The sequence below is a fragment of the Tympanuchus pallidicinctus genome, unplaced genomic scaffold, assembly GCF_026119805.1.
Source record: "Tympanuchus pallidicinctus isolate F22 unplaced genomic scaffold, pur_lepc_1.0 scaffold4, whole genome shotgun sequence".
Taxonomy (NCBI): Eukaryota; Metazoa; Chordata; class Aves; order Galliformes; family Phasianidae; genus Tympanuchus; species Tympanuchus pallidicinctus.
The window spans coordinates 11771959-12348674 of record NW_026294758.1 but is presented as its reverse complement, the minus strand read 5'-3'; the positions used below and the strand labels follow the sequence as shown (position 1 = coordinate 12348674).

General features: G+C 39.2%; 8 protein-coding genes across 23 annotated transcripts in view; 3 read left to right on the top strand and 5 right to left on the bottom strand.

Annotated features, from left to right (window-relative positions):
- LOC128089286 (V-type proton ATPase subunit S1-like protein) overlaps positions 1 to 19810 on the bottom strand; it is a 20381-nt gene extending 571 nt beyond the window's left edge. Inside the window, exons 1-9 of one of the 3 annotated variants that reach the window (XM_052700543.1) lie at positions 17612 to 19810; positions 15575 to 15963; positions 14806 to 15162; positions 9218 to 9258; positions 8120 to 8181; positions 6262 to 6503; positions 2852 to 2902; positions 1361 to 1604; positions 1 to 97 (exon numbers count right to left, since the gene is read on the bottom strand). The exon at positions 1 to 97 is cut by the window's left edge and continues 571 nt beyond it. In XM_052700543.1, the coding sequence (XP_052556503.1) occupies positions 1 to 97; positions 1361 to 1604; positions 2852 to 2902; positions 6262 to 6503; positions 8120 to 8181; positions 9218 to 9258; positions 14806 to 14933 (865 nt within the window). In that variant the 5' untranslated portion in view covers positions 14934 to 15162; positions 15575 to 15963; positions 17612 to 19810. Of the gene's footprint in view, positions 98 to 1360; positions 1605 to 2851; positions 2903 to 6261; positions 6504 to 8119; positions 8182 to 9217; positions 9259 to 14805; positions 15163 to 15574 lie in introns of those variants that run through there. The other 2 variants (XM_052700542.1, XM_052700544.1) reach the window with 2 other exon arrangements.
- A 91-nt stretch (positions 19811 to 19901) lies between these two features.
- On the top strand, positions 19902 to 21621 carry RPS23 (ribosomal protein S23). Its single transcript, XM_052700553.1, has 4 exons — positions 19902 to 19994; positions 20234 to 20393; positions 20907 to 21027; positions 21427 to 21621. The coding sequence occupies exons 1-4, from the start codon at positions 19991 to 19993 to the stop codon at positions 21571 to 21573; spliced, it is 432 nt and encodes a 143-aa protein (XP_052556513.1). The 5' UTR covers positions 19902 to 19990; the 3' UTR covers positions 21574 to 21621.
- Positions 21622 to 31606: 9985 nt separating this feature from the next.
- Positions 31607 to 113366, bottom strand: ATG10 (autophagy related 10). 3 transcript variants are annotated; one of them, XM_052700550.1, is made up of 8 exons: positions 113007 to 113366; positions 111733 to 111858; positions 106747 to 106863; positions 59631 to 59757; positions 52255 to 52352; positions 33495 to 33592; positions 33096 to 33227; positions 31607 to 32690 (listed from the first exon to the last, which is right to left on the bottom strand). In XM_052700550.1, the coding sequence occupies exons 2-7, from the start codon at positions 111856 to 111858 to the stop codon at positions 33110 to 33112; spliced, it is 684 nt and encodes a 227-aa protein (XP_052556510.1). In that variant the 5' UTR covers positions 113007 to 113366; the 3' UTR covers positions 31607 to 32690; positions 33096 to 33109. The 3 variants fall into 3 exon arrangements, with proteins under 3 accessions (XP_052556510.1, XP_052556512.1, XP_052556511.1); XM_052700552.1 differs by having other exon boundaries at positions 31607 to 32537; XM_052700551.1 differs by lacking the exon at positions 113007 to 113366 and adding an exon at positions 112687 to 112808.
- Positions 113367 to 180336: 66970 nt separating this feature from the next.
- SSBP2 (single stranded DNA binding protein 2) lies at positions 180337 to 351509 on the top strand. 6 transcript variants are annotated; one of them, XM_052700533.1, is made up of 17 exons: positions 180340 to 180539; positions 217572 to 217644; positions 224419 to 224480; positions 226404 to 226488; positions 285730 to 285819; positions 304016 to 304075; positions 307250 to 307316; positions 307601 to 307671; positions 311403 to 311494; positions 317617 to 317665; positions 319294 to 319329; positions 323257 to 323311; positions 326314 to 326384; positions 327111 to 327189; positions 330126 to 330154; positions 336071 to 336169; positions 338326 to 351509. In XM_052700533.1, exons 1-17 carry the CDS (start codon positions 180481 to 180483, stop codon positions 338353 to 338355), a joined length of 1107 nt encoding a protein of 368 aa, XP_052556493.1. In that variant the 5' UTR covers positions 180340 to 180480; the 3' UTR covers positions 338356 to 351509. The 6 variants fall into 6 exon arrangements, with proteins under 6 accessions (XP_052556497.1, XP_052556495.1, XP_052556493.1 ...); XM_052700534.1 differs by having other exon boundaries at positions 180343 to 180539; positions 311427 to 311494; XM_052700537.1 differs by lacking the exon at positions 285730 to 285819 and having other exon boundaries at positions 180337 to 180539.
- A 2238-nt stretch (positions 351510 to 353747) lies between these two features.
- ACOT12 (acyl-CoA thioesterase 12) lies at positions 353748 to 383335 on the top strand. Of its 4 annotated transcripts, none has more exons than XM_052700515.1 (15): positions 353748 to 353950; positions 356216 to 356285; positions 360812 to 360872; positions 361854 to 361955; positions 363828 to 363972; positions 365772 to 365922; positions 370075 to 370194; positions 370886 to 371036; positions 372709 to 372764; positions 373168 to 373228; positions 374659 to 374742; positions 378262 to 378395; positions 379799 to 379933; positions 381024 to 381150; positions 382739 to 383335. In XM_052700515.1, exons 1-15 carry the CDS (start codon positions 353818 to 353820, stop codon positions 382871 to 382873), a joined length of 1665 nt encoding a protein of 554 aa, XP_052556475.1. In that variant the 5' UTR covers positions 353748 to 353817; the 3' UTR covers positions 382874 to 383335. The 4 variants fall into 4 exon arrangements, with proteins under 4 accessions (XP_052556475.1, XP_052556476.1, XP_052556477.1 ...); XM_052700516.1 differs by having other exon boundaries at positions 353749 to 353950; positions 363828 to 363960; XM_052700518.1 differs by lacking the exon at positions 353748 to 353950 and adding an exon at positions 354109 to 356030.
- A 711-nt stretch (positions 383336 to 384046) lies between these two features.
- On the bottom strand, positions 384047 to 390157 carry ZCCHC9 (zinc finger CCHC-type containing 9). Its single transcript, XM_052700549.1, has 5 exons — positions 389837 to 390157; positions 388597 to 388747; positions 388260 to 388352; positions 387199 to 387267; positions 384047 to 385076 (listed from the first exon to the last, which is right to left on the bottom strand). The coding sequence occupies exons 1-5, from the start codon at positions 390119 to 390121 to the stop codon at positions 384961 to 384963; spliced, it is 714 nt and encodes a 237-aa protein (XP_052556509.1). The 5' UTR covers positions 390122 to 390157; the 3' UTR covers positions 384047 to 384960.
- An 11000-nt stretch (positions 390158 to 401157) lies between these two features.
- CKMT2 (creatine kinase, mitochondrial 2) lies at positions 401158 to 423381 on the bottom strand. The gene is made up of 11 exons (XM_052700526.1): positions 423244 to 423381; positions 418978 to 419050; positions 416326 to 416498; positions 414071 to 414269; positions 412835 to 412930; positions 412370 to 412591; positions 410073 to 410158; positions 407156 to 407279; positions 405948 to 406082; positions 404079 to 404204; positions 401158 to 401376 (listed from the first exon to the last, which is right to left on the bottom strand). Exons 3-11 carry the CDS (start codon positions 416475 to 416477, stop codon positions 401257 to 401259), a joined length of 1260 nt encoding a protein of 419 aa, XP_052556486.1. The 5' UTR covers positions 416478 to 416498; positions 418978 to 419050; positions 423244 to 423381; the 3' UTR covers positions 401158 to 401256.
- Positions 423382 to 428605: 5224 nt separating this feature from the next.
- RASGRF2 (Ras protein specific guanine nucleotide releasing factor 2) lies at positions 428606 to 552626 on the bottom strand. 4 transcript variants are annotated; one of them, XM_052700508.1, is made up of 27 exons: positions 552248 to 552626; positions 519243 to 519349; positions 509715 to 509862; positions 509070 to 509159; positions 507101 to 507354; positions 505888 to 505967; positions 505193 to 505386; positions 503617 to 503726; positions 500716 to 500834; positions 493961 to 494121; positions 492915 to 492981; positions 491935 to 492071; positions 488874 to 488956; positions 487766 to 488014; positions 487104 to 487492; positions 483854 to 483982; positions 481195 to 481284; positions 462176 to 462282; positions 449054 to 449166; positions 440522 to 440582; positions 439773 to 439876; positions 439065 to 439149; positions 437938 to 438135; positions 436412 to 436491; positions 434726 to 434843; positions 433871 to 433939; positions 428606 to 433272 (listed from the first exon to the last, which is right to left on the bottom strand). In XM_052700508.1, exons 1-27 carry the CDS (start codon positions 552530 to 552532, stop codon positions 433180 to 433182), a joined length of 3720 nt encoding a protein of 1239 aa, XP_052556468.1. In that variant the 5' UTR covers positions 552533 to 552626; the 3' UTR covers positions 428606 to 433179. The 4 variants fall into 4 exon arrangements, with proteins under 4 accessions (XP_052556468.1, XP_052556470.1, XP_052556471.1 ...); XM_052700510.1 differs by having other exon boundaries at positions 483854 to 483979; XM_052700511.1 differs by having other exon boundaries at positions 487104 to 487375.
- Positions 552627 to 576716: the final 24090 nt, after the last annotated feature.

Here is a 576716-nt window from a genome sequence, read left to right as displayed (position 1 = left end):
GCGACATAACCAACCCCATAAGAATTGCTGGAGAGAAAAAGGATGCACAATCTTTGGCATAGGCAAAATGTCCTTCTTGAATGTTAAAACCTTGAATCTACAAAGAGAACAAAAGGGCTCATATTAAGTAAAATCTTTGCAAACAATTTTGTGAAGTTGCTCTGGTGCCACTGAAAGTTTTTGATTTAGTATCATCATCTTAAAAAATTAAATCTTGCAGTGGTATCTGGAGTTCATAGTGAGCTTATCCAGGTCAGTCTTCTGGAAACCAAAAGTTATTCTGATCTGCATCACTCTGTTGCCCAAAGGATTTGCAGTTCATATTTGAAACAAAATCTTCCACGATCACTCTCAATACTTTGGTCACATTTAATTGTAAGCGTGGTACCTTTCTGGTACAGTGCATTTCCAGTAACATTTGCTAAGAATTTCTAGACTCTGTTTCAAACTGCACAAATTTCAATGCACAAAACATGCATAACTGCCTACCCTAGTATTAGATTTTCATGGCCAGATTCAAGCAGCAATACCTGGTAACGAATCAGCCCAACTACAAGAAGGTGCATTCACCTATGGCCAGGACAAGTTTTACTTGTGGCTTCAGTTCCAGTGTGAAGTTCACCACACTGGCATTCACAGAGTTGACTGCTTCACTAAGATGGGTCCTTGGACATTTACCAAATGGGGACTAAAAGAAGTCCCGTGTCACTGCATTTACTTCTTATATTGTTCAGCTTTACCCTCGCAAAAAAAAAAGTACTGATGATGAGGCGGAGTAGAAGTACTCAGTGCAATCAGGGCTATTCGGCAATTTGGCTGGGATTCATCCCCTAAAACTTAGGTATCTAAAAGCAAAATATCCAAGCCGAGACATTTTAGAATCAACTATTGCCAAATTCAGAAATAATAGGCACTCTCAGCTGATGATTAATCTCATCCTATAATAAGGACTCAGGATGAGTCAGAAGAGTTATCCACTGGCTTTAGAGGCAGACTGGGGTGACTGTAACCAGAGCACAACGTTAACATTTCTTGTCTTCAAAAATTGAGTTAGATGAATCCCAACCTTGATGATTGGTTTTAAGAGTCCAACTCAGAGACATCTAATATCGACAGTTAATTTTACTTATTAAGAGGAAACACAAGCAAGACACTACAGAAAAGCTACATAGCTCTACATTTCCTTGACAGGAGAATGACTACAGTAATTTAAATGTCCATTTGCATTTAATTTGTTTAAAGTTCTGTGGAGGTTAGACAAATTGTACACAGGAGATTATAATACTTTCTTGGAACTCAAGTACAGAATTTCCCATCAGTCTACCTTTGGAATCCATTTGGCCTAATTCAACAGCATTACCTGGAAATCAATGAAAGTAACTTCCCAGAGCTTTGAAACATCATTTGCAGAGCTCGGTATCAGGAGGGCATCATATCTCTGCAAGCTGCTCACGTGTTCACAGTGGAAGGAGTAACTTGCTGGTGCATATATTCTTGTTGCATTAAACGTTGCTTGTACGGAGTGGTTGTAAATAAGCTGCAGTCTCTGTAAGCTGAACCAGTTCTGAACAGACAGCTGGTAATAGCTGGTTGTTAGTAACAATCTGAAAATATTTTATGGGAAAAAAGAAGAATACAATAGCAAGTCTTAGAGTTGAAACTATTAGGTCCACATCTGATAATCTTAGAAGACCAACCAATATTATCAATTTCCTCCATTTATATTACTGCAAGCTCTCATAAGTCTGGAAAATAATTTGTGGTTCTTCAGTACTGTAGCTAAATGATTTTGTTGCTCTTCCCCACAGTGAGGAGAGCAGCAAGAGATTTTCAAAAAAAAAAAAAAAAAAAGAAATCTGTATCCAACGTTGGTATTCACTTCCAGCAACAACAGAGGAAGTCTGTCAAACCTTGGTCTGCTGATACATATGCTCATATGCCTGTAAGGCACTTCCTGAAGACTCCAGTGATCACTTTGAGATGTGATGCAATTCACAAGAAAACAGTATAGATTTTATAGACATCAATGATAACACTTCATATGTGAAATGTGTTTCTCATTCCAAATGTACTAAATTGTTGTAATGGAAAAGGTAAACTTTTCTTTTGTTAGTGCTGTGTACTGTTGTTTCTTACAGTTCCTCAGGCTTCACAGAGAACACTACAGGTTTGTTACATACTCTGAGATGCTTACCTATTTTAACTTTAGTCATGACACAGTAAATTAATAAGAGTGCATAGATGTGGAAGAAAAAAGGCTAAATCAATATGATCCAGTATACACTCAATTTATGCATGGAGTCTTGGTAAAATACCACCACATACAAAAATTATTTACCAGGAAATGCTGTTTTCTTTGGTCACCAAGAAGCAAACATGAAGTAGGTCACAGTCTGATGCCTATGCAGCCTACACTATCAGTTTTTTTCAACAAAATTTGCAAACAAAAAGTTAGCTAATCAGCAGAGTCTAAGAAATATCTGAGACTACTCAAATGAGATGACATGAACTTTTCTCATGCATAGAGAATTCAACATAGAAGAAAAAAATGCTGTAAGAAAATACAATAGGCAAATAATACAGCTGAAAATGACAGCTCTGTTAAATGCAAATGTCTTCATTATATCACAGTATCATAAAATGTTTGGGTTGGAAAGAAGATAATTGAAGATAATCTAGTTCTGAGCCCTCTGCCAAGGACAGGGACACCTGCCACTAGCTCACCATATCAGCAGTTCTATTACATCATTTTTTCCATCTCTCCCCCCAAAAAATCACACAAATAATTGCATACCAAAGATACTATTTGTATCTTTGATTGTGTAATATTACTCTTTATCATAATACTTACCTAATAACAAGACCCTTTAGATTTCCAATATCACCAAACTTCAGAGAAAGCCTAAGTCAAAAAGTAAGTAATGTCAGGCTAGACAAAAACTTCAAAAGTCTTAAGAGAAAAAACAGCATAGAAAATTAAGCACAGTTACAGACAGTCTTTTACTCAGTATACCTTTAAAATCTGTAGAAAAAAGCCTGCAATTATTAGATCTCCCTCCACTGAAATCCTGTAGCTTATATGTTAATTTGAATGAGGCCTAGACTTTCCACAAAGAACACAAGATATTTAAATCCCGCTGTTTCATCCTCAGTTGATAATTAGGTGCATTTGATCTATGCTCACCTTTTCAAGTCAAAAGGCTGATTTGTAATACATGTATTGGTCAAGTGTAACCTATACATGTCATTAAAAAGAGCTACATGTAGATAGGCATGTAATCCTCATCTTTTTAGGTTCTAGAGTATAATAAAAGCAGATAGTATGGAAATTCGAATTTTACACATATGCCTCTGTACAGCAACATAAATACACTGGCTGTGAGGTAGCTCTACAAAGCTTCTGTGCAGTCATCACAGGCAACTAAAGTGAAAGGCCCTAGCACATACAAAACTAATCAGAAACATACTGCAAACTATTTTATACTTTTTGTGAGCTTCTTCAGATGCTGAAAATTGCAGAACTTGTCAGCACCGAATGAGTATTCTGGACACTTCTTCCACAGCGAATATGTATTAAATTATTGTACAAGATGATACAAGCCAGTTGAATCATTGAGTAAACTTACATAACAACTCAATAACAAAAAGTGCATTTCTTCACAGGGACATACATATGTAGGTAGGTCAACACATTACCTGCAATCACTGCATTGTATTCACCCAGGTGCGCAATTGAAACACAGCTTGCAATTTGATTAAATATGTGTGGTGGGCACAAGAGGCGGAGCCAGCTGCACTGAACCCACCCTTCTGCAGCACTTTGTTGTTACCCACACAGTCCATGCTTGAACTATACACAACTCATAAAAATTACCACTACAAATCATGTAACAACATTAAAAGGTTCTGATCACGTGGAGCCACATTACTAGCCATCGAGGGCCACAAGTGGGTTGCCTTCTCCTCCATAACTACACCTTTCCTTGTTTTATTACAAAGGCATATCATAGTCCAAGGATAGACACATCACAAAAGAAGATTAGACACTGGCAAATAAGACATGAATTTAGTTGCTTGATCCAGGAATTGGTACATAAAAACCAAACCAACAAACCACCCTCTAGTTTATTATATTAAATTTACACAGTAAATGCATATGCGTTTGTAGCCAGGTCCTGGCTCCAGCTACTTTGCATTGATCAGGCAGTATAAAGCTATTATGAAGCTAATCCAAAACCACAGCACAGGATTGTCTTAGCAAAGAAGGCGTCAGACAAGAGAAGTTTAAGGGGCTTCTCTGGGTGAGAAAAACAGGACAATTCATCATGTGAGCACTCAGACAGATAATCCACTAAGTTGGTAAGCCACTATCCATCATATCTGATAAGCCATGGTAGTCGGGTGAAATTCCCAGTGACTGGAAAAGGGGAAACGTAGCCCTAATTTTTAAAAAGAGAAAAAAGGAAGACCCAGGAAGTAGAGGCCAATCACTCTCCCCTCTGGGGAGACCATGCCTGGGGAGACCGTGCCTGGCAAGACCATGGAGCAGATCCTCCAAGAAACTACATTAAGGTACGTGGAAAACAAAGAAATGTTGGTTGCCACCAACCATGGGTTCACTAAGGGCAAACTGCGACCTCATATGAGTGTTTACAGCATTGCTGGATAAGGGAAGAACAACTGACATCTTCTACCTACAAAGCATTTGACATTGTACCACATGACATCTTTGTCTCTAAATGAAAGCAACATAGAGTTGACAAATGAGCCACTCAGTGGAATTGGCTAGCTGGTCGCACTCAAGGAGTTGAAGTCAGTGGCTCCATGTCCAGGTAGTGATAAAGGGTGCTCCTCAGAGGTCCATATTGAGTTTGGTATTATTAAACATCTTTGCTGGTGACATAGACAATGAGACTGAGTGCACTCCCAGCAAGTGTGCAGATGACACCAATCACAGCATCATAGGATACCCCAAGTTGAAAGGGTTCCATAAAGATCAACAAGTCCAACTCCTGGCACCACAGAAAGATCAGACTGCATGACTGAGAGCATTGTCCAGACGCTTCTTAAACTCCAGCAGCTCGGTGCCATGACCACTGCTCTGGGAGTTCATTCCAATGCAGTCAGCTCACTGCATCACATCAGAGGGACAGGATGCCATCAAGAGGGACTTGGACAGGCTTGAGGGACCTGGATGCCTATGTGAACCTCCTGGAATTCAACAAGGGTAAGTGCAGAGTTCTGCAGCTGGGTCAGAACAATCTCAATTATGAATACAGGTCAGAAGATGAGTGGCTTAGGAGCCACTTGAGAGTACTCCCTGCAGTACTTAGGAGTACTGGTGAATGAAAAAGTGAACAGGAACGAGTAATGTGCACTTGCAGCAAAAAACATCAACTGTGTCCTGAGCTGCACTAAAAACAAAAGGTGTCGCTGGCAGGTTGAGGGAGCTGATTGTCCCTGTCTACACCACTTTCAAGAGATCCTACCTTGAGCACCCTGTTCAGCCCTGGGGCTCCTAGCACAAAGAATACATGGATCTGTTGAAATGGGTCCTGAAGAGGCCACAAGGATGCTCAGAGGGTGGAACACCTCTCCAATAAAAAAAGCTGTGGAAACATCTCTAGGATATTAAAAAAATGCATACCTTCCTAGTATGGCTATGGAATGGGAGGATTTGGGATCCAGTTAGGTTAACTGGTAGGAGCAAGGGAATGAACTGTTCATCCTAGTAATTCATGCCAGAATAGTATGCAAACCTGTAGTTATTCCACCTTTAAGAATCAGCAATTCGTAAATCACATTCTGCAACAAGGGGCTACTTAAGTCTCCCTAAATACATAAGTGCATCTTTATGCTGTAAACAATAATGGCACATATCCTATGTGGAAGTAAGTAGTCCACCACCCAAAGTCGCATACAGCCAGCCTCTAAATCCTGACATTTAGCATAGGGCCCATTATTCATTTTCCCAAAAAACTACTGAAAATAGCTCGATACTGAAGAGATCAATAGCTCCAATCTCACAGATACTAATGGGAAACTGGCTGGCCACAAGGACTGACATTAGTGAAGATGAAGATAGACATGTATGTCTATATGCTGTATGAAGCATTTATCTGAAAGCATCTAATGCACACTGCTTTGCTGGCTGCAATGCGCCTTGATGTACTGGGGCTCTATACTACATATTCCGAGGTTTGTTTCTTCAATATTTACTTACTAGACTTGTTATCTGGTACTATTTCACTGACATCTTACATTGCATTGTCTTCACTGCAGTTTGAATCTCCAACATCCACTGTTGCATGGACACCAAATGTCTTCTCTGTCAAATCCAGCTGTGTGTGGTTTTCAAACTTAATCATGATCCTCTTGGCCCAGAAGAGAATGCAAGGGATGCCATTAACTGTGACATTGAGAGGGCTGTAGTGGCTGGGGGTGAATGGCCTCCAGGATGGTCTTTCCAGCTGCTCCTTTCTGCTCAAGTTGTAGCTGACAACCTGAAGGATCATAACATAAATATCAAAAGGAGGGTACTGCAAGAGACATTCTCCATCCTACAATAAGGTAACCACTTGGAAAGCATTGCTAGAGCCAGGTCTTAGCTGCAGCAGTACTGAGGTAGGAATGCACAGACTTACCTGTCTCACCCCTCCCAACACTGGGCAATGTACCATACAGACCTTTAGCTCCAACACAACTGGCAAGATAGCTAATATAAGCTAAAGTTGTTTTTCTAGTCACTCTACAGAAGTATTATTAGAGTAACTGACATTTTTTTATCCCACCTCAGCCCAATACAAGAAGATGAAGCAATCACAAGCTGCTCACCCCTGCAAAAGGCTCTCTAGGACTCAGCTGCGGCAAAGCATACAGCCTACCATACCAAAAACAATTTAGGCAGCTCTAAAGGTGGGAAAAAAAAAATCAACTTTAAATTGACCTTAGACAGTTGGGCCTGTATCATGGCTCAGTGTGGATTTCTGCTTTTACAGAATCAGCAGTTCATAACATTAAACGCTGGGAACTGCAGCTTCCACCATGTTCTCAAAAGAAGTCAGAGAAAAAATCCTATCCCCTCTGCACCAAAGAAAGACAATTTGACTGTGAGATTATATGAAGTGAGACAGTAAGTTAGGGTTCAGAAAGGATTTCAAAATTTGTCATTTTCGTATTTTAAGATTTACAGATTTTAGCTCTTTTTCAACTATGCATGCATCCCATCTAAACATAATAATGCATGTAACGTCTTCATGGCTGTTTCACATTCAGCAAATTCAAAGCATGAACAAAAACAAAGCAGGTATTCTTTCTAAGTCTCAGTCACAAACAGCACCTTATCAGGCTCCAGAAGGGACACGGTTAAGCCCCAAAGCTTTGTCTTGGCTTAAAGAGATGGGTTTTTTTTTTGCTGTTAAGATTAGCAAATCACATCTCCCAGCTCAGACCCTGAAAGACCCTTTTGATACTTGACCTCACATATAGCACAAGGCTGCTTTAGGAATTAAAATTAGTAAGTACTCACAGCAACAAGCAGAAAGCAAGGTAAGATCAGCAAGAAACACTGACTATGAATGTTATTTGGATAAGTAATAAGGCTGTATTCTCAGAATTACCAATAAAATAAATTTTATAAACAACGTATTTACATTAGAATGCATCACCTGCATGGTTTTTGATAGTGGAGCCTTTTCCTCTTCATTTCTGACAAGACCCACAGAGTGGACTCAGAAAATACTGATGGAATTTAAACAATCAGTTTTGCTTCAGATATTTTTTTTGTACCAAGCAAAATACTGGGCTCTGCAGTCAAATGCAATTGTACAGAAGAGGAGGAGTACAATTTGGTTCTTCTAGAACAACCCTGTGCCTGAGCCCAGTGACAGCACCAGCAATGAAGCCTTACCTCACTACTTAGAAAAGCAGAGACACTGAAATGCATGTTGGAAATCAGTAGCACACCATAATGACTCAGAATTTTGTTGGCTATTTCCTGTAAATAATAGACTATTTTATTCAATAATTTAAGTTAAAAGATCTCAGCATGTTTCTGAAGGAAAAAAAAAAAAAAAAAAAGAAGACAAAGCTTTTCCAATACAGTTCCTGCAAGCATTACCTGTGCAATTGCCACTTGATTTACATTCAATTTTGGCTTCACACCACCATCATAGCGTCGACCTGCAGATAAAAGTGTGTTATGAACCCACACAGAATGCATCCACTCATTGTACAACCATAATCTTGCACATTCTGGCACAAGTAGCCTTGAACAAAATCTCTTATTTTGTTTTGGCAAATATGTGTCTCGATGCAAATATCACCTTCAACATCCATCTTATGTTTTAGTTTACCTTGCTCATAAAATAAAGTCTCCTATTCAGTGAATATTTTGCCATCCTAGCTGGGAAGAACTCCAGTGGCCAAAAATGACAGGATTTAGCCTATCCATGTATACATGTGTATACATCTCACACTTAATAAACCCTTACTTTTTCTTTATGCAACAAGCTATTTTCAAAGTGTGTGTGTTGAATTACAAGGCAAGAGCCTGTGTATCCATGTATACATGTGTATACATCTCACACTTAATAAACCCTTACTTTTTCTTTATGCAACAAGCTATTTTCAAAGTGTGTGTGTTGAATTACAAGGCAAGAGCCTGTGTATCCATGTATACATGTGTATACATCTCACACTTAATAAACCCTTACTTTTTCTTTATGCAACAAGCTATTTTCAAAGTGTGTGTGTTGAATTACAAGGCAAGAGCCTGTGTAGGAGTTTCTTTCCCTGCAGGGGACAGAGATGGGAACCTGTGACAAACAGATGGCCTGTCTATCTTCACTGTCAGGACAGTAAAGATTTGTAGGAGTGAACTCGCTTCACAGACTTTCTCATATCTTCACCCTTCAAACACTTAGCTCTGTTTTCATCTGGTTTAAAAAAAAAAAAGACAACAAAGAAAGAAAGAAAGAAAAAAAAAAAGAAGACTTCTTTGTTCTATATTCTCACTATATTTCAAAGTCAATTAATACATGATTGTTTTAACCAGGCAAATCCCTTAAAGGATATCTGTTAAGGGTAGATACGTTTTAATGGAACATTTGACAAAACAGTCAGCAATACCAGAAGGAGCAACTCCTGGGAATGAAGATTTTTTACAGCTGCTCTGTCAAAGCCAGCATCCAGGCATTTAGCCCACTGAAAGCCTTACCAGTTCTTTGCAGAGAATCTTGATCTGAAACTACATGTGAACTAGAAGAGAAGAGAAAAATATTTACTTTACAGCATCTGAAGTCTCCAACAGGTTCATTAGGAAGAGTTCCTGCTGCTATGTTTCATTCAGTATAACATTCACAATAAAAAAATACTTGAAAAGACGCATGCAAAGACCAGAACAGTGTAAGGACAATGAGCAAGAGCGATACCAACTTAAATGTCTTCATCTTAGCGGCAGAATGGTGTGAGACACAGCATCATAAACTCATGTAGAAGGAACAGAGCAGCCTTGAAATCCATTTCTATCATGTCTAAGCAGTTCTGGCAGCAAGGGAATTTGATCCTTCTGCACCTGGCTCACTCAAAACTGTACCCATGTAACTCCATGAGCCAGCAGAATGCCCAGAGGGCCAAGACCAATAGCATCCTGGCTTGTATCAGAACTAGTGCAGCCAGCAGGAGCAGGGAGGTGATCATCCCCCTGAACTCTGCTCTGCTGAGGCCGCATCTCAAGTACTGTGTTCAGTTTTGGGCCCCTCAGTACAAGAAAGTCATCAAGGCTCTGGAGTACGTCCAGAGAAGGGCAGTGAAGCTAGTGAGGGGTCCGGAGTACATGATCTGGGGGAGCACTGAGGGAACTGGGTTTATTCAATCTGGAGAAAAGGATGCTTGGGGAAGCCCTTATTGCCCTCTACAACTCCTTGAGAGAAGGGTGTAGCAAGGTGGCGAGTGGCCCCTTCTCCCATGTAACAGTGATAGGACAAGAAGGAAAGGCCTCAAGTTGCACCAGGGTAGGTCCAAGCTGGACATTAGGAAAAAATTTCTTCTCAGAAAGAGTGATGAGGTATTGGAACAGGCTGCCCAGGGAAACGGTGGAGTCACTGTCCCTGGAAGTGTTCAAAAGAAGAGGGCAGATGTGGCACTGAGGGACATGGGTGATGAGCATGTTGGAGGCGGGTTGATGGTTGGACTGGATAATCTTAGAAGTTTTTTCCAGCCTTAACAATTCTATTATTCTATCATCTCACACATAACATCTTGTTTACACTCATGGTTTGGAAGGGCAAGAGGCTCCTTCTTGTGATCAGCGCCTCCCTAGCAAAAGCATTTTTTCATAGACATACTCTGTGCTGTCAAGGATAGACCTGTTGTGCACCCCTGCAAACTCCTCAAACCCAGAAGGCAAAACAGAGAAAAGTGAGGGGAGTTCATACCCCAGCTTGTCACTTTGTCACCAAACACCAGGCCTGATGAGCAGCTCTGCTCCTGACCATACAGGTCGCTCAGTCCCTTTAGCAACCAAGGCAATAAAACAGAAAACAGTCCCCAGAGAAAATATGACACAGTACAAAAAGACAGCTACGATCTGCAGCACAATGCAGTGATTCTAATCTGAGCTGAATGAGCCAAAAAGATCTTATAAGAAGTTCAATATAGATAACATTGTTCAAAATCAGTTTGGCAGTTTTAATTAAACAAAGTGAGCCCAGCTCTTCCTCCAGTCAAGAGCTGTTAAATCCCACAGACTTCAAAAAGATGGTGCACTTTCAGCCATTCTCACCACGTTTCTGAGCCAGGTGTTAGTGCTAGGATAGTTCTTTTAAACCACTGCTTCACAAGAAAGGAGCAGAAGCAAAGTAGTTTTGCTGTATCTACTGAACCTAAACAATCCAGAGCATAATTCCAAAGCAAATTTGTTTACTGTAACTTCAATAGGATCCCACTGAGATGCATGTACTGGACGTATACATCAACCGCCCTTAACCCAAGACTCACTCTGGCCCAACCTGCACCAGAAAGACATGGTTAGATCACACAGCAGACTTCAGCATCTCCAAGAGTCCAGTGCAAGGAACAAAAACTGGCAGTCTCAAGATATGACCATAATAGATTTAATTTTGTTGTCTTGACCAGACAAAGCTCTCTCTAAGCTTCTTTACTGACTAGGAGCACAGGCTGTGTCATTTGGGCCCAACGGTAATTTCCTCTCTCTGTTTTTCAGGATGGATTGTGCCTTTGGGACAGAGAAGGCAGTAGATCATCTGGGCATTTTTTCTTAGTAAGAGCTATAAAAATGAGGCACACCAAAAAGAAATTGATGTGAATTATTTAGATACTAACTCTAGTTATATTTGGTTGTGTCTATATATATTTGTTAGTTATACACTTAGCTTCTTTGCATATGCTTAGTTAAAAGCTCAAGGCCCATTATTCCATTTGGAAACTGCCATGCTGAAGCAAGTAGACTAAAACTAGGATGTGAGGAGACAAGTGAAATTGCATAATTCAGTTAATTTCATCACTGAGAGGTTTTTATGTTGGTCCGAAAGAGAAATGGTTGGTTATGGTATTACGAATGTTGATAAGAAAGTCATTACTTATCTCCCATCTGGGATAATGCTAATACCACGGCCATGCCAAGTGGTTCACCTAAAGGAATACTAATTGATAAGCAATATCAAGCCCTCAGGAGAACAAAGAACGAATGAACATATGAGGCAGCATACTCGTGACAAAAAACTCCGCAGGTTATACCTTGAACACAGATACAAATGCCCTCCACATAGACTGTGAGGCTCAGGCTGAAGTCTGTGACAATGCAGTCTGACGCCTTCACTTCACATGCAATAAACCACAGCAATGCATAGCCATGCTACTCCTGAAGGCCAAATTGCTTTTTCCAGCACAAAGATATTCAAATATAGATGAATGTGCACAGCTGATGAAATATTCATGCTTGCATGAGGAACGCAGTATAGAGCGCGACCCAGGAATCACCGCTAAGTACCACAGTATGACAAATGCTCTCAGCCACATGGCAGTCTTCTCACACACTTGCAGGCAGAGGCAAAGGAGCAGAACGCCTCCACCTCAGTACAACTTTTTCTTACCCTGCTCACCAGCAATGCCAGCTGCCTACCATGTGAAACCCGACTAAAGGGTTTGCTTTGTCTCACTACAGCCCAACTTCTGTGGCACAGACAGTGGTATATGGTAAGGATCGCCTCCGTTTCTCTGAACAGAAAAAATCTGACAGTTTTATCAGGTCCATCAACTGCATTTGACATTTATAACCCTGAGGTTTCATGGAAGCATGTCATCTGTGACAGAAACAGGTGGCCTTCAATTTGACACATCCCAGTGTCAAATCAGAGGCCCTTTCAGCCAAGACCAATTGAGAGGTGATTTCTGGCAGCCAGTTGCTTTTGCCCTCATAAGATGAAAGCATTGTAAGAAATAATGGGAAAAGTTAATGGTGAAATAAGAGCACATATTTGCTTGTATACACAAAACATTAACTACAGTAAGGGGAGAAAGGAAACTACCTCTAGCTAGCCCTGGAGCTTTCTTCTCCACTGCCTGCAAAACTGTCAATAGAGGGGCTGCGAATCAGTAAGAGCAAATCTTTTTAGCAAACAAAAACATACACATGACTTATAAAAACGTAATTCTTTTTCAGCCATTCTGCCCTACAGTAATTTCAAATTCAGGAGCACATACAGTGTATGATGTGAGGACTAACGTATTTCTTTACCAATTCAGAAATAACTAGCCCAGACATACGCAGGCAATATGCTGTATGTTGAACTTATCATTCTTAGTGTGTCAGGAGCCCACATGAAATTGGCTTAGCCCTAATACAAAGCACTGGGATGACTAATCACTATGTAAAACCCAATTAAATAAGATTATAAGAATAAAGAAGTGTAAATTCCCTCTTATCAGACAACCTTATCCATCTACATAAGATAATAAAGTCTAACTTTGTATCTAAAATGTTCATGTATATTCCACCCCTTGAAGACTCTCATGCGAGCGGCCTTTTGGCCGCTGAAGTGATCAAAATAAATAACCTGGAATGCAAAAATAATCAAGTGTGGAGGCCATACTTTTCATGCTATCAGCTTACAATGTTTCAGGTGAAGCAATACAAAGGCTGTCGTTTACTTTTCATATCACTGCTCTCACAAACTGCATCAGGTGCCAAAATATACTCCGCTGCAGTATTTACTCCAATCATCACTCGCTCGCGTTGTGCAGATGCAGACTACCTCACTGACTGCAAAACTGGTCTCAATCACTTATGAAGTATTTATCTGAAAAATAATGTGAACCTTCCCACTCATTAAATATGAAATTATAATGACCAAAGGAGAGGAATGCTTACTGAGCAGCTGGCAGCAACAGCCAGATTGTAGTCCCAGGGATGCTGTTCATATGTAGTATCTCCACAGTTATTAAATCATAATTGTGAGTCACATTCAAAGTAAAATCCAGTTCCTCCTAAGAAATGTACCTAACAAAAACTGTAATTAAATTTAGAATATATCTGCTGAAATTATATCATTAAAAAAATCTACAAAGCCTGCATCTCTTTACAGATTTTAAATATTTAGTGTCACATTTGGGTAGCTCTATTTGTGATGGAACATAGGGAGACAGATTTACATAATTATTTTATTTTGCACTGAGTATTGTTTGATCTGTACTTTTATAGAGTTAGGACCTACAAAAAATTATAGTTTTGAATACCAATAACAAAACTGAACTCGCAGAAAGTCTGGTGAATTATAGGTATGATCTCACCTCCACTGAATGCAAAAGTTGAATTCCCATTCAATTCAACAGCAATAGAAGCACAACTACAGTTCCTAACTTTTATTAGAATAAAGTTCATGCAATGTTTCACTCTCTTGTCTCAAATTTTGATCTGATAGCAAGGAAGTGCAATCATTTTAAGAAGGCACCAACAAATCTGAAAACTGGCAGAGTAGAACAAGAAGTAAGCTATTTAAATGAAAACATGCTGTAGCACTTACTGGTAACTGACTACCAGCTCTCGTAATACAAGCTTAAGCAAATCACCACATGTCCTTCTTGCCAGCAGTGATCTTCATCAGCATATTTGATATTTGCTACTAGTGACTTGGGGACATGATTCAACATACAGTTTAGGCTCTTTATACTTTTATAATGCTTGGCATTAGAAAGTCCTCTTTCTTTTAATTTGGGCTTCCTATTAATACTTCACTAAGTTAAAAAATGACACAATAAACAGCAATGAATCCAAATTCCTTCCAATTTCTTAACCGTAAGACTTTTTAGCAATGCTGAATTCACGTTTCTGCACAAGTAGAATATTTTAGCATGCATGTTTCATGGAGTAGTTTTCACACCCTTCCTGCTATTCTATTTCTTAAATAAAAATAAAAATAAATAAATAAACAAATAAAATAAAAGAATAAAAGAATGAAGTAGAAAAAGGCCAGGGAAAGTCAAAGCAAGAGAGTTATGAGCAAGAGAATCATTAAATGTAAGACAGATGCTCAGAAAACATTCATTTTAAAACCATTTTTAGTGTTACACATAGAATTGTTTTAAAGTTGTTTTCTTACACGGCGTAGGCTTCAAAATTTCTACTAATTTCTACATTCACCCCAGCTGTTCTCTGAGAGGAGAACTGAAATCATGCCCTGACATTCCAAACCACAGCAAGATCTTCCACACGACACACACCACTGAAGGTCCCCCTTCAACACACGCACCCAACTTCACCAAGTCAGCAAGCGCTCCATCACTCACCTGCCATCCACTGTGGCTAGCGTTTGTTCCACAGCTGCTGCGAAGCCCAGACACGAGAACAGAACGAACAACTTAAGTGCGGCGTTTCTTTCCATGGAGAAGGGCCGATGCCTCCACACCGAGCACATTCGCTCCTCTGGGCTGGGGAGGGCTGCGCGGCCCCGCACGCCCGGCGGTGTGATGGACAGCAGATGCAGCCAACGAGAGCCGTCTCTGCTCTGGTACCCGGCGGGAGAAAGTCTCTGTGTTCCTGTGTTCACACGTACACTGACTGCATGCACCGACAGCAGGCACGGCCCATGTCCCTGCGAAAGATCATTGGTTTGGGGGGAAAATGTACTGGGATGTGCGAGATGTCTTTCAGGAAGAAAAAAAAAAGAAAGAGGGAAAAAAAAAAAAAAAAAAAAGAGAGAAAGAAGAAGGAGAAAAAAAGAAAGAAAAAAAAAAGGTTGGTTCTACAAGCTCTGACTACACTAAAGCTGCACTGAGCAGCTTGTTATCTAAGCCTTACAGAAGGGTAAAATTATGTTTCCAAACAGCTCATAAATTTTCCTATCTGTATAATTTAATAAGGATTATTTGTATTCTAAAGAAGATTTACAATACCTTTACAGTACTAGTGCTAGCTCCATTTTACTGATGGGGAATTAGACTTAGCTCAGAAGTCAAACATTCAGAGTTGGTTAACTTCAGTTTCACTCAATTTGTGTGCACCCGCCTCTCTGGTTAGATGTTTACATACCCACAGACAACGCAAAGCAGAACTAACATTGCCAGATGTCCACAGAATGACAGCACCTCCGTTTGGGAACTGTCAGACTGAGGCACCAGGGTCCACACGTAGCACAGGCTGGATCAGGTTGTTCTGACGAGGACACCTGCTTCTACAAGACCTCTGTCCTCATGTGACTCAACAGAACGGACTTCCAAGTTGGACATTAGGAAAAATGCCCTCACTGGAAGAGCGGTTGGGCGTTGGAACAGGCTGCCCAGGGTGGTGGTTGGAGTCACTGTTCCTGGAAGTCTTCAGGAAACATGGAGACATGGCGTGGATGGACACAGTTCGTGGGCACGGCGCGGATGGGCTGAAGTGTTGGACTCAATGATCTCAGTAGTCTTTTCCAACCTCAATAATTCTATGGTTCTATGACTGCAGTTCTATCTGTGCGGGGTAAGAGGAGGGTAGGGCACAATGATTTCTCAAACCTACCGTCCATGCGCTTTCTTTACATAAACTCACTAACAGCAACTTGTAATCAAAGCATCTACACAGGGAAAGCTGAAGTAAGGGTGCTTTCTTCTGGATCCACTGTCAAAACCGTGCTCTTCCACCTGCTCACATTCGGTCTGGCCTCAGTCATGAGCACAGCTACGACTGGTGATCAAATTGAGAAAAAACCTCTGACAGAAATGCCTTTTTAGTGTAGCTTTCGGCATCGGCAGCCCACTCTTGAAAGATCAGTCTTGAGAGGCAGTTCAGACCAGCGCTCAGCTCACATTTGCAGCCACGTCCACTTAAATAACCAGGCAGGAGATAGCCACAACCAGTTGCAGCCAACAGCTGCCTTTATGCATCTGTGTATTAATGTTCATACACCATACCCAACCAATACCCAATCTACACCCAACCTTAAGGCACGTTAATGCCTTGTGTGGCAGCTAATGTAAGCTACCCACTGATGTGATCACAGAATAAGACCTACTTCACTGATTAAGAGCTCCTGTCTATTGCATTCCAGATACAAGATTAAGATAGGGGCTTTAGCACTGCAACTATTCAAAAGGATTTCCCATCTTAATTTCTCTTTCAGGGATACAGAGACTACTCACTAATCTTAAAAATCTCTCAACAGCTTGTCCAGAGCCATGCTGCTTCTATCCAATTTAAGGTGGAATCTAAATACTTACGAGAATCCTCACATGAAAAATGAGGTGAGAGCAGTGAAAAATAATGAACAAGGGACAATAAGCTCAACATTTTCCATGAAAAACCAGAAATTTCTGATGCCAAATGCAGAATAAATACACCAGTAAAGAGAAGTGGCTGCGAACTTTATGAAATCATGAAAGGAGGCAGAAGTGTCACACACATTTCTAAAAATTAGTAAGCCACAAAAAATAAAGGATGTTAAATTCTCTAGTATCCCTGAACATAGTTCCTTTTAAACAAGTTTTTGAGTTTTTTAGCTTTTTTTTTTTTTTTTTTTTTTTTTTTTTTTGCTTGTTTGTTTTGTTTTTAAATAAAAATGCAGTCTTCCTATTTGTACCTTGGATTTCACACATGTGGGTATTTTGTACATGTTCATTTTTCACTGGTACAGGAGCAAATGCTAAGAAAGAAAAATGCTGAAATACAAATTCTTGCTGCACAGACTAACAAACTGTGTGTCCTCTGAGGTGAGAAAGGGAGATAAAATGGTATCAACAAGACTTGGCAGACCACAGCTAAACTAAATCTCTATAGGCTGAATTCAATGAAAAGTCCATTCTCTGTCAACAGAATGTATATTTAATTGTTCTTCTGCCAGCATATTTCTGTGGGGCTTCCAATCTTACAGAGAAAATGCTTTTTCAGTCCATGTTTCACAGAGAGAGGAGAAAAGTACATATGAGTGTGCTCAGACATAAGGTTCTTTTCAGACAACTAATAGAACACATAATGCCAAACCGCTAACATAGTTAAACCAATATGAAAATATTCTGACTTTCTCACTACATACTACTAGCAGATGCTTATAGGAACTCACTAACTAGCAGTCATCACTTGACAAACTGAGAGAAGGAATGAAGAGAAGTCTTTCCTTACCTCTTGGCATTTGCTGATAATATAAAGCATTCTATGCTATTCTTAAAAAGGTTCCTTTTGGTTGAACTTCAAGAAAAAAAAGACTAAACTGAAAGCAAAGAAGCCATCCTATGCATACACTTTGTTCCGGTGAAGAATTATGACAAACATCCAACTCTGCAACAAAATTTCTATGAAGCCTGTAAAGGAAACTTTTTGAATGGAGCCTCTATGCAGGAGTCTTGATTAGATGAGCTCTTGTGATTTGGTTGACAAGCTACTGTGTATATTTGCATGTTTTATGTTGAAATCACACAGACAAGCAAAGCTTAATCAAATGTACCTTAATCTGCAAATATATACATACTCAGTGGACAAAGGGTGAACAAGGGATCATGTGCAAAACCCAAATTCTGTTTTATGGAACACACAAGGTTGCATTCAGTTCCATAAATGCATCCAACAAACTTCCTAGGGGAATAACAATAACGGTTTTGTCTGCATCTCGCAAGAAGGACTATGGTGGGCTGACTGGCTACTATTTCAAATAAGAAAAATAAAATACTGTTTTATTGTCATGATTTCTCCATCTGACAATAAGATACTGCTTAGGATTACTCTTCAAGCAAAACTTCTCCTTGGGATGATTAAGCTGCTATCACTCATTTATTTCTTAGCAACGTGGTATTTCAAACACCTCTGCTGCAAAATGAATAGCAGTCAGAGGGAAGACACAGATCTCATTGTGCCTCTTTTTGGATCTGCTCTTACTGCTCTTATTGTTTGGGATTTATCTTGCAGAAAAGGTAGTTAAGAAAGCAGTTGGCAATGCAGAGAAGGATTCAGAGTTTCATGTGGGTTGTGAAGCAAAAAAATCAAAGACCGATAGGTAAGCCAATCAGCATTCCTGGCCTTCCACACACCCCCAAGTGTGTCACCACAGTTCAGCAAGCCTTCTGTCAAAGAAGATGATTACATAAATGTTGATGGAGGCCTAGAGATGACAGCTGTTCTGCCTCATGCTGCAGTGATTATGTACGCAGTGAGTTTGCATGCAACGAACGAGAGTGCACACATAATTTTAAACATGGGTAATTTATCTCGTCGGAGGGCATCTCCTCAGGCAGACAATGGCACAATTTATTTTCAACACAGTTTACCTTCAGATGACGTATCAGGTCACTGTGATCAGAACAGCTTTTTAAAGTAACACGCCTAACAAAATAATGAAGTATGACATATAAGCAACTGTACAAACACTGCAGAAACCATTAGTATTTTTGTAGACTAAGATAAGGTGTTCCTCTGATTCACAAACAGCTACAATGGATTGATTCCTGAAATACAACAAAAGTATGGGCAAAAAAATTACCTTTATCTAGAGTTTATCCCAGTTTCAGCAAAATCTCCTCTTGGCAACTAATTTGCCTATGTGCTTTTCAACAATCTACACCACACAGCGATTACAGATTAGGTTAGATCTTATGAGAAAACTCCACAGTGAGAGTGCTGAGGCCCTGGCACAGCTGCCATGGGGCTATGGCACCCCACCCCTAAAGGCCTCAGGTTGGATGGGGTCCTGGGCAGCCTCATCTGGGGGGAGGGCAACGTGCCCACAACGAAGAGTTGGAACTGAGTGGGCTCTAACACGTCTTCCAATCCAAGTCACTCTACGATCCTATGAGTATACGGGGGTGAAAAAAAAAAAAAGAAAAAAAAAAAATAGAGCAGTCTGTGCCACAGCACTGATCTACCACGGCGAAGGGAAGTCCCCACACCCTAGCGCATGGAGCAAGCGGAACGGACCCTCAGCTCCCCGCGAGCACGCCGCGGAGCACAAAGGCGCCAGGCACACGGGGGCCTCCCCCCGCCTATTCACAGCGGCAAAATGGCGGCGCCCGCCCGCGAGCCGGCGAGCTCACAGCGCCCCCTTGGGGCCGGGCGGTCGCCAGCTCCTCGGGAAGAGGCGGCGCAGCTCTGCGTCCCCGTCGCAGATGACACCTAAGCCTTGGCGCGTTACCGAGCAATTCCCTTAATAACGCATCGAAGGCCATCGTTTGCTTCAGTACGCTCCGTCACAATTTCCTTCCTAACGGCTTTTATACACTTAATTAGTCCTGATCCTCTGTAAGACTTTAAAACATCCTTACGAATTTAATCTCTTTAAACTATCGGACCGGGGCTCCCTAACGACCACCGCCGGCTCTGCACAAACCCAAAGCGATCACGCTCCGCCTCAGGCGGCTCAGGGCCGCCCCGCCCGGCGAGGTCGCCCCGCGCCTGCCGGCTGTTTTCAGTCAGGCGCGGCGCGGGCAGCCCGCGGGGGTCCTCGCGAGCGCGACTAGGCGGCGCACAGCGGGCGGGGCGCTTCCTTTTGCTCTCGGCAGTCACGGTGGCAGGATGGGTGAGCGCTGTTGGGCAGGGCTGGGGGCCCGGGGCCTGGGCTGAAGGGGTCGGGGCGGCGCGGCGGCGGCGGCGAGGTTGGGGGGCTGGTTCCTTCATTTATCTCTGAGCCTGATGGCCCTGGCCGCGCCGCTTCCACGGAACCACGGCGGCGTGGCCATTTCACTCCGCGTGGCCGGGCAGCAGCGGGGCGGCTGGGCCTCGGAGCGCCTCCTCACCTTTCCGTCCCGCCTCCCGCAGGGAAGTGTCGTGGTCTCCGCACCGCTCGCAAGCTGCGCAGCCACCGCCGCGACCAGAAGTGGCACGACAAGCAGTACAAGAAGGCTCACCTGGGCACGGCGCTGAAGGCCAACCCGTTTGGCGGCGCGTCCCACGCCAAGGGGATCGTCCTGGAGAAAGTGTGCGTCAGCCTGCGCTGCTGCGGGGCCGGGGGGCGGCGGGCACGGGGAGGCACCAGGCCTCGGGAAGGGGCCGCGGGGAAGCAGCCAGCATAAGCTCTTCTAATTCGTGAATTTTGTTATACAGCACGTAGTGTTAGCGAGCTCTAGGACGTCTGTTATTGCTGCTTTATTTTGCTAGGTTAATAAACGTCGTTTAAGAAATGAAGCAGTATGTTCTTACTGACCTAATGTAGGGGTGGATGGTGGGATTTTTTGTTTCTTACAGCTAAAACCTAAGGGCTTCTTATTTTTCAGCTTTATTTCCTGAATTAGGATATGTAGGAGAAGAGGTAGTTATGTAATTAAGCTTTAGTACTGAGTAGTTCTACATGCATCAGTGATACCTTTCTGTTTTGAAATACATGTCCAGCCCGAACGTAAAAAAATTTAGTAATATGCTGTGGTGCAGTGAGAGTCTGCTAGCTCATGAAATAATTTTTTTGTTGATGTGTTTTCATGTGTTTTCATTTTAGTGGAGTAGAAGCTAAACAGCCCAACTCTGCTATCAGGAAGTGCGTGAGAGTCCAACTCATTAAGAATGGCAAAAAAATAACAGCCTTTGTTCCCAACGATGGCTGCCTGAACTTCATTGAGGTGAGTGATACCCAGGAACTGACTGATACGTGTGTTAAGGTAAAGAAACACAGAACAGATGGACTTAGCTGATGGTTAGACAAGGTTTCATGTCATTCTGAACAGTGTGTATCTTAATGTGGTAGCTGAAGAGGGAGGCAGAAGACGTCAGAGGCAATTTCATACTTTCCATTTTGTTGGCAAAGACAGTTTTCAGTGTTCCTGCTGCAAGCTAAGTAATATTACTCTCTCCAAAACACTGAAGGGGATATTAATCTGTGTGCCCATTGAAAGCCTTCAGTATTTCTTGTCCTTTCCCTAGCAAGTTTGTACTAGGGCTCAGATTTATTGCAGATTCTTTCAGATATCTGGGCAGGCTTGTTGTTGATAGCTTTGTAACTGCATGTTTTTTCATTGCAGGAAAATGATGAAGTGCTGGTTGCTGGTTTTGGTCGGAAGGGTCACGCTGTTGGTGACATTCCTGGAGTTCGCTTCAAGGTTGTCAAAGTAGCCAATGTTTCTCTGTTGGCCTTGTACAAGGGCAAGAAAGAGAGACCAAGATCATAAATTTCTATTAACTTGCCAAGAATATCAATAAAATTTTTGATTGGAAAAGTTTCTATCTCTTTATTTAAGATTCAGAGTATTTTGCAAGCAATGGGTCTCTCACAGGCAGGGTACACTGCCCTTTGTTGCAATAGGTTTTCCCTTAATGTAGCACATGCTTTGCTGTTGAATGAAAGAAGACAGCCAGAGCATTCTTAAAACCAGCATGTTAGCTCAAAAGTTTCCAAGTTTACTCCACAGCAGCTGTTTGCCTGGAAATTCAGAGATTTACTTCATAGTTTGAAATTATGTTTTGGGTCTCCTTCCAGTTGTCAGAGCCTTCATGAAGGCTTATGCTGCCAGGATGGAACAATAGATGCTTCCAAGGTCTCTATCCCTTTGTAAGCCCTTTCTGAAAGCTGTTGCAAAGATGGTTTCATCAAAGAAAGTTACTGAATAGTCATACTGCCACATGAACTTCAGGTCTGAGTATGATGCTAACTCTATGTGGGGACCTGATGTAAAGAAGCAGGATGTGTTACAGAAGGAAAAACTCGAAATTTTTGCTCTGTAGCCTGTGTTTTCAAGGGATGGAGTGCTGTAAGAGCATAGAAAAGGGGACTAATGTATGATGCCAGCACATGGATGGTCCAGTGGAGAGCTGACAAGCCCTGTACCCAGTGAACATGTTATCTGCAGCAGTTACGATTTCTGATGGTGGTGGAGCTGAGTTTTCAAGCTCCATGCCTGAGTCTGCTGAGGCTTCTTGTGGTGGGCTGTTTTTTTGGTGTCAAACCTACAATGATTGTAATAGGGCTGTACCATAAAGCCATTGTTAATCGTTAGGTGTGGAAAGGGTCAGAGAGTGAGATGTTCACTGCTTTATGCAGCAAAGTTGTGTCCTTGTTCTCTGTCCTCTACAAAGAAAGATGCATTTCTCTGGAGTATTTTGAAAAATACAATAGAAGTAATGCCTCTCTTACAATGTTGGTCCATGGTGTCAGAGGCAGACGTTTGTGGTACGGCAGGAGAGACTGAACCTTAGAACCTTAGCTATTTTGTTGCCGTCCAACAGATGGCAGTAGAGGGGCGGTCTGACAAAATGGTGTCTGACATAGAAGTGCAGATGAAGGGAAGGTGCGTCACTGCATTCCTCTCTGCAGAAAAAATTGCACCCGCTGGCAGTCATTGATGCTTGCTGACTGCTTATGGAGATCAGCCAGTGGATGTGAGCACAGTGAGGCATTTCAGCACTGGTAACAGTGGGTCACCTACACCAATGCTTGTGCAACAGCATGCAGGCTCTTTTTCATCACTGGTGAAATTGTGTAGCTGATGGTGGTGACTGCGTTGAAAAAGGGTGTTTTGTAGCTGGAAGTTTGCTCTATCAAATGGTGATATTGTGTTCTTTGTAATGGTTGTAGTTTCCATGGAAATAAACCAGGAGGCAGTACTTGCCAAGAGCTTCATATTCACTCTTAGTATTCAAATAAAAGCCATTCCAGTTTCTAGTGTGAAGGCAGGCAGTGGCACCTGACACAATTTATCACTTAGGTCCTGAAGGGATTATTAAGGCATTTACCTAATTTCATCTCTGTACTCCTCAGCCTCCAGACTTCACCCAGTTATTTTCATGTTACATGTTATATGTTAAATAGTTTGATTGAACAAGTCTTGCTGATTTGAAGATACTGATTTCTTTTAGTGCAGTTCAGTTGTTATCTGTTATCATTTATCTACTGTCATACTGACTAAAATATATCTTTGAATAATATTTCTTGCTTTCCTCTGCCACGCTAAAATAAATTTCTAAATAGTTGGGATTTTTTTTTTTGTTTTGTGATTTTGGGTTGGTTGGTTTGGCTTTCCAGAGGGCTCTACACCACTATCGAACTACTGAAAAACTGAAGCTTTTATCACTTAGTATTTTCTGTCATTCTTCTCTGTATTGTCCAATTTTTCAATATCACATTAAAAAATAGATGTTAACATAACATAGAATTATAGACAATAATGAAGAGGTCAAAATGTTTCTCCATGTTAGCCTTTAAACTACTGCTATATCTTCTATGCTGTCAATATCTGCACTTTTTACCTCAAGTTTGGCCCTTTGAAATTACATTTTCCATAGAGCTTATGGTGGAGCATGGGTTCTTAGTTTTGTGCTTGGGCTATCTTACACAACAAAAACTAAAAATATCTACCTGACTGAAGTTTTGATTATAAACAATTCTCTCGTTAACATCATGGTTCATCTGTGTGTTCATTCACAAGGCTCTGCTTCAATTAGCATTCACTAATTTATATGGAAGAGGAATAAAATTTAAGACCAGGCTGAGAATCTCTGCCGCTGATTGTTTTGCAGCTTAGTCATCTAGTTGTGAGATTTGGATTCAAATCTTTGCTCAGATCAGGCACAGAAGCAGCACTGAATTTTGTTTTTCTGTTGTCTTGCTAATACTGTAGCTGCTATCCTAGTGAAAACTCGTTTATTGGCATCCCCTTCCCAACTTTGGGAAAGTTGCTGTCTGCGATTCCAGAATTACGACTCCCTTGTTTGCAACCTGACTCAGATTTTCAGACCTTGACTTCAGAGGCACAATGGTCTTTGGTGCAGAGAAAAATGAAGCTGAGAAGACCAAGGCCATGATGAATGGGGAAGACGCAACAGAACAAGACAGAAAAGAGGGAGGAGTTTTTCAGGAGCTCCACCAGACATACTGTAGAAGCAGTGTAGATGCACAGTACCAGTAACATACTCCAGCCAACCAGCACACCAGAACCTGGTGAAGACCCATGAAAACCTAATGAGGTTCAGTAAGACCAAGTGCAGGGTGCTGTGTTTGGGTCAGCGCAATCCCAGGTGTTTATACAGACTGGGGGAGGACCTCCTTCAGAGCAGCCTTGCGGAGAAGGACTTGCGGGTCCTAGAGGATGAGAAGCTGGACACGAGCCAGCAATGTGCGCTTGCAGCCTGGAAGGCCAACTGTGTTTGGGCTGCATTAAAAGCAGTGGTCGGCAGGGAGAGGGAGGTGATTGTCCCCCTCTACTCAGCTCTTGTGAGGCCCCATCTGCAGTACTGCATCCAGGCCTGGGACTCCCAGCACAGGAAGGATGTGGAGCTCTAGGAGTGGGTCCAGAGGAGGGCCACGAAGATGATCAGAGGGCTGGAGCACTTCTCCTATGAGGAAAGGCTAAGGGAACTGGTCTTGTTTAGCTTGGAGAAGAGAAGGTTCTGGGGAGATCTCATTGTGCCTTCCAGTACTTGAAGGGAGCATATAAACAGGAGGGGGAATGGCTGTTTATGAGGGTGGATAGTGATAGGACAAAGGGGAATGGTTTCAAACTGAGACACGGAAGGTTTAGATTAGATATTAGGAGGAAATTTTTAACGCAGAGGATGGTGAAGCACTGGAACAGGTTGCCCAAGAAGGTTGTGGATGCGCAGTCCCTGGAGGCATTCAGGGCCAGGCTGGATGTGGCTCTGGGCAGCCTGGTCTGGTCGTTGGTGACCTGCATATAGCAGGGGGGGTTGAAACTAGATGATCATTGCGGTCCTTTTCAACCCAGGCCATTCTATGATTCTATGACTCTGTGAAGACTATGGATGGATCCCATGCCATCAGCTAATCCCAGTTTCGGTACCCACTGCCACCACTTTTTTACTGAGATACATAGCTTGGTAGCCTTCATCCCATCTTGGATAGGAGAGGGTTCACTGCTGACATTTTTGTTCTTTCCTGCAATATGTGTTTTCTGGATGTGTTTTCTGGATTTTCTTTTCACCCAAAATTCTAATGTGGACAGATTTTGAGGATATTCTACATCTGCCCAATATTTCTTACAGCTTCACTGAATCACATGTACTGTTTATGCACAGTACTTCTACTATGCTACTGTAAGTCCAGAAATCCCAGATATGTCACTACAACATGTCTGTTGTGGCTCTGTGTATTGCTTCTGTGAGACACAGATGTAGTAACCAGAGGTTGCACACGGTAGAAATGCAAACATATCCTACTGCGAAATCTCTGAAATCTAGCCTTAATCTAGGAGCATGGTGACGTCTTGACCTGAACCGAATATGGTGACATCCTGACCTGAAATAATTGGTTGCCAGTAGCACAGCCGTATTTATCCATGATATGCATCAAACCAAGCACAGGTAAACAGGTGAGAGAAATCATAAACAATTACATGCGAACCAGACAAGCTAAAACGTTTTTTTCAGGTGATCTTTGATTAAAGTACGATTAGAAACTGCTGGATTAGCAGACCAGCCTCTGCACTGAAGGCTGTGATTCAGAGCTTGCAGACCTGACAGCAGTTCTAGAGGAAGAAGCAGGTCCCTGTCCCAGTTTAATCAATAAACCAGTCTCATACACACAAATAATGTTATCATGCACCACCACTGGTGTTACATTATTTCACCCAAGTTTATCACCAGCAAACGGAGTCTTATTGTTCCTATTATGATTTGCTTTTCTTGCTTAGCAGAAAATATCAGAAAGGCTTTCAGTAGAAAAAGGGATTATACTGCAGCCATCAAAGAGTTCTGTTAAAGAAGTTGTGGTTCATATTCTTTTCAAGTTCTGAAAACAACCTGACAATAGAGGAAACGAGGGTTTAGCAGTGGTAAGTGGAGCTATTTCTGAAAGTAGGGCACTGTCGTGAGGTAATCTCACCCCTAGATGTTGCTGTAAGCACGATGAGGGAGAAGCTAGAGCACTAAAGTTGTAAACCAACAGTTGTTCATGCACACTTTGACAGAGGAAGTCTTCAAAATGGAAAAGTTAGCTTTTAACTGATTTGTTGAGTTTCCATTAGAAATGGGGCACTTACTGCCTTATCGTCTTTGTGTACCCAGTTGGAGGATAGATGCCATACTGAAACACCAGAGCCTACAGTGTGAATTCATTGCACATCTTGTTAGATCAAAAAAATGGAATAAAAGAATACAGATTACTCCTCCATTGGGCATGTGGATGTTTCACAGGCCTAGTTAAATTAGATCTCTTTTTTGTTTGTATTAAACTTCTTGTAAAGATAATATTATGTAATACTAGTTGCAAGAAGTGAGCAAACATGCAGAATGGGAGCAGAAGCAAAGCACTAAGTTATTAAAGCAAGTTGCACATTCTGAGTTGCATTTTGCCACTGATTTTATGAATATGTTTAGCATATCTGGTCAGAATTTGGGCACCAGGATGCTTTTAGGATGTCTGTCTACGGAACCTGTCAGTGCTCAAGAATAACTTCTTTTACTTGGAAGCTGCACAAAATAATTCAGAGGAAGATAAGCCAGGCCAGACTTTATCACAGTCACTAGTAAAGTGGTTCTAAGCCTAATTAAGAATGCCAGAACTATGTATTATGCAACCAAATCCTCCAAAAGAGAAATCAGAGGTGAACTTGTGCAATTAATACAGCAGACATGTAAATCTTGAAGCAGTTAGCTAATCATATGAAGCCAGTCATACCTGACTGCTGAATGCAGGAGAATGAACCTTATCGACCCTGGAGAATCACTGTTTGACCTAGTAAGGCCTGGATGGAATTTACCAAAATTGATGACTTTAATATGGATTGGGTGCAAAGAAAAGAAAGACTAGTTAGTTCCTACAGGCTGCCACATCTTTTACCACCTCTGCTCAGCCTGGAGCTGTGGACTCTACCTTCCCCTGAAGTGGGGTGGCACTAACTACAACACTTTTTGCAGAGGCAAGAATCATCAAGTTGTGCCACTGCATTGCAAGGTGATGGATTCCACGACAAGGATTCCAAGCCCAACACTGAGATTCCTCTGGTGATGCAGATGACTGCTTACTGGGATCCTTCTCTGTATATAGCCTAATCCCAGGAATCACCAAAGGTTGGGAAATGAGACACCTGAATACTATCTATCTTCCTCTATCTGGCCTTTGCTGCTGGCTTGTCACGCATGGCTCTGGAGCCTGACACAGCCATGGAGAACGACACGGCCTAACCTCAAACAGCACAACTTCCTCTAGTGTGCTGCACTAAAAATGATATTGAAAAATAATACTGCAGGAACACATGCTGTTTTCTAGCAGGCTGGAGGAAAAAGATGTTCAAGGTGAGACTCCATAAAATCACTCTTTCCAAACATAGCAGTTAACTCTTCTCTCATTTGAAGCTGAAATTCATCTTCAGTAGGTGATGGTTACAACAAGCTCTCCAGCAGTAAGTTAAAGTTTGCTGGTTTCTTTAGGCACTTCAAGACATGAAGGTAACGGCTACAACATTGTCCTAACTCTTCCTGAGCACTCAGTCCAAAGCTACACTCTTCAGGGCTACTCTCCTAGTACGCCTCTCCTCTGTAATTAGCCTGTCTTTCTAGAATTATGAATTAACACTTCAGCTACCAACAGGGCAACTTTGCAGCTATGAACTTTATGCATACACTTTTTATTCTGGGTGGTACAAATTCATTGCTAAGAAATCTTTTACACTCTGTGAAACACTTTTAAAAGCCTACATGTGATTAAAAAAATATATACTGATATCACACGCTATATTCTCTAGAAGAGAGTATTTCAGAGGAAACAATTGTATTTCACAGCTGAGGAGAAAGAGCAATTGTTTTCCTTTGTGCTAGAGCTGGAATTCTATGTAATATAAATACAGATGTCCAAACAAACTCATTAAATTGTACAATTGTAGTCATAGCAAATGGCAAAAAAAAAAAAGAAAGAAAAAAAGACACTGAAGAAGTTCTGCTGAAATTCATGGAGTTGCAACAAGAATTGATATTGATTACTTCACCATGTTCTGCTCTGACTAGCACAACATTGACTGTTGTGAAAACAAGCATGTGATTTGACCCAATAAGCATTTCTTTTAGTAACCAAAACCAAACAACAAACCTTCTGGCTGACCAGATGGAGGATAAATTCTAACCTGATCATTCTGACATAAATGAGAAATTATGTAGGTTGGAACTGCATTCCAAAGCAGAGCATGTTTTTGGCTTAGTTAACACACAGAATTCATTTTTCTTGCTGATTCGTGTAACTAAGGACAGGTATGAATTTGTTCCCTTAAAAGAAGTCCCAGAAGCCATGGTCCTCAACATGTCTTCCCAGATTAGCAAGGATGAACAACTGAGCAAATCAAAACCCAAGTTCAGATCTAAAAGCCTTCAATAGATTGGCTGTACTAAATACTGTAGAAGTTAACTTCATTTTGAAATAAAACAGAATTTCTATACATATGCAATCCCTGTAGAACATCCTGTAAGTTATTAAGGCACAGATGCAAATGGGGTCTTAGATGCCTACCTCTACTCAAGCCATTACAAAGTAGACTGTTAAACACAATGATAGCTCACCTTAATCCCAAATATTTAGGTTAGTCTGCATTTGTCTCTCAATCTAAGCTTAGAGCATTTGTACTAACTTAACTGAATTTTTGTTTGGTGATATTTTGGGCAAATTTCAAGGAAACTCGAAGGACTGATGATAATACTGCTCTGTTCCTTAGTTGTTTATGGTTTTAAAAGGTTAAGAACTATAGTAGAGCAAGGAACTATCAGTTTGCTCATCCACTTCATGCTCTCTATTATCATCATCATGTCCAACTAACTGGGAAAAGGGTCAAGGCACTGTAGAGGAATTTGGAGAGGTTTTATCAGAAGAAAGGAAGAGAGAGACTGCTTCAAAAACAGCGAAGAACTATGACTTTGCAGCTAAGTGAATGGTTTTAAGATACGGAGGAAGTAGAGTGATTACCAGCAGAGGATGTCTAGAAGCTGGAGTGTGATTGTCAGGCCATTGACAGAGAACTACCCTGATGGGTGAAGCCATCCATTAACAAGTGCCTGGAGTTTCTCTGACAAGGGAAATCTTCAGTGTAGTACAATTGCAATGCTCTGCCCAAATAATCCTCAGTTTTGTTTACAAGTGATAAATTAATGCAGAAAGTAAAGGCTGATGGGAATTCCTTCATGTCTAAGAAAATACATCATATCTTGGAATGGTTTGAGTTGGAAGGGACATTAAAGCCCACTCAGTTCCAGCCTCCTACCATGAGCAGGTTGCCTCTCACAAGGTAACACTGCCCAGGGCCCCCTCCAACCTGGCTTTAAGAGCCTCCAGGGATGGGGCACCCACAGCTTCTCTGGGCAGACCATGCCAGGGTCTCACCGTCTCTGCATAAAGAATTTCTTCCTAACATCTAACCTAAATGCCCTCTCTTTTAGTTTAAAGCCATTTGGTCTCATCCTATCACTATCAAACAGTATAAAAAGTCCATCTCCCTCATGATCATAAGCTCCCTTCAAATACTGGAAGGTGATACTGAGGTCTCGCCAGAGCCTTCTCTTCTCCAGGTTGAACAAGCTTCAGCTCCCTTAGACTTCTGGGAGAGTGCTCCAGTCCTCTGGTCATCTTCATGGCCCTCATCTGGACTTGCTCCAGAAGCTCTGCATCTTTCTTGTGCTGAGTGCCCCACATCTGGATGTAGTTCTGCAGATGGGGCCTCATGACGGCAGAATAGAGAGGGACAATCCCCTCCCTTCTGGCTACCCTCCTGCTGATGCAGCCCAGGATACAGTTGGCCTTCTGGGCAGCAAGCACACATTGCTGGTTCATGTCTTGCTTTTTGTCCACCTGAACCCTCAAGTCCTTCTCTGAGAACTGCTTTCAAGTTCTTCTCCCATACTGAACACATATTTGAGGTCACCGTGACTGAAGTGCAACAACTTTTTGAGCCTCATTACATTTTCCATGGGTTCACTTTTTCAAGCCTGTTCAAGCCCCCTTGGACAGCATCCCTTCTTTCTATCTATCAACTCCACCATTCAGCTTGGTGTGATCTGCAAACTTACACTCAATCCCACTCTCTATGTCATTGATAAAGCTGTCAAAGAGTGGGAAAGGTGATTGGGGTATATTTTCCTAGAGATTTCTTATTTATTTCTCCTTGTCTGTAATTACACTCTGCTTAGTTACATTGTCCAACGAACAGCATCCCACAGATAATACTTACCACACTTCTAATAATCAGTCTTGGCAACGATGATGAGGGAACCCAATTCCTCAAAGCCTGTTTCAAATAGTAGTACTGTACCACAGTTTCTGCTTTTGAGGCAGAAAAAGCAAGAGCTGATCTCAAAAAAACATCTATGAAAACTATGCTTATAAACTGCAAAGCAGCAACTTGGCAGTTGAATCTTCTTAAGGTCTAACAGTTACTACTGAAAACAATAGTCAGGGGTGTTCAAGGCTGTTCTCATACCTCTCTATCATACCTGATAAAGGAATCAGCTAACAGCTCTTGTCTGGTATTTGGAAACATTAATACTAAAATGACATCTGTAAGTTGTTTCAATACCACTCTATATTCAGGATTACATCTTTTCTTCATAGTCCTTAAAAGTGGAATTTCTTCCCAGTAATTTATCATCAGCAGAGTACAAGGTAACATATGTGGATGATACAGGAAAATGAGCACATGTGACTCTCAAGTACACTGACGCAGCATTCAGTGTTTATGGTTGATATGAAAAATTCCATCAGTCCTTTCCACTTCGCTGATCCTAAGGACAGCAGGAGCTAATTCAGGCCTTCGTGGAAATAACAGTACCTGAGGCAAATTCTCAGTTATCCTGGGAACAAAGGTCCAAAGGGCTTACGTGCACTGTGCTGGACAGAGGCAGCGAAGCTAGTCAGCAATGTGGAGCAGCTGAGAGCAGCTGACTGCTTTCATTCTTTTGTTCTACTGCACTGCAGATGAAGATGACAGAGTAGGGATGAACATTTAACAGCTTTTACAACTGCTGTTATCTGCTTTTTGTTTTTCCTCCTGCACAAATCTTAAGTTTCAAAATGGGCTATGGATGTAACCATCAAGCACATGTTACCGAAAGTGTTAAGAAAGATAATGTAGCTGTTGCCATAGTTCATGAATGGAAGTCCATATTTTACAAATCTTACATGGAAAAATGCCTTTTCTGATTGATATGACCCAGAATAGGATAAATTAGGTGGTTTTATTATTAATTTCAATGGGTTTGAAAACAATGCTGCACCAATGAAATTTCAAGGGCTTTATTTCAATCCACAAAAAACATATGATGCAAATTTAAAATATGCAACCAATCATAACATCAAGAAAAAGAAAAAGAAAAAAAAAGAAAAAACAATTTGAAAACCGTTGTATCTTACATTTCCGGCTATGATGTAGCATACATTAGATAATGCTGAACATAAAAAGTAAAATTTTCAATTCCATCATACTAGTGGTCTGTTTTATATTACATATAAATGTGACTGGGAAGAAATCCAGGATGGCTTGTACAGAAGTTACGTCTGTTTCTCACTGATTGCACTACTGTGTGATTCCTACTTGCTCAAACTTCAACATCTGTCAGGGGATGCTTGTGCAAAGATTGCAGGACAGGGACAAAAAGTGAAAACTACTAGTACAATGATAAATACTAATTTGACTACAACAGTTACTCCCTTAGGGTATGGCAAAGCTTCCTTCAGAGGCACCGAGGCAGGTAAAAGCCTGATGTTCTCACAGGATAGCATTAGGCACCTTGAATCCTAGAACCATACCTGCTCAGTAACAATATAATCCTGGGATTTGGACATTTTATGTGTGTAATGTGGAATATGAGGGTCAACGTATGCTAGAGAAGGTGGTCCCTAGGCAATGTCCCATATACAGATTGCTACAATCTTAAGCCACGTTCTGCAAGTCCTTTCTGTACATATTCTCACACACTATGCAGTAGAAAGGTGAAAGTAGGCTCAAACACAGCATTTCAACTCTGTATCCACATATGTGTATTTGCGTGAAGCCCTATTAAGGCCATAATCACGGTAAAGCAGAGGAAGAAAATGAGCAACTTCAGAAGGTCAGTGCTGTCACAAGGGAGAACAAGTATTGGTGGTGTTTGGGAGTTGCCATCAGAACTGCAGCCAACTCTTAAGGATTCACCTGTAATTAGGCAAGTGCTTGCCAAAGAAAGAGCCATGAATAGTTATCTTTCAGTGTTACCCTGCTTACCAATCACACAGAATTCCTTCAGTCTGTGTTTGTTTCTTCTCTAGAAAAGTCTGCAGTGGCTTTACTACATGGGTGTATTACCTGTCTTCAAGCTCAGGGGTCTGAAGTGGAGACATCAAACAGGAAAAAGAGAAAGGATGAAATTCAAATTAATGCAGCAGACTTTTGACAGATGGCACCATCAACCACGAACTGGAAGGTCTGCCACAATATGCTCTTATACCTGCTCCCTCCTGAGAGGGAGATATCTCCCTCCCAGGAACTTTCTGACAGGAAAGGTCACAGCACTGTGCCAAACATATCTCTCAGTGCAAATTTCCATTGCAAAACATGAAAGGTAACAAGGCAGTTGTATAAGCAAAATACCAAAATCTGAGTCCTAAATGAACTGAACAAAGAGCTCCAGAGGCAAATATAATGTTTTTATCAATTATCTATTTTTTTTATAATTTTGGAGGATGATGTGAGAAAGAAGAGGTGATGGAGGTGATGCAACTTTTTCTTACCTTTCAATAAAATTTCAATCAATTTCAGCGTTTGTTTTCTTTTCAAGTCCCAGCTTTGCGTAACTCAAGGGTAAACTCAGACCCACAACTGGGCCTACTGTACTTAGCCACAATACAATGTAATTTCTGTATCTGGAAAAAAAAAAAAAAGACACTAAAGAATCCATAAAGCTCTTACTCAGCTTTTCCTGGATTACAGATATAGTTGACAGTAATAAGGTATTTTAAAATGGAGCTACTCCTTCACTTGAGCCATAACAAGTGCATTATAATTTTCAGCAGTGAAGTGACCATACAGAATCCCCTACCATTTGGACCAAGGAAGTTGTTCTGCCCAATTCCACTTCCCAGCTAACTCTACAGCACATAAACCCTGCAAAGCACAGTAGTGTTTCTTACCTGTTGTCTTTTTGTGAACCGGCCATTATAGAGCACATGAACTCATTAGTCCGGCAGGGGTGTAGAACAAAAAATGGCTGTCCAAGTAAGGGATGCTCCTAAGAAATAATGTCAGTTGTTTTATTACACATAAAGAAAATAGAAAATATATCACCTTATTTGAAAAAGATGTAGAAGGGTTCATTTGATGCAATTCTTCTCTTTTCAGAACTTTTTTTTTTTTCAGAACCCACATTTTTTTCTACTAAGTCGTTAACAAATCAATTAACTTAACAGCACATTATCTTACCTAAAAAGAGAAATAAAACCACCAAGTACATTATGTCACAGTTTTAGTTCAAATGTAAAGGTTTCCAAATGCAGCTCAAGTTACTGTATCAGTATTTCTCCAACGCAAGTGTAGGCAAAACTACTGCATTTGATCACATGTAATATGTAAAACAAAGCTGCTCCATGGAAAATTTCTTTAACATAAAGCCCTGTCAAACTTCTGCTGGGAATTAAACAGAGTTCAATGAGGAGCTTGTAAGGTGAAGCAAGAAAAAAGAAGAGCCAATGAGGTGGCTTTAGTTTTCACTAGATGGCATATCCTGATTTCAGCTATTCTACAGAAAAATGTCCTGAACTTTCTCTGCCAGGAAGCCTAATCAAAATTGTCCTGAGGAAAAAAACAATTTTGTGTTTAAGTTTGCATGCAGACACATTCCCCACAACAAAACTTTCTGCATTCCTTTCCAACGTCACACAGCACAGGGAGCTGCTGAAAACTCAATCCAATGTTCCATAAAGCTTTTGCTTTCTTCTCCAACAGCCACTCACACTGAGTATATGTTCTGACTTAATCAAGCTTGCACTCAATCCCTGGCTGTAACAGGAATCTCACACTTGCTTTTACATCCATGATACCAGGACATCAGCCAATCTGACTGTCTCCATGCACCATACCTTGGGAAACTGATTTTTTAATGCTGCTGAGGTCACTGTTATTGCTTTCCACCAAAACAAACAAATTCTACCTCACCTTCACACTCAGCAAGTGTATAAGGACTTAATATGGGATACCAAGGAACAGCTAGGGGGTGATCCCAGGCAAGGAGGATGTCAGACATAAAGGGCTAAGGCAACTTATGTACAACTGAGCATAGTGTGCATGGCCATCTGCTGAAGCTTCAAAGCACCATGCACAGGAGGGACAAGGAGGGAACTGGGCACAAGCCACCCGGAGTAAACAACAGGGTCATCACCTCCACGCTATGTCCTTTGTGACATGAGCCTGGTTGGCAGCACAGGGCTGCTCACTGTGACCTCAGCAGATACCAACAACAAGGACTGATGTAACGGGCAACTGATCCTGGGCAAAGACCCTGTTCAGTTTGCTTCTAGTGGTGGTTCCATTTCTGGTTTGGTTGAGAAAAAAACACACAAATTTAATGCTCTGAGACATACGTATTTCCTTTGTCCAGGCTGTTGCAGCCAAAGTTCCCTGGTTCCGTGACTGCATATTGTGATTGCACTGCCTACACTGAAGAAAGAAGGCTCATCAAGATTTCTTGCTACACAGTAAAAACTCCTTCTCCAACTCTTTGCTTACGAACAGAAAACAAATCCTGGCCTGTCATCTTCAGCAAAGAGGGCGTATCCCATATTGTCTCTTTCAGTTAAAGGACAGTTGGTTCTGATGCTGAAAACACACCCCTGAGGAGCCATCACTTTTTGTCTAAGAGAGCTTTAAAAAACTTCCAAAAGCTTCAGAACACATAAAAATAATGTTCAGAAGGCTGTGTTTTTACACTGCAGTGCAAGTAGATAACTTGTGCATTAATCCTACCATCTGTTGGTGACAGTGAACTGATGCTTTTTTCCATTGAGAAATATTGACAGTTTTAATAAAAAAATACATTCAAATTATCTGCTAACTTAAGTCAGTTTATATCTCTAAGAGATTCTAGAAAACACACAGCTTGTGCCAGTGTTAGTCCTCAAAGATAGTAAAAACTGTTAGCTAGCAAAATAATTAAACAAAGATAAAAGCAGCAATTTAAGTCAATTTCCTTAAGTGAAGAATATAAAGAGTTAATATGCACACCCAAAAAGAATGGAGAAGATCATCTGGACTTTAAATATCTTAGCACTCTGAAAAAAAAACTAATTTTTCAAAGCTGAATATTGAGCCTGAAGTCAATCCCAACCATCTTGTGGCATGTATTTCATTCTATCCCCTCCTACTTTTTGGTTGAGCCAACTACCAATGAATGAGAAATGGAGGCCAGAGGTCATTTCTTAAAATAACTAGTTAACCTTACGTTCTGCATTTCTCTTTTAGCTTTTCCTCTTCTTACAAGACAACATAGTGAGACTGAAGAATTCCCCAGCTCTAACAATTAGATGTCCACATGAAAAAGCAGAGTGCCTTGCAACCCAGTTTTCCAAGAGGGTAAAATCCTTGGTCCTATCTTTAGTGTCAACATATGACACACGAGCATGTGACAAAGGGTCTCAGAACAGTTGGTTTGGTTTACTCAAACTCTCCTCCTCCCAAGTCTACCATGTTTGTCAACTTATTAAGAGTTTCTTCATGCAGTTTCTGAAACAACGGAAGTGCCAGTGTCCAAATCTTGCTACAATGGACATAATTTTTAATGTCAACAATGAAGAGTCCATGAAGTCAAAAAAGTTTTATTACTACACAGATCCTTCAGCAAGAAATTGGCATAACAGGCATAATGTCAAGCAAACAGCTATGTCTGAAGTGTGAATTTTTCAACAAGCTTATTGCATCAGTTTATTTTTTCCACCCTAAATAAAAGAAATGAAACTGCAAGAATGGCACACTGTTCAGAACTGTTAGAAGCCTGAAAGACAGGGATACATCACACACTGCATGTCTGACAGGAAGAACACAAAAGGAGAATGGAATAAAAGAAATACCAAGCCAAGGCCCATTATCAGGAGTCTCTAAAAAGGGAAATGGCTGAGGCAAGGAGGAGAGCTGCTGAGCAGTCAAGGAAAACACTCTGAGAGCACCAGATCTGATTCAGTCCAATTCTGCATTCCAAATCCTGTACATAATGGACTCCCTATGAGGCTTAATGTATATTCAAGGTTAAATGACTGACACAGCAGACCTGAGGAGGAACAATCAGACAGTTGCCAAAAAAAATATAAAAAAATCAAGAGTTATCAAAGTTCTGAATGATTTCAGAATGGATATCGAGCAACAGAGCCTCTTCATTGTCAGGTCACCAGTTCAGAGTCAGCCTGGGCTGCCAGTGGCTAGAACTCTTTTTATATGATGGCTGTATATGCAACTGTCTGGCTTCACACAGGCAAATCAGCATTAATTAGAGCCTTGGTGGTGGTGGCTGCATATGCGTCCAGAACTAAGAGCTGTGGCTTATTTTGTCAACCCAGGGGTAGTCCAGGTAGGAGCAAAGTGCTCTGTCAGGAAATGTAGGCAATGTGCATGTGAAATAGTTTTCTAAGTAAAATGCTAGGACAGCAACAGTAGCTTTCAGTTAAACTCTTTCTGTACGCCTGTTAGGTGGAAAGCATAAAGTCCTACCGAAGTTTTACACACACAGAATAAGATCACTTTAAACAACAAAGAGTGTTCTCATTTTTGATCACTCATATTGCAGCGCCTTTTACTGCATGTGAGACTTTCAAGTCAATTGTCACAATCAGTCACTGGCATTGTATGGAAAGAATCCATTTAGAGGTTGCTCTCAACTCTTCTGGACAGCAATACCTGGGCAGTTTGTCTGAAATTTGCAACTTTATCTTCTTGCAGCTATCCCTACACTGACCTGTGACGCTGCTCAGCACTGCAATCCACCACACATCTATGTATCTCTGAGTCTGAACCAACTTTAATGGGAAAACAGATTTTTACAGGGAGCAACTAGCTCCAGTGAATGTGAAAGCTCAAACCATTGCCAAATTTGCTCCCTGCAGGAAACTGTCTTTACTAAGTAACTTCATGAATGACCCAAAAGGATGATCTGCACCCATTTCCGTAGCTGTTTGCTCAGCTCTCTCATATAAAACCAAATAAGCGAGGTGGAAAAGAGATGTAAAATATTTTATTGGGAGTTTGTTGATATATGTACCGTTGTTTAAGGACGCTGACTGAATGTGACTGAGCAGAGCTTCCTACTTGTTAGCCGAGCAGCCAGAACGATCCCTGCAGCTGGGGTGGGCTTACTGGGATGGGATTATGAGGTCAAACTGGCAAGCTTAAACTTCTTCCATTAATGTTTATGTTAGATAGTGTGCTTGAGCTCTTGGCAACAATGAAAAGCGAACACTATTGGCTACCAGAGACTGAAAAACACCTCTGTTTTAGAAGCAACTTCTTCTGTGTGCTGTGGAAAGGTCTGCTCTCAAAGTCTGACACAAAGGCTCTGTTTCCATCCTTCACCCATTCCGTAATCATTTACTAACACAACCGGATTTCCCTCACAAGGTTATGAGGAATGAAGGTGTAAGCTTCATCCCCTCTCTGTGCACTGCCTGTAAAACAGTGACACAAATCTGAACAGTGGCAAAAATTGGGTAGCTCCTAAATGCAAGGAGAATAAAATACAAAACTTCCACTAAATTGGATTATGTCACTTTATCTAGCAGTGCATGTAGGAAATACTATCCATGTCAGATTTAAATTAAAAATAAACATTACTTCAGGTAATGGGTAATTGCCTGTAGGTAGCTGAACTATGCTCTGCTGTTCTCCCCTGCCAGCAGGTATTTTGTTGTCAGTACATCTGTTGTAACAGCACCATTTATCTTCTGTGTCATAAGTGGAGATTGTCCAGTAGTAATGGCTTCTATTTTCTCCAGTGCTACATTAACCTGCCTCTGAGTATACATCATAACTTTTATGGCCATTTACGACAGTGCAAGAGATTTGTGCCTGAACTACCTCTGCCCAGGTCTAGTTTGCATGATGTCACTTTACAAAAATAACTCACTGAAGGGTGTGAGAACTTCCATGTGGGATACCTTACCAAATAAGCCAGAACCAATTATTTTCAGGTATCATCCCAGTTGTTATCCCAGTGTTATCAGTTATCCCAGTTATCAGGTCAGACAAAGATCATAGAATTAATAAAACACTACCTCAAAATCTCTTCCACTGGTGGGCACAGGAATAGTGACACGATGAATAAAGAAGCTGCATGCCCTTCTCTTTTCACCAACTCTTAACCACAGTTAAATGTCTGTTTTTAAGTAAAAATCCTTGACTCAGGATTATGATGCTAGAAGTATTTTACAACCTCAAATTAACAAACTCCTTTTCATTTCTTGTTTCTGTATATGCCAACATAACTTTCTTTTCAATAAAATCAAATTCCTCTAATTCAGAGAAACAGTAATAAATTTTGCTTTTCAGATTGAACACATGTCCCACAAACAGAATGATAACTGTACACATGTGAAACCTAACATGTGTTGAACTTGAGGTCAAAAGATGACTTCATATTTCACTTACACATCTGCACAGTTCAGGCTCAAAAAAGCAAGTAAGAAGTAACAAACTCCTATGAATGAGGGCTACGGGAACTTTGAGCCGTATGCACATTGTGATTACAAGAACCAGCTATGGTGCAAAGGCAACAGTACAGCAACAGCTGTCAGATGAAAAATGTTCCAAATGTTTCTCTCCTACTGCTTCCTTTTTCTTACACAAGTTTTTCCTCTAATAATGCAAATACTACAAAAGAAACTCCATTACTATTGCTGTGTTGCAGAAGCAGCATTATGGAAATGCAATTACACCAGGAACTTTTATCACTCAGTAAGAAGGTGCAGATCATAGCAATAAAGCTGTTAGAATACTAACTGTATAGCACTTTTCCATTCTACTGACATGGGTCACAACATTACTGTTAATGCAGCCACTTCATAAAACTAATGTTTAAGTAACAGGACTGGTATTGGTTACAGAGAAATGATAATAAAAAAAAAAAAGCCTTCAGACTGGCAAAAAAGCTGGTGAAAGAAATGTGCTTGCTGTAATAACAGTGAGATCAAAAGAAAAAAAATTAAAAAGCTCCTTTTATCTTAGGGAGCCTGGGATACAGTTTATTACCGTGAATGGGTAACGTATTTAGTCATCTTGATTCCAATTTACAAACAGAAGCCAAGTCATCCTCCTGATATAACTGAGGAAAGTTTCTGTAACTTTGCAGTAACACCCAGAGAAGCACTCCTACTGCTAAGCCTGCTGAAGATGAAACAACCTACTTCTGTTTGTAAAAACTGCTAAAAAATGACTATAAAAGTGCAGCTATCATTGTTCTCCTGCATTTTCTGAGATAAACAAAATAAATCTGCACTGATAGTGAGCTAGGAAAACTACAGACTGGCTAAGGACTCCAGTGAAACAAAAAAGTGAAAACCAGATAAAAAAAAGCAAGTTTATGCAATTACTGAATCCCTTTTTGGGGAAGCCCCCAGAGGGATTCTGATTTATGCTCAAGTTCTTTGCAGAAGAGCAGTTGAAGTTGTCTTTATGATTTAATAGATGTGTTCCCTGTGCATCTGTAAAAACATACCAACTAACTTCAGTGGGAAGTTTATATTAATCCTTCTATTACTACAAACCCCACACAGCCAACTAAGCTTTCTTTTTGCATCAAGTTTGAAGTCCAAGTTGAAAAAGCAATTAATCAAACTGCTGTGATTTTTCTTGAGGAAAATGGAGTTGTTTTGGCAGATTCCACAGCACAAATACATGATGTTACTCAATACACCCAGAAATTCTGTGGGATGAAGCACACCTATCACTTCGTACCCGCTGCTGCTTTGAATCCACCATGGCCAAGAAGGTGTAAATTATGGTTCTGAAGAAACATTTCATAGTACAAATTGACAGTGATTTTCCCATAAATGACATCCAAAACCCTGCTAATGACATTAAGCCTGAATGCAGTCTTTTGTCTACACTTTACAGTAAAATTGTTTTCTTGCTTTGGGCAGAGATCTGACCACCACATTCCACACACGTTACCTCCATATTGCTAACTTATTGCTATTTGTATTGACAGCTGCAGCTTCTGCTGAATGTGACACTTGAACATGTCTGCAGTCAAATGCCATAAACACATCAATCTTGCTTTCCTGATAGCTTTAAACTATAAGAGTGTATCCAAAACTAGAACAGTACTTCTATCCACAATCTTCGAAGACAGCTTTTTGCTTCTCTTGTCTAATACACAACTTAAAAAGTCACAGAAAAAGCCTGTTATCCAGAAATAGTGTTTTCAAGGGCAGCAGATGGAAATGAGTTTAAATAGGAACTTTTACTTCAATTTACTTAATATCTTAGGTCTTTTCTACTTCAGGTGTATTCAAAAGATAAACGTCATCTCTATGTAGTGACTTCTCTAACTAACAACAGTGGTAACAACAGAAATTCTGAAAGATCTGATGTTTATGTGTACCTTTGTGCAGAGTTAACAAATTATTGTAATATATGAAGAGCAGAGAATTTAAAAAGTGTAATAAACAACTAGATAACCAAGATCTAGTATGTCTCATTCCTGAAATCAATTCATCTGACCAATTCCAGAGCAATGAGGCGAAGATCCTTTTTTACTGTTAACATATAAATTTAGTATTTTATTTAACATCTAACATAATATCCTTGAAAAGCATACCTAAGACAAGCATAACATACATTAAAAATAGATAACACTGCTAACACTTACATCTGTAAAATGAGGCTCTGATTATTAAATTTAAGAACAATTGGAATCAAAGCACCAGATGACACTCAGACAAAATTATGTTTTCAAAGCCCAAACTTCTCAGAAGCACGTAACTTGCATTTAGGATTCTTTAAGAAAACTCTACGGCTAAAAATTGGCAGGTCCATAATTGTATTGTCAAGAAATGACATCTCAGCCATTTTTCCAAGAAAATAAACAGATGATTCTTCTTCCATGCTTGCCAAAATGAGATTAATTCAGTTGTCACAATTTTAGTTATGTAGCATATAGACTTAATTAATTACTATTTAAAATCTGTTCTTAAGTTAAGAGATTCAACTAAGGCACAAAGCTGAAAGATCCAGCAAGCTGTGGAAATATGGAAATGATACTGGGGACAGATTTCCCACCCTTATTAAAAAAAAATGGTCCATTGGAAAAATCATAATCTGTAATAGCATTTGACAAATGCACCCCTAAAGGGCTCACTTTATAGTTCCAGGAGTTCCTAGACAAAAAGATGTTGGAAAGAGAGGTTTCATTGGAATTTTGAGCTTGAAATACTGCAACTAGCAAATGTGATGGCAAATATTTCCACCTCCTCTTTATCGTTTGTCAGTAAGGTAGTCTGACTGATAGCTATAGCACAGTCAAACAGTTAGAGACAGTTACCACATGGTAATGAACGAAAAGCAAAATTCTGCTGCAGCTAAGCAGTAGGATGCTAATTTAACTATAAATAAATAGTTAACATTTATTTAAATAAATATAGGCAATAAAGGGTCCATAAAAGTGCGAGTGAACTCTCATTCTGAGAGTTCACTGAGAGCCAACGGAAGATTTTCTTTGTTCCTCATCTCTTCCTATAATGCCAGATGACCACTTTCTTCTCCTTCACTTAAAGGACCTTGTATTGCCTGCTACTTGAAATACCATTTGTTGGACTACTGAAACTGTACATGTTATATTCTTGCACAGACACTGTAACACTGTCAATGATCACAACAATTTTACTCATGACAGATTCCACAGTAGGCTACAGTGTATGACCTACAAGCCTGATCTGTCACAGTTTGCTGAAGGTAGTCAAGGATCTTCATACTCAATCTAGCAGAGGCAGAAGTTTAAACTGGGATTGATATCCAAGAGAAAAGGAAATGCTGGCACAACAAAAGTGGACAGCAGGAAATGCACAAAGGAAATGAAATTGTCTCCAGCAATGGTGAAGAAGCTTCTCAGTACTTTAGTTGCTGAGTTGCTGAGTACTTACTCAGCAACTAAATGCTTTGTTGACTGATCAAATGGATTGATCTGATCCAGCATCCAGAATCTATTTAAAACAGACTTTAAACACATCAGTGTCTGTAACAGCACGAGTGAATCACTCTCTCCTGAGTCCAAAATCTTATGCAAGTGTGAGCTCACCTAGTTTTTAGGAGCGAAAGCTCCCATTCTGCAAGGACATTTTAAGTAGTATATCCGCTTATTCTTGAATTATGCTGCAATGCAGCCAGAATGCAATACACAAAAAGGGGAGCCATAGTAGGGCTCCAGTCAATTTTCAACTTTAAGAGACATCACATGGCTTTGTGAGCTTTGGAGTCTCCATGCAGTTTCATTAACTATCTGACTCTGTAGAGGACATCCATCTTCTCTGATGATTTCATTATGTTTCTTGAAGCTCAGACTGCCATAAGAATGCAAGAAGCACTTTACTGGATTGTACTAAATCCATCCAGCAACATATCTTGTGTCTTCCAGCTGCAATTGGAAAGGCCATTTTAGAAAAACACAAGTTTGCCCCTTTTCTGAGGTTCATCCCCTTTGTGCAGCTCCAGCATATTTGTTCTATTAGTGTGTTTGAGTAACTTTACAGCCATTTGTGGACAAGTGGTTCCATTAATTTCTCTAAATGCTTTTGAAGTGCTGATAGCAGCTGCTTCCAAAACTTGAGAGCACAGGTGCTTAGGCATAAATGTGTAAATTCCATTTGAAATGGCAATTTAGGAGCTTTATTAATACTAATTTTAAAAAAATAAAAATCTGCAGAGGGGCTTGACCAAAAGCCCATGCTATAGAAACAAAACTGGATATTCTTGCAAAGTTTACAACAGTTTTATGATCGTGTCAGCTGTCTTTCACACGGAGTTTAATTGAATATGACATATATGATAACCACTTCTCTCATATTGTGCAATTAGTGTTACCGTGTGTTTTAGAATTTTTCATAAAAACATTCAATAAGAGGGGAACATTCATTACCCAGCTTCGCTCCAGTAATGAACTGCTGGATTTATACAGGTCTGCTGCAAGGGAAAGACAACCTCAGCTCACAGTGAATAATGTCAGACCAGGTAGAAAATATGTCATTTCATCTCTTTCAAAAAATCTCTACCAGAAGATATCTGTGGAATTCCTCTTACCAGAGAAACTGCAAATGGGACATGTAGCACTGACTCATTTTTTCTACAGAAGAAGAACAATGAGGATCAATACTATTACACTGTAATTCATTCAATTAATTATGAATCAGTGCTGAAATATTATTAAACCTCTACTTCAGAATAACTGATCAATTCAAGCACTAGGCCTGAATTCTAGGGCTTGAAAGGCTATCCTGAACAGTATATACTGGCAATTGGCAAGGATCCTCCTACCACTTTTTATTTCTATACGAACATTATCAGCTAAGTCTCTTTGTTTATGTTACACCATTTAGTACTAATCTACCATTTGGTCTTTTCCTCCTATGAAATTAGTCAGACTAGGTTTATGCCCATAAAGTCTTACTGGAAGAAACTTGACTCATTGTGACTATACATTATTAATTAACGCTTAATTTTTAAACAAAACCTACTTGCTAGATCGTACAATACTGTTCCTTGTTTCCAGCCACAGAAGTTCAATGCATCACAGAAACTCTTAGTTTTAAACAAGTATTCACCCCACTTCTCCATTCTTAGATTTTTTCCCTTTGAAACAACCTTCCAATCCATGCTGGTAATATTCCCTTTCCTCAGGATGTTGTACTAATAATTTTCCAAAAATATTAGCAGGGGATCCATAGCAACTGTTGATATGACTCGAAATGATTTAAGAGCAATCTTAGCAACCTTCTGTTAAGATATACTTTATACAGCCTCCCCCACTTAGCAAAATCCCACAATATGGCAAGAAAGATTTGTATGTCTAAGAATAGCTACCTACACACATTTTTCAAGATGACTGAGCCATAATGATTTAAATCCTCCCTACCACAGTTTCAGCAAGATGTGCCTCTACCACACTATATCAATGTGCTCTGCTCAGAGTTTTGAATCTTTTTCCTTTTCTAAATCACACCATTAACATCCCTGACATTTTAGAAATAATGTTTATTGATTTTTCTGTTAACACTGCTATAAATTAAGTGATGTAATGGACAGGATTATTGAAGTACTATAAAGAATATGTCTTTCAGATACTTAACTACATATTGAAAAAGCACAGACACTGGAAAAATACTGCAGTTCTCTGCTGTTCTTGGAAGTTTATGTTAGGAAAGCTACTTTTTATATGACAGAATGGACATGAAAGAGAGATGATATTACAACTACCTGCTAAGTACCAAATGACAAAAGAAAAACAGATGAGTCAGATGAAATTGACAAATAAATATGGGAAAAAAAGTCAGAAGTAAGAAAATTCCTTTTTACTTATGATTCTGAAACTTAATACCAGTAAATTTGTGGGACAGAGCTGCTAAAATCCCTTTTTGTTGTAGAGGTGTTATTAGTAAATACCAACACCTTTGATCATTGTAAGTGAAGAATCAAAAAAGAGCTGAATAGTCTGAAACTGAAGATGCACAAACAACAGAAGGAAAACAGTAGAATCACCACCGGCCTTTCTCAACTGGTGCTGGTTTCTACTTATGGGTTATACAAGGTGAGCTTTTAAGCTAAGACTTTAAACATTGTATAAGATCTTTTAACAGGCTACCGCATAGACAACAATGATCTTTCTTTCTCAGGAATTTATTGGTTACAGAACAGCAGGAACATACCAAAGGAGAAATAACCTTTTAAGGAAGATGTATGCATGAAATAGAGCCTTGAAGCTGCGAGGGGTCTGGAGTACAAGTCTCACGAGGAGAGGCTGAGGGAACTGGGATTGTTAAGTCTAGAGAAGAGGAAGCTCAGGAGAGACCATGTCACCCTCTACAACTGCCTGAAGGGAAGTTGTGGCAAGGTGGGGATTGGCCTCTTCTTCAGGCTAACAGTGACAGGAATGGCCTCAGCTTTCACAAGGGGAGGATCAGGCTGGATATTAGGAAAAAGTTATCCTCAGAAAGAGAGGTGACACACTGTGACAAGCTGCCCACGGAGTTGATGGAAGCACTGTCCCTAGAGGTGTTTAAGAAAAGAGTAGAAGTGGCATTTATGGACCTTGTTTAGTAGCCATTGTGGTGACAGCTGGATGGTTGGACTGGAAGATCTTACGGTCTTTTTGAACCTTAATGATTCTACGATAAGTTAGACCATTACATTAATCTTTTCTAACACTGGAAACTTCTTAAGAATCTAAGTTTTTGAACCCAATTGGTATCAGAAGTTCAGGCTGACAGGAAATGTGAGTTGCTATAGTCCTGAAATTCAGGCCTGCATCTGATCTCACCAGATCTCACTGACTGTAAATCTCTGCATTTACAGTCAGTACCCAAATGCTGTCAATGTCTTTCTTTCTGGGGCATCTCTAAGGCACTAACACAAGCAAAACACCAAATCATGACACCATACATGAAAATTGTCTGCTCGCATGCTTAGGGGTATGCACACAGATTTTGAATTCACATTTTGATAATTGATACACTGGGTCTGAACTGCTTTTAGTAAAAACTGGTACGGAGAAGGAGGGAGGAAGCACACGGTCTGTAACTTCCATAATCCTTCAGAGCCCTGAGTCACAGTTTAGTTTTTTAGACTGTTTCTACAAGACCTTCAACCACCAAGCTTTCATTCTTGTTTTATTGGGCAGTTTTTCAACTGCTGAACCTCCTACTATAATGCAATTCGATTTCTATCCTTGGATGTTTTATTTTACATTCTACCAGCCCTATGCATTGATTAAGCCTTAGCTCATACATTTGGTTGTGATTACGCGTTTCTCAGAGGAAGGTCGTGGTTTATGACAACATAACACTCACAGTTTTGTTGCTTGTTCCTGACTGCAATCAGATTAATTCACTAGCTTTTAAAATTATCTTGTTTGCTTCAAAACAAAAACAAACGAAAAAATAACAAAGACTGGCACAAGTGAGAAAAACAAAAAAATGGACTTGGGCAAACATTTTCAGGGGTATATATCCAACATCCTCTGAAATTCTCACTCAGCTTCTTTCTAAGCTTAGGAATATCTGTTTTTCAGACTACCAAGTCTGTCCCCCCTGAAAAAAAAGAAAAGAAGAAAAAAAAACAGTTTTCTGCTTCTCACTATGTGCATAAACAACTATAACTTGTGAATAAGATCAACACCTTTGACTCCTAGCATGTCTGCAATGAGAGTATCCCACAGCCTTCATATAGCAAGCCTACCAAACCTGGTCTCCCATAGAACATATCAAATAGGAAGAAGAGATGGTTGTTTTACCCCACTTGACTCTGTAAGCAACTAGAGAACTCATTTGAGATGCAAGAGACCTAGATTCAGCTTTCTTTTCTGCTTGCTTTTCCTAGGAGAGCCATTCACTACCAACCTACATGGTACTTTGAGGTGACAACATTTCACTTTCCACTGCTAAAATTCTCTATTCTGGACACAGTTTTATAAACACCTGTCAGGACAAAGACAAGATGGAAACAAATCCTGCCTTTGTCTACTGCCCAATCCAATAAATATTCCAATACTTCATAACAACTTCTATAAGGTGACTGGAAAATAAATAGGTCTTTATAGTTCACTTTTAATAGGTAATTGTATGTATCACCAGGCTGTAAGTTAGAAAAGCAGGTGTGTAAAAATAGAAGACAAAATTTGACATTCACCAGTACTTATGGGGTGGCTGTAACTATGCAGTCACTTTTAATTGCTGCATGTCACTCACATGAGGGGAGACTTCCAAAATGACAAAAGATAAAATGCAGCCTTTTTAAATGAACTTAAGTTTAGTTATCCGTGTACTATGAATTCCAGGTTGATAAACTATACCATACTCATGGCAAAACCTGTTCACTTAAACAGTAAGGTTTCTCCCACCTTGCTTCTTTTCTGTTCTTTGCTCTTCACTGATTGGTCTTGATACTTTCTCCTATACTTATTGGATTGTCTCATCATTTAGCATTGCATCATGTCACTTTTGGGCTTCTGCCAACAGGACGCCTCTGGTACATCATACCTGGATTTTCATACGGCGGATCTGACATTGGCTTACATAAAGGAGGACAATTAGGTTGGAGCTTTTATATGCAATGCCACTATGTATCTACCTAAAATGATACTGGATTTCTCTGCTAAATATCAGAGCATATGTGAGAGAAACGCATCTTGATGGCATCCATTACCATGGTGACTCGTTTCTTCATTCCTTTGTATAGACTACTATTACCATTTACCTTAAATTTCTTTTAGCTGGATCCAGTTGCGCAAAGCTTTGCAGAATGTTTCTTGTTTTGTTCTACTATGAATTGAAATCTCTTCAGGACCTTCAGAGTTATATTCATCCTGTTTTCAACTTCTCTTGTGATATTTCTGCTTCTCTCCAATCCTCTCTCCTGAACATTTACATCTCTTATTCATTCTAAAGGCCAATATATAGCCAGCTTAATAATTACTTTTGAAATGCCATGCAACCAAAGGAAAAAAAACAGGGCTAGAAGCCTCAGGAATCCAGAAGTTCCCCCAGGATATTGACAAGGGCAATGCAGGGCTGGGATTTCATCCTAATTCCCATACAACAGAATAAATCAACTCCAGGACAGTTGAGGAAAGCTGTTCTGTTTGCATTTCAGGAAAAGTTACACAAGACACTCAGAAAGCAGCTTCTTCAGAAAAACCCATTTCTAGCATCCATTAATTCAAAAAGGCACAGAGCCATTCTTTTGAAATACGTAGGGAGTAATAACTAATACAGTATATCCTCAAAAGCACTCACCAAGTTACAAGAAAACTATTCAGGACACAGACATGCAATGTCTGCAATTCCATTTCTGATTTTTCATAAAAAGAAGCTAAAATCACAGTTGGCAAGGGTTCTAAAATGCAACAGTAATCCATAAATACTCCTTAATTTTCCTGTTATTGCAGAATTAAGCTACTTCCAGCTCACACAGATCTTACCAGGTGTGCTAAATTGATGTCATTATAAACCATCAGGAAATACCCACAGAGACCTGTAGCAACATTTAGAAGTTTTGTTAAACAGCTGTGTGTTATAATTGATTTGTATTATTTAAAACAGCTAAAGCAAGTTATCTCCGGATGTAGAAAAGGGATGACTGAAGACTCCAGGGAGATTTAACTCACAAGAAAGCCAATTGTAGGAACTTCATTTGAGCATTTTAAGATTATTACTAGAGGAAGTGCAATTAAATCATCACCATTTATCAATTATCACTATAAAATACTATGCAACCTTATCATACTAATTTATTTATGACAAGGTAACTAGATGATTTCTGCTTTCTGCAATAAAAATCATCTAGTCAGTAAAAACATCTGAAGGCACGTTCTCTAAAAATGAATGTGACTTTCTAATGATAATCAAAGGTAACAAAAAAGAGTTCAAATTTTACCTAAAATCTGTTTTTAACTACATTGGCAATGTATTTCCTACACACCTAAGCTCTTTAGCACTTAGGTACTGTTCCACTTCTGGTCTCAGATATAAAGGGAAGAGTCTCAGATATAAAGGGATGAGTATGAAAATTTCATAAAAGACACAGAATATAAGTTACAAATGCTCAGTTGACACCTGTGGATCTGTGACTTATATGTGGCAGTGTGACTCCCTCATCCCCAGCCTACCAAGCATTTAAGTCAAGGGTTAAAAGTTAAATAATTATCCAATGACATTTTTGTTCATTTTTTTCCCAATGGTGAATTGCTTGTAGAACTTAAAGTTTTTTGTCTGTTCTGGAGCAAAATCCTAAGTGTTCCTTCTCTGCTGTTCATGTGTACTGAGAGTTCAAGCTTGTTTTGGTGAGTTTGCCCAGTGACTTGCATTACATGATCTGTGTCCCTGCAGGCAAAGCCTAACCCACATAACAAAATGGGTCAGCAGAAATGCAGAAGAGAAGAGAAACTGTATCTTTCAGTTCAGAACCCTGACCCACTTGAGGGCAAAAAGCACGCTTTTTCTTGCAGACCTAACTTGTTTTGATCTGAGCCTTGCTGGCTATTACTTACAGTATGCTTGTATTATGTTTTATAATTTCTGTGAGAATTCTCTTATTTTCACTGTTGTCTTATACATGATCTGGCATACGTATCTCTCAATTTACAAGGGGAAGTGTTATACCAGCAGTTGCTGGCTCTTGTAATACAATAGTGTTGGCACAGCTAATTGTGCCAGTGCTTTCCCTCCCTTCCAAATTTGTCAGAGACGTACCAAAAAACATGCATTCCCTTTATATTCTGGTCACTGGAATGAATGACCACAAGTGAACGTACCCTCACTGCCTGGTGCCTTCCTGCTTACATCTAAAATTAAAACTACAGACCTCTTAAAGCCACTTTCCCAGGGGCTCTCTCACAGACATGTACAAAAGCACATTTTCAATGCAGGAATGCAGTTGGTGCCTACGGACCCTGTTCAATACTGATGTGAAGCAGGCTCACAGGACAGTGAAATTCAATGGTCTTAAGCCACAGGTACATAGGCTTCATGGAGAAGAAGTGTGCAGAAGACGTAGGGGAAAAAAAGTAATTCTAAATTGCGTGTTTATTAGAACAGCTGAAGGACCTTACCATCTCCAGCTTCTACCTGCCAGAAGTTTCAATATCATGCTTGAGGCTCAGTCTGTATTATTCTAGAAGAAACAGCTTAACTTGGTCAGCAATGTCCTTATTTAATGGACATTGCTTAATGGACATTATTTAATGGAGTAACACCTCGATGCGTTATGTTCCAAAGTATTTTGCTATATAACTAATAATTTCTTGGAAATGTTCTTTCTCATATCATAATTTCTGTTTGTCACTGGATTCATATAGGCTGAACTGCCCCTGGGAAAATACCACCAAGTCAAGAGGCTCAGCATGCCATACATTTTACCATCCTTAAAACAAGTGCATGTGTAAGCCTCATACACATCTCCAGCTATAAGATGTAGGACAGTTTTACTTTACTGTTCATTAAGAGTAATTTTGGGGTGGAAGTTCTCTGGTTTTCCTTTGGCTTCCATTACTTTGATTTTATATATTTCAAACATATTCTTTATACTTTATTCTCAGTAGCACTGCATTATGATTTATTATCTATACAGGGTTGTAGGTTCTCGCAGTGCTTTGCATCAAATAGAAAGAAAGAAACAGTGCTATCTATTGAATGTGAATGTGGCTTTAGGCCATAGAGGAATCTGGAAGGTTGTATTAGAAGGCAAAAACACCTCCAACATGCACACAGTAAACACATCTATACATTTTTACATGTATAAACTATCCACAAGCCAGAACAGCTCAGCTGGGAAATACTAAAGATTTTAACACCAAAAGATTTCTATCATCTGACTATAGGTCTCTATCTACCAGGAATGCAAGAATATACATTCAATGAAGGCAAAGTTAATTGAATCCTCTGCCTCTCTATGCAGAAACAGTGATCACTTAGCTACAAATCTTTAACTTCAGCTATGAATCACAAAACTTTACAATCTGAACTATAAAACTTTCTTGTACAGATAGACAGCTACCTGCTAGCATAAAATCTAATTTTCTCATCTTCATTCTGCAGTAGACAAGCTGGGTAATTAACACTTTATTTAAAAGCATCTATTATGAGAGAATCTGCAAACTCACAATTAGAATTCAGAAATGCACAGTGAACATTGGATTAACCAATGTCTGTGAAATTCCCAGGGAGCTATTATAATACAAATAATAGTCTGTGGCTGAAAAAACATGAATGTTGCCTGTGTTCCCATGATTGAGTACTATTTACAAACAGTAATTAAGTTGTATTAGTTGAATTATGGGAACACCTCTAGACCTCAGTTGAGGCTACATTCCTGTTGTGCCAGCTGCTGTATTAAGAAACCTGTGTACCCGGAAACAGCTAAGATCAAGAAGCCAGTGACTGAAGCAGTAGAAGAATAGAGGCATCGGTGTGTTCATCTGATGATAAAGACTTCACACTTGGAGAGTCTCCACTCTTTGTCCAAATTTGAACTGCAGGCCTGGAGCAATCAGCTCAGCTCTGAGCCAATTCACTTTTCCTATGCACAAGTGAGACTATTTTCAAGACCATCATGCAACCCCAGAAACATGGCATAAATTGCTGAAATAGTCTAGTGACTTCAAGACCACTTCAAATAAAAGTGATTTGAATAGCTCTAAAACAAGGCAGTGATAGCAGAATTCACTAATCTGTTTCCTCTTGTAAAACAGTATTCATTAATCACTGATTCTTAAGCACAGTTGTCAGCAATAACATATTATTTGACTGAGAGATAAATTTTCTCTCCTTCAATCCTAGCAATTGGAAATTTATTTAAAATAAAAAATTATACAGTCTTTTTAGTAATTTGATTAGCAGACAATCTGGGAAATGTTGCATTACTAGACAAAACTTAGGTAAATAAGACTACTTTCTTATGTACCCAAATCCATGATTACTCAAATCACCAAGAGGTTTCAAGACTGGCTTTGGAAAATTATTTTAAGTGAGAGATAATGTCACATTCAGTTTTAAGTGGTAAATTCTTCAAAATCCAGGTCTGAAACTGTAGTTGGCTAAGTGGCTCAAACAGCACCTCAGTAAGACTTTTATTTGCATACAGAAGAGAAATAAGACCAGTGAGGATTTGGGCATATATTGCATTCATCAATTGTGTAAAGGACTAGTGGCTTCTCACCTGCTGTGTAATAGTGTCCCATGGCCCTTCCTGCAGGCGAGCCTGGTAGCACACATGAACACTTTTCCAAATTTCATCCAGCGTTAAAGGTCTTCCATCTGTGGTAGTGGGAAGGGGAAAAAGCACCCACAGTTAACACGCTTAAGTAGGCAGTATCTTTAGTAGAGAGCAGCAAAAGTAAATACAAAAATACTGATTCTCTGGAGGGAGAGGGAAACAATCACATCAAAATGTGATTGACACAATTCTGGCCTCATAACTCCAGTACAGCACAGTTCAAATCCTAACTGGATATCTGTATAAAACTATCCTGAATTCTCAAAACTGACATAAACACTCTGATCATCTTTAGTCTCTGTCACCTGAGAGCAACAACTTACTTTCCAGGTTGCAAGTTGTAAAGTTAAACTAATTATGTAAAAAAACACTTGGGTAAAAGAGATTGAAAAACACTGCCCTTCAGTAACCTAGATGACTGCATTGTTGCTGCAGGCTTTTAGTTAGGATTATGCCAAGATATTAGTGTCAACCATTTTGAAAATAAGCATGTCAGTTTTTTTCCTGAATATTTGTTTTTGACAAACAGCAGCAGGATATTTGGATATATTTTCAATAAGTAGCTACATCTTAGCATTTATTAAGTGTCAGAGACTGTTATTGTGTGATAACTAGTTTTATTCTACTGACACTTTCACATCTATAAAATGAACAAGATTTATGCACCAAATTAACATCTGAATACCACGTTTAGGTGTAAGTTAACAACAGCTGCATACTGCCACTGTTTCAGTCTCTGCACACATTTTACAATGCAGCTCCAAGTTTTGCCCTTACATAAGCACGACAGAGCAGGAGCATTAAGATATGTAGCAAATGAAGCATCTGTGAAGGCAACAGAATATTCGGTAGATACACTAAGCTATCCTCAGGAAGGTGAGACCAGCTAGATCTTCATGTCCTGGAGCCTATGATGGCAGATATCAAAGTTGCTCTGGAGGCAATCTAACACCTACTAAGAAATTTGGTATTAGCATGTAAGTCAAGTTTAGAAGGAAATATTTACACTCAGATCATCAGTGTATAGGTAATACAAAATGCCATGGATTTTGTATTGAAAATGCCATTTTCAGTTTTCTGATTGCCTGCTAAGGCAGTCCAGAACAAGTCCCAGTGCAAAATGTAAAATAACACACATTTCAATAAAAATTTTCATCTGCTCCTCTCGATTTTGCTCTGTACACCTTTGTATTTGTGAACTGTTGGAACATCCCTTGAGCAAATTCAGATTATACACATGGAATGTATTATTCTAACTTTAACTATCTCTAACTTAAACTGCTCAACTAAATTTTACATCGATAGAAATGATAGAGTACATAACAAGTATTAAGCATGTTATGGTTAGAAATCACCAGTTTTGCTTTTACTTCATGTATGAAAAGCAGTACATGTTCCATTTCAGTACAGTATTATTTTCATTTCAGACAAAAATATGAATAAATTTAAACTAAAACCTTTACATTACCTAAGTGAGATCACAATAAAAAATGTCATTGGTTATTACAAAGGGATTGCAGCATTTCACATAGGAACAAAAAAACTGATCTGGGCATTCTGATCATGGGATTTACATAGTGAAATATGTTTGGATTTAAGCCCCTTGCAAATTTTGAATTTTCTTCACAAATTTAATATGTTTCACTAAACTTTAAATGAGTTTGAAATCGGTCATTTTTTTTTATTTTAATTGAGCAAGGTTTCATACATACTTCCAAGTAAATTCCTATTCTTCCTAAATTCTTAACTGAGCTTGACCAGTTTGGTTTCCTAGAAGGACAGATGATTAATGAGCAGTTTCCACATTGCCCCTTGCAGGATGAAGACCTGAAACGCTAGCATTTTCTCTCTGCATTTAAGAAATAAAATACAATAACCAAACTAGAACAAAATAGAATAGAATAAAAAATACATTATGATCCCAAATTTGTGACAGAAGGATGAGAAATAGAAGAGTTTGAAGTTTTGGTAGCCTGCTTTCTTTTGTTGCTGTTTCCATGTTGGAATACAAATATTTCCGATAAAACTAATTTCAGTTAACCTGAGTGGATGTGGTGTTACATTTTAAAATCCTTGGCTTATGTGAGTACAACACAACTGAAGCCATTTTTCTCCCAAGCTCCCACCCTTGCATAAGTAGACGCATCTGTATTCTCTGGGTACTTTTACTCCACCTCTGCAGGGCTGCCAGCACTCGCAGGTTCAGCAGTCCATTTTGCATCTCTGCAATCCCCGCACATCCAGCTGCCTAGCCAGGCAGGTCAAAAATTGTTGCTGTTGTTATCAAGGGGCCTGTGGCACCTGCGGGGCCTAGCAGTCATTGCGCCTTGCCATTGCTGCGTCTCCATACTCAGCTCTCCATAGTGGAGCTCAACTCAGAAAGCACTGCTGGAAAAGGAAGGCAGCAGCAAGCAAAGAGACATGGCGGCAGAGGAAGGTGTGGGCTGCAAATTCACTCAGCAATGTGTTTATTTATTCGTCAACCACCCAGAAGCTGAGGTGTCTGCTGCTCGTCCCAAGCCCTGCACTAGGTCTAGCTGGAAGCTGGTGTGTCGACAGAGGAGAAAATCTGTGGTTTTGTGTAATTCAGCTTATTAAATAATCACACAGTTTGCCACAAAGAGTGAAAGGAAATGTATACCACACAGCAGGAGCTGTGTGTGGGCCAGCCTAGGCTTACTGTACCTTTTTGAAACACTGTGCTCAGAAAGCCACAAATCTGCACACAAGCCATCATTAGTACCAACAGGTGAAACACAGGCTTTGATGCAACAAATATGACACCTATCCTGCAACAGAGGCCAAAAGTACCTGAGAAACAACCACCAAAGGTTTTTTTAAGAGAAAGGTGCTAAAGGACAGGAATCAAAAACTCCTAAATATTGGTTCTGCTTCTCCCTTTCACTAGCTGTGAGCTTGAATCAATTGTTTCACCTGCACCAGCCACTATAGCCTTCCTATCAGAAGCTCAGATTGCTATGATTTAGATTGTCTTGGCTCAGAAAAATAATAAATTTTTCTGAGAAAGCCTTGTTGAAGTCAGCTGGGGTTAACTAACTCGTGTCACCATAAGCTAGTTAAGAATAGTTTAAAAGCAGATGGGCTTTTTTATTTGTTTGGGGTTTTTTGTTTGTTTTTATACCCCAAACCATGACACAACTCATTCTTACAGGACAAGATCTTAAGAAGAACTATTTGTCTGAGAAAGAACAGAGTGGCTGCATGCTTCTGACTTCAGAGAGTAAGCCTGATTTCTGGAAAGCACATCCATCAGGCTCAGCACTGTTATGAATACAGAAAGTCATGCCTTCGGGGTTGGAGGAAGTTACATTATCTCACAAGCTGTCTCTCTATAACCACTGATTAGCATGGCTTTTATTGGCAGGGACCTATCTGTGTCAGAGAGCTAGACATATTTTGAACTGGTCAATTTGAAAATCCCCTCTCTTCACTCTTTTCTAGGTGAGTGAGGCTGTAGTCTTTACTGATTCCCCTTAGTCCTGCTCTTTTTGGTGCTTTGCCAGTATTAAAGATTCTTCCTGCCTTTATAGGAAAAAGAAGCAGCAAACTGTGAGACAAATCATTCTTTTCTTGCAGGGTGTTTCCTGACTGATGCCTGTGTGCATCTGTGATTTTGTTACTGCTACCTCACTGTCAGTGCAAGAGTGTAAGGCTTTAGATGAAGATGGTTCAGGAAAAGAACAAAGTTCCTTGACATCTTAAAGATGAAGAAAAGGGGAATATACTCTGCTGATTAAAGAAAGCTTACTGGACCTAGCCCAGCCCATCTGGCTGATGCCAGCACTGAAGGGAAAGGCTAATTGCCTAGACCATCTGTCTCTAAGAGGGCTAATTGCTGACATCAGATCTCAGCAAGGGTTGGTGCATTTCTTCAGCTACCTCTCTGGTAATCTCAGAAGCCAGAGAAAGAAGGGCCTCTGCTTTTGAAAGGTATGGCACAGATAAAACTGATTTTGGAGAATAAACACCGAGTTCTCTGACACTCTGAGGTACCGAGGACCACTGCTCTGAGCTCCTGACACAGACTAGGACTTCATGAGGTCTGAATTTAAGAAAACATGCCACAAGGGAAGTATCATGAAGTAGTGAAAAACGTTTCTTAGATTTATGTATATGTATCCTAAAATCATCTTCCTATCTCCCAAAATGTTTTCAATCACCCTTCCAGGCAGTCATCTCGTTTCATCATTTTCAGCCGAAGTATATCCTTGCACAGAACAAGATTATCCCTGCAAACCTATTCCCAGAGACTACCAAAAAGTTTAGATTCTCTTCAAAACATTTTAGTTCTGTTGCAGTTGTACCTGTATCTTGTACAACCTTACATAATTAAGTTCTCTGACACACACACAGAAAAAAAGGGTCTAAAGATGAATACCAGAAAATGAGTTATCACATGCGATTTAAAAAGCAGCAAAAAAGCAGCAAGGGTAAAGACACAATGCAGCTTTGCAACTTTTGCCTTACTCCAGAAAGGACTGACCTGCAATTTTTTTTTATCACAACTGCTAGCAGAAAGGAGTAAAAACCAGACGTCTTCACTTACACAAGCTCCTGAAGATACAAACCCTGCCAAGGAGGATAAGAAAAAAACTCCACAGGAGTATTTTCTGAAGTCTTTTTCCTAAAAGTTTCTCCTGGAGTCAGTAAAAATTCACATACGATGGTAGAAATGAAGGATTTAATTGTTCTAGCAAAGTTCTTAGAGTCTATTTGAAATATTGCACATTTGGACAGGCCAGCACCAGCTGCTATCATAGCATACAAAGTAAGGAAGTGAATATTGCAAAACAAGCAGAACTATTTAGTCAGGTTGAACAAAAAAAATTATCATTTCCTAGGCAAGCCTCGAGTTGTAATGGCCACTTAACATACTGCCAGAGAGGAAGCTGTGTTAAATCCAACCTCCTTGCTCTTCTGCTGGGGAAGACAAGACAGGGCAGAGCTGTGGAAACACTGAAAGGATTATAATTCACCTTCACCTCTTGCAACATGCTCTAATTAGCATGAGGATCAGTATGGACAGGATTCAAGAGAAACCATGAGTAGCTCACAAGAGACTTGTGAAGAACCATTCTACTAGTTAATCTGCAAACAATAGCAGGAATTTAGAGTGGGAAATCGATGCAGGTCTCAGAAGATTTTTCCCTGTCTATTTCAGATTAAGAATGCAGTGAGCATTTCTAGCTGTCTAAGAAACAAGGTGAGGAAAGGAATCACTGAAAGACTGTCACCCTTGTAAGGAAAAAAATATTAGGGCTTTGCCTAGTTTTCTACATAAGATACTCAAAGCAAGACAAAAGATACCCTTCTGAGATAGTTTAGGGAGCTGTGACTGCACGTTTCTGGAAACCCCATGCTGAGGCCTTCAGATAGCACTGGCACAGGCAGGTAAATTATTTGCAGTTATGACAGAATGTTTTGTTTTCAAAACTAAACTATCCGGAACTACAACCAGAGAATATTAGATGAAAACATTCTTGGAGAAGTACTTACTACCAGTATTTAGTAACTTTCTTTCTTCAAGAGTTAGAGAATGTTAGATGTTAGAAGAAAATGTTAAATACGAAAGACAAGCTAGATGGCTTAAGGAATTATCTGAAAAGATCATTGTTCTCCATCGTGAAAGGTTCCCAAGAAGCATTTTAAACCACAATCTTAGTTGCAAGAACAGTAACAGATTTGTACTGCAAGGGGAGCTGTTGGCACGTAATACTGCAACTGTGCATTAGATCATCCACTAGCTTCTGTAATATCTACTTCCAGATATAAGGAGTCATGTTTCAACACCTCCGATTCCCTGATGCTGACAAGCTAAACAACTTGTTTTGTCTCTGGGAGCTCTTCTCTGGTGATTAACTGCTTATGGTGAATACTAATTATATGAAAGTACAGTATAGTCGAAATAGTGTCCTATTTCTTCTACCTGCAGCATCTCCATCCTCTTCTGTAGAGACTGTGTGCTATTAATTCAGCTAAAACCGAGATGATGACATTTTTCAGGACCACAAATAGGTTAAGCTGTCTCTTTCAAGCAAAACTTCCCTCATCCTTCTGTCTGCACAATAAGTTTAAAAGCAAAACACTGCACATTTATAAATGCTTGCAATAGAACAGAAATTTGCAGCAGGATGTGTGCAAATGAGTTCTGGTGGTGGAAGGCAGAGCAATGTCCCCTATTCCCCATGTCTCAGTTTGAAAATTTGCCCCAAATTATCCACTCCTGAAACTGCACCTCTGACTAAAATCTTTTCACCAGGGAATCTATGAGAATTTGTTCTTCAATTTTAAATCTAAAGTGCCTTTTAAAACGCTAACATTGCAAAATTAGAAACCATTAAACAATATAAGGCAGAGAGTGATTAAATCTACCAAACACATTCAAAGCAGCTTAAGCTACTTTTTAATTAAAAAGAAAAAGATATCTCTGGCAACATTCAGACATCTTTATCTAGATAAAGTTAGGAGATTATTCAAAACACAAAAGATGCTGATGCTACCACGCAGGAGACTGAACAGAATGACTTGAAGATTTCAAACCTTCAGTCCTTGGTACACAGTTGCTGGGTACAGAGGAAGAAAGCACAGCCAGTGCTGCAATATGATCACTCTATGCTTGCTGATTAAATAAGTGACACTAACACTGGCCTTGGAGGGAGGCTCTGTGTTCCTCCTTCCTTCCTGACAGGATGGTGACTGAAATCACAGCGGCTGTAGCAATTCAGTAATGCATAACAAGATGTACATTTTAGGAGGAAACAAAATCTGTTAGTTTCAAAAAATAGTTTTCATAAAGAGAAAAAGGCAATACTTTATCACTATTATTTTTTTTTTTAAATGAGCAAAGTTAAATAGAAAACAACATACATATTTAAAGGTATACTTAGCCCCAGCCTTGGAGCTCAAATTCAGGCTTCAGAGACACACAGCTCTGCTGAAGCACTGTAATTATGTCCACTTATTTCATAGCCAAATTCAGACCTGCAGCTTTAAGGATTTTGTATTCATTTAAAGAAACGAACAAGAAAAATGACCAGTAGTTTTAGTCAACCACAGGCAAGACGCCAGGAGCCAAAGTTCAGCCTCCTTCAGGCTGAGATGATATCATCTATTCCAAGGTCCTGAAGCTCTCTGTCTGGAGTATTACAAAATTTACTGGTGAACAGCCTCATCTCTTACTTTCTTATTACACATGATCATTACTCTGTTTCTCTGTTTAATATAAAATTTTAGTTTACAACATCTATAGCACCTGATATATTTTTCTACACTGCTGTTTAACAGAAAATGGGTCTTACCTAAAAAGCAAGCCCTAAAATAAAGCACAGGTACTTGGTAGCTGCTGGAATACAAGACATGATACTCATAGCGAATTACTTCTTCTGTTGCACAGACTCCAGCTACTTGAGAATCATCCAAAGATTCCTAAAACAATAAAACAAACACAAAATTACATAAAGTTTTGTATTTCTATCAAGAGGAAATTGATTACAACTGTTATAACTAATAAACATACAGAACAGAAAAAAATAGCAATCACCCCTTTCACAGCACTAGAATTTTAATACAAGGAAGAAAATCACAGAGGTCCAAACCCTGCAAAGATGTGTTACACTTAACTTTTAAAAACTGTGAACTCTGTGTCAGCACTTGCAGAATCGAGGCCTTTCTAAACGCTGGCTGCTTATGCGGGCAAAAGAAAAAGGCAAAGCTTTCTTTATGGCAGAGTACTTGTACATAGGGTAACCAAATCTGCACCTCTTCTGATTGCCATTATTATAAACCATTTTAAAAGTGTACTCTTGGTTTTGCCTGCCAAAGGATGAATCAACAGTATTCACCAAAAAATCTTTGTTCTTTTTTCTTTAAGGGTTTTTTGCAAAAGTCTGGTTTTAATAATAACACTTCCAAAAGTGGAGACCGTTTTTTTCTCTGGTTACTGTATATTTTGGGTGCAAAGTAATTAATATATATATTGCAGGCCTGAAATAAAGCTGAAGAGATGGAACTTGTTGCATTAAAATATTTTCCAGCTGGAACAAAAATCTCTTAGCATGTGTATTAATTTTCTTAATTTCAAAATGATATTTAAATTGTGCTAAGCACCCAGCTATTTTGACTTTTCTACAAACTGCCAATTCTTCACAACTCTGAAATTGGAGACGTTAAATTACTAATGCCATTAAGATTAAATGTTAGAACAAACTTTCCAAAAAGACACTATGGGTGTGTACTTGTTCGGTTTTCAAACCCCCAAATTTTCATGCATGAACTAAGCAATGATAATGCCCCACAGGTTGGGCGTTTACTCCACAAGATTATTATTGCCAACCATGAATATTGGTTTGCTGTTTCTGTCCACGCACAATGAAAAAGACTGAATGAAAAAGAGGAATCAGCAGATCCCACAATAGCTCAACACACAAGAAATTCAAAGAATTTTGCATTTTTATCTCACATTGGCAGCTAAGCCATGAATCAATCTATGAGGTGGTACAGTAACAGATAAACTATAGCACTAATAACATGCCAAACACTTTTTTTTTTTGTAGTCAACATAAAAGATATTTCCCCCACATTTAGTATACTAGATTACCAGCTGCAGCTGAATGAAGACCATGAATGAAGAACCCAGACTGTGGGAAGCTGCAGACCAAGGTACTGTAAATACAGTTTTGGACATGAAATGACAAAATCACAGATGGCCAGAGAATAGAAGGTTTCTGGGAAGTTCTGTGCAGCTGCACCCCAAGAAACAGGTATATGAAGCACTGAAAGGGAACATTAAAGCAAATACTCTCCATGTTAACCTACTTATAAAAAAATGTATGAAGGGATACTAAAGACAACATTCCAGAAGGGACAATAATAATTGCTGTATCTGACTTCGTAGGACAGGTGAAGGTAATTATGCCATACCTGGTTCCTATAAAACCTTTAACAGACTAAGAAAGACAACTTTTCCTCTTCCTGCATGTCAGAACATGTGATCAGATGTCAAATACAGCAGAATACCATTAAAATACATACATCCTGAGGAAAAGACAGACTCTCTACAGTAAACAATGTTATTCAAATCTGTCTTTTTTCAGTGCTTTAGTGTGAATAATAAAACAAAGAAAACCAGTAGCACGTGGTAATGGAAATGAAAAAACAACTTGGCTTTTGAGTTCATACAGGTAGGAAAGCAAAAGAATCCACATTCAGAATGGAACCTAGATTGAAATCTGCAAAACCCTTTTGGATCAGCCTTTTGGAATCAAAACAATGCTGCTTTATAGACATCAATTCTGCATCATCTTATGCTTACCTTGTCCTAAAAACTGTTGGAAAAGGCAGGACTACCTGGACATGTATTAAATACTGTTGTTCAACCAAAAAAGCTTCATGTACACACACACTCCTCTGTGCTGCTTTGTGTATGTAAGGTTAAATAATTCTAAACCCTCACATAAACATTGATTCGTGTTAATTTTAGACCAATTGATAAAGGAGTCATACTCTTTACTTCCTGCAAATACCTAAGAAAATAAATAACTTAAACTCAAAAATTAAATACTCAAAAGCTGCATACCCTTAGGGAAAACATGTTTTGTAAATAACCTACTTACCATCTCAATAAGTAATAAATTAAGCTAAGAATAACTTTGTCATCAAGAATTGAGACTGCTAGGTTAGCAAGGATTTCAACTGGTAAGCAACTTCTGTTTTCATTTTTGGTATGAGGAAAAGGAAAGTAAAGGAGTCAGTCAGTACCTCCAATTTTATCGTTCCTTAAGAAGGCCAGAGAGAAAACTCTCTTGAGAATTCCTGCCATTACCAGGATATTAGACAGTGGGCCACTTACCAAAACATCCTATTACTTCCAGAGAAAGCTGATTTTCTGCAGAAGTGGCCTTCCCAGAAGATGTACGTAGTCTGATGACAGGAGAGGCAGCAGACAAGGGAAGAAGGCTGTATAAACAGCTTTGCTCTAAACAAATTACTGCACTGGAGAGCAGAATGTTTGTGCACACATTCATTTTGCATTATCCCAGACTTCTCTGACTGATGGTTTAAGCAGTGTCTGAAATCAAGTACTCTGCTTTATGCAGAGCTGGAAGAAGCCTTGAAACTGACATTCTTCTGCTCTGTTACAAGATGGACTTGGGTCTACTACAACATTTCTAAGCTTATTCAGAACAGTTTCTGATAATCAGATCTCTTTTCGTGCCATTTCTAGTGACAAGCGGGTGCATTGTATTTGAGATCTGCATAGAAAGACAGATAGCTGAATCCTTCTTAGGGCTATTTCTAATCTCCTTTCCTTTTGGTAAACGGTAGTGGCAAGACTTCTTACATAAAAAATGCAGCACTGATGTGTAATCCTGTACTTTACAGCCTCTGTACGTATGATGCATAGGTTTTATCCAAGGAAAGTACATCTTGGAGCCTAAACGTTCTGATGGTATCTCTCTCACTGATGAGATGAACTTTGCTGATGAGAGGAATAAAATCAGTACAGTCACTTTAGGCGATCTCTGGAACATCTAAAAATTATGCATGGCTGAATAAGGCCACGGAAGCTCAGAGAGTGTTACATCAGCCCAAAGGAAGAAATATAATTTTTTTCCTCTTTAACCAGCTACTGGTAAAGCCATAAACATAAAATGTAGCTGTAACTCATTAAAAAAAAAAAAAATCACAGAATTTTCTTTTCACTTGATAGCCTATTCAATTTTTCTTCAAGTAATTGTTCTACGTTCCTTTTCAACATATACAGATGTTCTATCTCTTTCAGCTAATACAAAATTTTAGTTATTCTAATAGCACTGAAATAAATTTTAACACTGGGAGATTGCATAACTTTTACAAAACATTCATACATGTACATGAATAAGAAAACAAATTCATAATTTTGCTTTGATCTTGTCAAGACAAACACATCTGCGTAAAGAAAAAAGTTTATTATTGTGTTTACAGAAAATGTTTTTTGACTAACTTGCAATCGCTAAAGATGAGATGAAATAACTGCAATAATTTTATTTCCCTTTTTTTTTCTTTTTTCTTTTTTTGTTTCTTTTTTTTGTTTGTTTTGTTGTTGTTGTTGTTGTTGCTTTGTTCTTTCTTTTTTTTTTTTGTTTCTGCATTGCAATTTGCTTGCATGGTTGCCATGCTTCACATTAAAACTGTGAATCCAGGACTCACCAACTGTTTCCTAAACAAATTGGGAATTTGTCATCAGGAAGCATCTGCTACTCTGTTGCTCTCATGTAAAATCATTCTTGTGCTACTATAATGGACTGCTGAGCAGATGTTTAAAAGCAATGTATCTATTACAAAAAAGATAAGCAGCAACCAACTAATTAATTATATTAGTTCCATCATAAATGAATTATCACTAATTTTAATTGATATAAAATTGTTCTCAACCTTTAAGTATCCCCTAAGCAAATTAAGTTGATTTGTCCCTTTTAAAATGCTAAATTATTTAAATCAACAGATCAGAAATGACGCTGCACATCACTCTGAAGGCAAAGTAATGTGTTTGCACTATTTCCATTCCTCCTGATGAAGACGACGAGTCAACAACCGCCGGTGACATCTGGGAGCAGGACAGAGCCTCTGGTGTGCTCTGATGCTGCTGCATGCAATCGCAGCAGGCACGGGACAGGGCAGCTTGCTCCTGGAGGGAGGGCTGCAACAGAAAGGGAAGGGACAGGAATGGGCAAAGTGAAATGGAAGGAGGCAGATGCACCTGATGGAGAAGGGATTTTCCTCTGCTGACGCCTCATATTTCCCTCTCTTCACCTCACACACAGAGACTGGCTGAGCCAGCATTCCTTTCTCAGCCCAAATTCTCTTTGAAATGCTAACACAAGCCCTAAAGTCTTTTGGGGGGGGAACAGGGAAGAAGAAGTGGTTTGAACGACAGCAGGCACACTCCTCCTGGATATCACATCTACCTTTCTCCCAGTTCCCATGTTCTTTATCTCTGTTTTTGGCATCCTGACCTGCATTTCCTCCTGCTTCCTGGGAGCCTCATGGGATTCTCCTCACACACAAGTGGGGCAGGATGGGGCTGTGGGCAGAGGGGGGAGGAAGAGAAGACCAAGGACCAGACGCTGGGGCCAGCAGCCTCGTTACTGCGGGAAAACGAGATGCAGTCCAGATTAGTAAGAAATTTGTTTTCATTCCTTAGAATGTATTTACACTTAATTACATTTTGACCTCCAAACTTGAAAACAAAAGTATCACACATGTACCTCTTTAACTATTCTTCCAAAAATGACTGTGAGCTCCCGTGTGAAACACAAGAAATCCACAGAACAGCTCCCCTCTCAGTCCAACACTTTCCCTGTGGCAAAACATGAAAACTGAATGGCAGGACAACGTTCATCAGACAGAATTAAAGCAGAGCTTAATGTGGAGGGTGCGGCAGCACGGTGAGATTGTATCTGTATTCTTTATTCTTCCCCCTGGGTGTTCTCCACCTCTATTAGGATCGCGTCTCCCTTCTTTGCCTGCAGCCCCACCATTCCAGTCTCTGCAGGTCACCTTGCTCATGATTTCGTACCTCTAGCACAGACTCTCGCATCATCTCAGGGCAGTGAGGCCCTGGTTCAGCTACCCAGTGAGCTGTGGGTGTCCCATCCCTGGAGGTGCTCCAAGCCGGGTTGCGTGGGGCCATGGGCAGCCTCACCTGGTGAGAGGCAACCAGTTCACAGCAGGGGTTGGAGCTGCGTGGGCTTTAAGGTTCCTTCCAGCCGAAGTCATTATGTGATACTATGGTCCCCACCATCATATAGACCCTGGCTGCAATGGCTGAGCGAAGGCTGAATGAGCCATTGGCCTGGACTCTGCTCCCAGGACATCAGAACAATCCCTGATGTGGACACTGCAACACAACCTACAAAATGCAAAAAATTCCCCTGTATAAACAAGGGAAATTTTTTCCCTTGTATAAGCAAGGGAAAATAAAAAAAACTTTTAAGAACCTCAAAACCACTGCAACACATGTTCTTTATTTTAATACAGTAAGAGAACTTCTGTTTGCATTTTGTGATTGTATTTTCCTTTCAACTATCAAATCCCCACATTACACTAAGATTCACAGGCTCTAACACACTTACCTCACTGTATCTATTCCATAAAAATATATAAAAATGTGGGCATTTTCCTGAATATGTTAAGTATGAATGGTGTAAAAAATGTATTTGCCAACAGTTTCACATCTTCATAATCATTAATAAATTGCATTTTTATCTTAAGCACATACTAGGAATCCAGCAGTCTCTGTGTGCTTTCCAGGGCAGTCATTGTTAATGACAGACAAATGACAGACAGATAAAAGTACAACAAAAGAGACCCGTGGAATGACAAAGTTACCTTATGGATTTATTTCCTGTAAGTAGCTATAGAATGCTCCCTACTGTCTTGTGTTTCTTCAAATTCAATTAGCCAGGTGAAGAACCTAGCTAAATACTGCCCTTTGGTAACAGAAGAAAAAAGTAACCCTGACTACAGTCAGAATTCTGTTCTACAACACACAGCCTCCTGGAGAAGCTACTAAGTCACCTATGGAAAACAGACACGGATTAAGGTAAACAAGGAATGGATTCCTACAGGCACATGGATCTAGTAAATAATTCATTTCCCAAAGGAACTTCTACTGCAAATCAGCACCCTGACTTGATGCTGCTAAAGAATCCAGGGATTATTAGAATGGTTGTTTTTCCCCAAAATACACAGGTTGCTAACAAAAAACACAGCCTTTCGTCATGCAAGGCATACCAAAAGAACAAATCCAACAGTTCCACCCCAAAAAGATGCAGCACATAAAATTTTAGTAGTCCCTCATGCATTAACAATTGTTTCTAATGGCTGGAAATTAGATTTGTCTTTTGATTGCTTTAAAACTGTTATCACAAGTGAAAGCAAAATCTATTCAAGTGAAAGAAGCAATGGACCATGAAAACAGAACTGTTTTGAATTTTTTTTTTCACTACATATAAAGGTAGGTAATTCTTTCAAAATCAACCCTTCATTCTTTTCCTGTTGTCACATTCCAAATGCAGAATTTGGTGGCTCCTCTCCTTCCCCTGAAGAGGTATTTTCTTTTTCTTTTAAAATATAAAATATGGCTTACGTAGAAAATCCCTCCTGGTAGAAATCACAGCACGCACAGCTAAGTGCTGGGTGAGAGGCTAGCTAAGCTGGCAATGCAGGAGGCATGTCCTATGCCATGGACATGTATATATGGTCTGATGTGTGAGCTGAAGGCATGCATTTATGTAAATTCCCTCCAATGAACAATACTCATTATCAAAATTCTTTCTCCAAGCAAGCAAACTCTTCTTTTGCAGGATGTATGGCGAGACAAGAAGGCCTTTAACATGGTCCCTCATAGCATCCTTCTCTCCAGGTTGGAAATACATGAATGTGATGAGTGGACTGTTTGACAGATACTGGTCAGACACAGGAACTGGTTACAGGATCAAACCCAGAGAGTGGTGATCAATGCTTCAATGTTCAGAGGGTGAACAGTGACAAGTGGTGTCCCAGAGGGATCAGTACTGGGATAGGTGCTCTTTAATATCTCCATCAGTGGCATTAACAGTGGGATTGAGTACACTCTCAGCTTCTTTATGGATGGCACCAAGCTGTGGGTGCAGTCAACATACTGAGCTATTGGATGCCATCTAGAGGGGTCTAGACAGACTGAAACTGTGGGCCCAGGAGAATCTCATGAGGTTCAATAAATGCAAGTACAAGGTCTTGGATCACAGAAATCTCCACTATCAGTACAAAGTGGGAGATGAAAGGAATGAGCACAGCTCTGCCAAGAAGGTCCTGGAGATACTGGTGGATGACAAGCTGCACACAAGCCAGGAATGTGCCCTTGTAGCCTAGAAAGCCAACTGTATCTTGGGCTGCATGGCCAACAGGACAAGAGAGGTGATCCCAGCCCCTCTGCTGTGCACTGGTGAGACCTCACCTGGAGCACTATGTCCAGATGTGGAGTCCTCATACAGTGGAGATGTGAATCTGTGTGTGCAGAGAAGGGCTGCAAAAATGATTAATGGGATGGAACACCTTCCCTACAAGGACAGGCTGAGAGAGCTGGGGCAGCTAAGCCTGGAAAAGAGAAGGTCCAGGTATGCGTGGGAGGACTCTTTCAGTATCTATGGAGGGGGGTATTAGAAAAAGAAGACAAACAAACAGCAGAGTCTCTTGAGACAGTAAAAGAGGAAATGGTTTCAAACTAAAATAAGGGAGATTTAGAAGGGATATAAGGAAGAAGTTTTTTAAACTAAGGGTGGTGAGGCACTGGCACAGGTGGCCCAGAGAGGTGGTGGAAGCTCTATCCTTGGAGACACTCAAGGTTAGGCTGGAGGGAGGGGGCTCTAAGTAACCTGATTTGAGCTGTAGGTGTCCCTGTTCATTACAGGGAAGTTGGAATATACGGATTTTAACAGTCCCTTCCCACTTAAATGATTCTGTGATTCTATGAAGAAGCAGCTGGAGATGGTGGTGTTCCTATCTCTGCCTTCTCGCCACCAGCCTTACTGTAAGAATTACCATGCAGCACAGATGAGGTGCGGGGATCACTCTACATATGTCCAGCTGCAGGAACAAAAGCCTCAATCTTACTCTGGGTAAGCAGTGCAAACAACAGGACAAAGTCCTTCTCTTGAATTTTGTACAGAAAGATATAAACAAAATTGCAGCATATTCTCATTATTTTTATTATCTTGAATTTGTACAGATTATAAGAAGTTACTACAAGACTTAGCATTATTATGTAAGCTTATTGCTTTTTTGGACCTAACTGCTTCCCGAATTGAGCTCTATGCTTCATAATTGTATGCTTCATGATAGGCAAAAGAAAAAAAATACTGATACATCAGAAGAGAAAGGTAACAGTTCAGCTGTATTTTAGGTCAGTTTTATCTTTTTAGAACAAGATTATTATTTCTGCATTGAGAAGCTCAGCAGCAACCCAGTTTTGGACACAGTTAATTCAACAGGGAGACTGACAGAAATTCCTGCAGCTCTTTACTTTACAGAAGACAAATTCAAATCCTCATTAATTTCTCAGATGGGAAACTGTATGAAAATGGTGCCAAGACTGACAGTGTTTAGCAGTAATTGAAGTGAAAAAGTTACAGACAGAAATGCTCAAATTGTCACAAAATCTGGCACGACAAAAACAAGAAATTTAAAGTTACAGGTTCTGATTACGAGCAGCTGGAAGGGAAACGATGATGGCGAGGTCCAGAAGCCGTGTGCCATGCAGAGCCCCTAATTAAGTGCATGTCTGTCAAAATGGTACTGCTTGGCCATAAGCTGTACTGTACAATCACAACAATTAGAAACCATGCTCATAAACCAGGTAGCTTAATAACAACCGACTCATTTCAATATGAGCTCCTATTAATTTAAATATACATTAAGCCTGAAGCACGTACATTACTATCTTAAGACAATAGGAAGAAAAAATTAAAACAGAATGGTCTATTTCAAAATCAAAATTATTATAATTTAAAAAATATAACTATCACACAAAATAATTATGAACTCACTTGTGAATTCTTGAAAACACTCTGATTTGTTCCCATACTTATATAAAAACCAGTATCACACTAGGATCCAGTGATCTTTTCTTTTTTGGAAAGGTGTGAGAATAAATATTTTTTTAAGGAACAGGGCAAGAGTTTACCAAGTCAAATCAGTTCTGCTTTTATCTGCTCTGAAAAGCTATTTATTAATATGTGATGTAATACAGATGGACTTACTGTCTACTCCGCAGTCACTGCTACATAGGAAATGCAAAGCTCTGTATTCAGAGCTGGCAGGTCAAAAGCCTTTCAATTCATTTTCAAACAAAATACTCTGTATATTCTAAGTATTAATAACTATAATGTTATCAAATGCCGTTTATCACAACTATCCCAAATGTATATTGGTGACATTCATACTGGATGGAAAGAAAATACTGAATGCTTCTTTTATTAAGGTGATAACAAATGAAAATGGCCATGCTATATTACAGGATACTATTGATTTTCAGGAAAAATTTTCAGTATATAATAGAACTCAATGCAAATTTAATCACTAGCAGGCTTTACAAAGGAGTAATTGTAATTTGACAAAATGTAGCTAAAATCCACAAAATTCAAATGAGAAGACACGAAGCAATACACTTTTATAATTAAAAATAGACTGTTACAGCACTATCTAACAATAAAGACAGTTATACTATATTCCTACTATTGAATAGCATTGCTGGGAGACTTCTGTGGGCAAATATAGAAATACACAAGTAGAAACATACCTTGGCTATAACCAACAGTTCCGGTACAACACAAATAGTTTTGGACAACTCAGTATTACTGCACCTAGAAGCCAGTTCTGCTCCAAAATCAAGAATATGAAGAGGAAAATTTGAATGAACCTTTTTACAGTGTATCCTCTAACAGTTTCCACCTTCGGACAATGTTTATTTTAATTGACCAGAAAGCTCAACACCACATTAGGAACACTTAAATAGATTTACAACAAAACATGCTGAAGACACTTGGGATGGTCAACAACACTGCAGTGACCGACAAACACCACTGCAGCAGCAGGTTTACAAAAGCCAGGATTGGCACACATGGCCAAGCTCCTACCTAGTGCTGCCATAGATAATTTAAAGAGATGCAAAACCCAGACAATCTGTGAATGATTAAATACTTGAATGTCTCTCATCTTAGGGGGCTCAGTGAGTGAGGGACACCATGCTCCACGGGTCTGCACTGATTACTTTTGTGTGCAGAGGCACAAACCATGAGATGCTTGACAATCCCAACTTCCTTGGCCCCACCTAAAAGTGATGCACTTGACAACCCATAGGATCAGAAACACAGGAAACAATAAGGCAAGAGAAGAGCTACTAAGTATGCATATTTGCACAGGACACAGAATATAGCTTTGGCTGTTGCTGCACTTTACCCTCTAATTTCCCTCAAAAGCTACTCCATAGCTCCTGGAGTTAATTTGTTTCTTCAATTCGATTAAGGTATCTCAGGGACTATTTCAGATATTCACCCCTATTTAAAACAAACTGAAATCACAGCTAAGACGATGAAGTATTTAATTGGTTAAATTGCTCTTGCTTTTCAAAGCTGAGATATTCCAAGTGTCCCTAAGGCATTTAATTCCAAAACAGGAAGCCAAAGAGGAGAGCACTCAGCAATTCTAATCTTGCGCAGATCTCTTGGAAAGTATTTTCCTAAACATTTGCTGAAAGAACCTTTTATTGTACAGCATGCTGCAGCATGTACCCCAAATAGGGTCCCTCAGAAGCTGCAACATATTTAATACTTAAATTATTTCTGGTTATATAAAGGAATCAATCTTGAATCAACTATGGACATGCTTTCCTAAATACCAAACTTCAGGAATTTGCAAAACAAAGCATGTAGAGGAAGAAACAGCTAAATATATATTGCATGTATTTTTAACATCCTATACTATCACTCTATTCATAAGACCAAATCTATGAATGATAGTGCTGCACCAAAATAAAGCACATACTTCTATCGACTTTTTTCTTAACTTCTGTTTATAGGCTTCTGCAACTCAAATGCAATTCCTGAAAATATAATTTTAGAAGAAATGCCTGGTGTCCATATGATATTTTAAGCACCTCCACAGAGGTCCCCACTCCACAACAGTTCAGATATAAGAGAACCTCTGCATTTTTTACCTTGCCAAGATGGAAATACTTCATGAGACAAGCAAGAATTTATGATCGCAGGAATCAGTTCCGAAGTACCAAGACCGTTCATACACTGAATTCCACAAAATCATATGAATTTAATAGAAAAATGGCAAATGTAGACTTTTGATATCAATGCATATGTTTTAACAAACGTTTGCACACAAGTGAACAGAATGAGTAGACATACAAGCTTTTTTATTTCTATATTTTTAAGCTGAAGCACTCAAATAGGAACTGAAGTTACCTAACTAATTGGGTTCCTGTGTACATTCGATCCACTCAGGTGATTTTTTAATCTCTTCTCAGGGGGCTTTTTACCCCTTGCAGTACACAAGGGACAGGCAGCAGCACATCACTTCTTTATTCTTGTTATTCAATACGCAGCATCCAAGTCAGAAGTGTGAGAAGCTCTACTGAGGGTCTCTCATATCAAAATAAATGATAAAACCCAGTTTCTACAGAAATGACTCACAGATGACTACAGAGGATGGCAGAGGAAAATGCTTAGAGAAATGAAGGTTTAATTGAACTTTGGGTGGCAATTTTGTGACTCACTGGGAGTCACCTTTTCAAGAGAAAGCAGGTGGAGGCATGATATCAGTGCTGATTAAGAGATGACTTCGTTGGGAATGCTTAGTCACTGGTAAGCATCCACACAAAACTGATTTCTCTCAACAAAATGATATCACTACATTTGGATCACTAACATTTTCAGTCAGGTCTAGTACAGCTAGTAAGTATTTTAAAATAGGAAATGTGATGGAAAATTTGAAAGATTTCTCTGTTTACCAAACAGAGAATAAATCATAAATCAAGAAAGAGTAAAACATTATCCATGTACATGAAAAAATATAAAATAAACAAAACATTATCATCAGATTTGGAAAGTTGTGGCTGTCAGGCAAAGCCCACATGACTGGAAAAAGGGAAACATCACTCCCATTTATAAGAAAGGGAGGGAGGAGGATGCAGGCAACAACAGGCCAGTGAGCCTCACCTCTGTGCTAGAAAAGATCATGGAACAGATCCTCCCAGAAGTAATGTTAAGGCACATGATGTACAAGCAGGTGATCTGAGACATCCAGCATGGCCTCACCACAAGAAGGTCATGCTCACCAATCTAGTGGCCTTCTGTGATGAAATGACAGCATCTGTAGACAAAAGGGAGGCAAACGGTGTCATCTATCAAGATTTGCACAAGTCCTTTTACACAATCTCCAAGCAATCCTTATTTCAAAATTGGAGAGATACGGATTTGAAGAGCGGACTACCCAATGGATATGGAATTGGTCAGAAGGGTCAACAGTGCTAAGTCCAGGTGGAGGATGGTGACGAGCAGTGTCTGCCAGGGGTACGTCTTGAGTTGAATACTCTTTAACATCATTACCAATGACATAGATGATGGGACTGAATGCACTCTCAGCAACTTTGCTGACAACACCAAGCTGAGTGGAGCAGCTGATACAGCACAAGGAAGGGATGTCATCCAGAGGGACCTAAATAAACTCAAAAGGAGGGCTCCTGTGAACCTAATGGGGTTCAGCAAAGTAAAGCACAATGTTAGGTTGGGATAATTCCAGATATGTATAGAGACTGGGAGAAGAACTCATTGAGAACAGTCTTGCTGAGAAGGACTTTAGTGTCCTGGCTGATGAAAAACTTAACATCAGCCAGCAGTGTGCACTTGCAGCCCAGAAGGCTACCCGGCCCAGAAGATACTCTGGGTTCCATCTGGATGAGGGAGGTGATTGTCCCCCACTACTGTGCCTCTGTGAGGCCCCAGATGAAGTACTGCATCCAGGCCTGGGGCCCCCACACAAGCCCCCACACATGGGTCCAGAAGAGGGCCACAAAGATGATCAGACTGCTGAAGAGCCTCTTCTATGAAGACAGACAGAAGAAGCTGGGCTTGTTCAGTCTGGAGAAGAGAAGGCTGCAGGGAGACATCATAACAGCCTTCCAATATTTAAAGAGAGATTATAAACAGGAGGGAAAACAACTTTTTACACAGGTAGACAGTGATAGGACAGGAGGGAATGGTTTTAAACTAAAGGAGGGAAGATTTAGATTAGATGAAGTTTTTCACTGTGAGGGTGGTGAGGTCCTGGTACAGCTGCCCAGGGAAGCTGTGGATGCCCCATCCCTGAAGGTGCTCAACTCCAGGTTTGACGGGGCACACCGCAGCCTGGTCTGGTGCTTGAGCTACTAATCCTGCCCATGGCAGGGGAGCTGGGGCTGGATGAACCCTGAGGTCCCTTCCAACCCAAGATATTTAATGATTTTATGTAAATAAAATCTAGAAAAAGACCTGATAATGTTGTTATCAGAGAGCAAGTACAGTCCTTGAAACTATGGACCACAGTTAGTGAAAGGACTGCATCTGCATTACACAGAACCCTGGCAGAGGTCAAGGAGAGCATTTCCCAGTGTCACACTGATTCAATAACATGAGCAATACAAGAAGAAGCAGAGGTTTCTCATGGGTTTCTGGTGCACGCCCTGAAGCAAAATATTACAGAATTCTCTCTTAGAAAGTGCTTTCAAGTGCCTTTATTCCAGCTGTGAATCATGCAGAGAAATACAAGTGGCACAGACAAAGTTAACCCAGTTTGGGTCAAAATCATCTGAGGGAAGAATTATAAAAACAGAGTTTGCAGTAATACAAACAGGATCTACAGGATTTTATGTGGATAGGGATCTCTCAAATACTGTTAGAGAGATTAGTACTGCCAGGAACCGCAGGAAACAAACTCAGTAGCAAAAGATTACAGAATATATGTTTCTAGTATTGACAAGGCCCACTTTTTCTTGGATGTGATTCTTGAATTATTTCTTCATCAAAATTCAGTGGATAAAAAAAAAATAAAAATTTTATGTATTTTAACAGAGTTTCAACATTATTACAGGATTGTCACTTATATAAAAAGAGTCTGACTCAAAGGTTTCAATTATGCATAAGTACAAACAAATACAAAAGGACAGATGTATACATGATACTGAGTGTATTTAATTGCTATACCTTGGTCAAACATTCAAAACCAATTAATTACAACATCTCCAATCTGCTTGGCTTCCTCAGATCAGGGAGGAGTTCTGCACATTAAAGATGAGGCTTTTGGTACTTTACAACTGATCTTCACCTTTTATAATGAACTCAGAAACCCAAGTTAGATATTAGGAGCAAGTTTTTCACACAGAGGGTGGTGACGCACAGGAACAGGTTGCCCAAGGAGGTTGTGGATGCCCCATCCCTGGAGGCATTCAAGGCCAGGCTGGATGTGGCTCTGGGCAGCCTGGCCTAATGGCAACCCTGCACACAGCGGGGGGTTGAAACTAGATGATCATTGTGGGCCTTTTCAACCCAGGCCATTCTATGATTCTTTGATATGATTCTATGATTTTGGCCTGAAATATGCATACAATGATGGAACAGTTATACTACAGATCTTCCAGTACTGAGAATCTTTTGAGAGAAACTGTCCCTAGAAATCCTTTCTAAATTTCTGTAAATATTTCTTAAATACTTGAAAAATTAAGAGAGATTATGAATTGAAGAATTTCAAAGCATACCAAATTAGGTGAAGGAATAGAATTTGGAAAAGGTTTAAATCTATTTAAGTCAGAGACATAAAAACTTCCTAAAATCTACATTCTGAATTATTAAAAAACACCATAGAAAAAAGCTTCAGACTTAACTGAGTGAATAATCACCTCAGAATCACCTCAGAACAGATGATTAAAAAAAAAAGAAAAACAAAGAAAAAAAAAACCTCCAGAGAATGAAAGAGAGCAATGGCAAGTGAAAAGAACTACATCATGAAGTCTGAGTTAGAAGGAGAAAGCAAGAACTGCCAATATTCAACGTAAATTGACACTGATGAATGGTTGAAGACTCACCAGACATGAGTAAAAGAACATCAAGATAAAAAAGTGGTGTAAAAAATGTAATAAGACTGAGGTTCAAATAAAAAACTTAACGCAGGAACAGCCACAAACCCAATTTCAGACTTTGTCACAGTGCACTACAGTAGAAGATGAGAACACCCCGTAATTGTTAACAAGGATGAGGGTACATTCATCCTTTGATACACAAACATGACACATCTTGGTCACTTGAGGGACAGCCAAGCAGGGAACCAGAATGGCCTCCAGTTCGAGACTCTGAGGGAGAGACACATGTAAACAAAGATCCAGCAGCAGGGATTTTTACCACTGTCTGTGTTGAGTGAGAATACCTGAATGAAAAATAACAGAGTATTTGCATTTAAAAAAAGGGAAAAAAAACAAATAACCTATCTGGCTAACTGTATTCTGACCTCAGCATATGCAGAGGTTAGAACAATTTTTGAATGTAGGAATTATAAAACATAAGGCAGTATGGAGACAGGGACAAAACGTAACATTAGTTTACAAAAGGGAGAGCAGTCCTGACAAACCTGCTATCTTTATCTGACAAGATAACTGAATTAGTGGACAAGGAAATGCAGGAGATTTAATCTGTCTGAATTCAGGTAAACATCATATAGGGTGCCAAATGAGAAAATATTATTTAAACTGGAGAAGTTTGGGTTTACATTAAAAAGTGATGTATAACAATCTGGCAAAATGAAGGTAATAAGGGGATATGCTCAGCAGCAAATTATTGACCAGGAGACCACTAACCAGCTGAGTACCTCTAAAACTGGTTCACAACGTAATCTTGGTTAAATTTTTCCTTAATAACCTGAACACAAAAGCAGGAGATCGTAGGCACATTTTGCTGATGATACAAGCTTGGGAAGTGCTGTCAATAGAGCAAAGGTAGTGTTACAGGAAATGGTGTTCATAACACAAGTGCTGCCACATCAGGATCATCCACAAGCTGACCTCAGCGCTTCTGCCTCTCTCTGTCAGAAAAGTATTGACAGTATCAACAAAAGAAAAGACAAATGCCCCTCATTCTCATATTGCAGCCTATGGGTTCTCCCATCTTTTGCAGATCTCTTTTTACAAGAGAAGAGAATTTGGACTGCCAGCAATCCAAGCAAATTCTGCTATTTCCATCTTATGAGGGACTTCAGATTTTTAATATCTGTCTTTCTTTAACCAACATCAAAGTTACACATGAATATTTATCACACAACAAAAATGTTTAGGTTACAAATTGTGAAATATTAAACAAAGAAAACATCTGCATTTCCAAATAAGAGCATGCCATGTAAATCTGCTAACTGATTGACCTAATCCAGCTGGACATTCAGTGTGATAATTCTAGAAGCATGCATAACTGAACACAACCCCAGTTCTCACTCATTTATTAGGGGCTTCTAGCCTGCATTCATAGGCACTTCACCACCGCAATGGCTACAGAGAAAAGAAATACTATATTCTACCATTAAAACCTTAATGCAGCTTTCCCAGAAGAGTGTTGGTAGGGAAAGATGTAATAAACACAGCTATGCTGTGTAATGCAGCATATTGTTGAACTCCTGCTAGAAGAGAAAAGTTTAATACATCAACACACTTTCAGTAGGATTAAGCTGATCCTACATAAGCTTCTTCATTTTCATCTGAGCAATTAGAAAAACATTTCTTGAAGAAAAAGTTGACTTTGCAGAAAACAATTTTTCCATTTAAAAACTTCTCTAACACCTCCATTTCTGCCACAGTATTCATATAGTTCTAAGCAAAATGAGAATTACAGGCATATAAACCCAACTGCAAATATAACTAAGAAGAAAAAAAAAAGAAAAAAAAAAAAAAAAAGGTAGCAAACTAAGACCACTTACTAGTCAAAGAAAATTTATTTATTTAATGTTAATACCAGGGACATTTCAGAACCTCTCATAAGGCTTTTACTGTGTGACCGTACTGAGCACATTGACAAAGTGTTTCATGAGCCAAAGCATGTATTTACATGATAGACTGTAAAACCAAAATCAATTTACTGCAGCTCACGAAGTACCAGCCTCTTACATAAGTTCTGTCCACTGTCTCTGCAAACAGACAACACAAATAAAACCAAGCTCTGGAGTTAGAGCATCTCTAGAGCACCCCTCCAGGCCTGCCTTGTGCATCATGCACAATGTCTAGGCTGCTTGGCAACGTGCAGAGGTGAGATAGCAGCAGCATTCTGACAAAGCAGAGTGCAGTCCCGTGGAGTGATTTTTGGTTTATCAGCCAGATTCACTCCTCGAGGGGCAGGACGTGGTCCTACCACCAGAAGAAAAGAGCCAGCTACGGCTTGTGCCCTGCTGGCAGAGCATGCTTAATGCAGACTTGCCTTATTACTGAGATATTTTCAAGTTTATATTCTTCTGGAAGAGCCTTTTAAAATGTTTGCATTTCAGCAGAATTAGAAACAACGCTCCTATTTTTCCCTAAAGTATAAATATGCATACAATATCCATACTTCCCAGAAATTACAAGAGATAACAAGAAGAAAATTGTATATTTCTCCCACTGTCATCAGAGACTCAGACCTGCAACAGGAAGTCACATTTCATTTCACACTGAATTCTAGGGTAGAGTGGGTTAAGCTAGTCCTCTAGTTTTGCTCTCATGCCATTTCTTTTTCTTCCTTTTCAAATTGTCCTCCAGTCGCTCAGAGATATGGGTCACTAGAGAAAAGTGTAACTACTTACAACACAATATGTTAGTACTCAAACAGAAAACATGGTTGCTGCTCAAGCTGAATAAACAACCTGCAGCAAGGGAATCTATAATGATATACATGCTCTCATTACTGCAGAACATGCAGGAAGAATTCCTCACATCATTCCCTGTGTTTTATTTGGACAATATAATGTTTCCCCTCTCCTCTGTTCAGGGAAAACTGCAAAATTAAAATTGGATGATATTAAAACAATACAAGTCATGTCAAATTTATCCCCTTCTTAATTCTACACACTTTCACGTGTCACATGGAAGGAGTCCTAGTTATATACAGCTTTACTGTAAAATGCAGTTTGTTCTAACTTTAAAGCTTAGTTGATGATCTGTAATAAATATCAAACAGCTCACTTCTGAGATTTTTACCCTCAGAGACTCTATACACACGATTTAAGTCACACCATTTTTAGTTATTACACAATTCCGGCTTGAAAAAAAGATGAAACTCAGTAATGAGTCTGAAAGGATCAACATGTAATACTAGAAGACAAGATCCTATGTGTTCATCTTGTCATTACTTAAAACAGGAGTGGTCAAAAGGAAAGCAATCACAATGTGAAGAGGAATTCACTCAACATAAACGTCTTGCCTAAACAGTTTTATTGGGTACTACGAGTAGGTTTTTTTTCCACAAGAAGTGGCATTACAAAATTTACTGCTTATTCTGCATCACCATTGCTAGTTATAAAGTTATTTTATGTTGTTAACTTCTACCCCCAGCAAGTACAAGCTATTCTGTGAAGATGGAGATAGAAAGGTGAAGTGCTTTCATCAATCTTATATGATAAATTCACACAAGAACTCAGAGTATAAATTACTGAGTCCTTGTGCCAAAACGCTTGTATTTCCAAATGCTCAAACCAATAATTAGCTACCTTGCAACTCCATATTTTAGCAAAACAGCTTTAAATCCTTTCTGTAATTGTTTATTAACATGAGCACTCTTTAGAACAAGTATGTAACAGTAAAACATATCATATTAAATGCACATTTTTGTTTCCACTACAAGCATTCCAAAATGAAGAGAAAGTACTACACAGTGCTTAGAAAGTTCTTTTCATAATTGTATGAATTTAAAGTGAAATCATTAACTGTGCTTAACTATTTAATAAATGTCTGTACTATCTATGATCACAGGACAGTACTCTCATAGCCCTGTCTCAAAAGACCTTAAAATTTATCTTGGAACCTTCACAGCTTTGGCCACTGCTGAAATTAGTTCCATCTGTGCCTTGACTTCTCTGATCCCATCTCTGCATGTCCGGATGGCATCTCTATATTTTTACCAGGCCACTCAACCCTGCTTCCACTGCCTGTACCTTTCCTTACCCCTCAGTTTAACCAGCAGGTCCTTGCTCAGCCATGCCAGTTTCCTGCCACCTCTGCTTGATTTCTTATACTGGGGGACAGAGAGTTCTCACGTTCTCAGAAAAGTGCCCTTAAAGAGCTGCCAACCCTGTTCTGTTCCTATGTCCCTAAGGACAGTTTCCAAGGGGATTTCATCCAGTAATTCTTTAAAGAGCTGAAAATTCTCTTTCCTGAAATTTAGGGTCCTCTGATAAATGAGAAGGGAGAAATGGCTTTAAGAAATTGAGGGAAAGCTTAGGTACTCAATGAGTGCTGACTGATGTGGTTGCAAGCCACTCTCCATCATATTTGTAATGTCATGGCTGTCAGGCAAATTCCCTGGTGACTGAAAAAAAGAAAACATCATTCCCATTTTTAAATGAGAAAGGAAGACATGTTGAACAACAGGCCAGCGAGCCTCATCTCTGTGCTTGGGAAGTTCAAGGAGCAGATCATAATCATGGAATATATGCTAAATTACATGAGAGAAGAGGAGGTGATCAGTGACAGTCAGCATCGTGTCTCCCTGGTCTGGTGGTCTTCTCTTACGGAGTATCAATGCACAAAGAAAGCCACCTACCAGGACCTGGGAAGCCTCTGACATGGTAACACATAACATCCTTCTCCCTGAATTGCAGAGATATAATTTGAAGTATGGAATATTAGGTGGATAATAAATTGGATAGCTGGTAGCACCCAGACTGCTGTGGTTACCAGTTCAACACCCAAGGGGAAGGCCAGTCATGATTACCAGAAGCCCATCTTGGGACAGGTGCTCTTTAATATCTTTATCAATGACTCAAAAAGTGGGATTGAGCATACTCTCAGCAATTTTGCTGCTGACACCAGGTTGAGTGGTGCAATTGACAGAAATTTAAGAATAAATGCCATTCAGAGAGACCTGGATAAGCTTGAAAAGTGGGCTCACAATAACCTAATGAGATTCAAAAAGATCAAATACAAGGTGTTGCACTTGAGTCAGGGCAATCTCAAGTATGAATATAAACAAAGAAGAACTCATGGAGAGCAGCCCTGTGGAAAAGGACTTGGTGGTCCTGGTGGACAAGAGCCAGCATTGTGTGCTCGCAGCCTAGAAGACCAACTGTATCCTGGGCTGAATCAACAGAGGGGTGGCCAGAAGGGCGACTGAACCCTCTGCTCAGTTCCCATGAGGCTCCCTCTGGACTACTGCATCCAGGCCTGTGGGTCCAACACAAGAAAGATGCAGAGCTTTTGGAACAGGTCCAGAACAAGGCCAACCAGATGATCAGAGGGCTGGAGCACCTCTCCCAGTAAGAAAGGTGGAGGGAGGTGGGATTGTCTAGCCTGTAGAAGACAAGACTCTGGGGAGACCTCACTGCAGCCTTCCAGTACTTAAGGGAAGCTTATAAACAAGAGAGAGACTGACTTTTTACATGGTCTAATGTGATAAGACAAGAGGGAATGGCTTCAAACTAAAAGAGAGAAAATTTAGGCAGATGTTAGGAAAAAATTCTTTACTCACAAACTGGGGGGGGATGCCCCACCTCTGGAGGTGCTCTACACCAGGTTGGATGGGGCCCTGGGCAGCCTCCTCTAATGGGTAACAACTTGCCCACACTGGGGCTGGATGGGCTTTAAGGTCCCTTCTAACCTAAGCCATTCTATGATTCTATAAGCTGTGATCCTCTGCATTAAAAAACTAGATTTAAGAACAAAAAAAACTACCGAACAGTTCCATAAATGATTAGATAACATTATGCCCTTTCAAAACAGACGTCCCTATATCAGCAAGAGTAAAACTAAGTGTTCAGTAACTTGAAGAACTAAATGGAAAAACACTCAAACCAGTAACACCAAGGCTGTGAATTTCCTCAACTGGCACAAGACTACTACAGACATGAATATGAAGAAAATCATATGACTGTGCCTTTAAAACAAATGTTATCTTTTCAGTAGTTGCTAGATGCTACAGAAGCATCAGCAAGTGCAAAGTATGTTTAGCTTATACCTTAAAGTCTATCTTTAACTTAGAAGTATAATTTAAACACTGAAACAGTTAGCTCTTTAACAAATTTATCTTCTACTTAGATAAGGATTGATCATGTAAGTGCATACTACAAGTGTACTTAAATATAGTTGCATACACTCTGATTTAAAATGTTCATCTTTTCTTCTGTTAGCATTCATAATAGGTCTTCAACCAAAGTTTTCCTCATAGTAAAGAATCTTAATTTTTTGACATAAGATTGTAGCAGAAAATCTCAGTTACTGATAAAATCTTTGGAGAAAAAAAATGAAAATAGAAAGAAAAAGAACATGAATTTTACACCAACTAAATAAACACATTTTAACATACAACTGAACTATGAAGTAGAAGTATGGTATGAGCCTTTGAAAACTGACTCGGTGCAGTGCATGGTGTAACTACAGTCTACTGTTGATTTGCCTTGTTTCATCTGCCACGGCTGTTGTGCAAAAGCAAACTTCTTGATATAGTTTTACACAATTCCATTTGATTTAGAACAAAAAAGAAAAAAATATACAAGTAAATGCAGAATCCCAGAATCATGTTAGCCTAACAGGTTGCACATTGGACTTTCCTGAGGTCCAGGTTTTCCAAAATGAGGAGGCATTAGATAAAAGTCATGACTACAAATTAACCAATATATGCTGTGAGAGTTGGATGATTATGAATGCAGAATAACATGCAGCAACAAGGTACTTCTCTTATATAGCAATCTTGCACCTTAAATTCCCTGTTAGCTCTATCCTGAAACCATAATCTCCCTGTCTCACACCTCTTCTTGCAGTCTTGAAGTGTTGTGAGAAACAACCTAATTTCCCACCACATTTCTGTATCTTTCACCCCTTTTGTATCAGATGTTTTCAAAACACATAACTTTCCCAAGGTTCTCTCTTAATCACAATGATATTGAAGGAACTGTTGATGTTACAGATATTAAATAACATACATACTACTGAGCCAAGTGATATATGCCATTTGGAACAAAAGAAAAAAATAAATCAGATGCTAGGCAGAAACATGCAACTTCGCTAGATGAAAATTTAAGAAGTAAGAGTTATAATTAATCCTTTGTTATGGAATTAAGCCTCAAGAAAACAATATATATATATATATATATTGTCCTGATGAAAACCTAAAACATTACTCAGAGATTTCATCTTGTTTTTGAAGTTTAACATAAGAATTTGTTGAGAAATAGCAGTTACATAAATTATATTGCTTGTGTAAACTCTTATTCTTGTTTCTCTCCCTAAAAGACCATGCACATAACACTATTCTAGTTTCATGTTAAAAAGCCTCTGAGATGTCACCTAGAAGCTGTACTCAGTTAAAAATCTTCAACAGATATTTAGCTACTCATGCATATGTTCAGAATGACTTTTTTAATGTCCATTCTGTTTAATATTTACACTTCCCTATTTTTACACAAGTCTTTGTCTCTGAGGCTTTATACATCCATTTCTTCAGCCCCCAAGAACTCATTCTTCAGAAAAAAAGCAGAGCAATCATGTCTCTATCTGTGCAGAAAAGCAAACAATTATACTGTCTGCTCTGAGGCTTGTCATTTTGATGAAGAAACATGACTTAGTGCTCATATTATTGCTATTGATTGCCAATCACAATTGGGAACTGTCTGAGTCACTCAGACAAAATTAACCTAAAATGAGCATATTAATATTAGATTTTCTGGTATAAGAACATAATTCTATTATCAAGGTTAATTTCTTTTTTCAGTATAAACCTCTAATAAGACAATGAGTGTACAGATGGTATGCCCTCTTCCCTACTTGTGTGTGCATGGATACACTAACAGGCACAGCTGGTTAGAGAAAGGACAGTCCTCCACAAGCCTGTGTGGAGGATGTACAAATCTCATACGTCCTGGGGATCCTCCTGTGGCATTGAGCAGGGGGACGACACTAACACAGGTCAGAAGAACATTGCAAACTCAAAATTACTGGCCTTACTCTTATCATGTAGATAAGGACTGCTGAAAGTTCGGTATTAAAAATGAAATACAAGTGAAGATATTATTTCTGAAAAAATAAAGAATGCTCATCTGGTTTAGAAAAAGGAAATGAAAATTCAACACTTTTGCAGATGACATCGTTTATTCAGTCTTCGTTTTATCACCATGAAAGAAGTATTCATCACAAATTCTTTACTATGCACTGGCTCATTTTTTCCTCAAGTGAAAGTAAAATAATAATTCAAACAAAAAGCATAAAGATGCATAGGATTGAGAACAAGGGCAAGGAAAGTTAAGAATAGTGTTAATATTCAAAACTCATCTATTTCAGTAGGGCAAGCTTTCAGTGCCGATATGTAAAATGGCACTTTCAAAAACATTTGTTCTTATTCCAAAAGACTGCATCTTCAGCCACTAACAAGTAAGTAATAAGGACCACTTAATAGCACATTTGCTTCAACTCATAGCACAGTTCCTGAATATCAGTCATTTGTAACAATTGGTTAGAAGACATGCTCCAAAGCTAGAAGCATACAGAAGTATGCAATGACCTGGGGGATTGCCTACGGCTTTATTTTACTCCATCTGTACCTTGACTGCCAGGACATTTCCTATCAGTCAGCAGCTGATGCCAAGGGCACTTGGACCATGCCAGTTGGTGGGAGTCATGCCCAGCTGCAGAAAGTCTCCACCCTCTCAGGTTGTAGATCCCTGGTACTTGACAGCTTTACATGCTGCTTCTCTTGGCCACATCTTCTCTGGAGAAATATGTTTGTCAGTTCTGTTCATTCTTAACACGAGATAACTTAGAAATGAAAACAAATTTCATCTAGCAAAGCAAAAGATTATGTTCTTGGGTACAAAGTTGGCAACAAGATTTCCAAGAAAAAAGCATATAGCTAGAGCTGTGTATAAACTAAAATTGTATTTCATTATACACAGCATTGTTAACTATCAGTGTTTCCCTGTTTAAAGGCAAATCTCAGGGACTTTGCAGCATCCCTTCCTCCTCAGTCCACCATAGGTCAGCTCTGAAGCTACATCACAAGGGAAGGGATCAGTTTTCCCCTCCATGAGGCAGCTCAGAGCAGCGCTCTTTTCACTACTTTCTTCTGCTTTGTGTTCAGGATAGTGCCTCTCATTCCTCTGTTCCCTGCCTTAATAATCACTTCCTGGTTCTTTTTATCAGCTAAGAATGCAGCTTTTAGATCAACAAGCAAAAACTCTCTAACATATTTACAGTACCAAGAAAAACAAAAAGATCAACCAAGAGGACCTGATCATTCATTGATCTGATCCTACCACAAGTACTGAATGTCTAAATGTTCACCCCAGAAGTGGATGCAAGCTACCCGCAGCCCACAGTACTGCTTAGCATTACTAACAGTAACACTCTGGAGCGTGCTATCAGTCCCACAACATGGAAGCACAAAAACTCCTGGTGCAGTATATGGGGAGTAACAAAACTGTGCATCACCATTAAGCAAGTTTTAGCAGGTAGCATTATTTAATCTGTAGTGACCTTCTCCCTATCCCTTCTATCTATTCTGTCTCGTGTTTCCCTGTATGTCCCATTCTTGGCCTTGTACAGGGTCCTACTTGTAGAAAATGCTCCTATACCCTTTCTAACATATCCAGAAGCATGACCATGCAATCTCACCCTCAGCCCACTGTCTCTCACTAATCTCATCGTCTTTTGAAAGCTTCCATGATGCAGACATGCCCCTAAGGAAAAATAAACCAGCTCAAAGCACAACAAACAGTGACAGGAGCAACTCCATCTGAGCCCAAGCAGAGGCCAGATCCAAAGAACTACTTGCTGATTTCAGGTTCAAGGAATTACGAATGAGAAATGAGGAAGAAACATCTCATTCTGTTTCCAAGAACAAATTTCTATTGTCTCACACCTCCATTAGAAAGTCGGTGACTGCTCAGTGATCTAAAATGTTAAGCAGATCTCTTAATTCTTCTCTCAGCAGAAGTTTAGCCAGGTAAAGAACCTTGGGCTGTGAGAAGCATTCCATGTACAATGCAATCATGTAATAACTTTGGTGCCTAAAACTCAGTGAACAGAATACAGGTAAGAAAACTAGATATAAATGGGAAAATTCTTGGGCTGACTGTTACGTTAATTCTTGATAAATTTCCCATATTTTCTTCCCCATGATTCTCCTCCTGAGAAAATCTTTCTTACTTGTTTGGAGGAAGGATATAGAAGAAGGAGGAATCTGAAAATACAATGTTGGAGCCCAATTTTCAAAGAAAAAAAAAGAGGGGGGGAGGGAATTAAGAGGATAGCAGTTTCTCAAAATCAGATCTCAGGCTTTTAGGACTTCTCACCTAGAGCAAAAGTGACAATATCTCTTACTTGACTTTTGTAAAGATGAGGAACCTATTCACATTTCCTCACCCTCTAAGCAGCCTTGCAACATCTGATAAGTAACAACAAAGGCACTAACTTTAAATACTTGTCTTTCACCACATCATGGATAACAACAAATGAAAAATAGGAATGTCTGAAATACAAGGGGAAGAGACCTTCTGGGTCATAAAGTTTAGACTCTATCCATTCTTCTCTTCACAGGATCAAACATCATATAATGCTTTATACTAAATTTATGTAGCTTAACCTGAAAATTAAATGGCTTCAGGACACTGCTGTTTCTTTTGGAAAGATACTGCAGCATCTCACTTCACTGGTTCTAGTGCATGTTTATCCGTGGTCAGTTTACAACTTTTAGTTCCAAAGCCAACATTTTAGTTGGATTTAAATACTCTTTCATTCCCAGAGATTTCCAACATCTTTTCTCTAATGTATTAACACAGATAAATCACATTCCTTTTGAGGCTTTGTTTTTTACTAGACTAAACAGGACAAATTCTTCTAAATGTTTCTCCTAACACAAGCTTCTCCCAACTGCAGTTGGATTAGATGATCTCTGAAGGTCCCTTCTCACAGAACTATCCCAATCAGCCAAAAAAAAATCCACCTTGTTGCACAGCGCTCATTTCAACTAAGAGCACCACTCAGAACCTAAAACTGTCTTTATTTCCTTTATGCCCATTAGCAACTCACAGTAATCCTATGGTCAAGCGAAACATTCATTTTTTTCTCTTTCTCAGTCATTTCCATCTAATGAGCCACAAGCTTCTGACACAGAATTATCTTATCCTTACTCCCTGAGTACATGACCTTATGCTTTGCACCAATTTCATCCTGTTTCTGCTGTATCAATCCTCAAGGTCCTCTGCAGGAATTTCTTCTTTTCTTCCTATATAGATGATGCCTCCAGATTTATTTTTTTTTCCCATCAGCAAATTTCATTAACCCACTCCTACTTCCTGTACTATAATTACTAGTTAAGATGTTAGATCTGTCCACAGACTAACATTTGTGGTATTATCATTCACTTTCATCTTCCTCTATGCTTTTAATAAAAAATGTTTTACTGAACTATAAACAGATTAGAAAGTATATTTTCTTTTCTCCAACTCATGAGCTATTTTGCCAAATAATGTTACTTTTCAATATGTCTGTCTTCCATAAATCCACCTTGCATTCCATTCTACACTCTTTTTCAGTGGCCATATATTTATTCTTTAAGACCTTACTAGAAAATACTGAATACTACTGATTTCAGGCTTAGAAGCCTATAGCTTTTCACATTTTTAAATTAAAAATAAAAATTCTTTCCTTTTTCTTTCATTTCAAAAATTTCTCTCAAACAAGACAAACATCTAACAAAAATTCTGGTGTGGAGAAGCTATTTGTTGCCTTATTCCCCCTTAAAGGTTGCTTTTTCTCCATCAAAGCAATTTCTACATACAATTGCATTCTTACCAGCAATTCTGCCTCCTCCAAAACAGTCTATACTGAAAATGGGAATTTGTTCTCATTTACTCTCATAGAGAGTAAAATATAGTTATCTGCAGTCTTTTCATTGGGCTTCTTCCTTTCTTTCTATCCAGTAGGCATAAAGAGCCATTTGACATTCATTGTAGCAAAATTTCAGACATGTTTTCAAGGTGTAATACAGGTTCACTTCATGGAAATTCTTATTTTGCATCTAAAACTTAAACACTGTATCTTTACTCCATTCCTTGAAGTTGCTTTGCTCTCCTTCTAATCCTATTTCAACAGCTGAGTTTCAGACTATTCAGCACTTTCAATTCAAGGGTAGTAAAAGTGTGTTTCAGCTAAAATGATTAAATATCTTCAATAAGCTACAGCTTGACCTTTTGTAGTTAATAAACTCAAGGTAGGCAAATAACTTAAGTGCATTTTAAACAGAATAAAATCATGATACAACCAATCAAGCTTGTCTTCTAAGGCCAGCTATTAAGTAATTCCTACTAAACACTAAAACCAAATCTGAAAGTGTTTTAGCTTTTCTTCATTTAAAACCCAACTGCTACAAAAAATCCACCAGTTGTTACATCCAGAAGACTCCTACCATTTTTATAAATAACAACTGAATAATAATTAAGTTTAATAATGCCATAATTATGAACAAACCATATTGCAGGGGAATGTAATTCCACAAGCTTGCTTTCAAATTTTGTTACTGTCATGGTGAAAACTTCTTTTTCAATTAATAGCTGAAACAAGTTGTAAAACCTCCAGAATTGATTTCTAATTTCACAATATCTTTCCTTACCTATTTTTGAAGAGAGAGTTTGCAGAGTCTTTCTGGTTTCTTCCAAAATACTACAGATGCAATTGCTACTTATCTACCATTATGAAAAACAGTGAAGACAAACATTATCTATTAAATTGCACTAACAGGAAAGATGAAAAATAAGGAGACAAAAAGGATTACATGTTTTGTGAATCTTACTCTGAAATGAACAGGAGTACAACACTGAACAGAATCCAAATACCAAAGGTATGAACAGATGGAAACTATTCAGTGCATGCAGCCCTTTTATTATATAGTTTGGTTTCCCAGAATTATCAGTATAAATCACCTGTTCTATCAAAAATCATCTTCAGAACGTCTCCAGAGACATAGCTCAGGTACCAGAAACAACATAGGCACATATTACTATGATACTCTGCTTGGAATAACATAATATCCTATCTCTCTACGATGTTAAATATGCCTAACAAAGCAATACATAATGGCTAATCTGCTTCCAGAAGAAAGCACTTACAACTACTTCAACAACAGAAGAAACTGAAAGTCCCTTAAAAACCACCTTACAACCCAAGTTATTTCCTGGTTAAAGCCACATGTCCGAAATATTAGAACAAGTCTTTTTTATCTTTTTATCACTTCTCTGTTATTTGAAAGATATCACAAATAATTATAAACTTTGTAGGTATAGTGGGAGTACACATTTCCAGTCTAACTACCTATTTCAATGATTTCTGTAACAGCTAATCAATGTTTTGAATTCCTAGCATCTTACCAAAATATTATTAAAAAGTATGTACATTTCAGAGCCAGATGAACACAACTGTATTTACCCAATAGCCACAGATATTTTTAAATACCTGTTCTTTGGTATTATCAAGTGTCAAATTAAGAGACAGACTAACAGAAGATAAAAGGGGGGGAAAAACACAATTTTGCTCTCTTTTCCACTCTCCAGATGCAGAAAATTACACTGTTCTTAACCTCACTTCTAGCATTCTAAAACTGCTATAAAATTAGTCTCCAATGCCTAGAATAAACCCATGCCCTTCCCTATCAAAGTACTGCACCAGCTCAATTCTCTCCTGCTCATAACTCTTGTCCATATTCATCCACTCATTCCTTTTATCTCCGCATTTTTAGTAAGTTCAGTTCAAGGTGTAAGTGATCATTTCTTAATAATTATGATCTTAAAGTTTGCGAGGCACTTGATTTTTATTTGCTTTAATAAACTGTTGCATTACCCATGTAAGATTATCAAATGTTCTTCAGTTACTTCAGAAAACTGGTTATGCTTTTTAATTGCATATTATTTACAAGTGTAAAGAGCCTGTAAGAGGGATTTAACACATATAAAGGACCATCTCGCTTCAGGCAGATTTCTACTCAATACTGAGAAATGATACACCATTCACTGCAACACCTATGACATAACTAGCTGCCAACACATTAGATACTTGGAAAACTGGTGCTCACACGTAGATAGGAGACTGCTGATAAAGGATTGCCACTGGAAAACAACAGGTAGAAGCCAATTCTCAAATATGCAGCTTACAACAGCACCAGGAGGCAAAACATGAAATTACCAGCTAGATAAAACACTGAGGACACCTTCCAGAAGAAAATAAGTGTATCAGATTACAACAGGGATTTCAACTGAAGCTAATAAAGTGCATTAACTAAAAGACATCAATAACAACCCCTCTCGTGTTATTTTTCTGTTTCTTCCTTTTTACCAATATTTCCATCACAGTAGCATCAGAGCAGTTTTCAGAAAGATTTTTCATAGAAAAAGCATTAAAGTAACTGTTCTAAGAGGTATTTCTACAGGTAGATTTGAAATAAAGTTCTATAGCAAGGTGCTACTGTAGCAGCAAAATATCCTTCTCATGCAGAGCAAAGAAAATAGGTAACAACAGTAGAGGGGGCAAAAAACCTGGAGAAATGCACAGGACAGTAAACAAATTCTAATTCCCTTGCCAGGGAAGGTTATGGAGCAGATTGTCTTGAGGGAGATCATGCGGCATGTGCAGGGTGACCGGGGGATCAGGCCTAGCCAGCATGGGTTCGTGAAGGGCAGGTCCTGTTTGACCAACCTGATCTCCTTCTATGATCTAGTGACCCATCTGGTGGATGAGGGAAAGGCTGTTGATGTGGTCTACCTAGACTTCAGCAAAGCCTTTGACACTGTCTCCCACAGCATCTCCTGCAGAAGCTGGCAGCCAGAGGCTTGGATGGGTGCACTCTTGGCTGGGTAAGGAGCTGGCTGGAGGGCCGGGCACAGAGAGTGGTGGTGAATGGAGTCAAATCCAGCTGGCGACCGGTCGTGAGTGGTGTTCCCCAGGGCTCGGTGCTGGGGCCTGTCCTCTTCAATATCTTTATTGATGACCTTGATGAGGGCATCGAGTGCACCCTCAGTAACTTCGCAGGTGACACCAAATTGGCTGGAAGTGTGGATCTGCCTGGGGGTAGTGAGGCCCTACAGAGGGATCTGGACAGGCTGGAGAGCTGGGCTGAAGCCAATGGGATGAGTTTCAACAAGGCCAAATGCCGGGTCCTGCACTTTGGCCACAACAACCCCAGGTGACGCTACAGGCTTGGGGCGGTGTGGCTGGAGGACTGCGTAGAGGAAATGGACCTGGGGGTATTGATTGATGCTCGGCTGAACATGAGCCGACAGTGTGCCCAGGTGGCCAAGAAGGCCAATGGCATCCTGGCTGGCATCAGAAACAGTGTTGCAAGCAGGAGCAGAGAGGTGATTGTTCCCCTGTATTCAGCACTGGTGAGGCCGCACCTCGAGTACTGTGTCCAGTTTTGGGCCCCTCACTGCAAGAAAGATATTGAGGCCCTGGAACGTGTTCAAAGGAGGGCAACAAAGCTGGTGAGGGGTCTGGAACACAGGGCTTATGAGGAGAGGCTGAAGGAGCTGGGAATGTTCAGCCTGGAGAAGAGGAGGCTCAGGGGAGACCTCATTGCTCTCTATAACTTCCTGAAGGGAGGCTGTAGTGAGCTGGGGGTCGGCCTCTTCTCTCGTGTCATGAGTGATAGGACCAGGGGGAATGGCTTCAAGCTACGGCAGGGGAGATTCAGGCTGGACATGAGGAAGTATTACTTTTCAGAAAGGGTGGTCAGGCACTGGAATGGATGCCCAGGGAGTGGTGGAGTCACCGAGCCTGGGGGTGTTCAAGGAAAGTCTGGATGTTGTGTTGAGGGACATGGTTTAGTGGGAGCTGTTGGTAATGGGTGAACGGTTGGACTGGATGATCTTTTAGGTCTTTTCCAACCTTGGTGATTCTATGATTCTATGATTCTAATACTAAAATCTGACCACAGAGGTAAAAACCACTTTGTCTAGTTTAATGACAGGTTGCTCTAGATGCCTAGGGAACAAAGGTGCATAAGAATTTAGCCTAGCTAAAGTGTTCGAAAACATGGTTTAGAAATATATTTACTTCATTGATAAGTGTGCAATTCAGTTTGATTCATACTTGATTGGGTATTATCAAGCTTGGCATGTCTGACCACTAAGTCTGTTCTTACATGTAAAGCAGATTCAGATACAGTTCACAGTAGGGTGAGTCTTTACATGAGCTTCAGCAAAACCTGTAGAGGATTTCAACACACTTTCACTCTGCTACAGCTACCACTGTCCATGCAGTAGCATCATAAAAAAAATTATGAAATCAACCAGACAAAATAATACCAAACATTTAGAAAGATTGAGAAAGCAAGTATTTCCCCTACTGAATTAAAAAAAAATTCCAGTTTCAAATATGACCACTTATCCTAACTGTGAGAGAGATCCAGCACTACAGTGTCTGTGCCATAAGTCCAATGTTTTCCTGGAAGCATGAAGACCTGTTGCATATACAAAAAAATTTCTATTAAGGCCCAGCACAACCACTGTGAATTCAACACAGGTACTGGATTTACTACGTGTGCAAATTCAGCAGTGGGTACCATGTTTGTCCAGAAATTCAGGTCAAGTTAACCAATGCCCCAGGTATCCATACAACACAGGATCTAATATGCTACAATAAAGGTTTTGCACAGTTTTGCTATTCACAGACATTCAAATTTGTTATTCATGAAGACGAGAGTGGCACCAGCGAAAGCATGGCAGGCTTCCCTGAAAAATGCAATGGCTTAATATTCATATGCTCTGCACATTGCCACAGGGCTACAGGACTGCCCACGAGGAATATCACTTTATCCACAGTTAGTCAATGTACTCTCTGATTTCCCAAAGCATACCTGCTTGAGGAATGAGGAAAACATTTGAAATAGCAAATAAAACAAAAAACAAACAAACAAAAAGCAAAACAACAACTATTTGTCAGTCTAGTTCTTCAATCAACTTACGTTTGTTTCCCCATATTGCATCAAATCCACATGACAAAACATTTTGAAGTTGATCATCAAGCTGCTTATTAAATGTTGTATGATCATAATTACCTTGAATTATTTTTCAGTATTTTCTCTGATTGATTTTTCTTTCCTTCAGATTTGAAACTTGTGGTCAACCGATTTTTGGATGTAAGGAACAACAAGGCTGGGACATTCACATGGTCTACCTCATCTGGATTTCCTGGCACACCGCAATTATCAGTGCACATTGCAAGTTATGTTCTCTGTCTTCCACTCAGCCACTGATTTTCACAGAATTTACAGGATCTTAGTTATATTTCAGAAGCTCACCTTGCTCAAATGTGATTAACATCACTCCACTGATGAAAAAAAAAAAAAAATTGCATAGAGACATAAATAAGCATTGAAGAAAATCAAAACAGAATTGAAAGAAGAGTGTTATACCTTGCTAACTCTAGGTCTGTCAGACCTCCTGGATTCTCATTTTCACAATGTTTAATATTATTCCTAGAATTCTGTGTAGTTACAGTTTTCTCAGAAACTTGAATAATTATGGTTTACATAGACATCATATCTTCAACTTTAAGTGACAAATATGTTCTTGTTCTTTCAAAGTACAGAAGAAAAAAACAAGTTACGTGAATAGCAGGCAACCAAAACAGATTGCAAATAAAATGTTTTAAAAAATTTAGTCACACGAGTTTCTACCATTAACACTATTTAAACAGCTATGGTTTTTAATATTTATTTTAGAAAAATAAGAAGAATTCCACCTGTCACACTACAGCATCAAAGTTTTGATTGCCTTGTCTCTATTGTTCTTTAACTGCATTTCTACATCTTCTGTTTGGTGAATAACCATGCTTCTTTGACTTCCTACTGCAAAAGGAAAGCAGTTTCTTAGCTTTTTTTTTTTTCCACCAGTCATTACTAGACTGTTAAAACTCCTTTGGCATATATTAAAACAGATGCTGTGAAACTACTGAAGCACAAGACCCCTGGAAAACAATATTTAAATAACATTCTATGCATCCTGCATGGGAAGTAGGAATTCATATAGCTTTTCTTCTTTTCTTGTTCAGAAGCTTTTTCTTGTTCGTGTTCATTTCTGCAAATGTCCTGAGTGGTTATACAACTAATCATATCTTACTTTACCTCCTAAATCTTGGGTAAGACTCTTCCAATCAGAAATTTTCACTCAAATAAGCAGGTTTCTATTTAAGCACCTAGGTGGGCTTACTTTTCAAAGATCTACATACTAGAAAGATTCCACTAAAAATGGCTGAAGGACTCACCTCTGCTAAGTATCAGAGCAGTTGAGAAACCAACACTTAGCTTCTAGGGATTACTCAAGATCTTATGTTTCAGATGCAAAAAATTGGATGATGATTAGTCATTTTTAAATAATTCCTTTTCACACTCTTCACTTCCAACGTGATCAGTATTATCTGCAAACATTCCAGAAGTGAGGATTTGACCAGATAGTGCATAAAGGATGAAAAATAAAGATGTTGTGAGCAGAAGATGGAATTCCACTTGCTTAGGTTAGACAATTAATTCCAGTTTGCTCTACATTTTGTTGAACAGTCCTCATAAAGGGCTTGTGTTTTAACTTATTTGGTGAAGAAATAATTGAAGAGAGATACAGTCTGTTTTTCGAAACCAAACTACTACCTGAACTCCAGCAGACAAGATCTCGATTTGGAGACTCTTAAGGGCGCATACTACTCCTAACTAGGTGTGAACTAAGGTTATTTCTTTAGAGGGCTACTTTAATAGGCACAAATAGTACACAACAGGTGCTTCAAGGCTGTGCTTGTACCAGCAAGTGACCCAGGTGGGAAAAGAATCCAACACAGACAGTACATGCAGCTCCAAAACTTACATCACAGGTTCACTGTGGTGGAGAGAAAAATATACAGTATGACCCCTTAAGACAATTACTGTAGGAAATCAACCAAAAAACAGTTATATACAGCCTGGCTTTACCATCCTATTATCCATTGGAGCTATGCTTTCATCCAAAATGTCTCAATACCAAGCCGTTAGGAGAATATCAGAGCATAAACCACACTTTATACAAAGTTTCACATTTGTTTCAATTATTTTAAAATCTTGTAACACAGTAGCTGATGTTTGAAATGGAAATCCGCAACTTATCAGCATACTATGCATAATAATGAATTGTAAAGAGTGGCTAGGACATGAATATTTTAAAGCTCTGGGAAGAACAAACTGTCCAACTTTAAAGAAGCCTTCAGAAGCACATTTACCGCTGTGATGCCACATATCTGCATCCAGTTTATACCTTACCGAAGTTCTGCAGTACCATCAGCATACAGCTTAGGTCTTTAAACCTCTCATTAGCTATGAGACAGAATGCATTTTACTTCACTGACCCCTTCACTTTCCATGAAATAGTGATTTTTTTTTCTCCCACAAGTAACCTATAAACAGGAGATGAACATCAATGACATTCCAGGACCTGTAAACTGGTCCTTTTCCACATTTTCCAGTCACATAACTGACCAGAAGGGGAAAAGCCAGGAAAGGTTGGTATTTCATCAGCACCACCATATGTGAAGGACACAACCCAGTGACAAGCTCATGAACACCTGTGGTTAAATCACTGCAAAGCTGTATCACTATCAAATCTTTCTAAATTTCCACACATGCGAAAGTGAAAGTTTCCCATGTAGTCTCACTCAGGCCAGCCCCTTGTTCATGTCTTCTGAAAGCAAGACAAGAAGATTTACATATACATGTTATTATACAGCATTTAATTGTAATGGACAGAATGGAAAGAATTCCTACCAGAACTTTCAGGAGAACAGTCAGCAAGTTCACTTACCTGCTCACTGCAGGAAATTGGCAACTCTGATATTGCTCCGTTAAGAACCAATAAAAGGAAATAAGGAGAAACATTTCAAAACAAAGTCGTGTACTTTTTTGTAACTGGGATTGAAAAAAGTCGGTTCCAGTGCTTCCCAGCTTTTAGTTCAGGAAAATGCATTTCCGTCACAGAACACCTTCCAGTAGCCATTTCACATCCTGAACATCAACCAGCCCAGATGCAACAAGGAAAACAACTAAAGAGAGAGACTAAGAAAGAAGGCTAGGATGTTAGCTGACACAAGCCAGGAAATTTAAAACAAAAACCTGAAATTTCAGTTTAAGACAGACATCTTGGCACAGATAATGCATGATTTTCCTTTGAGTATTGTCAGTCAAGATCCTCACTCCTGGGAGTGCACCTTCACAGTACATTCCAAATACATACAACATGCGGAGACGCTTTAAAATTTGATGATATTTGCATTTGGACTGACAACTTCTCATAATACATTTGACACCAAGCACTTCAGGAACAAAGAACTGAGCCGATTTCAACTCAAGTCTTTTCCAAAGAATAACGGGCAGCTACACATGAATGAATAAGTGAACAGTTTGCTACAGTAATGAATGCCTCTGAAAACAGCAAGTTTGCAGGCACCAGATGGAAGAAGAACATTACTGCAATTTCTGCATTCCATTGTGCAACAGCCAACAGAGCCGTTAACGCTTTCTGGTGATTTCTAAGCTTTTTAATGTGTTTTCTTTTGAAGGTGTTTTTTTGTTCCCTGTCAGCCTGCAAGCTAGGTTCAGCTGTCTTGGAAAGAAATTTTATTGGCAAGCCATCAAATAAGGAGAAGTCGAAAATATGGATGAAAATAAATACTATTAATCATATTACAAAGCTTGTTAGATTGACACAAAGCTAAAGTTACAAAATACAACCTATTACCTACATCATGAGTTTTCTACCTCCTACAGGACACAGCTTTCGCTCTCCCATGCTAGAAGGGTCTTTATGCACTTTAATTTATCACAGAAACGCCTATATCATGGTTGTGAGTAGTCTTCACACTTTCTTTTTTTTTTTTTTTTTTTAGAAAGCAAACATATATTTTATTAAGTGTATGACTCTGTCTCTCCAGAATTATTTTGATGGACAACAACACACATCATCAAGAGAAAGTTTTTCACCAAGTAAAATGAAATATGTCCAGTTACAGACATCAGTTTACATTCCGCAGTGCATTTTCCCATCCTCAAACATATATGATCACTTAAACAATGTTCCCTTTACCTGGAATGTACAAATGAGAGTGTCTCACTTAAATTGTCAGTAAACATGTCTAAGCACTGTCTGAACTGGTCTCTGGCAAACCAGGGCAAAAAAATTATGCAATATGAACAAGCTGAATTCAAGTAAAAAAAAAAAAAAAAAAATACCTGCTGTTATTAAAGATCTACTGCCTTATTCATTCAGGAAAACATCTGTGTCTCATACAAACTCACAGAATGAAATTCATTCCTGCTCTAACGTGAATTAATAATTTTGAAATTGGGCCATTCATAATACCATCAGTACCACATTTTAACATTCTGCCACACCAGCCCTGTACAGAACCTTAATTCCACAGCTACGTTCTTACAGGACACTTCTTCACTATCCAACCTCTTGTGCCACAGCTTGAAATTAAGGTCTCCAAAATGCTACTCACAATACAGGCAGCTGTCTTACCTCTCTGTATCCTATACAAGCCATTCAATACACACTCCTGTATCCATTACTTTCAGAAGTATTCTGAAGCCACTTTATCCTCACTTTCATAAAGCCAAATTATTCTGATTCGTCATTGTTTTTTTTAGGAATACAGAGATTTTAATCTTTTTATTGTATTTAACATCACTGCCACAGTCGATATACGTTTTTGGAGCACATTTTTTTGTATTATGCGTATCCCAATGATTGATCAATTCTGAAGAACTACTGCCAGATTTTTATCATTAACTCAACTGTAAGGTGCATAGTTTTCATTTTTAAATTCACACAATTAAAAAATGCAGCAAGGTGTTGGAGTGAAATTAAGAGTAATGAATTTGTGACTTCTACGCACTCTACTGAACTTTTAATCACAAATCTGTTCCTATTAATGAGCTGTACTGAGTAAAAACAGTGTGTTGTCTAGTCTCTTGCAACTACTGAACAGTTCTGAAGGCTTAGATGGGTGTCTGGTATCTACCTGCTCATACAAAATAAAATATCATAGAAAGTCAATGATACATTCCTCCAATATTTCCATTTCTATCATCCCCAAGAATAGAAACATTCAGAAAACGAATGCCACAGAAGTGTTATCAATGGAATTTCTCCTACTGAGCCAAAGCTGCATTTCTTAAGTTTAAAGACCTTGGTCTAGAGCTTTCTTTTCTAGATTTGAAAAAATCAACCACATAAACTTCTCAGAACCACTTTTTAGAAGTCATCAAGCGATGCACCAAAGTCAGCAAAATGACAATACTTCTTTTTAATACCTATCACACACTATCACTGCGCCCAACGAAGGAGCTTATAAAAAATGTCATCAGTTGCATTACTAGACTGCCAAAGTCTAGGCTCTGGGAAAACCATAATCAGTAACTAGTCTCAATGCATGCTTCATTTACTTACTGCAAAAGCAAGAGATTCTGCAGGGATTATAGCATGTCTTCAACTACTGTAACTCTAAGAAAGCTGTCACATTCACTTACCAAAGCTGAATTAGAGATTTTTTTTCAGTGTTTGGTCCAAAATTTATTCCCTAATATTGTCAACTCCAAATACTAAGATAGTACATAAAATGTTGAAACCACTTTAGCCTGTAAACGAAAAAGAAATTACTGTTGGAGGTCACACAATGTGCTTCTTCAGCTCTCCCAAAAGTTTCATAATTAGTTTGTATTTGTATCACTTTTAAGGTTTGTACAAACTTGCACATATTCTATCGGATAAACCAGAACTGCAATCAAAGAACATTTCAGTTAAAAATTACTGTCTCATCATGCACAATGATAGCCAAGTCAACAGCATGACATCAACATTCTTGAAAACTAAGACTAATTACTCTTAAAAAGATCTACCTGAATATCAAAGTGACATGCTGAAAGTGATCTGCAAAGGCATGGGGGCTGAGGGGAAAGAAGAATTCCCACAACCACTAGAACTCAGTAAAAGAAGAACATAGATGATTTCCATGAAGACTGAGACATCCCACCAATAAGGGAATCCTCAGGCGGGATACGTCTTGGGGCAAATGACTTCTGTCACCACAGCCTTCCTTCTTTATTGAGGTTTCTCCAGTTCAAGGAAGGGGAGTAATCTTGATATTGAAGTTTCTTCCAGACTTGATATTTCTAAACATTGTTATTCTTTTGCCAAGCTTTTTAATCTAAAACACAGTTAATAAAATCCACACTCCACTTTTTTTCTTCTGGTTTAATAAAAAACAATTCCATTTTCACATTAATATATTGTTAAACACAATCATAAGGATCTCTGCTGCATTTTGCAGTTCACTATAGATCTACGTAAAATAAATGGTTTCTTGATTTATTTATTAGTAGGTTTCCATGAACAGTTTGGGTTTTCTGTTTGTGACCTAGCATTTTTGAAGGTTTGTTGTACACATGCTAGACAATGAAGCATTAAGGGAATTTGGGTGACAGAACCAATCACTGGACTAGCTAATACAAAATTATGGGTCACAGTCATGTACTGTGGAAAAATTAAGGCTGCCTACCAGCACTCAGGGCAACAACACCAAAGGAAGAGCTGGTTCCATAGAGACCTAATGGAATATAAATAGGAACCCTGCATACTGAAAGCAGTCTGAGTAAGCCTGGGTTGAACCAAAACTAGAATTTTTCCTTCCTACCAAGGTTATCAAACCTTCTTCCATTAGGTTTTCAAAAAAACATACTTTGGGTTGAGTATATACACCATGATTTGCTCCCTCCCCAGAGCAAGAGGGAAATTGTGGAAAAGACTATCGGTAAACTCACCTGTTTCTGAGGCAGCTGCACTGTTCTTAAGCTGTGGTCATTCATTATAAACTGATATTTTATGTGAGTATATAATACTTGATTTTCTTCCTCTGCTGCAGACATTATTTTCTTCAGTGAGTGCTGGATTTCATTAAATGTATTTACATTTTTCTCCTTAAGTACTTTTCCTGGGTTTTCACTTTACATTTTTTAACCATCCAACAAATACTGTGGTTATGCCAATGTTTACACTGAGTTCATCTTATTTACTTTTGCACACAAAAGGAGTTGTTCTTAATTCTAAAAATACTGGATATGTTTGGAGAAAAAAAAATGATTAATAATTGCTAAGACTTATAATTTTCTAGTTGTAATAAACTGAACACCACAGCTGAACAGCAAATCACACACAATCACGAAGTACAAGAAAGATGTCAGACTCATTACCACATCCTCTATCAGGCAAATCTTCACTTACACTATTGAACATCTGCCAGCAAAGGTAAAGTTGATGTAAAAATAAATATATAACTTAATCAACACGTTTGTGATGCTCAGTTCTCATTTTCCAAAGGCAACATCAGGTATTAAGAGACCTTCAACATTCCCAACCTGCCTACTCCTACATAAAGTAGCAATGGCTGTAACTTCAGAAACAGTTCCAGGCTGACTCACTATTTCTGCAATACCCAGAAGAACAGACAAACCACACACAGAGAATTATGACTCCAAGTTATTGCTTCCCTTAAGCTATTTGAATAATAAACAAAAAGAATGCATAAAGTGAATCCAGATTTTCCTATTTCACTCTTTCAGAATATAAGCTCTTTGAGGCATGTGGACTATCCTGATTCTGAGTTTTTGTACCAGACTGTTCACATTGTCAACAATTCATGTAATAATATATGGTAGTAATTGTTTTGTCCTTGCTTGAGAGGTGTCTATGTGTGGCTTAACAAAAGCTGGAGCTGAATGAAGTTGATGGCAAATACCAATGCCCACAGTCATAGCCAATGTTTCAGTGAAATTCAGACTTACCCAGGCTCATAATAACATAAGTGACATACAACTCCATAGCTTTTAACTAGTTTCAACCTACTGAGGGGAAAAGAAAGAAAAAAAAAAAAGGGTAAGAGTCCAAATTCAAAACAGAAGGTACGGCCTCAGTCAAGATACCAATGTCACAGTATCTCTCAAAAATCAAGCCCAGGTTAAGTTTATCATAATTATTTCTTTTCCTGCACAGCTGGTTATCATTGCACCTCATCTCAGTGAAGAGCTTGAGATGCACAAGTTACATGATTCTCAGCTATAAACTTGGTCACTATTAGACTGTCAACACAGAAATATTTAAAACGTACATTTCTCTATTTAAATTAAATTATACAAAATACTACATGATTCCACGTTCATTGATACAGATCCTGACAGACCTCCTGGCAGGGCAAATTTGGACATTGATCTGGATCAAGACAGAACATAAACTGAATACTGTTGTTGAATTAGCCTGATACAGTACAGTGATTACACAAGATTTATGCTGTCTACAGAAAAGCATAGACAACCCTTACCTGGCAGAAAGTGAGGAGAGAACAAAAACAGAATAAAAACCAAACCAGATCAAAATTGCACCTTGCAACTTTCAGATGGCATGATCTGTTTGTACTGCTTCCACGTTTCATATTTCACATAATTTTCAGCCCAGATTTATGATCTCTTCAGCTCATATCCCAGGGACAGAATCCCATCCCAGTAGTTAGTTGTGACCATCCTTCACAAGGTTGGTCAAAAATCTGTATATGTTTAGTCACAATGTCATTAGTAGTTCCTGTTTACCAATCTAAATAAGTATGCCACCACATGCAAACACTGTGTAGGATGTAATTCTTCAAGAAAAGGAACTAAAGTCCTTTTTCTTATTAAACATTCTGATTAAACTAAATCCACAGAAATCAGAGAATAGTTTTTCATGGAACACTCCTATCCTCGTATAGTAAGGCAGCAAATGGAAAGAGATGGCGTCTGCATGAAACATGGCACTCAGGCACTTGGTTAGCTAAATAGCTGGACAACTCAGTTACCAACAAGCACACAGAAACTTTCTGAAATTGCTCTAAGTATAGCATTTGAACTTACCTGTCTGCAAACAACCTGCCTTTAAAATGTCAGTGCATCTACGCAGACATAAATTCTTCCATTTACCTTAAACTAAGCTTATGCTAAATGTCATTTAAATATAATGAACAGAACGCAACTCATGACTCTTACAATGCACCTAATTAAAAGCAGGGCAGCTAACATCATATGCAGTCCTCATATGAGTTCATGAGCTAACTCCTCTATTGCCTAGGACAGCTAAGGAATTAGCAAGAGCATGTCTGAGTCCTTCAGATGCCAAAGGCTCACTGACATGTGCTAGGAGACAGTTTGAACTCCACAGGCTTGCTGGTGAGTTGAAGTTATCATCAATTAAGTATTATGTGCATGACAGAACCTTCAAGTTTAAGAAAATGGAAAACCTGCTTTCTATTAGATAACAATGCCACATTGCTGCAGTTCAGCACAAAGATACCCAAACCTCTCCTCAGCTCCTGCTATATTCTGTTCTGAAATTTGTATAAGCTTTACTGTCAAAGCAAAATCTCAGCCTCAGTGAAGTCAATAGCAAAAATGGCTACAGCCTGTAATGAGTGTACATCCAGGCTTCATTGTACAAGATACATGCTACGAAATGCAGGTTAACACATTGGAGTTAACCATCTAGCTTCCCTGAACATCAATGAAGAAAAATAGGTGCATCCTCTCTCAAAACAGTTTGATTTATAAACAATAATCACTTTTCACTGCCTCAGGCTGAAACAGAGATTCAAGTTACAAGCTCTATATTGCAGATACAGAAAAACAGAAAAAAAGCCAAGACTTATTTTTCTTGGTTTTCAGATGCTTTTCAATCTCTATCAAAACACAAGTTATGTTAAGTGGAACCAAGCACACCAGGTAATACAGACAGCTGTGAAGAAAAGATTAGAATACGTATTAACTCCTTACTCCCTCTCTAGAAGACCCCAAATATTTAGATGGCAAAGAATAAGATGGGAAGTTTGAAAAGCCAATTGTCCATAACCAGTAAGTGGAAATAGCTTTCTCTAATAACGTGATCTGTTTCCCTGGGGATCCTATGAGATCGACACATTTTTGATAATCTGTTATCTGATAACTGATTTCCTATTTTAATAAGGTTGCTTTGTTCTATACATTTTTTGCACTCTATCATTCTATTTTACTGTTTCTCGACAGATTTAAAAACAAATAAAACAGGAACAACTTTGTTTCTCTGCAGTTTCAACACAACATCAAAATTCTTTGCTATAATAGGGTATACCCACTGAATTACTCTTCACCCCATTCTATGACAAGACTTAGCGAGTGTAGGTACGGCTGTTGATATGGTCTACCTGGACTTCAGTAAAGCCTTTGACACTGTCCCCCACAACATTCTCGTGGAGAAGCTGGCTGCCCACAGTTTGATGGGCATACACTCCACTGGGTGAGACACTGGCTGGATGGCCAGGCCCAAAGAGTTGTGATCAATGCTGTTAAATCCAGTTGGTCGCCAGTCACAAGTGGTGCCCCCCAGGGCTTGGTACTGGGGTGACTTCTATTTAACATCATTATAAACTGTCTTGATAAGGGGACTGAGTTTACCCTCAGTAAGTCTGCAGATGAAACCAAGTTGGGAGGGTGTGCTGATCTGCCTGAGGGAAGAAAGGCAATACAGAGGGACCTGGATGGACTGGATTGATGGGCCAAGGTTAACTGTATGAGTCTCAGTAGGGTCAAGTGTCAGGTCCTGCATTTTGGTCAGGCAGCCCTACAGGCGTGGGGAGGAGTGGCTGGAAAGCTGCCTGATGGAAAGGAAAGGAACCTTGGTGGACTGATTGACAGCCAGCTGAATATGAGCCAGCAGAGTGCCCAGGTGGCCAAGAAGGCCAGCGGCATCCTGGTTTGTATCAGGAATGGTGTGGTGAGCACGAGTAGGGAAGTAATCCTGCCCCTGTATTCAGCATTGGTGAGGCCTCACCTTGAGTATGTGTTCAGTTTTGGGCACCTCAGTACAGAAAGGACACTGAGGTGCTGGAGCAGGTCCAAAGAAGGGCAACAAGGCTGGTGAAGAGCTTGGAAAATATGCCCTATGAGGAGCAACTGAAGGAACTGGGGCTGTTTACACTGGGGAAGAGGAGGAGAGGGGGAGATTTAATTGCTCTTTTCTAATATCTGAAAGGTGCTTACAGCAAGAGCGGGGCTGGTCTCTTCTCACTGGTGACAAGGGAGAACTGACCTTAAGTTGTGCCAGGGGATGTTTAGGTTGGATATCAGGAAAGACTTGCAGAGTCTACATTTGTGGGAAAGCATGTCCTTCATATATGCACCAGTTTGACAGAATCATAGAATGGTTTGGGTTCAAAGGGACCTTGAAGATCATGTTGTTCCAACTCCCCTGCTATAGGCAGGGACACCTCCTTCTGGACCAGGCTGCTCACAGCCCCATGCAGCATGGCCTTGAATGCTTCCAGGCAGGGGGAATCCATAACCTCACCAGGCAACAACCTAACCTGTTCCAGTGTCTCACCAGCCTCACAATAAAGAATTTCTTCCTAATATCCAGTCTCATCTATCCTCTTCCCATTTAAAACCACAGCCCCAAACCCTGTCACTACCTGCCTAGATAAAAGGTCCCTCTCCAGCTTTTCTGTAGGCCCCTTTCTATAAGGTCTCCTCAGAGCCTTCTCTCAGCCTGTCTTCATAGGGGAGGTAGCCCAGCCTTCTGATCATCTTCATGGCCCTCCTCTGGATCCACTTCAACTTTTTCACTTGCCTGAGCCACATTTAGTAAAGATGAATTGTCTAGGGCAGCATATACATAAGCTACTCCAGAAGTAATGCCTCCTACTTAATTGCATGGAAACAATAAACCATACAAAGAGCACAATAGCACTATTTCATAGAGCAAATTCTCAGCTACTAAAATAATATCTTTCGATCATAGGTCACTACCACTAGCTATGAATTTTCACCAGCAACAAACAAGACCCTCCATGCTGTGCTCATAACAATCTGCACCAGCTTAGGTGGCCCACTGTTACAGTCACCACTGCAGAAAAACGCCACCTCACTGCGCTTACATTCACTGTTTAGTCTCCATAAACATTCAAGCAAGCATCAATGAATACCAAGCATTGCCGTTTTTTTTTCCACATGGAGGAATTCAACAACACACCTTTGTTTCACATATACTTCCATGTGAGATACCATTCTGTCACACTGCCCCTCTGCTGCCATTTGTTGTCACTCTGCATCAAAATGTAACAGAGTATCATTGGGAAGGTTCAATCTCTACTGCCATACCAACAATATCCACCTCCAGTGTCATAGGCCAACATCCTAAAACAGGAGGCACTACTTTCAGCCCCTATAAAATACACAGTATCATTAACTTGTAAGTAAACAGAATTTAATTGTTAGTATTTTTCTTAAAACATGTTTTAAAAAAAGGAACAAAGACTGGTCAGTTATTGACCTTGTTTTTGTGAAACAAATGCATCACCTTGGTTTGATGGCAGCGGTTGAAATTCTTAGTGAGGTCTCAAGGTGTTCATCAGGTTTTTGATGACATTTTATTCTTCTTGTACATCAACCTTGACAATTTTTCACACGTGTATACTGCCAAAGCAGCGACATGAATAAGATGTGACTGTGAAGGATCTCTCTCTCTCTGGTAAGAGAGGGCTAATAAAAGTCTGGTAAAGAGACAGGGTCAGACTTTTAAGTTAAATATCTGATTGCAACTCTACATATTCCATTTGAATATTTGCAGGTCATGTACTTATATCAACAGAAAATGGTGTCACAAACATAAATTGAAGATCTTCACAGCCACTTGAAACCCATTTTCTAATCCCTTCATCACAACAGAAAGCATGGCTGCATATTCTTTGCTGCTCAGAGCCCTACATTTAGCCAATGTATCAGCATGCAGGCAGTTATGTGCCATTGCTTGAGTCAGCACTGCCCCCCCTGTGCCCTGCAGTCAGTCGATGCAGCAATAATAGTGCACTGATGTTTGGCTTTTGTGAGCAATGGTTGTGCTGGGAGCAGCCCGAGGGGAAGAGCTGTTGCCTTACAGCATGGAGCAGGGGCAGCCACAGTGACCGACAGGCTGGGCTGCAGGCAGGTACGTGGGCTGCACGGCTGGTAGCCGTGGGTTGGAGAGCCTATTCCAGAGGGAGGCCTAAACAGCTTTAAAACACATCATTTTGCCATATAGTTTAAAGAAAACTTGATTCATTGTTAAAACAGCCACAATAATAAAGAGTAATTCTGAATATAAACAACTAATCTCTTCTTACAAGCCAGGCCTAAAGTATATAAACACTGTTATGAAGACAGTTAAATAACAACCTCTGAAGCACTGATATTTGGCTTCATTTTAAGAAACACTAACATTTCAAGGAAAATCTTGAAATGCTTCAGCTGCACTTGAGATGACATATATAATCTGCTCATCGATTTATACCTATTTAACAAAGATACGGCAATGACTCTAAAGATGATGATAATTCCAATTGGTATCAAATCTGGTGTACCTGCAATGGGGCTGTAAAGCTTTCCAACCTTTTTCAGCACATCCAAAGAGTTATCAACAGTAGAACACAAGCGAATGAGTCCTGCTCTTCAAGGTACTCTGACAGACCAAGGTGCTCCTTTATCTTGTTACATGCACTGACTAGCCAAACAGAGCACAAGGATCAGAGCTCTACCTGACAGCAAAAGTCATCTTTCACCTGGCCAGACATCAGCTTTCAAATTTCTTAAAAAAACAAACTCTTTGAAAGATCTACCCTTCTTTAAAATGCAGTTGAAATCCACAAGTGAACTCAAAAAATCACAAGAAACAACCACCTAACAGATGGTATGATTGCTTAAGTGGCATTTCCTTCAGAAATCAGGCCAAAAGAATACTTATTTCAGACCCTCAACCACAGTTGCTGTGGGGAAAAAAGTAAAAAAAAAAAGTTGTGCTGGTGAAAAAGAAAAGGAATTGCTACAGGAAAAGGTAACTGGAAAATACACTATGTCAATCTATTCAACAGCTTGTAGCACAAGAAATCCATTATTTTCAGTCAATTATAATTCAAAATTTCTTTTCTTGTGTATGCTAACAACAAAACAAGTGAGTTTCCACTGTTTATATCTTGATTAGTGAATAATCTGTAAGTCCAATGTCAAACAATCAAATAATTATTTAAAACAATTTGCTCTCTGTTTAATGAGCAGAATTCATTTTCTAGAAGAAAGAAGTTTATTTCCCTTCAAGAATACATAATCTATTTTCTTTCTCATCATTAGTTTAAAAAAAATTGCTCAATATTTTTAAGAATTAGTAACAAGTAACAGCAGAAAATAAACATATAGTGAGCATAAAATTCCTACACAATACTTATTTCTTTAAAGAAAAATCTTCAAAGAAAAATATTCTTCAATTGAGTATCCAGTTAAAAAAAAAAACAAAACCTTAAGGTTTTTAATGTTAGTGCAAATCAATGTGCAAAAAAACATTACCCTTCCATCACAAAAATACATAGATAGATGATGCTGGAGCTTTTCCATTTTCTCCCAGATTTCACCTCCAAATTAACAACACAAATTAACAAGAAGCACTGCATGAAAAACAACTAAAAGCCTTCGACAACTAAAGATCTGGAAGGACTTAAAGCTACGTTCTTTTTTAAAATCATGTTTTCTTTTATAAACACAGAAGTTTAAAATCGGTACTTACTTCAACATGTGTAAGCAGCATTTGTTCAATGTTATCGTTTTTCTTCTTGAGATCTGGTGAGATGCTTTTATTTGGCACCTGGAAATGTGTTTTACTGAGATAACCATCACCAAAGTCCTGCATTCAGAACACAAAAAAAATCTGTAACCAAAATGCTAAGTGCTATCACTTTTACAGATAATAAAGCACAATATATAAGCAGAAGCTCCAAGAGTTTTGCCTTTTGTTTGTTTGTTTGTTTTGGGGGTTTTTTTTGTGTTTTTTTTTTGTTTTGTTTTGTTTTGTTTTTTCAGAAACCAATGATTGTGCTGCTTCTCAGAATCTTCTCACTGGCAGTTTAATCTGTTCTCAGTGCTAAAAGAAATCAAAGACCCTAAACGTGAAAATAAAACTTCGTCCACGATGACTGCTAAAGAATCAGAAGACCGAGCGCCAAGGTTTTGAAGAGATAAATAGCCAATAAAAACTTGCAGTGCATTCATACCAGTACAAACTTCCAAACTCTTCGTAGTTTGTTTTATTTTAGATCTGTTTACATTCCAACTTTCATAAAGTAAAAAAAACAAAACAAAACAACCTAACAACCTTAAGAATTTGCATGTGTAGAGTCACATCTTGTTCCCTTCTCTTGATCACTTCTGAGGGGCAAATGTGAGAGAAAACAGCAATGCTTTACTTTCTCCCAGTTCCTTTGTTATCATTCTGCTTCCCAGACCACATGGCCCACTGTTGTAGAAGGCCCTTTCGCCATTTCAGAGTTGCAGAAGAAACTCTAACAGCCTTCCCTCTTTATTAACTATCTGCACACATATATAAAAACTATTTTTTCAATTCAAAGAATAGAAAAAAAAAACTGATCACAAGCATACCCTCTGAGAGAAAGAAAGAGTGTATGTAACACCAAGAACAGTAGTTGCATGTTAAGAACGTATTTTTCAAAGGAAACAAATAAATTGAGGTTTTATTAGCTGTTTCATTACATTTTATTTCAGACAAATACAGAAAGCACATGTGCAACATCTGATGAAAAAGAATTCTATTCAAAGCAGTCTCTCTATCAAATTCATTAATGTAGCATTAGATTGCTAGACAAGGCTGCAAATTTAACCATAACAGGACTCTCCGGTTAATCTATTATTTCTGACACAGTTTGTTTCATGTATTTTGACCTTTAAATCAATGTACATTTTATTCTGATAAATCAGTTCTCTCCTCCCAGTGACACTGAGAGAATATATATAGAATATATACAGAAATATATACATATATTTATACGTAATATATAATATATACACCTCCAACACATTATATCTATATGCATACTTTGTTCCTAAGTTTCACACCTTGAATAAAATACTAATGCCTTTACACGTATTTTTGCCTGTGAATTTTTAAGCACAAATGCTATGAGCAATTATCTCACTTCATCAACAGGACAAATCTGCCAAACTTTGCTGGATGTTCTGGTTGTACAACCAATTACCTCCTAAGCTTGGAAGAACAAAGCATATGGAGGACAACAGAGATGGAAAAACTGAAGCACCTCCTGATGACATAAAAACCACTCCATTCATTCTCAGCACTTTCTCAAGTCTCTCCTTGTGGAGTTTTGTGCGAGTGTCAGTAAGAACAAAGCTGCCTACATTCGTATTTATTGCCCTAAGAGCAACAAAGAAAGTACTATCACCACCCACAGAGGCGGAATGCCCCAAGGCACAATGATCTTTGCCAGAGAAGATCTGGATACAACTTTAATCTCTTTGAACCAGTTTTTCCAGTGAGGGGAAAGAAGGAGCCAAAGCTATACAGCCTTTGCGATCCATGGTATTTGAATGCCATAAAAAATGTCTACAGATGGCAGGAAACATGGAACTAGAAACCTCTGTGCTTGACAGCTGTACATCAGAAGTCAGTGAAGTGGTGGCTGGAAAGAGGAGCATCCTTCCTGCTGCACCCTGCAGATATTCTGCCCCTGCAAATAAATCAATACTGCAGCAAGGATCCTTATGAATGTGGGAAAAGGAGTACTTTCTACTACAGCTGTCTTGTAAGCATCATAAACAAACATGAACTGATATAGACTTTGATATGGTTACCCAGATTAACCTAACTGATATGAAATAAACTTAAAACGGAAATGAAATGATGGGACAGCTGTCACAGACAAGTCCTAATTATCCATCTCTGGTAACAACTGCTGTTTCTATCCACATTTTAACTCCATCAGGTCCTACAACTGAGGTGCTCTTAGCTTTCTATTTATTTATAGCTTTCTTTTGAAAGAAAGAAAAAAAAAAAGGATTATAAAAACAACATAGTTTAGAACATTCCACTTTCTGCTGTAAATACAGCTTCTGCTGGGGTCACATGAGCTCATGCCACAGGAGTCAGCCTGTCAAAAACAATGAGTATTTCATCATCTAAGTTTAATCTCTATCAAAAACACAGGAGACTAAGAGCACAGTCCTACAAGTCTGTGTGGTCTTATTGCCATCAGCGGGTCTATTCATGCAAGTATGGAACGAGGAATGGGGTCTGAGCACATTACATTGACAAAACTGAGTGCTTCAAACTTCCTGTATCACAAACACTGTTAAAAAAAAGGCAAAAAGGCAATGAGAAATCTTTATAATGAAAAGCTTCCCTCAGAGATTATATAGTATACATGGAGCATCTCAACAGCAAGCTTTTTGCTATGTTCTGAAACCACAAAGCATTAACTTGGCCAATTAAAAAAAAACACTTTTTTTTTTATATACATGAGAACACAAACCCCTCATTTTGCTATTTCCAGCAAAGATTCATATTTCACAAAAGTTCAAAGATTGACCTGCGTATTGAATTCCCAATAGAGGCTCATGGCATCTTTCTTTGTTGAATAAATCCCTCATAAATACAGCCTTCGACTGAAATCTGAAGTTTCAAATGGCTACCTGCAAGAAAGGGTGCATTGTAAAACTTGCCTAATATTTGCACTGTTTTAAAAACTTCTTTAAGTGAATGCATTTAAGGCCAAGAATCAAAATTGTTCAATCCACGATGAAAGGATTACAAATGGTAACCCTTCCACTTGAATACAATAATTTAAATAGAAATTATACCACATGTGTTCTTGTACTTTCTGCATTTCAAAACAGTTCAAGCAAAATTTCTCTCCCCAGAATTACTGAAAGAATGGAAAACCAGACATTAAAGCAAAAGACCACCAGTCCACACAGACACACACAAAAAAAAAAAAAAAAAAGAAATTCTGCACAGCAAAGAGAAGAAATACAGAGATAACAACAAGCATCTCAAACCTTCCACTACTGAAAACTGGTCAGAACAGCAAGAGAATGCAAGAAAATCTACGCTGTCCTACAAGCAAAATAAAAAAAAAAGTAAGTGAAAGAGAAACCCTAATGCAGTATGAATCTAATACTAGACGGAAAATATTAGAAGCACTCAAAGCATAAAAATCATGTGTTCAAAACATTTCTATTGTTATCAGGCATCAAATACAACTGATGCAGCCACGGGCCGCAAGCAGCAGTGAGACGAGACATTAGCATGAATGACTCAGAATTTTCTAACCAGCACACAAGAACTGCCAACGTTCTGTTATCTTTAAACACTGCGAAAGTTCCAGAGAGCTTGGGAAAAGGCCAGAATGCAGCCAGGTATCCCTAAAAGTATATACCAGACAACATGCATAGCTATACACTTGTTACCTTGTGACTAACCCAAGCAAAGACTTCAAATGGGATTCAATAAATACAGGAAACTATTTCCTTTTTTATTTCCTTTGTTTAAGAAAAATAGTCAAAGTAAAGTATATGCCGTATTTCCCTATGTAAACCACTGATTTCAAAAGCAGAAATTGAAAGAAATAATATAATCCCAAACTAATCTGACAGACACTGAAGGATGAAAAAAACCAATCATCACAAACACAACTTAAAAAAATGGGAAATCATCATAAAAAAAGATTCTAATGGGGTCCTGTGGGATCAGTCTTAGCCCCGTGCTATTTAGAATTTTGATTAATGACCTAGAAACAATATGTAATTATTTTTTATGAAGCTTGAAGATAACAGGGAAGCAAAAAATAATGAGGACTGACCACATACTGACCAGTAATAGATTGTTTTAGATGCTGTATGCAAATAATTAATTGTTTTTAAATATAAAATACAGTCACACATCTAGAACAAAGACAGCAAGTTGAAGGATTAGATCCTAAGGCACAAAATCTGCATAGATTTATGAATAATTAGCTGAACAGGGAAAATCCTACGTGCCATTTCAGTTTAAAGGGCTAAAGTCACCTAGGAAGGTTTGAACTTCACAGTGATGCAACATCCATCCTCTAGTTCTGACCACGGATGAAGAAAGGATGCTGCTATACTGGAAAGGGCTTGAGGTTCCACAAGAATACCGGAAAAAATGCCAAACAGCCAAAGGGGTCAACTTATTTTATTTAGCCCAGACAAGATTAAGGGATTAATTGATCTGAATCCATAAGTACCCGAACAGGAAGAATTCTGATTAAAGAGAAGCTCTCAGCTTCATAGACAAGGAATAAGTTCATGTGGCTGAAAGCCTGAACTAGGCAGTAGTTTAAAAGTAATATTTTCTTCAAATTTCAAGCATAGCCAGACATTAGCTAGCCTCACAATTGTTTCCCCATCCTTGGGAATCTGAAAGTAAAGATAGGAAAATGCCTTAAAAGGTATCAAAACAGACATCACTGACATTTTTCTGTGTCTTTGCTACATAAGGCCCAGCAGTTGTTTCTAGATCATTAATTGTATTCAATAGATGTCTTTGCCTAAATGCTTAGATGAACTACTTCTCTGCTCTCTTGCTCACAGACAAGCTGTGAAGAAATGTCATTTATTTCACCCAATATAAACAATCCTGAAGGATCTTATAGCTCCTAGCATTTGCAAACTACTAAGAGAGGCCAACAAGCTATCTAAAAATGATCACTTGGATTATTTTTACCTTGGTAGTTCTCCACTCCCAGCCATCCCCTATTTGCTGTGAATGTTTAACAAATTCTTCACAGTACTGCTTGAATCTTTCTTCTTCCAAAAAAAAGACCTCTTCAGCAGCCATGCTACAGGACATCTGCAGAGCAAACTAAATGTTAGTACTGACAGACAAACACTAAAAATAACACGTACTGATTTATAGCAGCTGAATAGCAAAAGAACAAAGCAGTGGAGAATTCTTTGTTTCTATTAGACAAAGAATTATTCCAAGTGCAACACTTTAGAGAATCACAAAATGGATGAGGTCAGAAGGCATCTTTGGGGATTGTCCAGTCCAAATCTTATGCCCAAAGCTGTATCAGCTACAGAAGGCTGCCCAGGATCGTCTCCAAGGAAGATGTCACAACCTCTGTTCCACTATTCAATTACTACAGAAGTGACTTTTTTTTTTTTAAATTGTTAAATAACAAGAAATGTATATATGTATCAGCATGTTTTTTTCCTGCCTTTCACTGATCAGTACCAGGAATACGCTGGCTCCAACTTATTTATATCTTCCTATCTGGTATTTATATACACACACCGGTAAGATCCTCTCCGTGCTGAAGAGTCCCACCCCTCTCATGTCTGACACCACACCCTTAGCCATCTCGGCAACCTTCTGCTCGAATCAAGGCAGTACGGCCTTCCTCGTACCGGGGAAACCAGGAGTAGAGAGATGCGGTAAGGACAGATGCCTCCTCAGCATTACAGACCAGCGTGTGTCCACAAGCCAGAACTCACTCGTGGGCTTATTTCACCAGGCCTAGCACCTTCTCCACAGGGAGCCAAATGGCAGAAGGTTAACCTGTGTGGTGGCTGCTGCCGCACAGCCCAGCTGGATCACCACAAACTTGACAGCCCAGGCATGGCTTCAGGGTGCTACAGTGTGAGACGGGCACATGCTCTGCATTCACACCCTTACCCCTGGCTCTCGCAGGGAACAGGGGCACTCTGACAAGCCTGCCAGAGTCTCTTTTCTGCTGCCAGAACGGACGAACCACTCACACCCTCTGCAATCCAGCTGCGGGCACCAGGTAGGACCGAGCTGTGCAGACGTACACGCAGGACAGGAACACCTCCACGCACGTTGGAAGTGCAGGCGCCTCGCGCCGCGCCTGCCGCGTTGCAGGTTGCGGTGGCAGCCACACCACCACCCTGCCCGCCTGGGGAACAACATCTGACACTTGAAACTGCCTGATTTCCTGTGGCAGGCCGCCCAAGCCCCCAAGCAGCACAAGTTACCTGGATGCGAAGAGACGGGAAATTTGGAAACGGGCTCCACCTGCGTGCCCACGGTTCCCAAATTTCCCAATCCGGATGAGGCACTGCCCGCCCGCCCCAGCACAGGCAATAAGCAGGGCGCTGCGTTTTAGCGAACGGGCGGGCAGCAGCCACCCCGCGGCCCCACAGCGGCTAACAGAAACGGAAGGGAGGCCTGCACAGCGAAGGCAGGCTCGGGACGGGCCGCCTCCCCTCGGGGACGAGCCGCAGACCGATGGCGGCGGAATGCCGGACGGCCCGGGGGCGGGGGCGGGCGCAGGGTGAGAGGAGACCGCGCCCGAACGCGTCGCGCCGCGCTTCACCGCACCCCCCGCCCGCTTCGGCGCGCTGCTCATGCGCACTCGTGGCGGCAGACACCGCTCCGCCCCAGGGAAGCGCGGCGGCTGGGGGATGGAGGATGGCCGACGCGCATGCGCGGTGGGAAGAGACTGTTGTGTTTAGGGAGCGCGGTGGTGGCGGTTGTCAGCGGGGGTTGTGGTGTTTCTCGACGGATTAAATTTGTAACGCAGTACCCCTTGATGTTGTGTAAGGAGTAACAGCTTTAAAGTAAAAGGGGAAACTTCGGTTAGATGTTAGGTGGAAATGCTTGGCTCGAAGGGCGGTGAGGCCGTGGTACAGCTGCCGGCAGAGCTGTGGTGCCTCATCCCTGCTTAGAGCTGGTGGGCTTTAAGCTCCCTCCTAACCCAAGCTATTCTGTGATTTCGTTTTTTTTTCTGAGAAGCAGGGCTGAAACCTGAGTCCATCTTCCGTGCTTCAGACGCTGGCTATAGGGAGGAAGCTTCCCCTCCTCAAGCCCCGATTGCCATAGTTGGCAGGAGACAGAGGTGAAGCATTGTGCCCATGTCATCCTCCAGCCCTTCACACTTTGGTGTTTGTTGTTTGGGTGATGTAAGTGGCATCTGTGTATGCATCACAGACTTAAATACAGTAGGATCATAGAATCATTTGAGTTGGAAGAGATCTTTAAAGGCTATCCAGTCTAACTCCTCTGCAACAAACAGGGGCACTTATAGCTTGACCAGGTGTTCAGCTTCCTGTCCAGCCTGACCCTGAGTGTCTTCCAGAGATGGAGCACCCACCACCTCACTGGGCAACATGTGCCAGTGCTTCTCCGCCCTTACTGTAAAAACTTCTTTCTTATATCCCATCTAAATTTCCCCTCTTTTAGTTTGAAACCATTTCCCTTTGTCCTGTCACCATAGACCTTGCTAAAGACTCCATCTCCTTCTTTCTTACAAACCGCCCTTAAAATACTGAAGCACCACTCTCAGGTCTTACCAGAGCCTCCTCTTCTCCACAAATACGTTGCAAGTCCCTGGAAGGCTTTCCCTTCCTCTGGCTCTTTCTGCCCACTCCTCCCACTGCCCAAACAAGAGGAGTTGTTGGAACTAGATAAATATAGTTCAGTCAGAGCTTCAGCCAGAAGCTCAACAATGCCAGTTTTATTTGAATGTTTCTAATTAATTTTCAAGATTTGGGATCTGTCTCTGCAATATAAATATATAACAATATGTTATGACTTTCATCTAGTAAAAACAAGTAGGAGAGGAACGTGAAATTAAAGTAGCCAGGTCACCTGAGCATCATCTTATAAGCAATGTTTAAGAGAAAAGTCATGCAAAAATTATATAGCTTTCTGGAGTGGAACAGAACAGTTGGAAGTGACCTGCAGTGACCATCGAGTTCAACTGCCTGGCCACATGAGGGCTAAAAGAAAGCTAAAGCATGTTGCTGAGGGGATTATCCCAGTGCCTCTTAAACACAGACAACGCCTTTTAGGAACCTTGTGCCAGTGTTTGAGCACCCTCACAATACAGAAACCTGTAGCTCTTAAATTGCTTTTGGTTATGAGTATTTGCTAGGTGCACAAAGCAATTAGCATTTGTCTAGCATTTGCTAGACAGATAGTGTGTATGTAATGTGCTAAATATGTATCTATCTTGCTAGATAAATGCTACAAGGATTATTTTTAAGCTCATGAGTCTATTAGACCAAACATTTTTTGGAAGTAAGGTCTTATCCAGTGTGACTAGACTACCCAAACAGTACTAATTACAGAATTTACAATATTTTGATACACTTAAGTAGAACATGATGTTGACTTTGCCAGCGTATATGTAAACTACTGTTTTAACGAGTTCTGTGACTGCTGTAGCAGTAAGCAAGCTGAGCCATCATGTTTGAAGTCCATGCTATTCAGTACAGAGTTCCATATCCATAGGATGCTGTGCTATGGCTGACTGTAAGGTGACATTTTTCATCTGCACAGTTCCTAATTTCCCTGTAATCCACAGGGTATGGAAATTTCACAAGGAAGGGCCAAAGCTTTTTGCTGGAATATTCTGAGGTAAACCATTTTTCTTTATTCTTAAAAATTCAGTTTTCTAGTTTTTGGCTGTTAGCAGCCTACTTCTTCAAATATACACCATGATTCATGTTTAAATATAATTTTCACAGCTCTTCCTGAAAAATGTAATGTTCCATGTAAATCCATAATTTTCAACATTAGGTACATAGAAGAAAAGATTTGTTTCACTAAATTATTCTGGAGAATAATTGTGCATATTGTACAGTTGCTTTGAACAGGTTACCGTACCTCCACAGATTATTATTTTGACTGCATATATTAATTGAGAAAGCAGTTGTATGGCATGGGTGATGCCATTAAAACTACAAGATGTGATGTTATAGTCATTACTTAATCATTATATGAATTAATTATTTATGTTGTTATTGACTGTTTCCTTTAAATGTTGGTGTTTGGAAATTTGGTACACAAACACCACATTGTCACCCAGCCTTGATTTCTGAAGAGAGATTTTGTATTGTGGAATATATTCTGTATGCCATTTTTGCTAAAAGAAAATGCCTGTGTTATTGAAAAAATGTCACGTAATATGCATTGCCTTGGAAGCTACAGCTCTTGATTTCTAATTTTAGCTTTGTTACTGTCTCTTTGCATTTTCTCAGGCAAGAATCATAGGTTTAAGACATTGTGCATTTTAAAAGTGGCTTCTGGGACCTCAGATTTTACATTGAATTTAGCAGAGGATCTGCCATGGCTGGCAGATTCCAGAAAACTAAGCTGCAGTTTCTATATATTTGGATCCATTCACTTAAACTAAAATTTTGTAAACTGATTTTCAAATACAGACCCTTCAAAGATCAAGGACAGCCAGTAATTAGATACTCGCTCAGTAGTTATCATTTCTGAAGGCTATAGGCTTCAGCCATGCTTAAGTTCAAGTATCTCAAACAGACTCTTTTATCTATAGGCCTTAAATTGAACATACACAGTGTTAATTAATTATATATTGTTAAAAGTAAGCACAAACAGTGGGCCTGAATGTCCCCTTTCAATGCTTGTCAACTTCCTCATGACAATCATAACTAACTCGTAAGGTTAGAGAAGTTAAAAATTTAAAACACTTAAGTTCAAAAAACTGTTACCATCTGCACACTATTAATAGCAGTATTAGTGAAATAGGATATTATCTCAAAGTACACAGGACACTGCAGGGAGTGGATTCTAATCCTGATTATGGTATAGGTAAATTTAAGGCTAGTAATTTCATTTTCCAATGTCCATTTGTCTTTTTGTCCTTCTTCAAAGTAGATCAGACTCACAGTATATTCTTAGAGTGCCAAGGACCAGTCAGGCAATTTCAGAAAATGGTAGCGAGTGCCTTTCTATCAAAGGATTTGTCATAGTTCTAAAACTACTTGTCAGCAGGCCCCAAATATAACTGTAGAGTCATAGAATGGATTGGGTTGGAAGGGCCTCAAAGATTATGCAGTTCAACACCCTACGCCCCAAAACCACCAGATCGGGTGCTCAGGGCGCCATCCAAAGTGACCTTGAATACCTCCAGGGATGGGGCACCCGCAGCCTCACTGGCAGCCTGTGCCAGTGCCTCACCACCCTCTCAGTGAAAATTTTCCCCAGACATCAAATCTAAATCTCCCCTCCTTTAGTTTAGAACCTTTCTCCTATGTCCTATCACTGCCTACCTATGTAAAAAAATGATTTCCCTCCTATTTATCAACTCCCTTTAATTACTGCCACTACCAGCTTTCCCCTGGTACTTCTCTTTGGGCTGAACAAACCCAGTTCTCTCAGCCTGAACGTGAAGTTTTCTGTCCCTTCCTTTCCTTCTCCTGATTGTATTGTGAATTAAATTCCCCATTTTGCTACCTCATCTCTGCCATACAAAAGCGTTAATAGTATTGTTCCTTGTGTCACTACTTAGATATTGATAAAGAGAGGCACAGGTCATCAGGTGATTTTTTACTCTAAATACACAAATATATATATTTACAAAATCATCAAACACTGATAATTTTTGAGAGCAAAATACAGTAATCCAAACAATTTTGTTGGTTGGGATTTTAGAACTAAACTGAATGAAGATCATGGAGAATAATCTTTCATCACCTAGAAGGTGAACAGAGTGATCTTTGAAAGGTCCTTTTCATCTCTTCTTTCTTTTCTTTGGTTCCAGGGAAGACAACTTTATTCAGAACTCACTGATCAGTCAGGAAACTCAGGTAACACTCTGCTAGTAATGCTCTTCAAAGAACAGAGGCAACATTGCATCTCTAGAATTGATAGAATTAACATGATTTACTTTCAATTTTGTAAATCCTTTTTAGTTTGAGTCAGATCTTGAGCAATTCACAGTAATTCTAATGCTATTTCTTCCACTTTGGTTTTTGATTACTCTTGATTTCCAGCGGTGAGCAATGTACCTGGGTTGCAGAGTGGTGCTACAAAGGAATATTGTTAGCTAAGCCAAATAAGAAAGGATGGATTAGCCAAAGCAAAATGGTTTTGAAAATCTCATGAGGCTATTTGACAGCATGTTCAGAAGCAAAATGTCATTTGTATCATAACACATCCTGTCTTCATTTGCTCTACTGGTATGGTTGCAGGAGCAAATGTACCTCATTTGCAATTAAGAAGGATTGCATATACAGGCAACTTCTGCAAAAGTGAAATGTGGAACTTTCTTCCAGTTGAAACTGGTACTAGCAAACATCAAGCATGTCTGATCACTTAATTTAAATCTCTTAATTGTCTACTAGATTAATTGACCTAATAGAGATTCTGCACAAATAATACATAAGAAGAATTAAAAATATGTTCTTCTGCATTTTTCTGCTTTGTTTGTTTAGGAGACTTCATAGATGAAATTCCCCTGTTAGAGATTGTTAGTTGAAGAGGTACTCTTTCAAAATTGCTAATGGAGATGCAGACCTTTCTTTTCAATAATAACTGCAGTATTCTTATAAAGTAAAAGAGTGGTGTTATTTTCCTTTTGTTGGTAGAAAAAGAGGAATTAACTTGGTGAAGGCTGTGGAACTCATTGTTTTGGTGAGTGGAGCTAAGTTTTGTAAACTGAAGTCTGCCTTCAGTTTACTTGCCTTCTTGGTACTGCAATTGTTCAGAGAGAAAGTTCAAAAGGAAACAGACGGAGAGGTGTACAAACAGCATACATTTTTCATGGATATTTTTCTTCTACTCCTGCAGCTATGAACCAGCACTAAAGAAAGTCCTTATACAATGCAGCAATTCTTCTATTCTTCAGGTTTTAACAATTGCTCTACTTTTATCTATTTCTTTTAATGTTAGAGTTTAATCTTTCAGGATTCGGATTTTTTCCTGATGTGTTTTGTCTTCACTTTTTTATTACTGTTAGTTATGCTGCCTTCTTTTTGTTTGTTTGTTTTTCCTATTAGACCAATTTGAGACAGGCTGCATATGAAATTATTGTGTCATTAATATGGAACATAACAGTAAACGAAGGCCTCAAAAAGTGATGCTGCTAAGCAGTGGGACTTTGAAAATATTGAGAACTAATTGATACAGAAAGGCAGAATTTTAAATAAACTTACATATTCGTGGTCAAAACAATGTTAAAATATCTGTAGACAGTGGAGTAGAGGTCATTATAGTGGAGGATTATATGAATATGCAGTAAAAAAATACTGTTAGAATCTATAGCAAATATATATTTATATATTCAAAAAATTAACATGTTACCATCTGTCTCTCATGTGTCATTAAGCCAGCAAGCTATGCTACCACTGTCACATTTGCTGAAACCAGCAAATCAGAAATCATTTCAGAGTACAATATCTGAAATATTTTTGTTCAGTATGCTAACTAGATCAGAGCTAAAATTCATTCTGTACGTGTAGGTTAAATAAAACCTAGTGTAAAGCTCCAGAATAAATTATTCCAGAAACCTAGTTGGTTTGGTATAGCTCTGGAGGTCCAGCTCATAATGAACGCTGAAGTGAGTCAAAACTGACAGATATTGGTGTTATGGAATGAGCATTTTATTCTCAACTCCTATTGTGAATCAAAATTACATAAGGTAACTTGCAAAGCTATGTTTTGAGAACATTTTCTTCAGATAATAGGTACAAAGGTCAAGAGGGAAGCTTTCTGGATAGAAAATGACAGGCAAGAGCAGAGCAATTATCATCTACCTCATATAGAGAAAAGACTCTGAGCTTAACGAGAAGACTCTGAGCTTAACAAGGAGGTTTATTGCAAAAGTTAAGAACTCTGTTATTTAAGGCAGCTGAATGAAATTGAAATATGAGAGAATTTCCTCATGAATTAAGAATGAGTTTTTATATATTTTTAAGCACCTCTTTCTGACCTATCTCAGTAATATGCTGCTGATAAAGAACCATCTTACTAGGAGGGACACCATCTGATCATCTCGTCTGTCATGGCAAATACCCGGCTGTAAATTTCTGGCACCCTTATCCAGGGAGGTTTGTATCAGTAATTCTTTCGTACTGCATTCATAACAAATCCTGTAGGTGTACCAACAGGAATGTACTCCAAGTAGTGTCTGTGACACAAATTACACAATGAATCAGGGTATTAGCCTTACCTGCACTGGCAGCACAGCTAAGTGAAAGAAAACAGAAGAGGCATGAAGCCACCTTTCCTCATTCCAGGCAGCTGTTCTCATTTACTCTGAATGAAATAATCCCTTCACAGCAGTTTTCCAATCTGTATCAAGCCTGTTTCCTATTCTAGAACCTCATCTGCACTTTTACCACAAAGTCAATAGTATGATGGGAGAAAATGCATCTTGAAAAGTCTGAATTCAAGTACACTTGTATAGTTAGTGCATGTTGGTGTGACTTCTTGTATGTTACTCATGTCACAGCATCATATGCACATGAGATCCAGCATACCTATGGTTTTGATTTGAGGATTTATAAGGATCATCAGATGTGCCTTTCAAAGAATCAGATTGTTTCTTGGTTTGTTTGTTTGGGTTTTTTGCTTTGCAAAACCTCGTTTTTCACACTATGCTCTCAAAATGGGAAATAAGTGGCTGTCAGAGAATAATGCTTTCATAGCTGAGTAGTTCTGGAGTTACTAAGGGGCTACAGGTGCCCCCACTTTGTCCTCAGAGAATAATGCATGTCTAGATTGATGCATTGTACTCAACAGAGGTCTGATGGATGATAAGGACAATGTTTTTAACAACAGTGTAGAAAATATTTCATACATATCAAATATACCTGACACCAAAGTAATGAAGCCTAATGCTTAATCTCACAGACAAAATTAAGTTCTTCCCAGTATATTACTACTCATGGAAGTATTATTTCCATTATTTTAGTAACAACTAATGTCTTTGTTAAAGTACATGAAATCTTTTTCTAACTGCATGGGTAGCAAGAGAAAACTAAACTAGACTGATTTGTTAAAGAAAGTTAAAACCAGTGCATGTTTATAAATAGTGAGTAGATTGGAGATACTTTTGCAAGAAAAATAGATGTACTTGGAAAAAATACTATTAAATTTTTTGCAAGTGCACGTGTGTATCGTGGTGATTACATTAAGAAGAGTTTAAAGCCACTTTTTGAAAAGTAAGCAAAATGGGTGCAGACACAAAGTGATCTAAAACAGGGATCTTGAAGTTTCTGTCCAATAGAGAAAGGATGAGTGAATCTGAAACCAGATTTAGTGATAACTGATTTGCTGTCTGGAGTGTCCCTTGCCTGTATTTCACGATTTTCTTTCATAGAGTTTCAAGAAAAAGGTCTAGCATATGTCCTCTTCTCGTGCCAATGCTGAAAGCCTCTGTTTCATACAAGTTCAAATTGCCATACAGCAGATGTACGGTGAGGAACTGGAGCTATCCTTGCATAAACAACTGTAGATCTAGCACTCACTGAGACCTGCTGTGGGTATGCACAACTCCACCATTCTCTTTCAGATCTCTCCTCTCTGTAGTTAAGGCTTTTTAACACTGTATTGCTCTTTAGTACCCCTAATGCCATCACTGTGGATGCTGAGGAATGAGCCGAAGTAGTTAGTGTCACTGTTCTCCTGAAATGGCCTCTCCTGTTGCGATGTCAGACAGACTAGTCAGGCACTTAGGCCCGTGTGCTGACCAGCTTAGATGCCTCTAATGTTTTTAATTTCAACTCCAATCCTCTTTCATAGCTGCCGAATCCACCTGTATTGTTCACTCAGTATTGATTCTCAGACATGTCATCTGTTGTTATTTTCTAAACAGCTGTGCTGTTCCCTTGGTTAGCCTTCCGAATGGTATAGCTAAGCATTCTTATCGGGAAGTGCCTGACACAGAAAAGCAAGAAAAAGTGTTATCTGATTTGTTGTAAAATACTGGAGAAAAGCTCCCATACTTGGTTGTCTTCACCAACATATGGCCTCTAACATTTTTAGTATATCTCTTTGTCCTACTTACAATAATTCTACCAAGGAAATGGCCTCCGTATGATATGAATGTTATAGCCCTCTCTAAAATTACATTTCTTATATAATTACAGCATATGTTATAACTTGAGAATATGATTGATTCTCTTCTATTGTCACCAGTCCCGCCTATTTTCTGGACTTATTTCCAAAAATGAAAACGTATTGAAAGCAAGAAAAAAAAGGTCATTTCAATCAGTGATGGTGTTCTCATCAGGAAATGCAAATGAGATTTTTAAAAGCTCAGTGGGAGAACAGCACATCAATAAATGGAAAATTTAGCATGTTGGAGAAGTCAATCATCTGCAGAGTTTATTACTTCATCAGTTTGAACTGACAAAATTCTGGTTGCCTGGAAAAAAACAAAAACAAAAACAGCTAAGTATCACCTGCCAGGACGGGAAAAATCAGAACCTATACTGATAAAATGATAGATTGAACAGTGAATAATTGATTGTTCAACTGACACTGAACTGTCAATGATGGATTAATCAACAACAATGTCAAAGCAGCAAGGAATGAATACTGGGCACTCTCTGTTCTTCTGCCTTTTCAGATTGTTTTTGGCACTTCAGAGTGCTTTATTTAAGTCCTAAGTAAGCCAATCTTGGTTTAGACAAGGTTGAACTAAACAGAATATGAGCTGGAATACCTCAGCTAGCAATTTGTACATGGTTAAGGATGGTTAGTTAGGGTTGTCCCCAGTCTGTTCTCAAAGTAGCCTTTAAAGACCACCTCTAACCCAAAGATCCTGAGCAGGAAAATGGTTAAACAAGCATACACTTGGAAAGGATGCAGGAATCCTTAACCATGAGTGTGTTAAGAAAGCTGAGTTTCTGGAAGTCATCTGCTGCCCAACAAAGCAGTGTACAAGGAAAATGATGGGCTAAAAAATGAGAGGAATGACACAGGGTGCTATTTGCTTGCAGATAAAGATCAAGATAAATGTCATTGGAGAGCATGAAGATCTAGATGATAAACACAGAGGGCACAGTCAATGCTGTGAAATCTCTGAAAGATTCTCCGTACTGCCAATGTATGCAATATTCCTGTGTTAAAAAAATATGCTAGGTACTGACCTGCGCCCATGAGTTTAATTTCTCCCAGAGATATCTAGGTGTTAATACATATAGAGATAGGAGATCATGTACATAACTAGACATAAGGAACTTTCAATCTCCTTCTGTCTCCTTCTTCGTCTTTAAAGTGGGCATTTGGGGCTGTGTGAAAAACTCTATACTAGATTTCAAAAAACTCTCTTCACTCACATTATCTAATATATGACAGCGATGCTTCTTTTTACCCTTTTTTGGACATAGTTAAAAGCCTTTTTCAGTCATTTGAATTGTACTCCAGAAATTTACCAGATCTTCGTAATTCAAATCACTGCTAGATTACTGAAATACTATCGAATCCAGTGTGCTTTGCTTTTTTTTTTTTTTTTTTTTTTTTTTTTTCCAGAAAAATTGTACGTTTATTAAGATAGAGTTCAACTTATAAAACATTACATCATTGAGTAGATCAACTAATATGATAATTTGAACAATTCTGGAATACTTTCCCGGTCATGGTCACAAAACTGCTGCTGACTGCCACCAAAAAAAATAAGTGCAAAAAAAGTGGAGCTGTAGGGATCTAATCCCATGAAATACTGTCAATAGTATTTCATAATAAGCTATCTTGGTCTCAGTACCCTTTTCTACTCCACTGTATACCTGGTAATTTCTTCCTTTTTGTCTGCGATTCTGAAATGCATTGACCCAATTGACCAAATCCACTCTAGCATAAGAGGATGTAACTCTGCTTCTTTCACTGAAGTTATATTTACCTATAACACAGTTATAGCTTTGCTGGAATATCTCCTGCCGTAAGGTGTAAAGGTTAACCAAACTACTTCCAGTCCTGAGTTTCAGTCATCACACTTAAGAGTCATATGCAGCATTTACACAAGGTAAATAATACAGTAAGAGTCAAAGAAAGTCAGGAAGACAAGAGGATGAAGAGCAGACTGCCACTGAAATCAGAATGATTTATTTAATAACACTGAAATAGCACACTTTAGCTTCGCCAACTCATCAGTGTCAGCTCCCCTCATCTGTACATGGCACTGACAGCTTTTTAACATAACAATGAAATCCATGGGCCAAATTCTCCTCTGCTGTGAGCCTGCTGAAGTCGATGAAGGTATGTCAGAATTAATTTAGTCTGACAATTATTCCCCATTACCTGGAGTAATTGTGGGGCTGCAGCACCTGGCTAATGAAAACCTAGTATAATATGGGTACTGTGGCGCACAGCTGACAGCATCAAAGTGACCCTTCTTGGAAGTAACTGAGTCACAGAGTAGTCGGCACTGGCCCAGAACTGGAGGCGAAATTGCTTCTGTGGAAGTAGTTCAGGTACCTTTACGTGGTGCTCCAAAATGCTGTGGGTTAAGGATGTATTGCAGAGCTAGTGAGTCCTAGAGCCCTAAGGAGCACAGTACAAAGACAGCCAAGTGCAGAAACTGGGTTCTTTTCAGACAGATTTATTAGATCCATTCCAGCATTGGCCAGATAAGTTCATGCAGAACCACAAAATCAGCTGCAAACCAGTGCTCCTCATAGCTGGAGAACAATGCCAAGGCTCCAGGGCTGGATCTGTTCAGAGCTGACTAGTGTTCTTAGGGTTTTCTAGCTTATATGTGAGCTAAAATATATCTTCAATTTGCATATAGCTCTACACCAAAATTGGCAACATCTGGCTCATATTTGTCCACAGATAATAGATTGAACTAGATATGGCTTAAATGAAATTATGCTTAAGAGAGAGATTTCTTTTCTTAAGATTTTTAATTAAAACAGTGAAATTCAAGAATTTCACTATTTTCATGAAATAAATAATAAATAATAAAATAAGGTGTAAATTTACATTTTGAATCCCTAATGTACAATGTATATATATTGCATGTGATTTGTAATGTAGAGGCCAGAGAAGTAGTAATTTCATATGTAACAATCCTGGAATGTACCCCCAAGCACAAATTTGAAAGAGACCCACCCAACACCAGTAAATTGGAGTGCTGCGTTTTCCCAGCCCGGTTTCTTTTGTCTGCTGTCTAGAATCGTGTTCAAATCCAGGTCACTTTCTGCTTAATCCCCTTTATTTCCAACACTTTGTAACTGTTCCTTTCTTCATACCTGCTCACAGTTGAACAACGTTGCTTTATTGATGAATGCATTTCGTTACATAAAAACACTTTATGTTTTCAACAGCACTTATAAATGTTGTCTGTCTACTGAACATTCCCTTTTTTAGGAAAAGTGTTTAGACACAGAAGCAGCTAAAAGCGGTGGTTAGCACCATGGGAGATGACAGTTTTCATAGGTATCCAGCAGTTTAGAAACAGCTGCTGTGTTCTGTTTTATCAACTACAGGATTACTGGGGGCTAATGATGAGGGTGGGGTCATCTGTTTTCAGATCACATCTGCTTTCATCTCTGCCACTAACTCTTTCAATTACCTTTGGCAGGTTACTTGTTTCTTGCTGTTATTTTGATCTATCTGCAGGATGAGAATGATAATGTAATAGGTGTTTTGAAGATTAACTCAACACTACTTAAGGCCCCTTCAGATACTCAAGTGAAAGCATTAGTGTATAGAAAATCAAAGTATAATTATTATGAAAATGTACATTATTGTTTAGAGTAAAAGTGAATCGAAGACAGGATGATGTGACAATCAAACCACTGGAACTGAAAGATTTTGAGGCTTGATATCAGATAAGTAAAAAAGCAGAACACTTAATTGAGCTTAGAGAGGATTTTCCTAGCAAGCAATGTTCATTTCCTTTGTAATTTTTTGTTTGTTTGTATTGCTACCTAAGAAAGATTTAAGATACAACATGATAGGAAGGAGAAAGATGTAAAATAGCATTCAAAATGGCCAACCCTATATGTATAGACTCACAGTCCCAGTAAATACAGTATTAACGAGGTAAGTTTAGATTTAGGTCCCTGTTGTTTCACTATTGGCTATATTATCAGATAATGGTCTAATGGAAACAGTATGAGTTTATTATAATTGCAAGACTTTTAAAGAATTATACAGTAAGAAATTAATCAATGCCATATTTCTGTTTACAAGGGATCAAAGGTCTGAAGTAACCTGTGTTGCCATCGAGTCCCCTTGCTGCTCCTAAGAAGCCAGCGTTACCAGTGTTACTTCTGTAACTCATGGTCTTTTTCAGAGAATATTCAGTACTTCATGAAATGGACTATCTACAACTCAACCCAGAAAAGGCTAAAGGGATGACATTCATAAAGCTCCAGTTGCCACAAATCAGATTTAACTATAACTGTACTACAAATGATGTAAAGTCAGACATAAATGAGATATAACACTAACAGAGTGGAAGTTATATTACCCTACATTTCATTTATTGAACTTTCTTTAATTTATCAGCTTGTTTGGATTATACAGTAACATGAACGCTCCAGTAGCAACCCTCCAGTTGGGATTTCTATTTATAGTATATTATCTCTTCATTGGATGCCCCTCTGCATTGGTTTCAATGAGGCAGTAATTAGGCCCTTAAAACAAAATTAAGATATATTTAATAATTGAATTCAGACAGCAAGCCTACTCAATATTCTTTCAAAAGACAATCATTGTTATAATTCTTTGGGGCTGTGAAAAAATGATACATTTCTAAATGTATCATTCTCCTTCAAATTCCTTCTCCTTCTAATTTTCTTTCCCTCCTATTTTTCTTTTATTTTCATGTATTTTGGGGCTATGCAGCCACCATCTCCACAAATTTCAGATTTCACACATACATATTTTTAGCCATAAGGCAATTCTGAACTTTAAAAATCAAGCATACAGCTATTCCCTTTAGGATAGATTTCTTCTGCATTCGAAATAAATTCTGTCATGATAGCCAGGGGAACTACTTAGCTGTACGTGATGCTTAACTAGAGTTGGACCCTAATTTTAAAGAAAAATAAGAAATATTCAAAAGCCTGAAAACTAAATGGTACTTGCCAGTGCAGCCCTACATGCAGCTTTCATTGGAGTAGTTGATGTTGTTAGAAATGTCAGAGGTGGTATTACAGAAAAATGTTTCTTCAACACCATCTATTCTCTGATATTAACAAAGAGCAGCTAACAAAAACAACACAGTAGTTTTCACTATGTAATGCATGCAATCTACATTAACTGCCCTCATCATCAAAACCTAATTGCACAACAAATATATGGGCTGTGGTGAAGAAAGTTGCACACGAATTGGCCGAGGTAAAAGTGTTCAATATGTTGACTGAGGATGATCAGAAAGATGTGACAGAAGGACTGAAAGGAAAGCAATGAGTATATAAGCAGCTGCATTACTTAGCTGCGTATTTCTTTGCTCTGACTTTGGGCTGTTTTTTCAGCGTGGAAATGTTACTCCAAAATTACCTTTTTTAGAGTGTGAGAATCAGACAGATAGCAATTTTGAGTATGTCTTCGGGGAGCAAGTTGATTTGAGTGATGAAATTCATAAGCCTTGTAATTACAGTAATTATGAGACCATACCTTTACAGGTAAGAACTCATAAGTAAAAACATTAGCATGACCAAGAAGCTCGATAATTCATTCCAGGGCATGTGGTTACAGTGCAGTGCTTAACATAACCTTCATGACTGCACTGGCACCTGGTCTTACCTCTGAAACATACATCCATCTTGTAAGCATACACCCCTCTGTGCTCTACTCTTTGCATGTAGCCTTTTTAAGATTATTTCATAGTATCTAAAGCAGATGGCTACAGGTGCTCAAACCTTACCATTCATTTTAGACATAGTTTTTTTTCCTACAGCTTTTAAAAGAAATATCCTGGAATGTTCTGACTCAGATTTTATTCAGTGAAACACGTATTAGAATAAGTATTCCCTTCACAAAGGGAGCTTTTTTGTCCTACCTGTGCTTTACTCTAGCCCTGACCTGCTGGCTAATAGGTAAGGAAAGTTAGGTACTAGAAGGGAATGCCTCCTTCCTAGTCAGTCTGTGCTCTTTGTTTGATTTATTTGCTGAGCACTTAGGTACCAGGTATGTCTTCTGTGACTATCATCTAAAACGACACCACAAACTTTTTGAATGGTACTTGGAGAAGCTTGTTAGGAACAAAGCTTCTCATCAAGTAGACATGCGGACACTGAGATTTTTTATTTTTTTTTTTTTAAGGTTCATTAGTTAGGATATTTTTAATATTCTTCAAAGTTTGTGTCCATGAGATATAACAATAAATGCCACTCATAAAATGAGGGTATCTTATGGAAACTCCAGACGATCTGTTTGATCTCAGCAGTATATAATATTTCTCAAAGGTGTGTGGTGAACAAGTCTGTACAAATTTGAGCTTGTTCCATGTTTTATTTAGTTTCATATTGCATGTTTGAATTTTATTCTCTCTGGGGAATACCTGCATTGTTCATCATTTATATTTATGATGCTAATAAGCTCATTTTATCGTTCAGTGATTTTCCTATTCCATTATTACAGTTTTGTTTGGAATTTGGAGCATCCTGGTCATACAAAATTACTTTAAATCTCTGTCAGTTTCACCTGTTCCTGAACTTTTGTATGCATTCAAAATGTTAACAGTGAAGAGTGAGAACGAATACTTGCAATCCAATTAAAACACGTTTTAAAAATACGGTGGGCAGAGGTTTAGACAAGAGATGTTCTGGCTGGATGCCAGGAAAGAAGTCTTCTTCATGAGGATGGTCAAGATTGTCTGGTTTCCAGCCTTGGAGGTTTTCCAGAACCAAGTGAGAAAAGCCCTTAGCAACATGGTGTGATCTCACAAGTCATCCTGCTTAGGGCAGGAGGAAATACTAGAGACCACCTGAGGTTCCTTCTATGCTATGATTTGTTTTGGTTATCTGAAATAGCTGTCAACAGTGCCAGTACTCCACACCCTAGGTGAGGATTACAGTTCTGAATAACTACCAGAATAAGTCTTAAGACTTCTGTCACAGAGCTCAGTTTTACTGTACAGATATATATTATGCAATTAAAACATAATTTCTAAAAATACATTCAGTTCTCAATCAAATACAAAAATAGTGCATGTCTTACCAAAACCTGCCATATGAGACAAAACCAACCTCATAATGTTGCATTATTTGTTTCTTTGTATTTGTATTGATCTTGCATTAAGATATTCTTATTATAGGGTTGCAAATGCTACTCTCCAGGTAAGAATTTGTTTTTTAATATTAACATGTGCTTAAGCATTTTTGCCAAGCTGACCTCCCTTTTTTCTTTTTTCTTTTCTTTTCTTTTCTCTTTTCTTTTCTTTTCTTTTCTTTTCTTTTCTTTTCTTTTCTTTTCTTTTCTTTTCTTTTCTTTTCTTTTCTTTTCTTTTCTTTTCTTTTCTTTTCTTTTCTTTTCCCTTCCCTTCCCTTCCCTTCCCTTCCCTTCCCTTCCCTTCCCTTCCCTTCCCTTCCCTTCCCTTCCCTTCCCTTCCCTTCCCTTCCCTTCCCTTCCCTTCCCTTCCCTTCCCTTCCCTTCCCTTCCCTTCCCTTCCCTTCCCTTCCCTTCCCTTCCCTTCCCTTCCCTTCCCTTCCCTTCCCTCCCTCCCTCCCTCCCTCCTCCTTCCTTCCTTCCTTCCTTCCTTCCTTCCTTCCTTCCTTCCTTCCTTCCTTCCTTCCTTCCTTCCTTCCTTCCTTCCTTTGTAATAATATAACTCTCCCTAAAATGTCCCATTCTTTCTCATCTCTGGATATGATTTTCTAAAGATTTTGGCAAATATATTATCCTGAATTACACTGCTATGAAAACATGCTGAAAACTCTTTTTTTGTTGTTGTTTCATTTTGCCTGAACTCTGGAATCTTTGCTTTAATTTTTGTTTTGTTGGCCTCATTAAGGAGAAGTGCCCTTAGTATTTTAGAAAGACTGCTGAGGGATTAAAATATGTATACACAGTTATTTCTTTGTGAATTTTTATGTTTATTATTTCTTTGGTATTATAAGAGGGGATTTATCTGGGACTTTAAGAGACCCTCCCATTAGTAAAGTGGCCCTCTAAAGAGCAACATTTAAATTAGGAATACTATCAGCATTTATACGTATTGCACACAGAAGAATATGTTAAAATAATATTATTACATTTGCAAAGTCAAGTACTGAAAAGTCACAAAACACAGAATTAAGCTTCAACTTGTCCCTCTTACACATCAGTGTTCTAGTATAATAATTAGTGACTGAATTGTAGAGTACTTGCCTGCCCTTTTGGGGCACAGAATGGATGGTGTTCCTTTAATGAGCAACAACACATTTTTACTCTCATTCTCTAATATGTTGTTGCAGGACTTATTTTCAGTACTTAATTTAAACACCATTTGGAAGACTGAATTACTAATTACTTTTCTGAGCATCTCATAAAGAAAGTGTGGAACTTCATCAGAGGAATATCCATGGTTCCTCTGTGAGCTGAAGCAGTACTGTATGTTATGACCATGTACTGCTTTATAGAAGAGAACGGCATTGCACAGGGGGAAATCAGAGATATCTGATATTTAGAAAGCTTAAGATTTTATTTTTTTTTTAGTTTTGTTTTTTTCAGTGAACTTACATGTGCCACAGACAGTTTCCACTGATTTTTTTTTTTTTTTTTTTTTGTAAGTATAAACAATTCCATCTTCCACAAATTAAGTATCAGAGTCTTAGTCAAAAACGTACTAAAAGGAGAAAACAGATAATGATTGTCTGTGGTAAATTTGGTTAAACTACTTGCTTCCTTGCATCAGAGACAAGATCCAACTCACCAGAGCAATGTTCAACTTTTTAATCATTAAAACATAATTTCTGTGTCAGCCATGTCTTGACTCACCAGCCAAACGTCTACCTTCCAGATCAAGTAAGAGGTTCTACAGAAAACATTCACCCCTCTTACAAGCCATGAATCATCTACAAGCAGGTTTCCCTGAGGCATTTACAAGGGAAGAGTGCCTGTGAAAAATCACTGTATGATCACGTAACTCCAATACAAGAGTGCATTTATGAGTCTAAGTTGCACGTGAACACTGGCCTGGAAGATTTCAGCCAAGAGACTTTTGAAAGTATCACTAACACTTGCTAGCAGGAATTGTGTCTCAGTAACAGTTACTGTCCATACCACTCACAGTAACCTTGTAGTTACCAAATATTGATGAAACAAATAACTTAATACTTCAGGATTACAATTACCAGAATGCATGAACAAAGTGTATTAGGCCTGGACTAGGGGAAATACAAGGAGAGTATTTGTGTGCATTCAAATGCAGAGCTCAGACAGGACAGACTTGAAGAAACGTGTACCGACACGGAAGAGCTGTCGGAACCGAGGGCAGAAAGCAGCCATTTTTCACAGATAAAGGTAATCAGAATAAGATATTGGCTTGGAGCCTTCTGCACAGACACAAAGACAAAGACGTTAGGTAAATTAGAGAACTATCCTGTGACTGAATTGTAGCAGCTCCTTGGCACTCCAGTCACCATGGCTATGATCAGAAGAGTGGTGGTAGGACCTCAGCAGGTGGGGAACCTGAGCCCCAGATCCAGAGGAGGCAATCCCACTGTCCCTTTGGCAGATGGTTTGTCACTCCCAGCCTCACCAACCACCAACTTTTCATGGTTTTCTAACAAATGTAACCTCTAACACAAAAAAATGCATAAAGACTTGAGAAGAAGGATCTAAAATAAGGAAATGCTCTTCTGGCACTATCGTTGTTCTTTCACAAACCCACATCAGTGTGGGTGATCCTGGGTCCACTGGGAATCCCTCTTTCATTGCTGCCCTCCTTAAAGTGTTCAGAACAACTTTCTAAGAGAATCTTTCTTGCATGGAAAAGGAACAGTGCTTATTCCCTTTAAAATAATAATAATAATAATAATAATACATATAGATAGATAGCTAGGTAGGAACGTAGCTAGGTACATAGGTACTCAGATAGAGGAACTGATTTACTCTTTTTTTCTGTCTTTCACAAATAAAATAAAAAATTGCCCAAACATTTGTTCTCTAAATTCCTCACACACCCTACAAAAAAAAAAAAAAAAAAAAAAAAAAAAAAGACCTACCAGTTTTTGCTCTGCTTTAGTTTCACTTCTTCCTCCTCAATCCTCAGAAAAGAGTCTGTGATCATTGCACCCCACTCAGTTAATTTTTTTAAGGGGAATGCAACCTACACTGTACAACTGAGCAATCTGCTTGCTGAACACTGGCTGTATAGTCTTTCATGCTCACATTATTCCCATCTAGCTTGCAACATGTACATTTTTAGAATACTTGCATAGATACATGCAAGTCTGACGATGCTACAGCTATTTCTTCTCTCTAAATTCTAGTATCTAGAAAATTCTAGTGATCTAGAATAGATTAATATATAGCCAAAAATTCTAGTATTTAGACATGTCAGTATGGCACTAATCATTTCCTTCCTCAGGAAAAGAAAATCTGAAGGACACAGGCAGGACACAGACCATGCAAATCAGAGTACTAACACTGAGTGGTGACACTGAATAGTTTAAAACACATGCACACCAGTCTGCAATAGCAACTTAATCATACAATCAACACATTTCCTAGAACCAAGTGGATCAGTCAGTTCAATTCTACTCATTTAAAAAAAAAAAAAAAGAAAAAAGAAAAAAAAGACAAAAAATAAATAAATACATAAAGTCCTTCACTAATCCCAGCAGGAGCACACCTCCGTGCTAAACTGATGTACATCAATATCCTTCAAAGATATGTGTTTTTTTTCCCCTACATTATTGTTGCATTCACCTAAAGCCATACAAAATAACAAGGATCCAGGATAGGTCTTTTTACTACCACGGAACAGTAGGTTACAGTTAAAGTTGAGCAGCGTGGCAGCTGAGGATGAGCACTTGCAAAGCTATGGCAATAGGTTAGCTCGTGCGATTTTTGTAATCAGTGTGTCAACATTGTAAATTGTCGGTACATTTTTGTAACAGAAATATAATGCTTCTTTTGCTTGTTAGCTGAGTTCCCTATCTTCGCATTGTCAGCTTAGGTCTTGGACAGCAGACATAGTGATTTTAATTTTGTGACATAGTACACAATCTGAGGGCATCACAGCACTCCTTCAAAAAGTCTAGGGACAAAAATTGAGACTGTTTTGCAAATGATATTTATTATTGTGCAGTTATAACATAATTCCAGCTAAAGTCTGCAGGAGTTGCATTAGCCAGCACAAGTATATGAACAGTCATTTTGTACTATTCTGAGATAACCTTTTTACTGCTCCACAGCAGAGGAGCATTTGCTCCTCTTAGCTAAAGACCAGTTCTTATTATGCTACTCAGATGGCACACTAGCTTCTAGCATGGGCTAGTATTACTGCAGAAGGCTAATGCTCTTGACTGGATTGTCCTTGCTCATATTACATCACGCTGATCTTTCCTCCTGTGAAGGGCAAATCTGCACCACCTAAAGTCGTCACAGAGGTCATCCAAACCACACCTCTGCCAAACACATTCTCCTTTTCCTGACCAGCTAAGTGTTGAATGCGACCACCTTCTTTTGCAGAAAAGGACCTCTCAGGACCAATTTGGCAGTTCTCTGATACAATGCATCAGAGCACAGAGGGAGAACTTGCAATCGCAGGGCTCGTGGAACCAGATGTGGCCTCAGTGAAAGATCAGAGGAATCGAGCACTCCCTAAGTGTAACCCCAACCCTGCAGTAAAACAAGACAAGACTTGGAGTAAAATTTTTGGATGTATGTTATGTACTAAAATGATTTCAGCACTCAGAAAACTTATTTAACAGGAACTGCCTCTGGATAGTTCCATTATTCACCTTTTCTATGTTTTTTTTTTTTTTTTTTTTTTTTTTTTTTTTGATAAATTTGTTGTAAATGAAAATAAAGTTAAAGTAACTGTCAACTTGTGGAGCTAGACAAAACATAAGCAGATAAAGTGCATGAAGAAAGAATAGCATAGGCTGAATCTTTGTTACTTTTATCCATCACCATATGCATTGGATAAAGCCTCTGACCAGACAATAATAATTAATGACATTGAGAGCAAGAAGGTTTATCTTTTGTAAGGTCATCCAGATGGAGGGCTGTGAGTCACTCTCAGCTTCCTTTCCTCTGTAGGTCAGACCCGTATCACTGAAGGGAGATTTCAATTTTTTACTAAATTCATTTTCTGATTATATTCACACTTTAGAGAGCCACTGAAATATTAAATCCACATTTCAGATGCTTATATTTTCTTCTTTTATAAATTCATGAAGCAAGCCACATGTTAAATGTTGCATTGTTTACATCATTTCCTAACACATAGCAAGCAAAACTGTTTTGTAAGTTCTGCTAAGAAAACGAAAGATTCAAAGTCTTTGTCCACAGGAGTAAATAATAATATTAATACTAAATACTTAAATACTCTGCCATAATTCATGGCTAGAAAATTGGTACCCACTATAGTAACAAAAAAACTGCTGGCCAAATTAAAATATGTCCAAAGATACTAACTAGAAGTTACCTATTTCATTTCCTCCATCATATGCTTTTTTGAGGCTGAGAATTTTCTCTGATATACAACACAAGGCAATGTGTTTACCAGCAAAAGCATACTTTGACTTTTTATTACAATTTAATCCATTGTCAACTTGTTACCTGAGAATTACATGCATTTTGGAGAACCACAGATTGAGCACAATCATATCAAACGTGCATTAGCACTACTGCCGAGCATTTAAAGACATGATAAATTTTATAAAACAGCCACAGATTCCAACTCCAGGTAAAGCATTCAGGGGTTAAATCCAGCATCAGCTGTGATGCAAAATTACTCTTACACAAATCATCACAGTGATGGTTTTCAGTTGCATTGAAAAAGAACAAAACAAAATGAAAACTTTAGAAAAACATGAATTTCAGCTGCATGGGTAATGGAATAGTTTGTGTTTGTTAAGTAGCCTACTCTTTTCTCCTTCTGTTATTATTTTTTCTGTTTACTGGTGTTACTATAATACTTTCAGAAAATTGATCCTGCAGCTGTGAGATCTCCGGGAGTTTTGTTACCAAGAGTGGAAACAGACACAGCCCCTACAAAGGTGCCTTATGCTTGTGACTATTCTGTCAGATTTTGTACTGACCTCTTCATTAATTGCATGGACTGCATTTCTTTGATTAAAATATATGCAGGCACAATTATAGGTACAAAGCAGTTGAAATACAGGTAATTTTGTGTGAAACATGGAATCGCTCAGATTAGATTCAGAGTAATCCTTCCAGTAATTTTGGAAATTATATTTGGAAATTATATTTATATTTGGAAATTATCACCAGGTAGCATGCAATGAAAGAAAGCTACACCTACTATTTTGAGGACTCTTTCAAAGCATTCATCTAATTTTTACAGTGCTGCCAACTCTGATGCTTTTTCCTAGCTGCAATCAAATAAGGAATTTAGATTTGGCCTTAACTGAATATACAGATTTTGGATACTAACTTTAAAGTGAATGAACCATTTTGTTCCAGATACTTCCATCTGATCTACGTACAAAATCTGTATACCAACTGTCTGTGGGCTATGAATATAGTGCACATTTTCCACTTATCTTAGTTGTATGTACTGCCCCATGGTGTTTCTTTCATGCGGGGCAATGCAGCAACACAATTTGTGCATTCAATCCCATGCACAGTATTCCTTACACCTGCCTCATTGTTAAATATGCATGATGGGTAGTGTATATAAATACAAATAAATAAATAAATTCTGGGTGTTTGTCATAAGAAGAGTTGAAAATTTATTGCATAATAAGCACTAAATTGAATATCAAAGGGTATTATTATTCGAGAGATTACAACAGTGTTTTCAAAATAAATACTAAATAAAAGAAAATTGTTAACTATTGCCAAGAAAAAGAAAATGACATTTGCTGTATTACGGTCAGCACTGTATAAATTCTCTCTCAATTGGAGCTGATGACAAACTTCAGTGTTCTTGCCGTTATAAAAGGAAATACTTCATAAATGCAGGTTGTTAAAGTGAAGTTATGGCTGCAACTGGAATATACAAACTAGGAGTACATCAGACAAACTGTTACACTGGATTTACCTTTTATTCACCATACTTGTTTTATTTTTCCTGTTTACACAGTATTGGACTACATTTACAGGTTTTTTTTAATGGGATCTGTCTGACTAATTATGTTAGAATGCTTGTTCATTCTGTCTCCTCTGTGCCTGCACAACCAATGCCTACTTGTTTGAACAAAGAACACATGTTGCACTCGATTTTTGTACCCTGCAAACAAAATGGTGGTGCATGGGTGGAGTTAGAGAGCAGGTATCCATTTGTCATTTTTAAAAGAAATTCTAAAGGCAGCCTCTTATATGCCTTAGCATATTTAAACAAATGCATAGGTAATCTTAGCAATTGCTGACATCATGTACTATATAAGCTAATATGATAACATTTTCAGTTACAAAAATGTTTCTGTAGATACAGATGGTGGAAGGAACTCCTTAAAAGTCTCAGAAATTTCTCACAATGATGAACGTGTGTCTTGAGACCTCATTCAGAAGCAGCTTTGATAAACAGTTTGATTGAATAATTTGTGCCTCTCCAAGAAGATTTAAAAAGTCAAACACACAGAAGTCATTATTTATTGCAACGCTAAAGCATTATATTATCCACGGATTTCTTAATAGCAGACCTACTGCAGTCAATCGAGACAACGACTTAGGAGAGCCCAGGGCCCAATCCATCAAGGTGCCAACCACCTCATGCACCGAGAGTGCCACAGGCTCTAGCTGAAGTCAAAAGAAATGAAAATATCACTCTGCCAAACACCTGACCAGTTTACAAGGTCTTATATTTAAGCAGACAGGCAGTTCAGCGAAAGTAACACAATATCAAGCATGACCATGCTGAATGATCCCTTAGTTAATGGTTCGTGTGAGTATGTACCACATAGGTTCAACGGGAAAATACTAAGACCTTAAAGCCTAATTCCCTATCAGTTTGGAGAGCTAGGATTTGTATCCATAAGAAGTCAAAAAGAAGTTTTAAATTAAAACCTTTTAAAAATAAAAATAAAAAATCAATTAAAATCATGTAATTATTACCTGCAACTAACATGTGACTTTGGTACATAACAGAAAGTTCCAAGAAAACATTCAATTAAGAATGTATCCTTAACATCCTCTGCCCTCGACCCCACCTGCCTTCAGACCTTGGATGTTCCAGACTGGCCATATACAGACTGGGGCATCTGATACTGACATCTGCAAGTTAATGCACTGTTTTGCTTACGAGTAACTTGATCCAAATGAATACAGTACTCAAGAGTTCTCAAACATTGTACTACCTTTCATTTTAAGACTGTGCATTAATGTCATAGAAAAATAACAAGGTAAAGTAACAAGGTAAAAGTATCACAGAAAGAATAAAACTGCATATATTTCAAATGCATACAGCCATACCCTTATGTGTTACTTTCCTGAGTCAGTCAATAATTTTTGAAGCTTTCAAAAATTAGGCATGGTATTCCTCACTGGTATAGTTTATTATGGATAGAAATAAGTGAAATGTGGTGAAAATGACATGTCTGTACAACCGTCACTGATGTCTCATCTGCACACCACAGCTGGCAGGTCTGGAAGCATATGCTGGGTACACTGCTACAGAACTCCAACTCCATTTCTCCAGAACAGTCATACTAAACAGAACATTAAAAAAAAAAAAAAAGACAGAAAAATAGGTCAGCATGATCATCTCAGGCACTATCATAGCATTTTCCAGAAACTTTATGAGAAGATAGTCAGACTTTTGTTAAAGAGCAGCAACAACATTCATGGATTTCTGGCAGCTTCAGACATCCAAAAAAAATCAGCAATCTTTTATTTATACGATCACAGTTAAAACAAAAAGAAGAAACAGCCACAGCTATTCATCAGTTCTAATCAAATTTTTAGAAACACTAAATCCTCTTGATCACCCCAAAATAAGGAAGCTTTCTATAGAACTGAGATGTCATGGAGAAGTCAGCCCATTCTATTGAATGAGAAGAATATTCTTTGCTAGCTTAAGACAAACAGCCCTCTGTCAATATTTAATCTATGTGTTAAGAATGATTTTTTTTTTTTTAATTTATGTGAGATATATAACGTAGACACTATTTCATTTGAAATATTGATCAGGATGGGTGGTCTACTGCCAAAAGCACAGCATGCACAGCGTCATGCTGGCTGCCCTCAGACAGCCCTGCAGTACTTCTCACACGGAATCGCAGAATTACAAGAGTTGGAAGGGACCTCTGGAGATCAGTGAGTCCAATCCTCCTGCAAAAGCAGGTTCCCTAAATGGGCATCCAGATGAGTCTTGAACATCTCCGCTTTCTCCCCAGTGCACTAACAGGCATCTTCATTTCAATATTCTTCTTCTCCTCATTCCTTTTCCCGTGTTAGGGATGCCAGGGAGGACTGAACCACTGCATTGTCCCATTAGACATCACAAGACAGACTCTCAATTCAGGCTGAAAATATGCAGCTTGTTTGGGGCATGGAGAGCAGCAGGATCACTGTGGGGCATGCTGTAATTCCTGTCTTGTGGGACTGCACTCTGTCAATGCCATGGGGACAACTCATTTAGTAAAAGGTAAATGTGTCCCCTGAGCACCTCCTGCACAGGAGCTACACAAATGACCAGCACTTTGCAAACCAGTCCCTCAATTTCTAAGGGTTTCTCAGCGCAGATGAGAACACTGCTGCAGGTAGGCTTGCATGCTTGCTGGTCACAGACAAACTGATGCTGTAAAACATAAAATCTGAAGTGAATGCGAGGAAGAAAAAGAACTGTTGTCAGTAGTTTCAATTGCTTTGGTACAGTCTGCTCTCGCTCTCCTTTCTCCCTAAGTCACGACCCTTACGTATGCCCATGCACAGTTCTGCCAAACAGGCCTGCTGTTTTTAAGAGGACAGCACTGCTGAGGAAATGCACATTTTGAGCCATACAAAGAGTTAATCTTCCTCCCAAGAAGCCTTCAGAGGGCAGGAAGCCAGCAGCAAACCACCCCCAGATACTCCCAGCCTGGAGGATCGTGCAGCAGCAACTTCAAGCCACCTTGGTCCAATGTACAGCAAAGGCTCTGACTGAAGTTTGCAGTCTGCCTGGTGATAAGGTGTCAAAATACCCATACATAAGTGCATGTACCTATGTGCTTACACACGACAACTCCACACACGTGCATATCCGTGTATCAGCGGGCAAGAACTCCACACTGTTCCTTGCTCCCCAGACTGCAAGGCAAGAGGAGTGCCGTCACCCCTCTTTGTTCCACAGCGGGCACGGCGAAGGGACATCTCCCCGCCACCCCATCAAGGGACACCCGGGGAAGCTGCAAGCCCAGCCGCACTCCCCTCACGTTATCACAAACACCACCCCCAGGAGAACGGCCGGGCTCCGGGGCAGGGGCGCAGCCCAACACCCCATCCCGCTGAGGTGTTCCCGCCGGCGGGAGGAGCGGCGGCCATTGGCAGCGTTGCAGGGCGCAGCCCGCCTGTGTCAGCACAACTCGCGGGCGGAGGAGAGCGAGGCGAGCGCCGCGCGGGGCCGGCGGGAGGCGGCCGCGGGGACGGAACAGCAAATGCTATTCAGCCCGAGCAGTTTCAAGCCGCCCATGCTGGGGAATTACTGTAGTCTAGCTACGGCTCTGAGCGCTGGCGCTGGCTGTGTGTGCGTGCGCGCGCGCGTGTGTCTGTGTGTGTGTGTGTGTGTGAGTGCGTGTGTGCGTGCCCGGCTCACACACACGCGTAGGGCGGAACGGAGGTACCGCTCCTCGGGAGGGGGAGGCGGGGGGGCACCCAACTTTCCTCCGGCACCGCCGAAACTCGGCCCCCCGGAGGGGCTCGGGTAGCGTGCAAAACACACACACACGCACACACACCAGAAAATAAAACACACGCATACACACACAAAAAAAAAAAAGAAAAAAAGAAAAAAAGAAAAAAAAGAAGAAAAAAAACCCGTATTCTTGGGCAGGCTGACAGCCGGGGTCAAGAAACAGCTGCTGGAGTTAATGTTTCTTCCTCCCACTCCGTCTGATGGCGGTGCCCTGCCAAGACGAAGTGGGAGCCTGAGCGAGGCTCCTGCCCGCCCGGGCTCCGGGGCGCCTGCCCGGCGCACGCCGCCCGCCCGCGGCCGGGGCGCAGGAGGCTGGAGAGGTCACGGCGAATCGGAAGCGAAACGTGGGCCCCCAGCGCCCGTCCTCATCTCGACCTTCCGTGCCCCTGGTCCCGCTGCCGGCCCTGGGCTCAAGTCTTCCCAGGGAGGTGGGTGAAGTTTGTAAGGGCGCGGTGGGCCCGAGGGGGCTCAGAGGTGGGCAGAAGAGTTGGGTTCTCAGCAGAAGAGGAGTGGATGGGTGTCAGAAGCAGATCTTACCGTGCAGGCTCTCCTCTTGAATTTAGGAAATGGGCAATAACTGGCAGCTCCCACTGACTCAGCTGCCTGGGGCCTTTTGACCACACATTGGGGATGTAAGAGCTCTGCATCCTAGGCTTTCTTCTGGAGGACTGGGCAGTGTTGGGAAGCAGCAACATTGCATCGCTCTGGTTTGCCCCCTATGAACGAGGTTACCCGCCTACATCTTGTGTTTGCCAGATCCATCCTGATGTCTGCAGTTACACCCCAACACTTCATCGTGGCATCACTACCCCTTACTGCCAGATTTTACTGAGTTCTGACACAGCCTCATCATGCAAAGAGGTTGCATTGACTCTTATGTATCTTTAGAATATTTCCGCATTTGCCATTGCCACAGAAATGCCTTTTCATAAATAAAATAAATACAAACATGAGTACTGTTGACATCCTGAAAACACAGCTTGCTGGAGGCTCATTAAAAGCAGAGCTGTCCAGTAAGCCACAGTGCCTCCTGGCAAGCTGGCCTATTTCATTTCTTCCTTAATTCCCTGTCCAGGATGGTGCACTATTCCAGCCTACTGCTTTATAACGTTTTGTGAGCCCTGCTCTCGCTGTTGCTTTTTCTAGGCTAGTCCACTTTGCTCTTTCAGCTGTACAGGTGAAACTGTACTGGAGAAACTGTGTTTCTCCACACGGTTCCTTGCCCAACTGCACTGCTTCCTGCTAATTAATACCTGATTTTTTGCTATCTAAAAAAGATAACACTTTGATTAGGCGCGTGCACACACACACACTCATATACCAACATTAACTCTCCTCTTTCTGAAGAGTAGCTGGCATGAAATCCAGATGTTGAAAAATTCCCATTGACTTCAGTGAGACCGTGCTTTCACATGTGGCACCCAGAGCTATCTATGTGCCTCTAACACTTATCCATCAAACAGTAATTTCCATTTGCCATAATTAAACCTCCTTATTTAATCCCATAATCCTGATGAAGAACATGGACATATTTTGTTATACTAATCATGAACTTTTTCTGAGCCAAATCTTTGCTGTTGCAACCTATACTGCATTACTTCTCTTTCTTCTTCTTCTTTTTTTTTTTTTCCAAGCTTTTCTACAACCTCACAAGAATTAGTAGGCATGGTTTTCCTTTTTTAGAGACTTATTTCAAGCATTCAATTTTTAGTTCATGAGAATTAGCACCCTGAGTTTTTCAGCCATCTTCTTTTTTCATGCAAGTATTTTCCAAACGTTAGCCGCTGTGTGTCCTAATGTTTATCAAGCATAAATACTATGGGGCTAGTGTCAGTACCTGGAGTTCAGACAAAGAGGAAATTGGTCCACAAACTCAAAGAAGCTCAAGGCTGTCATCTCCAAGGATCCAGAAGGTCATGAGAAGAAACACCTACTTCAAAATGCTTAGTCTCACAGCATGATGCTCTGACATATTAAAAAGAAAAATTAAAATTAAAAAACAGGAGTTTGCTTCTAGATAAAATGGGAGCTGGAAAGAAAGAGTGGTTTTGGCCACAGTCTGTGGAGAGACAAGCTATGATATGCATAGTTTTAATTCTGCATTTGGAGGAACTGTTTCCCATGGCTTTTTAGTAAGGCTGGAAGGAGCCTTTGTCCTACAGAAGCCTGTGAAGCATTCTACAGCTGGGTAGCTCCATTTGCAAAGTCAGAATGGTATATTTTTGAAGAATTGGTGGACTGCATATACACTGTCTAATGTCTGAAGTTACACCTTTCGGAACTTGCATGGCATAACTGAAAAGTTATGGGAAAGGGAGGAGGGCATAGGACCCCTTTCAGATATTTATTTTTGTGCTTTTCTGCCCTAAAGGTTATTCATAACTAAAAATCATTTTAAGACAGGGTTTCCAAAAGATATACGATGTTGTTGATGCACTGGCAGGAGCCAGTGTTTTGGGCACTTCTGTCGGCACAAAAATTGCTTTATGTTTTATTAAACCAGATTATTTTAGATGAGAGAACACACTGCCACAGTAGAAATCTGAGATCAAGTAGTTCTCAAGTTACACAGAAAAGCAATGTTTTTCATGAGTGGCAAGAATATTCAAAACCATAATAGTCAAACAAACAAGTACAGAAGGAGATGGAAAACCTCATGTTCCAGATTATCATTAAATCTGAAAGGACTGCTGAGATAAAGACAGATTCTAGGCTGATTACTGTGATCTTTTCTGAGAGTTCCTTGAACTTTTACTGGAAACGTCTGGTTCTAGCAGCTACTGACACAGAAGACCTGAAGAGAAAAGGACACCTAATCCTTAAACAGTACACCTAAGTTTGTTTTGAGCTAAGAAGAAATTGCAAATTAACGAGTTGTTCCAAACTGTGTAGTTACTTCCATCTGTTGGAAGATGCCTACCAAGGACACAAACTCTTGCAATTGCATTTGTTGGTACTCCTGACTTGTATTTCTCAAACCGGGGGACTGGAATTTACCCACGTTACATCCATCAAAACATTCATTTTCACAGAAGGGTCTTTTTTTTTTTTTTTACAAAGCCTTTATTTTTGTGGCTAAGAAGTTATTCATCTCTGTTTTGGGAAAGCGACGTTCTCACTTCCTCTATAATACTGTTCAGCCTGATTCCCCTAGGACACAACACATGGTCAAGCTGCTGCATGGTCAAGCTGGCATGTGAATTTTTTAAATTCAGTATGCACGCATACAAAGAGGGCTAGGCTGCCTTGAGTTACCTTGCGTTAACCTCATGCACACACAAGCAGCTACCACGGAGGAGGCAGCACATGTTAAACCCCCCTCTCACCACTAAATGAGTGCTGCTTGCTCAGTGCTCCCATATCATTCCACCAACACCACCTTGCTCTCGTGTCCGTAAGAGATTTGCCTCCTGCTGTCTTTGGTTCTGTAGCTGGATCCAGAAGTTGAAGTTTTGTCTGTTCTTTTGGTCTGAAATCAGTCCCCAGCACCGACTGGTACAGCAAAGAAGGCACAACTGGCCAATTGGTGTGTTGTTTTTCCATTCTCCTGAGGCTATCTCCTCAAGAGAAGATGGCAAAATGGATATACAGGTGCAACAGAGCAATTGTGCTGTCGGACTGCACGGAGATAGCACTTCAAGGTACTTAAGCGCTTTGTAATGCCACCACTGGTATTTTCCTCATGGTTTAAGCATCCCTCCTCATCCCCATTCTTCATTCCTGAACCGCCCTCCGCATTGTGCTGGCACAGCTGTTTGCCTGGCCGTGGTGGCACAAGGGTGGGATGAAGCAGCTGGAAGGGTGCAGTGTCTGCTCCTGCAGCTCTGCCGCTGAAAGTGCTGCCCTGGCACAGGATCCCTGCAAGGTGCTTCGGGGGCAAGAGCTCCCAGTTCAGGCCCTGTCTGAGCCATCCTCGTGTCATTTTGAATGTCGGGTAGGTGATAGCTGCATTATTTCAGATGGCTTGTATGGAAATTGATTGTAAATAGCTTACTCCTGGTGACTGCAATGTATCAGTTTTCATTAGAAATGTAGCATAAACTGGAAGTACTGAAAAACAGCAACAGAAGCAATTATGCATGTGATCATCGCAGAGAGTTTGAAAATCATGCTTCAATAAAGCCTGAGAGAGAAAGAAAATTCTTCCACATAAATACGATTTGCTTTTGCTAAGTGATGGCAATTATCAGTGGCATTAAAATATATTATTTTGATATTTTTCACATAATTTTGTGACAGTGAGGTTTCTGCATTATAAACAGCATCTTCTGCTCATCTTAAAAACACTACCATTCTCTAGCTAGTAGTGTTCTGCAAAAATCTCAGAAAATAGGGGCCTGTCTCTCAGATTTTTAGAAGATTTCCTGCAAAAGCTTCCAAATCTAGACTCCATCATCTAAAGAAAAAAAAAAAAAAAGAAATTAATTAATAAAAGTTCCTCTTAATATTTTATCCAGAGAAAGCACTTAAAGGGCTTTCAGAAGACAAAGATTTTGATGCAGCTGATGATTCAATGGAATAAAAATATGCTTCTTTTTTTTTTTTTCCTTTCTTTACAAACATCTGGTGGAAAATTTCTTTCACAAGATACTGAAAGACTCTCCTAAATCCCACCAAATTTTTCATAATAGCTTCTCTAAGGATCAGTGGAGCTTCAGTAACCCAGGGAATTATAATACTACTAAATAGAAGAAATGTTCATATTTAAAATTACTCAGAAATCGGCCTTATTTTAACAAAGATTCCAAGGAGCACCCAGAGGTTGCCCAACTAATTTATATATTTTTTTTCAATAGAGTTCTTGATGACATTTGGTAAAATTGCATTATTTTAATGATATCTCTGTGAGCCTCAGCCAAAAGGGTGCTTCAGATTTCCCTTTTGCCATTGCAATATGCAGCAGTTGAGCAAAAAGTACTTACTCAGTGGCGGATAAGAAAGGCCTCCAAAAAGCACTCTACGTGCCTATTTATCTTATCTAAGCCTCTGTCCTTCCTGATTGTCATCCAGACATTCCTCTGTATCTCAGTCTGGTCCCCTTGAACAAATTCTTCCGCGCAAAGGCTCCTTTCCAAGGTCCTTACCAGATTTGCTTGATCTGTGTTAGCAAACCCTTTCCATTCCTGCTTCAGAGCACCTGCAGATTAGCAGGGGAGGAGGAACATTCTTAAAAATTATTACAAAAATTTGTCCTTGTTAATTGTGATAGCATAGGCTTGCAACCTCAGTTATGCAGACATTATATCAAATCATGAGAATTTGTAACGAGAGTCCCTGTGTTAGAAAAAAGCTGAAAGGTGTGGAAGTAGAATAGGTATGGATATTCCTGATGGATTCATAGGAGACTCAAGAAGGAGAATGCAGCCTTCTACTCAGTATCTTAGAATTTGGTTCAGCAAAAAGTGCAGGGATTAACTGGAAGCTCTGAAAGTCTCAGTGCATGCTCAAAACTGCAAGTTAATTGGCATAGCAGGCACTTGTTCAAGTGATTTACATGACTAGAATATTAATATGTAAGGGTATAACTTGCTCAGGAAGAGTAGGGAGGGCAAAAGAGAGGTAGTGTTTTATTGCACTTCTGGATCATACAACTCTTGTTCTAAGGCCCAGGGTAAGAAAGAAGAGAGATGGGTTATAAGTCTGCAGGTAAAAGTAGTGGGAAAAAAATGAGGGCATTGTCACAGTGCAGGCCTTTGTATGCCACTGAACCATGAAGATTAAGTGAGTGAAGTTTTTGAAAGCTGATGAAATTCTTTGAAAGCACCAGGCTTTGTGAAATGCAGAAATTTAACTCCTCTAGACATGTGGTAGAAAACCAGGAAAATAGGAGACAAGCAAATTCTAGAAATGTAATGTATTGGAAATAATTTTATACAGCTTTGGGGAAAGAAAAGAAAGGGAAGAAGAAGTTAAGCAGTTGTGTATTTTTTTCAAGCCAACCAGATGAAACACGTTGAGAACATGAAGGTGTGAGTCACATTGGGTGAGAATGACCAGTAAGTGTTCTCCATCCAGAAAAAAAACAAAACAAAACAAAACAAAAAAAAAACCACCAAAGCCAACAGATTTTAAGAATGAATTATTTAATAATTATAAAAGCAAATCTGTAGATTCTTCCAGTGTGGAATGTAGATAAATCATGACTTCATATAATCATAAAATCATTTGAGTTGTGAGGGACCTTTAAAGGTCATCTAATCCAACTCCCCTGCAACGAACAGGGACATCTGCAGGTATATATATGTGTGTGTATATATATATGTAAAAATATAAAGCCATGGGAGTGAATTAAAAGGACCAAAGCAACAACAACAAAAAAGGCAGCTCATGAGGAACACAAAGCGTAGCAGGAATGTATTCTAAAGATATTGTGGTGGGAAGGAAGAAAATCATGGAGAAGTTTAGTCTGCTTATCAAAAGAGAGAAGATACTGATACTAAAAAGGCCAATGCTTTTTCTGTTTCCAGCTGAAAGACAACAACAGAGCCCGTGATGGATGGCTGAGGTTCTGGACTGCTGCTAAGGGGGAAACCAGTGAGTGAGGCAAAAATCCCCAAAATTCAGCCGTCATCACTTCAGTCTTGGAAGTCTTGGATTCATTCAACTACTTATGGGTCTTTAAAAGATAACAGAGAGAAAAGTAGCAAACATGAACTTGTCAAGAACAAATCACGTCAAACCAATCTAATTTTCTTCCATGACTGAGTAATGGGCATCAAGGGGAGGAAGAAGCAGTAGATATCATGACATTTTGGTGAGTTTTTGTCACTGTGTCACGTAATTCCCACGTGCAAACATGGCTACATGAAACTGCTGTTATGTGGTAAACAGCTTACAGAAAATGTATTTTGAGACATAGGTATCAGAGGTTCTTTACCAAATCAGGGACACCTATCATACAGGGTTTCACAAGGGTCTTTTCTGGTCTAATGCTATGGAACAGTCTCAGTGATTACTTAGATGACAGAATAGAAAATGTTTTTGAATCTAAAAAGAACAGCAAATGTAGGGCAGCTGCAGTCAGGTTCAAGGACAAGGTTATAATTCAAAATTTTGTTTAAAAAATGCAAGAAAATCTGAGAAATAAGGATAGCTGCAAAATTTCATTTATAGGCAGTAACACAGTTACACAGAGTAAGGACATGTGTTGTACTGCAGGAAGAAATAAAGATGTAGTAAAATGAAGTTAAGGAGGCTCAAAATCCTCAGACTCATACAGAAAGAAGGGTCTGGAAGGGTCTTCTGGAAGATGTGTAGAGTGCCCCTTTTGCTTTATCCAGTGCTCCACCACTTGATGACTATGTAGAAGGAATACAGAGAAGAGCAGTAAGAATGAGGTCTTGGAAATGCCATCTCTGAAGAAAAAAGTAGAGGAAAGGGGGTTTCATACCCTGCATAGAAGAAGATAAAGAGAAATACAGTTAGACTTCAAATGCCTCAAAAGTAGCTTTTCAGAATTGGTAATCCATTCCTTTCCATGTTTGTCAGTATATTAGAAAGGGGAAAGACTGTATATGAGAGTGGATAGTGATAGGACAAAGGGGAATGGTTTTAAATTAAGACAGGGGATGTTTAGTTTAGGTATTAGGAGGAAGTTTTTCACTGAGAGGATGGAGAAGCACTGGAACAGGTTGCCCAAAGAGGCTGTGGGTGCCCCATCCCTGGAGGCATTCAAGGCCAGGCTGGATGTGGCTCTGGGCAGCCCGGTTTGGTGGTGACCCTCCACATAACAGAGGGTTGAAACTGGATGATCATCGTGGTCCTTTTCAACCTAGGCCATTCTATGATTCTATGATGAAACTCCCGTTAAGGAGGTATAGTTAGGTATTAAGAAAATATTTCTAGCAGTGAGGCCAGAGGAATACTAGGAGAGGTAGCCTAGGATCACATCTTCACCACTGGACTTTTCCAGGATGAAACTGGACAGACCAGAAATATAGGATGCTATGTCTGGAACTGAACCTTCACCAAGACACTGCTTCAAAGGAAGATAGCCCATGTATTCTCTATGGCTTATGGAACTGACCTACTTTAAGGTACAGTGGGAGAGATGATGTCTTGGGCTGCCTGTTTTGTTTTGTTTTTCTCTAGTTATTTTCCTTTGGGTTAAACTAACATAATGATAAAACATTAGAGTAATCAGAGCAACATACAGGAGCTATTGTAAAGTATTTCCAAATCTGTTACAGCCCAGTGAGTGATTCAAGTTAAAATTTAAGAACTTATATGTTCATTTTTTCCCATACTGATTCTGAGGTTTTAGTAAATTTACCTGAGCAAATGCAGCAGTTTTATTTAATCTGGTTATATTAGTCTCATATGAGTGCTGCAGATCTCTACAGCTCCTTCTCACTGACTGTGGTATATGTATTAATGAATAAAAAATTGATGAGCTTTAGGCCTTCTTCCTTGCTTCCTTTCCCCTCTCCCATCAATGACTCAAGCAATGAGCTAATAGAAACATTACTGAGAAACAGAAACCTTCAAGTAAGTAATTGCCAGTCTGCTGCAGAGGGTAGAAATATATGGATAGGCTGGAGAGCACTACAAGGTGCTGGGAAAAATACCCAGGTGCAGGAAGACCCACCCAGGAATTCACTGAAGGACAAAAGCACTGTCGGCTGTTTGCTGTTACAAAATTTTATTTTTAACTTTCACTATTTGTGACGCTTTACTGATGTTCAGTGAGAGTCATTATTAAAACATATTTTGTCTCTGGTATCCACAAATTTTATGTATAGAACCATAAGCCACAAATGTTTAGTCTGCTGCCTTTCTTGAACCAGGTAGTGGCTGAAGTTTGTAATCCTGCAAGATTTGCCTGTGAGGAGGTAAATGGATGTGGGAGCTGACAACTCCAACATAATCCCATTTATTTACCAAGTGTGTACACAAGATGAATGGAAAAAAAGATTGTTTCTTGACTTCCTGTGCACTGCCCTGTGACTATCCCTGGCACTGTGCTCCAGGGTCCTTCCATGCTCTTAGTTTCCCTACTTCTTTGCCCACTCCATTTGTAGACATAAAAGCAAAACCAAGAGATTTCTAATTCATCCCAACCTCCATTGCCTCCTTTGCTTTTAGCATTTAAGCTCCCATTGGTAATGCAGTACGGCCTTGCTGAGAACCTGTGTTCTTCACAGTGGCATCTGTTCTGTGGATGATTGTGCAATGGACCTCAGCAGCTTCTTTACGTTTACACTTCTTGAAAGATGCCTCTCCAATTGACCATTAAGCTATGTTTAAATGAACCAATAATGTCATGTGTTGCCCATATTTGGGTGTGTCTCAGAACTGTTTGCAACAATTATACAAGTGTTGGGAGTTAAGCGGGTTCAGGCAAATATACCTGCTCTGTTCACCTTGGGCCCTATCCAAAGCTCACTGAAGTTGGTGGGAGTATCTCTGGTGATGTCAGTGGGCTTTGGATAGGGACCAAGGCTTCTCCAGCCTTTACTCAGATCTTACTCTGGCAGTTCTCCCATTGAAGTCAATGAGATTATTCACTGGGATAATAGAGCTCACTGTCAGGAAGATTTTAATGATATTCAACCTACATTTTCCATGTCTTCATATCACCCCATTACTCCTAGTTATATCTCATTATCTTCTTTTTTTTTTCTCAGGGACCCAGCCCTAACCTTCTTAGTCAAGCAAAATTCACACTGGCTTCAATTAAGGAAGCAAGAACTCACTGTGATCTTTGCTGTTTGGAGGCTGCTGTTGCAGCCCCCTATTATATCATCATATAGGCAATCCATGCATGGTATTTTTGCTTGTAAAGACTGCAGTACTGAGCCTATGGCAGTACTGAAGAGCAGAGAAAAATGAAAAGATTTGTCAGTATAATTTCAAGACATACAGTAGTATGAATTTTTAAATAACATTTGATCTTATAAAAATATTTTATCATCTATCAGGCGTACATCCTCACAGTTATATAAAAACTTGTATTAAAATTATTGTAAGTAATTTTTTTTGATGAAGAACTCAACATCTGTGGTCTAGAATAACTTTATAATTTTCTGCGTACAAGACAGATTACATGATACTTCTTTCCCAATAATCATTTATTATGTTTAATTTGAGCTTTTTGGGTGGTTGGACTGCACCATGTTCTAAATTACCAGAAGTTAAATACATCTTAAATATATTTAAAATGGTTGTTTTCTACTAGTTTTCTCTAAATTTTTATTAAGAAATTGCATTTTGTTAGAATTAAGGCATCATTTATCTCCAATGATCTTCACGCAAACAATTTTTGTCACATTTGTTCTGCTAGCTTAAAAAGTTAAGCTCAGGGATTTGGTCTCTGATGCTCCAGAGAAAAGTGTAGAAAAGTCCCTTTTCCCCTGCCCAGTCTCTAATTAAAAGAGCACTGTGATGGGACACTCCCAAGGCAAGCTGACTAGTGTGGCACTTATGGCTAAAGGGCTAAAACCTGAAAGCATCAATACACAGCAGCACCAAGTCCCATATCTCATTGGTTGCTGTACCATTGCAGTTTCTGAAGTTTTTGGAACAAGAGCCCTCTTTTTGTCTTCTTCCATACAGAAACGGGCACTCTGTGATAGAGGTTTTATGGTAATACAGTCATGCTAAGGATAACACTGATAATAAATAAAATTAGGAGTATTAATGAAAAGGAGTGTATGGACATTATGTAGTACATCACAAATATGTTCCCAACCCTGCTACATTGTGCTTCTCTCTGTTCTGGAGAAGCAGAATTAATTCTTCTGGCATAGATATGTGGGACACCCTTGTGAAGACATGATTTTGCCAGTAGAGCTTTAACTATATCGAAGTAGCCCTGCAAATAACTCTTTTTCTCTAAATCCTAGACTTTGCAGGTTTTCTGTTGTATACTAGTAATTAATCTTTGTAGATTTATGTATATATTTCCATTGCTATTAGTTATATTCATTTCTTAGCAAATGCCCAGAGAATGCATTTATCAAGATGAAAAATGTGAAACTACTGCATGCTCTGTGTCCATCATTACTATCCCTATTTGCCCTTCCCACTCCACTGTGATGTGGGTGTATGGCAAATGGAGGTTCAGCTCTCAGGTGACCATTAAGAGCTATTTCTTTAGCAGGACAAAAGTAAACACTCCATTGCTTTTGCAGTTATGCATTTCTCCAGGAATGCTCTGCTCAAACCGAATATTTTCAGGTGGCATTTACTCATCAACTGAAGAATACCACTTCTTTGTTCCAGCCCATCTCTGTTTTTCAGACATGAGATAACACAGAAAACTAAGAGGTAAAATAGCGCTAAGGAATGGCTTGAAGAGTGATGTATCTTCATTATCTGTCTTAGTTCAAATTGTTTTGTTCTTGAAGTGCATCTACTAATTATCCGAAGTTGCTGTTCTTTTCTTTGTATCGTGAAGCATGCAGATTGGACTTCTTTTGGACTAAGCTAGCCCAGGCTGGATCTCAGGAAAAATTTCTCAGAAACTAAGTGGCCAGACATTGGAACAGGATGTGCAGGGAGGTGGTGGAGGCACTGTCCCTGGAGGTGTTCAAGAAGAAGGTAGATGTGGCACTGAGGGACATGATCTAGTGGGCATGGTGGGTTGGGTTGGCAGCTGGACTAGATGATCTCAAAGGTCTTTTCCGACCTTAGTGATTCCATAATTTTGTGAAAAGACATAAACTAGGAACCCACCCACCTTGTTTCAATTGACCAGTAAGCTTGTGGGATCAGATGTGAGTCAGTCTTATGTGAAATCCCCCCAAATATCATGTGTACTTTGGGTCATCAGCAACAAGACAAATACAGTTGCTCTGTGTACCCTTCCCCGCAGTACACTAATGAAGATGTGCCTTTAGCTGCCTATTCAAAGAGATGAGTCTTCTAGTATACTTTCTACTGTGTTTCTCCTACCTAGTTTCCTGGCATTAAACCTGCTCCTTCCGTGACCACATGGTGCAGCTCTTTCAGTAATGTGCATTACACAGAAAGTTGACAGATGAGGACAAATGCTCATCCTGGAAGCTCAAGCACTATCTTAGATTGTATGCACAACTGTCTGGCAAGTGAACAGCGGTGAAGCTCACTTCTGCAGCCTGGATATCCTTTATGAGAAGGGCAACTCCATGTTGTTCAGAAACACCATCTTTGATCAGATTAGCTTTTATTTATAACAAGTGAAATTTGTCACATTATAGTTTGTGTGGTTTTTTTTTTTTTTGTTGTTTATTTTTTGTAGCATTCTTCTCTGTGTCATATATTTAAAAATGTCCTGTTAAAATCAGACATGTTTGAAAAGCATCTGATTTTGTGATCAGATGTGAGTACTATTTTTGTCTGATATCGTACGGCTTTCACAGAAAGATGGATGCTGGACTGTCAACATCTCTCATTTCCATTAACCTTCTTTCCTCATTAGTAACTGACCCAGAGCACTAAGAGCCACCCATGAATTCAAGCAAATAAAGCAATCCCCTTTTTTAGGCCTAGCACTTCTTGCTGGATTGAGCCCTCACAGAGTAAACAGCATGTCTGCTGGAAAACACAACTCTACACAGCAGCTTTTTACTGCATTTCCTCTATTTCAGACACTGTCACCCTAATACAATAACTTAATCCATGAATACTAAAATCCCTGCAATATCCTGATCCTGAAAAATTAGCAAAAAAATACATAAAAACACAATGATACTAAACACAGATGATAAGCATGTATATTTAGCATAACAGATCCCAGAATCATTATCCCATATTTATTCTTCCCAATTCAGACCAGTTTTGTAAATCTCAACTGTGAGGTTTATCTGATTAAACAGAAAAGCTATGGCAAAAAACAATGCACAAAAATGTTTGTAATGTAATATGAAAATGGTATTTGGGATCTTAATACGCTGTAATTGACCACACGGAATTTTTCAGTGAAAAGATAATTTGGCATTAGAATTGTGCAGTACTTAAATAATATAATTTTGATAATGACAGTAAAATACAATTTCAGTAATGCAAGTGAATCATAAACTTGAACAATATTTCTCATTCAGATGAAGTTTGTAGTATGTCTGAATGCTGTAACTGTTGTACATTTTAAAAACAACTCTGTCATGAACTGTTATTAAATATTACCGTATTTCAAATATACAGAAAAACATGGTGATGTTACAGTACAAGCATATAGAAAAAACATTACATTTATTTGGGGATTTTGAATCCTGGGGAAACAAGTCAAAACTCTTTCTCTAGACAGTTTTATTGTAGACTTTTTAAAGATCTGAACTTTGGGAATTCTTCACTCATATTTAGCTGAAAACTGAAACTGTGATTGGTTTTGACCATCTGAAGATAAGTGTTAATTCCCATGGATACTCATGGTTCCCACTCCTTTTGCACTACTCGTGGAACTGAGGCAAAGGGAGCTCATCTGTTGGGGATCTGATGAGAGAGAATTTTTTCTCATATTGAAAGCCATTCTTTATTTGTGGCATTCACACTATGGCTTTTTTCACAGCTGCTTTGTGCAAGAAGTGGCACTGCACTGACAATGAGGTACCACAAAGGGTACATGGATTGGTTGGAATGAGACAGGGAACTCACATCACTTCTGCGAGCAAATTCTGTGAGTTTTTTAATCTTTAACATTCCTGCCTTCTCTTTCCTCAGGGCTCCTTCCTGCGCCTTGCTCAGGAGAGCTATGTGAGCAGAGCAGGTACTGCCATCTGGGCATGCAACACATACCTTGATGCTTACAGCTCACTGTGCTTTCCTCTTCACTGCTGGCACATGGAGACTTTGCACCCAATGCAGGGACCCTTGGTAAGGAGTAGGTAGCACACTGCTTGCCCTGTGCCCCTTTTTCACATGCGCACGTCTGCATTGGTTCCCTACGCAGTCATCCAGGTGGAAGCAGTTCCATCTCATTTGTCTATGGCTGCAGTTGCCAGGTACCACACCAAACACTCTCTTACATTTTGTCAAACAGATGTTTGAAATTCCCTTTTATATGTAGGTTGTTTCAAAAGTAATGCCTCCTATTTATTCCCATAGAAACTACAATAGATACAAGGAGCACAATAACACCATTTAATAGAGCAGATTTTCAGCTACCAAACACTGTTTTTCAACAGTCACCACCATTAGCTGTAGGCTGCAACCACCAATGTATAAGAGCCTGCATGCTGCACTTGTAACAATCTGACCCAGTGGAGATGACCCACTACCACTGTCAACACTGCTAGAACACACCAGCTACCACCTGACTGTGCTCACATCCACTGGTTGGTCTCTTTAAACATTCATTAAGCACCAGTGAATGTCATTAGGTGCTATTTTCTTTCTCACAGAGAAATTCAGTGACACATCTTTGCTTCAAACACCATTTTGTCAGATTGCTCCTCTGCTGCCATCTATCACATGGCACCAACATGTGATGGGAAGGTTCACCCTCTACTGCCATTCCATCAACATCTGCCTCTGATGTTGTAGGCTGACATCATAAAATGGAAAGCATTACTTTTGGAGCAACCCATATAATATCAGATAAAAATAGTACTCACATCATATTCTCTTATGTATATAATGTTCCCTTATGCTGCTACATTTCATTTGCAAAGATAGGGTTTATATACTGTAAATTTTACTTCTTAACCAAAAATACATTATCCTGGAAGCAAATTGAGTGAAGTGTTCTCAATGTGCCTGTAATTTCTTTGCAATTGTGTGAGGTGTGAAATTCACTTGACTGTTCTTAGTGAAGGATCTGAAGGGTGGGAGATAAAAAAATTGTTTTACTCCTGCCAAGCAAGCACAGAGAAGTATAGATTATGTATGTCATTTCTGGAAAGAAGATGGAGGAGCTGTGCTTCCAAAAGACATCCTTAGGCTCAAAGAAAAATGAAAGGACCTAGGACAAATATTTTCCCTTTCCCTTTCCCTTTCCCTTTCCCTTTCCCTTTCCCTTTCCCTTTGCCTTTCATTCCTTTTCCTCATCATACATGCCATAGTAAAGAAAGAGATTAAAGGTTCATTACACTATAAGTTAAATGGCTGAATGAGCTAAAGTAAAGTTTTAAGTGGTAAAAATATGCAGAATGCACCTGGTACAAACTTCTTGTAACAAAGGGTATTTATAACTAATGATAGAAATGATTAACAACCCATTTTTTTGGTGAATTATTTTTAAACTGATCTAACAGAATTTTTCCTTTTTTACTTGAAAATGGTGATCCACTCATAAAAGTGGATGTTAAATTTAATGATATGAAATTTGCTCTTAAATTAAATGGGGGACTTGCAAGAAAATACCTGAGTGGGTGAAGGTGATTTAGTATTTTCCCTTCTAGTCATTACCTTAGCATGGCACTAGGAGGCAATCTGCTATTAGACGTGTCATCCCTCAAACATCAAAGTCCTTGAATATTGAGGTCTTTCAGCACCAAATGACATTGCACATGAGAACTTTTAGTAATTTCTTTCATGTCAAATTCTAGTCTACATCATTACCATCTCCTTACTATCTTCCACACATTTCAAAATATTGTACACTGGTGGTTGAGCACAGTTTGCTGCGACTGACCATAGGTTTGGCCAGTTGTGACATCTGCCAGAGTACCAAACTTACAGATATGGTTAAGTGAAGGAATACTTCAGACTATGGGTCTTGCCAGGGCTAAAGCCCAGTTGTCAGTGTTAAATACGATGTATGCATTTCCAGATATTCCCAGATCAGCTGTGACAACACAGAAACTTCATGGACCTCTGTTGTGTGCATCTCCAGTTAGAAAGCGTCTAAAACTGGGTTAGCACTGAAAATGAATAGTATGGATTCAGGTACCAGCCAGGCAGCTAGGGAGAGTTCTTAACGACAATGAAAACAGAGAGTGATTCAAATAACAGTAAGAATTACATGGACATTATCAAATGGAACATCAAAACACATAATTTTAAATTTCTTTTTGTCTTAGTTTGCATCTATTTTTGCCTTCATACTTTTTCTGGAAATGCATTGATTAATACAATTAATAATTGTGCCTCCAGATGTTACAATAACATAAAAGTCACAGAAAAACCAGTGAGAAAGTTAATATTTCTTTTTTCACAACAGGGACCAAAGTATTCTGTAGTACATCTAAGGCTGTGGCCATACTGAAAAATGAGGTTGCATAAATACTCCATAGCTTTTAAATCTGCTCTGTGAACTAAATTTTCAGGTATTCTTTCAAAAGTGTAGCATGACTACATGTTCTGCAAGACAGCATTCTGTCCGCATGTGTGCGGAGAGCAGCTGAGGTCCCTGGGCAAGAGTTGCATCATTTCTTCCTATCTGTTGAGTGCTTGACTTTGCCACCTTAATAATTTCATTTTTATAACAGTTCTTCTGTTATTCTTGGAAGCAAATGTACATTTCTATGTTTTGTAATTCTGTAAACAATGTATTTAGATGATTTAGAAAGATTTGATGCCTATCACAGCAGGACTCCAAGTTAGAGTGAGAAACACGCTTTTAAAAATGTTCTTCCCGAGTGTTTACCAAGACAGAAAGCTGAATTTGGTTTGGCTCTGTTCATGCTCCTCTTATTTACTTTTTGTGAATATTTTAACTAATAGGTTTGCTGTTGGAATTGTTTGTAGAAACAGCACATTTTAAGCAAATATTTCAGAAATGTCACGGAAAATAGATTTTAGACCCTGAAATGGAAATGTTTTCACTAGGAATCTAATTATAAGATTTACTGTAATGTATGCTTTTTTGTGCAATCATCAAATTAGAAAATATGTCTACGCATACACAGTTTTACACTTACTAACTATGACCTACTGGGTTAAATAGCAACAACAGAAAGGGCGTTGAATATCACCCATGTGAGACTTAAGAATTCCAGGTACTAAGTAATTTCAACAATATAATTTAAATCCATTGACATTTTCATTCCTTCAGATACTGCCCTTTATGTAAGCCAATCTTAAAGTCTGTGTTTCAGTGTTAGGATGCGGTGTGATTTTGTTAGATGGATCAAAGCACACAAGAAAAGAGATACTGCTGTTTAAAAAAAATATGGAGAATCCTGAACTGTGATCACAAGGTTTGCAACAGAGAAAAAAAAAAAAGTAATAATTTCAAGTCTGTTTATGCGCAATTGTTTGTCTGTAAATTCTCTCGTGGGTTTGAAATCTTGTGAGAAATTTTGTTTTGCTTTTTAAAACCTCTCCTTCACCTTTTAGAAAAGGAAGAATAATCGTGTTTGTATGTCTCTCTAATATAAACATAATTAACATCAGTGGCATATGGAATTAATGCCGCCTGTAAGGAAAGAGCTTCACAATTAAATCATAGATTTGCTGTTGTGCAGTTTGAAGATGTGAGCTTTGCTCACTGAACAATGGGTTTATATGCCATATTCCATAGATTCTCATTACATGTCTTGTGTCAGCAAAATTATATTAGGCAATCTCACTACTTGCATCAGCTCATATTAATATTATTTGTAAGACAAAATGGCTCTTGACGTTGTGCCTCTACTCATTATCAGAAATCATTTTGCTCTAGAAATGTTAATAATGAAGTTTACATATGATAACATTACTATTTGTTTTAATAATTTCCAATAAAAACAACTACTGTTTTAGTGACTCATTTTATTTTCTTGTGTTTCCTGGCAAGTACTGCATGTCTTTTTAAGGAATACAAAAATAAGTTGGCTACAGCTCAGCTCAGAAGCCTGACTCCTTGAGCTGTGCTTAGTGGAGGCTGCCACTGAAACCAGTGACCTGTACAGGACGTACAGGACGGGAGACGTTTCCAGCCTTCCAGCTCCGCTCTCCTGCTCTGAAACACATAAAGCAGCATTAATTGAGACTAAAAATATAATGGAAATCTGTTAATCATGATATAAAAGAGAGCCAGGAAAAAAGAGAAAGACTGGAAAAAAGAGGTGGAATACAGTCAACCCCACGGGTGACCTGCCATGTCAACATCAGCTCAGGAAATGGCAGCTGCTTTGGTGCACCGCACCACCCTGGAAATGCATCGCCTAGGAGGATGTTAAGCAGTAAGTTCAGACTGCACATTGGCAAAAGGAAAACTACTCCCATTTCTAGAACAAATTTTCTATTCATGCATAACCAAAGCTCTCAGTGAATATAATGCATGTGTACTGCCCTGGCACCCCACACTGTATTAATACCTGAAACACTGAAGCCTATTAACTATGAGGAAACCATAGAAAATGTAGTTGAGCTGGTGTATTTTGGGAAATGTAGTAAGTAGGGAAATACAGTAGCAGTTTAATGAAAGAAAATTGTCAACCTCAGTATTAAAGTGCTTTTTAAATTACCTAATCAAGGATGTTTTAACTAAAATTTGAGATCCAGACTTTTGTAAATTATTTTAGGCCAGCATAGCATACTTGTTATGAAGTTCAGATTTTAATATGAATGTGAAATCTTTTTCTTTCAGCATTTATCTTTCTCTTAATGCTCTTTTTTGGCTAGTCTTTGGTTTATATTTCCACCTAAAATGGACAAATTCTACAGTCATTTAAATCCACCCAACCCCATCGACCTCAACCATATTCTTATCCTGATTTACAGCCTCATTAGGGTTTTAATGATGTAAATGAAAGCAGAATTTGATCCTAAATCTTCACTCTAAATTAAAGAGTGCATTCACCTCTCAGTGTGGGACGTGGGAGTATGTGCTTCAGAGCATACGCAGCTGAAACTTGGCAGGCAAGGTCTCAGCTAGAGGGTGGTTTTTTTTTCAATGTCGGGCTCGCTCCTCTCCTCCGATAAGCAGGCGCACATTCCCATGTATCTTGTAAAATCCCTAACAGTTCTACGCATGCATGTACAAGCGTAGCGCTGTTTTTACAAGATATAAAACAATTCTTACTCACATATCTTTCTGATGAGAGAATGAAGTAATCAGCCTAAATATATTTGCTTATACCTCAGTAGCAAGGCTCCGGAAAGAACAAGCAGTTGCCAGCCACTGGTTCTTCCCTGGAGTACCTGCAGCACAGCCATAGATCCTCCTGCATTGCAGGTCCCAAAAACCTCCAGGTAGGAGGGTGAAGAATGAGAAAGGTGCATTTTGGTTTTCTCGTAATGTGGAAACTCTAACCCTAAAATAGATCCCAATCTCACAGAAGTCAGGAGAAAAATTCTTATTAACTTCAGTGCCCTGAATTTCTTCCTGAAAAAGAAAATACCACGTACTACATTCAGTCTCCTCTCTAAATTTAAGCCAGTAACTCTACTGCTTCATAGTATTAAACATATTAAACAGAAACTGCAAAGGACTTGATATTTAATATTGCCTGAGCCTTGTATTAAAATGCATGTTACAGCACGAGCACAATAAGCAACACATTTGCCTGACCCTTATCTCTTTGTAGCTTGTATGTATATGTAACTCCTCATAGGGACCCCCATTACCTGAAATAATTTTTTTCTGACCCTCAAAGCTGCAGCTATGGCAGAGGAAGACAGCTGCCAGAACTTGTTCCAGAAGAGCCATCTTCACAGTCTTCAACATTTTAGAAGAACAGGATGCCTGGAATTAGTTCAACTGTTGCCATCCTCATGCCAATAAACTCTGAACAGTGTCACATACATTGTGTAACATTAGCAGAGAAGGATGGTGGGGCCAATCACACCAGCACCATCTCTTAGGTGTACTTGGCCAGGGACCACTGCTCTGCCAAGTTCACCAGCGCAGGATCAGGCTGCACGCTGCTTCCATAGCTTTGTGTAGAATCAGAATCATGGAATCACTGAGGTTGGAAAAGACCCCTATGATCACGAGTCCAACCATCAGCCTGACACTACCACATCCACTGCTAAACCGTGTCTGAGGGCCACATCCACTTGAACACAGAGGCGAGCACTCAGTGATTTCTTTCTCCTATTTCCTTGGGGCTGTTTGGTTTTGAGTTTATTTTAAAGTACGTTGAAGGTTGATTACTTCTAGTGAAAGGTGAAGTGCTGCAGAGTCAAGAAGCAGAAGAATTTTAAAAGATCTTACATAACTCCGGTGATATTTTTAAGCCTACTAATTGGCAGGTGTTTCTCACAAATCAGGAGGTGACTTTCTGAAAAGACATTCGCCTCTTGAGCCAAGCATGGTTCATTTCATCGCTTTTATCGCCAAAGGGATTCAACAACTGTAACAATGAAGAAGGAAGAAAGAAGTCAGAAAGAGAAAGCATTCATCCCCAAAACAAGGTGAAGCAGCAAACAGAGCAGAGCAGGAAGAGAAGCTCACCAGGTCCGTGGTCGCAAGCCCTAATCCTGGACAAGTCCCCCATCAGCCATTCCTCCACCACCTGGTTCTCGCTTGGGGCATTTGCAGGGTCTGGCTGGCTGTGCCAAGTGGTCTTTAAGGTTCCCCAAAGGAATGTGGTTTGCTCAGCTGAGAAAGGCAGTTTGCAAAAAGAGCAGGAAAAAAGTGTTTGCTAGCAGTGCTATCAGTAACTGGCTTATATGCATTTTCTCTTTTTCGCTTGATGCAGCTACCCTCAGCACCCAGCAGGGAGAAACACTCGGATCATGCTGCATGCTTGCAGCTAGGGGGGAAGGATCTGATGCTGCACGCCTCACCTTGAGGCTGGCAGACGGGACATTTTACTATAAACGCATTCACATTAACTCACAGAAACCCTTCTTGGTGGGGTTTTTCTAGTTATCTTCCTTCTGCTGATGCAAAGGGAGAATGAAATTACAGGTGCCAGTTTACAGCACAGAATGCTGATAAACAACTTGCCATTTTGCAGTGGCTGGTCACATCTGGAGCCTTTTGGGATGCAAAAGTACTGGAGGATTATTGCAAAACTTAAAGACACTTATGTTACCATAACTTTTGTTTTTAACCTAAATTTGAAGATTTATTTTCTTTCTTTTGGATTATTTTCCTGGTTATGCTATACTTGCAAAGGTAACCGGCTCAGTCAGCAGCAAAGCAGAGAGCAGTCCTATAGCTCTCATCAGAAAACTTTTCTGATTTGACCTTAGACTGAGTCGGGCTGGTACAAAACCATGGATCAGTGGATTGCCTTGCATCAATTTCAGTGTGTTTTAAAACTCTACAGCCCCCAACTCTGTTCTTGTGGACCATTACAGCACCATTACACCGTGCCGAAAGAAAAAGTGCGGTGGATTTGAATTTCTCGTTTGAGTTATCATTGTCCTTTTGTAGCACAGACAGACGAATGGAGACAGACAGGTGGACGCAGAGCACACAGCACGGCTGTGGCGGTGCGATTCCCTCTCTCTCGTGTTTTGTTATTTTTATAGCTGTTCCCGCACAGGCTCCAGTGACACAACAGTCAGTGTGATCCAGTGCATTACCGCAGTCTTTCACCATTGTGAAGCCCCAGCTACTCTCTCTTGCAAATCCCTGCCAAAATCTGAGAGGCTGTGAGGGACCTATATTTGTTTATAATATTATTAGTCATTTCTATTTGTTAACACAGAGGGTAGGGGTTTGATTCTTCGTGTTTCTGGTATGCAGCAGTGCTTTGAAACCCTGGCAGAATTTCCATCAGGTCACTGTAGTAATAATTATGCATGTATGCAGTTAATGTCCCCTGACTGCTTCTGATCCGCTACGTCTGCTCCCGCTCCGTGCTCTCCTGTTGGGATCACACGCTCTGCATGCCGCGCTGCAGGCTGGTTGCAGTCCGGTACACCAGCCCTGCTCCTGCACACAGCTCCCTGCCCATGCAAGATAAAAAACTAAACCTTAATTTACGCTTCTTCTTTTTCCCCTCCTAGTGTTTCATGTGTTTCTGTTGCATTAGAAATATCTGAAATGTCTTTGATGTATTTTCTGCGATTATCCACAATTTCCTGTTATGTAAGGTATCTCTCAGGAGACCTGATAGTCAAGAACAAGTTGCACGGGGAATTACAGCTGAGATCTGGCCCAGCCTGGTTTCCTCGCTCGCTGAGCACTGCTGGTGTGCAGAGCACTGTATTTTTCCTATACTGTTTAGTGTGTTTATATAAAATATTCACTCTGAAACTGAGAATGCTCCAAATTTATCCTCTTGTGGCACACGTGATCTTCCATGAGAATCCAGTTAAATTTAGGTTTTTTGCTTCAGAGAAGATATTGTCAAGTCTGGTCTGGCTTTCTTCCTCCTTCCATTTGAAGGTCAGTGATCATTTAGGACAGTTTTCTATTGTGCATTTCAGATGTGAAGGCAGCGCTTTTTGTGGGATTCAGGCCGTAATTTATCAGCGATTCTCTGTTCTTTACCCAAAGTGCTGCTTCAATGCATGGTTTCACTGGGCTTCCTGCTTGGTTGTGGTGACACCAGTAACTGTGTGCCAAACAACCTTCCATCCTGCAGCAACACAAGGCGCACTGCTTGGATCACAGTGAGAACAAAGTTGCCCAGTACCAGCTGTGGTAAGAGGAATCCCATAGTCTTTCCCCTGCACCACCCCTGCCAGCTGCTGGTGACACCTTTGGTGTCTGTCCCAGGAGGAACAGTGTGGGGACGCAAAACTAAAGCTGGGCACACATCTCCAAGCTCCTCACCTTGCTGCCTCCCCGATCTGAGCATATAATTGTCCTTCTCTCAAGCACCCACTGCAGCATCTCTACCTCTGCTTTACAGTGTCCCTGACTTCTAGTGTTTTCCTCTTAGTGTCCTTTTAGAGCTGCTGCTTGCAGAGTCTGTTTTGCTCCTAATTTCATTCTGAGCTTCTCCAGCACAGAACCACTTTGCACAAAGAGTATATGGGTGTTTTTATAAATGTAAATGTTTAGAAGTATCAGAATATGTAGGATTTTTTCCACTGTTTCCTGTACCTAGAATTGCCCTTTTTGCCCTTCTTGATATTTTCTACGCACGAAACATCATGAGACATTCTCACAGTCCTGTGGCTCAGCACAGATATACCTATGGCCTTAAAATTCTGCCAATAAAATATTTTAAGAGATATTTAAACCTTTAAATGTGTCAGGTATACTCAGATTTTATTAACTGAGCTGCTTAATAACATACAGATTTCCTCTGTCAGCTTGTCCCTACCAATCTGCACACCAGAGTCCAGCTGCACTCCTTGTCTGCATCCCTGCATCTCTGCACCCACTGGGGAGCCCAAAACTCAGTGCTCCTGACCGAGGCACACAAACTGTCTCCATGCAAACAGAACAAAAATAAGAAGTAGCTGTTTTGCCGCATTGTTAGTGGAATCTGTTGTTCATTTTGTTGTGCTCAGCTAGCTGATGTGACAGAAGTACACGCTCTGCCCCATCACCCTCCTGTACACAAGGCTTGTTGATTCACTCCCACAGGAAATACTGAGTTTGCTCTAAGCAGGGACCCCAGCCATCCCCTCACAACATGCAGTGCCCCTGGGAGCATCACCTGCAGAACTCTTGGGCACTCTACATCAGAAATCGCCAGTAAATTTTAACCCACAGTTTTACTCTTGTTTGCAGGTTGGAATTCTGTAATCTAGCTTAAAATACAGTGCTCAAGTACATTGAAAGGGAATGTGACATCACATTTGTGGATGGAATTAAAAACAAAAATTAAAATAAAATGTTGCTGTTCAACTGAGATGCATTGCAGATTAGTTCCGTGCAGGAACAGCTGCACCCTGATGGATGATTTCCTATCACCACTTACTTGAGCAGCTCCAGTCTGGATGCCTACCTGCTGCACTTGACCCTCAAGTCTTTCCTGACAGTTGCCTGCAGTACTTCTACTGTGTTGGTAAATGATATAATGAATATTGTTAAAAGGAAAGGGATACAAGGGTTAATGAGCTGTTGGCTTATCTCCTCTACCTTGTGGTCTGCTAAGTGCACAAAATACCTTCATGCCAAATTCAGTGCATTTGGGAGTCCTTATCAGAAAAAATCTCAACTTGGGCATAGAAGGCTTACGCTGAAAGGGGCATCCCTCTGAAAAGATGTGGTTTCAAAGAATTCACTGTAACTGTGACAATTCCTGCCAGGAAAAAAGAAGAAAAATTCCCAGTGGCATTCCATCTCCATCCCACAGGGAGGCTGGGCCAGGCAGCCAGACAGCTGGAGTGCAGAAATCTGTGGGCTCTGTCTCCCTGTACCAGGGTTCTCCCCCTGATTCTCCTGGCTGTCTGATACAGCATGCTGAGCTACCCCAGGTACCCTAGGTACCAAGGCAAGGTGAAGCCTTATCTTGGGGTGTGCTCCTCTAGTCTAGGCTTTTTTCCTTGAATATGGAGAGCAGTTATGCACACTGGGACACAGTGGTTCTGTCTTCCCCACTGTACGTAGAGAGAAAGCAGTTGGAGCTGTATTTCTGCAAGGGTAAGATCCTATGCAATATACATGCTGGGGTGAGGGAGGGAGAATCCAAACAGAAAGGAGGCTTCTGCAGCACTATGGAGCTTCAGACAGGAGATGTCAGCCAAGATGTTGAGTTGGTGAGTTTTGGTTGCCACCAGTTTCAGGTCACTGCATTTTGCTTCGTATCTAGCTCCAGCCAGGTTCCTCTCCTTATGCATCCCATACTGAATCTTATTCATAGATTCTGCGTCAAATTTTGAAGAATTAAAATCTTTTGCAATTAGTACTGGTGCTGTTATAGTTTGGGCAGGATGAAGGTTTCTTTGTGCTAAGCTCTTTCAGGTGATGAACGCTTCCAAACCATAAAGTTAATGAGGCTTCAGTGGAAATACAACAGGTAAAGCTGAAAAAAGGCAAAGAAAGCTGCAGCAAGAGATTCGTCTACACAGGAAAGCTGAGAGTTGATCTCTATGGCATACAGAGGGAAGGTGGCTCTGCTTGGCCTCCCAGAGCACTAACTGTTATTACAGTCACTATCAAAGTTAGAGGAAATTGCATCCACTTTACTGTTCAAATGTACAAAATGCACAAAGCTTTCCTAGCATCTATAAACAGTGAAATATATGAGAAAATAGAGGACAAGAGGCATGCTGTTGTTCTTCAGTCTCAACTTCTATTGCTTTCAGTGGCCATTTAACCTCGATAAAGACAGAAGGATCCAGGCCCAATGTTTTTAATTACAAGTGGCATTTCCAAGCCTTCAGTGGTCTGCACCTCATCCAAAAAAGTGACTTCATTTTGGACTCTGGCAGTACAGATGCTCTATGTAAGAGGCAGACTACAAACTAATTTCCATCCTGCTTTAATAATAGGTTTGCAATCCAGAAAGGAACTTTAAACACTTTTTTTTAATATAATATTTAGGCTTATAGCTTTCCTTCTGCGAAGGAGTATATAACCTAGCAATAAAACTTTTGAAAGTTGACTTAAAAGGTCTTAGGAAAGCAGTGGGTTGTTAGATTTAGGTGAGTTGTTAGATTTAGGCCCTCGGTCTTTACAAAATATTAACAGTTGAACAGAGAATAACAAATTGGTAGCTTGCATGAGCAAACCTGCCCCAACCAGGTGACAAACTCAACCTCTCTTCCACAGGCAAAAGGTACAGGATGTCCCAGTGCAGGAACACTTCTAGCAGCACTTCCTGCAAAGTGAACTAATGGATCTGGATGGATGCTGCTGGGAAAAGGTTTATGCTTGCCCTTCTGCACCTGCAGAGCTAACCCTCTCAACAATGAGAGAAAAGGCATGCAGAACAAATGGGGAGAGAGAGACTAAAAGAAAGAATGGAGGTGAGCACTAAGATCTGGTTTCTACATGGCAGAGAGCCAGAGGAAATATTATTCTACTGGGTGGATAAGAGCTTGTCTTCTGCTGAGGTGTAACCAAGGCCCACTGAGACTCCTGTGAGCTTTCAAGGAATTGGCAGAGGCCAGGAGAATCCACACGAAAAAAACACAAACAGTTTTTCCCCAATCTAGATATGCGTCTTGATGGATGAGCTGTATTCCATTTCCACTGAGAACTTCATGAACCCAGGATTTTCACTGTTCGAAGTTCAACCGTACTTCAGCTATGACTTTTTTTTTTACTGATTCAATCCCAACCACCCTGTTATGCCACTCACTGTGCACCCAGTCATTCTGCATTGAATCCCAAGACTGTAGTGGATACTCAGTGGAGTACTGTGTGCAGGCCTGAGGCCCCCAGTACAGGAAGGTTGTGGAACTAACAGAGTGGGTCCAGAGGAGGGCCATGAAGATGATCAGAGGGCTGGAGCACCTCTCCTATGAAGCAAGATTGAGGGAGTTGGGCTTGTTTCAGCCTGGAGAAGGGAAGGCATTAGGGAGAAATCATTGAAGCCTTCCAGTACTTAAAGGAGAGACACCAACCTTTTACATGGTCTGGTAGTGATAGGAACAGGGGGGATGGCTTTAAACTAAAGAGGGAATACTTCGGTTAGATGTTGGGAAGAAATTCTTCACTCAGAGAGCGTTGAGTCCCTGGCACAGCTGCCCAGAGAAGCTTTGGTTGCCCAAACCCTGCAGATGCTCAAGGCAAGATTGGACGGGATCCTGGGCAGCCTCAGCTGGGAGAGGGGACAGCCTGCCCACAGCAGAGAGGTTGGAACTGGCTGGGTTTTAATGTCCCTTCCAACTTACGCTTCTGTGATCCTATGACATCCTCCCTCCCTCAGAAGGCGCTTCCAGGACTTAGCCATAGCATCCCCAGCTCTCTGGTGCAGTCTCTGTCATTTGTGTTTATGTCCTTACACCTTCTAAGTGTTTTACCTCGCTAGCCTGCCAGGGCTGCCTTTTAGCCAGCCAATTTATGTTGTGTAGATGTATGCAAGCATATGCATATGCATCAAGTACATAAATTCCATTATGTCAGCATCTGGGCAATTTGATGCCCTGACAGGCAGTCAGGCTCACACCCGCAGGCCAAAGCTGGCTCCAGGCCTGGCCCAGGCTGAGCGCAATGCATCCAGGCTTCTCCTGCCCTGCAGTGCTGCACTTGTTCGTATCTCATCTCACATGATGCTGCTCTAGTCGCAGCTGATCTGGAATAATTTTTCAATAAGACTTCATGAGGCAGTATCGAGTGCTTCCCTGAAATTCAAATATATTACATCTACTGCTCTCCCATCATCTGCTAATTTTGTAATTCCATCAAAAATGCAATCAGGTTTGTCTGGCGAGGCTTATTCTTTATAAACCCCATGATTCAATTTACCTGCCAGCGAAGGATGAAGGACCAAGTCAACCTTTGCAAGCTTAATCAAACTCATCCAAACCTCTGTATTCAACAGACTGATCTGGAAGTTTTGCAGGAAGGAGCTTGCTCTCAGCATTTGCCTCACTTTGTGGTTTCTAATGGGATGGAAATACTGGAATAAAAGGCTTTGGCACTACATTTTAGTACTACTTCACTGCTTGAAAATAGGGAAAAACACAGAAAATGTGTTTCTTTTAAAGTAGACTGACTGCTTTAGAATGAAAAGAAGGGTTCTGAAAAGTTGCTAGGTAATAGTTAAGGTCCAACTTTATCTTAACTACCTGTCTGCACTTCTCTGGCTGAACTTGCCAGAAAACAAAAGTCCAGAGAAATAAAAACAGTGGCTAATTTGGGTGGGATAGAAGCACAGCATCAGATGAACTTTGAGACCAAGCTCAGTGTAATTCTTCCTGCTTCAGAGAAAAACACTTTAAATCTTCTTTTCTGAAGATTTATTATTTCATTTTCCTAGACAGCTGCTTTGAGAAACCTTATCCTTTCACTTGCCTTTCACCTTTGTTTGCATTTTCCTTATAGGCTTTGTTGCTGTTGCTGTTTTATATATATATATATATATATATATATATACATATATATATTCCTGTTTATTTTTGTCTGTTTGGATTTGACTGGGCTCTCTTTCTCACGTGTAGTGTTTGCACTGCTCAGAGGAGAAGATTCATGGGGCTTTCAGTAAACCTGGACACTAAAGCCTGGATACGAGAAAGATTATTTCTATAGACATAGCACAGATGAATAGTGGGACAGAAATGTAAACTGAACAAGAAAGAGGAATAAAGGAAATGAATACACCATGTGTGATAGGGGTTACCTTGAGAATGTATCAAGTGCACTTCTGCAGAGAAAAAAAGTAAAAAAAGGAAATCAGTCTCATTGATTAAATTGCTAAGTATCTCTTCCTTAAACACTGGTTAAATCATGATGTTGCACAGCTGCTCGGCACCTTAGCTTGCCACTACATCTGTCCACGGGGCAAAGTGCCGTGTTTGATCCACAATGGTTTATGACTGTTCCTTCCCCGCTTGCTGCTGTGTGTGATGAGATGGTCTCTTATTTGTGATCAATTCTTCAGTGCCTTGGAGAGCCTTTGTATCTGCACCCAGACACGTAGACAGTCCTTCTTTGGAAAAACTGGGAAGTAATTGTATAATCATTTCTATGGTGACAAAGAGCGAGAACATAACTTCAAGACATTTAGAATAATAATGTGCCTAAGCAAGTGCATATTTTAAAATGTGTTGCTTGTGTACAAAAAGGTCCTAGGCAACTTCTGGCAGTCAGGAGAGACAGTCTACCATAAACGTCCTCACAGCAGGCAGCTACTCAGTCTGAAAATTAATTTCAAGAAACACGACTGACCACTGAGCAATTTTTTTTGCAGCAGCTTTTTGCGGAATCTTTTGTGGTAAACAATGCTGTTAGCTGCGGACACAGTGACTGGACTTCAAAATTAACAGCCAGGCCTATAGGCAAGAACAGGAAGATTGCATGGCCCACAGTGCGCTGGAGCATTCTTTGTCAGGAGGTAAGCTTGCCCCTAAATGCCAACACCACATCCAACAACAAGGCACAAACAGGCAACGAGTACATGCAACACCAACTGTGTTTATCTGCTTGCTTCTGAAAACTGAACTCCTGAAATATTTCAGACAAAAGGCACTTGAAAAATGACCTCCCTCAGAAGATATGGATAGTTTGTTAGCAGTGAGCAAATGATTTGCTAACTTGAGTATGAATGCAAGACTTGCTTGGGAAATACATTTTTCTGAATTCAGATTCAAGTCGCAAGGCACAAGCAAAGAAATATTCTGGGAATGATTATTCTTAAAAGATTATTTTTAAAAGGATAGAAGAGACTGGATTAAATCTTGCCTTCTTTGAGTATCACAGATTGACTTTTCTCAGAAACTTTAACATATAAACAATATCAAGAAATATTTAAATATGTATTTAGAAGACTTAGTGAATTGTAACAAATGTGCTGACTATTCCTATGTGTTTTGCTTTGTCCTGGTCATTTTCCACTCAAATCTCAACATATCTGGTTTCTAACATAACCAATGAACATACAACATATTTTAAACTTAAGCTTTTCATTATCTAAGATATCTTCTGCATTTCAGATAGCTTGGACAATGCCACTAAATTCATCAGATTCCCCTTACACTCCCCATAAATTAACACAGTGCTGTTGAGTTAGGTTTCATCCTCCTGCAGAGAAATATACAAATCCTTCCAAAAGACTGTTTACATTGACATCAGATAGGATGGAAAACAAATTACGACGTTTGTATTTGTACTAGGAGCCAGATACTGCCGTAATCATGGAAATCAGTGGCAATGCTCCTATTAGATGCTAGTTCTTACAAATTGAAATAGTTTATTATTCCCCTACTGTTTTGACTTCCATCTGTCCAAGTATTTATTGAATGAGAAGGAGGGAGATTGCTGAGTAATAGCTGCTGGAGAGAGACATGTGTGGCAGATTCACCAAAAGGGTTAAGGGAAAGATTCTCTTCAAAGTTTCCCTCATGTCTTTCCAAAACTTAGTGTTGTATCTCCTTCATTCTTAGCTGTAGTGCCCTGTTCTACACCACGGTCCTTTCAAGTTCCATGATAACAGAGTTGCTACACCTGAATTTAAAATGCACAGTTTCCCTGGACATTATAAACATCTGTGGAGGTGAAAGGGAATTCATAAAAATAGTGGAAGAAAGTGAAAAAAAAAAAAAAAAATCTTAAAATTGATTTTAAAAATCAGTATGCAGGGAGGAAGATAAATATAATCTAAAAAGGGCTCTCCTTCTGGTTGTGTATTTCTTAGCTAGATTAATTTTTCATTGCCATTAACATTAAAGTTACCTTTCTTTCGGACAGCTTTTTTAAAAAAGGAATGTTTTTGTCACTACTGAATACATTCAAACAGTAGTGTCAAATCCAGAACAATTTGCATGAGCAGCCACCAACTGATGATGGAAAATGGAGTATTTGGGAAATACGGTCAAGTGCCTACTCCAACTTCAACTTTGGGCAATGAGAAATCAGGGCCAAACTCTGCAAGGAATTGCAGTCTCACGTAGATATGAACTGGGAGAAAGCTTGCACATGGAAACAAAAGGGCTTCCTGATTCCTTGGCATTCAGGACAATTACATTTATTTTTCTAGTGAAACGTGTTCTCCCCTTTCACATATGAGATTTTTTTTCTGTTGTAAGGTGAAGACACTACAAGAAATTTCAGTACATCACATAGAGAATTCCAAAAACTGAGTCTTCTCAAGGATAGATAAAATAAAGAAACACTTAAGAACCCTCAGTAAATGTTTCACCCGTCTGGCGTGAGCTTGTAGAAATCAACAAGATGGAAAAGATTCAGTATTGGGTTAACTAAAAATGGCATTAGGACAACCAGCTATGCAAGGAAATTACAACAGCCTCTTTCAGAAATCATTCTGGATAGGGCAGGCATGCCAGCCTCAGGACTGCCACAAGGGTTTTCTATTGGGCAAAGAGAGTAATAAGAAACTAAAAAACTTTTGGCATTTCAACTTTATTGAAAAAGGGTACAAAGGAACCACCTCTGGATATTGTAAAACTCACAAATAAACTCTTTACAGCTGCACAAGGGAAGATAACAATGAGAGCCCGATATTTCATTCCTAGCACAGTAAAAAATCCTATTATAGCCAATGCTGTTATGGGTGCACCAGCTGTATTCTGGGAATTCTATATAACTTCTGTCTATTGCTGAACCAAAACCCCTGAGGCCAGCTTGTGAGATTAAAAAGTCCTCCTCTTTCATATACATGCCACTCCACACCTCTGTTTGTTACCAATGTTTGGAATTAAGTAAGTTGTCTTAATCAGACATGATGCCCTTCCAGGCCAAGAAGGATCTCCACAAGAGCTCTTTTCCTACCCCACACTCTTCTACATTATTCACAATCTTACAAAAAATGCACCTCTTTATCTCTTACTAAAACTTATGGCATGGGATACAGTAGGCAGAAGCTGATGCAGTCTGAATTTCAGGATAGTGTAAACTCTGGAGGGAGTAGTGTCCAGCTCTATTGGAAGAAAAGAGTGGTTTGTTGCTTTTTTGTTTATTGTTTTTTGTTTTTGTGTGTGCGTGTATACATATACATATATATATATATATAGTTTTCTTCTTCTTCTATTTTTCTTTTTGAGAGAGAATTTAAAATAATTAGGAAAATTGAAAAAATTGGGGAAACTGAAGAAATTAAACCACCTCTGCTTCTCAAGCTTGCTTTTGAATCAGTAGAGGACTCTTGCTCCCACAAGTCAGGTAAACATCATGAAGATAAGCTATACATTTTGACACTGGGTATAAAAAAATAACAAAAAAGAGGTATTTTAAATAACTCAATTCACTTTAAATTTCAGACCTCTTTGCTGAATATCCTAGGAAGCCAAGATATTACCATGTCAGCCAGATCTCACGAGGAGACCTCAACAGGTGAAAAAGATTGGAGGAGTCGCAGTTCCTAATGAAACCCCCCAGGGCATCTCTGTTCTCTTGTTCAGGACTTCACTTGTGACCTTCCCAGTACCAGCCGCTCAGGAAGGACTTGATTCTCCTCTCAGACCCACGGTGTCCTTCTGTCATTGGACAGAGGGACACCTGGGGGATTCAGGCACAGTAACTTATCTGCCTACATGAGCAAATCTCACAAGAGTCAGTGGAATTCTTTAGTCCAGCACCCTAAATATCTCCACCAGATATGTAAAAGGTAACTAAAGAGAAGAGCAGAGAAGTAAACAGCAAAAGGTTTTATTCAAATGTGCTATTTATATCCAGAAAAGAAGAAAAGAGAAGCCTTTTGGAGCTCTCTGTTCAGCCCAGACCCTTGATTTCTATTATGTCCCAACAGGCTCTCAGATCCCTTGGTGTGCAGAGAACATAAAGAGTTAAATTAATGCCTTTCTTAGACGCCTATCAGTCCCTGGTGACCCTGGTTTGGGACTGTCCTCTCTCGTTCACCATGTTGGATTTCTAGTAGATGAGTTAAATGGTGAAGTGCATGAATAAATGTCCTTTAATCTACAAAAATGCAATAAGTTAGACTTTGCAACTAGCTTCACATTCTTGTTCAACTTGCTTGAAAGCAAAGCCAGAATGGACTTAGAGGCAAACAGCAGCAGAAGGTGTGATACTCAGACACTGTCTGAGATGTGTCATTAAATGACGGAAGCCAGTGTCACATTTAAAGATATTCTTGCTGTACAGACATCATAGGTGCAGATACAGAACACATTTTCAAAACCATGCTACTATTTATTTCTAACAAAGTTCAATCACTTGTGCTTAATTGTTTTCTTTAAGCATTTAACGTTTTTCCTCTCTGAGAGGCCGAAGTGATCATTTCTATACCTCCCCTTGGCATGGTGATGGCACAACATTTCATAAGCCTGCAGGTTCATTTAATGTTTGTTTCTTAGCTGAATAAGTAATCACAGATACATCAGTGAATAGGATCTTTCCATCCTGAATATTCATGTGTTACTGTTCTCACTGAAGTCAATAAACAGGATTTTGAAAAAACTAGGCTCTACTCTTGCTTTATAGTTCCTGGATTTCTACAAAGATGGCTTTAGGACAGGGACCCAGGAGAAGAAAATGATGAAGCAGAAGAGCAGAGACGAAAAAGAAGAGAAAGGAGATGGAAAGCTTGTTCTTTCGATTAATATTAAACTGTCCATTTCCCAGCTGCAGCCTCATGAAAGGAGACTTCTTGGTGATTACCTAGTAATTCAAACCTTACAAACCCACCTCAGAACACACAAAGACAAGGTAAAAAAGGATTTTTTTATTGCAGTTTAATGAAATATGATCCACAACAGAGCTTGAAGAATTCACTAAGCTTTTGAACACATCTGCAGACTGGTATCAATTTCTTTTTTTATTTCTTCCTTACCAGCTGAACAATATATGATGAACAATATTGTGTGTGTGTGTGTAAACATGAGTGGCTTTTATAAATGGAAATGCCAAAGAATATAAGAATAGTCTGGCTTCTACAAAAGGCTCTGTCTCACACACACACAAAAAAAAAACAACAAAAAAAAAACAACCAAACAAACAAACAAAAAAACCAACAAAAATCTCTGCACAAAACCGAAGCAAACATCTAAAATGATTTTCATGTGTTAACATTACAGAGCATAGTTGCCTTTTACCTGGTTACCTATTCAAAATATTCAACTGAAGATGAACCAAAAGTGCACATTATCCTCACAGTCCCTCTGTACTTTTATCACAGAAGGTATTGAGAGTTAAATGGTTTCCCCTTCCAAGCTAGTGCATCCTCAGTGCTCTGGCATTGTCCATACCCCATTATAACCATGTTTTACCGTTCTGTACCTAGAGATCAGAATGAATAGGTTGTAATCTGGTTCCTCTGGTGCAATTGTGCTTGTAAAGCACAGTTGTAACAGGGCATCAGTTTGTCATTACTCTTCATATCTCTCAATTACCTATGAAAAGCTGAAAACATAACAAAGTGAGTTTTACAGTGCATTTTACCTGAAACTTGCAAAACAAAAAAGTTCCATGTACTTTTAGTTTAATAAGTACAGAGAGCTAAACAACACCTCTTTTTCATGATTCGATACACTAGTGAGTAGTGATCAATTTTTCTTGTGATTTTGCTGGATTTTTGTGTACGTTCTGTGGATTATATTCCCCAAATGCTGTTGTTCAGTTCTGAATCTATGATCTCTTGGAAGGTGAAGAGAAACAAAACACATATAAATATGAATGTATAAATAACGTGTGGTTTTCTTCCTTACTTTTAACAGCGTTGTTGGGCAGCTGTTAAACAATCAGTCAGATCTGATGTAACTTTGACTTGGTGTGTGCCACTGTTTTCAATCATCATAAGCTTCTTCTTGGGCCGCAGGTCCAAAATGGGGTGAAATTTTAGCTGTTTTCAGTGTATCCATTTCTAACTGGACATGAATATTTCATAAAAAGTAAAAGAAGAAAATGCTCAAATGTTGGTGTGGAAAGCAAATGAAATAACACTCAAACTATTGGAGTCCTCTTGCACATCTCATACTTAGTGAAAAGAAGAGAAAGACTGCAGACAATGACTATTTCCTATGATTTTTGAGATCCGGAGAAATTACCTCCTTCAAATTTTAAGCCCATACCACAGTCCGAAGTGATTTCCATCTTTCTTGGGATGTACACATTTAAAAAAAGCAGCAAACCATAAACATTCCATAAAACTCATGTATGATGTGCATTGGCTAATATGGCACACCTCTGGGATGACAGTGAATTCACTGTTGGATGCCCAGTAAATACATGGAAAAATAAAATGAACCATTTTATTCATGAATGAGCATCTAATGAAAAGAGATATTTCGACAACACAACATCACCTATATTTGTTTTATAAAACTGAGTAAAGGTTTGGCCAAAGCTGTCACAGTGTGATAGTTTGGGCCATTCATTTCTCCAGATCTCCACTTTGCTACTGCTTACTTTGGAATATATATATATATTTTAATGAACTGCAGTTAATAAATACAAAAACCTGAGAGTTCTGGAGAGGTTACTTGTCCTCGTCATGATTAATTGCTGGCTAAAGCCAAACGCTTTTCTGCTGATACACTTGTGCAACTCCCAGCTTACAGCCTCATTGATACAGGCTAACAACATTGCATTTTGATTCGTCCTGAAGCCCAAAGTAAGAAACACATAAAATGAGCCTGTCGAAGCCAATAGCAGCGCATATGTCAAACCAGCTCTGGAATTTTCAGCAATTCCATACTGGGTTCATCCGTTTTTTGTAACATTCTACTGAGTGTAGAGACCCTCAAAATAAATGCAATTCTGATTTTGCTAAAAGCAGTTTTGATTCTCCTAATGCCATTTCTGGCTTTGTTGTTGTTGTTATTGTTGTTGTTTGTTGGTTTTATGTGCTTTTTGTTTTTTTTAACATAGCGCTAAGTCCTAGAAGTGGGAGCCAAGGCACCGTAGCGGTAAAGTCCTTATGAATCCTTGCACCCGCATCACACAGAAATGGATCTGTCCATGTGGAGCACTGTGTAGGGCCCAGTCTCAAAATGGCCTTACATTTACCCAATGAAGGACCTGCATCCTCCAGATTTCATTCTGTTTTCTTCTGGTTTTGGGCCCAGGCAGCACATAAGCTCATATTCCTGATGTGGCACATCACTGAACCATCAAAGATGTCTTTCAGCTGTCCTTCAAATGGTTAGTAACTGCAGCTACACACTATTTCTTTACAAACTGGTTTGTTTGATAATATGTAGTTTCACTCTGACCGATTAAAACAACCAGTTTCAGCCATATCATTGAAAGAAATGAGGGCAATCCCACATGCTGTATGTGCTTACATGTAATACAGTCATCATTTTAAGATATTACTAAGTAACAATCACATTTAGCAGCCAAAAAAGTAGTAATTCCGTTAAGTGAAAATATGTTGCCAAGGAGAAAAGAGAGACCATAACTGAGCAGCTCTACATGACAGCCATTGAGAGTTCAAGCCTTCACCAACATCAGACAACATCATGCACCTGCGTGTGAGAGTGAGCAGGAGACGCTGGGAAAGCCCCACCTGTGGAAACAACATCAGGGAGATGGGAAACCACATGAGACACCAGAGAATGCAAGAGAAAGAGCTGATACGGAGGAAAACAGTACTTATAAATCATGCCTTTTTCTACTGTACCAACTCAGATTGTATGTCACAGAGCCTTTTGCAGGTAATTCCTGGTACTCTGAATTGCACTTGCACACACAAACTGGAAAGTAATGTACTTATTTACACCTGTGGGCAACCATATCATTGTCACTAAGGGCAATAAACTAATGACAGCTTCATTTTTGCCAAGTTTTATTTATAAGCTAAATGCACTCAGATTGTACCTGGCCCTTTCAAGGGTGAACTGTGTAGCAGGAGGCTGGAAGGAATTTTTGATTCCTCTCCAAAGACAGAAAGAAACTGTGGTTCCCTGGGGAAAAAAAAAAAAAGAGCAAGGAGGAGGCAGGGCCGTAACATAGGTTTCATGGGAGAATGAGAGTGAGCAAGCAACTACAGCCTGTGTTACAGGAGTAATCGGAGCAGCCAGCAAATTCTTCCAGCTGCTTTCAGTGTACAGTACTGCCTCTCCTCATCCCACGGCTCTTTGCTGCAAGATGCCCCAGCTTTCTTCAGTGAGCTGCTCTGTGTCTCCCAGGACAAGTGTCCTTTAACATGAAAGAATTCCAGCAACTAAACTCTGCAGAGCAGGATTAACTCTCAGTGGCAGTGGAGACTCCTTCTAGCAGAAGGGCTGAAACACCTGTAAATGGCATCATGGATACAGAGAGAGCCCTTGCTGGAAGGAGACCTGGGTGACAAATAGGTTATTAAAGAGCCATTCATGAGCATTCTCTTTATATTGTTCCTCCTGCTGCTGAGCCATAATTACTTTTATTTCCTTTTATTCCCTCCCAACTGGAAGATAGGGAAAAACAAAGCTTTTGTTTAACACTTCTGAACCAGGCATTCCAGCTATCTTCATTCTCTGATAAAGATCTAGGACTCACCTCACTCACCTGAGCAATTCTTACCCAACTGTATGGCACAAGAACGAAAGACTGCATAATGAGGTCCATAGTCAGAAACTCCATACAAAGATAAGACATCCCACAGAAGGAAGAAGGATTCTTGGGAACAGCTTCAAAGCTGCCTCGGTCACATATCTGTTGAAAAAGACCAAACAAAAGCTTCTCTTTCCCATGATATCTTGTCCAAAAAATCTTTCCAGCTACACACAGCAATAACTATATATAACTACAATTAAAAGACGGGAGCAGCATTTACTGGCTTAATTTCCTGAATAGGCCTTTGTTAAAAGCTGTCTGAAAGCTGCCAGTTAGATTGATGATTTTGAAAATCAACAGAATGGGCAGAACTGTATATTAATTGCATATATTACTGCAAGTATATGAGGAAAATCATGATTCTGTAATACAAGTTACATTGTTTAAGTAAGTCTTATACAGCCACAGGAGTAATGTTTCACTGCAGACATTCTCAATGTTAATCCATAATGTAACTAGCTGCAGCAAGAGAGAGGAACAAAAACCCACACCAACAGTTTGTAGCTATCCCATATCTCCGACAGGGTGATATAACATAGCATATGTTTTAAAATGATAAAGACTTCCAAGAATAAGATGCAGTTTCCAGAGAAATATTCATACACGCCCAAACAAAAGCAAAATCTTGTAATAATTGAATAATTGCAGCATTCTGTACCTAAGCAGTCCAAGAAAAATCCAGCCCAAACCAGCCCTTTTCAGTGGCTTAGCTGGTCAACACTCTTACACACAAAGCCCAGTGCTCTTCCATAAAACCTAAGAATTAATCAGCATTATGTAAGAGATTTTTATAACACTCTAAAAATACATTGTGAATTCCTTTCCAGTGTTGGACTGAGAAGCTTTAAAGTACAGCCACCCCTTCATCCCCCTTTTAAACAAACACTGGATCTTCCTTTCTGGTATCAGAAACTTAAATTTGTTTCAGTATATGTGTCTTAAATCTCATTAATTACAATATTGGCCTCATGAGATACAACTGCTGCTATTAAGTGTCGTGTTTGTGCTTGAAATGATCTGAGTGTGGGCACAGATACAGATACTACATGTGCAGAAAGACTTTCGAACAGGACAAATGGTACATAAGACTTCACAAGACCACAGGATGTTTTTGTGTTACTGTACCTGTTCGCTTGGCAACTCTTGTATCTACAGGATAGCACTTTGTTTGAGTTGTTCCAAAGGATACTATACTCCCATAGAATTTCTGCAGAGGCAGTTGTAATGTTAGCTTGGCAGATCTACAGCAAAGTCCTATGATCAAACTCTGGGTTGCCCTCTGTTTTTCATACACATAATAAATGAATAAATACTGGCATTATGTCTGTATCTCACTGAAGGATCTCTAAGCAAAATTAAAAAGTCATCACCCGAATGCTAATGGTCGTCCAGGGTCATACCTGTGCAGAGAAGGAGCTCTAACACTGCCCCTGGAAGCAGACTCTCCCTGTTCAATTCTGGACATCCAATGCTGCCCTCTAGAAGTTCACCCTGCTCCAATTTGCCCACCAACCATCATTTGATCTAGGAACATCCAAGGCATCTGCAGTCCTTCAGAACCAAATAAATCATAAGAATGCAAATGAAAAATGGGAACAAAGCATTTTCAGCTGTGAAAATCTTCTCATGGATGGAATGCATATCCAAAGGACACTGAGCAATCTCATTTTATTTTTAGGAAACACCTCAACGTAGTTCTTTTCCACATAGCAACTTTTCCCCCTGCAAGAGCAACACACCACTGCCATAGCCATCTTCTCAAAATAGCCCCCGCCATTCAAGCCACAAACAAATCAATCAAAACTATTGAGGCAAGCCAGAGAGATTTTGCAGAAAATAAATAAAGAGGGAAAAGAGGAAGACACAGAGAAGAGCCAGGAACCACTTCACTGCTGTTACCAGCTCCATGTGAGAGCTGAGCTGATACCAGGGCAGTACGAAGCCTTGGACAGGAGATAGCCAACGTCTCTGGTGGGACGGCAACGGCTGTTCCACATGGGTAAGCAAACGTTCAGATGAAAATTGTACTCAGGACTGTGGCATCTGAACCAAAATAAGTGTTACCTATCTTGTGTGCATTTGCCTGAGCGTGTCCATGTTCACTATTTTCCTCCCTCAGACTACCGTTATTTTTTGTATTTTACCCACAACCCAGGTCCTTCTTTGTTCTCTGCTCTGATTCTTTCTCTGCCTTTCTTTCTTTGTGCCATTTTCCGCTCCCTGTATTCACACTGAATACAATCAGTCACATGGCTAGCCTTCATGTGAACTCCATGCTACAAGACATGTAAGTATTATTCGGTATGAATGCAGGAAAAACACATCCTTTTGGTTGGCTCTTCATTTACATGCCGTTCTCAGATTCTCTCTCCACAGTCCTTTCCCTTTTTCATCACCCACATTCACTGTGCATTGTTCTTGTGCTTTTCTCTTTCCTTTTTCTCTTCTCCCCCATGGCCATTTACACCTCCTTCTCTTCCTGTGTCGGCTTCCCTCACCCTTCCCACCTCTCCCTTAATGCTCATTCTTTCCAGTTGCCCGCTTCCTTCCTATTCCCACCAAAGCTCTGTGGACAGCTCTTCCCCCACTGCAGGTGGTGTGACCTGGACGTGGGCAGGAGTGGTGGTGGTGCAGAGGCCTGGGCTGATGCTGGCACCATCCAGCAGACCCACCTCTATCACTCCATCCCACCAACCTGCATGAAAAACATTGCGGGGCAAAAGCCCGGGGCCGGCAGACAACTTTGGCATACTGTGGCCTTTGTTGCAGCTTGCATTAATCTGGTGATTTACTGCAGTGAGTTGCAAAAGCACAAATCCCACCCCACTGGAGTCAACAGTGGGGAACGGTCTGCGTGCAGCCACCGGCCGTGCAGGACTCCTTGGCATTCTGCTCCTTCCTGTTGTCTCTACCGCTCCATCGCTAATTTGTTCCAGTCGCTCGTTAATGCTCTCCTAATCCCCCCCAAAACAATTTCACCTCCCCAACCATTTCCTTTGCTCTTGCAGCTCAGGATCCAGAGGACGCTTTGCTGCCGCTCTCACAATGATAAACAGATGCCGGCGGTCCGTGCCGCGCACAACTTCCCGCCCCAGGTGCTGTCTGGTGGTTTGGCACGGCGGGGCCTGGCCGGAGAGCGCTGGGAGCGCCGGGGACGGCGCACCGAGAGCCTTCGGGCGGCACGACGGGGTGGGTTCGGGTCAGCTGTGTGTTAGTAGAGGTGAGCGGGTACCAAAGGATGGCAGATGTGGGGCCGTACTTCAGGAAAGCGGGGCGCGGAAGGAGAGCAGAGCGCTGCGTGACCCCGGCTCTCTGCCACCACGTCTCTGTGCACAGCCTTCAAACCCCCCAGCGCAGTTCCTCGATTTCCCTCACACCACCGTGCGTTCCCCTCCGTCTCCCCAAGGACAGGTTTCTCCTCAGGAGGCGCTCCCTGCCGCCCCACGGCCCCCCGCCGCCCACGGCCGCCTTGCGGGGCTGCGCGCCCGACCTCGGCACCCCGGCACTGCGAGGGGCGGCCGGGCCCGGCGGTGGGCAGCGCCCGAGCCCCTCGGCGCGGCGGGGCGTCGTGGCTGGGGGCGACCCGGCTCCGCGGCCGCGGGCAGGCTCCGTGCAGGGAGCGGCCCGGCCGCCGGCTGCAGTCCGCTCCGCGTTTTGCCGCTCGCCGCCGCGCTCCCCCCTCGGCGGCAGCGGCGGCGGGCGGGTGCCGGGCGCTCGGAACAGCCAGTTGTTTAAAATCCTTCTAGAACCGTTTCTAATTCCCCCTTGCGCCGGGGAAGGGAGAGCGCGAGCGGGGAGGGGGGAGGAGGAGGAGGGAGGAGAAGGGGACGGGGGGAGCGGCGGGGGGGGAGGAGGGAGCAGCCCGCCCGGCTCCCGCCTGCCCGTCACGGAGCGGGGGGGCGTGGCTTCGGGCCCGGCCGGCCAATGGGCTGTGTGTGTGGCGGCGTCGCCATGGCGACGGGGCTGTTCCCGGGGAGGCTGTGATGGGTTGACAGGTGCGTGACAGTCGGAGCTCTCCGCAGGCATGTACGGCAAAGGCAAGAGCAACAGCAGCGTCCCGTCCGACAGCCAGGCCCGGGAGAAGTGAGTACGGCCCCGCCGCCGTCCCCAGCCCCGCGCCCAACAACTTTTCGCCGGGGGCGGCCGCGCTCGGGCCGCGTGGCCGCGCGGCGCCGGGGAGCGGTCGGAGTGGGACCCGCGCTGCCCCGCGGGGGGTGCGGCGCCCCGGGCGCCGCTCGGCGGGGCCGGAGCCGGGAGCGGGCGGCGCGGCGCGGGGACGAGTTGGGAACAAAGCGCGGCGGCCGCGGGGCGCGGAGCTCTGGCGGCGCCCGACTCCCAACTTCGGGCCGGGACCGCGTCGCGCCGGGCCGGGAGCGCCGCGCCGCCGAGCCCTGGGGAGGCGCGCACCGAGCCGCCTCGAAAGTTTTCGCGTTGCGGCGGTCTCGCCGAGCCCGGGCCGTGCGGCCCCTCCGTAGCCGCGGGGACGGCGGGACACGGCGCGGCCGAGCAACTGGTGGCTGCCGGCGGTGTGCGGGCGGAGCGCTCCGGCGGCGACTGCGGGCGGCGCGGTGCGGAGCAGCCGTTCTCCGCCGGGGAGTTGCGGAGCGCCCCGCGGGCGCTGGTCGGGGTACCGCGGGGGCGGCGCAAGCCGCTCGGCGGGGCAGAGCCGCGGCGCTCCGCTCCGAGACCGGCGCGAGAAGTTCGCGGCGCCTTCGGTCCCTCCGTTCCTTCTGCGGCCGGTCTGTCTTCCGTGTTCCAGCCATCGTAACGTCGCGTGCGGTGCTAAAAGGCGCGCTACTTTTCCAGGCAGGGCTGCCGAGCCTCCGTATTGCTGAGAAGTATCTACCCTGCTCGGCAAAGTTGCGGGGCCCTGCTAGATGGTGCTGTTCGATTTGCGGACGCCGGCTCCCTCGCGGCGCTGGGTGCGCGCGGACGGGATGCGCGCTGCGGAGCCGGGGTGGGCTGCTGCCAGGGCACGGGCACGGCCGGGCCGGGAGCGGTGGGGGGCAGCGGCGTAGCGACGGGCTCAGCCAGCAACTTAGACGTGCCCCTTCATCTCCCAGGCTTCCTCTAAGGATTCTTTTCCCCCGACGAACGCCGTTACCCTCCAGATTTATTCCTTCTTTCCCATCCTTTGAACTTATCCCCTAGCAGAGCAGATTCCGTCTTTGCGGTCCTCATACTTTTCTTGGGGAGTTGCGTTATTTTTCCTTGTGAAGCTGTTCCACGGTTGTGCAGTGCTACTCCCGAGATGATGCATGAGTTCTTGCCCTGCGCTGAAAAGTTACCATCAGATTAAAGGTCTCTGTGAGAACGCAGCCCTGACTTCTGCACAGGGTCTGGTCTGTTTGGAAATTGGAGAAAACATGCATGTCTGAGGCATTAGGCAGTCACTTAGTCAAGAAGAACGAGATTATAACTGTGTTTAATTTGAATTTTCAAAGTTCTTAGATCCAAACATGCAACTTTTAGTTTTGTCTCCTTGAGATTTAAGTAGCCAAATTGAGCAGCCAGTGGCAGATCTGAATGCACTTGCAATGACTGAGTAAGCGCAATGGGGTTTGGATGTGCAGAACACACGTGTTCCTCGTGAGGACATGTGAGCATGTGAAGAGGCTCCTGAGGAGCATTTTACCAGTGTGGAAGCTGTGTGTGTTGTTCGCATTTTATTTCAGTCAAAGATGTGATATACTGTATATTTTACAGACTGATTCAGCACCAAATATGTTTTTAATGTGGTATCTCGCTGTGTGCCGCCTTTAATATTTATCTTGTTTGAGGTTATGTCATCTCTATTAAATAAAGTGAACAAGTTTTGCAAGTCATTTTTACAGTACCCCCTGGCAAATTATCAGTTCCAAAGCAATGTTCATTCTATGGTCTTTCTCTTTGCCCCTCCTACCCGACTTTTGGGGTAAATTACCTCTATTATATTGCTTAACAACAAATGTGAAGTTTGGACAGTCATTCCCAGAGAAATAATACCAGGTTCTGTACCTGAGATGTACAGTGCTGCTCGAAAAGTAGTACAATGAAGGCATGATGCCTGTAAAGAGCAGAGAAGATGAACTAAGAAAGCGTGCTTTTTCTCCCATTTCTCCCATTCTGGAGCAGCTGTGCTTTGGTTTTGGGTCTGGGCTACCCCTACCACATGGTGGGCATGACAGCTGTGTTCCAGCATCACCTCTTCCACTGTCCAGACTTGGCCAGGGACAGACAAGTCTTCATGTAAGCTGTGGGAGAAAAAAGGCTGAATTTCTTCATAGCATTCTTTGTTATCTCTTTGTGGCAAATGCGTTTTTCCTATTCTGTAAAATTGGATTAATTCAGATTTAAGGAACTTGGACCCCGTCGTTTAACTGAATGGCTCAAGTTTCTAAACTTGTGGTCTTGGAGAAAGAAGGGTAGGACCACACGGCTTTGTGTGTCTTGTCATGCATCCTTTCCAACAGCACTTCCACAGGGATTTGGAAATAGAGCTATTCACCTATAAATAATGCTTAAAGGTAGAAAGTACAAATAGAAAAAACGAAAACAACAAAACTTATGCCATAAGCAAACTGAAATTCTGAAAGAATTAATGGTTTCATGTTGCTCTGGTCTTTCACTCTTTCACTGGTCCTCCAACTTTTTCTCTTTTTCTCTCTTTTTCTCTCTTTTTCTCCTTTTTTCTCCCTTTTTCTCCCTTTTTCTCCCTTTTTCTCCTTTTTCTCCTTTTTCTCCTTTTTCTCCTTTTTCTCCTTTTTCTCCTTCTTCTCTTCTCTTCTCTTCTCTTCTCTTCTCTTCTCTTCTCTTCTCTTCTCTTCTCTTCTCTTCTCTTCTCTTCTCTTCTCTTCTCTTCTCTTCTCTTCTCTTCTCTTCTCTTCTCTTCTCTTCTCTTCTTTTTTCTCTTTTTTCTCTTTTTTCCTTTTTTCTCTTTTTTCCTTTTTTCTCTTTTTTCCTTTTTTCTCTTTTTTCTCTTTTTTCTCTTTTTTCTCTTTTTTCTCTTTTTTCTCTTTTTTCTCTTTTTTCTCTTTTTTCTCTTTTTTCTCTTTTTTCCTTTTTTCCTTTTTTCCTTTTTTCCTTTTTTCCTTTTTTCCTTTTTTCCTTTTTTCCTTTTTTCCTTTTTTCCTTTTTTCCTTTTTTCCTTTTCTTTTTTTTTCTTTTTCAATTTTTTTTCAATTTTTTCATTTTTTTCAATTTTTTTTTCATTTTTTTCTTTTTCTTCATTTTTTTCTCTTTTTTTCTTTTTTCTTTCTTTCTTTTTTTTTTTTTCAATTTTTTCTTTTTTCTTTTTTTTCTCCCCAAAATGCCTTTGCTTTGCTGGGGCTCAGCATACATGCAGATCTTGTTCCAGAATTACTAGGTGACTATCAGCTGTGATTTCCTTTAAATATCAAAAGATGCATGATCAAAATAACAGCACAGGAGCAACCATGGGGGTCAGTGGTTGATTGCTCTTCAGTTTGGTGTGGCAGAAAACCTCAAGAAAGTGGGACCACTTGATTGCTGCTGTCACAGTGTGCTTGCTTTGCTGATGCAAGCATCTTCCCAGTGTGGTCTCACCAGTTGATTGTGTGAGAAAAGATGGGCATTTTTCTCAGTTCCATCATGCTTGCTGCTTCTTGGAAGGAAAAAGGTTTCACCTTGTTGTTTCCCTCAAGTCTGTGTTGGTTCGTGTGCCTGAATGGCTCATTTATGAGTAGTGTGGTTGCCTGCATGGATTTAAATCTCTTCCCCAGCAGGAAAGCAAAGTGAAATTTACACAATTTATGTCACGTTTCTGTTAATGCCAATGGGGTTCTCCATAAACAGGGGACAACTCACCAATGATTCTCTCATTTCATTCTACCACTGTTTAGAAAAACTGAGATTTCCTGGGGCTTTGGAAGATATGTGTGTTTTTGGACATATTTCTTTTGTTTTTTCTTTTCCTTTTTCTTCAAATTCAGAAAGATAGCATTGCATGACTTTGCAGTAATAAATTAGTGATGTTATCCATCTCTACTACAGTGCTCGTAAGCGACATAAGAAGTAAGATATAGAGTGAAATTAATTGTCACCAGTGATAAATTTTCTGCTCCTTACTGAGAAACAGTGAGCTAGCTTTTCATGTTTCAGGAGATGGAGGGCACAATGAACTCTCCTGTATTCTGTTCAAAAACAAAGTTGGTACTTTAGCCTGCACTCCTTTACAAAATTCAGATTTGATGTTTGCACGCTGATTTCATCCATCACGTTTAACTTTTGGGAAATATATCACAGCTGCGTTTGTCAACAAGAAGTTTGCAGGGCTGGCAATCTGCTTCAGAAGAATACGTTTTTTAATCAGGAAGGGTGCAGAGGAGAAGGTTCTGGAAGGAATAACTATTTCTCAGTACTTGTGGTTGATCACTGTGTTTTGGATATTCTTTTATACTGCATACAGGTATTTTGGAGAGTGTATGAAGGCATTCCAAAAGACGCGCATGCTGCGCATAAGAACAATTGGCTTTGCACTGTAGATGTAACAGATACTGACAGAGCAGTAGCTGGAGTTGCCCATAGAAATGTACATCACTATAGTGGTCTGCTGAAATGTGCTCCCAACTTCTTGTTTGCTTATAAAAGTACTTCATCGGTCTTGAACCAAGGGTAAAAAATTCAATTTCTACAGTGATTCTTCTGTTTGTTCGGTCTTCCTACAGTTTTGTTTTGTGGGTTTTTCTTTTTTTTTTTTTTTTCCCCTCCCATACTTTTTAACTTTTTTTTTAACACTGTGAGGTGTGGAGTTGCACCTTTTAGGGCTCTGCCACCACACAAACTTCTGCTGAAGAGCGAGGACTGCTGGAGGCCGCTCAGACCCGCTGGGTGCCGTGGATGTACCCTGGGCTGCAGCGAGCATGGTATGGACTTGGTTAAGAGGTAATTAAATCTTCCTGGAGGAGACAGTAATTAACGGAAACCAGCATATATTAATAATTCATTGTGATGAAATTATAGCAATATGGTAGCATCGCAAGTATTGAAGTAGCCAAACAAGATTTTTATTAATTCACCAAACTACCTGTTTGGGTGGAAAATTTACTGTGGTGCATATAAACTTGTGCTGCTTTGTTTAATTTTGTTGTTTATAAAGTTTAAGCTGAAATGCTTTGGCAGGTTTTCAAAATGAGACAAAGGAAAGATGTATATTCCAGCGTTTCAAAGCTCTCACAACTTTTATGGTGGATAAGCAGTTGCATCTTCTTCTTTGATTGACAGATTTGGTTGAGAATGGATGTTGGATTTTATTCCAAGGATGTGCCTTTTTCTGTTTGCATGACAAAGCACCTGAATTTAGCCAGGATGCAGCCTTTCAGAAAGCAATTTGCATGTGCCTAGGGCTTACTGTTCAAAATCTCTGCATATTTTGTCTGTGTTGAGAGTGCTGGGGGACATGATCTGTGAATGGGTTTGAGTGTGCAAACCAGGGTCTGCAGTCACCTGAGGCCAGGAGCAGACTTCCACCCAGAGCTGGGACAAATTGCGTTGGTCAGGGACGTGGAAAAGCAGCATTGGTGTGAAGGGTTGGGTGGGTGTAGCGTGCTGGAATTGGGGCACGGTGTGAAAATGTAAAGGTGGGCAGGCAGAAGGGTTAAGGAGGTCTGTGGGGCCAGTGCTGGGGGTCAGAGGTTTGGACAAGGAATGAGAGCTGGGAGCAGAGTTGGAACAGGGTACTTTGGAGAAGAAGGTCAGGAAGTGGAAGGGTTTTATTGAGTTTGGATGAAGGATTGCCATTCCTCTGCTGCCAGCAACTGGCTGGCAGGCTGGTGGTGAAATGCCTGTCTTGGAGATGAAGCCTACAAACAGCAGTGAAATACTGAATTAGCTGAAGTGGCAAAGGTGTGTGCTGGTAATGAAACCTGAGGCTTGTACAAGTTGCCATGTGAGGGAACATTGGCACAGAAAGACCAAACTTGTCTTCCAAAAGCAGAAAACAGGATGTCTACTTATCTAAATTTTGAATGTTCATCTTGCCTTCCCAGTAACTTTCTCGTAAGTTGGGAAATGTGGCTACATGCTAACCACCGTTTTCAATTTGTCCTCATTTGGATCATTGGTTCATCAATTTACTAATTTTTGTCAGGAAGAACTTTGAATTTTTATTGTACAAAATAGAGCATTGTTTTTGTAATGAGTAGCCATTTGATTATTTGCTGTTTTGTTGTCAATCAATACATGCCTTATGGTTTCACTTGCCACTTCACAGTACTAGTGTTCCTGGAGGAAGAATGTGTAGCTTCTTTGGTGCCCAGTGCCACGGGATTTAAGTCCCACAAACCCAAGAAAATATGTAGTTTTAGCAATGGCAGTAGGACAAAGAAAGGTGAAAGGCAGAAGTACTCACTGATTATTGGCTGCTCATTTTGAGACATCTAGCCTCATGTTATTATAGTTTTAATTTTTGTTTGATCTTGAATTTTTATCTCAGAGCACTACATAAGTCACTAATACATGTATACAGCTTCCACAGACTGCTACCACTAAATGTAAGGCTGAGATATGCCATTTTATGATGGTGAGTATCCAGAAGGTGAGGAACAGAAAATTATTCTTCTAATTGTGCGAAGTTTGTTTTAAATGGCTGTCCTGCAATACAGAGCAATCTCCTGGCCCACCCACGGGAGAATAATGTCAGTGATGGATTACGCTGTGAGGTTACTGCAGGAAGATGCAGTTGCAGACTCACAGACTGTCCTCCTGCAGCAGCCTGACATTATACCACATCCTTGAGCCTGCTATCTGTTTGAGGCTAAAAATATATGATCATATGATTCAGGACAGTATTGCATTTGGGGAGAGACACTTAATGGTGATCCTTCCATGCACACAGCAGGTGTAGAAAAGGGCACAATCCTGAAGAAAAAGTCTAGGTGGGTAGGTCTTCTCCATGAACATCCTGTAGCTGCAAACTGAGGGTATCTCAGCAGTGGTGATTGTGGTTGGGGCTGCTTGACTCCTGTTCCCTGGATGTGCAAAAGAACAGAAAGGTTGCATTGAAGCTGAAGTTTCTTCTCTGGTGTCTGTCTGGTCAAGGCACAGACCTCTTAAATTCAGGTTGCTAAAGGTAAATAATGGTCAGATTTAATATTATTTTATCTATTAAGAGAGGTCTTCCTCAGACTAACAAAGGATATGTTCATTCAGAAATCTTGATTTCTTTAAGCTTTGGGATATTTCTCTTACAATTTCAGAAAGATGAGAACGTAAACTGTGCCTGTCTAAGAAATTGAAAGGTGGAAGTAATAAGAGCAAGGCATCTTATGTTTTTTCTTGCTTACTTCCATTAAGTCTTTGTCTTGGTGGAAAATAAAATGCTACTTTTTTTTAGTGGTGCGTCTTCTTTTACTCCAGACCTTCAGTTATTCTTGCCAGGGGACTCTGGCTTTTCTCTGTCTTATAAACATAGTGTTCAGACCAAAGGATAGAAATGAGCAGAGTAAAATAATTACCTCTTCTTTAATATAATACATACTGCTTGGTTTTATATATAAAACATTGTCACTAATACTGCCTACAATGCTTGCCTGTTTTTTAATTTCTTTTTAAAATAATCCATTTTGCAGTCCACATGCCCTCCAGGTTCTTTTTATAATACTGCTGCCTTGCCAATTATTCTCCATTTCATATTTGTGCATTTGATTTCTTATTCCTGAGCATAGTACTTTACATTTATGTGTATTGAATTTTCTCTTATTAACGTTCCTTACTCTTTTTGTTGCCCCATAAGGGCTCATAATCTTTCCCAACTTAGGATCTACACTGTTGTATTTCTACATACAACTCATTAATGAAGGTCTTTTAATGGAAGTTATTGAGGACAGCAAGAGCTTTCTTGAAATGTCCTCTCATTTTTAGAAACATACTGGTAATGGCTCTTCAATTATTATTATTTTTTCCAAGCAGCTGCATGCCATTTTTTAGTTTTATGATGGTTTCCTTTGCTTGTGTCAATGTCGTGATAGGCCAAGTGTCAAAACTCTTACATCCTAACAAGGGGATATCTTAACACTTCCTTTTTACCCTCTATTCAAACACCTTTTTAAATAAACAAAATTGAGCTGTCTGGTTCTTTCCCTGGACAGATTATGTTGGCTTGCTCTTATCTCTGTATTTGGAAGGTGTTCTTGAATTTGTTTCTGCAGTTGTCTTCTATGATAGCAAGAGTCATGTCTGCATTAAATTTCCTATTATGTTTTTTTGTGTGTGTGTGCATTTTAATACATGCTGTGGCATTTTAAGGTTTTTCTTGCTTTTTTTTTTTTTTCCTCAGTAAAATGAGTGCAATATGTGCAAACAGGCCAAAACTATGACTTCTGCTCATCATATGAGTGCTCTGACAGTGGAACAGAGAAGCTGGGCAGCTCGTTTCTAGTCACCTTCATCTCACTTGCTTTTCTGTACAGTGGTGGTGGTGTGCATTTGAGTTTAATCTGAAGTAGTAAATAAGCTCAGATCCTCTTTTTTTTTAGGCTATTGCAACAACATGGTTAAAATCTCACTGCCATTTTAGTGGTGGTGATTTAAGACTTAAGATTTTAGGTTTGGGCCTTGCTCCACAGATGCATTTTATCAATGCTTGAGGCATGTGTGTTGGGCGAGGCCATTCAGGGAGTTCAGGGCATGTTCTCAAGCTCTGGGTTCCCTGTGGTTCAGGCAGGAAAACAAGCTGTGGAGAACCCAGAACAGGGGGTGCCAGCTGGGGACGAAGAAAGAAAAGGTTCAGGCAGCCTTCACCTAATTGCAATGGTAAACATAGCTCAATTTATTACTGGACTGTCCTGAGTCCTGGGACAGTCCTTGCAGCCAGAGGAGTCTGGCAGTACTGCATATTCATGGCTTTTAAATTGGACGCTCCTTGAAGTGAATGTTATTTTGTTTCTTTCCTTTCTGCTGTCCCTAGAGAAGGGACTGTCTTCGAAAGGCAGAGGGAATTTCAATCAGGGAGAGAACTTCAAGCAATTAATGCAGTAAATTACAGTCACACTGTAATTTAGAGTGTCCCATGCTTATATTCACTTCCACTTCATTTGCAATAAAAGCAATTGAGTTTAATTCTATAGATACCTCTATAAGCTTCCATATATGTATATATAATTTTATATTGGTATTGGAAATGTCTTGCTGTTAGGAGATGTGCTTGTAAATTCATCTAACAAGACTGGAAAGTTAATACTGTTCCATTGTTGGGATTAAGTGTGTGTTGGTAGTTTGAAGAAAGCAGGTGTCATCTGTACTGTTTTGTGATAATCACCTTAATATTCATAAAAATTGGCAGTTAATCTTGAAGACTCTTTTGTTGGTTAAATTACAGTAAAATCAGTGGCAACTTGAACTCGCATGTGCTGTCATGTTGGCATATTGCAGGCTTTCATTGGAAAAGTCTGCACTTTCTGAAGAAAATATTTGAGTTGAGAAACTGAACTATAATTCCTTAATAAATATGTTGTTCCTGACAGTCTCAGAACAAAATGGATCATTTGGCTGACAGGCTGTATGATTGTGTCATAAATATTCGCTGATTTATGAGACAAAGTAAGGATTCTATCTGTTGCTCATGCAAAAAAAGTTGTAGTGCTTTATCAGATATTTGTAATTACAACATTGAGATTTGATTAAAAAAAGAAAAAGTCCTTTGCTTTCCTTCTTAGCATTTCATTTGCCATTCCTCTCCCACAACTGCTAAAGAGGAGGGGTTTGCTATGGACGGCTCTGCGTATTTCTGTTTGTGTCATCCTTTGACGCAAGGTGATGGTGGGGTGTTGGTAAAAGCTATTTGTTAGGTAGGGAGTGTGGGTGCCTTAAATGAAATTTCATCAGGTGTGTCAGGAATAATGAAGCACCCTGCTGAATCTGGAACTGCCTGAGAAGTGAAGGTTATGGCTCCCATCGACAGCCTCTTGAACTCTTTGTCTCCTTTAATTGTTTATTATTAAAACTCTCCTGAATCAATGTATATTGTTTAATCTGCCTAGAAATGTGAATTAGAAGTCAAGGCCTTTGTGTAATATAGCGAAAAATTGTCTGAATTTATTGCACCTTCAGAGAGTGCTTCTTAAAACTGGTTAACCTGCAACTCAGCAGCTGGTGTCTCCTGCATTCATAGTCTCTGCTTTTCTCAGCCCCATCCTGCAGATTAGAAAACTTCTGGGGTGATGCCAGCATTGATGAAATATTTATAGAGTGCTGTATGTGGAGAGGATGTTTTACAAACTTAAAGGCATATTTCCCGTCCTGGGGAATTACGTTTGTTTTTCCTGTGCGTTGTATGTATGTTGTAAAATAATACAGATGGAAGTTGGTTTTCTGAGTTGAAGCAGGAAAAGTGCATGATCAACAAACAAATGCTTAGTGCTTGCGCACAGGACAATATGTAAAAAATACAAGGCTCACAGAGATGAAGGAAAGCTTCAGATCAGAAGATTAAAAAAATACCACTTGAGAAGTGTGAAAATATGCCTCTAGTTACAGTAATGCTTGACAAGCACATCTGAAAGGTACACATTGGTGTTTTTGAGTTTTGTTGCAGGTACTGAAATTCACTGTCACTTTTAATTTTGCTATCTGTATATCTACGTTTTTATAAAAGAGATGTTTAGTCTTATGAGACTAATATCTGTTGAGCTGTGTAACTATAAACATAGTTATGTGTATTTTAAAATCTTCTTAGAAATAAGGTGAGAATGTAATACAGCACAGCCTGAAGAAAACGCTCTTTAAAGATGCAGCTCAAACAATTTCTTGAGTTATGGTTGGGGAACCTATAAAAAGTGAATGAGAGGCACATCATGTTTTCACAGAACATTTTTAATAGATAATTAACAAAAAATCAGACTGGAATACAAGTCTAGTCACATTCTAGTTGTTCTGAAAGCTGCTTTTAAATCTTTCCCAATGTTCTCTGAAAAGCTCTGTGAGTCTGTAGTTAATTATTCAAAATTAGGAAAAATAAAACAGTTTGGAGCTGCCTGGTGTTAGTTTTCAATTTTGTGTGTGATTAAAAAACCTCACAGAATAATGCAAAATGTCATAAAGCTGTATTTATTGTTACCTTGCAGTGTCATATATCTGGATTGATCAGTGTTTCACTCATACTACTATCTAGTAAAGCTCTTGTAAAATACTTTAGAAAGTTGGAAAAGAACATTTGTTTTAATATTTAGACTGTGAGCTAAACAAATGCATTTGAAAGCATACAACCATGCACACAGCAGATGCTTTCTCTCTGTTCTAGGCTCTTTCACAAACACTTTCTGAAAGCTGCAGACCATATCAACAACTTCAGGAGAAGTTTAGATTGGATGTTGGGAAGATTTATATCTCAGAGTGAGTGATCTGACGTTGGAACGGGCTCCCCAGAGATTGGTGGAGTCCCCAGCCCTGGAGGTAGTCAAGAGATACGTAATCCTTAAGGGCATGGTTTAATGATGGGAACCTGATAATGGTGGTTAGCCTTGATGATCTTTGATGTCTGTTTTATTTTTATTTTTTTGCAGCTTCAATGATTCTGTGACTATAGGAGAGTCATGGCAGTGCATTGGTTAGACTCATATACCATCTTGGTCCTTAGGAGCCCAGTCAGTTGAAATACACCTCATCCAAAGCTGAAAATCAATTTTTCTTGTTTTCTTGAAAAATCTAAGCTGCTGCATATCTGCATACATAGTTTTGGTTCACAGTCACCAAGCAGTGAAGAAAGTACACCTATAGGAGCCTTTATTTTCACTTCTGAAGTGCATGTAATGCTCAGCTCCAGTTATTGGACATGTTCTGAAACAAATTGGGTTTGTTTATGCACATGCTGAAATTGTGCTTATTTTCTCATCTTAAATGTTGCTTCTATCATGCCACTTTACTAGCTGGGTGATGCACCACTGTGGCCTGTACTCACTCATGTAGTAATTAAAAGATAGTATGAGCAAAGGAAAAGAGAAGGTGGGACAAGGTGAACTTTGTGATTACAAGAGTGGCATATTAGAAGAATTAACATATATGAGGAAAGATGACTGTTGCATTTTTATAGTCGAAACTGAGTGTACTGCCTTTCCATTTTGGTCAGTGTGTTTATGCGCAAACTTGGAAGGCAGAGTTAAAATCTTCTTTGTCCTTAGAGCAGTTAACTGTACAAAACCTGCATTCACTGAATCATAGGAACATGTTGATTTAATTAAAATCTTTTTTTAATTCAAATATGGAATAAAATTAGAGGCATTCTAATAGAGGCATTGTCAGAATTTGTAGGCTGCCTGCACTCTTCATCCACTCCTTAGCTTATTCAGTTGTATTCTCATTCTCTTGTCATGCCTCTTTGTATGAAATCATTAAAATTACTATTCCTACCTACAGCCTGGGCATGGTCTGTTGTGTAATCACTGCAATTACCACACCAAGACTGACTTTATGTTCAACTCCTGTGATTTAATTCTCTTACGGAGCCATGATGGGAGCAGCCAACAACCAAACTTTTTAAAGCAAAGCATTTGTTCAGACCTAAAGCAATTTGAAAGAAAGCATCTGAAGACAACAAAAGCTGTCTGTATATGTAATTTTTTCTGACTAGGAATGTACAACTCCCCTGATGCTTATCCAGTAAAACAAGCTTCATCTGATTCTTCCAAAAAGCCTTTCTCAGTATGTTTCCCTGGATAGCCCCTGGCAATTGACACGAGCTTATCCAAAAAAGATAAGAGTTTTTTCTTCCCTTCCGGCAGCCCAGGTGACCTGAAGAAGCATTTGTGCCCTAAAGATTTCTCTTTTGTATGCTTGGTTCCCCTCCCTTTCCCTTCCCTTCCCATCCCCTCCCCCCCCCCCCCCCCGTTGCTGTGTCAGTTTGGTTTAGTGAATGATGCTACATAGAGATACAGTACGGCCTTACAGAGTCTCAGAGTCATACAATGGTTTGGGTTGGAGGGGACCTTTAAGATCATGCATTTCCAACCCCCCTGCTATAGGGAGGGACATCTCCCTCTAGATCAGGTTGTGAAAGCCCTATCTAGCCTTGAATGCTTCTAGGAAGGGGGAGATCCACAGCCTCTCTGGGCAACCTGTTCCAGTGTCTCACCAGCCTCACTGTAAAGAATTTCTTCCTATTATCTAGTCTAAATCTGCCTTTAAACCTTCCCCTTTAAAGCCATTTTTCCTCATCCTGTTGCTACATGCTCTTACAAAAAAGTCCCTCCTCATCTTTTTTGTAGGCCCCTTTCAGGTACTGTCAGGTCATTATAAGGTCTCCCCCTTCCCCCCTACCCCCAAGGCTTCTCTTCTCCAGGCTGAAGAGCCCAATTCTGTCTGCGTGGGGGAGGTGCTCCATCCCTTTGATCATCTTCCTGGCTTTCCTCTGGATCCGCTTCAACAGCTCCATGTCCTTCTTGTGTTTGGGCCCCAGAACTGTATGCAGCAAAACTCCAGGCAGGGTCTCATGAGAGCAGAGTAGAGGGGTAGAATACCTCATTTGACCTGCTGATTACACTTCCCTTGATGCAACCCAGGATACTGTTGGTCTTTGGGGCTGCAAGCGCACATTGCTGGCTCATGTTGAGTCTTTCATCAACCCACACCCATAAATTGTTATCTTCAGAGCTGCTCTCAAGCCATTCTGTGCCCAGCCCGTATTTGTGCTTGAGATTGCCCCAACCCAGGTGCGAGACCTTGCACATGGCCTTGCTGAACTTCGCGAGGTTATCATGGGCCCACCTCTCAAGCCCTCTGGATGGCATCCCTTGCATCTTTGAACACGAGCCAGTTGCTGTAGTGCTGGCTGCTGGGCTTGTTTCCTGGCCCGTTATCATCTCCTAATCCATGTATGAATGCATGGATTGTGGAAACAATGTGTTGATGTGTCAACAGTTTGCCTTGCCACAGCTGTTTGTGAGCAGTGTATGATTTTGTCAGGTAGGGAGAGAGCAGGTTAATGTGGAGTTTTGTGAATGAAACAGAACCAGTGCCCGTAAGAGAGAGCAGCTACTTTAGTTAAACATAAGTATTTGATGAGTACAGGCCGGGTGTTCAGCATTCTGAAATAATGTTTAAACTGCCCTAAATGTCACAGTGGTGTTTGAGCACTCTTTGTATCGCAGGACTTAAGATGCAAGTATGGCAGATTTGTGAGTTATCTGGAGATGTGCCTGGCTGCTCAGGTGCTCCATGGACACCCCATTTCTTTTTCCTTCCACCCGCTATTTAGCTTTGGGAACTTCCCAGCATTTCTTCTGCTTGTTTTTCCATCCAATGCATAGGAGCCAGACACGGCTTCTATATAGTGATAGAAAGGACTATGGCATTTGTGATGATTTATCACTAATGGGATCCCTTGGCTTAGATATAATGAGATGTCATTGCATTGTAATTTTTTTCTTTTTTCTTTACATTTTTCTTGAAGTTTCAAAACTCATGAAACTGTCATTTTCCAACCCGTGGATAATTTGCCTCTTATTATTATGTATTTATTACTTAGAGTCTGAGAATGCTGCTGACTGAAGTGGTGAAATAGAAGTATTTTCTAGTGGTAGAATTACTTGCTATCTTTGTTTTTAATGTTGTGCCGTTTTTAAAACTAAGTAAAGTTCAGCTGTTTTTTTTTGTTTTGTTTTGTTTTTTGTTATTATTAGCGTAACTATTGTTTGGCTGTAGGATCTGTTCAGAAGGCAGCAGGCTTGTACTGGTATTTGCTTTCTTTTCTAAACTGAAATGCTTCATGTCATTGAGGACCTACTAAGTACTTACACAGCTGAAAGCATCCTGCACTTCTGTTGGATGGTGCGTGGGAGGAGATACATGAGAGGGTTCTGAAAAAGACAAACCCGTTCAAGTGTCTCAGCTGTGATAGGACTCAATATGATGTATTGTTATGTGACTGTGAAATATTAATACAGTATGTGATAGGCTTTATCAGGATGATTTGTCTGTATGCTGTTTCTCTAGCATTTTAAGCCTTTTCCATCCAAAACACGTATCACTGAATCTCAGGTCTGTGTTAACTGTCCTAAAATATCATGGCTGCTGTGTCTATCTTACAGTTGATGTGAATCAACTCTGAGTGTAAACAGCTGCTGAACAGAGGTGGATTTCATTCTTTTCAATACCCTGCCTGCTCACAAAGACCAAAAAAACCTGAAAATGTGTCCTGCAATCCAAAACACAGCTAGCCAATCTGGCTTTGGGTTTACTCATTTAACAGCATTGCCATAACCTTGAAAAATAGGTAAGGAGCAGAGGACATAGCCCAGAAATTTTATTGGGTAAGGGGTTGGTTTTGGATCAGCACCAATGGAAGGGCCTCCAGCTCCTCAAGGGGGGCATCCTTTCTGAGTGGCACAGGCTCTAAGAGCAGTGTCTTAACTCAGCCATGCCATTTACCTTTCAAGTGCTGCAGGCTAGAGGAGTACTGTGAGCATTGCAAGGCTGTAGTAATTGTTCCATATCTATGCCATGGGCAGGAGTAGCATGTTTCTGTGGTGCAGGGAGCCAAGAGCTGCTTCTTTCCTCCCACCAGGAGGCCATGCTTGGGTTTGCATCCCTGTTCCCCCACCCCATCCTGTGCTCCAGTGTGTACAGTAGGCTGATAGGAGTGAGTCACCTCTTTTATTATGTTTTGAATACTTTCCTCCCAAATGTAGCTCATTTTCTTCAGGGAGGGGAAAGAATTTATGCTGTCCTGGTTCCTTATTTTTATCAGGGCTCTGCTAACAACTTCCAGCTGAGAGTTCTTGGTATTTTTAGTCTGAGATATTTAGCTATTTGAGCCTCTATACATGCTTTCTTCTTGATATATATTAATTGGAGAGAAAAAATGGCTCTTGTTAGTTAATATATTAATGAGCACTCTTGCCAAATTGTCTGTTCTTAATCTTAGGAGTCTGAACGCTTTAGAATTTTGGGGAAGTCTGAGCTTAGCTCTTAAGTATTTGAATTAGTCTCATTACTCCATTCTGTGACTGATGTTTCTGTAACTATGTTGTCATAGAATGTTAGTCCTTATGTATAGAGGTTGTCTTCAGTATTAAATTTATTGTGTTATATATGTATATAAAATTAATTTTCTGCTTAAATAGCTTAAGAAGTAAATAGACTAAAAAGAGCATAAAAATTATGAACTGGCAACTCACATTTTGTCTCTTTGATGTTCTCCTCGTTCTTTTTTTTCTAAGGTCCTTTTGAGTAGCAGAATCCTGTGTCTTAGTGCTCATGTTAGTGCTGTATTGATTGTCTGGCATATGGTCTGATCTAGTCTTTTAATATTTCAAGTATTGAACCTGCTGGCATCTTGTATACACAGCATTTCCAAGTTTCTGGATAAACTTACCCGTCCATGAAATTTATATGAATGCTGCTTTGAAAGAAAATTCTAAAAATATTTTAATATTGATCTTCTGCATTTAAGCAGCGCTTTAACTTGTTTAACCATGGCATTGCAGATCTTACTGTCATCAGTTATTTTCTCTTGTCCTAACAGAGTTTCAGATGAAAGGTGAAAAGCTTTGGTAGAGTTGATTTTCTTCACTAAAAACAATAATCTATTTGAATGTTAACTGTTTACATCACTGGACCAATATCTTTTTAGACAAATTGTTCTTCAGAAACTACACTCTTGAGAATGTTATTGCATAGCTTACTGATTATACATATATTTGCCACAGTGAAATGTACCGATTCCACTATGTGCTAGTGCAGTGTCTCTGTAGGACTGCAGGGGGCTGGTAGCAAATTCCATTTTAAATAAGTATCATTTGCTTTCGTGTGTAAATCTTCCTGTTGTCATCTCAGAGATGTTTTATTATGCAGGGTGGTATTATTGTGTTGCTTTACTCATATCCACTTAGCTATCCCATGCAGTTCTGCAGAGTGAGGGAAATGACTTTGTGCCATCTATGCAGCATCTTTGTCCTCTGGTTGCCAGTCTGATCTGTGGCATAAGTCAGAGCTGCCTGAAGGCTGCCAACAACCACCAGGATGTATCCTATTAATTGGGACCAGCTGGAGACAAGTATGTATTGGCAGAATGCAGTAGCTCTTCATCACCCAACTATTCCTTTTGGGAGCTTGAACCTTCCAGTAGCATTTGCAAAGCCGAATTTCTTAAATATGCCATCTAAAAGAGTAGTGGTTCTGTTTTTGTTTTTTTTTCTTCCTTTTCTGATTTGTTTTTAAATTTGCTTAATGCTGCCGCCTTAGCTGCTTCCTGAGGTTGGGCAGTCACCACTCCCTATGTAGACGTGTCTGTTTAGCTTCGAGGACCCAGTTTAATATGCGTGCCCCAGTTTTCTCAAAGCACTTAGAAAAATTGTTTCTGTGTGTACTTCTTAAGCAGGAAGAATTTAACCAGGGAGAATTTTTGTTGATAATTGTAACGTTCTTGGAAACTTGCCATTCTACTGCTGTAAGCCATGAGGCCTCTTAGAGTTAGGATGTTTTGCTTTTAGCTGTGAGCTGCTTTTTTGTGCTTCTTTGTAGAGAGAGGTGTCTCCATTCCACCTTCTAAAAATAATTTTAGGAAACTGCTGTTGTTTGGTATCACCAGTGCATGTGTACCAAGCTGACTGACACTGTCAAGAGGCTGTAGGGCAAGCAGGTTGCAGTCTTTAAGGATGCTGTGTGTCTGTGCTGGGGCTTCTCAGTGGTGCCACCAGATGAACTAAACACTTACAGTGTCTTGAGCAGCTTAACACAGTGAGAACAGTCAAAATTTAATTACTCTTAATTGTTTTGTAACAGGTTAAGATGATTGCACTGTTAGCATCTTACTGGTCAGTTCCTTGGCTTTTTTATTTGCATATCCTATCCTGAATAACTTTATTTTATATTGGCGATTGAGCTTCCCGCGCAATTCGTTTCAAACTGAGCAGCTGGCTCCTTATCTCTGCTATTTGTACAACTACTTTTTTTGTCTGTCCTTCAGTCCGAGAAGCAATTTGGTCAGGTATTTGGAGGAAAGGAAGATGTTAGAAGTTGCAGTGAGTGACTGGTGTACAAAAAGTGTCTAAGTTGCTTCAAGCGTATATTTGAAATCTGCTACTCTAGTAATGACCAGGCCAAATCTTGCTTTGCTTATGAGATCTGACAATATCACGGTCCATGTGATTTCATTTGTTGTATTCATAGAAGCCCTGGGGAGTGAAATAACTAGAGCAGGAATGAAGCTGTGCTTTCCTGCACAGCACAAGAGAGCATTGTAGCAACTCGGCCACTAGGAAAAATGGCAGAGAGGTTTCGTATGTGTGTGTTTGTGTGTGTGTGTGCACTTGGGTGTGTGCATATTAGAAGCACAGTCACGTACCAACATTACTGTGACGCGTTAGCCCTTGTAAAGTAAATAGGCGATAATCATCCTTTCGGTACCGGGTAGGTCGGACTGAGCTGAGCTCTGGGCCGTCAGGGTGCTTGATAATGCCTTTGTTACCAAATATCCCCTGTTAATCTTCAGTTTCAGTTTACAGGCTTGAATATAGTCCTGCTGTTGTAAAGTTAACGTGTATACATAAGAAAGTTCCTATGCATTGTTCACCTTGAATGAAATGTAAAAAGCCCTTTAGGGAGGCTTATCTTCCTTTCTTATCTGCAAATGTGTTAGAATGCTTGTGAAAGAGGAAAGCAACAGCCTGAAGAGCTGCCAGTTGGCTCTGAAAAGTTGTTTTTAGAAATAACGCATGAATACTTGCGATAGGAGCATTAAGGGAACCTGTTACTCACTTAAGGGTAGTGTACTGAATGCTTAAATTTGGGATTGAAATCACAAAACTAACCATAAAGTTCAAAGACAGATATTCTTGTTTTAGTTTCATTTGAGGATTGTAACACCACTTTTGCATGGTGTCATTCATACCACGTTCAGATCAATACAAAACTGTAGATCGTCTAGGCATTTGACATGTGTATTAGACACACCCAAAACATTTTGAACAATGCAAAGATATCAAATCTTGAGAGACTGATAATTTTCCAAAACAATAATTCTGTAAAACTGTCTGTCCAACTTTTAGGGGGTAAGACTTGCATATCTTGACATTGTAAGTGGTAACATACTCTTTTATTTCTTCACTGTGTGTAGAGAAAGTTATTTCCTAGTCTGTTGAGTGGAAAAAGAACAGTTTTGAAACAGCAGGAAAGGTCATACTGCTGAGATGAATCATGAGAAATTTCAGTCTCTAGACAACCTTTACTTTTGCATTCCCTTAGACAACATTATTGAAATAGCTATAAGGAGGGATATAAAAACAAATCATTGTGACCTCTTGTATTTTGATTCCAGAAAATTTCAAAGTGCTCTCATATTTCAGTGGATTATTGAAATTGTCACTGTACAGGCATGGTAAAACTCATAAAAGAGAAGCAAATGTTGTCTGACCGTTGAATGTGATGTGAGATTTTTATGATCAAGCAATAACCTTTTTTCTGTTTTTTTTTTTTCTTCTTTTCTAAATCAATAGTATAAGATTACTAAAACAGAGAAAACTCTTTCCCAGTACCTCTCTTTGTTTTACAGATTGGTCCTCCAAATGAAGCAAAGAACTACAGTTGAAGATGTTTATTTTTGCATACAATTTTAAAGAGTTGAAAAGTAAATTAAACTAAATATAAACTTCGATTTGCAGCCTGAATGCAGACTGCAGCAGCATTCCCATGTAGTCATACGGAAATGTCCAGCTTGTCTAAGAGCTGTAATGTGGCAGGAATACTAAGAGCAAGCCACCTACAGTATCAGCAGGAGACAGCCCTATGGGCAGGTCCCATGACCTTTGTGGATCTCAGCACTGAGGTGCATAAATAATGAAACAATACGTGCCACAAAATCCTCTTTCTGCCACAAGAAATGGGCTCTGGTCTTAGGGGCTGCCCTCTGTTCTGCAAACACTAGTGGGGAAGATTGCCCTAGTATCTGTGAGCTGGCCTGTGTGTTCCTCCTACAGAGGAAAAAATGGTGTCTGGCTGGTGCCATTCACCCACCACCCAGCACAGACAGATTTTACCCCTTCTCCAAAACACAATACAAGAAGCCTGTGAGCCAGCATTGTCTTTCTCAGCACCAACAGGGCTGTTACCATCTGCATACAGATGGGATGTATGCTGTAGGGTTGCAAGGAATTTCTTTTTTTCCCATTGCTGGCCACAACAAATCTGGTTACTTAGAACCATGATTGTGATTCAACAGGGGACGTGGTGAGGGATCTAGCGGAAATCAGATGCACAAAAAGTGGAAAGGCCTGCTCAACACCAAGTTCTAGTCATCACATGGGGCTTGACAGTTCTAATGACTGGTGCCCATAACAGGCTGCTTTGGAAAAAGAGTTTTTATTAAGGATTATCTTCCTGTTCTGTGATTGTTTTATCTGCAGGGAGGGTTACTGAAATTGCGAGGTTCTCATTGGAGAAGTTTTATAACTGTAGGCTTCATGGAGCCACAGGCTTCTAGCCGGGCTTACTCTGTTGACTTTTCTCCGACTACTCTTCTACCCCCCTTCCTTCCCCTCAACATTTCTTGTGATAATGAGAGACTGAATAGTGTAACAGAGAACACTATAGAGATCAATTGTGTTTCCAACTGCATCTCTCTGTCTGTTGCAAATTCTTGATTGATGCACTTTGAGGCTTAGGTTTGTTAGGTTTGTTAACCTTTTGTTACGCCTTGCATTTTTTTCAAGGGCATTTCATTTTGGTCTTGGACTTTATTGGTTTCTTTGTGGTGGAAGATGGCTGAATTCCTGGGATTTAGGTTGCAACCCGTCCACATTTTACTGTGATTATCACAGCAAGGCTTGAGTTCTCCTCAAGACAGAGCAGCAAGGAACCACTGAGTAACCATCTTCTAAAAAGCAAGGACGTTCTTATTTAGGTCAGAGGCACAGTGGAGAGAACACATTATAAAGCAATGAGCGGCCTTTAACCATGCTGATCTTGCACAGATTATCTGTCTCACAGTGGACTTGACAGATCTTTATCTCAGTTGTGCTTGTTTAGTTGTTATTCCAATACATGCATTTTTCCCCCATGTGTCATTTTATGGCTTAAGGATGCTTTCATAGCTACTCAGTGCTCTGCATCATCAGGGGCTGATCTGCACCCTAGTATTGTACTGTGGACCTTTCTAGCAGGTCCAGATTCCACACAGAATTGTCTCATTGGCCAAGCGGCAGAAAGATGAGATTACATGTACAGGTAAGATAGGCTGTAATGCTCTGCATGGAGTGGCTACTGAATTAGCTCCTAATTTGCTGTGATAGCAGCACACCAGGAGATGTCTTCAGTGGATGTTAAAGATCCCATGTTCTGGAGGTTCTGGGTTTATACTTTGGGCTAGACTTTTGTCTGGTCCTGCAAACTGAACATACTTCACTGTGTGTAAGGTTCGCAGCTGCACAAGGTTCAAACCCTGACGTTCCACTCAAAGTGGAAGTGCACTTTCATTTCTGAGGGTGGCAGAACTTCCATTTTCAGTCACACAAGAATCTAGTTCACACAACGTGTGGTCAGTGGAGACAACTGGGGAACTGCCAGCCATCTGCTTGTGGCCCAATTCCTGATTGCACCCAGTGCTGTCAGAACATTCGTGCTGTTTTCCTCTCTGCTGCTGTAAATGTCTGAACCTTCATCTGGTACCTCTGTCCATGTCTGGCTCGCTCTCTTGGCTGAAATATGATTCTATGTAATGTTACGTATCACTGGTTATTTTTCTCTGTCCTCCTTGCGCTTTACTCTTACCTGAAGACACATGTGTACTGCCTTCAGTGTTTGCTTGCTTTTCTTTTTTCCTCACATATCTAAAGAAACAGTGCTTTAAAAAACAAACAAACAACAACAAAAACTCCATACACTTAAAAAACCAACCAACCAAACAGAAAAACACCTTAGGTGTGGTGGTCTTCTTCCTTATGAAATATAGACTTGTTTTCTCCGTTATTCAGATTATGTAGTCGCTCCTTTGTCAGCTTTCATGTGAACTTTATATGCACAAGAACTTTTTTTCCCTCACTGTTCCCTGCTTTTGTGTTGTGAGATGGTATAGAAGACGTAATTTAGATCTGAAAAGGACATTTTATTATTTAAGACAGGCATTTTTCACATGCACAAAGAGCAGCCTTGGATATGATTTATAGTTTCTAATTGACATAAAATAGATGAGTAATTTTGAGCTCCATGAATTAATTTTGTGCTCTGGGCCTTTGTTTTGTGTTTTATTTTCCCCTAGTGCTATGTATTTTTCCTGAATGAATCCAGACTGCTGGGAACAAGGAGTTAAGAAGCTGTGCTGTATTCTTTCTGATACCAGGGTGGCGGTGGGGAATTTTTGGCATTTGCTTGTAGTTTGTTGCTGTGTTCTCTGGCAGATTGTGCTATCGAAGATAGGCAGAGTGCTCTGTAAGCCTACTCACCAGTGATTCCTGTGTTAGAAGTTAACATCTTAACATCCTCACATTAGATGTCCTAATATGACTCAAGAAAGATTTTTTTGTTGTAAGGAGAATTCTAAGTTCAACAAAACAAAAAGGCCAAAACCACAAGTTTAGGCACTGTCGTAAAGCTGTGGTTGATTACTCACTCACTGAGCTGGAGAAGAATCCCAGGGAAGTGAGGTGCAGAGAACAGATTTGAGAACTTAACAAAAGTATTTGTTTTGTTGTTAAGGAATTTGTCTTACATTTTTTTGCTGCACGGTATGTATTTGCTTTAAATTTCATGTAGTTCTTACATGAGAAGAAAAATGTTAGTAGTGAGGGCTGGCCAGGAGTCAACAGAGCACCCTGCACATAGTAAATGAATTACTGATGGCAGAATATATAGAGCGTTAACTACCCTGCAGGAGTGATAACATAAGTACCAATTTCAGCATCTACATTTAATTCTCTTTTTTTCTTCCCAAACGAGGGAGTAATGAAACACATACTATTCCTAAGATTTTCATACTGTCAATCAAGGAGATTTTGGGGACCTTTGGCTGGGGTGGTCTGAGGAACTAGCATAGTTCTGATACCCCCTCAACCCACACCTGAAGTGGAGAATGATGATTCTAAGTGTGCAGGGCTGTTGCCTGGAGGGTCACTGAGGAGCTGGGAAGTGCTGGGGTAAGAAGCACTGGTGTTGTTAGTTCAGTGTGGATGTGAAGAAGGTGCACGTGAGTTCTATAAATAACGTATGGGCAGCAACCTGTCATCTTAGCTGCTACCTGGAGTAGCTTGTGCAGATCATGCAACTGGAGAGTGGGATTTTCAGAAGAACTTAGCACATGGGCTAGCTGCTGCTGAGAAATTGGTGATAAAATTTACCTTCAGTTCGTTGGTGTGGCTGCCTGTCTCTGTAGCAGCTTGTTTTCTCTCAGAATTGGGTAGTTTAGATGTCCTAAGTGGAAAACTGAATTTATCTGATAGCAGCCTGACAGAGGGATAATATTTTATTGTACCTAAGCAGGATTCTAGTTTCATTTACAGTGAAATCTTAACCAACTCACATACGTTTTTGTAAATTCCATTGCATATTGCTGAACTCAGAGATAAAGGAATTGCTGTGCTATTTCATTAGGGTTTTATATCACAAAATGCATATTACTGTTACGTTCTTTAGTGTATTAAGTTTTTTTTGTAAGCAGGGCTTACTTCTTAAATGCAACAGTTAAAGTACTGTAGAATGTTTTGTTGTGGAAATAAGCATCTCTGTAAAGCCATAGTAGTCACACTTAATGGTTAGGGTATATTTATAAATTGTTTATAGAGGGCAAATAAATAATTAATGTCTGTTATTAAACAGGTTACAGGCATGAATAGAGTGTATTATGTATAGCAGTAAGCACAGTAGAAGGTGTTGGAGGCAGCGTTTTGTCTAACTGTTGCACTAAAGTCCGTAAGAAATGACCATTTGTTAAAACATGCATTAAAAATGTAATACGTCATGCACATTTATAAATACCTTAATGTATAATATCATCCCTTGGCTGTAGCCCTCCAGTGAAACCCTGCTGGGAAGGGAATGAGGCAGCGGAAGGTTTTCAAGGTGACAGCAAAATGCAGGGCTGTGAAAGTCTGGTGCTGTGCTGACAAGCTGTCTCTTTGTAACATACTAATAAGAGGAAATTTGGAAAATGAAGTGTTTTGCTTTTTAAATACCTGCAGGATCAAGTTGAGCATCAGTAATTTAAAACAGTGTTTTGTAACTTGAGTGCAGTATTTAGTCCAATCTTATTTAGAAAATGAAAAGGAAAAAAAAAGAAGTATTACTGACATGAATTAATTTGTGTTTAAACGGGAAGGGTTTTTTTTGTTCATGGTTTTAATGCAAGACTTGTGTATATATTCGTGCTCTGTCTTGTGAACATGTTTTTAATTTTTCCCTTTTGAGGACGGAAACTTCTGGAGATGTGCTTCACATCACACCCAGTGAGAAAGAGGAGATATCCTGAAGTTTTTTGTTTTGGTCATGGGGGAGGTGGCCCCACCGTTTTTTCTCTAATGGTAACTGCTTGCTGTCATTCATTTCAAGCAGAGTTCATCTGCTGGCTTGTCTTTTCTAACCCTGACGCAGATTAAGAAACTTCAGCCTTTTGGGAAGGCCTGTATCTGTGTTTCTTTGGGAAGGAAAGTCCACTACTGTTGAACAGAAGAGGAGATACCATAACATGGTGCTATCCCACTGTTGTTTCTTCTGTTGCATTTACCTCCCTTCTTTTGTCACCGGGATAGCTCTATAGAGAAAGTTTTACATACTTGTAGTTTCTCTTCTGATATTAACTTTTCTGTTTGTTACAAGGTGAAGCCTTGATGCCCTAGTCAGAACCAAGTGATTGTTGGTCTGGGGGTTGAGACAGATTGGTGATGATAGCTTATTGCACAGGGAAATCTCTAAACACATCAGGTCCCCTGCTTCCAGGGCATAATGGAATAATAACTCATGTGCTTTGGAAGGGATGTATGAAAACAGGACTGAACCAGCTGATCCTTGAGGCAGCAGGCAAAATATATTTGGAGAAGTCTTAAAACCTTTTTTCCATGCCTCCTTTTTTTTTTTTTTTTTTTTTTTTTTTTTGATTCTTTGATTTGTTTGTTTCTGATAACATTAGTAGCCTGGGAAAGACATTCATATAAAATGCTTCTTTTCCTTTTGCTCGGCAGGTATGAGTCTTGTTTAGGATAAAACTGAGCAAGGCAGAGTTCTTACTCTGGTATCTGTAGTTCTCACATGCAGAGCAGATAACTGCTTATGTTGAAAAGTGCTCTTGAGAGTTTCCAGAGTAAACAAAGATTATATGTGTGTTGTTGTTTTTTTTTTTCTGGTAACAAACGGGTAGATTGAAGAAATGATGATGGAATGAATGAAGGATGGAGTAGCAGCATAACCATTGCAGTGTGTGTGCATGTAGTTTTGTAGTTTGACATCAGATCTATTTAATGCCATATAAATAACTCAAGTCTGTTTCAAATAGTGTGTAAACAGCCTCTCAAATGCAAATATTTGCTGAATATCAATATTTGTATTTAATTGTCAAATGAAAAACATGAAAGTTGTGTAAGTCTTTAATCATTTTTCCTATGCTCACAAGTAGTTTGGTCAAAATTCTTTAAAATGACACTGAGAAGAAATTAAAAATACTCCTTAGTAGTCTGAACTTGAGCAAGGCAAAGTAGTATTTACATTCAGTAAAGCATTTCTAAGTGCATTTTGATTGTCAAATTTATTTTGCACTATTGTTACAGGGCATGTTTAGGTGAAATGCCACTGATCATATTTTGGTAAATGTGTTCTAAAAATCTTGCAAGCCCAAAGTTTTTGCAGAATACTCATCAGCATTTCTTAATCGTAAACCTTGGATTCACTAGGACATCTTCACTATTTTTTTGATTATGGTAAGAAAACAGTAATAAGTACTGCTTTGCTGGCTGTAAATGGCATGAGTTTGTAGCCTCTATGAGCACTAGTGACTTCAAGATTTGCCCCCACATCCATCCGGCTTTATTAATTAGGTATGCAGCATTGAGGTGCATCAGCCTATGAAGCATAAGCCTCAGTGGTGACTTCTGGAAACATGAACTGTTTCATTTCCAAGAACCCCATATGGTTTTGATGTTTCTTTTTTTCTTCTTCTTTTTTTTTTGTCTTGTTTTGTTTTGTTTCCCTTTTCTGGAACCAGTGCCATGCTTTAGCACCTTTGCCTGTTGAAATCTATCATTTGACTGGTCACTATCCTGCTTTGGGCACATGCTGCCCATGCTGCCATTGCATCTCAGCAGTAATATTGGCAAAGCTGGCTGACGTGTTGTCTTTCCTGACATTCCTACTTGTGAGAAGTCCGTAATGTTAACTTGAAGACTGAACTGGTTTATGCCATCGAAAGACAATTCTGATTTTAGTAGTTCTGGTAATGCCTGCTTACAGAACTGTGGAAATATAATTTGGGGACCTGGGCACACAGAAGAATGGAATGTAAGGTAACCTCTTCTGAATTGTACAGAAATGTATTCATAGCTTGTGAGAGTAAAATAATCAGCCTGAAGTGTGTCCTGTGCAGGACTGTAATTTTTTTATGCCCCTATCCTTTAAATTTGAGTTTAGAAACAAGAAGTGGTCAGGCAGAATTTGTCTGAGAAATAGTTTACTTGTTTTCTCTTCCGAGAAAATTTTGAGAAAATACAGCGCTTTATCGTTCTTCTTTAACCTGATGTCAGCCATGAGTGTGGAATCAGATACTTTCACTCCTACTGTCTAGCATCTGGTTTCTTCCCTTTGAAGACCAACAAGCATCAGCAATTTGAGGCTCAGTATTGAAATCTTCTAGACTTCTGGTCCAGTGTTTTTAGGATAACTTCACAAGTTTAGGATTTTATTGTTGCTGTTTTGTTTTGGTTTCCTTTGTTGCAACACTTAGTCTGATTTTCAAGTACCTTCTTTCTATGGATAAAATTCTTTCTGTTTGGAAAGCATCTTCCTGTAAAATTTTTTCATAAGAAATTGAAACCAGTATTTTTTAATGACATACATTTCAAAAGAAAGTATTTCCAGTAAATTCCCCTTTAGAGTCCAAGTGGATTATCTGCAAGTTTCAAAATACGTGCGTTTGGTTAGCAATTTCCCTGAGCATGTTGAGAGAGGAGTTGACGTTCAGCAAACCTGTCGTGCATGAGCCCTAGCCTGCAGCTGGGTGCTTGAGCTTATCTGCTGTAGTGGCTGAGTGGAAATGTTGAGTAAGCTGGGGGTCTTGTATAATCCTTCTTGGCTCCAGTCCAGTTTGGAGAGCAGCAGGAGAACACCTCCAGCTGCCTATTCAGCATGTTTACATCAGCCAGCAGAAGAAACTGCAGGCAAATGCTGGAAACTTTGTAGCAGGTTATCCAGATGTGTGAGAACTCAGCAGACAGGTGTAGCAGGGTTGGCAGCCCAGTGACAGATGATTACTGTGTCTGGCAGTACTTAATTTCATGCAGCTGACCCAGGGATGGGTATGGCAGTGATTTAAGGAGAAATACTGCGCATGGGGCTTTGGAGGATTGATGTATGTGTCCTATGAGCTTCTGTTTATATGCTTTTGGTTGTGATTGGCTACTGTTTTGCTTTTCTCTTTTAGAGAAATGCCTTGAATTCTTTCAGCGCAGGACTTCTTGCCTATTGTGAGGAGCAGACTTGGAAGACAAGGGTCCATTCCCAGTGATCAGCATAGCAGTTCATTGTTTTGAAAGGGAAACTTTATGATTCAGTCAGATAGGTTATCTTACTGGACCCCAAGTTTTGAGTCCTGAAACTAAACAGCACACCCTTGAAGACTGCTTCTCTAAGCGTCCTCGACAGGCAGGTGTTGACTGAGCCAGCACCATCCCATAAGCCATTAAGCAGACTTGCAGTGCTCCTGGCCTATGCAGATAAACTGACATAGGAAGAAGTAAAGAACTCCGTGAAAGTCAGTGTCATAGTTGTTGTTGTGTCATCTGCAGCTCTGGAGTCCAAAGCGTTCAAAAGAAGTGATGCAGCTTCTCAAACAAATAAAGCAATTCTGAACTGGGTTAAGGGCTTTAGAAAAAGCTTAATTTATCCCTCATACAAGCAGTGGTGCTCAGAAGTACAGGCCCTATCTTTTGCAGGTCAGCGGCAGCCCTTGACGATGCTAAGACTACAAGAAGTGATGTAGCACTGAGGAGGCTTGGAGCTGCTTTGGCAGCCAGTGCTGCCACTGGGTGCCCCGCTTCCTTTAGACAACTTCCTGTAGCTCTTCTGTGTTCGGAACATTTTTGTTTCCTGTCTGAGCGTGAGTGAGGGAATTGTCCAGTCCTCTTGCCTGTAACACCACTATCTTACTATAATGTTCTTTTGCCTCTTGTTTTGTCTTTTATATGCCTTTCTGTTGTTGTTTCAAGTAGTTCAGCTTACTTTTGTTGCTTTCTAGAGGTGGAAAAGAGGCAATCAGAGAGACTTCTCCGCATTTTCTTTTCTTTGCACTTTTTGTTTTTTATTTAGTAGTAGAAATCCACTTTGCTGGTGTTGTGAGGCTTGTTCTTGCTTCCATCAAAATGTCCTTGGTAACTGAAACTCATTTGGCACTTTTGCCTTTCTACTTTTGTCACTACATGTTTGTATTGTTCCTTAATGCATGCCTTTATTTTCTTTTGTGTTCCTTCTTTTTCTTGGATCAGTGGGGAATTGTTGATGAAGCCATAGTTACTTTGTATTAATTCCTGTCTTTCTTCCAATGCTATTTGACACTGAGTTGTTTTTTTTTTTTAATAAAGCTTGAATCGCCTTATAATTGTATTGTACTTTCTCTTCAGGTTATCTGTTTTTGAGGACACTCTTTCCACCAGTTCTCTGAATTTGTCTGGCGTCTGAGGTCTGCTAGCTGTACTCCGATGCTTTCAGACCTCCTTTCTCAAGAAGCTGTCATTTTGTAATTGTTCATACTTACTACTCTCTGCTGTTACTTTTTAGATAGATATTGGGGGAAATTTGTTCTCAGTTTTCTCATCCCGGATGGTTCCTTCAATATTCATGAGGTAACTCCTTCATGCTAGTCTCTTCATCTTTTTCACCCTACTCCTTTCCTGTGTTTCATGTGTGCCAGTGGTTTCTTGAAGTCAGCTGTTCTATTCTCTGATGCTGATGCCCATCACTTTAGCTTGCCATTGAGATACACTGCCATCTAAGTTTATTTGCGAAAAAAACAATGTAACCTTTGCTGAAGTAATTAATAGCAACTTTATGTGCTATTTAAGAAGTATGCTGCTTGTTAGTGACTTGTGTGGGTTCAGCCATTATGTGCTCTAATGAAAAAACCCCACAATTTTTTGCCTAGCCTTTGTTCTGATCTTTAAGAAGGAGATGGAACTGCGAGTCCTATAGATGTCTTACTACCTAGAGTCCTCACCTTTCCCTTCTTCACTTCACTTGAGATAAAACTTCCTCTGTCTCAGCTCCAGCTTTCAGGAGGGGGTTTAATAATATGATGTTGAGGACCATATTTAATACTGATATCAACCCTCTATTTCCTGAGAAAAGCTAGGAAAGCAACTGGTAAAAACCTGAGTCCTTGCCTTTGGCAAACAGTGCCTCAGCAGTGATGATCTCAGCAGCCTACACATGGCACTGATGGATTAATGAAAAGCCAGTTGCTGTTTTTCTGCTGGTGTATAAATGCAAACTTAACTTTTCCTCACGCGTGATGAAGATATGTAAGGCCTGGGCACATTCTGCCCATTAATTTTTCTATTTAGTGCAGCAGGTGAGCAGTGAAGCCCAGTTTTTGTGCTACTGTGATCAGCATCAGCCTAGATGGATGAGGATACCAGCCTTTTAAAGCAACCTTTTGTCATACCTAACAAGTGGTTCAAGGCCAGGTACCACCTAGTGATAATCCTATGGCAAATGTATAGCTTTAAACTCTAGATTTTTAAAGGCTGTGCTGATGCTTTACTCTCTGTCAGTGACTTTCTTTAGGACATTTCCATGCTGTTAGCTCTGCTTACTGCCAGGGCAGGATGCGTTGCTATAAACTCTTTAACTGTAGTAAATTACATACCATGGGAAAAAAATAGCATGTAGAAATCTGTTACTATCCCATTTGAAAGCAGCAGGGAAGACCATGGTTAGCACCTTTATTACTGGGAAGTGGGGAACCTCATGTATTTATGACGGTGTTGAATTCTCCCAGGTTACATTTTAAAATGTGTTTTGTCACTTAACATTTTTAGCTGTCATTTCCCATATTTTATAGTTAAGCTGAACAGTTGGGATGATTTAACTGGAATGTGAATAAAAGAAGAATAGATGAGCCATGGATCTGAAGGAAGAGGGTGCAGATCCTTCAACCTGCACAAGAGCAGAGGACCCTTTGTAATATGGCCTCAGAAATGATGTGTCTGAGTGTTGCAGCTTTCTAGATCAGTGACATCGGGTTGGGGAGGCAAAGGAGAAAAAGAGACTGCAGAAGCACATAATTTGTTTAAGGAAAAAAAAAAGGTAGTATCTACTGAGCAAACTGAAAGAATGGAACACTGGGAAACTGTATAAGAAACTGAAAATACAAAGTCAGTTTCAGCATGTTTCACTCTTCATTTGCATCTGCCATTTGGAAATGAAAGTAAAAGCTTACTTGTGATGATTGCAGCTGTTAATGCATTAGAGATGTTTAATGATTTTCACATAGCTATTCTGTGGGAATAATGCTGTATATCGAACAGACCAAGAGAAGTGGGCTAAAAGGGAAGCGTATCATTTTGTTACACCAGCCAGGCTAGAAAAAAGTTGACATTTTCAAGTGCACAAGCCTTGCTTATGGAAAACTGAAGTTCAGCAGAAAAGCTTTTTGAGGTGTATGTGTGCAGAATGTAAGTGGGAAAAAAAAAACAAAGCTTTTGATTTGAAACATTACAGGTCACCAAGAAAATCTGTGTTCTTATGAAGGATTGGGAATTTGTGAATTAATGGAAGTGGAAATTATCCCATTTCATATGAAATCATCAGAAGATTTAACAGTACTGCAGTATCATTGAATCATAGAGTGGCTTGTGTTGGAGCCAGCACTGGGCAGGGTTGCCATCCAATAGATCAAACTGCCCAGACTGCCCCCAGGGTTGGGGCATCCTCAACTTCTCTGGCTTGTGGATTATTATTATTATTATTATTATTTGTTATTTTTTCAGATGTTTTAAATCTGTAGAAATCTCTACAAGCTGAAACCTCAGACTAAAATGCTCAGCCAGAGTCAAACAAAAGCAACATGCAGAACACTATGCAGTGTGACATTTTGGCACAAACCAAGAGATCCTTAGCAGATGAGAATATGTAAAACCATGCAATGCATGCTTTTGGGAGAGACTGCAGATGCCACCACAGAATGTAATTTCTTACAAAAAAAAGAAAGAAAGAAAGAGAGAAAGAAAGAGAGAAAGAAAGAGGGAAAGAAAGAGAAAGAAAGAGGGAAAGAAAGAGAAAGAAAGAAAGAAAGAAAGAGAGAGAAAGAGAGAAAGAGAGAAAGAGAGAAAGAAAAAGAAAGGAAGGAAGAAAGGAAGGAAGAAAGAAAGGAAGGAAGAAAGGAAGAAAGAAAGAAAGAAAGAAAGAAAGAAAGAAAGAAAGAAAGAAAGAAAGAAAGAAAGAAAGAAAGAAAGAAAGAAAATCAACAGATACCAGTTATCAATTCAATAATTAGTTGTATACTGGCACTTAAGTTAGCATGTTCCTGGAAACAGTTAATACTCTTGACATCTATGGGAGATTCAGTAGTAAGACATGAAATTATCCTGCAAAATCTGTGAGTTCTGAGTGCATGAGTAAATTGGAAAACAAAACGCACAACAGCATTGTTTCTATTACCTCTTCAATAAAAGGGCACTTAGTAAGCTACAGCTGTTTTTAACACTTGAAGCAGTATATAAATCAAGGAGGGTGTGCCCGGCATTAGTGAGCATGTTTTTGGAGTATCTTCAAGTAGCAGGTAGAAGGGTGACTAGAATTGAGAGCATCTTCCCAGAGCCGTGATAGAAGTCTTCCTTCTATAAAACCAGAATAAACAGGGAAGCATCATCTTATTCCAAAAGTGACACCAAGCTGATGGAAGACATGAGGCCCCTGTTTGATAAGGCATTGAGCGTAAGCCCCAAGTGGACATGTGCTGGGAGAACTCTTCCTGCTGTATACAGAGAGAAGGAGAAATGAGTGGGTATGAATACTGTCAAGTATACACACTATTATGCTCCGTGTGTTTGCAGGGCTGTGGTAGGAGCTCCCAGAAAAAGAGGGGCACATACTTAAACAAACGTTTGATATCACCTTTGGGAAATGCTGTTTCCTTAGACCGGTGTTTGTGTTTTGCTTAATATGTGTGTACTTCTAAGAAAACTGATCATGCTGTAGATAGGATAGGCAGCACTGGCACAAATGTAGTTTTTGAGCTGGAGAGAAACTGCGGACTGGCATGGTTAGAGAATTTTGAAAGAGCAGCCTGTGAGCCTCAAGCTAAACAAACAACATAAATCACACGTAGGTGGAACGGCACGCCCAGGAGGGCTGATGCACGAAGGTGTGCACTGAGGTACCTCTGCAACACTGACGCTTTAATTGACCTACCTGCCCAAGCAAATGGAAAAACATGCGTATTCTTGGGCAAAGCTCTGGCTTGGTGCTGCAGAAAAATATGTAAAAACGATACATAGATGATATTATGATATGTAAAGATGTTAGAAGAATATATACGTATGTATGCATGTGTGCAGAAATGACTGTTTCTGTGATTAAATAGTGGAAAATGGGTTGTTTGGCCATGGCATGCAAATTGCTCAAAATTTGATACTTCTTGCTATTAGTTGAAACTGACCAAAAGCAGCTTCCCAGAATGAGCTTTAAAGCTACTAAAATGATGGATTTAAGCAAGTTTGCTCAAGATGCCTCAAATTAGAGATGTTTTTAATTGTTATATTTAAAATACAGATTTAGTGTTGCTGTTTACAATTTCAGAGACTGAGGTATGTATTTTGTTATTTTGTCAGAGAGACTCCAAGGACACTCTAGATTTGAAACAATTTCTGCATACCTTTATGAAACAAAAGGAAGAGAAAAAGCTGCTACCCTCTCTAGGTCAGACTACCAATTCTGGAAAACTGCAAGTCTCATGGAACAAACAGAAGCTTTTAGGATCTCCTCAGTAGAAAAGCTTCTAAATGTTACTCAGTTGCCTCATCCTTCTTCACACAAACTAAAAATTATGAGTATTGATTTACTAATTTTCATTGATTTTAATTACAATTTATTTTTATTTTTAGGGCGTTACGATAGAACTTTCCACATGCAACAAGATTAAAAGTAATCTAGGTCTGAGTGATACTCAGACCTAGAACATTCCAACAATTGATAGTTCTATTTTGCTGTTTACATCCAGCGATCAGATATAGTCAGCATAATGGCTGCTGCTGGCAGAAGGACATTTCTGCAGCGTGCACTAGTTCACCACTGCAGACTTAGTGAAAAAGGAGCACCAGTTGCTTAATGCAGAGTAAGCTTGCCATAGGAGTTAGGGGAGGCACAATACTTGAATCATGCTTTGAAATACTGCCAAATCTGGGGAGCTGGAGGCTTTTGCTCTACCGCATTGATTTTATAACTGTATGGATAATGGTTATACACAACTGTATTCTCAGTTAAAATACTTATATTTTAGATATGGCATGTGGCGAATTAAACAGTGGAAATAACTATACTTTTTCTCAACTGCATGAAGCTGTGTGTAATAGTTGCCTACTTCTCGCAGGTTTATTGGACATCTTACAAGAGAAAGTAGAAGCTAAATTATTGCAGTTCCTTGCTCTTCTAAGCTCAGCTTTAGATGTGACAGAAAAACGTGGCCCTCATCCTTCTATTCTTTGTCTCCTTAGAAATAGCAGTACACCAAACTGGGTGCTTGAGCTTCAGTCTTAGACGGAGAGACTGAAACTGTATTGATACGCATCTTCTTGTAGAGTTAATCAAGATAATAGTGTTTCTCCTGCATTCTTTCCTAAGACTTTTTGATAATAACTTCAGACTTTTGGTTCACCCTCCACACCAGTGAATCTCACTAGATGTTGTCATTGAAATTTCACCTAAGATTTGGATTTATCTTTTTTTGTGAGTTGTTCAGGTGTTTACCAGACAGAAACAAGAAATGTGGGTGTGCAGGTAGAATGTTCTTGCTTCTTGCAGTATTTTCTGTAGGCAGCCAACACCTGTTCATCTGAAGAGCCAGATGAGTAGCCCACAAAGCAGCAGGAAGGCTTGCTGGGACGGTGGAGAGAGTGTGACTCAGAGCACCCAAGTGCCAAAGATAGACCAGGTGAACATGTTCGTGAAGCTTGCATCTTTCACTGCCTTTTATGGGAAGCTGGGTGTTGTAATCCTTGGACTTGAAATCGGGAGCATTTTTCTGCCCAATTTTAATCAGTGGTCATACAGCTGTATAGCTTGGATGTAAGCCTTCCTGAAGTTAATAGTGTATTTCCACCTTGACATGTGACACATCATTTGCACAGCACACGTAGAGCTGTTACTGTTTATTTCTTGGAGATATTCTTGCAAAAATTAGTTAATTAGGACCCCTTACGTGGTTCTTCACTTCAAAATATAGTCGATATTTCTGTAAAATGTGTAAATAACTTAAGAAATAAGAGCATTGACTTCATGAAAAATACAACAGCTCACCAAAATGACATAACTTTTTTCTTTTTTTGAATGTAATGAATGTATCATCAGGTCTTAGATGAGTGTGTGATCTAGCTGCCTTGGCAGGATGGGGGAGCTCTGGCATGCAGCATGTCTTCAAGAAGAATTACTTCAGCATTGTGATGAGCTGATCAGAAATATTTTTTACTTATGTTTCTCATATCACAAGTGTGCAAATGTGAAAATTTAACATGTCTTCTTGCTGTCTTTACACTGTTTCTCACATCAGCTTAATGGGTGAAGACTGTCTTTTAAAATGCCACTTCAAACCCCAGTCCTCTGGTGGACTCACTACTATTTTCTTAGTCTTCTGCTGAGACATGTAATACCAGTTCATTAATTTCGCACACTTGGTTTGTGGCCATTTGTATACTCTCCTTGTGTTTCCTGTGGGTAAGTTAAAGTCACTGTCCCTTCTAATCCTTCTGATGCGTCTTTTTTGATTTCTTTGTTGCCTTTCCTCAGAGAATCAGTTTCCATTGATCCTCCTTCTGCAACTAATGCAGTAGAACATGAGTATCTTTCTCTTGATCTCTGTGGTAAAAGCATTTATTTCTGAATGAAGCTGTAACGCTGTTAACTTCTGTGAAGCCTTCCTGACAGCATAATTGCTAGGGATGGACAAGGATCCATTTAGATCAGACACGCGCCCACCAGCTTGATGTATGTCTGTGGTAGGCCCTGAACTTGGCTCTCCTGTCACTGCCATGCTCAACACAAGTTTGGGAGCCTAAGACTTGTAGTATTAATCAGTTTGACTGTCCCTGTGCAGTGCTGGCTAAAGCTTTCCAGAGATGGCAGGCTGAAGAAGGTGCTGTCTCTGCAATAAACTCCTGGGTTTTCTACTTCTGTTTTGCCTTTGTGGCGTAGAAAGGATGGGATCACACAAATCCTTTTATGTGGACTACAGGCTTCATGTTTTGATAAGAACAAAAAGAGGAATTTCAGAAGACAAATGAGGTGCTTTAAAGTGTTAGTAGGGATTCAAGTCATCCTAGCTATTGTAGAAAGAGTGCTTCATCTTTCTTAGATCTTAGGTTTTGTCTACAGCCATTTAATGTGTAAGAATTGAGTGATAGCTGAACTGGAAAGAATCAAGTCAGAGAAAGTGGCTTTTTTTTTGCCAGATGTGGTTGTTCTTTTGGGGTGGGGGGCTGGAGTATGAGAGATCTTCTGTGCTGAACTCACAAGGGTGCATCCATGTCCACCTAAGTGTTGGAGAGTAACGGTGGTGGCAGTACTGCATGTGTGAAGCATAAGTAACTAATGAAAACATCCACTCATACGTTTTTAAAATTCACTTGTTACAGTTTACTGAAATAATTACTGCTCTGTCAGTGCCATGATGACAGTTATCTCATATTGCAAAATATTTTGAACAGTAACAGGAAAAGTACATATTCTCTGCCTCTATGCTTTGTTTAGTTAAATTATGTATTTCAGGATATGAATAGTAAAATATTCCAAATAGGAATGGTGGTATATCACAAAGTAAGTACAAATAGAGTGTACTTCTTTAATACAGTTCAGCTAGCAATTTTGAAAGAAATGCAGTATGACTTCCTTTTCTTCCCTTGCACTGAAATGTTTTATAGACAATTTTTAAGCATCGTTATTAAATCAAACATTCGAATGGGATTTCATTTTGAAAGACTTTAAATGTACAAGTAGACAGGGGACTCTCTAGAGAGTCAGCTGAAGAATAGGAAGCGCTACTTTTCTCACTCTTCTAACTCAAATCTAGCCTCTGTTAACAGAAGCCTTGCTGCTTTTGCTTTCCCTTTTCTTGGGTTTTTGGAGTGGCCTTCTCAGTCCAAAGTCCAGTGGGACCTGAGCCCTTCTTTAGCCACGAGATCTTTTTTACATAGCTAGTATCATCAGAGCTCAAAGATGCCCAAGTTTGAGTAAACTAAAAAATCTGTTTACTTGAGAGGTGTGGTTCTCTTACAGTAGATATGTGGTTGTACTACAGTAGGAATGTGGATTCTAGGATTGCTTTTCCTTCTGCAGCTTGATGTTTGCATGTTCTTTCAGTAAATGTGAGATGTTGTTCAAGCCTGCTAACAGTCTGACATGTTCCAGTTGTCCTGGAGAAATAGTGGTGCTGTACAAATGAATATATTGTATTTACAATTAGCGTGGTGTATTGTGGGCAAACACGGAGCAGCAGTAGGTCAATAGTTAGCTAACTGGGAACCTGTCCAAACATCATTAAAAATGTTGACTCTAAGTAATTTAAGGTTTTAATAATATTTAATTAACCTCTATTTAAACAACTCAGCTCAGATTGACCTGTATGTGTAGTTTAAAAGTTCTGTTATGAGCAATAGATTTGACATTTTTGGTACATAGTAGTTTCTGAAAGGAAATAGCATGCGACTCAAACCTGTTGAAATCCAATCTTCATAAAAAGCGAAACGAACAAGTACACGACTTTAAATACTGTCTCTTTGTTTGTTTGTTTTTCAGGTTAGCACTGTACGTATATGAATATCTGCTCCATGTAGGAGCACAGAAATCTGCCCAGACATTTTTATCGGAGGTATGTTTTCTTTGTCTCTTTTTTTCCCTTGCACATCTGTCCAGTGTGTGTGCAAGTGAAATTAAATGTGTTGGTTTAAAATAAACAGCAATGACAATTTTGCATGTCTGTTTATGTTGATCAGCATAGACTTCTGATTTTGCGAAAAGTGAGTTTGCCATGTCATTTTGCTTGCCTTTGCATAATTACTTTTGCTGTGATTTGTTAGCCATGTTGTCTGATTTGGTGCTACACTGAAAAAAGATTTATCTATTTTCTGTAATAAATGTGGGTGATGGAGAGCACATCCATTGTACTCCTTCGTGATACTGTTGGAATCTCCAATCTGAATGATGTATCCTTTCTAAATACATGGCAAGCAGCTATTTTACACTAACCTCACTGCATATTCCTACCATGCTTCTGAGTGCTTAGCTTCTTTTCATCTAGTGAAGCCATTACGTCTGTAACCACTTATGTTCTGTTTCTTAAGCACTCTTCACTTCTGATGCAATTTTTACTATCGCATAATAGTTACCATTTTTCATTGTAGTTATGTACATATTTTGAAGATGTAAGTAAATCAATTTTCTTGAGTATTCTACATTTATTCTGGGATGCAAGAGTACCCGAATATATGCCAAATCTATTGAGGTCTTTGGGGCTTATTATTGTTTTTAATACGTCTTTGATGAGAACATATAAAATAGTGGTAGTAGTTGAATAGTGAGCAAAAGTGAGAAAACCAGGCAGCATGTTGTAGTAGGAAAATTTGCTGCTTCAACTGATCCTCCTTCGAAACTAATAAAATTTCTACACTAGTGATGACATTTTGGAGATTGAAGAAGGGAGAATGAGTATAGGAAGGCTGTTTCTGGTATTTATAGACAATTCATGGAACGAGGGGCAAAGGGGGTAGGATTGTTGTAGTATCAGTTTATGTTTTAAAAAATTGTTCTGACAATTGTTTTTTTTTTCTCCTTAGTAAAGCAATGGAAAAAATAAGAAATATCTTGACTCCTGGAAACAGTTGTCATTTGTAAATAATGCAATGTTGCAAGATTCATTTTGCTCATTTTGTTTTTTATCATTTATGTGTGAAATGAGCAGCTGGCAGGAGTGTAACTGGTATGACATTTGGATTTCAGGAAAACACTCAATACAGTATCTTGAAATTTAGCATTTAAAACCTAATTCAGTCTCAGATTATAGAGAAACTCTCAGGTCTGAGCAAATGTAATTTGAGAATGTATAAAATCTTTCCAAATCTGTCTGATACTGAAATTTACCCCCACATTGGTAAGAGATAAAATATAGTATATTGCAATGTAGAGAGACATATAGTTGTAGTGTATTGAATTGGTAAAGACAAAGATGATGCTAATAATGTTTGTAAATGGCTACATGTTGGAACCAAATGCAGTTACCATTGTTACAGGGAAGCCTGGAAAATATAATATTTGAGATTAAAATGATGCAATGAGATTCAGGCTGAGAAAAAAGTACTCTAACATGACTGGGAGAAAGTAACCTTAAACACAAAGTTAAATGGCGAGTAAAAGAAAGTAGCTTATTGTGGAGTAAATAGAACCTTGTATCGTGATGCCCATTCTGTCTAAAGGAGGAAACCACAGTATAAAAGCTTTAGCCCAACTCTGTACCCCATGTGAGTCACTGTTCTTGTTAGAGAAGGAAAATTACAAGACAGGATGAAAATAACAAAACAGCAGTTGAGCAGTGTAAAAAAATGTCTTCTTACAACTTTATGGTGATGTGAAATTTGCAGTCTTCCGTGTCTCTTTGTGTTTTTCTTACTCATGGGTGATGGGAAGCAACTGCTCTGTTGTGATTGAGGTGATGGGAGAGCACTTCAGGAGGTGTAGGAGATGTCCTGGTTGCATGGGATGAAATTTGTATTGTCTTTATCACTTCTTAAAAAAGTATGGCTACTTGGGCTCTCTGCATTTTCTATTCTGGCAGTCTGCACCTGCCAGAATAATTTGGATGGATTTCTTTATAACTTGTTCAGTTCAAAGTTGCTCTAACCCAGAGTATTTGGACAAAACAGAAATAAACACATATGGACTATCTGAGCAGCACAGCTATCAGTGATAATTAAAGAGTATAGATGGCAAAGATTAATGTCCCTTTCTTCAAGATCTAGCAAGTAAAGTGAGTAAGATTAATGGAAAGAAAAAGAGAGAAGAAAATTTAAATTGGGTATCATAAAATCACTTATATGACTTGGGGATAGTTGTCTTAAGCATGACTTCAATTTTGTAATGCTTTGTATCTGGTATATATTTTGTAGAGCTGTTCACAGGTCAGTAAGATCTGTGCTAGTCATTCTTATTTACAAGGCAAACGGTGCTTTCCATTTTGTTGTGGTCCCTGTTGAGTACACCCTTCAAAACTTTGTTGCCGTAGTCTCCAAAATGTAGGACCACCTGTTCAACTGGCCTTTTCCTGAATCTTTGAATGTTGGAAACACCTATAATCCTTGTCTTTTGCTCTACATATTAACTTCCTTTCAGGAAACATGTCATGAAGTAATAGATGGAAGTAACTCAATAGCTATTTCATCCCAAAATGTGTAATTGTCATACAGCTGGCAAAATGGCAAGGCACTTGTGCTACTAGCTAAGCCATGCCATTTGTTGCTGAGGTTTGTATAGAGCTATTCAGATTGGGTACGCTAATATTTGAAACAAAATAAACTGTTCTGCTCCTGAATCTTTTCTTTGGTGTGGCAACTGCTGTGTTTTCTTGAAGATCAGGTTCTTAGCATATGCATTTTCTATCCTTGAAGTTAGGTTCTAGCACTGGAGGAGTAATTTCATTTTCTTGGCTAGACCAGGAAGACAGGTGTTTCCCAGCTGTTACAAGCTGTTTATTGATACAGATGATAATAAGAGTATTCTTGCTTTAATTTTATAATGTTTCATAATTCTTTTCTATCTATTTGTTCAGGTAGACTAAGACCTGCCATGTGTGTTTATTGAAGTTAAAACAAAATTTCCACCTTCCAGTCAGGTTCCTTCTTTGAATGCATTTATGAGGATAAGTTGTATTCTATTGAAAAAGACAAATATAAGACCTATGAATAAGGTATTTTCATTGAGCCTTGCTTTGAAAAGGAAGAATACTGCTTAGATGTAGTGAGGCCTTTCTGTGCAAACACAAACTTTACTCTTAAGTTAATGAGTTTTGAGACTTCAGGAAAAAGAAATTAGTCTTGACTATATGTTGCACCTCTCCATTATGTTGCTTTTGAAACTTCCTAGCAAGTCCTAAGTCATGCTGAATGCATGTGGGAAATGGCTACGCCCCAGAGGAGCTCGTTTGAATTGTTTATAAGACTTTGTTGGTGGCTTTGGCTTTGTTTATATCTTTCAATTTTTAACAGGCAGGATTTCCACAATTTCTATATTAAGTGCTGTTAAGTGGTGTGGTGGTGGGGTTAAGAGCCATGCAACGGGTTTGTTCTGCCAGTTTTATCAATAGAAGTTATAATGCCTGGAGTTCGTTTTTGTATATTTTTTAAGCAGCAATATTATTTTTAAGTAGTTCTGAGTATTTGTGTACAAGAGCTACTCCAAAAGTAATACTTCTTATTGTTCCCTAGTTGCTTCACAATAGTAGAGGTGGATGTTAGTGGTATGGCAGTAGAGGTTGAACCTTCCAACAATACCCTGTTACATTTTGTTGCCACGTAGCAGATGGCAGCAGAGGAGCAGTCTGACAGAATGGTGTTGACATGGAAGCGAGTATGAAGCAAATGTGTGCTACTGAATTCCTCCATGTGGAAAAAATGGCACCCACTGGAATTCACTGATGCTTGCTGAATGTTTACGGAGACAAGTAGATGCGAGCACAGCGAGTTGGTAGGGTGGTGCATTTCTGCAATGGCAACAGTGACGTGAAAGATAAGTCACGTTCTAGACAGCCACGCACAGCTGTCACACCACAGAATGAAGAGCACCTCTGTCAGCTCATCCGCAAGAATTGGTGGATTAATACCAGGGAACTCTGTTTGGAGCTGAACATAAGCTTCAGTGAGTTGAAAACAGTGATGCCAACATAGGACTAACTCGAAGGTGAGTGCTATGAATGCTCATACAGGAACAGAAAAGGCAACGTATGCAGGTTTGTCTGAACCTATTGAGATCCTGACAATGCGATGCTGAAGGTGCCAGTTTCCTGGATCTCATCGTTACTGATGATGAGGCCTGGTGTCACCACTATGAGCTGAAATCAGAACAGTGGTCCATGGAGTGTCAACATGTGAATTCCCCACTGAAGAAAAAAGAGGATGCAGCCCTCAGACAGTAAAGTGGTGTGCACTGTTTCTTGGGATAGAAAAGGAGTGATCCTTACGGATTTCCAGGGATCATCAACTCTTACACCTTTCTTCATATATGAGGTGCTCCAGCCCTTTTACCATCTTCGTGAGTTCATCTAGACTCGCCCTATCTGCTCTGCATCCTTCCTGTAGTGAGGGACACAGTACTCCAGGTGGAGCCTTACAAGAGCGAAGGGGCACAATCACTTCCCTCTCCATGCTGGCCACCTTTCTTCTGATGCAACCCAGGGTACAGCTGATCATCCAGGCTGAGTGCCCTCTGAGTTTTGTCCACTAGAACCCCTAAATCTGTCTTCCCAGGGCTGGTCTCAATGAGTTTTTCTCCAACTCTGTACTCACATCTGGGATCACCTTGACCCGAGTGCAACACCATACATTTGGCCTTGTTATGGTCATTGGTTATTGGTCCTTATGTTCTCATCTGCTCACTTTTTGAGCTTAGCATGAAATATCCTCCTTCTGTTTTGTCAGCTGCACCACTCAGTTTGGTGTCATCTGCAGACTTGCCGAGCGTATGCTGAATCGCACTGTCTATGTCGTTGATAAAAGTGTTGAAGAGCATTGATCTCAAGACAGGCACACTTGTGACAGGCCTTCACCTGGATGTAGAGCCACTGACCACAGCCCTGTGGCTACAACCATCCAACCAATTCTTTATCAACTAATAATCCAGCCTTTAAATCCATATTTCTCTTGTTTAGACGTAAGAATGTGGCGCAGGACCATGTCAAAGGCCTTATGCGAGTCCCGGTAGACAACTTCAGTTGCCCTTCCTTTGTCCACTCCATCACAGATGGACAACATGATCTGCCCTTGGTTAAGCCATGCTGGCAATGCTGTCATAGCAGCTGTGAAACAGTGGGCCACCTCCACTGTTGCAGATTTTTATGAGTGTGGCATGCCGACTCTTGTTAATTGCTGGCAAAGAGGCATAGCAATAGATGGTGGTGACCGTGTTGAAAAATAGTGTTGTGTAGCTGAAAATTTATTATATCAAATGGTGTTATTGTGCTCCTTGTACCTCCTGTAGTTTCTATGAAAATGCTTCCAAATGACCTATGTAACATTGAAATTATATTAGGTTGCTTGATATGTGTGCAAATAACATTTTTAGATGTATGAAGTGTATATTTATTCCTGAAAGAACATTCTTGTTTAAATTTCTTAACAATTCAGAGTGGTAATCAAGTCAGAGTTGAGAGTCAAAGTTTATTTCTATTTAGAAAAATCTCAGTGCTCATTGCAGTATGAACACTATGTCCACCTTTTCTAGTAAGCTTATGTTTGTTTTTATGTAAAACTTAAAACGCCTTTCATGTAAGACTGTTCAGGTATTTGATTGAATTTTTAAAATTTTATTATTATTTTGCTAGTTATTCCTTATGTCTGTTGGGTGGAATATGGCTTGTGTTCAAACAATAGAGTTTTAATTAAGTTGTTTTTTTTTGTTTGTTTGTTGGTTTGTTTTTTACAGAACTGGACAGGAAATAGTGCTGTGTGGAGTTGTAACTGCAGGACTTTGAAATGTTTGTAATGCTCTGGTTTCCACTCTATTTTAACAAGATGTTGTCTTCTGTACAGTCTTCTGTACAATGTTATGTAAAAGTTGTAGAATCTGTTTGCAGCAAAACTCCTGAAGCAATTATACTGGGCTTACTGTATTCCAAACTATATACTGTTATAGTTTAGGAAAACTATGTGGCATTAATAAAATGACTGTTGATAATATTTAAGGTAGAGCATTTGTAAAGGATTACTGAGAGACTGGATACTCTCATGGCATGTTTTCTACTGAGTTAACTGCAAACAATAAAAGTGTGAAGTTAAGGGTATAAACATTCCTAAATTGCATTTTCTTTGGAAACAGTTTTGAATAAACCAGACTTCATAAGTGGGAAAAAACTCATAGACAGTGTGTGTCTTTTCAAGAACGTTTGCCAGTGCAGACAAAGTAAGCCAAACTAGTTTTACACTTTCACTGGGTGGTGGGAGAACAGGTTGTAGTTGGGGTGTATTTGTCTCACTACCTCTAACAGTACAGCACTCCTTGAGAATACTGAAGCATTGGCTAGTTTTGAATGTGGAGAGAAGACTGCCACCTGCTGAATCAGTAACATTAGTTCTGTGTCTTAGGTTTCTCCTAGTGCAAACTGGACAGTGTTTTAGAAAAGTATGTTTCAGTGGTGGAGTGATCAGAGTATGTCCTTAATAAAATTATTTTCACAATTTATGAAAACGTTCTAAAATACAGTTTCCCAAAATAAAAGTCACTGGCTAAAATGGTTTATACATATTATGTCCATCCAGATTGATGATGCTGAAGCCTTTCATAACTACAGAATGTTTTATTCTTCCTTTTTATTATTAAGTAAGATTTTTTAGTCGCAATAGTCACAAAAGTGTACATGTGTGTTTTTATGGTTTTGTTTCAGATAAGATGGGAAAAAAACATCACACTGGGGGAGCCGCCAGGATTCTTGCACTCCTGGTGGTGGTAAGTGAAATTCTTTTTCCTCTGATTTTTAGAATACAACAATTGCAAGTTCCAGCAGCTGCAGGCAAGAAACTCAAGTGAACATTGTTAAAAGAATGTGGAGGTGGTCATTTTCTTATAAAGAAATGAATGAATAGAAAATAAGGTAGAGGAAAAGGCACAGATATAAGATACAGGAAAACAGATACTACATAGTGAATCAGTAAGACAGCATCTTTGAAAGAATATGGCCTGCACTTCTTTCTTCATCATCTTTCGGCAAACTGAATTTGAAGGATCCATATACAAATCCCAAATAATTGCACTTTGAGAAAGAAATACATATGTATATTACCTAACATATGCAGACATTGTGACTGTGCATATAGAAGTGAGCTTCTTTATTTTTTTTGCCTGCACTTTATTAATGCGTATGGCATATGGAAGTAATTAGATGAACCCAAACCAGCAGCCTTTTTGAAACTCAGTGTGTGTTAGCATGGGCTTGGTGTTTCAGTATCTGTATTTGCATAGTTTTTGTCAGCTCAGCGTATGGGCAGACAAATAATTTGCAGTTTTCAATGTATGTTACCACAGAATCATGCAATTATGGAATCACAGAATGGTTTGGGATGGAGGAAATTTTAAACCTCACCCAGTTCCAACCTCTCTGTTGTAGGCAGGTTGCCACCCAACAGATGGGTTTCCCAGGCCCCCATCCAACCTGGCCCTGAGCACCTCCAGGGATGGGGCACCTACAGCTTCTCTGGGCAGCTGTGCCAGGGCCTCACCATCTTCTGAGTGAAAAATTTCTTCCTAATATCTGGTTTAAATCTATATTCTAATAGTTTAAAACCATTCCCCCTTGTCCTATCACTATCTGCTCTTGTAAAAATTCATTGTGCAAGAGACACATTTGTAACTGTAAAGTTTGCAGGGTGAAAAGAGTGCTCATAATCAATGTTATTTAGCCATTGTATTTATATTAATAAATATTGTTGTATGATTTGAATATGTCCAATATGTCTGTGTTTACAAGAATACAAAATTATGGAGAATATACCCAGCTGTCAGGAGCACAGCAATTTACAAGTTTTAAAGTAGTTCCATTTGAACGCAAAAACCCAAGTTTTTTATGCAGTTCTGTAAAATGTGGCATATTCTTCATTGACCTTTCTGTTTTTATTATTTTTTTTATTTGAAAGCCTAGTTGTTTCTTGTACCTGTGAAGGTACAAGAGAATTATCTTAATTTTGATTGTCGGCAGCAGAGTTTTCAGGTTTTTCACTATTCCCTATTACGATGCTAGGGTAAGTAATAAGTAATATTAAACTCTTGACAAATTGTGTTCTTACGATTGTTCTAGTATACACATATTTTCATTCTAGAAACTTTGTGTTTGGATGAATTCATGTGTAACTGTTTGAAGGGGAGTGATAGGACAAAGAATGACTGTAGCCACCATTATTTCTTTTCATTCCTAAGGAAAGATACCCATCCATTTCCTGCTCTTCTCCATACATGTGCGTCTCTAGGAACTTTTGTTGAAGGCATGGTATTGAACTTCAGAAGAAATCCCCAGTTTTCTCCTCAGTTTCATGCCTTTTTATGTTATTACTATGTGTCTGTTTCTTCCAGTGCTTTGTGGAAGTAAATCACAACAGTCGCCAGTGGTTCAAGGTTAAATGCAGAGCTTCATACCCTTTGACACTGAGTATTAGAATAGCTTTTTAGTTCATATTTTCAGTAGTTTTAGATTCCTTTGAGATGTTTTACCAGCGTAAATTATTTCATAAAGGTAAGTGCTTTCAACTGTTGGTAAGGAAGGGATGTATCTGTTTCTACACATACACGTGCATGTGTGATGTGCACTGTAAAATCTACTGGAGTAATGATTTTCTCACAGTGATTTTCTCACTATATCTATAATTTCTTCACTTGCAGTGTATTTTGGGATCTCTACTGTGCAGCTCCAGAAAGACGAGAAACATGTGAACATTCAAGTGAAGCAAAAGCCTTTCATGACTATGTAAGTTTTGTCTGTCTTTACCATGCTATCATTAATTGTATGTGAAAATGTGATATAGAAGTATTTCTGCATGACAGCATTTCAAATGCAGGTTTATCACATATAAGGAACATTTGTGGTGATGCTTCAGAGTTAGGACTTGCTAATTGTGTGGTTACTTCGTGCCACCTGGAAAACTCTGTAACGCATCTCAGAGGTCAAAGTGCTGTCCTGTCTGTTAATTCAGAATGAACTGATAATTCTGTCTCTTCTACATGGAAACATCAAGCCAATCAAATGGCACAGGCCAAATGGAAGCACAGATAAGTCCTGTCTGTATATCCATACTCTGTCAGTTGACTCCCTGGCTTCTGTCAGGACCGTGCTGACTTCAGTGTGATTGTTCTCATTCTTATGTACCACAAAGGAAATCAGACATAAATTTTCCTGTCCAGGAGAACAGGAGGAATCATCGGATGTAAAGTATTATGCCAGTTTTGGTATGTCTGAGACACGATTTAAAACACAGTAGAGAGTTTAGTGGTATTTTGCCTGTGAAGACCCCCTCCCCTCCCCCCCCTCCAAAAAAAAAAAGAAAAATTCTAGAAACTAGGATCCCTAACACTAGAACAATTACATTCCTTTTTATCCATTATCATGTACATGGAGCAATCTAGAAATCTGGAAGTGTGTTCCAGATTTAGGATGAAATTTGGGTTCTGCCTCCAGCAAGCAGAGATGTCAGCTTTCTAGTAATTCAAACTTCAATGCACTTCGGATTTACGTCATTTTATTGCAAGGAATTTGGGTTCTGTCTTCAGTAAGCTCTTCTCCTTCTGCTGGTTTCATTTTCACTAAGGAAGTCCTCAGAAAACTGACTGAGCTGTTGTTCTTTTGGGTCATTTATATGGCATAAGGAAGGGATATGGCACTAAAAAGGTTATAAAACTTCGGAGTTTTCATGGTTTGTCTTAGAAATACTGTCTAGTCTCTGCAGAAAAATATATACAAAATTGAAACTAGATTGCAATAACCCAATGTCTTACAAACATAAATTTGGAAAAAAAATCAGCTAATTAACCATTTTCTATTACTATTAACATAATCTGAATATGGTTTGGTGTGCTTTACCATGCGAATGATTAATGATCTTGCCTTATATGTAGTTAACTGTGACTGCTATTAATGCATCAACAACGCAGTTAATATGTTAAATATATTTTACTTACAAACCAGTAACTCTTTAATACCTTCTCCTTAAGGATCAGATTATGAGGCTGACTGGTAAAGGAGCTTGGATAACTACACTTTTTTTTCCATGCTGCATTGATCACTCATAGTAATAATCAATGATTGAAGAGCAGTGTTGGGAGAAGGGAACAAAATTATAAGGGCGGTTTCCACTCACAAAGGTGTTAAAGTTAACCAACTTGGCAAAGCACATTCCTCAAAATAAGAACAACTTAACTGTTGGAAGCAGAACCTTGTGATGTTTTTTACTTATTCTGTTTTCAATACACAGTCATTGGAAGAACACAGCATTTCAACAGCTTTGCCATTGTTTTGAATCCTTGTTATTAAATCAAGGTTTAATTCCTTACTGAAGGAGAAATAGTTTCATGAGGATAGCTTATTACCACAGGGAATGACATTAGTGAATTAATCCATGGAGATTACAATCCACAGTATGACAGTTGACTTCAGTGGAGGCATTGCACACTTGCAGTGTAATGTATGTAACAAAAGCAAAAAACCTGAAACCTATCATGAAATAATTCTGAAATTATTAGCAGTGAAAATTTAAATTCAAAAGCACTTGGAATCTAAAACAGAATGGAGTCCAAGCTTCTTTAAACTCATGAGAATTTCACTGATTGGTAAATTCACTATTTATCTAAGTGTTGATACTAAGAATTTGAGTAGCCAAATCAAAATTATGTCAAATAAAAAAAATTAAAAAATTTATCTTGATATCAGCTTTCTAGTAATTCAAACTTCTGTAGATTTCAGATTTACGTCATCTTACTGCTCCGTTCATCTGCATTATGGTAGATGTTACAGTATGTTAAAATACTGAGAAAACAGTCAAATGAGTGTGCATGCGGAACAGAACTGTGTGATGTTTAAGTTACCGTGTAAAGTCATGTTTGATGAAGGAAAAATGAAATGCTGTTCTTTTATGAATGTATCAGTCTGCATAGAGGAATGCTTATGTCAGAAAAAAATTTGATCTATTTTATCGTTTACTTTGCCTGGTGTTTCTAATAGCTTTCTTAATCCTTTAATGTGACAAGAAAAACAAGCTGTTGCAATGCTTTCTCACAGTTGAAGTAAACTTCTAATACCTAGAAGTACTCATATGTGTTCCTTAATGTATTTTACATTTATTAATGATTTGTGAAATCTTGACCCATGTGGAGTGTTGACTCCCCTGGAGTCAAAATTTCACTGACAGTGCAGACTGTCAAGAGAGCCAGGCTGTTATACCAGTCCTCCAGTGAGAGTGCAGGACAAGGAAAAGAGCATTCATAGCTGTGTTGTCATATTTGAAAACTAATTGCTAAGTATAAAAAGTAGAGAAGGCTTGCATAGTATTTCATACTAGCAATTTAGAATTTTTTATTAGGTGTATGTTTTTCCACTTGACCTGGGAATGTCGTTCTTGCTGAAGGTGTGGTCTTTTTGCACTAGACATATCCTGTTTAACACTAATTGGTCTGAATGACCTGGCTCAGTATGTTTTCTGTCTTTGCTTCTGTGAAAGAAGAAAGGTTTAAGAATGTTTGATGAAGGAGGAAGGTGTTTGGGGATGCTTTATAATTTGTGAAATGTTGCTGCCTCAAACAACATAGTTGATACTCAGTCTGCAACACGGAGATTAACTCATACAGCAAATATGCACAGAAAGGTTTTGTTACTTTTCTTCAAGTTTCACAGTATTTCAACTACAATTGCAAGAAAAGCAATGCCATTTAATTATCCTCTACCACTAATGACTGGACAAAATTTTTTGAATGATGAGGTTCGCTTTACTGTTTAGTTTGCCATAATATTTTAGCAGCTGCTTTGCTTGTGTTTTAATGCAATTGAATATCTGCAGCTGGACTTCGTACATCTGTAATACTCTCGAGGAAAACAGTAGCAGTGCCCTTTTGGGAACCTGTGTGCAGTGCTATCTTGAGGAAGAGGGCATCTGAATTTTTTTCTGAATATCAATGCTCTGTGTTCAAGCAAAGAGTCTTAGCCTGTTTGTCCATCAGTCTGTGTCACTGAATCTGTTCCTGTTTGTGTAAAACAACAAGAAAAACAAAGTCCTTTAGGTAACTGTTTTTCACTTCCTTATGTATCTGTGCACATTACTCTGTACTGTAGCATCCTTATTCTTCAGAGAACAGTTGCAGAAGTTCTATTTCCACTGATACAGAAAAATGAAATTGTATGAATACCAACTACCACAGCTTGGATTTTTATCAAGCTAGTGGAAGGAAAAGGATCTATCACGTTTGGCAGCAGGAATGTGAAGTGACTCAAGGTGAAGGCTGTAACTGGTTGCAGTACTCACAGTGCACATCTGAGTAAAACTAATATAAATAGGAAAGTAAAGGGCTATTCTGGCTTTGAATTTGAAGGTTTTGTCTCCTCATACTGAGGTTAAACACAGCTCCTTTATATGATAAGAAAGAAATTCCATTTTTATTTTCTTTTCAGATTTGCAGTTAGAATTTTTTTTCCTCCTGAAACGAACAAGGCTCTGAATTCATTAGTTTCGTATTTTGGATTTGAAAAGACAGTTGTATGACATCTAAGTGCTGTATCAGGGAGGTACGTTCTTGCCTTGAAGTTTAATGAAAATATCTTAGAATTAGAAATACTTTGTTTCCATTACAGGTAACTCTGGAAAGAAAACTAATGCTTGCTTAGTCTTCTAATATTGCAGGCATTTCAGTAGGAATGAAGTATTTTAAGCAGAAAAAGATAATTATATATGTGTGTGTGTGTGTGTATGTGATAGTGTGTGTGTGTTTGTACATTTTCCAGGCATCTATGGCTTTTTCTGGAGGAAAACCTGTGTGCTGTGAAAAATCATTTTTGTGGTAGCTCTCAGCCAAAATTCACAGTTCACTGTACAATGGGTTTTCTTTCTTAACAGTGTTCTAAGGAGACTCCTTATCTCTCTTTTTAAAATCTCATTTATCTTGGTTAGAGCTGAGATCTTCTGTTGAGAGAAGCAGGTTCCCACATGCGTATTGTTCTGACTTTCTTTCCATCTGTTTGTAGGCTGAAAGCTTGGTGTGTAAATGTAGTTCCTCAGAGCAGAAAGGATTTTTAGAATCATCCCTACCAATGAGCTTCTGGCCACAAGAAGTGGCTGCTCTCCAATTCTGCTGGCTCAGTCATTCTTTCACACCTGTGTATCTCTGGCACAAGGATAGTACTTGTGAAATTCTTTCTTGAAAGGTGATTTCCTTGCTTAGTGCTGAAGATCTTCTATAGCATGAATGTCCAACCTTTCAAGGTTGCCCAGGCCACATCAAGTAAAGAGGAATTGTCTTGTGCTGCATATACCTAAGTTGCTCCAAAAGTAATGCTTCCTACTTATTTCCATGGAAATGACAACCAATACAAAGAGTAAAATAACTATCTGATAGAGCAAATTTTCAGCTACAAAACTGAACCACTGTAAGTTTGTATCGTATTTCCATCTGATTTGTTAGCATGTTTTAATAGCAAAGCTGTATGACTCGGAGCTTAGCTTTGCTTGAAAGTTGTAGGGTGTATTAAAGACTACTATAATTAATTCTATACAGATTATTCCATCTAAAATCATAGTGATAAATACATTTTTTCTAGAGGTTAATTGGAATAGTATTTAGACACTTGAACAGGCTGATCAGTCTGTTAGAATTTCACAGAAACAAATTAGATTTTTGCACTTACTGACATATTGTAGGGGGAGAAATACCACTTTTTTGTGCTTATCCTTCAGAAGGGTTTGCTTGCCTTGAATGTTACTCAAATTTTAACATGTTGTTAGTAGTACACAGAACTTGAAGGACTATGAATATTTTTACAGCTTTTTTAACTACTGATGATTTCTATAGAAGGTTTATGAGAAAATAGTCAAAGGCAGCACTGAATGTTTGTTGGTTGTGACCACGAATCCCAGGCCTTTTGTTCCCACAACAAAAACTATTCTGCAGTAAGACCTGTTTCTATTATATTTTCGTGAAATATATATGTACATGTAAAAAAATAATAATGTCTGGAACCCACACAGAGCTATCTTTTTAGGTGCAGATTTTTGATGGCCTAAACACATGCAAGTTTTTTCTGTTTCAGGATAATTTTTGACAACAGATTTTCTTACGTTCTCCAGATGGTCGGGGCAGTCATGATCTCTCCAGTCCATCACAGAAATTCCTTTGCTAACTCTGATGTGTCAGAGATGGAGCAATCTTCTAGCAGTTGATTTTCTTTCTTTTTCCAGCTGTTATTACTGTGGCATTTTGCAGGAAGCATCGCTAGGCATCTTTTGGTTTTAAGTCCTCACAGATTTTCTGCTGAAAACTGGATTCCAGACCTGTCTTCTAGCTATCAGTTTCAGTGAAACAGGACATGGAGAATCCACGGTAACTCCTGCTTAAATCCAAAACCAGCAGCGCTTTTCTATCCTTCCAAGCTGTGGAGAGTGTGAGATGGGAAATCCAAGTAGACAGGATCTACAAAATGTGGATTTGGTGTAATTCATAGGACAAATGCCAAATTGTATTACCACGGGGTCATGAGATCCATAAATGAGAGCAATTTGACAGATTTTAGATCTCTATGCAATTTATGGCCTTCCTGTGAACTTTCTGTTGCTTTATTCTCTTTGTCTCTAAGGTTCTCCACGTGTCTATTGGCTGTTGTCATTAATAGTAGAGATTCTCAAGCACACTTCTGTGGTTAATGTGATTTCCCTTGATAAAGAAGTATGTGTGCTGCACTGCATAGTTTCTGCTTGGGCTGATTTGCCAGTAATGTTTAAGGATTGTTCTACTGAAGCTGTGGACAGAGTAATCTTCAAACTCTTGGAAGACCCTTAACGTGTTTACTATTCATCACTGTATGTGTAATTTCACCCTGGGAGACAAGAATGTCTTCTTCAGACATATAATTCTTCTTAACGTGTAGATAACTAACTACCCTTGTCCCTGGAGCATAAATTACTTCTTAAAGTAGAAAAAATTTCTTTTAAGTGGTCACAGAGTGCTTTTCAGAACTGATATGGAAATGAAGGGCATCTCTTTTCCATAAAGTCATTGTTAGAACAATACTTTTTCTGTACACGATATTCAAGTATGAATGAAATGCTGTTGTTTACTACTCTTTAATTCTGCAGAGGTATGCCTTGCTTCCCAGTGCTTAGATAGAGTAAAATATTATTGGATGTGTAAGCTAAAAGGAGACCAAGGAGGTTTCTGACATTTACTCTGAAATCCCTTGTCTAAACACAGTGGATTAAAAAAACAGATCGCTCTGTTTATTGGAAAAATAAAACAATTAAAAAATTGTGTTCGGTATAAGATTCTCTGTTAAAGTGCCTTACAAGGTAGTAAGTCCTTGGTTTCTTCTGTAACCTGAATTCAGTAAATCTGGAATATGTCAAAAATGTGAAGAATTCTTATATTTTAGTTAGCAATTTTAAAGGGGAACTAATATCAAATTGATGAATTTCTTTCTGGAAGATAATATTTATTGCTTTGGAGAGTGGTTGCTATTCATGATCTGAGATTCTAATAATGATGTTGGTGGACTTGTGCACAGTCAAGCTTCACTTTTCCAGCCTTTTGACTTCCCAATTTTATTGCTTAGTAGATGTTCTTTAATGCGATTGTTCAGAAAGGAATAAGGAAAAGGAGGCTTCGTACTACCAAGCAAGGTAGGCATCACTTTTTGCAGGAAAATTGCACTAACTTGTGTCAGATTTGGTCCGCATAATTATAGGTATGTCATATCTCAAGTAGCACAAAGTAGAATTGCTTGTTATCTGCAGATTATTAAACTGTTTCCCTTTGTTCTTCAGAAATTGGCCAGCTTGAGAAATTGCTGTTTTCACTGGATTACATGGATACTTTGTGCAGAAAAGATTTTTTTTTCTTTCATCTTAGTTCATGTTAAGAAAACCCCAGAGAGAATTCTCCTCACATTTTCATGAAGAAAGATGTGCCCATTCTATCCTTGTCCTCCTGCTTCCCATTCATTCTTAGATAACATAGTTATTCAGATTTGAACTACTCCAAGTTATAAACTGTAAGTGCTGACACAGGAATGTATTTTCTTACAGTGCACATAGGCTTTTTTCGTGTTTGTAATTTCATAGGTAAATTTCATAGGTATGCTGTGTTTCACTTTTAATATGGGCACCGAAGCATTTGTTTCAAGCAGAAAAAACAGTGTATCCTTCCCAAAATTTCAACTTTTACTTTTTGAATGGAGTTTTCATTTTTGCAGAATTTAGAAGTAAAATAGTTAATTAGTTTGAATTAGGTGGAAGCTTCTGACAGTATAAGGAACCATACAGGCAATTCAGCTCCTCTTGCATTGCTCCCAGAGGTAGGCAATGGACTTGTTGAACTCTTCTCTTAAGAATGTTTTAGGCTTCACTTTCGTTGAGAACAAAGGAAATAACAGCCTTCCTAATGAGGTGAAACTTTGAGGGAATAATCTGTTGGGAAAAATATATCTATTCAATCATAATGAAATTCTAAAAAAAATACAGTATACACTGCATTTAAAGCCATGTCAAATTTATCAAACGGTTTTGTTTTCTTTTGCTTGGACATAAGAGGGAATAGGGATTCAACAGGTTAAGGAAGAAGTGGGTGGTTTAAGGGATAGCTTGAAACGTGCAGGAGAAGATATATGTCAAAAGATGAGAGGTGGTGGATAGAATGCTCAGGCTGATTTGCAGTCTTCCAGAATAATGTAATTTTTATAGTGTGTAGGGAAAAAATTGTTTGTAAGGTGATCTTTAAAAAGCTGGTAGACACACTGTGAAATTATTAGAAGTTTTTAGTCCATAATAGATTCCTGCATATGCTTACATTTCTATCCTCCTAATACTGGCATTTACTTTATAATTAATGTAAATCTGAGATATTTCTGAAGTTGTGATGTATACTATTGCTTGGATGAAGGCTCTGTTGAACTTTTTTGACCAGTTTGATGGAAATCCCAGGATATTGCAATTTTTTCTCTGCTTCGTTGTCTTCATGTATGGCTCTTAACTTCAGCCATTTCTCAGAGTGATGTTAAATAAATCTTATTGCAAGACTTTGTGTAGTACCCATAGTGTATTTGGAATGGAACTCAATGTATTTAAATTCAGATTTTTTCACACTTTTGGTGTGTAGCAAAAGTTGTGGTAGATTTTAATAATTTGGAGTGAACTCAGTCTTTTTAACCAAGTTTTTAATGTGTTTTACTTTTCAGAGCGAGAATATACATTAGTTTTACATAGATGCATTGAGAAAGGTCCTGTTTCAAACTTTTGTACATTCGTATATGTAAAATCATTTATCTTCACTGCTGTTGACATAGGGATCATTCATATTCGTTGCACAGTGTAAGCCGTATGTGTCTACAGCACTCAAGAAAGTTATTAAGGGAGGTTAAGTTGCAGTTTAGTAACGCTGGGAATGCTAAATTGACTAACAAATGTTCTGAATTTAAAGATCTTCTGGCATTTATTTTTAACACTGATTGTACATAATGCTTTACATCAGTGAAGTATTGAACAAACGTTTGATCAATAGAGAGCAAGTGTTGGACTACAGCCTTCTAGCTTCCTGTGTAAGCTCCTTGTCCTGTCTTAGTATTCTTTTTTCATTTCATTTGATGTTTATTATGGTAAATGAGGATAGGGATTTCAGGTAGTCTTTTTATAATTTTTTGCATTATAGGTTCCAATTTAGGTGGGGAAATTTCTCTTAGAGGTAATGGTGAGGAGGTATTTCAAGAACTCTACTTAGGTGCATGTATCTGCAGATGCATATATGCATATGGTATGTATATGATACATATGTGTTTAACAGAATAGTGAAGTACAATCCAATAATATGCTGATTTAAAGCATTTTTATTTTTCTGATAACAGTATTTAGCTAGACTTGAGTCACTTTGCCTGAATATGTTCTTCTTTAGCCTCATAAATTGTAAAAGTGAAAGTCTTACTTCTGCACAATATGCCAAACAGAGATTTTGTAAGAAGCTTGACTGCTCTGCTAATATCTCTAAGTGACTCATTTCAGACTTGCTTAACACATGCCTGGAAAAACCGAAGAATTATAACTTCCATCTGCTCTCTGATATGATGAAAGATGAGTCCTGGAGATCACAAATTGTGGGAGACATGCAGCTCTTAATAAGAACAGCTGAACAACAAATGTCTTGTGAGAGGTGGTGAAAAATGAAGTAATGAGGAGGAAGCCTCTTGAGGGAATGTGGATATCCATGGCTGACTAGAACTGTCACATCTAAACCTTACACTAAATATGAAATGCACATTATATAACACAAGCCACAGCAAACAGATAATAGTCTACTTGAATTTTCTACCAAATTAATGCCTTACTGTTACAAACAGTTGTGGTAACATGGGCTTTTGAACACGTACTGAATGTTTTAGCTCAGGGAAGTGAAGCGCAAATCTATATTTGGATATCTGTTTAACAAACGAGGGTTTGAAATTATGGCTTTTTAAGTCTTCACATTAATACCATTCCAAATAGCATAAATGTTAACTCAGCCACTGAAAATGTGTAACATTACAAGGTGTACAAACAGAGCATTTCATTCCCATGTATATTACTGTGGAAAATGATATACAGACCCGTGCACTAAGAGAAAAATGGAGATTGGCATAAGCAAGGGAAATCAAAATTAAGTTTTTATCTTTAATTTTTAAAGATAAAAATTTGCAGTTACTCCTTATAGGCTGTTTAAATGTGGCCCCTCCTTAACTTAAATGGGCATCTTCATAGTGCTGTTGCATTAATATGCACAAACTACGGTCGTGCCAGATAGGAAGAAGACCTGTAACAAAACACAGATGTAGCAGTAACTCTGCAGAGGCTAATGCACGCTGCCAAAAAAGCAGTACTGCCCATAATTCACACCAAAAGAAGTGCATAACCCATCACAATTGCTCTGGCTTGGGAAGGGGAACACAAAGCTTGTTGTAACATTATGGTAAATACTGTGTTTTGAACGACTGAGAATCTTGAAAATACTTTCCAGGTTGACTTTCAAATCAGACTTCTATAAAAGTAATTTGAAACTCAAATTTTAGCTTATGAAATACACGAAGTTGTTAACTATAAAACAGTTAAGGGGATATAATCCATGAGATAAGTTTTAATAATTTTTCTAAGAGAGAGAGAAAAGTATGCAAATATTATATGTGCCTATAGTGAAGTATAGTGTCACAGTTAATAAATCAATTTTACAGGAATAAGATTTGTAGTGAGATTTGTAAAGATAGGTGCTTGAATCCCTGTGGAGCACAACCTCATTGACTTTATCACAGATCTACAGAGATTTTGTGATCTGCCTGCACAGATCTGATGGCAGGATCAGGGACTCTGGCCCTAATCTGGCAAACAATTTCATGGTTGAGTAGCACTGTATGTATGAATGCTTTCATTAAACTCACTTATGTGTTTTGCAATATTGGGATTATAGGAAACAGTGGGGACAAACTCGGCCATTCTGGTTCATTGTCTGATTCTATTTATTTCTCAGTATAGAAACCATCCTTTCATTGCAGACCTTTTTTTTTTTTGTTTGTTTTTGTTTTTCTTTTCTTTTTTCCCCTTAATATTTGTGTGGAAAGAGGCCCATCTCCAGTTTTCTCTGTTGCAAAAAAGAATCCCAAGTTTCTATTTAAAAGTTCATAACTCTTGAAGAGAGATCTTCTGAATGGCTCGTGTCAGTGCAGAAAGCATTTTACTTAGTCATAATAATTTGGTTGTAATATTGTGTTTATTTTCCCACTATTCTTACAGTTTTAACATTAATTTTATTTTATGAAGAATTACTTTTTCTGTCTTCTATTGGCACTTGCTTCACTTTTCTTGCTTCATCTGCTTTTTCCCTGTTGTTACATGGAGGACATATGAAGGACTGGGAACTGATGGATGATCACTCCTCAGTCAGATACAGCCGCTGACTTGGCTTTTACTCAGTTAAAACCATTTACTTTTTGTATTTCCAGTAACTGCCCTTCTCCCTTGAAAGATAAACAAAATTAAAAATAAATTCCCTCTTACCAACTGCTTTCTCTCACTGTGTGATGGACATCCCTTGGGGGTCAGTGGAATCTTCTTGATGCGGGAAATAAGGAAGCCTTCCTTTCATTGTCTTCTGGGATGCTTTCCATGAGTTGCGAAGAAGGAAGTCACTGGTCCGTCAGCATCTTGAATTTCTGTGTTCCTTTTAGCAGAGGTCTTTCTTGCTGCTTGGCTGTGCTGTTCTCTCAGAGGCTACCTACTTCCAGCAGCTAGTTGAATGCTCCCAATTCTTGGATAGTTAAAACTGCATCCTCTGTACTGCCGTGAATATTCAGGCCAAGCTTTGGAAGAAAGCTTCCTGCTCCCTCAAATCTGAGATTCACTCCCAAGCCTTTTCAACAGTGAGACACAGGGAAAATTGCTGATTCCTTTTTCTCTTAATAGAAAGAAGGAAAATCCTTCACATCCTTGCTTCCTTTACTGATAGTATGCAGAATATTCCTGCAAGAAATGTGGTACTGTAGTTTCTTTTTGCTGCACTAGAATATGGGGGAAGGGTTTTGTTGAAGCATCAGCTCCCTACATCATGAGTAAGGTACTAAGTTTTCCTTACTGTTTTAAATGTCTTTCTCAGCCTGCTTGATTGCTTAGAAAATATGGCATGAGAGAAAGATGGAATGTGATGAGATTTCAAAAAAAAGAGGTTGACCTTGCTTATATTGTTTCCTTCAACCTGAATTACAAAAAGAAAACTGCATGAAAGGAGTATCCAAAGGACTGATTTGAAAAGAAGGCTCTGCTGTGGCTCTTAAGACTGATATTAGGTGTAATCTCATCCTGTAGCAGTAGTTCTAGAACCCTTATAATTAGTAAATGTGCCATATCACTGCACTTTCCATAGAGCTCAGTCTGGAATACAGATGTTTTTGTCTGATGGTGTTGTACTTTGGATGCTTGATTTTGGGAGCTGGAGTAATAGAAAGTGCAGCCCAAGCATCGTCTAAAAAGTAATGCTCTTGGAAAGAAGAGAGGTTAGATAACTAGAGCTTGATCTCATAGAAATAGACTGTAATGGCAGTTGGACACTTGTAAAGTTATATGGTAGCAGAGATGGATTTTTCCGGATTTGTTTTTAATAAATAGCTCTGTACTTTTCAAATACTGTGCCCAACTTGAAAATTCTTCTTCTTCCACAAGACCCCTCATCTCTAGAGTCGTCTTTAAAGTATTCTTCAGTGACAGTTTGGATACATTTCCTTGCATTAGACGATCCAAACTAGTGTGTGGCTACTGTTGACAAGCTTATAAATTAAAAACTTCAAAATAAATGGAACAGTAAAAAACAACCATCGTGATAAGTTTGTTTTGCTATCAATTGTTAGTTTGTCAGCTTTCTAAGATGTAAAATAAGTTAATCTTAAAAAAAAACAACACCAAAAAAAACCAAAAGAATAGAATGACAGTATGTGCATTACAGTGTACTTTGACTATCCTAACTATTCCGTTCTTGTGAACCAGCAGGGGAGTGCTATTAATGAGATTCCTGTTCTCTGGCAGTTGGTTCAAAAACAGGGCTGGTAGAAAGAGCAGAGAATGATTTGTTAGTAACGTTAACTGGAAATGGCCCAGTTAACATGATCAAGGTTATTACCACTAAGCCTAGAATGAGTGATTGTTAAAACCTTTGTTTGTGTTATGTGCTTTAAGAATACATCTGAAGATAGCAGGAGCAGAAAGGACTATTAATCTGTGCTGTGATGATTTTGTCACTATGAATTTCAGCTCTGAGATCATAAAGGCTGGCTACAAAGGTTGTGTTAACATTAGTTACCCCTGTTGTTGTTTGGTTATTCTTTCACTTCAAATTCTCTTGAGTCCTGAGTATGCAGTAAGTTTGTCTGAAGCCAGATGAATTCCAGAGGATCTCTGTCATAAATCAGCGTTCCTTTTAAGGAGGCTGAGTGTATGTATGGGCACTGGGATACCAATCCTTGTAAAAGGTAGTTTATACTATCATGCTATGGTTCAGTTCATTCATGTTCATGTAGCTAAATCTTTGTTTTTTAAAAATGAGAAATTTTTATTATTTTATGAGAAATTGGATGAATGGAAGGGATTCCATAAACTGGTTACACAACAGACTTTGTGTATCCTGATTCTGTCAGGAACTGTTGATTTAGAAAAATAGTTATAGTGAAACAGTGATTTGATTACTTGTTTTATTGTGTTTTCAGATTATTCGCAGTTTTCAGAATTTCAGGGTGAAGTCAAAGGAAATATTTCAGGAAAAAGATCATGAAACATTTGCATTTTGGATTCCTTATTTACTACTGACTAGAATCCATGTCAGGAAGTGCACTGTAACTTTATTTAGTGGAGCCTGACAAATGTTGCAGTTGTTGCGATAATAGCAGAAATTGAATTATTATTTCTGTGCGTATTGTAAGCAATTATACAGAATCATAACCTAAATATGTATGTTACATGTTCTCCTGGAAAAAGAATTATGTCAATAAAAACTGCATTTTGTAGTCATTTCTGTTACGTTTTTGCTGAATAAGCAAACTGTACTGCTACTGAAGCTGCAAAACTGCAAAATGTATTCGTTTTTATTTTGTGGATAGCATATCTTGTTTGAACTTTTTAAATATCGTGCAGTTCTACAGCTGTTGTGTAATTCTCCAAACTGATTTTTAGTTTTATTACCAATGCCACTAAAGCTGTCAATCCTTAATTTTTATTTATTTATTTATTTATTGGATGAGCTCTTAATTCCTTCCTTGGCTGAAAGATTGTTATCTGCTACTATCTGCTTCCTTGAATATGTGAGGCATTCAAGGCCAGGCTGGATGTGGCTCTGGGCAGCCTGGCCTTGTGGTTGGTGACCTTGCCTGTGTCAGGGGGTTTGAAACTAGATGATGATTGTGGTCTTTTTCAACCCAGGCCATTCCATGATTCTATGATTCTGTGATTCTATGACTATTATTTTTAAAATTGACTGCTAGGTTGGCATTAGATTTGCAAGATGTATAGAATGTGTAAACGTGTAAACACATTTTATGAATGGAAGCATTATAAACTATATCTCAAAATGGAGATCTCTGATTTCTATGCTTAATTTGTGAAGCTGTGTCATGCATATATCTTTCAGTCCCTGTACTTGTGCTAAAAAGCAACTACAGGTTGCAGAGCTTGTATTACACTACAATATGCATTCAGTATCCTCGCATTCAGTGAAGGAGGAAGCATATTTTAAAGCCTGCAACCACGGTTTATGTGAGCAGGAACCTCTTGTACACTGATATACTGGGATGTAAGCTGAAAATTGAGAAATCACTGGTTGCGTTGAGAACTTGCTGCAGTGAGTACTGGGTCAAACCACTTCTATGCCAAGGAAGTGGTAATTCAGGCATGCAGTAACACCTCAGAAATCTCCAGTTCTACACATACATGCTCTGTGCTATTGGGAAGCTGGGATTCCCCAAATCAAAAGTATATCTCCTGGCGATAATTAATACTTCAACTAATAATGTTTCAGTTTTCTGCATGCTCACCAATTATTTCCACTTTCTTCAGCCTGCAAACAGGACCAAACTTGTCAAATAACACCTCTGAGGCTTTTGTACAGTCACTGCAATTTCTGTCCTAAAGGAGCAAACACTGCTGGTCCTGACCTCTGTTTGTACTGACTTCTGAGTTTGTCTTGCTCTAATCATATATTTGAACAGAGCTTTAAGGTAAACTACCCTGTCTTCTTTTTTCCCTACCAACTGCTGGCCCTGGCAGTCTCCCAGCATCCGCTTCCTACAGTCCTGCTCTCATGTAGCGCATACAGTATCTCCAGCGGAAATCCTGTGGCCAGCCCAACTTCCTTTTGATACAGATTTCTCTTTTTTTTCATCTCTGCCATCCTTGTAGTTGATCAGCTTTATCCTCAGACATAACCAGGTCTTCATTGCTCACCATCTCAGTTGGCTCTTGTTGCTTGCTTGAAATCCCTGCCGAAGTCCTTGACTTTTTCCTCTTATCCATCTCCATGTATGATCTCACTGACTTGTGAAAAAGAAGAAAATAACCATGACTTAACACATACTGTAAATACCCTTCTTTGGTTTGCCATTCTTTCCATCTTTGCCTTTCTTTCTGTCTTTTCCTTTCTCAGTTTTCTAATATTACGTGTTAAGGAGGAAGGAGTCCCTAGTTCTCTTTTTCTAATCCTTTCACTTGCTCTTGTGCTTCAGTCCTCTTTTCTTGCAGACTTTATATAGTTTCTTCATTTCACTTGTTGTTAACTGCCATTCCCATCTGATATCAAACTCTCACCAGCGTTTTCCTATTGTCTGGCTTAAGGTGCTGTTCCCAAATTGATAACACCCTCCTCCAAAGGTCTGAGAGACCTGCCCTGATCCAGACTTGCTGTCACGTTGCAGTGAACTGCAGCTCTGGACCCACTCTTGATTGAATTCACCCTGTCCTATCTTCAGTGCCATTAATTCCCTTGGCTATACACTCACATCTTTCTCCTCCTTTCAGATATTGTTTCCACATGTGCTATGGCAGTTTTCTCATCTTTTGGCTGCCTTGTTCTCCTTCCCACCAACTTACTGTCCTTTCTCTGTATATTCATCCTTACTTCATTTCCAGACACGAAATCAGCTACCTATGTTTATTTCAATTTTTTTTCTTAAACTGAAAACAAAATGCTAGGTTTTCTCTTGCACTTTTTCAAGACCATTTTGATTAGGAAGGGGATTTTCTCTCTGCCCTCTTATTTGACTGATGGAAGAAATACACTTTCTGCTCTCAGCTTTGTGAAGTAGGTGGTCTTATTTTCTAACTCATCTAACCATAACCAGTTCTTAGAGCTGTATTTCCTAGATACTGTACATATACCCATTCTGATCTTTATGTACAGCTAAAACTGCTGTCTCTGTGCTTAGTCAGTATTCCAACTGCTGTATTGTGCTTTCTTCTGGCTGTGAAAAACTTGGTGTTGATGTACCAGTATTCCTAGTATTCCTAACTTGCCATAATACAGTATTCTGTTACTCCTGCATAGATTTTTTGATGAAGGACTCCTGTGCTTTTCCTTTGCATCAAAGACAGCATCTCAATATGCTCTCACATACTTTGATACTATCCTTCAGTTTCATGGCTAAAGCTCACTTTAATGAGACATTTAAAATATAAGTGTATATAGGTTTTCATCAGGGATTTCTACAGCTGATTTGGCATGTCTGCTGCCTTGGTGGTGGTCAACACTGTCTTAGTTTTACTTCAGTTCTCCTGGTTCTTTGTATCTGTCTGTTTAGAGTTCTAAATGTTAAAATAACCAGAAAACTAATATTAGCAATATTTATCTGAATTTGTAATTGTCTTTATGTCAAGAAGAATAATTTTGGACTTCTTCAGAGACGATCATGCTTAGAGTAGCATAGGAAGAATATGATCTGGGCAACATAATCCTCCTTGTATTTACCATTGCAAGAAAAAATGCTGGTCTTAACTTGATGTTATAAGGGAGGACATGACATGCAATGCTTGAACAAGCTTTTTCCAGAACTTCTAGTATAAATAAGTAAGCTCTGTTCCACATATGCTTTTGAGGTCATACCATGCTGGCCCATAAGGTTTGCTTCACAGAGAAACCTTCTGCCACACGCAGGCTTTACGGTACTGTAGAGAGGGGCAGAGTTTGAATTCAAAGTCTTAGGGGGTATGTGATGTCCCAAAGTGGAGTAAATAGCAAAGTGCTCGTTTCACCATTCTCATAGACAGAGCTTAAGGTAATAGAAAAATGTACAAGAAATGTTCCTTTTCCCCTCCTTCTTTCTTACCTATAAATTGTCAGGTTTTTTTTCTTTTGTCGAAGTGTATCTGGTTTAATTTATTAAATATAATTTTCTTCTTTTCTTCACAAGATGAAATTTGAGAAATGTAACACCATAGCCAATTTCAGCATTTGTTATTAGATACCCTATGACTTGTGCAGACATTTATGGTATCTTGGTATTTACTGATTGCAGGGCTATCGAGGTCAGACTTATTTGCCAGAAATGTTATAGCAGCCTTGAGGCTGTTCTGTAGATACGTGTTGGCAAAATTCTATTTTAGTTATATATTTTTCACATCTGAGCTACGTGCTTTTCCCAAACTCTTTCCCTAAATATTAGAATATTTTAGAGGTGGATAAGAGAGTTATATAAACAACAGAAAACCTGATTAAGTGAAGAATGATGGTTGCTGGAATATGATCAGACAGTAATAGCAAGGCCAAAACTTCTGGTGGTAATTATAGATAACAAAATCACTCCTTGTATATAAACTAGAACAGTACATACTGTTATCCATTTATGAAAGAAGATAAGTCTTTTTCCAGATATCCATAGCAATGTTACTTGCACATATTCAGGACGTTTAAAAGGTAGTAGTTGAAAACAATAACAAAAAAAAAGCTGGTAATCCTAAGGGAGATTTTTAGAGTTTAATGTTACATCTTAGACTAAAGAATAAATAAAACCATGTGACTAAAGATGGTAAACAGAAGCATAGCTCTCTGCACCAGTAAGATGATTTTAAATAAATTGTTTTCATCAGAGGTACCCTGTTATATTAGTGTACTATTTGAAAAAATAGTAAATTGTCAGATAATGAATATGGAGAAGTAGATGTGTGATCAGTAATGTCTTAATGAGTGACTAATATTTTTGAAAATGAGGTACATATCAAACAGAAGTGCAAATGGTGGGGTTAGAATTGAGACATATACAAGGAAAAATTTGCAAGAATGCTGGAAGCCCAAGTGAAGATGACTTTGAGTGTTGCCATGCTTGTCACCGTTGAGTTTGAGCAGATTTAGCTGTTACTCAGTTTGCTATGTTACTAACTGCTTAGTTATTTACTGCTGAATAGTGTGTGTTATAGCTTTTGTAGCAAAACCACTTTGATTTCTGTTGATGGTTTAACCCTATTGGTTATCACAGACATTGCTGTTTTAGAGTAGAAAGATTAGTAGTAAATACATTTGCTGCCCTTCTGAAATATATTACATTTAAATGTGGCAGTCTTTTTTGAGTTTATTCCTCACAGCATTCAGTGTCTTGATTAGAAAGCAGTTCAGCAGTATTACTCCAGAGGAAGGCATTTTATCCTCTTTATCCTCTGAGTCTTTGCCTATTGTACTAATACCAGTGCCACAGAGGAAGCACACCGACCCCTTAATCTCCTTCCCAATCAGCTTGCATCATCTCCCCTAAGACCAGACTTCAATGTCCAGAACTTTGCTGTGTCACGGTAAGAAGAGGTACCACACAGTGTAACATTAGCATGATTTGGCCTCATTTTCCAAATAGCGGATTGATAACGGGACTAATCCCCGTGGCTTAGAGGAGATGCAAAAGAGTATGGTTTATAATTTGTATCCAGTGCTCCTCCTTGATCAAGTCTAAAGATCAAGGAAAAATAAAAGAGAAATCTCTAAGCATAAAGAAGCAAGAGCATGTGCATCTCTCCTTCCCTCTTCTGTGGGAGAAAAACAGTTCACAGAATTGGATCTAGATAGATCTGAGGAAGAAATTCAGGAAGGATTATTCCCCCAGGGTGTACATGTTTGTTTTTTAAAACAATGATTGAGTTATTTTAATACCCTGGATATTCATCCTCATGTGCTGTACAGGAAAAAAAAAGACTAAACAAACAAGAAAATATTTTCCACTCAACAGCATTTAAAAAAAAAACAACTTTCTATGCAGATTTAGAAGTTCTTGTCTGAGTAGAATAAGAACATGATAATAATAGACAACTCCAAACTTGTATTTAATCAGAAAAGTGTTTTAATATAGCTTTAACTTCTTCAATTAACCGTAGTACATTCTGAATGTAAATTCTCTACCAGAGATTGAGCTATCAGAAAGTTGTGCCTAAAACAAAACCACTAAATGGAAGCAACAAATTCCATATTCACTTGTAGTGGCAATTTTACACTAACCAGAAGAACTAGAGGAAAACGATCTTAAGGGAGAGAGTTGGACGTGTATTTGTGTTCTCGTATTGTCTGTTCTCTTAGTCTCTATACACGTGTCATCCATTCTGTGTCCTGGAGGCAAAAGGATCTGCGGTATTTAGACAGTGATGCTGTTGTAAGTAGTGCCAAGCCTATCGTGTGCATCCCAAGCAGAACTGCTGTGTGCAGTTTCTGAATACTCAGTTGGAGAGCTAAGAAGTAAATGGTAGAAGCAAATTGAGCTTTAGGGTTTTTATTGGTTTGTTTTTCTAAAGCTGTGAAGGAGTAGAGAAATAACTTCTTTTTACTAATGAAGAAAGGAAAAATAAACATCAGATTTTGTGCTTTCCGTTCTTTTTTAGAAGTGGGCACATCTTAAGACTTGCAGTTTCTGAGAACGAAATAGACAAGTGAAATAGTCTAAAATAAATATACGAAACAGTGATGTTTTATTGTTTATTAAATAATCTAATTTATAGAACTGAGATAATTGCATATTATCAGTGTGTTTCAAACAAGACATTCCTCAGTTTTTCTTACTACTGCAGCCTTTTATAACAGGTCTCTTTCCTTTTTTCCAAAAACAAGACCTATGTGAATACTAATAAAACTACTTTTCTCTTTGCTGTACTGGAGGAGATACACTTCCAGTTACTCCTCTAATTACTGCTGTACAACAGAAAAAAAAAAAAAAAAAAAAGCAGTGGCAAAGCAGCGTTTCAATTAAATTGGTAGAGCCTTTCAGTTAAACAAAAACACATTTAATGTGAGTATTGGACAAGGACTGAAGTCTCTGTACATTGCTGTATTTATATACTTGTAAAAGCTGATATTTATGAAAGTTTTTACAGCAAAGAAAGGGACATAAAATAGATTAACTATAAATATGCAAGTGTAAATTAAGAGCAGTGTTTAATACTGCCAGAATTGCAATGTGAAGTAAAAGAGTAAAACCTGAAAATATGGGCGAAGTCAGCCTGCTGTTCACTTCACAATAGTTGTTTCCCATGGATGTTCACTTGTTGCATAATTGCTAATTCATGTCCCTTGTGGGATACCTGGATTGCACAGAAATTAAAGTCCTCTGTGAAAGTATTACTGGCAAGTGATAGAACAATTTCCAGTTTTCAAAATCAGTGTCTTTGTTGTGTGCATTTGTGTTACTGACCACCACTTTGCAACCAGTGAACCAGAGCTGGAAGTATCAATGACGGTGTATTTTACATCTTAAAGAACAGCAGGGTATTATTACATATCTAACAAATATTTAATCAAAGGATATGAGTAAGTCCAGACAATAAACAAAGGAACTGAATATTGTCACTGGTCTTTTTAGGTGGTGTGAGTATCAGAATTTCATTAACTTTTTCCAGTGGTGGAAAAAAAAAAAAAAGATGGAAGCCATAGAGGAAGGTACTGAGCTGTTGCTATGCATTGGTTTCAGTGCTGACTTATGTTAATGAATATCCTTCCCATCACTCCAAACCACTGGTGTAAGACAGATAATGACTTGCATTAAGGTATCACATGCATACCTGCGTGCTTCCTGCTGATTGTATATTGTTTTGCATTTCATTTGTTCTGTATAGCAGGCCCAGCATATTAGTGAAATGTAGTAAAAACACCACAAACAATTATCATTTAACAGAGGATATAAACATGCCTGACTTTGCACATGTAGGAAATCCAGTTTGGTTCCTGTTTTGTGAAGGGTTATCATCAGACATTAAACCACTCTGTGCTTATAGGACATGGTTCGAGGGAGGACTTTAAACTTTATTACCTCCTATTGCATCCAGAAAGAAAGGATGACTTTGTAGTTAAATGTGTAAATACTTGTGTAGGCGTAAACTGGGTAGAAACAAGAAAAGTGGCCAGCTTTGAAGCAGTCTTAATGGATAAAGATCATTAATGTTTTCTACCTTAGCACCTCATCTCTAAACTGATCATAATTGTTTTCTCCTTAGATCTGTTACCTCTATTTAAACTCTGAATTATTTATGGTAAGAATGCTTTCTGTTTATATAATGTCTACCATAATCAAATTCTGAGTTTTTACTGAATAGTTTTTTTTATCAGAGTGCAAGTAATAAGTAGTAAAAGATATGGGATCTCACTGCAAATTAAAAAATCCTTAAGGCAAGCTGATACTTAGAATCCTCTGGAGGCAGAGATTGCCAAAATATATAGGTTTTTAGCCATTTTAAATGTCTAAAGAGGAGCTACTAGAAACAAAGGGGCATGCTCTTTAAACAGTGTGGGTGGGGATAGGACAAGGGAAATGGTTTCAAACTAAAAGAGGGAAGATTTAGTTTGGATACAAGGAAAGATTTTTTTTTTATGTTGTGTGGTGAGGCGCTGGCACAGGTTGCCCAGAGAGGTGATGGGATGTTCCGTCCCTGGAGACACTCGTGCTGGATGTAGCTCTGAGCACCTGATGGAGTTACGTGTGTCCCTGATCATTGCAGAGGACTTGAACTAGAAGGCCTTTCAGGGTCCCTTCCAGTCAAATGATTCTATGATTATGTGATTTTTAAAGTTCTTATGTGCAGAAGTGAAAAGCAATCAGTAGGACAGCTCTAAAGAGCTTATTTTTAAATTTCGCTCATTATTTTACAGTGATATTGTTAGCTAGTGGATTTAAAGCCAGTTTTGGGGTTTTCTTCCCCTGCTGCAAGAGGCTAACTGTGCTGCATAATTGAATGTCACTTAAGAAAAGGATACTGAGTTTACAACAAAGAATGCTGAAGAGTCTGTAAAATCTGTCTGAATTATAATAATGTGGGACTGTAGTTAGTCATAACTACAGTGGTTGGACAGCACAATATTTTTCAGCTTTTTAACACTTTACAGAACTTTTTTTTCAGAGCAGGTAGCTCAAGAGCTCACATTCTCAATTTAATATTAAATAGCAAACTAAAGTTAATTTAAGACAGTATAGCTGAGCAGCCAAGTTAAAAATAATTGCAATATAATTAAATTCAATATCCTAAGGGAAGAAACAGAACGAAGAAGCAACAAAGAAAGAGACTAAACTTTAGAGGAAGTGATTTCAATAAAATGAGGTGGTTAGTCAGAGAGGCTCTGAGGTTAAAAGTTAAAAAAGAAAGAAAGAAAAAAGCCAAAAAGGAAAGGAAAACCTAGAAACGTGGCCTGGGTATTAGTTGAGAGAAGACCAACAGTTCCTTGGAAGTCAGTATGCCATTGAAGAGAAAGTAGAGATAAACCACGGTGATTAACCTGTACAGTGAAAGCTCTTCAGACAGCAAACAAACATGGAAATTTGGAACATTTTAGTGAAGAGTAAAAAAGAAAGGAACACGAATTTCACTAAGTTGTACTCAGAAACTAAAAGGGTGAAAATAAATGGGTGGGCAAAAGTAGGAAACTAAAACAATTTTTAAGATGTAATAAAAGCAGAAAGTACACAAATAATTTTGAAGGTTAGAAAAGCCAAATTATGGAATATTTGATGGCTTATTGTTAAAAATTAGAATTAATCCAGAAAGTTTTTAACTACTACAGTAAACTACAACAAAAGAAAATAGGGTCTGGGCCTTTGTAGCTCATTTGGTGGAGACTTCTATGTAACATGTTCACATATAACTGAGGTCCAGGAAACAGATTAAGATAACATTAAAAGCAGAAGAGAAAAATCGAGTGGAATTATTTGGCATTCTGTCTGTGTCAGACTATGAAGTTTCACCCAAGCTCCAAAAATTTGCCAAGACTGCATAAAAATATGAGCCATAGAAGAGAACATGGTGCTTCCAGAACTGACGGGCAGGGGCTAGATAAGACATTCTCAGAGTGTTTCAGCAGACAAAGCTTATTGTGAGCTGCTGAAGATAATGACAGATACCCTTCATCAGTACCATCTATCATGTTCGTTTTGGCCCATAATATGCAGTTGTGCATCTTGAAGATGTAAACAAGATGCACCAGCACTCCTCTGAAGATTGTCCATATCTTCCTGGGAGCGTTGTTCCTCAAAACCAGTCACACACCAGCCTAGCTTGCTTCAGTGGAAACGAAAGGACAAGTACGTAAGCCAGACTTAGTTCTTACTTGCTCCTGGGCTCTGAAAGGTTGCTGGCAAAGGCTATTTTAGAGGGATGCCTGACTGATTGGTGGCATAACATGGGGCTTCATGAGTTCCAGGTGTGTTCAGGACAGTGCATGCAATCCAGTTCTTCCCAGGGCTGAGTAAAAGGAAGAAAGGAGCGGAGCAACTCAGGGTTGCTGGCTGGAAAACAGCATTTAATGTTGAATGCTCTTCAGTGTTAACAATGCAATTTTAACTTCCAGTAATTGGATCTTGTTATGCACTTGTCAGTAAGTCTGGTAAATCCTATGTGATCAAAGATTTCCCTGTGCCTGTATCCACAGGCAGAATCAGTTTAAATGCTCTCTGTTATCAGGTGGATTTTTAGTACCATAAACATTTGCTTTATAATGTTTGTGGTTCAGTGGCTGAAGAACTTTTATAATGATCCTTGGGAAATTCCAGTACTGAGTATTGCTCTCTAACTGTGGGCATGCAACAGTTTTATCAGTAAAAAATGTAATCCTTCTTAATATATAAATAAACTAGTACTAATACTGTCTATCAATGCATAATTAATGTATGCACAAATTAAAAAAAAAAAAAAAAGTAGATTTCCTTGACAGAACATGCAATCGATGAGAAACACAATTTGATTGTTCACATAAATCCAGAACTCAAAAGTGACCACCTTTTTTTTTTTGGCTAAGCACTTTGTATTTCACTGCACCTTTTTGAAGTGGCTTTTGATGGCTTATTTTGGTTCCAGTTTACAGTATTTCTGAAACTATAATAGGAGTTTGTTCCTTAGCTTTGAAAAATATACCTCAATTTGGAATTGGGTATGAAAGCAGAAGAAGATATACTTTGGTAACACATACATTATAAATAGAATGGAAAGCAGTGTGGAGTATTTTGTAACCTCATTATGAAAAATGAGTGTTACGGCATCATCTAGCTTCTGTGTGCAGCAGGGCTCACCTCAGTGTCAGAAAAAATACTACTGCATGATGAGAAAGAAAAACTGCCACGTCAGTGAAGGATGCTGAAACTTAAAATAGGTGACACTGAGGATAGCAGAGCTAATTACAAAAGTAGCATAATTCCTAATGCTTTCTCCAAAACTGTCCTATTCCTGTGCTTTGGTGTAGAGGAGCAATTATATAAAACAGTGCTGTTTGTTTTATAATGGAAATTAAACTTTTTAACAGTTGAGGATTTATTTTTGGTTGCCAGTGCTTTAGCTGTTCACTAGTTAGTGGTGGGAAAGAGAATCAGGTCTTTGGGTACAAAAGGTATAAATCTATGGGAGTAGAGGTGGGATGGGCCTGAGGTTGGTCATAAATTGTGGTCAGTGGATTTGGATGAAGAAGTTGCAGTTTCGTAGGAGGAGCAGTGCAAGGGTCAGAGCTTACTGATTAAAGCCAATTACTTTTACACACACACAAAGCTGTAGTAAGCAAAAATAAAAAGTTGTCAAGACAGAATTGGAAGAGAAAAAAAAAGTCTGCGTACGTTTAGGCTGAAGAGCTCCCTGCCATTGGAAATTAGTGTGCAAGATGTCCAAAGAGATACATATCTGTGGGTTAAAGCAACATCCAGAACGATAGGTATCTAACAACTAGAAAGTATGATTAAATCAGATATTTTAGAGATTAAGCAAATGTCTAGAACTAGGAATGCATCTAGCACAAGGATGACATTCAGTGCTGTGGTCAAATTACTCTGCCTCTGCTTTCAGCTCTTTCGTCTCTTGGTGTTGTCCTCTTGTGGAGATAGGACAGGGTCCCAGGGGGCTCCCTGGTTCATCCCATTTCAGGAACTCTTTTTTTTTTCCTCCCTGCAGTACTGGTAGGCAGTAAAGGCTAACTTCTGGCTATACACTATTTTTTCACAATCACAGCAAAGTAATTTTTTTGTCATGCAGCATGTATACTTTGAAAGATTCTCTGTGTCTTAGTCCAGCTCTTCCCAAAATAGCACTTCCTCAGTTATGATAGATGAAACGTCATTTTAAGAAAACAGTATTCTCTTTCTCTCTTCATCCTCTCTCTCTAAGAAGCCTTTTTTCTCCTTCTCCTTGTTCTCCCTGGTTGCCACCAGACCTCTGTCATGGCTACACTTTCTGTGATTTCTTTGTCGTGTTTTCAGTCAGATTCTCTGTCCTCACTCTTCGTCCTGTGTCCTCCCTCTGTATTGCTTGGATGTGTTCCAGGCTTCCAGTACTCCTTTACTATACATCTAAGATAGTGTTGTAAGCACTTCTCTGTGTGATTAGTTTTTGAGTCCTAGGGAGAATTCTTTAAAAAGTCCTAAAGAGCACAGCACTTACAATTATCTGATCCACTAGAAAGCACACTCGGTTGGTATATCTAGTATTAAAATTTCTCTGAAGAACTGAATCTGGTCAACAGGCATTCTGATAATGTTATCTAAATGTGTGCATTAGATTTGTATAGTGTGGAGGCATGAAGGACTCACTTCAAGAGGTGGCATTAACTCCGCTTGTTTTATAACAGTTAAGTTTGGTAGGTTGTGATTATTACATTTGTTAGTATTTGTGGAGAACTGCTGTTTTCAAACACTTCTTACTGTAGGTTTGCATTACCATAAATTGTTAGAAGTACAATGAGATGTGTTTGAATAAAGCTAGCAAAATAATTGAATAATATAAAATTCAAATAATGTATTTGGACTGTTTGAAAATACTTCTGGTATTGGCATTTTAGTTCAGAAACGTGAGGCCCATTATTTAAAAGTAAAATACAGTTTCTGTTTATGATAATTATTGCTACAGCTTTATTGAAGCAGAAGGAAAACACTGTTTAATTACATGTCATTGTACCCCAAGAGTGCTGTCAATTTGGATTTGTTTTAGTTTGGAAATAGTTATTAAAAATGGGAAATACTTAATTAAAGAAAAAACACAAACCTTTGATGAAAGAATATGCCTCTTTCAATTTCAAGATACACATTGTCATTTCTTTTGATATTTTTTTCTGAGGAACAAAAGATTCCTATGAAGTATTTCTCAGTGGCAGCAACATGTGCTCTCCGGAGTTCTCTTTTTCAAATCCAAGATTACTGACATAGCTGATAAAATTTTTCTCCCTTCCAACTTTCTTAGATATACCCTTATTGAAAACATGAAGTATTTTTTGAATATTAATATTTAATACATAAACTAATTCTGCTTTTTTTTCCCCAGAATGTACTTTCTGGAAGTTAAGTTCACATGGGAAGTAATACAGTGAACTGGATTTTGTAATATTAGATGCTGATAGAGGATTTTTAACAAATAGAAGAATTTGTTGGCTGACAGGATTTTGAATAGAGAAGGAAGCGGTTAACTTTCCAAAAACTTTATGTGCAGTGCTTGATGGTGGTGATGGCAGCTTACCCTACTAAATTATTAACAGTTAGAGGGATTGAGTAGGCTCAGAGCTCAAGTCAGCTGCTGTACACACTACTGGATGTTCTTCCATGGAGAACCTAAACTAAGAAGAGATATGGACAGCTTCTTTTACCACTGTACAGTTATCTAATTTTAGTATAGGATTCATTTTTAATGACCACTGTAGAAAAATGTAATGTTCTGTTGTACTGTGGCAAAATTTTTAATTTAACCCTTTTGCTGATGAGTTGTACATGCCTACCATTGTTCTCTCTTATAATTAATCATTTGTAAAAATACAATGTGATAATATTTTATAAAACAAACCATTTCTTGTCACACTTATTCCTAAGAAAATGTGCATCAGATTTTTCTTCACTGACCAGAGAAGTATCTGATCATTTTGTTTTTATATGATAGTGTTCATATTTTAAGATACATTTGTATTTTAAAGTACTCTGCTTATGTTTGATACTCATATTTATGGAAAATAGATAGTTAGATTTCTAGTCAGTGGAAAATTCTTTTATTTTCCTTTATGACAATATTCATGCTCAAACCTTTTGGATAATCACAATCTAAATATTGCCTACAAGAGGAAATGTCTTCCAGAAAAGTGGTGGGGTGAGGTGAGGTGATATAGGTGAGATAAAGGGAGTAAGCATGCTTAAAGTTTGGACAGTTTATGCAAGATTTTAGTTCAAGCTCAAGTATATTAGTTCACCATGATTTTACTGCAGAGATTTTTGCTGTTTTTTCTCATTACATACAGGTCATAGAGTAAAACAGTCTTTTAAAAAACGTTTATTACCCAGGTCATTCTGAAAGTAATGCCTCCTGTTTATTTCCATGGAAAAACTACAACAAAGAACACAGCACAATTTGATAGGGAAAATTCTCAACTACAAAACACTCTTTTTGAACATAGTCACCACGTTCAGTCAATTTGCGTGGATGAGTTGATTGAAACTCTCTACATTTTGTGGTGTGATCGCTGTGCATGGCTGTCTGGAACGTGGTTTATCTTTGATGTCACTGTTGCCATTGCTGAAATGCACCACCCACCACCTCACTGTGCTCACATCCACTGTTTGGATCCACTCCATCCACATCCACTCCAGAAACGTTCAGCAAGTATCAGTGAATGTCAGTGGGAGCCATTTTTTCCAGATGGGAAAAGGCTTTTTTTTCCTTATTGTGCAGCTCCATGTCAGATACCATTCTGTCAGACTGTTTATCTGCTGCCATCTGTTGCACAGCGTCAACATGTAATGGAATACTGGTAGGAAAGTTCAACCTCTACTGCCATACCACCAATATCCGCCTGTAATGTTGTGGTGTTAATGAAATCGTAGGCACTACTTTCAGTCCAGTCCTCATACTTTGGAAAATCATATTGTAAAGTTGTGCTGAAATACAAGGACAGCCTCTGGATTTTTGAATGTCTGACTTCAAGTTATCCCCTTTCTCCGAAAGTCAGTTTTCCTCTATAAAGCATGCAGTTAATATATGCCTATAAAACTTTTGTTCTAAAGAGTAGATTTCTTCTCATAGCACAGTAGATGAAATGTGACATCAAGGTAGATGCTTGTCTTTTGCTGATCAAGATTACCCTTGTCTCTAGTTTTGTTCAAGTTTGCTTTACTTTTGTGGGTCCTTGCAAACAAATGTTCAGGGGCCTGTGTTACGGAGCTCTGTATGTGCCTATAACACAGATCATGAATGTTCACTGTTAGATAAGAAAAGGTGTGTGTGTATTACACAAGCACAAAGCTGTGACAATGCTTTTTAAACAACAAAACCAGTTGATTGATATCTTGTAGTTCTCAAGGCAAAATACTTGCATACAGTTTCAGTAGGAATCAATGTGGTGAAAAGACCTTGTTGTCATGTTGGCAGTCCTGTGGTCCCGTGTCTGCTCCTTGCAATGCTTGTTGTGGACTTCCTTTCCTAAAAATGTGGGATCTTTTTTGTGCTCCTGTAAATGAGGGAAGTGAAAATGACCACCTCTAAAGAAACTTCAGTCTTAAATATTAAAGAGGAGTATATATGAAGAAACAATCAGAGTACCTTCTTGAAAGAAAAAGGGCTTGGGGTTGATTTTTAAAGATCACTTTATCTAAGTTGTCTTTTTCTTTCTGTCTTTTTGCCTCTTGTGCACTGGAACTTGTTTTTGGTACTGATGTTTTGGGGTAGATTTTCAGCTGTGGTAACTCCAGGTGGCTTGATCAAAGTCAGAAGTAATACAGCAGTATTTACAGTATTATGTGTATAGGAATTTATTTTGAGTTATTTTGATCATGTGAGTCTATGAATGGGTTGCACGAGAGTGTTATGAAATATAGTGCTATGGAAACACAGACATGAGCACCTTAAACATTTTTTTCAACTTTTCAGGCATATGGCGTGTAAAAGAGTAAAAATCTCTCACTTAAATTGAAAAATGCGGGAACTAAAACAGATCAGTATTGTTATATTTCTTCTCATCTATGTTGCTAATGTTTTTAACATTTTGATAACAGGAGGTAGTCATAAATTTTTGTTTTAATTGTATGCAGGTGCTTTGTTATATAACTTCAGAAGATGTCAATGTAAATATTTTAGAATGTACACCATCTGGAGATACTACATCTTAAAATACGTTCCTCCAAAATTAATAATTCACATCATGGGAAGAAACATAGTTAATAAATGGGTATATAGGCCTGATTAGATTTGTAACGTTTCATAATGGATCTCTCCCACTTTCGCTTTGTAAAACTAGTGTTTCTCTAATTTTGTTCCAGCTTGAATTAATGTTATTTAGATGGAGTCATAAAGAGTTTTCAAAGTGTTCATATGGGATTTAACCAGTGCTTTTTGGCTTGTTATTAGCATTTTATTGTGCTTATCAAAATTATTTACAATTTTATATTTACGTTACTTTCATGATCATTAATTTTGTATGTTTCTCTTTTTGTAGGTAACAGGAACTTTGATTTTTTTTATAACTACATCCTATAGTTTACACTTACTAAGTTTGGTCCCTCTGAAGATATCCTTTCCATCTGTTTCTTTACAAAGGTTATATCTGAACCTTTTCTGTTGAGACCTTTCAGCTTCTTGTAATTGACAAACATTGGTGGTACAGAGCTCTACAACAAAATTTCCATAAACACACAGGACACATCTTCCATTCGGCAAGACTTGGACAAGTTGAGGAGTTGAGCAGAGACTATCCAGATGAGGTTGAACAAGGACAAGTGCAGAGTCATACATCTTGGGAGAAATAAGTGCAGGTTAAGGGACCTGTTGGAGAGGAGCTCTTCAGACCTGGGTATCCTGGTGGACGACGGGTTGGCCATGAGCCAACAGCGTGCTCTTGTGGCAAGAAGGCCAGTGGTATCCCCTGTATTCAGCACTGGTGAGGCCGCACCTCGAGTACTGTGTCCAGTTTTGGGCCCCTCACTGCAAGAAAGATATTGAGGCCCTGGAACGTGTTCAAAGGAGGGCAACAAAGCTGGTGAGGGGTCTGGAACACAGGCCATATGAGGAGAGGCTGAAGGAGCTGGGAATGTTCAGCCTGGAGAAGAGGAGGCTCAGGGGAGACCTCATTGCTCTCTATAACTTCCTGAAGGGAGGCTGTAGTGAGCTGGGGGTCGGCCTCTTCTCTCGTGTCATCAGTGACAGGACCAGAGGGAATGGCTTCAAGCTACGGCAGGGGAGATTCAGGCTGGACATGAGGAAGTATTACTTTTCAGAAAGGGTGGTCAGGCACTGGAATGGATGCCCAGGGAGTGGTGGAGTCACCGAGCCTGGGGGTGTTCAAGGAAAGGCTGGATGTTGTGTTGAGGGACATGGTTTAGTGGGAGCTATTGGGAATAGGTGAACGGTTGGACTGGATGATCTTTTAGGTCTTTTCCAACCTTGGTGATTCTATGATTCTATGATCCCAAGCTGTATTAAAAAGACTGAGGCCAGTAGGTCAAGGGAGGTCATCCTTTCCTTGTACTATGCCTTAGTGAGACCGCATCTGGAGTACGGTGTTCAGTTCTGTGCTACCCCGTTCAAGAAAGATAGGGATCACCTAGAGAGAGTCCAGTGGTGGACCACAAAGATGGCTGGGAGCCTGGAGCACCTCCTGTACATGGGAAGGATTGGAGATCTGGGACACTTCAGCCTGGAGAAGACTAGAGACAAGGATGATAGCAGTGCATATAAATATCTGAAGTGTGGGTGTCAAGAAGATGGGGCTCTTTTTGATGGTATCTACTGACAGAAGAATGGACAGCCAGCACAAAGTGGAGGACAGGGAGTTCCATGTACATTTGAGAAATAACTTTACTGTGACAGAGCACTGGCACAGGCTGCTTAGGGAAGTTGTGGAGTCTGCTCCTCTGGAGATACTCAAAACCCACCTTGATGCTTTACTGTGCAACCTACTGCAGGGAATCTGCTTTCGTGGCGGGGTTGGACTTGATCTCCAGAGGTCCTTCCAAGCCCTATGATTTTGTGATTCTCTGAGAAATTATCAAATGAATTAGCATAAGTATATGCATCATAAATCACAATCAGATTAAGCAAAAATGTGCACACACATAAAGTAATATTTGTTGTCAGAGTGACAAATTCAAATTAAGAGTGCCTTAGGTATTCGTGTACCTATCTGCTGTCATCTGCGTATGCTCTTCAGGCCTCCGTAATAATTCTGGTTTTTTGAGAAGCAGTCAGATGTTTCTGCTTCTATAGTAAGCGTCTTAGATTCTGCCTGATTCCCCACTCAAAGTCTGACCAGGTTCACTCTGAGGTCATCTTAGAGAAAAAGGTATTTTCTGCGAATTTCCAGTTTTCCTTAGTCCTGGCTAATATGATTTTGAAGCATTATGAAAAGAATGCCAGATACATCGTGCCACTGTGCTGAACTGAATCGCTGATTCTGATACAAAATTGTCGTGGATATCAGAACATCAAGCCCTACGTGGTTAAAAATATCAGCAGGGACTAACTTGCTGATGCAGTCTTGTAGTTGTTATTGGGGGAAACTATGTCTACCCTGTTTCTTTTGAAACAAGATTATATGTCTTCTAAATAATCATTTGTTAGAGACATAAGCCTAATCCATTGAAAACAGCAGTTTTAAAGATAATTGCTGGAACACTGTGTAGATGATTTTCATCCTATTTTCTTTCTAAATATGTCCTTCTTTTAGAAATCTGAGGTTTACAGATTAAATGAATTTACAGCTCTTTTTGAGCCTCATTAGGTGTCGTAACTTTGGAATAAACCACTTCTAGGCAGCACAAGTTGTTATTAATTTCTACGACAGAAGACACAAATCCTAAGTGATACTGAAACATGCTACCCATCCCTTAAAATAATAGTAGTAGACTTTAATTTATTGTCTCTTTAAAATTTGGCCATATTGTCCAAAAGTACAAAAGAAATCCTCTTGTATTTAAAGCTATTCTGTGTGAAAATCACAAAAAGTCTGGTAACAAGTTTAGGTGCTGGGTTTTGTTTTTTAAACTTATTCTTTCGTTTGCTGGATGAAGGCATGAGATCTAATTTAAAAATCTGTGTAAAATAATGAGATTTAACTCCATGGTAGAAAGTTGTTTTTTTTTTTAAATTCATAGTCACTATTGAAGTTAAGAGAAACTGGAAACAGCATGAACTAGTATAACTTTATGTCTTCCATAGACTTTACTGGCTTTCGCACTGTCTCTGTTGGGTTAGTTTATAAATTTCATCTGCAATTAGACCAGTCGAAAGAAAAATATTTTGCAACTTACTCTTAGGAAACATTGGTATCGCTGTTTGGCCTTTTGAAGTTACTCTGCATTATCATATGTACAATTCTCACCCATGCTTCCCAAGCCCCTTCTATTTTAACTTGCCTTCTTTCATTGCTGTTTTGCATAGTTTGATTGTCTACCTGGACAACAAGAAGCTTTACTTTTCTTAGCAACAGAAGTAGTTTGCAATACAAGTCTGCAACACCAGTATACAGTATTTTAGATTGTTCGAAGCTCTTCTGGGTAATGTCAATAGCAATATGCCAGGAAGGTGATTTAGGCCTTAAGCAAGATGTTAGTTTATGTCTCCCACTGCTGTTTAGTACTCTTGGCTCTTACACACTTGAAAGTAAGCCTCTTTTAACATTTGGATAATTTGGGTTGTGGTTCAACCTTGATAAATCTTCAAGCTGATAAGTATGTAAGATTGTACTACACTGGTAAAAATGTTTCCCCTTGAACTTTCCAGATTTCTTTCTTTGTCACCAGAAATGCCTACAAAGTTATGGGGAAAATAGTATTTCTATTGCTTCTTAGTTGCTTCCAAACTGTGAAGCAGCAAATGTTATATGACCATTTCCAAATTAAATTCTTCATCTAGAATGCTGAAATGTAAGCTAAGGAATGAAGGGTAACAGCTAAGGTTTCTAGAGCAGCAGAAAAATCTAATGGAAAATATGGGCCAACTGCTGAACTGGGCAGGGGCTCTGATCACAGAGGTGATTGAAATGGTACTCAATGTCTTCCACACCTTGATCTTTACTAGTACAACTTGCCCTTTAGAATCTCAAGACATGGACTTATGGAAGGGTTTGAAGCAAGAAAGTCTCATCTTCGGTCAAGCAGGATCAGGTTAGTGAACCTGTAGAGAAACTAGATATTTGGAGTGATGTACTCACAAGTACAGAGCAGCCTGGCAGTTACTGCAAGCCATTCCTGATTATTTTTGAATGGTCATAGTGTTCAAAGCAGTCCAAAGCAAGGAAAAAAAAAAAAAAAAGTTTCTCCTATTTTTCAGAACATTAAGGAGGATCCATGAAACTACAGGCCTGTCAGCCTTACGTTTCTGGGAAACCTTGCATTTCTGGAAACATTTCTAAACATACTCAGGACAGAAGTGTTCAGGAGTTATGACCTAATTTTAAGGGTGATACAGGGGCTTCCCAGAGATGATGTAGAGTCCATCCACGAGGATACCCCAAAGCCATCATAGGACATAGACCTGGTCCTTTATCTAATTCTACTAATTGTGAGCTCAAGAGTTCAACTATTTAATCTCCAGATGTCCCTTCAAATTTCAGTTCTGTGAATTTCTGAACAACTTTAACTCTGCCTTACTTTAGGTGGCACTGCACTGTCCATGCATTAGTTTTTCTAAGTCATTCTTACAGTGTAAAAATTCTATCAGGAACTTGAGGAAATATGACCACGTATTTTTATGAAAGCATGTGGTATTAATCAGCTACACTTGAAAATTTCCTGTTCCACTTCCTACAAAATAGTGAAATGACTTTCTGTATTGTTTACTATCCATGGGATAACATGCTAATGTAGTATGGCTTGTGAAAAAAATAGTGCAACACAAACAAGCTAGGTAGAACTCTGAAAACAAAGATGGAATCAAAAGCAGAAGACTGAAAAATGCGTACAAGACAAAAGGAATTTTTGCAACACCCATAAGCCTGCTGGTCAAGATGGTGTGTTCTCCTCACTCATCAGAATAGTGCATTCCTCTGGCTGGACTGTGCTCTGTGGAAGCCACTACTTTCAACACATTGCTAGTCCTTGCTGACCTGGAGACCGAGTACCAGAACCTGAAACTAAGAAAGAGTGGCTTGTCAGTGCTGTCAAAACAACTTGATGCCACTGGGCCACTTCAAAATTGTTTTTGAAAGAGATAAAATAATTACAAGCTTGAGCTGCTAGCCAGATAAGATTCTTAAAACTTTGAAATGAGGGTTGAAATTAATCCTCAGATTCGTTACCATCTTTTGATAACTTGTTTCTGGGTAAATAGATGACAACAAAACCAGTGTGTTACTTCCTGCACTAAATGCTTACACTGTCCTGGAGAGGCCAAGTGAAATACTCATGGCCCAGGCCTTAGTTTGAGTTTATTCACAGCTTTTCTTCAGAATTACTTTTGTAAAAAGGGTAAAATTCCTTCTGACTGTAAAAACTGAACTACTCTGAACATTGGGTTGATTTTGTCACTCACATTATTTGTAGAAGAGATGTTTGAACTGCTGTGGAAAGTTTCAGATGCAGCACAAATCACCAAAATAAATTACAGTCAAATATATTAACATTTATAAAATAAAAATGTATCAGTTTCCCCACTTGACCTTTGATACATTTCAGGATGGTTATTAGGCATTTCAGAACCAGGCAGCTGCCTTTCCATGGAGCAGGCTGAGGCAAACAGAATATAGACTCCTCTGCAAAGTCTTCTGCTTTACTCACCTTCTGCAATGCCTGATCCCACCATTAGTCCTACAGTGCATCCTAAAGTTCTGTCTTGGATTTGACTGTTTCTGTGTAAGGTTTTTACATGTAAAGTTTACTTTACTATGTGAAGTTTATGTAAGGCCAGATGCACTTCTTCTACCTTCTGATGTCATCAGCTCATGTGGTCATTGGCAGATCAGAAAAAATGGATACTGTATGACTGTTTCCCATGTGTGCATTTTTCAGACCAGAGCTGATGGAGTACAGAACAGTATTTGTTAATTTCTTTTTCACAGAACAGCAGATATTCTTTGCTTTATGTTCTATGCTTATTTTTTTTTATTGCACCTCGGAGTCTTCATATGTCTCTGTTCCTATTTTGCCTTCTTAGCTGTTTAGCAGCAGTTTTTTTATAGCTCTTCTCCTCCTTTGTGGAGGCTGAAAGAACTGGTCCTCTGGAGGAATATTTTTTGAGGTTGTGTCTACATAAGTTGGAATTCAAAAAAGCTATCATTTTCTGTTTTCACCAAGTTCTTTATAAACACATTGGTGCACTGAATGTTCCTTAGAAAGTCTGTAATTAAAATCTTTTAGATGCTTCTTTCTATCTATTCAATAATCAGATCTGAAATACTTTTCAAGAGCTTGTTTTTCTGCTTCACTATGATTTACCTGAACTCAAATGCTTTCTGACTTTTTCCTTTCTGTTTTGCAATGGTGCTTTTAGTGCCAAATATTAGAGTGAGGATAACTGAAGTAGTACATTGTGTGCTGCCCAAGAAGTATGTTTTCATTTAGCACAGAAAAATAGTAAGAATGAGAAACTGAGCATAGCTGTTTTATTTTTGTTGGCAGGTTGTACCCTCTTACTGAGACTGCACTTGCAGAGGGTTGATTGTATTAACTCTGGGTTTATTCAATCACTACCCTCACTACAAGCATCACTCACTGCATAGTCCTTCTTGAAGAAACAGAGAGAAACTTTATTTTTTACACAAAATTGCAAAATTTGTTTGAGTCATGGAGCTTTGAATTCATTCATCGATGGTGGTGTTTGAAAGAACCCAAGGGCATCATAAGAATTATTTGCAGTGTAGATACTGTTATGAGTGAGCAGATAGTCCACGTCGGGCTTTACAGAGACAGAATTAGAGAGACTGTCTATTCTGGTGACTGCTGGATCAAGAAGGTACTTTGTTGCATGACCAGACAAGCAAATTATTTTTGCTTTTGAGCTGGGTCCATGAGTTTGCCTCCTGAGTTGTTTTACGAGAAAAGCAACTAAATTCTCTCAGACTTCACTTTGGCCACACATACAACCAAAGCAAATTCAGTCTTTAGGTGTGAGAAATCTTTCACAATTCAAACACCTTAGTCCCCAGGACATCTCTGTGAAAACAAGTGGTGTTTTAATCTATTTCTGTGTGTGAGCATATGAACACGTGTAAGCATCCAGCTGTTAGGGGCCTGGATCCTTTTGCAGTGTCCATCCCATGGCTGTGCCTTGAGGTCTTAATAAAATATAGTCGGTAAGCATAGTGTCTCTAACATAGATTTAGAGTGAGCATCTCATAGGGAACTTTCTCTGTAGAAGCACAGTCACTACTAATGCTTTTCAGTATTTGTATTTTTTATGTCTAAACATTTTGAGCCCCATGCTGCAGTAAACACACTGTGGTAATATCTACAGCATTTTAGGTCCAGAAATGGATCAGCATAATCTATCAGTTTGAAAGTACTGGGAAATGAGCCAGGGGCTAGCACAAACACTGATGCTTTTCAAAAAAACATGTTGTAATGTTTTGTGTCTTCTTACACTATTTGCCATTCATCTTCAAATTTGTTTCAGTATTTTACAACTTAACACATTAGCAAATCTTGTAAGTGAAATATAATATTTCCTAACGTTACTTAGTAATTTGTTTTAGGAACATTGAGCTGTTTTGGGTGTATTGAATTGCAGCTGCGCACAGTGCAATGTATGATGTGTCGAAGAATTCAAGTTGTCTCTACTGTTAAGGGAAGCGTGGATACTAGTATAATTTGGATCTAGCAAAATGCAGGGATAGATAGGTTTTCCATGACAATATTTTCTTATGTGTTTTCGAGGCTAGTAGTAGTGGACAGAAGCTATTTTATTCTGCACTGATTAGGTCAGTCATTGGTTTTGATGCAGAAAAGATTGCAAATGTGTCAGTGGCAAAATAAATGTAAACTCTCTCTGTGTGCACTCACCTTACATCCTTAAATCTACAGCATTATTGCAAACACATGAATAGTCTGCATTTCTTAGATGACTGAATGAAGAAGAGCATTTAAAAAGTGATATATAAGTCATGCTCATACATCGCAGATACTGCTGCATTAGAATGACCAATTTTTTTCTAAGTTGTGTTATAATGTGTGGTCGACTAAATAGCCATGGGGACTTGCTTCTGTGCAGACAGAGGAAACTAGAGCTGCCTTTCTTTTAGGTTCTTTTAAGACTGCTATCTTTGCTGGAGAACTACAGGTTTTAGTTGTGGTAAGTTACCCTGCAGGAAAGGTAAGAGGGGAAAAAAAAAAAAAAAGACAAGCCCAAAATGTCAAGTGAATTCTACATGAAAAGTGTAAAACTTTTTTCCTGTGGGGAACTGATAAACTATTGGTACTTTTTCCACTGAGTACCATGTAGCTTGGAAACAAGCTGATGATCTTCAACTTCCCAGTTCTGTGGTCCTTTAAACCAGCTTTTTGATGCAATTGCAGTCAAGCATTTTCAAGTACGTCAGTTAAGGCATAAATGACCCATGTTTCTTTTTTAAAGTTTGATTATCTATTGAGATTTATGTATTGTTTTTTATGCAGCATACCACAGATACTGCAAAAAATAGCTAAAATTCTCCCCAATTACTACTCAAAAACTGATGTATTTTTTCATATGAATGTGAATTTCCTGTTGTTAACAGGATTTCCACATAAATAGAGGAAGAAAGATTATTAAGAATTTTCATATATGTCTGTACGGTGTGATTAAGTGATCTCATACAAAAAGTGTATGATCCAGTGATAGTGATCCTCTTCGCTCTGTTTCAGAGAAAAAACTTCCATCTAGTTCAGGTTTTGTTGCAGATTTTTTAATCTCACAGTGCAGAAGCTATTTACTGCATATATGAGTGACTCTGTAAAGAGTCACTGTACAAGATTCCTTCATGTAGAAAGCAATCTTTGCTTGGGTGTTCTTCAGTATTATGAGGGCTCTTCAATTGTTATAGGTCATATGATTTCAGTTTTCTTTTTTAATTTGATTGTGGAAGATGAGAATTGTAGACATGGTTTTAAAAATGGTTGTTCAAGTGAAGAAAGTGCCTTTCATATTTAACAGATTCTATCATAGATTTTTATACTTGTTCCTATAGAGCCATTAGCAGAGCACCTAAGCTGTATGGTATTTTTCATAGCTGGCATTCTAGAATCAGGTAAGGCCCTCATTTTAATTATTTACCTCGGAGTTGTGCTTCTACATTCTTCTGTAGGCTTTGAAAAATCAAGATAATAAGCGATAATAGCTCATTCTTTAAATACTCTGAAAGTATGTAATCTTTTTAATTCTATTTTTAGTAATTCCTATGCATGCCACTCTATGCATCCCTAATCAATTAAGGACTTAAGTGTGTCTTCTAATTAAACTATTAAATTAAGCTTAATTCTGAAGAAAGATACTTCTAATGGTGTAATCACAGAATCACAGAATGGCCAGGGTTGAAAGGGATCTCAGGGATCATGAATCTGCAACCCCCCTGCCACATGCAGGGACACCAACCTCCCCATTTGATATCAGACCAGGCTGCCCAGGGCCCCATCCAACCTGGCCTTGAACACCTCCAGGGACGGGGCATCCACAGCCTCTCTGGGCAGCCTGTTCCAGCACCTCTCCACTCTCTCTGTAAAAAACTTCCCCCTGACATCTAACCTAAATCTTCCCTCCCTAAAAATAATAATCGTGGGCAGGTTTGTATTTTGTGACTTACACCTCTAGGGAGTTTTTCCTGACATTCTCTCTTTGGAATTGGTTGAGAATTTTTTGTTTCATCTTACCTTCAAGCTATACCTCCCCAGTGCTTTTCTGAGAAATATTTTTATTCACTAGCGGGCTTCTTTCTTTTGTGTTTACATCCTCGTAGTGCTTCATGATGTTTTTGAAGTGGAACCTCGGTCAGTATGGTTCTTATTATAAATTGATGTCATTTATTTATTTATTTGTTTATTCCACTCAAGCTATTGTTCTTCTTTCAATGGAGTTTTTTGTGCTTTTTATTTTTTGGAAGTAACACAAAGACAGAGAACATTAGCTAATAACTTGCTTCTGTAGCAGTAGGCACACTCTAGCAGTGAATATGAAGGTTCAGGGTTGCATTGAGTATTGTCCTGGTTACAGTATCAGAATTGACAGGTAGACTTAAATTAATTGTATCTAATTAGTCCTAGTCATTTCATTATTATATCAATGTGATTAGCGCTGAGATAATCTAGTAGAGAGTACCTGAAGACATTCAAAAAATTAGACTAGACATACTCTTGTGGAGTATGGGTTTCTATTCTGGACGCTTACTCAACCCTTTTCTCTTTTACTATGTAGATGTGGTTACTTTACAGTCATATTCCTATCATTCTTTTGTGCTGAGTGTTGACATATGAATGACTTTTAAAATGACAGGCTACTTGAAACAGAATTAAAAAATTCTGTACTGTCTTCTTCCTTTGTTTTAAGCAAAAATGTAGCGGAATAAAAAATGACCTGTGTGCTTTGTCTGTTAAAAAGGTTCTTCCTGTTTAGCAAAATGTCCAGTTTTTTATTTTCTTCATCCCATTTACCTTGGTAGTCTCCATACTTTGAAGTGAGTGGAGCTTCATTGAATTTCCTTTGGAAAAAGAAATTCAAAAATAACAGACTTTGTAGGAAGTAATAAAAATAATCTCATCAAACAGACTTGATTCTTCAATTATTGTGATGCTAGCAAGCGTACTTTTTATTTGTTGGTCTATTTTAGATAGACATTTTTGTTCAAAATGTGGTGGAAATATTTTTCTTTCCAAAACTCTACTTCAGTTGTACCAGCTACTCAAAGAAAATCTTAAGTTTCTTTGTTATTTTACCAGCATTGACCCATATTACTTCCTTTCTGTGCGAGAAGACAGGCGTTCATGTAGTATACAGTAGCTTGACTTTTTTGTTGTTGACACCACATCATGGATTTGAGATATCTTTTGGTCTTAGTAGGACTCACTGTAGAATACTTACTTCATTTTCATGCATGTTTATTTTAACTTGAATATTGAGCTCAAATTGATTGAAGATCATCCTAGTTGAGGTGAATTAATATGTGTAGCTGCAAATTGAAATAAGAGAAATTTCATTTAAACTGTCAAAGAAGATTTTTTCCAATGGCTTTAGTAAAAAACTGGAACAGGCACTCTAGAGATGCCAGTCTCCACCCTTTGAAATACTGGGAATCTGTCTGGATAAGATCCTGCTGTAGTCAGTTCTGTTGTGAGCAAAGGGATGTATTAGACTTAACAAGAAATCTATGTGTTAAGAGTTTCGTACAGGCAGTTCAATGCAAATTCAATGCATTGGCCATAATCTTGTCTGTGCTGTTTTGTTTTGCCCTCATTTTGAGATAGCAACTTGCGTTGCCTTGTCCTGGCTTATATGCATTTTTCTTCCTAACTTTCATGAAAGAGTAAGAATTAAGGACATGTCTTAAGCACTGTCTGCTTCCCGTAGACCAAATAACAACTTGTTTATTTTTCCATGAGTCTCAGTTGAATTGTAGGTTAGCTAACCAATTCTGCCAGAAGATCAGAAAGCCTGTCTGTTTGCGGTGATCAACCAGTCACCTTTCTATTTTTTAATATAATTCTTGAAGTTTATCCCATAAATCTCTCAAGTGAGGCTGCTCAAGGCATCTTGGTCAAAAAATCTGTGGAGGCCCCTGTAGGTTGTGCAGTGCATTTAGTACTTCGTGAAGATCTTTGTGATCTCATTGATCTTACAGAGAATCTGTAAGAGCTTGTGCTCTTGGGCAAGGAACGGCCACAGATGTCATTCCATCCAACTGAAGGGATCTTTGATGGTGTAAAGATACACTGATTTAATTCTTTCCATGAACAAAGATTTCAAGCAAATGTCTGAAAAAGATGTGAACTTCCAAGCTGTCTTGAAACTCAGGAGCTTGTTGTGAATGGATATTTCTCTGAGCCTGTTATCAAACCACCACAGGCTGCTACTGCTTAGAGACCTGAGAAGATCTGCCATAGACAAATTAGCATTTGTAAGAGCCAGAAGAACATTTAAACTTGCTGAACAAAAAACGTTTCTTAAGGACAACAGTGGACTGCTCTAAAATTAACTGTTATACTCTGAAATTGCTGACCAGTGAAAATATAGTAACTTAGTCTGACAGAGGTTCAATTCTTTGCTGTTTTTTGGTGTCCCTGCATAGTACCTGGGACCTCAGTAACATAGTAACTAACTAAGTGACTTACAAGCCATCAGTGAAATAATTTAAGTTTCTTTTCCAATATAATTGAATTCTTAATAAAATTGATTTAAATCATGTTACGTGAAATTTAGTTAGCAAAGAAGTGAGTCCTGTGGGTGGCCATAAGTGCATTTTTGTAACACAAGTGCTGGGAAGAACTTGGTTGAAAGGCTAGATTTTCCTTTTTTTAATTAACCACAAAAAATACAAAAAATTTGGCCTTATTTATTTATGTTTATATGATCTGTGCTTTTACTTTATTTCTCTCCTAAATTGTCATTTAGCAGTACAATATTTGCAGTTTATTTTTCTCTCTACTGAATAAAAAGGATTTATTTCTGCATGTGGCTTAGATAGTGCATTGTCATATTTGTGATCCCTAACATTTTTGTGCTGGGCGTTTAAGTAATGTTCCACCCTGAATGCTTCCTTTCCTGCTGCTGGAGGAAGAGGAAGGATTTGACAGTTTATACACAAGGCCTCCTCAGTCCCTAGAGAAGTCATATCCTGCTTGGTCTGGCCTTTTTGCAAGCATGGGCTCTTGATTTATATTAAGATACCTCTTAGTGTTGTTGCCACACCGAAGAAACGATTATTAATTTGAATACATGATATATGATATATGGGTAGGGTTGTAGTTGTTAGAAATACATAACTACAGGGAGGTTTCTCAGATAAGCTTGATTTGATTTTTTTTTGAAATTCTCAAATCTCAAAGTCCCTGCCATGGACCAATGTAATAAAATAGAAGCATTACTTTAGGAGCAGACCTCGTGCTTATGTTTGAAATCCTTTAAAAATAGTCTGTAATAGTTTTAGATGTTAGGATTTTCTGTCTCAGCAGTGTTAATTAAAGTCTTGACTGAGATTTTTAAGCTCAATTTGACTCAATTTTTTAAGAGTGTTAGATCTCTTAGGTTCAGAAACTCAGTTCAAAAGATTTTGCTGAATCACGTAAATCTGAGATGATGATTTAATGCTCTGTTTATGCTTTGTAGAGCTGTTGAAGTGTTTTAAAAGATGTTGGTCTGCCCCCCTGCGATTGAGCAGGAAGTGTGAGGGTAGGCTGAAAATCATTTTAAATAAGTGTTAAAAATATTTTCTGAGCTTTGATGAAATCATTGTGCAGTCTTTTCCATCTCTGAAGTAAAGTGCACTCAGAAATTCAGAAATCCAAAACTGCCAACTCCGGAGTTCAAAATATACAATGGGAATGAAACATTACTATCTTTAGTCTTGATGTGGGAGGCATTCTTTGAACATTTGCATTTTAATTTCAAAGATTTTGAATACCTTAAAGATAAACAGATTTCTATGCCCAGTACTTTTGAGGTCTCTAGGTGAAAAGAAGGTTGCTCTTCATATGAATATTAAGTGGTAGTGTCAGTAAAATAGGCCAAAAAAAAAAAAATATTACTGAATTCAAATGGATTTTGAAGTACTTGTAATTTTTTTAGCATACTGGATCAATTTTCTCAATACAAACCATGACACAGGGCATGCGAAGTGTATAGTAGTATAGAATGTGAGAGTAATTACTAGCTCATTACTTTGTTAATATGAAGTGGGAGAAAAAAACAGTATTTTCAGTATGAAATTGTCTTACTCACTTTAGTCCTCATCTTTCAAATAGAAAACTTCTCTGCACCAAGAACCCCTAGAAGTTATGTCTCAGCTGACTTCCAGAGCTCCAGAAGTGCAGTGTGGGTACAGTATTTTGGAATAGAGCTGCACCATGTAAAATACCAGCTGAATCTGACTCATTTCCATATGTCTGCTGCCACCATTTGCTGATGGAGTGTCCTTCAGCCTTCTTCACATGTCATACCCACAGAGAGAGTTCATATAGCTCTTCCAATTTTTAATTTTAACTCGTCGTCCTGTAAGAAAAGCCCCAAACAAATAAATGGGTAAATAAATAAAAGAGCCTGACAGGTTCATGTCACTTCTTTCACTTTTGTATAGACCTGTTGTACCCATCACTGTCCCTGAATTCAGAAGTCCTGCTACCCTTTGCATTTCACAGAATCACAGAATCACAGAATGGCCAGTATTGGAAGGGACCTCAAGGGTCATGAATCTCCAACCCCCCTGTCACAGGCAGGGCCACCAACCTCCCCATTTGATACCAGACCAGGCTGCCCAGGGCCCCATCCAACCTGGCCTTGAACACCTCCAGGGACGGGGCATCCACAACCTCTCTGGGCAGCTGTTCCAGCACCTCACCACTCTCTCTGTAAAGAACTTCCCCCTGACATCCAACCTAAATCTCCCCTCCCTCAACTTAAAACCATTTCCCCTTGCCCTGCAGCTATCAACCTTTTCAAAGAGTTGATTCCCCTCCTGTTTGTAGGCTCCCTTTAGGTACTGAAAGGCTGCAATGAGATCACCCTGCAGCCTTCTTTTCTCCAGGCTGAACAAGCCCAGCTCCCTCAGCCTGTCTTCATAGGGGAGGTGCTCCAGCCCCCTGATCATCTTTGTGGTCTCCTCTGGACCCTTTCCAACAGCTCTCTGTCTTTCTTGTACTGGGGGCTCCAGGCCTGGACACAGTATTCCTGTTGGGGCCTCACAGGAGCAGAGTAGAGGGAGACAATCACCTCCCTGTCCCTGCTGGCCACCCCTCTTCTGATGGAGCCCAGGATACCATTTGCCTTCTGAGCCGCAAGGGCACACTGCTGGCTCATGTTAGGCTTTTCATCCATCAAGACCCCCAGGTCCTTCTCCACAGGGCTGCTCTCAAGGACCGCTCCTTCCAGTCTGTATGGATGCCTGGGATTCCTCCGGCCCAAGTGCAGAACTCTGCACTTTGCTGTGTTGAACCTCATCAGGTTCACCCGGGCCCACCTTTCCAGCCTGTCGAGGTCCCTCTGAATGGCATCCCTTCCTTCTACCATGTCAACTGCACCACTCAGCTTGGTGTCATCAGCAAACTTGCTGAGGATGCACTCGATTCCATCATCAATGTCATTGACAAATGTGTTAAAGAGCACTGGTCCCAAGATACCAACCTCCACATGGGCATGGAGCCATTGATGACCACCTTCTGTCTGTGGCCTTTCAACCAGTTTCTTATCCATCAAGTGGTCCATCCATCATACTCACATCCCTCCAGTTTGGAGAGGAGGATGTGGTGGGCGACCGTGTCAGAGTCCTTGCTCAAGTCCAGCTTAATGGCATCCAGTGATGGGCTTCCTGGACTTCTACCTCCACTACACTTCTGTTGCTTTCTCTGCAGCTTTCTTGGTTAGCTCTTCTTTGCCAGCAGCCACTTAAATTGAAAGAAAATTCTTACAATTTTGAATTGCTCCATTTTCCTGAACATGCTCTTGCTCAGAGTCAGCCTTTGTCAGAGGAGATATTGCTTCTTTGGCATAAGCTGGAGTTACGAGGCTGAGAGCGCTCAACCTGCCTGCAGAAATGGAGAGGCATCCTCTGGAGAAGACTGAAGTTTAAAAATGCCTGTGTTAATTAATAACTTCTCCTAAATTGGGATGTTTAGTCCTTTTTGCTGTGTTTGCAACACATTAATATAAAAAAATTAAATTTTTTCTTAACTTTGTGTTTTAATGGAATGTCTCCTGGCTATTTTATGAACTAAAAAATGGTAGCAAGCTGGTAGAGTAAGAATTTGGAGATTTGTGTGATGTTTAGATTTTGTTTTCTTCCAACTTAACTGATACAAATTATGGAAAAATATTCTGTGTATTTACAGTTCACACTGATGTAAAGAGAATATGCTGTTATATCATAAATCACCGATGTAGAGACTGCTATATAAAAACTTCTAAACTGTTAAATTTGTGGCTAATGAATAATGGTAAGCTTTCTGAAGAGTATGAAAATACATTCTTGACTAAATATAGTCATGTACAAAGATAGTGTATATAATTTTTGAGTACTGCAAACAGAAAATAAGGAGTTTTGGAAAAAATATATTCTCTAAAGTAAATTTAACATTAATTACTTGAGGACGTAGGCTGTTTTTTGTGGAATTCACAGGTGCTGAATTGTAACAGTTCACTTACATTTAATTTTTAAAAAGTAAGAATCACTAGAAGCTCCAGACAAACGTGCTTTATTTGTTTTTCTAGGAGTCATTTAGTGATCTTTTCTGTTCACACTGCAGTGTCTGAAGGTGATCTAGTCTGAACGGCTCTAGTTTAGGATCATCTTAAGCAAAGTCCAAACTGACCGGCTGTGTTGGCCTCAGGCCATCTTCTCTCTGTGCTCAATGGAGAGATTCTCCCCAGTATTGTAAACTTGCTTCGTTCAAAACACTGCTTAAATATGTTCAGAATTGCTGTAGTCAAAGGCTTATAATTCTGTTTCGAAATAACAGCTGTACTGTTTGGGAGGGTAAACAAATTGGGAGTAAAGATTTTATTTATTTTGCCTTTTGAGTGTTTCACATTAGCATCACAACTACAATGTTTGTCTGGAATGTGTAGCAAAAGAATTTAGGCAATACAGATTAAATGACATATTTTTGTTGTTTTAAACATGGTGTGAGGACTTGTGCGATTTCTTTTTAAAAAATAAGATCCAGTAATTAAATCTTTAGACTCAGCAGGCACTGTTGGCATATTGCCGTATCTTAATTTCCTTGGAGGACTAAAAGCCAAGTGTCTTAGATACTGGTGAAATGTTAAGAGAGCCCAGAGTGAGACACACTCCAGAATGTCTTAGTGTGATTATGAAATGGCCCAATTTTATAATATAAGTACAATATATTGTAACACTATGTAAAGAACACGGAAAATTAAAATTATGTAAGCTAGACAATTATTTTGTTTTCTTGATTATGTAGATACTGTTTGAAATTAAAATGAACTAAATGAAATGTAAAGTAGTTCCAAATCAGTGTTTAGGTACAGAAGAAGTCATAAAATACAAGTACTAGGAGAAGCCGTAGCAGGTAGTTGCTGTCTCTTTATTACTGTTCTCTTTTTTACGTATAAGGACTGAGTGCTGCTGGGTGTATGACCCAGACAGTGTGCCACTAAGGACACTTTTCTTCACCATTCTTATTCCCAGTAAGGATGAATAAAATTTTTAGATTCATTTTTTCATAATACCTTATGAAATCTCAGAAAGTGATCTAAATCTGAGGATGAGAAAGGAAATAGTGGACAAAAGGAAAGAGAGGAAGAAAGCAGGAAAACAAGCTATTTATTGACGAGCAAGGAAAAAGGATTAAGAATAGATTAATCAGAAGCAGAAAAAAAAAGTTGGTTTTGCAGGTGCTGTCTTAAAAATGTGGGGGGACAAAAAAGGAAAAGGACAAGGTTCAGCACTACAACTAACACTATCGAAGATGTCATTCTGCATGGTACAAAGTGCCATACAGCAGGGTGCCCTTCTTCTGGGAACACACACATCATCTTACCGAGTGATGGTTCCAGAGCAGTCCAAAAATTCACCTGTGTAATCCAGCTAAAAACTCACATATTTTATGTGCCTTTGATCCAACTTTTAATGAAAATCTGTTCCTTTATGGAGAAGGTTTTAGGACTGATCTTGTGAGGTTTCTAAACACGTAGAAAGCATTCCCCTTATAACTTTTACCTTAAAACATATTTGCTTATGGTTTTGCAGAAATGCAACTTGAATTGCTTACAGTAACTTGATAAAAAAAATAAAATGCAGTAAGAGTGATTTGAAGTAACCACTGCTGGAAGTACGTTGCACAGTTAAACTGCATGGAACACTTGATGATTTTGAGTTAAGCCTTAATGTAATCCCTTGAACGTAAACAAATATTTTCATTTTGCACACTAAAAGGGTTGCTGCATTTTTTAAAGCTGAATAATGCTGAGTGTTCATGACAGGACAGGGACAGTCACTGAACCTCCATAAATTTGGCACTAAAGGTATTTTACTTGTCAGACTTCTGGTATTTCCTTGATTGAGAAATCTCTCATTTTAAATAACTTCCAAAGCATACAGAATAAACCAAATAAAAACCCAGATACAGGGCTTTGTTAGGCAAATCTAAATTCCAGATAATAAGATTAGTGAACAGAGTAAGTTGCAAGTGAGCTTATGGAAAATGCTCCTTACAAGTCATTGTTTCATGGCCTGGAATATTCTCCCAGAGGAAGTGATGTGAGCATCACTGCTTCTGAGCCATTTGTGAGCAGAACGCATGAGGTGGTCAGGAGTGCATTATCGGGTGCTGTAATAGTGCTGCATTAAGCGGCTGATCCAGTGCTCCTTCTCCATCCAGAAACCATGCGTAGTTTTAATCGTGCAGCAGGCTCTGCTCCTGGTTACTTACTGTGTATTGTCGTTCTGTATATTAATGCGCTTCTCCTTTATTCAGGAAGTGTCTAATGGCATTTGGGGGAGGGGAAACTCATTAGCTTCCTTCCTGAGCACTATAATTTTTATTTCCTGTTGTAACATGGCCTCAGCCAAAACTAACAATGTAGAAGTAGGGGGGAAGGGTTGCCTGCAGAAAACATGTTCTTGTCTGGAGCAAGATGTTGCTTACAGGAAATTTTTGAGGCAAACAAGCATTTGAAAGCGTCTTTTGAGCACAGTGCTTAAGACGGATTTTCACAGAACTTGATGTTCTGTGTTGCAATTTACCCCTTTTTTATTAGGATGAGGGTGAATCAGAGCTGTACCAAGCAGACAGTCTGCTGTCCCCTTCCAGTCCGTTAGACGTAGAAGGTCATGCCATCTTTTCTTCCTCCTGGCTGACCTGTAAAGGCATCCAGTCACCCCACATGAACCTCCCTCCTGGCCGTCCCCAGGTGCGGCGCCATGGCTGCAGGCAGACAGCACGGCTCCTCTGCTCCATGCCGGGCCAGTGGCATCCTGCGGCCTGCAGGTGGCCAGCTGTGCCTGGGGAACTGGACTCCAGAGCTCTGCTTCAAGGCTTCCAACGCATGCCTGTCTTCCTGCTGGCATGTGTCTTACTCAGACTGTGCTAAGGCATGAGTTTGACCTGAAAATGTGAACTGGCTTACTTCTGACAGTGCTATCTCAGCCTGAGAAAGGAACCATTTTGTCCAGGATTCATCTTGTATGTATTTAAACCCCGTTCTTGTCTTTACACAGTCACTACTATGTTTTGAGCTTCTTTTCACTCAGGAGATTTGGAGTTGTTTCGTTCTATCTGTGGCTAGACATTCACTGACTTGAAATACTTCAATTTTGCTACATTAAGTTAACAGAGCACTAACATGCTGTGTGCCACTAACTCAGGTCAGCACAGAACCAACACCAAGATGAGCCCATCAAGAGAAAGAATGAAAACTGCAGCTTGATGGAAATAAGAAAAAGGTAGTAATGGCAGTATTTGTGCTTACAAACTCTGTGCTGCTTTTTCCTCCTGTTCTCTGGAGTATGGGCAGTTTTGAGAGTGAAGGGAGCACTTTTATTGACCATTTTAAAATAAGTGGTTTATTGAGTGGTTAGGAAATAAGGAAGAAAGCCTTTACTGCATGTAATTTTGATTAGCAAAATATGAGATTAGTAATCACAGAGAATGGGGTAACAGACTGAAAAGTGGAGTCCCACTGCAAATGCAGCAGTTTGCAGTTTGAGTTCCTTAGCTAATGTCACGGAATTAACATACATTGGTGCTGTGTGTCACCATGGAGAGCTATTCACAGGGAATTTTAAAATACAGTAGCTCATAACCTGCAGGGGATAATGGTCTCCAGGCTTGCAGGTTACCAGCTTTACCTTTGTCAAATTAATTTGTGAAAGAACTGCTTTAACAATCCCAGAAATCTTTGTCCTTTTCCTCTCATCCACTCTTGCTATGTAAAAAAAGAGAGTATTAAGCAGTAAAATGAAGTTCTTCTGTAAAATGTGATCATCCCCCATTAGCTGACTGCTGGATTTTGTCAGCTTTGGTACATGACTGTCCCTTCACTGGGAGCTAAGCAGTACCAAGGGAGACCCTCTGCCAGTAGTTACCTGCTGGTGTGTGAGCCAGGAGCCAAGCTTCTTGGGCAATGGGAAGCCTGGAGTAGTTTCCAGAGGTTTAAAAACTTAGGAGTGGAAGCAAAGGAGAAGTGATAGGATAGATGAGCTGTAAAGTTCCCGAGTCTTGGTTGTCACTTGGGAAATCCCAGTAAATGTTGCATTTCCCTCATTCTGTTAACAAAACACCACTTGGATGTGAACATGATATCTGGCCACTCAGCTGCTGTCTTCTGCAAGTGAGTCTTGTTTTTTCAGGCTTCCCCAGTTTAAAATTCAAAGGAGAAGAATGTCAGCTCTCCAGTACTTTACTGACGTGAATCTTATCAGCAGATAGTGAGAGCTGTATAATTTCCCATCAAAAGCCTGTATCACCATTGCTAGTTTCCCCAGCATAATACAGGCTATTTACCTGATAGTAGGGGGCACAGCGAGAGTGCTGGTTTGCTTTAGCAATTTGCAGCTTCTGTTATGCCCCTGTAGCACAGCTCTTTGGAACCAGCTAGCTCTCTATAATTAACCAACCCAGCTGGTAAATTGTTAGGTTTGCTCTATCAGAATGAGGAGAAATGGTATCATAGGATGATATTCTGTAGATAGAACAGGAAGGAAAATACCGCTGACTGTTGTAGTTCAGGTGGCTTAGGATAAGGAACAGGTTTCAGTTTTGAGTTGTTTTTTTTTTTTTTTTTTTCTTGTGAGAGTGGCAGACTGAGTTTTGTTTGTTGTTTTGTTTTGAGTCTGTGAGACAGTATGAAGAGTTACTGCAGTGCTTTTGTTTCATTGTTTTTTGTTGTCGTTTAAAGCATAAATAAACCAAGCAAGAGTAAACCAAGGAGAAATAAACCAATCACCACTTCTGTGCCAGGGGAAGAGAGGGGCTGACATTGTTTGAAGTACTGTAGGGGACATGTGAATGTGGTGCAGAGACACAGAGCTTAGTGATGGACTTATGGAGTTAGGTGATGATTGGACTTGATTATCTTGTGTATCCTTCCAAATTAAATGATTCCATAATTCTAAGAATCTGCATAATGAGTAATCTTTAGGGTAATGTAAGAATCCACATGAAAATTAAGATAAAAAAAAATACATTTCAGAGTGTTAGTGGCTAGTTACTTTGAAAGTCTACAGTTCTCATTATTCTAGCAATGGATCATTGGTCTCCATAGGGTGTAAAATAATTGGTTCCCCAAGGAGAAGTAACCCAAAGGGACCAGTCAGGTTCCGGGTGCCCCACAGTGGGTCGCTCACTCTGAAGGCAGGGCTCCCACCCATGCAGCTCTTTGTTCCTGCTCATCTTGAGGAACCCCTTGGCTGTGCCCTGCAATAACAATTCATTTTCTCACGTTAGCACCTTACTTCTTTCCCAGAAGTTTTAATCTGTTTATCTCTAGCAACCTCTTTGTGTTTAACGTGAGGGACACTGAAATTTTGCCTGGTGTTTTTTATTTGGGTGTTAGAAGAGCCACTGGGATGCAAACCAGCTGCAGGGATGGACATACTGAGAACACCACTAGCTTGTGATGCTGTGCCATTCTTACATTTTGCATATACAAGATGAGGCTTTCTGGAGGACAGTAGATAAAAATGGATTGATTATCTTATTTTTCCTCAGAAATTTCAGTTGCGAATACTAATTACTGGGTTTAAATTTCATCAAGGATTTTTTATGGTTTTTCTTGTGTGTGGATTTTTTTTTTTTTTTTAAATATATGCCTGAGACCCATGCATCATGCCAGATGGTGAGATGCAGTCTGGGTATTTCAAATACTGATGCCACAGCTTTGCAGAGCCAGGTCTGCAGAGAACTGAGCTCCACCTCTGTGCTGTTCTTTGAACCTGAAAATGAAACTTCTTGAATTCTGGTACATCACAGGGTACCGTGTCGGAGTCTCAGTGACTGTTAGACTGGCCACATAAATTTCTTAATAGCAAACAATTACCAAATTTAACATAAAAATGTTAAATCTTCATAGGCATTGTGCTTACTTCTGTTTTAACACTCAGAGATGATAAAACTTAGCGCTTAAAAATTCACACTTATCCAAGGGTGGATTTTGAGATAACATGAGAGAAACTGGATATTCTAGGGGCTAGCTTTTAATGAGTTTAGTATTAATCATGGCTTTTGTTCAATTTCACAAGACTTTTCTCAGACTCAGAAATTTAGAATTCTAGCTATTCTTCAAAATCCATATTACAAATAGTTCTCTTAAAGATCTTACCTGGTGGACTTGGTTTTATTATAAATATTGTGCACCATTCATTGCATACCATGCTTCAGTTATAGAAAAATGCTTGAAAACAGAGGATTTTCAGAAAGTTTTATCTCGGTCTTGTAAGGCCAGCCTCACTGCACATCCTTGGTAGCTGATGAAAAAAGATGCCCACCTCCAGAGGGTGGCTCAGAGCAACTGACAATCTGTGCTGGCTGTAGAGGGAGCCTCACTAGGTTTGTTAGTCTTGTGCAGCAGGAAAGTATTTGTTACAGCTTTATTTTCTGTTACATATGAATTGAGATCTTTGAGCATCATTAATTTTCACTTTTTTTTTTTTCTTGAAAATATTTACCTCATGTTGATGTTTCTGCTTGTGAAGTTAACTTCAAGAAGTTTAGTAAGGTGCTTCACTTAAGACAAAGAGATAAATCTTTTTCAAAGAGTAATAATATTGCACAGTTTGGTTTTGTTTTAAATTCAAGTCTCCCACTGTTTTAAAAGTACCATGCTTGTCATGAAATTAAGCACTTGTTTTTTAGCATACGTATATACGAAAAATGCCACTGATTTTTAAGTCACAAAATTCAGGTTAGAAAAATATGTATTGTACTACATATCAGTAACTTTACCGAGACTGGAGGTGATGTTTAAAAACCTTCTTCAGTCAATTTCAGTGAAGGAAAACTTGTCAAAATACCTGTGAAGTCAGGCTTTTTCTTGTTTCACTAAGGTAATTTACAATTAGACCACATTTACAGTCTTGAAACCTACAACCTTATGGCCTTGAAAAAGGTAGAGTTAGTCCATCGCTAGTATTTCAGTATTGATTATTAAAGTGTAGTTTTGTGACAGTAAGGCCCAGACGAGAACACCTAAATACATCATTTCTTCAGCAAAACAGCATTTTCATGGTGATATAAATTCTGCTTGTCCTGAAATAGCGATTTGTTTTCACTCCTTATGCTTTCCTTCTCAGCCAGCTACCTACAGCAGCTAAACTCCCCTTGGGTAGGCAGGGATTTGCAGGATTTGTTAGTTTTCTGACCATGTTGTTCCGAACGGCTGGGATTGCTGAATCACTCACAAATGACCTAAAGATAACCTCAAACCTGTCTACTTTGCATTTATTATTTCAAATTCAGACTTTCAACATATGGTAATGCGTATTAACTCTCGGCACGTTTGTTTGTGTTTCATAATTTGCAGAAAAGAGAGTTGCTGAGAAACTTTCAATTGTTATTAATGATGATGTTCTTGATAAAATGGGAAAGTGGTAGTGTGGAGGACATTGTCATGAGAATGGGAACACGATAGTACAGCAGTCTTAAAATCTTTGGAAAGTAAAATGGGATTAAGAATTGGATTAATTAAGTGATTCAAAGACACTGTACCAAAAAGCTTAATTACTAGAGGAAGGTAGGATGTGAGACAGGCCTGCCATACCAGTCTAACTACTGCAATGTGCTGTGAGTTTTTTGTAGAGCATCAACAGAGAGTAAAGGGGAGAAATGTTTGGAGCAGGAAGAGGAAAATCAGCAGCATTCAGCCAACTTTGTGCAGCATGTTATGGGTTGAGCATGGGGATATTTGGGGTACTGATCATACTCACTGGAAGACTAGGTGGGGTATTTCTTAAAGTTAGCTTTTAGGTGCCTGTTGATGTGACTGAAGAGGATGCCATATGACTGGTTACCACTTACTTAATATTATTTGGAGTAATGGCTTCAGGAGCAAGCCATGTTGAATCATGAATTTTAAAAACATGCAGCATTGTTTCTCTTTTCTGCAGTCAAATTATTATGACCCCAAAAGTCATTTGAGAAAACACTTGGGAAAAAAGACTATTAATGCAGTTTTATATTTCAGCAACTTTGAATACCTTCAGATACATTTAGTGGAGTGCATACCCTGCTTCACCATCACCAAAGTTAAGCCAGTTCCTCCAATCTGTTTTACATTATCTCCTGCTTGAGTGACGTGTTTTGGCACAGCACACAAGCTGAAACACCCTTACTTCAGCAGAAAATTGTCTGAAAACCATTTAACATATTACTCCCAATTTGTTTGCATCTTTATAAATAAGTGAGAAAAGCCAAGTATATTCTTTCAATTTGAGTTCTGTTAATTTTTAGAGTTTACGAAAACTTGGCAATCCTTCTGTTTCACTATTTAAACATAGTTTAATAATGCATATTATTTTTTAAATAGTGAACATTCCTTTGAGACCTGTAATGTCTCAACCTGTACATGTAATAATGATTTTATTAACTTCTAGCAAAAGTAAACTGTTATTTCAAAATAAATTTTCTTTATAACCATACTTCAGAGAATCTTTGCCTATAAACTGTGATAATCCTGGAAGGTGTTGCTAAGGGACAGGATTGTTGTGTTGTCTTTGAACAAGAGTTTGAAATGCTTTTATCATTGATGGCAAATGTACACATAAATTCTTTCTGTTATCCTTAGCGTACTTCCAAACTAGTATGTAGTTTTCAGTTCTGTAATAGAATTTCACTATCTTGGCTTAGTGGAGTGAAAATCCAGGATTTGACACTGAGATATAGTAAAACAAACTGTAATCCTGCTAAAGATACAGGGATGCCATGCTCATACAGAGGTTATTTGGGTGGCAGGTTACCCTGTGGAAAGAGAAGAACTGTTTTTTAGGAAAGTGGTATTCTCCGTGGACCCCCACCTTATTGAAGGTCTGACAAAATAAACTAAGGGAAATCCAATATTTTTCCCCCCAAAGATCAAATGTGTTTTTTTTTTTTCCTTCTGACAACAGAAGAAAAAAATAGGCTATTAGTAGAATTATTGCTATAGTACATTATCCATTCACTGGTAATACTGTGTAAGATGGAGCAAACAGGAATAGTTTCAGAGTCTAAATTTATCTGTAGGGAGCTGCAATTCAGGGGGAAAAAAATAAGAAAGAGAAGTTGTGAGGAGTAGTGTTATGATCCTTTACAACGGCACTTCTTAAGTCTAGTACTATTATCTGAAATCAAACATTTCAGACAAATGTGTATCAGCAAAACATCAGCAATTAGGACTTGCAATGCAGATCTTTCAAATGACTTGCATCTACTAATTGTTTATCTGTCAAGAAAAAAAATCCTCTATTTCCACCATTCCCTAAATTTATGATCTTGAATAAGTAGTACTAAATATTTCTTATCCTTTGTCCTCCTTTGTGTAAAACAAAACATCTTACAAGGGTTCTTATGAAGACAACATATTTGCATCCAGAATACTCGGTAAAATGTAATATACACTTTTTGTTGTCTGTTTCTATTCACTTAATTGTTTGTTTTCATAAAGCTGGAGAATGTATGAAATTCTGTGAATTAGAGGGTATTCTTTAAGATAATAACTAGTAAGTAGGTAATAAGTAGTTAGATTTTGGGTATGTTATTCGTATTCACACTTCTTGTGAGACAGCAGCCAGAACACTGTGCTTAACTTGCAAAAAATATTGGGAAAAAGAGGGTATGAGAAAGTGACAAAGAGAAAGTTGGGTTGTGGATTATTTTGCTGCTCTTTTGGTGCATCAAGGACTGGTCACTGATAAACCTGATGTCCCCATCATGTTTATTTACAGTTCTCATTGCATGTGGTGAATAAGCAGTACTGATTTGGGAAGGCATTTGACTTTGATATGAACTTGCCTCTGTGTTCATCTCAGAGCTTTCGCCTGCCTAGCAGAGTCTTATTTAAGCTTAGTAGCAGTGTGGGCTTTAAACGTCAACTTCAAGGAGATTTCTACCAAAAATCAGGCATTTTCAGCTTTCCCTCCCCAGGTAGGCTGCGATCACTGTGCTTAAAACTTCATACCAGCAGCAGCTGTCACTTCCCTGTGTTATCGTTCACATCAGTCCTTGCACGTGCCTGCCTCTGTGGAGATACTTGCGCAAAGCTGAAGAAGATGCGGCCGAGGTGTTGGGTGCTGAGCATGTAGGCCATGTAGAAGGAAGGAGCTGCCCGGCTGTGTGTCAACAAAGCAGTGTCAACACGTGACAGCTCACATTTTGAGACTGCAGCACTTTTTGGAAACAGTTTTTGTTGCTGTTCGCTTGTGTAAAATACCTTCTTGTTGGTGTCATGTAAGCGTAACATTAGCCTGAAATGGTGTTATGTTAGAGGAATTTATTGTTTTGTTTTCTCTGTGACAGAACATTTTTATCTGGCCGCTATATTTTGGTTGCATATATACTATATTCAAAAAAATCACGTTAATATCATTTACCTAAATTCATTTACATTAGAAAATTAATTAATTTTAAAATAAAATGACAATCATTTTACTTATTGCAATGTTAAAATGGTCCTAAACACCAAGATAAGTGTCCATTTCATCTATATTTGAAAACTTGAGCAGTGAAGTACATCATTCTCACATTAAGGTTTACATGAAATGTAAAATGATTCTTCTTACGTACTAGAACAGTTCTCTGTATTTGTATGCAGTGGGTTTCCTATGAAAATATCATAATATATGAATGCAAAGTGTGAATTCCAGAAAAACTGTTAGAAGTGCTGTTATTTCTGAAGATCTTGTCAAAATTCTCGTGACCTAACTCTGAAACTGGATCCAGAAAGAAGAAAGAAAGCTACAGTATGTTTGTCATTAACTTGCAATATTAGAAAGTACACCAGAAGCTTTTTTCCGATTCTCATCCAAAATCAGATTGGAAATTTTGGAATAATTAAAAGCTTTCAAGTCATCCCTGAATTGTTAGTCTCTGCAATGCAAAGTTTCTATGCCATGTTTTCAGCAAGTGCTACCTAAACTTAAGAGTTCTGAGAGATAGTATAAACATAATGTATTTTTGTCTTTTGTTGTTGTTTTTCCTCATTTTGGCTTTGGAAAATTGGTGCATAGAACATGCAACTGCAATAATAGAATTTGAAGCCAGTTCAGCTACTGAATTTTTCTTCTTGGTCTATTCACATGGTAGGACTCACAGAGGCAGGTTAGAAACTTTTCTTTCTGAGTCACCTCACAGACATTTTTGCTACAAAATTTTACCAATATGAAAGATTTTGCTATGCTGCTAGGGTTCACTGTAATGTGTGCAACATGTGCTGCTTTTACTGCTATACTTGTAGTGCGTCAAGCTGTACAGCAAAAGTGTGTAGATGCTGTAGGTAGGTTGTGCTCTTCCAGATACTTTACCCCGTTCTTGGGAGGCTGAGAGCCATGTTACAGAGGCTCTGCAACTAGCTGTGCAGATCAGAGGCTGGTGGGGAGGATTGTTTGGATAATGAGGGCGGCTGTAGATCTTCCTCACTAAACTTCTAACAGATTTGAAGTTGCCTCCTTGTGGAAACATTTTGTGATATATATGAGTAAATTAATATAACACACTTCTTTGTAACTTCGTCTTTTATGTTTACTTTGTGATTTCTTTGTTAGTAAGCACTATTCTAAACCATAATGTGAGCAGGAGGGTGAAGCTTGGATTGGAAGGCTTCTGAAAACTGTTCATGTGTCAGTGGAGGTGCTGCTCAGCTCTTTTTCAGAGAGCAACTTAAAGGATTTGTATATCTGACTTCATACTGTTGTGTTTGTCCAGTAATTATAATCTGTTAAAATGCATTATTCTGTAGCATCAGTTCCAATAGACCTGTTACAGTGCTTCACACATTGCCGATAAAGATAGACTGCTAGGATTGCACAGCGACAGACAGGAATTGGTATGCAAGGGATGATATTGAAATAAGGCTCATCATTATTTGCGCCCCTTTAATGGCATACAGAGAATGCAGTGCAGGCTGTTTTGGAAGGCTTGAAATGCTCAGGCTTTTAACGTCATTGATTTTCTTCAGTAATGCTAATGTTATTATTCATCTAGAAATAAGGAAGATCCACTATACTTCACTCAAATTGTTTCTGCACCTAATCAGGATTTTAATCAACATGATTATCTGATGTGTAGGTTAAACAAGTCATTTTGTACATAAAAAATAAACAACTACAAATATCTGTCTCTTCTGCTTTCCTTTGGAAATGTAGATAATCTAAAAGTAAGTAGTGGACATCCACGGAAGCTTTGCAAAAGCAGAGAAGGGTAGCATTATTTTGCTTCAGGAGTTATCTCTGTGAATTCAGGCAGCATTGTGCTCTAGTTCTATGAACTTCAGGCTATGCTCGCAGATAACTGTATTTGCTGCAGTTTTATCAGTGGGTCTGATTGGTCTGCGAAGCCTCCAGCAAAAAAGTATTGTGATTCAAATGTATTTGCTACCTGCAGTTCACCTGGCTGACTTTGTCAGTTGCAGTCTCAGCGCTGATCCTGCTGTCCAGATATTCACAAAAATACGAGCCTTCATCACAGTTTTATATGGTGAATAAAACTAGGTGTCAGTCAGCTCTGATGCCAGTACCTTTTAAAGATGCATTATAGATGTTTGTTTGAAAAGGACATACTGCCTGAATGCTGAGTATGTTACTGTTAGAAAAATGATTCCAAAGCACAGTTTAGACCATTGAAAAGTCTCCGGCAATTAATTGAATATTTCCTTTCCACTTGGTTTAAAAAGGTCAGCTCATCTTTGTGCCAGTTTTTAGATCTTTCCACCATTATGCTTTAATTTCCTAGACAGAGTGCCAAACATTTGGAAATGCAGTTTCCAGATCTGCATCTTGTGGATATCAAATGTGAGCATGCAATGGAGTGATAAGTTAATAAACAGAAGTCATTCATATTTTGTAGGGCAGATATTGGCAGATCATTAGTAAACTGCGAGTGGCTGCCATTGCATTGTGTGTGCATGAGTACTTACACAAAAGATTATAAGCATTTATAGGTGATTCAGCCTTATGCCCAGCAGAAATGTATTCTAGGAAGAGTGCTAGAAATTAAAAGTAATTGAGGTTCCAATACATGACAGCAACAATTTGACTTCCCTCTTTGTGGCGATCTCCTGCTTGTAAATTGCCAGGAGCAATATTCTTTACATGCTTATTCCAGCTGAAGGATTTGCAAAGGTAGCTAATTCCATCCTCTGATTCACTTCTTAAAAATGTGTTTTTTCTTTTCCCTTCCAAAAATATAACCTGAATTCTTTTAATTTCTCATGGTGTTTATTCTGGGGGTTCGTAAAATCATGAGTAGTACTATCACAACTGTCATGAGCGTTCCTTCTTGTACTGTTTGTAACACATTCCTGTTTTGAAGCTTTGTATATTTCTGAAGGGGTATTGAAGTCTGCTAAAATTGTCTCTAATGTGCTTGGAAATTGCGTGTAAGATGCATAAAATAGTTTCTTTATGCTGCATGTATGTCTGTGCATGTGTGAAGATGTTTGTGCACATAGAACAATGACAAAGTATGCAAGTTGCATTTACATTTTTTAATTAATTGAGATTATCTATTTGATACATACATGTGTATCTGTGCAATCTCTAGCATCCTTCCTCTCAACTTAAACGTGTCTTATTAGCAATTCATTATGCTTGTATAAAAGAAGACTAGACACTAAGCAATTCTAATTTGCCTTCAGAACAATGACAACAACATTCTTAGAGAATTACTTTCTGTATTTGGTCACAGCAGGTTTTTTTTTCTTCTTTTTCTTTTTTGGTTTACTGCCTACCATGCAATGACAAAGGTTTATTTTCCCTTTGTTCTTTTCAGAGTGCTGCAGCAGCTCCCAGTCCAGTGCTAGGAAACATTCCCCCGGGAGATGGCATGCCAGTAGGTCCTGTACCACCGGGTTTTTTTCAGGTATTCAGAAAAATTATAATTACAGGAATTTTAGGATAGAAAATCCTTCATAATAATGATTTAAAAGTCTTTAGAAAAGTCCTGCTTGTAAACTGTGTCTCACTATATGGTACAATACTTGAGAGTTTTTCTTTAACAAAAGTAAATAGGTAAAAAGGAAGGGCTCTCTTTGACTGACAAGTATTCTATTACTAAAATAGTACAAAACATCTAATTTCAGAATTTCGAGGATAAGAAATGGTACCCATGTGTGAGTGAAGAATGAAATTGCTTGGATATGATTTTATGACAGTTTATTATGATAAAGTATTACAATTGCATTAGAATTTTTTCACCCACTTTTAGCTCTATGATAAACCTGTAGACCAGATTTGAAGATGTTCAACTTTCAATGGGAATTAGACCCAGGCAATTAGGAATATCTCTCTGAACATCCCTCTGCATTGAAAATCTCAACATTAAAGTCTGAAAAACAAGCCACGGATTTATACTGAATGTCACCTCTAGTAAATTTTGTCGTAAATGTGTTGAAACACCCACTTAATGCATTGGGCAGTAATGATGCAGAATGTGATGATGGGCAAAATGGCAGCTTCTGTTGCATGGCCAACCTGACAGCTGTGGTCTGAGGTTGGACAGCTTGCATCTCCTCAGCAAAGTTTAGTTGTTTCTCTCCTAACTGGCAAACTGTGGCCTTGGATCTGTAGCAGCAAATGCTGACGCTTAAAAAGTTCATTAATAACAGAGGTTTCCACCTCACAAACTTCATCTTATGATGGGAGGGAACAATCCAGATTTCCGTCATTGTGGTGTGGGGAGAAAATCGAGATAGTAATCTTATGTTCAGTTGAGAGCTGGTGATGAAATCCAGGTGGAGACAAGTGTCTCATGCCTTCTCCCCAGAGATGTGTAGTCATTTCATCTGGGCGAAGAAAAAGAAGAGATGTTTTACTTAGCAGCTTCCTATTATTTTGGCTACATGGTGATCATACAGAAAACTGGGGGGAGATATCAGCCCAAAGTATACTTAGTTTTTAGGCCTGTATGTGAGTTGCAACATTATTTATATGGTGCTCCATTTCCCATAGTCAAAGAAAGAAAAAATGTTTTATGTGGTGTTGATATTTATCTAAAGAGATCCTGAACATGGCATGAAAATGTTGCTCCCTTGATCAATTTAAAAAAAAAAAAAAAGCTGTGATTTTCCATGCATGCATGAAAGGGCATGTGTAAGTAAAGTACAAAATATTTTACTGTTGCCAGTGACAAAATCCTCAGGAGCTGGCAGAAGTGATTGCTTTGTTTCAGGTTTTTCTGTATTAAACAACTGGTCAGGTACAGTCTTCTAAACAGACTTTTTTTTTTTTTTTCTAGTTTGTATATTTATATAAATATTTCACTTTTTCTTACTTCAATCACCCACTCCAGACATAACGCCAAAAGAATTGAAGCCTAGTGTTTTTTTTTTCTTTTACTCTTTCAGAAAATAAATTAAGTAGACAAAAAGGCACAGATGTGACAAATATATGAAAAATAGAGGACAGAATAACAATTTAAAAAGTTTTACAGGAGAAGGGCATGGGATTTTGCTTTGCATTAGATGAACATGAAAATACATCTATCCATTGTAGATCTTTAAAGATATAAGAAAGATAGAAAATTAAGTATTGGTAAACTTTTTCTCATGTCAGTATCGTATGTTCAGTCCAAAATAGCTCTGAGGGACATGTTTTAGTGATAGGACTCCTTAAGTCAGGTCAGTGTTTAGATTTAATGATCTTGAAAGTCTTTTCCAACTTATATGCTTTCATGATTCTGTGATTATTTGAGATGCTTGCAGCCTTTTTGCAAGGCCTGGGATTAAAAGTAAACAGAGGAAAATCCATTTGCAATGTAACACAGTTTGCGACATTAATCAGAGCTATAGTAACTCAGCAGACATCTGGTGACTCCTGCAAGGGATGTTCCACGGGCTGATCTGCACAGTCCAGTTTGGGGTCTTCCTGATAGCATTGTACACCTCTTTCTGGAACTGCTAAATCTTTGTCATCATGTGTCTCTGTAATATGCCATACTAAAGACTAATTCTTTAATGTCGTAGTTGACAGTGATCTACTTGCCTTTACTGAATGGCCCAGTTAACAAATCAAGCATTTTCCCAGAAACTTCTCATTTTCATGTAGTCATCTGCTTATGACTGTATATAAAGAAATAGCATTAATATGGGAGCAATCCCAACAAACAGAGCCAGGCCAAAATGAGGTCAGTTACATAAAGGTGTGCTGAAGCACTAAGGTGTGTATAAAGCAAATATGTAAGACAGACCGCAAATGTTGTGGGCTTGGAGGGAGTGTAGTCAAGAAGCAGCTAGTATCTGGTTGTAGTTCCTCTGAGAGCTGAATGTTACCAATGTGAATTTATATGAGGACAGGAGAATATATTGGCAGACAGCAGTGAATATGAACGTAAAGAAATGGAGGAACATCACCATCTGTTGCTGTAAAAAGCAGGTGAAAAAGCCAGTGAAAGAAACTCCTGGTCAAAACTTTGTATTGTTTCATAGTTGTCTTCTCCCTAGTACATCTTTAAACAGAAAATCAATCTCTATATGTGCTTCTGCAGTTTCACTTGTCCTTACAGATCGTATGAATAAATGAAATCACAGAAAACATGTTCATCTATCTTTGAATACTGGCAAACTGCAGTCCTTTTTCTATGAACTGCTCATCTTCTGTCAAGGAATTTGCGCCCAGACCTGCAACTCACTCCTGGATTGTGAAAGTGAAGAGTTTGAGTTTTTTTGAATATCAGAAGATTATAGAAACAGCAGAAGAATGGTACTTCTGTCTGTATTTAGTTCACTAAGAGTTTGCACTGCAAAAATATTGTAACAACTCAACTTTCTGCATTCTAAGCTATCTGGGAGACCATTCAGATAAAAGTTGCCTTTCATTACTTTTGTGGAAAAAACATTTTATTTTTCCTCGTCTAAAGCTGTCCACAGCTACTGCCTTCCAGCTATGCTTGGCTAGCTCAGGTTTGCTGGATGTCTTCAAGTCAATTCATTTCTCATCAGTAGTGGAGCTCTGTTTCCATGTGCAGCATGAAATGCTGGCTGGGGTATAAGCAGAATGATTCTCTTGATTCAGTTCTTCCCATGCGAAGTTGGGCAAGGTGGCATTTGGGATGATAGGAGTCAGGAAACTTTATCCAAGCTCCTACTTCCTACTGCTGGCCACTAACATTACTTCTGTATCTCTTTAAAGAAGACAGTAATCTAGTACAATGGCATGGCATGTGGAAGTAGGTCAATATGGGAGCAGAGTCATTTTCAAACAGAAAAGCCACTAAAAACTCTGCTCTCTAAAAGTGAGGTTTTCATGTGTGTATAGGCCACTGCTGCTGACATTACTCAGCAGTCTGTAATTTTATGCCTGAACTGTGGAGTGGAGTTCTGAAGAAAGAAGCTGAATCTGCATTGTGCTTCTGTGTTTGCATTTTTTGTATTTTCAATTCAGGTGACAGAGTTGAGCACTACAGTGCTGAAAGCATTACAGTGATACAGTGGAAGAAAGATAGTAGTTATGTACAGCTATTAGCATGGACTATACTTCATCTTTTTAAGTGTGGTTTAAAATGTCAAAAATAAGTTTGGAAAGTCAAGAAACACATTTATGTGGATCGAGGATGTGATTCAATTTCACCTATTGGTAGGCATGTATTTTAATGTAACATTTAATATCATAGGTTTGTATTTTTTCATCCAGATGTCCTCATCTTCCTTCAGCTCCTAAAGTAGGTGATATTCTGGAAATAAATAGGGATTTTACAGTACTGAATTTCCTGCTGCTTCATTATCAGCAAAACTGAATATGTGATGCTACAGGAAGACAGAAGAAAAGATTTTGTGATGTAAAACTCAAATCTCAATTAAAAGAACCTAAAGAGATTTTGGAGTTGACTTTAATCAGGCTGAAATAAAGGGAATTTAGATTAAATGAAGTTCAGTAAGTGGGATGTCAGGAGGATCAGCACTGCTGGTAAGTTGCTTTCTTAAATGTGGGGCCTCAGAGGAGAAGTCAGAGTGCTAGATTTGATGTTAAAATAACCGTGCAAATCACTCTTACGGTATACTCATTTTCCTGGGTAGCAATGTTTCATGTGTTTCCATCTATAAGAATGGGAGAAAATTCTTTTAAAACATTATGAATTCCTTAGGCAATAGAAAAATGTCTTATACTAAATAACTAGATGACCACACAAGCGTCTGAAATTCTCAAGCTACAGTCCAAGTTCCAGAAATAAGTCAACAATTCACCAATTTTCCTCTCAATACTATGTCCTGAATTTGGTGATAAGATGTGAGCAGAACAGTGAGCTACTATGTTAAAAACATAAAATAATTCTGCATATTTTCCATGCCATTTTTTAGCAGCAGAGTTAGTCTTCCATGAGCTTCTTCATATGGCCGTCCACAGAGATCAACGTGACCCAGTTTTTACGCTTTTTTCTTTTCGAGTCCTATCTGAAAGTGAATTAGCAGGACTTCTACTGGACTGAGTAAGATTATTTATAAGATTATTTACCTTCAGATTTGGCCATTTGAGAAGACATATAACATTAGCAAATTTTACACAAGTTGTCACTTAAAATGAGTAAATTAATCCACTTGTGATCCAGAAGGATTAGGTAATAGAATTCAAAGATAAAATGATTTTAATATTTGGTCTTACTTACATTTTCTGTTTTGGGGTCCACATTTTTCACAAGAGATAGTCCCGTGCAGTGCAGTTGATTTTGAAAGTTGTATTGGGTAGAGGTGCAGTACCTCTGTTACAAATAATGCGCTTTCATCAGTGTGTACACAAATGCCACAGGACAGTTTCGGAGCTTGTGTTCAGCAGAATATTTTAATTTTTGAACAGCATGTAAAGTGTTGGTTCTGTGTGATTTTAATGTGCCATTTAGTTACTTATTAAGTTCTAAAGCAGGTTAACACAGGGAGGTGATTGTCCCTTTCTACTCTGCTCTTGTGAGGCGCCATCTGGAGCACTGTGTCCAGGTCTGGAGCCCCCAGTACAAGAAAGACAGGGAGCTGTTGGAAAGGGTCCAGAGGAGAGCCACAAAGATGATCAGGGGGCTGGAGCACCTCCCCTATGAAGACAGGCTGAGGGAGCTGGGCTTGTTCAGCCTGGAGAAAAGAAGGCTGCGGGGTGACCTCATTGCAGCCTTTCAGTACCTAAAGGGAGCCTACAAACAGGGGGGGAATCAACTCTTTGAAAGGGTCGATAACTGCAGGGCAAGGGGAAGATTTTAAGGTTTTAAGTTGAGGGAGGGGAGATTTAGGTTGGATGTCAGGGGGAAGTTCTTTACAGAGAGAGTGGTGAGGTGCTGGAACAGGCTGCCCAGAGAGGCTGTGGATGCTCCGTCCCTGGAGGTGTTCAAGGCCAGGTTGGATGGGGCCCTAGGCAGCCTGGTCTGGTATCAAATGTGGAGGTTGGTGGCCCTGCCTGTGACAGGAGGGTTGGAGATTCATGACCCTTGAGGTCCCTTCCAACCCTGGCCATTCTGTGATTCTGTGAAATGCAGAGTTCTAGGTTCTAATCCAATGTATTTCATGAAATTACTGTCACTGCTTAAAGATCTGACCCAGGTTGCTTATTCTTGCACTCCACTAATGAAAAATATTTAAATGCATATTTAATTAAACACCAGTTATCTTCACTTCTCTTGCTACATGGCTGATCAAAAGTTCACCGTGCCTGCATCCATGCAAAGAACATTGTTTTTGTTTTAATGGCACTCATCCATAAAGCAACACTGAGTTTGTACTTCACTCATCTGAGAGACATGGCTGAATAAGTAACTAAAATGCCAGCTGAGAAATGTTGGAAATAGATTGTTTGATAATTCACAGTTCACTTTTAAAATTTGATAGTTTTAAAGAAGTTAAAGAATTTTACCACTGACTAGAACTTCTTTATGTAAGTTTTTTTTTTTAATGCATTACTTCTTTGCATCCATAAAACTTATTTCCACTGCACATACATCTGAAGGAATTGTCATGTAGTTTGCTTCATTTGCCAATTTTTTGATCATCAGATATACTTGGATAGGAATGGGAAGAATGTGTCGACACCATGTTTGACAAACAAATGTTACATATTACTCTTATATAAAAGAAAAAAACACCAGAAACCCAACCCACTGAAGTAATGTAGGGCTGTCGTGCCATCTAGTGGCAGTTGTTCATCCTCATTTTATCTTAATACATGTCCTAAAATGTTATTTTTAGCCTTGTTTTGCTTTGGTAGAGCTGACCTAATGCTTTTGGAGAGCATGTTACAGTAGGGCACATGAGCATAAGAACTTTTCCATTTCTCTTTCTGACTTGCATTATTATTTGCTGTCTAAAAATGAGTTTAATGAGTTTAAATGAAATGTAAGTAGTGAAAATAACAACAAAAAAAATTGTTGTCTTGAAAGTGGATAACACACATTTCTTCACTTTTAAAAATATAAATAATTAATTATGTATATGAAAAGATAAAATGTTTTGTTTTGTTTTGTTTTTTAAACCTTTGTGTAAGGCTGTAAAACATCTTCTCCTTCTTAAAAATTGGTGGCCAGTGAGGTGTCCTGTATTCAGCTGAATACAGACGGTTCTGACTGAAAGGCAGCTGGGAGCTCTGACTATCCCCTTGCAAGTTTTCTCAGTCTTTGCAGACACTTAGCACGTGTTATCTGCCTGGGGTCTGCTGGGTACATTGTCCTCTGTACTGGCCAAACAGGCATATGCATATACTCCCAGACTGCTAATTTGGGTGTGCATCCAGCAGCAAGGAAGATGAGGAAGGAGAAATTCTCCAGTGTGCCTTCAAAGCCACATTGGACTGGCTCAGTTGTTTCTGTGAATTGTTCACCAGTGGGTCATTGCTTTTGCAAGGAATAAAGATTCCAGATTTGTGCTGCTCAATTACATGGTGAGAGCTAAAACATACAGATGCCTCTCAGACTGATCAGGTCTTTAAAGAGCATCTACATGGATTTTAAAATGTCCTATTTCTCTTTAAATCCCACTGTTTCAGCTATTGCCTTCTCCCTAGTCCTCGTATAATTTCCTGATTTTGCAGGGACTACCATGTTTTTATCCCCCCCTCTCTGAATTTTCCTTTGGACAGCCTCGCTTACTTAACATCCTACTTAGTCACTTATCTTTCACTGCTGGTCCTCGTGTTTTCCCCACTTTTTTGGCATTGCCTGTCTTTCTGAGAGCAATTATAAGCTTGTTCACATACAGCAACTTATAGATGGTAGTTCAGAATCTTATGTTCTCCTCAATGCCAAATCTTTAGCCTGCCCTCTATTGGCTTCTGGTGAAAGACCGAGCCAGTCAGCTTTTCCATATTTCTCCATTCTGATTTTCTGCTTCCTGGTAAATGGCATAAATGAAGCTATGTATGACATACGCAGACCTTTGTTTTTGCTTAGTAAAGCAAGAAGCTATTTGTTATTAAGACTGCAGAAAGAAACCGAAAGTTTCTAAGCCTGTGAAGCATTTTGTAATGGAAATGTACACACGGTTATAAATGAACTTTATTGTGACTAAAGTTAGCTCTGTTTGCTGCATGTTCATACCCCACCTCAATTCCATTGGAACAAGTGAGACAACTGCAGGTGAAGAAATGAAAAGTTAAAGTGCCATCCCTGAGAAGGGCGGATAGAGTGAAGTATGGAAAGTGACATAGACTACAGAACCTTACTGCAAGCCAATGGCTCATCTTCAGAGCTGCAAATATAGTTTGTGAGTAAGGCTAGTAGGCTTGCTAGGCCTTGACAAGCTTTGAAAATAGGAAAGCACATTTTTAAGGGATTTTTTTTTCTATGAGTCTATATAAATGAAGTTAGTGAAAAAAGATTTCTTGTATCTTCAATCTGGATTGTTTGTAAATGCATCCACCCACGTCACTGCATGAAATTTATGAGTATGACTGCTTCATTGTGGAATAGGAGTATGTGCATTTTTGCCCTTGCCAGTATCACATTACATCTTAAAATATTTTAAAAATTAATTTGACCTCTTAGACTATGTGGGAGGGGATTAGCGTCTAAGAAGGTCTCAGGGTAGTTCATATGTGTTCCTTTTTTTTCACTTGCTTTCTCTGTGTTATAGAAAGAAAGCCAACTTCTAAAAAGATAAAGGTGTCTAACATCTGCTGGTTTTGATAATTCCATCCTGCAGTTGTGGTAATGGTTTTGCTGCTTGTAACTGCTAGAACAAATTAGACCTGCTCAGCTTGAGTAGCTAAACAAGCTTTAAGCCCACACTTCCCCTCTTCCCCATCCACACACATAGTTCAAGCAGACCCAGTGCTAACCATGGATTAGGGAGGGAAGGGAGAGAGTTAGGTGAAAGTTAATTTCTCGGAGGTCTGCTCTGGACTTCCAGCATCTTGATCTTGAACATTCATGCTCCCTGTTCTCAAAGTGTCATAAATGAAAGAGTGCTGGCCATCTATCCAAACTGATGCTCTATTTGCTGCTGTAAGTGTATGAAAAGGGAGGGCTTCACATTTATGTGTTGTGCATCTTCCTGCTGAGGTTGTTCAGTTCTGCTTGTCACTCTTTGTATGAGCTAAAAATGCCTGGGTTTAGACTAAAGTTCTTAGAGGAAGGTAATTCATTTAGCTTCAAAACAGTGTATTTACAATGGAATAACAATGGGAGTAATAAACTCGCCTTGTCATTTTCAAAACTGTTCTAAAAAGTTGATTGTAATTCATAGTTAGGGGTGACAAGCAGGCTCACTGAATTTAAGCGAAATCTCAAACTTTGTGAGTTGTGTGGATGTCTGAATTGTAAAAGCAACGTTTATTTGTTTTAAAAAGGTGATAGTTGGCCTGTCAGTTTCAGCTTGAATTAGATTCAAAATATTTTATTTTTGTAGTATTTTTATTTAATAAAAACTGAAGTAAAAACTGTTAAACATGATTTAAAATGCAAATGACAACCATCTTAAAAGATACATTTCTTTGTAATTTTCCTTTATATATCATATGCATAATTTATTTCCTTTCTCTCTCACTTGTTCAGTCTTTGTGAGCAAAAAATGATTGTATTCTTCACAAAGTGAGGCAGATGTATTAAGCGTACATTTCCTGAAGATCATCCATCTATCATCAAAATGAGTGTTATTTATTTTCTCAGTAACTTCTGGGGGAATAGCCTGGCTAGGAAGCAGGTCCTGCTATTCAGATCATAGAGAAATATTTGGCTAACAACAAAAGGATTTTTTTTTTTTTTTTTTTTTGAGGTTTTGATTCTCTTTTTTTCTATGTAGACTATGCAAATTATATATATTCAGAGTATTGCAGTATTCTTTCATATGGTGGAATGAGTCCTGTACTTCTTTGCTGGGAATGATGCATTCATTTTGTTTGAAATGCAAGTATTGTTCTGGTTATGGCTTTTAGAAACTTAAATGTGGAAACATAGAGGTCTTATTGTTGCCATTTGTAGGTTGTCGGACTATGTCATGCTGCTCTTAGAAAACCATAAACATGGGAAGGATTTTTACAGGGATCTTTATCTGATGTATATAGAAGAACTTGGCCATGAAAATGATTTTCAACATCAGAAAATGCCTACATCTTTTGCTGTCTTCATCCTGTCTTTTGCTGAGGTTATACAATTTTATCTGAAGTAGAGTAGATTAAAAAAATTTCTTTGATTTATACTTGTAGTGTACAAGATATGCAGTGTGTAACCCAAATTTAAGCTCTAAAATACTTTAGTAGAACAAAAAGACCTCTCACACTGTGTCAGCCTCTTGGGGGCCAAAGGAGGACAGAGGGTTTGTGAAAATTAACAGCAAAATGCAATTGAGTAGGAAAATAATTTCTATTAAGAACCGAATGATAACTTGTCTGAGTTTCTTAGAGGATCAGTTAACATGTTTATGCTTATCAGCAGACTGTGCCAGCACAAGAGTGTCATTTTAAGGGCTAATTTAGTAATAGTCCTAGTTGGAATTAAAATGTGTTAATTGTGAGTGTCTTATACGCTATGGTGACTGTGATTGCCAATGAGGAGATCCACAAAAAATGCAAAGGAAACTAAATTAAAATATACAAATTGGAAAGTGACTTGGATACATTCTATTCATACGTATTTAATGGTTTATCACTATATTCTTTAAACACAAAACCATGTATTTTATAACAGAAACCATTACACCAGTGGAAGTTGTAAAGTACTGCTAACCAACTTATTCTACAAAATATGGGAATCCTAAGAAGATACATTAAAATGTTACTTCCTAATCATTCTTCTGTACCAGTAGTATAATTTAAAAAGTAAACAGAATCATCTAGTCTGATTTGATACTATTTAGACTATAAATAGTTAAATGATACTGGTCATTTTCAACAGAAATGAAATCTGGCAAAAAAAAAAAAAGAGTATGAATCCTATTTTTAGGGACACAGTATATAATTTGGTAGTTGATTCTTTTTTTTCTTTCTTTCTTTATTTTTTTTAATGGAGGAGCAGAGAACAAAGATTTGGAACTTCAACTTACTTGGAAAGAAATTTGGTCTTTATGAGAATTGATACCTAATTTATAATCATGATGCCAGTAATTTGAACCCTCTTAGTATACCTGCTCTTCAAGTGTAGAAGTGCAGTTAATTTAAAATAATTCATCAGAGCATGGGCACAAAGGCTGTGGTTCCGTTTCAGCTTCCAGTGATGAGTACCATTTAGAGTTTGTGCTGATTACAGTGACTGAGTTATGCAAACTAATTAAATAATTTCTGTCCTTTTTATACCAAGTGCTAAATACTGTGTTTCACCTTGTATTTCTAGTGTGCTCTTCTTGCCCTAACCTGGCATTCTCTAGTTGGGAATATCAGCAGCTTCTTGGGATGCTGAGACTCACAATCTAAGGAAACTCTACTAAGTTTGGTGGCGCAGATAAAGAAATGGCATGCTAATAAGAAGTTTTTGTTCGCTTTTGGTGGTGTGCATGTGAGAGGTAGCCTTGGCAAGCCTTGCAGAGGTCTGCCTTCAGGTCTTGATGCAGGCAGAACCCATCCTTCTGCTCTCCTAAGCCACAAGTGCAGCAAGAGCAGGGAACAGACATCCTCTTTCAGATCTGGGTGTAGCTGTGGTTAGAAACATGTTCTCTCCTTCCCACCGTCCATTAGCAACCTGCTGGGGCTGATGGAAGAGGAAAGGCCTATGACCGCAGCCTGTTGCAGGCCCAGCCAACGAAGCAGATGCTGCTCACGTGGGAGCTGGTCAGACCTGGCTGGCGTGGTGCTAAAAGTACCCAAGAATCATGAAAACCTCCCTGTTAATTAGGTCTCTGTAGGAATACTCATTCATCACTCACCATGTCCACACCATGCTGTCATTGAGAGGGAAGAGAATGGCCAAGTAACATCTTCAGTGTCTTGAGCACTGAGTGCATACAGTGGTTTAACTACTGGTTTAACTACTCCTTCTCTGGTTAAACTGCTGCTCCTCTTCCTCTGGTTGACTTAAATGCGTTTAATTGAAATGGGTGGGTGATGTACCCTGAAAATATACCTCCTATCCTACTTTGACCAGACATCTGCATATTTCTCATGTTGAAATAAACGTTTTCGTACACCAAGTAAGGGAGATGTTAATGTGAATCTACAGGAGTGTTGTTATTTTATGCTAGTCTAATTTAAAAAGTGACAAATTTCTCTTGTTCAAGCACTGCTCTTTCCATTTTACTCTCCTCAGAAAAACAGCTCTTGTCTTCTTTGCTGTCATTTTGCTCCTTGGTATTTTGTCTGTTAGCTGATGCACACAACCCCATCATTGCCTAGGAACTGCTGTAATTCTTTTCAAACTGCATTTACTTGTTTTACTTCGTGTACATTTGTTTGTCACTCAAAATTGTACTGTGTAGTATTACAAGGTGTGGGATATCATGTAATATTGGAATACGTATAGTTATTATAACACCTACAGTACATTCAACCTCATTAAGCAACAAATATGAACTGAAATATAAGCAATGTTGAGGTTGAATGTGGATTCTTGAGTAATTTGTAATTTATGTGAAACAACACACAATTTTGATAGTTTAGCCATGTTGGGAAGGGAGGTAAATTTAAAAAAAAAGTAAATTTATTGAAACCTGTGCTGCTTATTGAGGTTTTATCTTTTAACTTTGTTTATTCCACTAGTCTTAGGTACAAGTAAACTGAAGTGCATCATATCATAAAATCACCTAAACAATGAAAAAAAACAAGAGTGAAAATTGTAGAAGTGGTGCAGAAACATGCTAGCTTCCACGCTCTTATGTCATCAGCTTCCCTGTGGACATTTTTTAATGAAATCATTTATCCCAAACATCAGAACAAGAATGTGGACCATGAGAACTACTGACTGAAGCTTCAACATTAGTTAACTTCCCTGCTGGCCATCTGTTGATTCTCTTGTGTTTTACAAGATCTTTACATTGTACACATACACTTATGCACACTCAAGTTAAAAAACGTTCTCTCTTCTTTGTTAGCATTTCTTTAATTTGATGAATGTATGTCCTGTGGTGATTGAATGAAAAGTTTCTCCTACCACATTTTGTTTTCACTCGGTTTAGTAGAATTTTCTTTTTCTATGCCTTTGGTCTCAGTTACTAGACAATAGCCTGTAAAGTGGTATTGTGATACCAAATTAATAAATTTTATATCTGAATGCAGTACAATATGCTGGTGTTTGCAGATGTGTTCAGTAAGCTGATTTCTGAAAACATTTGCCTTACTTTTATTATTATAACTTGTGTGACACATTTCCAATGCTGGTGGCACCTCCATCAAAGGCTGTCGTCTCAGTTGTGACTTAGATCAGACATACCTGCCTAGCATTTTATTTTCTTCATATTGTTTTGGATTGGGCTGGGCTGTTTTTGTTATTGTTGTTGCTGTTGCTTTTCTTATTGCTGAAGGTGTGTGCCAGTTCCTGAAGTGTTTGAGAAGTTAATTGTAGCTTTGGATAATGTGTGAAGGCATTGTTTGTAGCTCCTTGTACTCAGTGTAATATCTCTGTTGTGGATTCAAGAGGCTTGAAGGCTGCACTAGTTACTGGAAACAATTGAGCCATTGCAGAATCTGGAAACTACTGTTGAATTGAACCGCTCTGGTAATATCCTTTTTCCCCAGGCAGATCAGCTTCTTAAGAGGTTGTATGTTCTAATACACTGCTCAAGGTTTTTATTATATTACGTAAGATCTGGCTGTGAGATTCTTCATGTTTTGGCATCCTTCTGCATCGGGAAGGCTCTAGTAGGTAATGTCTTTTGGCCCTTCCTCCCATCAGGTAGGAAGCTAAAGAAGCTAAAGTTAGTGCAATATAAATTGTATTTATCTTCAAAAGACAAGCATCACATTGACCAATTTAAATCTGTGTTTTCAAATCAGTGCACATGTGTTAGGCTCATTACCTATATATATGGATATATATGGTGCAACATCTTTGAGGGAAGAGAATCAGAGCTGGCAAAAAAAGAGAATGCTGCTAACTTTGAGAAACGAAGTCCAGAGTTGTATCTCCATAAACCATGGTCAAGAGGTCTGAACAATAAAGAATAAAACAAGATAAGAGACTAAATGTCAATTGTTTCTCCTAATTACAAAAAATGTAGCAAAACATTACGTATGACAGAAAATGTCTGCTACTTGATTTCTTGTCTTTCAGAATGTTTTAGTGATGTCTTGTGCGTGTCAGACTTAAAAAAATTGCTCCTAATGTAGTGAATAGCTATTTATCTTTAATTATTTTTCCATAAAGCATTTGGCAGAATTTCTTTCATGTCTTGATATGTCTTAGTAGAACTCTTTATTGGCAAACATAACATTAATTATGGAGTGGACAAAGATTAACAACTAATACAAAAATTAGTTTATTTTTTCTTTTGGTGAATTTTCTAATTTTTCTGATAGCTTTTAGTAATAAATGCTCGTCTGAAGCAGTGCAAGATATTTTAGAATTGTCTTTGACATTAATATTTCATCATTTTCTTCAATCTTACATGATACTTCTTTGGCACTTACATTCACCAAAATGTTATTTGTACTTACCAGTTTTTTATTTATTTCCATGCCCATGGAATATAATGTTCTTTGTGCACAGTGTTCATATCCATGAAAAATCAAGGACTGTAAAAATTGTCTGAAATTTCATTGCCCTTTTTAGATTCAGATACTTAAAGAATGGGAGAAGGTTTAAACATTTCCACAAATATACTTAAGAGAAATACATAGATGCATTAATATTTACAGCAAATAAAAGTTCCTGTAAGACAGAATTGTATCAAAGAGGCTTCGATGGGTATTCATTACATTGTGTCAGAGAAAAATCTTATGTGTAATCTGTGTGATTTTTATTAAATAGACTTGTGACATATGTGTGCAGACTAACTCAAATATCTGTAATATCATAGAATCAAATGAATCACAGAATCACAAGGTTGGAAACGACCTACAAGATCATCCAGTCCAACCGTCTCCTCATCACCATTGCCACCACAAGCACTAAACCACATCACGCAGCTCCTCGTCCAGACGCCCCTCTTGAACACTGCCAGGGACAGCAATTCCACCACCTCCCTGGGCAGCCATTCCAGTGCCTGACCACTGTCTGAGAGACAAAGTTCTTCCTCATGTCCAACCTAAACCTCCTCTGGTACAACTTGCGGCCATTACCCCGTGTCCTGCTCGTTGCCTGGGAGAAGAGGCCAAATCCCTCTTCCCCACAGCCTCCCTTCAGGAAGTTGTAGAGTGCAGTGAGGTCTCCCCTGAGCCTCCTCTTCTCCACACTGAACAATCCCAGCTCCCTCAGCCGCTCCTCATAAGATTTGTGCTCCAGACCCCTCACCAGTTTCGTTGCCCTTCTCCGGACACGCTGTAGTGAAGGGCCCAAAATTGAACACAGTACTCGAGGTGCGGCCTCACCAGTGCTGAGTGCAGGGGGATGATCACCTCCCTGCTCCTCTGGCCACGCTATTTCTAATGCGGGATGCCGTTGGCCCTCTTGGCCACCTGAGCACACTGCTGGCTCATGTTCAGCACAGCACCAACCAACACCCCCAGGTCCCTTTCCTCTTCACACTCATCCAGCCACTCATCCCCAAGCCTATAACGCTGCATGGAGTTGCTGTGCCCAAAGTGCAGGACCCAGCGCTTGGCCTTGTTGAACCTCATCCCATTCACCTCAGCCCAGCAGTTCAGCCTGTCTAAATCCCTCTGAAGGGCCGCCCTACCCTCAGGCAGATGGACACCACCTCCCAGCTTGGTGTCCTCTGCAAACTTCCTGAGGGCGCACTCAATGCCTTCATTTAGGTCATCAATAAAGATATTAAACAAGATGGGCCCCAGTACTGACCCCCAAGTGGGGGTCCCTGATACTGAGGTCAGGATGACAGGCCTGTAGTTCCCCAGATCCTCCTTACAGCCCTTCTTGAAGATGGGAGTCACATCAGCAAGCCTCCAATCCTCTGGGACCTCTCCAGATAACCAGGAGTGCTGATAGATGACTGAGAGCAGCTCAGCAATCACCCCCACCAGCTCCCTCAGCACCCAAGGATGCAGCCCATCCAGTCCCATGGTCTTGTGACAGTCCAGATGGAGGAGAAGCTCTCTGACTGTCTCCACTGGAATTGCTGGGGGCATATTCTGAGCAGTGTCCCAGACTTCCAGATCAGGGCGTAAAATGTCCAGAGGATAACTGGTCTGGCTATTAAAGGCAGATGTAAAGAAGGCATTGAGGACCTCAGCCTTCTTGTCTTCAATGGCCACATTCCCTGCTGCATCAAGTATAGGATGAGAATTATCCTCGGTTCTTTTTTTGCCATTGATATATTTATAAAAGGATGTTTTATCTGAAACAGCTTCTGACCTCGGATGCAGCAAACCAAAATATGAGGATTCTAATTGTCATGCATTAGTGACAGTGTGAGTCATATTGTACAAAGTAAAGTTTTGACTTAACATCTGTTTTAGCACATTAGAAAACGTAGATTCTATATAAAAAATGATTTTTTTAGATATTTGTATACAGTGAACAGGAAAGTAAACCTGTTGGTAAGACAGGGGACGTGCAGGTGTTCCTCCTGCCTTAAAGGAAATCAGGAAGAGAGAAGTTGTTCTGTGACTAACAAATACAGTATTATGCACTAATATTGATCATGTGATTTTACTTTGTATGGTTGACATGCGAGATGTTCCTGATTACCATTTTACAAATATTAATAAACTGTAAATGAAATATCATTCTCTGAATGTACAGAGTGAGCCAAATGTGACACAGTCACTAAAATTGCTTTATGCCATGGAATTGGTTCACCTGTAAAGAAATTGTTGAAATTCTAATTTCATCACACACTTTCTGTTTTTCAAGGATCTTTGTGTTTACAGACTTCACTACAAGCAGAGCTGTTTTTTCTGTTTGTTTCCCATTGTGGAATCCCACCATCAGGTGGAGTGAACAAAGAAACCTTCTCTTTAGCATATTTCAAGTGTCTTTTATTAATGCAAACTTTACAACTGTCGCTTAAGCTTTCTTCTCTAATTGGTAAACTATCTGTATTTAAAATCACTTTCTGGTGTCTATTTCAAGCCTGTTTATGTAGGTTATTAGGATTTTCATCTGATCCCAACATGAAAGTTCAGTTGACTTTTTTCCTACAGGTCATAAGAAAAATACCATTGCTAATTATTAGCAACAATTACAACTGTTCTGCTAGTCTTGCTACTGTTATTGCATTCATTAGTGATAGTGATGATCACTAGCATTGTATTTTATAATGCAGCACAGCTGATAACAGCTCAAACATGCCATTCATTCGTGAAATGGTGTTGAACACGGAGTTTGTGTGACCTGCATGTGGTCATTAGCTAAAGCTGACTAGATGATTCCTGTTAGGTATATTAGTTTCTCATCTAAGAGACCCTTAGGACTGAGTTTGTTCAGTAACTCATTTGTCAGAAGAAATTTCTCCTGGATGTTCCATATGTCCTCTGTCTTTTATCCCTCTCTTCTCTCTGATGACTGCTAGGCTGGGTCATAAACAGAAACAAGCTCTTGTTACGAAAGAAAGTTTTTGCTTTCCAAGTGCTTGACAATTTAGGCATAGGAGAGAATAAGCTAGTGTATTATTGGAAGATTTGAGAAGACACCTTATATAAATACTTTTCTCCAGCTCTTGAAGGAGTTAGTCATTTTTGTCCCTGTCTTCACAATCAAAGACACACGCTTTTAGTTCCTCATTTTCTAGAGTTACAGTTACTTCTGCATGCCAAAATGATCCTCTTCATCATCTGTTTAGTCAGATGTTTGTGCCTTTTTTCTGCTCATCTCCATGCTTTTTAGACTTCTAGATTACTGTCACACTTTGAGATGGAATAAGTAGAGATGTTAAGTGTATTTGCTTGTAGTGCTATTTGTTTATCATTTATTTATGGTCTTTGTTTAAGGGACTGACTTTATTTCTGGGCTGTGAAGTAGTACGCAAGAAGCCAAAAGCCACTGGAAGCTCAGAGCACAGGATTAGTGTATTTTTGTTTTTGACAGAAGAAAAGTTGTAATGATTATCGAGTTGTGAGTAGAGGGATGAGAGGAGTTGATACACTGATTTTGTATGATTCACATAGACCACTAAAGTTGTAGAAGCTTGTGGCATGAACACATCTGTGCCCTCACAGGTGAAGTCTTGTATGATATTTCACTGCATTATTAGGAAAAAGTGAAGGGAAATTACTTTGAATCATTATGCTGGTACTTGGCTCTTGACTCTTCCAAGAATATTTTGCTTTTGTCTTTCAGGATTATCTCTCACACTCATGCAGTGAAGAGATTAGATGTGTGGTAACATGAGCTAACTGGCTTATTCTTCACAGTCAAAGCATTAAATTGTTTATATTCTGCATTCACAATAGCTGTAATAAAAACTTTAAATAATGTATCTTGGTAGACACATTCACTGAGAATCCCTAAATTTATTTAGCCCTGCTAACGGTTGTGCAGTAATCCACTGCATGCTCTGTGGAAGTATTTAAGCTGAATGTCTGAAGTCTGAGCATGGCAGAAGCCATACATCAGTGACTCAATGTGGTGTTTTTAATCAAAGTTGAATTATTTAGCAGTATTTCTTTTTTCGTAGCCTTTCATGTCCCCTCGGTACCCTGGAGGTCCAAGGCCACCTTTAAGAATACCCAACCAGGTAAGAATTTATATCTCCTGCACAGTTGTGATCCAGGTCATGTTGCAGTTCTGGGTGCAGGGAGCTTTGTCCTGAATGCTGTCAATGTGTGGCACACAAAACTGTCTGTCCCTCTCCACTCCATTTTGTCTGACCATTAATAGACACATCATGTCACTGCTGGCTCATCTTTCTTTGTGTAATTACTGTGTATACCTCAAAATGTATTGGGCTCTCAGTCTCTCTGCAGAGGGAGAGCACAGTTGCCTTATAGAGAGAGAGAGAGACATGTTAACCTCAGCCAGGCTGTGCTGCGTGCCCAGGTTGAATGCAGTATATCTCCATGTTCTTTCGTTCTCTGAGTTTTCCTAAACACATTATGCAGGTAGCTCTTAGAATTGCTTTACTTCAATCTACACGCAGTGCATCACTCCTTCCTGTTCTCTGTTGGATGTGTAAAGTATTGCAGTAACAATGAAATGTATTTACTTCGCAGTAAACAGGAGATGATTGGTGAGAAGCAGTTATTGTCAAATGTTCTGTGCCTTTTACAAGCACTCTGAAGACTTTATGAAAGCATCAGATTACTACTTTTTTCTCATCTCCACCGGAGGATATGAGTGCTAGTGTAACAGAACAAGTAATGAGCTGTTGTTCATCAGCAGAGATCTTTATGGGCTGATCTATGAAAAGGTTGTTCTGGATGGAGATAGTATTTCTATTTTCTTAGTGCAGTTAGAAGAGGAGAAAGTGAATGTCAGCAGTTGAAATGTTAAGAGAGAAGGAGACAGAGCTCTAAGAAAAGCCATGTCATTTGCAAGATTTAGAAAGGTTGATGGGCAAGAAAATCATTTTGTGCAACCTAGACTTTCAGGACTGTCTTTGTTATTAGCAGAGCTCAACTTTTCTGTAACTGTGTGTTACAATGTCAACAAACTTTTTTTGACCATTGGCACAATATTGTCATGAAATTCAACACCAAATTTTAGTGAATTGGGGACATTTTGCAAGATTTCTTCAGATCAAATGTTGGTGATCTATAACATAGCTGCTTTTTCACAAGGGAAATGCGTGACATTGCTGATGTGGACATCAAAGGACAATGCAAGTGCAGTGAAATGCATCCAGAGTACTTTGTTAAATGTTAGCAACGGTATATTGTAACGCAGTACAAAATGTGTTCCAGAGTTTTCCACCTTTCAGTAATGTCCCAGGCAGGAGTGCGCCAGTGCACCATTATTCTTTTGTTTCCATGTTTCTGAACTGTGCAAATATGGCAGGTAGAACCTGGGTGTTGTGGTGAATGCTGTGAAATTGCTGCCAAACTACAGCTTTATTTCAGAAGCGTTTTTGTCTGCACACTGCATTTTCACAGGATTGTAAGATAACATTCATGAATTACAGCTGTTGCAATTCATTTACATTATGCTGCGTTCATGAACTACTGCTCTTAGCAGAACTCTCTTTTTTAGGGGACCTTAAAGGTTACCACTGAAAGTAGTGAACTACTTTAAGGCCAACATTTGGGTTACATGGAGATAAATTATCTGATGTTTGTCAGAGTTTACTCTGATGTTAAACCTCCACCACACCTATACCTACATCCCTCAACGTAAAGTTGGTATTTTGTACAGGAAGGTGTGACATGGAGCATGCATTCCCAGCACTTCCAATCCTGGATTGGGGTACATGAGCTGGATGTGGGCTCCATGAGGAGAAGCATTAGTAAATACTGCATGCCACAGCGTACCCCCAGGATTTTTCCAGGTCTCCATCATACCCTTCAAGATCCAGCCCTGCAAGTGTATTTGCTCTTGGCATTGCTCATGCTGTGCTGGCATTTTCTGTGTTGTTGAAGAGTCCTCTGGTGCATTGGCAAGAAATTGTAATGACCACATGAGCCAAGTATCAGTCAAATGTTGCAGGAGCTCATCCTTATTTGTCTGGTATCTTGAGCAGAGATGATCAGTTCCTTCTTTATGGGAGTATTTGATACTTCCCTGTGTATTTCATGTCTTCTTCTTACAACTATCCTTAGGACAATTAAGTAAACACCACGGAAGTAAACGCAAAACTCAGTTTTAAATGATGTACAGAATTTAACAGAAGATGTGTTTATTCTGTAATATTACATTAGAATACCTTTTAACCTGGTGCTAAGAACATAATGTGCATCTTAATTTTGAACTTCCTTCCTTGGAAATAAACTATAAGATATTTACAGATAAATTCCTTTTTGTGTGTACCCACAGTATTTTCAGAACAGCAGTACCTTATCCGTTCCCTCAGTAAGCAGTTACCTGCGCTGACTGAGCAGATTATTTTCTTAGTACAAGAATTGTTCATTCCAGACACAATTTAATGAAAAAGTATCATTGTTTTGGAATTTAAATGACACTTGGTGGATCAGCTGCCATCCTTTCATAAAAAATGTATTCTAGCTGACTAAACTGTAGCTAAGAGATTGTAGAAATTAGACTTGATCTTAAATCAGTAACTGTAAGGGGAACATGAAAATAAAAACACACTTGATTTGGACCACAGGTGAAATAACACTATATTTTGTCTTCAGACATGAAGGCAAGCTATAGGAGCAAGTGTTGTGACTGTTATCTCCTGTAGACGAGTAATAAGCTAGTGGTCCTCAAGGGGGAGGCAGGTAGAAATATCCATCTCCCACATCACAGCCCTGCTTGCCTTACCCTTTGAGTGCTGAAACCAACTGATGTAGTTACAGCTCACTCTTAGAAGAAATCATGGTGTCCACACTGGGTCCTGTTAAAAGAAGATGTTAAAATTACTATTAAAAGGGAAAACTGTAATAACATAAACTTTGGATAAATTACCATGTAACCAAGAAATAGGCAATGATTTGACATTAAAGAATTAAAGAGCTAAAGCAAAGGAAGAATTGGAGAAAAGAAGCAAATTGGATGAGGATCTGTTTTGGAGATTATTCACCATAATTCAAAGAAGTGCAAGAGTTTGTCCATATGGATCCATAGATGCGGTTGTTGCACATTGAGGTCATTTAGTTGGGCATTCAGGACATTCAGTTAAGATGTTTAAGAGTGTTAACTGTAATGCGTTACTCTTGACTCAGAAGAAACATCTAGGAATTAAAAACAAAATATTATCTATTTACCATACATTTCAGTGTATTATGTTCTTGTAATATGATTTCTATGCCTGCAGGCACTTGGAGGTGTCCCAGGAAGTCAGCCATTATTGCCTAGCGGGATGGACCCAACACGGCAGCAAGGTGAATTAAATAAATATATGGATCATGTAATGTAACATTTTCTCAAGATGGCATCCTTTGCTCAATGTTTCAAAGTTTATTGTAGCTTTTCTGTTGTTGTTGTTAATTTAGAAGAAGTCATAGAGTCACAGAATGTATTGGGTTGGAAAAGACTTTTAAGGTCACCTAGTTCCAACCACTCTGCTATATGCAGGAACACCTCCCAGTAGAATGATTAATTAAAGTTGATTTGGAAAGTGTCTGTATTTCACATAGCTTTTTAAGCTCCATAATTTTATTTCCAGGACATCCAAACATGGGTGGACCTATGCAGAGAATGACTCCTCCAAGAGGAATGGTTCCTTTAGGACCACAGGTACGTTCTACAAATAAATACCCATTTTTATTGATAGATCTGTATATATACTTAATTACTTTGATTCCAGTGTTGCATAGTTTGAAGATAGAATGTGCTAGGAGTTGTTCTTACAATACCATTTAAAAATAAATTTTGTCAATTCTAAAAATTAATTCTGATTTGCAGCTTTATAAAATCTAAAATTCAGAAGTCACTCTTCAAAGATTTGAAATTAGAAGGAATTCCTTAAGTCACTTCTTTCAGGAAAGTTAAATTTTTCCTACATCCAGCGTATACTTCAAAAGATAGGATTTGTAAGGAGTCCAAGCCTCAAGGAAGTGTTTCCTCATTCTCTCAACCTATGCCATCAAGGAGTGTAAAGTTCATCTCACAGTACTACTTAGTACTACACTACTACTCAGGCAATCTGTAGCAAAAAGAAGAGTGATAAGATTTTCTTTAACCACTATGGAGATAGATTATTTGTTAGTTTTGAAGACATTTTAATGTAAAATTAGGAGTTCATGCTTCTTTTTCTGCCGCCTATCAATCATAAACAACTCTCCAGCTTTGATCCCAGGGAGGAAAGCAATCTTGGATTGCAAGAGTTCATCTTCTCCAAGGTGCCGATCTGTTCATGATTGTATATTGATGCTTTCTTCATAAGTGCAGAACCAGTATTTGTTGACATTACATTTTAATCAGTAACTAAGATAGACAAATACATGAGTTGTGATGTATATTTGAAAGATTAATCCTAAAGGTTAATTTGTGTTTTGTTAGCATTCTTGGTAAGGGAAAATTTAGGTAGTTGTGTTTTATACCCCGTTGCCAATATTTTCTTCTCATACTTACCATTTTTACTTCTCGATTTAGATAATCTTTCTAGTGGCTTATTTTTTCCTTGGAATATAAACTGAATTTTAAATGATTAAATAACTTTGCCTTTCAAATCTGTTCATAACTGCCTTTACACTTTTGGGTCCTATTGGTAGAAACCAGTTATGTGGTTCTACGCAACATCTGTTGTGTGACCAACTAACTGTTATTAAATAAATTTGTTGTTTCTTGTGTAGCATTGAAGTTTATTTACCACTTGTGTTTAGGAGGTAGAAAGAGAAGCTTTGCAGTGCTGCCAGATGAGATTGAGCTGATACTTTATGCAGCACCATGAGTCACACAGCAGGCAAATCTCATGCCAGTTTTTATAAGGGTGGTTATTTTTTTTCATTTTTGCTGTCTCTTAAAATGCAGCATTTGTAAAATTCTTCTTTTGCTAAACATCCCCTTAAAATGGGGAAAACATGGTATACCTACACAACTTTAAACTTGCAAATAATTTTGTTTTGTAAATGGATCATCTTTGTGTATTGCTCCAAACTGAATTTTGTCTCCCAAACTTGCTTTTAAAGTTCTCTTGCTACAGTGCTGTAAGTTTGGCCTCGGTGTACCCAGAGTGTAAGGCTCTGTTCTACCTTGCTGCACAGGCAGTTAAATCTGGGAAACGCTTCATGTGCTGATATACAAATGCTTATCTCAGCATTTTCTGTTTTATGAGTCTACACTGTTCCAAACTAAATACCATGAAGCTAAAAGCAGTGTTACAAATGCTTGAATCTATGAAAAGCTGCAAAGAATTACATTGAGTTTTTTTCAAGCCTTGGTTATACCAACTGGACAATGTACACAGTGCACACTGTGATAGACTACTTACTCCCAGTCTCTCAAAGTTGCTGGCAAGCTTACAATGTGTCTCTCATGCATTCAAGTAAAAACTAATTAGATTATCTTAAACATTTAAAAGTCTAGGGTCATTTATCTCATTTTGATCACTTGGTGTTAGGGAGTCCTTTTATGAACAATCCAGTACGAGATAAACAGCGGTGGTGGTGACTTTAAGTCAAAACCTGTAAGGAACAAATCAGGGCAGAGAGCATAGCTGCAGCTGAAGGAATGTGTGTATTAGCAGACTTAATGAAAGCGCTCTTATTTTAGGATGAAACAGTACATTTGATTAGAATTAGCAGTAATTAGAGTTGGAAGTACATTTGATTAGAAGTATTCCAGTCCTCAGGATTCCATAATGGTCTTTAACCCTGTCCTACACACTGTTCCTAGGCTAAAATAGAGGTGGGAGATAGCTCAAAAGGAGCAAATGGCTCAGCCCTCCAGATCAAGATGGGAAAATGAAATAAAATAGATATGGAACCATTGTTTTGTTAGCCTGTGTTCTCTTCCACATCCACTAGTACTATCTGATGATATTACTATAAGCATCTGCTTTGACTACTCATCAGTTCCTGCCCTGCAGTTCTGACAGAGGAGTGGTTCAGGCAAAATTATCTGCGGTAACTTAAGTTAAATAAGAGGTTTTGGCTTAATCTGGCTGATTTTTGCCTGAGCATGCACACCAATTGGTCTGTCAGCTGCACACAGGTTTAAGAAATGAGTAGTGATTGATGTCCAGCAGCTGTGGCTAGTACTATCTTCAGATGGCACTGTTGGATCATAGAGTAGATCTGGAGAATGAACTCTTTTTTCAGCCTCTGGATGTATTCTTACAAACCTGTATCATACGCCTTCAGGAGTGTCTAACAGTGAGGAAAATTATACATTTGGGGTTTCTTTTTAGGGCATGGGACCTCTTTTCCCAGTTCCATATCAATTCTAGATATCTAGGTCACTTCAGATGTGAACTGCACTGGATCAATACTTTGAATGCTGTTGGACTTTTCTCATGTATTCATGACATCATGTTTACACACTTTGTGAATTAGGCTGACATGGAGAATACCCATAAGCCTATGTTATGTAGATTTTGTTTTTAGTGTAATATATACCAATTTAAAGCATATTAGTATAATTATTGGAAAAGAGACAACGACCTAGATTTTTTAAAATAAATTGTTTGCTTGTCTCTCTATCTTCTGAAAAGCAGAGACAGTATGTTTAACTCAATACTGGTCATTTTAGAGAATATTATATTTTCCACTCCTTGGCAATATCAGGAAAAAAAGAGTTAAAAAAAAAAAGAAAAATCGACACAGATCACGTGAGTTGTGATGATAGACTGTTCTGCTTGTATTCATCTGAATTAAAATAGGTGCAGTTTAGTTTTTCATATAAAACAGTACAATTGTTAGGCTTCTGTCATATTATCACGGCATAGCTCTGATTTCATAGGCATTAGACAATTCATTTTTTGGCATTACTATGACATTCATTATCATATTAAGTAGTTTTTTTCTTCTCACATTTTGAATTGATTGATTTGAAGAGAAATGAGATGGTTATGCTGTATGTTATTGTGAAGTGATATCATATGGTGTAATTTCTTACCAGAATTTATTGATACCCTAACAAAATGTCACAAAAGAAATTTTATTTAAATTCTATAACTTAGAAATCTCAGAATCTAAGTCTAGGTTTCTAATTTTGAATGAGCTTCCGTGGTTTGAAAGCTGAATATGTTATAAAAGTTGTTCCTCTGGACATTGACTTGACTTCTCTATATGTAAATGATTCCTCTTGTAACAATTTTAAGTATTCTTAGTATATTTCTATTTGAATAGTACATGTAATTCTTTGTCCTTGGGGATAACAATATTATTTTTTTAAGTCAACAATGGAAACTCCTGAAAGAATGAATTACATTGGCCTATCCAGTCAGCAGTTATATAGAGATATCATTAACCTGCTGTCCTTTCTTTCCCCCTCCTCTTTGGTTTTGTTTTTTTGTTTTGTGGTAGTCTGACCCTTGGTTATCATTGCAGAACTATGGAGGTGCAATGAGACCCCCACTGAATGCTTTAGGTGGCCCGGGGATGCCTGGAATGAACATGTAAGCACAATGATAAACCTTATAATGTTTAGAAAAATCATTATTTCGTTGTAGAAGTGACAGTTGGATTACATAAGTTAAGGGAGAACATGCTTTGATAAGTAACGTGCTTTGATGTCTAATATATAAAAACCTGCAGCAGCTTCCTTGTTCTGTATGCATCTTTTTCAGTCTCATTTGCTTTCACTTCAGGTCTGTACAAATAATGAGTTTCTTTCACAGGCCAAAGTAAAAATACCAAAAATATTTTGTCAGTAGAGCCACCAATATGTCCTTGTGTGTATTATAATCTTTTGTGTTTTTACTTTTCTTTTGGTAAAGATTGGTATAAATATGATTATTTTCTGCAAAATGATGCATAATTTTAGCAAAAAAAAAAAACAACCAAAAACCAAAAAACAAAACAAAACAAAAAAACCAACAAACACTCTTCACTTAAAAAAAAACCAAACAACAAACCCACAGCAAAACAACTTTTTGAAATAAGTGCGGATGATTCGCTGTTTCTGCTTTTATTTCCATGGCTACATTTATTTTCACTCCTAACAGATGGAACAGATTTACAGAGATGAGTGCAAGTTTTCCAGTATTTCTATGTTCTTCTGAGGCTGGATTCCTATTTAGTAAAAGTTGATGTCATCTGAGTTCTGTTGAGCTATACTGAATTATTCTAGACATGGAGTTTGTCTTTGGAGTGGATTATTCATTTTTACACTGTAGTCAGCTCCCTTCTTAAGCATGTGGAACAATTTCATGTGTAAAATTACTGTTTCTTAAGCGAACTAGATGTAAACTATGGATTTTAGCAGAGCAGGTGACTCGAAGTGAGGAATCTTCTGCACTTCACGTAAATCTTTGCTTGTATGGAGTTGTTTGAATGATCAGTAAGCCTGAAAAAAGTAAGATGCTCTTTGTTTTATTTAGATTTATTTCATACGAGATACAAAACTTTTAAGAGACTACTATAGTTACTACTAGGAGAATACAGACAAGAAACTGCATGATCATTCTTTTGTCTTGGCTCTGCTTCTACTTAAGTTACTACATGTTCTCATAACAAGAACTTTGCCATCCCTGGTGTAGTTGCAGAAGGCAGCATGGCGGTCAGCGTATCCAGACACAAAAGTGATTTAACAATCCTAATCAGAGAGCAATTTAGTTTGTTCTTCCTTTTACACCTTTGTCTTCCAAGAATGAATTTCCAGCAGATGGACGCTGAGAACACAGTCAGGACATATGTTTGTTACATCTCAGGTTCCTTTTCTTCTTTTTTTGGGGGAGACATAAATGAAAGAAAGACGGCAATTTGCATTAAAAGTGAAAAGTTCCACATTTGAAAAAGAGTTATTGAAATAAATAATATCATTAAGAAAAAGTATTTAATCCCTCTTGCCCCTAATTTCTTCAAATCTCCAGACATACTTTAACTTCTCAAAGCAAATAAAATAAATTCTGAAGTTGGATATTACTCTGTCATATACATGATGTATTAGAGACCGGGCAATTATAGGAGCCTTCCAAGGGTAGGTAATCAATGAAATTCAGTGAGAGTATAAGCACAAGAGAGAGAGATTTTCATGAGAAGAAAATGTAACTTCCTAAAATTAAATGTTCTACAAGTAAAACTGAGGACAGATAAAGCATTTTAACAACACTTACCCACATAAATGAAAGTTCACCTAAGAAAAATAAACAGGATTCTGGATGACAGAAAAAGCTCCTTGTCTGTCCCTTTCTAGGGAGAAGATGGTTATGGGTTGAAATACTGACATTTCCGTATTGCAACATTTCATATTATTTCAACATAAGCAAGCTCATCTTGTGTCAAGTCATATGTAAACATATGTAGGTCATGTTCTTTTAAATCAGAAATGTGAGGAATGCATTTACTTTTGAGTTTGTCTGTCCCACTGAACTGGATACCACAAACTGGAGAACTTTGCTTGATATTCTGAGAAGAGTGCACTGTCAAACAACAGTTATGAAGCACGTAACCATAACTGTCTCTTTGACTTGTCATGCATTTACGACACTCCTCTACATTTCTTACAAGCTCATCTTTCCTCCGGCTCAACTGGAAGTGGGACAGAGCACTTTGGTTTTGAACAAGACAACCTGCTGTCCATTTGCTTATTATAGTGCATGCTGAAGGCATAAGGGAGTCCTGAGTGCTTGTACAGCAGTGTTATGCTCCAGTGTATATTGAAATATGTCACATGCTGAATCGGAGAACTCTGGAATTTCATTAATGCATGTTTTACTCCATAGATATATATTTTTTTTTACTATCAAAGCAATTACACTTTTTGATCAGCAGCTGGATTGACGTACACTGGTATAAGGATCAGAGACATTACTGCGGTGTGGGTTTCTTTTAATGGTATTTCCAAGACTACGTTCATTTGTTACTGTGAAGATGCTGCTGTCAGGTTTGCCATTACCCTGCAGCCACAGTAAAGACTTGTCATGTCCAGTCTAGTTCAGAACCGGATAGAGAATCTGCAGATGACCTGCAGGCAGCAGCACGTGAGTTGAGCTCATCTGTTTTACTTCTTACACATCTCTATTACCTAAGGCACAGCACAAAGGAAGAACAGTGTAAATCATCTCATCTACTTACATTTCTAGGGAAGAGGAGAGCTATAAATAAAACTATTGCCTTATGTTAACTTACATGTGTCTTCACATAGCCATATCGTGCATTAAAATTCTGCACTGTTGTATTCAATGTTTTTTGATTTCTGGCAATGTTAAAATATAAAAGCATGCATTCTACAAAAGCAGATGCCATTTTAAAATCCAGCTTTTTCTCCTGGGAAAGCTTCAAAGGAAAATGCTCTGGCTAAGAGCAGAATATCTGTCAAATATAATTTTACATTTGTATCGATGAGAAAGCGTTCTTTATTGTCAAAAGCAGCAGCAACCAGTCTGAGAGCTCATAGACAGTATTTCGGTTTGTGAGCATATACTCCTTATATGTAGCATTGCTAAATAATTCCTCGCTTCCTCATAGCTAATGCATATTCGATTACTTGAAACAGCTGATACACATCCTATGTCTTTTTCCAAATAATTTTATTTTACCTATAAGGTTTTAGGCTGAAGATCAGTAAAGCCATTTTTAATAATATTTTTGTTTTCCTTTGTGGAAAAAATGCTCTCCTTAGGACCAAAATGGCAAATTTCAGGGAGTATTGTTACATTTTTCTGGCACTTTTTAATGGTTGGTGTGACCTGCAGTTCTGTTCAAGTGCTAAGAATATCTCAGTCATGCCTGAAAAGAAAAAAATATGTATTTTTTAACTCAGTTCCCAAACTTGTATTTAGAGATTTAATTCTTGATGGAACGTATTTTCCTGTTAGGAAACTGAAATATGAAACCTTATGATCAAAAGTGCAAGATTAACCTTAAGAATAGATTGCAGCTGAAATCAGTGACAGGAGCGGATACCTCGTAAATTACTCTTATTTTGGAAGTGGAACATTCATAATTATCTAACTTTAAAAGTAAACATTTTGAAAAGAGAAAAAAAAAAAAAAACTTGCATAGTTTCAGGAAAAAAAAAAATCCAGGTAGCCTTTTTATGTGTTTTATAAGCTAACAGCATTATGCTCTGTGTAAACCATATGGCTTTCAAGCAGAATCTGTTACAGCGTTTTCTAAGTCTACACATAGAGCTGTCCATGACTTCCAGTAAATTTGCAAATTCCAACAGCTTTATAGATGAAAGGTGAGTTTCGTCTCTGGAAGCAGCAGCAGTGCAGCCTGCAGGATAGCACAGGCATTAATGTGGGCTTAGCTTAAAACCTGTGCACTCTCCAGAGATACTGTGATTTGGAGAAGATCTGTTTTCCCAGTCACCTCATAAAGCCCACCTGAACTTCCCTATTGCCGTGGCTAACCCAACCATGTACCCAAGCCAGCTTTTTCATATCTCTGTATTTTGCAGTAACAAGCAGTATCATCATGGCTGCCTTCCATTTGATGTTTTTCACAGACTGTTCTTGTGTTACGCAAAACACGTGCAGGGTTTTATGGTGAACACGGACTTCTGGTGCTGTTCCAAATGCTGCTGGTTTCTCATAAAGAGTTGTGCCAATGAACCACATGCAGCATGTGACATTTCAGAAAAGAAAAAATGAAGAACAAAAGCAGAACATCTATTTCTGGTGTAGTTGTTAGCAGAGGAGAAATTGCTGAATATTTGACCTGAGTATTGTATCTGAAAAGTCCACTAGCATCGGACATTGCTTGCTTGAGGCAGTGAGTCCATTTCCTGGCTAGAAGGCAGCTGCAGGCCATTGCTGAAAGCCTCTGTGAATGTGCTGCACATTCACAGGTGGTGACTAGGGAGAGCTGCTGGATGGTGGACTTATACCTTTCATGGAAGGACCATTTGAAAATATCTTCCTCTTTGGTGGGGGGAGTGTTTCAGCAAGAAGGCCCTCTTCTACATTTCTGTTTTCCAACCACCTGAAAATGTCAGCAGCTCTAAATGGAGTGATTCTTTTAATTTTCATTTGATTTATTTCTATTGGTTGTTTGAGGTAATTTCTTTCTGATAGTCTTGCCAACAATAAAAAATAAATTCTATATTAAATCCCTCAGGCAACATAACTACCTAATAGTTTTTAGTTTAGTAAAACTTTAAAATAGAATACTTCCCAAACTCATTTGTAAAATTTACTTTTCTCTCTCTATTAGAACAATTCTCCCAAGTCTCATAAGCTGTGGTGGCTAATGTCCCCTTTCTAAAGCTAATGAGGCCAATATGCCATTTTAAATGCAAAGGCTTTGTCATCTGCTCTGTCTTTCAGTTGTCAGGGCCTTCACAGATAGTGATTTTGTCTTATTTATAAATAACTAGGAATTCTTAATGTTTCCAGGGGTAATTATGATTTTTCATACATTATGACTGTAAACATAGAGATTTTGCCTCCAATATGGTGAGTCAAGACAACTCAAGACTGGTTTAGTACCCTCAAGACGATGTCTATCCACCAAAGCATTTCTCTGATCTCAGCTAAGGATAAGAAACTCAAAAGAACAGCAAGAGTAGTGAGAAAAAAGGTGCTCTGTCTGGAAAGTTTTCCTTTTTCCGTTTTCCATTCCACTCCGCTGTTAGCATCAGCCTGATGTTTAGTCTGAATGAGCTTTATCAAAGGCTTCTTTGGCCTGTTATACTCTTGTACCTCCTGCTAGGAAGCTGCTACTTAATCATAAATATGCTGCTTGAGCCAAGTGTAACAAGCATGTCTGAGAAGTCTGAAATTTCCATTTTGACTGATTTATAACAAATTTTATGTTTTTGATATGGCTACGGAGATAATGTATCCTTAGTAAAAGTAGCAACGTGTTTGTAGGTGCTTATTTAGATATGTTAAATTGTATGTATAAAATGGTAAGCTTTCATTTTTCAGTAAATATATACACTATTTTATATTATGATACAGGTATGTACTGTGTATGCTTCTCAGACACATATTAGAGCAGGTGATTTTCTTTGGCTTCTTTTTGTAAAATGTATTTGTTGCCAAAACTTTTTTAAGGAGAGCACTACTGCTAATGAAACTGTATTATACATGCAGAATTATACAGCAGTACTCAATACATACATGTATCCACAGTTTTTCAGGGAGGTACTTCATTACATTATCAAAAGTACAGCTCTGATGATTGAGATTGCACTTGCATTTTAATAGTTTTCTTCTTTGGTCATTATAGTAGCAAGATTATTGTGGAATGTGTGATAATTCCTACAAACATAAAAATTGTTAATAAAAGTGCTAGGCAAAGGGTGTGTTACCAGTAGTGTCCTGAAAAGCACGTATGTACAGAATGAGTTAGGACACAAGGTGTCTGAATTGTAAATGACAGGGCAATATTCATAAGCGATCTTTCATCAGCTCATAAACTGATAAAGTGAAGAAGGTTGTGCAACAATGCGAGCTTTGCTGCAACAGTGTAACTTGGTGTGGTTGATAATCACACTGTAATGTAATTTGAAAAAAGCCATCTCATGACTTATTCTGGTAATAAGTTACTTTGAAATATTAGCTTCCTCAAAATGGGTCTAGTAAAGGGAATTGTTCTGTGTCTCATCTTTCATTTTCTATTACAGGGGCCCAGGGGGTGGTAGACCTTGGCCAAATCCAACTAATGCCAATTCCGTAAGTATTTGAATATATTAAATATCATTTTACATTCAGGGAATTATTTCTCATCAGTACTCCAGGAAGAAAAACACAATCTACTTATTCACCATTTAAAGTGCTGCGCATACGTTCTGTTTTTTCCTGCTAATCCTATTGCAGATTAGGTACAGTGATGAGCGTATCTTAACAGAGGACTCAGTGACCTGTGAATATTTAGCTCTTTTCATGATCACACTGCAGCTCTACATCTCCATATCAGTTACAGACCCTCCTGAAGATGAATGTTGCCATGGAGGATGTTTGAAATACATTCTCACTTCCTTTAGTGCAAGTAGGAAGTTAGGGCAAAGCTATCTGGCTTGCAGTCTCTACAGAAACTATATGTGTGCTCATGTATTTCATATAACAAAAGCACGTTTGCTCCTGTTAACCAGGGAATGTCAGATAGCAGAAATCAGCCATTTTTGGCAGGCTTTTTGTAACAAGGAATACACTCTATTGAATTTTGTTGCAAAAACTACAAAATGAGTAGTCTTATAGCAGCTTGAAGGAAGAGGAGGTCAGTAAGGTATCCCGTGTGAGAAACAGTGTCTGCTATTTCGTCAGAAAACACAAAGGCAGAGTTTTCATTTTCATTCGACAGTCGTTTATCATTAGTGTAAAAATATATCCCTTTTCAGCACTTGCAGCAGAATAAGGTAAATCTTGTTGAACAGAATGGACTGATTCTTTCTGTTCTCAGTTTTGAATTTTTAACTATACTGAAAGACAATTGCAGAAAGAAAGAGCTGAAACTACCTCAGTTTTCTTTTGCATGGACTCAACTAAAAAAGGATATTTTTCAGTGGGTGGTTGAAATACTTCCTCTACAAAATGAATAGAGAAGTTCAGTAATAAATATGTGTAATAATATATGTAAAATGAGTTGGATTGTAAGTTATTTACACTCAAGTAAGATGCTTATTCTACAAAATAATGTATCTTTTATCAATTAAGTTTCTTCTTACCTCATCCTCCTATAATGGCACTGCTCCATGTTCCTTAAGAATCAATCATTGAAAAGAGTATTGCATAAAGAAGAAAATTGACTTATTCATAGCCAATTGGATTTCTGAAGATACTCTGTGTAACAAATACCGTAGCTGAATTTTACATGAAATTAGGACACTGTCCTTCAAAAAGAAAGAAGAAAGAATAATGCTGAGAAATAAAATCAGTAGCTTCTAGGGTGAACAAAACAAGAGTCTGTTTCCTCCTGTGGTCCAGATTTTAATCAAGCTTAAGTATATGTAAGAACATACAAATTCAGTGTATCACGCACACCAGATCCCAGTTTGCATACATTTAAATGTATGAATTATTTGTATTGTTTTCATTAGGGTAGCCACAAGGACACAGTAACCTTAAATGGAAGTATTTGATATGAAATCTAGTTTGTGTCTATATTGCAAATTTTAGACTTGTTGTTGAACAAGGTGTTGAAAAGGTGTTTATGTTTTGAAGACAACAATATGTTTCCATCATTATTCACTACGTGTTGGAAACAAACAAAAATGCATTAACCTATAACTCTTTATAAATATTGGCATGAACTTCATGTCACTGCAGAAAAACCTACTCTTTTGTTTCTGTTGATGTTATAGATACCTTATTCTTCAGCATCTCCTGGGAATTATGTAGTAAGTACAACTGTATGTGTTTACTTATTAGAATAGATATTACATTTTATTTAGGCAAAGGAATAACAGTCCAGATGTTAAGAACCTTGGGGTATTGGCTGAGTACTGAACATCTGATTGACACTTAGTATTTTGTCTGCCATCTTTGGTACATATGTTGATGTTTATTACAGGAATCATTATCAGGCTGGTCAGAATGAGTCTGTGCGCTGTTTTATTTCAACATGTTTATAATAACCAATACAATGTATTGTCTTATATAATAAGGCAGAAAAACCCAGCTATATTGGAAACATAATATCATGTATGAATTCCTTAACTTCTTCAGGGACAAAAAGAAAGCATTTGAAGAATGAATGCAAACTTTTATCTCCCCTAAGAAATATATAAATGGATGATACTAGCTAACATTTTAATGTCAATTTTTATTCTCTTAATTACCTCCTGAAGACTTGGAAAATCTTTTTTCTGTAGTCTGTTATGTCTTTCTTTGACAGAGATTGTCTTAGTTTGTTATGGATTAGTCAGTGGCTTTTCATTTTCCTAGTCTGTACTTTAGAATAAAATAGTTAAAACACTGTCATCGTGCCCAGCATTGATCTGTTATTCTGTGGATCACAGAACGCTAACCATCTCTCTGGAACTTCACAAGAGCATTTTACGTATCAACAAAAGTCTTTGTTGGAGTATGTGCTGCTCGTATTTGTGTCCCAAGAGATTAACTTTGTTTAACCTTTAGAGTTTTAATTGCTGTTGTTACTGTTGTACTTGGGTTATCTTACTTCCCTTCTACTCCTCTAAGGCATATTGTTTCATATATTATATCACATTTAGTATTAAAGTCATGGTGTAATGGGAGGAGAATTTTGTCTCCTATCTGTAGCCATTTGCCATTTGTCATTCTTGTTTGCAAGTTGTTGGATTCCAGTTTTCTGGACAGTCTATATTCTCTTCATTTCTCATTTTCTGAAGGTCAGATAACTGTCATGTTTTAGCTTGGGTCAACAAAAACATGACTCTGTTTCAGAACAAGGGAGTATCAAGTCTTTCACCACAAGGACAATATACCAGTGGTTTTTTAACCTGTTTCTGCTACATGTAGGTTTCTCATTATTTCTTCATAATAGAGATGATCCTTCAGAGATAATGCTTGAAGGATGAGCTCAAGGATGAGCTTGTCAAAAACAATTTATTTTGTCTTTTATTTAAACAATTAGCTGTTAAAGAGATTAAGTTTCCGATAAGTATCCATAATTCTAGGGCTCATTTGCCTGATTTACACAGTCTAAATCTGCTGATGTCCAAGCAAATTCTTTGAATCGACTTCAGGAAGTTCTCTCTGTTGGGAAGGTTGTTTTTGCTGTTTTTGCCCTAGATACTAGTGATCACTTGTTGCAGATCTTGGAAATGGTGCACTGGACTTCATATTTTAGCCTTTGAAATATCTGAAGTCTTGAAAAACTTGAAAAAGAAATGGTAAAGAAATTAATTTTAAAGAGGTAAAACTAAGTAAAACAGACATTGTACTGAAGGACTCTCTCTGTTGTACACATACTAAGGCAAATGTCAGCTAAGTGACATTCAAAAAAAGACATCACCATATTTCAGTGTATAAACAGCAGAAAAGGAATAAGCATAATGAGGTGATTTTAATTCACGCAAGTGGCAGTGATGAGACTGGTGGTGGTTTGCTATCTCTAACTTGCAACGTTGAAGAAAAATTGCAGTATATGTGAAGATGCAAGAAGGAGACACAGAAAAAATTAAAGTACTGGAAAAAAATGCCTGAGCTTCTGAGTAGATGTGCTCTGTGAACTCCAGCTGTGCCCATGGGAGAGGTTGCTGCCTAATTCTTTGTCCCCACTGTTCTGCTGAAGTTTACCAGTCCTAGGTTGTTCCTAGGATGAATGCTTCTCTTCATTCAAAACAACTGAAGTTGATGTAAGCATTTGGAGAATTAGATCCTTCGTAAAGCTGTGAGATTGAGCCAGAAAAGATTGAGGGGCACCCACTCATGAAGATCCTATCAGAGCAGAGACTGCCTCTTGCAGAGTGCGGTGGTGGCGATGAGGTGTGCCAAGGGATGAAAGTTTTTGCCACTATGAATGGTTGCACACTGTATGTCTTGTTTGACCCTAAAGAGGTAGTCTTGCTTCACAGAGGCTCTCTGCAATTTGGAAAATGGAACACGTGATGGTCAGCCATACAGACAGTTAAATAAGCAAAGCTCGGGGGCAGGAGTTTGCTAGAACAGAACAGTTGCAATCATGTGGGGGCTGGTGTGAGCTGGAGAGCTCTTAAAGCAGTTTTCTAGTCAAAGGTCTCATGTTATGGAACTGCTTAATTTGGGAGCTTATTCTGTCTATTTTATCATACAGCTTTTTGAGAAATAATTTCAATATATAAAAATATATTCTGAAAGGCAAAATCATTAGTATGAAAATCACTAGGAGGCTTTTTTTGAAGACAGGATATACACACACTGAGGGTAAAGACCAAACTTATATTAGATGCAGTTATTAACAGTGAATGTGAGTTACTATTCTAATAAATGACCAGTTAGTGGTTTCTACACCCCTTTATGCCGTGTCTGAAAAAATAATATAAATCTAAAATCATGGAGTTTCTGAGCTTAGTATTCAAAGTTTCTGTTTCATTTACAATTAACTGTGAGTTAATCACCTGTTAGCAGATAGAGAGGCTTGCTTCTGATGTGATAAGTGCTTTGCTTGAATGAGCAGAGGCAGGAATGTATCAATCAGAAAGCTTCTACGTTACTGATTTTTACTGCATAAAAGCATTGTACGTTAGCGTATCATTGCTTCTGTTGTGTAAGAAATGTTAGTTTTATAGATCACTGAGAGAAAAAGCTTATGGTTTTAAATCCAAAATTTTGGTGCTTCTTTCCAAAATATCTCAGTGATTTATAGCAAATCCCTGCAATAGTCCTTGTAAGCAGATAGGAGCAGCCAAACCTGTATAGTCAGTGTTACTTGAAAATCTGCTACTTTAAAACTCTGTCTGCTGTTTTAAAGTACAATAAAAGAGATAAAATATAATAACATTCATATAGCACTGAAAATAATCACCTGTTGTTCCCAACCTGTGTGTTTTTTATTATGCAGAGGAGGAGCAAGTTATATTTATTGACATTTTATTGACACAGGCATTTTTGTAAAACTGAGTTGGTAGTTCTTCATGTTGCTTAAAAATGCTAGTGGGTCTGGAAATATAAGCAAGAAGCTGTAGTTCTGTGCTTAGTAAACAATTAGAGTATTTATAATAAAAATAGTGAAGTTATTTCTAAATAAACTTTAAAAGCCAGACGTGTCGGTGTACGGCATTTATTTGTAAAAACTGTAACACAAGAATACCTGAAACTAAGGAAGTAATATTCCTTGCTTGTTTTGTGTTTTGTTGCTGTTTGTAATATATGATTTAGCAGTCTAGACAAGTGATACAACTGTACACAAACTTATGGAGCCACTACTAAACTGACTTTTTTTATCTATTTGTCATTAGTTTTAGAAGGAACTGTGTATACAGATGCTGTTTTTCAAAAATGTAGAATATTATACAATTAAGTGAATTAAGTTGGCTAAGGCACTGAGATACTGTCTAAAAGAAACCCCTTCAGGTCCTGATCCAGGTTATTTCTTTTGTGTGGCTCACATTGTGATACAGTTACTGACTAGCGGATATTCTTTTGTCAGTATACCTGTGTACATAGGTTTATGCCAGAACTTGCTGAGCAATTGCGTTGTCTCAGTCTCTTAGAAGCTGTTCTGCTGGCTTATCAGCAAATGTGTGTATTTTTATCAGAGCAACTTGGGACATTTATACTTTGTTTTCATTTGTGCTGTGTTCATTTTTTTTTCTATGGTATTTTTTCACTTCATTCTAACTGACATTTTCTACTCTCTCTAGGGTCCTCCAGGAGGTGGAGGGCCACCAGGAACACCCATCATGCCTAGTCCAGCAGGTACTGAAATGTACTTAGCAACTATGAAAGAAAATTATGAGGGATTTTAGAAAGTACATTATTGTTATAAACTTTGATTTTAATGAGAAATTATATGTTTGTATGTTCTAAATAATTTTTTCCTGCTCTCTAACTCCCTTTCTGTCCCTGCTGTCTTAGAGACATACAAGTCATTATATCTGTATAGTTCAAAGCAGTTCATTTCTAGCCCAACCTTTCTTGCATTATTTCAACAGTAGAAAAGAAAACAAAAAAAAAAGGAAAAAAGACACAGTCTTTCTTTGTTTTTGCTAAAGTTATCTGGGACAATTCTGCCAGGCTGGAAATGAGGAGATCTCTGAACTGGTAAAACTCCATTGTAGTATCCTGTGGGACAGACCTGACCATCCTGTGGATCTTGGATGAAGTGTAACTCACAGGCATGGCTGTGTCATCTGGCAGCAGGCTATTCTGGGCAGATGGTTCTCCTCCATCCTGCTGTGGAAGAGTAAGAAGGACCCTTATTGTGTTCTATCAGTTATCTGTTTCCAGATCTTCAGGGCCCCATTGTTTCCCTAGTTACATGGTTATTGGCATTCTGACAAGTGGTGACAAAAGACTGGCCACGCTACTACCAAGGTTTGAAGAACTGATCAGGATGGGAAGATTCAGGCCAGCTAACTACCTTTTCAAGGCTTAAAATTTGTCAGACAGATACTAACTACATCATTGTTCTGCAAAGAAGGGAAAAATCACAACATGTGGAAGATGCTGTCCTTCCTTGTGGACAACATCGGGAGTCTAAGATGAAACTAAATACATTACACAGTATTTAGTAGCTACTCAGAGTCCTTTTGGACAACATTTGTCTTTGTAATGCACTTTAACTTTACCCAACTAAGATAGACCTATTCACCTCAGTGATGAAATAGAATCCTCAGTCTTTAAATCCAACATGTTCTTGCTATCCTCTGTAGTGTATGAGGGCAGGGAAGTTACCTAATTTCCCATGAAAACTTCTTGCATCAATATAATATTTTCTGTAATTACAATTCCAAGGCTTTAAAAACACAAGGTGGAGAGTAGGGCTTCATCAGCTATATCACTTGTGGAAAAAGATACATAGAGCAAGCTGGCATTTAAAAGTTAGAATTTATTTTATCATAAAACTTCAAGACAGCCTAAGCTTTTAAAAATAAACAGCCCTGCAGTTACGGCACATGTTAGGCTGTCCACATGCATTTCAGGTAAAGCTTCTGTGGAGGAATTTTTCCTATTTTCATTTGAAGATACTCAGAAATTTTTAACGCTCTGTTTTCCAAAGTGTGCAGATGTTTAGGAATTATCCATCTGAGAGTTTTATAAAGGTATTTATTTGAGAAAAACAGTTCCGAGTGTTCCCAAGGCCTGGGGAGAGCCAGGGATGGAATGTCTCAAAACAATCTTGTGGTTGAAGAACTTCTTATCAGACCTTAAAATAGCTTGCTGTATGCTACTTTCACTGTGATAACTTGAAGTTAAAAGCTTGCATTTCCCCTCTTTTTATAAACAATACATTTGGATGTCCTAGTGTATAATATAGCTCTGTGTATAATGAAATTATTTACTTACCAAGGTTATTTGAAACTTAAAAATGCTACATCAGAAAGACTGGGAAATAGGCAAAGATCTTGATTTTAATGAATGCAGTGTACAAATATATTCTTGCACAAGATCAGGCCGCATTCCCAATTCCAACACGTTTCTATCAGATCTAGGCTATTTTACTTTCACTACTTCAGACTTAGAAGACATCCATCACCTTGTTTTGGAAAAAAATATTTCCAGCTCAGTATTGAATTTTGCATGGGCTGGAGTTCATAACTCTGGTTCAAAGAAATTGAATGGTCTGTTTGAGATCTTTTTGCAGATACTGTGGAGGTTACAGGTTTTCCAGAGCTGCCAGTATTTTTTTTAATGTTACGCTGTCCCCTTCAAGCTGTTTAAACTTTACCTAAGACATTCACCTCACAGAGAATTCTTCATTATATGGCCTATTTCTTCTCAGGTTACCTTGGGAAAGACTTTTGCTAATTTGTCCACCATCTGCTGCATTTTTTCCTTTCCCTTTCTTTGATATTTTGATGAAAGGTGTTAAGACTTTGTATGTGTTAGCAGATAAGTTTGAGATCAGAATGAATAATTTGTATCTAATAGTGATTCTCACCTATTGGCTTCCTCTGTTCAACCTGAAGACTCCTGTATGTCTTGCTAGCTACATCTTGCGTTTCACACTGGGGGTGCAGTACTCCACCAGGGAAGAAAGTTCATGCACATTCATTGGAGATCAAGTCTTACAGCTGTGTCTACAGCAAGGCCCAGTGAAACTCTTGTCAGAATTAATAGCTGAAGCACTATGCTGCTCCAGAATAGTTTTTTTGGTTTTGAACACAGGTTTGTTTTGAAGCATTGCACCACACTGCACCTTGAAGACAGATCAACTAAAGCTGTTCTTAAAGTGAGGATCTTTGCACTGTGCTCTGTTGAATAGCTAGATATGTTCAAAATCTAATGGACTGACACAGATGAGAAAGAATAAAAAATTCCATTTACTATACTAACTTGAAGTCTGTGTAATGGGAAACTATTTATCATTTATTACAGATGGAAAACAAATTACAGAAAGTATTGATAAGAAAGAGACTCCTGTTTTATAGAGAATGTCGAAGATAACTGAAATAATTTGGAGGTCCAGGAAAAAGGGTTTATGGAATTAAATAGATACTGGGTGATTTATAAACCTTTTAACAGTCATGCGTAAAACTAGAGTCTAGAAATAGTCACTCAGGGATCACTGCAATTATTTCTTTTCGTAGCTCTGTTGTGTGATAAAAATAGATCGAAAGGGAATGAAATCTTCCTTTATATTGCTACTGTGTAACAGTGATTCAGGAAACAATATGTACACAATGACAGGAAATGACTTAGGTGAGCAGATTCATCGAAATATACATATTGGCACTTAAAATAATCTCTTATTACAGATTCAACCAACTCTGGAGACAACATGTACACTTTAATGAATGCAGTACCACCTGGACCCAACAGACCTAATGTAAATATGAATCTAGTTATATACTATTTGAATAACATGGGTTGTTATATCCAAAACTGCTACATTTACATCAGATAGTATTAATAGTAAGTTTTCTGTTATTATGGATGATGCTTTAGCTGTTTCCCTGTCCTTTTTAATGTTTCTCAATCATAACAGTATGTATAAAATAATGATTGGGGCACTTTTTCTACACGGATGAGAGCTTAGAAACTTGTGCTTGTGGGTCTTAGTGATAGCTTAGTTGTCAGATTGCCAAATATTCTACAATGTTAATGCCTCTGAGTTTTTGTAAACTGAATTAAGGTTAATAACTACAATTGGACAGAAACTACTCACACTGCAAATATATCTGATTGTCAGTATAGATAGGATGGGGTATGAAAGCTGTTCGTTAATAAAGTACTTGTTGAAGAGAATAGTAAAATTCCCTGTAAGTTCAATGGGAATAGAGCTAGGTCTGCACTAGCAGGTCTGAAAATCATGCACAAGGTACTGAAGTGAGTAATGAATTATTGCTAAATTTTGTGCCAGCCTACAGAGATGAAGTTCTCAAAAGATCATGAAGGGTTTTTCAGTCTAGCATTGGACTTTCACTTGACTTTCACATTCAGATCTGGGACTGTGTACTTTTCTATTTTTGTCCTGAAGAATATTTTCTTTTTATTAGATGACATCTAATAAAAAATCTGTACAGTAATACCAGTTTTTAATGTCCTTTTATAGTTTCCAATGGGGCCAGGGTCAGATGGACCTATGAGTGGACTGGGTGGAATGGATTCACATCATATGAATGGATCATTAGGTAATAATAGTGATATCACAGACATTGTGAATTTTCAACGACCAGTGCCATTTTCTGTGTTCTCTGAGTGATGTGGAAAACTGTATGTAAAAATCTTGTTAAAAAATAGCTATAAATACATCAGGTAAAAGTATTAGGATATTTTTTATGCTTATGCATTGGCATATATAATGTAGCTCTGGAAGAAAAATTCTGTATTGTATTAATGTAACAAAGTATAGTTTTATCCCAGAGGATTGAAAACACTCTAGAAGTGTGTATGTAATGACAGTTAAGTGGAAGTGATGGCTTATGACCCATTTTCACTTCTCGTCTTTCAAAAACTAGAGGTGTTACTCTGACATGCTGGTGCAGGCTCTAATGAATTACTTGAAAGTAAGTTATTACATATATTGATGTATGCGTTGAAGTTTTTTTATCCTAACAGTTGGATATCTTCATTTGTTCTATAATTAGCCATCCTCCTGTTAATAATTAGTGTTACTACTCCATCCACAGAAGCAGCATCATACAAGTGCCAATTTTAATGCAGCAAGACAGAGCTAAGAAAATGCTATTTTCTTAGAGTGTACAAACACTCTAACCACATTGCCTTTTGATACTGTAATTTTTGAAGGACACAAATCTAAGGGAGAAGCCTTGCACAGCTCTACAAAACATTAATTGCTTTATCTGTTGACTAGCAAGCTCCTTGCTCTTTGCTTTTGCTCTTTACTAGAAGGATGATAGACACTTGAAAAGGACGTAAGAAACAAGGGACAGTTAAATAAATTGCATTTCTGCCTTACTTCTCCATACCCATATGAAGTAGAGACAAGGAATTTATTTCTGCTCACAACAGGGCAATAACTATGAATACAGTTCACATGTCTTACTCTTCTATCTTCTGTCTTACTCTTCCAACTTCTGTCTCTGTTGTTTGCCAGGCAAGGTTCTCTTTTACATGTAAGAGCTGCCTCCACAAAGCACCAGCAGCTTTCTCCTGAGTGCCATTTTCCTTTATAGGGAAAAAACCCAGCAAGCTAAATACATGTCCAGCTGGTAGAAGCCAAGCTGCCACTTCCATCTGGCTTTTGTCCCTGGCAAAAAGCTCTGTCATCTTCACAGCATGGGTGTGGATGAACCTTAACTTCATCCTGCAATTAATAACATTTAATTCTATACCCTCATGGCAAAGAAATATCTCTCATTCCTAACACCAGACTTGCAGTCTGTGAGACAGAATCATAAAAAGGCAAAACAAAGGAAGAAATTTCAAAAAAAGTTTATAACAAGATGAAAAATAGCTATGCTATCAGAATTTATTTAGGAGATACATTCTGAACAACTAAAATTCAACAGTACACATCTAATTCCTAGAATTGTCTCTCATTTGTGGGAGGACAGGTTCCTAAAATTCCTAAAATACTTTACATAAGGGCATTTAGAGATTTTACAGTCTTACTTTACAGATTACAATCCTAAAATGGGTTGTTGCTTTACTTAGTAATGATGTGCATTACGTGCAAATAATTGAGAAACTGCACAAAAGGTAATTACATCTTTTTCTGTTAGTTTCCATAGCCATAGAATTGTTTCTTGGATGAAATAAAAAACAAAATTGAAACAGTTATAAAAGGATTTTGTATGTATGTAGCATTTGTTTAGTTACTTCTGGCAGTGAAAATGGTTACATGCTTAGTCAAATCAACTATGACTTCTTCATAAGGTTAATTTTGAATTGAAAATGAAATTGAGTTCTTTCTGCAGAGAAAGGCTGGGGGAGATCTGCTTTCATTTCCGTGCTGCAGTAGGCAGCAGTGTCTCGCAATCAAAGGTGTTAATTGTACTTACCATCTTCCTTTGACCACAACTGCTCTACTGGTGGTAGAGCTATGCAGAGTTGGTGGTTAGAAATATTTTGCTCATTTCCACCAATGTGTGTTCTTTTGGCTGTGACAAAATAGCTCTTCATAACATTTGTGAATTTGATGCATTTATGGGGAGATATCTTATTCTTTCTCAAGCTTCGTTTTCTGTGGCTAAGTCTAAGCTACTTCAGTCACCCCTCGCAACCCCATTTGCTTCATTGTTTTTCTCTGACACTCTTCTAATTGGAGTGTCTTTCCTCTAAATAGGTAAGCAGAATTGTTTACTGTCTGTTGCTGCTAAAAATGCTTTCTGTGATACATCCCTCCTAAAATATTTCCTTTGTTCTTGTCTTTACCAAAGTGAGAACATGTTAAAAAAAATCTTGCCAGTAGTCTTTCATTCATTGTATTCCAGTTTATTTGGTTTCTGTTATTCCAACCCCGAGGATCATCTGCTTCTAAATGATAATGTCATCATCAGTGTCTGTAATACATTAAAAGTGGGTATCATCTCAGCCAGTTTGAGTGTAGGTTAGTGCTTTTTGAGCAAAGGCACTGATGAACAAGAATTCACTAGAGCGCTTCTTAAAAGGGAGTTCTGAATAACTAAAATTCAGTAAAAATAATGTTGTTTCTTTTTTTTACCCCACCAACATTAACTTCCACTAGTCGTCCACCACTTTGCTTTTATTTTTTTTCCCCCTAGGTGTATGTTTTTTTCTCTTAGGTGTATGTACCCCAAATTAATTCCATTGCCTGTACCCTGCCCTGGCTAAGAGGTCAGGGAGGTTGGACATACTCTTCTTCAGCTTGTACTAGGCTGTCTCACCCTAGCAGATGTGATTCAAATTGGCAGTGCAGATGAGGAATGTGTCCTTCATTCTTTTCTTTTTACAGTAGGTGCGTGCACGAAACTAACATCATCCTATATTGACAGTAAACTTTTACAAAATGAGATACTGGGAAGGAAGGAGATAGTGAACTGATAAATTTTAAAATACTGCTGTCATACTTAGTATGGAAAAAAAGCTTTTTGAGTAATTTCAGTTCAAAACTAATTGAATAATTATTTTGTTTTAATTTAAGGCTCAGGAGACATGGACAGTATTTCCAAAGTGAGTACCCAGTAACATTTTTTAATATTTCATCGTAAACATATTTTCTTTGTTATGAATCTTTTTATTATGTATCTACATTTTCTGCTCATTAACTATTTGGGGACTATGCAGACAATAAATATTAGCTGAAAATTTTAAAGCAATGTCTTTGATCAGTAGAGAATATAAATAGAGTCACTTTGTATTGTGTAATACTTTGTACTAATGCATGTGATTGATATATATTCATTTCATATTTTGATTGATCATGTTACAACCTTCCATACTAAGACAAATGAACACATACATAAGGAAGGAACTCTCCACAGTGAGGATGGTGAGACCCTGGCACAGCTGCCCGGAGAGCTGTGGGTGCCCCATCCCTGGAGACGATCAGGGCCAGATTGGATGAGGCCCTGGGCAGTCTGAGCTGGGGGGGAGGGGAAGGCAACCTGCCCAGGGCACGGGGAGTGGAACTGAGTGAACTCCGAGGTACCTTCAAACCCAAGCCATTCAAAAATTCTATGATAGCACAGTTCTAATAATCAAATATCATTAGGTGCAAGTTGGAGAAAATGCCTTAAGGATGTTACTTTTGTGCAGTGCATGATTGTCTTTGTCACCTCCGTAAAGCATAGTTAGTATCTTAATCAGTCTCTAAAAGCTAGATTTAAAAGTACTTGCAGAAGAGTCACTGTTTTGATTCCACAATCATTAAATAGTTTACTCAGAACAAATGTGAGCTTAACCTGCAGGGGTTTTGCATCTACAAAAATCATATCATGCTTTAATGTGTCACTTCTTCCATAAAAATAGAACTCTACTATGCATGTGATCATTATTAATTTAGGAACTTATTCAAATAAGGAGTTAATGAGCTTATTTGGCATTGATAAAGCAGTATAAATCTGTGAACTACTGTTTTGTACTCAGTGTCTTCAGCTGTAACTGACTAAAATTAATAAGTGTATCAGTAAACCACCGCACTTTTGTGCTTTTGATCTACAAATATAGAAAAGGAGGAACATTTTGTTTCAGTTAAAATTCTGTAGCTTGTTCTTTTGTTGCAAAATTCTTAACAATCTTCCCAAAAAGGAGCATGAATCTGTGATAAGTGTATGAACTGCTCTTGTACTTTGGCTGGCTCAGGACTAAGTACCACAGAACTGTTGTGACATCCTTTGCAGTGCAAACTTTTTTACTTTGGACATGTCTGTGGATGCTGTGGTCCTGCTGAGGACATCACTGTTGATGCACCCTCAGGCTGGCCCTGGGCTATGGTGAAATGCAAACACAAAGACACCTAAATTTCTGTTGAAATAGAAGGAATTTGTAGGCTGAGAATACACTCCCAACTGTCCAAAAGGCACGTATAGTTAGTGAAATGTATTTGTATTTCTAAAGTGGAGAAGGAGGAGCCTGAACTGTTCCCCAGGTGGTGCTCAGCTCGGGCTGTGGGAGAAGTGCAGCTTGTAAAATGTGCATAGGCATGTATCATAGTGTGCTGTGCTGTTTATAATGGATTTGCAGTTGCAGCCAATATAGATGACATTATCTTGCATCAGAAGAAATTCACCGCAGGCAAACAGCATAATTTCAGAATTGCACAGGTGGTTATGGCCTTACAACAGCCCTCTGTGGCCGTTCCTGAAGAGAAGTACTTCAGCACTGTGTCTTGGAGCTGGCTGCTGCTCCTGTGATGCAGTAGCATGTATAGATAGCAGTGCTATGTTTTTGTAAGCCTTTAAGGTCTGCATTGTCTTCAGGCCCTGCAAAGTGTAAAATAAGGGTCTGAAATGACCATATTGTCCTAGATGAGCTATGCTGAGAGCTGCAGAGGTGGATTCAATGATAACAACCGTACATCACTTTAAAATCAATATTTCTGTAATGTTTAGTTTTGCGAACTGCAGCACTTTTAAGAAAAAATGGAGAACAATAAAGCCATATCTATTAACTTGCCATAGGATTATTTTGAAAAGACTATACTAAACCCACTGGTAATAAGTATCAGTATATTCACTCATATGATAATCAGATATTCTGAAAACCTGGATCCGGACATTTACTTGGAAGTCCTGTAATTTGTTGACCTTAATAAATATCATGCAAATCAGATTGGAGGCACGTCTTCAAGTAACTAAAAGAAAAAGGTATTTACTCTGGAAGTAACAGAGTTGTCTTGTTACACCATTCTATATAACCACTTGTAATACCTTTTTCTTAATAGCACAGCCCAACATGCAGCCTTCACTGGTACCAGAAGAAGTGGCATGTGGGCACCTACTTGTGTGATCTGGTGTAGGGAACCTACTTTGGCTGGGGGGTTGGACTTGATGATCTCTGGAGGTCCCTTCCAACCCTACAATTCTGTGATTCTGTCAAATGTGTGGGCAGAGCCTTGTGTATTGCAGTGACAACTTCATGCAGATAGTACTGCATAATACTTTAGAAATTTGATTGGAGGTTCTGCTTGCAGGAAACTGTGTATTTATAGAGTTGATGAACGCAGAATTGCTACATGTCTGCCTTCCAATTTTGTACACATACCAGGATTGTTCTGGTTACAGCAACAGTCTCCCTTTACACATCACCAGCTAGTCCTGCAGTTGGCTCTTTCACGCACAGATTTCCAGATTACTAACTAATATGACAGGAACTGTTCAGTGGAGCTAACAGAGTTTGGTTGGGCGTTGCTGGATGCTCAGATACAGCTGTAGAACTCCAGTGGATTAAAATGCATATTAGAGTAGCTGATTGTCTTTTCCCATGAGATAAAGGAAATTAATCCAGCCTTGGTAGAGTCAGTACAGCTCACAGAATTCAGAGCTACATTTTCCATAGACAGAGACAATTTTACTTTAATTGGCTGAATGGCAAAACATGAAGCTTTTATGAAGTAGATTGAGATGGAAGAAGTAAATGAACTGAAATTATGCATATTAAATAAACATTAATAACCAGTGTTTCTTTCAGTGCCCGTGGAATTTGTGCAGTCATCAAAGAAATACTAGCTTTGGAAAAATTCAGCTAGAGCTACAATGAGAAACCCCATACTGGCCATAAAAGCCACCCAGGGGAGTTGCTATAAAAGCATTTATGTCAGGAATTTGAACCTTTGGGGCTGGCATACTGTAGCAATTGCAGAATTTCAAAGCTTTGTACTATACAGAGCAAGATAAAATAGGGGTAAATCCCCAAGGAATGATCAAAAGTACAGGAGCAACATATAAAATAAATGTGACAAGGCCTTAGTGAGTTTTAAATTTTATATTCATAGATTTTAAGGCCAGAAGGGACTGCTATGATTGTGTAGTATGACCTCCTGCATAACATAGGCAACAGGACTACCCTGAATTAGTTCCTGCTTCGGGTCTGGTGGGCGTGGTTGAACTGAGGCAATAGTTTTCAACCTTTTAAAACTGTGGATCCCTAAAAATTTGCTCCAATAACTTCACTAAAGAACAAATGTAATTGCCTGGTGTTAATTAGTTAATTTGCTGGTGTTTTTGTTGGTGCGGCTGTCCTGTGATTCCTGGGGATCTGAGAATCACGATTAGAAGCAGAGTGAATGAGATGGTAAAGAAAACAGAAGGCCAAGGTCTTGACCAAATGGAAATAATGTTTCAGGTTGCTTATAAAAACAGTTATGCTTGCATGTGGATTATGTAATAATTTAATAATTAATCTGTAGTTGCAAATAGATACACCAAACTGAACCTGTAACCATTCAGATTGAAAATGGTGATCAAGATTATGGTAAAAACTTAATGGCAGCTTTTCATTAGCTGAGCAAAAGGCATTTCAAAGCAGATGGCGTGTACAACAATCAGTCCCACTAGTCTGCTCGTATGGTAACAAAAGGTAACAGATTTAAGCTTTGGAGAAGCTAGGTACAAATTACATTTTGTTCTTCCTGGTGTTGGAATTCCTGTGGAATTCTGTAACATTTTGTAATATTTAAATCATGGACAGAGGACAAAATGGAGCTTTTAGAGTACCAATAGGAGCGTTCAAAAATCGGGTTTGAAGGGGAAGAAGTCATAGCTATTCAATGAATTCTCCAGAACGTGTTATTTCCTGCCATTGAGCACCACTGAATGGAGCCAGGCTCTTGTCAGTGATGCCTGAGACAGAAGAAAAGGCACTGGGCACAAGCTGAAGTGCAGGAGGTTCCTTCTGACTATCAGACAGCATTCTGTGCTGTGCAGTTGACGGAGCACTGGCACAGGGACACAGAATCTGTGGGATCTCCTCCTTGAAGATCGCCAAAAGCCACCTGGGTGTGAGCCTGGGCACCCTCCTCTGAGAGTTCCTGCTGAAGCAGGGGCTGGGACAGAGAGACTATGCCAGCCTCAACCCTTCTGGAATTCTTTGTAAAGCCACTGTGGGGTGGATAGTCTTAGCAGTAGTGGGGAATACCAAGGAATTAAGGGGTCTTTCTCTTAATTTAATCTTTCCTATTTTTTTCAGTCATAGTTTATCCTACTACAAACTGAGTCATCCTAAATGAATACTTTCTGCAGGTATTTTCAAAGTACAGTGCATGTTTTTTAAAGAAGTCTTATAAAATTATGCTAGCAGGCATACTTTCTGTTATTCTAATTGGGAAATAACATACAAAAAAAAAAGGATGACTCAGGGTTCTTTGAGTTGTTGCTATTTGGTCACTTAGGACAAAATAAAGTTGTATTTTATCAGCTTGCTCATTGACTACACTGGATTTTTGTTAAGTTCATAATGGCATATCAAACTTGGATTTGTACTGTTAAAATTCAACAGCAATAACATTCAATTTTTTGGATCAAAAGACACAAGGGGAGAACTGTGACAGACATTATAAACTTTTCTAGTGAAGATCCTGGTTTCATATTTCCATGACTACTCCTTTTCCATCACAAAACCTGTGTTAACAGGAATCTTAGCAGTGATAGAAATAGAAGCATTCGTACTCCAGGCATGACAGGTTGCCACAAATGAGCTTTGTGAAAACAGCTAATGAATTGTAGTGTCTGACATAATCATGTATTAGCTGTTGACTGAATAATTTCTGTAACAGTTAACTAGTTTCGTCCTTTCTGTAAGTAATTGAATCTTGAAATCATTTTCTGAACCTTGTAGATCTGATTGTGTAGTATCTATTTTTTAAAAATAGCCATTTATCTTCAGATGCCTTTGTATTGTTACTATTAATTAGCATCTCAGTTACAACTAGACACTGGAAAAGTAAATTAAGACACTCTTGCAACAGGCTCTGTGTAAGCAAATACAAAAGTACAACTGCTTCTGAAATTTTGTGCAAGTCTCATCTGGGGGCTGGATCGAGGGCACTTTGTCTGAATCCTTCTTAACTCAGCTGCCTATAAACTCCTTATTACCTGCTCACAGTGAAGTGGCTTAGCACCTCCATGACTGACTACATTCCTGAACTACTTGTGAAACTATTTCCATTAACAGTGTAAGCAGAGTCCCCAGATATGGGTCTTGATTAGTGAGGTGTGTGTATACTGTCCACATGTTGCCCACCAGGTATGCTATGCCTTCAGAAGTTGTGTATGTCAAGACACATGCTTGTAGACTTTGCTGGATTTGACCATATGAATGAACACAGTGCCAGAGCTTACTCTTAGACCTGCTGAAGTCATTTATAGTTTTTCCTGACTTCGGTAGGAGAAGATGGTGGCAGTAACTCTGAAAATTAGAACTACACGTAAATAGTTGTTCCTTCAGGGCCAGGAACCTGTCTGTATGGGCATGAAATTATTGACATAAGCCTGCAGAACTCAGCAGTCTTATCTCTCTTTGTAAATCCAGTGCATTGCATATTATGCTGCGCTGCTCTGTGTTGTAGTATTGAGTGTGTGACACTTCATGAAGCCTGGAAATTAAGTGGTGTTCAGCGCTTAATCTGTGTTTTAAAATCTTGTTTAACAGAACTCTCCCAGTAATATGAGCATGAGTAATCAGCCTGGCACTCCCAGAGATGACGGCGAGATGGGTGGAAACTTCCTAAACCCTTTTCAGAGTGAGAGCGTAAGTATTTTTTTACGGAGTTGTTTTACTTTGGGAACTTTTGTTCCTGGTATTTTGTTTAAAAGGAAAAAAAAATACATTCAGTGTTCAGTGATGCAGAGTGGGCATTTATCAGGTACTATCTGAGCAGCTGAAGTACAGATCTTTACATCTGAGTATTTTAATTTGTGATTGCTCAACCTTTGACTCCTAAACAATGCGTTTTAAAGTGCAGGAATATCTTCTAGGACAAATTCACACTGAAGTATATAAATAAGAGCACCAGATCTCGTGTTGTAAGGAGGTTAGTATGCTCTCAAAGACAGAAAAGGCAAAGGTGCCCTCTAGTGTTCATTCTTGGACAAATGGTGGTATTTTTTTTTTGTAATGGAGACCACTTACGGCAGCAAAACATGGTATACAGTACATTGCAAGGTATTTTCCTACTCCTGTGCCTGAAGCTGGGTTTCTAAATCCACATGTAGGTTCCTAAGTAGAAGTGGCCTGATTTTTCAGAAGTGCTGAGTGGCTTCAACACTTCTATTCTTATTGGAAATCACTGCTGCCAGAAGTGAGTGCAACTTCATTAACTATGCCAGTGGTGAATTTTGACTCAGTAAATGTGAATAAACAGTTCCTCTCAAATCACAGAGCAGAAAAATTGCATGGCAAGTTCAGTGGGAATCAGATTTTGGGGTGTTTTGTTGTTGTCATTATTTACTTATTTGAAAGTGAAAAGAAAGAGAGTTTCTACATGTTATTGCATGTATCTTCAGAAAGAGGGCATATGGTCAAATTGGTTGGAGTATTGGAGGAAATCAGTTTGTACCACCTAAATAGATAGATGTTTTAAAATCTACCAAAAAAGCACTAGACACAAAACCTCAATTAGATGTTCCTCGGTCATGGTAATCTGTGACTTTCCATTTGGCTTACTTTGCCTGAACTGAAGGCAGAACTTCTTTGACATTCATTAGGGTTTTGATTGCGATTAGGGGAACTTATAATAAAGTAAAACTGACAGATAAGCATTATTTTGTCTTTAGATTCCTTTCCAAAGTGACTACAGGGATACATTGACATTTACTATAATACAGAAATTCATTTGAACAAAGGTCTACTTTACACATTTGAGTTGTTCTCTCTCATTGGCTAACATAAGCATGCTGACCCACTGTGAGAATGCTCAGCCCAGGATGAGAGCAAGCCTCAAAGTAGAAAAAACATCAGGGATGTTTTATCTGAGTAGTCCATTCTGTGCATTCAACATGACAGAGACCCATAACAGGTATTCATAGACACTTGGAAGCAATCAACTCAAAGCTTCAGCTTTGGCGGTTATTTCACTACCTGCCTTGTTTTTGCAAAGACAAATAAATATTTCCATTTCTTGTATCAGTTTTCATTACAGTAATATTTCTTGTGTTTGAACATTTTCCTCTACTATGATTTTAGGGTGATTCAGTTTCTATAGTCTGCAAGTCACAAATCAGGTATACAAATGTCGAGTTCTTGTAGGCACTGTGCTGTGCCACTGATTATTTGTAAGAAAGTACTGCTGACTGGAGGGCAACTGTAACTTCTGTAAGGGCTGCAGTTTAGCTTGTGTTAAAATAATAAGTTGAAGTGGTGACTGAACTTTCAGTTCATGTAAAGAAGAGTGGCCACTGATTCAGCTTGTCTCCTAAAGTCAATAACACTGAATAATAGAGACTAAAAGCGCAGCTGAATTCCAGTCAGGCTTATCTGCATGCCCTTCTTCCCATCAAGTAATAAAAAGATCTTCCAAAATGTTTACGTGGTTCAGCTTACCACAAATGCAGCTGCTTTACTTGAGATCAGCTCTTTGACTACCTAAATCCCCAGTAGCCACAATCAATCAGGAAAAGGTCTGGAAAGCATCACTGAAGCAGTAGCTCATCACATCACTCAGGTAACAGGGAAGTAATCTTTGAGTGAGTTGACTCAATCAGTAAGAGCTGTATTTTTACATAATGAATGAAGGGTAATAGAAATTACAATTCTGCAAATTGAACTGCAAGCCTTTGCACAGGATATAATGCAAATGTAGGAGAAAATTCAAGGAGCATGTTGACATTTGAACTCATTGGTCCTGAAGTGGTTATAGTTACCTGGGTAAAAAACAGTTGTTAAAATGTGAATTCCTCTTTTTTCAGTACTCCCCTAGCATGACAATGAGTGTGTGATCCGTTAACAAGTCTCGTCCTGAAGACCACAGTGAGTTGGCCCTCTTCAGAGAGCTACTACAGAAGAAAATTATTCATCCCAGTGTACAGTCTTAACAAAAGGATCTCAGACATAATCAGACCCACCATTTTTTTTTCTACCATCTCCCCTGTTTTTTCAAGAAAGTGGGTCCCAAACATGATTGAGACAACTGAGCGGCATAACAGAACTGCCCATAATGGAACTGAAATTATCTGTGTATGTACATGCGTGGGTAAACGTATATGTATGTGTGTGTGCACATTAATACACACATACATATATAGCCCTGCAGGACACTGTAAAATATTATCACATGGCATCTTAAGTAGAAATGAAAAGTAGGGACTTATATTCCATCTTTTTTTTTCACGTTTACATTCTAATTGTTAAAATTTGCTTGCCCTCTCCCCTCCTGAACTGTTTTACGTTGCATATATCATTGCTTTATAAGTTATTTTTTAAGGTGAACTCATTTGATAAATTCTGATTTTGTAAATGTCTGCCATTATGGATAGGAATAAAATTGCTTATAAGAGCTTTCATTAACTTGTGTTTGATACCAGTTACATACCCTGTGAATCACAAACTGTGTTGTCTCAAGAAATAGAAGAAAGCTCATCTTAATTTTTTGGAGAAATTTAATAATTTTCACCTAGTTTGGTGATTTTTTTTTAATACTTTGCCTTTAAAAAAAAAAAAAAAAAAAAAAAAAGAAGCATGGAAGGTTATTTTTCTTCTTTAATTGAAGCCTAATATCTGCAATATCTATTTTGAAATGGAAGCCTGAATTTGATACAAGCTTCTCAGTATATATAGAGTACTATGAGGTTACTATATGTGAGCTCCAATTGCTATAGAATCTAGCAATAAAGTGTCAGGGCTTATTCTGCCTTTGGTAATGGATTTTCTGTTTAGCACGATCCTCCATAGGGGTGGTAACTAGTGGAAATACAGTAGAGTTCTGATTAACAAAACCTGTTCTAACAATTTATGTTTATGTTTCCCCTTTTCAGTGATTCTCAACTGAATCGTAATAATCCATGGTCTTGATTATGCAATCTCCCAAGCCCATTGAGAAGTCAGGTCACTCTGGTACATGAATTCACCCCCCCAAACCTTTCAGTAAGCAGCCATTTTTGTGAAACAAAATGAGGGAGTAAATATTTTTTATGACTACTATGTCTTGTGAGGGTCTTACCTGTTGCCATGAACAAAAGAGGAACAAAGGTCTGGGGCGTTTTATAAGGTCAGCATATTAGATGTGAAAGCTGGGAACAGAGTGGAGAAAAGGTGTGTAGTCTTTAAGGAAGAGCTTCTGGAAATAATCCCATGTCTCTTTAGGCAAAGCTCTAAAACCAAGACTGTAGTTAGTTCCTAGTGACCTCCAGATATCCCAAGAAAATGAAAGCTTTCAATTGAGTAGTGGTCAAAACATTGATGATCAGCAATGTGAACACAAAGTGGCTGCACTAAAATTTTTGCCACAGCCAAAAACCAAAGTCCACTTTGGACTTTGCAGATGGAAGAGCCACTTAATAGGAGGAGCACTTCTGGACAGACAATGTCCATGCAGTCTTGTAAGGGGATATTTTTTCATAAATTTGTGCTGAAGAATTGTATGTAGTATGCTCATTGTGATGGTAGATGCACATAAGGAGTAACAGAATCTCATAACTCATTTTTATTTTTATATATGTTATATATATGTGAAAAAAAAACATATTTTATTCTCTTGTTAGGGCAGTTAAGGATGAAGCTCTTGGAGACTTAAAATTATGTTAAAAGTTTTGGTAGTGTTATTTTTTAGTAATTTAGTTTGATTAGCTGTAATGTTGAACTAGATTGTCATTATATAGTTTCTTGGACTTTATTCCCAGTGATTATGAAGGTTGAATTAATTTGCTTCTCTTTGGAAAACATTTTGTTGCTGTCTAAAGTGATGCCAGGAGCCCCTATAATTTGCATTAAAAAAAAAAAAAAACAACAAACAAACAGAAAGCAAGACCTAATTTCCTGAGATCTGTCATGGTTGTTACTAGCAAGTTTCCCTGGTTGTGTCCACGGTGCAGCCCATCTTCTCCCAGAAATAGTGCGAAATGCAGGCATCCTTGCAGCTTGTATTTGTCATCTGTATTATCCTTATTGGTAGCCTTCCAAGAACAATTCTAGGACTCTTTTCTGCCCAGTATCAGGCACATGATGTCATTGCTGCTGGACTAAGGTAGATGAATATATCTGGACATCACGTGCCAAAGCCCTTTCATGCAGCAGGTAAGTGTGCCCTTGAGTGAGCCTGTGACCTGATTCCATCTGGGGTCTGCTGAGTGCCTTGGAGAAAGCCCCTGCAAAGCGTCACTGAGATTGTAAGACAGTGCATGATGGCCCTGGAGCTTTTTGCTCTAGCAAAATTAAACAGAGCTGTGGCTTTGTATTAATCAAAACTCTTTTTTTTTAAATTTTTCCTCCTGAATTGGGTATAATCTTCAACAGTTTAGCTTATTGGCACCTGTTAAGGATGAAAGTCTGACCATTAAATTAAATCTATGCATAAAGCAGTACACTTTAAAAAGAACTGCCAGCACATACTGAATATTATTATCAAAATATGTTGGCCTAATGTATATACATGAGCATAACATCCTTTCAGACATATCTCTTCTTCTGTATTCTTTTGAATCTCCTTTCTATGCAGTTTTTCTGATTGCCAGCAAATCTTTGTTACCCCTTTACATTTCATTTGTCAGACATTTATATTAAATTAAACATTGTTGCATCAATTCTGCAGCATGAATGTCAGCACATACACTGCTGGTTTCAAAAGGAACAGAACTGGGCTGTGCTTCTTATAACGTGTTACTCTGTGCCCTGGTACTTCAAGTTACTAGGTATGTCAGCACTTTCCATAACTATATAACTCCACAGATAGGTGTGACAGAAGATGTGCAAGCTTGCAAAATTGTAGATTTGGGATGTTTGATTGAATAATCGGTGAACATCTTGTTATTAGAATTTTAATCAGATATAAAGTAACCTAATCATCTTGCTTTTTGTAAGGAATGCTTGCCTTCTGTGCTTACATACATGAGTGAAGTTGTAAATAACTCATTGCTCATTGCTAAGATCAGGTGATTACAACCATTCTGGAACTGAACCTGTAGAAAACAACAGGATGTGCTAAATGCTCAACTTGTAAATTACAGGTATCCCATTGTTTTTTAAATTTGCATGGAGATTTTTGCTTGGTAATTTGTTTTCTTTCTTTTGCTTATGATCCTTGTAGGATTTTCATCACATAAAGGAGTATTAATATGGAAAGAAAGATTGTTTCCAAATACTGACTGAATACACCCATTTATGTTTCTAATGCACTAGAAATGTGCATTCAGTGTGTAATGTAACTGATGTTTTTATCTGTCCTTATGCAACAGCATTGTTGATTATGTCAGAACTTGTCCAGCTCTGGGAAAAATACTATTCTCTGTGATGCCAGGTAGTTTTTTCACACTATGCTTTTAGATAGATTTCTTGCTTTCATATAGAAAAGAATAGATAATGATTTAGCAGATGGATCTTTCAAGCAAGGTTAAAGTAAGGCTTTTTGGGGGTTTGGACTCGATGATCTCTAAAGGTCCTTTCCAACCCCTACAATTCTGTGACTGTGATTTTTAAGAACAAGTGATGAAATCTTAAAAGTTAGAAATATGGGAATAGTTTATTGGAAGTGCAGAAGTAGAGTCTCATATCATCAGAATTCTAGCAAAAATTCTGGCCTTGCAGAATTCAGCTGGAGTTGGGATTCATTTGTGGATTTCACAGTGAAATCAGTACTTTACCTTCTACATAAACCCTTGAGTAGGAGCATCCATACACACATTTTATCTCCATATCTGAGTCTTGCATAGACAAGAATGGAGTTTAAGGCAAGGAAGAAGCTGTATGAATCACTGGTAAAACATGTAGCCTGATACAAACAAGTACCTTGTATCTGCATGCATGGGTTGCATTATTTTCTTAATTGCCTGAGCACAAGGAAGAACTGAAATTGCACTTGATGTTCTAGGAGTTGGTACATGCAAAAGACAGCAGTAACAGCAAGAGAGGTCTCTCACACTCTGTAGGTTGCTCAAATGTGTCCTAGTTTGCCTTGGGATGACTGGCATCCGAATGACAGGCGAGTTCCCCCAGGAGTCTCCAGAAGCCAGCCCACCCATGTGTCACCTCCTCAAGGAGAGTACTGACTGCCAGAATGACCAGCTCACTCCCCACTTGATTCTGCAGAGCACAGTGCCCCGTGTCTCATTTCATGTACTCCGGAGGCATTCAGACCTTGCTCCCCTTGTAAAACACGAGAGAGATATAGGCTCATCGTTTATCTTAAATAATAGAAAACAGGGAGAAGGGAGTAGAGCCTTGCCTCTGGAGAAGAGTTCAGAATCATTGCATTGGGGCAGCTTCATGAACTGGCCAAAAAAATCGTTTGAATTTTGCCCTATTCTGTGGTTAGCAAATGAAAAACTGCATTTCAACAGGATTCAGAATTAGATGGGCAGTGTAATGAGACACCAGCTGTTACAGTATTCAGTGTTGAACATTTTACTTTACTAGTTAAAATGAATTTTCAGTTGACAAATGTTTCAGTGATTTCTACTTCTCAGATCAGTTAATTATTTTTAGGTGTTTTCTCTTCTTCTTAGGCATCTCTGATCCAGTGTTGTTGGTGACAAATATGGACTGAATGTCCAGAATTTGACCATATATTTTTGCATTTGCAGAACATAAAAGAGGGTTGAAAGATATTGAAAACAAAACAGTCAAAGAAAACCTGGTAATTTTTTTCTAATTTATTTCACAGTAAGTGAGGATAGAACCACAGCTTCTGTCCCAAATGTTCTTGGGCTTGGTTAGGCCTTCAGGAAGGGAATCCTGGCAAGCACATCTGTTAAATTAATCCCTCCCCCCCGTCCCTCCCACCCCCCAAAACTGTTTCAGCAGTGACAGCTCATTTTTCTTTAAACTGATCACACTAAGGATCTAATTCAGGATGTAATGAAAACAACATCTATAAAAATTGAGTACACTCAAATGTAAATGACTTAGGTTTAAATTTCAGTGTGTGCAGCTCCCTCTGCTTTCCAGACGTTATTGGCTCCATCCTATAAGCTGCTGTTTGTGCCAGTTGTCCTGCTGAAACTTTGATGAAACCACTCAGATAGCGTCATTTTTCTTGTAGGATTTCACCCTGACCTTGGTGAAATGTAGAATTTGCCTGAGGTGTGACATTATTTCACAGATCTATATTTGGAGAAAAATACAAAGAGTCTACTGAAATTACCAAAATTTTGTTTCAACGTGAAAAACAGAGGAAAAAATCCTTAGCTAAATTACTCATTTGAGTGCATGCATGCAAGTTGTTTGCCAGCACTGTCATCTTGGAAACAAATTATAGTAACAAATTTAGGGAAGATAAATGGACTGTCTACTCAACAATTGAAATTCTGATCCTGCACATGCTCATTTGTTTGAAATAAAGCCTACACAGGCTTAATTTTAAGCAGATTTAACAATACAAATTATATCCTTCAGAAGAGTGAGACTGCTAAAATGCTAAACCCAGGCTGAGCGTGGACAGTCTAAAAGTCTTCCCCAAGCCAACATTTTGTCTCATTTTACTGATTTTACTGGTGCGTGAACACATTCATGTGCCCATAGTACTGATATGTGGAACAGATATGGCTTTCTTCTGTTTCTTAGTTTATTTCTTAGAGCATTGTTCACTCCTATATTAAACGTTTTTGTGAACTTGTCCTTTCATTTTGCTTTCAATCATGCAGCCATAGTTTCCCTCAACATAGCTAACAGCTTTGCAGTTTTAGTCTGAACTTCTCTTTGGTCACTGTTCTTCATCTAAGCCTAAAATATGTAAGAAAGCCTCTCATGTAATGGGAAAACTTGCCATAAAAATGTGTAAGGGTTTTCTCGGGTACATGTTTTCACGTTTAATAAAGAGACAATTTTCAGTTATGATTTGAAATGGTCACTTTCTAGCCACTATTTAATATCTACGTTCAAAAGAATCCAAGAAAGCAAATGACATTTTTTTTTCCTTCTCTATTTGAATTCAGCATTGTAAAGACTTACTGAAATACATGTTTTTGGGAAGCCAGACCAAACCAAAACTTATTGCCTAGCTGCTATAAATAACACAGGCCTTCATGCTGAAATCTCCTTCCATATCCCTAAGAGCAAGTTGCCTCACATCTGATGCACATGGCTCAGCAGGCCTTTGTGGGGCCTGGCTGTTGAGGACTGGGTGGCAAATGACCTTCATACCCAGCCTCATCTCTCCAAGGGAGCTGCTGCACTGCGTCTGGCAGTTGGGCCTGTGGGATCCTTGGGATTTTGCAGGACTGGAGCAAGAGGTCTGGTTTTTCTAAGAGAAAGTTATGCGACGTTGGCACTGGTTTTTGGAATCAGTGCAGAACGTTTTTGGGTTTTGGTTTGTTTGGGGGGGGGTTTGTTTGTTTGTTTTAAATTATTATTTTTTTATTTTTTGCTAGGCGCTTTTCCCCAGTTCCTTGTGTGTGCTAAGAACTAGATCATACAGTTTGGAAGTCTGGTTTGCTTCAGAAATATGTACAGCTCTTCAGGGTTGGAGGGAGTTATAACAACACCCATGGCCAAACCTATGTTTGTCCCCAGTTTGGTGTGAACAGTTGTTAGTACAGAACTTTGCTCCTTACCACAAGGAGCCAATTCTCCTCTGGATGAACTGGAGATTTGTAGGTTTTATTTCTGTTGTTTTTCTTCCCTCTCATTTGTATTTTTCCATTAAATGTACTCAGCCAGATGTTTACACAAAAACAAGAACAATTTGCCCAATAAATATTCAGAAAGTTACTCACATCTGTAACGAGAGTCCCACCATAGAACATTTATTTCATGACAAACGTTGTGGCTGTGCAAGATCCCGAGAGCTGTTGTTAAGTGTTCAGCATTAGGAAAGTTAGCTTATTATGCATTAGACAAGATGACTTCCAGCAATGACATAAAATAGCCTGAGACAGAAGTTGATATTTGCTGTGCAGAATAGAGGAAAATTAAAATCCAAACAGAGCCTACGTGATTGAAGTAGGAAACGATACTAAAGATGTGATTTCTAGGAGAATTCGAAAAGTACATTAGCTGGTAATAAGCTTTCATTTACATTGACATTAAAAGTTAAGGAGAAGTGTATAAGTTCCTAAATGAAATAAGGAAGGAGAGGCATGAGGACAGTGTGAGCTGGAACTTTCTGCTGAGAATCAAGTAACTTTTTCTTGGGGGAGGAGACAGAAGGAAGGCATCCAAGGAACCCTTTTTGCCCTGCAGTGGCTGTCTGAGAAGTGTTGTATCAGCATGCCTTGTATGCTTACTGACAAATTGTGAAGCTTTTTTTTTTTCCTATGGCAAGTATCCCCTTCCAAGAATGCTGTGGTGCATCTATTTTGTGCATGTTTGCCTAAACCAAACAAAAAAACATCAAAGCAGCTTTTTATGCCAGATTTTTACTGCCGTACATGCAGCCAGAAAACACTTATTTCTGGCAGGGAGAGGAGGAAGATTTAATTGCGTATCTGTGGCATTACTTAAAGCATTGGTAAACTGTTGTCAGTTTGGTTCACATTGCACACATACTCTGTGTAGCCAATGGCTGGCATTAATACCTCAACAACTCTTGGTCTGTAAACTCCTACAGGTTCTGTGCAAGAAACCTTGTCTCCATTGCTTAATACTATAAATTCCTTCCCTGAAGCAAGAGGTGGCTTTGATTGTGCAGCCGTGTGTACTGTGTACTACAATAGTACCTGTTCTGTCATCAAAACTTGCTGTTCACGTCTAAGTAAACCTTTGTTAAGCACGCTTAGTGATTTCAGGACTTATTTCAGACAGCAGGATACATAAGCTGCTAGCAGGAATATTAAATCAAACACAACCTAAGCAAACCTGGCTCAGTTTGCATCCTGTATGAGGGCCTGGGGCCAAGCACGATTGGACAGCCAGCATCTTGCAATGCCATGCTGGCTGTGTGTGCAAGTTGCTGCTGGGAATCAGACCCCATAGGAAACGCACACCAGGTTCTCCCCTGGTGTATCAAAGCTTCTGCATTGGTGCCAGGACAGAAACCCATAACTGTTGGTTGCAGTCAGGGAACATTATCTGTGCTGCGTGCCCTTGTCACCAGCTATCACTGGCAATGCAACCTGAGAAATTTGAAGGGGATTCATAGTCATGTATTTTTTAGTTTAAGTGACTAGGCTGACCTTTTGAATAAGCACAGTATTTGTTAGTGATTTGCACCTTCACCCATTCATGTAAAACTCTTTGAGTATTGAAAAAAATGTTCCTCACACCTCCAAGACCATCTGTAGATCAAGTCTTTATATTTCTAAGGCCAGAAAGGTAAAAAAATAGAGAACAGGGCATAATCACAGTTCAAGAAAAGTGCTTGCTGGCTGCGTATAAACAACTAGGTAGGTGTGTTTTCAACAGAGATTGACTTTCAATATCACAAGTGAAACAAACACTCAAACTCTAGTCTCTAGAAATAAGGAGAAATTTTCCAACTCATCTGGAATTAAATTTGTCAATCTAAATATTAATATAGAAAATCCATACAAAGCAGGATGGCCTGCCTCTGACCTTAAGCATTAATACTGATTTTGTGTCAGGTCTCACAGATTTTGTATATTTCAGTGCAGCTGTATTTCTCCTCAGTAAGTGCTTGACTTTCATTACTGACAGGCAAATAAGCAAAGAGCTAATCCATGGCGTACCAAAAGAGTTCAAAAGTATGGCAGTACAAAATTCCCTCCACATCATAAATATGCAGATGCGTGCATGTTGCATTAGGGCAAGTAAAAACTCCAGTTGCAAACTCCTCCAGAATTCGTGTGTGATTTTTGAAGGCAGTCTCTTGGACCGTTTCAAAAGGGCAGCAGGCTGCACAAATGGGAGGTCCAACAAGCTGCTTGACAGTGTACCTTTCTGAGTTGTTTAAGGTTTTGCTTTGGGGATCATGACTAGTCCAGTGGCAGCCCTTAGAAGCAGTTATACCACGCATGCATCTTAATTTGAAGCTTATTGAATGTGTCAGAAAACAGACATGCACCTGAAGGCCTCCCTTCTTTAAAAGTACTGTTTGAACAAAATGTCCGGCTGTTTTCCACAGCTGTTAAGCTGCTGAGAGGTTTGGTGGAGTTAGTTCTGTTGTACCAAGAGACAAAAACTTGTGCCTGTGTGCAGACAGCCTCCCCAGAGGAAGTGTCTCTGGCAGCCAGGCTGGCACATCTTTGGGAATCCGTGGTGTACCAAGAAGCCTAAGGACCAAACATGGGAAACAAGGTCATAAATCTCACTTCACTGTTTTATCTTTGAGAGTTCCTGGCAAGACCAGGGAGCTGCAAAGTGATGGAGTGCATGGTCCCTGACCAAAGGCCTATCTGTGTTGGAGCATCCAACAGTGCTCTTGCAGACTGGTGTTTGGTGATGGTAATTTGACACCACCACACCAGACTTGGTTTTGTTCCTCACTGGTCTGATTCAACCTACCCTAACTTTAGCCACCTAAAAATTACCAGTCTAAGTTCCCACTTTTAAGTCACAGGAAGAGCAGAAGCAGAGATGCCTCTGAAAAACTGTATGATGGCATCCATTGCCCTCTCCAGTGATAAATCCTGATTGCTTTTAAGAGCATACACTTGGGTTTAATACTTAGCTTCACATCCCTGGAATGGGTTAAAATGGGAAAGAATAACATAGCTCCTGAGAATCTGAATCCATGTGGCTTCCAGATGAGTTTTTTAAATCCTTCAGTCTCAAACATGATTTCTGTCCTGTAGTTTGCTATTGCCTCCTTCTGTACTTTTTTTTTTTTTTTTTTTTTTTTTTCTTTTTTAATATATATATATATATGTAAGCAGGGGTAACTTGAATTAGCTTGTTAAACATTTCTGGAAGGTTTATCCCTGCCCTCCCTTGTTTGTTAAATGGGCTCTCTCATTCTTTGTCTGCACTGATTCATTCATTTAAAGCAACATATGAAGAAACCATTGCATAGATGAATCAACACCAGCAATAGCATATGCTGCTTTTAAATTCAGCTGTGAGGTTGTAACTAAGATATTAATGTATATACTTTCTAGGGATGACTAGATTCCTTTTCCTAAGAGCTTTCAGGAATGAATCTAGAAGCTCCTAATTTAGGATTGTGAAAATTCAGGTAGTAATGGCAGTATATGGGGATTTTTTGTACGCTTTCTGTAAATGTATATAATTTCATATGCTGGTTTGGAGATAAGGAAGGTACCCAGTTTCAGATAGACCAGATTTTTGCAGACAGCATTACTGTCCGGGTTAGCAAAGCCCATCTAAGTTCCACCTCAGGCTTGCACCATACACCTACCTTAATTCTCACCCAACTTGGTATCTGTCCTTCTTCACTCACCATGGGTACCATGTCAAAACAATCATACCACTTCTTGTTGCAAGCTGAGGAACAGCTGAGGTTTAAAAATATGAATGTTGCAACTCACGCCTTTTCACCTTCATGAAGTGTCCACATTGTCTCAGCTGAGCCTCCAAAGAGCGGCTGCCTCCAAAGTTGCCATATAATTTCATCACTCAAATGTAGGTGTAATTTATTTTTCATAATTTAATGAGTCTAACAGCAGTGGTATAAGTATGTTTGCTATATTTTCAGAGTTGTGGGTTATTTGGTGTTGAAAATGATAAGCATCTTGTGTAGCTATGAATAGAAAAACTGAGAAATGCTTCTTATGATAACGCTAGTACAATCCCTGCTCTGCTGTTTCATATTTTAAGTGCTGAACTGAACCAAAATACTATCTTTGAGAATTACCCTAGACTCATCCCTCCATGATTTTTTCTGTTCCTGCTTCTGGGTCCTTAGTGAATTCTGGGCCAAAAGTAAAGCAGCGGCAGTGACAAAGGTAACTGTGGTAGCCACTTATGGACAACTTTTCAGATGCATACAGCCGTTCTTGTCTGTTGCCTGATACTCTTGCATTTTTCTCAGTGGATCACCATATTCTTGAACATCTTGATGGGTTTTGTCAGCCATGGAGGAGATGTGGACAAGATTAGCACCGGGGAAGTGTTGAAATGTAGCAAGTAATGAGCTATCTTCTCCAGCAAGCATTTATTTTTAGTGCTTAACTTTCAATTAATGTTTATATTTTCAGTTATATTTTATCATTCAGTATCTTGAGGTGGTTTGAGCAAAATATATGAATATATATAATTTACAAGAAATATAGGCTTGTATTGTGCCTTTGTAATTCTCTTCAGCTTCAGTATCTATAAGCTACGAGCGGACAAACCTTTGGGGTATTCTTTACTACATAGTAGCTGATGGCTTCATTAATACTGGCTATTTGAATCTTCTGGGTCTAATGTTTATGTTTTCCCAGGTGAAAACGCCATAGTGTTCTCCACCAGACATAAGCACAATGACATATCACTGCAGTGCATGCTGTCTCTTAGCTTCTCTCTACATGTGCTTGCATGTTGAAAATTTAGAAATGCTGCTGTATAAATTGCTACCTTGTTTACCCAATACAAGTGTTTTCCTGCATCCCTTGTTTGCTTGAAACTTATTAACACGAAAGTTATCATTGGCTTGAAAGGGAGTTGTGGATGCACAAAGGATGCAGGGAGCAACTCCTCAGTAGTTTACAGGCTGCTGTGCATTAATGTCTTCTCAGCAAAGAAATGTAGCATTAGCAGTGACTTCCTAGTGAAAACACTGAGCGTGCTTATCACTTAAGACTTTAGGAAAAAGCGTCAGACTGTGTAATTGTATCTCATCTAACTTAGACACCTAACCAGTAACATTTGATGAGGCATGAGCCTCTCATTTAACTATTTTTGATCATGAAGTACCAAACAACGCAAAACTGAAAGGTGAACAGCCATGTTTTAGTATCACAGCTACACAAGAAATCACGAGTTTTCATGAGGTTCTGTTCTGATTTTGTTTCCTTATCTCTAAAGCATTTTCACTGTGGAAGTATCTTTCCATGCAGTTACTGAGGCTTCCTTTCACCAACCAAAACAGTCCGTAGCCTTCTACACTGTGAAAGGCAAGCTCTGTGGAGAAACATGGGCTTTCCGCTTGCCCAGCAAATTCGAAGAAATTTCATCCAAGCCATAAAAGCCTTTTATGTTATTGTGTTTGTGTAATCAAAGCAATTAGGGATAGGAACCTCGGTAATGAAGAGGTCTCTCTGTCCTCCGTTTTACTCTCTCTCTCTGTAATTTGTAGGGATTTAAGAGTTATTTTCTCAAGGCTCAGCTGTGTCTCTCTAAACCAGCACAGTCTACGCATCATGTGAGATTCAACTTAATGGGGATAGCATTTGAACGTTTAAGATTTACTTTTCACATAGCAAGGAGTAATGTATGTCCCTAGGGACGTGGACTCTTGCAAACAAGTCTGATACCAAGGATAAAAAATCAGCATGGTACCAGTACATCAGACTCTGTACTACAGTGGGTTTTTTAGCTTTTGTCATTTGTATTTTATTTTGCAGGAGAGGAGTTGGGGAATCTCAGATCACATGGGGGATTTTAGAAGTATATCACTCAACAATCATTTTATAAAGTCTAACTTCAAAATGCACTATGATTTATTACAAAAATATATTTTCTTCTGTTTGCCGACATGGTTGTTCCACTTTGTGATAAGTTAAACTAAGCAGTTAATTTGTTGCACTGCCTAGCTGCATGAATTCATCCAGTGTACGTACGTACCTGTGCAGCATTACTTTGGGTTTTGTATTTGAATTTGCAGTATTGATTATTATTTTTGTATTTTACTTTGCCTCTGTTATTGGAATTGTAGTAAACATAATTTATACATATGATTTTACAACTGTTTTGCAACTGAAAAGTCTCCTTTAAATTGTAAAGTTTTATTGATGGATACTCATTAAAATGGTATAAGAATTATATTAACAATTGTTTTGTGTTTTGATGCTCTCTGTACATAAATATATGTCTATTTATCTGTTTAATGGTGCTTGTGTCTTGCAATTTTGGATACATTTTAGAATAAAGTTTCATTTTACAAGAAGTAGTTGTATTTTCAAAAGCTGTGTCAAAGAAACACCACTTTTCTCCAGAAGTAACTGGGGCTATGGGAGAAACATATGACTCTCCAAAACATGTATAACTTCAGGCACCGGTGTGTTTGTTTCAAGACAATGGAAGCACAAAACCTACAAAGACGCACAGCTGTATATTCCAGTCAGTTTACTGAGGTAACTGATGTCAGTATCTAAAACATTACCCAAAAGAGTCAGGAGGCATATCATAGCCCTGCTGATTCCATTGGTAAGAAGAGATCTGTGAACATGCTAATGATGTCACCATTACACATGAGGCTGTAGTTTTCCAAAGAACTCCGCAGCTCTCCCGTCTTGCATAAATCTGCTTAAACATTGACAGAATTTTGGTAGGCACCTAGAAAACAGTTCTAGATTATAGGCTTCTGTGAAATTTTGGTACTAAATCAGACTCCTTTGTCCTACAGCATTTCACAGAATAAGGTCTCACTTGGCTGAGGGTCATATCTAGAGCAGCTGCATTAGTTGAACTGTCTGCTACTGTACAATTGAGTAATATTTCTTGCTAGCTCTAATGGCTTTATTTTACAGAAGATTTATTCACATGTAATGTCGAGCTCATCTTTTATTAACAAAATGCCTTACCTCTCCTGGCACAGTTCCCTTACAGTGTCCTGTTCATCACAGCACCCACTAAATGTACTACTGTGCCACACAAAGCCTTTAAAACTGTGTTGCTTCCATTATAAATACTTGTTACTAGGATGGAATAATCTAATATCTATTAGGCTTTTTTTCTTTCTTTTTTTTTTTTTTTTTTTTTTTTTTTTTTTTTGTCCTTTTAAAACTATTTAAAACAATACTGCACCTGTTTCCTTGGTTGTTTTTACTGTTTCAGTTCAGGCCTCAAGCCATAAAGTGAGAATCATTTATAAAACCACATTAGCAAATAACTTCTGAAGGAAAGCCAATGTCTCAGGTGGTTGAGTAAGCCTTTGGAGTTGAGCTCCCTCTAGTTCACCATCAGTTCTCATTTCAGAAGACTACTTTCACTGAAGGCTAGCTCAGCAATCTATGGGTTTGGATGTAAGGCTTCTTCCATCTGCCCATGACCATTTGTTCCTTTTGCCACAAATGGGCATCAGTAAAGAACTTCTTCACTGTGGGCTTGAGAGAGTTGTGGAACAGGCTGCCAAGAGAGGTTGCGGAGTCTCCTTCTCTGGAGATAGTCAAGACACATCTAGCCAAATGGCTCTTGCTGTAGGGAACCTGCTTTAGCAGACATTTGAACTCCCAGGTCCAGAGGTCCCATCCAAACCCTACAGTTCTTTGATTCTGTGAAAGAGAAATAGGCCCCTTTACACATGCCTCCCAGAGGCTGCCTTCACCTGCTAGGTAGTCCCGCCAGCTTCTAGCAGTGCTGGTATGGCTGCTGTGCTGCATAAGTCAATTTTCTGCTGGGAAACTGAATGTCTGCCACAGATCTCTGTGAACTTGGGCTGGTAACTTCATTTCTGAATCCTTGCATCTGTGAAGGAGAATGACATTGATCCACCAGGTGCTTTCTGAGGCCAAATTCACTGACAACTGTGAAAAAGGTATTCTGATGTGCAAGAAGCTAAAGGAGTACCCGGGGCTGCAACGGAAGGATCTGCTGAAGCTGCAAGATGGACACGACAGACATTTGAGTTAGTTCAGCAGACGGCGAGAGGAGGGCGGGGGAAAGTCCGCTTAGCAGATCTAAGGCTGGTCTAGGAAAAGGACGCTGCATCGAGGCTGTGAGGCCGTCACCTCACTCCCCGTGGCTGCCAAGTGGAGAAGGCGGCAGCAGCCATTTGCGGCACTCGTTCGGCTGCTGGATGCCCACTGCTCCTGGTGGGCAGCTCCTACCTCCGACAGACCGCCGTCACACGACACGTTCCTCAGAAATCACGCGTCACCTGCAGCTCCGAAGTGCCCTTCCCAAGTACTAGCTTCTCTTACCCCAACAGAAATGAGAGAAGTTGCCATTTCTGTTTCTCTAAGACTGCTGCGCAGCTAGGGGAGGTCTGCTGACCACTCGCCCAAGCACGCACTCCACACTTCTACAGTTTTCGGTTTCCCCTTTACCTGCCTGTGAACTAGCAGTCCTACCGCCCTCATCTCACAGCGGACAGCAGACAGGAGGACCGCGCACCTGCCCACAGCCCGCCCCGCCGACAGAGGGCGATTCCCTCTCAGACGCGGGCGCTGAGGCGGGACGGGTCCGCCCAGCCCGGCAGGGAACGGGGAGGCCGCAGCGGGCAGGCGTCGGCGGACACTGCGGCGGGTAGCGGCATGGAGCGGAGCGGGGCGGCGGGAGGATGGGTGCCCATGTGCCAACGCGTCCTGCCGGCCCACGCCAACCACCGCGGGGAGCTGAGCGCCGGGCAGCTCCTCAAGTGGATGGACGCCACCGCCTGCCTGGCAGGTAGAGGGGCCGGGCAGCGCGGCGGGGCGAATGTCCGGAGCCCCTCACACGCACCGCGCCCGGCGGTGGTGGGCGGCTTTCTGCTCCCAGGGGCTGCGTGAGGCCCGTGGGTTTGCGCTTCGAGGGGCCTGGTGGGTCCGGGAGGGAGCTGCGAGGGTGGGGAGCGCAAAAAAAAAAAGAGGGCAGTGAAGGGAAAGTCAGGGATGGAGCAGTGAGAAGTACTGGAGGATGGAAAAGAGAACCCCGGGTAAAAAAAAGCCACCCACTTCAGAGACTTTTATCATCTCTCTCATGGCTTCTGGAGATGATTTGCCGACAGCCATCTATACTCGTGCACACGAAGCCTCGTGGAGAGCAGCATGATGTGGGAGCATGTGCTCTCATGGCATTGCTGTGCTGGGCTGAGTGCTGGCGTGCACTGTGCTGGAGCAGCTGTACGTACAGGCTGGACCAGGCTTTGCACACTGGTGTAGCTGTAGATGTCCCTGTGGGGGAGGTGGACGAGGTGACCCTTAAAGGCCCCTCCCACTCAAGCGACTCTATGATTCTATAACCCTTCAGATGGAGAAAGCAGTGGGATGCAGGAGCAGCAGCCGGCACACTTCTCAGGGCCACTGCAAGTTTGCTGAGTGGTGTGATATTGCACGAAGGAATTGCTTTGTCTTCAGCCTTTTGGTTATTTCGCTCTTAAAAATGCTTTTTTTGAAAGGCTCCTCACCACAGAAAGCCCCTAAGTCCTAGCTCTGCAGCAGAGTTGGTCCTTGCTCCCTGGGCTACAAGTTAATCTGCGATCTTAATCAGCTGCAGACTGACTGCAGAGCTTCCTTTCAGCCCACCTTAACTGTTTTTCTTTGGTTTGTCTTAGAACAGCAGCAGTCAGTCATGCCATTCATCCCTTCGCACACAGAGGGTTTGTAACACTTGAATCCTGTGTCACAGCATGCTAAACATGACAGATAGGATTTTTTTTGCTGTAGCATGTTTTCCCAATGCTAGTGCCAACTGCATTTGCCAGCACCAGTGTCACACCCGTGTTCTGTGTCCTACTGCTTCAGGCTTGACCCAACTGGCCTCTTGCTCCACTTTTGAGTTTACAAGATATCGCTGTCATGTTCATTATCTTCTATTAAAACTCTAGCTTCATAGTCGATAGGGACCTCTTACCCTGAGTGGATCATTGTGTTCTTCATGAGTGCCTTCATGTGTTTCACAATCATGTTTTAAAAGGGAATTTCTCAGGTACTATGATAATGCATACACTATCTTCTGTCTTACCCCTGCAAGCCTATTCTTGCACAGATCACTAAAAATATTGTTAGGCTTCTTGTGAGTGAGATCCCCTACCTCTTGGCAGAGCACTACCATCAGCATTTTTAACCTTTGTCAGGAAACTTTTTGGAGCTGGGGTTTCTGGTGTTTGCACAGCCCCCGAGGTGCTGGAGATTGAGCCTGTGACATTAAACTCTAGTGCTGTTGTCAAATAATTGGTAAATCACAATAACTTGCTTTTAAAAGAATAACTATTGAACTGTCGAATATTAACAGTATAGACGTTGCCCTTTTTTATAGTTAACTTTCCTGATTAATTCTATTTAACATAGATGTTATTTTTCATAACTAACTGTGTCTTAGAGAGATGGAGAGCATGGTACAGATTTTGCTAATAGTATTTTGCAATTGTTACACAAAGTAAATACTTACTTTAATGTTTGAATCTTGATTGCATTTTTTTTTATATATAGTTCCTGCATTTTACTGCAACAATGAAGGCATGCACATACCTGCTTGCCACTGCTGCTACCATGCTATCAAGGCAGTAAATCATTTTCCTTTGTCTTGGAATTCTCACGTAACAAAGTTTTTATGCAGATTTAACATTGCCACGATTCAAAGCATCCTAGTTTTGAGGTGATTGCTGGGAGTGCTATAGACCTACTAATACTTTTTGTCCTGGAACATGCTTGTTAGCTATCTTGTATCAGTGTCCATTTTTAGCAGAAGACTTTAAACAGAACTTTCAAACTCAGGAGAATCATTATAATAGTCCAGACCCGTCTCTTGATACTACCCTTATTTCATGGTAAGTATTTCTCTTATTTAGCTCCTTCTTTTTCAAAAGAGTTTACTGCATATTTGCCTTGGGATGATCAGAAGACAAACTGGATGTGTTTCATCTCTGTCTCTGATGCACGTGTATGAGTATATAGGTGAATGGCTTGCTGCTAGAGCAGTGTAGTAACTCTGTGTCCTGTGTCTCTTTTGAAGCTGAGAAACATGCTGGTGTGTCTTGTGTGACAGCATCTATGGATGACATACAGTTTGAAGAGGCTGCCAGGTACAGAAACGGCTAGCAATCATCGAATGTTTTCACTTTAGAATTTCTAATTTGGCAGAGATAAAATGAGGCATTGTAAAATCATGGTAAAATGGGCCAGTATACTCTCTAAAGTTAAAGGGTTCAGTCTCCAGAATGCTTTTTTCTGTCTGTGATAGCCTGACACTACTAGAAACAAATCAATTTCTAAAGTCCAAAATAACCTGTACTTATTTTACCTGCAAACATCGATACCAGGTGAGAAACCAGTGGCCTAGTGATCTACTGCAGTTTATGTGAATGCTACACAATATTACTTATCTCACTAGATAAGGAATACACACCTACAAATGATTTTTTTCTATCATTTGTATCACAAATCCTTTTTCTCACCATCTTTCAATCAGCTCTTCCTAAAAAAATCTTCTAATAATCTTCTGATAGCAAAACAAATGTTCTGCATTTGTGATTATTTTCACGATTTTCCAAGGAAAAAAAAGATACTGTAGGAGGAAATGGCACATTTTTTTCCTGAACTTTATCTTGCTGTGAACTTACAGTCATTACTTGTCATTAATGCTGTAATGAACCATTTATGTAAAAGCCGTGGTTTGTTAACAATTAAATAGGCAAAACTGTGTGCGGAAGTTAGTCATATTACAGAACGTAAGCTGCTGCAGCAGTAAGACACAAACAAAAGAAGAAAAATGGTCTGTGAACTTCCCATTTGTGTATTTGCATCTTACAAACTAGAAATTAATGAGTACATAAGTGACAGCGCAGATGGGGTAGAACTGCTTACCTGCCTATGTACATGCAGGGATGATCATGATAGTAAGCCAAGAAACACTGCCTGTCAGATGTACAGCTGATGTTAGTTGAAAACAGGACATGAGTGTAAAATAAGCATCCACTCACACTGCTAAACAACAGGTTTTCAGACTTGTGGCTTCAAAGATGAGAACCTGAAGCAGTAGTATAGTGGGTGAGTATGATCATGTTGAAATCACAGTTTGTTCTTCATCTGTTGTACAAGAAGCTTTAAAATGTTTGTCTTAATTGTATTTGTTTTGTGGTTTTAAACTTTTCCTTAGGAAAAAAATGTCTGTTCATGAAAACTGTAATCACAAGTGAATCCTGCAAGACTTAGTCCTGCAAGTGAAGTCAGGGCAATGTTTTTCTTTCTGCCACAGTATTTCAGACTTCAGTAGCTTCAGATTTGTTTCTGAAAGCAGACCCAAGCTTCTAAAGAAAATACTGTCCTTCCCAATTTGTTTCTAACTATTTTTCTTGTTCTACTTCCATTTATAGTGCCAGTTTTTCATACATTAAGTTATGCACAAGCCTAGTAACAGTGAAGTCATGTCAGTAATTATTCTTCAGACTCCGGTCAGCCCTTATATTTCCAAAACTTTACCAGATTATGCAAACATTTTGAGTAGGAGAGCTCTTGTATTTTATAAATTTTAAGTTGCAGGCTGTAAATTTTATTCACCTAACTCAAGATTGCCAGATGTTCTGTAGGGATTAACTCTTCTGTGCTTATATCTTGTCAGTTGGCATGGAAACACAACTTCTCATTGTGCATCCATATATTGCTAAACTCAGCTTTATGCCATGATAACAAATAAGTCCTTCTTCCTTGTCTTTTAAAATGCAGCAGCTCAGTAAGAAAATCTGACTTTAAATGACATTTCACTTTCACTAACACTCTGAGTTGTTCTGATAGATTTCAGACTCCTCCTGCCAGTTACAAGAGAAAGTGTGATGTTCTGTGACTTCTGCCCAAGCTAATCAGCTGTCTTGTCTTAGATAAATTGGTTTTTCTGAAGACAGAATACATGATATAGTGTAAAAAATCCCATTTTGAAACAGCTCTGGAAAGTACATAGAAAGACATTTCTTGATCATGCTGCGCTACGATCTCCATTCTGACATCTTTATTTTCTGATATGGCCATGGACCCCAGAGGACATGCTTCTGCAATGAAATGTGAGTTCAGGTAGACAGACTGGAGTACCAGGGGAGATGTAAGTCAGTCAGGCAGTATAATGTCTCTGAAATCCAAACCTGTCTAGTTGCAAGTCTAGCTCCTCAGGTTGAGTGAGATCACATTCAACTTTATTATATACTTCCCTCAAGTTCTGCACTTCGTCTAACATCAACAGACCCAGTCCTACCTCTCCAGCCTCTGTTGTGCAATGTTCTCAAAAAGAGGAAGAAGAGTCACCAGGGAGGTATTACTAGCAAAGGTCAGAAACAATCTTTTGTGGAGAATAGTCAAGTACTCTTTGGGGTAGAGACTAACGCAGTCCTTGCTAGGTAGGGGACCTTGGGGACAATCTGGTGATGTTCACAGGTACTGTGATGTTGTCCACAACTCTCTGAACTCAATCTCTTTAGAGGAAAGCATGATACTTGCCAATAGTGTATGCCATAGTCAAGTTTATCTACTGAATTTATCTTTTTTGACCTTGTGCTTCTCATTACCTTTATTACTATATTACTGTAATCCTCTTGGGAGTTTGTGATAGACATAGAATCTTCAGGGGAAGAAGGACCATCAGGGTTCAACTCCTAGCTCCAAAATAGGAAAGTCTAAAACCCTGTGGCTGAGAGTGCTGTCCAAATACTTCTTGAACTCTGGCAGCTCAGGGCCGAGCCCACTGCCCTGTGGAGCTGTGCCATGCCCACCACCCTCTGGCGCAGACCCTTTCCCTCACCCCAGCTGCCCTCCCCTGACGCAACTCCATCCGTTCCCTCGGGTCCTGTCGCTGTCACAGAGCAGAGCTCAGCACTGCCCTCCACTCCCTGTGAGGAGCTGCAGCCACCATCAGGCCTCCCTTCAGCTCCTCTGCTCTGTGCTGAGCAAACCCATTCACCTTTCCCCGCAGACCCTTCTCCACGTTCGCAGCCCTCCCTTGGGCACCCTCTGACAGCTCCGCGTCCTTCTCGCATCGCCAGCCCGCACGTGGTGCTGGAGGTGAGGCCGCACAACGCGGAGCACAGTGGCACAACCGCTGCCCTCGCAGCGCTGGGCCCGATGCACCCCAGGCTGGATGGCCCTCTGGGCTCCAGGGCACGCCGCCGGCTCGCATTCACCTTGCTGCCACCAGACGCCCCAGATCCTTTTCTGCACAGCTGCTCTTAGCCGCTCGTTCCCCAATCTGTACATATGCACTGTGTCAGGTGCAGAATTCATCACTTCTTCTTTTAAACTTCTAACTGGTGATTGCCTGGAATTATGTTAATGTTTGTGCATAGTAGAAAAGCTTCTACATATCTTGAAAAGCTATGTGTCTGCAAAAGGTCCTAAATCATACCTCTAACCACTTTTTTTCCTGTCTGTGCAAAGGTTCCCACTTGCATTCTTGAAATGTGAACAAGAAAGATAAAATTTGTATGCAGTTCATTCTTCTTGTCTGGTGCTGTAAAGGAACAGGTTTCTTATTTTCCATTTTAGTGTTTGAAAACAACTTGCTTGAAATTCTGGGAGTAAGAGAAGTAGTTTAATAAAAGGCATACCTTTACATATCAAAACACTATTCATTAAATTAGAAAGAAACAATAAATATATATACTTTAAATAAACTGGGATCATACTGTGCCAAGTTCTTAAGTTGCAAATTTTTGTCAAGTTCCATCTGGATGAAGCTTGCTGCACTCTGGATCTGATCCTTAGCAGCTTTAAGTCAGTCTGATTTCCATGAAGTCAGTGGCCTTTTATTTTAGCTGTGGTTCTCACCATGCATATCAATAAGGTGCTCAATAATACGGCTCTTATTGAGCCTCTTAAGGAGGCTGCCCTCTTTCAACTTTGCCTAGTAGCAGGATATTAAAAATAAGAGTCAGTCTTAGTATATAAGAAGCATTTTACAAGTTCCGTAAGGAAAGAATATGTTTTCATAGCCAATTGATTTTATGTAGATGAAAATATATTATTCTGCTTAGATATTCCGTGTAGACAAATGAAAAAGAGCAGTAGTTGTTCAGAAGCATGCTGCTAGGACAGAAGGGGCCTGCTGCAGCCATGCACGCCCACAACACAGAAAGTGAACTCCTTTCACATCCTTCAGAAACTTAAATGAGTTAGGAATGGAGCACAGACTGGAAATAATTGCTAGTGTTTGTGTATGTGTATGCTAGAGAATGTGTATAGAACATATCCCATGCAGTTTTGCACTTAGATATACTCAGTAACTTGGTGTAACTTTTGTGGCAAGATATGCCTTTGAGCAAAAGCAGAATCTAGTATTAAGGACTTGGGTGCTGAGCATACCAAGGATACTGATTGATAAGTTTACGCAGTTTTCTGAGTGACTGAAATCATTATTGAGCATGATGTTGAGTATGATTGAAGCCTGACTTACAAATAAGTGTGCATAACCTTTTTCACTGCATTTGTGGTGCCCAGTAGAAGGTACAAACTGATCACAGCTAGTGACAGTTTCATCCAGAGATTTTCTTCTCTAGTATTATGGATACCTATAGAGGAAGGGACTTGTAAACCATTATTAACCATAAGAAGATTTTACTCTTCTTAACAGAGTTGGACAAGTTATTACCATCAAAGCAAAGGTGAACAGAGCATTCAAAACCAGCATGGAGGTAAGAGCTTACCACTTGTATTACCACATAATGATGCTTCAGGTAGAGAAGAGAGATGGGAGGAGGGATACAAGAGCCTAGCCTAACTAGTTTCAGAAGGTGCTTTCTACAGATCTAAAAAAGTCAGCACTGCTTAATCAAACTCTGGTTTCATAATTGCTACTATAATTCCGTGTTGGCTGTTAAATAATCCATGTCAAAGTAGAAACTAAGCCCTGGAGACTTAGAATATTTGGCAGATATTATGGACAGGATGGTATAGATGGTGTTAGTCCAGTCATAAGCTATTAGCCTCAAAGGGATCTGGATCAAAGCCAGGGTCTACTGAATACGTGGAGTTGTAAATGTATTTGAAACTTGTGATATGGGAGTATTTTTCTCAGTGGAGTGCATGTTCTTCATATTGTAACAATGCATTGTCCAATCATTTGAAATGAGAATTCAGGCTAAGGGATACTTTTTTTTGACTTCTGCCCAAGTCCAGTTTTTCTTAATATCAATAGGAATTATGCATATTCTAGAAGAAAAATTTAAAACACAGTTTAAAAATAAAACATCAGAAAGTTTGATGCACATCAGGCCTTTTTCAGAGGTTCAAATGAATTTCTTCAAGTGTTCTGCATGTTTATAAAGATTTAATTTTTCATACATGTAGTAGATTTGAATGAGGACTCCAAACGATATACAGGTAATTAGATATCCATAAGCTCAATGTCTGTCCTGCTTTTTGTTTTACCCTGTAACTTATAGGAAGCATCCATATACTAAAAACTTTTCAGGGGTCAGAGAATACTGATATTCTTAAATGTTCGGAGCTCTATCAGTGATAGCAGATCAGTCTTTTTACTTTTGTTCTTCCTTTAGGTTTAAGAGGCAGGATGTGATTAATTTGATACAGAGTGTGTTGCTTTATCTCAATTCAACTGACAGTGGTGTAATTACTTTTTTTGTCCCCTTGTCTTACTACCTCCTTCCCTGTAGGTTGGCATCAACGTTACAGTGCAGGATGTTTTGACTAATGTTGAAAAAATTGTGAGTGTGGCATATGCAACATATGTAGTCAAGCCAGTTGGTCCTGAAAAGGTATTCTTTTTGTTTTGTTCTGTGGTTTAAGTTGGGACCAGGTTTCTCTGAGATATTCCAAATTTTATATTGTGAAACATGGGAAACACAGATAAGAGCTTATTCTGTTTAATAGTAGAAAAGCAGCATAAAGTCTTGACAATAAAGAAAGTGCTTTTTCCACAACTACAACATCTGAAATTCTTAGCTTTTTATAATTTTTTTCCACTTTTTGTTGCACATTTACTAGTAGTAGAACTGGTGCCATTATAAGGGCTCAGTGTTGACAGATGTATGCATGGAAGAAATATTCCTTTGAGTCTGCACCATCTCTCTCCTTTTCAGAAATTGATTTACATACATGAGAGGGATTGGGGGAGTTCATGTATTTTTTTTTTTCTTTTTCATTCTTCACCTGTTTTGAAGAGATCGTTCAAAGTCACCACTATTCAGATAGAAGAAATTTTTTAAGCTGTCTTCCACTGTAAATTAATTATTAAGCATTTATGTAAAATAGCATTCATGCCACTGTTGTTTATTCTCCTCAGTGTCTAGCCCCCTGGACATGTTCAGTAGTCAGTCATGATACTGTTCGGCCTGTTTCCCACTGCTGTGCTCAGCAGCCACTGTTCTTCTAATATTTTCCTATGAGAGAGGCTGTATACTCATCAGATCTTCTTAATCAACTCCTTTGTATGTAGTCTTCTTTATAACACAAATTGCTAGAATCAAATTTCATTTCTGATTTTCTTGTCTCTTAATGCGTTATAAAAATGCATCTGCCTTTTTAAAATATTGACTGGAGATTGGTAGAGAGTAGTCACAGAATCATAGAATCACAGAATCACAGGATGACTTAGGTTGGAGGGACCTAAAGCCCACCCAGTTCCAACCACTGCCATTGGCATCTTTGCCACCCACCTGATCGCACAGGACCCCAGCTATTTCTTTTCTTTTTTGCAACAATGCATGACAGCTTACTGAAGAAACAGTTCAGAGCACTTTTATCAAAACTAAAGCTCAGTTTACCTCTGAAAGATTAACAGCTAAATTGGTTAATCTGAGAGCACTAAAATGTTATGAAGTAAAGATTGTTTATTAAACATTTGATATCATAGCCATGGCATTAACCAATTTACCTTTTGCCCAAATTTCCAGGAGGGTTATTTCAGGATTAAGTTGGTGATGATTAACTACAACTAGGTTTAAGACAGGACTGCCAGAGAGAATTTAAGACTTCAGTTCTAATTCTATTGGAAATTAAGGTCTTGGGGAAATTAAAGAACATTCTTTTCAAACCCTTTTTTCCTGAGCAATTGTTGCCAAAGCTGTGCAGAGAGCAACAGCATACATTCACCATCTTTCAACTGAGACATTTGGAAAAGGTGAGGAAGCTCTTGAGTAAGATCAGAGATGAGACAAGGAAACTAATAAAGCATTTTGAGTAAAGACTCTTAAGATTGAGAAATAATGGCAGCACTACCATGTGATGCAGAATATTGGTATTGTCTGTGTTACAGAGCCTCTGCATTCTTTTTAGGTTTCTGGAGCCTGATATTGTAAATAAATCACACAAGTAATATATATTAAGGTCTTTTTTTTTAATGTATTTGTTTGTATGCTTGTTTATTTAAACTGCATGTGTTATCATAGATAAGTACATGTAAAAGCTAAAAGAATGTCATTGGGTTTTGACAAATGACTCTGAAAAGATAATGCAGTATCCCTTGAACTTTAGCTCTGTTCTTGTTTGTATTAATCAGACGTGTCATCTTCGACAGTTGATAACAAAAGATTATGGAAAGTGCTGATGGTATTTTGAGTTCAAAGTGCACAGTATGATTGTAGAATCAAGAGCCTTTTTTTTTATTATTTTTTTTTTAATTTGTATAGATTGAATTAGAACCTGTAAAGCTTCTGTCTGCAGAAGACCATCTGGAGCATGCCCTGGCTACTGAAAGGAAAAGAATCCGACTGGGCTATCAAGAGGTTTTTCAGAACCTAATGCAGGAGAGTAATAAAGAAGGTGACTACTGTGGTCAGTACAGAACATGGAATAAATAACTAAACAACTTATAGAGCAGTTCAAACATTTGAATATAGCTTCTTGAGGTGGTGGTGTCAGATTGTAAAGAGTGTGCCAGATTTGTGATGCTGTGTTGGATAGTTGCACTAATATAATAGTATTGCTTTCAGAAATTCCAGATTTAAAATGCGAAAGACCAAAGGCTAAGCACATGTTGAATAGGTGTGAAATGCAGATCTTCTTATAGATTATGTGTAAGGTTTAACAGTTTGTGCAGAACTTTGCAATGCAGTAATAAGGTCCTATAGGAGTAGTTATAAGGTAATAAAAAGGATAAAGTCTATTCATGGCTATGACTGTGGAAGAAAGAACTGAGAACTGTGTTCCTGCTGAGAGATATTTCCAACATGCAGACATTTCTTCATTATGTGATTGTTAACAGGTTAAAAAAAATTAAACTCCTCAGGACCAAGCTAGAAAATTTCAGACAAGAAACAAGTTGATATTTATTTCTGGTAGAAATATCTTTTCTTAAAGGCAGCTGTACTCCAAAGTTGCTGTAAAAGGCCATGAAGTAAATTACTAACAGATTTTTAAGAAATCTGCTCATATTTTGAAATTCTAAACTGTAACTACATAAAAACAATGGTCAGCATGTATCTTTATCAAGTTATAGTCTTCATTTAATAAGATCATGTAGAGACTAATACAGAAAAAAAAGTGTTTGTGTTTTGATAATTGCCACATAGAAAGTGACTCAATCCCATGAAAGACAGATCAGAAATGCTGTTTTTGCCTTGCCTTGCCTAGAAATTTCCTGGAAGGGCCTTATAATGGTAAGCACAAATTCACCTACTTCAGGAGGCAGAGTGAGCACAACAGGCGAAACAGAGAAGAAAATACTGCATTAGATGCTTCCATGTAGCATATTCAGAAAGTGACGTTTGTTTTCTGAGTAGGTGTTGTGAAACAACTTAAGCAGTTCCAAAGTTCAGGTTAGTCAAATGTGTCCGTGCAGTTACATAATCATAAAGCCAGTTAATTAGGGCAAAATTCAAAAGTACAGTTCAGGTCAAGTAGCAAGTATTATGGATGTGCACTTAGTAAATTACTGACATCGTCTCATGCCTAAAAGCATTCTTGAAAAATGTAACTGAAAAACCAAAGTGACTTGTCACTTGAAAGTGGAATTGGAAATGCTTGAGTAACAGAAGGTTGTTATTAATTCAGATAAGTATTTGTGTTCTTATTTTATGCCTTCTATATTTCTAATAATGAAAAATTTGTAAGCAGCAGGTTATGAACTAATCATGCAATACTCTAACTTAATTAGACACATTTGCACAGATGCCTATCATACATGGTGGTCAAAGTCTGTGGAAAGCATTTGAACAAGTAATAAATAGTTTTAACAATATCCATTAGAAGTTATGCATAGCAACCATGAATAATGCAAGCACAGATTCTGACTGTTGGCTGCATGTGTTCTCAACTAACCAAGCCTCACAGTTATTGCTTCTGATGCAGCATCTTCAGAGAAGATAGCCTGGGAAGGAAGGATCGCAGCATCACAGTCACATACCTAGGGCTGCACCATCCACCACCTCTAGCTAGCATGGTAGAACAGAACAAATCATCACTGTCTTTCTGCCCTTGAAAAGAACAGAGGTTTTCCCCTGTATTCCTTCTTCATTTTTCCTTTTGAGTGTATCTGAGGCATATGGCACAATTCAGTAACTGGGAATATTTTCCTTTTGGCTATCAGAGGTAATAGCTGAAATAATTCATGATACATTGCTGCTATATTTCAGAAACTTTTGAAGAGGAAGATGCGATTTCAGCTGACCTTACTCATGTACAAAGTATTGAGCTTGTCCAACCTCCTCATGCAAACCATCATGGAAACACTTTTGGTGGTCAGATCATGGCTTGGATGGAGACAGTGGCAAGTATTTCAGCAAGGTACTTTCTTCATCATAGTCTTTGTATATGTTTCTAAGTGGATGTATTCCTCCAATTTGATATTTAGGGTTTCAGTGGGATTTATTACGTGAAAAAAGCAGATCCAAATCTTCTTGTCTTTTCTTCTTAAGATTGCAGGAGGTCTTTAAGCAGTTTATGTGGTACATTTACCACAGCATGCCGCACTACTGTTGGAGTCACTCTGTTACACATGCAGGCCCGAAGGCGAAAGAGGCTGTATTTGCCTGAAACTCCCTGCAGAAAGTCACCATTAGGAATAGGAATAGAATCCCACCCTCCTTTTGGTTGGTGCAGTGCTTCAAAAGCAGTGGCAGTCGTTAAGTCTTAATAAAACTAATGCAGGCTCATTATCAGTGGATAGCCAAAAATAGAGAGACTTCTTACGGTGGTCTTAAATGAGACTTAAATGGTGGTCTGCAAATCCTTATACCAGAGGAAGGAATAAGTCAGGGACGAAGAATCAGAAGAACCACGTTCTTTTGTATTGATGTTGAATGATGAATGAATGTTTAACCTCCACAAGTCGCCTAGCCTTTCAGCCCCTTTGAGTCCCACATCCTGTGGGTTCTGATATTTTTAGTAGTGTAATTTGCTTTGACATGTTGAGATAGTAAGTACAAAATATTTTTGTGACACTGTCTAGCTTTGCTTGTCATTATGGCCTGGGCATATTGTCATTAAATTCTTCTTGTCTGAATTTGAACTGTTTATCTTCCTCCTTGTTCTTGGACAATATACAGAGCTTCTTTGTAAGCAACACTTGAATTGCAGTTTCAATTCTTCTTGCATACCAAGTGACCTATTTCACTGCAGGGACGTTAGGTTTGTTTTTGTTTTTTAACTTTAATAATTAAATTACTTTCCCATTCATTATTCATGTGTTTCTGACTTGGAGACAGTAGTTGTACTGATAGGAATCTATGAAGGCATTACTCTGAAAGTAATGTCTTGTATTTCGTTATGTTGGCCCATGTCACCAGAGACAGAGGTTGGTGGTATGGCAGTAGACGTTGAATCTTCCTGTCAATACTGTTACATTTTGTTTCTGTGCGACAGACAGGCAGCAGAGGAGCATCTGACATGGAAGTGCATATGAAGTAAAAGTGTATAAGTGAATTCCTCCATGTGGAAAAAAATGATTCCCACTGACATTTATTGACATTTTCTGAGCATTTATTAAAACCAGCCAGTGGATTTGAGCACAGTGTGGGGGGTGGGTGGTGCCTTTCAGCAGTGGTGACAGCAACGTGAAGGTCAGACCATGTACCAGATGCCTATGCAGATTGTTCTGAGTGCTACATGCACTCACTGTTGAAAATGCATGTTGACTATGTTGAGAAATGGTGTTTTGTAACTGAGAATTTTCTCTACCAAGTAGTGTTGTTGTACTGTTTGTATCTGTTGTAGTTTCCCTGGAAATAAATAGGAGACACTACTTTTGGAGCAACCTACATGCTTTCCTTAGTTAGAACTGCTTGTTTTATTAACATGAGAATGCACTGACCTTACCTACTGTTGTGTAATTTCATTGGCTTCAAAGGCTTCAGATTTGTACCAGAATTTGACCCAAAATGCTTACTTGTTTTCATTTGGTAAGTTTGACCTACTGAGAATCATAAAGTGAAGGGAAACATCAGCAAAGCAAGTACTGAAAATATTTTCATTGGAATAATTAATGTCAAACATGCTTTGTCGTGTTGAAAATTTCAAGATTAATAACTGATGACAAAGGATGGTTGAAAACAGTGATACTGTAATTTCTGCTTGAGAAGCAGCTAGTTTTCCTATAAACCTTTTCTGAGGCTACTTGTAATTAGATGTGACCTGTGAAGGTGCCAGTTAGGAGTTGCTGTGGCCACAGATTTTGACAGAGAAATGGAGCAGGAGGACTAACACTTGAAAAAGTAAATTTGTAGGGACTTTTGAAAGGTTACTTACCTTCTCCTCCCTCTTTTTTGCCTGGATGATAGATGAAAATCTTACAGATAGTAGTAAAGCCATCCAAATACTAGTTTGAGCCAGATTAGTCACTTATATGTCTTAAACTTCCAGAAGTATTCAGGCCATAGCTTTCCTGGAAAAACAGCATATTTAGGCTGAATTTCTGTTTATTACTTTTTTTGTTATCTGTAATACTGTATTTGCAGCCTTATTGTGAACTTTCTAAATGAGATAACTATTGAATGTTTTAAATCAGAAGATCAAGTTATTCTTAATGAAATTACAAAGTCATTTGAATGTCTTAGCTTATTAAAAAGATGTACCAGTCAGTTAATTAGCAACAGATAATTGTGTGCGTTTAACCATACTGGAACATTAGCTTCTACAGTGTTAGCTTCCAGAGTGGAATTGAGTTAAAAGCTAGGAATGGTACAAAACTGTATTTTCAAGCATAAAAACTGCACAATGGAAATCTTGTCTCAGATGTGCATCTCCAGTTCTTAATTGAAAAGTTTTGCACACATACATGGGAATTGAGCAGAGTGTGAAAATGAGTGACATTCATGTATAGTGTTCATGTGCTACAAAATAACATCTGCCAAGAGTGGGGTCTTTACTACACTTAGAACTGCTGAAGAAACCAAAACTTTGCCTATTCCAGAGCGCTTGCAAACTAGACTCTCCTTCCCCCACCTTCGCCCTTAAATTTCACAAACTCTTAAACTCAGTAGAATCATGCAGCATTCCAGGTTGCAGGGGTCCTCAAAAAATCATCAGATCCTAGCTGTTATGGGAAAAGGTAGCTTAGATGAGGTTATTGAGTGCTGTGTCCAAATTACATCTTGAAAGCCTCTGGTGATGGAGGTCACCATATCCCTGAGGAAGTTGTTGCAGTGATTATTCTTGTTGCAAAAAAAATTGTTTATTTTATAAAGACAAAAACTCCCCCAGTACAACTTAGATCTGTTGCCCCTTGTCTTATCAGTATGGCTCCTTGTGAAGAGAACCTCTGTCACCTTGGTAGCTGTATTGTAAGTGCTGGAATGCTGTGATGAGGTTCCCCTCTCAGCCTTCTGTAGGGTGATGAGATTTAATTTCTTCAGTCCTTTCTCACTGGATAGGTTCTCCAGTTCTTTGATCATCGTTGTGCGCCTCTTTTGGACCCTTTGCAATCCATCTGCATCTTTTTTAGGCTGTGGAGACCAGAACTGGACATAGTACTCCAGCTGCGACCTGCATTATCCATACTGCAGACAGAGAAGTGTTAGGTTGTTGGAATTCCTTAGTGTGAATGACACAGTGTGGCAAAGCTATTCTAGCAGTGTAGCTTGGTTGGATAGACATCTGTTCCACCCATGCCCTTGTTCAAAGAGCAGCTGTGCTTATGCGCTCATGTAAAGAATACAGTCTTCAGTACTAGAACAGAAAAATTCTACCATAAAATGTCACAGGCAGTTTGAAAAAAATGAACAAAACAACTCACCTTAACCTGACAGCATGTAGTTGAATACAGTGTGTATCAAGTCTGACATAAGAAAAGAGCTCTACAGAACTGGACACAGAAAAGAGAATCAATTTTTATTATTATTATTTTACTGAACAGTTTGGGGTTTCTGTACTGGTAAGGAATTGAATCAACATCTTGCTATCCCACTGTGTGTGCTAATTAAAACCATATATGTGCATTTGGTTTTATCAGTAGCTTTTTATTCTCATTTATATAAAATGAGCAGAAGACATTTGACAAAAAACCAAACTGTATTGACAAGAGTAGGTCATCAGGTTTCTTTCATTGCCTAAAGGCTTTATGATTTAGCATTTTTGCATATTGAGCATCATTCTACTCCCCATGCAGTAATGCAGAAGTTAATGAAACTATTTGTGAGGTATGTGGTTGCTCTGAAGGCAAGGTATTCATGGTCTGGTTCCAAAATAAAGTAATAAGAAACAGTGAGAATTAATTAGTGTTTGTAAAGTGTTGAAAATGAAACAGTGTGATAAAAGGGGTAGTATTATGTTTGAAGCTTGAATTAAATGCTGTTGGAGCTGAACACTTTAACTTATATTGGTGAGTTGTATTTTGGTGAGTTATGATGTATACTTTAATCGCTGCTGACTTCAGACTTAACAAAGGTGGTTCTTTAATGTGACTGGATAATTTGCTCTCTGCCTCTTTTTTTTCTTTTTCAGTCGCCTTTGTCGTTCATATCCCATCTTGAAATCTGTCAGTATGTTCAAGTTCTGGGGTCCATCTGTTGTGGGTGACCGCCTTGTCTTCAATGCAATTGTGAACAATACATTTCAAAATAGGTAAACCTCTTCATATACTTATTCCTTGAATTCTCCAGCACCTACCTAACTGCATGCTTCGGATTTTTATCTGGTTGGTTTTGCCTTACTGAATGAAGTATTTTGCAAATGGAACTTAGAAAGATGTATCTATAAATATGTTTTTATGTTATGTGCATGTTCCACCCCAGCATACAGTTGGCCCTTTTGACTGCCAGGACACACTGCTAGCCCACATTTACTTTCCTGTCACCAGAGCCTCCAGATTCCTTTTTTCAGGCCTACTCTCATCCCTTGGTCTGTGCGTACAGGAAGGTAGCCTCTTCATGGTATGCTTCTGCTGAATGTAAAATAAATGCTGTCCTGCTAATTTTTGCTCAGTTTTCTCACTGGTGTTCATATTTTGCTATTTAGCTCAATTTATTCTCTTTTTACTCATTCTATTTGTCGAGTGTCACCTTTTATTTTTATTTTTTTATTTTATTTTATTTTATTTTATTTTATTTTATTTTATTTTATTTTATTTTATTTTATTTTATTATCTGTGAAAAGCATCTGTCCATGCAGAATAACTTATTTGTTTCCTGCAGGAAATATTTGAGTACAGCTTTGTGAACACAGGAAAGTGTTCAGCAGTCCTTCTTAGTATATCCTAGAGCTACTTTTGCATCACTTGTGGTAGTTCAGTGATTAATTTGAGCTCTTATTTCAGTGTGGAGGTTGGTGTTCGCGTCGAGGCTTATAACTGTGAAGAATGGATCCAGAACCAAGCACGACATATTAACAGTGCATATCTCATTTTTAACTCCGTGAATGACAAAGGCGAGCAGCTCACTTTCCCCAAAATCAAACCTATTACTAAGGTTAGCTGTTACCCTTATACTAGAATGAATGTATGCATGGAATTATGTGGTCCTGCTTAGCACTCTGCATGTCACACAATTGGCCGCTGTAGACTTGCTGGGAAAGGAAGGGCTAAATAAGGCTCTGGAATGCTTCTTCTTGCAGCATGCAAAGCCTATAAATGAAGTGTTTACCTCTGATTGCAAAATTAATCGTTATTACTTTAGACATCCAAAACAGACGTGCATTGGAAGGTAGTTGTCATTAGAACTTCTGTAGTTAGGGAATGAAGAGAGAAGAAGTATCTGCTGTGCATATTTTCCACTTTTCTTCTTCAGTCTCCAGTGACTGTATAAGATGCCTAGACAGCAAGAAACTTGTAAAGCTTAGAAATGTTAAATGAATTCTTATTTTTAGAAACTCTTAAGAAAGATGAGAAATAGAGTTAGTAGAAAAACCTTGGGAATCAAATCTCATGACACAGGCAAGCTTTCTAGTTCTTTTGGTGTGGAAATAGAAGCATGTGTTTCTTTGAGAGAGGTTCACTAGGCAGTGAGAGCAGTACAAGCACTGTTCTTGAATTATTTGTTATCACTTGTCATTAACTAAATGCTCTAATTAATGAGATTTTTAGAAAGCGGTGTAGGCGGAAATGAAACTATTCTTAAACATCAAGGTATCCAGTGTATTAGGTGAAGTCATAAGGTTCATTCCTGCTTCACTCTTGGACTGTTTCCAGAGGAAAGACTGACTCGTACTCTTTTAAAAAACAGGGGCAAACAGCACCTTAACTTGTGCCAGTAGAACAGTGCTTCCCTAAAAGACCTGGCTTAGAGGGGGCATCCACAAATTGAACATCAAGATAAGAAGATCTATACCATTTCCCACACAGTCAAACAAGCAAGTCTAGGAAAAATGGAAAATACGCTCAAGGTTATTTAAACTTCAGTGGTTATTAGACTGAACATGGCAGCTGAAATTATTAGTTTGTACATAAGAAAGGCTAAGATGCACTAATCCAGACATTGTGCTTACTCTAGTAAAAGATGCATGTCAGCTCTTTAAAGGAAACAAAAAGCTTTTTCCAGAGTATTAGTTCCTTCAGAGTGGTAAGTCCTGTTGAGCAGTTTGGTTCAGTTTTTGCTCTTGGCTCACTTCCATGCTTCAGAAAAAAAATACTCCTCAGCAGAGCAGTGGTAAGGGAAGGGAAGGACCTGCTGCCTTGAAAGGCAAGGCACGTCTGTGCCCTAGGTCAGTGTGCACTGAAACAGAAGTTCTTCCATGTGTCTGGCATGCTTTGAACGCTAGATGGTGGTGAGTTGGATTGACTATTTTGTTAGGTGCCACATTTTAGAAGGAATAGAATGTATTGTGGTACACTGTGTGGCTGCCGTTGCGTCGGGACCAAAGTGCTAGGAGTATGCTGCTGTGATATGATTTTTTTTAATTGGATTGATTTTGTAACTTAAGGGAATGTTGTCAAGTCAAAAGTAAACCACCGAATCAGGTTAATCTGGGGAAAGTTCAACATCCATATGTTCCTCATAGTACAGTTCTTTATATAATAATAATGCGTTCATGGGTTTGTCCATCTGTTATATTTTTTAGTTAGTCTGTTTCTTTGTTTGTTTTGTATGCACATGTGTTCCTGAGAATAATCAGATGTGTCCTTGTCTGCTTGACTTTTTAAAGGACAGTGTGCGACGATACCATGGAGCTATTGCCCGAAAGAGAATTCGACTAGCCAGGTACAGTTGAACAACAGGGAAAATTTGGTTTTGGAAACTCATGTTCCATATGTCTACTAAAAAGCAATAATTTGTAAAGTCTTAAGTCTTTTCAAACATAACTGTTATGTTGCTTAACAGTCTAGACTGTTCTGCCTTAGTTGTATCAAATTATTAGGGGCTACTCATCCCATAAGTATTTTGTTCTTGGGGTTATTTTTGTCTCCCCCATATTCTTTGGGGAAAAAAAAAAGGAGTTACACAAACTTGTCCTGCAGTTGGCAATTGGTAAAATATTTGTAAAGCATTTGGAAGACACTTAACCCTATAGAACTGGTTGATATGGGCACATATATATATATATATATATAAAAAGTGTAAATAACTGTTTCATTCTGCTTTTTTTCTTTTAACTTTGTTTTAGAAAATGCATGTTGTCTGCTAAAGAAGACAAACCTTATGATCTGTGGGAGAAAAGCAACCAGGTGATCTTTAGATTGTGTTCTACCCTCTACCTGAATAAAATACTGTACACTTTTTGAGTGTGTAAAAGAGTTGTACAGACCCTGTCAGTTTCCACACTGTACCTGCTGTACCAAAGTATTGTATTATTTGTGGAAGAATCAGTAAGCCTGTGATAAAATGAGCTTTCTTTTATTCTTAAAAGGTTCTTAGCTATTGTAAGTTTTGTACAGAACATAAAATGTGTCTCTAAGATTGAATCTTTCACCAGATAGTCCCTTAAGAAGCAGAGCTGGAATGAAGTCAGGTCTCCTGAAGATTTTTGTCCCACTGTGCCTCTCTTTTAAAAAGCTGTCAGAAGTTGTGGGGTTTTATTGTGTCTAGTGAGCTGGGGGAAAGACGTGGCAATGCAAACAGACAGGTGAACAGTGAAATAAGGTAAACTTCACTTCTGTGGGAAATAAAGATAAAAATGTGTTCATTCCTAGATGCTCTGCCTAAAGTGGTGTTTTCTGACTTGGATATGCAAGGCCATAGAATCTGCCAGTGCCGTAAACTAAAAAGTGGTGAACCTGAGCTTAGGTGAATTTGAGCACAAATCCAAAATGTTGTTTCAACATGGAATTGTAGGTAAATTTTCATTGCATTTAAATTTTCAGTGGCTCCCAGAAATATTTTCAAGATCTTTTTCTATTACATCTCAAAGTAGATAAATAATTGAGAATTATAATCCGGGAGGTGATTTGCTATTAACGGTGGAATCTCTGTGTATGGAATCTTAATATTGCACAGCATTTGTTTTCTGCAAGACAATAAACATAACTCATAATCTCATAACTCATAATCTCATAAAAATGAGATACTTACATTTATTTGGTATTGAATTAAAACCTGTCATTAAAGACTCTGAAGCTCTGTTTTCTTTTTACAGAGTTAAAAGAGAGCTCTATCCAGTGTAGTCATGCATAAATAATAGATATGTTTGCGCTTTCTCTGTTCTGAGCCTGCTTTGTAAAGCAACTGCCATGGTAGACCACAGCTTGATAGCAATGAGGAGGTTAATTTTCCAGTAAATTTTAATTAGTTAGAAGAAAGATGGACAAAACCATTAATTTAGCAGTCTCAGAGGTTACCTATATTAACTTTTGGGTGGTCATAGTTTCACTGCAGTGATTTGTAATTGAAGAAGCCCAAAGTGGTATTTTATAGTTGTTCAGTTAGGGTTATTTTGCCATCAGCCATGTGAGCGCATATTCTCACTACTGAAGATATTTAATTCAGAAACTGCTGGACTGTGCATTCCGGAAGGGAAACTCTTATGGGAAAGTCTACATTTTTTTGCAGTTCAAGGGTAATGATGAAAAAAAAGATCATCTCATTTCTGGAATGTGTATTGTACCTTTACCATTCATTTGAATATATATATATATAAGAAATATATTTTAAATTTCAGGCATATATGAGTTACAGCAATATAGCTACACTGACATACCTGGCAGCAAAAACGGGATGGGAAATAACCAGTACACTGAATAACGTAAGTACATGGTGCATTGGCTTGGCATTGTTTGATTTTACTTTGCCTAGGATTGAAAAACAAAACTTCCAGAGGTACCCTAAAAGGCTGCAGAGCTATTTGTCCAGAGCACTGTTCAACCTGAAAGTGGCATGGAAGTCTCTTAGAGTGCATGACTAGTGAACTTGAGATCTCTACAGAGCAGGCTTACAGGAAGTCATGATTGGGCTTGAGCAAGAGGAGACTGTGAAAACACAACTGAAACTACATCTCTCTCTGAAGGGTTTTCTTTGGCACAAGTGAAGTACTTCTGTGATTTTGCCAGTCTTTGATTCTAGTAAAACACCAAGCTTGGACATCTATGTGTAAGCAGTGCTGTTGAGGATCTTTTGGGATTCTTACAAAGAAAATTATCAGCAATATGTGTAGCAGTCTGTAATATGCTGCCTTCACCAGCTTTATAGCCTGGAAAATATTTCTTAGCAGCAGACGTTATGTTGAGGTAGGTTTAATTGCCTATTGCCAGTTGGCAAGTGGCAGCAGTATATTTACCATATTTTTCAATTTCTGTCTTTTCAGGAGATCATTTGATTCTTTTTATGTGCAGTTTTCCTGTCAGGTGTCTATTTTCCTACATTTTTCCTATTAAAGTTCTTTTCCTGCTGAAGTGTGCAGCAAATCACTTCTACTGCTAGGACTGATGTCATAAGCCAAATTTCCTAGACATCTCATATGAACTGGTTTTAAGTTGAGATTAACTTGTTTGGAAAAACTGCAAGAAAACTTTGGAGAAAAATCTATTAAGGTTTGTTTCCTGAAATATGTTTAGTGAGTAGCAGATTATTTAAAGATCATGCAGACTCAGAGGTGTTCTTAGGCAAGAAGAGACTGTTACAAACTGTTTGTCTTGCCTCCTGAATGTCGCAGTCAGCGAAACTTCAGTACTGATTTTTACATCTGGTGAATATACAGCTGATGTAAGAGTATGTGTGTAAATCAGAAGGTATTCAGTTTGGTGGCAAAACTGCTTGTTCTGTAGGCATGTTGTTCCAGTAGTTTAAAACCATCAGTAGATACACCGCACAGATGACAGCACTTGTGGTGGAGAAGCAGTCAGATTGAGACATTGGGCATTACTTTCAGATCTGCTAAGGCTTTATTGTTATCCAGTTGAAAACTTCTTTCTGCTTCCACTGGAACTGCCACAATCTCAATTTCTTTCTTAATCCTAGATGCCTGAAATGTGTAATAGAACTAGCTGCAAATGATGAAATGACTTAATACAGAAAAAAAACATACGTTCCAGATGGCATTTTAAACATGATCTGATTTTAAACACGATCTGATTCCCCTCTGTCACCAAGCAACAATACCTTCCAATGCTAGTAATACTGATGCAGTTTGGAACTTTCTCACCATTTTGGATTTCTTTAAATAGTCCTGATGGTAAGATCTGCCTCCCGAGACAGGTATTTTCTGACTGAAGATCTTGAGCAGTTTTTTCTTGCTGCTCATTCAACTGATTGCAGTGTGTATCTTAAAGCCAACAAAATCTCGGCTCAGGCAGCACACTGATGCTGTCAGTGGACAGAGAGCAGCCATCCATTCCCATTCTCTTGGGCCATTCTGCATAATTTGGCATTGTCAGTGATTACATATTCCTTAGAGAAGTGGCAAGGATTCAGGGTAGCACAGTACCATTTTTTTCTGGGATGAATGTGTTAATACTCCTGGTTGTAGGAGGATTTTGGTGCGCTTCCATTTTGGTGCGCTGTGTATTCCACAAGTCTTCTTTTTCATCTTACTTAACATGCACTTGCAGGCAGCAGTAAGCAGAGGGTATATTTGTCCCCATATGTACCTGTGGTTACCTCCAGTTCAACCCATCAGATGGATGAGATTTGCTCTTTAAAAAAGAAATGTGAGTGAAACCAGTCTTGAACATAACCTTTATAACTCCTTTGGACATGTTCAGATGTGTGCTTGAGTTAACTACATGCTGATACAGGTGCAGTCCTACGAAAGGCTTTCTGCAACTTCAGGTAATGAAATGTTTTTGTCTTAGGAACTGTCAGTGTGGTCATTTGTTGCAGTTTCATGTTCATTTCTGTAAACACTGACACTAGGAATATCCCTTACGAAGCTGTATCTCAGAACTTTACATCATGTTTCCATAGAAATCAGGTGATACTGCTGATCAGTGCTGTACATGAAGATATTCATATTATAGGAAACAAGATTGTCAAAGACTGAACAGTGTTTTGAGTTGAAATATTGCTGTAGGCATATTCTGAAGCAGTGTGTCCATTTGTATTCTCATTTTTTCCTGGAGTGATCCCAGGTTAGCTGAGTGGTTTTGAAAGTAGAAGGAGGTACTGTGAGCTCATGAACACAGAGCCACAAGACTTGCAGGCCTGTATAATAATGCTGTCCTTAGCAGTATTCACTTTACAGAGCGAGGTTTTAACAGCTGCTACTCGCACTTTATTTTGTGATTCTGAAGTCTTGAAGAGTGTATGACTTGTTTGCTGGCTTACTTTTTGGGTTTGGTTTTTTTCCCTGTTCTAAAACGTGAAAATAGATGAACACACAGAGTCTGGTGCATGAATGCTTAGTAAACCCATGGACTTCTAATTTTTAGCTTGGCAAAAAGAGCAGCAGAGATGATGAAGCTTGAATTTTTTAGAAATTAAAATCTGTTAAAACTTTACAGGATTTGAAAAAAAAATTAACAGATCTAATATTAACAGATCTATTATTTCTCTCCTGCTCATTTTTTTCCATTTTACAGGGTTTGTGGAACACCCAACCCATTCTTGGGCAAGAGTCGTGTGTACTTTTTTAATACAAGTTATTTCTTTTGAATCCTCCTTGACAGGGTTCAGAAATACAGACCCAACATATCAGGACAATATTGTGCAAGCATAGGATAGTGCAGGCACTATCACATTTTGAGTAATGTTTTGGTGTACTGTGTGTGACTGATTTGTGTGGACAAAGGGAGCTGCAGTAGTTGAACTCTACTACCTACCTGTTCCAACATCTTCCTATCTGTTAAAGACAAGCTGCTATACTTCATAGACTGAGGAGGCGTCTCAGGGAAGTAGGAGATTCATATATTGTCTAAAACCATCTCTCTTAAAACACAGAGTCTGCTTTTCAAAAAATCTGCTTCCATTCGGATGTCTCTAGATAAGGTCCCAAAGCTTCAGTGCCAAGGGTTGCTGGATATGTTCCAAAATCCCAGAGGCAGTGACAGCAGTTGCTTGTTTTATTTTGTTTTGCTGAAACCTGTGTTGCCTCACGTGTAGTGCAAGGATGCCCAGTTCATGTACTGTGGCCTCACTCCAGCTTGCTTCTACTCACCAGTTTCCCATCCAGTGGATGCTACTCTGAAATCTGCAGTATCTGGAATTATCTCTACCTTGAAGCAGTTAAAACTGTGTGATGTCACTGTGCTATCAGTGTATTCCACGTTACGTTGTGCTGTATTGTACGGTAAAATTAATCGTGTTTTTAATACATTGTTAACTTTTTCAGATAAAAATATGGACCCGTGAGGATGGTGATGTCTTATCATTCAAAGTAGAAATGCAAGTGAAGACAGCATCACATGTAGCTTTCTCTGTTTTGTCTGACTTCACATACTGCCAGCAATGGGACAAACGTTTCTTGTAAGAGCTTACCTTTATTTAAAACTGCTCAAATCCACTGACAACTAACCTTTTCCAAGGCACATATTTTTTGAGATGTTGACACTTTTCTACCTAATTAAGACTAAAGTGCTGTAGGAAGTTGTCATTAAAAATTCATTAGTCAAAATATGGATTGGTTTTTTCCCTTGAAAACAAAATTTAATTTCTCCAAAACCTAGTTTAAAAATAAGTTTGCCCTGGCTCATCAGAAAAGCTGGGAGAGAGGTTACTTTTCACAAAAACGAACAAAATTCCGTGCCTAGATAATTGTATTAGAAGGGTTAACAAGAAGGTTGTATATAACTGGATGTCCATATTTGGTAGACACTGTGAGAAGTAAGCCAGAGCTGAAAACTCCATTGTGTTTGTCCTTTTTGGGATGATGATGCTTAGCTTCGTCACACAAAGTGAGAATGCCAGAAATTAAGATCTTCAAAATGTACATTTTAAGGAAAGTAATATCTTCCAAAGTGTGCCTGAATGGGTTTCAAAATATCTGTAAAAGGGGTTTTCTTAATTTGCCTCATATTGTGTAGAATGATGACCAGAGGCAATTGAATTTATATGATACTAGTTTAAGTAAGTAAGTGTTTTCTTAAAGTAGAAGCTTTTTCAGTTAATTATTCTGCCTTGGAATATTTTTATTACAGAGTGAAAATAAGTGAAAGTATAGGAATATTTAAAATTTGTCATTTTCTGCCACATAAATGGCTTGAAAAAATGAAATCTGAAGAAAATTTTTGCTTTTCCATATGTAGAGCCAGAATTTTGGATTTCTTACAGCTGTATTGAAGCCCAATTTACTAGTGAAAATGGAAACCCAACTTAGTGGCATTTATTGCTGAGGCAATAGAGGCTGAAGTGAAATCAGTTATTGCCAGGGCAAAGGAAAATTCTGGGGTTTCTTTTTTTGTACAGGAAACTTAGAGTTAGTGATCAGTACTTTCAAGAAAGAGTACGTCCTACTGGGTGGCCCTTTCTGAATGCAGCAGAACACACTTTGAATAAAATTTTGCTAATGTTTCCTAATTGTCACTCCTGTGATATGTCAAATGGACAATATTTGGTCAGTCAGCAAGTATAATGGCATGAAAGCTAATTTTATTCCAAATAGGAATTAGTATGCAAAATATGGGCTTTTAAGACCTTGCTCCAGCATTCCGCAGCACTTTTTCCAGTTTTGTGGACCAGAAATGTTGTGTCAGGTGATGATTGCATTAGAACTTAGATATTTTGTCTCTGTATTCTTGTCACGTTTTCTGCATCAGCAGGAAAACTATACATTGAACTTTAGGCTGGAATACATGTTGTTCAGTTACTTTTCATAAGAGCTGATGCTGCATATGACAAGTACTACATGCGTGTACTAAATGCATTTGCAGAACTTGTGAAGTCCTACAGGCTGTGAGTGAAGAGGACAAAATATATTACGTTACCTCACCACCTCCACACATGAGTGGCCATCAGCCCAGGGACTTTGTGATTCTTGTGTCTCGAAGGCAACCTCTTGAGCCCAGGTGAGCACAGAACTTCAAGTTGAGCTGTGAGCTCTGGACCCATAATTTGAATTGCTGCTAACCTCTACCAAGCCTGTTTGATGGCAAAGATACTTAATTTCTTACGATAAATCAGATGAGCAGCCAATTCAAAATATACATGGATACCTGAGACTGCACAGACAGATCTATTTTGCAAAGTGGACATACAATGAAGTGAGTTCAAAGCATCCCAGATTTCTAGCATATTCTAGCATTGCTTGTCTGATAATGACTCTTCAGGAGTGGTGTATCATGACAGAAAACAGGCCCGAGTTCCAAATGGCACCTTGGCAAAGCATGTTCAGATCCAGAAGTACATGATTGAGAGTTTGTTTTTTAAAAAATTACTTTGTAGTCTCATTTAATGTAGTTCTGGAAGAATCAGGGAAATGCCTGGACTTCACCAATACCTCAGTGTGATACATCTATTGTGTCAGAAAATGTTGCTGCTAAATGTTGTTTAAAGAAATCTGCTGATTTAACATAGATTGATTTTTCATTAGATTTCCTTTTGTTATAATGAAACATGGATAAATGGGGCTGTTTAGTCTATTTTGTGTATGTTATTCCTTATTTTCACTATAATTTTTTATATTCTACAATTCTTCATGTTAATGGTACATCACTTCTATTCTGTACCTTGCTCGGATTCTTCTCCCCACATCTGGTAACCTGGATTTAGTTTGTCAGTGCTGGGACCATATCCATGTCTATCCATGAACTAAGGCCCTAATGCTGTAAACTTGGTTCATGAGGAGCTGGGGGAATTGGGGAAAAAAAAAAAAAACCACCACAAAAAAAAAAACCCACAAAGCCAGACAGAAAGGAAATGTGTTGTAGCGATCATTCTTTTACTTTTCACACAAGTCCTCATGATTTGAGTCCGTAACAAAGCATTTTCAAGATAAATGAGCTTTTTTACACGTTTTAAGCATACAGGAGCATACTTGCCTTAATATAAAAATGACATCTAATAAAAAAATTTTGTCTGTAGTTGAGGTCCTTTACATGCATTTTTTAAAAATATTTTTTTTTAAAAAAAAGTTATGTTTTTCTGCTTGCACTGCAGTGAACCATACATAGTAGCTGTGAAGTCAGTAACCCTGACATCTGTGCCACCTTCTTCTGAACACTGCAGAAGTGAAATCCTGTGTGCTGGATTCCAGATCTACAGTGACAGCAGCAGCTCCTGTAGGGTGAGTTGCTCTGAAGGCCTCATCTGTGCCTCCTTTCCTTTGGTGCTGCACGTGCATGTGATCTTATTTGAGCTGACAGTCTAGAACAGTAGTAACAATAAAGGAATCAATTTATCCAGACATCTGTTAGGTTATCTTTATTCCAGTGTGTGGAATTTGTTTTGCCCAAATTCAGCCAGTGTGAAAGTCAGGAATGAAGTCAAACTAAGCACTAAATAGAGACTGGCAGCTCTGGAGAATCATAGAATGGTTTGGGTTGGAAGGGACCTTTAAGATCATGTAGTTCCAACCCCCCTATTATAGGCAGGGACACCTCCCTCTAGACCAGGTTGCTCACAGCCCCTTCCAGCCTGGCCTTGAATGCTTCCAGGGAGGGGGCATCCACAGCCTCTCTGGGCAACTTGTTCCAGTGTCTCACCACCCTCACAGTAAATCATTTCTTCCTTATATCTAGTCTAAATCTCCCTTTTTCCAGTTTAAAGCCATTTCCCCTTGTTCTGCCACTGCACGGTGTTATAAAAATCCCTCCCCAGCTTTCCTGTAGGCCCCTTCAGATAGTGGCAGGCTGCTACAAAGTCCCCCTAGAGCCTTCTCTTTTCCAGGCTGAAGAGCCCCAGCTCTCTCAGCCTGTCCTTGTAGGGGAGGTGCTCCAGCCCTCTGATCATCTTTGTGGCCCTCCTCTGAACCCACCCAGCAGCTCCATGTCCTTCTTGTGTTTGGCCCCAGAAGTGGTAGCAGTACTCCAGGTCTCATGATAGCAGAGTAGAGGGGCAGAATCACCTCCTTTGACCTGCTAGCCACACTTCCCTTGATGGAACCCAGGATACTGTTGGCCTTCTGGGCTGCAAGCGCACGCTGCCTGCTCATGCTGAGTCTTTCATCAACTGACATTCTCAAATCCTTCTGCTCAGGCTGCTCTTAAACCATTCTGGGCCCAGCCTGAATCTGTTCTGGGTAGTTCAATTAATCATAAAATAAGCTTCGCTTCTTGAAGGGTGTGCATTCTCCTGATGTTTGATGGTGCTTGTCTGCCCTCACTGAGTACAGAGGATGCCCAGGGAATAAGTTCTCATTTAATGTTTAGTTTCTCTGTAATTATGCAATCTGAACCTTGTCCCTGGACAAGCAACAATGTCTCTCTCCTCTGTTGTTTTCCAACTTCCTAACTTTTTAATTTCAGAAAGTGTATTTCTGAAAACATCGAGTATCTCTCATTGGATGAGATTCTCTTTTCAGGCAACGGTATTGTTTGTGAAACACATCTGTGGGAGGTGAACTAGATGATCCTCATGTGTCCTTTCTAATTCGGGGCACTCAGGGAATTCCATGATATATTTAACAGATTAGACAGTGTTTCCTGCTGAGCTCCTGTGTATATGTATGTATATTCTTTAGGACCTGGCATTCTGATTACTGTAAGACTACAGAGTCTTTTTGCTGAGCCTTGCTTTCACTTTCACAGTGCTTCTAGTGCTTATGTGCATCTGTTCTCACCCACAGAAACTTTGATTCTCAGCTAGTCTCTGAAATAAAAGGGCTAACTATTGCAGTCCAGGGTTCTTAATTTATATTGTTTTTATTTAAACAGGTGTACTACTTCAATCAAATGACATCAAGTCTTATGCCTCACTTAGCTGCAGGTCTTACTGGCTCATTAAACACTGTTGAAGACACAGCTTTGGAGTGTATTAAGTTCTTGGAGCTGAAGGGCAGCAAGTGCTGAAGTTAACACAAAGTTGTGAAAAGAGTGTGAGAAACTGTCAAGCAGTATTAATTTAAGTTTTTGCATATGTGTTAATTGTTCTACAAGTTACTTTGAGTCATGCAGCTGACAGTGGACTAGAGCTGGATTTTGTGTCAAATTAGGATTAGACTGCATGCTCTAAATTCAAGTTTTCTATTAAAAAAAAAGATTAAGGCACAAATTCTGCTCTTAAATCTGTATTTCATTGTTGGATTGGGCCTGGTGACATCCAGTCACTACTTACTAGTTTTAAATTAGTAAATACTAATCAGTCTAATATGCAGAGGACTGGTACTACCAAGTAGCCTGTTCACTTCTCTGTTCAGTTTGCCCAACTCTTGCATGTGCATTACATGTTCAGCTACTACGCCCTACAGCAAATGTTTGTCATCTGTTAATGCCTGTAGTTTGTGTGAAGAAATGTGAAGTTCCAAACCCACAGCCTCAGTGCCTTGTGCTCAAGTATCTCAAAAACCAGTTCTGAGCTCAAGTTTGTTGTCTGGTGTTAGTTCTGCGTTCTCAGCAGGATTCTGCATGAACTAACTTTAATGATAACTAATTCTTTAGAAGCAACACCTTCATTACCATTTAGCTTTCTGTCAAAGACAGTTGCTTATTAATACATAATGCAAGCTGAAAATTTAGAAGGCACATGTAAGGCCTTCAGAGCACTGCCTGCAATACAGCACTGAGAAGCCTGATGGCACAGGTGCTTGAGTCCACATCTGTACAGTGGAGGGGAGCACAGCACAGAGATGCAGAACAGCACCTGCCAATGCTGTGCCCAGACCCCAGTTCAGAATGAAAGCAGCACGTGAGCGGAGCTTGGAATGTACTCCTCTACTTGCACTGTGCTTGCCTGTTCAACTTAGATGACAGAATAAGATGCAAGTAAAACTCTGTCACTGTCAGCTGCACAGGAAGAAACTTGAGAACATATGGAGACCTACTGCAGGAACTCCATCCTTCATTGGCTTGAGGAAATTTTGAAATTTTGATTTCCAAGTGCAGGCTGCTTTCTCTATAATATATATATCTCCACTATGAAGTAAGTACATGTAACTAACAGAAGGGAAAGTTTACTTCCAATACCCCAATGGACCAAAATTTTTGGGTGCTTTTCTTAAAAAGTAAACTACGCAAGCTCCCTTGCTCTCCAGAGCAGGGGGCTCAACCCCAAGCTGCTAGAGCTCAAGGAGCATTTGGACAATGCTCTCGTTGTCATGGGGTTTGGATTTTGAGAGGTCCTGTCTGGAGCCAGGGGTTGAACACACGATTCTAATGGCTCTCTTTTTCAAGTGAGTTTCATAACGCATATCTGAGAAAGAGCATGATTTGGCTTACTGGTGAAGTACTCAGGTAATTAAACATGCATAATCTATCAGATTATTGCTTGTACACACTAACTGATCCATCATGTATAGCAGGAATTGTACCCCCAAGCTCTCCAGGTAGAAAGCTCAAGTCACATAAGGTGTAGCTTTACCTGATAACTTAGCTGTCAGACAGCTCAAGTGTGCACATACACTGCACAAAATCATTCAAAGAAACAAAACCAATCTAGAATACAATTGATATTTAGAAAATGCCTGCAACCCCTTTCAAAGAAAGAGAGGCTTAAGATCAGCATAATTGTATTCGTCTCCAATACAGCAACATCCTTAAGGTAATGCTACTGATCACCTAAATCGAGTGGTCATAAAGCCCTGTGACAGAATGCACGTATCCCTATGCTTTCACTGCAACTACACTGCATGTTAGCAGAGAAAACCAACTTTCCTCTTTAGAGAATTAGCAGAAGAAATGCTTTCCTGCAAAAAAAAAAAAAAATATATATATATATATATATATATATATATATAAATAAACACCTTCTTGATGCATTTCTGTTGTTCCCAGATTTTCAGTCTGCTGGATAAATCTGAATTGAACTGAAAAAAGCAGGGATACAGACCCAGCAGCAGCAGTGTGCTTGGTTTTCAGGAAGCAGCAATCCACTCTACGCAGTCACTTCACTGAAGTGAAGCAGTGCACAACCACTGCAGTTTAGCACCCAAAGGAGGCTTTCAAAAATTAATAACTTTCAGTACTTTCACTTTGGGTTTCTGTAGCTTGGTTGTTTCTGTTGTTTCTTCATCATCAGCACTCATTCCATTGGCCCATCGCCCAACTGTAACCTGGTCTGCAGAGTAAGAAACAAGAGTTTATGGAAAGACTAAACATTATCATCAGATTGAGCTTTCAGATTTGAGAAACATTTGGCCCATAAGGGCCTGCTTTTGGTTCAGCAAAGATCTCTCAATTTAGACACCTGAAACCAATTGCCTTCAACAAGTGTGTGTTTGTGTTTTGTACCCCAATCCCCCCCCCACCAGATTTTAAATGTTCCAAAATCTTATGCATCCCTTCCTATTTGACTGTCCAAAAATTCAGAGGGTACACAAAAGACACATTAACTCTGAAGTCCTAATAACTCTTGTGTGAAGATTTCACAATGTGTCAGGCATCTCTGAATGTAAAGGAAAGCATTCTTGAAGAGAGAAAAATAGAGAAAAAATTACATTTCTCAACTTACCTCCCTAAATATAAATAAACACTTTTCCCCTCCCCCATTTTAAATATTATTTTGACCAGTTCTCTTTCCTACTGTTCATTATACTGCCCAAAAGCAGAAAAAGTTGCAGGGATGTTTATTTTAACCTTGTCTACAAAATTACAGTGGCTCTACAAATCAGCACTTGCTAGCTCCTATTAACTGTCATACATATGTGCACACCACTATTCCAGACTGGACCAAGCAATTTAATGACTGCAGCCACTCATGTGAAGGAGCAACTTCTTACAGGTTGCCTTCCAGACTCCTTGCATAGTGGATCTTTGCTGGCCAGCACTACCCACTGCTCATGAGCATTTGGTGGAAAGAGATGGCTTGCCTTTCAGCAGTGCTGTTTCCCACAAATATTTCTTTTCTCCTACAGCATCTGCACAGGATTTCCATTTACAAAAGGTATTAAGCATGCAAAAATATTTTGCTGCTAACAGAGTGTGCAGAAGCCCGGCAAGAGACATCACAGGTTTGCAGCAGTTCTCTGACAGGCACCGTCCAAACCAATCTGCTGTGGCTGGTAGGTTTGGCAAAAACAAAACAAAAACAGAAAAAAAACCTAGGTTTCACATCAGAAACTTCTGAGAGCAGTAAAGACTCAACATCACTCGTTCCAAACTAGCAAACCAGCACACATCTAAAATGGCACAGATGTGCTCTCAAACACAACACCTAGATTATATCGCATCTGTATGATCATTTAGAAAAAGCAGCTGAAGTACAGAACTCTGCTGCCTTTGTAAATGTTTTTCACATCAATTCTTCAGAAACTTATGGCATATTAACCCAAATGTTCTGCAGGTAGGAAAACCAACAAATGTTTCATCACTTCAGTAATGTGTCGTTCTCCAAAACTTGGACAGTTTTGCCTCTCAAATTATTTTTTTTTTGTGGGGTTTTTTGTTTTTGTTTTTTTAAAATAAAAGATACATAGAGTATCTCCTATACATATGAAACAGAAAGGAACAGATTTCTTCTGTCTAATGGTTTAAGAAAAATAAATGCCCTTAGATCATATCCTGGCACATAAATTGTATACCCCTATCATAATTAATATATTACAAAAATGCATTCTAATGTGTAACAAATACTGACGAATTCAGTGCAAACCAATTTGCAAGGAGGTAAAAAGAAAGAACTATCAGTGAACAAGGGAAGCTGTTCACCCAAAATACTTTCTATCAATGGCCTTACCACAAGGGAGGGCTCAGTTAAACATCAAACATTTCATTAAAAGCTAATCAGCTAAGCAGAATTGTAATCTACTTTTCTATCTGCACAGTTAGATGAAACCAGTGTATCAGCTGGCAAGTCTAGCAGGACTGGCCCGCAGTCTCTTCTCACAGCCCTTTCTCAGATGACTTAAATGCCTGCCTGCAGATGGAGCTTATAGCAACTGCCAGAACCACCACACTGCAACTGAAAAGACATTCAGCTTCTTCACACAACGTGCCTGCAAAATAAACCAATTCTGCATTTTTTCTGTTACAGCTGCTAACAATGTGAACAGCAACATAAAGAGACATTTACTCATACAACCCTCAGAAGCATACAAGCTAGATTTTTTAAAATTGAAAGTTCTTTTTGCCTAGCAACTCACAGTCTCCTCTCAATAAAAGCACACATTTTTAAGGGCAGTGTGCCATCTTGTTACTAGAAAGCTCTCTACTCGCACTCTATGCCACCTCCTGCACCTCACCTAAGTTCTGGTTTTCCGGACAGTCTTTTCTGTAATGCTCGACAGAGCCACAAAGTCTGCAGCAGCCACCTGTTAAAAGATAGAGTTGGAAAATAAAACTCTTGAAAATTTTTGTATTACACTTCTGTAGTGACAACCTGTAGAAAAGATGCATCTCCACAGACAGGTCAATGCTCCTAAGCACTATTATGTAACACCTTGCAGCAGATGAGCATACAGCTTTAGGAGCCAGCACACACACCTTCCCAGGACTCTGTATCTTACAAATAGCACCCACATGTAGTAGCGTAGCAAGGCTCTGTCAATCACTGAATAGTACAAATTTCACTCACCACATACAGGATGTTTCTGCTTACTTACAAGGAAGGCAGGCATTGCAAAATCTGAGTGAAATCTACACACTTAGGTGTAGAGACATTTCTCAATCAAATCACTTCACCTGATGATCTTTCTTTTGTGAGAGCCCTTTTTGTGAGTGCCACTGGGATACTGGGCAACTGTATGATCAAGTCAATCAGTAGAGCTGATTTCTTAGAACATCTGGAAGTCGTGGCCTATTTTTCAACTCTGAATTTCTCTTTGATCTTTTACAGTGTCACTTTCCATATAAGACAAATTATCTCTGTGTGTAACTATGACAGACCTTATTTTCTGCGAACACTTCTCATTGTCTCATTGTTGCTGAAGTGTTAAACTACAAAGGCTACTAAGGCCCTAAATAGACCAATGTATGTTTCTATCACATTCTAAGTTGTACGTAAATTGAAACACACATTGGCCACATACAAACAGATTATGGTTTTTTTGAAATACACTTGAAACTGTCAAGTGTAAGTAAATTCTCATACTCTGAACTTCACCTCCTCTTTAATGCTAAGATCAAAATTGAAATAGGAATCTCCAGATAGTGAATACTTATGATGAATTCTGTCAATTTGATCTGTGTTCACCAAGAATAAAAGACATCTGAAAGTTGCTCTTCTTAATCCAAAATGTTTCTTGGTTCTGTGTCACATAAGTAGGAAAAATATGTTTTATTTGCAACAGATCACTGCACTCACCTTCGGCATACAATCCTTTGGGATTGTCAGGACATGACCTTGATAGATGTCCCATCTCACCACAGATGAAACATTTTGCATATGGAAACGCACCTGCAAAATTCCACAGATTACAACAAAAGTTAAGAACACTGTATAGTCACAGACAACTCTGAAAACATTGTAAGAAACAGTATGATATAGGATAGTGTAACTGCAACGCCAGGTTTGTTGTTACAAGACTGTATTCCTTTAAACATACTAATCACTGTCTGCAGAACAGACCACAAATCAACGTATCAGTAGGAAGAAAACTCAGACCAAAGCACCCCGCAAAATGCAAACTTCTGAATCATACCAACAGCTGGGTCTATCTTTGCCTTGCATTTGCCAATGTCATGCTCTGTGGATCCACACCGGTAACAGATTCCTGTACCCATATCTTGACTTTCCAGTACAGCTGGACAATCGGCAACACCATGGCCAGGTTCCCTGCAGTGGAAACATACCTTTAAAAATAAAAAATGTTACATGCATTTTTATAAGCAGTTCACAGAGCAAAGCACAGCACTTACAGGTGGCATAACTACAGAGTTTTCTTACTTTTGTTATCTGATTATCATTTTTATCTGCCAGATTTCCACTAGGTCGCAGTGTATCTTGGCTGAAGCCTAGGAGGTGCTAATAAATACATATCTCTTGCACTGACATTTGAAGTTACTCCAGTATGTTAAGCCAAGGTTCAGTGAATAGCTCATAAAAACAAACAAAAATACAGCCTAACAAGGCCTCCAGGCTTTTCAGAAGGCAAGTATATCAACAGCTTAACACTTGAAACAAAAATGCTTAAGACAAAAGAGCCATTGCAGCACAAACAACTGCCAGTGGTCTCTGCCTCTAAACAGGGTGATTATTGGTGCTTTTTTCCTTCACCAGTAACGCATGCAGGATTTTTGTCCCAGGCCACTGGGAACTGAGCACTGCAGCTGAGTGACAACTTCTGATCCTCACTGCAGCAGAATTAGTTCCCTAAGATTGTTCTGGACATGTAAGAAGTAAACACAAGCAAAAACATGTCAGTACTGATGTCTCAAAAGCTGCTTATATGAGTTGCTGCATTGCAATTCATTTATAAACAAAAACTCATGGTAGTTTGTATGAATGAGTACAAGTCACTTTCTTTGCCATTGCAGAGTCCATTTAGAATAACTTAATGAGCGACCACTTTCAGGTGGTCTCATTTGGAGTTTGCTGGAGATCTCACTCCAGTTCTCAGGCAGAAGGTGCCGCAAAAAAACGATCCCACAACATGATGAAATTGCAAACGCACACAGGAACACTGCACTGTCACACAGAGAGACAGAAAACACATTTCACCCGGGAACAAGGCTGCCCATTCCCCAAAGCGCTGCAGATCAGCACGTAAGCAGAAAAGGCATGCCAAGGGTGAAATTCTCTTAAACTGCGTGTACTTAATGAAGTCCACTTACGCTAAAACTCACATTATAGAACCACAGGACCAAACCTCAGCAGGGATTCAACCCCGCTTAAGGCTGAGATGCTCCCTTCCCCTCTACCACCGCGGGCACCCAGCTCACCATGGCGTTTTTCCTTGCCTCCTGCCTCCTCAGCCTCCTGCCTTCCCGCCTACGGTCCTTCTTCAGGGCGGCCGCCGCCGCCTCCTCCTCCTCCCGCCCCCGGCCGTTCCCCGCCTGCTTCAGGTACGCCGCAAACCCATTGACGTCTTCGTTTTGGTACGTTTTTTTCCTTTTATTCTTCCTCTCCGGCCCGCCCTCCGCGGGCCCCGCCGCCATCTCCTCCCAGGGCGTAGACTTCAGCGCCTTGCCGCCCGCAGCGGCGACTTTCCGAGCCCACCTGGTCATAGCTGCAGCCGTCCTCACAACTCCCGCCGGAAGCGGAACTCCGTCCCCGCTGCTGCCGGCGCGGCGTGTCGTCACTTCCTCCTTCCACCGGAAGGGCAGCTGCCGCTCGGCGTTCCGCCGCCATCTTGGGGACGGGCGCTTGTCTGTGGGGAGTGGTGTGTGCGGACGCGGTGGCTGCAGTGCCTGCTTTCTTCTGGTTACGCTTCCTAGCCTTATAGCAGAGTTCTTGCAGGTCGGGAGCTCTGCAGGTGCAGTTGTGCTGGCTTAACCGCTTAGCCTTGAGTAAAAATAGTGCTTTATCACAGAACCATGAGGTTGCAAAAAACCTCTTAAGATCATCGAGTCCAGACATCAGCCCATCCCCACCGTGCCCGCTGACTGTGTCCCTCAGTGCCACATCTCCACGTTTCTTGTTAACCCATGGGGACAGTGAATGACTCCACTGCCTCCTGGGCAGCCCATCCCAGTGCCTGTTCACTCTCACTGACAAGAAATTCTTCCTAATACCCAACGTGGACCTTCCCCGGCACAACTTGAGGGTAGTCTCTCTTGTCCTAACACTGTTATGTGGGAGAATGGCCCAAGCCCTACCTTGCTACAACATCACCTTTCATCAGGAGTGGTGCTGATGGCATCAGAGCGGTCCCTTCCTGCTGAACCTGATTGAAAGCCCAGAACCAAAAAACTCCCACTGGAACTGGAATTGGTCACACTTCTGTCTAGATTGCCCCATTAAGGTCACAACCTAAGCCTCTGGGACTGCATTGTTCTAAATCCCAGCAGAGCAACCCAAGAACAAAATACAGTAAGAACTTGATTTCTCAAGTCAGTCTTATTAGCATTTCTCTAGATCTCCACTGCCATTCTTGAATGGATAGAAAAGCTGGACAACATTCCTTCTTTATTAGTCATCTTCAGTGTTTGTTACTCCCTCGAGAAGCAGACTTGGTGTTCTTCGCTGATTTTCCAAGGCTTTGCTTCCACTAGAGGGAGATAAATGTGCACAAAGAGGGCACTGATGTTGTGTGTTTTTGCTGTTAAGCAGAATCGTCAGCAAGAACCAGCACGGATTTGGGAGTAATAAAAAGTGTGTGTTTTGCAGCCAAAAATAATGAATGCTATTTAAAAGCTCCTGTTAATAAATTAGGAAATAAAATCAGAAGGACTCCAGATTTGATTTTAAAACTAAAAATAATAAATTTTGCCAGTGACGTTACAGTTCAATTACAACTTGAGGTCCTGGCTTTTCTTACAGAATACTGCTGGCAAATCTGTAGTTCAGGAATGTCCAAAGCTAATTCTCATAAATGGCTACTGGAAACAGCACCAGTGCATGGTATGGAACATAAAAGCAGCTATGGGTCCCGTAGATATCTAACACAGCTGCTGATCTCCTCCACACCAAACTTGCAGCAGATAGGCCTGCAGCTGCCCTGCTGGTAAAACAATACAAGGAAAAGCTGAAGAGCAGCATCAGCAAGAGCAGTAGAGTTCTGCTGAAGTACAAGTACTGTCATCTCTTTTTGCGGTCTGAAATCTTCTGTGCATTATGTCCCTAGAAGACAGTGCCCCTTAGGGTCCCCAGTCACATTTACAGCCACTGAAGAAAGCTGTTTAGTATCTTTCTGCTGAACCAGTAAGACAGCATTCCCTGTACAATAGTCTTTAGCAGTGATCACACCTGTGCTGGTTTGGATTTTAGTTTCAACTTAATTTCAGTCACCTGGTAGCTCTGCTGCACACAGGCAGCAGGTGAGAAATGAGCAAGACAGCAACCATGAAAATCATGGTAAAAATGTATGACTTCTCCCCCTCCCTCCCCCCCCTCTCCCCACTATACAGCATTCAAAATGCTGTAGAATTGCCTGTCCACAGCACAGTCGGGGCAGCAGAATCTAAAGCATGGATGTCCAATCTTTTGGCTGGCTGGGCTGTGTGGAGTGACGAGGACTTGTCCTGGGCCACATATAAATTAGTTAATGTATATAAGAAATATATTTTTTTTATTTTTAATACATAACATTTTTAAATACGTACTTTTAGTCTTGTGCTTTTATCTGTGTTTTAGATTTTATAATAAAACATGTAACTTCTTACTTTCACACACACACAGAAAGAAAAGTAGCAGTTAAATACACAATTTACAAATTCTGAGGAAAAGTGAATTAATGTAGGTATATTGAGCGTTTTCAACAGGCAAGAAGAAGGCTGAGTTGCTTAATTTTTTTGGGTTTTTTTTCCTCAGAATTCTCACATAACTGCTTGCCACACAGCCTTCAAACATTTGGTTTGGTACAAGACTATCAGGGAAGCAAAATACTTCCCACTGTAAGTGAAAATCAGGTTCGTGGCTACTTGAGGAAGCTGAGCATCCATGAATCTATGGATCCTGATGAGATGCATCTCAGAATCCTGAGGGAGTTGGCTAATGCGGTTGCCAAGTCACTCTATATGATACTTGAAAAATTGTGGCAATCAGATGAAGTCCCTGGTGACTGGAAAAAAGGTAACATCATACCCATTTTGTAAATGGATGAAAAAGATGACCCTGGGAACTAACAATTTGTCAATGCTTCTCTGTGCCAGGGAAGGTCACAGAACAGATCCTTCTGGAAGCAATGCTAAGGCACATGAAAGGAAGGGAGGTGATACAGGAGAACCAGTATATGGCTTAACCAAGGGTTAATCCTGCTTAACCAATCTGGTGACCTTCTGTGACATTGTCACTGCATCACTGAACAAGGGAAGAGCCACTGGTGTCATCCATCTGGACTTCAGTAAGGCCTTTGACATGATGCACCACAACTTCCTTCTCTCCAAATTGGAAAGATACGGATTTGATGAGTGGACTGTTCAATGGATGAAGAACTGTCTGCAGGATTGAGTCCAGAGAGTGGTGGTCAGTGGCTCAGTGAGTGGATGGAGATTGGTGCTGAGTGGTGTCCCCCAGGGTTTGGTGCTGGGGCTAATACTCTTTAATATCTTCATCAGTGGCACTGACAGTGGGATTGAGTGTGCCCTCTGCAACTTTGCTGATGACACCACGCTGTGGGGTGCGGTCAGCACAGCAGAGAGACATGATGCCATCCAGAGGGACCTAGATAGGCTTGAGCAGTCAGGAGAACCTCATGAAATTCAACAAATCTAAGTGCGAGGTCTTGCACCTGGGTCAAGGCAGCGCCCATTACCAGTACAAATTGGGAGATGAAAGGATTGAGCAGAGCCCTTCTGAAAAGGACCTCTGGGTACTGGAGGATGGCAAACTGGACATGAACCAGCAGTGCACTTTTGCAGCCCAGAAAGCTGACGGTATCCTGTGCTGCATCAAAGGAAGTGTGGCCAGCAGAGCAAAGGAAGTGATCCTGCCTCTCTGCTCTGCACTGGTGAGGCCTCATTTGCAGTACTGCCTGCAGATGTGAAGTCCTCAGTACAGGAGAGACATGGACCCTTTCGGGTGGGTCTAGAGAAGATGATCCAAGAGGTGGAACATCTCTCCTTTGAGAACAGGCTGAGAGAGCTGGGGCTCTTCAGCCTGGAGAAGAGAAGGCTGTGGGGTGACCTGATAGTGGCCTTTCAGTATCTAAAGGGGAGCTACAGAAAAGAAGGGGACAGACTCCTTAGCAGGGTCTGTAGAAGAACAAGCAGAAACAATCTCAAGCTCAAAGAAGGGAAATTTGGGTTAGGAACAAGGAAAAAATCTTTTACAGGGAGAGTGGTGAGGCCTGGAACAGATTGCCCAGTGATGTGGTTGATGCCCTGTCCTTGGAGACTTTCAAGGCAAGGCTGGAACAAGACCTAGGCAGCCTGGTGTAACTGTGGTATCCCTGTTCACTGCAGGGGTGTTGGACTAGATGGCTTTTAGAGGTCCCTTCCAACTCTGAGGATTCTATGATTCTGTAATCTCACCTTTAGCATTCTTGGATTAGTAAATTGACACCCGTTTTTTAGGCAACTGTTAGATGTATATTACCCCTACATGGGGCTGTATTATCAGCTGTCGTGCTTCACAAGTAGCCTGTGAGACATGGGTTGGATACTCCTGGTCTAAAGCCTCTCTTAGGAGAGTTTTTCCATATACCAATCACAGACATGAAATGCTTTGGTGATCTGAGACAGCAGAGTTTGAAATTCAGACCAGCGGATCCTGTGGCCTCTTCAGTAACTCACATTTTGATGTCCAGGAATACTGTAGTCTGAAGTATTTTACATTAGTAAACAGAGAAAGAAGAGCGTAAGTGAATCCTTCTCTCTTATTCAAAGAAACTTTAATTTCCACTTAATCCCTTATTATATTAAATATGAATTCAAGCCTTTATGATATGAATTACATAAACTGTATGTGATTTGAAATGTTTGTGGATTTTTATTGGTATGACCAAGACTGTTTCATCCCCCGCAAGCCTGCTTGGCTGACCAGTGCCCCATTTTTCATAGAATCATAGAATGGTCTGGTTTGAAAAGGACCGCAATGATCATCTCGTTTCAACCTCCCTGCTGTATGCAGGGTCACCAGCCATCAGACCAGATGCCCAGAGCCACATCCAGCTTGGGCCTTGAATGCCTCCAGGCATGGGGCACCCACAACCTCCTTGGGCAACCTGTTCCAGTGCGTCACCAACCTCTGAGTGTAAAACTTCCTCCTATCTCTAACCTAAACCTCCCCTGTCTCAGTTTAAAACCATTCCTTCTTGTCCTATCACCATCCACCCCTGTAAACAGTCGTTCCCCCTCCTGTTTATACACTCACTTCAAGTATTAGAAGGCCACAATGAGGTCTCTCTGGAGCCTTCTCTTCTCTAAGCTAAACAAGCCCAGTTCCCTTAACCTTTCCTCATAGGAGAGGTGCTCCAGCCCGCTGGTCATCTCAGTGGTCCTACGCTGGACTCCTTCCAAGAGCTCTGCACCTTTCTTCAGGGGCCAGGCTATGTTGTGTGTGACACCAATTCTTCAAGATATTTAACTGGTGTATAAATGTGTTTAATAGATCAACTCACATATGTATATTTAGGCAAATCCATACGAGTCTGGAGGAAGCGAAGCCTTTAAAGCTTAGCCTGTGGTCAGCTATTGGTAGTGCTGAGCTGCCCATTGTGCTTAAAAAGCCATGTCCAAATAAGTTTTAATTTCTAGAGTTGAAGATGGAGAAGAATGAAGAACTGAAGAGCTGATCCATTCTTCTGCAATTTTCTTGCTGCTGCTTGGTCCCTTCTTTCTAGAGCATTGACCATTTTTGAATAAAGCTGACGTGTTTCACACAGTGAAGAAAACGATCTGTCCAAACTTACAAGCTGAATTAAATATAGAAGCATAGATTCTGTAGGCATGTTAGGCAGCAAAGGAGGGTGCTCCATGCTTCTTCTGATCATTTCAGTCTTACTCCATATACCTATCAATCAATAAATACAAGTCCTCTGTCTCTACAGAATGCAATTCAGTGGTCTCTGCAGTTTTTTGCTGAGTTCCAAGCAAAATGTTCAGTTGCTTTTAACCCCCGAGGAATTTGGATTACCTCAGATTTAACTGGCTGTCTAGTCTTATCAACATATAGGTCTTGTTAGGCTTTAAGAATTACATATTTTAATTGCTATGTGGTTGTTATTGATTTCCACAAGGGGCATAAATTTTCCTTGTAATTCTGTTCATCCCCCATTGGCTGTTAGTATAACTGAAGAGAACTCCTCATTCAGAAAATGTAACTAGAAAACTGGAAGGAGAGCTCAGACATCTTGATAAAGACACACATGTAGACAAAGAGGTTATGGACAACATTTTTACTTCAAAGAGGAACACATATGCAAGAAAGTAAACTGAAGTTAACTCACATCATTAGTCCTGGACATTTTTCCCTTTATGTGGGAAGCTCATAGGTCCATGTGAGTCCCCAGAAGAATGAATAGGTGATCAAAATATGTTAATGACCCTACTTTACAGTAATAACCTTATTATTGTAAAGAAGCTGTTATTTTCTCATTAGGAGCCCAGTCTCCAAAAATTAATTACACCAAGTGAGTTAAAAATATAGTGTCAGTAGCAGCAGTATGCTGTGCCCTTCTGGCAGTGGACAGAGTTGATTTTGCAGGGCTTCAGTAGTGTATCCAGTGTGCTTCAGTTCACACTGTGTCTTCAAGCATCTTTGCAGGAAAAGAAATGGCTGTGTAAAGTCTTTAATCTTTTAATTAAGCCTTAAACTGAAAATAAGCTGTAAAAGGCATTAGAGTAGAAAGACGAACATTAATTATTTTGTCAGGTCTTAAATTAAATTCCAATAGATAATATTAGTAAAGTAATGTAAATATTAGCTGTAATTTATTCCCCATGTTATCTGCCACCTTTTCTGTTTCCAGAGAAAAAAATATATCAGGTCTATTCAGGTGCATATTAGTCTCGTAAGAGTGACAGTTTCATGAACTTTGAAGGTCTGTCAAGTCAGCTTTTGTTGGGACAGCGAGTGTTTTTAGGTATATTGTATCAGAGTATCATAGGTAGAAGCAATTACAGTTGTCAAAGCTGCAGACCTGGCTTTTAAGCGCTTAAGTCACAGTTCAGAAAATGGTTCCGTTCAGCACACACAGTCCCATCCACCAACATCTCCCTTCAGAGAGCTCGCATAACAGTGATTGCATTTTTTTGCTTTAGTTATTTTTGCATAACATGAGTTATGTGAGCACCAATGCGTGGAAAAAAGCCAAAACTTAAGCCAAAAAGTATGTGTGTTGTCAGCCACTCTGATGCTCACGTTTTGTTTTTATTTCTCAGGAAAAAAAAGAGACTTACTGTATATTCTCTATTGCAGTGCAGTTTTTCTGTACTAGCAGCCCATATTCAGCACTTCAGTGGTGGATAGACTCTTATAACTCACCAAAAAACTGAACAGCTCCAGGCAGCGTATTTGTTCAATAGCCACAGGACCTGACTGTTAATAAATGGAAATTAGTCATTTGCATGTGTTGTAGGAGTCCCGTTAGCTAGCAGAGGAATGTCTGAACCCTCTTTTTCAAAGAATCATAGAATATCCTGGTTTGGAAAGAACCCAAAAGGATCAAGTCCAAACTGTCTCAACACAAGACCACCCAAAATTCAAATTATATCTGAGAGCAATGTCCAAACACTCCTTGAGCTCCATGGACCCATGGCCATGCCCACTGCCCTAAGGAACTGTTCCATGCCCACCGCCCTTTGGTGCAAGAACCTTTTCCTGGTATGCTGAAGGTATATATATCTCTGTGTGTTTCTCTCCCCTTGGGTTCCCAGACTGGAAGTACCCCTTGGCACTGCCTTCCCTCCCACCTTGCATGAGCAGCCTGATAGACCACTGCTGGGCTGTGATGGGGCATGACCTGGGAGTTTGCTTATGTTAATCCCTAGTTGGCAATATGTTCATCAAGAGGACTGTAAAACTACTTGAGGCATGGGATGTAGCTCTTCTTGGTCTACTTAATCAAATAAATTCTGAAGATTTATAGAGAATCATTGTATGAATCTATTAGGAAGAATTTTATTGGCAGAAAAGGATCTCAGCAATGCAGAATTGGCAACATGGGAAAACTAAAGATGAGAAGGAAAAACTAACATCATATGTCTAGGGCTAGAGCAGCAATCCAGCTTTTTAAACCTTTAATATCTTCCTACTGAATCATAATTTGTATGATGCTCACTCTCTCCCTCTCTCTCTCTCTTTTCTTTTTTCCTTGTAACTTTCCAGGCTTGCTTTATCTGTCTGTCTATTTGTCTATCTGTCTATCTATCTATCTATCTGTCTGTCTATCTATCTATCTGTCTATCTATCTATCTGTCTGTCTATCTGTCTTCGTCCTGCTGCAGCCATTCTCTGACGCTTGTGCCCTGGAAACAGTGCAGCTGCAGCATTGCTCCCTTCAAATTGTCAGTGATGGCTGTACAGATAGCCCCCATGCCACAGGATGCGCTCAGCTTGCAGATGAACACAGTCCAGACAGACAGGAAGCTGGTGAGGACTGGGTAAAGTTGTGCAATTTAACACTAATAGATACTTGACTGTCCAGGTTTCATTTAAAATACTGGAATAAAGAATGAAAAAACATTGTTAATATTAATCAGCTGAGTTACCTTTGCTGACAGTGTGAAGGTCATGGATAGTGACCATGGATAGTGAAAGTTAGCAGAAGTGAAATATGTACACGGCAAATAACAAGCCTTAAAAAAGTGATCTGTACAAGGAAGAATATTTTAATTATGAAGGGTATACTTGGAAGCCAGCAATGTGAAGAAAGCCACAGTTTAATCACAGTGGACTGTGACTCATAATGGGGCATCCCTATTTTGTGAAGGCTTACATTTCCATGTGTGGTTGGAGCACAGGAAGTCCAGGGCATTTCTCTGACTTATTTCCTCAGTTGCAGGTGTTTTGCCAGAAGTAACTCAGCCACAGGATCAGAGAATCATGTAGGCTGGAGGTCTGGCAGTAGCCCAGCCCAACTCTGCTGTTCCACCAAAGCAGGAGCAGCTTAGATCGGATCGCTGATGTCCTTGTTCCTTTGAGTGTCGAATATCTCCACATCTGTTCCAGTGCTTGACCACTCTCTTAGTGGAAAAAGTCATCCTAACACCTAACTGGAATTTCCTGTGTCCCACCTTCTGTTTTTGCCTTCTGTTCTGTCACCACGGACTTCCAAAAAGCTTGTCTTGTCCATCCTGTGGTGTAGAAATCAGTTATGTACATCAGTAAGATCTCCCCATAACCTTCTTTTCTCCAGACTGAAGAAACCAGTTCCCTCAGCCTCTTGTTCTGCATTATGTGCTCCAGTACCCTGCCTGCCTTGGTAGCCCTGACCTGGACTTGCTGCATGCTGTTTGTCTCTCTTTCTTGTACAGAGGAGCTCAAAACTGGACACAATCCTCCAGAGATGTTCACATAAATACCACATGAGAAATAATCAGGTACCTCAATTTGTTGGCTACACTCATGTAATGCAGCCCAGTATGGGCAGACTGCCAACTCATATTCAGTTTGCTGTCCTCAGGACCCTAAGCCCTTCCAAAGCTGCTTTCTCCACATTTGTGCTCCAGCTTGTGCTGTGGAGTGGAGTTACTGTGTTCCAGATGCAGGACTTTGCAATTGCCTGTGTTAAACTTCATCAGATTTCTGTCAGCCTGTTTCTGTGTTAACATTCCCTCTGTACAGCAGCCCTGTTCTCCAGTGTACAAGCTGCTCCCTCTCACTTAGCGCTACAGTGGACTTTCTGACTATTTAATACACCCTAACATCCAGGTCATTACTGAAGGTCTTAAAACAGCATAATCAGCTCTGATATGGACTCCTCAGGAATGAAACTAGCAAATGGCTGCCAGCTGGACTTTGTACTGCTGTCTGTCATCACCTTGCATGTCAGTGCATGGAAAGTGAGACTCTAATCAGAGCACTTTTGACCCACAGTTGAACTTTCTATTAGCCTGAGCATTCTGGAGAGCTAACACTGAAGTTGTTCCAGATTTAGTGGTTTGCATTCTGTGTGAAGTCAGCAGGCATCTCTTTCCCTTCCCCAGAATTACTTGCTGTTATTAATGAATGTTTAGGAAGATTAAAATCATTAGGTAATCCATGTAGTGTAGATGAGGAAGAAACACCAATCAAGTGGAAGCTCCAGCCTGTTTCCAGTAACAGATTTCCTTGAGCAAGAAGCAGGAGTGCACCATGCTATCGATTTAGAAGAGTTGCTAATTCTCCAGTCAGTTCTCAGTATCTGATTGATTTTTAAAGTGGAATTATTATGATTAGCTTTGCAATCAGGTTTTCAGACATGACTCACTGAAGAACTTTCACAAGCCGCTTTAGCTTGGGTTGAAATGGAAGCGTTCGTGAAAGACGCTTTACTAAGGGAATCCTTAACACACAGGAAAAGAATTAAACTAAGATGGGCTGTTCTCAAAAAGCAACAGGTCTTGGAAATATATAATACATTTTTCTGGAAGATGGGTTGGCACTAGTCTTCCAAATAGTGGACAGGAGTCGTTTTTGGAGAGAAATTCACAGACTCTTCTAAAGGCACAGAAGCTGCTTCAGCATTACTAGGGGTTGGAGGCTGGGAATGTATTAGAGGGAGGACCACAAGCTTATAATGCTCCTCTGGTCTTCTGTAGACACACACTCCTGCCCACTCTCACAGGTGCCAGGAAAAGAGATCTGAACCGTTTGTCCTAGTGGCTTGCCACAATTTCCAAGTTTTCTCAACAGTACTTGAAGAGCTGAAACATTTCTGGCTAGTACTACTGACAGCTCAGCAGCAACACAGGCAGCAGTCATCACTGCATGTTCTGGGCTTTTTTTTGGTTGTAGTTTGTTTGGTTTTCTGAGAACTGGTGTTTTGACTGTGGTTACAGTGAAACACTGAGTTTGTTTCAATATGCAAGAAAAAGCAATGGGACAATAGCTGTCTGCTGTTTGTTCCTTCCACCCAGCTGCTCACTACATGAAGGCATATCCTAAGCACATCCTTATACATCTCACATAACAATTAGCAGGAGCCTGGTTCCCTGGCAGGCTTGTGTTGGCATAATATCAGGAAATTGTTTTGCTGGGAGTTTGAGATGACGTGGTAAATAAGTTTATCTGCAGGTCAGTTCTGGACAGAGAAGTGGCAGCTCCCAGACAGAGACACCAGTGAGTTCCTGATGATGGGTCAGGTGCTGGACTTCTGAGACTTATGCCACTGAGTTAACAATTGAGCTGATTATTGTGTCAAAAGAAAAAAACAGCTACCACTTTGCAGCACCTGCCTGGCCGGAAACTGGAGAGAAGCGCATCTGTGAATGAAAATCAGATGCTTATTCAAGACTTCTGCTATTCAAGACTTACGTTACTTGTTCAAGAAGTATGTTCCTAAGTGCAAATGCAGGATGGAATTAAGGATTGGTGCTTTTTGGATTATTCAGCTAGAAATTTCCTTATCATTAGTCAAAAAAGAAAGGGAAGCAGGCCTCACAGATGAGTGTACCACCAAGTGTTTGTACTGGTGCATCCTACAAAGACTGTGCAACCAGACACTTAAAGAGACATTAAGTATCAGGCAGTGTTTTATTACACAAGCTATTTGTACAGAGATATACAGAGGTGCCTTTCTGTCAGAAGGGCAGCCAATTACCAGTCATCAGCAGCAAGATCATTTCCTGCCGAACTGTGGCAGTGGTGGTGGCACCTTAATATCTTGACCTTTTTCTAGTTTCTTCTCACAGTCAACTAGGTAATTGACCCCATCAATGACAATCTGGACTAGTTCCACCTAGAGAAAGAAAAAAAAAAGGTAGTAAGAGCTTTAAGTAATGCTATTAATAGAGAAAGGAAAAAACTGTCTTGTTCTGCAAGAACAATTACAACTGGCCCCAAGGAGAGTCACAGCACAGAGATCGCATGCCCTGTGTGACACCAGAGACTTGTACATCTTCACAGACATGGATTAGGACCCTGCATTCTCTTACAGATCACCATAAACTCATGTTCTGTCACAATAACTTGTCAGCTGCCTGCATTCAGGGAAAGATTTCCCACCCACCCTGGCTGGCATGATGGCTTTGCTGAGATGGTTCATCAGGCTCAGAACCCACATTTCTGAAGGAAATACCATCATCCCAAATTCATGCTGGCTCTACACCATGTACCATTCCCTTGTTTTCAACGGAGGTGCTCTTGATATACACTGGCAGAGATGGGATTAGCTTCAGGCCCAGAGCAGCACCAAAACTGGCAATTCTGTATGGCAGAGTGTAGTGATGTCTTTGTAATCTTTTCAAATTGCAGAAGAATCCAAAGAGCCTTGCCCTCATCAGGCTTTCTCCGGGCCCTAGTACTTTGTTACTGTCACTGTAGCCAGCAAACTATAGTACCAGTTTTTCTTAATTTTCACAAGATGGTCCATTAACAACCGTTAATGACTGGTTTGTTGAAACAGAATGCAAAGACTAAATCCCACTGTTGCTTGATTGTGACAGTCACTGATTTTCAAGGGATTTGTTTTTGCAATGAAGCATGTCAGTGGCTCAGTAGTTTATTATATTGTCTGTTATAGACCAGCTGTTTTGGGAAATCAGAGGTCTGAATTTGCAGCCTCCAGGAGAATAGGAAATTCATATTGAGTTTGCATTGACCACTAACTGAAACAAAACAAAAATACAAAGAATTTTATCTTGCACCTTTGGGAACATAATTCAATTCTGAAAGCAAATTTACCACATAATTGAATTTATTTACTAGAAACTGAAAAAAATATATCTTACAATAAAACATTTTTATCTTGTTGAGTTTCTCTTGTCTTATTTAGATTTCAAAATCTTCAAGGCAGGGATTGTATTGTATCTCCTGGCTCAGTTCTCTGAATGCTTGCTTTATGAAGCATCACTGACTTCAATGGGTGTCTTCATATATAGGAAAAATTTACAGTGCATATACAATAGAATCCCTTGATGAATTATATAGTGTAATCCTTTCATATTTTTTAGTGTTAATTTAGTATAGAGCACACACAGTGATGCTTCAGATGTTAATAAATATCTTTGCTACATACTGTTTCTGCATATAATAATGCTAAATAGCTTTTTACTTTTGAACATTTCAGTTTAGATTCACAGGAGCTTAACTGCTTACATTAAACTAAACAAAAAAATTAATTGTCAATGTTCTGTCCAAACACCCCTTGTTAGTGAAGATGTTTAAGGGCATATGTAAATAAGGAAGTAAGGAAGACCTGACTTGGCTTTGTCTCTGAGGCGGAAAATGCAAGACAAGCAGGAAGGCAAACCAGCTGACTAAATGTGAGCTAATTTGATCCAAGCGCAATCCAAGTTCATTATCCCAGGACTGTATTTGTGTTACAAAAACTACCAAGCATCAGGCTGAATTCAGGTGTTGGGTTTCAACAAATTGCATCCATGTCTAAGCTGCCAAAGATTCCCCAGTGCTGTGGTATTCTGGGAAAACACACCTTCACCACACTCATCTGGGAGATGAAAGATAGTTGGCAGAAGATTTGAGGCTATCTACTGGCGGAGTGGTCAAATTGCTGGACTTACAGGGCCTTGACAGATCAGCTTTTCTATCAGTTGTTCTTGATGTGGCCTAGAGTAGACATAACAGAAGCTATAGCTGTGTCACAGGATGTACAGCCTATGACCTGGAATAACATTCTGGGAGTGCTACTGGAAGGACGCTATAACACTGGCACTGCCATTTCTTGACCATCCTTCAGCAGAATTGCTCATAGGAGCTGTTCTGCTTTATAAATATGAAATTGGAATGGGGTCTGGGACCTGAGTGTTCCATGAAAGCAGCCTCCCTGCTAAGATGTAGGGTTGTTTTCACTCTCTGGCTCCACAAGTACACATTCAAACTGAAATGTCTTCAAAAATGCGTGAGATGAACTCATCTCACCATAGTCTACTGCACAGTGGAAGGAATTCAGAGCTGACAAGTCAGTATCTTCCTTGATCAAAACCCAGCTCTTTTGTGTCTTCTGCTCAATTTGACGCAGGACATGAGAAGATACCAACAATTTCTCCTTTTATTATTTTGGAGTGAAAGGACTGACCTCATCCTGTTCTTACAGCATGGAGAAAGTGCAAGACTGTGAATACTAAAAGGAAAACAACACATTAATCCCGTCTTGCTTTCTGTACCCAATTTCCTTTGTGGGTTAGGACACAATCCTTAATTATCTCCTTGACATTTTACAGCAGGTCACATTTATGGTGCCTTCTCATGGCAATTTTTTTTTTCTCTCATTACCATGACAAGAATATTTGGCAAACACTTGATGCACGTGTATAATTTTTTGTCCTGCAAGCATCTTCATTGGATCTAGAAATGCAAACCACCACAATTCCATTGAGGTGACTCTGAGACCAGAGTGAACCCAGTTGAAAGGAAACTGACTTGTTCATTTCAGATCTGTGTAAGGAGCAAGGAGGAAAAAAAGAAAAGGTATCAGGTTACCTCTGATCGACCCATGCGGTCCAGGTTGGAGATATCATACACGTCTGCTACAGCTGCAGTATCCACCCCACCAGTGCCACGCTTTTGCAGCCTCAGATTCTCCAGGATTTTTGGAAACCTAGGATCCTAGCAGAAAAACAGATTTGTGTTTACAGCCTTTTAACCTGTGCATTGTGCAGAATCCTTGTAATGCTTTTATACATGACTTAATGTGTAGCATCTCCAGACACACAGGCAGTTTTCTCAGTCCTTATTTACAGCAGGCACATCCAATCCACAGCCTGCAGGTCGCATGTGGCCCAGCCCACCCCCTGCTGCAGCTGCTGCCCCACACCACTGTGGCAGCAGCTCAGCACCACCAGGCATCTTGGCCTGACCCCAGGCACGCACTCGTCACTCACAACAGCCACACAGCAGCGCGTGATCAGCACTGTGTGGGCTGTAAACAGAGCATGCACTGCAGTGGATAACTGTATGCACTTGGATACACTGGCTGAACACAGTTCTCTGAACTGCAAAAAATATGCAGCACTGCTTTCTGTTGTGATGAAGGAATTTGAGAATAGACTCCGAGATTGCTAAAAAATCAGTTTATGTTTGTGACTCCATTTTCAGTCGATAGAAATACATGACCTGCAAATTTTAAAATGGAATATATAGAGTTGCAATCAGATATTCAACTCAACAATCTGATCTTGTCTCTATTGGACTTCTATAAGCCCTCCTAATCAGAGAGAAATACCCCTTGCTTCAGAAAGGGTACCTTGTTCATGTCATTGCTTTTGGTACCTTTGTGAACAACTGCTTTCAAGGGTGAAGCACAGGAAAAATAAACTTTTTTTTTTTTTCAAAAAGCTCTGATGAACACCTTGAGACCTCACTAAGAATTACCACGACTGCCATCAAACTGGGGTAACATATTAGGTTCCAAAAACATGGTGACATATCCCACTAGTTTTATGGTTTTGTTGCTCAAATACTCTATAAAAAAAAAATTGAATGTTTTGTTACTTATATATTAACTATATTAACTATATAGAACTGCTCTGAAAGTAACGTCTCCTATTTTATGATGTTGTTCCACAACATCAGAAGGAAATGGTGGTGGTGGGGCAGTAGGAACTGAACATTCCTACCCATATTCTGTTACATTTTTTTGCCTTGTGACAGATTGTAGCAGGGGGACAGCCTGGCAAAATCGGTGCAGAACATGGAAGTGCATATGTAGCAAATGTGTGGAATTGTATTCCCACATGCAGAAAAAACGGCACCCACTGACATTCACTGATGCTTGCTGAACATTTCTGGAGATCAACCAGTGGATGTGACTACAGTAACAGCAACAGTACATCACCTCCACTGGAGCAGATTTTTGTAAGAGTGACATGCAAGTTCTTGTTTATTGCTGGTGAAATTGCAGAGCTAATGGTGGAGACTGTGTTGAAAAAGAGTGCTTTGTAGCTGAGAATTTACTCTATCAAACAGTGTTCTTGTGCTCTTTGTATCTGTTGTAGTTTCCATGAAAATAAATAGGAGGTATTGCCTTCAGAGAAATCCATATATATGCTGCCCAAAACAATTCTTCGTCACTCAGTGCCGCCCAGGCAAGCCAAACGGTTTGACCTACGGATTACAGCCTGTCTTGGCACTGTCTTCTAAGTACATTAATTTCCATAACAAATACAATAATTTGCAGAATAAAAGTTTGCTTAATTAGTTATACATAATCCTTGGGACCTTGTTATATATCACACTAACACGAAGTCTGTGTAAGCTGTCATTTTGCATTTGTTTCTCTGTAAATCATTTGTTCCTCAGTAAATCAGAAGAGCTGACCTATGTCACTAGCCTTTTAAATGAATCATGTACCTTGCTAAGCTTGGGCAGCTTGACATGGACTCCAGCACGTAAACCAGTTCCCAGGTTGGATGGACAGGTCAGAATGTACCCGAGGCGTTCATTCCACATGAATTCCCAGCCCCGTTCTTTAATTAATCTTTCAACCTATGAAGACAATAAGCGAGAAAGTGAAAAGAAAGTGTTACATATATATCATGTTCTAAGATATTTCCTTGTACCTGAGATTCTTCTCATCACGTGAATGTGCTGATGGTGAGCTCCACTAACACTAATGCACAAATGCACGCCTGAATTCAGTCTGGTCCATGCCTTTTGCAAACACAAGATGCCAACTTCTTCACTGAATAGTACAAGAATTTCTTCATTATTTTCTCAGTCATTAACTTGTAGATTCTTGGTCACTTTATCACAAAGCTCCCTGTCGCGACGGTTTTGTATTGCCTTAGCCCATGAAGTCATATGTTCACCTCAGAATTATGGCCTTTGCAGTGCATTTCTAACCTTAGGAAGATTGCAATTCATAAAAGCCTCAAAGCCTCAAACATACGGATTAAAAAACAAACAAACAAAACGGAGCTACAGGTGAGTTTTCTATCAATTCTGGAATGGCTCCTGACTCTTAGGAGAAGGTACTTGACTTATTTATGCCTAAATTTAATTATATTCCTTTGCAGTTCAGATGAAGTACGTGTGCCAGGGTCACCAATGGGGAGAAATGATTGTTCTGTGTAACACTGACAGTTTTGAAGACAATTAGTGTTTTATGTACTCTGGCAACCTATGCAGGAAGGATGGGAAGGAGGAGCAGAGTCTTATGCCTTGTCGCCTGCCCCACTGCACCTTCTTTGCACATTGTCTGTGGGGGACTAAGTATAATCCTTTTTCTCAGAAAAAGAAAGAAATTTTTCTCTGTCTGAGCAGTACATGGGGCTAACTAATGCGGCCTGCTTGTAGCCATTCCCAAGTTGTCTGGACAATGCTGTTCTAGCCTGTGTACCAACACATGAAGGCTGTTTTTGTCTTTAGGAGTAGCTGACCATTTTCTCTGCAGCTCAGCTATCAATTTTCCTTTGTTCCCTTCTTTAACTGCACTAGTGTGTTTTGCTTTCGGGACTGATGTTACTGTTGCCCCTGGAGATGCCAGTATGAACCATGGTAAGCAGTGCTGATAACTGCCCAATTGCAACCAGGCAGGAAAAACAAAGTCTGGTTCTTACCTCTTTTAAGCCACGGCAAAATCTTTCAAACACCCGTTTCATATTTCCACCCTTCTCCATGGAGATCACTCTGGTATGGTCCTCTTCATTAATCCAGATGAGAAATGTCTTATCGTTGTTATGCCTGGTTGAGAGGAGAAGTGCTACTTTAAAGCATGAGACAAATGCAGTTCTCTCTACACCCACCTTTATTGCAGCTTTTCAGGACTTTGTGGAAGGTAAGTGCAGCAAAGCAATATTGCTCTGAAGAGTGAGGGTTGAGATAAGAGGAACATGTTGTCTCCCAGCTCAAGCACAGCTGGTGGAGATCAAGGGGAAAATACCAGCCCTACATCCACTGTCTGTGAGCACGTTCTTTATTGATCTCTGTATACTGTGCAGCTAGGAAAGAAAACTGATGTTTACATGCTGCTGGGGGCCAGGCTCTGTGCCTTTACTTAGCTGTGTTCACTACTTCAAATCTCTGAGCTTGCTTTCCCATTTGGTTGCACTGTATGGCCACATCCATGGAGTTACATGGAGGACAGCATCTACATGTGGGCACTGCACTGGAGCTGCTGGGTCATCAGTCAAGCTACAAATCCTGAAGTTAGCTACTCCTACTTTAAACAGTTCACTGTAGCTAAGCATGTAAAGAGCCAGGTTAAACCCAAGGCAATTTTTAGTAGCTTTCTTCCACTTTCTCTGTCTTATCCACAGTCTTTCTTGCAGCATGTAGTATATGTCTGGCAGGATCAGACTCCTTTGTACAAATACTGTAATATTACCAACTTTGAAACATATGAAATGTGGAAGTTTAGTTCTCTAAGCATGATTTTCAGCTTATTTGCCACTGTGAAGCCTTTTGCTGACACATAACTGTGCAGGTACAAACATCACAGAATCACAGAATTGTAGGGGTTGGAAGGGACCTCCAGGGATCATCGAGTCCAACCCCCCTGCCAAAGCAGGTTCCCTACAGCAGGTCGCACAGGTAGGCATCCAGGCAGGTCTGGAACATCTCCAGAGAAGGAGACTCCACCACCTCCCTGGGCAGCCTGTGCCAGTGCTCCGTCACCTCACTGTAAAGAAGTTCTTGCGCACATTTGTGCGGAACTTCCTGTGCTGCAGTTTCCGGCCGTTTCCCCTTGTCCTGTCTCCACTCACCACTGAAAAGAGTCCAGCCTCGCCATTCTGCCCCCCACACCTTAGATACTTATAGACCTGGATCAGGTCCCCTCTCAGTCTCCTTTTCTCAAGGCTGAACAGACCCAGTTCACTCAGCCTTTCCTCATAGCAGAGATGCTCCAGGCCCTTCACCATCTTCGTGGCCCTCCGCTGGACTCTTTCCAAGAGATCCTTGTCTTTTTTGTACTGGGGAGCCCAGAACTGGACGCAGTGCTCCAGATGAGGCCTTACCAGGGCAGAGTAGAGGGGGAGGATCACCTCCCTCGACCTGCTGGCCACGCTCTTTTTAATGCACCCCAGTAAGCCATTGGCCTTTTTGGCCACAAGGGCACACTGCTGGCTCATGGCCAACCTGTCATCCACCAGGACACCCAGGTCCCTTTCCGCAGAGCTCCCCTCCAGCAGCTCATCCCCCAACCTGTACTGATGCATGGAATTATTCCTCCCCAACATCCTGTGCCCTGACATTAAGGTTACCTGAGACCCAGATCCACTAACAAACTTTTCAATCTTACTATTTCTTTCTACCGAGTATTTCACATGTAAAACAAGCCCAATTGTATTCAACTTGGGATCACTGGATAGTCTACATTGGTAGCACTTTTTCTGTTTGTAGAAACAGCAGATGGGGTGCCTCAAATTTATCACCTTGTTGGAGCAAGCCTCTTTCTCAGATACAAATGGGGACCAGGGAACCAATCTGAAGTTTATTGAAACAGAAATCCTCACAGATTTCTAACAGGTCATTAGTGTTCACGAGTGGTCGGGTTCCACAGTGCCTGCTCCCAAGCAGAAAGCAGCTTTAGTTTGTTTCAGTAATTCTGGATGTGCTGAACACGAGCCAGTGTTCCCAGTGTGGGGAAGAAATTTCTTCTCCCACATCAAGACGCAACGTCTCTGAAAGTCTTGACTATTCCTAGAGCAAGGAGATAAGCTAGATTTCTTCTCATAGTTCTTTCTGCCTACTTTTTCAAGATTAAAACGTTTGGTAACCCATAGACATGTAATAGGAGAGATGCAGATGCACTGCACAGCCATCTGCATTGTCTTCTAGGCAGTGTGCACTGATCTGGGGGCTATTATTTCATTATATCCATAGAAAATATTCTGTTTGTGCACAAAACCTATCAACTGTGTTGTGAAAGAAGGGACAGACCCAGAAGAAAATGGGAAATTCAGCTTCTGCTATATACCATCTTTGCCCAGGTCATTTGGAAAGGAAGTGTTACTTTCAATTCAGGGAACTGATAAAACACCCTGTCTACTGAGACAGGAGGCAGGAATTAGTGATGCAGTGTCCTGCAGCTGTATGGCCAGTGGTTTCCAGCTGTCAGCATCACTGCTGACTGCTGCTACAGCTGCTTTCCTAAACTCAGTTACACTGGTTTCATAGTGACTGATAGGCCTTTTCCCAAATCAAATTTATAACTAGAAATAGAAATAGAAATAGAAATAGAAATAGAAATAGAAATAGAAATAGAAAAAATTGGAGATAAAGACCCAAGGAAAGAGCCATGCTTATGTTGTAGTGATATTATTAGAGATACATGAAAATATTCTGTGAACATAAAGGTCTTATTTACTTCTCTTTCTTGGATATTAATATATTTTAATTAAGCAAGAATTTATTATTTTTTTTTAAAGCAACTAAATATGCTGTGAGTATCAGGATAGCATGGCTGCAAAGCTAAGACAAGCAAGGAGAACAGTAATACAATCTTTAAAACACAGCAGATGCCACACAACATACCAGATTCCTCTGGCATCCGGCCAGTCACGAGCCATCCCAGCACATGTCAGCAGAGGGGACACTGGCTTGTCAAAGAGAAAGTGATCCTAGACAAGGAAATGGGGCCAGAGAGAAAGGGAGAGAGAGAAAAGGAAACAAGATTCAAGTTCATTCAGGGAAGCAGTATAATTTTGTATCAATACATTTTACATGAAGGCAATCAGTGTACAAGTAAATGATGTAGTATACCCTATGAATCTGGTTCCTTCTTGTGGAAGCTTAAAGCACATTACCCAGGTGAATTTTCCTGAATCTTGCAGGCTCTTGATTGGCAATGTACAAGAGTGTTTTCCCAAAACACTTCTTGTAGGGGAAGCCAATTAGCCTTTACAGACTGCAGAATATCCAGTGGCAGTTTTGAAAAGAGGTAGCACTATGCTGGGCTCAACCTCTGGCATCACAGCCTTGTGCAGCTCTTCAGCAGTGATGCTGTCTCCAGTGTTAATAAACTCAGCACTCAGTGTGCCACAGACTTGTCATATTTCAATTATTTTTTTTAACTGAGATTTCTTTTTGTTCCAAAGCGGATAAGATTTTAATGGGTGTGCTGAAAAATAATTAGTTCTCAATTCCTCAAACACTGCCTTGTCAAATATTGTATGTGGTTGTTTTTTGTTTTTTTTTGTCTTTTTTTTCCCCTGGAGTTTAATTAAGATTAATACCAAGGCTATCCAGAATAAATATGACATGATAGACAAGCTAATAAAATTTACTTTCTTTTCCCCCTTAGTGGAGAATTTTCGACTTTCATCTCTGAATACTCTGTGATAGGCACATGCAGGGGAAAATGATATGGAGTTCCACAGGGACGAGACATTTATTTTCTCTACCTGCTCTGTTCCACACTTCTGTCTGAGAAAAAAAGGCATCCTTTTGCAAGTGAACAGCAGAGTGCCATTACTTTCTTGTACAAGCATATGGGCCAAACCTTCAATGCCTTCTGTGCTGAGTGCACTCATTTTGTCTTAGAGAGATCAAATAGTGCCTGCTAAACAGTGACAGCAAGCTCTAAGATACACGTTGGGGTTTTGAGGTCCTAAAGTACTGAAGGGAGAAGGCAATGTTATGAGTAAAAGATAGAACCTGGGGTTACAAGGTTCAATGCCCTGATTTTTATTAATTTGCACTACTGTAAAAGCTAGCAAAGTAAGGCAAAATGCTGAATCGGTGAACCTATTCCACCTCCCTTTGATCTCTGCCTTCTGAAGAGCTCTCTCCTGCTGAAAAGGGCGATGGAGTAAAGTTCACACAGGTAACCAACATCTTGCCAATAAATATATCACCAGGAACATTCAATAAAAAACATTTCTGACCTTACATAATGCATAACTCCTGGTTAATCCAGACTATAACACCTGATTGTAGTGTTATAAATAGTTATGCTACTTCATCAGCTGCCTTTGTGTTGATGTAACAAATAACTGTGTCGTAAATATAGCTAACAGGGTACAGATATTCCTTTGGATATATAAAATGCACATGCAACATTTGTGTTGTTTTGTTGTTTTGTTTTCATTTTTTAAAACAATCTTATAGATTTTTATGATTTTTAAAATCTCAACATGAATCCCTGTTATGGGTTTTCAAGGTGATTGTTATTTGTGCTAGGTTAGCACTTGGAAACTTTGGCTGCCTCAAAACATCTCTGCAGAACTGAACAATGACATAAATCCATGGTGGAAATCTTTGTATTTCCGTCTCTGTGACAATGAAAATTGCTTTTGACCCTTCAAGTTCATAAGTGCATTTGTAGGACTGGGAAAAGGCCATAGGATGCAGTTGGCTACAACCATTCCAGGGAAAGAATTCATGTAATTTTGACATAAAGCAGTTATAGATTAAAGCCCCAATCCCGGCAGTCTGGAATACAAATAATATATAATATTTTAATACGTAATACTTGTAGTTAGAATGGTTATTAATATAGGAAATGCCAATCTTTGAGCAAGAAAATAATCAAGGAAAAGTTCTGCTTATTTGTCCAAAGAGGTGGCAGCAGCATCCACATAAATTTCACAAAGAGCTTGATATCCAGAACGTAACTCCATGTGCCTACACATAGAGTCCATGTGTATAGCCAAAACACAGACCCTGGATAATTTGCCATTAAGTTAAAAATATTGCTGGGCCAATAGCCACTGGATTAACACTATGATTATCATCCCTAACTACAAGGAAGGCATGTACCCTACAGGAAGGTGAAGGTAAAAATAAACAAGGGTAAGTGTAGACAGTGTCAGCTCTGGAGCTATACTTACATCAATAAGCTGCTGCTGATCCCTCTCAGACATGTTGGTCAAGCTGTAGTACTTTCCAGCAAGGTCTCCCTTCAGCCCAGCTAGGGCAGTTACCACAACGTTTTCCACCTCTCTCCTCTCAGCCCTGGTGCAGGCAGGAGGAAGGCTCAGGCCACGGATGCTGCGGCCAGTGCGCACACGTGATGAGAGGACATAGTGCTCATCAAAATAGCCATGGGTGATCTGAAGGAAGAATATGGGATTTTATGGTTGATGCATGCTGTTTTGCTACACTATTAGAAGAAAAATTCCAACCTACAAAATGCGGTACGTCCTTCTGCCTGAGGATCTTGACCCAGGATATGGCAGAGTAACCAACTGGTCCTTCAGTTGAAGGTCCCACCACGGATGGAATACTACAGCAGCAATACTGTAATTGTGGGAAGCAGTCCTGATCTTCTACTCCCTTATTATTTTCAGTCTTACCTTGGATGCATCCAGGTCAGTATGATGCTTCATAGTACGTGGATCATAGCCGTTATGTCTTGCTTTAATGACAGGGTCAAAAATCTCAGCAAACACCTATGGAAGTCAGAAAAATCAGTAGAGAATCTGCCACGCCACAGAAACAGTCAAAAGCATGAACCTCAGCCACAGGAGAAACACTTTGGCATAGACAGGGAGCTTTGCAAATGCTGACAGGGGTAAGTATGAAAAGGGCATTTTGACCTAGACAGCGCTCTGTAGCGGTTGCTGATCTTCACACAAAATGAAGGTGTAATAGCAGATTACAAGCCTGCTTTGGCTACCACAGACAGGCATGGAATGTTGTGACAACCAGACTAGATTTCAGAATGTATTGCCAACTAGAATACATAGAGTATCTTGGCAGCTTGCCTCCTGCTTTTAGGTCATTCAGGACCAATACCATGATCCTCGTTAGAGTCACATGTCAGCTGTGGCCACAACCACACCTTCATTCAGTCATGGGTCAGTAGCCACAGCAGCTTTTCAGGGTAGCCACCACATCTGTAGGGGAAAACTGAACTGCAGGAGCTGATAACCCAGAATGTCAGAAGTCCCAGTCCATCTTCCATGGCCCAGCATTTGGGATGCTGTTAAGAGACCGTGTAATAATAGGTACTGTTGTGTAGTAGGCTGAAGGAAGCAGGCTAGAGATGTCAAGAAAAATAAGAATTTTCTTTTTTTTCCTATTCTTCTTACTACTTCAGTGTTAAGTAAACCTGTCCGTCTTAATGCTGTCTGTTTTCTTCTTCTGTCATGATCCAATAGCTGTAGCTTAAAGGTGTCTGGCAAATCCCAGAAGACATTTTCATTTCATTTCTGCCTTAGGTGTTCCACAATACAATTTCCACATCACCTTCATCTTGTGTATCTCAGGGTTGCATAGTTTTGCCATAAACTAAGTTTAGTAGTAGGAAGAAGGGCTGCTGCTGGAGGCAGGTAGAATATTGCTCTAAAGCAGCTGTACTTTATTAGCTTTGACTGCAGCAGAGAGGGTAGATGTAGCAATGCCTCATGTTTTTGCATTTTCTCATGTGGAAGAGTAGGGAATGCATTGTCTTTATAAACATGGCCTGCCTCTTACGTGCTCTCTGGAATGTTATTTATCTTAGGAGCGCATACCCTGCCAGGAAGCGCTGTTCAACTAATGACCATAAAAACAGCAATAAACGCAGTAATTCTATGAAAGCATTTTACCTCATAGGATTCTTCATCACCTGCAACCATGCCGACAGTTTTAATGAAAGGATGGCCAGGATTGTCTACCCCGGTTTGGATGCACTGGTCCAGGCTGTAGCCATTGGGAGTCAGCTTGTCCCTCAGCTTAGCATAAATGGCTGGGGTGAGACACTCAGCCATGCAGTTGTTGTGCTTGCGAAGATCTGGATAGTCTGCACTGAAGAGAAAAAACATCCCAAGCAGTTAACACTGTAACTTTGAACGGTGATCTTTGCTAGTTCACAGAATTATTAAAGGGATCATGACACATGAAGTATGCTGCAAGACTTGACAGTAACATTAGTTCTTTGTTTATATGTTGCACCAAATTTTAGGAGAGGAGGAACATTCAGGTCACTCCAAATGCCCCCAAACTGCACAGATGAATAATCCCGCATACAATTGCAGCTTTCTGCTACCTGCAGCAACCATAAGATAATCTTGATGAGCTTTAAAAATGTACCAAACCCCACCAATTCTCTGCTGAGACACTCCTCGTCAGAAATAAATGAGTTCTAATGTTGTTTTGTTAGGCAGGAAGGGAATTAAGTTGAAAAAGGATTTGTAATTCTAAGACAAGGTACTCTCACAGCTGTGTGGATATCAGTGGGACTGTCTGGTCTCTGTCAGTGGGAAAGCTAACTTATCTGCAATACCTGCTGTTTCTGTACTTGTATTATTACTGTTTATGTAAAGCTGAACCATATTCCAAGCCAGGAAAAATCATAGAATAATAGAATCTTTGAATGGTTTGGGTTGGAAGGGACCTTAAAGTCCACCAGTCCCAATCCCTGCCGTGGGCTGGTTATCCACCGTCAGCTGAGGCTGCCCAGGGCCCCATCCAACCTGACCTTGAATGCCTCCAGGGATGGGGCACTCACACCCTCTCTGGGCAGCTGTGCCAGGGTCACTCTTACTGTGGATGATTTCCTTCTAACATCTAACCCAAATCTCTTTCAGTTTAAAATCATTATCCTTCGTCCTGTTACTCCCTGACACAGATTCCCTGTCCAGCTTCGGACCCCTTTGGGGACTGGTAGGTCACAATGAGATCTCTCCTCCAACAAGCTGCACAACCTTAACTTTCTCAGGCTGTCTTCACAGGAGAGGTGCTGCAGCCCTCTGACAATCCTCATAGCTCTCCTCTAGACTCATTCCAACAGATCCATGTTCTTCTTAGATAGTGGGCCCCAGAGCTGAACACAGTAATTCAGGTGGGATCTCACAAGGGTAGAGTAGAAGGACAGAGTCACTGTTCACACCTCTTTTGATGCAGCCCAAGATATGGTTTTCTTTGTGGGTTGCAAACACACAGTATTGGCTTGTATTGAGCTTTTCATCCTCCAGCAACCACAGGTTCTTCTCTGGGTTGCCCTCAATCCATTCTTCACCAAAAACATTCATGTTTGGGATTGCTCCAACACAGGTGCAGCACATTTAACGTGGTCATGTTCAACTGCACAAAGTTTGTACAGGCCCACCTCTCAAGCTTGTCAATGTCTCTCCGAAAGGTATCTCTTCCTTCCAGCATTTTGACTGTATCACTCAGCTTGGTGTTCTCCACAGAATGGACATATTATGCTTATTAAGGCATTTTTGCAATCAAATCATACCCCACCTACCTTGTAACATTTTGTCTGATGCATAACCTTATTATTTCCATTGGAATTTATTTTAACTAATATACACTACTTGAGAAAAAGAGATTGGCAGAGCCTGATCACTATTGTTTTTCACAAATATTGCCAGCAAAATCAACCTGTATGTTAAGGTCTGTAGTTAGTTTCTAATCATCAGCCAACCATTTTGCAGCAGAATTAGGAATATTTCAAGTGCTGTAATTACACAGGAAAAATTTTTGCTACTTGAATGATGAAAGTATGTTCACAGTTCCTAAAGGTAGAGTCTGTACTGTCAGCCAGTCCCAACAGTTCTACATAGCTGATGAGATAAAATAGGACTAATTTAGTGTTTTGCCAGAAATTTGAAGTATTCTGTAGGCTTGTCACTGTTTGGCAGTGTTTTTTTGAGTGTTGATACTATCACACACCCCTGCTTTCTTGTCTTGAGAGTCACTGTTGGTGTAAAACTGAGGTGACCAGCAAAGGGTGTTGTTTGTCAGGTTGTCAGTCCTCAGGCACACAGACGGGGTGACTGCATGAGGACTCTGCTGCTCTGATGAGGATCTTCCTCCTCCGCGGAGCCCAACGGGATGCCTAGCCTATAGCGCCCACCTGGGAGGGAAGAGCTTCCGCTTCTCATGCACAGCAGCTTTCACATTTTGCTGGTTGAGGAGGTACCCAGTGGTGAGTACCCCTGTGCCTGCTGCTGCAAAAAGTGCAGCAGTTGCACGGCCAGCCAGGAGACGACCAAAGGTGCCAGCCATCCTTCTTGGAGGACACGATCTCTGCAAGAGAAAGCAGCCCAGCATCAACTCAAAGCCCTCTCACAGTGTGCATGACAAATAAACCATCAATTTTAACAGTGTCCCTGTAAAAGAAGCAATCTACTTTTATGGTAGGTTTGCACTGAAGTAGTGTGTTCAGACAAAATGGTTCATGTTTACTGCATTTCTCCAGCTACATAGCATTGTCGAATCCTAGAGTTATCTAGGCTGGAAAGGTACCTTTAGTAGAATTGGAAATTGGTTGGCTTTTAGTTCTGTATTGAGCACACAATTCTAAACCAGTGTATTTATTTATTTTCACGACTTAGGGCTATAATTAAATCCTCTAGTTTGCTCCATAGCAACAGCATGTTATCTGGAGACATATTTTCAGTGACCAGTAAGTCAGTACGGCAAGATGCAGTAAAGTATGGTCACATGTGATGGGATGTGACACTCATTAATTTCTTTACAGTGCTGTCACCAACAGAACCCCCATGCTTTTTCTGCATTACCTTGGCCTGTTAAAAATTGTGCTTTTTCAGCTATAGGACTAAAGTTGGAGTAGGCTATAAATCACTGCAGGAAGGAATGCTCAATATGCTTGAATCGTGAAAACCCTGACTGGCATGGGAATGGGAATAAAGGTCAACTCTTCACTATCTTTTTCAGTAAAAGAGCACATTCCATCAAATAGGAGCAAAAACCGAAACGAAGGTAGGCAGCTCTATACAACTGTCATGGACTTAAGGAACTCCTTGTGAAAGGACAATGCGGGTAAGTGGTGTGCGTGTCTTCAGCGATACTGGATAAGCACGTGGAAGAGAAATGAGCTGTGTGCGTGTAGCAGACAAAACGAAACAGGCTAACAAAATTCTTGGATCTGGCAGCAGCTGGAAGCCATGGGGACAATGCGGACAGAGCATTGCATACTTTGTTCCACTTTCCTCAATGAGCTACTGGCCTACCTACATTTTCTCCTGCTCTGAAACACTATAATCATTTTTAACACTCAAAAAGCTACAGAAAATATACAGAAGTACCTATTAAGCATCTATAACAGAAGCTTTCTGAACAGCAAATATAGCGTCAGAAGGCCATGTATAATGACTTCTTAAAGACACAAAGAACAGAAGCACACTACAGATAGCAGTTTCTGACTCCCAGCCGCTCAAAAACTTGTGACTTCTCTTCTTTCAGGACAAGGAGTGATACTCTTTTACCTTTACACCACGTGTCCTGCACAAAGATCTAGAATAAGAACAAATGTAATGGTTACTTGAATCCGCAGTGATCCAGAGGCAGACAGCAGCACCAGTAAAATAATCCAGGCTTTAAAAGCCTGTTAGGAATCCATGTGCCCAAGTATTTATAATTTATTATTCCCAGAAATGTGTTCACAGCTCAGCCATGAGTTTGATTAAACCCAAGCATTATCTCAGTCTAGCAGAGAAACTAGCATGTTCTGGAAGTCTGAAGAAGAAAATGCTGGTCTTTTCCTTCCCAGAATCAGAATGCAACTAGTTTTGCAAGTGACTTGGCTCCTGAGAAGGTGTATGTTGTGTTTAAATCAATAACACAAATTCCAATTTGTGTTGCTGAAGGAAACATTTTCTTAAAAAGGGGCTCTGACAAGTCCTGTTTGGGAAATGGACATGGAAGAGTCCCGAAAGACATGCTGCTGTTGTTTTGTCATGGCTTTATCAAGGTATTGATATTTGTTTGTATAATCTCTTCGTAGTTTTTTCACATGAAGTTAAAAATCTCACTTGGTTTTTTTTTAGTGAGCGTGGATTTCCAGCAGGCCGCTCCCTTTGGGCTGTGTGGTGGAGCCCCTCTGAGCTCTGCGAGTGCCTCTACTCTATCAATGCCTTCATTTTGGTGACAGCTGCAGGATGGGCTCTTGCAGCTGTACCAAAAACAAAGTGGGAGATGGTAGGATTGCAAATCAAAATGAAGTATTGGGTCTGTGGTGGATAGTGCTTGTGCCTTATTGCACTGTAGCTTCTGCAACCCATGCTCTGGAAATATTTGCTTGTGACTAATTTGAGGAGAACTATTAGTGCTATACCTCAGTGTCTCAGAAACGATTCATTTTCTTAACAATGGTATGTGTTTGTAGTTCTGTTTCACAGATGCTGTCCCTACTGCATGGAATTGGCCTATAGTCAAAATGTTGCCCTGAAAACCCAAAGCTGTGCACATGTCCCTTTGCAGACAGTGACACCATCCCTCCAGCAGCCCCAGGCACACATCAGCTGTGAATCTTTTTGGTACATTCTGAATACTGCTTTACTTCAAGGGGCCAATCTGACCCACACACCTCATTAAACTATAGGAGTCACATGTGGAGTGTATTTAGAAGGCCACAAGAGCATGTGTCTATGCATTGTCTTTTGGACTGTGTTGTCTTCCATCAAGTGTACTTGCTTCCTAGGACACTTTTTCCTTGGTGGATCATGGAAAACTCTCCCCCTCCCCAAGGCAGGCTCTGATTTACCTTATAGATGCTTCTCTAAGAGCTCCTAAAGCCTCCAATACTGGAGATGCCACAGCCGGTGTAGGAGAACGACCTAAAAAAAAAAAAAAAAAAGATCAGAGTGAGGCAGGATTTTTTTATTTTGAACAATGTCAATCTGCACACCTGTTGGTACAACTTAAGTGTCACCTCATTACATTTCCTTCCCCAGACATAAAAGCATAGTGAGCAGTTTGTTTTCTGTCTGAAAGGGCCGTGACCATTCAGCTTTCGGAGTCTGCAGTGTGGCAGTGATGTTGCAGGGACCACTGCTGGTGGCTGATGAATGTGAAGGGACTGGCAGAGCAAGAGAGATGGAATTTTGTGTGGGAGAGAAGAACAGTATCTTCTGGGGTGCTCTGAAAAGAGGTCTACAGTCTTTTCTATCAAAACTCCTAATTCAGTTAATAGGATTTGCCATAAGCAAGGGCTGTTGTTCTGAATATAAATGCATATAATGCTGCAGCACCAACCAAACCCAGGCTGTGTGTTACAAGGGCATATGTAATAGCAGTAGCAGTATTAGCAATAATAGCAGTAATGACTGGCTCAAGAATGTGGTGGGTAATTTCAGTAGTCAACTCAAAGAGCTTTTAAACAATGAGGGTACACAGTGAGAAAGACTCCTCATGATAAAAAACAAGGGCATTTTGTCTTGTTTGCATTTTTCTTTCTCCTTTAGAAATAGCATGATTTCTGAATAATTCAGTTGTTTATCTCCTGGTAGAAACTGAGCACTGTCCCAAGCTGCTGTGATGCAGGACAGAGGCACCAGCATCAGGAGAATGTCCACCAGACAGGAGGAAAAAACAGAGGGGCTCGTCAGCCTGATGCACAAATAAACACAGCACTTGTTTCTTGCCTGCCTGTGCATTTACTGTCACTGTCCTTTGCTACAAAATTTATCATCTTCTCTTAGAGATTTCTCCTAATTATTTGTTTTATGGGTAGCTACACATTGACTAGCTTCCTTTCTATGTCTCTCATCACTGCTTTATGATATTTTCACATTAATCACTTGAGGGATTGGTGCTTCCTGGTGTGGATCGGGCTCAGAGGAGCACAGGAACAGTTTCTGATATGGATGCTGGCACAGGATGAGGCCCAGCATGGTGGTGAGCATCTGCAGCAGCAGACACCAGATTAGCTGAAGTCACTGCACATCTATCATTTTTTACCACTAATTTTGCTACCACTATAAGCAGGAATGCTATCCAGGAACCAGAAGAGCTTGAATAATAATAAGGTAGAATAATAATCATAAAATTGTTTTTAATTAGTTTCTAGTAATCATTTACAGATTTCTACTTCAGTTTATAACTGCAGAAACTTTGGGTTCTTTCCATGCACCATAAGCTACATCTGAACTTGGATTTTATTTTAGGACAAAATGAGGTGCATCTGAACAAGCTCTGGATTTTTCTTTTTCAGTTTCCAGACAAAGTCTAATTTTTATGGCATTATACACAACAATTGTTGAGGTACAATACTAATATTATTTTGTGTTTTCAAGGTGAGTTTTAGAATTTGTAACATGAGACTTCAGGTACATGTCACTCAGTTTTCAGACAGTAACAACACTGGCTTTGCCTCATAGAGTCATAGAATCATAGAATGATCAAGGTTGGAAAAGACCACTAACATCATCCAGTCCAACTATCAACACATCCCTACCATGCCCACTAACTCGGGGGGTTGGACTCGATGATCTCTGGAGGTCCGTTCCAACCCCTTCAATTCTGTGATTCTGTGATTCTAACCATGTCCCTCAGTGCCATATCTACAAATCTCTTGAACACCTCCATGGACAATGACCCCACAGCCTCCCTGGCCATCCTGTTCCAATGCATCACCGCTCTTCCTGCATTTTCCTAGTATCCAACCATGACAACAAGTGGAGATGTCTTTTGTATCCCTCTAGGATTACTTATGCCTTTGGCCCAAAGGAAGAGTACATGGACTCAGTCATGGGCAACCACAGATCCTCTGAAGCTTTGTTGCCAAGGTGGGACTTGCTTGGAGAATGCAAAAACACTGTTCTACAGAAGAGAAGAATCACAGAGCAATTGACTCAAATGTTCTTTCTCCATATTTTTCATGTAGCACATTAATCCCTATGGTGAACAGTTTTAGTCAATTCTTACAAGCCTTTTTGAAAGCATAAGTGGTGATTGTGAAGGGAATTAATGCAATGTTGGCACAGCATAACAGGCATGAACCATGCAGCACATATCACAACGGGTCTCCAAACCCAAGTTTTCTTCACAGCTGAGCAGAATTTGTTCCATTTCCTGCACAGCAGGACCACAGAGGGTAAATGAAATTGCACACAGTGTAGAGTCAGAACAGAAGCGTGCGAGATGTAGCAGAAGTCACTGCTGCAGTGCTGGAGCTGGAGGGGAAACAGCTTGAAGGACTGCAAGTGTCATTTCAGGAAGTAGGACCATTGGTGACCAAAGAGTGAATGCTGGGGTGAAGAAATTTGGAGAGTGCCTATTTCAGGGCTTGAACCATTCTTTGTCATAATGTACCTAGACTTGTGCCTTTGCTAAAGTTGAGGGCCCTTTCCAGAAGAAGTATGGTTTTCACAGACCAGGTCCCTAGCCAGTATTAAAATATATTAATCACATCTGGCAGTGGAGTGGAAGCAGACCATGCTGCAGCTCCCACTGTTGCTGCTGCCAGAGGCTGCAGAGCATCCCCCATGTTGTGCTGACGGACAGCCACACTGTGCCCAGCTCCTAGCAGGTCACCTTGCACACAGCCGCCTTGTGACTTGCATACAGGTGAAGCTGTGGTATCCTCTTCTGGAAATTTCGGAGGAGTGTAGATTACAGAAGATGCACAAACCACCTCGTTAACCTTTAAGGAACTTTACTACTATGTAGGCAAATGAATGCTTTTGCTATTCATCCTTTACTTTCTTGAACTTCTAAAGAGGAATCATCTGCTCTGTTTACTCCTGCACAGGTAGCACGTGTGCATGCAGCTAGGAAGGAAAGAAGGTGCAACGGTTACAGCGGTAGTGACATTTCCAGAAATAGAACAAGATCAAATATTTGGACGAGTCATGGATGGTATTACTTGCCACACCATGTGACCCCGAGCGACATTTCAGAGGAATGGCAGAGTCATAGCCAAAGTTCACACAGGTAACGTATATGTGCCTCTCAAACTGCTAAGCTCTTGGGTCACGCTGACACGGCGGTGAGCAGAAAGTTCATATGGTGGAGATGGGTATTGGCGGAGGTGGTCTTTTATTTCTGAGAAGTTATGCCTTTGAGTCATCTCAGCTAAAGCCTGCAGATGCCAGGGGAAAGTTTGCTCTGCCCTTCTATGGAAGTTGTGGGCACCTTAGAAACTTCTGCAATAAATATCACAAGCAACTAAATGAGGGAGGCACCATTTTTAGATGCCCAGAAAACAGCTGACGTTGCTCTTCATTTGCTGCCTCACTCTATGTGCTCAGAGCGTGAGATTCAAATTAAAACATTAAATCTTTATCAGCAGCTATCAGAGGTGTTATCCCCCAGTTTCCCTTTGCCCCTGGCCTTTCTGACCAAGAAGGGCTTAAGTTAGGATGTCTAAAGTGCAGAAGTAGCAGCAGTGTAGGCATCTTCCTGACTGTACCTCAACACAGCACACACAGCACCTTTACAGAAAATAACCTGCCATTCAGCCTCTTTCTGCTTATAATTCCACAGGCCTGTGAGCAAGTATAAAAATCTAATCATCTGAGTGAAATTAAATAAAAAGCACGCCTAAATCAATTACTATGAGCAGAGGAGATACGGAAAAGCTGTGTCCCTTGCCAGGCAGGCAGCTCGCCAGCCCCAGCACACGCCATGGTTTGCACGAGGCCTCACTTCGGGCTCCTCCTGGTGGGAACGGATGCAAACCCCACCAGGGCCCAGCTGGGGCCCTTCTGAGCTTTCAGATTCTGCTGCACAACATAACCCCAGTGCACAGAGCTGTATCCCGCCCACAAACCACTCTTAGAACTATCGTGCTCCCTGCACGGCTGTTACAGGTCAGAGGAACTGATTTTGCCCTTATTTAAAACTGTCACTGAAGGGTTAGCCTGTGAAGCAGCTGCACAGTGGGCTGACATTTCCTCCTGAACCAAAGAGCCGTGTGGATTGATAAATTACAATCGCGCTGTGCTGCGTCCTGCAGTGCTTCCAAGTGATGGAACGGCCCTGTGTCAGAAAAAACTGCAAGAGAAGCAATGCGGTTAGTGGGACTGACCTTGCAGCCGAAGGAAGAGGTCCTGCTGCCTGCAGCGAGCCTGGCGTGTGAGGGGAGCCACGCGCTGGGGCTGACAGGAGTCCAGGTAATATGAGAGGGGCAGAATGAGGTGAGGGAAGGGAAAATAATTGCGGTGGCCAATCCTAAGATGCCTGGTTACATGAATGACATTTGCACTCAGAAGGATGCCCTTGGGGACAGGAGCGGGATGTGGCAGAAGGAGGCGTGTGAGCTGAGTGACAGCTACACCATCCCTCACACACTTCTCTCAGGCAGAGAGGGCCATGGCCTCGGCCTGGGGGCCCAGGAAAGAGATGTCACAAACCCTCTCGGCCAGGCCTCTCACCTGGCCTGCCCAGAGAGCAGCCCCACTCACCCAGAGGGAGTAGGGTTAGAACACTGCAACCTCACAGTGTGGGTGAGGTGACATCACAGCGCAGGTGACGAGACAAGATAGCAGGCAGTTTTTTTTCAATCTTTTTCTTCCACTACACTCATTGTTGGTTCTTGTAAGGCAGACGTGTCCAGAAATGTGAAATTTGAAGGTGTTGGTGTAAGAGAAGCACTAAAACTCCAGTTTGGAGTTATTGCAAAGTAGTGAAGAAATAAGAACATGAAAGAAGGAATATACAATTTCATTGGCCTAGTTACTTTCTCATTGGAGCTAAGCATTTTTCAAGGCTGGCAGAGAAACATAAGGGCCAATACTGAGCAGCTTTCAAAAAAATCCAACACTTTATTTGTTCCCATTGTATGCTTAATACTTCTTGAATTATGCAAGGTGATTTCCTAAAATCAAATCTCAGATTTTTGAAGCTATATAAAACGTAGGCACTGCGTCCCAAAAATATCGTAAGGTATTTTGTCAATGAGAACAATGCGTTCTCACCATAATCATAACCAACCCCCCTCTTTACCACACCTGCTTTCTATCAAACCAGCACAGTGTTTCTGGTTTTGATAGAAAACAACAACAACAAAAACCCAATGGAGTTTCTCCTGTGGTAACATGAGCACAGAAATATGAGCATAACAAATCCACCTCAGCGCGGGAACTGGCAAAGAAAACAGCGAGTGACTCTTCCTGCCATGCTCAGCAAGAGTGCCTTGCTGGTTGCATCACTTCTGCTCTGGCAATGGGCCCCATCTGCGTGCAGCACGAAGTTCTGTGTGCTGATGCATCTATGCTGACTGCAACCACTGTCTGCAACACAGTCTGAAGCTCAGACCTCATTTTAAGTGTTTGACTGAAGACAGCCTTTTCTCACAAAGATCTCCTCCTCAAAGTAGTTGGCACCATGAATGTAAGCACCTTTGTAACACACTCAGATGTCTAAGCCATTTGTTAGAGCCTGGCAGGACAGAAGATGAAAACAAAACTCAGGCTGCTAACAAACATCACAAGCAGCTGGCAGAGTTAGCAGGTTCCCTTGCCGTTTCTGAAGTTTCACTCAGTACTTGAGAAATAGCTCAGTCCCTTGAGCTGTTTTCTGAGGAACTCAGCTACAGAAACAATTGGAATGCTAAGAACCATCCATAAATAATGCTCTCAATTCATCTCTATCTAATCTCAGTATTTATCTGAAACCTCTCATTTAAGATGCTGTCTTGGTTTCTGTGCTTGTGCTGGTGAGTTAGTAGTAGGTGGGTGTTAATTCTATTGCTATTCATTTTAATGCTACCTGTCCCTGTGCAGAGAGTTCAGCCGAAATTTAGATGTAATCTGTGCCCCATTTAAGTTTTTTTTTGTGTGTGTGGAAGCTGTTGAGCAGAGAATCTACCCATACAGATGACAAAAAGGTAATTTTGTTTTATGGGAAGGCATTCCTGATTAGCACATTTGTTTGAAAGAAAATTTCTTTAAAGTCAGATTTTCACACTTGTGGGAAATAGAGTTATCAAAGCAACTATGACAGAAATTGTAAGTCTAGCTGTAGTTGCTTATTACAGGTGCTGAGTAAGGAATTATAGGATGCTAAATTTGTGGTGAAGAGCTTGCAAGGACACCTGTCATTATTAGCTCTCCTACTGCTGGAATCAGAGTGCTGGCATCACGCAGCTGCAAAGAGCCACTCCTCACACCATCGTCAAAAGCTAAAAGTCAGCTTGCCCTAGTGCAATGAAAATCACTGGTTTTCAGCTTCAGTGGGTCTTTAATTCTTCAGATTCTTAAGGCAGTCATATGCCAACACAGTGAAGCATGCCTTCTTGGGAAGAAATATTCTTGTGTACCAAATGATTACCAGAGATCTTATTTAGATTGTGGAAGTTCATTATGCAAATTGCATATGCAAATTACTGAGATCTCAGACAGAAAAGCATTCTGTTTTGAGCTGACAAAAAACAAACAAAAAACCAGTTATATCTCATTGAAGTTGATTGCCATTTAAGCAAGTACTTGGCGCTAAGCAGGGGCAAAAATTTTCCACTGACCAGGTGCTCAAGTAGGCACAGAGTAGTCCTCCTACAGCTGTGGCTGCTCAGCTTACTTTTAAGTGCTAATACATGTCTGCTAAATAAAAAGTTGAGCTGGATCCAGCCAACCATTTAAAAATAACCCCAGTTATTTTAAGTTATTAAAGTTGCTCTCGACAGGACATCCACCACATTCTATACGAAAGGTTCTCTATAATTAGCAAAGTGCTTTTTGGTCTAAGAGAGGAGAAAGGACTTTTCTAGAAACGAGCCTGACCCTACGGGAAAGTAGGAATATTCATAATCCTTACAAGAGAATCATGGGGCCTTCGTGACTGTCTAAAAATTGATCGTGCTATTTTCTGCCAGAGCGCACTGCAGAGCTCCACAAGGCATGTTTTTGGACCCGAGCAGGAAGACTGAAGGTAGAAATAGTCTAGTGTAGATTCATGTGTGAAAGGGGCGGCCATTTAATTTCAGACGATTTCAGCCCTTTGAAAATTGCTCTTAAACAATATTTTTGTGGAGATTTTGTCTCACTTAAAAAAAAGTTGTATTACACTGAAATGTTTTTTAAAATTTTTATTTTTTCCCCCTCTCTCAAGAGAACAGGTTGAGAACAAATGTAGCTGCTCTGCAAGAGGGAATCCTGATATTGCATTCTCTCATCCCCATCCCGGAGAATGATACTTAACTCTCTTTCTCCTGTCACTCCTGCATGGCCAGCTGGTGACAGTGATGGAAACCATTTATTTCATTTCACAAGACACCTTAACTAAGGATTTGAGTCTGTAATATTCAAAGGGAGATTCTTATTCTCCTCATAAAACAATACAGCAAAATGCTGCATTTACTTTAAAATGATTAATTATGCCAATTACCAATAAAGAAATGGAAAAATTAATCAATTCTGAGATTGTGAGGGAATTCTACAGAGAAGCGCAGCCAACATATTCAAATATGTTAAAGTCTGGGCACCTTTATCTTTCCACCATATTGATTCAATACTTTTCATTATGGCAATTCCAGCAGGCGTAGTGAGGGAAGAAGTGTCCTCTTTTCAACTGCATGGCCAATCAGAAATGAAACTTTCACAACAAGAATAAATAAAATATTTAGATTTATAAGAGCATGAAAAAGACAGTTAGGACTTTGTGAATTCTTTTTGTCTGGAACAGTTATTAGTTTTCACTTATGCGAAACACACTCAGGACCTAGAAAGGTAAAATCAAACTGGTTCCCAATCTGAATAAGTGAGTAGCTTCCAGGAAGGGCAGTGAGAGACAGTATGTCTTTAGTAACAGCATTGCTGCCTAGTTTCCAACATGCAGCCATGTGCACAGCTTGTGTGCAACTATGGCAGACCAGTGCCTGGTCTGAAGCTTACACAGAGGAGTTGCTTCCAGTGGGAAAACAAATTTAAAATAGCTTCTGCTAGAACACTTAGCAAGGCAAGTATGCAGGCTTGGCTCAGGCAGACAGAAACTGAAACGAACATCATGGCTTGTTTCAGTGCTCATTGAGATTTCAAGCTCTTCCCGAATTTTATTTCTTCAAGAATACACAAATTCTGGATCAGAATATTCAAACTCAGCTCTCAAGGTAAGCTCAGTCTTCATGATTCTTGTTCGTTACCTTTCCTCAATCAATACCAAACTCAGGTTTTTCTTTTCAGAGCTGACATTTCAAATGGCATCTGACAGCTTTCCTCTCTTTCTTCATTCTCAAGATTAAAAAGGCAGTATGCTGTCGGATTCTCTGACTATTACACTGAGTCTACCACTTTGGAGAATATTTAGTGGTTGCTTTCCTGTGACATACTAAGAAGTGGAATACTGCAATCTCATTCACAGATCTGTGATTATGGCAGTAAGAGAAAAATATAAAACCAGCCAACTTGTCAAAATAAGCTTAATGAAACAGTTAAAATTGAAGGGAAAACAACTTGAAATGAAAATGATCTTGCAAAAGCCAGGATATTTTAAAAGAGCTGCTTGTCAGGTTAAGTTTTTTTTCTTGAATGAAAACATCTGACATCTTCAAGAGTAAGCTGCCCTTTCAGGTCAGTTCCAGTCCTCACGTAAAACAATGAGAATATAAAAAGATTGCAAAAAAAGTGATTGCAGGGTTACAGAACACCAAATGGATTCTGATTTGAATACACCACTTTGTGCCCTATTTATGTGTTTAAATTACTTTATTTCTTGAAACAGATTTAATAGGTATCTTTTCATCCAATTTAATTCAACAAAGGAAAACAAACCTTACTTCCAAACCTAGAATGTTTTCTCTTAACGTGTATTGAGTATGTGGCTATATGACCTTTAAGTCCAGAGCAGTACAGGAGCCAAGAAAAGGCTTAGGATATTTAGTCAAAAGGTCAACAACACAGCAACAAGAGGAAGATGTTAGGGACAATGCTATTTTCTATTTAAATAACTAATTGTTTCTTGTTTCAAAAAACATTCTATTGAACTAGGAAGTCTGAAATGCTATTTAAACTCTAGCACCTTCTAATTATCTGCAGGAGTACAAACAGAATGGAGGTGTAGAAGTACACAGGTTTTCCTCAGCTGAAGGAGAATGAGCTGTGCAGCTGGTCCTGTTTAATCTGCTCCAGATCTAATTTAGTCACTTTGCCCCTACACATCACAATGGATCAGCGTGTCTGAAATTGGTTTCATTCTTTGCTCCAAGTTAAAAATCAGCTTTCATCCCCATTGTGCCCACAGCATTTGCAATGCAACATAAACAAAGAAAGAATAAAATGGAGAAGGTCAAATTCAAAGTCGAACACCCAGATTTTTCTCTGACTTTCTCCTTATTAATGGGCTGACCCTTCTCATCTTCTGTTTGCCTGAAAGACCCAGAATTCAGACGTGGTGTGTTTAAGTTCCCACTTTTCACCACCAGGGGTAAAAAAAAAACAGAAGCCAGTAAGTACTCCTCAAACTCAGGAAAAAAAAAAGTTTAATCAGCACACAGGCACAACACCCTGCCTGATATGCCTTACTAACAATACAAAGCAATAACCTCCAGTAAAAGATAAGTTACAATACATGCAAAAACATCTGGATGTGCACCAAGCAGTTAGATATAGGTACATCTGTCAAATAAACATACATCTATTCACCTAGAGAACAGAAATTCAGAGACAATTGCAAAAGTAAAGGTACCACAAAACCACCGTAAGTAAGCAGAATATTAGACATAAAGCAAACTACAGAGACTTTTGACCTTTGGAGGCAAAAACTGTTAACAGGCAATAGCTGAGAGCCAGATCCCCAAAAACTTAGTTAAGAAAAGCTCTCAGTGAAGCCTAACGTAATGTCAGAATGAGGTCTGAAGGATTTTGCCCTTAATGAAAAGCAATTATGACTGGGTAAAAATATCTCTATTAGCGAGAATTTTAAATTATATATCTAAGCTTAATGTTGTTGCTAAGAGTGAAAGGAATAAAGACTGAATTTCCATACAAATAAAACAATGTTTTAAAAATCCCTTAAAATAAATAATAGTAATTAAGGAAAACTGGGGATAATGAACATGTCCCGAAATCAAAATCAACATGACTAAATTTAATAAATACTTTTAAATAAGAAGTTTCTTTTTACCCTACAGAATAACAACCAGCAGCAAGAACTAGGAAAGCGGAAAGAGGGCAGAGATTTCTTTCTTGCTTTTAGACAGTTATCAGTCCTGGCTGAATCTGTCGCTCCTAAGCAGCATGTTTGCTTGTTACAGGACTAGCAGAAAGAAAGGGACAGGACACAATCACTGCAACTGTAAATTCAACAGATTCACTTTGCTTCCACATGATGACGGATCACGGCCTCCATCCACTGGCTGGTATGAAGCGCCATGAACAACACTGGAGAGCTGAGTGGGGAAGGGGAGTGAGCAGGCAGGGAGTGAAGGCTGGGGTGAAGGCATTTCTAGGCCCCACCGTTGTGAGACATGTCTGTCACACACAGGGGCAGTGCCTGTGCTCCTGCCCAGGTTCCCAGCTGACTGCAGGCTGACTCTGGGATGCTACTTGTGCAGTAAAAGTTACTGCAGAACTCTCCTGGACTTTGCTGGCAGATGTGCCCACTGAGAAAAGTGGGTGAAATATGCTATCCCCTTTGCAGCTAGCCAGCCCATACACCCTGAGGCATTTTTGTCCAGAGAGCAATGAAGAGAGCAACCCCCCGCAATGAAAGAACTGCTGTTGCGTCTCACTGGTGCAGCAGCACTGAGGAGCTAACAAAGGCAAGTAGAGAGGTACTTCAGCCCTTCTCTTTCTCACAAATCCTAAATCGTATGGGCTTTTTCAGCTCCATTTGCAAAAATGAGTAAGTCCGCACTGCTTGCACGGCATAAAAGTACAGTGGACGAGATCCTAAAAGACAGCAAGGTCTGAATGCCAAAATCCTCACTTGGAAACATCCTCCCTGAAACACCAGTGGCAAACAGGGGGTATCTGACGAATAGGATTTGCATCTCAATACACTACATTATACGTCTGTGGTGGAGCGGCAGAGAGAAACTGGTAGTAAGGAACTGCACAACTGCACACCTGTGCAGTACAGAGAGACAGATCACTGCACTAGCTGGTTAGGTGGGTGTACTGAGCAAAGCTTCACATAAAGCAGGTTGCCTACTAACTACAGCCATAGCTCAAGCGCTGCAGCAGTACTGTAGCAGAGGCACTCAGGCTGCTTACATTTGAAATGCAAATACTACCTGAGTGAGGGGCAAAATGCATCACTCTGCACTTACTGCATAGGACTTCTTCACAACAGCTTTTTCCAGCTCAGATTTGGGATTGCAAATACTGGCTAGGATTATGGATGTCAAAATATTTGATCAATTCTTTGAGCAGCCACCTCTTCTGTTTTAATGAACACATTGAATCCACATCCAAAACCATTGTTAAATTGTTTATCATTGAATCAAACACTGCTCTGACCATAATATTTACCAAATTACTCCAGTGATGCCAGTCTAAATCCTGCCACAGACCAAGGGGTAAATTTTGGCATGTAAGTAGTACATCCCTTTCCAGAGGGGCTGAACAACCACACTGTGGTTGACTTGACTTAAAGATACCAGATGCTTAGCACCATCAAAATAAACATCTTTAATCCTTCATCTTCCTAGCCTATGTCCATGTTTAACACTGGAGCACTAGCACAGCACCACCTCTATGTACAGCAAGCATTAAAACATATTCAGTGTTCTCAAAGTCTGAAGAACCAATACATGTACCAAAAGTACAGAACAACAAACTGAACAAAATAAGACAAAGAACTATACCCTGTAACCCTAAAAACATCGAGGAAATTTGGTATAGAGGGATACAGGAAGATAAAGCAGCAGTTCACAGCAAACAACAAGAGATGCCAAGCCACGCTGACAGCTGTTACATATTTTCCATGTTAACAGAGAAACAACAAAACCAAATTAAGAAATCATATTTTTTTGACCACTTTCCCCCCACTTCTTTTTGACCTTGAAATCTTTAACAAAAATAACAGATAGTATCTGTTTTTGTACAGAGAATAAACAAAAAGCTGGTTTTGTTGTCCAAACAATACATGCTTTTCATTCTACCATGCACTGGGATGTGACCAGCTTTTTTGTCAGCAATTAATGAAAAGAATAAGCACAGTTTTGATAATTAAAAGCTTCTATAAATAATATCTTCCACGTTCATTTCTACAGCAATCATCAGAAATACTTCAGATGTTTCTGGAATTTCCTTTTTTGTCGCTGTCTGCTTTTCTAATTGAGGAACTTCCCAGTATTACATGCAGTTATTTACAAAGAGGTGGTCCTTGAGATGAAGACCCTTTACTAATTTTACAGTTGCTAAGGTACATTTATAAATGCTTGCATTTACACTTGTGTAGAATGAATGAATTTACTGTGCGGTTCTCGGCTGGACCAACAATATAATTAAAGTGCAATTAAAGACAAAGCACACAAGCCAGGCAGATCCATTTTTCATTGCAATCATTCAGAAGCATCATGACTGTAGTGAGAACTGTCAGATCAAATAGGCCTAGGTCACAATCCATTTTAAACATTTATCTCCCTGAGAGGATTTAAGGGAGGTATACAGTGATATAGCCCTATTTCTTCAACTGGCTGAACATCATTGGAAAAGGACACTTTTCCAGCCAAGTTATTCAACAATGCTAATACCAGCACTTTGTATTTTGATGTACTTTACAGCATGCATTTGAGCTCACTTGCCATGCAGCTACAACAGGCCACTTATGATCAGAAAATTTTAGGAAGTAGCAACTATCTGTAGAAATGACATCTGTCTACCTGGTACATATCACAAAAGCACAGGCTTTAAAAACAGTTACCATCTGTTAAATTTCCTTGAAACATGTGCCCCTACACAAATGACAATCACTACTTCAAATAAAAATGTGTAGTACGTGTTTGCTCCATTCCAAGTTTGCCGCTGATATGAATGATTTTAGAGCAGAGTCAGCACTCAGTGACTGAACAAAAACCAGACATTTCCAAGCAAAACAGCCATCCAACTTCTAATAGTCACTACTTATTGACAGACCATGTATATTCTTCTCTCCACAGTGTGTCCAGAAAGTGCTCTGTTGCCTGACTTGCCGCAGAAATTGCAGAAGGTGCAGAAAAAATAAAGTGCCTTTTCAGGACTGCATTGCAACACGACTAACCATCCCCGTTCACTGCAGGTCCAGATCTCTCGAGTCTCAGGTATAGCTCCTAACCTTGTACTTCCCAGCTGAAGCCTGCAAGGTTGGCAACTGTGTACAACTATTCAGCTAGTTTATTTACTTTCCATGCTGAAAATATTCTCATAGAATATTAATGAAAAAATATTTACAATTTATTTATATGTAAAATCAGTTACCTTAGAAAAGGCTGATAAGACATTTATAGGAAACAAAGGTAACATTCTATAAAGGATATCATTAAACAAACATTTAGAACAACTGTGGATAGGGAGAGAGATACTAGATGCTACTTAGAGTCACTCCAGGCTAGGAGATGACTGTTAAATTCCTGTTTTTTTTCAATTAATTTAAAGTCACAGGAGGACACCAGTACCATTACTTCCTCAGTGACTGCACTGTCAGCCATCAACACAGACCACATCAGAGCCATCTCATTTTGCTCATCTGCCTCATGTAACTGGGTATATTACCACTGTTTAAATTTGTCAACATTAAGATAGCTAGAATGAGTTATCTTTCACAGGAAAGCCTCTTATTTTCCACTAAATGCACACATCTTACTGTGAAACACTGTCTTTGCAAAATAGCAATCACTTAATGCAGAGATGAAAGCATCTTTGTCTTCCATGTCCAACAGCAAATTTTTGTTGCCTGAGAGGGAAATGCTGTGAGGTTCAGTATCTCTTACTGGAAAAGAGAGCTTGCATTCTTCTCACTATTTCCCTTGCTGTCTTTAGGACCGGGCATGCATAATTTTGTTCATTGTATTAAAGCATTCTGTAGACTTTGAGACAAAGCTGGATCTTCAGGCAGGGAGTCTGGGTTCAAGCTTTAGGGAAAGCTCATACAAAGTATCTTCATCTATGATGAGTGTCTTGTCAAGTAAGTAGTGAGTGACCTGAAATGCAGAAAACATAGCTGAACTCAGAGAAACACAACATCTCATTGTAATGGTGTAAAGCTGTACCACCAGTGCTCTATGAATCAAGTACAATGTCTCAGGACTAAATCCTTAGCCAGGTTACCAAGGCTCATGGCGATTTTCTGGTGTCTTTTCTCTGGAGACACAGGTTGACTTTGGACAACTTTTCATAGGTCCCATAAATGACAAGAGGAAAAGAACTTTAGGATGGACACAGCATCAGTGGATGCTTGTGCCATTTCTTATCCTTTAATCCCAGTATTCTGGGATTCTGTGGGGAATTAGGTTCTAACCAGGCATTAAGATCACACGTCTCTTTGAACCCATTCCCCTGTACTCCAAAACTATGTTGGCTGTAATCACAAGGGAGCTCTCACAGGATGGTGAAAAACTTGCCTCTACAAACAGTGCTAAGGAAGCAAGAGATCACAAACCCACAGTATTTGTCCATATTTGTCTGTCCTCTCCTGTTTGTGGCAGCAGAAAATATTCATTTTGGCTTACAACAACAGCAGTGTCTTACAGCCGATTTCTACCACTGCTTTAGTTTCACTGTTAGGTAACAGTGCCTTACCTTCTGCTGATGTTCTATGCGGTAGGAGGTCTGCTGGAATTGTCGTATTTCCCTGATAATGTGTGAGATCTTTCAAAAGAATACATAAATCTAGTGAGTACAACTTCATTTTGACTTCAGTTAGGCACATAATGTTTTTGTTTTTGTTTTCGAAATTTTTTAACTACCTGGGGAACAAGAAAAAAAGTGCAGAGAAAATCTCCTAATGGTTTCCAAGGATTTAGCTTCCCTAAATTTACCATTTATTGTAAAGTCAGTCTCAAGTGATCCACCTTCTCTCCCCTCTGTGTATACTGGTAACTGTACACTGATTACCTCCTTTATCTTTGCCTCGAGTTACCGCTACAGACTGTAGTCATTACATGAACATTAAGTTGAGATTAACAGAGAAGTTTCCATGCTTCTCTCCAAGGAGCTTTATAAAATAACAGTTGGAGAGAATCAACATCATAATGCTTTTTTAAACAGATCCTAGCTAACTTGGAAAAAAAACTATGAGCACTATTTTCTGATGAAACACTTTGATCTTCTCATTTAATTATGTTGCTCCTTTTGCTGCTCCTTCACAGGCTTAAGGCAATTGCTTTTCTGTCTCCAACTTCTCAGTGAACAAACAGGAGACAAACTGACACCATACAAATCCTCAGTTTACCAGAAGGTGGTGATAGAAGACTGGGACGATTGCTTTCAAATAGCTATCTACCATGCACAATGCAAATATACTTTTAAGTCCTACGTTCAAAGCAGATGTAATTAAATCAATAATTAGCTCACAATTAAGCATCTGTTGGGAAAGCATGTAAAGAAATTTAAAAAAGCATCTGTTGGGAAAGCATGTAAAGAAATTAAAATTACCATTCTCATTTTGGAAAAATTAACGAGGCCTTCCTCAGTGAAATTTGGTGTTCCTTCCTCAATAAATGCTAGATCTGTCAAGTACATTCCAAGGTATGGAACAGCAGGTGGGTTACAACTGTGAAAAAAAAAAGATCAGTATATTTGCATTTTAATAAATTTATAAACTATTACTTTTATAACTTATGCAATCTCTTTATTACCTGAAGAACTTTTATACAGTGGATCACATTTGTCTCTAAAACTAACTTCACTTCAGTTATTCTCACTCCATGTGTGAAAAACTGAATGGACTGCATCAAGCATCTAATTTAAACTAAACCCAGGAAGCCTTTTAGCCTTATGATGGAGCAAGAGGAAGGGCTGGTGTACTCTGGAATCAGAAAACACCTTCAAGCATTTCTCAGTCCCAGCTGACAGGAGATACCAGAAACAGATTGCACAAATAAGCTTAAAGTGCACAGAGATGTGGTTCTGAGTGGATGGTGTTCTTATGGATCAGTACTAAGATTTCTAGGGCCACCAAAGATCCATATGCATGTGTGTGCATGCACCTGTGGAGACATACATAAAGCTTTGTGTATGTGTAAATACATTGCATTTTTTCAGTTTTTTTTTTTAAGCCTGATCAACAGTGAATGCAGGAAAACAAAAGACAGGAAGGATGATCTGGAAAACTAGGATAGCAGCTCTAGAAAACTGGGAGTAGCTTTTCTTCGTGGTGGCAGAAAAATGGAATAGAGTGAATGCTGCTTCCAGGGTGCAACAATCACTACTCCACAGTTGCTGATTCTTATCGCAGAAGAAATAGCAGCAAACCTGGTTTTCTGAAGCATGAGAAAAAAGGACCATGGATGTACTGTTGAAGGCAAACTGCTGTCTTCGCTTAGCTAAGCTCTTAATTATGATTATTTTTTGTATTATAAGGATGATTATTTTGCACAGGCAAGCATTACACTGACTGAAAGGTGTTCAGCTTAACGGGAGCTACACTTAATGTATATATTTTTATCATTTCTAATTATTCTAATAGTTCAATTCTTTGCTTGACTCATGACCATTTAAAGTAGTTCTAATATTCCGTTCTGGAAAGCCTACTGTTAAATAAAGAACTTGTAAAAATATAGGTTTTATAAATTCAGGAACTACTGTACAAATATACAGGCTGTTTTCCAGAGCAGCAGACTAAAAGGGATGGAAGGATATAGGAGAGGAAATATCGATCTTCTGTGCACTGTGTTCCTCTGAGCATCAGCTACAGGCCACTCAGTGATAAGATGAAGGGGTAAAGGGTCTTTGATCTGACTAAAGCTTATTCATCAGCCCTAAACTATCTGGAGCAATAAAATTTTCAATCTTGTTTCTGAATAAGAATATTTATTTATAAACCTGGTTTTACACTTACTAAAAAAGTTTATAAGTAAAACTCTGCACAGAATAACAGTTGAATTTGTTTCAGTAATTCTCTGCAGACATCATATTTATCTATCGGAGTGCTTGACTGTAGGATATTGAGCAAAAAGAAAATATCAAAATAGAAAAAAAAAAGAATGTAGAAGATTTTTAGATAGAAGTGTAACCCAATATTTGATTAATTTTAAAAACTTAATCAAAGCCATTTAATCTGTAACATACACTATCCACTGTTTGTAACATAACATAATTGTGTTGTATAGGTAAGCATACTTTTTGAGTGTTTCTCTAAGATTTTTAAATCTTCCTTCAGATGACACAGTCTTCTGAAGCTTGTCCATGAGTGCTTTTGCCTAGAAGGAGAACACATTATAAACATTATTGCCATTGCATGCAGAAGACTGGTATCAGACTTTTTTAAGAAGATGTAATTCACTTAGCATCTTCACCACAATTTCAGAAGTAACAATACAGGTACTACAAATCTAGCTTCACTGTTGTCCTAATGCTTTTCTGCAACAGGAGGTTAGGCATCCTTAAAGATTTTCTTTTCAGTGATGCACAGAATATAGATCTATACCGATAGTTTTAACCTGCAAATTCAGAAAACAACCACGTTCGTTACATTAATGAGCAGCATCTCAATTTACTGTGTATACAACAATATTAGAGGCATGATTTTACATGTTGCTGAGGCTCCACAGCTGGGTTCACTGAACCTAGGGACAGTAAAAGATGTACTACTGTCTTACAGCCTGCACCAAACTGGTTTTGCATCAAGTTTCTGATAAAAGCTGAATGTATATTTGAAAAGTCATTATTGCCTTACAAGACTGATTTTTCATTGGACATCACCACAGCTTGGTTACTCCACAAATGAAAATACATTTTGTTTTCATTATTTATTTATGGTACAGATGAGAAAACAGAGAATCCTGAGAAACGTGTCATATTTGAAGTGGAAATTCCAGTTAATAGGAAGTTGTAGGCAGAAATAGTCACCTTCTTATTGAGGCTGATGAAACACACTGATAATGTTTCCAATAAGCACCAGAGATTAGTGCAATAATATTAACTTTTGGGCTTTGTGTTTGTTCATTTTACATTTACAAATCGCAGACATACATATATTTAATTTTTTTTTTAAAGGTAAACTCTTACCCAAGGGTTTATAATGGAGGATTTTTATCATATTTTCAATCAAAAGAAAGAAGCCACAGATAAAATGCGTATGAAAGTAAGCTGACTGGAGAATGCAGCACAGTCAGAAAATGGGTTTCGTTATTTGGGCTGCTTGTCTGCTCTTCAATAACTGCAGGAACATATTGAGGAGCAAAAGTACGAATAAAAGCCCAACTTCTTGCATGTCCATTAGAGAGACATTTCAAATGGTTGCAAATAACTCCTTATCCAAATACTGCCTAACTTACAAGTGATTGGTTCTGTCCTACTGACCTCTGCACTCTATTACAGCACCATAATAAAATGGTTTTTAATAGCAGAAAGCTGAGATTTACACTGCTCATTAAGGTTCTTCCAAATCATTTAAAGCAGTTGTGCTAATTCCACTGAAATTAGATTTTTTCTCACAGATAATTAATAACAGCAGAAAGAGGATACGCTAAATACAAAACACCTTGACATGACATACCAGCACAACTTCATGCTTCAAGCAAAAAAGTCATGAGTACTGCTAATGCAGAAATATCTATCAGAGGAATCCTACAACATATTGCTCTCTGAACAACATGCCAATGAGAGCAATCTAGAAATTGTAAGTGTAATGACATCCTTCTTACCTGTTTGGAAACTTTAGCCCAAGTTTTCTTCAGTCTGTAGATCGCACTTCTGTTCAAGGCTGATGTGATTTCTAACACACCATTATAATTGTGCATGCATCGACAAATATCAGCTACTGCTACCCACTTTTCAATTGAGTTAGCCCGGGAGCTGACATCGGCATAATTCATTATCTGGGAGGCAACAAGGTTACTCATCTGTGGGAATACAAGAAAGACTATTCAGAGTAGAAACTGCAGAGCAAGCAATGAGAAAGCAACACTGAGAACCAATGACACCTCCAGAAGAGAAAAACAAAGCTGCACGATGGCTGTGTAATGACGACCCTGACTGAAGGAAAAGTCCGTGGCTAGGAATGGCTCATGACTCTGATCGGATAAAGACCTGCATGCACGGTTATGGAGTGTTTGTGGGATGTTTTGTTGGCATGTAAAGGTGGGAAAGTTGAAAGAGAAAACATATCAATGTGTATAAGGGATGTTATAACCTGTAACAAGAGATTTGGATCTGAGTCTGCACTCATCTGAACTAAGAAAGAGGACATCTAAATATAATCACTTTAGAAACAATTATTTAACAAACAAGGTAGAAAATATAACTGATGTAAAACAGAAATTACAGTTCTTAATAAAATCAGAAAAGCATATTGAGAACTATTGTACACATTGAACTGTTGTAGGACAGTGGATGTAAATGAGCATATGAAAAGAAGGGTAAGAAATGCAATGCAGTGTATCCTCAAGCCGACAGCAGTAACACTGATTGGAATGTCTTCACAGAAAATGGTAACAAACAAATAGATGGGGATTCAAAGGGCATTCATTAAACTGAATTGGTTTTACGTTTCCACTATGAAAAAAACTATTTTATTCTGTAAGCCATAAGACAGGTTAGGGTAGTTCAAAATGTTTTAGTCTATTTTATAGTTATTGAAATGCTGAGAAGCAATTAGTGAAAAGGAGAATCTTTATATGCATTGATTTAAAAGTTAATCAGAAGAAGACTATAGCATTCACTCACTGCTAGATAAGAAATTATAAAATGTAAAAATGATATTTTTGTTCCAGAGGTCACAGGCAGTGTCAAAAAAGTTCCCAGAAGGCAATCCATATTTGTAAGTACTTACATCATTAAAATGTTGACTAGTTTTCATAATATAGGGTGTTCTCTCATTTTTATCCAGTTTCATCCAGCCCTGCCCAAGAAACTCTCTAGATAATGAGTGGAAAGAAAAAACAAAAACAAAAATTTCATTAATGAACATATTACAGAGTCTTTGTCTATAACTGTAGCCTGAATGTATTTTGAGTATACCTCATATTTTTAGAAGATAACTACAAAGCCCTACACTAGTTCCAGCACTTCATTATTACATTATTAATGCTAAAAAATAAAGCTGTAGGTATTATAAAGATATATACTGGTTTTAATGCCATCCTCCAAATTTCCCATAACTTTTCAGCATTATGACCCTATTTGAAATTGGTCTTATCAGTTTACATGATTATATGAATTGTAAACTGCTGTATGAGGAAACTTGATTTGACACCTCCTCCCCAGAGACTGAGCACTTCCATACGACACTCACCTTTCACTAGCCCAAAACCTTACATCACAGATTTTTTCACAGGCACAGATTGGAAAACCTCAGTCTTTCAAAAAAAGATTAAACAATAGGGGAATCATAAGCAATAACAGAAACAATCAAAAGATTTCATTCTCTTATATATGCAAATCTCTTTGCCAGGATGTCAGTAGCATGAACTATTGTGCCCAGAATCAGTTAATAACTCATCCGTGCACTCACTTCTGTCAGTTATGGGAGAACACTTACTCGTAGGGTATGCTTCTGAAAACTATGTGGTCTAAAAGAGTTATTTGCTCTGCAAGTTCCATGGCTGACAAAGTCTCAAAGCACTCTGGTTTTGGACACTCTGACTGCAAAAACAAGAAAAACATGCAAGGATCTCCCTTTGTATCAAAAGAGTACTTCAGAGCACAGTATTAAAGACTTCATATGCATTTTCAGTATAGAATTGTAATTAACTTATTTGAGACAGAGAAATAAGAATTAATTAAAAATTGTTAACAATGTGAGGTTAAACATCAGGCTGGAAACCCACATGAAAACAGGCACATACTAAGTTATGAGTATCTATGTAAGTTAACTAAAGTCTATGCATTCTGTGCCACTTTCCATGGAACCTTTTATTGCTCACACACTTAGCTGTATTAAAACTTAGAAGATGATGGCGACTGTCAGGTTTGGAGGGCATTTCTCATCAGTGAAAGACAACTAAGGTTCTGATGGCTGCTGAGATGGTAGATAATCATCTATTAAATTCAAATACATTCATCTTTCACTTTTTTTTGTTTTGCTTTTCATTAACATCAAATCGTTAAGTTCTGACCGAACCATCTTTGATATGAGCGCCAAATTCCCTCTTTAAACTGAAATGCAGATCCATGGTATAAAATAACAGTATATCTATCCTGAGTTGCAAAGGTGAAGAAGTGATACAATTTAATGACTTAAATATGCTATATCTCTGTAGGCATATTTACATTTCAAGATGAACTTACCATCTGAATGATATCCTCTATTTTTAAATGGGTATCATCTTGATCATCCTGAGAAAGAGCCCTAAAATTAAGCAGCAAATATCATACATAAAGAAAATTACCTATGGTTAAGAGAAATCCTCTAAGACAGGAAGCATGTTCACCTAATATAAATTCTTAGACTGCAATTGAAAAATGCAAATTGAAAATAATAATAATACTGGACCTAAAAACTAATTTCCTGACTTCATTGTAATGTATAAAATCATGTATCAACATTATGTTAGCTAAAATGCCAGTTACGGAGAGGAACTGCATCTCAAGCCTCTTCTCTAATTTTCAAATAGCATACTAAATGATATTTTGGAGAAATGTTTGGTAATCAACATTTGAGAAGAAAAGCCAGTACAATGAAAGAGTGATTCATTGGGAAGTGTTGTTTACTGCACCAGACTGTCCTCTTCACTGACCTACTCTAAGAGCTCTGAACATAAAAGCAGACAACAAACAACAGATTTTACTTGTAGCAAGTGTGTGCTGTGCTTTCAGTAACACAAGTGTTAAACCATGTTTTCAATTCTCCTACAGAACCAGTGATTATTATCCTGCAGTATTATTTCAGAATAATGGGTCAAAAATGAACTCAGAGGAAGAAACAAGTATTTACCTAAGCCTACTCTCTTTAAAGTATCAACTTAGTACATCATTCTAAGATCTTATCCCCTCCTTTTATATATGGTATTTACTCTGCAAACAATTGGTCTCAGTGCTGAACTTAATGAGTTGTCAGTCTTGGGAGGATCTTTTTGAAAGATTTCAGGGATTTTATTTTATAATGTAATACTCTTTCCAGAAAGGCAGGTAACATCTCAACTTGCAAGATTACTGCATATAAAGCACAGGTAACGTGTAATTCTACTCTATTGGCACTGCTTAAATTTCAGCTGCAGTACTATGACCAGACCTGAACATCACAGCAGGGTAAAGACAACATGGTATGAGTCCAAATCAAGAAGTCTGATAAAGTATTTGGGAAGCATAGACTCAAACCTTGAATATGCTGGATTTATATAATACAGGAAGGAATATTTTAAGAGAAATAAAAATATGCTAGTGTGTAGAAGATTGGCTGTAAAGACAACAGTGATAGGGCAAAAAAACTGCTGGACTGATGCAGATTAAGGAAGATTAAATTTGAACATTATGTTTAAATTCACCTACATTCACCGACAGCTGGAAATCACTGAGGCAAGTTTTCTGCAGAAGAATATTTCACAGAATATTTATCAATTGAATTTTCAAGGAAAGTTTAGATAACTGCTTTCAAAGAAGATCCAGTTTCACTGATTGTCCCATGGAACAGAGCAACTGGAGAAGGTATTTTCTCATAGCTCCTCTTTCTGCGCTCTGTAGAGGTAAGCCTTCTATATGCCATTTGAGAACTGAAAGAAAAGGTTTATATTGCCTAGAGTCTTTAGCAGTGAGTGTAAAATATGGAATTTGTACTATGTGGGTGGGGAGGAAGTATCAATGCTTAGTACAGTAGGTTCTTCTGCTGTGAGTTGCTGTTGTTTCCTTTTGGTTTGCCAAACTGAAGGACTAGGTTAGTAAAGATATACAGAAAAAGAACCTAAGAATTCTCCTTGCCTATAAAATCCAGAGAAAATGCTCATTTCTTTGTGACAGTAGGAAATGTTTATATCTAATGGGCAAGTCATGTAGGGTCCTGCATGTCAACTTCTTCAGGAAAACACAAGGTTTCTTCACAAAACAGCTCTCTCCAGCCTCAGTAACTGTAAACAGATTGACAATCTGTGTTTCCTCAGCAGCTTGCTTTGTGCAGCATCTCACGACTGACTGCCTTTAGAAAGCTACTGCACATCATGTAGCAAAAGTATGCGTATTCCTAGCATTAAAAAAAAAACAGAGTGCTTGCTCTCCTGTCCCAAGTATTCTCAGTAATATTGTAAACTCATAATCTGAGTTCCTTATATTTATATAGATTGGAGTTCTCACCATTGATACAGAAAATATATTATTTGCTTAACAGAAATTAAGAGACACGAGATTCTCAAAAGGCTCAAAATACTTTTTCCCTTCTTTACTTTCTGATATTTCTTTCATGATATGCACAGTATTTATGTAGACTTTTAATCCCTTGCTCTACAGAGACAGTTCATGAAAAAAATTCTTTTATTCATAAATGTTCTGTATTTAAATATTCAGGGGCCATCACCTCTCTCTAGACTGCATAAAATTACTTCTTAGTAACAGCAGTAGTAGCTTCCATTTCAGTCTGCACTGTTGCTGGCCTTGGGACAATTAATTTCAACAGAGGTCTGGGAGCACAGACTGAGTGCTCCTCAGTTCTGCTTGGGCGGTTGCCATTAAATACCTCCTGGAAATCAGGTAAGCACCTCAGGATCATGTGAAAATAATACAAAAGAAAGCAAAGCTACAGAAACATTTTGCATGGCCATTAAACAATCTCTCTCTCAGCAGGACTGAATGGAGTGACAACACTGCCGTTATACAGGAACAAAGTAAAATTCTTATGAAGAAAGTAAACATGTAGGAAATAACTTGCTAATTCCTACACTTAGTAGCTGTCATTTAAACCTAGCCCAAATAATTTTCAACATAAAACTCTAGAATTTGTTCCAAAATACCTGTCTTTTATTTCTCCTACTGTACATACAATATTTTTCAAAATATTTTAAAAGCTGCAGTAAGTGATACAGCCTAAAATGCATTGTCTGGTGAGATCATACAGGGTATAATATTGGTCACAGATCAGACCTTCACATATTCCTTGGTTCCATTTATATTCATACTGAGGAAGATGAAGTAGAAAGTGTTTCCCCACATACTATTCACCAACTAAGTTATCTGCTCCAGTACTTTACACCTTCCTGGCTCATCGTCACTTCCAGGCTACTAAAAAAGGCTGGTTAAATCTCAAGGAAACCATTCTTACCTCCTCTTCTTAGTATCTGCTTAGTATCTGCTATCTTAGTATCTGCTAACAAAAATGATTAAAAGGAGCTGATTTTTCAAGAAATGTATTTGTGCATACACACATGTAAACTCACAGGCAACATAAGTTTCTAGAACAAGGCATTTCTATCTAGTATCCTTCAAGGAGATGGTCCATGGCATACACCTGTGTGCAGACTCCAGAAGTCTTTAAAAAAATGATCAAACTGTGAAGGAATTGTAAACAATAACAGAAACAGCCAAAGAATTTCATCCTGTTATGTTAGAAAACCTGTTTGCCTGGATGTCAGTAGCATGAATTAATGTGGTGCCCAGAGATGCCAGTTATACTCATCTATGCTCTCAGTTCAGTCAGTTGTAGGAGATAATCTACATAGTGTATGATTCTGAAAACTATGTGGCCTAAAAGAGTTATTTGCTCTGCATGCCCCATGGAGTCCCATGACAAAGTCCCAAAAGTCCACTGACAAAGTCCCAAAGCCTTCAGACACTTGGGCTCCTACAAAGAGATAGCCCAAGCATAATCTCATATGCAGACTCTCAAAGTTCTTGAACAATATGTTTATAATAAGAAATGCTGTTCCTCACTCCAAATTTTTCTGCTTTTCTGAACTGAGAGTAAACTATAAAAAGGGAAACTAAGAACTACAGTGGAGAGATAGAATGAAAGTGAAGAATTCTGATACACATTTTTTTTTATGTCTATGTCTTTTAGATCTAAAAGCAGGCAGTAAGCACCTCTTCAGAACAACTAGAAAACCTATTTTATGAAACCCATGTAACAACTGGATGACTTATCTTCATGGAGGGTATGTTAACTGACTCACTCCTACTTGCTGTTTTCATCCTTGCCCAGGAAAGACTTCTGACCAAAAGTTTCATCAAAACCTTCTCATTAATCTGGGCTTTCACACATAAACTGTACTGTCAAAAGTCTTCAAACTTATATGTAGTAAAGCAAAAAACTTTGGGTAATTTATAGAACCCTTAAGTATTATCAGCTGGGAGCCCTCCACCTCAAAGAAAACCAAACAAGTAACAGCTACAGAGTTATATGGTGGTGATGGACTGAGCAGCATCTGTCCAAAACAAGGGTACTTGAGCTCAAGAGGAGCACAGTACCTTGAAACAGCCCTGCCAGTTTCTACGGCAAGAAAGATGTCTGTCTTTTGGACACCTATGACAGAATTCATATCTTCCTTAAGTCAGTGCCTATATTCTGCAACTGTTAGAGAGAGGAAGGTGTCTTACAATCTCCAGAGGAAAAGTCAGCATGCCTAATTTTAGACCATTCTGATGGACAGAAACTCCTTCTTACTTGACAGACTATGAATTACACTGGAAGGGGTGCTTCACCAGCTTGTTTCATAGATAGGTTCTTCAGATAAAAGTGAGCCTTACCGTAGTATTTTTTTCTCTCATCTTGTCACTGTAACCTACAGGCACTTAAAGAAACTCATGAAGCAACCTTTCTTTCATTACGGGCCTCTTAGCATTCAGGATGTTGCCTCTAATCTACCATGTTAGCAGATGATAGAAAATCTGTAATCATATGTGGATAAAAGTCACAATGTTGAGAGATACATCGGTACTGAACACAATACCTCTTTATAACACCTTGGTGTAGTATGGGAGTGTTTGCTGAAAACCTGACAATTTGTAAGACTAACAGTCTTGGTTGTTTCTTCTACAAGAAACAGAAATCTTCAGAGACAATGCATAGAGAAAACTCCCAGTTAAACATTTCTCTTGACCTAGTTCCATAAGCAGAAACAGTACTGCAGAAGGCATCAGATAATAATGAAGGGGGAAGAACCACCTCTGTGTTACTGTGTCTGCTTTTTGCACCAGTAGTGTCTTTGTTTTTAGTGCTTGTATCTTTGAGCATAGTGCAAACAGAAAGTTTTCTTTGTTTGTCTAGCAATAGAAAGCCTAGATATGTGCTTGGTTCATATAATTATGTTATTAGATAGGATGCAGACATGCGGACATGTCTTTTCTGCCTCTATTGGTTTCTCATTCTTCATGATATCAGTTCCAAAATCGAGCAAGGGTCGATTTTCAACTGGCCGGAAAACCAAATCCTTAACTGAATCCATTACTCAGTTTTATATTTTGGATTATTAAAAGTTAAGATTTTAAAGAACAGTCTGGAGTTGGCTTGACCTGTGAATCCACTAACAAGCTGAGAAACTGGTGAATTAGAGGGGAACATGTCTAGCTGGTTTTCCTGAGGACATGCTTCCAGAGGCAGACAGAAGCCTCCATGGGAGAACAGGTCAACCAAATAGGACTAACAATTTTTATTATTACTTTTTTAATGCTTATAAGCACTTATTTGTTAATAATGTGCAATAAAAATGAAGACTTGTGGAAAAGTAAAGGAATGTGCAACCTTCTGTCATTACCACAGATTTACAGTTACACACAAAAAAACTTAATTGCAGATTACTCCTGGAGTCCTATTTTTCAATTAACCAAATAAAGTAGTTGAGAACATATATTTGAGAGTAACTGTAGTGCCTTTCAAAAGCAGAGAAACTGCTCCTAATTAGCACGCAACCCATTTTCTTGAGGTGATTTCAGAATCAGAGTTCCTTCTCTTAGTGAAAGAATGAGACATATGACACATCTGAGTATTTCATCCTAGCTGAATGATTTTCATCCAAAATCAGGATTGCTCCAACACAGTCTTTCTCACAAGGTCACAAAGCAGTCTCATTCCTGGAAAATTAATTTATCCTAAAGAGCTGACTTAACAAATTTGACATGTCTGACAAACAGCTGCCTCCTTTGTGGGTGAAGAGAGAGCTCTGAAACTTCAGATTTTGTTTACCTCAGAGTAAGTCTTTGGGGCAGTATATTTTCATTTACTAACATTTTTTAACATGGAGATTACATTCTGGTGGCTCTATCCACTGCAACTTAACAACAGTTTGCATGATGAAAGTTATTATTTCTGTACTAGTTTTCACCTGAAGCATATTTATATTTGAAAGTGTACAAAGGTTTGTATACATAATAAATACATGACAATGAAACAGAAGTAATTTCAGCTGCTACAGAAACATGGTTACCACAGAAAACAGAACACAGAAAATGGAACACAGAAGTTTTCTGGACCATTGAGGCAAAAACACTGTGTCACTGATTTTCACTGGACTAGGCAGTATGGAAGGAAATATTCAACATAGTGTTTCAGGATGCAACACCGCTGGTCTTGAAAAGCAATGCAGGAATTCTGATTATCACTGACAGGCAAAGCTTAAATTTTATCTCATTTTGAAGGCAAGTAGATAATTCATGCCTCTTTCAGTCAAAAAGATTAGCTCCAAGTGCTGACCCACCAAAGTCTTTTTTTCTAGTGCTAGTTTGAGGGTTGTAACCAAATACTTGTGACCATAATATATGATGAAACCTATAATCAAACTACTTTGTTTGAAAATTCTGATAGAATGAAGGTGTGCACCTGCAAATCCTGATGAAAGATAGCTTTATTGAAGACCTTGTCTCAGGAAATCTTCATTCTCTTCCTGTCTCCAAAACAAACTCTTAATAAGAACCTGAACAGATCATCTTAGTTTTGCTTTATTTGCTTTCTTGTGAAGTGCCATAATATTTCCCAGTAACACAGGATAGTGGCTATAAAAGAATGACTTTTAGAGAAGAGTCTGTTCTACAAAATATTTTAAACGAGTTAAAAATTTTTTTGGTTCAATTTCTGTGCCTACAGTTTTCATTTTTACTAGAATTTTAATTTACAAATATCATTTTCTTTTGTTATGCTTCGATTCATAACCTGCAGAACTTTTACTTCTTAAAGACTTTAATTTTTTTTCTTTTTCACCAAAAAACATTGAAAATCACAGAACAGCCACTACCATATACAGTGTGTTTAGATACTACAATGGCAACTATTAAAAAGTAAAGAGATGAAAAAAGATATTCATTTCATAGAATAGCAGCATTTACATAACTGGGGTACAACTTGCAGTTTACACTTAATTACCAACATCTCATTTTTGGGTGCAACATTTAAAGGAAACTGGCTAATTTGAAACTGGATATAGGATATTGATAACAATATGGTACACTTGCACGCTTACAAGTTTGTTCCACTACTTTGTCAGGAATACTTGCATTTTCACATACTCACAGCTAAAGATCTTAAGGTAACTTTCTCCACTAGGAGCAATCTGACACAGCCTTTACCACCAATGTATTATTATATTCTGCTACAGTAAAACAAATTAATCCCTTTGTGCTCTTTTTGTACTTTCTTCCAAGGAAATACATGGAATTGACTTCCTTTTATACTGTGAATAACAGCACACACAGTATCATTAACAAAAAGATATATTTCTGTTCACATAAAAATGAAGTAGGGTCCTTTTAGCACAAACTTATATTAAGAACTTTGTTTTTCTCCAGTATTTTCTTTTCACCATCAACAATACAGTGTTACTCTTCTGATATTCTTTTTCACATAAATATTGGATGGGAAAACAGTCAGTTCTTAGAAAATTCAGACACACAGCACTGATTGCATCTTTGTTAGCTATCCAGCAGAATACCAAGGAAAATATTAGGCGTATCATAGGTTTAATCTGTGTTTTTTCATTGTCTTATTTTAATAATTATTTTATCTCCACATGTTTACTGTTTCGTGTAATGTAGAATAATTTACACGAAAAAATGTTACTATAAAACATTCATACTTACTATAATGAATTGTTTTCAATTATAAATGCATGCGAGGCTTTGTCTGGCATGACTGGACACTTAGTTCTCAAACAACAAATTTCAAAATAAGGTGTTTGAAACATAAGTTAAATAATTCTGGTTATGCAGGAGTTTAAGGATCTTTTATTCTGTGGCACTAATTAAACAAGAATTTCTCTCCCTAAGCTACCCAAAGTAGTAAAGACACAACTGTTAACACAAAGGAAAGTGCAAGCGTGGTCTAGTGACTGTCATGACACATTAGACTGCCAACAGCCTCCCAAGAACTTAGTTGCACTGATTGTTCATCACTGAGATAAGAGTTATTCAAGGTTTTACAGGGGAATGGTCTTCCTGCTTTACTAGACAGCACTTTTCCCTACCACATAAAGATTGAACCAGTAGCTGCCAGATTTTTTTAAGAGACAGTGTTCTGAATAAAACTTGGCATGATCTGATACCTGATGTTTGTGTAGACTCATGAAGTTACAAAGGAATTTTAAAACATTCCTCGTAATAGACATAGTCAAGTTTTCCCAAGTCCATTTTGAAGATATCCAAATTATTCTTTGGTTAACTGTTCTTTAGATCCTACCGTACAATATGTGCAATGTGTGTATACTTAGCCACAATTACTACAGATCAACCTGAAAGTATGCTCTGTTTGCTGCTAGATGACATGCTTCAAATTTCTTATGTCTTACAGCAAATAAAACACTAATATTCCAAAAACAAATACTCTGGAGAAAAACATATCATGTGAATTCTATAATACATGTTCTCATGTCTATTCCACATGCTACAGATAGATGAACTTTACAGAAATGTATTTACCTCAGGATATTTGCAGTAGCTTTCCTTTCTTGCGGTAGAAGATCAGGGTCTCTCAAAACTTCTTCCAGCAAATTTAACACATTCATTTTCAACTCATTGTTTAGTTCAAAATCCTACAAAGGAAAACAATTATATTTGCTTTTTCTTCAGTTAGCTATTTTAATCACGTAACTGAAAGGATACAGTTCTGTGAGTTTTTCCCATTTCTTTTTGTGCGCTATTAGCGATGAACACCTAAGTAAACTTTGACAGCTGTTGAAAAGAACAGGATGCAAAAGTGGGAACCTGAAAGACTGTAATTTATCTACTCTTCTGTCTGCTGATCTATTGTCGAGCCAAATGACTTCATCTTGCTGTTACAGATTATGCCTCATCATCTCTTAACCTACAATGACTAAAAAAGGGGAACAATTTAGTTCCAATACTGAGATCACTATCTTGCAAGGGTGGACACTGTTTTTTTCTCCACTGTTTTACTGAGTTTCTCTATTTTCCTTTCTCAACCCCTGTATTTCTTCTTCGATACTCATCTCTTAGGAATGATCTGCTTTTTGTTTGACACAGTGACGTATTCAATCGATACTGCCTTGATAAATCAGATCAGCTGTCTGGCACTACATTTAATTTAATAGCATTTTAATTATTTTTAAGGCAGACTAATATCCTACAAGAGACCACAATTGAAGAACAGAAACACACAAGTACAATTTATCTTGACACTTCATATAGCAGAATATCAAAGAATAGAATAATGTACAAATCTTAAGGTAGGAAGGGACAGGTAGGTCATGCAGTAGACTTCAAAAATGCTTGTATTAAGCTAAAAGCTAACATTTGGATAAGAAAACTGAATGTTGGACAAGTATTTCAAGGATAAGTACAAACAGTTCCAGGTACTGCACTGTATTTGTTCTATAATTTTTTTGTTTGTTTGTTTTTGTTTTTAACCACAGTCCAAAATGTCTGCTTTAGAAACTATTTTAGCTTGTTTGGCAAAGAATATTTATTTATTTATTTGGGGTACAGAAATGCGACTATTTAGTGAAAGCATAAGGAATGTAACTGAACTACAAGAGAGCAGTGTTTGCTCCAGTGACTTTTAATAGAAAACCATTTGGAATACGAAGTTATCAAAATTCAGCTAGAAGAGAAATCTGGAAAAAAAATCTGCACAGACTAAGTTAATCAGTATAATTAATATTAGTGTTAGAATCATAGAATCACAGAATGGTAAGGGCTGAAAGGGACCTTTAAGATCATGTAGTTCCAATCCCCTGCTATAGGCAGGGACACCTCCCTCTAGACAGGTTGCTCAAAGCTCCCTCCAGCCTGGCCTTGAATGCTTCCAGGGAGGGGGCATCCACAGCATCACTGGCCAACTTGTTCCAGTGTCTCATCACCCTCACAGTAAATAATTTCTTCCTTATATCTAGTCTAAATCTTCGCTCTTCCAGTTTAAAGTCATTTCTCCTCATCCTCAACCCTTTATAAGGGCTATATGCCCCTATAAAAAGTCCTTCCCCAGCTTTCCTACAGGTACTGGAAAGCTGCTTATAAGGTACTCCCTGGAGTCTTCTCTTTTCTGGGCAGAAGTGCCCCAGCTCTCTCAGCCTGTCTTTGTAAGGGAGGTGCTACAGCCCTCTGATCTTTGTGGCCCTCCTCTGGACCCACTCCGACAGCTGCATGTTCTTCTTGTATTGGGGCCCCAAGAACTGGACACAGTACTTCAGCTGGAGTCTCACAAGAGCAGAATGGAGGGGCAGAATCATCTCCATTGACCTGCTAGTCAGCATGTCGTCTCCGCAGTAGCTCAATGGTTTGTGCTCTTGCTAGTCAATGCAAAATGACTGGGTTTTTGCATAAGAGACAGTCTTTCCCATAGGACAGAGAAAGCCCTCTATTAATGTTGTTTCAACAGGCACTGTCTTACAGCCCCAAATTTCAGCATTGTTTTTTTTTGTTGTTGTTGTCGTTTTTTTTTGTTGATGTTTTTTTTTGTGCTTGGATTTTTTTTTTTTAATTACAATGCATGATCTGCTTCTATTATATTGTGAGAAGAAAAGAACACTGAAGAAATATGGAATTCAAAATAAAATTGGAGAGATAGTCTATTTTCCAGCTAATATCAGGGATCTATGGATTCCTAAGACGTTACAGGTGTAAATAAAGCCTAAGGAATCTAGGGAAATCACAAATCATTTAATGCACTTAAATTCTTGTAGAAAGTTTGTCAGAATTATAGAAACACACCATAAAACTATCAATTCCAAGAAACATTTGTAGATAAGTAACTAGATCTACCTCTATTATGGACGTTATATATGAATATACACTTAGATATTACACTTATTTATAGTATTGGTATGTAAAGGTCAAAATGCTAACATGGGTAGGTCTAGACATACTGTGTATTTGTATGAAATTTCTCTACGTCTAGCTTTAGATTAATCTTGTGACATTTTTAATCCATTGTTATCTCCTGTTTATATATTTTCTTAATTCTTCAGCACTTCTAACCCAACAGTATCCCACCATGCCAGCACTAGGAGGAGTAGCAAAAAAAATGCCACCAAATTCAGCATAAGGCAGACTGAAGCACCCACCAGGCCTGGCAGAAGCAATCCCTCATTTCTGCTAAGTAGAAGTACAGGCTGGCAAGCAGAAGTAAAGCTGCAATACTGGCTTACATTTAAACAGCTGCTCAGAATTTGTAGCAGACCAGCATTCAAAGAGACTTTCAATTGGAATTTCTATATTTCAGAAGAAATGCAGTCAGTCGGACAAGAGCTGCTCTAGTTTTGAACTTTCCACCTGGTGGACTTCAGTTTGACACCGACTGAATTGTGACTGAATTCTTTATGGAACAGTACATAACTCTAATGTATTTTAGAGTCCACATTAGCCTAAAGTTTTGTTAGTTTTATTCCAATTTACAGTTGGCTTAAGCAGAGAAATTAACTAAGATTTCGTGGAATAAAATCAATTTTTATTTGTAAGTCCATTATTGTCTTTAGGGCAAAAAGGTGCAGCTTTGTATTTAATATTTACAGAACAAAATCACTTGTGAAAATATATAAAAATATTATACACATATATAAATATATATATATATATTATATACATATATATACATAAAAAACAGCTGATGATTTAAGCAGGAGGGCTGCCATGGAGTCACAAAGGATAAGAATAGGATGTATGAAGTTCTCAGATCTTAAAAAAGCACAGTGCTCACCATCACCTATTTAATTCACAAAGTAGAGCAGTGCAGCAAGAGGTAACACAATGATGTTCTACCTACTGCTGAGCAGTGCTGCACAGAGCCAAGGACTTTTCAGCTTCTGACACTGCTCTGCCAGGGAGGAGCTGGGAGCTAACAAGGAGCTGGGAGGGAAAAAACTAGCACAGTTGACCCAAGTGGCCAAGGGATGTCACATACCATGTGGTGTCATACAGAATGATAGACTGGGGGAGCTGGCCAGATGCTGTCATTGCTTGGGAACTGGTTACGCATCACTGAGCAGGTGCTGTGTGACCCTCTTTGTTTTGGCTCACAAGTTTGTTAATTTTGGACTGAAAGAGAACTGGGTGGGAGTAAGAGAGCAACTGTGGTGCTTACCTGTTTATCAGGGTTAAACATCATCTCTTTTATAGCTGAAGAGTACCAAGTTCAGCATGATTACATTTTAAGTAAATTCATAACCAGCCTGTTGATCAGTGCCACCCACAAGACTAGATGGTACTGTTTTCTTCAGAAAGTACATACAAATTCCCTTGCCAGAAGCAGCTAGAAAAGCTGTGCTGCAGTATGAAAGTGCTTTAGAAGCAACCTATACAGCTGAGTGAAAAATCAAAAAAAGAAGGGATATTGGATTTAGAATCACTGCCCAGAAGTCAGAAGACTGTGACAGTGGCAGCAGAAAGCAAGAAAAACAACTAGATGTGCCAGTGAGGTTTAACAAGAAATATGTAGATTTATTACAGGTGGTACTTATATAATTTCTAAGTTTTGTCACGGGAAACTCCCAAAACATTTCCTCCTCCCTTTCTTTAAATTTTCTTAAGTGAGAGGAAACATTCTCCATTTAAACAATGTCAGGAAACATTGAATAACCCAGGCAAACAAAAGGGAGCTAAAACGTGAGAACATAATTTATTTGGAAAATATTTGAGTACATCACAGAATCTCAGAATGGTTGAGGTTAGAATGGACATTAAAGATTACCTAGTTCCTATCTCCTGCTTTGGGCAGGGCTGCCCAGCAGATGAGACTGCCCAGAACCCCATCCAACCTGGCCTGGAGCACCTACAGGGAGGGGGCATTCACAACTTCTCTGGGCAGCTGTGCCAGGGCCTCAGCACCCTCCGAGTAAAGAATTTCTGCTTAACATCTACCCTGAATCTCCACTCTTTTCAGTTTAAAGCCATTCTACCTTATCCTGCCCTTTTCAGACAGTGTAAAAACTTAGTCTGCCTCCTGCATTTAAGCTCGCCCCAAGTAGTGGAGGACTGTGTTCCCCCAGAGCTCCAGAACTTTCTTTTCTCCAGGCAAAGACCACCAGTTCCCTCAGCCTGTACCTCATTAGAGAGGTGCTCCAACCCTCTGTCCCTCCTTTTAACCATGGCCCTCCTTTTGACCTCCTCCAACAGCTCCACATCTTTATTGAGCTGGGGAGCCCCAGGCCTATATATAGTACTCCAGATGGGGTCTCATGAGACCTGAGCAGAATTAGACAATCACCTCCTTTTCCCTGCTGGCCACTTTTCTGTTGATGCAGAACAGGATACAGCTAGTCTTTAGGGCTGCAATACACACTGATGGATCATATCCAACTTTTTGCCCACCAGAATCTCCAAGTCTTTCTCAGCTGGGCTACCTTCCATGAATTCTTCTCCCAGTCCATACAAATAACTAGAATTGCCCCAACCCAAGGGCAACACTTTACACTTGGCCTTCCTTGGACTTCCACCACATCTGTGGGCAACCTGTTCCAGTGCCTCCCCATCCCATTATGTAAAACCTCTTCCTTATATCCAACCTAAATCTGCCCTTATTGCGTTTGAAACCTTTTCCCCTTGCCCTATCACAACAGACCCTGCTAAGTCTGCCCCCTTCTTTCTTGCTCCCCTTTAGATACAGAAAGGTTACTCTCAGGTCTCCCCAGAGCATTCTCTTCTCCAGGCTGAACAACTCCAGCTCTCTCAACTTGACCTCATAGTGGAGGTGCTGCATATCTTGAACCATTTTTGTGGCACTCCTCTGGACATGCTCCAACGAGTGTATGTCTTTCCTATGCTGAGGGCTCTATATCTGGATGCAGTACTCCAGGTAAGACCACACCAGTGCAGAGTAGAGGGACAGGTTTTCTTCCCTTGACCTGTTGCCTATGCTTCTTTTGATGCAGTCCAGGATAGAGCTGGGCCATGAGGGCAGGTTCTCATCTGCCTATTTCTCAAGCCAAGGTCATCTGGATGGCATCTCTCCCTTCCACTGTATCTACTGCACCATTCAGCTTGGTGTCATCAGCAAACTTGCTGAGAGTACCTTCAGTCCCATTCTCTATATCATTGATAAAGATGCTGAAGAACACCAGTCCCAAGACATACCCCTATGGTACATCACTTGTGACCAGCCTCCAACTGGACACAGAGCCACTGACTACAACCCTCTGGCTGCAACCATCCAATCAGTTCTTAATCTGTGGAATAGTCCAGCCTTCAAATCATCTCTCTCCAGTGCAGAGAAAAGGATGTGTTATTGGACCACGTCAATGGCCTAGCAGGTCCATCAGTTACCTCTTCTTTGTCCACCAATGCCATCACTCCACAGTAAAATGCCGATCAATTGGTTAGGCAAGGGAATTATACAAGGAGTAATCATGAAGAACCTGCTGAGATCTTCAAAAATCTCCAACTTCAACAGACCAATACGTGCTACCTGTAAGAATAATTTCACCTAAGTTCAGCTCTCAAAATGCAGCCAAGTTCAAATTTTCAGGTGTCTGCTTAGAAGGCAAGAAAAAAAAACAACTAGCAGAAAACAACTATTGAGAGACTGGCTTCAGAGTTCTGATTGCCATGTGAAGAGGAGTAAGAGGAGTACATGATAAATGTAATATTAATCCCTTGTGACAGACTTTGCCGAATACATTTGGACCAATTTTATTAGTTTCTCTCTATTGCTCTAAGGAAACGGGAAAATTGCTCAAAAAGATGTGGCAGGCATACTTGGCTGACCAGCAGCAGCACTCCCAAAGCCTGCATGGCTCTGCATCATTACAAATGCACAGAAAACTATCCTCTGACCAAGTACATATCTGAAACTGGAAGCCTTTTTTCAAGCACGGAAGGAAGGAAACTGACTTCTTTCTAAATCCAGATTCCCAGCACCAGCATATATAACTGATGGTGTTCTCCAGATGTAGTTTATATTATCACTACAAGCAAGAAGAATCAATGCACTGAAGTCTTCTCCTAGCAAATTCTCTTCATCTTTAGAATAACTACACAGTGAAGATCTTTCAGTCTGTAAAGGACAAACAAGAAAAACTGAAGAGAGATGTGTTTGAAGGAAACACAGGGAAGCAGAAAAGACAAACGTAGGAAGAACAAGAAATGCTCATGTGGAAGGTTAAGGGAGAGGCATCAAGTAAGAAGATACGTCAGTGAAGACAGAAATTGCTGGGGATATGGCATAATGGCTAGGAAAAAGGAAAATTTTTAGAGATATCTGAAGTGAAAATGCTCTAATGAAGAGCAAAAAAAGTTTAATTAGTGAAGGGACAATAAAAATTTAATGAAGGATTAAAAATATCAGACGTGAAGGGAAAACTACACGCACATCTGGAGTCAGGTTTTGGATGTCTCTATGAGTATTCATACGATGTGGATTTACTGTGTGCAGTCTCATTGTCCTTTGCCCCCACTGCCAGCAGCAAACTGAAAATAGCAGACGGGCACAGACATTGAGAAAGACTAGCACTGCTGCTGGCTGTAACTGATTACTTTAAAGTGACAGGATAACGATAAAATCTTGCTGGGAGCCCAACATTGGAGATGTCCAGGAGCAGAAAGAGACCTACTGAAAGACTGTTCACAACGAAATTGGTATATTTTTAAATAGATGGATTTTTCCTTACAATTTTAATATATCTGTTCTTACGCCAAAGTGTAAACAGACAATCACTGCAATGACATCAGCAGAGTAACTTCTAATTTACTTCACAGAAGATCAAACTCTATAATAATTAACTGGAATTACTTCAGTAATGCAGAACTCTACAACTTTGTTCTGTTTTGTTTTGTTTTTTTTTCATAAAAGCACAACTATCATATGTAATTCTGCTGCATGAAATTTTTATAAATACACTTGCAACAAAATATTTACATATTTGGGAAAAAAAACAACAGATAAAAGATACTAAACCTGGTAGTCAGAAAAATGCATCACTACATCAATGAACTTCTAGTTCATTTCAGAAAGAAACCAAGGGACAATAGCTTTGTTTTCCAGCTAGTTTCAAGTGCCAAGAAACAATCATCATTTGGGAAGGAGTGCCAGCTCTGGTTCTATAGTATCAGTGTTAGCTTGTTGGTTCAGGTTGAATATAATTAGGATTAAAGTACAAGCTACATTAATACCATGACTGAGTAATTCTCAGCGTGTACAACACAAACCTTTCATTATCCAAGAACTGTAAAATCCAGTAGTATAAAGGAACCTTGAAAGAAGAATCTAGCCACTAGGTACTGTCAGATTAAAGTAGTCAGGACTCATAGGAAATATGACATCTGTGCTCTAAGTTCTGGGATTTGGTACAAAGCAGAGCTTTGCAGGGAGACCTCAGTGAGGGGGGATCTGTCATGCTCCAGCAGAAGTGAGGGCAGTGCACCTCTAATTAGTTTGACTGATTGCAAGCCTGGCTACTGTTCTGAGGGTGACTCATGCTCCCTAAAGGGTCATGGAATATCAAACCCTTATGCTTCTGCAATAGTTGGACAAAGCACAACAGTTAAGTACATTACTACTGAATATGCATGTGTATTCTGCACATGGAGTAAGTGTATGTAAACTTGATTTCTTTACCAAGTGACCAACAGTATGTCTGAACACTCTCTCACAGCTCCCTTGCTCTGCTTCTCCTTGTGGCAACCTCTTTTTCCAATTCACAGTTAGTATTTTTACATGTCTACATCAGAACACCAGGAGCATCTTTGTTGTTTCAAGATAGAGACCACAGGTCTTAAGGATTTACTTCACAGGTAGTCGGAATATAGAATATCTTGCTGTAAGAAAATTACAGATTATCATAGAGTTAATGTGGCTACAGTGTGATTTGTTCACATTTCTACAATAAGCTCACTATAACTTTGTCAGCTAAAATATTCATTCCTTTTTGCCTTTAAACAAGACCCAAGTAAGGCTCAGACAAATGAATTTTTATCTTTTTTTGTTATAATGCAAAAATTGGATTGGTCATTTCACATGCAGGATGCACTAAAACAATTGGAGCCTAACCATAACCTACTTTCTTGGATAATCTTCTATATACAGATGTCTTTCTATTGTATTCCCAGGCAAGATCAGTAACTACATTTGAAAAACCTTCTCTTGAAAACCCAACACAGCTTAATCAGGCAAGCAAGGGGATGATTTGTTGAAGGTTATTTCACAGTTGGAGAAAGACAGGAGTCAGGCATCAAAAACATGACCTACACTCTCAAAATGCAAGTTTTGGTCTGCTCCCCAGATCCTGTGGTAACTTCATAACTCACTGACACCATCTGGCAGTCATGTTGTTTGTAACAGAGTCAAGATTTTCCAATTCATTCCAGATGAGATTCTCAAAGAAGCCAGCGGGAACAAGAACTGAACTGTCATTCAAAACTGGGAAGCCTGGAAAAGCCAGCTTTTCTTTCCTCAGCAGCAGATGAAAAATTTTTCTCCTTGGACAAACTCCATTTCCATCTGCTTGCCACAGAAGCAGTATTATTCATTTTGTATGCCGAAGTGTTTAGATAAAAGAAAGTATTGTTAAACAAAGACGAGGCTGCAAGATCTCACCAGGAAAACTAAAATCATGCATGAACTTTCTCCTCTTTGCCTCATTTTCCCTTTCTATTTTTCCATCTCTGACAGGAATTAAGTGGGAGTTTTGCCTTCATAAGTCCTTTCCATTCTCATCAAAGCTGTTGTCTTCATAGTGACTGTCTGCCTCAGCATTTGTGTTTTCACTGTTTACAACCAGAGAATCCTATGCTCTTCCTCTCAATTACATTCTAAAAACAAAATGTAAACATGAACATTCAGCTGTTATTTTGGGGAAAAGAAAGCTTTGTTGGCCTATCGATGTTTGAATGAAGAAGAGAAGAGCATGGAAAAAAGAGGGATTAAAGAAAATGAAAGGAATGAAATGTAAATTTAAAAAAAGCCTGGGAAGTCTTTCATGCACTAAAAAACAAAACAAAACAAACAAAAAAAAAGATAAAAGAAAAGAAAAGAAAAGGAAAGAAGAAAAAGGGAAGAGAAATGGGAAGGGGAAGGCGAAGAGGAAGGAGAAAGGGAAGGGGAAGAGGAAGAGAAAGGGGAAGGAGAAAAAAGGGGAAGGGAAGGGAGGGCAGGGGAGGGGAAGGGGGAGGGGGAGGGGGAGAGAAGGGAAGGGAAGGGAAGGGAAGGGAAGGGAAGGGAAGGGAAGGGAAGGGAAGGGAAGGGAAGGGAAGGGAAGGGAAGGGAAGGGAAGGGAAGGGAAGGGAAGGGAAGGGAAGGGAAGGGAAGGGAAGGGAAGGGAAGGGAAGGGAAGGGAAGGGAAGGGAAGGGAAGGGAAGGGAAGGGAAGGGAAGGGGAAGGGGAAGGGGAAGGGGAAGGGGAAGGGGAAGTAAAAGGGGATGGGGAAGGAAAAGGGGATGGGGAAGGAAAAGGGGATGGGGAAGGGGAAGGAAAAGGGGATGGGGAAGGGGATGGGGAAGGGGAAGGGGAAGGGGAAGGGGAAGGGGAAGGGGAAGGGAAAGAGAAAGGGAAAGGGAAAGGGAAAGGGAAAGGGAAAGGGAAAGGGAAAGGGAAAGGGAAAGGGAAAGGGAAAGGGAAAGGGAAAGGGAAAGGGAAAGGGAAAGGGAAAGGGAAAGGGAAAGGGAAAGGGAAAGGGAAAGGGAAAGGGAAAGGGAAAGGGAAAGGGAAAGGGAAAGGGAAAGGTCAGCAATACAAGTTTGATTTCCCTTGCCCAGTGTGGTAAAAACAAAGAGCAGAAACTATATATCACATTACATGAGTAAGTTTGTTCCAAATTTTTGTCTGTGCCTTGGGAGCTCTCGGAGACATTAATTAGTTCCTTCTGCCATTCTCAAAGGGCTGCAGATCTGGCATTGCAATATATTTACACAGAATTTAAGTGAGGGCCCTACACAGTGAATGACCCAACTTTTAAAAATAATTAGTCCTTTTTCTAAACATTATTTAGGATCATTTCTAGATAACAGAACTGCTTCATGAACGCATATTCTCTCTGAATAGGCTGAAATATTTGTTTTAATGATTCTGTTTTCTGCACACAGACAAGTTTATATATTAAACGGCATCCATGATCAGACAAGTTTTTAAAAACACGTGCTTAAAAAATACCTAATCTTCCCCAACTGTGGTTTTGACACAACTGCAAAATGTTGTAGAAAGCTAATTAATTCCATAGCCCAGCAGATAAAACATCTTCAAGACCAAGCCAAGAACTGGATGGAGGAAAGTGAGGAAATACAAAGCTTTGAAACATTTGTTTGGACAGTATCTCTCTCCCTTGGTTCATGCACTAACCTTGACCTGTGTTATTATACACTGGAGAGTAGAACACTAAAATGAACCAAAGGGATCCAGAGGGAGGAATGGAGGGTAGGGAATAAGTAACTTGTAAACTTTGTAAGCACACTTATGACAGATGGCTGAACATTTCTGAACATAGGCTACATACTGTTTTATGACTGTGCAACACCTTGTGTACCCTTGGCACTGAAACACTATGAATCAGTACCATCATTCAGGCAAATAAATAACTTGTAAATAAATTACTATCATTGGTGGATCAGAGAACACGTGTACTGAGTTAATCACATCCTGCAGAGACAGTCATATGCTGCAACACTAAGCACATGTGCATCCAGCACTCTAAAGAGAAAGCTGAACAATGCTACACAATTCAGCCATCTAATGCCTTTACATCTTTTTATCCACTCACGAGGAAATGGCATTTTGGCAGAAAAAGTCTGGAAAATGCTATCAAGAAAACACACTGAGTGACTTGCTTATCTCTGCAAATACCAACTTATTTTGTCAACTGTTTTCCTTGCTATCTCTTTTTTTAAGCAAATAAAACCTGCCCATTTCTGTGGATGAAGGTGAAAGATGTCCCAGGTACGCTGATGGCCTGTGAATGATGCAAATACCTTAAAATGTAATGAAGTTTTTGGCATGTCTGTTGATTCCACGGAATTCTTGTGCTTCAACTGTTTTGTCATTTTGGAAATCTGCATTTCTTCAGCAGACACTGGTGGCTAAGGGTTCTCTGGTTTGCAGTTTGTGTTCTTACTGTAAAATGAGGCTCTAAGCTACTGCTCTCCAAGGACTATCTTTCTTCACTGGCAATATTTCATACTGTTTGGCTGGACAGTAATTCTTCTCTCGCCTTCCTTAAAGCAGTGCTGATCTTGGTTTATTTGGCAGAAACTAGCCAGTCATTTCTGTTTTGCTAAAGTCTTGTGTCCTTCCTTTGTCCCTTGTCTCTCAAGAAACAACACAAACAGCTGATTACATGCTTTGTTACTGCAGCATTCATTACTTTTTGTGCCAAAGTCCTTGCATTTTAAAATATTTGCTTTACTGGAATAGTGGGTTAAGAGAGAGAGAGAGAATTAAAATCTGCCATCCTTGCAAGAGAAAAAAACAAAAGGCAGTAATGATTAGGGAGCTCAATTAACAGCTTCCTCTTCGAAAATTCATTGTTTTGGACTTTCGTCCACTACCTTAATTCCTACAATAGTTTTAAAAAAATACTAATTGTGTAATTTTCTGTAAAAGTAGGTGCAAAAATAATCAGGACAATATTGTATTTTTGCATATTACTGGAGGCCTTTGACCTTGATTAGAGGCCTTGAACAAATAATGTCTTCATTTCCAGGAGAGAAAGAATATTTTTGTTAAAGTGACACACTGACGGAGAGTGCTTACACTCTTCATAGTTACTCTGTGTTTATTCTAGGGAATCATCAGAACTCAATCAGGGTCAGCCCTGAAACTAAACATCAGTTTAATAAATTGTAGAGATTTACTTAATGCAGACAAAAGTCTGGTGACTCTGTCATTTAATCAGCATGGAAGGTTGACTCATAGCACTCACTTACTGATAGCTATAGCACAGACATAGCATGTACAGTACAATGTCAAAACCTCCTCTTTGGCTATTCAGCTTTTCAAATACAATCAGTTTTCACACTTGTATTTTCTACTGGCTTCATTCACTAGCACATCTGATCTCTATTAAAACTAAATCCATTCTGAGGACAAAAAGGGAATAGTGTTTAATACAGGAGAGTGCTGCAGTCAGCTGTGCAATAAACCCTGCTTTGATCACGTGTTCTTGATTATTAATATGGAACAACAAAGCAGTCAAGATGTTTCATATGCTTCCATAATGCTCTCTTGCAAGTTTCCTCATTTTTTCTGTCTCTGTTTTCATTCTTCCATTCATTGTTTCTTTCAGTAATTTCTCTCATAGTCTGCTGGATGCATGCAAGATCTTCCAACATACCTCTTACCTAGCAGCTTAAAAGACACTGCTATGTAAGAAATTCTACTAGTTACTCCATTTTGTGATCAGATTCATAGAATTGGACTGTAGAGTGACAAAAATGATGGACTGGTGCATCTTTCCAGATACGCTTCAGAACAAATATATATGTTCTTTATGCAAATATCTTTATGCATCGCAAGTAATTCAACACATTCAATCAAAGTAACTTAACAGCCCCACCGTATTTTGTAGAGAGACTCAAAGTACATAAACTGCATTTGTTCAATGAAGTCAGACAGCATTTTTCCACTTACGCAATACTTTTGGAAAGAAAAGTGCAACACAAGAATACCTGAGAGTGCTTGGAGACCCAGTGACGTAAGACATTCAGGACACGATTAGTGGCTGCTCTGCGTATTATGAACTCTTTGTCACACATGCGTTCAGAATTGCTAAAACCTATGAGGAAAAAACACACACACAAGAATTAAAATTAACAGAGGTATTACATTTCTTCAAGTACTGTGTTTGTAACTGCTAAATAGAAGTTACTTGAGCATTTGTGAGTAATGAAAAGAAAGCTTGTATTTCAAACACGATCATTTAGTCCACTGTAATTATGCAAAATCAGTACAATATCATATAAGCCCATCATAGATAATACAGATATCTACTTGGTTTACTGTTCAGCTTCATAAAGATGGAGAGTATTGGCTTGAAGACAGGTCTCTCATCAGTATGAAAGAAACAATACAAAACATGACTAATCTAAAAGCAAACAGAGCCTGTAGTCAAGCAAGCTATATAAAGCGAGTGTGTTTTAGAAATTGGAAAGTGGTACATCATAGATGTGGTACATTGTAAGGAATCAGAGAAGGATAACAGTTTGAATACAAAGGAGAAAAAGTTCAGCACAAGAAATGTTCCTCCCTTCATGAAAGCAGGTCCTCCCTTCATGAGAGCACTGTACAGGGCTCTACTCGTCAACAGCACATACAAACAGCTTATTTTTTTTACCACTGTAGTAACTAGAAGGTGGGAAGGTATACAGAAAACACATTTACATACTGAAAGAATGATGTGCCAGACACAGCACTTCCCCACACATCTTATAATGTCAACTTTTTTTTAGTCATCAATATTTACTCATCCAAAAATATTTTTAAAAATCACAGCATCATGGAATTGCTCAGGTCCAACCACAACTTAACCATACGCATACATAACCTAACTCTAACATCTCTCCTCTAAATCATGTCCGTGAGCACCACATCCTAACAGTTCTTAAACACATACAGGGATGGTAAGTTTCCTATTACATTCACAGCATTGTTTCTGGCCTGTCTAGTTTTGTTGTAGCTGTATATTACTAATAAAATGATGATATTAAATACTTCTATTAAAAAAAAAAACAAAACAAGAACAAATGATAACTCTGACAAAACTCTTCAGAAGTTAATTTTTCTCTAGGTTTCTGTTGGATTTGATCTTACACTACATTGTTTTCCATTTCACACAGTGCAGAGTCCAGGAACAACTGCAAACTCCCTTACATATGGATCAGCGCTCTGCAATTTTTTTTGGCATGAATGCTGTTCTGAAGCCTCTATATTATTAGAAAGAGCAAAGGGGTGCATCTGTTTATTCTGTGAAAAGAACATTTGAGGTGTTCTCAGTCTAGTATTAGCATTATACTATTTTTATCACAGATATTTAATATATTCAGTCCAAAAAACTAAACTGCTGCTCTGCATTTCCAGACAGAAGGAAAAAAAACACCAAGTGTAACTGCAATTATGTATTCTTTACTACAGGCTGAACCCCAAACAGATTCTCTATTCTATTTCATGGACGCGTGTTTTGAAGTATGGCATATGACACTGTAGTTGATATCTACAACTCAGTACTGAAGGAATTTTCATATTAACACATCTTCAGGAGTTTCATTGCCCATGAACAGCAAAGTAAACAAAATCTCTGAGGCTTTACTTAGTAAAAGGTAACCTAGGCAACATTTTGTGTGTTAATTTTCCATGCTTTTCACAGTTAACCTCTTGCAGAAGCAATTAGGCATACACATTATAAACTGCTCAATTAGCCACTTGATTGCAGCAGTGAAAGTCACAATGAAAATTTTGTATTAAAGCAGCAGTCTCTATGAAAGTAACATCAAGGAAAAGAAGTTTTGGTAAGCTGAAAGGAAAAAAGGAGAGATAACTACAGAAACAGTTTCAAGATAGCTGCAAAAAAAAAGAATAAGAAGAGGAATAAAGGAAAAATGTAAAGCCCCAGGGATCACTCAGCAAACTTCTATGGTTCTCAGAACTTCATCAATTTTTAATCAGTAATTAACTTTAATGGAATCTAAGCAACATATTTAGTCAGATCCACATAATCAGTAGCTAATGTTGATGGCTTGGTTGGATACACAGAGATGCCCAGTTGTGTATGAAGAGAACTTTGGTGACCAGAGATGTGCAGGTGCAGAGGTGTATTTAACTCCACGCGTGTGAACTCTGTACAACTACAGGTACAAGACTTCAGATAAATAGCTATGTAATGTATTTGTTCAAAACAGAACTGAAAATCTACTGATTTCCTAATCACTTTGTTTTTAAAAACCAAACACATCAAAATGCCAGGATGTGCTTCTCTTTCCACAAAACATTTATGCTTGATCATTCTTTCTGAAAAAAGGAACCCCAAAACATTTCAGGAATGCTTTCTGTCACAGAACTAAATCTGCCAACTGATTTTGAAGAAGACTTTGTTTATAGTATTTTCTTCTGGACTCTCAAAAATTATCTGGAAATGTGATGCATTACACAGTTCCCAAAACGAGCACCAGAGATCAGCATCTTCTATCTAAGACCACAAAGACATGCAATAAAAATTGTTACACCACTACCCTGGCCTGTTCCTTGCCTACAGTAGTTTCTTTCCACCTTGCACTTTTCAATACTCAACCATGTTTTGGTGTAAAATGCCTGGTGTAAAAGTTGGCCTAGGGAATGGACAGGTTTCTGCTGTCTGTACTAACAAGCTTTCACTGCACCTTCACTTCACATACTTGCTTTCTCTATTATAGTATATTCTCACATACTCTCTTTCTCTATTTCTATTTTATAATTAATTACATCCTTGAAAGCTTTCAGAAAAAATGTGTAAAGCATACTATGCAGGAAAAGACCTCCTCTGGTTCCACTCCCCATCCCCACCCTCCGTCCCCAAACAGAAAATAATAAGGAATAAATGGTAGGCTGGAATAACTCAAAAGTCATGGCTAGTATTGTCTCTGCTCTTTGTATACGAGGAGATATTTGCTTCTACAAAGATGTTTGGCTTTACCATAGTATTCTCCTTCTCAACTTGTTTTGAGTAACAATAGACCTTAGCTAGGCTCCACACTTGGTAGCTTTGACAACAACACAGCAGAGTCAGACCTTAAAGTAAAACCAGATATGCTGGAGAAGAACACACCAGGACCTCCCTGATGCAGCCAAGGTTGGAGCAGGCAAAGTTGGTGGGACTTGGATTGTTCAGAAAATGAATCCTCTCTTCTGTGAAAATACTCCCAGTTGTTTCTGCATAGATAAAGAATGAACAGCAAGCAGTTCTGGACAAAGGGACTGATTATTCCCACCTCAAAAAGGGGTGACCAGACATTCTGGTCAACATTGAGGACATGCTCTACAACAGAGATGCAAATGAAGAACTGTCCTTTGTGAAGGATGGAGATGTGCCAGTCATCACTGACCAGTGTGCTCAGATGTCCAGAAGCAAAGCAAATTATCTTCACTAGATCTACCACCAGAAGTGAGAACTTTTTGAATGGTGTTTAGCACACCACTCATTCTTAGCTTTTCAATTCCAAACTAACTGATAACTGAAATGGGAGCTAGAGACTGCCAGCAGATGGTAAAGATTCACATCATTAACATGCCCATCAAGCACAGATTAATTAGATTGTACTTAAAATTCTAAGTTTTTTTAGTAACTGCTAGATAAACTTCAGTGACTATATACATGAATTTTCCATTACAATCATAGACAAAAGCTATTATTATTTTTATCTACGCACCTATACTTCAGAAGACATAAGTGTACAGATATACACAGATAGGTATCAGCAGACCTATTCAAAACTAATATGACAACTCCCTCCTAGACAGTACAGCAACATCCTAAACTAAAAACACCCACTATTCAAAACGCTGGACTGTATTATTCCCGATGCTACATCAGAACTCTGATGCATTGTCAGACTAAATAAAAGCTGGTGAATACTGACTGTGAAAGCAAAAGAAATTTCATTAGTTCTCATAGTCGCTAAATAGATCTTTTCATTAAAAAGAATGTGAGAGTACATAAGAAATACAGTACTCAAGAACAAACAAATTGGACAGAAGTATGGTGTTAATTTTAGGAATGTTATAAAACTCAGAAAAAAATAGCAGATGTAGGAACTGTAAGCAAATAAGATCACTAAGCACTGCTACCTTCTGGTCTTCTAACTTTGAAAGGAAAGGTTGAAACAAAACACAAAAGAAAAAACAACAAAAACTTATTACCACAGCAAAATTAATATAAAAGGAGAAACATGCAAAGAGAAGTTCTTGGCCAGCATTCTTTTTTTCCCACTTTCAAAGCCATGTGGTCTGTGGTAAAGAAAGTACCAAAGATAGCCACAAACAGACGTGACTGCTAAAGGTAACCCAAATTCTACCTATCCTTCAATCCTGACTACTTTTGAACACATGGTCTAGCAGGAACTGCATGTCACCTACTGCAAAAAGCAGGTGAGAGCCAGAACCTTGCAGGGCTACACAGTATTTGCTTTTTCTTGTCTATATACAAGCATAAATAGAAATAATATCTTCTGAGAGACAATGCAATACAACGTTTGAGACTATAACTCCATTGCAGCAGATTAAAAGGTACACTTACAACAAAGAAGCAATTCCACTACCAAAGAGCTTGCAATCTTAGCAAATTAACAATCCAGAGCAGCTGCTCAATATGGACAAACGGGACTGAGGGAAAGTGCCAATAAGGCTGACAGGCTGAACAGCAAGGCGACAATGTACCTACTATTAACAGAACTGTATCCAGGTGAAGTAACAAAAAAAATATGGTATGCAGAGAAGCAACACAGAAACGTGGCGCACAATTTCATCCACTTCATGGAAGTCAATGGCAAAAATAGATCACTAATTTTACTAAGCCCCTTTGCTCATTAATCTCAATTTTTTCACTCTGCTAATGCAGAGTATAAGAGGCTGGAAGAGATACATAGCCTCTGTCACACACTGCCCAGGATTCTTAATTGAAGCACAAACCTTTATGGGTCTGCAGATCTATCAGCTAAAAGAAATGGCACTGAACTAAGACTAGACTTGGGAACCAAGAGAGGCTTCAGCTCAGATGCTTACCGCAATAAATTGGAAGATTTAATTATACATCTCAGATCTATCTCAGAGATCATTAATTCTACCAAGCAGTTTCCCGTTAGGCGTTCAGCACTGACAGATCTATGCTGATATTCCTCATATACTGTTCCTACCTCGTTTGGGTCTAGAAACAGTTTTTAAGTCTGATTATACAGTCCCTTGCATAATACCATTCCTGTCTGTGACTTAGGCTCTTAGATAGTCTTAGCCATGGAGGCTGTAAATCTATGTAAAATTAACAAAATAGCCATACTTCTCGTTTTTCAGTTTCAGCTGAGATGGAATTGTCTTTAGAGTGTCTGGTATGATGCTATGTTTTGGTTCTAGGGGAAAAACAGTGTTGCGAACACACTGATGTTTCTACTTGCTGCTAAACAGTGTTGTACAGAGCTATGACCATTCACAGTGAAGGGTCCAAGGAGCTGAGAGGGAACAGAACTAGGACAGCTGACTTAAACTGGTTGAAGGAATATGCCGTATCATATGACATCATGCAGAAGGAGAGTACTGAATGTGTGGGAATTCATCTCATTCTCTGCTGCTAGGGGCTGAGCTGGGCATTGGTTAAGGGGTGGTATCACTTGTTTGTGTATCACTTGCTATGTACATCCATCCATCCATATTTATATATAGTCATAACTATGATCCTTTGCTTTTTCTCTGGCTTAGGAAATAGTTTTATCTCAACCCACTAGTTCCACTGTTTTTTTCCTGATTCTCTCCCCCTCTGCACTGGGAAGGAGGGGGAGTGAGCAAATGACCGTGTGGTGCTCAACCACCTGCTGGGTGAAACCACAATACTTGATCAGTTGAAATTTCATCTAGCTTACTATGCAGAAGCAAATGCTTATGGGAACAATCTTTAAAATGGACAATTTTAAGGCAGCCTTTCCCATACTGCATAATGGCATAATGCAGTTTGGAAGTTAAGCATCATTTCAATTAAATCAGGGGCAAAGCACGCATGATTTCCTCTAAGCTCATCTTCACCATGGTTCCAGAAGAGGATAGAGGGGAAGGGTCTCATTTAGCAGAATGCCAATATTTTCCATGATTTAGTTAGGTTTCTAGATTGAAATACATTTCCCAGGTGGGACTAGATGCAGACTCCAAGGTGAAGCAATCAGAACATTTCATAGCATGTATCCATTTCGGTCCTGAAGGATGCAATCTTTCCACATCGGAAATAGCAGCAATATTTCTGATCATTAATAATCTTTACTGTAATCTAGTTTTAAGAAATTTATTTTTCCTGCAGTGTCTGCTGAGATGAATATAGGCTGCTTTCACACGTATCTTCTTCACATAATGGTGATACAGAACTTTTACCACATGCTATCAAACACAAATCAGCATTGATTTGCCATCATTGTTAGCTATTAGTATTAGTGCTACTTCGTCTAACATAATTTAATCACCCTGTTTGTGCACTTCTCTTTGGACTGTTACGCAAAATCCAGTTTTTCACCTCCAGATTTTTTTATTACAGGTAATATTATCAAAACTGTTATTTTTGAAGCTACCACAAAAGAAAACAAAGATGTTGAATAAACATGAATTTCAACATCTGAAGACACAAACACATTAAATTATGACAGTATATTCTATATAAGTTGCCTCCCTCATGAGAAAGTGTACAGTACTTTACATTTGGTAGATGTCATTAGCTGTCCCACTCATGAAGCAAAAGCACAGAAGGACACCGTATGTCACTGTTTCTACCACCTTTCCAACTCCTACAATCTGGACCAGATTTAAGGGTCTTATTGTATGACACTGTGAGATAAGAGAATGGACCCTTCCTACCAAAAGTTACAGGAAAGTCCCAATAGCACAGTCATGTTCTGCATTTTCTTGTTTTACTAAGCAAACTTGTCTCTATCAGAAATTTACATAATTCCCCATTTAAAAGCCACTCTCAACCAACCAAAGCATTTATACTACACATTTTGTAGTGTCTGTGTGTCCTAAAGGAATTGATCAATGCATACTTGCTTTTATACTTTGCTGAATATGTCAAAAAACCTCTGAGTCCAGGTATAATAATCATAACAACTTCATTTTATTCTTCAGTGTTAATACAGTAGGACATGATTCCTGACCACAATAACTAACTTGTCAACAGTTATGATGATAGATCACCTATTTGGAATGACTTATAATTTAAATTCCCCAAATTAGAGGAAATTTGTCTGTACTTAAGAAGAGTAACTACAGCTAGCTTCTAGTGACTCTCCTAACAAAGAATTCTTCATTTCCAAAAAGCATTTCATCAGTCAGTTTTAATAAAATAACCTGGAATCAAATACTGATGCTGCATTATCACCTAATACGGTTGAAAACTGCATTCCAACAAGTGAGGAGGTAAAAACCTCCACTGCCCATAAAACAGACATCCAATAATTTAAAAAAAAAAGTGTAAAATACATTTTCCTCTCCTTTGTGTTTTTTTCTTCTGATAAATACACTCATGGGCTGTAAACCAGCCCAGCTCAAATCCTGAAAGCTTAGGGTTGGCAAACATCAGCGGTACTTTCTGACCTGAATAAAGAATAAATGCAACACCCAGGCTTCAACTAGAGTGATTTTCATACACAAAGCCTCTGCAAGATACGTAGCACACCCACACCTAATTTTAAAAGGCTTTCACTGACGTAACAAAAAAGTTTGGCTGACAGTTGTAAAGATATACATGTTTATTGGTCATTGATTCTCGAGCAAGTGAGTGCGTTTCACAAATTCTCACAGAAAAGCATCAGAAAGCAAGCAGCCTAATATTGATAAGAAATCTAAACTTGCAAGGATTCTGCTCTTCTTTTATTTTCTCTCATTAGGATATTAGATGGCCATACATCAGCTAGCTGGAGAATGGCAAAATGGAAATAAGACCATTTATATTAACTGAGAGGAAAAGAAGCAAAAAGAAGACGAACTCCCACTCACTGCATAAAGAACAGCAAACCTGACCAATAATATAGTCCTCCTTCTTCAGGAATTACCAGATGTGCATATTCAGATTTATAACTGAATAGTCATATACGCAGTTGAAGGCTTAAGGATAGGAATTATCAAGTCTAACCATGCTCTTCGGGCTACCTTAGATTGAGAGGCATATTTAATCATTTTACTATGTGTTGGCTTGGCTGGTTTCATGAAGAGTTAACAGCTCATACCGTATCAAAAGCAGCGATCATTGCAAAAAGAAGAAATTGAGCACTCAAAGCATTTCAGGCTTTTAATTTTACTTTTATTGGTCCTTGGGACTTCTGAAATCATTTTGTTCTAAGAAATATGCTGCTGAAAATCCCTGCTGTATCCACCCACATCAGAAGTAATTCCAAGTATGTACTTGATTCTTCTGCCTAAAGCCTCCACATACAATCTATCAAATCAAGTCAAGGGATTATAGTCTTAGTAAAGTAAATCCCATTGGATTCACATGCATCAGCTGATGTACAATAGTGTAACACAGAGAGAGCTATATTACTGTTTTTCATTTCTGCAAAATATTTATGAGAAAGGTTGGTAAACTATTTTTAAATGAGTCTTGCTTTAGAAAGGATTTTTCTAATAATAGAAATTTAAAGAACACTGAGACAAAGCAGTTAAAATATTATGTTGTGAACTTGAACCAAAATCCCAAAGTCTAAAAATCTGTCTGTCCAGTGAAATAATTTTAGTGCAATCAGGGAAATAAGGTAGACGTCTAAATAATATGCTTAACATCAACACACTATTCCAAGTCCCAATCATAACATTAAGGTTGCTAATTACAATGATCTAGATTAGATGTTAAAACATAGGTACAACGAAGAATGAAAATCCTCTTATAAAGTCAACTATTCAAATTTGAAAATTCTCCCTTTTGTACTTCTTTAAAAAAAAAGGTTATTGCTACAGGTAGTCTGGCACACACTTTTGGGAATTATTATTTCTTTTTCAAGTAAGATATGCTCTTGGAAGAGCATGACGGAAGGTCAAACTTGTTACAGCATCTTTAGAATTTGCTCAACAGTATAACTGCAGTTACGCAAGTTGTTCTAGAAAATCTAAAACACACCTTAGGAAGTAAAAAGCAATCAAGAATCTGTTTGTTAATGTTTTTGTAAGTAAAATTCAGCAGCAATGAAATTGCATTTTTATTTCTGGAACACTGTGACAAACATATGGCTTCAGAGAAAACAGCATCGTTCACTCCTCTGTTAGATAAAAATGAATGTATGTGCATTAGCATTTACATATGCTATACCCACGCAGGGAACGAGTATCTATCTGTACCTTTAGTCTACAGCACATAGTAGAATACATTTTCAAAAGTAGGAAGAATTGGTAATTCCATTAGGATAGCACCCTATTCTTTTCTTCTTTCAGCAACAACAAAGGGAGTTGTAATTCACCAAAACCCAATACTAAATTTTGGGTTACATGCCTCTATCTTCGAAACCATATTTGCTTTCATGGAAGTTTTACAAATATTTGCTTGTATGTGTGACATCCTACTCCAATTTTCTAGTGAAATCTTAGGCCACACCATCAAAATCTCATGTCCATATTAATAAACGTAACTGTATGAAAGAAAAGATCTTCAATTTCAAAAGCTGCTGTAGCCAATTATATTTACACACTGTAGAATATCATGACAAATTTGCAATGAAAAAGCAACTCTTTTTCCTATGACTTATTTTTTATAAAATAACTGTAGGAAACAATTGACAAAGAAGAACTGACCAGCCTACCTTAACAATTATATTTGTAATTGGTTCAGTACATCTTAAAACAGTTCTTTATTGCAGTAATGTCTGAATTATCTTCCATGAACAAGAATGGTGACATTGCAGCTGATGTATCTTTTAATTTGTATGACAACAAAGTGAGTTTGCCTTGATTCCTGCTTTGCATCTTAGTCCTCAAGGAACACAGAGGCAGTTTTTACCTGCTGAAGTGTTTCTGCATTTCATCTCCAGCTTTTCATTTGTTTAATTACAGACTGAGTATACTTTCAACCTGCTTTATCAGCAATACTAAAAGCCTAGCACACCATTTTTTAGAATGCTCATAGTCTTTTCAAGAACTATTCGAAGTAAGGTTTCAGACTTTTAAAATACTCAGTGTGCAGAGCCACAAAAGACACGTTAAAGTTCTACGAAAACATACTGCTAGGAAAAGAAAACTGCCTAAAAGCCTTTTGGAATTTTTTCCATTAGTTGGCCTGTACTTTTTACATAATCTAAAGGAAATGTTTTATAAAACTGTTCTGATTTTTTTTTAAGACAATAAGAGTAAAGGTTAAATAGTAAGGAGGCAATACTTGCAAAGTGCCAAATGTATCATTTTTCAGACTATGTGTGAATGGATAGTTGACTGTCATGCCGAACAAAAACTGGCAGTATGTGTATCAGTCAACAAAAATCTCTGAACAAAATGTTCATCTCTCAACTCCCAGACCATTTGTGACTGTTGTTGCTGAAACAAATGAAGCAACTCAGGGGAAAAAAGCAAACAAACAAAAAAACCACGCAAAGCAAACAACAAAAACCACCAAAAAATCTTCCCAAAACTTATCTCACCAGTCTCATATGAAAGATCATACAACATCACCAGTTGCCTGAAATGTAAGGAGGATAACTGGTAATCTAAACAACCTGCACTCTATGAAATCAGATTTTGTAGTCCAATTCTCCACTTGCAAAATCAACATCCTAGGATTTTTTTTCCCTTTCTTGTAAGCGTTCAAAGTTCTACTCCAACTTCCTTCCCTTTTTAGCTTAGGAAAGAAGTGTGAGAAAACACATGTTCAACACATCCCATCCAATTATCCCTTCCACAGTAGGATCCAGTTTTGGGGTTCAGGAATAGGCACTGTGCTATTCTCCTTTCTCAGATAAAATGTTTTTATCCCAGTGCCAGTTTGCTTGCATGTATCTACAAAACAGAACTTTCCTGGCAGCTGTTCCAAGATTAGTACAATAGGTCAGGAAGCACATGGTTAATGGTGTTATAACTCAGGAATTCACCACTGCATTTACTTTTTTTTCCTGAGTAGCCAGCTTCTTTAATAAGCTTGAATAAGAAAATAATTTAGGAGAGGGGAACCCACAAAGAATTGATTTCCAAATTTCTGGTGAAGTGAGGAAAATCATTGTTTTCCTCTGACTTTTAAGTTGCAAAAGCAGGGGTCACCTGAGGCAAAACTAAACTTCATCTTGAAGCCATTGTTTCAATTCAAAGTTATTGTTCTATCAAAACTGCAAGGGAAGATTCAACTTCACTTGAATGCTTACCCACTTACCTAAAATTGCTAAGCAACAATTTTGTTAAATTCAAAGGGCTCTTAATTCAGGAGCAAAAACAGAAATCTATTCAAATTCACTACAGGGTAGGTGAATATCATTTAGGGTTATTAAATTAGAAGATAGATTCTAAACAAATTGGTTTTAATTTCTATTTTCATTTCCCAGCTGATTTCTTAGTAAAATATACTCTGTCAGGAGAAACACACACAAATTTATCACAAAAGCAGCTTAGTGAACATGTGTTAAAGATGCAGCCTACAACAGAAGATAGTTTGCCTCTCTATGGTAATAACAACATCATCCCCTGTTGCCCCACAGGAGCCTGCCCAGCAGGTCTTGTTGCAACACCAACACCTGCTATGTCCAACACTGCAAAGGACATCTGGTCAATTCCTGACAACTCTCCAGCCATAAGAAAGAAAGCTGGCTGGTCTATTAATGGTTAATTGTCACACAACCTTCCTGATGAAGAACAGTGTCAGATATATAGCAAGCCAATGAGGATTTCCTACCCAAGCCGACCTGCAGCTATTCAATCAAAATGTGGAACACAAGGAAGCTGTGTAGTATTCAAGTCTCAGAGCTTCTCAAATCTTCCTAGGCCTGCATAGGAAACTGATCTGGAAATCTCTTCATAACATGTTCCCAAGAGGGAACAAGCATACTCACTTTTCCATTTCCTTGCAAAAACTAAAACTAAAAAACAAAACAACCCCTTCCCCATCCTACAGAAGAGATCAAGGGAGGATGCCAGCTCCCACATGAACCCTTTATTTTGTGGAGCTAAACACTGCAGATCACTAACACAAAGTAGGGACTGGAAAGATACACAATTCAAGGACTCATCTGACACAAGTTCAGTACGTAATCAGCTTTCAAGAGTTACATCATTCTGGAAATCACAACTGCAACTCATAAAAGTCTACTTCTGTTAGTTACTGCTGCTACCTTTAAGGTACATTACTGCAGACAGACATCTACAGCAACTCTGGGCGAAGACTTTCTATACGCATTTCAACAGCTAATTTTCACAACAGAATTTTCACAGAATCATAGAATGGTTTGGGTTAGAAGGGACCTTTAAGATCATGTAGTTCCAACCCCCCTGCTATAGGCAGGGACACCTCCCTCTAGACCAGGTTGCTCACAGCCCCTTCCAGCCTGGCCTTGAATGCTTCCAGGGAGGGAGCATCCACAGCCTCTCTGGGCAACCTGTTCCAGTGTCTCACCACCCTCACAGTAAATCATTTCTTCCTTATACCTAGTCTAAATCTCCCTTTTTCCATTTTTTTTAAAGCCATTTCCCCTTGTTCTGCCACTGCACGGTGTTATAAAAATCCCTCCCCAGCTTTCCTGTAGGCCCCTTCAGATAGTGGCAGGCTGCTGCAAAGTCCCCCTAGAGCCTTCTCTTTTCCAGGCTGAAGAGCCCCAGCTCTCTCAGCCTGTCCTTGTAGGGGAGGTGCTCCAGCCCTCTGATCATCTTTGTGGCCCTCCTCTGAACCCACCCAGCAGCTCCATGTCCTTCTTGTGTTTGGCCCCAGAAGTGGTAGCAGTACTCCAGGTCTCATGATAGCAGAGGGGCAGAATCACCTCCTTTGACCTGCTAGCCACACTTCCCTTGATGGAACCCAGGATACTGTTGGCCTTCTGGGCTGCAAGCGCACACTGCCTGCTCATGCTGAGTCTTTCATCAACAGACACCCCCAAATTCTTCTCCCCAAGGCTGCTGTCAAGCCATCCTCTGCCCAATTTGTATCTGTGCTTAGGATCGCCTCTATCCAGATGCAGGACCTTGCACCTGACCTTGTTGAACTTTATAAGATTGGCATGGAGCCACCTCTCAAGCCCATGCAGGTCCCTCTGGATAGCATTTCTTCCCTCTAGCATGTCAGCTCTATTACTCAGCTTAGTGTTGTCTGCACACCTGCTGAGTGTGCATCCCATCCCATTGTCCATGTTGCCCACAAAGATGTTAAATAACATCAGTCACAGCAACAATCCCTGAGGAATGCCACTCATCACAGGTCATCTTGCTCAACTCCCCTGCAATGAGTAGGGATACCACAGCTACCAGGTTGCCCATGGCTTGATCTTGACAGTCTCCAGGGTCAGGGCATCCAGCACATCTCAGGGTAACCTGTTCCAGGGCCTCATCACCCTCACTGTAAAAGACTTTTTCCTTATATCTAACCTAAATCTGCCCTCTTAAAGACTGAAACCACTTCCCTTGTCCTGTCACATCAAACCCTGCTAGAAATCTGTCCCTTTCTTTCCTGTAGCTCCCCTTTAGATACTGAAAGGCTGCTAAGTCTTTTTTTTAGATACTGAAAGGCCGCAAAGTCACTTTGGAGCCTTCTCTTCTCCAAGATGAACAGCTCCAGCTCTTTCAGCCCGTCCTTGTAGGAGAAGTGTTCCATCCCTTGATGGCCTATGTAATTTTTGTGATTTGAAGGATGACTGTTTGAGTGATATTTAGAAATAGTCTTTGACAAGGCAGAAGTAGCAAAACACAGAGGTTTTAGGAAAGTATTCTCTATCCTGAATTACACTCACATAAACAATTCAAGTCAAAATTGATTTACCACCAGAGATATGTCCAGGCAACTAACTGAAAGGGACAGTACAGTACATCTTCATTTTTAAGAAGATGCTTTCAAACTTCCAGCTGCTATTTTAATTAGTGTTTTAAATCATTACAATTATACAGAGTAAAATCAACTTATCTCTTCTTTATCATGGGGCTTATTTTCCTGCATGTAAATCATGTTTGTCAGAGATACTCCCCCAATGACTTTTTTTTTCTTACTTTTCTCACTTTCCCTCCTCTTCCTTTCATATGTATTTTAAAAAATAAATGCTTAAACTGAAGAAGCCAGGCCCTCCTGCCAACCACAAGCTTCCATCCCACTCCTATACTCTCTTGTAACATGTCACCTTGTTCTTATGAAAAATGGTATATCCTTTACAGTGCAGATCAGCATGCTGTAGGAGGAGAAAAGCAGCTTTGCAGCACGCAGCATGCTGGAAACACCGAAGTATCCAACTTGAAATGGGATGACTGAATTGCTGAAATAAGCTGCTGTATTCACGATGAAATAATATATGAATGTTTACTTGGGATGAAGTATTTGCTTCTTGTCCAGTGTTTGTTTTCTGTGTCAGGAGATTTTGGGTTTCTAATTTAATTTGAGAAAGAAATACACTTCTCCAAATATATAGAGTATACAACATTTAGATTTCAAATCTAGGTTCTGTTGATGCAATCTCTCTGATGCCCATGTCCACTGGACCTATTACAAAATAAAACGATCAACTTAACATTAACTGTTTTTCCTAAAATAGGTAGGTATTCTTGGTAAAGTAGAAATTTGTTTGCTACACCATTGGTTACTCTTTGTTTTATTGATGATTTACCAAGTGCAAATCACATCTGACCAGTCTGCTGGCCTATGATGAAGTGACAACATGGACAAGGAAGGACAAATTGATGTTATCTACCCAGCCTTCTGTAAATTCTCTGACATGATCCCACACAACACCCTTGTCTCCAAATTGAAGAGATGTATTTGATGTATGGGTTATTTGGTGCCCAAAGAATTGGTGAGACAGCTGCATTCAGAGATCTTTAGTCAACAGCTCAGCATTTCTGTGATCAGTGATGAGCAGTGCTTCCCAGGGGAAGCACTGGGACCAGTGACACAGACTGTGCAATCAAGCTAGTTTGCAGTTGAGTGGTGCAGTTGATGCTTGAGAAGGAAGGGATGCTGCCCAGAGGGATCTGAACAGACTTATGAGGCAGGCCTGAACATGTGTTAGGGTAATTCCAAATATCAGTACACACTATCAGATGAATGGATTGGGAGCAACCCTGCAGAAAAAGATCTGGAGGAAGAAAAGCTCATCACAAGCCAGCAATGTGCAATTACAGCCCAGAAAGCCAACCCAAGTGCTGCATCAAGAGAATAAAGACCAGCAGATCAGGGGAGGTGATCGTCTCTCTCCTGTCCACTCTTACGAGACTCCATTTGGCGTGCTGGATCCAAGTACAGGCTCTCAACACAAGAAGGACATGGACTTTTAGAACCCGTCCAAAGGAGGCCACAAAGATGATCAGAGGGCTGAAATAGTTCTTCTATGAACACATGCTAACAGAGTTGGGGTTTAGCCTAGAGGGCACTGGGGAGACCATAGTGCAGCCCTTCAAAACGGCTTGAAAGGGGGCTAACTGGAAAGATGGAAAGAGACTTTTGACACAGGTATGTAGTGATGGGGCAAAGGGTAACTGTTTTGAACTAAAAGAGAGGATATTTTAATTAGATACAAAGAAGAAATTCTTCACTATGACAATGGTGAGGGACTGGAACAGGTTGCTGTGAGAAGCTGTAGATGCCCCATCCCAGGCATTAACGCCAAGCTCGACGGGGCCCTGGGCAGCCTGATCTGGTGAGAGATGTCCTTGCACATGGCAGAGGAGTTGGAACTGGATGCTCTCCATGGTCCTTCCAAACCAAGCCATTCTGTAATTCCTCTAAAACAGCACAGCATTATTTTACTAATTTGGCTTCATCTATACAATTATTCAAGATTTTAAGCAAAATTTCAGTCTCTACTGGCCCCACTTTCATGGTTTATGAATATTAACAAGTATGAGAACCTGCATGCATGCAAAGCAAACAATTTCACCAATGAATGCTGAAAAAATGTTTTATTCTTTAAAAAATTGGTGCAAGATAATCTTGCTTATCTTGAGGTTGTGTTCTGATTCTGCACAAAACAGAGAAAAGTAATAGTTAAGGAGAAAAAGAAGTAATATGTTTGAAAGGACTGAGCAAAGATAAACCTAAAGTCAAGAACCACTTTTCTAGAGGCATAAACGGGAGAAGAGAAACAGCTCAAGTAGCTAATGCCATTGAGCAGTCATATGTTTTTGATGGCTCAGAGTTTATCTGTTATTTCAAGAAGCATGTAGCTGACCTGAAGTCCTCAAAAACAATCAGAGAGAGTCTGAAGAAATGGAAATTCAGGATAAATAAAGAATACATGTCCCTACATCAACAATCTGAGTTTATACAATTTTATATCTAGTCAGGAAAACCAGGTATATTACATTGTTCTGTGGAAAGATGTTTGTGTAACGAGAATTCTCTTCCCTTGCCAAAGAATGAGCTGAAAGAAAGTTCTAAGACTGGAGGAAGACATGATGTATCCCTGAACAGTTAAAACTGGAAGGCAGAATATTGAGACAAGCTACACTCTTAAACAAAATAAAGCAAAACAAAGCCAAAAGTAGACTCTTAGAAAGCAGAGATAATAGAAGTTACAGAGATAATTCTTACCTCCTAATGTTCTCCCACATGCTCCAGCTGTTTTTTGCTCCTGAAGCTACTTAAGTTTGCCTTTCTAGCAGCTACAATGACTCTCACTTTCATACCGTTACCCACTTTTTAAAACTACATAAGTATCTTTCAATCACAGCGTCCACAAGATCCACAGACTCTTTGAATCTCTTACTTCTGTCATTGGGAAAGGCAAGAAATGCCTATTTAACTGTTCTGATGGCATCTGTATTTTTAGAAAATTTTCTCAGCAACCCTTCAAGTCAAATCTTTTCTCAACGTGTAAAGCTTGGGCAGTTTTTCCTCACATACATTCACATATTATTTACCAACACTGAACTTCATTTGATGTTTTATTTATGTTCAGTGGTAGACTATATTAAATGGCATACTTCACAATATCTGCACCCAGGAGACAAAGGACTAATTAAAAAAAGCAAAAAAACAAAGATGAATCTCGTTCATTACCTAGATCCAATTCACTGAAGCATAAGAGACAGGAGTCCAAAGGGGATAAGAAAGATGTCATTAAAAAACCCCATACAATTCTGATGAAGCATGTAAGGGGAAGAAATAAAATTATTTGAATTACTCTGATTTCAACTCTCTCTCTCTTCACCTATAATATCATCTTTAACATATGTAAGATAAATGAAATGGTAAAGCTTCAAACACTACACTAATAATTGCATCAGCACATTCAAGTTACAAAGCGGATGATTCAGCTGAGCTGTGGTTTATTAACTGAAATTCACCTATTTCAGTTTTTATGCAAGGACTTCTTTTTTTTTTATTTTTACAAAATAGCCTTCTATAGCCAGCAAAATAGCCTTTTATGCAGAATTATCTTAAAAAGCAATATAAAAATGTACTTATAAGAATATTAGAGATCTTTTTTTTTAGTGCTTTGAAATTCCCTCATGCAATGCAATAATGTTAGATGTTATTTTCTCTAACACTTACCTGATAAGTATTGAGAATCTGTGCTTTTAAAAATATAGAAGCTGTGATTTTAAATTATACTCGTCCTAATGAACAAAAAACAGTTTTTTCCTTTTTACTGTATTTTGTAAAGAATTTGTAAGTATATTGGAATTAATTTATAAGTAAAATATGTCACTGACTTCTTGGCAATGTCTGTTTTCAAAATTAATAGGAATACACAACTCTTACTGTCCAGAAATTACTGTTGCATGATGTTTACTCACTCACTCAAGGAAAACAACCATAGCATAAAGGATAAAAAAGCATAAAGTAGACACAAAGGATAAAATGTGGTAGATATAGTATTAAACAACGTACACGTAATTCTAATTTAAGTAAGCAAGAAAAGAGATCATAGGCTTATACAGTAATCATCTAAAATCTTGATGAACGATTTGGTGATATTAGAGTTCACAAAACAAAGGCACAAAGCCCAGAATCATTTCCTTAAGGTATACGGTACAATAAGAAGTCCTCATTTATTTTAGATTCATGCTTATTCTAAACAATATTACTCAATACATTCCCATTCTTTTTTTCTTTAAGTTAGACAGGATGAAGGTTACAGACAACTTCCCAAAACAGAGTAATATACAAACAGTCTAAGACATAATTTTACTATTTGGTGACATAAATTTCTTACAAATTTTCCGACTGCCACAGTAAAAAAGGTAATAGTATGGATGCACCTGAACACACTCTTAGGCTGTTCTTTTTGGTCATGTTTATGGGTCAATTTCATGGTGATCTCTTGATTTGCAGTAAACAAACACTTTCCATTATATTTGAAAATGCTTTTTATTATGCAGAAGGTTGTAAAACATAAGGATTTCAGCCTCAGCTTTTTTCCAAATGAGAATTTTTTTAATTGATTTCCTTCTCTATTATCTTTATCTTAGCAATTGTTTCAAGTTGTTTTCTACCGTAACTGAACTATGTATTCAAGTCAACTAAATCACATAATCACAATTCCAGCATTTTACACTGCTTCTGTAAGATAAAACCAGTGTTTGAATTTCTCCTGTAAAATCTTACAGGGTTAAATAACATTTCTATTAATTTCTTCAATATTGTAATTTTTGCAATACATTCAATGATTTCAAAAAAGTTTTAAGAAAAACCTTCAAATTAAAGGAGTTAAATTACAAATATTTCACACTGGCCTCAAATGGAACCAACTCAAAAAGACACCATGGAGATTATAGTAACAAATCAGAGGCTGCTTAGGATTCAGGTAAATTCCTAAGAAATATTTACCTTCTGAGAAGATCTTAATGTTTGGTATAATTTTTGGTAAACTTTTCTCACCTGGTGGACTCCCATGTCCTGCTGCAGCTGTAGCAATAGCAAAAGCAGATGCAGGAGAAACAGCACAGTGACTGTTGTCAGCAGTTTGTACTGTAGAGAGAATAGAAAGAGAAATATTTGAAATCTTTACTAATGTTCATACACTGTGTATATTGTCTATTTTCATTGTCATTAGATTTTATAATTATTTGATCCTGAAGGTCTTTTCCAACCTGAGCAATTCTATGATTCTATGATTCCATATTAAAAGAAAGAAAAATATCACCATAATTTCTGCAATTTGACTATTAGTTGCAGACCTGTACAATTGATGTTTCTATGGAAAAAAATTCTCAAGATGTTGCAAAGGATGAGGAATAAACCTGAACCAAACAGAACAACAAAGGTAATGGTACAGACAGTTAACTAAAACAAACAAAAAAACCAACATCCATATTAAAGGACAAAGCATATTAACTAATCAGATGAGATTTACAGATCTTCCCAGCTCATCACTTAAGTACAGTTTTGCAAAATTTGTCAGATTTTCTCTTCAGGGAGTCCAGTTGATGTTGATTCACTTTGTACTCAAATAATACACTACTGCTTCCCACAGTTTCCAACTCCAGAGTTTTGCCATTCTACCACAACTATGGCCAATAGCAAAATATTACTATTGGTTCAGTATTGAGATGTCTCACTAACTTATTAACAGTTGAGAAGACTATGTTCTGTTTTCTTTTTCTTTCTTTTTTTTTTTTTTTTTTAATTCCAAGTATCAAACAATGTCTATGCCTTGAGATCTGGTTTGTTTGAGAAGACAGCATTTTAACTGGACGGAACTCATGGATAGATCTCACAGCTCAGTTAATGTTTTTGAAGAGACTTGTGAGAGCTATTTGAGGAGCTCCAGTTCTCCCTTTACCTCTTCAACAGAGCAGTTTATTCAAATTTTGGAAGAAATCACTAACTATCAACTGTAAATTTTCAACTTCACACAAGATAACTCACGCAGTCACTTCCCAATGACAGTACTGGGTATTGTGTAATTCATCATTACCTATCTGTCCAAAATGTCTCCTTAGCAGCTGAAAAAAGAATATCTGTAAATATCTAGAGAATTTTGTGAGAATAAGAGTGATTCAGTATTAGTTCTGAACTTGGATACATCCTGCTCAAGTTGTTAAAGAAAATTTCATCACATACAAAGCTCCAACATCCTTCCAAGTCTCCAGCTATTAACACATACTTCTCTCCAGAAATAGTGCCTCCAATTTATTTCCATGGAAAACTAAAACAGATACAAAGAGCACAAGAACCCTATCTGATTGAGCATATTCTCAGCTACAAAACACAGGTTTTCAACAGTCAACACCATTAGCATTTTTGCCAGCAATGAACAAGAGCCTGCATGCCAGACTTGTAAAAAATCAGCAGCAGTGAAGATGACCCCATTTCACAGCTGCTATGACAGCATCACTCCTAGAAGAACGTTGCTCATACAGTCCACCTTTCATTGGCCAAAAGAGATGAAGACAGAAAGCATCAAATCCAGACTGTTCACAGTCTGTGTAGTAGGACCTTTCTGCATGACTGGCAATGTGCTCCATGGTCTTCAGACTAGTATGGGGCCTGGTATCATTGCGCTGTAAGAGAAAGGCTGTCTTTGGCCCAGCTCATGAAGTTTGAGCCTTCAACTTCATCAGTGTCACAAAACAGTTATCAGTAGTTGACGACTCGTCCAGGTTCCAGGAAATCCAGCGCATCACCCCTCTTCTGTCCCAAAAGACAGCATGCATCACTTCATCCACTGGGAGCTACATCTTGAATTTCTTCTTCATTGGGGAATTCACATGTCATCACTTCATGGGCTGCCATTTTGACTCCACTGTGTTGTGACACTACATTTCACCATCAGTAAAGACGCAACCCAGGAAACTCACCTTCAGCCTCATATGGTTCAACCCGGTCCTGACAAACTTGCATGCAGTGTTCTTTCCATTCCTGTCTGAGCATTTGTGGGACCCACGTGGCTCCAACTTTGAGATATTCCAATTTTGGCAACCATTGTTTCCAAAGTACTGAAACTGATACTCAGCACCAAACACACCTTCCTGATTGTAACATGTCAACTCACATAGATGAACTGATCAAGACTCTCTTCACTTCATGGTGTCACAGCTGTGCATGGTTGTCCAAAATGTGGCTTGTCTTTCACAATGCTGTTGCCACTGTTGAAATGTTCCACCCATCTCTCACTGTGCTCACATCCACCTTCTGTTTCCAGAAACATTTAGCAATTGTGGATGTATGTCAACGGGTGCTATTTTTTTCACATAGAGAAAGGTAATACATACAGATATACTTCCACATCAAATACCATTCTGTATGCCGCTCTGCTGCTATTTGTCACGCAGCAACAAAATACAGCACAGTAACAATACTGGCAGTAAGGTTCAAAATCTACTGTTATACCACCAACAACACAACATCTGCCTCTGACATCATGGGCCACCATAATAAAAAAGGAAGCATTACTTTCAGAGCAGCCCTCCTTCATTAAGTGAATGGCATAATTCACATTATTGAAAGATTACAGATTTCGAATATTTTGCAAAGACTATGGCTACTTTATTTAAACTCTTGAAAGTTACAGAGGGCAGAAACTTCAGTTTCTTACCTCCTGGTTGACGATAGCGGAGATGACGTGGTGTTGAAGGGGATCTACATGGGGAAAGTTCTGTGGTATCCACCGCTGAGGTGCTTTCAGGAATAGTTCTGTCCACTGACACTGATTCTAGAACTGCTGCTTTAAAAGAGACCGGATGTTAATAACAGGATGATAGCTCAAAATTTACAACATATTAAGAGATTTTTGGGAGAAAAGGTATGTGGCTTTATGACACACCTTTTTAAAGTACAGAGCACACTAAGTTTTGTTTGTTTTAGGTACGAACACAGCTCTGAAGAGAATAAGGAGTAGGCAAGTGACTCAGAACTCTCAGTGTACGAACGTCTAAAGATAAAAAATCTGCAAATTTGAGCAAACTGACTGCAATGATACAAAGAATTTGTGTGTCAAAATGATCTTCATTGAAAAGCAACATTTTAAAAATGGCCATTAATTAAGAACATTTTACACCAATGTTTAAATACCAAATCTAAAACACAAACATTATTTATAGGTGTAATTGTTAATATGTATATACATATAAAGTAGTTGTTATGTAATGCTACATTTAAATGGTGATGCTTTTGGAACTTGCTGTGTATCTTCTGTGCCAAGAAGATTCAACAGCAATTACTGTCTGAAATGAAAGCTTTGTACTGATGTCATAACCAAACAGAAGCTAATAAATAAATAACTTGGTAAAAAATGGACAGTAGTCAGTTTAAAAAACAGGTTGGTTATGATTGCAATTTAAGTCAACAGAGTATGCACTAAAATACATTTATAATAAGGGTACCAAAGTCATAAGTTTCATATGAGCTCACAAGAAAAAATCCTTGATAGATTGCTATCTATAATCAGAATACTGCTTAATAAAATGGCCAACACTGGAGAGCTAATTAGTCTGTGGAAAAGTTCTTCAGGTAGAAGCATATTAAAAGAAATGGTCATAACTTCAGAATAGCAGAAAAAAGTACTTCTTCAATGCAGGAAAACCAAGTATTTTTAAAAGCCGATGAAGTATTTTATGTTTGATATTTACAACAACTATGCCTTAGCATAAGTACTATAAAAATACAAATAAACTTTGATAGCGTGGGAAGGAAGCAAAAATTTGGAACAGAAATGAGCCACGTTCAAAAATAGCAACTATTACCATAATAACAGGTCATGGGAAACGGAATTTATACAGTTATACTGTGTTTAGAATAAGATACCTTTGTTTTCCTGAAAATCCTCAAGTACCAGAGCAATAGCATTAACGATTATGAGGTGGTGGTAGCTGCTGAGTAAGCAGAACTTGTCTCCTTACCCAGAAGACTTCAGAAATAAGGAACCATGTTTGAATGATGTGGAAAATGCAGATCAGCATTATGTAGTTCTCCTACTACTCATTTCCATTCTTTGTGAGCAATTTCTTTTTAAAGTTACTCCTCTTCTTGAACGTGATAAGCAGTGACAAAAGGACTTTCCCCTGGAGAACAAAGCTAGATAGTTGCAAATTCCTCTAAACTGTGTGCAAACTGCTCAGCAAGAGATCTCTGAAGGGACTAGAGAGAGCCATTTAGCATTTATATGAGATTCTTGCCATTTCCAAATGTTCCCTCATGCTGCCCGGGTGACACAGCTTTGACAGACTGGAATGCAGTTTGAGAATACTTCTGCAGTAATGCATGGTGCTAACGCTAGGTCAGAATAATCTCTACTTTAGTAGGTGTACATTTAGTGTATGACAAAAAATGTGACATCAAAGACTATAGTTACCTATTTACAAATCACCTTAACACCTGGCCTATATTTTGGAATGTGCTATCATAAAGATTTGAGTATGACTACCCTGGTGCATGCAAAGAATTTGCCCAATTCTACATAGCAAATACTGTATTTTAGACATATAAATAGACTGTTATGTAATTAATCTACAAATACCCAGTGAACAGAAATAATGTTTACATGTATCAGCCAATCAGTATTTTATGAAAGCATGAAGAGTCACATGCTCCCAGGATGCTAATGTGGCTGCCTGATGAAAAAATTATATGTTGAACAATACGCTACGCTGTGTAAAAATTATGCAGCAGTAAGAGCAGACATAATGCTTTAATGATATTTTTCTTAATTTACATTTGGCTATCTTCTTTCCTCTGCGGTTTTACCAACTTCTACATGGCACAGTTTGTAAAGAGACTGAGCTATCTTCTGCTCATATTTATTCAGGTTACAAGTCAGGCCCTAGCAGACTAGATTTTAGGAAGAAAACAGTAATGTTGCATTTCCTCATCTTTTGCTTAATGTAACAACATTAAAAATTACAGTATATTTTTATTCCAATTCAGAAGACCATACCTCCATTCCCAAAAAGCAATAAATACTCATATACCCTATGCATACTTTATGAAAATAGAACTACTTTTTTGCTTTGTCATCTATTCTCTGCCCAGGGAAGTGGTGGAGTCCCCATCTTTGGAGGTATTTAAGACATATGTGGATGTGGCAGTTACAGACATTGTTTAGTGGTGGACTTGTAATGTTAGGCTGATTGGTGGACTTGATAATCTTAAGGTTTCTTTCTAACCTAAATTATTCTGTGAATTTATGTGCAATGCTCTCATTCTAGATGCCCACAGCAAGGTTTATATCAACTAGCATTATTCCTCTGAAAGTAGTACCTATTTTAAGGTGCCTTACAAAAGCCAAAAGCATTTCACAATAGCAATTCATCTTTTTAGACATCTACCTTCTGGACTGATAACAATCAAGTGCTATGAATCTCAATAATGCACCCAGTGCTCACATAAATTATTTGAATTAGTAACTAAATCTTTCTGAAGAAATCCCTCTAATTTTATATATCCGTTTCCTTTTAGCTTAATATTTTTCTTCACAGAACAACTTCAACAAAATGCAACTGGCATCAAGTATTTTTTTTTAATTCATCCAAAACATTCTGCTGGACTGAAAACAGACAGGTCCACTCTGCCATACTACTATGCCTACAGAAAAGGAAAAACAAACAGAGGAAACACAGCCACTAGAAAATACATCAAGAGCAGTGTATTTTATTCCCCAATGCAGGTTACTGTGATTACAAAAAGAAAAAAAGAAAAAAAAAGAAAAAAAAAGAAAAAAAAAGAAAAAAAAGAAGGGACAAGGAAAAAGAAACAACTGCTGTGCAGTAGTCTGATAAAAATTAAGCTTTCATTTGAGACTGCTCCATTTAGCCAAAAGTAACATTCAGTGTTCTGTAAATATAGAATACCTCTTCGAATGCTTCTCCTCAGCTTGTTACAGAGGTCAATGCGAGGATTCTCCAAGCTGTCCTCTATGGAGCCGGGGCTTTGCTCAGGAGAGGAGGGCCCTTTGCTAAGGTCGAGAGGTACTTTGCTACCTGTTGGTGGAGGAGAAGTGGCTGGACTATAGGTTGAGGTAGGACTGCATGCCACAGATGAAGCAGAAAGATCAAGGGCACCAATTCTTGAATTCAGTGGTGAAGTCAATGACAATTTTCGAGTTCTGACAGGTGAAGATGTTCTGGAAAGGGACAGTGGAGGGGGAGATGAAAATTTGCGACAGAGATGCGGTGACTTCGCATCAGCTAGGTAATCTCCTCTGTTGTTTTGACTGGTAGCAAAAAATAACTCCAAAGCCCTGAAAGCAAGAAACAAAAAAGCAACATCGTAGTAACAAATGCAAAACAGATTTAAGTGAAAACACTTGTGGAGGCAAAATCTATGAGATATTTAGACCTCAAAACCCAGGCAGAAAATTGAGATAGACTTACCTAAAAATTCACTCCATATATACACAGTAAGAACTTTACTCTCAGATTATTTACACAGAAATTAGGTAAAAAACAAACAAATGGTAATTCTTGGTAATTCTGTAAGTAATTTATCATAGAAGACAAAAGACAGGGCTCACCTAACTGGAATGGAAGTGAAAGGCCGTCTGTAAATGTCTGAAAGTTTTTCCAGTACAACAGCTGCAGTAGTAAATATGCGGTAAGTGTGTAGGAACGTATTCAGGAAATCAATACTCAGAAATCGCAAGTCTGTGAGCCTCTCCAAAAGGCGTTCAACACTTGCATAACGGATCTGAGGTACTTTGCAGGAATTTAGAGTTTTGCTGAAGCAGATATCAATGTCATCTCTATGAAGACGTGCATCAGACCTACATAAAAGGTAAAGTAGAACGTTTCACCAAAGAGGAAGAGTGATTATGGTACACTAGAAGTATCACTTCAGCTACTTCTGTCAACACAGAACCATGAAATACATACTGCATTCTTGTATTTCATCAACGTAAGAAGACTTGTATGGAGAAACTTGCTTCTGCTGGGATCTTGCTTTATAGGGGATCCCAGTGAAAGACTGTAAAATAAAACCCTTAGCAAAAGTTATGGCTTCCTTCACAGGTTGTACCTGCACACAGGCTGCAGAATGAATTTAAGGGTGAAAGAAGCAGGTTTATGAATAAAACATGCTACCTTGATTTGATTAAAGTTAAAATTGTGGGATAATGTGTTCGTTTTTGTGGGGCTTTTTTGTTGTTTTTTTTTTTTTCCCCTTAGAAATAGGAGAAATAAGGAAAAGAAAAACTTTGGCTTTGGAATGCTTTGGAAAGTCATACTTGTTTGCACTTGGTGTAGGTTTACCAAACATTTAAAAATACATTAAATAAAATGATGAGTAGTAGGACAGAAAATAAATAACCAATACAGAATTAAACTACTTATCCAAACCATAACTTACTGCAGCTTCAGAAATAAAAGAGAAAATTGAGCTGTGATCCTATATAGTCCAACACTGTGACTTCAGAGTTGGCCATTTTCAGTTCCTACTATTTCAGGAAACAGATTGAAAAAAATAAATATTGGGATGAAGATTTAATTCCAGCCAACAAAAATGGGGGTAAATGAAGGGGAAGTAAATACTTTATTTTCCAAAAACACACTTCCTTTTCTTAAAAAACTTTTATCAAAAAGCAAAGAAACAAATTTTTCTCACTGGGTATAAATTGTCTCACTTACTTTATCATATGCGGCACAGTGACTTTAGAATTTTCTTCAAACACTATGGTCATTAAACCATTGCACCTTATGTTATCAATGCACTGTGAAAATAAATATTGTGAACTGTTAATATCACAACACACTATAAGAGGTTAATTTCCACGCTGTTAGTGTCACCACTACCATCACTAAAACTTAGCTTTCACAGAGCCTGAGCAGACTAAAGTACAAGGTACTTTCATAAAAGAAAAGCAGTGATGAAGCAATTGTAACAGATACTACTCTCTAGTCTTCTTCCTTTGATTTGCAGAGACTCACGTCCATGCATCTTTACCAGCATGTTCAGAGAATTTGGCCCAGAATCTTTTTTACATGGCTGCAGATTTCCAGTTGAAATTGAGATAACCTTGAAGTTTATTTGAAACTGAATGACCTTAAATGCTTCTATCATATCTTGAAAAATCAGCACTGAAAGAAAGTCAATATTATGTATTATATGTATAAAGTAAGAGACAAATAGTTTCTAAAAACACACATTTCCTTTAAAAATAAATTCAAACAGTGCTATTATTTTGAAATACAGCTATGAAGCTGCTGTCTGAGCAGTCCATTGAAAACTCTTGTATAAATGTTTTGGACTAGGTATCAGAAAGTGTGAAGACACTTCTGGGACACGTTTATAGCACATATTAGTTTGAAATTACAGGCTGTGCTGTGGCCAATAGAAGTTTACAAGTTATGCGTGGTTAAGCTGTTATTCAAGCCTCAAAGCAGCTCAGCACTAGTGGTGTGTAAGTACAGCTCAAAGCCATCTGAACAGCATTTTCTGCTGATTTGTATTCTGATGTAGTTGAGATAACAGAGCACCCAAAACCCTGCTCTTGGAAGTCTGCAGTCTGCCAGCAGTTAAGGCTTTTATGGTCTGGTTCAAGTATCCTATATATACTACTACAGGGCTCTTGCTTTTATAATACTTTCAAACTTTATTTTCAACAATTATATATGTGCAGACCACACTATTACTTCACATCAATAAAATGGAGTTTCCAAAGTTCTCATATACATTTACACTGGGTTTAAGAATAATATGCTGAAATACTGCCTAGCAAAATAATGACTGATGTTAGATCAGTTAGAGAAGACTACCAGAGGCCTTTTCTGGTCTTCTATGATTTATTTTTACTATGTGTGTTTTTAATTTCAGATTTTTAACAATGGTTTCAAAGTTAAATAATTCACATTATGACTTCACAAAATTGTTACTTTAAAGCACTGAGAAAAAAACCTCAACACACATCTCTAATAATGATACATAGTTTCCTCTACTTGACTTTTAAATGTTGCAAAGAAGCTCTAAGCACCAAACTACCCATGGTGGTTCAGTGCTGTTTTCCACTAAGACTGCAGAGTCCTAGCATTTTTCAGTTATTTGACAGATAAAATCTTAGAAAAATTGTGACGTGAAGGAATCAAATAGGGAGCTAGGGCCAAAGGACACGCTTAAAGTAGAAGAGAGGAGATTTCTTCAGCAGCAACAAAATGCCTATGATGTTTGCACAGGGTCTTGAGTCCTTACTCTTCTCTTTTAAGGTGGTATCTACTCTTGCAGATGACACCATTAATCTGCCTGAGGGTAAGAAGGTTCTTCAGAAAGATCTGGATGCCTCGTCCCTGGAGGTGTTCAAGGTCAGACTGGATGGGGCCCTGGGCAGCCTGGTCTAGTTCTAAATGTGGAAGTTGGTGGCCCTGCACGTGGCAGTGAGGTTGGAGATTCATGATCCTTGAGGTCCCTTCCAACGCTGGCTATTCTGTGATTCTGTGACAGGCTGGATCAATGCACTGAGGCCAATGGGATGAAGTACAACAAGGCCAAGTGCCAGGTCTTGCACTTTGGCCACAACAACCCCAGGCTTGGGGCAGAGGGCAGGAAGGCTGCTTGGAAGAAACAGACTTGGTAGTGTTGGTTGACACTCAGCTAAACATGAGCCAGCAGTGTGCCCAGGTGGCAAAGAAAGCCAATGGCAACCTGGCTTGTATCAGAAGTAGTGCAGCCAGCGAGACTAGAGAGGCGATCATCTCCCAGTACGCAGCACAAGTGAGACTTCAAATCAAGTGCTGCATACAGTTCTGAGCCCCCCACTATTATTGAAACACTGAGGCCCAATAGAGTGCCCGGGGAAGATCAACAAAGCTGTGAAGGGACTGGAGCACAAGTCTTATGGGGAGAGGCTGAGGGAACTGGAATTCTTTCCTGTGAAGAAGGCTCAGGAGAGACCTTATAGTTCTCTACAACTACCTGAAGGGACGTTGTGGTGAGGTGCAGGTCAGACTTTTCTCCTGTGTAAGTAGCAGTAGAACTAGAAGAAATGACCTCAAGTTGTGCCAAGGCAGATTCAGGTTGGACATTAGGAAAACTTCTCCAGAAGAGCGGTCAGATGCTGGAACAGGCAAAGGCTGCTCAGGGCAGAGGTTGATTCACCATCCCTGGAGGTGTTCAAGAAGCATTTAGATGGTGTACTAGACAAGGTTTAGTGGTGAAATGGTGATAGGTGGATGCCTGGACTAGATGATCTTGGAAGTCTTTTCCAATTTCAGCGATTCCATCATTCTGCTTTCTTAAGAAGCTTAATCTTCATCATTCTCACATTATTAAAGTATCTCTATTGTTGCCCTCAAATCTCTTCAGAAAGCAATAGCTGGGGCAGATTTTCCTTTCCTCAAAGGGAATAACAAAGAGAGAAAAGTTTCCTACTGTTTTCCCTGGCAGTCTGACTAACTACTTCACCCAATGCTCTCTCAGCTGCTGTGTTTACCTATACCTTATTAGGCCACTTCCAAGCTTTGTAGGCATGCAGCACACAACTCAGTCATGCAGGTTTTCAGCTCTCAGATTGACATGCATTCCACTAAGAAGTCAAATGCAAAAGCAAAATTTCAGGGAGAACAGGTAACACTAGGGGATTTGCAAATACATTGCAATCAATCATCTCTCAAGAAATCACTTTTCTCTTGGATTAGTTTTCAGAAACATGAAGTAAATAATTTCATGACAAATAGGATAAAGAATGCAGAAAGCTACCTGACTTATATCACTTGTCCACGCAGCTTTCTCTTGACGTGAAGGGGCTAAGAGGACAATAGTAAAAGGAGGAGCATCTGTAGGTTCAACGACAAGCTTGAAATCGAGGTGTCCAAACACCTGTCCAGAGCTTTTTGCTTTACAGCGAAAGAAGTAAAAAAAGACAAAATGTGAGATTTCAAACCACAGTATAAAGAAAATATTGTTTCCACTTACTGAAAAAGTTATATTAAAATATTTCTCTGACAAAGAGTAAATGTGACTGGGAATCCAAAACGCTGATTATCATTTTCCACATACACCAAATACAATAAAAGTTACTAATATACATTAGTGGGAATTCATGTAAGTTACATGTTAAAATGTCAGATAAGGCTGAGGTCCTTCTAACCCTTCTATATTTCATATGCTCTCAACACACTGAAGGATTACTGAAATTAATGGAACTACTTCCACAATTCATGGGTAATACTTGTCTAAAACTACAGGGAGGAAGTCAAGAGTAACAAAACACCCAGCCTGGGGATGTGCTTAATTACTTCATTTGAAAAGGGCTGTAGTCAAAATCTGTAGACAAAAACTTTCTACTAATTCTGCCAACTCTATCAGCTTTCATGAAAGAAACTCAATTATCTGTTTTGTCTTTCTAGAAGTTTGGTTTTTTTTTTCTTTCTAAGATCCTCAGGTGAAGCTGAATAGAAAAGTCAGCAAATAATTTGTCACATTCCTTCAGCCAGTGTACTTCGAAATCTTATGTGAGATATCAACAGCAACAATAAACACAGCAAAACAAATCCTTATGCAAGCCAGTACAGCCATTATTAAATAATTTATTCTACTCTTTCAGTTAACAGATGTTTCTCCGATTTCATGAATGAGGAGAACATGTCAATTTGTTATGAAAAATAAATCAAGGGTAAACTTAAATATATATATATACTTAGAACTGTAATTACTACAAACAGTTGAAGGTAACTTACAGTCGTCATCAGTTGCATCTGTCTCCTCAATCAATGTGCACTCTATTAACGACAGAACGCCTCCTGTCTATGAAAACAAAGTACATTTTTCATAAATTGAGACATGTGCTCCAATTCGCCATTATAGCTATTTTAAAATATTGATACATCTTACAGTAAGATTCTACAATCCAGAGCTCATAGAAAGATATATCAATTTCATGATGTACATTTTCCAAGAACTAAAACAGGCTGGATCTGATATTACATTTTCTTTAAGCAAGCAAATCAATCATATGTTTAAATGTGCAAATTTTTTTTCATTATTACCATACTATAATTTGTCTCCCACAGGCTTGTTCATAAGTTTCAGAAAAGGTAACTAGAATTTCATCATTTCATTCTGAATTTAAATAAAAATAATACATGACTTTTTGAAAGATTCAGTTACACTTCATTTACTTTGCAAAATACATTAATTATTTAAAGAGCACAAAGTGAAAATGCATACAGAAAGTAACAAGAGAGATTTTCTAAGCAGTCTTGAAATATCTCTGATATGTCCTTGTCAGATTAAAATTTTGTTCAACATACATCAATCCACAAACTGCCATTTTACCTTCATTCAAAAGCCAACCCAAGGAAGACTGATTCTCAACTAGTGTAACCAGAGCACTCTAAGTAGAACATTCACTTTAAGACAATATGCTGCCCAGGAAAATTAAACCGACTTCAAATATTAATTTTATTACAGCTCTGGAAGTTCTTTCATAGTTCTGTGGGGTGTACTGGCTGATTATTGCTTTGTAAACAGACTTAGAGCCACTACTGGCTTATACAAAGGCACTGATGTACTGTTTCTAGCCCCAGGTTTATTAAATCACGCACATCCGGAAAAGTGTATTGCAATGAGAAATACATCATCTCACTTCTGTTCATAAGAACACAAAATCTCAGTTCAGAACAAACCCCCTACCCCACCCTTCCCCCCCCCCCCGCTATATTAAAATTTGATTGAAGCTTTATTTTCATTGAATTGAAATACAGAATTGAGTCATAATGTGTACCTTAAGGAGATGCAGTTTTCCTCCTGAACTTCTTGTACAAATTAAAAAATGCTTTGTAAATAAGAAGCACTGCCTTTCTCCTTCCTTTTTCAAGGATAATGATCCCAGACGAACTTTGCTAAGTTTCCCCCTTTCAACTGAAGGAACTTGAATAAGAGAACCTGACAATAATCAAAATAAAAAATAAACTGTGACTATAACAATATTTAGAAGTGTTAATCTACCAAACATTTTGGTATTAAATCATGCAACTTTTCATTCTAGTAAGTATTAACACACATTAATTTCCATTAAAAAAAAAAAAAAAGGTCATTTATCTTCTTTGTACCAGTTCATTTTGGGTTTCAGGACAAGTTCACAGATTTGTACTTTTTTTTAATGGAAGTAGTAAATCCATCTCTGTAACCACAGTCCTAGCATCAAGCAAACAAAGTCTGAACTAATAGTTAGTTAGATAGTTGTCAAATTTCTGTACAACTCTGAGCTACTAACACGTTAATCTGAGAACAAAGCTGAACAGCAATCTCCATTTTTCTCAACTTTTGGTAATTGCTAGATTTGCAAAGGTACACTAGTTTCAAGCCAAAGAGACAGAGGGAGAAAAACAAAGGTTTTGAAGGGAAACATTTGTATGGAAAGGAAGGTTTGTATATATGTATGCCTATAAGAGATGCAAATGAAGCAGATCTCTAATCTTGCATTGTGTTAGAGTCAGGGCTACACAGCTCAGTTTGAAGTGTTACCAGTCAAGCACTAAATTGAATCTCATTGCATTAAGTCTGAATTTGCAATCTACAGAATTCCAAAACAGAGAAAGTTATGCTTCCATCTTGTTTGTTTGTTCAAAACCATTCTCTCACTAATTTTTTGCCTGCTGATATCATGATCACTTTTATTTTGGGTCTGGAATCAAACTTGATAGTGAAGCACAATTTGAAGTTCATGTACACAGACTAACAGAGAAATTAAGATTACTCTGTGAAAAAGCTACTGTTGTTCTACATCACTTTTTCCTACATTTATTTCCTTATTTGCACTTAAATATCAAGTTGTTAATACATCTGAGACGTAATAAAATATACACTGATCAACTTACAACATTCTGCTGTACTTTGAGAACCACTACATGTTCAGACTAAATGAGTACACAATGATTTGTGCCACAGTAATAAAACACAAAGAAAAGCTATACTCTAGAAATCTGTAAACCTACGCAACACCTTTTAGATTCACCTGTATTCTACAAAAAAAAAAAGGACCTGAAATACTACTATTTCATAGTGTGAAGAGAGGCTGCGTTATCTCCTTTCAATAATGAGCTTAATACTCACAGAAAAAAAAATCTACAGAGTTGAAATCTAGTAAGGATGTACTGTATTTCCATCAAGTTCTCGTGATTAAAGAAATTGAGCATTTGCCATGTCGTAGATTCTACTACAGATTTCCTCTTAAGAAAATAAAAAAAATTGTTATGACTGGCCCATGTACAACTACCACAACCAAGTGAGACTAATTTTGAAATGTTCATTAGTAATATGATGTAAAAAAAAAACTCCATTCTTTTGAAATAATAAAAACTTGACTGCACATGATGCTGAGTAACTGGCACCAGTTGATAATGCTTTCAGCAGGTGGAATTGGACAGGACAATTCCCAAAAGTCCCTCCAAACCTCAACCACTCCATAATTTTGTAATTATGACATATTCGTTAGCAGAGGTAAATTTAGTGCAGCTGACGATCAGAAAACATATTTGATGGCCTCTGAGGGGCCTCCAGAAGACAGTTTTCTGGGTGTCAGCCAATGCTGGATGGCAGATCAAGGTCTCCGTTGCCTTAGGCCATTAAAGAATCACAGAATCATAGAATCATAGAATGGCCTGGATTGAAAAGGAACACAATGATCATCCATTTACAAGTGCAGGGTCACCAACCACCAGATGAGGCTGCCCACAGCCACATGCAGCCTGGCCTTGAATGCCTCCAGGGACTGAGCAGCCACCACCTGCTTGGGCAACCTGTTCCAGTATGTCACCACCCTCTGAGTGAAAAGCTTCCTCCTAATATCTAACCTAAACCTCTCCTGTCACAGTTTAAAACCACTCCCCATTGTCCTATCACTATCCACCCTTATAAACAGCTGCTGCCCCTCTTATATATATGTTCTGTTCAAGTACTGGAAGGCCACAATGAGGTCTCCCTGGAGCCTTCTCTAAGCTAAACAAGCCCAAACAAGCTAAACAAGCCCTTCAGCCTTTCCTCCAGCCTTCTGATCATCTCAGTGGCCCTCCTCTGGGCCCGCTCCAAGAGCTCCACCTCCCTCCTGGCCCCAGGCCTGGATGCAGTACTGCAGATGGGGCCTCACAAGAGCTGAGTACAGGGGGACAATCACCTCCCTCCCCCTGCTGGCCACCCCTTTTTTAATGCAGCCCAGAACACAGTTGGCCTTCTAGACTGCAAGCACACATTGCTGGCTCATGTCCAGCTTCTCATCCACCAGGACCCCTAAGTCCTTCTCTGCAGGGCTGCTCTCAAGGAGATCTTCCCCTACTCTGTATAAATACCTGGGACTACCCTGACCCAAGTGCAGTACCCTATGCCTCATTAGGTTTTCATGGACCCACTTCTCCAGCCTCTGGACAGCTTCCCTTTCCTCCAGTGTATCGACTGCACTGCCCAGCTTGGTGTCATCTGCAAACTTGCCGAGGGTGCACTTGATGCCATCGTCTGTGTCACTTATGAAGAGCACCGGTCCCAAGACCCTGAGGGACAGCGCTTGTGACCGGCCTCCACTCTGACACAGAGCCACTGATCACAACCCTTTGGCTGCAAGCAGCCAACCTATTCTTAATCCACCAAACTGTCCATCCTTCACACCCATGCCTCTCCAATTTAGAGAGAAAAGATGTGGTGAGGGACCATGTCAAAGAGAAGAAACAGAGATAAAGAAGATACTATTTGCCTTGACAGAGGGCCTAACAGTATAGTCTGTTTCAAAGTAAGAGGTAGGTAAAAGGAGACCCCAAGAAATCTGAAAGTGAATTCATAATTTACTGTGCAAAGCACTGTCAGAAATATTTTTGTTTGTTTGTTTGGTTGGTTTTTTTTTTTGGTCAGAAATAGGTACCTATTTCTCCACAACCAACACAAAGAAGAGGAGCTTAACTGAAATTAGATGAGGTGGACATCACTCTTAAAGTGACCCTATAATCAGATGTGAAAGAAAAATGGGCTTGCCATTATTTCATCAGCTTGAGTCAGATTTCTGCACTCATACAATGTCATACGCTTTAAGATTTCTAAAAGGTAAATTGTGATGCAGCCTTTCATAACATGCAGGCTTATCCACTGTCCTTAACAGTATTCCCAGAATTAAACCTGAAATTGATTTACTTAAATCACTGGTTTGACTTGGGTCTTACATACCAACATTCCAACCTTTACAGATTGATTTTCACAGAAAAATTAGTAGGTTTCCACTGATGAAACAGTGGGTACACAGACAAAATTATATTAGTCAATTTTAAGGGAAAAAGCATCATATGCATTTAAATATAAAATACCGTAATCACAGTGAAAAAAAAGAAAAGTTTAAGAAAATTTCATGGTACAAGTCAGTCAAGGACAATCAGCCCCATAGTTCTCCAGGGTGGCTGTAATGTAACAATTCCACATTTTTCTTGAAACCACATTCATAACTCCTGAAACACCTCAATTATAGCAAACACATACATTTAAAGAACAACAGAGTAACTTAAATGTGATCACTGTACAAACAATCTCAGAAGTTACTACGGAAAGTTTCATAGTTTGGCTAAATAACCTCAGAAACACTACAGAATGGATTTCAAATTCTAAACAAAGCCTATTAAACTACCAGCTTTGCATATGATTCTATTTAAATACCAAATGTTCTGATGATGCTATCTAAAGAAGATCGCATGAAGGGATATACCTAAATTAAATTCTCAAGCTTCCCTACATGTATGTAATGCTTTACAATGCTTTTGCCTCATTAAAATCCTTCCCTAACAGACCCGTAGCTACTCCATCCAAAACTACTACCTTGTTAGAAAAGATCAAGAAGTAAATTCTTATATAAATGGAAAATAGGCTTCAATTATGAAGATTTTTCATTTGTTTTACCATTAGAGTGAGCCCCCCCAAGTTAAGAACTACAATCCATTTATAGTTTCAGTTCAAGGTATCACTTACTTTAAATTACAATTTTGTGGAGTACAGTAAGAAATTTATCTCCTGATATCACAGGATGGTAAACAGGCCATTAAAGAATCTCTGATTTCATGTGGGCAAACCCTCCCTGCTCAAGCAGGGCCACACAGAACAGAGCACTCAGGCTCACGCCCAGGTGGCTTCTAAAGACTTCCAAGGAGGAGACTCCACAGCCTCCAGGTCCTTGTGCCAGGACTCCCACGCCCCCACAGAAAAGAAGTGCTGCCTGATGGTCAGAGGGAACCATCTGTGTTCCAGGCTGTGCTCAGTGTCTCTTCTCCTCGCAGTGGGCACCACTGAAAAGAGTAGGCCTCTGTCTTCTTTGCACCCCTCTTCAGCTTCTTATACATGTTGGTAAGGTCCTCCCTGAACCTTTTCTTCTCCAGACTGAACAGTCCCAGCTCTTTTTTATTCTCCTCATAGGAGAGGTGCTCTAGGCCTTTCAGCATCTTGGTAGCTTTGCACCGGTCTTTCTACAGTTTGTCTACGTTAGTCTTGAACTGGGTGACCTAGAACTGAACACAGTATGCAGCTACAGCCTCACAAATGCTGAGCAGAGGTGGAACGAACACTTCTCTGTACATGATGGACCTAAGCTTCAGCAGGAGGAGTTTCCAAAACCACCAAGAATAAAGAATATGGTATGCCTCTCCCTCATTCTTTTTACTAACTGAATTTTATTAGATGTAATTCTACCTCTCTGGAAGAACAAGAAGCCTTCATTTTCTTCATGTTTTTCTTCTTGAAGTGATCTTTGTATCTATTCCCGGACTTCTAGTGAAGCCCAAAAATGTACCTCTCAGAAGATGGAGCAAGTATATCGGGTATTGGCTCATTCTATGACAAGGTGACCCGCTTAGTGGATGAAGGTACGGCTGTTGATATGGTCTACCTGGACTTCAGTAAAGCCTTTGACACTGTCCCCCACAACATTCTCGTGGAGAAGCTGGCTGGCCACAGTTTGGATGGGCATCTGCTCTGCTGCGTGAAATGCTGGCTGGATGGCCAGGCCCAAAGAATTGCGGTCAGTGCAGTTAAATCCAGTTGGAGATTGGTCACAAGTGGTGTCCCCCAGGCCCTGGTACTGAGGTCGCTTCTATTTAGCATCTTTATGAGCAAGGGGGTTGACTGCACTCTCAGTAAGTTTGCAGACGACACCAAGTTGGCAGGGAATGTTGATCTGCCAGAGGGCAGATACGCACTACAGAGGGACCTGGATGGACTGGATTGGTGGGCCAAGGTTAACTGTATGAGTTTCAGTAGGGTCAAGTGTAAGGTCCTGCATTTTGGTCACAACTACCCCAGGCAACCCTACAGGCTTGGGGAAGAGTGACTGGAAAGCTGCCAGATGGAAAGGAAAGGAACCTTGGTGGACTGATGGACAGCCAGCTGAATATGAGCCAGCAGAGTGCCCAGGTGGCCAAGAAGGCCAGCGGCATCCTGGTTTGTATCAGGAATGGTGTGGTGAGTGCGAGTAGGGAAGTAATCCTGCCCCTGTATTCAGCATTGATGAGGCCTCACCTTGAGTATGTGTTCAGTTTTGGGCACCTCGGTACAGAAAGGACACTGAGGTGCTGGAGCAGGTCCAAAGAAGGACAATGAGGCTTGTGAAGGACTGGAGAATATGCCCTACAAGGAGCAACTGAAGAAACTGGGGTTGTTTAGTCTGGGGAAGAGGAGGCTGAAGGGAGACCTTATTGCTCTCTTCCAATATCTGAAAGGTGTTTACAGCAAGAGCAGGACAGGTTTCTTCTCGCAGGTGACAGGACGAGGGGAAATGGCCTTAAGTTGCATCAAGGTAAGTTTAGGTTGGATATTAGGAAAAACTTCTTTGCAGAAAAGGTTGTTAAGCACTGGAATAGGCTCCCCAGAGACGTGGTTGAGTCATCATCCCTGGATGTGTTTAAAAACCATTTGAATGTGGTTCTCAAAGACATTATTAGCGGAGGGCTGTTAGTTAAGGTAATATGGTTAGGTTGTGGTTGGACTTAATGATCTTTAAGGTCTTTTTCAACCTGAGCTATTCTATGATTCTATGATTCTGGCACTATGAATTTGAGCTGTTCCTGAAGCACTGATTAAAATGGGAATGACAGCTATTTCTTAGCAACCGCTTTATTGCTTAATCATTTGACAAAATTTCAGGCTACTCGTGCACTTTTGTCCAGGTGATGCATCAGCTGACATTACCATTTTGACTGACCAGACAGCCTTTGTCTCTGTGGAGCTGTAGGTAATTACAACTGAAGATCACAGCCTGTTCAGTGTATAATAGTGTCCCATGTATGATTTACCATTGCTGTTGTTCTTCATGGTTCCTCAATAATGCAGTACAGAAATGGGGCACAACTATAGTCTCAAATCTGCCCAAATTTGAGCATTTTTAACTCATCCTACACAGTCCACTAGACTTTAAGGATGTTACCTGTGCCCAGTGCAGTGACTTGCCCAATGATGGCAATGTGAACCCTGCTGTTTTAAATGCAATTATTTTCATAGGTAGCTTTTAAAGAGAAGTCTTACCTTGGCGTATAAAAGTTTGACTAGTATCTAGCAATATATCACAGCCTTCTACTATTGTTCTTTCTATGGCCAGATTCTTCCGGATGTTTTCTGTGTCACTCACTTCATCATGCATTACCCTGTCAGACACAATACAAAATGTACTTAAAACTCCCCAAAATATATCTTGCAATATGTTTCAAAAATATGTATGCAAAATATTTCATGTAATTTCATTTGAACTTTTGACAGTGTACACATAAAGAGATGATAATGTCCTTTACAACACAAAAGATATATACATACAGCACATGACTAGTCCAGAGAGAGTTTCTTGCTCTGCTTTGCCTTCTTTCAAACCATTGTTGCAATCATTTTTTCAGCAGTGGAACCTATTCTGTCAGAGTTGTTCTTAGACTACTCTTGAACGCATCTGACAGATGCCACCAAGATGAAAATTCTTCAAAGCGCTAGAAGAGTACTTTTTGATGCTCACTAGCATCCACAAAACTGGAAATGTTTCTTAGCTCTTTATGTTAGCTATAAAACACATTTTAGACTCCCTGACCTTGGTTTTAGGTTCCTGTTCTGGTCTGCTTCAATTTACGATTGAACGTACCATTCACTTCCTCATTGCTCCCTGTAACAATTACAACTTTAATGGTTCATCTCTTAACTTCCTCCTCTTCAGTATCTTTAATGATGACCTGGATGAGGGCACTGAGTGCACCCTCAGTAAGTTTGCAGATGACACAAAGTTGGCTGGAAGTGTGGATCTGCCTGGGGGTAGGGAGGCCCTACAGAGGGATCTGGACAGGCTGGAGAGCTGGGCTGAAGCCAGTGGGATGAGTTTCAACAAGGCCAAATGCCGGGTCCTGCACTTCGGCCACAACAACCCCAGGTGACGCTACAGGCTTGGGGCGGTGTGGCAGGAGGACTGCGTAGAGGAAATGGACCTGGGGGTATTGATTGATGCTTGGCTGAACAAAAGCCAGCAGTGTGCCCAGGTGGCCAAGAAGGCCAATGGCATCCTGGCTGGCATCAGAAACAGTGTTGCCAGCAGGAACAGGGCAGTGACTATCCCCTGTACTCAGCTCTGGTGAGATCACACCTCCAGTACTACGTACAGTTTTGGGCCCCTCCAACCTTGGAGTGGGTTCAGAGAAGGGCAACAAAGCTGGTGAGGGGTCTGGAGCTCAGGCCTTATGATAAGCAGCTGAAGAAGCTGGGATTGTTCAGTCTGGAGAAGAGGAGGCTCAGGAGAGACACTATTGCTCTCTGTAACTACCTGAAGTGAGCTTGGGGTAGGCCTCTTCTTTTGTGTAACTGGTAACAGAACTAGAGGGAATGGCTTCAAGCTGGACATTAGGGAATACTACTTCTCTGAAAGAGTGGTCAGGCACTGGAAGGGGCTGCCCAGAGAGGTGGTGGAGTCACTGACCCTGGAGATGTTCAAGGAATGTTTGGATTTTGTGTTGAGGGATATGGTTCAGTGACAACTATTGGTGATAGGTGGAAGGTTGGACTGGATGATCTTGTAGGTCTTTTCCAACCTTGGTGTTTCTGTGATTCTGTGATTCTCTTTGTAAGTATCTTCCTCTTACACAGAAAAGCAGTTTATTCCAAGACAGACCTTAACACAGAAACTTGCATGATGGTGCGATATTCCTGAACTGTGACTTGACTGCGCTGTCTCAAGCCTATTCTTCACTCACATCTACGATAAATAAGCCATAATGTTTTATACATATGGTCCATATTGCCTGCTTTGTGAGCAGAAGAGCATCAGTCAATTTGAGCCTCCAATTCTGAACATTCAGAGATAAATTAGTTGGATGAACTCTAACTTATGAGATGAAGCAGAGTCAGTGCTATTTCTTCTTGTTATACACATATACACATAACCCTACCCACAGACATTGGCTCTGACTAAGGGGAAAGGAGGCATTACTTCTCTGCTTCAAATGGCCTCAGAATATGGCAGACCCTGCTTACACTGCAAGAAGAAAACGCAGCTAATTCTTCAGAAGTCTTTTCAAAAGAAGCCAGAGCATTAAAAGGTGGTGGACATGATATTTAGCTGACTGTATTGAAGAAGCAGCAGGACAAAAAAGAAAAATTATTAAGCTCCAAACTGATAGGCAGTTTGTCCAACATAGCGACTCTGTCTTAAAGGCATTATAGATCTGAACAGTCAAAAGAATGCAATTAACAAGAGCTATAAAGCAATTACGCATTTACAGCTATATATTTTACAGGGACTTTTTTGGTGAATACTCCAGATATTCAAGGCATACATTCTTGTTCATGCAGCGTGTCTTTGTTCACAACAGAAAGACCTGTTTCCTAATGATAGCAAACGAATTTCAGCCCAGGCTGACAGAAAGAAGCATCTAAGACCTGGAGTTTCTACGAAGATATTCATTTTACAGGCTTCTATAGTGAGTACTAATTATGAAAATACATCTTTAGCTCCAGTTTATTTGGACTTCTTTATAGCATATGTGATAGTTAGTTCATTAACACATGCAAACTCAACACGGACTGAGAACTCAGTACTTCTCAAGACCCTGACTGATCTCAGCATTGTGGAATATTGAAAATGCCCTTTAAAAAAAAAAAACAAAACTGTGAAAAAACATACATATTTCTTTACATAAAGAAAATTGCTCATAACTCAAGGGTAGGTGGTTTCTATAGCAACTTTGTTCTCCCCTACCCAAAATACAAAGTACTTGTAGATTTCTGTTAAACAAAAGACTAGAAGAGTTTAAATATTACTATTTATTTCTTTGGTTTTCTGGACTTTGGTTCGGTTTTGTTCCTTTTCTTTAAAAAGGACAAAACCAAAGAGAGAAAATTCATTTTACATTTCAGAGTCTTTGCTTCAGAATTATTGAATAAAAGCATAGAAAGTCTCACCTTGAAAGTTCTTCTAGTTTGGATTTTGCAAATTCAAGGCTTTTTCGTTCAACATGTTCATGTGGTGTGTGAGCCAGGAGTTCATGAAGCGTTATTATGTATCTAGGAATCTTAAAACGAATTAGGAATAGAATCAGTAAATCCTTAAAGAAATAATTTTGATAAAATGTAAGTGATAAATACTAAGTGATAATACATACAATCTAAACAAGACTACCAAAATACTGAACTTTTTGGTCACAGAAGCTGCATATGTGTGCGTGTGTTTTCAGTCTGAAGAAACATAAATTCAACTCAATATTGTACACAAAAAATCAGAGACAGTAACAAGAATAACACTGAATTTCTTATTTTCTTGCTGTTATTCAAGTGTCAACACAGACAATTTTCAAAACATTCTGGGAGATCCACATACACCTTACTAAAATTGTAATAGGTTGCAAGCATCTAGATTTTTTACACGCCAGGTGGTGGCCTGTTAGCATACAGATGAAATAATTCATATTGTACTAATGGACACTGAAGAATATGCAAGATTTGACAGTTAAAGGCCAAACAGTAGCTTAACTATCCTGATTCAAACTGTCGTCACTTAAAGCACATTCATGAATGTTAAAGAGAAGCAAGTGACCCTGCAGTAGTATTTATTTTTAAAGAATAAGAACTATTTAGGAAGTGGAGAGATGCTTTCTCCTATGCAGAAAACATCCTCATCACAACATTATTCATCACATATCAATGGGACCCTCTCTCTCCCCTCTAAAATCCCAAGGTATTTTTAAGTTCAATCAAAATTTTCCAAACTTTATGGTATACAGGCTAGAAGCTGAACAAATACACTGTTAGAAGTAGCAGTGGCCTTCTAATTAGGATAACAGGGCTGACTAGTTCTAACACAATGGCAGTGACCCTTTTTTTGAGGGGGGTAGAACTCCATTTGCCAGTTACTGAACAAACTGCTGGGATTCACCATTGACATGGTAAATAAACTATGTCAAACATAAATGTCACAAAACCATCACATTAGTGTTTCAAAGACTTTTGATAACAGCTGCAAATAATTAATCCATACATATCAACAGAATATAACATAAGGCTAACGAAGTTTTCAAATACTTCTGCTGTATATTTTTTATATTCTAAAGACCAGGTCACTGAAGAACAAAACTAGGAAGAGGGTTTCAAAATATATTTCTCCTAAAATGCTTGTGATTGCTCTAACTTGCTGTACCAGTTATGTTACCCCTGTTTGGACAGTTGTGTATTCCTGCAGCAGGTCAGAAGTCAATAATTTGTTTCCCAGCTTTTCCTTTTTTGTTCTTTCGGTACTAGCCCTCACCCAACATTCTCCTTGCATATACACAGGATTCTTAATAGATTTGAGTCATTGTAGTTTGAGAAAAGATCTCTATAAGCAGTTTCTGTATAATAATGAAATACATAAAAACTAAATTAGTTTGCATGAGACTACTTTTACTTACGCAAGAAACACCTTCTATCAATCATGATTTCGGTAACACAAAATGATTCAACAAAACGTGAAAAACAAAGAGTGAAAAAAATGTACAGAGACTACCTGAAACATGGGGTAAGTAAGGAAAGTTTCCAGCATTCGCCCCTCACATGCTGGGTTGGCTTCATATTGCTTCAAGAGTTTGTCAAAATCTCTGTTTTGCTTACAATTTGCCAGTACTTGTAGACTATACTGATGATTCCGAACAAATTCTTGATATATGTTCAGCATTGGCAGCAGAATGTCAAATAAGTCAGCTAGAAAAAGTCAAGAAATGCTTTTTTTTCCAGCTATCCATGTCTTGGAATGTATTTTTTAGAAAAAAACAAAACTATTATGTTCTATGGAAGTGAATTACTGCAATCAGTTATCTTTCCAATATATTCGGAAACATTATACTTTGTTCTTTCACCTGTCAAAATAGAGTTGTTCTGATGAGTTAATAACCAGACAATTTCACTGCAAATGCAGGGGCCTCTGTGTAATCAATGCTCATGATCAAGGCTAAAACAGAGGAATTCTCATCTAGATATCAGGCGTGTTATACTACTGCCCATGTTGTACACTCACTACACCAAAGCACACGGTACTAGCTCTACAAAAGCATTTCATTCAAAAAGGACACAGTCACTAAAAAAAAAAAAAAGAAAAAAAAAACAACTCACAGCAATTAAAAAAATAATTACAAGAATTGAGAAAGTATAACAACCTGTAGAAATACTTTAAAAAATACAATAGTAAAAAATACAGCAACTTACCTAGAATTAAGGTAGGCCAATTAGCAATCCTTGCTTTTAAACCTTGATGAAATATTTCATGAAGAAACATGATTGTTTCACTGAAAAACAAGTATTTAAAGAAACAAAAAAAAATTCAGGTCTATTTGCCAATTTACAATTCACAAAGAAGCATTCCTTCTTGTTTACTAGTGCATTTTTCATTTCAGTAGGAAAAACAGAAGACAGTTATTATTATTATGGAAGTAAACAATTCATTTTATTACAATGTTTAGATTTTTTAGTGCAGTTTCTTTACAAAATACATAGTAATTACCATGGAAAGCATATCTTAACTGCTTAATCTTTTAAATAACATAGTTTATTAAATAGTATATTCCACATAGGTTAACAACTAAGTGTTCCAAGAATATCTCTGACAATGTATCAATAGTTTCAGAAAACTTCTAGCCAGTGGCAGTTATAGGTATTCTCACAGTACTCTTCAAGATCTGAAGCTGAGAGCTTTTCTATAATGTGAATTTTGAATAGCACTGTACTTGAGCTCATGTGATCAGCAGAAGGAGCTTTAGAGGCATCCCTACGGTAAGTGGAATCATGAAGAGTTCAGTGATCATGAATAAGACGTTATGAAAGGAAAGTCTGTCTCATAACTGAAGAAACAAGTTGTTCTCTTAGAAGTTTGGGGCAGTTTTGGATGCAGTCCCAATCCTGTATCAAATTCTATACGGCTGCTGGCTTGTTTTTACATACTCGTTACAATAGCACTAGGATGCTTAATGCAGAGAACAATTCTTTTTTGCTGGATACGAAAAGACAAGCAAAAGAAAAGGAGGCTCCTTAGGCACAACAATAGAAAAAAGAAAATATGACATACTCATCCTGAGGGTCTTATCTGAATCATATGAGGCCACTAAGTACAATTTCACTCTCTTAAGAGAAAAGGAAACAAGAAAGGTGACAGAAAATTTAAGAGAGCTGCTCAATAAGGCATTATTTATGTTTTCCTTCCTCTAGCACAGCAGCTACAGAATGTAAGGAGGCAGATAGGACTAAATGGCTTCAAACAGAATCACAGACTGCAACTTACCTCCAACCCTAAGGGAATGAGGTCCAACTCAGACACATTACTTATATCACAACAAACAAACAAAAGCAAAACTTCATTACTACAAATACAAAAAGAATGAACAGGAGTGGTCAGAGGAACCTCCAAAAGCAAAAATAAACATACCTATTAAGGAAAATGCTACTGACATCATCATGACTGATAGGTGGCTTCTTTGAACTTGCAGCCATTCTTAAGGGCCTCAGAAAACAGTTCACAAGAACATAAAGTTGATGCACATATTCAGATTCAGCCTCAACCATGTTAAAAACTATCTGATTCCTTTTTCTCATACTTTCTGCATGGGGAGAACAAATATAATCTTGGACAATAGTCTTCCATTTTCTTCTACATAACCAGCCTCTCATAAAGCTCTGAACCTAAAAAGGAACCAGGCAGAAAAACAGATAAGAAGAAAACTTTCATGACTATTTTTAAGTTCTTCTCTCAATAAATAACCTTCTACATGAAAAGCCTCAGTCAAAAAAATCTGTTGTCCTCTAAACTATTACTGATCTGTAATTGTTCCTTAATAATTCTTTTAGGTATCTATTTTCAAAATAAGTCCTACAAGCATTTTGTAATATTCGTAATATTTCTTGCTCAAAAATTGCTTGAAAAGACAACCTGTACACAGCAAGATTTTATTACAGTCTCAAAAGTTCAACCTCTTTCTATCAGCACAGTTATCCTACACACAGGTTCTTTTAACTCCTTTTATTTCTCTATACACATTTATCATTTTCTTACACCACCAATCATATTGTGCAATGTTTTTGTGTAAGGTATTTCAAGACAGACTTCAATATCAGCATTGACATAATTCTGAAAAAGCTGCTAAGCTCAGTTTGATTTCTTTTTTGTACAGATATCACTTAGTGTTTGTTTCCAAAGTACATACACAGTTGAACAGCAGACCTAGATGAGAAATACTACCCAGAAAAAGTAGGTTTGGGGTATTCTTACAATGATTTTCTATGCTACAGAAAAACCTACTTAAGCATAATATCCACTAAAGTTATAAGTGGATTAAACATCTACTTCTAATCACCGAAAACTTCAATTGCCCTGACCTTGATGTGACAACCATTTGTCTTGACAGAGAAATGGAAAAATTCACTGATAACAGTTTACACTGAATAAACAACTTTAGAAAAAAAAGAAAAAAAAAAGAGGCCCAACTGTCAAAACAATGAAGATGTAGAAAGCAGTGAATCAGAATCAGAACTCTCCGTGTACGAAAAGGGACAATTCTGTCTTTATTACAATGAAAAAGAATATTCACATAAGGGTACCAGCTCAGTATTAACCCTGACTCCAACTACCTGAAATGGTTAGTGAAATGCAGCAGAGAGAAATGCAGCAGAAAAGAAATTATGTAATCTGAGAGACTGAGCACTGTGAAAATTTGGGTGACAAATGAAGGACCACATCTTCAACATGATTTCCATTTATACTGTACTAGGATTTGTGGGAGTCATCTATGGGCACAGTTCTGGAGCCATTTACATACAGCTGCAAGCAGTGTTACCAAAAGCTTTGCACGTAAATACCATACAAACTGGGACAATTCTTCATTGACATTAAAAACACTGGCCATATTCTCCTAGAATGACCAACATCAAATCAACCAGCAGAAGAACTGAAATAATATAGCTGTCTGCATTGCCAATGTTTGTATTCCATATGCAGTGACAGAATGTAAATTCTCTCATTTTTTATGAACACTTTTACAAGCAAGGAATATAAGCTCACTACGTGCTTGATTCTTGGCCTCTGACCTAATTTCAATCTTCACAAGCAGTTGAATGAAATGTGCAACCTTCTCCAATAAACTGAATATATACCAAGTAAAAACAAACACCTAGGTAAGAAATACACTATGGAGTAAGTACATCTTTGAAAAACAGAAATTGATATAATTTAATTTTAAATATATTTGAGTAGGCAAAAAATATATTGTTAGTTGAGTGTGTCTAATTAAACAGTAACCGAAGACAAAACTAGTGGAAAAAAAAACAAGACAGACTAAAATAGAAGAAAACCTCCCCCGTTCCATTTTTCTCCTCTCAAACACAGAGTGGTGCATGTTTACCTTTTTAATTTTTTTAATATCTGGATCCTCATCTTCCTGGTTGCCTTGATAAGGTCGCATTCTTTCTTTTGTTTTATTTAGAGCTATAATCTGATAAAAACAACCAGTCATTAAATACTTTTCCAATGTAATGAAATTCTTTCTTACGAAACGAACAGAAAAATAATTTCTTCATCTTCTAAGGCTCTTCTTAAAGTTTGATTAAGCTGCACAGAATGACAAGCGTATATTTGGTCACAGGGACATAAATACAGTTCTCAGGAAACAAATAAGGCTCTTGATACAGACGGAAAAAGAACCAGAAGACAGCTGGTTCTCTTCTCAAAATGAAATGCGCATTTCACACCTCCTCAGATCAAAACTGCAACAAAACATCTAATACTCAGTGAAATAGAATAGTTTGGACCAAACTCACTGCTCAAAGATAGATAGAAAATAATATCAGTGGTATTCATATTGCAAACTAATATGTAAAGTAATAAGTAAAAGTAATCCAATCAGTATACCAGTCCATAATACTTGTAAGAAAAAAACCTAGCCAAGGATTCATAGGAGGAATGTTCCATATTGATTCACAAAGATTACAGAAATATTAATAACGCACACAGGAAAATATTAGAATTTATTGATTACTTTGTCACATACTTCTGATTTAAGTCTTTCAATTTCTGTGTCTTGATCTTCAAGTTGATGTCGAAGCTGATTGGCTGCAATCTTTTCAGTCTCTACAATTTGGACAAGATGAATGTACTTCTGCATCAGTACTTCCCTTTCAATCAGAATATCTGAATAACTAGAAAGGAAAACAATTAATTCAGTAAAAACAGCAAAATGTTCTCTTTCATATCCATTTCTGAGATAGTGACAGGAATTACAAAAATGTCAAGAAATCAGAAAAAAATCCTCATTTTGTCTAATATATAATGAAAAGCTTAATCACAAATCATCCAGAGCTACAAAATATTCAATAATCTTTTCAGATATAGGGAAATATAGAAGCGTACCAAATCTTCCTTGAGCAACACAACAGCACTCACTTTTTAAAAGCTTCCAATTCCCAGGTTTAGCTCAAGAATTCTCTTCAGTCAAATTCTTTAATTATTTTAAGGGCTGCTTTTTCCTTCTGTTACTTGGGGACATATGTGTACAGCATTTAGCATCTCAGCTGAAATGCTTCTCATTCTCTCTGTCTGTACGGAAGAACTCCCATCGTAATCCTCAACACCATTATTTTGCTTCGCTAATACCTACTTAAGAGTTTTATTCAAAGTTTATCCAATCTTCTTAGTAACAGGAACTGTGGTATCAGTCCCTATAACTCTTAGCTGCCAAATCATCAACTTCAGGTAAAGAAAGAATCAGACCTTCTTATGCAACATCTTAATCAGATTCTTTTTCCACGTGATTCAATCTCTCTGACAAAGACAATTTAAATGTGCAGAAAAAGCACAGTCCTATTAAGTGTCTGCTTGCTGGAAAATGATTCAGTAAAATCTACAGACACATGCAGCCTATTTACCTAGGTCTCAAGGAGATTGTTCTTCTCAGAGTCAAATAATTAGCCACTCATCCTGACTGACTAGTGTGGTTGACACACTGGAGGGAATGGATGCCATCCAGAGCAATCCTGACAGATTTGAGAGATGGGCTCTTTGTGATGCTCATGAAATTCAACTAAGCCAAATTCAAGGCTCTGCACATAGGTCAAAGCAATTTCAACCACAAGTTCCAGTTGGGCAGTGAGCAGAATGGGAGCAGCACTGAGATTTAGTACTGGTGGATGAAAAACTGAGCATGAGCTGGCTATGTGTGCTTGCAGCACAGATATCCAAGTGGACCAAGTGTATTCTGGCTTGCATCAAAAGAAGGGAAAAAAGAGGTGATCCTCCACCTCACTTTCATGAGACACAACCTAGTATTCAGCTTTGGGACCCTCAAAACAAGAAGGACGTGAACCTGTTAGAGCAGGTTCAGAGGAGTGCCAGAAGCATGACCAGAGGGCTGAAGCACCTCTCTTATGAAAAAAGGTTTAAAGAGTTGGGGTTGCTCAGCCTGGAAAAAAGAAGGCTCTGGGGAGACCTCACTGCAACAGTATCTAAAGGGGCCTGCAAGAAAGCTGAGGAGGGACTCTGCAGGTGTTCAAGCCTGGGCTGAATGAGTGCAGTGTGAGGTGCCCTTGTGTGTGGCAGGGGGTTGGAGCTACATGATCTGCAAGCTCTTTTCCTTCTCAACATATTCTACAGATCCCATGATTTGTAAGACAAAGACCAAATTGCAAAAACATGGGGGAACTAAGGTCCAAACCTTTGGCAAAGGATCTTTTATTATTTTATGATCTATAATCACTGAAAACGCTGACTATCACATCTTTCCTACTGTCATGGTAGTACAGGATTTGATGGAAGAAATTTTTGGATTGCATGTGCTTTTCTTCTGAACTTTTTTCTACTTGCTACAGCATATATTTTATTTTACTTTTGCTATTAAATGCTGCTTTAAAATGTAACAATGTGCATCCTCTCTAGTTAATATTTTTTTCCCCTATATATTTATGGCTAATTCAGTCAGCATAACCTCAGTTACACGTTGCAGGGGCAAACGATTTAGTACAGCTATTAAATTCACTGGTTAACCTGGAAAGGAAACTTAGATTTAAAACAGTTAGCTATCATAAAGCTAAAGTTATTTCTCCTTGAATGGATTATGAGAAGGATAAAAAGGGAATTCAATTCCATTGCATTTATTTTTATATTTTAACTACTGCAAACGTGAAAAGTAAATGGCCAGAAAAGGACACTGAACATCTCTTCTGAAAGATAAAATATAATCCCTGAAAAAATGTATAATGGAGGAGTACATACATCTTCTGTGGAATAAATAGTAATAAAGTATGAGATTTAGCGCTTTACAGATGTTAATTATCTTTTTGGCTTACAAGAATTCAACTTTTCCAGAAAACATAGTTCTCAATCTCCTTGCACTTTAAGAGGCATGATAAGAAGTGTCTGAGTTAGAAACACAGATAGCACCTGCACATTTACAACCATTAAGAGGTGTTACAGTGATAAAAGCAAATGTAACTGAAAACGTAGTTCCTACTGTTTGCAGCATCAAGTAATTCACATTTAATATGAAAAGCAGCCTCTTTTACCCAGAACGAGACCCAAACAGGTGACAAGCCCTTTTTTTGGATCAATCCTTTTCAAAATTGTCTTTCTTTCTTTCACTACAAAATGTTTCCAATATAGAACTTGACAGATTTGGATTTGCTTTTATTTAAGGCCAGAGAAAACATCAAGATGTAGCATCTTGAAGGGTGAATACTTCCTGCAATCATCTTGAAGGGTGAATACTTCCTGCAATCTGAATATAAAATTCAAGAGTAATTGTACATGCAATATTTTTTGTCTTTTCGCTATTTTTATTTTCTTCCTTTAGGGGAAGAAATTGCATCTAGATTTTTCAAGTTCTTAAAATGCATTAAGCTATACTTCTGCAGCCTCGCTTCGTAAGGCCATAAAAACTTTACAGCAAAAGATTGATTTTTTTTTTAATTTTTTTGAGATGCATATAGACTACTTTGCCGAGCTAGTGGTTTGATGGCATAAAAAGTCAGTCTCAGGATAGAAACCAAATACTTCATTCACTGCCGTAATTGGTAGTACAAAGAGAAGTTAGTCAGAACAGCCTATGCAATTACAGTAACCTCAAATGGGCTAGCCATTTTCCTTCTCAAATCTGCACTTGCTCTGGGAAATGAAAATTACAGGATTTTGGAATAAACTTTACTTAATTCCAACAATACTTTTATCTGCATTTCTCATCCATCTCTACACTTAAGAGTTAGATGTAACTCTTAAAGTGCTATTCTGTGTATCGGGCATAATCTCTGGAGCCTTCAAAGACACAGCATGGTTTCACTAGCAGATCAGCAGACTTTTAATTAATTACATGCAAAATCCGTTAATAAAGAAAATGATGCCAAAGTCTTCAACTGTCAAAAAAAGATGAAAAAATCATAAAGCAACATGTGAACAGTCTGGATCTAGTTCTCTTGTTCAGGTACTGCTTCAAAGAAAAAAAAAACCAACTGTTGTGAACCATAGTTTTCTGCAGAGTGGTATCTATAGAGAGAAGTAATTCTGTAATGTTTTAACAGTAAGTAGCAAGAAAACAGAGCTATTTGAGAGGTGTCTCATTATTAGGAACTCCCTTTTCTCACAGCAGATAAAGGCTTCAGTACGCTAACTATACAAAAACTACATAAGCAGCCAAAAGCACCAAGGTTCTGGCAGTGAACCTCGCCAGAAATACTTATGGTCCTATCAAATAACCCTAAAGATCTGAAGTGCAGAATGCAACCCCATCAACTCTTTGTGAAAAGCAGGCAAGATGGTTTTGGAGGTGTGACATAAATAAATTGCATGTACATCTGCCCTTATGAATTATTTTCAAGCAGCCTTGGTCTCCTCATCAAAGGAGAAAAAGCTTCCAGACAAGGTGTGGAGTTTACTGTCATATTAGCAGCCACATTATGGATGGAAAATGTTACAACAGAACCTACGTAATCCATTGCTATGACTGCAATCAATGTGGCTTGTGAGACAGCCTGTACATAACTACTGTTGACCTTTAATGAACTGATGATGATACAAGATTTCAAAGACAATCAATGGCTTCCAGAATTTATAGAGCTGTGGCTTACTGGAAGATATGTAAGTAAAATGGGCTTTCAGATACACACTGACAAATGTTTAGAAAGACCATAAAAATAGTGTCTGTTGATTTCCAGTCACGCAACTGGGAAATGGCACTTGGACTATGAATGACTACAGTAGTTAGGATGGAGAGGGTGGCACAGCAGGACTGCGTGACATATCCAGAAACGTGGTTAATCTGCATCCCAAATGGCTCATTACTTTTAGTACAAGACCATTCAAATTGGGAAATGAAAATAAAAACTGGAACATAAACTCTTAAAAAGGTAGACCCAACAGCCACTGAAAACTTTGTGCACCCAAGCCATGGATTTGGGGAATGGCTTTCTTTTGGACAATGGGAATGCTGGTGATACCATGCTCTCATGGGACAGTGAGGCAATCCTGGAAACACATTTCATTGATCAGTGCAGTACCCATCAAATTTCAAAACACAGGACCCGCTACAACTCATACTAAAAAGCAAGCTGTTTCAACTGTCCTAGCACTCCTTTATTCAGGAAATCTGACTAAAGGAATTAATCTGTAATGAACTCAAATAGAGAGGTACATTATCCCTTTATGCAAAAACAGGTCAGAATTCAACAGCAGCTATGAAGAACAGACCAAATACAAAGGGAACATACACACCCCTGAGCTGGGGATTCTCTGAGCTCCTGGGAATTTGCAGCTAATATGTCTTGGAGAAGGGGACACTGGTGAAAATGCAGATATTTACTTAGAAAACAACTACTGCACCAATCACCTAGACAGCCATAACAACAATAAATAATGACTGCCTCTGGAGTTTTGTGTCTACCTAATGTGCTGTGTGCTAATGTGGAAATGACAGAAAAGGGAAACACAATAGGAACCTATCTGCCAAGATGAACAAGTCCCCTTAATGGGCTAAAAAAGTAGTTTGCAACAGCACTAAGATACCTGCTCCAGGAACACAGCCCTCCTGGGGGAGAAGACAGACTTCTATGTGCAAGGAGCATAGGTGATGCCATCCTCTCTGGTTCAGTGTCTAAGAGTAGGAATGTTAGGGTGCGTGATAATGACCTAATTTTAACAAATGCAAATAACCTAAGCAGATAAATGAGCCCCTTGGCCTGGCTACTCCCACAGCTATCGCAGGAGACCAATCAGCCCATAAAAGGTCATTTGCCACAGGAATAGCCAAAAGCACAGGCAGGGAACACCAGTCTCATCGTCAGTAATAGTGTCTGGCTGTGCCCTACCCCAATCAGCACAGTATGCTCTATCTTGTCAGTAAACTCAGTTTCTAACACTTTGCCTGAGTGAGAAGACTCTGTACACGTGTTCATGGAGCTCTAAGTGTCAGCAGCTAAGGCAACAGACAGTGTGACCCTGTGTGTCTGCAGTTTCAGGAGAGCAGGAGTGTGCGCATATGGTGCAGGTGTGCACATTCAGGGTGCGATCGCTACTGAGTGTCAAGCCCCACTCTCCAGTGGGTCAGATTAGCTCCTTGGAAGCTAGGTATTGATTAGTCCGCAAGACTGGAATCATCAGAGAGTTGCTGAGATGGCCTCTGGAGGTCACGGAAGACATAGTTCAGTTACTAGGAAGACCATAAGGTTGGATGATTGACTGATAAATGTATCTGCATGCATGACTTCTGAAAATGAGCTTCCCACAAGCTAGTTAACAGCTACGCTGAGTGTGTAAGGTCAGATACAGGAAACCCTCACCTCTGAGTGAGGGGGACTGAAAGCTGGCAGCTGGAGAGGGACTGAGGGGCTCTGGGTCATGCTTCCAATTGCTAGCAATGGAGGACCAAGGATCCAGGGCCAGCTCCTGAACAGACAGGTTCCTGTATGCCAACAAGACTGAGCAGTAAGTCTTTTCTTTGAGGATTGTGGATTGGAGGGCATATCATACGGTTTAAACAGCAATTTAGCTGAAAGAAACACTCCACTCTTTTGCCCCACATAGCTTTTCCAACCAAGTGCCTCCCATTCCTTTGTGTGGTAAACATAGGTATATTGTGTGGATGTCTAGTAAACAGACTCAGAGAACTGAGATAGATTAAAACTATGCTGGCAAAAAAATATGAAAAACATAATTGTGAAAATAGTAAAAATCGGTTTCCCAATTAAGTTCATGCTTGTGGCAGCATGAGGGAAGGGCTGGCAAAGGTTGGGAAAGAACTGCTATCTTATGAAAATGACAGCTTCCAGCAGCAGTGTAGACTTGTACAGGTATAAAGCATATGTGAAACTGCAGCCTGGGATACTTAACTCAAGACTTTCAAATAAGATAGACTAGAAATTTGATGAGTACTTCATACAGTAAAAAAAGAAAAAAAGAAAAGAAATGTAACAGGATTTCAGGCAAAGTGAATAAATAAATAAATAAATAAATAAATAAATAAATAAAATTAAAAGAAGAAATAGTAAAGAAGGTAAAAAAAAAAAAAATAAAAAAAAATCAGTCTCAGTTTATTGACGGAGAAATATATTTTCAAAAGGGGCCAAGTTCTGGAACAAAAACCCAGGACAGAAATCCCAGAATCAGTCACAGACAGAGGAGCCAGTGGTTGCCAAGAATAAATCCCCCAGTCCATAAATGTAACTCCAAAAAGCGAAACCCTTCTCTGTCACTCTGAATACTACTGAGAAGTCAAAACACTGAGAATTAAAACAAAATGAAAAGAGATGAAAAATGGGTATGAACATGGAGCTCACAGTGAATTGAGTCCCAGTAGAATACACTGAATTGCATATGCCATTGTCAGATCATAAGCCATCCATTCTCAGATGAGGAGGAGGTACTGTGGAGGGGAGCATAAGCACTGCAGCATCTAGCTGCAGCACACAACAGCATGCCAGCTCTCAAAGACTGTACAGTACTCCCCAAATGATAAGCAGCAACATCCCACCATAGCAAAATCTTCCAAGAAACAAGGGACATGTTTATCCCTTCACAACAAAAAATGTTTTAATTAATAATTTGCATCCAGACAAAATACCTAGTTCTCAAAAAGGGTTGTAGTGTGTACTGGGATGGAAAGGCTTATTTTTTCAACTGCAAATTAGATAAAAAATGGAAGAGACTCTGACGACTGCCAATGTGCATTTTGCAAAAAAGTCAGGGAAAGCAGTCAAAAAAATCACATTTTGTGTGCATCAATCAAAAAAACCAAGAAATTAAAAAAAAAAAACACAAAAAACCCCCCAAAACTAACCACAATGCAACAAAAAAGGAAAAGCAACTCACTCCTATTTTGTCTCATCTAAAACAGGGATTATCACAGCTACTGATTACAAAGGGACCCTCCAGAAAGTAAATGAATATTTCTAAAATATTCACACAAAACAAGATATTCCAGGCCTTAAATTTAAAAGAAGAAGAGATGTTCTCATTATCTCTTCAATTTTTTTTACCTAAGATATCTAAGATACTGAAAGAAGTATTTTCGAAACGCAACACAAACTGTCATTTAGCAAGTCAAAACAAAACTGTGAGAGAAGGGTCAGAAATGTCTTATGCTAGTCTCAGACAAGCAGTAACACTCAAGCAGTTGCTACGGTTTGTCCCCATATGTCAAAAATATAGACAAATTCAAACAAAAAGTCTACATTGGAGACACAGGGAAAAAAATAATCCCTGAGACAACATTGTTTTATTTAAGATGGCAAGAAAAATGTTAGATAATAGCCTAAAACTATTACCTTTCACTTTATCTTTGGTAAAAGACCCAATGCTGAAATAACTAGGTGTGTAACCACAAGTCTTTTTTGCTAGGCACAACATAAGGCAAATAAAAGAAATCTGCCTTCCTCAAGCAGGATAGCATTAGAATAACAATGCAAAAAGAGTACCGTCTTATGCTGTGTGTTGAGCAGCTAAATTTCAACACAATCTTTGTCACTTATTGGTATTCTGTCAAAATACGAAGAATGTAAGAACACAAAAAGCAGTGCTCAGGTCCTTAGAAGGGCCTTGCCAAGAAATATCAAACCAATGCAGAAAAGCACATTCAAAATCCCTCACATGACACAGGGCCCTGAGAATACCCCTCATAGTCCATGTCCATAGTTTCAAGTCATAATAGCTGTCATTTCAGACAATACGTGCAAGTAACAAGACTAGCTTAAGACCAGCTTTGTCCAAAAAAGGTTGCCTATGCTTTCATTTGTGTGTTATTTAAGGTTGATTTAATATTTTGCTAACTGCTGCCCTGGAAATTCATGTGGGATGTGTTTCTGAACTGAGCCTTCCAATAAGAAATTTTAACTCAGTGCTGTGAAGCCCTTCTTGCATATGTACTTTTTAACCAGGCAATAAGCTAGAAGAAAATTTTCAGAATAGGGAACACACCGTAGGATCCTGCTTACTCTGAATGCCCTTACCAGAAAGCAAAAAATTCAGTCTCCTTTCTTCACTTGTTTTTTATCATAAATCACAGCAGAAATTGACCTAAAATCAATAACAAGTTGAACAGTTCTCCTTAATAACACAGGTGGCATGGAAAGAAACTCCAAAACCTGACAGCTTCTCAGCTCCTGAACTGTGTTGTCACTAGCAGTGCTACTGCGCAAAATTTGGCTCATCTAGTACCACAACCCAGCAGGTGCTCCAAGAAGGAGCAAAACCTGTTCAGTTAGGCAGCAATACTAAGAAAATGATAAAGATTCAAACAGTAGATGTCTAGAGGACATACGGGCTAGAGCTTCAGGGACTAATTTCAGACTAATTTCTAAATTAAATCTGGTGTTTTTCATTTTCTTTTTCATAAAGCACAATCACTTTCATTTACATGGCTTAAGTTGTAAGTAATTCAGAAACTGTCTTCTTCCTCAAAGTGCTACCATGATAGAGTAGATTAGTTGAGGTAAGTGTATAAGAGAATAGGCCGGAGAAAGTGCATTTCAACAGATAATTGCCTCTGCAACCCATTTCTCAAACCTTCAGTTGGCTAATTTTCAATTATACTGTAAACCTTGAATGCTATCCTATCAGACCTTTTCTCAGGGAAATAGTTGCATGGGTGGGACTAATAACATGCCCCCTTTCAAAAGATACTGTTCAGAACTTCAATTTAAAGATTTCTTTTTTCATTATGCTTTATCATAATGATGGGTTTTTTTTTTTACATTTACTCTCGAGTAAGAGCTTTTGAAGAAACATTTGTTTCTTCATTTGCAGATCACTTATTTCTTCATGCATACTCACTTCACTTCTAACAGAGACTTATCCTAGAAGCTGTTTCTAATAAAAGGGTATCCTGTAGCAAATTTCATCTAGAATACAATCACTTGCAAAAGATAAAATATGGCTTTGTAAGCATGAACTGAAGAAAGCATTCATTTTTAAAACGTATCTGTAAATTGCAAGTAATACACATCTAACACACTGTAAAATGTATTTGTACTTTAGAAGGTGAATTTAGATTTTCAAATTATTATCAGTATAGATAGAGGTGAAGGTTAATGATCAAGTTTCATACCTAGCCTGGTGAATAGCTTCCACCCATTCATCTCCATCACCTTCATCCTCACAACGGAGCTCCAGTGGCTTCTGCCCTTCATGGCCAAATAGAACAGTAAAGTAATACTGCAAATTAAAATGAGAAAAAAAAATATTTAGGAACGCTTAACTAAAAGAGTTACATAAGGAATCTGTCTTTTAAAACTCAGCCCAAACCGTTTCCAGCCTATGATTATATGTTTTATGCTATTAGTCATGAAATACAGATTGAAGTTGAAACTGTAACATATTCCCCCATGAATCAAGGTAATAGCTTTCATGATACTTACAGTCAGTTATCATTCTTAAAATCTCACATACAAAATAACAGAATGTAACTCCTTCAGAAGCTTCTACAGTCGCATACAATACTGCAACTGTAGGAGAGTACCTGTAGTTCTTTTTTCCTTGCATTTTTTTCAGCTAACACTGTCCTTGTATGCCATCATAGGATCCTAGATCTGGTGATGCCATCTCTTCATCACAAGACTGTGCACTCGGTGTAGATAATTTCTTCATTACTCCAGAAGAACAAGAAAAGTGTCCCTTCCTATTTTTCACACTCCAAAAACATTTTTCCTTTTTTTCAAGTAGCCTCAGCCGTAATTATCATTACAGAACATTTTGTTTCATAAGAAAATACTCCTCACAGAAGAAGTGTCGTATTTTTTGACGGCCTTCTCATGTGAAGGATTTTGCCCATGGTATGTTCTGTGGAATGCACAATTTCAGGAATTTTTTTTCCTCCTTTCAGAATTTAGTAATACCACTAGTAATATCTACAGCTAGCAGAACCTGAGAACATCATCACCTATTTCAAAACTCATTTCACAAGGGTACTTGCATTCTAGTAGCAAACAGCATTCCTGCGATTTAGATGAAAATAAGTGAGAAAATATTCTAATTAAGCACACACCTATAACTTCAGTAGGTTCCTTGATTGCGGCCATAATGTAGTGAGCTGTTTCACAGACAGACCTACCTGCGTTGGGTCTGACCCCACACAGAGCCATCCAGCTGTTAGGCTGTGTGATTCAGAAGGTCTCGCAGAAAAGCATCTCCACATCAGACCATTCAGTTGTTTTTATCATCTAAAATTTCTCAGTTCCTCTTTCACCATCATCCCCATTAATAGGAAACTGACTGTAACCACATGGTAGCAGTTATTTTCCAGGTTCCATCAGTAAATTCCAAACTCACACCAGTTAGCAAGTGAGGTATGTAACTTACTTTCTCCCACCACTCTATCAGCAGTAAGTAACCTGAAGTTATATCAACAAACATTCTGCTTTCCTTGTCAAACCCACAGCTCCGCTGAAAATACCTCTCTGAGCCAAGCACAATGCCGGTGATCCAGCAAATACGAACCAATTCAGAATTAACAGCTAGTTCCAGGGCAGGAACAAGCACGAAAAGAAACAGAGGGATGAAATTTTACCTACAGAGAAGTGACTGCAGATATTTATAGTCAACACTTATAATTAATTTTGTCCATATAAAATGAGAGAGGGTTTCATCCATTCATTGAGCCCTTATGAAACATCTGGCAGCCTGCTGTGCAAGCACGGAGCATCCATGGCATGCACAGAGCCCAGAATGAATTGTATTCACTACTGGCACTATGGCTGTGTGCACACCTGTGCTTTTATCTAGGTTTGTGCCTGGGGGCCTCACATTTACAAAACCCAGCTGTTTAGGTGCTTCTGACTACAATTCTATGTTTAACTTCATTTTAGGTAATGTGAGTAATAAAATGGCATTCCACAAAGAGAAATCTATTTCCCCATGAACTGTATTATTTACTAAAAATTGTTAAATGTATACAACATGCTTTTCATACAGAAGATCACAAGTACCACAGGATTAGCAGCAGGCAATCGAAATAAGCAAGGCAAGGCAAAATAAGCAGAAGCACTTACATTTAATAGGCTACATAAAGAAAGTCTGGGCCCAGATCAGCTAGGTTTCTGAAAGAAAACTGCCCTCATTTACAGTCAAGAACCAATAAATCATTCAAAGCACAATCCCACTAAACTGATTTTCCTAACAATGCATATTCTTTAAATCTGAACGCCTTGCAACTAGATAAAATGATGACATTTGTAAGATTTTCCACATCAATAACTTTCATGATAAAGCAGTGCAGTTTAATACGACCTACAAGATGGAAAAAAGTGCAGCACAATTACATACAAGTGTGCTTTGTTTATGGACTGGAATAGTCTTTCTCTTAAAGTATATTTAAAGATAAATCACACCAATCAGTGCTGTATTTTATGTAACAAGTTATTTGTGATTCACAAAGCTGCTAACTGACATATGAAATGAGAAGAGATACAAGTATAGACAAGCACGGGACTTAATCCCACTGTGTTCAAGTTAAAGGAAAAAATGTCACTGCAGTCCTCCCTATCCCTTATCCCTTTAGAAGTCATCTAATTCAGACCTCATCTGAGCAAGATCTGCAGTGATCTCATTTCACAGAATTTAGACTTAAGAGGTATGCAGTTATTATGGTGACAGGCACGATCTAAATGCTTTTCATTAGACCAGGAAAATGCACAAATTCAAACTTAAGAGGGCTAGTGCCAAAGGACTGGACTCAATGAAAGCAAAAACTAAATTATAAAAGGCATCTGTTTCCATAAGCTGCTTTTAAAAAAATCATCACTTACCTGCTCCATCACACATGGGTGTGTGGAGTACTGCACTCCAACATGAGCGTCAATTATCACTTGACTTAGCCTGAAGTCAACTCTACAGTAGCATAACATACTCCCAAAGAGTATCTCTACATCATGCTTGAATTCTAACTCCTCTCAAACATTTCTCAAGCAGCAAATATCTTACTGCAAGAAAATGATGGCATCCTTGATGTTTTACTGTATTTTCAGCACTTTTCTGCATACATCCAGTAGTTCCCTGACGTGATGACAGTAAATATGCACTACAGGACACATTACCACTGACTACCAGTATCATCATTTATGAGGGGAATGAGGAAAAGTTGTTACTAGTTGCATAAATTTGAAGGCCCTGTCTCGACTGACTGCGAAGGAAAGAAAAACAGGAACAAGATGCATAAAGAATGTTACTGTGCCAGCTTGTACCTACCACTAATCAAAGTTCCTTACTGTGGTGAGAATGGAAGATTATGCAGTGAGATGATCAGTGCCTCTGCTTCAGAGAAGTGACCAGAACAAGAATAAGATGAAAAGTACTTCACCAGAACATTTATTGTCACTCGTTATTATGCTGAAATCTCCACTGACAGCGTAATAACTTTTCCCAGATAATAGCTGTACTCAAAATAAGACAGCAAAAGATTTAATGTTCCTCTTCCTATGAGGAAACACAAGCTATACTCGGGGTGGGGGGTGGGAGAAGAGGGAAGTCAAAGACCAACAGAAAAAATGCCCTGTATAAACACCACTTTCACAGCACACTAGGTCAATTCTCCATCAATACAAACACCCTTAAGACTAAATTTCTCAGCAACGGCATGCTGTTTCCATTGAGACTGACACGAGCATTTGCTGTTTATGAAGTGAGAGTCACACAAACACAGACACATTACTCCCAACAAACAAGGACAGTCCCACAGCTCACTCTTCTCTCCATCTCACATGGAATCTGCAAAGGACATCTCCGCTTTGTCACCTGGCAGCTCATCACCACACTTATCTGTTTACTCCTTTCCATCTCCTACTATTACAGCAATCTGAAAAGTCTTTTCTGTCAGTAAATTACTGCTGATACTCAGAAAGGAAGCAACAATTCCAAGTTACTGAAAGATGAGAGGACCAAGAAGAACAAGTACTTATCTTTACACAGATGTGCGGCTACACAGCACAGACTGAAAAGCTACTCCCACAGATGATAATACTGCTTGATATCTCTTTCTACAAGCTCCTGTGTCCAGTTCCTTGAAGATTTTGGTCAGCTTTGACGCCTGGATAGAAAAATTCATACTGGGTAGAGGATGCATGTGCTTTTGGTACTTATCCTTTCATCAGCATCATACAAAAAACATTCAAATTATGTTTGTACGGACTCCAAGGTGACTACCATATCTTTTAATATTGTAAATGATAGCAGTATGGCAATACTTGCCTATGCACTTCTTCCCCCTAAACTTTCCTTATTTAACAAAACTGTTCTCTCCATAAGATACTATTTTTAGAACTTGACTGTGGAATGACCTACTGCTATTTCCCGACTGGCCGATGACTTACTGTGCAGTTCTGTTCACATCATTCAAGCCCGAACCTTGATAAGAATCTAAAAAGAAAATTCCAGCCAACAAATTGAAGAGAATGGTAATTATAAATGCAAAACTGGTGGGAAACATTAGTCTGTGCATGAAGATTACCACCAAAAATTAGGAGCCTTAACAAAAACCTGGTTTCAAGGAAGCTATTTTCTTTAAAATCAGAAGAAAGCAAATGCTTGTGCTGTGTTGTGCTGTGTTTGTGCTGTCTCAAAATTTGCTGTGCCACTAACACTGGCAAGGGATCTGTAGCTTGTTGTTACATTAGCATGAAAATGAACTAACAACAAAAAGATTAAAGTTACTATAATTTTTTAGAAGTTTCCAGGGATATCTACAAAGCCTACAAATTTTTCTATCACATCAACTACTAAAAGCTATAATGAGAACAGAATTAGTGGATAATGTAATTAATATGATGTACTTGGGAAAATCTAGTATCACAGATATAAAATGATCACCTCTATGCCATCAGAATTCTTTGTTGGGGCCAAGAGAACTTGGATTACAATGACAAAATTTCCAGAATGCTTTTGACAGATTTTAAGAAAATTAAGCATCCAGAACTTAGAAGAGGAATGTCCTTCCACAAATAAAAAAAATTAAAAAAAAAAAAAATCTAATCAAAAGCTAGAAAGCAATTTGAATATTGGACCATCTGTCAGTTCTTATAATGGAACAAGGTCACCAAAGGACTTCCACAGAGAATTGCTCTGAGAACTGAAACAACAGATTACAAAGGATGACAAAGTTTGTTAATTATTCAAGATAGTAATGACAAGAACCATTGTGAAGAACTGCAGACTCGACACGCCTGAGTTACTGGACAATAAAATGGCAGGTTAAGTTTGTTGTACACAAATGTAAAGTGACATACAGGAGGGAATACATTCCAAGATTCACATGTGAAAAAAAGGGGCTCTGTGCTTGGCATCACCACTCAGGGGTAAGAACCTAGGATAATGACAAATACTGCTGTGAAAATACCAGCCCACTATCAGCAGCTGCCAAAAAAGCAGATGAGAATGGTAGGGATGATTAGGACAGGACCATAAAAGAGCAGACAAGACTGTTAGGCTATAAAACATCCTGAGTAATGCGAGTAGTTTACACACATCTTTAGTCTTTACAGTTGCACACACTGACTTTTATTCTTTAAAGAAATAAAGAGGAAATGTGCAAAACTGGTAGAGAGCCACTGCAACATTTTAACTTCTATGTTTCTTTGTGATCCCACAGTTTTGCTGGAGATTAGAGATTAAGGGTATTTTTTATCATCTTAATGTTACTTCATCACTCCTGGTAGATAGAAATCTGGTACCTAACTGGACAAGAGAAAAAAAAAAAACTTCTGAAAGTAAGAAAGAGGCCTAATAATCTGCTAAACCATAGCAAATATATGCCAAATATAAGAATATGGCAAGCCACTGGATCAAGAACAGGATAGAAGGTATTTTTTTGAATGCCATTTCATGCACTGAGAAGATTCAGAGATAGGCTGCAGTATCTATCCCATTTTTTGGTTAAACACCAGCCAAATATAAGCAACAGCTATAAAAGACAATTAAGTTATTTTATGGTGCCTTTTCTCTTTAACTAATATTGTGTTAATCAAGTTACAAACTGCAGTATAAAATCTATTCTGGCCTGTGTCACTTAATCACATTTCTGAGGTATTCTGCAAATAATGTCTAGACCAAAAGCAACAGCAATGTATTTAAACAAGCAATCAGCTGTTCTGGATGTAGAGAGGATACACTTAAGTCTATCCTCTTCTATACACTCTTCCTATATTGAAAAAAAATACCACATACAACTTGCATGTAAAACAAACAAACAAACAAAACCAAAAGGGAGTACACAATGGTCACTGAAGACCACAGTCTTGCAAACACATTAACTTGAATTAAAATGATGCCAAATTATAATGGTTATGGAGTTATAATGGTTATTTTCATGGATGGGAGAATCAGGCTAATATGGCCCCATCTGCTAAATTTTCAGTGCAGACCATTTGTATTTCAGCAACACATCATCAATAGGGAAAAATTCTGCCACACAAAGGGAGACTTCAGCATGTAAAGACTACAATAACTGATAGAACACATTGAGCATAGCTGTATTATTCACTAATAATAAACAGAATATGGGTACCATCTTCTCGAACTTTATTTGATGCTGTCCAGTGGGAATCTCCTGTCAGAAAGCACAGGCTGGTTACCTGGTAAGGCTATGCATTACCTAGCAGCAGCAAATCTTTCCTTCCCCTGCAACAGTCATTTCTCTGCTGCTGCCGTCCCCAGGGCCTGGCACAGAACAGAAAGAAGGTCTATAATGAAGCATTGGAATTCAGGACAGTCAGGTCAAACATCTCATTTAGTTGGGAAATCTGTGTATTACACAGGTCTCTTAAGGCCTTTTGGCAACAAACATGGGACTTGCACTCAATATCAATGTGCTTGTTTCTGGCAAAGCAATCTACAAAGCACCTCACCATGTTTTCAGGGAGCTGAAAGGCTGCATCTTGATGCTACCGTATTCACTAGTAAACATTCACAGCATTCCCAGAACAGCTGCCTTCCTGCTTATCCTTAGCTTCTCCTCCCACATGCAGGGCCTCACGGGACTGACACTGAGATGCCTCTACATCTAACGGCTGGGGTTGCTGTACCCTGACAAACTAATATCTATGCAGTGAAAACTGTATTATGCACACAGCAAACAAATAAAATCTGCCTGAAACCAAGAGATAGGCAGAATTTGTTTTCTTATCTCTTGTTTTTAGTATTCTTCTGCTTCCCACTGTATGTCATGAGCCCATTCCCCTAGGATTCTCAACTTTCCAAGCACTGGAAAAAGGAAACATTACTCAGGTCAGCTAAATTTTAGCTACCATGTTAACACACATTGCTTCTCATCCTTTCCAGTCTTTATTTTCTTTATAATATATTCCTTATATTTCCTTGCAAAAATAAATAAATAAATAAATAAAAATCACCTGCTTTGATGGAATTCCTTTTACTTATAGTTCAAGACATGTTCAGTACGTGTACATTCGACCCACACGTAGCTCAGAAGTCTATGCTGAAACCGTCATCACCTGCATTACCAATGCAAGGAACAGAAAAGGAGCACAACCCAATCACGTTATCTAGCATGGAACAGCTGCATAAGCAGAAAACTGCACTGTTCAGACTGATGAGAAATGGGTAGAAGGGGACATCAGAGAATACTACAGTCAGTGACAGTTGTATATGTATTTCAGGAATTAGACTTTTTGAGTTATTTTTATGCGTGTCTCATTCCTAGCCTTTCTCCATGTATTGAAAGCCATTCTCTCCTTGTCCAATGTCAACAGTTTATGGGCTGGTTGGGCCCGGTTCCATGACGAGTGGGGTGGAGAGATCTGTGGATCCTCGCCTCCAGAAAAAAAGGAAACAGGGGACCCCAAAATAATTAAAACAGCGGCAACGATCTGAGGAGAAACAAACTAATTTTCTAAATATATTATTGGAATGCAAGATAACACACTATAATACAATATAATCAGAATTGAAGCTAATAAATCAAATATAATGAGAGAGAGAATGTCTGAAAGGTGGATAGGCCTCACCACAACGCTGAGGTGAGATGCGCAGTCCAGTGGAGCAGCAGGGAGACGGGAGCAGCGCCCACGACGAAGGGCAGGCGAGAAAGAGAACTCAAGTGACCTTGCCAGGAGTTAAACCTCCTCTCCCTGACCGCAAGGTCCCCTGGGGAATGTAGTTCTTCTTCTCTTCAGGGCAGGTACCCAGGACTTGAGCACTGACAGTTAAACTCCCAGTGCCCCACATGATGTTATGGTGTGGAATACTGAAAGCCAAAAATCACAAAACCACGACATCCAACAAACATCCCAAATACCTGCCATCCAGTTTTCTAGTCTAAAATCTGATAATGATGCAGAGCTCTGTCAGACAAATTCAGCTTTAAATTACCTCCATTTTTGTTTTGCTCTACAACATTAATCCCTGTATTTTAATTAGCAGATAAGATTTTAAAGCCCAGAAGGGACATTTGTAATCTTCCAGTGAGAACTCTTGGGTAATACAGGCCAGAAAAATCTCACTAGACTGTTCCTGCATCAAAGAGGCTCACAGTGAGCCGTTGCACCTCCTTAATCTACGCTAACATAACAAGCAATGGAAAATCTACCTAAACTCTTGTTTAATTGTTCTAGATGTCAAATTACACTTAGCACAAAACATCCCTCTTACTTTAAATAATGAAGGAACACCTAAATAACAAAATTACTAATAAGCCTCATTTTTAAATATTGTCCCCAAAGAGAGTGTACTGGCAGGAGTGGAATCTGAGTTTCTCAGCAAACCTACACTTAAAAAAAAAAAACATGAAACAACACGCACATAAAAATGTACATACCCAAGGTCATACACCTACACAATTTTTACACAGTGAGATATTTTGAAGTATTAATTTCTAATAAGCAGATTAATTGGCAGGCTTTCTAGTTATATTCTGAATACACACAAACACAGGATTTGTCATTTTAAAGCTTTCTACAGATAGTAACTAATCTGCTAACTCCTCTACAAGGTAAGAATTATGGTGTTTATTTTAGACATAAGGATATGTGCAAAGATGCCCAAATATAGATCTGCTATGAACGAATTCAACTCAAGATTGCTATAAACAGAGCTTCTCTCCATAAAGTGAGCCAACATATGATAAGGAAGCAAGAATCAGAAGTCAGCTCATCCTAGACCTTGTTACATCTCTGTTATATATAATCATTTCTATATAGAAACAGTTTTAGGAAAAACAAACACTCAAAATTTCAAGCAGTTCAGCTACAGTGTTCTGTGACTTGAAGAGCAAGACCAGTATAACCCACCCTCTAGAATGGGAAAATGCCTGATAGAATATAAAAAGCTCTGATAGAATATAAAAAGACCACCATTAACAGCCATGTATAATAACTCCAAAAGCTGTCGTTATGTAACTGTGTCATTTGACAGCAGGCATCTCCTGTCTTCAGAGATGACATGAACAAAGTTAGTAAATGCATATCAAAATTACCTTTTGTGTGCTGATTTCTACCTTGTGCAGAAATAAAAACAGCTTACAGAAATATTTCAAGAGGAGCTATTAGAACTACTTTTCAATATCCATGTTACTGATAATACACTTCCATCAACTCTTTTTCACTGGAACTGTGATGTCAAGTAAACAGCTGTGATGCTTTTTTTTGGTGCTGTACCAAAATATAATAACCAAGGGAAAAGTTGAAGAATCTTTTTTTATTCATGCTAGGCATGCACTTCCTTTTCAGTTGGTGACAGTTTTCTGGCACTGCATTGGATAATACACGTTTGGAAGCACCTTTCTGAGAGAGGATACATTTCCTACATTTCTACAATTCTAGGATTGCATAAATATTTGTGTTCAACTCACAGATTACACTCTGTTTTGTTACTGAGGAAAAGGGGCATGCAACATGGCTTTACTTTCTGAACAATGCAGCTCATTAGGGCATTTCACATCACATATATTTAAATTAGCACCATTTTCTCTTACCAGCTTTGAAAAATACTTTCTGCAGAAAGTTAGCAACTACCACTACATGCTCCTCACAAAGCTGCTAGGGGCACATGAGAACTCTGTTTCAGGTTCACAGGTACTGCTTAGGCTCAGTAACCACAGCCACAACACATCAATCCAGTTCTTGGGCTGTTCTGCACACACCACATAGCAGCAAAGACTGACTCTGCTGTCCACAGATTTGAAAATATCAAAGCATAGAAAGGATTGCTAGCCAAGCCTTACTTCCCTGAAGTTAGAGTGTGCTTGAGAGAGCCAAGAGCAATTCTAAGCTGACATCAGTTAGGAGAAGACAGAGTCAAAAGAGTGGTGGAGGGGAAGGGCAGAAAAGTATAGGTATCACTCACCCTCTCCCAGAAAACAACAGTAGGTTGTATTCAAAGTCAGGAGGCTTTCTGTTTCCACAGAATATTTTGCATTTTTGTTTATCAGGCTCAAATTTTGCAACGTCTATCTGCATCTTCAAGAACAAGAGATTTCTCAGGCTCACCTGAACAGAGCCTGAACTTCTGAGAGAGCTCATCTTGGAACAGAAAAAACCTTCCCATGATGGCAGCAATGTTGTTATTCCACAAGAAATACTATGAAGCTTTGGCTTGAGAACTGCAAAACAGCATCCTGGTCTTCCTCTTGTAGCAGCTAATAGCTAAATGCTATTGATTTCTTGCCAGTCTGACAAAAAACAGCAGTTCACTAGGTGCTGAACTTGCCATAAAATCAAAGAAACCTTCCTGTTTCCTATTGTTTGCTTCGCAACACTTTCAACAATACATTGCCATAAAACCTAAAATGGCAAATAAAGCAGATCAGCTAAATCAGCTTCAGCCTGAATACAAATTCAATTATTTGAAAGAATGTTACTGCACTTCAAATGCTGTCAATATCAAGTTTTAGAAGTTATGATGCTACTGTTCTACTAAAGTTTCTCAAAATAATAATGATTCACATTCCTTAATATAATAATGAAGTGTAAATGATAAATAAGTATTCAATGACAAATGTTGAAATTCAATTTGCTTTATGTTTCTTCTTTGCATTTGCACAACAGATGTCCCATTTTCTGAATTAATTTTCCTCACACACAAAATAAAAATTACCCTTTTGCTTTGTTTAACTTAACCAAAACTGATTCTCTTTTTTAAAAAAGTACACACAGAACAGCACCATCATCACCACGTTTAGGTAGTTTTCAATGAAAACATATGAGAAACAGTTAATCATATAAAGCTGCATCTACGTACATTCTGGTGAGTTTTGCTGCTGTTTGTTTTCAACTCACTGGAATTTACTGTGGGAAGACTATGCCTGAAATTCCATTTCTGTTCTCACAGTTCTCATGTATGGAGCTTTCTAGCCCACGTAAACATTATCCTTTTCAAAGCCACAGGAACACAATGGATGGCTGGAAAACTACCCAGTTTTTCCACTGGCAACAAGAAATTATGTATTATCAACACTATCAAAGAGCAATATTCTGTACCAGCCGGGATGAAAAGCGTAAGTTCAGAATACAGTAGCAATCAACTAACTTTCAGATCTCTTAAAATCCTCACCCACTTTCTTACTGAAAACTTAATATTTTTTCTACAGCAACGGACAAAATATTGCTTAAATAATCTTTTCTAAGGGAAAGATTTGCATAAGAGGAAAAATACTGCTTGCATCTTCTAGTTTGATTTACACCATCACTGGGCAACGGAGGCAGGAGTGGTACCAATGCAAAAAAATACTCCTCTGTCTCACAGAAAATTCCAGTGCTTAGCATATCAAGAATTATCTAGAAATGTACTCGCAAGAACAAAAAAAAATCTTTCAATGCAAATCTTTCTGTGTGCAAATCCTTCTTTGGTCAATGGTGACAGATCAACAAGTTTGAGAGCTGTTCCACAGTAACTTACATGTGCTTTCATGCAACTTACATGAAGCACCCCATCCAGCTTATCTGAGTCACTGAAACACTGCAGACCAATCAAATTCAAAACAGCTCTATGGTCAAAGACAAGCATTTCACAATATGCAAGTGGAAAACTTGATTTATTTATCAACTCAAGCCAATTTAAAAGTAACTACTGAGTCACACACATGAAAATGTTGCAGTAAATTAAATGGAAGTTCTTCAGGTCTCTTCAAATTACACAGCCATGCAAAATAATTTTCTACCAGAAAGCCAAAGGTCAGCATCTGCTGAAACCTTCCCCTCCCCGGATTCCCATCCTACTTGCTTTCATTCTTAAAATTCTATCACTAACACCTCCACTCCAATGTTTGTAATGTAAAACATTAAGAATTTCTGTTTATTCTACCAATTGCATAAAAATGGGATTCTATTTCTACTGGAGAAGTTGTAGCAACCATGATAACTGCCACCCTACTGCCTCACAGTGTAAGAAAAAAGGCCTCACTCAGGTTTCTCTAAAAATAAAAAGCCATCAGCTGCCCCTATCAACTCACTAGAATTATCTTTTCCAAAGATAAAACAATGTAAGAGTTGCTTCTGTGCTTCTGGTAAGCAAAACTAGGAGTTCCAAAGTTCACAATTTGAATACCAATACAAGAATTGGAGAAACATTTGCTTTTTCAGTAACATATACATGTTTACTGAAGAACATATACATTTTTACACATACTGAACTGTAGCACTGAAAATACTTTATATTATTTTATTCCCACAGGGAAAAAAAAAACAAAAACATGGCTTAAAATCTGTTTGGCTGTTGCAAAGGCATGAATGACATAGCTAGCAGGAGTAACAGAGGAAGAAAAAAAAAAAGAGGACAACACTGCTCATCAGCATTTTATCTTCCATATTAACATGCCCATTTTTATTGTCTTACTTGTACAGACAGCAGACTCTATCAGGAACTTTGTATGGAAGTTCTGCAGGACTCAGTTTAAAGAAAAGTTGTGGCTCTGATTCAGTAATTATTCCTGGATACTTGTTTTGACAGAATGCAATCATTAATAATGTCTTAATTCTTCATTACTTAGATGAAGAGATAACAGTCATGTATTTACCACACCACTCAAGCAGAGGTCTATTGTGACAGAGCTGACAACATGTTGCACTTATGGATGGACAAGCGGATTGCATGGAGAGGTTAAGAACATGGACTCAGTGATGCAAATCTTGTGTAAGCATTGAAACAAGATGAAAAGCCCCGACGGCTCCAGCGTAAACAGTGACATTTGACACGCTTTTTCAGATCTTCTACCTCAAACCTGGTCAAAATAAAACCATTACTTTGACAAACTAATTTGAATTCTCTCAAGAAGACCCACAGGATCATTCTGCTCCAACTGCATTTCTATACAACACAGAATTGAAGATTGGCTACTACTTTCTCTCAAAATCTGTTGAGCTAAAAGCATGGTACAGAACAGTGCTATAAAATCATTTCTGTACAACCAGAATACAACTGCAGGCAAGGCAGATGGCCACACATTCTGCTTATGGATTCTGCCACCTTGGCTTACACAAACCACTTACCTATTATCCTGTCACCACAACATCTTCTCAGTTTTTAAATGATTCAGAGATTGATGGAAGAACAAATTATGGCTGAAAATCAGTCATACACAAATTAGCAAAACACAATTCTTGCTGGCTCTTATTAGAGGCTGCTGTCAGTGGCCATTGTGTGATTGAGATGTATGCTGCATTCCTTCTAAAAATTTTAAAGAACAAGTTCAATTAGAATAAACAGCATGTAAATGTTTTACTTGCCGTACCAGTTCTCTAAGTAGATGGTTCTACACTTAAAATGCATGTGCATTTTTTTCTTGCAGCATAACTGTGTTTGCTTTGCAATCATTCAAAAGGCAATGATTTTCTATTTGAGTTACAACAGTAATTTAGATTGCTGAGCAAACCTAAGCATTAAAAGTAGCATCATACCTGTTTAAATCTTCAAAGGTTTGCTTTTCAGATAGTTCAAGTTACCCCTGAGACCTACCTCTTGTAAATATTTATACCAGATTATTTTTAAGCTTTCAAGGGTACCAAGCACAGGTACCAATCTATACAATTTCTCCAGCTAAATTACTGCTATTTAGACTTGAAACACTGAAGTGCAATTTATTCTTGTAGTACTGAAGTGTATCATAATGTCATTAAGCTGAAGTAGTTTTAAACCAGTGTTCTAACAAAACAAGCTGAAGGCAAGTTTGCAATATAACAAGGTGATAGATGCGTCAGTGTATAATCTGGGGCTTGTGTAGAAGAAAACTTCACTCCTTAAGGGTAAAAGAGTCCAGGAAGCCTGGACGATCCTCGAGATGGAAATCTTAAAGGCAGAAGAACAGGCTGTCCCTGAGTGCCGTAAGGCGAGCCATAAGGGAAGAAGACTGGTGTGGATGAGCAGGGAACTACTGTTGAGACTCAGGGAGAAAAAGAGAGTCTATGTCCTCTGGAAGAAGGGACAGGCTACTTGGGGAGATTACAAGGGAGTAGCTAAGGTTTACAGGGAGGAAGTTAGGAAGGCAAAAACCCAACTTGAACTCAGATTGGCCACTGCAGTAAAAGAGAGTAAGAAATCCTGTCATAAATATATCAACAGTAAGAGAAGAACCAGGGAGAATTTCCACCCTTTACTTGATGCAGCAGGGAATGTGACCACTGAGGATAAGGAGAAGGGTGAGGTCCTCAATGCCTTCTTTACATCTGACTTTAATAGCCAGATCAGTTATCCTCTAGGCACTTTACGCCCTGATCTGGAAGTCTGGGATGCTACTCAGAATATGCCCCCAGCGATTCAGGTTGAGACAGTCAGAGAGCTTCTCCTCCATCTGGACTGTCACAAGTCCATGAGACCAGACAGGCTTCATCCTGGGGCACTGAGGGAGCTGGTGGGGGTGATTGCCGAGCCGCTCTCCACCATCTTCCAGCACTCCTGGTTATATGGAGAGGTCCCAGAGGATTGGAGGCTTGCTGATGTGACTCCCATCTACAAGAAGGGCTGTAAGGAGGATCTGGGGAACTACAGGCCTGTCATCCTGACCTTGTACCAGGGAAGATTATGGAGCAAATCATCTTGCAATTACATGGCACGTACATGGTGTCCAGGGGATCAGGCCCAGCCAGCACTGGTTCACGAAAGGCAGGTCATGCTCATCTCCTTCTATGACTGGGTGACCAGCCTGGTAGATGAGGGAAGGGCTGTTGATGTAGTCTACCTAGAGATCAGCAAAGCCTTTGACACGGTCCCTCACAGGCTTCTTCTGGGAAAACTGGCTGCCCGTGGCCTGGACAGGTATACACTTCTTTGGGTAAGGAACTGGCTAGAGGGCCGTGCCCAGTGGGTAGTGATTAATGGAGCTAAGTCCAGCTGGCGACCTGTTTCAAGTGGTGTCCCCCAGGGGTCGGTACTGCGGCCATCCTTGTTTAATGTCTTTATTGATGACCTAGATGAGGGGATTGAATGCGCCCTCAGCAACTTTGCAGAGGACACCAAGTTGGGAGGTGGTGTCCATCTGCCTGAGGGTAGGGCGGCCCTCCAGAGGGATTTAGACAGGCTGGACCGCTAGGCTGAGGTGAACGGGATGAGGTTCAACAAGGCCAAGTGTCGCGTCCTGCACTTTGGGCACAACAACTCCATGCAGCGTTATAGGCTTGGGGATGAGTGGCTGGATGAGTGTGAAGAGGAAAGGGACCTGGGCGTTCCCTATTCCTGCTTGCAACACTGTTTCTGATGCAGGCCAGGATGCCATTGGCCTTCTTGGCTATCTGGGCACACAGCTGGCTCATGTTCAGCCAAGCATCAATCAATACCCCCAGGTCCATTTCCTCTACACAGTCTTCCAGGCACTCTGTCCCAAGCATGTAGAGTTGTTGTGGCCAAAGTACAGTACAGTAACACTACAAAACCTTCACTGACAGACTTGACCCGTAAGATAGTGTGAAAGGGAGCTCTTTACAGGTTAGCATAGCATACAATTCTTACAGAGGGTAATTTAAACAACTTAGTCCAAATTTGATGGGTTTCTCAAAAATGTCCTCAAACAAGGCTCTTTTCTAGCTGTGTATTTATATACACATAATTTACAACCTGAGAGTTTGGGTTCGTTTTACTAAAATTATGTCACACCATTCCTACATTAGAAATGATTATTACTAAGATAGCACTCAAGCTAATGATCCATTTTTAACACAGGATCACCATCAATCACTTCAATATTGTCTTCATACATGTGACTGTTACTTAGAAATACAAAGATACAAAAAAACTTCAGTTAGTTATGTGAATCAGGTTATTTTGTATAAAATTGAAATGTCAGTTTCACAGCTCTTTCCCCACGCCTTGACTTAAACATAGAAAACTGTTTTATAATGAGAGCCATTCACTTCTAAGATAAACTTTATTTAAATTTAACAATTTAATCTTTCGTTCATTTGGAAGCATGAACTACAACCTAGTAGCTCCTTCATTCAGTGGGGAGACTTTGTGATTCACGAGATTTTTCACAGTGGACTTTTGCCAAATATGGTTATCTACTTAAAATGAAAGGAAAAAAAAAAAGAATTTTCAGAGAATGAGCATCTAATATTGAAGTAAGTATATACCCGCACTGAATGAATGGAAGCAGTTTGCCACAGAAAATCCATTATGATTATCATCACTGGATAGCTACTAGAATTACTTCAAGATCAATGTGGTCTACTAAACAGTCATAAGTGCGACTGAAATGCAGATGTATCATAAGCCCCCCAAAAAATGGAGGAGGAAAAAAAAGGGAGAAAAGTACTCAGTAGAAAAAGGCACTCCCTGAAATCTCTTCAAGCTATGGAAAGTAACCATCTACATGGGTGCAACATCTGTGGGATGCAGGAAAGATCATTTTGAGACTGTGGAAGTCTCATTAACGGATGATCACAGGGGGAACAAAGGGCAGTGCAACTGAGGCTTCTAGGAGCTTGAAGGAGGAAAAATTGTGGAAAAATAGGGGGGAAAGGGAAAAAAAAAAAAAAAAAAAAAAAAAAAGAAAGCCAATCTGGCCAGCACACTTGTCTGCCCAGGTCTTCTGCTCCACTACCACAGCTTTTATTGTATTCCTGTTAAACTCCATTTCTGACAATTTTCTTGGATGAGAAGATTCTGTATATTCATCTGTATTTGTGCGGAGCTCTAAGAGTCAAAACGGTGGTCATGTAATTCAACAAGAAATTCAAAGTCCTGTACCTAGGGAAAAACAAGCCTAAGCAGGCAGATTCTACACATCAAGAAAGCAGATTGTCAGAAAAGGACCTGGGAGTCCTTGTGGAAATCAAATTGATCAGGGACCAGCAATGTGCTCATACCAAAAAAGCTAATGGTATCCTGGGCTACACTAAGAAAACACTGCCAGTTGGACAAGGAGGGTGATCTTCCCATGCACTCAGCACTTCTGGGGCCACACCTGAAATGCTATGTCCAGCTTTGGGCACCCAAACGCAAGAGCAATACGGACATACTGAAGAGAGTACAGCACGAGACCATGAATACAACAAAGGGCTTAGAGCACCTCCTCAGGGGGAAAGCCTGAGAGAGCCTGTGGCTGGCTCAGCCTGGAGGCAGCTTGGGTGACCTCACCAACATCTTACAAATGCCAAAAGAGTGCAGATAAGACAGAGCCAGAATCTGAGTAGTGCCCAGTATGAGGACAAGGGGCAATGAAGACAAAGTAGAACAAAGAAGGTTCCATATGAACACCAGGAAACGCTTCTGTGCTGTGTGGGTGATGAAGCACTGGCATAGGTTGCCCAGAGAGGTTGAGTTCTGTGTAATTATCTTATGGGCTCAGATAACAACACACTCTCAGGAAAATAGTGAGGGTTCACACTAAACTAATGAAAGGTAATAGGATTTCTCTCTGTCAGAACAAATATATTGGCTAGAATACAGAAAACTAGGAGAACATGAAAGGTTTATTCCGTATTGTGAAATATTTATCTAGATAGAAGTATCATAATTATTAGTTAACTGATGTTCTGCAGCCATCAGAACATCTCAGGCAAGGCATTAGACATCACTTTTCAGATCTGGGTGTGGGTGCGTGACTAGGAAACCAATTTTAATGCAAATTTTCAAGATTTTTTTTTTAATACATTGAATAGTATGTACTTAGAGTATTACATCTTACTTGCTGACTGCCATCTGATTCTGGAAAACCTAGCTGACTTGCTAGTAATGTAGCTAACCATGAGGAGATCTGGAAGTGTTGGATTTAAAACATGACCTCTGTTAGTGACTGAAAGATTACATATTATTAAAGAAGTCACTCATCACATATTCAAAATTGGTCAGTTTAAGTACAATAAGCAGGAATCATTATGACCACATCTCAAACTCCCTGGCAGCAGCAGTTATGTAGGATACATTTTACATAGCGATTTTCACAAAGTACATAGTAGGATTGCAAAATAAGCTATTTTAGGTGATGAGAGAAGTTTCAAAAATCTTATGTACTAGAAACCTAAATTAGGAAATTTCTAAACTTTTGGAGGATACTTCAATGCTCTCAATATAAGAATATTCAATATTCAATAATACAAAGTGTATTCAATTTAATAATATACAGAGTAAGATTTTTAAAACACCTGAATTCATCTATTGTATGCTCCTGCTGCATAAATAACTTAAAGTGATTATGGCAAATGTTTCCAAAAATGAAGCTGATGTTGCTTACATGGTACATCAGAACAATTAGTTCATCTTAAAATTTTATAAGTACCTTGAATGGTATGTTTAAGGACGTTCTCAGAGCAATCTCTGTAACATTAAAAAAAAAAAAAAAAAGCATCTATGCATACTTCTGTGCTGTGTATTTTGTTTCAGTGATCACAAGGACTTTTGCCATCTACTCTGTGTTTATTATGCTAACAGATACCTGGATAAAATGAAGTCCTATCTGGAATGTCAGCTGTATCTTGCCGTGATTTCCCATGTCTGTGTATGGTAAACCAGGCAACAAGCTCAGAGACGCCTACTGTTATACAACTTTGGCTTCCACACATACAAGCGGCTTCTAATTTAGCTTTTCTGTACACCCAAACGGCTGTTATGGTTTAAATGCACCAAGCCCACTGCATCATCACTTGAAAGGAAGGGTATTCTGGTATTTTTGATGATACACATAAGTTCTTCCCACCCAGGAATGGGATGAGCTCACATGTTATCCATCACAATTCTGACTTCAGAGCAAAATTTGGTTAGTAAGGCTTTGACCGACACATGAATTTATTTATCTCAGAACAGTTTACAACACTGTGCATCTTATCAAATACTAGAGGAGACAGCTTAAGTAACAGATAACAACACCTACGTAATAGAATTCTGCAGTTCCTGTCAAACAGCACTTCAAGCCAATGACAGATCCAAGATGCCTAATGCAGTTAACTGATAATGGAGAAGGGACAGGTCAGGAGACAGAAGAATTAGTGACAGTTTATTTGCTGGGAGAAAGGCAAATAAAATTTTTGTTTGACTGTTTTTATTCACAGCTATAAACATAAAAATTGGTGCTACGAAACAGTTTTTGTTCAACACAAACACAGTAATCATGTATACCCACCCCTAGTGACAGGATGTGTTCTCAACTACTCACTTTTAATTCCTTACTTCGAAAACTAGAAAAACACTCATGAAATTACGATGTTTCATAGTCTTTATTGCTACATTCTAACCCTCAAAAATAAGAGGGAATGGCAGAATCTCTAGACTATTATTTTCCATATTAATGCCTTAGCAGCTTTGTATTATTCTCAGGCATATTATTCTCAGTTCACAAAAACCCAGAGGTGTTGAAGCAGATCTGACATACTTCAGCATCCCAAATAGTAACTAAAAATTTGCGTAAGCTGACATTCTCAAGACCTGAATAACTTGTATTAAAAGGCGCAGGTTGAATATGTACAACAAATGCAGATTGGATATTATTAGTAATAAAAATAAATAAAATAATCTGCTGTAGCTACATTAGTGTTTTGGGTTGGTTTTTTTTGTTTTTTTGTTTTTTGTTTTTTGTTTTTTTTTTTAATTCTTTTTTTTCTTTTTTTCCAAGAGGGTAAGAGGGCAACCTGATTTTGATAAGTATCTGTAAACAAGTGAGTCAATTGCATTTGATTTTCTTCTTTGGAAGCTCCCCAGACTCTTTCCCAAATGTTTTCCATTAATTGTCTATATTTCCCATTGAACTCCACCCCAATCATATCCTTCCTGACTGGGGTTACTTAAAAATAACTTCAAATAAAGAAAGATCATCAGAGGGAAAAAAAAAAAAAAAAAAAAAAAAAAGGCAGCTGATCAAGCCTAATTAAAAAATACATGTTATTAGAGCAGATGAGGTATCTAGTTCCACTTGAAATGTTTAGAGAATTCACTTAGTTTAAATAACCCACTCCAGTGAAATTACTGCGGATGTACACAGTGTAAAGGAGAAACATTTGATTCTATGCTTTTGATGAAATAGTTATCACTCATTCATTTTTATAAAAGTAAATACAGTAAGAATAAACCATCATAATGTTTAACTGCCTGGGGAGGTTCTAGTTTTATTGATGGTGTAGCAGGTATTCCCCTATTTTACATTAAAAAAAAAAGAATAAACAAAAAAGCCACCGTTACAAACAGTACAGGTAAGTAAAGGACAAAGGGAAATTCAGAAAGAAATCGGGCTGTAATGGAGAGCAACACAGTGACACAGACGAGGGTTGCTCTGAATGTAGTGCCTCCTATTTTATGATTTTGGCTCACAGTGACTGCGGCAGATGCTGGTGGTATGCAAGTAGAGGTGAATCTTCCCACCAGTCTTCTGTTACATGCTGCTGCTGTGTGACAGATGGCAGCAGAGGAACATCCTGACAGAACGGTATCTGGCACGGAAGTACATGTTGAGCAATGGTTTATCACTGAAGTCCTCCATGCAGAAAAAATGGCACCCACTGACATTCACTGACTCATTTACAGTTACATTCATTGCTGAACATTTACAGAGACCACTGGCAGCTCTGAGCACAGTGAGGCAGTGGGTGGTGCATTTCGGCAGTATCAACAGGTCACTTGCACAGGCGTAGATTGTTACAAGAGAAGCATGCAGGTTCTTCATCATTGCTGAAACTGCATTGCTGATGGTGGTGACTGTGTTGAAAAATACCATTTTGTAGGTGAGAATTTGCTCTATCAAATGGGGTCATTGTGTTCTTTGTATTGGTTGTAGATTCTATGGAATTAAATAGGAGGCATTACTTTCAGAGGGACTTACGTAGACCTGAGCCAGAAAATTAAAAGTAAGGAAATGTGATAATAGCATGACCAAGTAGCCAAGATATGAAATAAGAAAATAAGAGGCCAAATCATAATGTGGTCACCAGGGAGCCCAATCACAGGGAAACATCCCACAAGCACTAGATAGGAGCGGTCAGCAGCCCTGCCCATGGCCAGGCGTTGGAACTGGATCATCATCTTTGAGGTCCCATCCAAACAAAGCCATTCTATGATTATATGAAAACAAGCTCCCAGAAAGACTATAAATACTACAGCTTTACTCAGTGAGGCAGTCTACACCTTCCAATGTACTCTCACCAATGGTTATGCAGGTCTTGTACTGCAGGTTGTACTACAGTATTTTCTTCCAAGCTTGTTCCATGCAAAATGAGTAAATCAGATGAAATCCTTTGTTTTATTTCAGTAACATAAAGCACACCATTGTCAGAACAAAAGGATTTCATTGTTTACACTTCCCCACTGCCCCTGGAAACAACAGTAGAAAGTCAGAATTACTCAGCAAACTGAGTAATAAAATGTTCTTGCCCTGGAAGCTAGAGGAACTGGTGGGCAAAAAAGACATGATGCATTTGGAAGCCATGAGTAACAAAATGCACAGTATCTTACTCTTGTTCATACGTTCCTTCCTGGTAGTACATTGAAGCATTTTCTCACTAAACGTGAATGAGAGCAATATAGAGACTACACAAACTCACAGCATTGCTCCATGCTGAACCCACAAAGCAACTTAGAGGCACTGCCTTAGTATTCATGGGGCAGAAATCTGACTAACAAGCAGCCTGAAGTTTATACAAGGCAAAGTGTCTGCCAAAGGGAAAGACAAAAACAAAGGCATTAAAAAGATGTGTGTACAATATATTATGAGCCTAGTAAGGAGTTTCAATCATTACAAAAATCATACTTTTAGCAGAGAAGAGACACCCTGCTAGTGTAAGTACCATTAACAGATACCATGCTATAATTAAATATAATTGATGTCCTTAATCATTAGCTATTACAGTTCCAGAAAAAGAAAAAGAAAGAGAGAAACTATACAATTTCAGTTAAGTGCATCAACAAGAGGTGGTACAATTCAGGTCAACAAGATCAACGAGATCATTTCATCTGCAGTATAAATTGCTAAGGTGCATACCCAGCAGAGGGAAGTAAGGTCACTAATTAGAGCACAGCTAGCACAGCTGTATGTTCTGCAATTAAGTACTACACACACACACACACACCTTCACAACTAACTTTTGTGTTCTCCCATTAAACTACAGATGAATACCCTAAAATACTGCAAGGATAAACAAATATCCCCATGCAGATGGTGTTACCCATATGCTAACATATGGGAAGCACTATTAGGCCCGTTGTACTACAGGGGAAGTAGGGCAGTCAAGAAGCTGATTTAGCAGGAGGCCACGGACAGCAAGGGGCTCAGGATGCAAATGTACACAGAACACACTGACTCCAAAGAACTCCTTACTACCCAGCCTATCAGCACACATACAACATGAATGCATTTAGATGTCCTCAAAAAAATAAAAATTAACTTGAGTAAAAAAAATTGAAGCAGTATTTGCAGAATGCCCATGAACTTTCAGAAAATCTATTTAAAATCAGAACAGGAAACACACTTGCATTTTCTGCCCTTCTATGGAAGGTAAATGCATTTATTTATTTCACATGGAACCACTTGGTGTTACTTAAAATTGTCAGTCTGAGTGGTTGCCTTTACTTGGTTCACTTGGATGGCACGCAGCCAACGTACTGCTGCTAAGCTACAAGAATGCAGTAGAGCAGTAAGGGAGAATCGTTCTCTTTAAAGCACTGTAATATTAGTATAGGTTGCGAAGAATTTACTTTTCTGTAGGTCTGCAGCAATTTTCATACTGCTGATGACAGCACTCTCTCAGGTCGCTGAACATTTTGGACTGTACAATACTGGACACGAGCTAAGTCGGCTTTCCCTCAGGCCACCAAGTAATGCACTTACGAAACTTCCATCTGCAGCAAGCAACACAAATCTGAATAGAATTAGACTACGACCTGCAAGCTCACACCCATCACAATAACAAACCCGCAGTAGAACAAATTGTCTCCATCTACCCAATCAAAACACTTCATCTTCTACATCCATTTATACATGACTTTCATGCTTTAGATTTGTTTCTTAGGGAAGATGGTACTGAGGCTCATTAGTCTTTGGCATTAGATGACAAAGCCAAGTAAACAGAGGTTAGGAGAAGTGCCACATTTGAAGCAGATGTGCATTATTACCAGATTTAGTAGCTTTAGTACGAGATCTGCAAGGGTATTGGTTATAATCTTTTACTACACAATTTCATGCTTTGCTTTCTCTTAATTCTTGAATGTCTTCCGTACTTTATTGCAGACTAAGTAGAAATAGTTCAGAAACTGTTTACATGCTATCCTATGACCTTCCTCATTACATCATTCAGATGCTTTCTTAAAATAAACATTTATTTTCACAGCAGCATGAGGTAAGAAGGCAGCAGTGCTAAAATGGTCAATACAAGAATCACTCATTTCAGCAATAGCAACACAGTTTTGATGCAGATCTGAGAAATTATCAGCTTTTTATGCCTAGAAGGCACTTCTATTAGTTTTAATTATAAATTTCACAGAGTACAGTTCTACCTTTGATTGCCAAGCTCCTGTTTGACATCAGGTAACCAAAATGAGGAATGATTAATAACCCCTTGTAAAATGCCTCAGGTATATGATTTTAACAAAATTTCACGGGGATTCTAGGCAAAAGATCCAGTTCCCACCAGGGTTTTCACCTTTTCTCTTCCTTATGAGGTCAAGCTCTTCTCAGTAGTGCATAATGGTAAGACAAGAGGCAGTGGCCTAAAACTTGAACATAGGAAGTTCCACACAAATGTGTGGAAGAACTTTAAGGTGAGGATGACAGAGCACTAGAACAAGTTGTCCAAAGAGGTTGTGGACTCTCCTATGGAGATATTCAAGACCCCTCTGGGCATCGATCTGTTGACCTGTTGCAGGGTACCCGCTTTAGGATGAGGTTTGGTCTTGATGACCTCTTGAGGTCACTTTCCCCTGCAATTATGTGATTCTGTTATACAGTCTCACATCTCACGTACTACTACTCTTTAGAGAAGGAGGGGTAAAATAGGAAAGACTGACAGAGAATTACCTTCTTTGGGACATAATCCCAATTTTTCTCTTAATGAGAAAGTAGTCCAAGGAAAGAAACATATCTGACGGAATATATCACATTATTACAGAGAAGAAAGGGTGACTACTAGGCTGCCCAAGAAGCCTCAGCTCCATTCCCTTTGGAATACTGGGTGCCGATCTTACAACTCTAATGCCTGTTCGTACACTGTGAGAATACAACTCATAGGGCTTCACAGAAAAGGACAATACTCCACCTAAACATACACTAACAGAAAACAGCTACAGGAACAGAGTTGAACTGGGCTGACAATGTGAGAGCAGCAGCTGACAACTATCCCAGTCTGGGATAATCACTAGAAAGAGACAAGGCACATAACTCCCTCTCCAGTAGGTTTTATACTTGTATTGATATTCTTGGATTCTAGTGGTAGTTCAGAAAGGGGATACAGTTTAATGCTTACAGCCTCTTCTAGTCCAGTCTGTTTAGCCAAGCATTTCTATCAAGGTATTTGCAGCTCCTGCTGTTCTGAATTTTAGATGCAGTGTGAAACTGATCAGCCAGAAAAAAAAAAAAAGAAAAAAAAAAAAAGATCTGTTAACAACCTGTAGCCCTGTTTGCACTCAAAACGCAACAGATTCCACTGCCCACTTATTACTGTAAGCATGCCGTGCTGGCTTGCAGCTTGAAGAAAAGAAAAAAAGAAGAAGAAAGCCTGGAATGACAAATTCATCTGTATTTTCTATGGCACCTCCCCTCCACTATTCCCAAGCTCAGCTTGTATTGCCCTTAATCAACATGTACTTCTTGTGTCAAGGAAGCTACAAACCAAAAGTTACAAAATTCCTGACAAATACCCCTGACAAATTACACAGGTGAGACAGAGAACCAACCCAGGAATATTGTTCAACAGCCCTTGTTTGCCTGATGTTCCTGGTCAAGCCCTAGAAATAGGCAAGAGGATTTATGCATCAAACGCAGTAGGAGTGTTATCATCTCAAATACTGACTTTCCCTTTATCTGCACACACAAACATCTGTGTGACTAGTGACAGTATTGCACTGCAGTCAGTGATTGATTCCTTCTCTTTTCTGTCAGTCTTTCTTTCTGCTAACGGAGTTTTGCAGATGGTCCACAACTTTGAACTTCCCCACAAAGAATTTATCAGGAAGCAGCATTTTTAATATTTCTCTGAAATTGCTCTTTGTGCCAAATGGAAGAGGATTCAATTAGAATTAAAAAAGATGGCAATTTTCTAGTCATACTTGAACATCCATGAATGTGTGAAGTTAAAATGAATTACCAAATTCTAGAGAAATTACAGAGATTCTGTCAAAATCACTAACCATGATTTCCACAATTCCAGAGAAGTATACAGAAGCTTTAACATGTGCTGAAACAGGAGAAACAATTTGTGTAAAGGAGAGAAAGAAAAGCAGAAGAAGAAATACTGTCCCACTCAATACTTCTGAACTTCCAACATGTGAGAATCCAGAACATAATAAAAATATTGACCAAAAAACAGCAGCATTGTTGTGCATCTTCACACCAGCATTGGAGATTTCAGAACTTTGTCTACACCCACAAGCACTAAGATCTCATGGTTGGGTAGGGAAAAGAAAAAAAATAAAAAGCCTGTTCTCCATGCCAGCAGCAGAACACATCATGTAACATGCCTGGAATATAGGTGCCTGCATGCCAGGCAACTAAGTTGATATTACAGTAAGCTGCAACTCAGACAGTGTCAGTGGAGTCCATTCGGTTTAACCAATGCTGATGTCCCTTTTATGCTGGAGTGAATCATTCTCTAGTCCTCCCTCTATCAGCTCACATGGGCTGCCTAAAGCTACCCAAGCAGCATCCTACTCCATGTCAATTTAAATATATGGACATTTGCAGAGTATTTATAATTTCTTTAAAGAATGCTAAATAAATGCAGAGTATTTAACAACAGCACCATAATGACCTGCAGACTTCAAGAGATTGCAGAGGATGCAGCTGTGCAATGGAAATCTTGCAGTGATTTAGGAACTTCACCCACACTGTCACACTACAGAATGATTAAAAGGTGGATAATTTCCATTAATCAGCCATCACACTGCAGCCAAAGATCCACAGGCAAAGAATGTACAAAAGTTATTGTCCTGCAGCATTGTGAGAAGGGAGAACCACTAGAGAGAGACAGAAATTAATTCCAATTTTTTTCAATAAATAAGGCATTGAAATTGAAGACATGATGCATATTTACAAAAGAAGAAGTGGAACTGAATAAAGCTGTCTGCACTAGCGAACAGTGGAAGTAAAATCACTTACAATGATACCCCTGCATTCAGTCAGTAGTTTATAATCATTTCCTAATAAAATGCTCAGTTCTGAACTTGCGGAAAAGAATGAAGACATTGAAATAGCTAGATCGACTCTGGGAAGCCTCTGCTTTTACGTATACTGATTTTGTACTTCAAACAGAAATCCTTACGGGATTGGCAAGTCAAAAAGCGTTTGGAAGCTAAATTGTAAGCATATGTTCCCAGGCACCTAGTGCAGAGCCAGTGTGCTAAATAAAATCCCATCCTTCAATCAGCATTGGTAATGGCTGCCAGACAGAAAAGCTGAAAAGAGGTACTATGTGGAATCTCATTTTGTTTTAACTTTCTGAACAGACCAATAACACTGTCTTCCTAAATTGTTATCGCAGACAAAAAGAAAGCAACAATAGTACTGTTTTCAGTTCAAACAAAATCTAACCTTACAGCACTCTATCACATCTATCAAACAGTACCTAAATTTGAACATCACACCACCTTGTAAGCACAAAATGAGAAAGCTTAGAACATTCACACTGAAAAACAAGTTAGCATTGGAGACACGGCATCAAATTTGCTTCATAGCAGTGGGTTTAGAGAAGTACACGAAAGCTAGCAGCAAAATCTGTTGCTAAGAGCAGCCAAAACCTGTGGATGGATGTTTTCAGACCTCATTATCTTCACCAGCCACATTAGGTCTACATTAACCACTTACTAACGTAGCATAGCAGTTCTTTTTGATGCAAATCTGCTTCACATTTATATATCGATTTGTGGAGAATACTGCACCAGCTCTGCACTGACACCCAGAGCAGCCATCCTCCAAGTGAAGTCAAGATAAGGTGAAAAAGTGGGACACAATCCAGAGTGCCACTTTTAATGAGGGCAAAAGGTGCTGCAATCAGCTCTCCACACAACTAGTATGCACTACCAGCTGGGTAGGACATCACTGCTGGTAGGGATGCACTGTGGGTACACGTGCCAGGAATCACAAAATGATGCACTAGAACAAGACCTGTCCCTTCCTTCTCTGTACAAACTAGTTGGCAATGCAGACATATTGCAAGTGACAAAAACAAGACTGGTGATTGTAATACATGTGGCCAAAGTGAGAAATTCCAGCCCATTTTACCATACACACATTCTTAGAATGGAAAATCCTCAGCAAGGTGATCAAAAAAGCTCTGCTAATGATGACACTGCTATACATAATACATGAAAATACTGTAATAACGTTGTCAGATTACCACAGAAATAAGCGAAGACCTGCCTTGACCTCTTTTCAAGTGAGCAGTTAGAAACTGGTATAGCCAGCATGTGGCTGGGAAACAAGCTACGTTTTTACAGATATGTGTGGATGATGATGAAAGAGAAAACAATATATTTTATAATTAAAAGCTAAATGAAGTCAATTGAACATGGATGGAGCATAATTATCCACCAGATTAGGGACAGATTTGCTATTTTTATACTCAGAATTTTTTGTTTGTTTCCCACACATTCCTAAAAATTCTTGAGGAATCAAGTGAAATGTGTGCAATTCTACTAACAGAAACACAGAAACAAAATGAGGGGAAAAAAGTATCAGCATTCACCATCAAGAAGAATGAAATTCATGTTAAATTGACATGAAACAATTCACATTTTAAAAACAAGTTATACCGCTGTACCTGCATCAGCTTCAGGCATTTTGTACAGCCTTTGTGCGATGGTGAAGCCTGTAAAGGTAGAACAAATTCTGGCACTGTAAGAACCTATGCAACATTTTATGGTCATGATGATCCGGGATGAAGTTCTAATTTTACGTGCTTCCAGTCTTTCTCTTGTTGGTATCTCACTTGTTGGCTACAGGGAAATCCCAGCATTCCCTGTAACAAGACTTTGCCAAACGATGTTCGCCATTTGGGATCATACTTTCGCAATACTTCAACTAAGGAGCATGCTTTTCCATCATACCATCAGAATGTTACAGCACCTCACAGAGAGTCATCAAGGATGTCATGTTGTGATTTCCCTTCAACACTACTTTGAACCCACTGATTTTGGTATTGCTGCCACACTTCCAATGTTCTTAACACTGTCTTTCTGAGTGTGACCAACATTTATAGACAGAAAACAATGGATCATTGTCACCTTCTGGATCAAAGTCGACTAACATAGAGTAAGGTAGCCAAAACTTAATATTAAACTACTGAAGGACACCTGTATTCTACAAATTACATCTGTGTGGATTTAGCTAACTTTTAAATAGGAAGGCATCTCAAAAATAACCTCATCCTACCTATAACTCATTTCTCAGAGGTATTCCCCACATAGGGACATTCCCCATATTTGCAGTTATAAGCTACTTTTTTTTTTTTTTAAAATACTGCAGAAATATATCATTCCAAGGGTTAGAATTAAATACTTAAAAATGCCTACACTTTGGCAATATGCCATAGTAAGTATGGCCATGGCATTATTTTCTGTTCTTTTTATTCTCAAAATATACTCATTACCAAGCTAGCAAAAATCCTAAACATGTATCATGTAGCAACGTTCAATCAACTTAGAGATCAGAATAACTAAACTGTTCTATTTATTTACTGTCTGTTGCCCTAGGCCAGAAAGTACGCTGCAAATCCAATTCATAACTCTCCATGAAGAGCCAGAGGCAACCAGTCCAATACAGTGTTAAGTATTAAGCAGGAGGCCATGTCAGCAGCTCATTTCTTGGTTACTGTTTAACCATATGTGAAGGTGAGTTTTGCACTTATGTTCACAAAACCATACTGTCTTACGATGGTCCAGAAATGACAAGGAAAGGAATAGAATTTATCTGGAGAAGTAATTAAGAGCCAGTTAGAATAAAACTGCCTTCGTGCAAGAGCCATTCAGAGAGTCTTTTATAAGAAAGTCTTATTAACACTATTGGGATTAGCGTTTTCACATCTTAAATCTTTCCCACTGGCCACTTTTTTGAAGGTAGTCCACCAGAACAAAACAAAAAATAAATAAATAACTAACACAACCCACAGCCAACCCAAAAGAAAACAAAACAAGAACACCCTTTACAATGCAAGAATGTTTTTACTCAAAGCAACACCTCTGTTAATACTCTGTGTTACCTATTACAGAACCTCTTCCACCTGAACTACCAGACAGTGAGAAAGCAAATTCATCTATTCTCTTTGAAATTCTGTAACAAATGTCTAAAACTTGGGCATCTATGCTGGACCTGTCCAATGGAACTTCCAAAGAAGCTATGTGCCTGCACACAAGCAGTACAATTTACGGACAGCACTACAGCTGAACCTGGTAACCTGCCTTGTCAAGAAGATAAGACCTTACAGATGCCTGAGGAGCAAGGTAACGGACACAGGACGCTGAGTGACGGAGGAATTTTCCTGGCCTATTAGAAGTTAGGAGATGAGCTTTTAAGTTATTGTATCTTCAGATAAAATAATCTTTGAGCATTTTTGCCAGATTTTATGTATGCTGTATTAGCAGAGAGGTGCAGTAAAAGCTGCTAATGGCATATGCCTTCATTAACTCCAGGAACATATAGAAAACAGTGAGGTTTCAAAAACTGAAAAAAATCACAATGTCCTTTATAAAATAAATACACAGCTACAGCAAGCAGCAAAAATTCAAATAATTGGATTCTGTTAATCTGTGGGGACATGGACTTAATGCTGCATTTAATTTTGCTAAGTGGGAGGAAGATTAAGCAAGATACAAACAATAGTCTCTGCTCAAATCATAGAAATTCACAAACTTAAGCACACTAGGACAGTTATTAATTACCAGATTGGGATATTTTGATGTATTCAGACTAGAGCTACAAAACAAACTAATAAACAGTTACCCTCCTAGAGAAGACAAAAATATTTATGTTCCAGTACACACATTCCCAATAGTCTTTAAAAAAAGAAGTGAACTGCTAGATAGCAAGCACTGTTCTCTTATGAAATACTGGAAAAAGCTTACTTTAAGGATTTTAACTTCTGAAAGAGGCAAGCCACACACTGATACAAACCCAATCTCTGTCTAGAATCTCTGACAGAAAAGCTGAAACTCATTCTCATCATCTCTGTCACTGTCACAGAGGAGCAGCTGTTGGGACCTGCACTTGTTTGCTCTCTGTGGTTCCTGCGGGGGAAAAGCATTTTAACTCACATCAGAATTTAAGCTTTTCAAATGTAGTATTTCTGTGTCATAATTCGCTGTTTTGAAACAACACTCGTTCCACACTGCTCTCAGTTTCAATGTGTTCTTCCCCGAAATAATTTTGAAGTGAAATCAGAGTGGATAGCAACAACCGCTTAGCATTTGCAAAATCGCTCCTAAAACTTGAGGGAGATCAAAACACTATTTTTAAATTGAAACTTTCCCTGAAAATCACGAGTATCCACAGCACACTTGGTTCAGTGCCATACTCACAGAATATCAACTGATTCATGCACTGTGCAACTTTTTAATATTGAGAAATGTACTGTACTTTCAAAACGAGCATCCTGAAGGACTCTGAAGCAAAAAGTATACTCATATCTTTAAGCAAAAGAGAAAAAAAGCTCATAGTCCTTGAAATTTTTAAAGCTCTGATTATTTTCAGTTACCTAAAAAATCTTACTGGCATCTTTTGCAAAACAGCATGACTGTTCCTTAATACTTTATGTTCCTTCATGATGGACAGTTGGGAGAACTAACAGCACCAGCATGGCTCAATGTGAAGTAATTAAGCTGCTGTGCCTGCTGGGAGCCACATATCCAAGCCTAAATGCATCTGCTGCCTAAAATACAGGCTCCTGGATACCAAAGCACAATGCCAGCACTCTCTCCACTCAACTCCAAACACCTCTCAGCAGTTTTGGTCTGACACATTAATTGCTAAATGATATAAAAGACAAAAGCATATCAAACTAAAAAGAATGGGAAAACTAAGGAAAATACATCTTTGGCTACATAACAAAGAAAATGCATTGTAGCTCCAAATGTTAATTCAAAGAATGTTGATGAAACTCTTGTGTAATTAATTGTTCTTTCTCTGTGTAATTCCTCTGCACAAACCACTCTGGTGTCTAAACAATCCCAGCAATTAAAACTCTGAGAGCTTTTTTTTCTTCTGTCCCTTAGTAAAGATTGATCTGATTTGTGAAAAGATGAGGTCCAACTTTTGGGTTTGTTTTTTTTTTCCATTCCATTATTACATTTGTGAGGTTAAATTAAAGCAAAATTAAATAGAGGCACTATTCTTACACTGCCAGCAGTTAAAATGTGTAACACAGAGTTTTCATTAGCATCTGATTAAAATAAATTTGTCTTCCTCTGTCACCAAACGGAAGGCTCACATCTTATTACTGTATGCCTGGAAGAAGATAAGCATGGGTTTTAAGTAAAAAGAAGCAAAAACATTTCAAATACTTCTTCATTCTTTTTGGTCTTGATTACTTTCGCCCACACTGGGAGCACACTTTAGCAAACACGGGAGTCTGCATCAACACACAGACAAGGGTGTGTTTTAAAGAGTTAATGTCTGGAAGAGCTGCAACACTCAAGAGCTTTATTCTATGAAACTCATGTGAAAGATGAATGGGAGAAGGGTTTTTTCTGACGGTCTGCTTTGCAAATTCAGACTAAGATCTCAAGAAAAAAACTAGACGGTGCTCTTCTGTCTTGTAGCAGTGATCCATTAGTCTATCACGTATTTTAGGCAGCATTTTCAGAAATATAAACATAACTGATGTTTGACAAAAAGCAAAATGCAGCATTCTGTCCAGAAATTAGGCTACCTCTGCACTGCTAAACTGCTAACTACAGACAGCTCCGAAACCCATCGCCGCCAAAGCACAACTTGGGGCTCCACACGAACAGAGGCGGGAAGGCGTTGTTTTCACACAGTCCCCAGTCAAGCCAGTTTCACAACGCTACCAATAACCGAGCGTAGGTAAAACAGACAGGGCAGCGGGCAGCTCAGACTGACCCGGGGGACCCTCAAGACTTGGCGATCAGTGCTTATGGAAGCGCACCTGGCAGCATCGTGTGACCGGCGGACGCAGCGCGGCTAAAGCACCTCAGCGCAGAAAGCGCGCTGCGTGTCACCGCAAGCCGCCGAAGCGCACAGCTCTCGTTCCGAGAGGACAGCGCTCAGGACAGCGCGGGCTGCGCGCGGCCGACACGGCCGCAGGGCGGGCGGGACACGGCGGACGACGGCCGACGGAAAGCGCCCGCTGCGGTCCCGCAGCTCGACAGCCCGTCCGACACCTGTTGGGCTCCGCGGGGCGCGCCAGGTGCGGCTCCCGCGGATTTCGACGAAGAGAACGCGTCGGAAGTAAGGCGGCAGGTGAGGCGGGAGGAGGAGAGCCGCTCCGCGCGCCCTTCCCTCGCAGTTACGCAACGCCCCGCCCGCCCCCATCCCGCCTCCGGTACCTGCTTGTCCAGCGCCGCGTCCTTCGCGCTGCCGGCGGCCGCGCCCTTGGGTGCTGGCGTCCGCTCGCAGCTGCAGCCCTCCAGCATGTAGATGCCGGCGGGCCGGGCGCTCTGCTCGCTCTCGAAGTAGAAGAGGACGTTCTGGTAAAGGGCGAACCACTTCTCGTGCCAGCGGTTGGCCTCGGCCGTCCTCTTGCTCAGGTAGCCGCGCTTGGTGCCCTCCTTGCGGGCCAGCAGCGCCAGGTACAGGGCGTGCCCCTCGTTATACCGTACGCTCTTCTGCATGGTGCCCGGCAGCGCCTCGCCGCTCACAGCCCGCCAGACATCGGACACCCTTCGCGGGCGCCCAGCGCGCCGGCACCGGCTGCGCCGGGCAGCCCCGGCCCCCGCCCCGCGCTCCGCCCGCCTTCGTGCGCGCCGCCTCCCCGAAGTTGGGGCCCGGCCGGAGCGAGCGGGCGGGCAGCGGCGGCAGCTGCTACCCCTCGAGCGGCGTCACGTGGCGAAGATCAGCCGCAAAGCCGCTTTACAGCCCAGCGATTTAAAGAGCAAAGTCGCCGCCGCAGCGCATGGTCCCTCCCTCCGCGCCTCGCGGGGCCGCCCCCCTCCCGCCCGCAGGGATCGGCGCGGGGGCGGCGGGCAGCGGGGGGCGGCAGCGAGCGCTCGGGACGGAGTGGGACGGGAAGGGAAGGGACGGGATGGTGCTTCGCTCGCAATCGCGCCTAGCCTTCCTACTTCTCTCTGAGAAAAACCTTCGAAAGCGCCGGGTCGCAGCGCGCGGGGTCGGTAACTCGGTTCCGCGAGCTGCGCGGCGAATAAAAGCGCAAAAACCCGCCACTTTTAACCCGGTTTTCGGCAGTCCCCCGCTGCTAAGAGGGGACGTTGACTCCGCCCGGTAAGTGCTGCCGCAGCTCGGGGGGCTGCGCTCTGCTGGGAGCTGTGCGGAGCTCGGCACAGCCACAGCTGGGCGGAAGGACCGGGGCGGGCAGACCCCCTCGTAAGGGATAAGGTGTGGAAAAGGCGCTGCTACCAGCAGTTCTTTTATGTAAAACATGGGCAGCGTGGAAATTGCTGCTCGCTTAAGGACCCCGGTGTTATTTAAGCTTTTCTGGCTCCTTCACCTTTGAATCTTTTCCAGTTAAAACGTATTTGTGTCTTTTTTGCTTTGGAGAGAACTTAGAAAAGAACACCGGACCTCTTGCTGTCCATCTGAACAACATCTGGAAGTTGCATTAAACCATGTGCCTTACATGCGGGTTGTGAAATATGCGTGATTTCTCGCAGCAGTGATGATTCTGTGTGTGGCTGATAAACACACAGCCCCATGTAGAGCACACTCTTGGACACACAACTTTATGTAAGGAGAAGCAAGCATACAGAAGTTCTGCTGAAACTGGCTGTCTTCAGATTAGGGTTCAGATGGTGAGCTCAATACATGGTGCCCAGGGGAGTCCAGCTTTTGGGCAGCAACTGAAGAAACATCGTGTGGATGACTTGCATGTATGACATGATCCATAAGTCAGGCGTGTTGATGACCGGGTTCTTACTTGGATCTTACTTCTGCGTCTTTGGTTCAGCATCACTCAGCCCTGTGCTGTCAACTCAGTGTGTGAAACATCATGAGATGCTGCATTTCTTGGTAGAAGCAAATGTCAAGGCAGAAAAATTAAGGGAAAGATGTAGGGTGCAGTTTTCAAATACTTGAGACTGCATGAATAAATAGGTTTTTTTCCAAAAGAAACAAATCTATGTCGTGACCAAAAGCTATAGTACAAACCTGTATTTGCCAAAATAAGATTTCAAGTTTTGCCTCAATTTGACTTATTTATATATTAATGTGCTGTTTGCATAAATCAGAAATAGTTATGTCTGTTCTACCATACCAGCTTCAAAATACGTTAAAAAATGATGACAGTTATTTCAACTACAAAATGAAGAAAGAGGATTTAACTTCACTGCATTTTCTTCTAGACAAGCAGGCATTTTTCTTACACTGAGAATGCCGGTGTGTCATTGCATAGCAATCCACAGGAATTACGAGGCATCTAATGTTCCTGTTCACTGAAGTAAATGTTGATTGTGCAACCATCAGTTTGCTGTGAACTTCTCTACTTTATTTTGCAGATTATGGCGTAGTTATATCAGAGATAAGTTCTTCATCACTTGGTTGTTTTTATAAAACACAACCCGGATTTTACCATTTTAAATGCTTACCATATAATATTCAATACATCTAAAGGCATGCGAGTAAATATTTTTCTTCTTACTTCATTGCCAGCAATGAAAAAGTATTTTTTACAGAAAGCAATGCTGAATTGTATGTATGTAGAATACGATGAAGCTGTTTATGTAGACATGGATGTAAGGGAATCTGTTGATGTAATTGGTATCATGAGGTTCTGAAGGACATACACACAAGCACGCTGTTTCACCTTATTTTCATTGCTTCTTCCTTAAATAACTCTTCTTTTGTGTATTTTCATTCCGGAGGATAATTTGTGAAACCATATCCCTGAGTATGGCAGTATTATGCGCCCTAAGGAACTTTCCGTAAAACTGGTGGCTGGCTGGAAAGTTAAACCAGCTGAGACTGGTTGAATTATTCTAGCCTGTATTGTCTTGAAATTTTCCTTGGGAGGTAATTCATTGCAAGTGTTTAACACTAACATAAATAGCAAAATACATACCAATGCATATGATGGTGCGAGTGCTGATGTTGTGGGACCAAAAGCTTGTGAGGGCAAGTCAGTGAGTTGTCACACTTCTGATTGACAGGTGTCAGGAAAGTCTGTTTCATAATGCATGTAAACAGCTTCAGTTCTGAAAAACTCTGGTAAAAATAATGGTAATATAATGGTAATAAAAATTGCTTAAAGCACTGGAAAAGTGTTGTTCTCCTGTCATTTTTGTGTCTGGTTTCGTCTGGTTTTGCTGTATGTTTTTGTACATTTACAGTGCTTTCTCTTCATTTGTCACTAGGTTGTGATAGTAAGTCATTATTTACCTTCATGTGTCAAGGTAACATATCAAATACAAAATAGTTTTGTAAAGCTGTTGAACAATGACTACCATATCTTAAGGGGAAGAAATTATATTTCACTAAGAATGCACATGTGTATCTCTCAGTACACTCTGAAAGGCAGAACTGACCCAGTATCTTCATAATTATACTCATGTTTTACTGACATTGTGGTTTACTCTTTAAGGCACAGAACAGGATTTGTCCATTTAAAAGGTGCTTAACACATTTGTCTACAAATTAGAGAGTATAATAACACGGTTTAAGAGAACACATTTTCAGCTACAAAACACTATTTTTCACCAGTCACCAGTCAGCACTTTAAGCATAATAGTAATTACACCGTAGCTCTATGCAAAGCATGAGTAGTGCCTCTGATGCCTCTTGTTCATCCTTCCAAGAAAGAACATTTGCAATCATTTTTAGAAAAAAAAAAAAGCATCGATGTTCTGTGTGCAGCAGAAACATCTAGTTACAACACAAGTAAGGGCTACCTGGCAGCTTTGTATCTCTGCACACAGAGATTCACCTGGATTCAAAGCTCTGGGAAAAGGATATCTGCTGCTGTATTGAAGGGTAACAAAGTGACTCCTCCTTTCACTGGCAGATCACAGCAGAAGGCAGGTATCTGCAAATCACTTTGCTGTTATGCTGTTGAGGATATAAACGTAGTAGTCTAATCCTGACCTTCTTTGTGCTCAGTGCTATGGAAAAGCTTTATGTACTGCCTATTCTGATAGGCACAACAAACTTATTTGTTGGTGAGATTCTGGGAGAGTGATAGTGAAAGGGAATTTTAAAGGACCTTTTGAAATAAGTAATATCGTGTGTCTGGAGAAGTCACTGGGGAGCACTGTGGTCAGAAACAGCATGGAAAAAAAGTGATAGGACTACCAAAGAAAGAAAATTGCAGAAGCTGTCTTACAGTTACAGAAAAAAAAAGAAGAAAAAAGAAGAAGAAAAAAAAAAAGAAAAGCTGGAATCAAGGGACTCAATTAAATTGAAAAATAATATAGCCATACTTAGGCAGGAGGCAGAAGAAAGTGGGAAGTGGAGGAATTCTGCCTGTTTGGCAGGCTGATTATAATGAGTGCACTGCAGATGAAGTGCAGAGGAAGCCAGAAGCCAGCATTAAGCAAGGATGAAAATGGCTGGGGAACTGGAGAAGACAGTATAAGGAGCACAACAGGGAAAAGCAGGGGAAGAAACTAGTGGGAAGTGCTGGTGGAGATAGAGTCACAGAGAAGACAGTGTTGTTAGGAGTGACAGAGCTAGCTGTGGCTAGTGGTTACATTGGAAAAACAGGTGGTCACTGAAGAAATAGAATTCAACAGCAGAGACCATGGGGTTGTGCTAGGCAGTAAGAGGAAAACAGACAGGTACACTGCGGAGTGGACTGAGGGGGCTGATGGGCAGTAGCATGGAAGAGAAGAATCAGGTAGCGTAAGTCCAACGCAGAAAATAAAGTGATGAAATGACAGGAGGAGATCAAAGTTAATGCTGACAACAAAAGTAGCATTGACAACGTGGAAATGCTAGTAGTCCGAGTCACTGTTAAGATGCTATAGGAAGGAAAGACACCATTTTGCTCTTCAAGCCTTTGTTTCAAAAGGCTTCTTTCAAGTTTCAGAAGGCTTGTTTCAAGTTTTTTTGTTTCAAAAACAGCGAAGATTCATGGCTTCACCAAAGGAAAGTTGTGCTTGACCAATCTGGTGGCCTTCTGTGGTGGAGTGCTAGCATACTGGACAAAGGAAAGGCAACATCTACCCGGATTTCCGCAAGGCCTTTAATGTGGCTCCCACCACATCCTTACCTCTAAACCGGAGATATATGGATTTGAAGGTTAGACTATTGGGTGGATAATTAATTGGTTGGAAGGCCCCAGCCAGAGGGTCGTGATCAACGGCACTATGTCCAGTAACAAGCAGTGTCCTCCAAGGGCCTGTCTTGAGTCCAGTACTTTTTAACATTATTATCAATGACATAGATGATGGGATTGAGTGCACCCTTAGCAAGTTTCCTGATGATGTCAAGCTGAGCAGTTGATGCAGTGGAAGGAAGGGATGCCATCCAGAGGGACCTTGCTAAACTCAGAAGGTGGGCCCTTGTTAACCTAATGAAGTTCAACAAAGCAAGGTTTTGCACTTGGGTCAAAGTAGTCCCATATATGTATACAGACTGGGAGATTAACTTCTTGAGAGTATCTCTGCTGAGAAGGACTTAGGAGTCCTGACTGATGAAAAATTTAACATGAGCCTGCAGTGTGAGCTTGCAGCCTGAAAGGCCAATGGGTTCCATCAGAAGAGGGGTGACCAGCAGGGACAGGGAGGTGATTGTCCCCCTCTACTCAGTCCTTGGGTGGTCCCATCTGGTGTACAGCCTTCCAGCCTTCTCTCCTGTGAAGACTGTCTGAAGGAACTGGGCTTGTTCAAATTGGAAAAGAGAAGACTGTGGGGAGACCTCATTGCAACCTTCTAAGATTTAAAAGGAGTTTATAAACATGAGGGAAAACAACCTTTTACACAGTTAGATAGTGATAGGACAAGAGGGAATGATTTTAAACTAAAGGAAGAAAGATTTAGGTTGGATGTCAGGGAGGTTTTCTACTGAGAGGGTGGTGAGATGCTGGAACAGGCTGCCCAAAGACGTTGTGGATGCCCCATTCCTGAAGGTGTGTAAGGCCAGGTTAGATAGGGCCTTGGGCAATCTGATTTAGTATTTGATGTAGTGATTAGCAATCCTGCCTGTGACAGAGGGTTTGGAAGTTTGGAAGTTTGGAAGATCCTTGAGGTCCCTTCCAACCCAAGCCATTCTATGATTCTATGATTCACGAGTTGGAATTTAAATTGAAGAGCCATAATTCAGCTTGTTGACCAGAGGTTTAGGTATACACAAACACAAAATCATCAAATGAATCATAAAGTGAATCATAAAATGATTAAGGTTGGAAAAGACCTCTACAATCACTTAGTCCAACTATCTACATACCACCAGTGTTGCCCATTCAACCATGTTTGAAATTACCACATCTCCACATTTCCTGAACACCTCCAGGGAGGATGACTGCACTGGGCAGTCTTTGCCTGGGCAGCCTGTTTCAGTGCCTCACCGCTCTTTTGGAGAAGAAGCCATTGCTCGTATCCATCCAGAAGTTGTACCTTGTCCGAGTTACATGAGGAACTAGGAAAGATTTTGCAGCTAGAAATTGATCTCTGCTATAGGCTATAGTATGTCTTTCCATTTTATGATGGAATCACAGAATCAGAGAATATCCCAAGTTGGAAGGGACCCAACCAAGTTGGAATGGTCTGGTTTGGAGGGACCTTAAAGCTCCTTCATTTCCACCTTCAAGCCCCATTCATTACCCCTCCCCCCCGCCCCCTGCTGTGGGCTGGTTGCCCCCCACCAGATGAGGTTGCCCAGGGCCTCATCCAACCCGGCCCTGGGCACCTGCAAGGGACATCCACAGCACTTCTGCGCAGCTGTGCCAGGGCCTCACCACCCTCTGAATAAAGAATTTCCACTTCACATCTTACCTAAATATCCACTCTTTCAGTTTTAACCCATACTTGGGTGTTTTCCACAATTCAGCAATTAAAAATTGCTGAAGTGCCTTACGTAGTACAAAAACAACAGACAGAGTTGAGATTTACGATACAAAGTGTAGCAAAAATACTATTACAAAACTTTCTTCGCATTGTTAAAATTTACATCGTGAAGCACTTACTTTTGGAAGAGCTGAGCCCTGATTTCTAAAGTTAGTAGTGATCACTCCCCTTTTCTCTGTTCCGTGGGCTGTGTAATGAGAATTTCACAGACCTTGTGATCAGTGTCTATAAGAAAAGCATTGTCCTGTTGCTCACAGACGGCCAAAATATGAAATTGTCTCAACATTCTTGGGAGATGGCTTAAATACGTTTTTTAGAAGTTCCAAAGACATTGGCATGTCATAATGGAGATTTCATAATGTCCTCCAAATGTGAGTCAGGACTGAGTCTGACAGCAGAACTCCTGCAAGTAGAGGGTTCAACTGACACCAGGCTGTGATTACTCCAAGTTTCAAAAAGCCGCTGGTAATTGGGAACACTACTTTAAAATTAAAAAGACGTATTAGGAATAAATTTCCATCTTCCCTTATTCAGTGTTAGCTGAGTATGAATGCAAATCATTTTTTGCTTTATCCTCTCTTCTCTGTTTTGGCATAAAAATAGGAAAATTGTGTAAAATACTACAGAGTTCTTGTGTTTTGGGGAAAGAAAGGCCCACTAACTGGAAGAAAGATGCAGAGAGCACAGCGGGTGCCATCTGGAATAAGTAACTCTGGGAAGAATTTGTGATATTTACAAGGCACGGTACTGATACAGAGAATTCCATCCATCTGGCAGAAAGCCTGCAAGTAATCTACCACAGGGGTGCATAATTCAATAGAAATGGGCTTGGTAAACTGGAGGTAACGTTCCCCACAGTCACCTTGAAAAAAACAGTTAACAGTAGATGAGCAGCTTTCAAAAGTACAGCATCTGACTTTGTAGGTAGGCATGCCTGATAGAAAAATCAGTTTTACGGGAAATGTAATCTGCTGATCTCTAAGGAGAAAACATTGCAGGTCACCCACATCACCTGGAGACCACGTGAAATTTCTGAGACGATGCATTTTTATGAGAAGATTGAGTGTATGCTTGATACAGATGCAATATATTGAAAATCATTTTAATGAAGCCATTGAGATGCAGCTGAGACTGTTACAAATGCATGCAGAAAATGTGTGTAACAGCAGAAAAAATCTTAAAAGGCTGTAGGCAGAGCAACCCTGACAACAGTGATTTGAGCCAAAGTTACCACCCCACACATCATCTACTTGCAAGCAAAGAGATACCAGACAACAGTCTTGCTTAACAACAGTTAATAAATTAAGCTTTGTATCAGCTGTCGTTTGTTTGAGGGGTTTCTGATCAGGTGCAAAGTGGACAACAGTGTCTGTAGTTTTGGACCCACTAATGCTAACTCAGAGTCCTCTTGGTTTAGATATGTGGTGTTCTGATTTACCTCATAACTTTTGCATGTGCTTGGGAGCTGTGGGATATACTTTTCTGGCAGAAAAAAAATAGAGAAAAATAGTTTGGAGATGTGTAATTAAAATCTGAAAAATGAAAACAATGTCAGTTATATTCAACAGCACATCAAAGTAGTGTAGCTTCATCTTTTACAGTAGATTTCTTTTCAAAGAAGTATATTAATTGAATTTCATGTTAACAAATATGTATTTATTTAAGTAAACTAGAAACAAAACATTTATTGTACCTGCCACAAAGCCCCTGCTATTGCATACTAAAGTGAATAAAGGCCTGAATCTATGCAAAACCACACCTGGTCATTTTTGATGCAGGAATGAACCAGGGCTTACTTCATTAGTAGTTTCATTTTGAATGCATAATAAAAAAAGCAAATGACAAATTTTTCTATCATTTAAAAAAGGAATAAAACTTGTATTACTATTAACATTTTGTGGCTTTTGGGATTAATTGTATTCTTATTCTGACTACTAACAGAACGTTTTGTTTCCTCTAATTTTAAAATTGATCCAATACAGTAGCAAGGAGAGATGGAAGGTATATTTATTCCAGTTTGACATTCTGTTTTTTTGAATCAAGTCAGATTTGTAGTATAGGAGAATATGAAGGAAAATTATTTCTTCTTGGACTGCAGTTTGTTTTTGTGGGGGCTTTTTTGTGTGTTTTTTGTTGTTTTTTCTTTCTCTTTTTTTTTTTTTTGCTGATGGGAAGGGGGGGTGGGAGGGGGGGGGAGTTATTGTTGATGTTGTTTTGCCAAGGGAATGTACAACAAGAAAATAATACTTCTCTAATTGATTTATACTGTTTCTGTTTTTTGCTGTGGTGTATAATCGCTTTGGAGAACCATGTCTCAATTTCTGACCAATGTGTAGATGAATAGATGGGATAGAGCTATATTGTAACTGTTTTTGTCATCCACAGAAAGGCCTACCAGACAATGCCTTAGAGTCTTCTTCACAAGGAGAACTGAAATCTGGCACTGACATATCCTTCAGTTTCATGAGCTTGCAGTACAGGCAAAGTGAAGTTTTGAAACCTACAGTGTAAGAGGAATAAAATCTTTTTTATTTTAACATTTCAGAAGAAAACAGCCATTGTCAGTTACGTTCAGTGCAAAAATTTCTAAAAGGTTATACTCCAAAACTCTGAGGAGTAAATAGTTTAAGCAAAACGTATTATTCAACCACTTCAGCAGCCTGGAAAATTCAGGTATTTTTGGTTTTGTTTTGTTTTTCAGAAGTCAAATGCTATTACATATTTGAAAGTTCTTCCAGAGTGTCTGAGGTCAAACATTTATCAAATGCTATTCTTTCCTCCAACTGTTAACTACCTCTCTAACAGAATTTTTCATGAAATGCACCATTAAAAAATCACATCCAGTTTTAGCACAAACTGCTCAGGACACCCTTGTTCTCCCACGTGAAGCTCGCTGGCCTTAAAAGACTTCCTTGTGCCTTAGTTTCAGCATGAGAGAAGTGAATTCATTGAATGTTCTCTGTAAAGCACTTTGAGGTCCATCAGTGAAAAATCCCTGGAAGAGCTTCAGACGGCAGCTTGTCTTATTCTTCTGGATTGTGGAAGGAAAATATGTCTCTTGTACTTCTCTGTGCCATCTGTACTATTCTAGCTTTTGCGAAAGTTGTACCCAAAAGAAACAACAGCCTAGGTTTTTGAGAGAAAAGTTTATATTATATCTGTGCTGTATATTCACTTTTCAAACAGATACAGTAATTTGCTTTATCAATTGTTCATTTACATATGTCTCTCTTTAATGTCAGGACTGTTGTATACAAGGAGCATTCCAGGACGCTATCATTATCAATTACTGATGTAATTATATGTATGATTAAGCTTGTTTGTCCCATAAAACTGAAAATGTTTCTTCTGGAGGGTATACCTTTATGTTTCTGTGTTACTCATCCATAACACCAGCTGGCAAGCAGTGTAACTGAGAGAAAGAAAAGTGCAAGATCTAGATTATAGGATGCTTTCCTGGCAGGCTGAGGATTAGGATATTGAAATTGTGTTGATAAAGTTTTTGCTGAGTGTTTCTCAGATTGTACAGTGTGTACTCAGAAGTAGGAAGCTAGTTTCTCTGCAAAGACTGGGGGGTCTGTGCAGAAGGGAGAATAGCTCCAAGTTAATCCTCTTAGTTCCTCCAACAGTCCCATACTAAAATTATTCTGATCTATTTTTTCAGAAAAGATTTTAATGCTCCTAAGTGAAGTAACTGAATGGATCATAGAACTAATAATAGGAATACAGAGCTTTCTGTGCTTGAGTTGCTGGTTCATGTTCACGTAGCTGGTTCATTCCCCCCTGTGCCCAGCACTGGTGAGGCCGCACCTCGAGTACTGTGTTCAGTTTTGGGCCCTTCACTACAGCGTGTCCGGAGAAGGGCAACGAAACTGGTGAGGGGTCTGGAGCACAAATCTTATGAGGAGCGGCTGAGGGAGCTGGGATTGTTCAGTGTGGAGAAGAGGAGGCTCAGGGGAGACCTCACTGCACTGTACAACCTCCTGAAGGGAGGCTGTGGTGAAGAGGGATTTGGCCTCTTCTCCCAGGCAACGAGCAGGACACGGGGTAATGGCCGCAAGTTGTACCAGAGGAGGTTTAGGTTGGACATGAGGAAGAACTTTGTCTCTCAGAGAGTGGTCAGGCACTGGAATGGCTGCCCAGGGAGGTGGTGGAATTGCTGTCCCTGGCAGTGTTCAAGGGGCGTGTGGACGAGGAGCTGTGTGATGTGGTTTAGTGCTTGTGGTGGCAATGGTGATGAGGAGACGGTTGGACTGGATGATCTTGTAGGTCGTTTCCAAACTTGTGATTCTGTGATTCTATGGTTCTATGATTCTATGATTCATACTCATAAAAAATGAAAAAGACAGCACCTGAGACAAATCCTGCTCTAAGAGTAAATGATTGCTCATTTATATCTGAATCATTATTTGTTATCTGATCAGTATCTGTGTAAATGAATGGATGTAGCCTGTCCATTTTTTTGTAAGTTCAGTAACAATACAGCTTTAGGAGGAGCAAAGAGAAAATAAGAAAAAAGTTCAGAGTGCTCCATACTTCTATTCAGTCATGCTCAGTGCTTCCTGTTTGCAGCCATCTTCCTCTGGAATGCTGCTCACGGAGGGCGAAATACCCACCTTGGGAATCCTCCAAGATTTAATGGGATTAGGCTGCAGAATTTAAGATCTCATTGTCCCTACTCCAGCCTAACTATTGGTAAGAGTAACAGTATTTAGAATATCAGAAGATATAGAATTTTTAAAAGTTAAATGTGCTAGCTGTTTTCCTACTGATCTTTGGTCCTTGCTCGGCAGGTAGAAATGAAATGAATCCTATGTGATTAATCCTACCTATGTGCTTTGCGAGAGCTTCAGGCAACCGTCACGGTTGGACTAATTTCGTCGTGTTGCAATTGCCTCTTCATCTATGGCTGTGAGAATATGTTTTATAACTGTAGTAAGTGATTGACTCACATTTGGTATGTCACACGTATATGCAGATGGTTTTATATAAAGACGGCGGTTTTATTGTTCTAAGCCACTCTTTTTTCACTAGAATTCTCTTCTCCCATAACACTTAACAGAGATTAATTGCCTAAAACTGGAGTCATCAGACATGACTAAAATGGAGTTATTACAAAAAATGGATAAGAAATATAGGTTAAAGGTATATAATTTATGTTAAAAATACTGTTTGATTTCTCTTTGCACCATTTTTATGTTGCGTGCTTTCCTGAATTACTGCTTTAACTTGAATTGAGTTGTGCACAGTACACCATCAGCTTCACTGAGATGTGCTCTATGAGTTATATAAATCTATTAGCATATGTGAATTAGAATAGCTGTTAAAATTAGTAGTACTGGAATAACTGAGAAACAGACGAGACAATCCCTGTTTAGATACAGGAATTAGGTGTGAAAAGGCAAGACAAAATTACAAACTACCAGCATGGTGACTTCATTTGGGCTTTTTAGTAGTATTTAGTGCTGTCATTCTTTGCAGATATAGCAAAACACTTCATAAATAAAATATTTAGGAAAGATAACAAAGTCTCAAAGTGCCTGTTTATTCTGCTCACTTTACAGCACCCTTTTCTGAGCTAATTTTCTTCATTAGTCAAACAAAAATATAGCTATGCACAGATTTCCTGTAGTGCTCATCTGCCTAGGAAAACAGCAGAAATATGAATGTATTTGCATTACAAACAAGAGGGTTTTTTTTCCCAAGCACATTTTCCATTGTAGTCAATTACATTGAGTGTTCTGGCTAAAAACAGAATCTGTTGAAAAGACAATCATATACTGAAATAAAAATGAGTTTTTTAAATGAAGTCGATGGGGATGTAGTGTCATAATGCAGCAAAACGTTGCATATGGACAGAAGAGTTACAGCTGCATCCTGCCTTACCCAGTTGGTAAATGATAGCATTTCAGCACATGTCCACGAATGTGCACAGTCTTGACAATATTTTTCTTCCATCTTGAGAGCCTTTTTTTTTTTTTTTTCCCACCTTGGCAGAAGAAGAGCTTAAAGGTTCCAAAGGCCTGGTAAACAAAATCCTCTTCCAATACAGCATGTTTATAACATTGCATAGGAAAGCTAGGCCAGTCCAGCTGGAGGTGGAAGGCAGTGGTGCTATGTCATTGCCTATGGCTCTGTCGAGGTTATCTCTCTACTTACATAATGAGATGAGACACAAAATCATGGCCATCTTCTGATTTTTATTTATTTATTTATTTATTTATTTATTTTTGTTCTCTTACGATGGCTGAAAAGTTCACTTTTATTCTGCCTTTTGAGAAAGGGTTTTCCCACTTCTCAAACTATTGAAATCACACATCCTGTTATAATAATTGCAAATAGGGAAGGTAGTCTATGACATAGAACTATATAATTCATTCACATGTGTATAAAAACCCACAGACACACGCTATCTGGGATACCATAAGCTCATAAGTCTTGGAAGGACTCAGAAAGCTTACCCCCTCCCTTTCCTACAGATCCAGCGTAGCCACCATCCTCCCCCAGTGGTGTATCCCTCGCCAGCTCCAGAAGTCTCCAAGACTTTGGAACTCTTCCCAGATACTGCACACAGCCTGTTCAAGCCAGTAGCTAGCCTTACCTTGTGCAACATTCACCTAAAGTATAATACAAATCTTCTTTCCTGGGGCATGAAGCATTGCAGTATTAACCTGACAGGACACTGAGACCTGGTAAGTTCTTTTTTGCAGCTGCCTTTCACTGCTCAGGAGGCTGTCACCACATCTTTCCTCAGCCTTCCTCCCTCCTGGCCAGCCCTCTCTATTTGCAGACATCTTACCGCTGTTGCTGCTCTTTCCTGATCCCACTGCAGAAAGTCATGTTCTCTGCACATGGTGCCAGTGGCTGGACAAGGCATTCATACCGAGCCATCTGCAGCTCTGAAAAGAGCAGAGTTTGATATCACTGTTCTTGCAGGATGCACTTGAGCCAAGAGAGCTTCATCAAACATCCGCCTACTTCATAGAAGCATGGTTGTGTTGACTCATACTCAGTTTATGGTTGATGCCTACCTCCGGATCTTTTTCTGCAAACTGCCACCTAAAACAGATTTCAGGATAAACTGTTGCTGTAATATTATGTGGAAAACTTCCACACGGTTTGATTTTAGTGACATACAATTCATGTCCCCAAACTCTGCAGCCACACAAATATTTGTCCACTGCGAGGGAGATAATCATACAGAGGAGAGCAGGACCAGTTCTGTTGGTTGCACAGACATTCTTCTGACAAACTTGCTTGTGGAGCTGGAGCCTGAGGCCACACAGGTTTGCAAGTCATCTAGCAATGTAATATTTAATTCACCACAATTTCATTTAATAGTGCAATGACTTTGAATAGCATTATTTTGTCCTCATGTTAGCTCATTTCCTCTCTCCTTCTCTGGGCACACACTTTTACTACTTGCTTTGTTTAGACAATATCAGTCTCATGGCTGTGTGGTAAGCTGGCCTAGTTTGCCTGTCTGGCCAACAATTAAACCAGGGCCCCAACTAGAAATAGTGCTTGCCTTCTGGTCACTCATTTGCTAGCACTGATACACAAGAAGAGATGGACAGGGACTGGGATGGAAAGATGACAGTAATGTGGCTTAGAGCATTTTAAGCCAAATGTGAAACTGTGCTTTTTCCAAAGTAGATTTTTGGTGGAGGCACAATTGCATTTAATTAAATAAAAATGATTGTCTGCATAAGTTGCCAGCAAAACCTTGCTGCCAAATTTAAATTTTAAAAATATTGGAAGACTCGGTGCTCGTTGCCTGAAAAATGTACAAGGCAGAGAGACTTGTCCTGCAGTTCCAAATGTGACCTTACTGTATCTGTTCCTTATCTTAACGGTATTTAAATATGATTAGATGCATTGCCTTTAGCCTCAAACGTGGGGTTTTCTTTCAGACTGAGCTCTGAAGGCATATTTTAGGATTAGTAATAAGACTTTTCCTGAAGAAAGTTTGCAAAAGTTTCTATGACATCACTTCAGTGATTATTTCTCAGCTAGGGCAGAGAGCAGGAAATATTCAAATCATAGGCACAGGGTTCTTCATGTTTGACCTTCTTTTGTCCACAATTTAAAGAAGACTTTGAACAGCATGTATAACCTGTGTGTATGTGTTGTAGAATATAACTATTGCTTATGGAACTTGTGTTTATTTTTTTACCGATTAGAAGATAAGTCTTCATGGAACTAAAAGATTATGTGTAATGACCAAGTGACAAAAAAAGGACAATGTGTGATGACCAAACAGTTCTACAGAAGCTTCAGTAAATTTCTGCAGAAGAAAACACTGCATTTGCTAATCGAGCGCTTGCTCCGTATGGAGTTCCTGAGGGCCTGGGTGATGGCAGCTGCCTGCAGACTGCAGCAGCTCCTCTGCCTCTTCCCTTTCTCCAGATGTGCCTGCAGGTTTCAAAACTCGGCAGTTGTGTGGACAGACAGCGTCTGCAATCTGTGCCTCTGATTGATGTGTTCATGTATCTGATCAGGATGGCCAGCTGAGTTTTATGCAATCTGTGCAGTGCTCTTTCCTCTTCTTTCTGTTATTCTAGCCTAACTTCATGGAAAAGTATTTTTTACTTACTACTACGTTTACCAGTTACCTGGTGTAGGGAACCTGCTTTGGCAGGGGGGTTGGACTCAATGATCTCTGAAGGTCCCTTCCAACCCCTACAATTCTGTGATTCTGTGAAAACCTTAGTGCTATCATGCTTAATTCATGACATAAGAAAAGGCTGCTATGAGACAGACTAAAGGTGACATTTGTAACCCACTCTGTAGTGCCTCACTGCAGACAGCCTGTCTGAAGCACTGTGGTAGCACCAGTGAGCACAGTGACTAGTTCCTGGCAGGTACAGATCAGGACAGAAGGGAGCAGGGAGTATTCATGGGCCGGGCTTGCTGCAAGACAGCTCTGCCTCTTCCACACTCACAGAAGTGATCTCAACAGGCTCTCACACTGCCTTGATAGCACCGTACCACGTGTGTCCCCAGGCCACAGTCTGCAACTTCAATTTGCAAAGAATCTAAGGGAGGAAGTGCAGTTTGTACAACTTATCTGAACCTATTTCCCGACAATAACTATTGTTCAGTCTAGCAACTTGACACAATACAATTTGTTTTGTGAAAAATATATTTAATTTGCAGTCTGTGACTGTATAGTGAGATATCCTGTGGTTTTATTAGCAAGATTAGATGGATCTTTTCATTGTTTCTGAAAGAAATCAACATGCTTCTATTTGCAGAACGCATTAAAAACTTGTCTTCAAACCCTTGAGATGGCATTGCATCAGCTGGTTTCAGATCTTAACTTCAGCCAAGCTAGAAGATGCTGCATCTTCCATATGCTGGAAGAAAGTTAGCATCCCTCTGTCTTCTGTGAGTGCCCCACCATGCTCCAGTAATGTCATCTTTGGTGCCCCGCTTGCACTTTGCTAGCTGAGGTGATAGGATTCTGCTCTGACACCAGGCAATTTTTCTCTATAACGACGTCTGTAATGAGTCACTTCCGAGGGACTTTTGTTGAAATAACCCATCTGTGGATCTCCTGAGCAGGCTAAACAAGCTGATCTGATAGCTGGGGTCTTGGTGTCTGACATTCTGAGAACTAAAGCTGTGCTAAAGGAAGGACCATGTAAAATGAAAAACAAATATCAGCACATATTTTTCTAGCAGAGGTTACATTGCGTTGTGAATGTTTATTTTCATCTTTTAATCATTACAGAAATTTTCCTCCATGAGCATTGTGGATTGTTTAAACTGAGGCAGCCTCACCTATCTTGACCCATAGGAAGACAGCCTCCAGCCCACTTCTGTATTCTCTCAATGTTTTCTTTATCACTGGTTTTCTTTGTATTCTTAATCACTACTGTGGTTTTGCATATAAAGCAAGGTGCATTTATTTCATAATGCAATAATTCATCGCCAGTATAGTGTAGACATTTCACCTTTTGTAATGAATTTCAGGTCTTAATAAAATGCAAAAGGCAGTCAGCAACATTAGAAATATTGGTATTGTGTCAAATTAATTAACAGATCCACATATCTCAAATGTGAGGATTACTTCAAGGAAAATTATCATAATCTCATATGAATCAAATATTGCAATCCAGAAGACAACTTTGAATCACCTTTTCTTTTGCTAAAGCATTTGCTCACAATGAAAAAAAAACATCTGAAAGCAGAGATCTTCCAGAGCTGCTGGTAACTGCTGTTGCTTTTCATCCTCTCTGCTGTAGAAGATGCACCTGGCAGCAGGCGGGGTAGGTTAGCTTCCATGGACAGACTTGACTTCTGTCTTTTGTCCTAGCCGAGGCACACGTCAGCACAATCTGGTGCTCAGCTGGCATCGAACACTCAGCTAGAAGGGAAGCAGTGCACACATCCTTGAAGGAAATAGCAATTGCTTTGTGCTAGTAAACAGAAAGACATCTCGAGCACTGCACCAGAAAGTTAAACCTGTGTGTATCAACGAAGGCTAGAGCTGTTCCACTGAATGTATGACAGTAGAGGCAGAGGCAGGATAAAAAGAAATTTTCCAAGATAACGGGGCTTTGTATCAGCAGTGGAAAGGATGGGGCTGTCCTCTTTGGGTCACCATGGGAAAATCTTTCTGGCTGTGCTTCTTAGTGTTTGTCCTCAGCCTTGAAAAGCCACAGAAAAGGAAAGCTGATCATCCCCTTGTGAATGCTGTTCTTTCCTTGGAAGCCTTATCACATGGGACTTCCTGAAACAGCTTGTCCAAGAACAGTGTTTCTCAGCGCGGGCTCAGACTTTCGCAGCCTGCAGTTATTTCCTCTTAGTGTTAGGAGCCATCTATTTCCTGATTTACACAGCATCAGCCACAATTCATGGTTGAGAGCTGGGGAGAAGCTAGGTGTTATTACTAGCTGTTGCCTGGAAAAGCGCTGCTTTATGTCCTGGCAGCTCAACAAATCCCAAGAAGTGACTTCATTTCATGGATGCAGAAATGACATATTCTTTTGAGGCATGACAGCAGAGACAGGCTTTTCTTCATTCATGTATAGAACAGCATAAATATTAGCAAGGCTCTCAAGAGCACAGAGGACAGAGATCATACCACCAATTATGCCAGTGAGAAATCTAATGAAGTATGCCTTCATCTTATCTACAGGGCATTTTTCCTCATGTAAACCAATTAGACAACAAGTTCAACATTAACTTCTTTCTATCAGTGCAGAGCTGCTGCACAGCAGACATGCAGGACCCTCTGAGCAGTACCCGGACTCCTCGCTTCATTGCCACTGCCTGATTCAGAGCTGCTCTGATCCACTTACTACAGCAGACAGAGCTTTGCCTTGGGTGCTTTAGGCACCAGCTGCCCAGATGCTGCAGGAGCAAAGTGCTCATTATGCCTTCAGGGGCTCCTGGATGTGGATGGTGGTTTAATTCTGACTTTTATTGCCAGTAAATAAGCTGTAGCATGGCTCATCAGGAAAGGAAATGTGCTGTGTTTAAGTAGGCAGCACACTAGGTGCTACCAGAGGAAATGCTTCAGCAGGAAGGGGGACATCTACCAATGCCATCTCACCTCCCTAGAACACCTGGTTTACACTTGTGGAGAAGGGTATTGATCCTCTTGACTTCTAGAATGGGCACTACATTGCTGTAATCTCAGGTGGGGGAATAAAGTTCTACTGGAAAGAGTACACACAAGGTTAGTGTGTTTGAAGATGTCCTGCCCTTAACACAAGAAGACAAGACCCCAACACACAGTAGAAATAAGGCTATAAAGACCTCATGCTGTTCTGTAAGGAAAGGAACAAAGTTGTGCACCTAATAAAGATCAGTCCCAAGCACCAGGACACGCTGCCAGCACTCAGCTGTTAGCTGCTCTGCAGGAAAGGAGGAGCACTGGCAGATGCAGAGTTGAACAGGAGCCAGCAACGTGCCCTTACTGCTAAGAAGGCTAACCCTATTCTTGGCTGTGTTAGGCCAAGTATTGCCAGCAGGACGAGGGAGGTGATCCTTTCTCTGCGCTTGGCACTTCTGAGACTTGGAACGTTGGTCCAGTTTTGGCCTCCCAGTATGAGAGAGGCATGGACACACTGGAGAGAATACAGTGAAGAACCAAAACAGTGATGAAAGACCTCCCCTATAAGGAAAGGCTGAGAGAATCTGTGGCTGCTCAGTGTGGAGAAGGCTGAGGGGGATCTCATCACTAAAGGGGTTGTGCAAAGAGGCAGGCTCTTGACAGTGGCACCCAGTGCCAGGACAAGAGGCACTGGTCACAAACTGGAACATGGAAGCTTTTCTCTGACCATCAGGCAGCACTTAAGGGCTGTGTGGATGATGAAGTGGTGGCACAAGCACCCAGAGGCAGTGAGGTCTCCTTCTCGGAGATCTCCAGAAGCTGCCTGGATGTGGTCCCAGTCTCACTGCTCTGGGTAGCCCTGCTGGAGCAGGGGCTGGGACAGCTGGACCCTGAGGTCCCGGCCAGCCTCAGCCATTCTGGGACTCTTTGGACATGCTTTGGCATTTAAATTTAGTCCTAGTTTCACAGAAAGCTACACATTAAACATTCATCACACCACCATGCTGGATTAGGCCCGTGCTGTGTCTGTTTCTTTAAATGAAGCCAAGATGAAGAAGCAGGGAAGAGCTTGCTCAGGAAGAGAATCTAGCATGCTGATAGCAAACGCTAGTTCTAAACAGGAGATAATAGTGTTGCTTACATGAATGTTTAAAATACTTCTTCTGCGTACCAAGAAGAGATTTACTGTGGCAAGTTTGTGCTAATTAAAAATTGCTGCCACTGCTATTCAAACAGTATCTGCTTTTAAAGTAGATGACTGATGGATTGTTACCCACTGCTTACGTGTGAGGTGAAGGCTTCTGGCAACAGATAGCTGCTGCAATACATAAACAATCCTTAGCTGAGAGTCAAATACATTAGTTTTATGTTTTCTCCAAGGGTCATGTTAAGTGCCCTCTTGAAAGCTTTCACACTGTACGCAGAAACAGACCGCTTATCATTCAGAATAATAATAATAAAAATCCTTCAACTTCATTTTGTTTGTTGTGCATTACAGATTCCTGGTGGAATGGATGAAGAAGAGCAGCCTTGGTAACAATCAAAACAGACAAGCATCATCCAAGTGGGAATTATTCTTAGTCAGGTTCAATCTGTGTAAGCAATCTTAGGCCTCTGAAGCCAGCAAGTGAATATTGTCCATGACACAGCCCGAAGCAGGAAGTAGTTCTCAAGTGTCACACTTTTCTGCCATGTACTGAAGCTACTTAGATTCTTAGAAGCAGGGACAAATACAACGCAACAAAAGGTTCGTGCATGCTGAGGTTTGCCTGGAACACAAGGACACTTCAGCCTAGCCTCTTTTTCACTTTCTTCCTGGAACGTACTTTAGAACTGTGGATGACTAAACCCTTGCCACCTCTGGCTGTTGTTACATTTTACAATGCTAACACAAAATTTGCAAGGACTGAGTATGAATTGTACTGCATAAATAATTCCACCAGTGTAGCAGTATCTAGTTCAATGCTTTTTCACACACACGTCTACTTTTTGAAACATGCTTGGACTATGGTAACACCATGGAGCTGTTAGAAAGAAGAATTAGCCTTACAAATGTTTTTTGAGTGCTTCTTTGCACATGAAGGATTGTGATCCAAAGCACGAATGGTCTGGTCACGTAGCCTGGGGTGTGTTAGAATTGGCAGGTGAATGGAAGGACGCTAGACAGGGCAATGCTGAACCCACGCAAGCAGTGGCCAGTTGCTCAGTGAAAGAACCTGCAGACACAAACAAGGAAATGTTCGGGTCACCCGGTGCCAGGCAGAGGACTGGCTGCTGTATCTTTGGGCTTGATTCACTTGCCCAAAGGTGCAACTCCAGTACTGCCAACCCGAGATGCTGCAGGGCAAGGCCCACACAGGAGGAGCGTGGGTCATCTTTGTAGGCTTTGTCATTTCTGCCAGCCTCGTGAGGATGTTTCAGCTGTCCCAAGGCATTTCAAATGGCATTAGCTGCATGCACTCAGGTAGCTGACTCATGCCCTTTACCTCTGCTGATGCTGTGGCACAACATCTTTCATGAAAAAATGTTGGACTGGAACCACACACACTGTAATTTTGGCAGCGCTAGGAAATTCAATGGGAATTTTCAAAGGGCTCAATATAGAGAGAATGTAACTAAGAACAATATGTTTTCACAATAACTGCTTTTATCGTGCAAGAACATGAGGGTATATATATGTATAAACATACATATGTGCATATATGAATGTATATGAATAGATATGCACTCATCCATATACATACATGAAAAAATACCCTGAATTGTCTTAGACAACACAATTGAACCTCCATCTTAGGAAGGATCCTTAACTTGTCGTTCCATCAGCAGTTAAAAGAGCAGAGCCTGCCTTCCTCTAGCCTGTGACCTGACTCCCAAAAACCCTTCCCACAGCTCCCTCTTGCCGGGTGGAGGTATGTGCGTGTGCACATGGCCATGCAGGAGGAGCAGCTCCTTCACGTGCCTGTGGGGATGGTGGCTGTGGCCTCACAAAAGGAGAAACCTCCTCCTGACTGCAGGAGACCTCCTCTCCAGCATGTCCTTTGGACTCAGCTGTGTTTCTACATACACACAACCACTAAGGCTCCTTAATGAGTTGCTGAGGAGCTTGAATGTGAGTTATGGACTGAAACTGGCCAATGAGTTTAAAAATTACTCAAGGCCTGAAAGAGGAAGGTGTGGGGGAAAAGGGAGATAAATTGATTGAGTCGGTACTTGTGTGGTACTGATTTGGGTTCTGTAGCAAGCAGTCACTCCTCATTTGCAAACCCAATCTGAATGTAATGCATGGATCTTTTACTAGGATACATGGCCTGAGAACTTGTGAAAAGGTATCTTCAACACGACAAATTACAGGTAAAGCCACTGTAAATTCACTAAAGGAAAGACAGAAGTTTAGCAACCTCACAAATCTGCATTATGTATCTCTGCCACCGCCACCTTCTTTCCAACCCAGTGAGGTGCCCATCTGTATAAACACTAAACAGAAAGCATCACAGGAGTAGCATTTTCTGATTGCTAATGCACAGTATTGATGTGTTCTGTCAATAGGAATTTTTCTGCTCCTTTTTCACTACAGCACTGAGCTTCCTGTTGTCCAGCCAATTCCCTGTGTAATGCTGGCAGCTACATCAGCATGCTAATAGACAGCTTCACCGCCAGGGCCTTACAGGAGGCTACTGAGGTTTGAAATACAGTAAAGATTAAACACAATAAATAAGTCTGCTTTCCTTGGTAATGCTGCTATTTGTGAGGCATAAAGGGTAATCAAGCAGGAAATACAGTGACCATGCAGATACATCAGCGATCTGAGGGAAACTGATGCACAGCTCAGGGCAAGCTGCTATCAGTGTGCCACAGGATGTGGTCTTGAATGGAAACACCAAGGGAGGCTGGGACCTGCAAATCTGGACGACAGACCTGGCAGCGTGCAGGAATTTGCTGCCAGTGAGGCTGGATGTAGAAATGTAATTTCCATTATCCTAATTCCAGGCGATAAGCAAAGTATTAAAAGATAATTGCGCAAATGTGGAGGAAAGGGTCACAGTGCCTCCCCTCAACCTACCCTTCTCTTACCTACATTTCAGGCATATGGAAGGAAGAAATTATTAAATGTATTTTAAAAAAAAGAAGAAGGGAACAGCAACTAAATAATACTAGCTGAGACTTCGTGAAACATAGGGGAAAACATTGAACAATTTCTGATTTATAGCCTCAACTGATTCTAATGAAGTCCTTGGGAACATTTTCAGGGCTCCCTAAAGATTAAGCTTTTAGAATCAAGGGTCTGCTATGAAATTCTCGACAGCAGTGAACTTGCTCTGGTAAGAACACACAGGGCTGGTCCAGCATTTCCATGACTGCAGAAGAGAGATCCCTGGGGCAGAACAGCCTGTTGACTGCACAGCTGATCCCACCCGCCTGTGTCTATCTGCCGGGCAGTGGACAGACCTGCAGAAACCCAGGGAAGAGAAAAGAGATCACGGAACACCACAGCTGAACGGAGGCAAAAGTGTTTTGGCACAGTTTCACATTGTGGTGTTGGGAAGATAAAATCCAAAATCCTGTAGCCTTCCCTGAAATTTCTGCAGTTGGTTACTGTAGGGAGAAAGAATCTGTTGCAAGGTGCTGTTTGCTGTTCACCCTTTCCAAAACAATCACTATTAGCAGTGATACATGAAAGGGTTGTGGTGAATACCAGCGGAGAAGTAGAAAGGAGGGCAGACCATGGCTCCTGTTGCACTATTAGAAGGGGAACACAATGCCCTGTCTTAAAGAACGGAGGCAGCAATGGTGGAGAGGACATCATGGTGCCAAGCACTGTGGAGAGATCCATAAGGGAACAAAGTCATTCCTGTGAAGTCCTGGGGGAATGGACGCAGTCTCTTCTTGCTCTAGCTGTTTGCATGCTGTGGGCACGCTGCACACCTCACAGGATCCAGTGGGTATTTGTTCCGTACAGCTGGAGACAATGAGGAGGACTGCTGCACCTTCCTCCACACTGGTGTGTCAAACATCACAGCATGAAGGCACTGCTGATCATGGGCTTGACCTTATTTACAAGACATAATTGCTTCTCAAAAGGAAAGCATCAAAGGCTTACACAGCATTAATTTGCAAATTTAATTAAAGAGTTTTAGCAAAGTTTTCTTTTCCTGTGTGCAACCAATTCAGAATAGAAAGTTGCACAGAAGATTAGATCATGTAATACAGATACTTAATGCATAAAGACAGCGTGAAACGAGATGAACACCAAGCACGTACAAAACATAACTGAGGAGAACACAAACACGGCAGGTGCCAGGCAGCCCGCAGTGTGAGCAGTGCCCCGCACACCATGCTGCGTGCCCAGGGACGCCCTGCTGCATGCAACGCCTGGGCTGTTCTGGGGCTCAGCACGCCTTCCTGCTCTGTACTTAGCGCCGTTAAAATGTATTTACTTTGAGATCAATTTTGAAACAAAAATCCAGAGCAGGAGCCTTCCCCCTCCCTGGTGATTACTTTTTGGATGAGCTGACTTAGACAAAAGTGCTGTTTCAAGGCCTTCCTGAGGATCCCCCCTTCCTTCTCTGTACTCTGTCCCACCGTTGTTTTCCCAGCTGTTGGCAGTGGGATGCCTCGGGCAGGCGGGCGGGCTGACAAGCTGCCTAAACCAGCACATCTACACAGAGTTCTGAGCAGAGTTCTGAGGAAGGATGTCCAGCCATCCCAGCATGACACCAGTATTCGCCCTGTGAATGTGCCCTATGGCGGATCAGCCTGGCCTGATCGCAGAGCAGTCCTTTCTCCTCCGCACTCCTGCCCCAGCAGGGCACCTCTGCTGACCAAACAGCCCAGCCCTCAGCACCGCACGCCTGTGCTTCGGCCCCACTGCACCCTGCAGGCCATGCTTTCCTTCCCCTCCTGCTCAGGTTCCGCATGCCAGTGGAGAGCAGGGCATTGGGAAGTGGCAGGGAGATGGGACTGTCCAGGGACACGGAGTCCGCAGCAGAGGAAGCCTCCATGCTAGGCCGAGGGTAAAAGGCCCGATAGTACACTTCAGCGATGAGCATCAATGGCACTGCTGTATCTTTCTGCCCTTCTGAATGAGGAGAACTATAAATATGTGCTCTTAGCCCGGTCAGTTTTGTAAGACGATACTCGGTTTCTGATGGCTTATGTGGAGAGGAATATGCAACGAGAAATATTTCAATATGTAGGCAGGAGGGAGAGCTCGGTACTTGCCTGAAACTTTCATTTTGTGTTACATAAGAGCGAGATAATTATATCTCGTAATCTTCC

Bases quoted from the DNA above. Each gene is read 5' to 3' on its own strand.
- RASGRF2 (XM_052700508.1), bottom strand. From the start codon at position 552,532: ATGCAGAAGAGCGTACGGTATAACGAGGGGCACGCCCTGTACCTGGCG. The intron at 505,968-507,100 runs GTATGTTTATTT...CTTGTTTTTCAG, and splicing joins AGTAGCATTTTCCTTAATAG to TGAAACAATCATGTTTCTTC. The intron at 487,493-487,765 runs GTGAGCCCTGTC...TCTTGCTTTCAG, and splicing joins TTCACTTCCATTCCAGTTAG to GGCTTTGGAGTTATTTTTTG.
- SSBP2 (XM_052700533.1), top strand. From the start codon at position 180,481: ATGTACGGCAAAGGCAAGAGCAACAGCAGCGTCCCGTCCGACAGCCAG. The intron at 307,672-311,402 runs GTACGTTCTACA...GTTTTGTGGTAG, and splicing joins TGGTTCCTTTAGGACCACAG to TCTGACCCTTGGTTATCATT. The intron at 311,495-317,616 runs GTAAGCACAATG...TTTCTATTACAG, and splicing joins GGGATGCCTGGAATGAACAT to GGGCCCAGGGGGTGGTAGAC.
- ATG10 (XM_052700550.1), bottom strand. From the start codon at position 111,858: ATGTCCTGTAGCATGGCTGCTGAAGAGGTCTTTTTTTTGGAAGAAGAA. The intron at 59,758-106,746 runs GTAAGTACCGAT...TTATTGTTTTAG, and splicing joins TGCTGCTTACACATGTTGAA to GAATCTTTGGATGATTCTCA. The intron at 52,353-59,630 runs GTAAGACCCATT...CCACTACCACAG, and splicing joins TTTTAGGGCTTGCTTTTTAG to ATGGAAGACCTTTAACGCTG.
- ACOT12 (XM_052700515.1), top strand. From the start codon at position 353,818: ATGGAGCGGAGCGGGGCGGCGGGAGGATGGGTGCCCATGTGCCAACGC. The intron at 356,286-360,811 runs GTACAGAAACGG...TCTTCTTAACAG, and splicing joins CAGTTTGAAGAGGCTGCCAG to AGTTGGACAAGTTATTACCA. The intron at 379,934-381,023 runs GTGAGCACAGAA...CTTGCACTGCAG, and splicing joins AGGCAACCTCTTGAGCCCAG to TGAACCATACATAGTAGCTG.
- ZCCHC9 (XM_052700549.1), bottom strand. From the start codon at position 390,121: ATGACCAGGTGGGCTCGGAAAGTCGCCGCTGCGGGCGGCAAGGCGCTG. The intron at 388,353-388,596 runs GTATGATTCAGA...GGAATTTTGCAG, and splicing joins AAAGATAGACCCAGCTGTTG to GTGCGTTTCCATATGCAAAA. The intron at 385,077-387,198 runs GTGAGGTGCAGG...CTTACTCTGCAG, and splicing joins TCCGGAAAACCAGAACTTAG to ACCAGGTTACAGTTGGGCGA.
- RPS23 (XM_052700553.1), top strand. The intron at 20,394-20,906 runs GTGCGTCAGCCT...TTTTCATTTTAG, and splicing joins GGGATCGTCCTGGAGAAAGT to TGGAGTAGAAGCTAAACAGC. The intron at 21,028-21,426 runs GTGAGTGATACC...TTTTCATTGCAG, and splicing joins GCTGCCTGAACTTCATTGAG to GAAAATGATGAAGTGCTGGT.
- CKMT2 (XM_052700526.1), bottom strand. From the start codon at position 416,477: ATGGCTGGCACCTTTGGTCGTCTCCTGGCTGGCCGTGCAACTGCTGCA. The intron at 407,280-410,072 runs GTATGTTGTGTG...CCTCTCAACCAG, and splicing joins CCGGATGCCAGAGGAATCTG to GCATAACAACGATAAGACAT. The intron at 401,377-404,078 runs GTAACCTGATAC...TTCTTTCTCTAG, and splicing joins ACCGCATGGGTCGATCAGAG to GTGGAACTAGTCCAGATTGT.